The sequence below is a fragment of the Callorhinchus milii genome, unplaced genomic scaffold, assembly GCF_018977255.1.
Source record: "Callorhinchus milii isolate IMCB2004 unplaced genomic scaffold, IMCB_Cmil_1.0 Scaffold3, whole genome shotgun sequence".
In the NCBI taxonomy this organism is placed as follows: Eukaryota; Metazoa; Chordata; class Chondrichthyes; order Chimaeriformes; family Callorhinchidae; genus Callorhinchus; species Callorhinchus milii.
In genome coordinates this window covers 24,414,918-24,903,986 of record NW_024704744.1, presented here as the reverse complement: position 1 = coordinate 24,903,986, position 489,069 = coordinate 24,414,918, and the positions used below count along the sequence as shown (strand labels likewise).

At 39.5% G+C, this 489,069-nt stretch overlaps 1 protein-coding gene and 1 non-coding gene across 2 annotated transcripts; both read right to left on the bottom strand.

Annotated features, from left to right (window-relative positions):
- Positions 1-87,792: 87,792 nt before the first annotated feature.
- On the bottom strand, positions 87,793-466,141 carry LOC103185802 (exostosin-1). The gene is given in 13 exon segments (XM_007904484.2): positions 87,793-89,778; positions 104,118-104,289; positions 115,561-115,721; positions 124,953-125,042; positions 135,903-135,998; positions 139,890-140,008; positions 159,279-159,411; positions 162,090-162,209; positions 176,015-176,122; positions 183,796-183,889; positions 463,821-464,547; positions 464,550-464,857; positions 465,934-466,141. Coding segments are annotated over 12 exon segments (2,295 nt in total). The 5' UTR covers positions 464,839-464,857; positions 465,934-466,141; the 3' UTR covers positions 87,793-89,592.
- On the bottom strand, positions 206,863-206,934 carry trnat-ugu. The gene has a single exon. It is a non-coding gene; the product is annotated as a tRNA-Thr (tRNA).
- Positions 466,142-489,069: the final 22,928 nt, after the last annotated feature.

Sequence of the window (489,069 nt, the reverse complement as noted above, 5' to 3'; positions counted from 1 at the left end):
TCTAGAAGACGTGAAAAGCGCTATATTAAATGCAAGGATTATTATTATTATCATTAATTGTCTAGTGTTGTAGCTACAAGCAAAAGCAGAGAAGTAGATTTTTACTAGGGGATAAGTCAAAATATATTTTTTATAAAACCACCAGAAAAAANTACCATCAGTTTAAGTAGGGAATACTTACTATATATCATGGGAAGAAAAGTTCACCCTGGCTTGGAAATTGTGTCAACCGCCAGCAGTTATTGAGGCACAATTTGCTGGTGTGGCTCTGAGAACAGATGACTTTACTGCAACCTGAGTCATTTGGTATTTTGTTTCAGTTTGAAAACCATCAATGCTGCAACATTTGTGGCAAATCACTGTTGTTTATTTGCAGTGATTTGACATAAATAGCGCACCATATATTGGCGCTGAGTCAGGAAGAATTATTCTGATACCCTGCTGGAAGCATCAATTGTTAAGGTGTATGTACATATACTGTATTGCTTTTATATTAAATCTTCGAATGAGACGTTAAACCGTGGTCTAGTCTGCCCTTTCATGTAAACGTTAAAGCTTCCATGGCGCTACTTGAAAAGAGACGTTTACTACATTAGACTGGTGCGGTGGCACACAGGCTACTTTTGGGGCATCAAGAAGTGGCCCGCCAAACACCCACTCCAGTCCAGGCAAGTCTGTGTCAACTCAATAACAACAACAACTTGCATTTCATATAGCACCCTTCACGCGGGGTAGTGTCCCAGAGCACTTTATTCAATACCAATTTATTCAAAATCAATGCTATTTCCAGGAGCTACCGAGTCGGGATATCGATGATACCATCAATGAAGAATAATTCAATAAAGAAAAATTGATTCAGTGGTGGCTGACCAAAAAGGTTGGCCACCACTGGTTTAGACGGTCAGACCGGTTACTGGAGGTGGGGATTCTTTCCACTCAACTTCTGTTAACCCTGCAAGCCAAAGCTCTAATGTGTGGTCCTCGCCATACAAGCAAAGGGAAGCCTTTAGCTGGTTAAGCTGCAACAGTACCCCTAACACAAACTCTGGAGTGCCCAATCCTTGGCACTCTCCAACCTGCACCAACTCTCTGAAATTAGGTAAGCAGGGTACGTCACTCCAGAAAGAGAATGTGCATTCTATTCCAGAAACAGACATTTGTTTGTGGAGGTGACTTTTATTTGTGGAACTCTTCAGTCTGGTTTGGATATTCTTAAACATGGTGATATGTCAGACTCCCGGTTGACCAAAATGAAATTATTTTGGAATGTCTGGGGAGATTGTTTTCAGACAATATCCTCTTGTTCTTATCATCCTCATGTCCTATCCTCCTCATGTCCCTTTATGTCCAGAATCTACCATAGAAAACTATTGAAAGATTTCTGGATATAATTGGGATAAATCCTAAATTTTAAAAAAATTTAGCACAGTAAAACTCACATAAGTCTTCGTATTTATAATTGCGTAATCGCCTAACTCGTACATGTACCTGAGTTCCATTGTTTCCTACCAAAAAGCACTTAGGGTGATTGTACTAATCGTATTTTATATAGCAAATTAACTCCTAACCTGCAACACTGCCACCACACTTACCAGCTGCATTGAATCGCAGTAAATTAAGTTCTGATCCAACGATGCATGTGCGTCTATCGACTGCATTGAAGTATGCATACGCAGTGTTACATTTGAAACAAGCTTGGGAAACAACATCTTAACCCATTGCTGCATGTGCACGCACTTACTGGTTGCATTGAATTGCGGGAAATTAAGTTTTGACCTGTTGACAAATGTGCACTTTCTAGCTGCATTGAAGTACGCATGCGTGGTGTAGATTATTGATAAAATTGGATTTTATACCATTGTGCAAGTTTGCCTGTAATTCATACATCGTGGATATATTAAGGTCATAGTAATTGTTATGGTCCCAACTGATATAATAATAATAATTCTTGCATTTGATATAGTGCCTTATCAGATCTTTGAGATGTCTCAAAGCGTTTCAGAGAATATACTGTAAAGTGAATTGACTGTATATTTTGTAAGTGAAATGCGTCAGCCAATTGCGCACAGCAGTGTCTCACAAGCAGTCATGGATTGAGTGACCAATTATTATTATTATTATTTGCTTTTGAAGGAATTATTACCCCTGGAAAAGCGATTCACCAATTGACTAACAACCGGGTTCCTATTACCTGCTAGATAAACAGAGGTGCGTGGAGTATGGAAACTTGCCCAATGTTTCGCCCTGCAAAATCAAACCCAGGTCTTTCGAGAGTGCTCTAACCATTGAGCTACAGTGAGGTCTCAGTGATACAACTTATTTGAGCTTTACAGTATGTCCAATTATTCCCTCCAATGGGATGTGCCTCTCTGCTCCTGGTCTGGTCTCCACTTGTTGGGATGCAGATCCATAGGCAATGGTATCCCACCCAAATTGCCATTGGTCATGTGTGAGCCTTGGCAGTGAGTGCAGTTGGAGGCTATCACAAACAAGTCTGACCTCTCCCCAACCATACATACATACATCCAGTAGAGGGTGCTATAGAGGGACCAGGAACAGGATGTCTGACTGATTTTCCCCTCCTTAACCTGGGAAGGCTGGGCCAATTTAGTCTGAGCATGTACTGTGATTCAAACCAAAGAACTCCTGGTATGTAAACAGCAACTCTGCTCACTAATCCATTGAGGTTGACAAACTCTTAAGCATCGTGAAGGGACGCCTAGCCTAGCATTATTATTCAAATGACCACCTAGGTAGCTTTGTACAACTATTGATTTAAATCTCAATTAATTTGTCCAAAATGATTTTTCGCCAGCACGGCAGAAGCAAAATTCAGATTTAATTACGGGTGAAATTGCCATTATTTTAATGGAGAAAAATTAATAAAATAAAAATGGCAATTGCTCCAAAAATTAATTATGTATTTTCCACACTTTGCCTTCAGACTTCACCTGACATCTTTAAGAAATAGAGGTTATTATTCTGGCAATGGTTCATTACTAAGCTTATTTTATGAATATGAAAGACCCATAATTCATGAATAGTGCTGACACTAGTGAATTATGAATTGTTTCTCACAAGCAAAGATCACCCAATTATTTCTCCACCAATGGAACGGTGTTATATTTCTTATTCATCTGTTTCTGTTATGAAGGAAAAACATAATTTTTAAATCAAGAATAATTTTGAAAAACATTATTTTATACTCACATTATCTTAGTACTTTCTACAGTGCTCATTTTAAGTATTTTCTCATTTCTCTTCTTTTATCCCCTGACAATTTCATTGTTTTGGGAGATAGCTAAGCTTTGTAAGCGGAAACTATTGCGCTGCATTTATACTGCATGTTTAGGAGTACGCTGCACCAATTTTGGTAGGAATATGCAGCCGATCATGCAATGTAAATCGGAGTTGAATCTATGGAAGAGCTTTTGGCATCATCTGTAGATTTAATCTGAGTTCATCTGGAGACAGAACCTTCAGGATTTATACTATTTATAGTCATACAATATAAATGCAATGAGAACAAATTAAATAATAATTATAATAATAATCCTTGCATTTGATATATCACATCATTGAGACTTCTCCCAAGCTTCACAGAATATATCGTAAAGTGAATTGACTGTATATTTTGGGGGCAAAATAATTTCTTTTGGAAGGATTATTACTCCTGGAAAGCGAACTGCCAATCAACTAACAAATGGGTTCCTATTTACTGCTAGGTGAACAGTGGCGCATGGAGTAAGGAAACTTGCCTGAGGAATTGAACCTGGATCCTCTCGCTTGTCAGGCGAGTGCTCTAACCACTGAGCTACAGGACTCCAGAAAGAGACAAATACGCCTCATCTCTTTCTCTAACATTCATTTAATGCTCTCAGGCTGGGGATAACCTGGGAGCTTTCAAGAGAGATTTTTTTAGCATTATTAAAGAACATCTTAATAACAATAAAAAACAAAACACTTTGAGACATCCTGACATGAAAAGTGCTATACAATTGTATTTTGTTGTTGTTGTTGTTAAATGTCAAAATTGGGTGTTTATCTGGCTTGATTGAAAGCAGCGTGGAGCAGACAGTCTAAGATATTCTGATGCTATTTACTACTGAGGATGCAGCAGGATGGAGTTCCCATGGGTAAATGTAACTCCTGTTATTATTTCTGATTCCTGTTACAAATACCACATTTTAAACTCAGCTCAACCTGTCTGCTCCTTCCGTTCAATGGGCTCTGGCTTCTCCATGTGTCCCCCCCGGCCTCTCCATCATCGGCGGTCGGTCCTTCATCCTCTCTGCCCCCAACCTTTGCAATTCCATGCTACAGACCCCTTGCCTTCTCTATCCCTTGCCTTCTTGAAGGCTCATTTCAAGAACCTTCTCTTCGACTGCGCCTCCGTTCACCCTCCTACCCCTACCCTCCACTGTTGATCGCAACCCATAACTCGGGTTCAAATCCCTAACTGTCCAACACCTTGGGACATCCTCCCAATGTGAATGGCACTATACAAATATAATTTGTTGTGTTGCTATTGTTGAAAACAAGGCTTCCTGTTCCATGTGAAGCCACTTGTTTCCTGGTTGTATCAATGCAGCAATAATATTCACAGTGCCTTATGAGCTTTATTTTCACCTATGCATAAGCACTTCTGACTTTACTGATGTGAATTAACATCTGCCGGCACAGTAGACACAACAATAATAGATATACAATAGCATAGAATCATGGAAGGCTTGCATTGAGTTACAAAGCTGTAATTCAATCAACTCTGAGGAATAAAATTTTAGTGGTTTATAAACATCAGAAGAACACAAAATGCAATTACCACCTGAAACTTTCTGCCAGATGTTTGTTATTTTTCTATATTATCTATTTTATGAAGATGTTCTTTTTTTCTCCCCTTTATTGTTATGCTGCAAGCATCATTGTGTAGTATGATTTGATTGAAAGGATCATAAAGTTGTTAGTGACATAGGACTTGAAGGTACAACTGATACTACAGTAATACTAGAATTTTTCCAGCAGCAAATCATCAGGAATTATAGCCTGTGAATGAAGTGGCTCATAAGTCATTCAAGGCAGTCCAACAATCCCATCAGGCTGGCTTTCAGAAAAAGATAATTGCTGCATTGAACCACGTATCTATACTTAGCTGAAGAAGGCTTATGCTCGTCCTTGACTTGATGTCTGACAGGCAAAGTGAGAAAAGTGTCTTAGTATTGCAAGAATTCAGTGTGATTTTTCTTAACTTTACAATTGATGGGTAGGTTTTTCAAGCTGGAGTGGAGATTACAACAAGTCTGTATTCTTACCTTTCTTATTACTTGACCATATTTTACCCAGAGAGTTGTTAGGGTCTGGAACCAACTGCCTGAAAGGGTGGCGGAAACTGATTCGATAATAGCTTTCAAAAAGGAATTGGATTGGTATTTGAGGAAGAAAGATTTGCAGGGCTGTGGGGTTGGAGCAGGGAAATGGGACTAGTTAGTAGCTCTTTCAAAGAGCTGGCACAGAGACGATGGGCTAAATGGCCTCCTTCTGTACCGTAAGATTCTATGATTCTATACTCCCTTTACTTTTCTTATAAGCATTGTCTAACCTTGGTCCCCAGCGCCTTTAGACATCCTCCCACTGTGAAAGGTGCTTCACAAATGTAATTTGTTGTTGTTATTCATGGTTACGTTGTGTTAATTTGCTATTGATAAGGTTCACAATGTGTTGCTTTTAGAGGCAGACATCTTGGGAGGCCATCTCAAAGCACGTCACCGGATATACTGTAAAGTGTAGTGACTGTGTTTTGTATGTGAATGCAGCAGCCAATTTTGTAGCCACAACACAATTATGCAAACTAGCAGTCTGAAGATCTGTTCTGAGCAGCTATTTTAGGAAGTTCAAACATGCTAAGTAACATATTTAAAGTGTTGGTCTAGCTGACCCATCACTGAAAACAACTTAGAAATGACCTCCACAGAATGATTTACTGTAATAACACCATCAATATTAATAATTACACTTGTACAGTGCCTTTTCATGTAATCAAAACATTTCAAGATTTTTATAATTTGCCCTACTATCGGTGGCCGGGCCTTCAGCCTCTCAGCCCCTAGGCTCTGGAACTCCATCCCCCAGTGCCTTTGCCTTGCTTCCTCCCTTTCCTCCTTCAAGGCCGGTCTCAAGACCTTTCTCTTTGACCGTGCCTTCAGCTCCTCTCTCGACTCTCTACCCCCTCCTCGCTCCCTCCCTTCCCTCCCCTCACCCTGACCATTTCCCCCCTGCTCGGTCCTGACCTAACGGTACAGCGCCTTGGGACGTCCTCCCAACGTGAAAGGCGCTCAATAAATGGAATCTTGTTGTTGTTGTTGTTCAAAGCTTTTCATAGGACATGCTATAAAGTGAGTGTGTAGGTGAACACAGCAGACAAATTGGACAAAGCATTGTCCCACAACAGCCATAAAGTGAATGACCATTTTATTGTTGATTGTTGACTATTTCTATTTCTATGCTGTCTCATTTACTGTATTACAATAATACAATATAATTCACATATCTTGACATATTTGCTCCTCTTTTAAAATTTATCCCCAAATGAAGATATTCAAATGCATTGGCTGCACATCTCATTTGTTATTTGTGGGATTTGCTAGTGCAAATTAGTTGTCATTTTTATAATTTGCTTTCATTTTTTCCATAATTTTTTTTCACATAATTTTCAACACCATTCAATTCATTTTTAATCAATCGTATTTTGCAAAGCGCTCCAAGACATTGCTTTATGTGAAAGGCACTACATAAATGCAAGTTTTGTTGAATTTGCTGACCTTGGCAGCAACAATGCATCATACCCCTTATAGAAGATTATATTTCATTATAAGTCTTTACAAGACAAGGTCAACAAACCTACAACAAACATGTTGCCTCAACCTTCACATAATAGTGATTTGTTATCCTCCCTTCTTTCGCCCTCTTTTCCATCATTTCAATTTGAGGTATAACAAAGACATTTAATTGTAAGCTGAAGAATAAGTCCTTGAACATGTGCAGTTTGAAAAGCTCACACACAATAACATTCTGAGAGGTGTCGATTTGTTAAAATTGACAAGTTAAAGAGATCCAAATGAAATTGCTTTCAACAAGAAAGTAGAATACATGTAGATTATATTTTTTCTGAACTCTTCTCATTGCAAATGCAGAAAAAATAGAAATTAGAAGTCCTGAAACTCATTTTCTTCACCTAAGATCATTGTATTAAAATTCAAGATTGTGTGGAATTTTGGAAAACACAACGGTTGATTTGGATGCCGCAGGCCTCCGAAACCCTCATACATGCATTTATAACATCGAGGCTTGACTATGCAAACTCCTTGCTTGTTGGCCTCCCCAACTCCTCCCTCCAAAGGCTGCAGAGCATCCAGAACTCTGCAGCCTGTGTCCTCTCCCGCACCAGGCTTCGTTACTCTATCACCACCAACCTCGCCCGACTACATTGGCTTCCTATCCCAAAGAGGATACAGTTCAAGATTCTGGTCCTCATCTTCAAAGCCCTCCATTGCCTTGCTCCTCCCTACCTCTGCGACTGCCTAAACCCCTACCATCCTGTCTGCTTCCTCTGCTCAGCAGACTCCAGCCTGCTTCACATTCCCCACCTCGCCCACCCCACCATTGGTGGGTGGGCATTTCTGCCACTCTGCCCCTACCCTCTGAAACTCCATCCCGCAGTCCCTCCGCCTCGCCCCCTCCCTTGCCTCCTTCAAGAACCATCTCAAGACCCTCCTCTTCGACCGTGCTTTCATTCAACCTGCTTCTCCCCCTGTCCTCCACCCTCCCCAATCTCGGGCCTCCAGCTCGGGTCTGAAACACTCACTCTCCAGCTTCTTGGGATGTCCTCCCGATGCGAAAAGCGCAATACAAATGTAATTTTGTTGTTGCTGTTGTTGTTATTTAACTCCTTCCCAAACATATTTTTAATTAAAAGGAATAAAGAGAATTTTTTTAGAATTGGATAGCTGCCTCTGTATCTTCTGCTTCAAACAATTACAATGCTGGTACTGGTATTTACCGAAATTTTTCTGGCATGGAAAACAGTCGCTAAATGTTGGCCCTGACATTGTAATTATACTTAACCAGAAATTCCAGCACCTCAGATCTCCCCCACATTGGTCCACCTAGCCGGGGTTTGAGTGTAAATCTAATGCCTAGTCTCAGCTGCACTTCCTGGTAACCTATTTGATTTGTTAATTACCCTTTGGGTAACAAACTATTTCCTGGCTTCTGGCTTCAATTTGCAACTCAAAGCCTGCGTTCTCTTATTCTGCTGTGTTTTGGTACATCCCAAAGTATTTTTCTGGGTTCACTTTCTCCATCCCAGTTAAAATCTTGTATATCTCTATAATGTCCCTTCATGAGACAATCACGTTCAAGAATAAAGAGCCCTAGCTTTCCTAATCATTGTTCATAGTTCATTCCTTAACACTGGAGACCATCCTCACACGGGTTTGCCATGGTGCATTCTGATTTGCCATGGAATAGTAAAACTCACATAAGTCTTACCTTTATAAGCCTAAGTCCCATTCAGTTTTCTATCAAAACCACTTAGATTTCTTTACACAACTCATATTTCTCACCTCCTAACTCGTAACGCCACTCGCCTACCCTCCATTACTCCTGTGCTTACAGGAGGCCTTGAATTGTGGGAAGTTACGTCCTTACCCGTTGACACATGTGCATTTACCGGCCGGCTGCATTGAATCAGGGGAAATGTAATCTTCATCCATCGACAAATGTGCAGAAGAATTTTATTCTCCGTGATTCAATACAATTCCAATGTTTGCTGTTAAATGCGCATGCAATGGCGGGTAAAGACGCATTGAATCATGGGAAATTAACTCTTAACCCGTCATTTCATATGCACTTACCAGCTGCATTAAATTACGCATGTTCCGTGAATATTATTGATTAAATCGAATTTTCTATGACTTCTACAGTTCGCCTGCATCTTGGACTTCGCGTAAGTCACATTAAATGTTGTGGTCCTAACTGACAGGACTCTTACTGTGTGCGTTTCACTGTACAACAGTCGCAAATTCAGTCTTAATATGAAATCTGATTTCCTACATTACAGATAAGGAACTGCAGAAAATCAACTTCCAATGGCTGTGCTTTTAAAGCCCAGAAGTTGCACCACATGCATGTTTCAGTCAACTTCTGATACATTTTGAATTGTCAGCCTAGGAAAACTCTATTGGCTAACCAACAACACGACAACAACAACTTGCACTTGTATAGCACCCTACATTCAGGGTAGCATTTCAGAGTGCTTAACAGTGCTGGAGCCTGACTTTGAGCCGGGGGGTTGGGGGCAGGAGTTGTAAGCACAGTCGAAAAGGAAGGTTTTCAGGCAGGACTTGAAAAAGAGGAGAGAGAAGACAAGGTAGAGGTATTGAGGGAGAATGTTCCAGAGTTTCAGGGCATAGTGGCTGAAAGCACAACCTCCGATGGTGGGACGAAGGGTGTGAGGGATGAGCAGGATGCTGGTGCCAGTTGAGCATAGACGCCGGATGGTGGATTGTGGAGTGAGGAGGTCGGCGTGGTAGGGAGGTGCCAGGGAGTGAATGGATTTGAACACGAGAGTGAGGATTTTGAAGTCGATCCGGTCGGTGATGGGGAGCCAGTGGCTCCTGGCCAGAACTAGTGAGATGTGGGTACGGAGTTTGGTTCGGGTCAGTATGTGGGTGGCAGAGTTCTGAATGAGCTGGATTTTCTTGAATAGTGGAGCTGCGGAAACCAGCGAGGAGTGCGTTTGAGTAATCCAGGCGGGAGGCGATAAACGCATGCACGAGAGTTTCAGCTGCAATTGGGGTAAGGTAAAGTCGGAGGCGGGCAATGTGGAAGAGGTGAAAGAAGGTGGTCCTGGTCAGGGACTGGATGTGGGGGAGGAAGAACAGCTGGGGGTCCAACCAGATTGCGTACTGGTTCAGTGAGTCTGATGGAGAGCCCGGGGAGGTTGAGGAGTTTGGATCTGCAGGAATGAAAATATTGACGGGAGCCAAAGAGTATGTTGTAACCACAGTACAACATGCAAAACGTTGATCTATCTTTCTCTTTCAGATGTTGATCGATTCAGTGAGATAATGTTTGTTATGAACTTTCAAAGGTTCATTTTCAAGTCTTACAATATTCATATATTCAAAGCGTACAGTTGTATTAAAAGCAATCCAATACTAGTGGTTTATAGAAAGGCTACTAAAGTTTAAGAATTTAGACTTCATTACACCCACCAGTATTGTGTAGGAAATTAAGAAAATTAAAAAAAAGGAAAACAAGATAAATAGTTAAATTCATAAAGCAGCCATGGTTATGCAATAACACAAGTTTCTGAATATGTCTGATTACTTAAACCGGTGGAGCTGGCATACATGGTAAATCAGCCAACTTGAGAAAATGTAACCGTGTTGCAAATGGGATTTATTCATAGGTTGTGTGAGCTGTTTAACAGCAGAAATCAATAACAGGAGATGAAAAGAACAACATGCAAAACATTAACCTATCTTTCTCTTTCAGATGTTGATCGACCCACTGTGCATTTCCTGAGTTTTTAGTTCTTATTACAGGAAATGCTGTTTTTGCACAGTTGTGCAGTTGACCTCTGGCCTTTACCTCCATTTCCTTCCAATCACAGGCAGGAGTCTAGGGCAGGGAGCAAATTTGCTAAACTTCTGCTTTTAGTTTTAGTGCTACTACAAATCCATGTCTTCAGAACTAATCACATTAAGAATGGTGATATTATTGCAGATCAATTTAACTCCATCATTGCAGTGAAAGGAATTGGGAGCACCAGTCAGCAGTTTGCCAGATGCAATGAATTTACATATCGTTTCCCTGGATGCTTTTTTAGATGGCAAAGATATGGACGATTAATATAATTTGGATTGTTACAGAACTCTAATGGCCACCTAGTTAAATATTGTCGTAAACTTTAAAATGGTGCAGGATTTGGGAAAATTCTTAATTTCAGTCTTAAGTTTAAAACTGGTTTTCCACAGTTCTTAAAAATAACTGACTGCCAAATTAAGACCGGATTTAATAATTTTCCACATCTCAAATCTAAATCTTAAAATTTAAGATAAAATGGTCTTACAGGCAAAAACTAGATATAATTTCAAGCCTCAAATGTTGTCAGCCCATTGGCAGAGGAAGCAGTGATTGAAGAATTTGATCTGATAATTGACAGCCACTAGAATCATAGAATCAAACAATTATACAGCACAGAAGGAGGCCATTCGACCCATCATGTCTGTGCCGGTGCTTTGAAAAGAGATATCCAAATCAATCCCACTCCCCCGCTCTCTCCCCATAGCCCTGCAAACTTTCCCTTCTCAAATAATTATCTACATCTCTCTTAAAAGTTGTTATCGAATTGGCTTCCAACACCCTTTCAGGAAATGCATTCCAGATCCGAACAACTCGCAGTGTGAAAACATTTGTCCTCACCTCCCCTCTGTTGCTTTTAACAACTATTTTAAATCAGTGTCCTCGGGTTACCAACCCACCCTCCAGTGGAAATAGTTTCTCCTTGTTCACACTATCGAATCCCCTCATAATTTTGAAAACTTCTATTAAGTCTCCACCTTACCTTCTCTGCTCCAAGGAGAATAATCCTGGCTCTCTAGCCTCACCTGATAACTGAAGTCCCTCATTCCTGGTACCATCCTAGTAAATCTCCTTCACACCCTCTCGAATGCCTTGACATCCTTCCTAAAGTGTGGTGCCCAGAGCTGAACACAGTACTCTAGTTGAGGCCTAACCAGTGTTTTATAAAGGTTCATTATAACTTCTTGACTTTTGTATTCTATGTCCCTATTTATAAAGCCTCGTATCCCACATGCTTTTTTTAAACAGCTTTATCTACCTGTCCTGTCACCTTCAAAGATTTACTTATATGAACCCTCAGGTTTCTCTGTTCCTTCACCCCCTTAAAGATTGTGTTGTGCGCAATTGGCTATCGTGTTTCACCCATAAATATACAGTTAATTCACTTTACAGTATATCCTGTGAAGCGCTTTGAGACGTCTAGAAGATGTGAAAAGCGCTATATCAAATGCAAGGATTATTATTATTATTATTATTATTACTATTTAGCTTATGTTGCCTCTCCTCAATCTTCCTCCCAAAATGCATCACTTTGTACTGTGCAGTATAAAATTGAGATCTGCAGACCAAAAAAATGGTAGGTTCAATCTCCAGTATGTACTGTATTGGTTGATCGCAGCTAAGGTAACAGCTAGAATTGCTACAATTGGCCTCAGTGCCCTAGGTTAGGAAAAGGAAAATATCACACAGGATTGTGTTAATTATTTTAAGAACTACAGAAAGCTAAAACTGAATGCGATGAATTCTAATGATGTCCAAGCTCTGGATGCTCTAAAATGCTGCTGGGAGGATGAGGAGTGGGTGGGTAGGTAAGCAGAGTCTCATCCACAATAAACTCTGGGGTCCCCAAGGCTTTGCTCTTGCCAACCTGCCCCTAATGCTCTCTGGAATTAGGTAATCAGGATGTGTCATTCCAGAGTGAGAATGCGCATTCCATTCCAAAACATGTGAATTTTCATGTGTAGGTGGGATGAATTGGAACGCTCAGTTTGGTTTGGATACTCTTAAACATGGTGATGGGCTTCCTCGTGTGATAGTTTTCCACAGGGCTGACCATAAAAAAGACATAAATAGAGTAAATCTAGAGGGAATTTCTCCCCATGTGTATTTGGAAATGATTAAGTTGACATAGTTCCCAAATTGCTATATGAAAATCTAAAAGCATGCAGTAGGTCAGAAAATATTCATAATTCATTTTTTTGCATGCATTTAATTTTCTGTAAAATGAAATTGACCACAAATTGAATTTATTGTCCCTTTTTGCATTTTAATCGATCGGGCTGAATAAATACTCTCGCTAAATTAATTTTCCTAAAGTGCTTGCAGTGACAGGAGGATGAAGCTTTTTTAAAGTGCTTTTTTCCAATTTACAATGTATTTTGTGGGTAGATTATGTATTATTTTTCTACAAGAAAAATATGGCCATCCAAGAAATTAAGAATGAACAAAGTAAAATTAAAGCATTAATTTATATTTATAAACATAAATGTTACATTTGATTCTGGAAAAAAATGGTATTGTGTGGTATCTTGCCTCAGTTGATCAGGTAATAAGGAAGGTAAGAATATAAACTTATTGTAGGACACTACTGTAGCTGAATAGCCTTACCAGCAATTGTGAACTTAAAGAAAAATCACAACTGAATTCTTAAAAATAGTAATAATTCTTACATTTCATAGCGCGCCTTTTAGATCAGGAGGACCTCCTAAAGGGCTTCACAGGATTTACCATAAAATGTAATGTGCAGTAACTGTGTGTTTCTGGGGGTGAATGCGACAGCCAATTTGCACACAGCAATGTTCCACAAACAACCATGCAGTGAGTGACCAACTTTATTCTCGGGATTATTGGCTAGGACTTCAGGAGAAACTTCTTTCTCTTTTGACTACAGCCATAGGATCTTTATCGTCTACCTGGACAGACAGCTAGGGCCTCAATTTAACTTCTCATCTGAAGGATGGCATCTCTGGCAATGCAAAACACTACATTGGAGTGGCATCTTAGACTATGTGATTCCAGGTCCTGACCATGGAACTCGAGCCCACAACCTTCTGAGGCTTGAAAAAACCCTCCCTTGATGCGTCGCAGCTATCAAGTTACCGGCCCATCTCCAACCTCCCCTTTCTCTCCAAGGTCTTGGAAAGAGTTGTCGCTTCCCAACTGCGCTCTTTCCTTTCCACCCATTCTCTTTTCGAACCCCTTCAGTCAGGTTTCCGTGCTGCCCATAGCACAGAAACTGCCCTGGTCAAGGTCACCAATGATATCCTGACCATCTGTGACCAGGGCTCCCTCTGTCTCCTCGTCCTCCTCGACCTATCGGCAGCATTCGATACGGTCGACCACGCTATCCTACTCCACCGCTTGTCCTCCCACCTCAACCTTCAAGGCACTGTCCTTGAATGGTTTAGGTCGTACCTTTCTCACCGTCTTCATTTTGTCTCGACGAATGGCTTCTCCTCCACCCCCCGCACTGTCTCATGTGGTGTCCCTCAGGGCTCTGTCCTTGGTCCCCTCCTCTTCACCCTCTATATGCTCCCCCTTGGTGACATCATCCGCAGACATGGAGTTAACTTCCACATGTATGCGGATGACACCCAACTCTACCTTTCCTCCTCTACTCTCAACTCCACGACCACCGATGTCCTGACAGCCTGCCTGTCCGACATCGAGTCCTGGACGAGAGACAACTTTCTTCAGCTCAACGTGCGAAAAACCGAGGCCCTCCTGATTGGCTCACGTCAGCGCCTCCGCACCTCAGGCGCTGACACCATCAGCATCCAAGGCTGCACTCTCCACCTCTCAAAGCCAGTCAGGAACCTCGGCGTTTTGTTCGACCCTGAGCTGTCCTTTCTCCCTCACATCCGCACCACAACTGGCACCGCCTTCCATCACCTCCGGAACATCGCCAGACTACGCCATTACCTCACCCCTCACGCTGCTGAAACCCTGGTTCACGCCTTTGTCACCTCAAGGCTGGACTATGGGAACTCTCTCCTCGCCGGCCTTCCCGCCACCTCCCTCCACAAGCTGCAGGTCATTCAGAACTCTGCAGCTCGTGTACTGTCCCGCACCAGGCTTCGGGACCACATCACTCCCACCCTCGCTCGCCTCCACTGGCTCCCCATCCCCCAGAGGATTGATTTCAAGATCCTCATCCTCACCTACAAGGCCATTCACGGCCTTGCTCCCTCCTACCTCTCCAACCTACTATCCCCCTACCTACCTGCCCGTACCCTCCGTTCCTCTGGCTCCGGTCTGCTCCACGTCCCCCGCCCCAACCGCCCTACCATCGGTGGTCGGGCCTTCAGCCTCTCAGCCCCCAGGCTCTGGAACTCCATCCCCCAGTGCCTTCGCCTTGCTTCCTCCCTTTCCTCCTTCAAGGCCGGTCTCAAAACCTTTCTCTTTGACCGAGCCTTCAGCTCCCCTCTCGACTCTCTTCCCCCTCCTCGCTCCCTCCCTTCCCTCCCCTCACCCTGACCATTTCCCCCTCCTCGCTCCCTCCCTCCCCTCACCCTGACCATTTCCCCCCTGCTCGGGTCATGACCCAACTGTGCAGCGCCTTGGGACGTCCTCCTGACGTGAAAGGCGCTTTATAAATGGAATCTTGTTGTTGTTGTTGTTGTTGAGTGCTGCACACCAAGATTGAGCCAGGCTGACACAACAATTCTTGTAATATTAAGTCACTTTTGTCTGTTCAGCTTTCTCTTAGATGTCAAGTCACGGATGTGCCTGAACCTCTTCAGCTAAATGTGAACAAGACAGAAGTCATCCTCTCAGTAATCGTATTGGAACCCCTTCTGTTCCTTGTATATATTAATGACCTGGATTTGCAGATCCAGTGTAAGATAATTAAATTTGCAGTTAACTCCAAGTTGGGGATAACTGTGTAATCAGAGGAGGCAGCAAAGGTCTACAAAGAAAACTTGACAGGGTATGCACACGGGCTGATAACTACCAAATGCAGTTTATTACCAATAAATGCAAGGTACTATATTATATGAAGTAAGAATAGGAAGCACATGCTCTCAATGATGGGATAGAACTTGTCAAGGGGGAAGTGGAAAAAACTCTAGGGGTGTTAGATCACTACATCAAAACATTCTGAGGCAGCAATGAACAAGGCAAACAGAAATGTGGACTATATTGCTAAATCAGTTGAGTTTAAATCTCTAGACATCATACTCAGGTTGTACAGTGCTCTGGTCAGGCCATACCTTTGATTCTGTACTCTATGTAAAGGACACCTTATAAATGCAAGTTGTTTTAGTTTATGAACGATTAAATTCTTCCAACTTGAGCACACCAGAAATGAAATTTAGATTAAATTATTTTACTAAATTAATCTCCTATCATCTGCAAGTAAATTGGTTAAGATATTAAATGATTGATTCCCATTACTGAATCTAAGACCGGTAGCACAATATATCCAAGGAGAATAACCCTCTTGGAGCAGGTGGGTATTTGTCAACCTTTATAAATAATCTGTGGATACTATTGCCCTGTCTTAGTCGGGTACTTAAGGACTCCGACTAATCATGAAACCAGTTAATTTCAATGATGCCACATAAAGAGTAGCATTTATAATGTTCTTTAACTTGTTCCTTGTGATAATTAGCACTATGAATGTGTTAAGCAATCACTGTAAATTCCATCCTGTAGATAACTATCTCCTGCAGTGCTGTAGTTGCAACTTCCTTTCTTAAATCAACACGGGTCTAATTTGTAGTCTTTCTTCATAGAACTGTTCAATACAAAACCTTCTTTTAGTATTCCCGTAGACTGGCAGTCCTGCACTCTAGCAGTAGATCGTGTCAGAGTGGCATTCCCAATAGGTCAGTGTGACATACTTCTAGTTTTCTTATTAAGGAATCCCGTTAGAAACTGCTAATTAGTAGACCTGCATAGTATGTCGACCTCTGTAAGGTGGATTTTACTAGGGTAGTAATATATTTTCAAGTACCTTATTCTGGGATAAGAAACTGAGAGCTGAGGAAAGGATAAGTTACAATCTAATGATTTAAACTTGAACTTCCTTGACTTCCCTACTTAGTGTAAACCATACAGCCTTGAATGCCATTAGTGTTTTCATAAAATACCTGCTGAATATTTTATGGGCTCTTCAATTGTATGCCTCTTGCATATACTTAGTGTTAAATTAACTGATGGAAATAATCTCACAATTGTAAGTAAATGAAATAACAGTTATGTAATAAATGTAAGCTTTTAACTTTTGCCTACAAAATATTCAGCCGCTATACTTAGCAGTCAATCCTGTTAAGGGCTTTAAGAGCTAATTATTATTGGTTGTTGCAGTTGATTTATTAATAATGGGTGGCTCACAATGGTAACAATTTTGGAAAAATTGATAGTTAGGGGATATCATTATAATAATCCCTGCATTTGATATTGTACTTTATCAAAAGAACAACTCAAAGCATTTCACAGTATTTACTGTGAAGTGATTGTATATTTTATAGGCAATCAGGGCAGCTAAATTGCACATAGCAAAGTACTCCGAAGAGCCATGAAATATGACTAACTTTATCTGTGGGATTATTATCTCTGCAATATTGCCCGTCTCCACCACTGCCTCTCAACACAGGCCGCTGAGATCTTGATCCATACTTTCATCACGTCCCAGCTTGACTACGCCAACTGCCTGCTCGCTGGACTTCCCAACTCTTCCCTCTACAAGCTGCAGATTATTCAAAACTCTGCAGTTCATGTTCTCTGCCGCACCATGCTCCGCGAACCAATCACCCCCATTCTTGCCTGGCTTGATTGGCTCCCCATTCCTCAGAGAATCAAGTACAAAACCCTCATTTTCACCTTCAAAGCCCTTCACAGTCTTGCTTTCCGTTACCTCTCCGACCTTCTAACCCATAGCAGTCTGTCTGCTCCCTCTGCTTGGAGGACACTGGCCTGCTTCAAGTCCCTCTCACTTCCCACCCCAGCATTGGTGGTTGGGCATTCAGCATCTTTGCATCTTTGCCCACGTTTCTCTATCCCACAATCTCTCCACCTCACCCGCTCTTGCCTCCTTCAAGTGGGATTATTATACAAAAGTATTCAAAAAGGCGATCGGAATGTTGGCCTTTATCTCAAGGGCCTGGAATACGAAGGGGAAGAAATGATGCTTCAGCTGTATAGAGCGTTAGTCAGACCACATCTGGAGACTGCATTCAGTTTGGGCACCACACCTTAGAAAAGATATATTGGCCCTGGAAGGGTTGCAGCTCAGCTTCACCAGAAGGTTACCAGGCCTAAAAGCGTTAAGTTACGAGGAAAGGCTGCGTAAACTTGGATTGTATTCCTTTGAGTTTAGAAGGTTGAGGGGTGAGTTGATTGAGGTATTTAAGATGATAAAGGGATTTGATAGGGTAGATACAGAGAAGCTATTTCCTCTGGTGGGGGAATCCAAAACAAGGGGCATATTCTTAAAATTAGAACCAGGCCATTTAAGAATGAAATCAGGAAGCATTTTTTCACTTAAAGGGTTGTAGAAATCTGGAATTCTCTCCCACAAAAGGCCGTGGATGCTGGATCCATCCACATCTTCAAGAGTGAGGTTGATAGATTTTTGGTAGGTCAGAATATTAAGGAATATGGGGAGAAAGCAGGAAATTGGAATTGAAAGGATTAGTTGGGATGTCCTCCGGACGTGAAAGGCGCTCTATAAATGTACTTTTGTTGTTGTTGTTGTTGTTGAGGTACAGATCAGCCATGATCTAATTAAATGACGGAACAGGCTTGAAGGGCTGAACGGCCTTGTGAGATTGTAGAAAAAGTCTTTTATACCTAGGAATAATTTTATACCTTTTAACCAACTATTAGATGAACAAAAAGCAAGTCCTGGGAAACGCAGACTTGGCAATGCCAGCTGCATCCTTATCTGGGCATCTCACAGAAGCAGAGAAGCAGTAACTTCTGCAAACTTTGAAATGAATAAGACATTGTCTGACACAAACACCATCTGGAGATAAGCTTATGCCTCAAACGTCCCTGAATCATCCCCTAACCTGGGCCCCCTACCTTTATTATTTCTTACTCTGTGTTATAAATTTAAAGGTTACATTCTTGTTAGATAGCTTTAGAATATATCTTGTGTACTTTAGACAACGGTATTAATCAGGTACATACTCTATGCCAATTATATTTTCTTGACTCTTAAAAGAATAATAATCAGCATGAATAGAGACTAATTAGTAGACGACATTTAACTTTGTTAAGAGATATGGATTGATTGACATCACCATTCGAATAGTTGTTGGAGCCACATGATTGATAATACTTTTTTAATTGCCTTTGTATGTGTTACGACCTTGAGCACTTTATAGGATAAAAAGGCTGCTTTAACTGACCATCAGCAGCTCATTCTTTTGACTGTCAGGTGCTCTACTTGGAGACTGTTGACTGTTCTTGAATCAGCTCTTTTAATTGCTATTAAATCTTACTTTGGATATATCCACGGTGTATGGTCTGTTTGTAAGACGACGGTTGGGACGAACAAAAAAGTTACAATTCTGCAGCCTCCTCCTGTTCCTATGTTCCTATGTTCCTATGTAAGTCCCATCTAAAGACCTTCCTCTTTGACTGTGCCTTTGGCCACCCTCCCACCACCACCCACTTGCCTTCCACCCCTCCTGACCCCAACTCCCAGCTCGGGTCCAAAAACCCCTGACTGTCCAGTGCCCATGGACATCTTTCCAATTTGAAGGGAGCTATACAAGTGTAATTTGTTGTTGTTGTTGGCCAGGACACTAGGAGATACAGTCTTCTTGAACAGCATCATAGGATCTTTAACGTCCAACTGAATAGATAGACAGGACCTCAGTTTAACTTCGCAACCAAATGATAGCACCTCCAATAATCCATCACTCTCCAAGAAGTGTTAGCCTAGAAATTGAGTTCAAAGTCCTGATGTGTGGATTGAAACTACAACCTTCTTTCTCAGAGATGAGAGTTCTACCAAATGAGCTTGGTTGACACCTGTGCAACTATGAATTTTCTAGTGTGGGTCCCTCCTACCTCTCCAACCTACTATCCCCCTACCTACCTGCCTGTACCCTCCGTTCCTCTGGCTCCGGTCTGCTCCACGTCCCCCGCCCCAATCGCCCTACCATCAGTGGTCGGGCTTTCAGCCTCTCAGCCCCGAGGCTCTGGAACTCTATCCCCCAGTGCCTTCGCCTTGCTTCCTCCCTTTCCTCCTTCAAGGCCGGTCTCAAAATCTTTCTCTTTGACCGAGCCTTCAGCTCCCCTCTCGACTCTCTTCCCCCTCCTCGCTCCCTCCCTACCCTCCCCTCACCCTGACCATTTCCCCCTTCCTCGCTCCCTCCCTTCCCTCCCCTCACCCTGACCATTTCCCCCCTGCTCGGGTCATGACCCAACTGTGCAGCGCCTTGGGACGTCCTCCTGACGTGAAAGGTGCTTTATAAATGGAATTTTGTTGTTGTTGTTGTTGTTGTTAATAAACTTAAGGGTGGATCCATCTTTAAACATCAAAGTTTTTAGGTACTATTAGCCCACAGAAGGTCCTAAGATAGAAATGTTCATTTAATGCTTGATTTATTTTTATTTGGAGTCCTGTAGCTCAGTGGTTAGAGCACTCGCTTTGCAAGCGAGAGACCTGAGTTCAATTCCAGGCAGGGCGAAACCTTGGGCAAGTTTCCTTACTCCACACGCCTAATAGTAATCCCTCCAAAAAACAAAACAATAATAAATTGGTCATTTTCAATCTACGACTGTTTGTGGGACATTGCTGTGCGCAATTGGCTGCTATATCAAATACAAGGATTCTTTTACTTATTATTGAGTGGATGTACATGTACAGTGTATGAATGTACAAGTATTCACTGCTAATTGGATAGTATGTCATTGTTATTATAAAATAAAATCGCTAACAAAGTCATTGATAATGTAGGAGCTAAGCCAATTGTGTAGAATACAAGCCATTAACTCTTCTTAGTGTTCTATTTATACTGTGATTTTATGATCATATGGTCCACAATGCAGCATTCTCAGACTGGAAGCGGCTGCACTAATTACTAATTCGCTAAAAAAATAACAAATTTGAACGCTGGTAAAGGCTGTTTTGATTTCTGACCGTTTGTCAGACTATCCTGGTCTTTCCTCAGCTGAGAAACAGCTAAGAAACAACCTGATAGCAAAACACCAGCTGCAATAATAACAACAACTTGCATTTATATAGCGCCCTCCACACAGGGTAGCGTATCAGAGTGCTTAACAGTGGCGGTGCATGACTCCGAGCTGGAAGGAGGTGGCCGTAAGCACGGTCGAAGAGTAAGTTTTCAGGCGGGACTTGAAAGAGGGAGAAAGGGGGCAAGGTGGAGGGATTGAGGAAGAGTGTTTCAGAGGTTTATAATAATATAATAATAATAATAATCCTTGCATTTGATATAGCGCTTTTCACGTAGGGAGGACGTCCCAAAGCGCTTCACAGAGCACACTGTAAAGTGAATTGACTGTATATTTGTGGGCGAACGCGGCAGCCAATTGCGCACAGCAATGTCCCACAAACAGTCTTAGATTGAAAATGACCAATTTATTATTGTTTTTGGTTTTGGAGGGATTATTATTAGGCGTGTGGAGTAAGGAAACTTGCCCAAGGTTTCGCCCTGCCTGGAATTGAACTCAGGTCTCTCGGTTGCAAAGCGAGTGCTCTAACCACTGAGCTACAGGACTCCACTTTGGGGCATAATGGCTGAAAGCATGAGCTCCGATGGTGGGTTGGAGGGTCGAGGAATGAGCAGGAGGCCAGTGCCAGTCGAGCGGAGGCGCTGAGTGGTGGTTTGGGGAGTGAGGAGATCGGAAAGGTAGGGAGGTGCCAGGAAGTGAATGGATTTGAACACGAGTGTAAGGATCTTGAACTCAATCTGTTCAGTGATGGGGAGCCAGTGGAGCCTGGACAGAACTGGTGAGATGTGGGTACAGAGTTTGGTTTGGTTCAGGTCAGTATGTAGGCGGCCGAGTTCTGAATGAGCTGGATCCTTTGAATAGTGGAGCTAGGGAGACCGTCGAGGAGTGCGTTGGAGTAATCCAAGCGGGAGGTGACATGGGGTAAGAGGAGGCTGGAGATGGCCAATGTGGCAGAGGTGGAAGAAGGCGGTCCAGCTAAGGGATCAGATGTGGGGGAGGAAGGACAGTTGGGTTCGAACTGGACATCTAGGTTGTGTACTGGTTCGGTGAGTTTGAGGGAGAGCCCAGGAGGATTGAGGAGTTTAGATCCGCAGGAGTGAAGATGTTGATGGGAGCCAAGAATCAGAAGTCATGATTAAAATTGTGATATCCTGGCAAATTTTTAGAGAATTTGTTGGCACATTTTACATCTCAATGTGTCTTTTAAGACCACAAATAATCAAGGCTGTCAATCTGGTATTTAAGTTAATCATAAAAATGAGCAATTTGTTTTTTGTCATTTACACTTGAACTCCAGACTTTGGCACCTTCCCATTTGTTGGCAGCTTCTCCAAGTCCAATTTAACTTCGAAAATGGCTGGAAGCTTACTATTGGTAGACTTGCTCATAAATGGGAATCTTAGTATACTTTTCGTCCACAAACACACAGTCAATTCACTTTACAGTATATGCTGTGACATACTTTGAGACGTCTAGAAGACATGAAAAGTGCTGTGTCAAATGCAAAGGATTATAATTATTATTACTTTTGCTAACACAGAATCCCAGCCACACATCCTAGTCCTAGATGAGAGCTAACTTTTTCTAGTTGAATGTCAACAAGACCGAGGCCCTCCTGCTTGGCTCCCGTCGGCACCTCCACGCCTAGGGTGCTGACAGTATCACATTTCATGGATGCACTCTGCACCTCACTGAGCCAGTATGGAACCTTGCCCATCTTGTTTGACCCTCAACTGTCATTCAAATTCCTCATCCGCAACATTGCCCGGTTCTGTCACTGCCTCTCCCCTCAGGCCGCCGAGACACTCATTTGAAGTGTGGTACCTCCAACATTGCAGCGTTTCCCTAGCACTGTGTTGTGAATTCTAAGTCCTGATGTGCAGCTTCAGCCCACAACATTGGGTTGTGCATTGAAGTTGCACATCAGGACTTAGACACCTGACATCCTGACTCAGACTAAAGAGTACTACCAACAGAGCCTGGCTGACACCCAAATAAAAGATAAAAGCACAAAGCCATAAATTTGGAGGAAAAAATGATTGTATCCTAGAAAAATGTTTACAATGAAGCAGTGGGTACCTGCAGATTTATAGAAGTCGTTCTTTCTTTCATCCATGGTTCTATTTTTCTCTTGTTTGTTTGATGCATCAGCAGTTAAAGATGTAACTAACAGCAGGGAAACTTACGACTTGTCAGCACCTTGAAGTTCTAGAAATCCAAGTTCAATTTTCTGACTTGCCAGACACTAACTGCTTAATTCAAGTCCTTCTGTAAAGAGCTTTGGCAGTGATGCAAAACCTCTGTGAACCTGTGTTCACCTTCAGGTACAGAATAATAGTTTAGAATATGGCACCCTTGCTTTTCTGCAGCTGATTTCTTCTTTTAATACAAACCCTAGTAACTTGGTCTGGATCTCACACATGGCCAGCGTTAAACTTTCTCCCGCGTATCTGGAATCTCATATTTGATGTGCGAGCGGGGTATATTTAAAGACTGGCAAGGGGGTGAATGTAAACTGGTCATGGAAATAAAGTTACTGATCTTGCTTACACTGAGGATATTGCTGAATGATGTTGTGGTCAATATTTTTAACAACCAGAGAAATTTCACCCCATAGATGAATAGACATCAGCAATTGTGAAAGAATACGGGCATCTTCTAAACATAACAACTCTATTTCTGAGTTCCAAACATGCAACCCAGTTGGCATGGCTGTAAACTGAGTCGGGTGTTAGCAGTGCAGACAGCGATGATGTTACTTCAATGCTTTTTTTTATAACAGCTTAGTCACATGTCTAGAAATATCAAGAAACCCTTAACACATAATCATAATCCTTTCATTTGATATAGTGCCTTATCATGCCATTGAGACATCTCAAAACGCTTCACAGGATATCCTGTAAAGTGCATTGACCCCCAAACAGCCATGAATTGAATGACCAATTTTATTTGGGGGATTGTTGACCAAGACACTGGGCAAAACTTTCTTTTTCAAATAGTACCACTTGACCGCAACCCTTTCTCTGTAGCCAGCAACAATTATCTGAAGACTTCATTTCTGCTCATCCCTTTGTTCTGTTAACATTGAAATCTGTACTGGAGTTGGCTTCTGAAAGATAACCTGTTGTCCCTGACTTTACAAATGTTTAATCCGCTTCTTTACATAAAACAAGATATACAGCACATTATATTTATTGGAAATAGTAACACTGGTACCTTGTCCAGATGACAAGAATATTCATCAGGACATATTAATAGAACAAATATCCTGATTTGTATGGATAATCCTTAGAAGGGAGCTACTTATATCTCATATAGGATTACTCTTCAAGAAATTGACTGTCCAGCAATGAAGCATAGATTAGACAGCAAGAAACAGGGAATTTGCATTTATCTAACATAAGGATGTTTTGCATGTTTTAACACAAGACTAGAATTCTAAAATTCATTTCAACAGGATCATAGAAAAATATAGCAGTATAACTGCAAAACACACGAGAGCAGCATACACAGCATTTGCCTCCTTTATAACCCATCTGTGTACAATTTTACTGAGCAATTGTCTGCATGTCTAAATCCCTCTGTATGTGATTCTGGTTATGTTGTTAAAACTCGCTGTTAGTCCCTAAACTATGCTTTAATGTTAGGACATTGCTAGACGATACAGTTGTGAATAACACCAATGCAGAAAATAAGTTCTCTTTGTTTAAATGTCATTAAACCTAACTCTTTCAAAAATTTCATGGTAGACAGGACAGAATCACCCGTCCACTTGGAATCAAATATAGGAGGGTAACATTTGGGAATGGCGCTGTGTTATATTAAAATTAAGATGAATAACAAAAGGGGACGTGCAGAGCCACAGTAGAGAAGTGCTGCGTGTTCTGGTATGTGCCGTAAACATTTCTGGCTGATCATTTTTATTTCTCTCGCATGTGTGAGAAAGCAGAGATTCATCTCATAGACAATGATTTACATAAAATCTATTGGGAAGGTATCACTGTGTGACACTGTGGACACCAGTAACCAAGGTAACCAGTATCAGAGCCAGGTCTCACAGCTCTGAGCACCATAGTTGACTGACAACCACAGTTACAAGCTTAAACTGTTCTCATGTTACATGAACATTCTGCCTTCAAAGAAATGTCCCAAGCAACAAATGCCCAGACAATTAAAAACATATTTCAATGCAGCTGAATAATAAGCAGCCCCCAACCACACAACCGACTAAATCTTGGACTTCAAAAATGCATGACTTAAAAACATCTATTCCTTGTGTCTGCAGCTGTTATTATAGGGGCATATGTGCAGTAAACAGTAATCAGTGTTTAGATAAGATATGTAATATCACCCCTTGGTCTGGTTGCTGTTGAACCTATCCCTTTTATACTATAATTGTTGGGGAAATTCCCTACAAACTAGAAAGAAAAAAAACTATGTTTGTTGTGCACAGGGGGTAGAAGCCAACCTCTGATGGCACTTTATATTGCTATGGGCGAGGGGATTATTGTCTTCTAAAGGAGACAGTGCCAATTGTTCCACTACATCTGCTCAGCAGGCTCCACGTTCACATCCCTGCCACACCATTAGTGAGGCCTTCAGCCTTTCTGCCCCTACCCTTTGGAACTCCTCCCGCAGTACCTTTGCCTCCCCCTCTCCCTTGCCTCCATCAAAGCTCACCTTCTGTTCCACCGCGCCTTCAGTCACTCTCCTACCATTACCCTCCTTGTCCTCCACCCCTCCTGATCCCAACTCCCTGCTCGGGTCCAAATCCCTAACTGTCTGGTGACTGGGCATATCCTCCCGACGTGAAAGGTACTTTACAATTCGTAAATTGTAATTTGTTGATGTTGTTGATGTAGGTCTTGGTAACTACAGTGTCTGGGTAGCATGCAAACATTTGCGTCTCACCCACAGCACTACAAAAGCATCACTGAGTTAAATATGCTAAACCTGAAAAGCATGAAATAGAAAAAAACAAACCCTACTCTCATTTGTTAAAAANCAACAATATTATCTAAATAAAAATACACCCCAATTAGGAAAAGTAAATTTAACCTTTTTTTTACCTCACTGACAGATGCAAGAAAACAAGTGTCTCTCTGGATTGGAGGGTTTTATGCGTTTTAAGTTCATGCACCATGACACTGACACAATAATGATATTTCAGTTCTCACACAGTTATAATGCTCGAGAGTAATAATAAATAAATAATAATGCTTACATTGCATCTTTCACATGGGGAGGATGTCCCAACATGTTTAATAGGATATACTGTAAAGTGGAGTAACTGTGTGTTTTGTTATGGTAATGTACTATAATATCTCAGGAGGGGAAGTGATTGAGCCATACCAAACTGTGATATCCCAACTGAGTCCAATAATCCTATAACAATCTTTGCATTTGGTATAAAACCTTATCATATCAGCAGCACATAGCTAGATTTATTGTGAAGAAGATAGGCTTTGTATTTTGTATGTAAACGGCAATTTGCACACAGCAATGTCCCACAAACAGCCATGAAATGACTGATGGGGGATTATTGGCCAGGACAACAGTGCAATGTCAGACTAGTACATAAAGTTAAAGGAGAACGTTTCAACATGGGCTCATGGGAAAAGATGAAACAGCCCTTTTCACTAAGATCGCTTTTGGGGGCTGCTGTTGCCACGCAAAATCAGTGAACGGCTGCATTTGAGAAACACTGCACTAAACCAGGTCTACCTCCAATAGTTCTTTGAAATGTTTACAAATCAAAAAAAAGGAAGTTGTTTTGTTAAATATTTTACATTTTCAACAGAAATGTTACTGTGGTCTTCAAAGTGTTTAAATATATAGAACCCAAGTGGCACAATGTCTTACTGCAATCCATTTGCAACATTAATAGCTGGTCATGGCTCTGAAAAATTTACAAGGTGGGTGTTCAGGTACACCTCAAGATTTAGAAAGATTTCAAAAACAAAAGCAATTACGGCAAATAACTACATTGCACCTCACCTACTAGAAAACCTTCAGATTGACACTTTCATTATAGAAGGAAATTCCTATTTGCAGAAATCCTGGTAAAATCAATACCTTTTTTTTAAAAAGACAAGATTGATGTTCAATACAGTTCATAAAGGAAATGCTTTTAGTGAAATTATAATGAATACAAGAATTCCGGCTGCACATGTGGAACTTATAAATTTGCTGATGTTTAGAGAACAAAGGCCAACGTTTTAAAAGGCTTTGCGATGGTATTTCTTTCTATTTTTAGGCATTATTTTGCTGAATCCTTTCCCATTCTAGTGCATTCATTTCAAAAAGGTGTTTTGCACAAATGTACAACGTTTCTAATGGATTTCAGCAACAGGAAATCCAAACATTAAGGCTTGATTTTGAGTCAATGATCTTAAGAATGACACAATGAGAATTTTGTACTTGCTGTTGCCTTAAATTTACAAAAGTGTGATTAATTTGCACTCCTCTCCCCAAGTCCACCATCTATAAGGTCCATCTAACGCAAAACTCTCCTACCCGTATCCTCACCCTCAGCAAATTCTGCACGCCAATCACCCAAATCTTTGCCAGGCTCCATTGACTCTGAATGGATTGACTTCAAGATCTCCTCCTTACATACAAATCCTTTCATTCCCTAGCACCTCCCTACCTCTTAGTCCAGCTTGTATCTTACTCCTCTGTTATTCACTCAGCTAAGGCAGACCAGCTACACGTCTCCCGACTCCTCTGTGTCGCTATCAGTGACCAAGCCTTCAGCCACTAAGCCCCTATTCCCTGGAACTCTCTGCCTCAATCCCTCTTTATCTATCTTTAAATCCCACCCAAAAATTCACCTCTTCGATTGCGCCTACGGCTATCTCCCTCATCCCTTGTCCCTTGTTCAGTGTCCATCCCCGCCACTGTGCAGTAGGGTGACCATATTTTGTAAACCAAATTTGGGGACAAAGGAACATCAGAACACAGGAACAGGAGTCAGCCATTCAGCCCCGAGGACCTGGTCCGCCATTCTATAAGATCATGGCTGATCTGTACCTCAACTTCAATTACCCGCCCTTGCCCCGTAATCCCTTGATACCCTTATCTAACAGAAATCTATCCACCTCAGTCTTGAAAATTTGAATAGATCCAGCATCCACAACCTTTTGGGGAAGAGAGTTCAAGATTTCTGCAACCCTTTGTGCGATAAAATGCTTCCGGATTCCATATTTGTGCAGTGAAAATATATTTCTCTTCACTAGATTTCAATGATTATTTTCAGAAAAAAAATCACAGGATGATTAAGAAGCAAAAAATATATGTACCTTTGTTTACGTGTAGATTGTTTTGTAGCATTAAAAACTAGTCAAAAGAACTAGTATTCGAAATGGCTGCAAAAGGCTGAAAATTCATGAGCTCTGGAACTGCTCGTCTAAAAACCTATTTTTCTGAAATGACATTTCTGCTCTCATTTCAGCCCCCTCCACCCCCCCCAAGTAAAAGTCAAACTCCTGTCTGCGACCCTTAGGTTATAATGTTTGAGTGATGGTTTACAAAGGAATAGGATGACTAAAATGAAGGACGAAATGTGCTTCTGCCTGTAGAGGTGATGAATCTCAATTCATTGTTCTGATTTCCATTGATGTATGATATTCCTAACGGATATGCCAGAAAGTGATGAAATAATTTGTCAAGTGTTTGGTTTTTCTACCTATTATTTCTTATACCAAGGTTCGAATGTCCAAAATGTATGTATCTCTTCTGCTTACTTCCATTTCTGCGATGTCATGTTCTTTCTGATTGTTTTGCAGTTTCTTTCTCCGTGTTTTAATTCTCTTTCATTTTCCAGCTACGGTCTGCGACAACCCAATCGTGTACCTTTAGAATTGTTTATATAACTTATTTTGAATCACATGATTGATGATCTGACATCGAACAAACAAACATCAATAAACTTTACATGCCGCTGAAGAATTTGAATTTCCTTCCACAATAGAAAATGTCAATCTGGATATTTCTGTCTAAACCACATAGTATAATAATAAAATCTCATTTGGTTTGTTGGACCAACAGATGAAAACTTAACCTCTGCTGGAACTAATCTACAGTTACCTGGGAGAAACACACACACACACACACTCCTGCACACACACATTCAGAATAGTTAAAGGAAATTGGTCACTCACTCCATGACTGTTTGTGGGACATTGCTGTGTGCAAATTGATCGTCACATCGGCTTACATATTACAGTCATATCACTTTAGAATATATCCTGTGAAGCGCTTTGAGATATCTTGACAACATAATGAAGCCAATATCAAATGCAATTTAATATTAGAATTATTATTACCAATTGCAAACTTTCTACCTGACCCTGGGTGCATTATTAATTATTAGTTATACTTCTTGAACCTGAAATCTCTCGTTGTCATTAAATTAAACTTGTGTAGTATGGTGGGAATTCTTACATTCAGTCTTAATTTGGAAACTCATTTCCTGCAGTTATTTCCTTTCAAATAAATCTGTAGAAAATCAATTTCCAAATCGTGACTGAATTTAAGAAATTTGCACAATTCTACATGATATCAATTTGAAGAATTTGTCTTAATGCTAAGTAAATGAAAGAACTCAGGCCTCCAGTACACTGTTTATTCCAATGACTTTAACTGTTGGTCTGGATATTGAACCATTAACAAATCTATTGTTGAATCTTTCTCTTCCTATGGGAACAAAATAAATTTTTCTTGTCGTTTTACGCTGGTGACCATGGCTGGTAATATCACTTTCATTTTTATTTATATTGAAGTGGAATTGAATAAAGCATTATTTCTTCCATGAGGTTAACAGTAATGACAGCAGTATTTGTTTCCATTCTTTTTCTATTCTTGCTTTAAGATTTGAATTGAGGAGTATTTTGTAGTCTCCTTATAAAAAAAAATTGTATATTGTGACTGCTCAGCCAAATACATTCCATTATAAAAACAAAAAAGACCTTGTCAGATTGTATAACGTTCCCTTTGATTAGGATATTAAATGCTCCGAGATGCTAGTGAAGGACGCTATATAAATGCAAGTTGTTGTTGTAGGATATTTTCTTATTCATATACCAGAAGTGTTTTGAAATGTTTCAATGATGAGATAAGGCTCCATACCAAATGCAAATATTATTATTGTTATACAATACATTATATTTGTATAGCACCTTTCACGTCAGGAGGACGTCCCAAGGCGCTGGACAGTCAGGTATTTGGACCTGAGCTGGGGGTTGGGATAATGAGGTGTGGAGGGCAGGATTAGTAGGGCGGTCAAGGAGGAGGGACTTGAGACGGGCCTTGCAGGTCGCAAAGGAGGCGAGGGACTGTGGGATGGAGTTCCAGAGGATTACCTTGCATTTAATATAGCACCTTATCGCCTCTTCAACACATCTCAAAGTGCTTCACGGAATATACTGTAATGTGAATTGACTGTATATTCTGTGGGCAAAACGTAGCAGCCAATTGCGCACAGCAGCATCCAACAAACAGTCATGGATTGAGTGACCATTTTTTTTTGAAGGGATTATTTCTCCCAGCAAAGTGATCCACCAATCGACTAACAACCAGGTTTCTACTTACTGCTAGATAAACAGAGGCTGATGGAGTAAGGAAACTTGCCCAACATTTCGCCCAGCCTGGGAATTCAACCCAGGTCCTCTTGCTTGTGAGATGAGTGCTCAAACCACTGAGCTACAGGACTATTAGTATTAAGTATTAAGATGGTGTGAATCCCATCGCTACCTCCAACTTTGACACAATGGATGGGCCTGAAGTGAATCTAAAAATGGCAGTGCCTTCGTGGTTGTTGAGTGTGGTGTTTTAGTGATACTTCACAAAATATTGGTTAATACTTAATACTTTAACCACTCCAAGATGCTACCTGGCTGAAGGACATTATATAAATGCAAGTTTTTGTTGTTGCTGTTGTATTAAGTTGATTCTGTTTGTTTTTAACATAGAATCTTGATTTATCACTCTCAAAGAACTGCTTGTCACATTGGGAAATCAGTAACAAACAGTTAAAAAAAATCCATTTGCTCACTAAAGGCTGGCCATGTGGGTGAACCCCACGCTCACTCTCCACTTTTGACACAATCATTGGTCCTGAAGCCAGTCTAAAAATGTCAATGCCTTCATTGTGAAGTCCTGCAGCTTAATGGTAAGAGCACTCATCTCACAAGTGAGAGGACCTAGGTTTGAATTCCAGGACGGGGAAACCTTAGGCAAGTTTCCTCACTCCACATATCTCTGTTTACCTAACAGTAAGTATGACCGTGATAAGGCACTAGATCAAATGCTAGGATTATAATTATTATTATTGTTGTTGAGTAGCATTTTAGTGTTGATTCACAAGATACTGGGTTCACTCAGTCCTATTTAAGATGGTATTCCACAATACAGCAGCAATACACAGCTACGACAATTTAATCTGCTAAGAAACATCATAATTTTAATTTCTTTGTTTCATCCCATTACTTCTAATTGAAACCAGATCACATAAGGAAATCCTTATATTCTTCAAAACGCTAAGTGTTTTTGAGGAATAATTTGCTTGTTAGTTTGCCTCCAAGAAATGAATGAATGCTGTGCATGGTATTTGTCTTGTCTGGTTTCCATTTATTTTATGTGTCTCTGATTAATATGATCCATTGCAATCCAAACCCAAACAGGGACATCCAACAAGATACTGGATATTGGATCTGAGCATGTTGCAAAAATAGTTATGTGACTGACATAAGGAAATTAAAGTACTTGGGAAAAGGTGGGAAAATGGGACCAAAAGAACTGTGATGATCTGGTAAAGAGGTGGATGAGGTTTGATGGGCTGAATGGCCTCCTAATGTTTCTTGTGTTTCTACTATAACAACAACAACAAATTACACTTGTATAGACAGGCACAGTGGATATAACAATCCACTGTCTCTTTCATTGGACCATTCCCTGAATATCTGTGAACAGCCAGATATTCTGGTTGTTTACAGTATAGTAGCAACTGCCAGCCTGGAGCCAACTTGGAGGAGGGAGAGGAGAAAGGTATATGCTTCACAGCCCAAAATAAGAAAGGGTGTGGGGGAGGGGCGGGTGCGGGTGCTCAGAGGTAACAACTTCAGGCATGTCTGGAATTTACTAATAAGAAATAATAATAATAATCCTTGCATTTGATGTATCACGTTTTTGAGACATCTCAAAGAATACACTGTAAAGTGAATTTATTGGATATTTTGTTGGTGAAGCTTTAGCCATTTTATGCATGTCCGAGTAGGTGGAGTGTGCGGTAGTTGCATTCTGTCTGGGCCATGGTCGGAGAGGCCACCCCACTCAGTTCGCGGAGGCAGAGGGCAGGAAGTCAGAAACCATTATTCACATTAATAAACTATTTGTGTTGTTTAATCAGCTTGACAACCTCCTTCTAAATTTGTCACCGAATTTGATGCTGTACTGGAAGGCTAAGGTAGAAATAGATTGAGTCTCCACACTGCAGAGATTGTTTGCAGAATACTGACCAGACACGCAACACACAGCACTGTATCAGTTCATGCATTTATAAAACAACATGCTTTGCGGGTCGGCAAAATAACAGACACTTACTCCTGGTACATATCATGACAGGAAGCTAAAATTCCAGACACATGAAGCAGCATGTAATCAACCTCAACCCAAATGTAAGTGGTTTGTATATTGCCCAAAGTAAATTGAAAGAGGATGGAATGGTGGAAATGGCTGCATCTGCAGGGGAGGGGGCTCCATTGTTTCAATGTTGTTACTCCCGTGTGGGTTCAAGATTGTGGGAATCAAGCAAAGTCAGAGTGCAGGAGACAGTGGGTTTATGCATTGAATAAACACTTTGCCGCACACTGATTTGCTACGTGTGGGGAAATGGTTTTAAAATTCCCTGTTGTGGCATGATAGCATGCCTACATTAGATGGAAGCCGATTGGGTTTTCTTTGTAATATCTTGTGTGGAGCGTGAGTGACTGCTAAATTTACACCAACCGAGACCTTGTCAGTGTCACCACAGTGATTTGGCACTGCATTAGGGTCGAAGGAAGCAGGATTAGATTGCTGTTTACTACAGTCTTGTCATTTCGTATAACAGTCAAGGATTCAAAACAATTGAAACAAAAAATTGAAGCTCGAGAAGAAAATGAAATTTCAAATGAATTTCAGCTATAGAAAGGCACAGTATTCATGTATCCAACCAATTACGGATTGTGCTGCTGCTGTAATAGGCAATAAATTGTGTTTTCGAATCCTATTGCCCTTCGTAGTAATGCACAGACTTAAACAAGCAATAAACTTTATACTACTACTAAATAGGTTCCCTAGGGTTGTTGGGGGAATAGTGGAAACCTTTTTTTCCTCTCCTTGCTTTTCAATGTTTACAAGACAAGGTTCGATAAAAATGCCAGAAATTAGCTGTTTTTCCTTTTACGTACGACAGATTAATACATCTTTCTTGCAGAATTTTGCAGCTTCCTAACCAATAGGCTCCCAAGGCACAGGAATGTTAAAAATCGTAATCCTATAAACCTTGCGTTTGATTTAGCACCTTTCACATTAGGAGGATATACTGTGAAGCCTAGTGACTATGTATTTTTTAGGTGAAGACAACAGCTAATTTGCACTCACCAATGTCCCACAGTCATGAAGTAAATCACCAATTTAATTTGGGGGATTGTTGGCTAGGACATCAGGAGAAACTCCCTTCTCTTTTCGAATAGTACCATGGGATCTTTAACGTCCACTTGAACTGTCAGACAGGACCTCTGTGGATGAATTCAATCTTAATCTGGAAACCAGTTATTTTCAAGAACTGCAGAAAAGCAGTTCTTACTGAAGACTGAAGTTAACAATTGTCCATAATTAGGCATGGTCTTAAATTTTGAGATAAAATGGATTTACAGGTTGAAACTGGGTGAAATGTTTTTGGCTAAATTACTGACAGGCTGACACCTTTCTCATCTTGTGTTTATGACATAGGCCTCTGATGCCCATCAAAGTGGTAGATACTAACTTCAGGCTTAATGTTACATGTATAAAACACCATGAAAAAATAGAAATTCATCAATAAATTGCATCACTGCATACACAATTATTTAGATCAGCATACAATAGAGATTTGTTGATTAGACTACAATTGTTGACGCACTAATGGATTTATGTAAGTAGAGTGAGATCCACCTCAATCCACAAACTATTTTTTGAATAATTTTCATCCCATTACTGATTAATATAGTCTAATAATATTACTTGCATTGCTTAATGAATTTTAATTGTAAAAAAAATGTAATTTTAAAATTCCTGTTTTCTATGCTATTAATCGTAAATGTGCCTTCAAAAAACTTTCAATAGGGATACATGTTTGAAAAGAAAAATATTGCAAGGCTGTGAAGAAAGAGTGGGGGAGTGGGATTAATTGGATAGCTCTTTTAAAGAGATGGCACAGACACAATGTGCCGAATGGCCTCCTTCTGTGCTGTAGGATTCTATATTTCTAAAAACCCATAGCTCTGCCATAACATTCAACAACATGAAATAAAACCATGGAAATACACACCAGCGGAGGAGGCCATTCAGCCCATTGTTTCATATCCATGTTTGCTCTTGAACCTTCTACTAAAGAACCATATATCTTGTATTATGGCAACAAGATATTTTGTTTTAAACTTAAATAATGAATACATGCAAAATGTATTCATTATTTAAAAATTATTTAAAAAACAAAAACTCTTAAGTTAAAGTTTGGATAAAATAACTTGTTTGTAAGTGTGTGTGTTAGTATGGTTGTAGGGCTAAATTATCCTAAAAAAAATCAAATTCCACAATTGAAGTGTATAAAATAAAGGTCAGATGGAGTGGAAAGATTGACTGGATAAATTGACAATATTGTGGATTTGAGCTGGCATCAAGCATTTCCTTTAGGATCCAAAAACGAGCTGCCCATCACAGTAGGACAGTTCAGCTTTGAGCTACATTGACCTCTGTTCTGTGATTTCAGCTTCTCTTGTGTTCTGGTGGGAGCCTGGTGAGGGGAAAGCTAACATCAGTAGACATGTTCATGTGGATGAGGAGGCTGCTGGGCTTTTTCATTTCCCAAACTGATTTATCTGTCTATTTGATTTAAAAAAAAGGGTCCCCTTTGTGTTATTGTGTGATGGTATCTTGTCAATCTCACTAATTAGGCAGTCAGAGAACCCTGCACATGCCAGGCTTCAGTGCGCCACTTCAAGGGAAGATTTACTCCTCTCCCAAAATATTTGGGTGTCAATTAATTACGTGAAAAAATTTATGAGGCAGCAATAAACAAGGCAAACACAATACTGGGCTACAGTGCTAAGTCTTTAGAATTTAGATCCCCAGATGTCATACTCAGGCTGTATAGTAAACTGCACCCAGAGAACTGCAAACAGTTCTGGTCATTGTAATAAGGGAGCTGCCCAGGCCTGGAGGCAGCACAGAGAAGAGCTGATTCCCAGTATTAGAGTAATTTGCTATGAGGATTAGACAAGCTAGGGCTCTTGACAGAAGATGACTCAGAGGGGAGTTTATAGAGATGTATAAAATTTTGAATGGGATTGAAAAAGTTAACCCAGATCAATACTTTAGGATCCATCAAGTTAGAAGAAGAAGCGGACGTAGGTTTAGAGTTGCAAAGTTGCAAAGATATCAACAACAACAACAAATTCAATTTGTATAGAGTCCTTCATGTCAGCAGGACATCCCAAGACATTGGACAGTTAGTGATCTGCACCCGAACTGGTGGTTGGCATCAGGATGGGTGGAGGGTGGGGAGGGTAGGGGTAGGAGGGTGACCGAAGAGGAAGAGGAAGTTGACATGGTCGAAGAAGAAGTTTTTCTTTACTGAGAGAGTAATCAACGATGGAACAGTTGCCAGAAGGGTGTTTGAGGCCATGGCACTGGAGGCAGCAATTTGATGCTCCAAACTTGTATCAAATGCAAGGAGTATTATTATTATTATTATTATTATTATTATTATTATTACTCTTTCAACATTAGGCTCCTGGAATTTTGACCCTTTCTAAATGCTTTAAACCTCAACGCAGAATGAATTTCATAAATTACCCATATAGCAAGTTTCTAAAAAATGATTTAATGGCATGCTTGGTGGATTACATAAATAATAAACTAACAAAATGAATTATTGGCAGAGTTTATCGAACAATTCTTTGATATAACAAATAACTATATTAGTAGTTGGATTTATTAATTGAGCTGCCGTTTTATTCCCTTTGGTGGCTTAGTTCTCCTCTCATGCTTCTTGTTTTCAAACTTGAGATCATCCATCATTGGCTCAGTCTGCCACTATTCTCCAGATGAGCAGGCTCAGCCTTTCTCCGATGGGATTCTGAATTTACTTCTGTGGATTTTGATTTATTCTTATTTTATTTTATTTTATTTTACATTCGTCCCCATTGAAGCACGTGATTTAAATTTATGGGTGAGCGAAACTTAGAAATGTATTAATAGAGACAATTGAAAACAAGGGAGCCCCAGGTTTAATCCCTGGTTTCAAATGAATTTATGGGGCATGGCAGGGAATTTATGGGATATGTGGCAAAAGCTGGTGTGATCTTATAGAATGGGGAACAGGCTAGAAGGCCTGAATGACCTACTACTGTTCCTATGTTCCCAATTTCCTGATTTTCCCAGCAGTAGAAGGGACAATAATTAATAATAATAATCCTTGCATTTGATATAGTGCCTTATCACGTCTTTGACACGTCTCAAAGTGCTTCACAGATGTACTGTAAAGTAAATTGATTGTATATTTTGTGGGCGAAACGCAGCAGCCAATTGCACACAGTAGTGTCCCATAAATATTATTATTTATTTTTGAAGGAATTATTATCCCTGGAAGAGCAGTCTGCCAATCGACTAACGACTGGGTTCCTACTTACTACTAGGTAAACAGAGGCTTGCAGGCTAAGGAAACTTGCCCAACATTTTACACCGGGAATTAAACCCAAGTCTCTCGCTTGCGAAGTGAGTGCTCTATCCACTGAGCTACAGTCCAGGAATAAGACTAATTTGGCTGCCTTATTCCTGGACTAGGAAGGAGCTAGTCATCAGTATTTAAAGTAGACCCCTTGCTGATGATCTGTTAACAAGCATGATAAGAACATGTGTTGTGAGATGTAAACTTATTGATCCTGTAAAATGGTACATTGGCGATCACAGAGCATTTAGAGTTGAAATAAACAGTTCAATATTATTCCCATGAATTCAGTCAGATCCTCACATGCCTATATTGAGGGTAAATTGCTGGAGGGGATGCCATTTAAGAGCATATACTTACCTACCGACTGAACAAATCTGAACAAATCTCTTCAACCGTGCCTTCAGCTCCCCTCTCGACTCTACCCCCTCCTCGCTCCCTCCCTTCCCTCCCCTCACCCTGACCATTTCCCCACTGCTCAGGTCCCGACCCAACTGTCCAGCGCCTTGGAACGTGCTCCCGACGTGAAAGGCGCTCTATAAATGAAATCTTGTTGTTGTTGTTGTATGCTTCTATCTCAATGTTATGTTCTTTTATGTTCTTTTCCCCTCTCAATTTCTCCCTTTCTCTCACAGACTTACTTTGCCTTTATGTATTTTTTCTTCCCTTTTCAGTTGGAACAGAATAGTAATTTTCTTCCGGTGCCCTGGCCAAAAATCCCCCTAATAAAAATCCCCCTAATAAAATTGGTCATTCACTTCATGATGTGGGACATTATTGTGCACAACTTGGTTGATGCATTTGGTCACAAAACACAGCGTCACTCCATTTTACACTATATTCTATGAAGCACTTTGAGATGTCCTCTTGATGTGAAAGGTGCTACATCAAATGTATTATATATTAATGATACTTTTCCATCATTTGAAATGCTTGGCTGAAACATGGTGTTTGGCAAACAAAAAATACTGGATTTCATTACAAGATAGTGTTTAGCTCTTTGAACATTCTTATTAGGCTTCAAATGTACTGTTCTACATATCTTCTCCTCATTTTATCCTTGTTATGTTTGCATGGAAAATATTTAATGATTAGAGAAGCATGCTAAAATCTGGTGTACCCATGGCTAGCAGTTTTTGCCAGTTATTTGAAGAAAATCTTTACTTTAGTGAAATAATAATAAATTGGTCACTCAATCCAGGACTGTTTTTAGGACACTGCTGTGTGCAATTGGCTGCCGCGTTTTGCCCACAAAATATACAGTCAATTCATTTTACAGTATATAATTCACTTTACAGTATATACTGTGAAGCGCTTTGAGTCATCTCAAAGAAGTGATAAAGTGTTATATCAAATCTAAGGATTATTATTTATTATAACTAAAATTGTTTTGTTGAGGTCTTTATCACATCATGTCTTACTCATTTCCTGCCTGATCCAATGTTTGCTGGTGAATAGATTCAACTGGAGGCTTTCTGATCCTGAGGCTGAGGTCAAAGTCAATGGCCTTCTGCCAACTCCTTTACTACAAGACAACTACAAAAATACGTAGTCAATCCATTTTAAAGTATAACCTGTGAAAAAACACTTTGAGACTTCTCAACAATAATGCAAGGATTATTATTATTATTATTATTACAAGGGCCATCTCCATCTCAGTAAATGTGCAAATATATTGATCTCCTCAAGGTTTTCAGCAAAGAATTCTGTTCAGCTACCTTTCCTCCAGAAATTCTTACATTTCAGTGTTAATGCCCATTTACCAATTTCTTGCTAAAATTGCTTAACTGGGCTCATACTGGAGGTATGTGATACGTGAGGAATAGTGACATGTTAGGTAAAAAAAATGTTCTTAACACAAGGAACCCGTTAAGAAATACTGCAAATGTTATCTCATAAGTTGATCATAATTAGACAAATACTTCTGCAACATCCATAGGCCTAAAATTCAACCTCATCCTATCCTGCGAAAATGTAAAATGGTGCAATTGTGGAAAATTCTTCAGTTCAGGCCTAATTTGGAAACATTTTATGAACTTTGGTCAAAAGGTTTCCAATTTAAGGCTGAATTTAAGAATTCTCCAAAATTCTGCACAATTTCAATTTTAGGACTATGGTTTTAATAATAATAATAAGAAGAATAATAATCTTTGCATTTGATATAGTGCCCCTTATCATGTCTTCGAGATTTATATTCCATTTATAAATGGAATCTTGTTGTTGTTGTTGTTCGAGATGTCTCTAAGTGCTTCACATTTTTCAAAGCACAGCAGTGTCCCCCAAACATTGAGTGACCAATTTATTATTTTTTTAAGGAATTATTACCCGAGGAGAAACAATCTGCCAATTGATCCCACATTAACAGTTTCATTTGGAGTTAAAATTAGATTTCCACAGCCTGCTATATAAAGCTAATACTAGGCCAAATTTTATCGCTATATTGCATGGAATTATACAGAATGTTACAGAAACAGGCTGTTGAACGTGGATCTGTATATCTGGATCATGATGACTGACATGGCACAAACTGTCCTGTAAAAGATTCTCGCACTAGGCTGAAGGTGAATGCCCATTGATTAAAGCTGATGAGGACACTCTGAGGCTTGGGTGACAGCTGCTGCAAAACGTTACCTGGGTTTGGGTCTACATGCTCCTATATCCACCTTCATTGGTTTGCAGAGAGGTAATCAACTGCTGCTCAATCTCCACACCTCCAACTGATGGAATTGTCACTCAATGGGAAGGGATTTGTATCTGAGCTGTGGGCAGGAAGATGGTGGCAAATCTCTCAATAATTTCATGTTGACCTGTACCATGAAGCTCATAGGGAGTTCCTGGTACCTGCTATCCAACTAATGAGAACCTAAACCTGTGCTTGTCAGATGTCAAATGACCAACTAGCGATTATCCTCATTGGAGTGGAGGTAAACACGGTTTTCTTGGGGCTGGACTGACTACAAGGTCACGTGTTTGTTACCGATCAAAACTGAGTCAATTCACATTGGCAATCTCATTTCCTGAGCCAGTCTGCAATACTCCAGGGTCCTGCTGATGACAAACCAGGCAGCCTGGCTCGTTGGCTGGAATTGGATGGGCTGACAAGTTACCAGAAGCATGGATCTTTCTTTCACATTTCCTATTAACCCTCAAGCCAAAGCCCTAATAGGTATGTAGTCTTAGTGGGAAGGTTGCCAGACAGTATTTTCAAAGCTTAACTGGTTGAACTTGAGCATTACCCCAACTCATATTCTGGGGTCCCCGGGCTTTCACTTCTTGGGTCAACTGGTACCTAGTTTTCTCCAGAATTAGGTAAGCAGGGTGTGTCCCTTCAGTGAGAGTGTGCACCTAAACACAGGGAACTTTCCATGTGTAAATGGCATACATATGTGGAACTCTCAGCTTGGTTTGGGTGCTCTTAAGCATAGTGATGGGTTCCCAACTGTGTCAAGGAGTCCCACTCAGATTCCTTAGCAATAAATCCCCATTTGAAATTGCTGCACATTAGAACCAATTGAATGAAACCTAAATAAATTCACTGAAGAAACGTTTCATTCAAAATTAATGACAGCACAAGGCATCAAATGATGTTAATTATGAATCTTTGGCAGGAGACACATCTATTTTTTAGTACAAAGTGCTGCAGAAAGCAATGCTGACATGTGAATATTTAAATCCACTTTCAGGAGTTTATACACCATTGTCATCCATTTTATTGAATAACCACCCGAAGGAAATATCTGGGACCATTTCCAGATTCATCTATTATTAAGATCACTATATATTGTTCAAAAAAATCAAATGTGACTAAAAAGATCCACAAAATACTTCTCAGCCCTATGCTAACTTCTTAAATGGAAGCTGTACAGCAGAGTACTTTCATCTTTTGGAATATGTAATGTTATTGAAGTTGGCATCTTTGCAGTAGAAGGTTTTTAAGAAAGTCTACCCAGTACACTGTGAAGTATAATATAATGTTCCCTGTCACTCTGTTCTTTCCTCAGCGATATCATAGAATCATAGAAACATAGAATCGTACAGCACAAAAAGAGGCCATTCGGCCCATCGAGTTTGTGCCGGCTCTCTGAATAGAGTAATTAATGTCAATCCCACTCCCCAGCCTTTTCCCCATAACCCTGCAAATCCGTCCTACTCAAATACCCATCCACCGCGATTTTAAAAGTAGTTATTAAATCGGCCTCGACCACCCTTTCAGGCAATGCATTCCAGATTCGAACAACTTGCTGCGTGAAAAAATTTCTTCTCACCTCCCCTCTGCTTCTTTTGGAGACTATTTTGAATCTGTGTATCACACAGAAGCATTTTTTAAAATGGTGTTCGACACTGATATGTGTTCCAAATCATTTATTTTTTCTATTTTTTTTAATGGAGCAATAATTTTGTTGTTTATTCTTCCATTCCTCTGTATCATTTTCCAATCAAGCAGGGAACCTTCACATAGGACCCTATATCATATCAACGTCACTCTAGGTATGTGAAAGATGTTATACAAAGTGGGTCATAAGTGGGTAGGAAGCAATAATACATTAAAGTCCTTCCTGTAGTATGGACCTGAAAACACTCTGGGCAACTATCACTGACTGGCCTCTTCTCCATTCCGCATTACAAGACCTGCACAAATATATTTTAGAAATTCAATTATGCCTTCAAAATGTCAAAGTAAATGACAACTTTGATGAACAGACTGGCTATATTTGTGGATTGAACCCAATGCTTGTATCAATATTGGCACTGCCTCGCCTATGTGGAGTCCCATAATGTAGTGGTTGTCGTGCTTGCCTTGCAAGTGAGAGGATCCGGGTTCAATTCCTGGGTGGGGTGAAACCCTAGGCAAATTTCCTTAATCTATATCCCTCTGTTTACCTAGCAGTAGGTAGGAATCCAGTTGTTAGTCGATTGGCGGATCGTTTTCTGGGGTTAATGATCCCTTTAAAAAANTGTCATTCAATCCATGACGGTTTGTGAGATGGCCGAGTGCAATTGGCTGCCACACTTCACCCACAAAAATACACAGTCAATCCACTTCACAATATATTCTGTGAAGTGCTTTGTGAAGTCTCAATGTCGTGATAAGGTCAATATCAAATGCCAGGAATAATAATATTATTATAATGCACTGTGCCAAGTAGCCAAAGCTTATCTCATGAACATATCCTTAGGTGAGTCATAATACTGCAAATCCAAACAGATAAAGGAATCATAGAAAATGATTAGCACCAGGGATTATAAGAACACAGGAGAAGACTATTCAGATCATCAATCCTGCTCAGTCATTTTTTTTAGTTCGGGGTGGCCTTTCATCTTTCCATTCCCATTTCCTTTTATTTTCTAATGCTTTTACTTCCCAAGTATCTATCCACCTCCCTCGTAACATTCCCATTGAATCTGAAGCTAGGACTTTCTAGTTTAGTGCATTTTCACAGCCTGGTGAAGAACTATTACCTTAAAAGCTTAACTATTAACTATTAACTATCAAAAACATTCACTTTTAACCACTCTAACTACAAGAGAAACGGGGTCATACCTGTCCCACTTACATCGTCCTCCTGACGTGAAAGGTACTTTACAAATATAATTTTGTTGTTGAAGACCTCATTCAACCCCTTAACTTCCCTACCTCCAGGGAGCATAATAACTGGAGATCATTTTACCTAATCTCTATTTATCCCATCCTTTATTTGTACCATCCTGGTGAATCCTGCTGGACTTGCTCAAAGGTCAGTATCCCCCTCCCCTCCCCCACTCCCATGGGGAGTCTTACACTGAACACGATATCTCATTTGTCTCTGCCACTATCTCTCCCTCTAAGCATCCAAGCTTCCTTATTCACATCTAGAGAAGACTGAGCTACTCAAACATCCTGCTCACCAGCTCCTATTTACCATTAGAATTCTAAAGCTTAGGTGCTTTCCCGTACCAGGCTGCAAGAGCCCATCTCGCCCATCCTCACTGGGCTCCACTGGCTTTGTATCGCCAAATAGTTTGGGTTCATGATCCTTGTTCTCACCTTTAAATCCTTCCATAACCTCGCACCACCCTATCTTTGTGGCCTCAGGGAACTTACCGGCCCAGCCACTCCCTCCGCTCAGCGAACACTGCCCTGCATCATGTCCTCCAAACAACCCTCTCCACCATTGGTGGGTGAGCCTTCAGCCAATTGGTTTCTTGCTCTCTGGAACTCCATTCTGCAGTCCCTCTTGTTCCTTCCCTCCCTCCCCACCTTTAATGCTCACCTTAATGTATTTCTATTAAACCACCTTTTGAGTCACCACCTTTGTTTCCCTCCTTTCTCATCTCTCCCACCCCCCAGCTCGAGTTTCCAATGAGCTCTGTGAAGCGTTGTGAAAGGAGCTAGATAAATGTAGAATTGTTGTTATTATTGCGCCTGCAGATGAGGTCTGACCAGTGCTCTATAAAACTGCAATGGTACATCCTTATTTTTCTTTTCTATATACAGTAATTTATGTGATAAATCCCATCAATCCATCAACTTCTTTGACTGCTTTACTGCATCTAAAAACTAGCTTCTAATGACCATTGTACCCGATCCCTCAAATCGCTTTTTTCATCTATCTTGTCTACCAATGGTTCTCAATTGAGAATGCTATCCCATCTGCCACTTATATATCTAAAGTGTATTGCCTCACATTCCGTAGCATTGAATTGCATCTGGCACTGTTTGCTATGTCCTAACTCTGTCCTCTTGCAATTTCCCGTTCTCTTTGTGTGGCTCACCACAGCCACTAATTTAGTACGTCTGTAACTTGGATATACCCTTCTCTGCTTTGACATCCAGGTCACTTATATACAAGTGAAAAGATGGGACTTCAGCTTCAATTCCTAGAAGTTATCAGTAAAGTCAAAATTAAGGTGCTCCTCAAAGTGATATGTTCCTTAATTATCCTGGTGAAATTAAGGATTTGTACAGGAGTAGCAGTTAACAGATTACATAATTTATCAATAAGGGATGAAAAACATACAGGAACACTACAGTTTTGAACCTCCAGAGGTTCAGAGAATGTTTGTTTTAGTGCATTCTCTGCCTCCTAACAAATGCCAACAGGTTGCTTGGATTCATGCCCCTCAAACTGTAACGAGTAATCTCATGTGCAAAACCTTATCAAATGCTTTCTGAAATCTTTACGTGGAATCAAGTTACATTTAGGACCATTTAAGGAGATCTAATTTATACTTTCCAATAAGGCAATGAATTGTCAGTCTATGCTACACTTGTTTCTGTCCCTCATTTCCCATCTCTAATATTATTCTGCAGGTGACATGCCAAATTTCCATTCCGGTAAAGCATCTGGTATTTGCAGCAATCAATCACAGCGGATGAGAGGAACCATTAATAAGAATTTTTTCACATCCAGCCTCAATAATCTAATAGGAAACAAACCAGAACATTATGTAGCATTAAACAGAAACTCTGCATGGTTTGATTTATATTTTAACTGAAACCTTATCCGCAGTGATGAGATGCATTAGAATTTATGTGCAGGGGGAATATGGACAAACTGCAATAATAGACTGACACTGTGCAGAATGAAGAATAAAGTATATTACTGCCTCTTTTCTCCAGGCTTGAAGTGCCTGTGGATGATATTTGTAATCTTTGTCCATTTCACTGAATAACTCCAAACAGAGGAATTTATTAATCCTCTGCCTCGAAATCACGTTGCAATATGCTGCACAATGAAACAAAATTTACTCTAAATAGAACATAGAACCTTGTCCAAATGAGCAAGAATTTTATGTCTGAACCATTGATGCAATTCTCATACGCTGACTTCATTCGTCATATACTATCTTCTTTTCTCCATAAATGTTTTCTCATCCTCTGTTCATACTTGATTGCAGAAATCTTGTCTAGCATCAAAATACAGATTGTTTCAGTTTACAACTACAGATGAAGAGATTCCTCTTACTGGTGAGGGTCGTGACATTGACAATAGTTGTGAATAGGATTTTCCTGTTTTAAGAGCATATGATTAGTCGCTACTCATATTGAGAAGAAACAACAACAACAGCAAATCACATTGAAAAGCCTCTTTCACATCAGGGGGACGTCCCAATGTGCTGGACAGTCAGGGATCTGCCCCCCAGATGGTGGTTGGGATCAGGAGGGGTGTAGGGCGGGAGGGTAGGCGTAGGAGAGTGATCAAAGGCACGGTCGAAGAGAAGAGTCTTGAGATAGGTTTTGAAGGAGGCAAGGGAGGGGGTGAGGCGGAGTGACAGTGGGATGGAGTTTCAAAGGGTGGAGCAGAGAGGCTCAAGGCCCGCGCGTCAATGGTGGAGTAGGCAAGGTGAGGGACGTGAAGCAGGCCGGAGCATGCTGAGGGGAGGGAGCAGACAAGTTGGTAAGGAGTCAGGAGGTTACAGAGGTTGGCACGAGCAAGGCCATTGAGAGCTTTGAAGGTGAGGACCAGGATCTTGAACTGTATCCTCTGAGTGATAGAGAGTCAGGGTAGTCGGGTGAGGATGAGGGTGATAGCGTCAGGGAGCTTGGTGCTGGAGAGGTCACAGGCTGCAAAGTTCTGGTTGATCTGCAGCTTGTGGAGGGAGGACTTGGGAGGCCGCAAGCAGGGCATTTATGTAATTGAGCCTGGATATGATGAACACGTGGATAAGGGTCTCGGTGCCTTTATGAGAGAAGTGGTGAGAGAAGTGGTGGAACCGGGCGATGTTGCAGAGGTGGGGAAAGGTGGATCGGGCCATGGCACGGATGTGGGGGATTAAGGACAGTTGAGGGTTGAATAGGACACCGACCATCATGAAAACATTTCATGAGCGTTTTTTGATGACTATTTTGGGGACATTGTTGTGCACAAATTGGCTGCTGCATTCGCCCACAAGAGACACAATCACTTTACAGTATATCCAGTGAAGCGCTTTGAGACATCGCGATGATGTAATACGGCGCAATATCAAATATAGGATTATAGTTATATATTTATATTGTAGCTAGTCTTGCAGTCACAGCATGGAACAATCAGGTGCTGAGTTGGTAGCATAGCTATTGTGTTTCCGCATGGACCGGTTAGCCTTCCTCTTTCTCAAGGCTCAGTGTTAGCTCCTTGCTGCTGGTGTTTCAAAGCAAGAGCAAACCGAATTCCTCCTGGAACTTTACTTGTTGAAGGAGGATATTGAGTTGGAAGAATTACAATACGTAACATTGGCAATTCACAGAAGACGCTGTTCTTTGGAAATCCCAACATTCGCATCTATTGGTTAGAGAGCTGGTAGTGCAGATTTACTGTTACTTCTGGATGTAAGATTAGCTTACTGCTGGAAATAACATTGTTCCCAACACTGGATTCCAACAGCACAAGCCAATTTTATTTTAGTGAGATTGAAATTCAAGCTTGGCTAGTAATTGAAAGCATACATATTGATGACTTTGGATATGTGACCACTGGTCTGACATGAGAGACCTGTGGACAGTATTTACCTGGAGGGTTTCAGGCAATGATTTATTTCAAAGAACATGGCAACATAAGACTTCAATATAAACTTTTTATTTGTACGCCAAAGCTGTTACTACATTTTCTCATGTAGCTTAAACCGGTTCTTTTTGGCATTATGGAATAAAGAGCAGTCAAGTCTTGCACATCGTTTACATGAGATGAGAAGGCAGCTGTTACATGATAATAATTTCAATACAATCCACTTAATGTTGCTTTCATTTTGTAATCGAGACCAGTTAAATGCGCGGCAACCCTCGGAATACACAATGACACTCGCATGCACATCTTCAATATTTTTTACAGAATAGCAATGTTTCATTTCAGAATTGTGTTAACCTAAAAGTGCAATTTTCCTGTCCTAATTTATTAAATTTTCTGAAATGTGGACATCTATTCCATACAAGCAGATTAGAGAATTGTACAATCTGTATAGAAACTTGAGCTGAATAACTGAACAGAGCTTTCACTAAGACCCTTGAACAGACTGTTATATATTTCCTTCCTATTGCGACAGATTTCAATGCCTCGATCCATTTTTAAATTCTTAAAACCAAGCTGAAGGGAGATAATTGTGTTGTCTATCAGATAATCTTATAATTTCAAAATGTGTATTCCTGATTTATTCACCTCAAAGAACAACTCTATCCAACATGAAGCTATGGATTCAATCATTTTCTCTGTTGTTTGGTACATTTCATTTGTAGGTGTTCTAAATATCAGACATGCTTCAACCAAACAAGATATTTTACAACAACAACAACAACTTGCATTTATATAGCATCCTTCACATGGGGTAGCTTTAAAAAATACGCTAAATAAAATCTGTACAGCTTTAATTTGTGCTACTTTCAAGATATGCCAAGGAAGCAGAACAAGAGGGCACAAGTAGGGTTGTAAAGGGCAGTTTGAAGACAGAGATCACCACCACCAACAACAATAAATTAAATTTGTATAGTGCCTTTCACATCGGGAGTACGTCCCAAGGCGCTGGCCAGTCAGAGTTTTGGACCTGAGCTGGGGGTTGGGATTGGGGAGGGTGGAGGACAGGAGGGGAAGCAAGGTGATCGAAAGCATGGTCGAAGAGGAGGATCTTGAGATGGGTCTTAAGGAGGCAAGGGAGGGGGAGGCAGAGGGACTGTGGGACAGAGTTCCAGAGGGTGGGGGCAGAGTGGCAGAAAGCTAGAGGAGAAACTGTTTGTGGAGATGAAGTGGAGGCAGTGTGAGAGGAACGATCTGAATCAGTCAAAGACAGAGCCATGAAGGTTGAGGTGAGAGGCGAGGTGGTGGATAAGGATGGAGTGGTCAACGGTGATAAAGGCAGCAGAGAGATCAAGGAGGATGACGAGGCAGAGGGAGCCCTGGTCACAGATAGACAGAATATAATTTGTCACTTTGACCAGGGCTGTTTCTGCACTGTGGGCAGCACGGAAACCTGATTGGAAGGGTTCATGAAGGGAATAACGGGAGAGGAAGGAGCAAAGCTGGGAAGCAACAACTCATTACAGGACCTTGGAGAAAAAAGGAGGTTGGAGATGGGCCAGTAGTTTGAGAGCAGAGATGGGTCCAGGGAGGGTTTTTTAAGGATAGGAGTGATGATGGCTATTTTTAATGGGGTGGGAACAGTACCAGTAGACAAAGAGAGGTTTATGATATCTGTGAGTAGAGGGGCAAGGAAATGGAGCTGGGAGGTAAGAAGAGGGATAGGGATGGGGTCGATGGAGCAGGTGGTTGGTTCCATGCGAGTTATAGTGGTGGTGATAGAGGATTGGTTCGAGACAGGTTCGAAGGTGTGGAGGGAGGGATGGGTAGGGGTTGGGGTGGGAAGGAGAGATGGGGAGGGGGTAGTAGACAGAAGGGCAGAGGCAGCTGAGCAGATCTTCTCAACTTTGGATTCGAGAAAGTCCAGCATTGCCTCGTAATTGGCATTGGAGGTGAGGATGGGTTATGCGTGACAGGGTGGGTGGAGCAGCCGGTTGGTGATGGAGAAATGGAAAATAAGAGAAAAGCTTGTTGAAATAGCCATGATATCAACAAAATCTCGAATTTTTCAATCCAATTTTCATTCCAAATATATATCCTGAAAGTGTTTAAGGTTTGAAATATATAAAGATTGCACTTGACACTTTACTTTGCGCTTTACATTTTACCAATGGACATCATTTGAAAAGAGATAGATTTCATTTTAGCAAAAATTATTGATTTTTAGGGGCATATATTCCTTTGAAAGCATTTGAAATAAATGCAGCCAATATTTTACGTACAATAAATATTCCGTATTTAATGAGAATACTTCTGGGGCAATGTATCATTTGCCATATATCAATTGCTTCAATCGTTGTTAAAATATCCATGTGCACTTTCCTTCAGAGAAATGTTCAAATATTTCACTGAATAAGCACTTCAATTCCAAACAAAAGCATTATTTAGTCCTGACAAAACATATAGCTGGTTTCATCCCAAAAAGGATAAAAATAAATCACAAACCAAATAAGAGTAATTTGCTGTATTCCCCCACTTTACGATTTCATAGTCTTATAAAGGTTTTGTATTGTGCTGGAGCACGGTTCACAAGGTCAACTGGGTGTCTGACGCATGCAGAAACCCATTACTGTGCTTACTAATTACTGAGTATCCAAACCAAACAGAGAATTCCATGAATCCCACCTACACATGGAAACCTCAGAGATAGATTGTTGGAATGGATGTGAGCTCTCTCTCTGGAAGAATCCATCCTGCTTATGTAATTCTGGAAAGTATTAGGCGCAGGTTGGCAAGAGCCAAGACTTGGGTATCCCAGAGTGTACGTTGGGGTACTCCTGGTGTTTGAACAGTTAGAACTGCTTAGCTTGCCATTGATATTGCAGTCTGGCAAACTTTCCCACTACTTGTCCAGCTAGGACCACGTTACTGGTTAGGGCTTTGGCTTGCACAGTTGACAGGAGCTGAGTAGGATGACTCCCTGTCCCCATGGTTGGTCTGTCCTTCCAAGTTCTTCTGATGAGCCAGTTCAAGTGCTGTGCTGTCATCAGCAGTACCCTGGAAATCTGCGGATCCATCTGGCCCACAAATCAGACTAGGGAGACTGACACAGAGGGCTGGCTCAATTCCGACATTGTATTGCCAAGGAGCTGAACTGGAGGTCAAGTAGTAAATCCTGTGAAGCGCTTTGAGCATTGATGGCTGGTGACCTCCTTTTTGTCAGATGAGGCAATCTGAGTTTGCCTAACTAAGCTGTCTTGTTACCATGGCAACAGGCTCTTCGGCCATGCTCAATGTCTTGGCCTCTCCACCACTGGTCTCGCGCTCTCCCGCACTAGTCCCTCTCATCTGCTGGCCTTTCCCTCTCCCACGCCAGTCTCGCAATACTCATTAGGTGAAGCAGTGCCTCACTTGTCTCACCTGACAACCCGGCAGTTGCTTTTAGATGTGATAAGGCCCTATATCAAATGCAAGGCTTATTATTATTACATGAGCACCAAGGCTGTAAAAATATGGAGTGCATTATAGCCAAGCCGAGTTATTAGACCAAGAGCTGGACGTTTAGGTGATTCATCATTTTTACTTAGCACAGGGATGCTGAGGCCAATTAAGACCCTCAGTACAACCTGGGCTTTATCAGTGATGGTTTGCATTCTGTTGACCCACACTTGAGGTACTGAGTGAAAGCACAGTTCTGAAATTTTACTCCTTCACGTTTGATTTACTCAGGTTTAGCTCATGCAATGACAACAACAACAATCTGGACTTATATAGTGCCCTCCACGCAGAGCGCTTAACAGTGGCGGAGCCTGACTCTAATCTGGGGGCGGGGAGGTGGGGAGAGATGGCCGTAAACACAGTCGAAGATGAAGGTTTTCAGGCAGATCTTGAAAGAGGGGAGAGAGGGGCCAAGGTGGAGGGATTGAGGGAGACTGTTCCAGAGTTTCTGGGCATAGTGGCTGAAAGCGTGGTCTCCGATAGTGGGGCGAAGGATCCGAAGGATGAGCAGGAGGCCAGTACCAGTCGAGGGGAGTCACCGGGTAGTAGACTGGGGAATGAGGAGGTTGGAGAGGTAGGGAGGTGCCAGAGAGTGAATGGATTTGAACATGTGTGTGAGGAACTTGAGGTCAATCTGTTTGGTGATGGGGAGCCAGTGAAGCCTGGTCAAAACTGGTGAGTTGTGGGTACGGAGTTTGTATGGAGTAAGTATGCGGGCGGCAGAGTTCTGAATGAGCTGGATCTTTTGAATAGTGGAGTTGGGGAGATCGGCGAGGGGTACGTTTGAGTAATCCAGGCAGGAGGTGACAAACAGATGCACAAGGATTTCGGCTGCATTTGGGGTAAGGTATAATCGGAGACGAGCAATGTGACAGAGTTGGAAGAAGGCGGTCCTGGTCCGGGACTGGATGTGGGGTAGGAAGAACAGCTGGGGGTCGAACCGGTGAGTCTGACGGAGAGCCCAGGGGGGCTGAGGAGTTCAGATCCACAGGAGTGAAGATGTTGATGGGAGCCAAGCAGTATGGCTTCTGTCTTGTCCACATTCAGCTGCAGGACATTTGTACTCATCCAGGCCCTGATGTCTGCCAGACAACCTGATAGAACATCGGCGAACCTGGAGTTGATACTGGAGGAGGCAAAGTAGATTTGTGTGTCATCCGCATACATGTGGAAGTTTACCCCATGTCTGCAGATGGCACATTAATTTAAGGTCTCATTCTTAGATTTCTTTTGAGCTCTAAAACCTTTTCTTCTTAGCCTGTAAAATCAAGTACCTTTAAGCCAGTTCCTTTTAAGGATTGCAGATAACTGGCTTCCAAATTCAGGGCCAGTACATCTAAAATACTCACAACCCTTGGTGTGAAAAAATATTTTCTGATCTCACTTCTAAACAGTTTAGCTGTAAGTCTTAAATCCTGCCTAAAACTAGTCCTGTAACTTAGTGGTTCGAGCACTCGCCTGGCAAATGAGAGGACCTGGGTTTGATTTCCGTGTGGGGTGAAACCTGAGGCAAGTTTCCTTTCTCCACATACCTCCATTTACCTAGCAGTAAGTAGGAACCAGGTTGTTAATAACCCTTCCAAATTTTTTTGAAAAATTAATAATAATAATTTGGTCTCTCAATCCATGACTATTGATGGGACACTGCTATGCGCAATTGGCTGCTGAGTTATGCCCACAAAATATACAATCAATTCATTTTGCAGTATATTCTGTGAAGCGCTTTGAGAAGTCTCATAGGCATGATAGGCACTATATCAAATGCAAGGATTATTATTACTATTATATATACCCATTTGACTTTTACGACTGTGCCTCCTTGGTTTGGATCTCTGTACCAGAGGAAAGAGTCATCTCTTTTCTATCTTTATATCCTTTCACTACTGATCTGAGATGCGACCCTGGGTGAAGGGTGTTATACAAATACAAATTGTTGTATCTTGGCAGTCCCCTCATTAGTATATTTTAATATATGGCTCCAGTGGAGGAACGAGCACCAACATAAATAAATTGGATGGACTGAATTGCCTCATTCTGGGCAGTAATTTCTACCATTCTATTAATTTCTACATGCTACTATGACTATCTGAATGTGATTTTTGTAGAATCCTGACTATTGTGAGTAACAACAACTTGTATTTATATAACACTCTTCACATAGGATAATGGCATGGAGAATTTGATAGAGTCAGAGGCCAAGCAAGGGAGAAACGGAAGGGGGTAAATGCGAAGTGACTGTAAGGCTGGTCGAAGGGATAGAGACTTAGGCACGATTTAAAGACAGATAGAGAGGGGCGAGATGGAGGGGTAGAGGGAGGGAGTTCCAGGTGTTAGAGGTGTGGAAGCACAGGAAGACCTGGTGCCTCTCAATCTAGTGTGTGAGCTGCTGCCAGCACAACATGGCTGTACTTGGCTGAGTCACTGTTCTACATCTTAAAAGTGGCGCATTGCTCATTATACAGAAATCACCAAACCAAGTTTAAAATCAAATGTAACCAGTGTTTTCTGCAGTGAAAGCTGCTACCTATTCCCTCTAGGATTATTACATGAGCTAAATAAATTGCAGTTTTGCATCAGAGTTTAAAATGCATTAGTTAAATATAATCATCTGCAGGCTGATTCTAAATAACATCCAATACAAATTAATTCAGATCAACTGAAAGGAAGTTAAAATATCCTGAGGACAAATTTGCTGGAAGAGTTGTCAGTAACAAATTAATAGCATGGGTTTTAGAGGTTTTTTGTACTGTATTTAATTAAATGGTCCCAGCATTGCTTCTAAATAACGTCATACATCTAATTTGACCATAGTTAGTGCTACTCTCTTTTGTCTCTTGAGGAGGAAAGAATCATTTACGTTTGATTCCTCATTGATTTAAGCTATCTTAAAATTGATTTAAAATTTTGTTTTACATTAAAAGAAAGTATTTTTTTTCTTATGTAAAATCAGGTTTTATTTCCTCTATCCACTTCTGTTGTTGATTTGACTTCTTTTCACTTCTAATGGGGTAGAATTCGACAGACACCCTCTGTTTCCTTAACCAAGAGGCCATTATTCATCTGTGAGCCTTGACAATTAGTATTGACAGGAAGCTTGAATAGTAATTCAGTGACGTGAAGTAAAGTCTTTAAATCCAAACAGAGGAGGTTAAGTTTATGCCAAAATATCCACCACAGCCAGGTCATCACAGCTCTCTTTTGATCAGCCTGAAATCCTGGAAACCCATCACCATGCTTAAGAGAATTCAAATAGTCGGTGAGTCAGTAACTTAAGGGCATCAATTTAAGATAGTTAATAAATGGGGCAAATGGGGAGGTTAGGAACATGTTTATCACAACAGAGTAGTTAGGTTATGGAATGCCCTCCTTGGTGCAGTGGTTGAGCCAGAAATCATATTGGCTTTTAAGAGGGAACTAGAATAAATACCTTCAAAAGAGTCAACTATAGGGATATGGGGAAAGGGAAGGTAAATGAGACTGAAAAGAAGCTGGCACAGACACAATGGACTGAATGGCCTTTTGTGCTGTAACTTTCTATGGTTCATCCATATCCATATCCAGCTATCATACTGAATTTTCCACAAATGCATAGTTCTTCTTTTGTCCAGTAAGGGGTAAGGGTTGGGCACTCTCTGCCTGGAGGGATGCACCCTGATCACCAGATTGACAAGAGATAAAATTTGGGGACCTCAGAGTGTATGTTCGGGTACTACTGGATCTTGCGAACACTTCCCGCTTCTTCTCCAACTCGGACCATTAGAGCCTACACTTGCAGAATCCCTGCTTCCTGGTTACTCATAGTGAGGAAATTGGGAGGGGAATTCATGAGGATTTTTACACCAGTGTCCATAAAGCAGATTTTGTGTATTGAATCTAACATGTGCTCATCATTTTCATTATCCATTATATCAAAGCCTAATACAAAGAGATATCAGAAAAATAATGATAATAATAATCCTTACACTTGGTATAGTGCCTTTCATGTCAGGAGGACATCCCAAAGTGTTTCACAGGATGTACTGCAAAGTGCAGTGACTCTGTGTGCTTTGTGGGCGAATGTACAAGATGGCTTGTGTTAGCAATCACCACTTGACAGTCCATCATCATGTTATGTTCCTGCCTCCAGATAGAAAACTGATATACCTCTTCATGGGCTAATTGAGTCATTATGTTTGGTTTGAGGGTATGGATCACCATCAACAACATCAAATTACATTTATATAGTTCCTTTCGTGTGAGTTACACTCAGGGTAGGAGCCTGGTTCAGTTCGTAGCACGCTTGTCAGAAATTTGTGTGTTTATATCCCATGTCAGGACTCAGGACTCATAATCTAAGCTGACACTTCACTGTAATGCTGAGGTAGTGCTGCACTATCAGAAATGTCGTACTTTGGATGAAACATTAAGACAAGGTCTGCCTGTTTGCGTAGATGTTAAAGATTCTATGACACTTTTAGAAAGAGAAGATAGTTTCTCCCAGTGTCCTGCCTAACCATCTTTCAAAATTGAGGAACATGGTTATTGGTGGCAACAACAACAACAAATTACATTTGTATAGCACCTTTCATATTGGGAGGACGTCCCAAGGCGCTGGACAGTCAGGGATTCGGAACCGAGCAGGGGGTTGGGATCAGGTGAGGTGGAGGGCAGGGAGGGTAGGTGTAGGAAGGTGGCCAAGGGGAGAGGAGGAGGGTCTTGAGATATGAGACATGTGGTTAGAGCACTCGCCTTGCAAGCGAGACACCTGGGTTCAATTCCAGGCAGGGAGTAACCTTGGGCAAGTTTCCTTACTCCACATACCTAATAATAATCCTTAAAAAAAAAAAATGGTTATTTTCAATCCTCGACTGTTTATGGGACACTGCTGTGTGAAATTGGTGTTTCGCCCACAAATAAACAGTCAATTCACTTTGCAGCATATTCTGTGAAGCACTTTGAGATGTCTAGAAGACATGAAAAGCACTATGTCAAATGCAAGGATTATTATTATTATGCCTAAAGGAGCCAAGGGAGGTAGTAAGACAAAGTGACTGTAGGATGCAATTCCAGAGGGTGGGAGCAGAAGGGCTGAAGCACATTGCTGTGTGCAAATTCCGTACATTTACAATTACAGAGCCACTACACTTAACAATACACTACACTGCTCTGTGAAGCACTTTCAGTGTAATAAAACACTGAATCAAATGCAACTATTGTTATTATCACTGTCTACTGACCTGCTTCCCAAGTTCTATCATTTGATTTAAAGGTAAAGGCAATCATAGGTCTCCAGTAGCCTGCTTGCACCATAAAATATAGCATCACTAAAACACAGCAAACAGCAGCAAAGATTCCATATACAGTATTAGCAAGATGCTCACTGCCGTGTAATTATTGTTAGCTCCTACGAAAGTTCAATTTAACACCTCTTCATGCCCACAGCTACTGTATTATCATTGTCTAGGTAATGTTCACAGTTGCCTCCAAATTGCTAATGTAATCGAAATCTTCACAAAATTGCAGGTGTGTTGCAAAAGGGTTGCATTATTTTACATTCATTTTCTTCCAGTACTCTATCTCGTGAGCTTATAACTAGAACGAGGAACCTAGCTATGGGCATTACAATTTAAGGACACTTTGAGGAATGGAGTGTCATAAACTGCTTACATTGGAATTAAAAAGCTGCTGAAGCTGATGACATTTTAAGCAATTCTAAACAACATTACGTCTGAAACAATGCTTTGTCACCTCATTCATTATTCCAATTCTTTGTGTTTGAAAACAAAAGTTATTTTGTTTCTTTCCCTTTTAAACTCCCATTGCAATGACTGAACTGAGAGGATGTGATGGGAGGACGGAGATCAAATGGGCTGAAGGGCCTTCTTCATCCAATTTAATCTTGTGATGAGCTGGTGACACACTCTCTGGACTCAGGAAGCAGTCACAAAGAGTGAGACAAGCCAAGGGCAACTGTGCTGCCAATTTCCTCTCTCTGTGAGGCAGTACTTTGCTTCTACTCTGGGCTTCCCTGCCAATTCATTTGAATTCACTGTGTAGAAAATAGGCGCTAAACGTTTGCCTGAATGTGAATGGCACAATCCCACCCTGCAGCTTCACCTGATAAGTGATAACCCACAAAATTGCATCAAAATATTCAACATTGAAAGCCACAAAAGATGCTCAACGAGGTATATTTCATCTGACTTACCACCACTGGAAAACAGATCACAAACTGTGTGTTGAAGAAGTGCCTGGTAACTTTATCAATTTTTCCTGTCAAAATGCTGAAGCTAGGTTTGTAAGAAGTAGACATTCATCAAGTCATGTTGACAGTACAGTATCTGACCATGTAGCGTTAGACATTGATTGCTAAATTTAAATGACCCTATGAGAAAATACTCCATCTAGGAAGGAAGAGCACTTTACTGATGAATAAATTCACTGTCTGTACAACAATGCGGAAGGCATCAAACTCCTCAAACACTGACTGGCAAAGATACTTAAGATAGTAGGAGACTATCATTGTAAAATATTCTGGATTCCAAATACTGACATTAATAAGCATGGACTCTGAGTTATTCTTGTTTTCTCTCCACATTACATGAAAGCAATTTTAAACATGATTTTTTTCCATTTTAGAGACTCAAATCATTTTACGGCGAGAGAAAACAACTTTGCCACATTTTACACAGTGTGATATTACCCATTACGCATAAATTGCTGTGTAATTTTCAATGCCTTTGAGGAATATAAATGTAATCGGCTTTTCCGTTCATTCTGCAGAGATTGTGTCAGAGCCATTCAAGAACTAACACACATAAGAGATAACAAAGTATTGAAGTTAATAATTATCAGTGTGCTTTTGAGTGGTGTCTGAAACGTGTCAAAGACCTAGACAATGTAATCTTAACTCCATTTATTAGAGTACAGAGCTGTTAGTCAAAGGTACCATAATTGTTTATGTAATGGTAATACGAATCTTTATTAGACCTTGTTTTGTACAATGAAGCAGGGCTGATCAGCAAACTGGAAATTAAGGCTCCTCTAGGGCAAAGTGATCATAATATGATGGAATTTAGCATTAAGTTAGAGAGAGAAGTAGTTAAGTCCGAAGCAAAAGTTTTAAATTTAAGTGGAGCCAATTTTGCTGGTATGAGAGAGGATTTAGCCAAGATAAACTGGGAAATTAGACTTAAGGATTTGATAGTAGACCAGCAATGGCAGACGTTTAAGGAGATAGTGCAAAATTCCCAGTGAGCACGTATTCCTTTGAGGAATAAGAATGCCACAGGAAAGGTGGCCCAACCGTGGCTAACTAGAGCAGTTAAGGAAAGTATAAAGTTAAAGGAAGAAGCCTATAAAACAGCTAAGATGAGTAGTAAACCCGAGCATTTGGGAGAATTTTAGGGATCAACAAAGGAGAACCAAAAAAGTGATTAAGAGGGAGAAAATGGAATATGAGGGCAAACTAGCAAAGAACATAAAGACAGACTGTAAGAGTTTTTATAAATATATAAAGAGGAAGAGGCTGTCAAAGGTAAATGTGGGCCCGCTACAGGCAGAGACGGGGGGAATTACAGTAGGGGACAAAGACATGGCAGAGTCATTAAACAAGTGGAGTCCTGTAGCTCAGTGGTTAGAGCACTCGCTTTGCAAGTGAGAGACCTGAGTTCAATTCCAGGCAGGGCGAAACGTTGGGCAAGTTTCCTTACTCCACACGCCTAATAATAATCCCTCCAAAAAAACAAAACAGTAATAAATTGGTCATTTTCAATCCATGACTGTTTGTGGGACATTGCTGTGCGCAATTGGCTGCCGCGTTTGCCCACAAATATACAGTCAATTCACTTTACAGTATATTCTGTGAAGCGCTTTGGGATGTCTAGAAGACATGAAAAGCGCTATATCAAATGCAAGGATTGTTATTATTATTATTATTATAAGTACTTTGCTACTGTCTTTATCTTAGAAGACACTGAAAACCTACCAAGAATAGAGGGGAACCAAGAAGACAATACCAGCGAGCAACTTGAGGGAATTAATATTAGTAAAGAAATGGTTTTAGATAAATTGTCAGGTCTTAAAACTAATAAACCTCCTGGATCTGATGGCCTACATCCTAGGGTTTTAAAAGAGGTGGCTACTGAGATAGTGGATGGCTTGTCTTTGATCTTCCAAAATTCTCTGGATTCTGGAACGGTTCCCATTGATTGGAAGGTTGCAAACGTAACACCACTATTTAAGAAGGGTGGGAGAGAAAAGATGGGGAACTATAGACCAGTTAGTCTGACATCAGTGGTAGGGAAAATTCTTGAGTCCTTAATTAAAGATGTTGTTATGGGATTCCTGGAAGACCATAACAAGATTAGGCAGAGTCAACAAAAGGGAAGTCATGCTTAACTAATCTTTTAGAGTTTTTTGAAGTTGTAGCTAGCAGGTTAGATAGGGGGGAACCAGTAGATGTAGTATATTTAGATTTTAAAAAGGCATTTGACAAAGTGCCACACAAAAGGTTATTGCACAAGGTTAAGGCCCATGAGATTAATGGGAACATATTAGCATGGATTGAAGAGTGGCTAATGGGTAGAAAACAGAGTACTGATAAACGGGTCATTCTCGAATTGGCAGGATGTGACTAGTGGAGTGCCACAAGGATCAGTGCTTGGGCCTCAGCTATTTACAATTTACATCAATGATCTAGACAAGGACATTGAATGTAACGTATCTAAATTCGCAGGTGACACTAAACTAGGTGGGAGAGTAAGCTCTGAGGATAATGCAAAAAGATTGCAATGGGATATAGATAGGCTAGGGGAGTGGGCGAGTAGGTGGCAGGTGGAATTTAAATGTGGGGAAGTGTGAAGTTATTCACCTAGGTAGAAAAAATAGAAAAACAGATTATTTTCTAGAGGGTGAGAGATTAGATAGTGTTAGTTTTCAGAGGGATTTGGGTGTCCTTGTACACCAGTCTCAAAAAGTTAGCTTGCAGGTGCAGCAAGTAACTAAGAAGGCGAACAGCATGTTAGCGTTCATTGCAAAAGGTTTAGAGTACAAGAGTAGGGAAGTCTTGCTGCAACTGTATAGAGCCTTGGTGAGACCGCACCTAGAGTATTGTGTGCAGTTTTGGTCTCCTTATTTAAAAAAGGACATACTTGCCCCAGAAGGGGTGCAGCGTAGATTCACTTGGTTAGTTCCTGGGATGGGGGGACTAACCTATGAGGATAGGCTCAATAAACTAGGGCTATATTCTCTAGAGTACAGAAGATTTAGGGGAGATCTTATTGAAACATATAAGATTCTTAAAGGGCTGGATAAAGTAGACACCGAAGGTCTGTTTCCCTGGTAGGAGAATCTATAACCAGGGGTCACAGTCTTAAAGTTAAGGGTCAGCCTTTTAGAACAGAGTTGAGGAAACAATTCTTCACTCAGAGGGTAGTGAATTTATGGAATTCACTACCCCAGAAGGCTGTAGATGCTCAGTCCTTGAACATCTTCAAGGCTGAGACTGATAGATTTTTTAAAAATAGAGAGATTAGGGGATATGGGGATAGGGCAGGTAATTAGAGTTAGGTCTGAAGATCAGCCATGATCTTATCGAATGGTGGGGCAGGCTCAAGGGGCCGAATGGCCTACTCCTGCTCCTAATTCTTATGTTCTTATGTTCTTATACAGCGGGCCTTTAATTAAAGTCAATACTTTACAAATTTTATAGTCACTTAGTTTCTATCATGGTTTTAAAAGATTATCCACAACTCATATTATATTTCTTGCTTGATCTGTCTGTCAATATATTTGGAAAGACCTTAAAGATCCTATGGCTCTGTTCCAATGAAAATAGACCCAATTTCTCCAATATCTCCTCAAAGCTAAAGCCTCTCATCCTGATATCATTCTTGTAAATCTCCTCTGCACCTCTTGTCTAGAAGGTATTAAATACTTCCTTCGGATAATTCAAGCTATTTCATGTCCTGAGGTCCCAGAATCAGAGAATCCTGCTGATCCCTTTTATCAAACTCACCAACAATTTCAACATTCCCTTCTGGCTGTAATTCCATCTTCCGGTGGTGCTGATATTACAGGGGAAAACATTCCCTCTCAGACACCCCTGTCTGTCAGACATCTTTCCTTCTAACCGTTCATCCAAGTCCGCTTTCCTCTATCTCTACACCACCAGCCTTCACCATTTTGGGTGAAATCCTTATCCATGTCTGTGTCACATCGAAATTCCACTTCTCCAACTGGTGTCCCCAAATTTACCATCCACAAATAAAGCCCCCTCTCCCGCACTAGGTTCCGAAACTCCATCAACCTCCCCCATTTGCACTTGGCTCCACCATTACAATATGATACTCGAATATTAGGTTAGCTTTATCATTATAAGATAAAGCAAGCACTAAGCAGCTACAAAAAATTAAAACTATTTAAAAACTCTGGCTCCCTCATTTCATCTATGTTCTCCTTTTCCTTGTACCCCATCCTATTGTAAAAAGGTTATATGTTTTTAAAACTGATTTTCAACCTCCTAGCATTAAAGCATCTCAGTCGTCTTTCTTCTCCTTATCCTAGCTCTTACTCTTCGCTCTGGAAACGGCAGTGCTTATTTTTGGGATAGTTGTTTTAATTGCTGACAACTGGTTTTAGAGGAGTTTTAAACCAATGAAAAGACCATAGACTTGAAGTTGACAGTCACATCCTAAACATAGCCAAATCAATCTCTGATGGGAAAATCACATCAAAGCAGAAAATCAGTGCCAAAAGAGGTGTCTGACAGGCAGTGTTTTCCCCTGTAATAACAGCACCAATGGAAAATGGAATTGTAGCCAACAGGAAGTGAGCCATGAATGAGAAATCTGAAAGACCTGTCTCCACAGCGAGACTGAAGGTCGTCTCCATTCACACAAGGGAGCTTGGGTGTGACACTCCAAGGGTTGTTTAATTGTATTTTCTCCAGTAATTCATCTATTATGTCCACCGGTGCTAAAGGAATACTTGGCTTAAACCCTCCTCAGTAAGTGTGACTTGACACTGTCCACCTGAAATACAATGCCAGATCTACTATTTCCAATTGATGCTAAATGAGCGTACAAATTGACACTTGTAATCTGGTTCTCTGTCATAGTGCAGCATATTTAGGGGCTGGATTAGAGCTTGTGATATAGAAAATTGATTCAACCATTGTATCTTTTAATACAATGCTGATCTCAAACTAGAAGAAGTTGGATTGAGTTTTGCCAGTCATCAGTCATGGCACTGGATCACTTGTATCACAACTCAGTGACAGGAGTGTTTCATTGTTAGGAGAAAGGAGGCCAGAAGGAAACACTCACCATGATCTCTGATTGCAGAGCAAACCTAGAGAGATTTGAGCAACACCTGCAAAATAAAGTAATTGGCTGATAGACAAGCAGAAACAATAAAGAAAATCAATAAAATAAAAAGAGATATTAAAATATAAATAAATATTAATATTTTTCCCCTTGTTTTCTGAACATACTGACTTATGCTGGAATACGGTTCCATTGCCTCTGATTCCATGCCCAGTAACCAATCTTCATATGTGAGCCAAGGCAGTGAGTGTCAGCAGACTATTTATTAATATGGACACTTAAATGGAAAGGTAAATCTGTGAGTAATGATCAATGATAACACTTAACCATACGATTACCATCCCCTTTAAAGAAGTAATCAGGCAAAAACAGAGATAAGATATTCAACGTCATTTTTAGAAATAGGGAAACCAAAATTCTAGTAAGCAGTTTAATACTCTTTTCAATTATGTTTTATAGCATTATTGAGCTCAACCCTTGAGAAAATCTATAAAGCAATAACACATTATAGGGAACTGTAACTTTGTTAAGCATTTGCTCCACAAATATTGCGATTGATGTTTATGTCTCTCTTTTGAGGTCTGACTGGAGTTGGGCTTTGTCAGAAAACAATGAGGTGAAATTTGAAGGTTTTTTTAACAGAATTATGATAGGAATAACAACAACAACTTGCATTTATATCGCGTAGCGCTTAGAATTTCCCCTTGTTTTCTGAAAATACTGACTTTTGTTGGAATATGGTTCCCATTAGAGTTCCCATTGGGAACTCTGCTCTGGAAGTAGATGCCTTTGGAGCACAGCTCTAGGGAGAGGGGGAGGTGGGGTTGATCTGTGATAATCCCAGTTACCTCCCCATTTATACAATTCAAATTATTAAGGAGTATCCTATTACAAAATATTAATAAAATAATGTAAATAATCCTTACTTTTGATATAATGCCTTTCATGTCTGTGTCAGTCTGGCGCAGTGGAAGCACTCTCATCTCTGAGTCAGAAGGTTGTGGGTTCAAGCCCCACAATCTGGACTTGGAATCACACACTCCAATGCAGTGCTTGTGGTGTGTTGCATCGTCAGAGGTGCTGTCCTTCAGATGAGACATTAAACCGAGGTCCTGTCTGCCTGTTCAGGTGGATGTTAAAGATTTCATGGCACTATTTGAAGAGGAGGGAGAGTTCTCCTGGTGTCCTAGTCAGCAAATCTCCCAACTAAAATTGGTCACTCACTCCATGGGTGTTTGAGGGAAATTGCTGTGCGCAAACTGGCTGCCAGGTTTCCCCCACAAAATATACAGTCACTCCACTTTACAGTATACCCTGTAAAGCACTTTGAGACATCTCGATGACATGAAGGCGGTATATCAAATGCAAGGATTATTATTATTCACTTCAAAAGGATATCTAAGGTGCTGCACGGGATATATTCTAAAGTGTAGTGTGCAGTGACTGTATTCTGTCGGCAAACGCAGATTGTTATTTGGGGATTGTTGACAAGGATGCCGGAAAAAACTCTTTTTGAATGTTATGCTACAACTATTTGTATGCTGGGTGGGCTAATGGGGATGCTAATTGTGGGCATCAAGTGGAAATAGCAGACTTGGCATTGTAGCTTGGTTGGATAATGCTTGTGCTAATAGATACCAAACATGAAAAAACCTCAGTAAACACAGAAACCAAGACTACAGAGAAATTTCTACAAGATACATGCCCAAATCACTCCAGTGTACATGCTTAACTCCATAGTTCAGCAAATAGCTGGATTTATTTATTTACAGCATATTCTGTGAAGCGCTTTGAGATGTCTAAAAGACGTGAAAAGCGCTATATCAAATGCAAAGATTATTATTATTATAGACAAAACAATACCTTAGATGCTCACTTCAGGCCACCAACACAAAAAAATGACTGTTGCGATAAACTGAGGTTAGAATCCGTGATAAGCATTAATACTGCGTAAAATACAACTGTACAAGCAGAGTGTCATGTTCTGCTTAGCACTATTTACTTTATTGTAATCTGTGGGTGTCACCCAATATTGATTATCCTGACAGTGATCAGATATAATAGATGATAATTCCAATCCATTCATTTATAATTCAGTGTAATGTAGATATTACATTTGGATTCAAAATCTGACCCTTCCCACAGCTACATCTGATTGGAATACAATACAATTTACACTTATATATCACCTATCACGTCAGGAGGACATCTCAAAGTGCTTTGACTGAAGTCAAAACCCAGTCCATCAACCGCCAGAATAAGTTACAGATCCCTGAGCTTCCTGGAAATTAAATGAAAAGAAAGAATGGATAGCTGAAGAAATGGCTATTTTGCACAAACAGCTGCAAAAACATTGCATTAATTAGGAAATTATTGTAATGCAAAGTAAACATTTTAAAGTTCCATAACTGGAAGAGCATATCAAAAAATTGACAAAGTGTCGAGGATTATATGCAAAATGAACAACTAGCAAAGTCATAGAATGTTTCCAGTATAGATGTATTTGGGCTCTTGCGTCTGAGCTGGTGACATTGTGGGATACTGTTGTGCACAATTGGCTGCCATGTTTCACCCACAAAATATACAGTCAATTCACTTTACAATATATTCTGTGAAGCGCTTTGAGACATCGCGAAGACGTGATAAGGTGCTATATCACATTCAAGGATTATTATTATAATTTGTTTTTTCAGGTGTCTGATACATGTGGAAACTCATCACCATGCCTAAAGAATATCAAACTCAGAGTTCCAAACATCCAAATACACCTAATTAGGGAAAGTAATAGGGCGCAGGTTGACAAGGACAAGGCTTTGTGACTCCAGAGTGTGTGTTTGGATATGACTGGGTTTAATCTGCTAAAATTGTAAAATCATCAGCTGAGATATCGCTATCAGAAACTCCAGCAATGTCATATTTATCTCATCGAACGGTGTATTTTTTTCACCCTGGTACGTAATAAACTTCCCTTTCATAGCAACAATCCTATACTAAATGTAGCACTGAAACTGGAGAATGCCAGTTCTTAGGTTAATCCTTTTGCTACCTTACACAAGGGGGCACTGTACACCAATTCAGAGCAAGATTTCACCGGGACGGTGCAGACAGACCTTTACAGACATTTATACGACCACATATCTGCTTAAAATATTTTTCAATAGTATCAGGATTTGGGTGTCCCGAAGACATGTTTAGGCGCAATACCAAATGTAAAGATTCTTCTTATTATTATAATATAATCCTGGTTATAATCTTCTAATCATTCTATCATTGCGAACACAGAGGTGATGCTGAAATGAACCAGTTTTGTTAAAGTCAATATTTTTTACAAACTGTATTAAATAAACAGATTGCAATATTTGGATTGGTGTGCCCTATCTGCTGCCTGTAATTCACCTGCACCAAACTTTGAATGCCCATCATCGCAGTCGTCACCAGTCTCCACTGGCTCCATCTCCCAGCAGATGAATTTCAAGCTCCTCACCTACAAATCCATTCACTCCCTAACAACTGCTTATCTCTCTGACCTTCTCCTATCGGACTCAGTTACTCGGGCTTACTGTGTGTCCTCCACCGTGTCTGCACTGCTTTGGATGGCTGAGCCTACGCCACTAACCTCTGGAACTCCCTCCCTGTATCATTCCATTTCCTTTTTGAGGTCCTTCCCATTATACCCCCGCTCCCCTATTGCTTGACGCCCAACCCTGTCTTTGTAAAACACTCTGCAACGTCACCCTACGTGAAGGGTGCTATATAGATGCAGGTTTTTGTTCTTTTGCAAATAAAAATAAATGAGTTACAGATATGTAAAGCCATCTATTGACTCACTAGAATGGGTTGGTTCAAACAATTTTACGTGACCATCCTTTTTACAAAATAGATAGATAGGTCCTTGCATTTGATATATGCCTTCCAAGTCGGGAGGACATCTCAGTATTTTACTCAGTAGGTCCAGTTACTGTGTCACCTGTAGGTGAATGTGCCACACACAGCAATGTTCCACAAGCAGCTAACAGATTTTGATAAATTGGGAGCAGGACTTCTGTTCTCATGCCCATAGAAAAGAAAAGCACAAACAGATTAAGACTGCTGCGATTTGCATTGCAAATTCCATTGAGCTTTCCCAAAGTTTCAGTGGGCAGAACTCTTTACTCTGAATCTATTTGAATTTACCATTGTCAATTGTGCTCCCAGATAATTGACACAGATTTTCAAGTCTCAGCTAGTCTTACGATTTCCTTTCGCATTCTTCTCACCAAAACGTTTTTTTTTAATGTTTCTAATCACATGACTTGTTTCTGTCCTGAATTCATTCATTCATCTCTGATCCTCAAGCCATGAAATTAAGACCATCGTAAAATGACCAATTTGCTCTCAAACTAAATAACTGGTTGAGGTGCTTGCTATGAACTTTGGCTTGATCAGCAATGATTGTCTTCTGTTTTGCCAGTGACACAGTTGTTTCACATTCAGAGTTGCACACCCAATATGTTTCCTTGTTATTTTTAATTCTGTGATTATCCCATCCACCAAAGCAATTTTGCCTATCTTTAGTATGTAGCCTCTATCACTCGTCAATGAGAAAGTTGCATTGAATACGTACTGACCAGAAATAAGCTCAGAGACCTCCAAAGTAGCTATTTATTTAACTACATTTGTCAGTCTGTTCTCCATTCTCAACTTGCATTGATTGGTTGTGTGAAGATTAGCTATTTGTTGAAATTAGTATTTACATTTGTTATGATATTCCTGTAATTATGTACTAGCCTCACTTCTACAATCAAATTAAATGCATAGATGGGAATATTGATGTTAGTGACACATGTTGGGGGGATTAACAACAGGAAAGAGCCCTTCTATGATGTTTGTTTAGAATGGCATTTGCAAAACTCATTTTTCTAATTTTTTTCCAGGACAGTGTGCCAATAATCATCACTGGCACTGGCAAAGTCTAATTCATAATTGCATGATGCTTCAGTATGCATCAAAATCCTTCTCATCCTGTCTGCTTTTTAAGACTGTTTAGATATAAACATAGGTCAATCATCTGCATGTATTGCTAAGGGAAAGCAATAACATAGATTTGAGCCTTTCTTTAAAGCTAGTAACCTCTTTTATCTTACTTTACATCTGTTTACTGAAAGCAAAATACTTTATATAACAGATGGTGACTAAACCATTCAGATTGGATTCACACAAACTACACAGGGTTAAGTCTTGTATAGTTTAAAGTCTTGTATGGATTTGTGAGATAATAGACTGACATGAATTCAACAAGTTCCTTCCAGGATTTGCTTGAGAACCTGAATGTGACTTTCAAGTGAATCATATTTTTTCAAGATATCTTGCTTGTTTTTTTTAGTCAAATGGTTTCAAATGATGTAATAAAGTAAGCAGAGGGCTACAATGAAAATAATCTAATAATCTGTTATGGAAGTATCTGCCCTTGGTAAACATTCACATTTCCTCTCCATTAAATGTATGACTGCATCTACAAAATATATACAACATACTCTTGTAGTTATCTTATGTTACCACAGTTGTTAATTATCAATTTTCTTCGCTTTTTTATTTGTTAAATAGCAAATCTGGAACAGCCTTCAGCAGCTATGTTCCATAAACAACACTTCCTGTTTATTCAAACTAATGCAACTCCACAGTCTGAATTATTGTACTGTCTCCTTACCAAAAATCTTCCCAACTGTGCAAGAATCAAAAGTACATTGATAATAGACCTTGGATTTAAAAGATTGGATTTGTTGCATCCCCTCCTGCACCTTCTCTTCCACTCAAGAAGGCTCGATAATGGAAACTCCCTCCTCATCGGCCTTCCCAACTATTCCCTTCACAAGCTGCAGATCATCCCAAACCCATCATTCCCAACCTTGCCCGACTCCACTGGCTCACCATACCTCAGAGGATCGAATTCAAAATCTGTGGCCTCACTTTCAAGATCATCCATGGCCTTGCCCCCTCCTACCTCTCTGACCTGCTGACTCCCTACCAACCTTCCCGCTCCCTCCGTTCAGCGGGCTCCGGTCTGCTCCATGTCTCCTGCCTGACCCGCCCTACCATCAGTGGCCGGGTTTTCAGTCTCTCTGCCCCCACACTCTGGAACTCCGTCTCACAGTCCCTTTTTCTCGCTTCATCCCTTGCCTCATTCAAGGTCGGTCTCAAGACCCTCCTCTTCGATCGTGCCTTCAGACACCCTCCCACCTCTCTGCCTTCCCTCACGCCTACCCCACCTCTCCCCCATGCTCGAGTCCGGACCCCTCACTGTCCAGGGCCTTGGGATGTCCTCCCGACGTGAGAGGCGCTCTATAAATGTAATTTTGTTGTTGTTGAACAGGTTATGCCCTATGTTAACTCGATGGAGAAAGTCAACCCAGGATAAAAACAAGTTGCATTTTATTATGCCTTGACGCAGGATAGCATCTCAGAGCTATCGATGGGAGCCTAACAATACATGGAGGCAGTAGAACAAGAAAGCACAGGTTCAGAGATGTGAAAGGCAATTTCAAGATAGATACAAAGTATTTTCTTTACACAGAGGGTAATTAACAACTGGAGCAGATTACCAGAAAGAGTGGAACTGGCCATGACATTGGAGTATTTTAAGAAACATCTTGACAATGTAATGGGAAGATAAAACGGTTGGTAATTTGGACGAATGACATCAAATGGACCAAAAAGACTTCTTCACCAATACTTCTCTTGTGATGTTGTGAGTCTTTTTCAACAACAACTTGCATATACTTTATATAGCACCCTTCACACAAGATAGTGTCTTGGAGTGCTGTAATGTTTCATGCCTGATATATAGGGTACATTTTATCAAATGGTTTTCTCTGTTGATTCTGCGTTGTTTAACTGCTACAGGTCTGAAAGAACCAAAATTAACCCACTGGTTGGAGATGTCACCCAACTTGTAAAGTGAGATTATGTGAAAAGTATTTTCTGACACGATCAGTTTGCTTCTGTGCTTCCAGAGCCCCCAAAAATGTTTTAAGATAAGGGTCTTGGTTTATTGAAAGAAATTTCATATTCTAAGTTCCTCTTCATTTTAGGAGGATAATTCACAATGTAGAAAATCTCTGTGGTCTAAAAAGGAGAATGTGCGGTTTTGGTTATATCTGTCACACCAACAACTACTTGCATTATATAGCGCCCTTCACACCGGATGATGTCTCGGAGTGCTTAACAGTGGCCGATACCAAGCCGAGGGAGGGGGTATTAACATCAATATTTTTGCAGAGGTAGGTGCAAGTAGAAAGATTATTTTGGAAATACTTTTGGTATGATAATGTCACCTGCATCCTTTCCAAGTGCTGGAATTCATTACCATGTAAAGACAACTCTATTTATCCTGGACCACAGTGGTATCAACATCTGCAGCTCACAAAAAAATAGATCAGTAGGTTGGAAGATCTGAAATTGTCCCCGCAGAAATCCTTTCAAACAGTATAAACTTTCAGGATAAGTTTAAAAGATTTTAATCTACATTGCAAGTTTACATGCAGTAAACTCGTTTTGCAAATGATTGAATACAGCAAATGTTTAACAACAAAAACAACAACAAATTACATTTGGAAAGCGACTTTCACATTGCGAGGACATCCCAAGGAGCTGGACAATCAAGGATTTGGACCCAAGCAAGGGTTGGGATCAGGGGGGGGTTGGAGGGCAGGGGTGGGTAGGGGTAGGAGGGTGGCCGAAGATGCAGTCGAAGAGGAGAGTTTTGAGATGTGTCTTGAAGGAGACAAGGGAGGGAGCAAGGTGAAGGGACTGTGGGATGGAGATCCAAAGGTTCGGGCAGAGAGACTGAAGCACATTGTTGTGTGCAAATTGGCTGCCACGTACATTTACAATTACAGAGTCACTACACTAAACAGTCAGGGATTTGGACCCTGTTCAATGTTGAATGTTAAGAGTGAATGTTAATTCAGTATACTGGGACTGTTGGGGGCAGTGTTGTCTCTTGGACAGAAGATTGTGGGTTCAAGTGTCAAGTCTAACTTGAGATCCAAGGTGACTCTCCAATGAAGAGGGAACAACAACAACAATTTAGTTTTACAGAATGCCTTGCACATCAGGAGGACGGTTCAAAGCGTTTCACACAACTGACTGAGAACTTAAGCTGAGGACTGGGAGAGATGAGGAAGAAAGGGAAAAGGTACTTGAAAGCACAATAAAAGAGAAATAGGTCTTAATGTGGATTTTGAACGTAAAGGAGAAAAGGGACAACATAGTGGACTCCCAGCTAGAGTTTCACGAAGGGGCATAAAATGACTGAAGGCTCGCTCACCAATGGTGGGTCACAATGGGTGAGAATGTGAAGCAGCTTTGTATATTTGTAGACTGGAGGGGGCAGCAGGGCGGTAGGGTCATTTGAGGTCATTGAGATGTGGTGGGGGGAGGAGGGAGGCCATGGAAGCATTTAAAAGTGAGTGCAAGAATCTTGAATTCTAATCCCTGGGAATGGAGAGCTGGTGGAGCTGATTGAGGATGGGACAACGGCCTCATACAGCCTGCGGGAGACAACACAGGTTGCAGAGTTCTGGATGGGCTGTAGCTTGTGTAGGAATGAGCTGGGGAGTCCAGTGAGCAGGTCGTTGGAGTATAGATAATGCCCTTCAAATTACATGTTAAACCAAAGCCCCATCCACCTATTCCTCAATTGGGTGTTATAGATCTATTTACAATATAATAATAATAATAATAATCCTTGCATTTGATATAGCATCTTATCACATCAATGGGACATTTCAAAGCTCTTCACAGAATATACCATAAAATGAGTTAACTGTGTGTTTTATGCGCGAAATGCAGCAGACTAGCGATCAGCAATGTTCCACAAACAATTGTGAATTGAGTGACCAAATGTTTTTCTGGTGGGATTTATTAACCTTCAAAAGCAATCTACCAATTGACAAACAACTGGGTTCCTACCTACTGCTAAGTAAACAGGCATATGGAGTAAGGAAACTTGCCTAAGGTTTCGCCCTGCCCAAAAATCGAACCCAGGTCCCAAACATGGCATTAATTACTGTGAATCACTCTGAGATGTTTTAACATTATATGTACCATAAAAATGCTTGTTCTTGCTCTCTTTTCTAAAAAAAATCAATGAACACCTGCCATGATAATAATAATAATAATAATAATAATCCTTGCATTTGATATAGCGTTTTTCACGTCGGGAGGACGTCCCAAAGCGCTTCACAGAATAGACTGTAAAGTGAATTGACTGTATATTTGTGGGCGAACGCGCACAATATACAAATATACAAATATTCCTGAGACAGGAATCAGATTTATTCAATGCTATTCTCATATGATGTTTTACTATGTTCAGCATATTTCCTTTTAAGGAGAGCTTAATTAAGAAGAAAATATTGCTTTTGGTGATTTGCATAAATGTAATATATCTATTTGAACCCAATAGCTTGTCTCAGAGCTCAGAGAAGTCAATACCCATTCACTGTCACTTGTTATAGCTCACAGCAGATCACATTGCATTTCTAGAATATGTTGCTGCAAAATATTAAAGATAGAAATAGGCAGAAGCAATCAAGATTGTCCTTCCTCCTCAAGTTAGAAATTTTTTCTTTTAAATAACAATATAACAATAATCCTTGCATTTGATATTGAACATCGAGAAGCATTTCAACTATTGACTATGTATTTGTAGTCGAATGTGGCAGCTAATTTGTGCACAACAATGCCCCACAAACAACTATGCAGTGAATGACCGATTCTGTTTTTTAATATGTGGAAGTATTGGCCAGGACACTGGGAGAAACTTCCACCTCTTTCAACCAGTGCCATGGAATCTTTGACAACCATCTGGCAGACAGATGGCATCTTGGTTTGATATCTCATCAGAAGGACGGCACAAGATCTCGATATCACGAGATTAATTTTGGTAAAAGGACTCTTTGGCCCATTTGATCTCATCTCTTCTGAAAACCTACTCTACTGTCCTCCCATCACAACATCACTATAGGTAGTGAGTGAAAATATTCTCTGAGGGGAATGAGTAAAACTCGATGGGCACCACTGATGAGTTGGAAGAGAGGCAAGAGGGGGCCTATGGGTACTATGGAGTGCTCGGAGGACTGGCTGTGGTCCTCCTCAGGGCTTTCCCCTCCCGGCTCCCTGTAGAGTGATGAGCTGTAGATAGATTTGGGCTGAGCCTTCTCTAGTCCTAGCCATCCCTACCTACGGACATCAAACTGCTTTTTAGATTAATCGAGTTTCAGTCACTAATTACCCTTTGAGTAAGGAAAACCTTCCTGTTGTCCTCAAATTGCCCTTTGGACTCTAAACCTATGTTCTCTTGTTCTACTGTCTTGGTGCATCCTTTGGGTTTACTTTTTCAATCCCATTCAAAAACAAATTGCACCTGCACTTCTGAAAACACAACACTTCCCAGTGCTACATTGGACTGTCAGGCTAGACTGCAAGCTCAAAATCCCAACATGGGGAGTTTTAGCTCCAATACCTTGAATTTCTCTTTCAGTTATGTCAACAAGTCTAAAATCTCTCATGTCTTACGACCATTGTCTGAAAATTTAGAATCATTCTGAATTATTAAAAAAATGCTTGAATTCTGCCTTAATTTGGCAGATGGTTTTCTGCAGTTTTTTCTCTTATCTTTTTCAAATAAAAAGACTAAATGTAATAACTTTCCAATATTCTGCATTACCGTAAATTCTAAGGGAACTGATTTAAAAGTCATGTAGCCTTTTGGGTCTCAGGTTTCAACAAATACTAACTCTGGCAGTGCATTTGGATCCCATCTGTTTCAGAGTATGTGTTTTCTGAGCGTCAGTCGATCAGTTCCACATGGCTAATATGGTCGTGATGGACTTGGACACAGAGATGAAGCCAAGTGCCGCTGTGCTGAGTAATGTTAATCAGATGGTTTGTAAAATAAGTCTCATCTGTCTGTCTGGTGATCTGGAACTGTAAATCAGGCTGGCCAGTACAGTGTCCTTGTTGTTTCTATTTTGTGTGTTGCCAACGTTAACTGGTTGACCAACATTTCAAAAATAACACAGCATTGGGTAAGTATTAATCATAATATCTTGCTTTTATGTAGCATCTTTTACACTAAAGTAAACATCTTGAAGTGCTTTACCAAATATAAATGGTTAGAAATGAAGTGAATTGTTGGTATACAGGCAAAGCAGCTCTCATTTATGCCAATGGCATCCCATAAACAGCTTGTGTCAGCCTGGCTCAGTTGGTAGGACCCTCGCCTTTGAGTCAGAAGGTTGTGGGTTCAATCCCCAAGTCATGATTTTGAACTCATATAGTCTGTGCTGTCCTTCAATACAGTCCTATAACTGTCCATTGCTGCGAATTCAAGATCCTCATCCTCACCTACAAGGCCATTCACGGCCTTCCACCCTCCTACCTCTCTGACCTACTATCCCCCTACTTACCTGCCCGTGCCCTCCATTCCTCTGACTCCGGTCTGCTCCACATCCCCCGCCCCAAACCCCTACCATCGGTGGCCGGGCCTTCAGCCTCTCAGCCCCTAGGCTCTGGAACTCCATCCCCCAGTGCCTTCACCGCCTCCTCCCTTTCCTCCTTCAAGGCCGGTCTCAAGACCTTTCTCTTTGACCGTGCCTTCAGCTCCCCTCTCGACTCTCTACCCCCTCCTCGCTCCCTCCCTTCCCTCCCATCACCCTGACCAGTTGCCCCCTGCTTGGGTCCCGACCCAACTGTCCAGCGCCTTGGGACGTCCTCCCGACGTGAAAGGCGCTCTATAAATGCAATGTTGTTGTTGTTGTTGTTGTTGTTGTTGTTGTGAGCCTACAATGGTGTGACCCTCGAGTGAAATGATCCTCCAACAAGGTGACTCACTATGTGTTGAGAGTCACAAGCTCTCCCAACTAGGTTAATGGCTGGACAGTTGTGATCAGGTGAAAGATGTCATCTGTTGGAATAGCGAGCCAGATGTCATCCCCCTTCCTCTCCACCGCCGGCCTTCTATGTTGGAGGCAAATGATAATTCTCAGAAATATGATGTTAAACTTCAGGGATCTACGTAATTTTCCCTTTTGCCCACCCAAGGTGAATCCTTCATTGTTATAATGCACCCCACCCAATGAGTCAAGTCAAGACCCACTGTTTGTGGTTGGTCAATAACCATATGTTGAAAAGCAAAGATAAATAATGGGCCTCCTTTATCATTTCATTTGTTCATCTTGGCATGGTAGCTGTGTTAATACTAATCCCATTTGTTCTTTATGTATGAAGCAGCCTTGCACTTACTCATTTTATCTGTTTTTATTGGCATTTTATCTGTTTTTATTGGCATTGTGATTTTATTGATGACTCGTGTATTTTAGTATTGACTACGCTGTCCTTTTTGTAACATTTAAGCTTTCTATGACATTGATGTTGTGCGTACTCAGTAATTATGCAAGTAACTGTTCGTACAGCTCTTTATCATTGGTGACAGCTTAAATCACACCTTTTGAAAATTATACCACAGCTATTTTTCAAAGTAATAATAATAATCCTTGCTTTTGATACAAAGCCTTTCATGCCCGGAGGACATCTCAAAGTGCTTCACAGGACAATCTGTCAAAATGATTGCATTTTGTAAGCAAATCCGTTCAAAGTTCAAATAGCACTGATTGTTACTAAAATAGTAATAAGAATACATTTTAATCATACTTTGATACATTTATTGTACCTCAGGGCTGAAATAATGAATGTGAAATGGTACAGGACAAACGGCTAACAGGTAATATAATTTTGTTTATCATTTGCTAATTTAAAGTGACTGAAATGAGTAGGCAAAGACAAAACTAGTGTCAGCACAATGTGGGCAAAACAAGTAACAATGGACCAACTTAGCATCACTTTCAATTCTGTATTTTTTTAACAGCAAATGTGCTGATGACACCCTGGGTGTGTTCCCCATTGCGATGCCTGTAAAGCTGGACTCGCAGCATTAGACTTCCAGCTGGCTGATCACAGATTTCAATCATTGAGTAGCGAGTTATAGACTCCTCTATGTTTAATAAAAAAATGGTGTCTGAGCCACCTGGCAGCCAAAGGCTCATGATACAAGGTTACAGGTACCAGTTTCAAGGATATTACCATTGAGAATGGGGTGGGATTTGGGGGCATATCTGCATTTCTATATGTCTGACGTTTGTCTCTGACTGAGGTCATAAATATTGAATTTACCACTAAATTATTTAATTTATAATGAATCTTCATTTGTGTAAATTATGTTCCTTTTAACGAATCCCAATCCCAATTCTGAAATACCACAAATTAAACCTCATCATTTTTGGGACCTTCAGCAAGTAGCCTCGCACCCATTGACTGCACTGCAATAGTTGTATATAATGCGTAAGACACTGTTTAATAAGCAGTCAACACTATACGGATTTGTAGGAATGTGCATCAAACGGACATCTGCATCCTGGATTACCAGGAATACATGTATGTCTGTTTAATGCAGAATATTAAACCTTTATCTCTGACTGAGGTTAATTGGTGCCACCATAGCATAGTTTACCATCTGTGTCACACATATCCTGTGGTTACAAAACTAGGTGCTCAGCCTACTCCAGATATCTACTTTGAGACAGGTATTAGGAGATGCATGGGAGAAGCACTGGAATGATTCTCTATAATTTTCTCTTCAATAGAGAAGTGCCTGGTGTTTGTTCTACGTCACACATATAATAATAATAATCCGTGCATTTGATATAGTACATTATCATGTCTTTGATATGTCTCAAAGTGCTGTTCAGAATATATTGTAAAGTGAATTGGCTGTATATTTTGTGGACAAAACGCAGCAGCCGATTGGGCACAGCAGTGTCCCACAAACAGTCGTGGATTGAAGTGACCAATTTTTTTTGATCTGCCAATCGATTAACACCAGATTCCTACTTACTATTAGGTAAACAGAGCCGTGTAGAGTAAGGAAACTTGCCGAACATTTTGCCCTGCCGGGAATCGAACCCAGGTCTCTCGTTTGCGATGCGAGTGTTCTAACCACTGAGCTACAGGACTCCATATAGTCATGATGAGAATGATCTATTAATCAATTAAGGTGTCAGCCTGGCTCAATTGGTGTAACTTTCGAGTCTGAGTTAGAAGGTTGTGGGTTCAAGCCCCACATCGAGACTTTGAGACTCTAGACTGACATGTCAATGGAGAGCTGCAATGTCAGAGGTGCCGTCTTTCAGATGGGACATTGAACCAAGGTCTTGTTTGCCTGCTCAGGTATTGTTAAAGATCCCATGGCATTATTTGAAAAGAGGAGTTTTATTCCCAGTGGCATGTCCAATTATCCTCCCAGAGAGAACAATAGTCATTGACTGTTTTATGGGACATTGCTGTTTGAGAATTGGCTACTACGTTCACCTACATTTAGATAGTTTCAGCCCTTTATATTGTATTACATAGAATGATACAGCACAGAAACAGCCCAGCTAGTCCATCCCTCCTCCTCCCCTCTACCTCATATATGCATTGCATTTCCTGTTAAGTAATAGACGTTTTTTGTTTCATTAACTTCAGCTTCCGGCAGTGGGTTTCACATTCTCAACACCCTCCTATGAAAAGAAGTAACTCCTAAACTCTTTTTTAGAACAATATAGTGTGTCACAAAAACATTTTTACCGAGTCAAGCCAGAAAATATTGATTGCATGCACCCAAATTCAAATATCTTCACTTACTTGTCAGATGGAAGATTTCTACTTAAATTATTCTTTTCCTTCTAACTCAAAGAGCCTTACCTAAAGCTAGAACCTGCTTAACCAATTAACAGAATTGTTTTTAAACGTTTTAATACATTTGTACAGAATAATATGCAATATGAAGTGCAAGGGTTTCTATCATTAATCTGGAGGATAGTTGCAAAGACAAGCTCCCTTCTCTTATGGAATCTTTTATGTCCACGTTTAACAGGGCAGACAAAACTTCAGTTTTAACATCTTTTCCAAAGAATGGCATCTCCAACCATCCAGCCACTCCTCGAATACGCTGGAGTGTCAACCTAATTGATGAGCTTGAATTCTGACGTGGGCTTGAACTGAAAATATCCTGATCAATAGGCAAGAGTGCTACCAGCTGAGCCAACCTGACATTATCAGAAGTAGGAAAGAAATTCTCAAAGGACTTACCGATTTTAACTGTGAGGGAGTTCAATTAAGATCAGTAAATAATCATAAACCCATGTGGAGTGAAGCAACGGCAACTGTATGTACTAACTTAGTCCGCTCAAGCTGAGCTCACAATAATCCTTTCAAGCCTTTATTGCTGATGATTTCACTAGCATTTATGTTTTTTAAATAAATGTTATTTTTTTTTAAATAAATGTTTTTGGTCAAATTGACTTGGACTAAAGGCTGAACAGGTGTGGAGTCCTGTAGCTCAGTGGTTAGAGCACTCACTTTGCAAGCGAGAGACCTGAATTCAATCCCAGGCAGGGCGAAACCTTGGGCAAGTTTCCTTACTCCACACGCCTAATAATAATCCCTCCAAAACCAAAACCAATAATAAATTGGTCATTTTCAACCTATGACTGTTTGTGGGACATTGTTGTGCGCAATTGGCTGCCATGTTCGCCCACAAATATACAATCAATTCACTTCACAGTGTGTTCTGTGAAGCGCTTTGGGACGTCCTCCCCACGTGAAAAGCGCTTATCAAATGCAAGGATTATTATTATTATTATTAAAACATAATTTGGTACAATCGATTTTGTAGACGGGTCATGATGGTGATTTTCTCTTTAATCCATTTTCTCTACTCCTCAAATGTTAACATTCCCTTTTTCTTCCCTGTCCTGAATATCGATCTTGAAAGTAAAGAAGGCGAACGATTAGGCCTTTGAGCTGATTTTGTGGAGATCTGGTTTTCACTCAATGGGCTTTGTCACTCAATAGCGCTTTGGGACGTCCTCCCGACGTGAAAAGCGCTATATCAAATGCTAGGATTATTATTATTATTATTATTTGGAGTCCTTTAGCTCAGTGGTTAGAGCACTCGCTTTGTAAGTGAGAAACCTGAGTTCAATTCCAGGCAGAGGGCGAAACCTTGGGCAAGTTTCCTTACTCCACACAGAGCCTAATAATAATCCCTCCAAAAAAACAAAAAACAATTATAAATTGGTCATTTTCAATCCATATGACTGTTTGTGGGACATTGCTGTGCGCAATTGGCTGCCGTGTTCGCCCACAAATATACAGTCAATTCACTTTACAGTGTGTTCTGTGAAGCTCTTTGGGACATCCTCCCGACGTGAAAAGCGCTACATCAAATGCAAGGATTATTATTATTATTATTTGTCAGATTCAAGCAGCACAGGCAGCTTGTTAACAAGTCATACAAGAATTTCTGCAGTAAGTCAATTTTTATTTCTGCCCTTCCTTTCCCCATGGAAGCATTACAAATTAAGCCTATTTCTCTGTGGCCTACTTTCCAAGTTATTGTTTCTGAAAGTGAGGATCTTTAACTATCTTGGGGAGGGGGCATCACCTGCAACTTGACAGGAAACCTTTTGCTTGTGGTCCTTGTTTTCCAAATCTTATCCTCTATGGCAGTTTGTGAGTGTCTGACAATTTTGTCTTCAAATTTAAGATTATGTGCAAGTTTGGAAAATTCTTTCCTTCACCCCAATTATAATAATTTGGTCACTCAATCCATGATTGATTGTGGGATACTGCTGTACACAATTGGCTGCTGCATTTCACCCACAAAGTATAGTTAATTCACTTTACAATATATTCTGTGAAGCGCTTTAAGACGTCTCAACAATATGATAAGGCAAGGACATGATTATCGTTATTCAATTCAGCCTTAATGTGGAAACCAGTTTGTTACAGTGTTTAAGGCCTCCATATTAAAACTCTATGGCATCTTAAATTTTAGAGCAAAATGGTGTTAAAGACTAAGAGGAAGTAGAATTTCAGACTAATAATATTGGAATCCTAATAGGAACGATATTGGCCTTGTAAGGATGTAGTTATTGTAAATATAATGCAGTGGTACTCGTGATATGGACCATTGGGCATTTGCAGCCTATTCCTTTTGCTTATAACAAGTCAATTTGTTTCTCCAATAATGTTCTACTTGATCATATGCTTTGAGCACTTCGAGACATCCTCCTGATGTGCAAAGTGCTATATAAATGTGATTTGTACTGTGTAATAATGCCAGAGCTAAGACTCAATCTTCTCTTCTCTGTTGTCCCAGTGAGAGAAAGGGAATGTTATTTAAATACAGGCTTCTGCTAGTATCCATAGAATAAAGGTACTTTATTAATATTATATAACTGGCTCCCCTAAAGGTGAAACCACCGATTTCTGAAGCACTAAGCCATGCAGACCAGAAGGTTACGGGTATATGAATCCTGATCTATGCTGAATCAATTGTGCACTTATTCAGGGAGGATAGTCAACCAGGGTTCCTACTTAGAAGACTTCTCCTGGTGCACATGTTTGAAAATCGAGTAAGGACAGGATTGATCTTGGTTGTGGTGTCCCTCAGTCAGGTAACTTATCAGTACTCATTCTTGAGGCTCCTTCACTAATAATGGCCACTTTAGTGATGTACAGAATGACAACAACAACAAAATTACATTTGTATAGCATTTTTCATGTCGGGAGGACATCCCAAGGCACTGGACAGACAGAATTTCGGACGCGAGCTGGGGTGGGGGAGGATGGAGGGCAGGAGGGAAGCAGGGAGATCGAAAGCACAGTCGAAGAGGAGGGTCTAGAGATGGGTCTTGAAGGTGGCAAGGGAGGGGGCGAGGTGAAGGGACTGCGGGATGGAGTTCCAGAGGGTGGGGGTAGAGTGGCAGAAGGTATGCCCGCCAATAGTGGGGCGAGCGAGGCGGGGGATGTGAAGCAGGCCTGAGCCCACTGAGCGGAGGGAGCGAGCAGGATGGTAGGGGTTTAGGAGGTCGCAGAGGTAGGGGCGAGCAAGACCATGGAGGGCTTTGAAGTTGAGGACCAGGATCTTGAACTGTACCCTCTGTGTGATGGGAAGCCAGTGGAGTTGGGTGAGGATGGGGGTGATAGGGTCGCAGAGCCTAGTGCAGTTGAGGACACGGGTTGCAGAGTTCTGGATGATCTGCAGCCTGTGGAGGGAAGAGTTGGGGAGGCCGACAAGGAATGAATTTGCATAGTCGAGCCTCAATTTAATGAAAGCATGTATGAGGGTTTCGGTGGCCTGCGGTGTGAGGCGGTGGCGGAGCCGGGCAATGTTGCGGAGGTGGGGGAAGGCAGAGTGGGTCATGGCACAAATGTGGGGTAGAAGGGATAGTTGAGGGTCAAACAAGATGCCAAGGTTCCGGACTGGCTGAGCAAAGTGGAGGGTGCAAACATGGATGGTGATGCTGTCAATGCCTGAGGTGAAGAGGTGCTGACCAGGAGAGCCTCGGTCTTGTTGACAATACAATATAACTTAGATCTATTTAGTGTCTTTCATGTCGGGAGAATGTCTCTAAGTGAACAAATGGTACCTGTAAATTGTACTACAATGAAAAGGAGTCAAAATAATAATAATAATAATAATCCTTGCATTTGATATAGCGCTTTTCACGTCGGGAGGACGTCCCAAAGCGCTTCACAGAACACACTGTAAAGTGAATTGACTGTATATTTGTGGGCGAACGCGGCAGCCAATTGCGCCAGCAATGTCCCACAAGCAGTCGTAGATTGAAAATGACCAATTTATTATTGTTTTTGGTTTTGGAGGGATTATTATTAGGCGTGTGGAGTAAGGAAACTTGCCCAAGGTTTCGCCCTGCCTGGAATTGAACTCAGGTCTCTCACTTGCAAAGCGAGTGCTCCGACCACTGAGCTACAGGACTCCACAAAATGTCAGCTCTGCAGTGTTTGTCTCCTTTCAGTGGGGAAGTGCCTGATCTCTGTTTGTGCTGTGGTGGAATATTTCAGCACCTCATTGTGTCACAGTTTCATATCCACATCCCAGACCTGTAGTGAAGTGCAGTGAAGCATTCATGAGAGCAGACCTGAAGCAAGCCCTTGTGTACAATTGTTCCTCTTGACAAAATGTAGTAGAATCTGCACATGGCGAGCTGGCTGCACTGAGCTGTACCCTGTTTGATTACAAAATCTGGTCTTGTGTTTAAGTATTCCCTTCATTGGATTGTAGAACAAGGTAATGGCAAAAATATTGACATGATGAGTTTCTGCATTGATCGGTGCATTCTGTACAGTGCAGCTGGTTTCAAAGCCTGATTATTGGAAAAAATATAATAGAATTTTGGTAGGAGATTAGTATATTGGCTGTTCGTGTAGGTGTTATATTAAGGTCATTGGATTTTAGGCAGTAGTGGACTCTAAGAAGGTGAAATTCCTCTTGCCACTAAGTATAACAACTTGCTTTTAATGGGATTAATTGATTGTCATTTAAATCTTAATCGAATCTGTAATCGTAGACAGTTTGCTCTTTCAGAGCACCAGTACAGATTCGCACACTTCCTCTTTGGTCTACTAAACCTTCAGTCTGACAAACCTGCTGCCTTGTGGCTGCCCCGCTGAAATAGATCACTATTGCATTTTCTGATATATAATATAATATATAATAATCCTTGCATTTGATATAGCGCTTTTCACGTCAGGAGGACGTCCCAAAGCGCTTCACAGAACACACTGTAAAGTGAATTGACTGTATATTTGTGGGCGAACGCGGCAGCCAATTGCGCACAGCAATGTCCCACAAACAGTCGTAGATTGAAAATGACCAATTTAATTATTGTTTTTGGTTTTTTGGAGGGATTATTATTAGGCGTGTGGAGTAAGGAAACTTGCCCAAGGTTTCGCCCTGCCTGGAATTGAACTCAGGTCTCTCACTTGCAAAGCGAGTGCTCTAACCACTGAGCTACAGGACTCCACAATATATCAACCCATTCCCCATTAAATGACAGTATTAAGAGAAATCTAACAATAATCATAATAATTATACATTTTGCAATTGACATAGTATCTTATTATGTTGTTCAAAACATCTAGTGAAAAGGATTTACAGGATTTAGTGTAAAGGGTAAAGGTTAATGAGTGCACGTCTGCAGGCAAATACCTTTCCTAACACACAAGTGCTGTTTTAGTCGCATAACTCAATACTTCCTCACTCTCACATTGTTCAGTGAGAGCACTGAAGTCAATAAAAAGACTCTGTCGACAATACATTGCATGGTAATAATCGTAATATTAAAAAGTCATCAACAATTGCCTTTGGATCAATTCGTCTCAGGCTTGATATTATAAGTAGCCCAGTTCAATAAAGAATGAATACTTCCCAAGAGTACTTTGTTTGAAGGAACAATGTTATATATTTTTAATATACCCTTGAAGTAATATTCTTTCATTTTAGCGGTTTATATTTCGAATTCAAATATTTTGAATTCAAGATCCTCATCCTCACCTACAAGGCCATTCACGGCCTTCCACTCTCCTACCTCTCCAACCTACTATCCCCCTACCTACCTGCCCGTACCCTCCGTTCCTCTGGCTCCGGTCTGCTGCACATCCCCCGCCCCAACCGCCCTACCATTGGTGGATGGGCCTTCAGCCTCTTAGCCCCTAGGCTCTGGAACTCTATCCCCCAGTGCCTTTGCCTTGCCTCCTCCCTTTCCTCCTTCAAGGCCGGTCTCAAGACCTTTCTCTTTGAACGTGCCTTCACCTCCCCTCTCAACTCTCTACCCCCTCCTCGCTCCCTCCCTTCCCTCCCCTCACCCTGACCATTTCCCCCCTGCTCGGATCCTGACCCAACTGTACATCGCCTTGGGACGTCTTCCCGACGTGAAAGGCGCTCAATAAATGGAATCTTGTTGTTGTTGTTGTTATAAAATGTCATCAAAATCTCCTATCACATAAAGAACATTGACTATCATATGTCCCCTTTTGGTTGTTAGGTGGCTGAATGGGTCACAAAAACTTTCCTTGTTCACAAGATAAAGATGGCCCACCTGATCTCATCCTTCCAGAACACTCACTCTACTGATCCCCCCCCAACACTCCATCGAAATGTCTAGTGTTCTGGCCTCTACCTCTCTTTCCTTTTTTTTGGTCAGCCGGGTACATTGGGAAACTATCATAATGCTTAAGAGCATCCCAACCAAACTGAGTTTCATGTATCCCACCTCTCCCAGAGATATTTATTGGCATGGAATATGTACTCTCTTGCTGGAGAGACACATCCTGCTTACCTAATTCCAAAAAGTATTAGGAACGGGTTGGCAAGAGCCAAGGCTTGGAGTCCCCAGAGTAGGCTTTGGGGAACAGCTGGAGTCTAACCAGCTAAAACCGCATAGCTTGCCATGGAGAGCACTGCTTGGCAAGCTTTCCTGCTGCTTGTACAGTTAGGACCACTGTACCGGTTAGAACTTTGACTTTGCGAATTGGCGGGAGAGCCTTCAGCCACTCTGCCCCCAACCTCTGGAATTCCATCCCCCAATCACTCTGCCTCGCCCCCTTCTTAGCCTCCTTCAAGTCCCGTCTCAAGACCTTCCTCTTCGACCATGCCATCGGCCACCCCCCTTCCCCTTCCCTCCCTTCTCCCCACCTGACCCCAGCTATGGTCTGAAATGCTGTACTCTGTCCATTGCATTGGAACGTCCTCCCGATGTGAAAGGCGCTATACAAATGTGATCTTATTGTTATTGTTGTTACAGGGCTAATAGGAGATGAGTAGGAAGAGTCTCTGCCCCCAGTGACTGGTCTGCCTTCCAGGTACTGCTGATGAGCCAGGCTTGCTGTGCTGTCATAATAATAATAATAATCCTTGCATTTGATATAGCGCTTTTCACGTCGGGAGGTCGTCCCAAAGCGCTTCACAGAACACACTGTAAAGTGAATTGACTGTATATTTGTGGGCAAATGCGGCAGCCAATTGCGCACAGCAATGTCCCACAAACAGTCATATGGATTGAAAATGACCGATTTATTATTATTTTATTTTATTGGAGGGACTATTATTAGGTGTGTGGAGTAAGGAAACTTGCCCAAGGTTCGCCCTGCCTGGAATTGAACTCAGGTCTCTCACTTGCAAAGCGAGTTCTCTAACCACTGAGCTACAGGACTCCAATACTCTGGAATATTATGGACCTACCTGTCTCAGGAACTGGACTACTTGATTCTGCCATTCTGTTGGAAAACATGTCACCTTCAAACCAATTCATCTTTAAGAAGAACCCACTTACCTCCCCTCCCAAGGAGAATAGTCATGAGTTGGTCAACCTACAATTGCAAGGCAAATTGATCTGAACTTCATGACAAAGTCTTCCTACTCATTTAAACATTGACATTGTTTTGCTCCTCTGGCTTTCACCTTGGTTCCTCAATAAAAAGGACAAATGACTTGTTCTCTACCCAAAGATCATAAGTTCCTCCTAGCAGAAACTAGTCCATTATTTTGCCATATCAGGGTTTCCCAGTATCAAAAACATAATTTTTTATGATAACAATTCTATACTTTCGATTTCAGAACATATATCTAAAGAACAGTACTTACCCATACTTAAATAATAAATTGGAAAAGCAGCTAAATTTGTAGAATACTGTGATAATATATACCACAGTATTCCACAAGTAAACCTGGCGCTTTATTCCAAATGAAAGTATTTCTTGCAATATGTGAATATATCCTATCGTGTATAATCTATAAAAGAAAAGAAATGAGATGTTACATGATTTAATCTCTACAGCACACAATAAAATCGACAAGGGTAGGTTTGACCCCTCACAAGGTGGATGGCAGGCACCACCTTTCCAGGCATCCTGATCCAGTCATTGCTTACCCTCTGTGTAAAGAAAAAACATCCTTGTATCTGTCCTGAAATTGCCTTTTACAGCTTTAAACCTATGTTCTCTTGTTTTACTATCTTGATGTATCCTAAAGTATTGATCTGGGTTTACTTTTTCAAACCCATTTAACATTTTATACACTTCTATGAGTTCCTCTCTGTTCCCCTTCTCTCAAGAATGAAGATCCATAGCTTGTCTAATTGTTGCTCATTCCTCTAACACTGGGGATCATCCTCATTGCTTTCCTCTGCACTACCTCAAGGGATTGGATACCCTTATGTTGCATTGACCAGAACTATATGCGGTAAAATTCAGTTGACATTAGACACATTTGCTTTGGAGATGGATGGATGGACTCAAGTATCCTACCAATTCACATGGCTTAGAATTGACAATATTCATCACAATTTCTGACTGCCTGATTTGACTGTCAGCCACTGCTGAGATTTTAAGACTTCATTGTGGATTTGTGAAATAAACATCGGCTAACTAAAAGAATAAATCTGAACTGAATTAAATTTCACACCATGTTTTCAAATGTGAAATGACTCATTTCAACAAAGTTTAAACAGTGTTCACACATCATTGGCATTTTAACCTGTAACTTTTGAAAAGGCTAATTGGGTCAAAATAATCACATTTTCCATGATGTGTTGGACTTCTGGATGCCGCAACGGAATATTACTTTGTGCAGTCGAAAGAAAGGGGGAACGACAACGACATGAAAATGATACATAATATTCTCGTTTAAAAATGTTTATTTTTTTATTTCAACAAATTCAGTCTTTTATAGAAAATTGGCATTTACAGTATTTGATGTTTACATTTCTAAAAAAAAATCTGCAAGTTGTTCTACAGAAGCAAAATGGAAAGTCGTGTTTACCTCTTCACACTTCCCTATTCAGCATTATGACGTGGCTGCATGCAATGGCACGTTTGCATGTAAACCAGACTGAGCAGGAATGTGGATACCGAGCCAGGATTTCAGAGTGTTCTGTTGATGGATCTCCTCCATAACAATGTTGTCCACCTGGGGATACATTGGTGCAGGGAATTGTTACATCTTTTGATGTCTCTTTCGTAGTTGTAAGGACTTCTCAAAGCCCAGTGTGTTATAAAAGTCACACCACAATCAAGCAAAGTATTGTATTTTGTACAACAGTTTGGACAATGTGGTAGCACATCAAAGGCACAACATAAAGAAGAATTCAAACTGAATATATCTGGCAACACAATGCTTTAAAAACCTACTGAATAAAGATATGTGCAATGACATTAAAGCGCTGTGGCCAGGCAGGACTTGAAATGACCAACTACGTGATTGTATTGTCCAATGTTCAAACATGATGCCTTTAAGTGAGCTGCAGCTTAGTGTTGATTTTATGGTCACCATAATGTTTTAACTGCATATCCCCTGCAAGGGCAAGATGATGCAGTTATGCATTGATGTTTAAGAACAATTCTGATTCACAGAACATTTCTATATGGCTTGGATGCTGCATTGCACAACCTACATTAAATAACATCTACATTCTTGCCAATCATTGATAGAAATTGTCTGAATGAAAATTCAAAAGGAGATACCTAATCCAGTTTACAGTACATTTTAAATGTTATTCCAGCAAATTTCACTTAAGTTTTATTGACACCCTGCTGATCTGGGAGTTTAAATTATTAAAATTTATTCAAACGAAAAGCAGTACAAAGTTTGAAACAAATTAATATTAATCAAATCTAAAAATGCACGACACGCAGTGTATAGTAGAAAAATAGGCAGAAACATATAAGTAAATGGGGAACCAATACTGATCCTGGTTTGGCTGTTGGTCTGATAAAAGCTTAAAAGGAAAAAAAACATTTTTATATAGAAAGGGTGGTTTCTCACTCTGTTATACATAGCAGAGTAATCTCTGAACATGATATACCTCCATTTATATTAAGCTCTCAAGCTCATCACCCTTTAATTAAACTCGAGCTCGGAAGAGGACAGATGAACAGGCAGTTCAGATTTAATCACTTTGCAGAATAGGGAATATGTGGAATAGATTACCCTAGGATGTAATGGCAGATTGTGTCAGTACATGCAAGAGGGAATTGGATAGCTTAGGAAGGTTTCAGCAAATCATTTAATTGAGGAGTACGAGACATGGAATAGTTGAGGATTATTTATTATTTTAAAAACTTTTCTTTTAGTTTGGCCAGATGGATGACAATGGTCTTTTCCAGTGCTGTACATTCCCACGTTTTGAAGAAATCAATACGCCTCCTGAGAATAATTTATTTGCATTTCAGTTTCCATTGGCCTCACTGTAATATTTGTGTTCACTGATATTTGTGACTTGCTGTATATGTTATATATATTTTAATAGGATAGTGTTGCCTTCCTGGGGAGTTTTGGAACAACTTGTACTGTATCTCTGCATGAAAACTGCAAATGCTTTGCTACACAAGTTATAAACTGCTTCAGGGTGAACTTTTGCATTTGGGGGCTATTATTATTTTAGGCCAAATATGTGTTTTGATGCTTTCAAGTTTCCAGACAATGTCCCTCTAAAGAGGACATTTTATGGAGCCATTCCATAAAAAAATGATGGTCATTCCATAAGAAGCATTAGTCAAATTAAAAACCTGAATTTCAAAGTTACAGTTGAATTCAATAATTTGCTTCAGCATAAAAGCAATGGGCTGCTTAAAGAGTCGGGAATTTCACAATAGAAGCATTTTACAACTAAGTTAGGGGTTCAGAATTTCACCACTATTTTAATTTCAGTTTCAGAACTTGACATTTAAATTGATTAAATCGAAGCTTGCTGGCATATTCCATCTGGTTTGTAATGTAACAATGCTGAGAATAATCTTTAGCTTGCTGGTTTATCAAGAACCAAGTGGGAAGATTCCCTGCTTCCTGCAGGCATCAGCAGGACTTGGAGAGGCAGGGGTTCCTCCTACTCATCTTCTGTTAACTCTGCAAACTAATGTCCTAACTTCGGGTATTCCTAGCTGGAGAAGTAGTGGGGAACTTGCCAGGCAGTACTCTCAGTGGCAAGCGATGTGGTTTTCGTTGGTTAAACTGTAACAGAACCCCCAAAGTACAGTTTTGTTCCTCAAGCCTCGGCTCTTGCAAACCTGTACCTAATACTTTCCAGATTTAGGAAAGCAGGGTATGTTCCTCCAGGGAGAGAGTGTGCATTCCATTCCAGGCAAGGGAAAATTCCAAGTGTAGCTTGGAATACATGTGCACCACTCTCAGTCTGGATTAGATACTTAAATGTGATAGGTTTCCACATCTGTCAGACCAAAAAAAGTACAATCAACTTTTAAAAGTTTAAATGCTCCAAAGACAAATTTCACACAAGTGCTATTTTTGGAATATGTTTTGTTTTGTGTTTTTTTGTTTTGTTTTGTCGGCCTTCCCAATTCCTCCCTCCACAGGCTGCAGATAATCCAGAACTCTGCAGCCCGTGTCCTCTCCCGTACCAAACTCCGTGATCCCATCTCTCCCACTCTCGCCTGACTCCATTGGCTCCCTATCCTTCAGAGGATCCAGTTCAAGATCCTGGCCCTCACATACAAAGCCATGCATGGCTTTGCCCCACCCTACCTCTGTGACCTCCTAACCCCCTACCAACCCGCCCGCTCCCTCCGCTCAGCTGGCACTGGTCTGCTCCACGTCCCCCGACCCACCCGCCCCACCATTGGCAGGAGAGCCTTCAGCCACTCTGCCCCCAATCTCTGGAATTCCATCCCAGTAACTCCGCCTCACCCCTTCCTTAGCCTCCTTCAAGTCCCGCCTCAAGACCCTCCGCTTCGACCATGCCATCGGCCACCCCCCTTCCCCTGCCCTCTCTTCTCCCCCCCTGACCCCAGTTCGGGTCTGAAATGCTGTACTCTGTCCAGCGCCTTGGGACATCCTCCCGACATGAAAGGCGCTATACAAATGTAATTTTCTTGTTGTTGTTGTTGAATCATATATTTATTTAGATTACTTTGTTAAGAAATCTCCCCATATACTGTTTTATACTGTTAACTATAAACCACAGGTGAGGGGGCGGAGGAGAAAGCACTGTAGGATGCTACCCTGTGTGAGAGGTGCTATATAAATGCAAGTTGTTGTTGTTGAAAGAGTTAATGAGATTCATTTCCAGAGGTAATCTGGCCCAACAAACCACACTCTTGTTTCCGCTGCTCATTCCATCTCCATGATCCAGCCAAAGCAGTAACCTTTTGACTGTCAATAATTAGGCTTTACTTTAGACAACTGTGACTCCTGCTGTGTCAATGAAGAGGTTTTGCTTCATAAAAGGATCTTTGTAGGCACATAGATTTTTCAGGACCACAAAAAACAAATAAAATGCATTCCCTAAGATAAGATTCTCTTGCAGTAATAGGTGCAATTTGTTTATATTCAAAACATTAATAAGGGCATAACATGAAATCACAATGACAAACCAGTATCACCATAAAGTGCCACTTGCATTTTGAATTATTTTTCAGATTATTTAGATCTGGCAATCCGTATAACACTGATGCAGCCAGATTTGAAATGACTCATTACTTTCTCTGCTTTGAAAGGTTTAGCACAGAAGCAGAATTAATCAATAATTCTAACCTTTGTGCTTTAGGAAAAGATAGAAAAGCAGCTTACAATTTGCAAACAATTGGCCAGACAAACTCACTGCTACAGCTACTAGTAAAAGTGACCTAGGATCATGCCATTTCAAATGGGTCTGTCAATTTATTTTGGAATATGTGGAGTACTTATTTTTAAGTTAAAGTTAAAATATTTGTTCTGACTATTACTGGTCCAAACCCAGTAGAAATTTAAAAGCATTCATTCACCAGGGCTTTGCCATTGGTCCCTTTCCTGTACCTACCAAGATCATGAGATAGAACATACTGTATACTGGATATACTAAAAATACCAATACCTGTAACTACATGAAGCATTCCTAATCTATGTGATATTAAAATTGCATGTTGTGACCCATTACTATACTCAAATCCCTATTCCGATGGTCTTGTCAGATTTAGGGTTCAAGGGATACAGGTCACTGGTTCCTTCCAGCTCTGAGTACAATTGTGTACAAATTTACCTTTAGCATTTGTTAAGGTTTATATTTGCACCCAGCTTGCAGTAGAATTTCAAAAAATACCTTGTGCACATTGAGATTTGCTTTGACCAGTATTCCTTATTGTGGTTGCTGCAGAAAAGTTGTTTTTTATTGAATATATTTTTGACCATTTAAAAAGACACATCAGACATCGAGAAGTAATTAAAATGTAAGAGCTGAGAATTTGACAAACAAAGCAAACTTAAAATACAGACAAATGAATAAACTAAAACATCTGTGTTTAGCTGAGCTATATAATCCCTTTGCAAGCTTTAAACAGAACGTGTACATTCTTTGACCATATTTTTGTTATGTGTTGTTTACCCCTCAAACCCTCAATGGTTAGGCACGATTGTCAGAAATTTAGTTTTACCTTGACAAAGTAAAAGAAAGAACATGACTGGAAACACCTCGAATAACCATTCAATATGGCAGCTAACCTTCTGGTTGCACTGAGGTCATTGTCACTTGGTCCCCAGAAGGCAGTGTTCTTGTTGCTGTACTTTTGTCTTGTGTCTCAGTCTTGCCAGGAGTTTTCCAGTGACCCCTTAAGACCAGGCAATTATCACAGGCATATAAGAGCAGCTTTTGCAGTACAGCTCAGACCACTGCGCTGGGCTCTATAATCTTTCAATATCCCGGTACTTCTTCCGCAGGATGGAGACTTGGTCTTTGAAAAGGATGGGATCCAGCCTCATTTGTGAGTGGATGAGTGGCATGACACCGAACCAGCTAGCAAAAGTGTTCATGCAGGTCTGGCGCTGCGCAAAATGATCTGGATCAGCCCAGCGGGATGTCTTTGACCCCTGAGGAGAAGAATGCAAAGATGAATTAGAGTAGTAATAAGAGTTAATTTATAGTGATGATATCATGAAGTAAGGAACAAATCTCCGAGTGTTGGTAAATTTTGCAGACAAACCTTCTCTGCCGGAGGGTAAATTTACCAATGAGGAGAAAATAAGAGTGGTCCCTCAATGCATCATTTAAAGTTTCCATTTTAATCTTGCTGAACCTCCACAGCACCACACAGGAGATTTAAACCACAGCATTTTGTAAAGTATTTCACACCACTGATGGAGAGATAAACCTTGTTATCTAATTAGAACAATTCCTATGAGGAACCAACACTGCAAAGAATCTCCATGCATGCTGCGGCAGGTTTATGTCATTTCAGTTATGCAAACCACATGACTCAATGAGACTGTAATATAAATTGGGAAAGCATAATTCTTAATCTGTTACTTTGGCAACCACATTGCTAGGTTAGATGATTTGGTTGCCCTTGATGTTATTTTTATTGGAAGTTATATTTAGTTGCGGCAAATATGAGACACACAATGAAAAGGAAAAGCATTCTGAGTAGCTTGGTTCACTCATGGTAAGATTTTCAAGTCCATTTCTTCCACCCTCCCAACAACTTCACTTCACACCTCCACAAGTGAAAAGGTGGTTTTAGATGTTTCAGTTTTCAAAAGTGAAAACATTCATTTATTTTCACTTTTCTGTGGAATTTAATAGGCAAGAATAAATGATGGAAAAGACTGCTTAAACATCACATCATAGATGTACAAGTTATAAAAAAGAATGCTGGAAACCATAAACAGAAAGGCCGGTTTGAAAATAGGGTATGTGATGTGATAATCATCACATCTGATGATAATCGTCACTGATGTCATGATATTCATCACTGATGTCATGATAATCATCACATCAGGGACAGAATTTCTCTCCTGGAGATGTCCTATTTGATAACTGACATGGGGAAGCATCCCCCCACCATGACTCTCATAAGATCAAAGATTGGTTTGGATGAAGAAGGACCTTCAGCTCATTGGATTTCATCCCACCAGAATACCCACCCTAACTTCCTCCCATCACAATATCAGGCTGCTTTTTAAATGAGTCCAGTGTCCTGACCTCAACTACCTTGCTGAAACTAGTTCCAGTTTGTTAATTACCCTCTAGGTATAGGAAAGTCTCCTGGAATCTGTCCTGAAATTGCCCATTGTAACTCTAAACTTTCAAGGCCTCCACAATCTTAGCTCTCCGACCTCGTGACTCTATATCAGCCTGTCCACTCCCACTGCCCCACACCATTGGTGGTTAGGCATTCAGCATCTCTGACCCCACATTCTGGAACTTTATCCCACAATCCCTCCAACTCACCCTCTCTCTTGCTTTCTTCAAGTCCCTTCTGAAGTCCTGCCTCTTCAATCATGCCTTTCGCCACCTTCCCACCCCCACCGCCCTCCTCCCCTTCTGATCCCAACTCCCAGCTGGGGTCCAAAACCGCTGATTGTCCAGCGCCCTTGAACGTCTTTCCAACGTAAAGGGTGCTCTACAAGTGTAATTGTTGTTGTTGTAGACCTATGTCCTCTTGTTCTACTGTCTTGGTGCATCCTTAAGTATCGATCTGGGTTAACATTTCAATCCAATTTAAAATGTTATACATGTCTATAAGGTATCCTTTGAGATGCCTTCTTTGAAGACTGTAGAACCCATTCAAATGGCTTTGTCCAAAGCTAGTTGCTCCAGCTATGAAGCCAGCAGGCAGCCTCTAACAGGCAGAATCCAGAATTTGACGACCAGGTCTGGGAATACTTACTTATCCCAACTTTTAAAAGTTTCACAGTTGTCTTTCCAACAAGTGAGCTTTTATATTTTTCTCGGTTTGCAATCTCTTTTAATTATGCATTCTAATATTTTAATTACAACAAAAATCTCTAATGGAATAAGTTGTAATAAAAAAACAGAATGGTCATTCTTATATAATAATAATAATCCTTGCATTTGATATAGCGCTTTTCACGTCTTCTAGATGTCCCAAAGCGCTTCACAGAATATACTGTAAAGTGAATTAACTGTGAGCGAACGCGGCAGCTAATTGCGCACAGCAATGTCCCACAAACAGTCGTAGATTGAAAATGAACAATTTTATTATTGTTTTTGGTTTTGGAGGTATTATTATTAGGCGTGTGGAGTAAGGAAACTTGCCCAAGGTTTCGCTCTGCCTGGAATTGAACTCAGGTCTCTCGCTTGCAAAGCGAGTGCTCTAACCACTTAACTACAGGACTCCACATAGCTATATAGCTACAAATCTAGTTTTAAACTGTATAGATCCACCTACTTCTTCCTTATCCTTTACAAACCTATCAATAAAGTACAGTTCCCAAACTTTGCACAATATTTTGACCACAACTATTGATGATGTAAGATCCTGTGGCTCTTTTATGAGTGGAAGTTCTCCTAGTGTTCTAACCAACATTTTTCCCTCATCCAAGTTAAACCAAAAAATGCATTAGTTGGATAGCAAAGGAGGCAAAATGTTTTTTTGTTGTGGAAAAATGCAACATACATGTATTGGAAAAAAAACAGTAAAGTTTGCTAAATGACAGGTGTTTATCAGCAGAGATGGAGAAGGAAGTGGATTTCGAGGGGATAATTGATTGTTCCCTAAAAGTTCTCAGACAATGCAAAGCTGCCAAAAATAAATACAATCAAATATTTACAAATATTTGACTATAAATTGAAAGATGTTATATAGATGTTATATAGATCAGTGATGACGGATACATCTTTTTTTGCCTAAAATTGCCCTTTTTTTGTTTTTTTTCTCTATTTCTTCACCTATAGGACAGGCTCACACCATTTGGAGGGTCCATGGAGCTAATTTGGTGGACCCCCGGGCCATTTTTTACTCCTTCGCATCTATGTATCTATGTCTACAGTAAGCAGTTTTATACTATGCAGAAGATATTATATTCAAATGGATTTGGGGATTTAAAATGTCATATTTCCAAACTGGATTTGTTGCATTAATTCTGATTTCCTATTGACAAATATTGGATTGAAAGATTCTCAACATGACAAACTCAATGATGTGGGATTTTGATACCCAACAAAAGGATTTGGTACTGTATTAATTCATTCTTTGAAAAAAATAAACTAAAACACTCAGTGGGCAAGCGAAAGAAGATGTAGGAATAGGTCCAAAATGAACTGAACAAATATCCCAAGCCATATAATGTTGTGTGTGGTGTGGTGAATGTGAGGGTTAAATATAACAACAACAACAATTTGCATTGAAATAGTGCCCTTCGTGTATGGTAGCATCCTTGAGCACTTGTAGGGAAAATATGGGATGGATGAATGAATATTATGGATCTCTTACTTCATTAATTGCCTTTGGATTCTGGCAGTATCTGTACAATACTTTCTCTCAGGAGACAGAGTTGTGGATTGAGGTCCATTATATGGTATGTAATATATGACTGTAGAAAGACTGGGCTTGATGGAGCCAAACAGCATTTTATTCTGAAGCATTTTATTCTTCCATGTTTTCTTACTTTATAAATGCACAGTGATTACACTTTACTGGAAATCCTGGGAAGCACTTCTGACACCTTGATAAGGTGCTAAATACAATGATTATTATTATTTTATGTGCTTCCTTTTACTCCAATTCTCTCCCATTATTTCCTCTCCTGATGTCATCGACTTTTTGCTGTGATACTGCTCAATAGCTGCCAGTTACCCTCTGACATTTTACCCATTATCTACCTGTAAGCCTGCGCTATTTGGCAATCGTCAAGTTCGATCCAGACCTCACCCAATGTTTACACTTGTGTACCTGGGGGACTGCAAGTATGATAGCTGTTTTATCCCTATCCAACTCAAGATACTGATGCCTATGCTAGCATCCTTACTGCTTTTCTGGCTGAAGTTAACAACTCAGTAGAGCTAGGAAGCAAACCTGTGGCTTTCCGAGTCTATAATTCTCAGTTACTCACTGGATAAACTCAATGAGCCATTTAGGCCCCCAATAATTCAGAACTTTGAATTTTGAATCTGTGGCTTTAGTCACAATTCTTCATTGGGAAAGTGGGGGGAACAGCCAATTGTCTTTTTAGCGGCATTGCACTGAACACTCATTATTGCAAGCCCTTGCTTGTGTTAATGCTAATGCAAACAACACTTTTCACAAATAGAATTTATAAATAGCAGGTGATGTTGTGATTTCCTAAGGGTTTTGTTAACCAGACTCTACTTCTGTATCTTACAAAACAGTGTTGGGCTCCAGATTACTTACATTCACATTCATATGTCTCAGTGGACTTTTAATCTACACATGTTTGTACTTTATGATTTGTCACTATTCCTAGGCTTATTTAACTTGGCATCTGTGATGGCATTCTTAGCTGATGAAAACTGCTGTAAAAATATGCTAATTATTTTATTCCACAAGTTAGTATTTCTAGAGATTACACATCTTCATGCCTACATGATCGTATATTCCAGTTTAACCACAAATCATCCCTACTGTGTGTTCTCCATTTTCACACATTCATTTAAATTTACTTTAAACTATCTGCAATGAATAGTAAATAGCAAAATGCTACTAATCCACATGATTTATTGTATACAGGATAGTTGGGACAAAGTGTAAGTGATGTTTTGAAATTAAAACACCTAGCTCCATCTAAAATAAATAAAATGTTCAAAGGTTCATTTTTACATTGCAAAATAACATTCAATTTATTGGCAACATTTCACTTGATGGTTAGAAATTAATTAGGGACAGTCTCCATTATTTCTTGATCTACTTAAGCAGTTGTTCATGATGTAATTTAATAGTTTATGTTCAAAGGATGAAAGAAATTATTTGTAGTTAAAATCAATTCAGATTTTGCAATGTAGTTTTTTTTATTGCAGGGCATGAATGCAATGGAAAAAGGTACCCAAACTGTAATCAGAACATTATGGCCCAGCACTTTAATAATAATAATAATGATAATCCTTGAATTTGACATAGTGTTTTATCACGTCTTCGAGACATCCCAAAGAGCTTCACAGAATGTACTATTGACTGTATACCTTGTGGGCAAAACATGGCAGCCAATTGTCGTGGATTGATTGACCAAATTATTATTTTTAGAAACTTTTTTTTTATAAGGGATTATTACTCAGGGAAAGCAATCCCCCAATTGATTAACAACCGGGTTCCTACTTACTGCTAGGTAAACAGAAGCGTGTGGCATAAGGAAACCAACGTTTTGGTTTCACCCTGCCTGGGAATCGAACTCAGGTCCTCTTATTTGTGAGGCAAGTGCTCTAACCACTAAGCTACAAGACTCCATATTAAGCAGATGATGTTCAGCATAGCTACGAACTAAAATAACAAAGAAACATAATTAATTTTTATAAGAAAGTTGCTTCCCTTAAATGGGTTCATTTTTCTTTAAAGCCCTACAGGTTTTCTTCTCTTTCTTTTGCATGCTTTATTTACAGAGTGACGAGACATAAAGCCACTGAAACGGTCCAGTTATCAAACAGTAAAAACTGTAGGATCAGTACACAAAATGTAATCCAGTACAAAACAGGTGCCAAGTAAAATAAGAACAGAGACAAATCTTGAAGTAGTGTATAAACACATGTGCTTACAACGCCATCTGAGGCACAGATAAGGGACCTGGTCACGAGCTCAATCAGGAACTTAAAGGTACCGTGTGCAATAAACACACCCTAACCAACATCTCCTTGCCTGGAGAAGAAATTAGAAATATATCCTATTTCTATCAGGAGAATAATTTTCCAGTAGCTGATAATAATTTTGTTGGACACAGTGAATAGCTACTATAATGCTTAACCTGGTGGCCTCGAGTCCAAACTCCACTGTGGAAGGATCCTGCACGTACTTAGTTCATTTTATTTATTATTTCTGCACAGTGCACTTATCCTGTGTCTATCAGTTCTTTAATTACATCCACATTGCAAATTAGTTATCCAACCATCAAATTGGCTTTGAAGGCAAATGCTTATGTTCCACTCAATACTTTGAGAAATGTTCTGTGTCAGGAGAGACTGAGCTGCAGTATCTGGTAAGCTGAACTGTATTATATGTGGAGGAAACATAGTGTCTGTGCAATCAAACAATGTTTCACTTGAATAAGTTAGCAAACCTAAACATGGTCACAACCAGGTGTAAGAGACTGTAATTTATTCCTATAAGTAAATGGAACACCACCAAAATTGAGCAGCTACAATTAAGCCATCATCGAATGATTCAAATGACTCACACAAGGAGGCCATTCACCCTGTCCTCTCTGTGCTGTGATAGCTTTCCCTACTGGAGCTATCCACTCTAATCTCATTACTCTGCTCTTTCCCCATACCCTTTTATATCTTTATTTTTCATGTGGTTATCTAATTGCTTTTCCAATGACTTTATTATCTTGGCTTCAACAGGCACTATAGTGATGTGTCTCACTCGGCTTGTGTGAAAATATTTTCCTAACTTCCTCCCCAGACTTGGGCTGCAATTCAGAATCAGACTCAGGAATCTGTGCAAATGAGTGGATTAAATTACTTTCAAAATACAATGACAACTGATACCTACTTTAAGCAATCAGTTCAGGGCAGGGCAAACTTCAAAGTTGAAAGCTCAAGTTGTACTGTATGTACCGGATGAGACTGTGAACTGATTTTTCTTAGTCAGTCAGGTGTTTAACACATGCGGGAACCTTTCAGACTGAGATGTCCACATATGTATTCCACTCAAGCAAGGATGTTTCTGTATGTCTAGAACAGAAGGCAAACTCTCTCTGAGAGGGACACAGTTTGCTGGAGGTTTAGGTTGAAAATAGCAGAGGCTTGGGGACTCCAGGGTGCATGTTGGTGTTTAGCTGGAATTTAACCAGCTAAAACCATATTGTTGGCCATTTACATGGGAAATGGTAACCAGGAAGCTTTCCACCTCTTGTCTAGCAAGGATCATTGTACCCGTTAGGGCTTTGACTTTCAGTATTAATATAGCTGAGTGAAAAGGATACCTGCTTCCAGTGACCAGTCCATCCTCCAAGTTGCGTTGACAAACCAGGCTGGCTTGTCAACAGAACTGGTCAATCTATATTGGAGGTACCATATGAAACTGCTAACTGATGTTAGAGTGGTGCAAGTGGACAGCCCTGTTTGATACTGTCTATGTGACATGCATTGCTGTCTGATTAGGAGAAAGCAGCGCTCCCTAAAGTTCAAGCACTCTTAATACTCAATCTGACTCTCAGTCTAAGTTTCTAATGCTTAAAAGAACCTAAGGTGATAACTGTCTCTTTCCCAACATTAAAAACATTAAACATAATCCAGGAGCTTGCTGCACTCTTTATAAACTATACGGTTATTACATTTTAGAAAGAGTTTTAGTTTGCACGTGTGAACCTGGAGAAGTGTAAGACTAATGAAGAACTTGCAATTTTATAGCACCTTTGAAATATTTTGAAGCAGCTTTGAATCATTTTGAAATATCTCAAGCTGCTTCATGGGTATTTACTCTCAAGTGCAGTGACTGGTTTTATGGGTAAACTGTACAACCATTTTCACCAGCAAGCTCCCAGAAACAGTCGTAGGCTGAATCATTGTTGGATATGACACTGGGAGAAAATCCTATTTTTTAAAAAATAATAAACAATTCCTATATTTTACATAGCATTATATCATCAAGCATGTCAGTCTAGACTATGATTTCCTAATATGTCAGCTGAACCCACAAATGTTTGACCCAGAGGTAAGAGTGGTATTACAGCATTGTAGAAGTATATTTTGTGAAATCTGAAAAAGGAAAATTGTCTCATAATTAGAGAGAAGATAGGAATTCTTCCCAGAATCCAGCAAGGATACCAGAAGCTGTCACTGTTATGTTTTGCTGAGTAATCAATCCTCTATGAACATGGAAATCGATCTGGTGTTAAGAAATGACAGTGCAGTATAATGAGAGATTAGAGAGCCTGAAGCCACCACCCGTTTAGCTCAATATGTTCACACGTTGACCTGTCAGCTAAATCTACCAGATGATTTGACCAGGGGTATGAAAAGCGTTGGCTGGCAAGGGGATTCTGTGGATTGTGACCTACTGCAATTCATCTTTGTCAACTCTGCATTTCATTTTTTTCTTTCTGAAAGTACTGCAATGCCCTCTATGTCAGAGGCAGTGCAACCCTTGATTATGTTACATACTTCCAGTAAATACAATCAAAAGGTTAGATTGCACAAAGCTAATTTTAGTTATACATAAAGGTGGTACTATCTTCATGAAACACATCTCCAGAAAATGCTTTCTTGTGTGCTTATATAAAATGCTCAAATCAAAGCACGGATTGTGTCACTGGTAATGAAAGATGTGAAAAATGTAATGCAGTGAAAGCATACCGAGCTCTTGTGTCTCCAAAATGGGTAACTTTGCTGAATTCTGATCAAGGGTCACTTCCACCGTTGGGATCCTTGGAGGAGGGGGTGGTATATCAACCAATTATAGGGACACTAGCTGCTTTGCCTCTCAGTAACCTGGAAGGCTCAGAGTCCCATTGTGTTGCTGCGGGTGGGATCAACTAACTCAGCACTGGCCGAGGATTGAACCAACAACCTTCCTGGTTCCTCAGCTCCTCACTTGATAAAATCACCTTAAGTAGGTCTTTTAAAAGATATCAATGACACTTTGTCTTGTTCCTCAATGTCCACTGCTCTCTCCACAACTCATTCTTTTCAAACCCTTCCTTTCTCAGTTCGCTCCTGTGACTTTCTTAGCTTTTAGCACAATGGAAGTAAGGTGATCTCTTCGAAATCTAGGTTGAATATGAGTCAAGAAACATCAGCTTGAATATCTATAGTCTGCATGTATTGTAACTCTGATGCAAGATAGGGTAACGAGTCTCAAGAGTAATTTGCATTATTGTCAACAGAATCTTAAGTTTAATTTTAATTTCAGATTTGATAAATTGAGTACAAAACCCCAGTCGCTGACTCACTTTTTGTTATTTTATTAGGTAGAATATGATATTTTTAAACTTAAATCGGCATGTAGTAAAAACACAACAACCAGATTTGTGTGTGGAGATCTCTAGAGGACTTCAAATAAATACGTACTGTGAAGTGAAATCGCATGGGCAGGTTCAGAAAGAATTGTGCAAAAAGGCTTGAATATTAACCATGGGAGATGTCAATTATTTTGGTATTGACTGGGAAAACATCAAAGAAAATGAGGCATGCATATTTTTAGAGGTGCTGCAGTATTCAAAAGATCACAAGAGAGTTTTAGTTGAAGAAGGTCCTTCATCCTATTTGATGTGATTCTTCCAGAATACCAAACCTACCATCTTCCCATCATAGCATCAAACTGCCTCTTAACTGAGAATAGAGCACTTGTCTGTTCCACCTTTCCTGGTAGCATGTTATTAATAATAATAATAATCCTTGCATTTGATATAGCGCTTTTCATGTCGGGAGGACGTCCCAAAGCGCTTCACAGAACACACTGTAAAGTGAATTGACTGTATATTTGTGGGCGAACGTGGCAGCCAATTGTGCACAGCAATGTCCCACAAACAGTCATATGGATTGAAAATGACCAATTTATTATTGTTTTGTTTTTTTGGAGGGATTATTATTAGGCGTGTGGAGTAAGGAAACTTGCCCAAGGTTTCGCCCTGCCTGGAATTGAACTCAGGTCTCTCACTTGCAAAGCGAGTGCTCTAACCACTGAGCCACAGGACTCCACGAGCATGTTATTGATTACCCTCTGGGCAAATAAATACTTGGAGTCCTGTAAGTAAGTTTCCTTACTCCACACGCCTAATAATAATCCCTCCAAAAAAAAAACAATAATAAATTGGTAATTTTCAATCTACGACTGTTTGTGGGACATTGCTGTGCGCAATTGGCTGCCGCGTTCGCCCACAAATATACAGTCAATTCACTTTACAGTGTGTTCTGTGAAGCGCTTTGGGACATCCTCCCGACGTGAAAAGCGCTATATCAAATGCAAGGATTATTATTATTATTATTACTTGCAAGTTTGTACCTTAACATTATTCTTCACAATACTGAACCTATTCTTTCTTCTACTGTTGCTTTGACATATATGAAAGGGTTATTCTGGGTTTCTGCTTTCACAGTACAAATTTGCCCAGTGTCCCTTAGAATACGATTATAATTGGAAAATTCAATCTTAACAAAGGGAAATATTCAAAGAGCTGATGGTGAGAATACAATCAAAATTCATTCCAACCAAATAAAAAATGCATCAACAAACAACATGAGCCATTGCAATGAAGTAGGGATAAACAGAGCTTTTAATACATTCAAGGAATCCTATAGGGAGGACGATCTGAGTGAAGCATAAACACAAGTAGAAGCAGGTATAAGAATCTTAGAGAAACCAAGAAAAAACATTGAATTAAAGATGGCTGATACGATTTCAAGTAATAATGTTTTTTCAAATATAATCAAGATAAGCAAAGAATGGAATATGTTTAAAGTTATAATAGTTCTGTTTATCTTACTAACAACAATGATCTTGTACCTATTAATCTATTTTCATTTAGATGTAATGAACAACAACAATAAATCACATTTGTATAGCATCTTGCACGTTGGGAGGACATTCCAAGGTTCTGGACGGTCAGGGATTTGGACCTGAGCAGGGGGTGGGATCAGGGGACTGGAGGACAGGGAATTTAGTGCTGGAGGGTGGACAAAGTCACAGTCGAAGAGGAGGGTCTTGAGACAGGCTTTGAAGGAGTCAAGGGAGGGAATGAGGCAAAGGACTGTGGGATGGAGTTCCAAAGGGTGGGAGCAGATAGGCTGAAGGCCCAACCGCTGATGGTAGAGTTAGGAAGGAGCAATGCCGTGGAGTGCCTTGAAAGCGAGGATGAGGATTTTGAACTCTGGGGGATGGGGAGCCAGTGGATGATCTGCAGCTTGTGGAGGTAAGAGTTGGGAAGGCTGACAAGCATGGAATTGGCATAGTTGAGCCTAGATGTAATAAATGCATGGATGAGGGTTTCAGCGGCCTGAGGGAAAAGGCAGTGGCAGAGCTGGGAGATGTTGCGGAGGTGGGGTAAGGTTGAGCGGGACATGGTACGGATGTGGGGTAGAAAGGAGAGTTGAGGGTCAAAAAAGACGCCAAGGTTCCGGACTGGCTCAGTGAGGTGGAGTGTGCATTCCCTGGATGGTGATGCTGTCAATGCCTAAGGTGAGGAGGCGCTGACAGGAGTCAATCGGGAGAGTCTCGGTCTTGTTGACGTTCAACTGTGGAAAATTAGCTTTCATCCAGGACTTGATGTCTGACAGACATTCTGACAGGGCAGCAGTGGTCCTGGCGTTGAGGGTGGAGGCTGAGAGATAGAGTTGAGTGTCATCCGCATACATGTAGAAGTTGACTCCATGTCTGCAGATGATGTCACCAAGAGGGAGCATATAGATATTGAAGAGGAGGGGAGCAAGGACAGAGCCCTGAGGAATGCCACACAAGATGGTTTGGTTTGGGGGCGAGAGGAGAAGCCGTTTGTGTAAGGTAGAGTCTGAACCCGTCAAGGACAGAACCATGAAGGTTCAGGGGAGAGAGGCAGTGGAGGAGGATAGAGTCATCAACAGTGTAAGAGGATGCAGGAGGTCAAGGAGGACTAGGAGTAGAGGAAGTCCTGGTCACAGATCAACAAAATGTTATTTGTCACTTTGACCAGGGCTGTTTCCATGCTGTGAGCTGCACGGAAACCCGATTGGTGGAGTTCGTAGCGGGAGTGACGGGAGAGGAAGCAGCGAAGTTGGGAAGCAATGACTCGTTCCAGGACCTTGGAAAGGAAAGGAGGTTGGAGATGAGGCGATAGTTGGACAGCAAGGATGAGCCCGTGGTAGGTTTTTTGAAGATAGGAGTGATGACGGCTGTTTTAAAGGGGAGGGGAATAGTGCCAGTCGACAATAAGAGGCTGATGATATTGGTAAGTCGAGGAGCAAAGAGATCAAGCTGGGAGGTAAGGAGAGGGATAGGGACGGGATCGATGGAACAGGTGGTGGGTTTCAAATGGGTCCTAACGGTTTTGAGAGAGGAGGGGTAGACAAATTCAAAGGTGTGGAGGGAAGGATGGGTCGGGGCGGGAGTGTGAGGGGGAGATGGGGAGGAGTTAGCAGTTGGAAGGGCAGAGGCGGGTGAGCGGATTCCCTCAATTTTGGTCTCGAGGAATTCCAGCATCGCCTCGCAACAACAACAACTTGGACTTATATAGCGCCCTCCACGCCAGATGGCGTCTCAGAGCGCTTCGGCATTGGCATTGGAGGAGAGGATGGGTGAGGCATGAGAGGGTGGGTGGAAGACCCATTTGGTGGTGGAGAAGAGGAGCCTGGGGTTGTCCTTTGCCTCCAAGATAATCTTGGAGTAGACAGACGATTTATCAGAGGCGAGGCAGAGTGGTAAGTTTTAATATGGTTAGCCAGATCTGCCGAAGGACCATTTATTTAGATTTGAGCCAGTTGCATTTGACGGAGTGTACCTGAGCCTTCAGGGAGCACAGGTGGCTGGTGTACCAGGGTGATTTCCATGAGTAGGAGATGGTTTGGGAAATGAGGGGGGTAAGGGCACTAAGAGAGGCGGAGAGGGAGTTGTGGAGGAGAGTGACCGAGAAGGATAGGTCATTGCGGGAGGAAGCCCAGAGGGGCAGGAGTTCAGATGACTCCAGGCCAGCAGAGGTGGAGAGGGGATTTTTTCCAGGGCAGGAGATGTAGGTAGATTAGGTGGCAGGGAGAGGGATTGAGGAGAGCCTATGACAAACACTTTCAGAACAGAAAGGCTTGGATTTTTGGAAGCTGATAGGTAAATAGGGTTTATTTTAAACTGAAGGGGGTCTAATGCGAATTCATGTAAAATAATGAATGCGGGAGCAAATGATCAAGATTGGTTAAGAAAAGTCTCGGAACGATTTGCTATTTTCTGCAACAGCCAAAATCTCCAGAACGTTCTCTTGCTCAGTGAGGCACCAGGAATTGTGGTTAAAAAGCATGGACAAAACACAACTAAGAGTTTTTTGATCGAGAAACATCTGTTACAGATGGAGAAATGGAGAAATCTGCTATGTAGGTTCAGACACATGCAATGGTTGTACAAAGGATAGAAGAAAGAGCATTTGAGAATATGGGTCAGTCATTACCAGAGATCTTATTAAGATGATCGTGTCTGTGCCAGCTCTTTTCAAAGAGCCAGCACAGACCCGACGGGCCAAATGGCCCCCTTCTGTGCTGTATAATTCTAGGAAGAGAGCAAAAATTGCAACCAGTGATACATTAATTAACACATATCAATTGAAACACATGTAACACATGTAAAAAAAACGTTTTCAACTATGTGTTAATTAACAGTCAAAGTCTTAAGGTATGTTTTGATTCATCCTGGGATTTTTCTGTACATTAGCTATCAGCATGACATATAAAGAAAACAATTACACGTTCAGCTTCTTCCTTTTCCATTGGTATTTTTCAAATTGCTGAGAGCTATATCAGCACATCACCATATAAAAATGACTTTAACTGTTTATACTAATAAACCTTGACTTGTCCAGTATCACCATGCATCTGCTTTGGTAGTTTGCAGTGCTTCAAGCTCACATTTCCTGAACATTATTCCTTAAATACTATGGTCTTATTCCACAGCTACATTTGGATGATTGGATAGGCTTCTCAGAATTCTGTAATACCTTAGACTAGAAGCAGAGATCATCTTTTTACAGCCAACAGGCCCTATTAAAGTTGGATACTTCATTTCATTTACTGAATTATACAAATAAAATCCAATTGATCAAATAAGTATCTTTTCCAAATCTACTGTCAGATTAACTTGCTGCAAGACACAGAGCCTTTCAGACAATAGTAATGATGGAAATCAGCGAGGCAAGTCTGACACTGAGTTTAATAGCTCCATTCAAGTTAGAATAAACTTGTCTGTTTTCTTAGCACTACTCATTCACAAGAAAAATATAGCTAAAGAACCATCGACCGATTTGATCTCATCTTTCCAGAATACCGATCCTACCGTGTTTGAATAACAGCATCAAGCTCTTTCTTAGATTTGAATATTCATCCTGTTAACCCGTTCTATCTGTTATTTACCTTTGTGTAAAGAAATACTTTTTGTGTCCTCCCTAAAACTTGACCCTCTTGAAATCATGTTGTCTTGTCCTTAGTATAACTGAAAGTATTATCAATGAAAATTATACTCAATTATATATTGAGAATTTTCACTTGTCAATTGGCGAGTGCAATCCTTTAATTCCGATCTTTTATTAAAATGAAAATTGATTGACAGATTTGAATAAAATTTAGCACCTACCTGTTGCATCATAGTTTCTTTGTACTGCTTTTTCTGCGTGACTTTAATTGGTGGGAGTTTGGTGATGGCTGAAACCAGGAAGTTCATTAGAATATCTTCACAGTTAGCCATCTGGTCTACCATGCTGTGAAGACTTGCTGGCAAGTAATAGTTGTACAGGTAATGATAGTATCTGTAATGAAAGTATAGAGTTTATTGTAGACTTTAATAAACCAAGTGAGATTTCACTGTACATAACATAAAATGAAGCAGCTTTGTTCAATTCATGTTCCTTTATCAATTTGTGTTGTTTTTTTTGTCCAGCAATGAGAGCAATTATATTAGAGGTGAGAATTCAGGAGCAACTATTTCACGCAGAGGATAGTGAGATTAGGGAATTCGCTGCCTGAAGCGATGATTGAACCAAATAGTATAGATGCATTCAAGAGGAACCCAGATCTTCACATGAGGGAGAATGGGAGGGAGTAAGGAATGGGTGAAAGCATGCGTGGAGTATAAACACTGGTATGGACTGGTTGGACAATGTCGCCTTGCTATTCATTTTTGTAATCTTAGGTGCTGCAACTCAAGGCAGACAGAAAATCAGTTACTTTAATGCACACAAAACAAAATATTTGGTGCAATATTAGATAGACATGACCCACAGGACTCCATAATACTGCAATCTTCAACATTTGTGACCTTTTTTATTATTTGTTTCTAATTGGAAAATCATTACTGCTGTATAACCTACTAATGAAAGCAATCATTACTTCTGATGACTACTGTGCATTTAGGACAAGTTATCTTTGTGTGGATCCACTAAAAATCTCTATTTTTTATATTATTTTCTCCCATTTCCTCAGTTGAGTTTCTCCTGCCTCGCACCACGGGCTTCCATCAATAGCACTCTAAAATTTTCCACCAGGAAATGTAGAAGAGTGAGCGAGCGGATATATCTCTGATTTTTCTTTCTATCATGTGGAGAATTGGCCAACTTCTACTTGGTGCTTCTCTGCGACAAAGCTACTGAGACTGGGATCCCTGGAGTGTGTGGAATTATGGAAGATGAACTTGAGCCCCATCACATCACAGCACTATTGCTTGGTGCTGCAGTACACACTCCCACTGCACCACCAACCCACTGTGTTAGTTTACAAGCAGCTAACAGCCTTTCTAGCTATTTGTGTTTCCTTCTCTCTTTCTTCAAAAAGATGGTGTGAATACCATAGCACTACCTGCGAATTATAGTACAATAATGCATTAATATGAATCATAAGATTTTAAAGCACAGGAGGAGTTAGCCCATTGCGACTGTGCCAAAGTCCACATGAATTGACGTATTATTAACCTTTGATCCATGGTTACTGCTGATGATGTTCACAGATTGACAAAACATTTGGAGCACTGAAATGATGAAATGGTTAAATGATCCTGGAATGTTGAATTTTAATTATTAAGAGAACTATATTTGTTTCAATACTCATTGAGTTCCATTTTGTTTATCCACATTCATCTACAGAATCTTATCCAGATGTGGAACTACATTGCTGATTATGCAGGCTGGAAATGCAGTTTGTTAAAACCTAAAATATGAATTTGTTTTGGTGAAAGAGTTAAGCAAATATACAAAGAGTGTCTTAGCCATCTCAGTAACATGTTTGTTCTAGATATGTTTATTATAAATGTATGACTAGGATAAATTAATTTCACATAACAATAAAACATCCATAATAAAATTGCTGAAAAAACTACGCTGCCAAATATGCAGCTACAGCAAATGTACTCAATTTTGTGTCGAGTGAATATAAATAATACAGCAATTTGCACTTAGACAGCATCTTTCACTTAGGGAGAATATCTCAAAGTGCTTAAGAAGTCAGAATGGGAGCCTGAGCTGGGAGGGAGCGGGATGGGGAATTAAAGCAGAGAGAGGGGGTGAGGTAGAGGAATTTTGGAAGAGACATGCAGGGGTGTGGGCAAAGTCGCTTAAAGCTTGCTCACTATTGGTGGGGCAGATACATTAGGATAAATTAATTTCACATAACAATAAAACATCCATAATAAAATTGCTGAAAAAACTACGCTGCCAAATATGCAGCTACAGAAAATGTACTCAATTGTGTGTCGAGTGAATATAAAAAGCGGGTCAATGTCTGGAGGTGAAAAAGATGTGGATGAGGTTTTCAGTTGCATCACGGGTGAGGTTGTGACAGGGGTGAGTGGAGGAATGTAGACTTGGTCAGGGCCCAAGGAGAGTTGAGGATCAAACAGAAGTATGTAATTCCACACAGTCTCTGTGAGTAGAGTAAGAAACCAGGGAAGTTAATACGGCTCGCACGGTGGTGGCCAACCTTTTTGGTTAGCCAACAGAAATACATTTTCTTGATTGAATATTTTTTGATTTATGCTATAAATGAAGAAACTTCAATCAAGATAAACCTGGAAGTGCATTGATCAAACATGGACATTACCTATCGTGACTGCTCAGGGGACCACTTCTTGACAGCCCCATGAGCCAATCCAGCCCATAGGCTACAGATTGGCCACCACCATGCTAGAGTTTGATGTACAAGATAGATAAGGATTTACCCTTTCTACTTTTAGAAAATCATCCCAGGATAGGTGGAACTGTGAGGCCATTTCCATGGGTTGGACAACACAGTCATAAAATCGCATGCAAACAACCCACAAGAATTTTGCATGTAAAATTACCCCTTCCCCCCAACCCCACCCACCATCTTAATGTTCATTAAAATCCCCATACTACATGACTGATCTAAGGTAATGTTTGCTGGGCAGTGCATGTGATTTCAACCCTGTTTATGAATCACATAACCTCTAGGTGGGTGCATTTAAAGACAATTTTTACTGTATAAAAAAAATTCTTTTGATAAAAGTTGATCGGTAAGAAGAATTTTCTCTGAAAAAATATCAGATTTTCTCCAACTTTCTCTTTGCTTCTTTTGGCTTGCTGGATGGATGTGTGTGCATCACAGTACTTTTGTTTGACAAGTCACACACTTACAGATGACCTTTGAATCCTGTGATAGTGCTGAGTTGACATCAGTGTGATGCTGTATATAAATAACATGCTCCAGGACAGGCTCGTGGTGGCTATGTATGGTGTTTGGTGCCTGAATCACGCACACATGTGGCTAGCAATCTTACAGTGAAGGAGCTCTTTGGAATTTCAAGGCCTCAAATCCCCATAGTCTTATCTGCAAGACCGTATTGTATTCAAAGTTAGGAACAGTGCAAAATGTGGAATATTCTTGAACTCAGTCTTGATTTAGAAGCTGTTTGTCCCTTTGCTGTTATATAAAAGAAGGTTTCCAAATTAAGGTTGAACATAAAAAATACTCACACTTTGCGTGATTTTAAATTTTAAGACAAAGGTCTCAATAGGCTAAGACAAGGTGAGATTTCAATCTTCAGCTGTGAAAAATTCGTGCTGAGACAAAAATAAATAGATCCTGAAACACCCTGCAAAATTCCCAGGGTTTTATTTTATGGATAAAAAATAACTTCAATGAAACTGAATTGCAGGTTATTTAAACGTACCGTATCACTCAACCAGCTCAACCAATGACTTCTCACAAGACAATCTTTGTGAGAAATAAGTATTTTCATGCTGTCTATTGAATCATAGTACATTTGTAACACAGAAGGACTACTCAGTCCATTCTGCCTGTTCTCGTGCCAGATCCTCTGCTGTATCTACTCGAACACACATTGATGATAGATCACTTATCTTTCTATCAAGTTTTTAAACCAAAGCCACAAGAAACACAGCTGTACAACAATCCTCCGATTCAGAAATCCCTGGCTAAGACTCACTAAATTAAAATAGAATTTACAGTTAACAGCACAACCGCACCCTTTTTTTTACAGTCCTAATGCATTCTTTCCCCCAAAATTCAAATACGCAGTGTAAATAGTGCTAGAAAATTGATTTATTGTTATATTAACTTTCTTAAGAGAAACACTCATAAAATGTATGTAGCTATATTATTGGAATGTAGCAGCAGCCAAACACACCACCACATCTTAATATTGGGCTGAATGTCGTCAAATGCTTCAGTCCTTGTCATATAGAAAAATTATCACAATAAACTCTTAATGAAAAATCTATAGCTGTGACATTTTAGTACGACTGACAGCTCCTTACAGTTCTTTGAAAACATGACACCTCTCATGACATGTTATTTTTCTCATTGCCAGGTCTTCTGTCACAGCTGCATTTTCGTCCAGTACAAAGTAACTCCATTTCACCAATTATCTCCCATTTTCCAAAATCTAAAGCAAATAGAGCAGCATAAATGGTGTCCTGAACAGTCATTTAAAAACGATGTTCTCATCTTAACTTGGAAAAATATTTTGCACTCGATAACTGAAAACGTAATAAAACTTAAGTGCTTGCCCACAAATTTAGAGAGAGAGAAAAAATGTGTTGAGTTGTAACTCAAATGAAAACATTAAATCAGTTCCTCTTTTGTCTTATTTGTTTCTCTGATGAAAAGCCTTATTTGGCCATTACTTGCATTAAAATAAAAGAGTGAAATTTTTTTGTTGTGAACTAATAAAAATATAGAATTAAGACCATAAATAAATCAAATATCCCCTCTGGCGTTCACTTAGAATCCGTGCTGCTTCACGGTGCTTTCAATACCAGTCAATCCACTTTCTTTTGGTTTGAAGCTTGTGATTGTAATAGGGTCTGAATTGAAAGCAAACCACTCTTCAACCTCCGGACATAAAAAAGAGACATCAAGCCCCGAAGATGCTTTCAGTAAATTATTTTAGCACCTTCCCTCTTCCCCTCCCTGTATGTGTCAAACCCATAGTGAAACTTTTGTCGTCTGAACTATAATGAACTTTATTAAATTTAACTATAATTAAATATTAGTGCTCTAATTTAAGTGCAATTCAAACCATCCTTGTCAAGTTTAACTGCTTCCAAGTTTCCAGTGGATCAACTTCAAGATCCTTGGTTTGAACTTCAAATCCTTCATCATCTTGCCCCACCCTAGCTCAGTAATGTACTCTAGCCCTTCTCACTGCTCCATATCTTTCACTCCTCCCACTGTGATCCATTCCTCATTCCTCATGTCTCCGATGAAATCAAAAGCGGGCAAGCTATCAACCACTGGAACTCTTTCCCAAAATGTGTTTGCTTTTTCCTTTTCTCCTGCTTTCAAACGCCTCTTAAAAAATCTTTCTGTTTGACCATATATTCAAACAACATTTTCAAATCCCTCTCCTCCCCTTCCTGCCTGGTGGTCCCTATTATATTTGAAATGTTATCCGGTGTGAAAAGCATTGTATATGTCCAAGTATCTGTGTTTAATAAAATACTCCAATTATAGTGAAACAACAACAAATGTAAAAGGGAATCTTAAGTACTAATGTTTTTCTGTTTATCTAAAAGTAAATAGTGGATTCTGGCTCATATATATTACTTGTGAGTATTCATTCTGCTTCAGTTTCAGGAAGAGTTTTAATGGCAAAAATGTTTCACAGTCAATTTCAGGTCAAATGGGAGAAGCAACAAATAAAAGCACAAACCTTGGTTTAGAAGCTGCATGAACAACACAGAGAATGCAGCAATTTCACATTGAGCTAGTTGTCACTGAACAAAACCTTTTCATTTATTTTTACCATCATCAGTAATGCCCCCACGCTCATTCTCGACGCAGTGAAATGATTGTATCATTTTAAAAAAATATATATGTCATACTCGAATCCTCATTCACTGTTTGCCCCTCAGTGCCTTCTCTCACTTACTCATTCTCTGTACCCTCTCCCCGCTCGCTCCTCTTGCACTCATTTTTTCATATCTTTCATATTCATTTTCCCTTCTCTTCCCTCCCAACTCTCTATTTCCTCTCAAAGAATTTTTTCTCATATACACGCTTCCCCTTCTCTCCCTCCCAGCCCCCATTTCTCTCACAGATCTTCTCTCGCACATCCACATTTACTCTCCCATGTCCCTCACTCAGTTTCCCACTCGACAATGTACACATTGCACTGCCACTACCTTCTGTGCTCTCACATTAGCTAGAGAGTCAGAGCAGCTGGGAGTTGAAGCAGGATTGTGCAGTCTGGATTGTGCAGGAGGCTATTACATAACATTTTTGATTGACAGGTTGTTTTGGGAGGGGGTGGGAGGGTGTTCTGAAATTTCCTGGATATAAATTTTCCTAAAGGCTTTCAGTGCTCATAAAATAAGATATGGTTACTTAATTACTCAATTTTGACTCAACTTTGTCGATGTTTGGGTGAGAAATCCAAAATGTATGGGTGTGGCCTTTACCGAAATGATACTTACAACTTCCTGCAAATAGAAACTATGTCAACAAAATGCTGCACGTAGACAAGTCACTTAAGGTCTGGGTCACAGAGAGGGTTTCTGTCATGTTCCTACATTTTTATAAATCATTCTCATAACTCTAAATATTTATGACAAGTTTGTACAGATTCTTGTGAATTGCTTGAATTGTGTTCTTTGTACACTTCAATAAAAAGAGAAAAAGCCTGTCTGCCAAATATATTTTAACTCTACTTTTGCTTTTGTATCCTCTTGGCTTGGTCTATGTCCCCTGTATACTGGATAGGATGATGGATGTCTCTATGATAGCTGCCACTTCTATTACGCACCAAGCTCTGTGAACCCATCATCCCCATCTTCGTCCGGCTCCACTGGCTCCGCATCTCTCAGAGGATTGAGTTCTGAAACCTCATCCTTGCCTTCAGAGCCCTCTATGGCCTTGCTCCTCCCTACCATTGTGACCTGCTAACTCCATGCAGACCTATCCGCTCTCTCCGCTCTGCAGGCTCTGGCTTACTTCATGTCCCCCACCCCAACATTGGCAATCGGTCCTTCAGCTTTTCTGCCCCCACCCTTTGGAACTCCATTCCAGCGTCCCCTTGGCTTGCTCCTCCCTTACCTCCTTTAAGGTCCGTCTCAAGACACGCCTCTTTGACCACGGCTTTGGATACCCTCCAACCTCTACCCTTCCTGCCCTCCACCCCTCCTGATCCCACCCCCAGCTCGGGTCCAAATCCTTCCCTTGGTATGTCCTCTGGACGTGAAAGACGCTATGCAAATGCAATTTGTTGTTGTTACAACAACAATTTATATTTATACAGCACCCTTCATGCTGGGTAGCATCCCAGAGAGCTTAACAGCTTAGAGCTTAAAGCTTAGAGAGTGGTGTTTGACCCCGAGCCAGGGGGAGAAAGCGGGGGGAGATGACTCTAAGCACAATCAAAAAGGAAGGTCTTTAGGAAGGATTTGAATGTGGTGAGGGAGGAGGCAAGGTGGTGGGATTGGGGGAGAAAGTTCCAGAGCTTCGGGGAGTAGTGACTGAAAGCACGGCCGCCTTTTGTTGTAGCACCGAAGTACATCAGAGTTGTGCGTGGACCCTTTACTCCAATGGATCTTCTTTCTCTCACATTTACAGGATGCCATGTTAGCAGCTGGCTGACACTGGCAACTCGACAGCTTTATAGTTCTTTTTAGTCAGCTGAGTGTCTAATACATGCAGAATCATATTGAAACCCTATGTTTTAAATTGTGTAACTTTGATTATGCATTATATATTAACTGTATTACTGAATTTCATATTTGTGTTACAATGCAAACTTTGAATAGGCAATGTAAAAATTCATACAAATTTTAAAATGATAAAGTACATGCAGCATTTGCAAGAATAATTATTAAATCCAGAGTAAATAATGAAAGTGAAAGAAATAACTAAGTGAATTAAAGAGTACATAATTAATAGCACTAACAATGATAATCCTTGCATTTGATATAGCGCTTTTCTGGACGTCTCAAAGTGCTTCACAGAATATACTGTAAAGTGAATTGACTGTATATTTGTGGGCGAAATTTGGCAGCCAATTGCGCACAGCAGTGTCCCACGAACGGTTGTGGATTGAAATGACCAATTTATTATTGCTTTGTTCTTGAGGGATTATTATCAGGCGTATGGAGTAAGGAAACTTGCCCAAGGTTTGGCTCTGCTAGGAATCGAACCTAGGTCTCTCGCTTGCGAGACAAGTGCTCTAACCACTGAGCTACAGAACTCCACAAATGAATAAAATAATGATAATCCCAATTGGGAATAATATATGCATCGAGTTAATTTTTATGTATTAAAATCCAAATACAATATATCAGCTCAGCATACAGAGGCCCCTAAAAAGAATGTTCAACAAAACCAAAACAGATTAATCTATAATTGTAAAACTAACAGAAGGACAAAATTAAGATATACTGAATGTATTGTAATTCAAAATTGCCATCAAGAATAAACAGAACAGATTTAGAATGGATTGTATGAAAATTGCACATTATCAAATTATTTTACTTAATATCTATTTCCTCTTAGAGACTATCAAACATCTTAGAGCGAACACTGTAATTCAGAAACTCAATATGAGTACAGATCTTATAAAATTACTGAAACACATAAGAAAATTTTATATTTTCTCTAAGCATAGGGATGAATCCGTTTCCCCATTTCCCCAGGACCGGCTAAACGAAAGGAGACCAGGGTCCATCAAATTCGCCTTTCACCATCCTGGCAATCTCATGCACATGTCATATCCCAAAGTATATACTGTATCCCCAGATATTGTTTCCTGATAGAAATCTATCTAATTTGTTCTTGAAAGAATCAACATTTTCTACTTCCACCATCTCCCTAGGGAGTCTGTTGCATACATTTACTACTCGCTCACTGAAGTAGTGTTTCTGCAGGTTTGTTTTGAATTTATCCCCCTTCAATCGCAGGCCGTGTGCAATCATAGTTGAAATAAACTTATACAGTTTTAATGTGTCATTTCACATTTTAGAAACCTATTTGTTGACTGAGAAAATGAAAGAGTTGATGTGCGGAGGAGGTGGTTTCAGGAGCAATGTGATACACGCCTGTGCAGTGTGAGTAGTGTGAATCACACTGTGCTCACTCCTCCGAGATCCATTCAAATCTTGCAGATTGTTCAGGGAAAAACCTGGATACTTTCAACAGAGCAATAACAATAATAATCCTTGCTTTGGTATAGCACTTTTCACGTCTTCTAGACATGTCAAAGTGCTTCACAGAATATGCTGTAAAGCAAGTTCACTATTTTTGTGGGTGAATCGCGGTAGCTAATTGCGCACAGCAGTGTCCCACAAACAGTCGTGGATTGAGTGACCAAATTTTTTTTTTTTTTGAGGGATTATTATCCCCAGAGAAGCGATCTGCCAATTGACTAACAACTAGGTTCCTACTTACTGCTAGGTAAACAGAGACATGTGGAATAAGGAAACTTGCTCAACATTTTGTCCTGCTGGGAATAGAACCCAGATCTCTCGCTTGTGAGGCGAGTGCTCTAACCACTGAGCTACAGGACTCTACAAGTGATGAGGCTATGATACAAATATCTCCTCAAAGTTAATGGAGCAGACCATTTTATAGAAATTAACACAATTACTGTATTACGTATCTCATGATGTGGCAAAAATGATCAGATAAAGAAACTGCATGATTTTTGATCATGAAACAATTAGCTTGTTTCATTTCTTGGTGGCCAGTTCCTATGCCCCTAAACCTCTGGAACACCTCCCCCGACCACTTCATCTTGCCCCTTCTCTTTCTGTCTATAAATCCCACCTCAAATCCTATCTCTTTGAACATGTCTATGTTTACCTCCCTCCTCTTCCCCCTCTCCCTGTGAAGCGTTCAGAGACATTACAGTAGGAGGTGAAGAGTGCTATATAAATACAAGTCTTGTTGTTAAAAAGTAAATGTTTGATTTTGGCATTCTGTACACGCACCAAGGCACATGAATGCAAACTCCAAAACTGGGTGTTTATTCCAGCTCCACTAAATGCGATGAGGAGTGGACAGAAAAAAATAGCTTCTCGCTCCACATCGCTATACTGCTGGAAGCCATGTAGTTTCAATAAAATCATTTCAATAAACATAGCTTTTGTGATGGGTTTAGAATGCATGTGCCAGAACAGACTTCACACTTGTCTGAATTTTTCTTTGTGCTATATTCTATTATTCCACTCCACAAAACAAAATCAAGCTGGTTAATTTGGACAATTGCACAGACATCTCATGTAACAAACAGAATGAATTTGCTCTCAGGAGCTGAAGATGCAATAAGTAAACCCAATAGAATTCCTGTCAACCCTGGACATTTTTTTTTCTAGAGCAGTGTTTCAGTAGGTTGGAGGGTTTTACCTCAAGTTACTAGAACATTAGGTGAATACAAACAAGTGTTCTCAGTGTCCCCAGGCTTAGGAAAGGGAAAATCAGCAGGGATTTTTACTCTTAATAGTCATACTTTGATCTCCATTGAAAATACACTGTGTGAATGTTAGGTAAGGACAAAAATTGTATTGTCCTTCCCATCCCAGTCATATTAATCTTTCAAAAAGAAATGTATTACTATCTGCTTGAGAACAGTATGGGATCTTAAATGGAAGGACAGCCTGAGGAGAACAAACACTTGTGTACAAATGGAGTGCAAATGGTCCCACATCGCATCATGTTGAAGTAAAGGGCATTATAGCAGCACTGTACTCTAGCAGTTTCATGACCCAGTGCTTTAACAAGTTTATTTTGGACCAAGATGTCCCAGTGAATCCTTAGTCATGGTGCGCCATGAGTGTAAAAAGGGCCTGAAATACTAACTGCCTGGCCCAGCCAATATTGATAGAGAAAAAATAATAGGGATTTTAATGCTGATTTAAGTAATCACCTTTATTAAATTATTTGATACTTTAATTTGATTACTCCAGATAATAATAATAATCCTTGCGTTTGATATAGCCTTATCACGTCACCAAGACACCTCAAAGCACTTAACAGAATATACTGTTAAGTGAATTGACTGTATGTTTTGTGGGCAAAACGCGGCAGCCAATTGTATACAGCAGTGTTCCACAACCACTCGTGAATTGTGTGTGTGTGTGTGTGTGTGAGTGCGTGCGTGCGTGCGTGCCCCCATTCGCCATCGACTAACAACCGCTTTCCTACTTACTTCAAGGTAAACAGAGGCCTGTGGAGTAAGGAAACCTGCCTAAGGTTTCGCCCTGCCTGGGAATCGAACCCAGATCCTCTCGCTTGTGAGACAAGCACTCTAACCAATAGGCTGCATGACTCCACATAAGCAGTAATGTTTATAAGTAAATTTAAGTTCATGCTTCTGACAATTAAACATAAGATGTTTAGTTTAATGTATAAGTAATGCTTGAGTACTCAAATTATTTTTGCAATCTGAGAAAATTAAAACAATTCAAATATGTGAACCTTGTTGAAGTGGTAGCACAGAAGTTAAATACCTCATTGGTTTCTTTTCTGTTCCACAATGCTTGTATTATGTTGCTTTCTTCTAAAATTGCATTAAATATAAAAAGCAGAGTAATGTTGTGCAACAAAGTCGATTTTAAACTTGCCTGTGGTAAAATGCGGCTCCTGTTAGAACCATGGAGTACTCATTTGTCCACTTTGATGTGTAGCCCCATCGTCCTTTGCTGTTGTCCCAGTAATGGCTGCGGGCTGGGTAACCAACTATGCGATCTGGGAAGCTGTGCCATACAATGAAGGCAAAATCAACCTAAGAAAGAGACAACAGTACCATAGGTCATCAAACTGATAACTAGCTTATCTACTGTATTAGAAGGTTCATAAAGTTTGGGAGCAGAATTTCTGTTCTCGATTGGTGATCAGTAATAACAGAGATCTTGCTGTACTCCTCATCTATATGCTCCCTCTCGGTGATGTCATCCGCAGACACGGGTTTAACTTCCACATGTATGCGGATGACACTCAACTTTTCCACCTCCAGCTTCGACCCCCAGTCCCCTGAAGTTCTGTCAGCTGTCAGTTATCAAGAGCTGGATGAGCGCAAATTTCCTGCAATTAAACGTCAACAAGACGGAAGCCATACTCATTGGCTCCTGTCGACATCTTCTGTCCTACAGTTCCAATCTCCTCAACCTACCCGACCTGTCCTTAAAACTCTCCGAACCCATGCGCACTTCGACCAGGCCTACGGTCACTTTCTCCCTCCCCCTGGCTCAGCTTCGGGCTCCACCATTGTTAAGCACTCTGAGACACCGCCCGGCATGGAAGGCGCTATATAAATGCAAGTTGTTGTTATTATTGTTATACTTAAACAGGGTTGAATTTGCACCCAATGACATGTATCGGAACTGGAACTGTGTCTGATAGGGAAGGAGGGAATGAAAAATTGAACAATGGAAAACAGTAGTAGACATCAGAGGCAGGAGGGAATGTACCAATTAAACATTTTTCTGGGGGTTTGTGCAGAAATGCTTGATTTCCAAATTTCCCCTCATCTTGGGCTTGAGGTCAGCTATGTGAAGCTCTGAGATGCTCTGAGATGTCCACCTGATGTGAAAGGGTCTATATCAAATGTAATTTTACTAATAATGACTGACATTATTTTCCAATAACTTTGGATTTGGAAAGTCAGTTCACTCATTTTTGGCCCTTGCTACTTTATGCCTCATTTTTAACTGCTGGACAGAACATAAGTTGAGATCAAAACACGAGAAATTATGGGAATTAAAGAAAACAGTATTTTGCTGAACAAGCTCATTCTCTCAACACAAATACAGATGCTATCCAGCCTACTCAGTCTGTTAAACAAAATGATAAGTCACAAGTAAAAACTCCCAAAGGAAAAGTTTACGACAGTTCTCTCAACCCATGAAAACAATCAAACAAAAATTCAGGCCATTAATCCAGCCTCACAACCCACAATGTTTAACTTGCATTCATGATCACACCAGCCCAGTAGCCATCATGTTCCATCGAGCATTTAATCATCTGCTCCTTATATCTTTCGATCCTATTCTTAAAGAGACATTCACCCAACTGATTCAAGTGCTATGATTGAGAGTGTAGTCCTTGTATCATAAGAAAGAGCATTAGAAAGATAATTTTTCTATTTGTTAGCAGGGAAACACACGAGGAAACCCATCACAATACTTAAGAGTATCCAAATATAATAATAATCTTTGCATTTGGTTTAGCGGCTTTCATGTCTGGAGGATGTCTCAATGTGCTTCACAAAATTTACTGTAAAGCCTAGCGACTTTGCATTTTATAGACAATGAGGCAGACAATTTACATGACTCTGCAATGTCCCACAAACAGCCATAAATTGAATAGCCAATTTTATTTTGGGGGGATTGTTTGCCAGGATACCAGGGGAAATTCCTTACTATTTCAAATTGTGTCATGGGGTCTTTAACATGCATCTGAACAAGCAGATGGACCTCTGTTTAACATCTCAGCAGAAGGACAGCATCTCCTCAGCATGGGCTTGGAGTGTCAACCTAGAGTCTAGACTATATGAATTTGAAGTCCCAGTACACAGCTTGAGCCCACAACTCATTCAGAGGTGAGAGTGCTACCAAATGAATCAGACCCCTGAAATCCATTAAACCCACACCTTCCACTGAACATATGCTAATCTAGGACTCTACCCCATTTAGCTAATCTCCTGAGGTGAAATTTTTCAAATTTTCTCTCTGAAGTGATAAATAACCAAGCGATATTGAGATCATCCATCTATACTGCACATTTCACTCCTGACAGGTTCCTTTTTAATGAAGACGTTTTCTTGGCTCCAGTAACACATAGACCATTATGCTTTATGGACCATTTGGTTATTTCTGTCTATAATTACCACTGTAACTCTTCGTCCCATTCCAAGCCAGAATCATGCGATTTGGAAGGATTATCCTTCCCCTAAGAACATAAAACAGCATGGAATTAAGGATAGACTATTCAACCCATCAAAGCTGTTCCTTAGACCTTATATAATTTAGATTACTGTGGACACTCATCCTCTGAAACCCTCTTCAACTTTGCTAACTTTCCGCCCAACTTCATAAACCTCGATAAACATATCTGTAAAGTTGTACCTTTGGTTAACATAGCTTTGACACATTTTGTATTTGTTGTGAAGGATGCTATATAAATGCAACATGTTGTTGCCAACACATAAGATCCCATTAAATCTCCAGAGGAAAATCACTACATATAAATACTTTGTGAAACCTTTGATTGAACAGTAAACAAAAATATATGAAATAGTATTCATAATTAATGAAGACTTGACAGCTCTTGGAGAGTGTTAAATCACACGATTCAAGCAGAAAACAGGAGTGGAGTTCTGGTTGTTGAGCCAAGGAGAAAATCTGATTAACACCATAAATATGAAATACACCCCCGGCGCCTTTTTCAATGATCGTGCTTGAGAAGCTGGCAGGGTTACGCATTGGCGGAGGTCTACCTCAAGTACATGGGGGGGGTCGGTCAACAGGTTAATTATTATAAGGTCTGTTTTCAATGCAAGTGTTAACTAGCACCATCAGGTTTTTTAGCCACTATTAGCACATCACACAGGGAAATTTCCATGTTGGGGTGACATGTATGTGTGGAATTCTAAGTCAAGTTTGGATACCCTTAAGCATGGTGATGGGTTTCCACATATATCAAGCACATGGCTGATGAAAAGCAAAACACATCCTCGTGTTTTAGATCTGTTATGCATCTAGATGCCATCTACTTGGCGGACCAAAAAAAGTCCCAGCATAACCATACACCAGCTGAAAGTAAATCCATTCTTTCCGGCGAAGAAAGGATGGGAGAAATATTGGTAGTAAAAATAAATGACCGAGTACATTAGATTGATCAATAGTTTATCTTTGCAAGAGCTATCCAACTAGTCCCACTCCCTCGCTTTTACGCCCTAGCCCATTAAAATGCTTACAAAAGTATATCAAGTACCATGAACAACAAAGAGATCTACTACAGATGAGCTTTTCAAAGTTGTCTGGACTCTTTAAACACACAGTTTACATTATTATAATGGAACAAAGCTATTCAAGAACCTTGGTATTTCCTTTCCTTTCCTCCCACTTGGCCTAAATACTGTTATTGTAAACTTCTGCAGGAGCAAGTGGTGAACATGATGAAAGTGTTCTTCAATTTCACCAAACACTTTAACATATTTGTTAGCCACTGTTACGTAACATGGTCAAGTCACAAAACTCCAACTGAGCTGAATACTGTGCTTTATTACCACATTTATTTCTCAATGTTAGATGTTTTTGGCACAGTTAGTACACCCATTTGATGCTTTACTGCAGCCTCATAAGTGATGTAAAATAACATAAAAGGTTTGCCTTAGAGAGACATGTTCCTTGAGAGCAAAACTAACTTTAAATCCTATTGTGACCATGAGGAGATGTTTTTCCCAGGAAATTGATTCGTACCAATTCAGTATAGGTGCAGATGATGCAAAATGATTCAGTCTCTGCTCAAAAATCCACCCCACCACCACCTTTTGAAGTTATCGGGCAGTGTGCCAAAATGTTTAAGAGCCCATTTAATGTTAATAAAGAGATGATTATGCAACCATCTTCAAATATTAGTTTTTTACAATGTGGTGTTTGGCAATGGTTAGTACAGCTCTGTGCCTATGCAGCTTTTGTCTGGTAAATGCAAATTTGGAAAAATATGAATAATAAATCAATTCTGAATTGCTTTACTACTGAAAGCCATTCCAAATCATTTCCAAAAAGTTTAAATGGGCAGGGACATAGGAACATAAAAACTGGAGGAGACCATTCAGCCCTTCGAGCCTGTTCCGCCATTTAATTAGATCATGGCTAATCTGTATCTCAACTAATCCTTTAAATTCCAATTTCTCGCTTTCTCCCCATATCCATTTATACCCTGACCTACCAAAAATCTATCAATCTCACTCTTGAACGGACCATTTGACATCTTTATTCCCAGAAGTTTCACAGTGGCAATGTTCTTGATCCAAGTCTAAGGGATAAAATTTCACTGGTTGTCTAAGTTACGAACTTTAACATTAGGCATTGTGGGAAAATCCCATTAGAATAATGCAGGAAGAGGTCAATAATTTTAATAACAATAAAAATGTGCAAGAGTTTAAGGGATACCATTCTAATTGCCCCCAGATAAGACACTGCTCACATCCTAGAAACAGTGCTGAGGACAGCAACAAGGATAAATCCCGATGTTGGAGGGTTAAGCTATTAGGAAAGATTAGACAAGTTAGGGTTCTTTATCCTTGAACATAGATACCTCTGATATAACTTTATATAAGTATATAAAATTCTAATTGGGATTAAGAAATTAAATCCAGAAAAATACTTTCACATATACCAAAACAGTGGAATAAGCCAATGGAATAGAAGAGGAACATCTTTACACTGAGGTGTGTGAGAATGGCGAATTCATGGCTGGAAGCTCTGATTGAAGCAAAAAGCATCAATGTATTGAAGAGAAAACTTGATGCATTTATGAAAGAGAAGGGAATAGAAGAGCCCTGGGGTGGGACGAGGAGGGCTGGAGGCTTATATGAAGTATAAACATCGGCATAGATTAGTTGGGCTGAATGGCCTGTTTCAGTTCTATAACGTTCTATGAAACTCTGTTCCCTAACCTTCAGTGTTTCTTTTTACCAGTTGATTACTGTGTATTTTTTCTCCAATCAATTGGTGAATTATCAAGAGCTCAAAGATTCTGATCTCTTCTGTCTCTCTGGTCTTACTCCTGAGGATCAAAATACTTCACCGAAAAATGCTGAGCGAGTCCTTCCAGACCGACATGCTTGAGTTTGTAATTGATGAATGTTTAATGTTTTGCAGGATTGGTGATCACAGTGAAATGGAAAGAAAGGACTGAGAAGATTCACATGGGAAATCATTTTTATGTGACTGAGCTCGGGAGCAGGGTATTCCCATTTATAAACAACCACAAGGGAACATGGATAAATAAGCTTCTCACTAAGAGGTTGTTTATTGCATTATGTATTTGTTGATTTGTTGGCTTGGATGCAGGTTCCCACAAAGCCCTTCCAAAATAATGGAGCTGATTGCTTCAAGGCGGGAGAAGCTACCCAAACTGTATGCTTTCCAATTTCATGTAATAAAATGTCCACATATTTCCAATAGACTCAGTCCACAGAATGAGCAATAATTTCAAAACATTTGCAAACAACCATTTCTGAAAACCGAGTTAAAGACCCAGTTTGGGCCTTCTGTCCTTTCAGAAAATCGATGACTTTCAAAACCACCCTCTTCATGAGCTGAATGCCTGCAGTGACCTAGGCTGTCATCTGTGTGTGTGTGTGTGTGTGTTTAGGGAGTTCAGCTTAACCAAATAGATCTGCTCATGACAAAATACCGTAATAACTAATAAGATCAAAAGGATTGTCATGGGAAATGTCAGCCAATACTATATAGTGTTCAATTTAAAAGCGTAATGTCTCTGAAAAAAAGTTGAAGGTATTTAAATTGAAAACGAAAGCCTATTTGCAGTAAGTACTTCATATCCATTCAAACAATGGCATTTGTTGAAATATTATGCCTTTAAAGCTGTAATGTAAAACCTAAATAATAGATTTAAATTACTGATTCAGTAGACTACTTAAGGAAAATAAAATTCCTTTGAATTCTCATTTATAGAAGAATAGGTTTAATAATACAATACCGAAAACATTTTGCACATGCATCTATCGCTGTTTCCAAAGAGCAAGATCCCATCAATCACAATGACTTTAATGTGTAATTATATCATTGAGATGATTATTTGGGAATCAACTGGTGACCATCAAAATGCCACCAAAGCAACTAGATTTATGAATGCATTTCTGCACTCCTACTTTTAACTTCTGAGTTTTAATATTCATGTCTCCATTCACATATCAGAGATTGTCCTGGTATTATCCTGTTTATTTTAACATGTGTGTGTGGAGAGATATTTACTACTGAGACACAGATCATAAGAAAAATAACTTCTTGTGTAGAGGCAACCTGGATGTCTTGTGATATTATTACAACATCCTAAATGGTTGTTACGATAACTTCACATACTATTTACGTTCAGACACACTAATACTAAAACTGGTACATTAAATTTGAATTTTGTCTAATTTATCTCGTGAGATGGTTTTCCAATTTGTGGCCTCAGTAGACGCAGTAGGCTACATTTTCAAAGGTTCTCAGTGTCTACTCCTTAAGAATTGCATTTAGTACTACTAAATGGCTACCGGCTAATAATGTTTTACTTTTATATCAAGTAATTTGGCAATCCCAAAGCATTTTTTTAAGCATTGACGTTTCAAGATCTCTTTGGCATCTTATCCATCAGGGTAAAGCAATTAGTCAATTGTTTCTCTCAGATTCAGGAACGCTTACCTTCTTACTGAGATTGGCACACTTCCCATTAATGCTTTAAATAGAGAAAAATCTATAATGTCTCTATTATGATTTTTGTAAAAATCTGTGTGGTCTCCCTGAGTGAGAGTGGCAATTCAGTGCCAATTGGTGCAGTAGAATGGACAGTTTTGCCTTTAGGAACTGAAATGAGCCTGCCTGAACATATTTCACACAACACTTACAGACATTAGCAAGAGAAGACACTTTCAACACATCAGTCTGAGCTGGATACAAACCAAGGCTTAAACACAATGTTCCTTCTGTGCTATTCTATTCCGCTTCTTTATTTCTGCATTGACATGTAAGCACTACAGTAATCCTTTGAAACAGAGGATATAATGGGATTTTCCCGTTAAAAGCTCAACTGCCAAGGTTGGTTAATTTACTAAGCAGCAGAGAATCAAATGCTATCATTTCCTAGGTCAGTAAATTTACCAATGATTAGAGAACCACATGAATACAAACCCAACAGTTTGCAATTCATGTTTACCATAGCATTATGTAAATGGTGGTAATGCCATGTTGGGGAGATTTAGGAGTATCTCAGGTCACGGAACAAGCTCTTTGACAAAAGCGTACACTACGTTACTCATCTGACAATTTTCCTGTGCCATATATATGCTACAAATTATTACAAAATGATTTTCTTTTAGTTGTAAACTTTATATAATGTAACTCTTGCATTCGATTCAGTATTTTATCACTCTGAAATGTCTCAAAGCGTTCACAGATTTTTTTCTGCAAAGTGTAGTGGCTGTGTATTTGTAGGCAAACATGGCAGCCAATTAATTTGCACACACTATTGTCAGATGCACAGCCATGAAATTAATTAGCTTTTTTTTTCTCTGGGAATTGTTGACCAAGACACAGGGACAAACTCCCTTTTCTCTTCAATTAGTGCCATGTCCACCTGAACAGGCCGATGAGACCTTGGATTAACGTCTTAACTGAATAACGGCACCTCTCATAATGCAACTCAGGACTTCATTAAAGCCAAGAATAAGAGTACAAAGTGCTGACATGAGGCTTGAACCCACAAGCTTCTGATTCAGAGATGAGAGTACAATCAGTCCAACACCTAACACATTTGTACTAATATACTCAAAGAACAATGTAATGCCGATCATGTCATTGCAGTATTCACATTGCAATTAAGTGAAAAATTGACTTGCACGACATTTTAGCATGGGAACCATTCCCCTTTAAGACAAATTATACTTTCAGACATGTTTCAAATCCATTCTCTCCCCCTCAAATCAATACAATCTGACTGCATGAGATCTATGCTGTACTGCACATTTGAGCATATGAAGATGATAAATAGCATTCTGAAAGATCTGGACCAATTAAGCAGATGGGAGAAATAGTGACAGATGGATTTTAATGTCGATAAATCTAAAGTAATGGATATTGGAATAAGAAACAGAAAACTTGTTTACAAAGAGAAGTGTGTCCAACAGCAGAGGAGGTGACCAGAAGGATTTGGATGTGATTATTTGATCATTCATTAAAGACTTCCAGTCAGTGGAAGTCTGGTGCTACAGGGCAAACACTAGACTGTATCTTGAAAGCACGTGACTCCAAGTCAAAAGACATTAATAAATAAATAATCATACTGACATTTGATGTAGTTTTGTCAAACTATTTCAAAGTGCTTCAAAGGATTTTACTGCAAATGTGGTGACTATATGTGGGGAGAACAAGTCATTAAGTAAATTACTAACTTTATCCAAGGGATTGGTCAGGACACCGGAAAAATTCCCTTCTCTTTTCAAACAGTGCCTTGGGATCTTTAATGTTAGACAGGCAGAACAGAGCCTCAGTTTAACATGTCATCCGAAGCATCTCTAACATTGCTGCATTCGCCTATCACTGCATTGGAGTATGAGCTCAGTCTCAACATGGCTTGACCCCGCAATCTTCTGACCCTGAAGCGAGAGTGCTGCTGACTGAGCCAGGCTGATACCAGATCTAGCTTTGAACTGATTCCTGATCTGGCCAAATCTAGAATATTCAACAAATCACTGTACTTTCAACAAGAAACATTTCAGAAGGGTCAATGAGAGAGAGAGAGTGAGCGAGTGAGAGAGAGAGAGAAAGTCCAGAGAAGAGCAATGAGGACGATTCTACAACTTTGAACTCTGAATTATACAGTGGAGCTCAAAGCATCTAAAATATTGCCTTTAGTAAAAAGAGCTTTTAAAAAGATTCAAGATTAAGATAAAATTCTGCACAATCTTTAATATTAAGACAATGATTTTCAGGCTATGACTATGAGGAATTTGGAGCCGCAGGTAGTGGCTAAGCACAAATAATTCACGGAAGAGGACTGATTTTTCTGTTGTTGAAACACGATTTGCAGCTATCACCTTGGAGAGGTGACATTGTGTCGATTGTCAATCTCACTAGATACAACTTACAATTCAAATTCAGACTCAAGATAATCCAGTCCCCTTTCTGAGGTGGTGGTCTGAAGCCTCTTTCTGACGTGAGGTCCTCTTCTCCTGTGGTTCCACTTGCTTTAGCCACAATGTGCATCTTGCTCAGTGACTCACCTCATTGGTTGACAACACAGTGTCTTCATCTAAACTTAGTACAGCATCTGTCTGGATGGCATCATATGGAAAGAAACGGCTGCTCATTGTCTGCAACAGAAGCAAGAAAACAAAGCTTTAAGAATCACAGCCTTTTGCATTATAACATCATGAATCCTTTGACAAATATGAACCCATAACTTACTGAAACAAACCTAGTTGTAAACCGTGCATCTAATCCTGCAGTTAAGTTTTCTACTGATAGGTTTTTAATTTCTTCCCATAGGTATCATTTTGTTTCATATAATATTCTATGAACAAGATACATGAAAAATGAAATCTATGCCTTGGTTCATAATTACCTTGAAAAATTCTTTTTAAAAGTTAAACAACCACAGGTAACTTGAAAGGCCAGTTCAGAGCACAGAGACGATTTGCCTGTAACCTTTATCCCAGTGATAAGATAATGAAGATCATAATTCATTTATTTTCCAACCCACACTATACGTACAGCTAACTCCAGAGCATATGTATGAAGAAGTTATGCAGAGGAATATAGGTCGGGGTTTTGACCCCATTATTTTTGGACCAGCCTGTCTCCAGTTTTAACAAGGTTGTTTAAAATGTAAACAGCACATCAAAAATCTTCTTTTTAAAATAAGTCTGGTTTTTCATTTAGTTTTGAGGAATGATGGCATTTTCGGTCCCAGCAACATCTTAATAATAACAAAAAATTATTTGGTCACTCAATCCACAACTGTTTGTGGGACACTGCCATGCGCAATTGGCTGTTGTGTTTCGCCCACAAAATGTACAGTCAATTCACTTTACAGTATATTCAGTGAAGCGTTTTGAGACGTGATAAGGCGATATATCAAATGCAAGGATTATTATTATTAGTAGTAGTATTATTATCTTCAAAGCATACCAACTGGGAGAATTAAGGCCCATCACACACCAATTCAATATAAATATGTAATGAACAGACAGTTAGTGTTAAGATATCAATGTGTGATTGACACCAATGAGATTCATGTGGCTCTACCAACATCTGAGGGCAGTGCCACTAGCGATCAGCATCTGTGGTTTTGACGATTATGACCTTTACCATACTGTAAATGCTATCCTTTTGAAGAATGGCAGCACACAGGAGGCTGAAGCTGGGGAGTCTGCTAAGTCTATTGTATAAAAATAATCCTTAGTTTTGATATGTGCCTTTCACATCGGAAGAACGACTCAAATTGCTTCACAGGACGCACTGTACAGTAGAGTGGCAGTGCATTTTGTAGGTGAACATGGCAACCAATTTTGTAGGTGAACATGGCAACCAATTTGCGCAGAGCAATGTCCCACAAACAACCACTAAGTTTATTTGGAGGATAGTTGGCCAGGACACCAGGAGGAACTCTCTGCTTGGAATTGGCAAACGTTGGACACCTCTGACTTTTCAAAGGACATTCAAAATCACTTTTGTAAAACTCTTTCCAGGAGGATGAACTGTGTTTGAGAAGATAGGCTGATTTTTAACAAATCTGAACTGCTGTATAGCCTAGCTTCAAGAAGCCCTGCCGTCCATAATAATCCTGATGGGATTTGGGGAGCGATCAATTGCTTGGATGTTTGCACTGTGTTTGCTCATAAGAATGTGCCTAATGTTTCTCAGTTGAAGGTAAAAAAAAAGTCTGCTTATTAATGCAGTGGATATGATTCATTTCATTTAATTCCCAACTTTTGAAAATGTTTCACAGAATTTCAATCCAGTGGCAATTCAGAAAAATTAGTTGTTTATGCAGCTTTGACACTGATTAGAAAAACAAACTATCCTCAGTGAATAAAATAATGAATATATTCATTTAATACATCTAATCTCATGGAGAATCAATGGCATGTAAGGACAAGAAAGCTTTGATTATGCTATTAAATTCAAAGGTGAAACAGATCTAATGGTTAAATGTATCAAACCCCAATTCATTCAAAGAAGTCAATGTCACATCATTGTGATATCACAGAGTAACAAGGGCTCGCCTCTGTGCATGAGCTGTCACTTCCCTAATACTGAATGGTAGATGTCAGAAGAAAGCAGAAATACAGAGAAATGCTGAAAATGTACAGTCGGCTGATCAGCATCTGAATGAGAAAGACAAGTCAACATTTTGGTTACGACCCTCCATCAGCTGATCCACCTGCACATACTTCAAGGATTTGCAGATTTTTTTCACTTTTGTTTTCAACAACAATTACATTTGTATAGCGACTTTCACGTCGGGAGGACGTCCCAAAGCGCTGGACAGTCAAGGAGTGCACTCGAGCTGGGAGTTGGGATCATAATAATATAATAATCCTTGCATTTGATACAGGGCTTTTCATGTCTTCTAGACGTCTCAAAGGATTTCACAGAATATGCTGTAAAGTGAATTGACCGTATATTTGTGGGCGAAACGCGGCAGCCAATTGCGCGTAGCAGTGTCCCACAAACAGTCGTGGATTGAAAATGACCAATTTTTTATTGTTTTGTTTTTTGGAGAGATTATTATTAGGCATGTGGAGTAAGGAAGCTTGCCCAAGGTTTCACCCTGCCTGGAATCGAACCCAGGTGTCTCACTCGCACAAGGCGAGTGCTCTAACCACTAAGCTACAGGATTAGGAGTAGTGGAGGGCAGGGATGGTGGGGGTAGGTGGGTGACTGAAAACATAGACTCTAAATTTTATTTGTTTCAAGACATTGTGTTACTATGAACTATGGTACAGGCTCGATAGGTTGAATGGTTTCCTCCCCATTCCTGTTTTTCTACCTTTCATATGAGCTAGCCCATCAACATTCAATAGTTAATAGGGAAAGTTATAAATCTGAGGTGCTGTATGAAAATTGCATAGACTACACAGCACTGAAACAGGCCATTCAGCTGTTGGGACTTTGAACTCATACAATCTGTTCCATTACTATATGCTGAGATGAGCTGGATTGTTGGATTTTGGATAAGATGTTAAACCGAGGCTCCATTTACTTTTTCAGGTGGATATTAAAGATCATATGGCACTTTTCAAAAAGAGAAGGAAGCTTCTACTGGTGTTCTGGCCAACCACCACCCAAATAAAACTGGTCACTCGCTCCATGGCTGTTTGTGGGATGTTACTGTGTGCAAATTGACTGTCTTGTTCATCTACAACACCCCCCATCCACACTGTACTTTACAATATATCCTGTGAAGCACTTTGAGGCATGGAAGGTGACCAAAGGTCGAAAAGAAAGGTCTTCAGCCAAGACCTGAAAATAGGAAGAGAGGGGGTGAAGTGAAGAGAGTGAGGAAGGGAGTTCCAGAGCCTTGGGGCGTAGTGGCTGAAGGCACGGCTGCCAATGGTGGAGCGGAGAATTTGGGGGACAAGGACGAGGCCAGACCCGGTGGAGCGAAAGAAATGACATAAGATCTAACAAGATCTCAGCAGGTCACCAAGTTGTGAATCATCCATCAGTCATTAATTTATAAGTAACTGTATAGCTGATGTAGAGGCAGGACTCAGGGTGATTAATCACTAAATTAATTTAGGAAAAAAAGTTTGTTCTCATTAACAAAATGTACAGATAATTTACATAATTAGCGCAGCCTATTACACTTGGGTACTTGCTCTGTTAAGTGAGGAGTTTTATCAACAGGTAAAATAATCTCATCTCTGAGATATAAATTTCAAGTGGGCACTGTGCCTTCATTGTCCTGTTTCAGCTCTTATGTTACAAAAATGCATTTGTTTTGTGCCATAATTAATTATTAGATTAGATTAATCATTAATCATTAGAAATTACTGTGAATCTAACAAAGCATTTTCAGAATAAATTACTTCTAACTACTATAATATACTTTAATACCTTTACTTCTGTTAAGTGGAAAGTCGATCCTAAATTTAACATGATTGCACATAAGAGCTTCTCTTTTTGATAAGAGTGCTTTTCACATTGACTGGCATGAATGAGTTGAGAGATCTGGGATTGGACTTGAGCCAAAGTGCTATCAAATGTGCTGCGGATGCCTGCAGGGGACAAGACATATGTAGAAGTTCAAGACTACCTGTCAGGGCAAATAAATCCAAACCAATGTGGCCTAGTGTCAATTATAGTATGGAGAGCATGTCATTTCTAGCAGCCAGAGCTCAACACTGAAAATACCGTAATATATAAAGAATAATAATAATAATAATCATTACTATTATTATATATAAAGAAAAAGGAAAACTGGGTATCTAGACACTAAAGTGCATTTCTGTATGAATCATATCCATCCCTGCTTGCCCACAACTACTTAATCTGACATTCCAGTTTGGAATGAAAATGCTTCAGAAATAAACTGTGTGGCTTCTGATAGCACATTTGGCATCAAATTGCAATGAAGCAGCTCGGGCCTGTCAAAGTCTTAGCCACATACTTCTTAATTTCTGCTTGTCAGCAGAGTTCACAATTCTCTCAAGTGGCATCTGAACCTATCAACTATGGAAAGGTCAAATTCTGCAAGAGGTAAAATTCTCAGAGGGTGAAAAACATGCGAAAGACTCATTTCTACTTCTGTGTTTGAGCTGATATTTTAACAGCACTTCTTCCACTTTCACCTTTTGAGCAGAAGGTTTTGGGTTCAGGCCACATTGGGACATTGAACTCACTTGGCCTAGACTGACCCTTCAATGCAGTTTTGGGGCCAAATTGCATCGTTGGGAGGTACTGTCCTTTGGATGACAAATTAAACTGATGTCCTGTATGGACAAAGTTGATGGTTGCCCTTTTATTGTAGGGATCACCTGAGCAACATCTGACCTTCATAATGTCTTTGAGGACAATCATCCTCATTATCTTTGATTCCCCACAGCTAAAAGCTATGAAATTATGCCAGAACCTACAATTCTGTGGAAGATGCCTGGGATAAAAGATCCCAGTATTTAATTGCTGTCAGACTATCTACATTGTCTTCTGATATTACTCTGATAGAATTGGCAAGCACTGTTTAAGTTATTTCCATTGGCGTATTTCTTTTCATCACTATCTCTTGACAAGTCAACATTGGCACATAGGACAAGAACACTACACCTTCTCTCAAACACAAATTATTTATCATGAAAGTACATTGGGTCACAAAGAATGAAGCAGCTCAGGACTGTTAAAAGTCTTAACTACAGACGTTTTAATTTCTGCTTGTCAGCAGAGCACAATTCTTCCAAATGTTATAGGCCCGACATTTTGTATGTTGTAAAAATAACTGAAATGAAGTGTTTTTCGTAACAAAATATAATTTTGCTCCCATTATTAAAATAAAAGCAACCACAATGCAGCTCCAATAGTGAGTACTTTATACTTATGAGGCAACTAATAAGGCAATTACAAATTTAAAAGTTTCCAAAAGGAGCTATGAACTGCAGATAGCAAAGTGAAAATGAGCAAATGGCAAATGGAGAAAAGCCCATTTGTTGATGAGGCTGGCCTTGTACCTTCTGGTGGACCTAGTAATGATGTGGTCCCATAACAGTCTTGATGGAGCAGGTCTGCTATAAGCAAATGGAGTTAAGCTTCATTTTGCTTCATAAGCAAATGGAGTTATGAAGTGCAGAACTACATAATGAATAGTTTAATCACATCTGCATTAGTCACAGGACCTTGCAAGAGACTAGAAATAAAATTCCACAGCTTGAAAAAGAACACTAAGGGGGAACTTTAATCTTCAGTAGACCAACAGAATTTCAATACATATGTGTATACTATGGGATCATGCTGACTCAAAGGAACCCTGCTATGGAAATGGATTGATTTGAAGTACTCTCCTAAGTCAGAAGTACAGCCTTTGTATTTCTCAATTAAGCAATACAGTTAGAAAACTTCACAATATTGGCTCTGTTATATACTTAAATTATGTGCAGTGACAGAAAAAAAATGTTTGTTTTCAGCTAGTGAAAAATTGTTTTAGAAAAAGTTGTTCTCAGAAACAAAACTTGTAAGAACGAGATTTAAAAGTTAAAAATGTTACAAAACTGGTTAGAATATACAAAATAGGCAGAAAATAAAGGACAAGAGAAGGAAAAAGAAAATAGAAATAGAAAAGACAAGCACTAGCAAAACATTTAGTTTTTAAAATTGAAATTCATAGTTCTATTATTTATATATTACTGATTAATATTACAGCAATAATGGTATCCTGATATTTCAGTAGGTTTATTACTGTAATATTGGTGTCTTTAGCAATGTTACTGAAAAATTTATTCTGGGAAGCTGAATATAGAGACATAGCACAGTTATTGATTCGTATTTCACGTCAGATATTCCTGAAGAACAGGATAGAGGGTTGCCCGAGACAGAAATCAGATTTCCAGCAATGACAGAAGAGAGTGACGAGATTTACATAATTACGAATATGGTTATAAAAACTGAAGCTATTAAAACATCCATTCCAGACAACTTGCAGCCATGTAATCTTAAAGGAATGGAAAATGCTTGCTGTTTTAAATGTTTTTTTATATGCTCACTATATACAGAAAAGATGTCAGGAGAGGGATTAGAATATAATTTCTAAATGGGTATCAGAAATACTTGAAAAATGTGGCCCAGTGAACGTAACACCAGTTGGAGCAAAAAGTTTTGGAAACTGGTTTGATTGTTCACAAATACATTGGCTGTTAAGAGCATTCGCTTCGCAAGCGAAGGGACCTGGGTTCAATTCCGGGCCAGTGCGAAATGTTGGGCAAGTTTCCTTACTCCAAATGCATGTTTACCTATCAGTAAGTAGGAACCTGGTTGTTAGTCGACTGGCAGATCACTTTTCTGGCAGTAATAATCCTCCCAAAATAAATTAATAAATGATAATAATTTGGTCACTCAATTTGCTCCATGCTGACTGTTTATGGGACACAGCTGTACACAATTGGCTACTGCATTTCGCCCACAAAATGTACAGTCAATTTACTTTACACTATATTTTGTGAAGCGCTTTGAGACGTCTTGTAGACGCGAAAAGGCGCCTTTTTCAAATGCAAGGATTATTATTATTACTATAAAAGTACAACTTATTAAAGGACATGATATATATGGGTTTCCTGACAAATGACAAGGTGTCATTTATTTTTCCATATCACAGAATTATATCATTACAAGATTCTGAAACATTGGTGAAAAATGGTTGTTTTGTGGTTTGTGCAAGAATAAGTCACAAAAGAACCACACTAGACCAGATAGAATAATGTTCATACGAATAATGGTGGAAAAAATAATAGTGATGTGTTTCCGCATGCATCAGACACCTGGCTGACTCCCTCACCCCACCCCAAAAAATAATGTTTATTTATAATGAACCTGTTTCTTATTGTCAAACCAGTGTTTGATTTTATGACATCTCCCATGAAATGAGCTTTCTTGTTTGCTACTAGCTTCTTGTAGAATACTTCAAGTGTTTAGGGAAGCAAGCAGTTTCTGAGATGCCAATTTAATAACATTTTCAAACAAAACAAGCACATTTCAAATCTAATTTATTAAATTAGAATTTCTAATTTGTTCCATGCTGGCTTTTACAGATCCTGATGTGATGGATGATGTTCGTTTGTCGCTTCTAACGCCTTGTAAGATTTTTAATAACTATGGATGTTAAGCTAATCGATCTATAATTCCAAGGTAGTAGCTTTTAAAAAGCAGTCCTATGTTATTCATTTCTGGTCTTTGAGTATCTGTAAAAAATAAACTGGAAAACTTCTCTACTTGTTTTTTTAAGGAGCCTCATTCACAATCTATCAAGTCCACCATGTCTCTCTGTGACTACAGACTTTAATAATCCTTCTGAACTAATGTCTACCTTTTCTCTCTCTCTCTCAATTTTCTAGCCATCTTGATATGGAAATATTCCTGATCCGGTAATCCTTTTTGTGAAGATAGCACCAACACCTGTTTAAAATTCAGCAATTCTGTGATCCTCTTAGTCTAATCTCTGTTTTCATCCTTTGGAGGTGCAAATTGCTGACTATTCCCCTGGCTGGTAGAACGGCAGCTAAATATGTACTTTTATTGATTTTAATGGCCATAGACAAATTACTTTTCTAATTTCCAATTTAGTAATTCCCGTTGCGTTTTGTATTGAACATTATCACATTTTTTCCCACAGACTAACTTACATTGTTTAAATCTTTTCTGATTGTTACAGTTGCATTAGTTTGCTGGCATAATGAAAGATTACCTACCTATTTCCATGCTTTAATTGCAGCTAATTTTATTGCATTTGGTCTCCACTTGTAGGATGTTTTGGTACCTCAACTTCACTTAGATAGTGAGCTAAATTATCAATCTTAGGCTGGTTGGCTCCAGTGCATTCAGTATTTTTCTGCTTTTGTAATAGGACAGTTGGGGACCCACTCAATCTGATTGCAGTTGGAGATTTTGGGATACCATTAACTATCTATCAATTGGCATCCTTGAATAATGCAGCTATTTGTCAGGCTGCCCTTTTCTAGACTCACTGAAATTATGAATTTTCCACTTATTTCTTAAGCCATATTGGCAATTAAATGCCTAGTTGTATCATTATAAAATAATTATGCTAATGAATGTATTTTTTAAATTATACCATGTTCTGACTTACTAATAAATTGAAATTAAAATAACTTTTTAGCCCTTATACTCTCCCTTACCTCATTATTTGTTCATGTTGACCAGATCTTGATACATTGCAGAACCATTATAACATTCTTTTTTATAGCGCAAACTTACTTAAGACACAGTTGTAGTGTGGACCACATTCACTGCGCATGCAGCAGTCAACTTTCGCACTAAAATGGCTAACTTCCAGGTTGTTAGGTTACAATAATAATAATCCTTACATTTGGGATTATTCACATTATTTTCACATTGAGAGGTGGTCCCCAAGCGCTTTGCAGGATATACTATAAAGTGTAGCGACTTTGTGTTTTGTAGGTGAACGCGGTAGACAATGTTGCTGCTATTGTTTGCTGCGCACGCTCAAAACAGGAAGTGACATTGCGATGACCTGGTAACCCAGAAATAAGTCATCGGTCTTTTTCTTTTAGTATCGGAAATGGGTAGCACGCAGGGAATGAGCTAGCTGAGTCGGTGTGAGTGTGTCGTGAAAACAGCTATTGCACCTCGCTATAGGTTTGCATTTAATGGATCCTAACTATTGCATTATAGCGAGACTCTACTATAATCTCTAAAGCCATTGTATGTATTTAACTAAATTCTTGTTAACCTATTTCTTCAAACAAATTTGTTTTCCTTCTTACACATTCTAGCAATTAATCCTTCACTGGAAGTAAAAATAGACGACACATATGTACTTCATGGCTAACTCATTGTTCACCATGTTAGGATGTGGCTGCAATAAGCAAAGTAAACAGAATTTTAGGCAACATTGCAAATTAGTTAAGCTTAGATCGGCAGACGTTAGAGTCAAGCTGTACAATGCTTTGGTCAGGCCAAACCTGAATTGCTGGGTACAGTTCTGGTCACTCTGATAGAAGGGATTACCCATACCACAGAGGTAGTGTGAGCCACTCGATTTGTGGTGGGCCACTCGGGTATCTAATACATGCGGAAACCCATCACCATGCTTAAGAGTATCCAAACCAAACTGAAATTCCATGAAACCCACTTAGACATGGAAATCCCAGAAATAGATTGTTGGAACGGATAAACTGGTGTTGCTAGATGGTGAATAAAATTCCCTCCAGTGTGCTGGTTCGCCCACAAATATACAGTCATTTCACTTTACAGTGTGTTCTGTGAAGCGCTTTGGGACGTCCTCCCAACGTGAAAAGCGCTATATCAAATGCAAGGATTATTATTATTATTATTATTCATCCACAAAATACAGTAGCCCCCCACCTTACCAGATTCTAGGTATTTGGAATTCAGACCTAGCCGGACTTGGCCAAATCAGAAAAATTACAAACAAGATTCTGCAGGTCTGCATGTAGACTCTCACCTGCCCACTCTCCCAGAGCATGCCCCCGCTTCACTGTGCTTGCTGGCCTCCACAATGGCCAGGGATATCGACTTTGACTCAGTTTGAATCCCACAAGCAGAAAATTGCTTATTTCCTATCTCCTGCTCACGGGATTCAAATAATTAAAATGTTGGTCTCGGCAATTAGCAGCACCAAAAAAACCCGGCTCCAAAAATCGCCGGTGCATGCCAGTACTGGCATTGTAATTACACTTTGCCGCAAATTCAGGCTTGCTGGACCAGATCTCCTACCATCAGTCTGTCTAGTTGGGGTTTTAGTGTTCACAGTTACTAAATCTTACAATATATTCTGCAAAGTGCTTTGAGACATCCTCCTTATCTGAAATGCACTATATCAAATGTAAGGATCATTTACTTATTATTATTATAATAGTTTTCTTGAGATTTTGTGAAATCAGAGACGGTGAATTGATTAAGTCTACAATGAAAACCATTTGTGAACCTCTAAATAAATCATTTCCTTAAGAGTTCCACTGATTCTGAGGCAACTCAAACAGATGATCACAGGCTTGTACATTTCCTGAACATTTCCTCATCTGACTAAACACTTCCATGTCAGCTTCCTCGCACCTTCCCAATGCTTATTAAAAATGATCTAGAATGGTTTTCCTATTATATTATTGCCGAATTTCATTCAGACTGATACTAACAGGTTATCAGCCAGTGCCATTGCGCTGCCTCCCACAGCAATGTTATTAAGATAAAGCTGACCCTCACTGAAAAAGTCCTGCTTACACAAGGCTAATCAACTTAGGAGCTAAGCCAACTTGCTGTTTTACCTTATCTTTTCCATTTGGTCTTAAAATGAAAAAAGTATAAATTGCTTTCTCTGAGTATAACACTCACACTAACCATGTTAAAATTTATGTATATATTTATCATGCTTGTCAACAAACATAAGCAATCACAAATAACCTTACTTTTATATTAAAATATGATTCCATTCATATTAAATATGTGAATATTAAAATCAGACCCACCTTACTTTCTCCTTCAATTACAGTTATAGGCACTGGGGTGGAGGGCCACTTGCTCTTGGGTGGTAAAGGTCTGTCACAGTTCCATAACACTATAATCTTGAAATTAAAAGTACAGATTGAACATGTTAAATATGTCACAAAATACATTTTAAAAAGCAGTTCGGTACAGACTACACCATGGTGTGATGCAGATTCAATCGCTACACATCAAAAGGTTCCCAATCTAAGTTCTTCAATGGCAGGAGCTAAACATTCTACACCCCAGACTGTTACAATGCTGGTTGTAATTATGGTCCATGCTGAATTAACTGATTTCAGCTAGGGCAGCAATGTTAGTTCTTCAACTGCAGTAGCAAAGGGAAAGAGCTGACAGTATTCATGATCACTATTCAGAACGCCCTGCTGGAGTATACATGTGCGTGGATGCCAAGTACGGAAAGGATTTAGCTTGGTTGTATTGTCGTGCCCACCGACCCCCCCATGGTCAAATAGCCTGCCAACCCTCAGTGTCTAGACTCACACAGGCAATTGACCATTCGAGCAAGGTACTTGAAGGTGCTCAACCATAGCCCAGCAATGGATTCAAGACACCTTCACGAGAGGAGCCAGAATATTCGAGAAAAAAAATATGAAGTGGGGGAGGGGAAAGGAATCACGTGATTCATGTCAACATCCTTTTAATTTTTCTTCAAACATTTTCATTAATTGATTGTATATTTTTGTTTAACTGTGCAGGCTGAATTCATCATCAGGAGAATTGTCTTGAGGACCTGTAAGCTGAGTGACAAGATGGAGGGGAACTAAACACAAGGAATAGAAATGATAATGTCATTGGGTAAATTGCTGTACAAGATGCAGAAACCAGTGTAAGCAGAGTATCATTTCTTTCTCATTATATAAAATAAATGCAGGATTCTTTAGCTAAAAAAGTCAGTCTCTTTTCACAGGAAATATCAGTTCTCTCCTGGTACATAATATGCAAATTTATCTGACTCTAAATTATTATTTAATCTTGTACTTAGCTAAAGTATTAATATTTAAAAGCTTAATATATTAGGTGGTATTAAAATAAATCAGCTCATATATAATTGAAATCTTCTTCCTTGGTCTATTGAGTTTAAACTAGCATTTCCTAATCCTAATAAATCATTGCCTAAGCTATCACCATAACTAATCAATTTTGGATACATAAGTCTATTTCTAAGAACCATTTCTTTTTTACAATGAATTTTGATATCAGTCTGGCTCAGTTGGTAGCACTCTCGCCTCTGAAACAAAAGATTGTGGGTTTGAGCCCCAAATGGGAACTTTGGGCTCACAGTCTAGGCTGGTAGACTGGTGGGAGCACTGCAGTGTTGGAAATGCTATCCTTCAATGACATGTTAAACTCTGGATGCTATATTGCTGTGCAAGTTGCTGTTAAAAATTTCATGGCACTATTCAAAAAGAGAAGGGAGTTTCTCCTGGTGTCCTACATAACAACCCCCAGGTAAAACTGTCATTCACTTAATCGCTGCTAGTGGGACATTGCTGTGTGCAAATTTGCTGCTGCATTTCACTAACAGATAGAGTCACTCCACTTTACATAAAATATTGTAAAGTGCTTTGAGATGTTTTGACATTACAGGAGCTATTTCTATTTTTGATCAAATTGACTTCAGCCATATGATCCTACAATGGAATGAGCAATCTAATACTGACTAGATAGGAATAAGTGTGTGGAAGGGCTGCTTCTCGATAACTCAGAACTGGATTTTAATTTAAACATCTTTTACTTATTTGAGAAAATAGCTCACGGATGTCACTTGTGATATATGAGGGGAAAAGACAAATAACAGTGGGTTACAAGTCAACAAATATAATATTTGAATTACTTTTACTTTCATCTAACCCCCCAAATATGTCACTGTCTGTGATGCATGGTCACACATTCAACTTCTGGCACATGAATAGAGACTTTCGCCTGCTGGTGAGTGGGATCAGGATGTTTATTAAGCAAAGAGTCAATACTTGGAGTAAAAACCACAATCCTCACCACCAGTAGAAGCTTTTATCATTGATCTGGAAGTCAATTGCACAAACCCAGCTTCACAGATGTTGGAATTAAAAACAGCATCAGGGGTTCCACTCCAGCATATGCGGTAATGTCTGATTGACACATTAGGAATTTCAAAATGTAATCTTCATATTAGACTCCACTCCCAGAAATGGCATTTGTAACCTACTGTCTCCACTTCACAAAATATTTCAAACCACACAATTAACCTTCTCCTAAAAATGCAGGAAATACATCTTTAAAGTGCGGTACGCTGTGGGTGAAATAAATGGTAGGAAGTGGGATTAAAATGTCTGTAACATTCAATGTCATTTCATAGGAAATGATTTGAGACGTCTTGAAGATGTGATAAGATGCTATATCTAATGCAAGGATTATTATTATTTATAAACCGTTACTGCATAATTTGTATCCTCTATAAACCCATTATACATAAACTTAGGTTCCTTGTATTAGAAACGTATTCCCGTAAATGCATTCATATGCTTTAATCTTTATAACGGGAATAACTTTGGTTGTGCAATTTATTCAGTAGCCTTATTAAATATCTGTTATATTTTAAAACATGTTGAATTTAGCTTCTCACTATTTGCTTCAATCAGTGATGTTGTTGGCCAGATTATTTTCATATTTTTACTTTAGTGTTTGCCAGACTTCAGCATTTTTCTGTCATTGCATAAAATGGTTCATTCTGGTTACTTACTGTAGATTAGGAGGTGTTTACTATAATGTGGTTGCCATGAAGACATATCAAACTCAATTGGCTTGTTAATAGGAGAGGCAGTGAAAATTCACAATATCTGGGAAGTAGGTGTGCGTAGGTGCTTTGGACTTCTTTACCTTTGGATTTCAAGAAACATCTATGCAAATCCAGGGAAATGAGTGGGTGGGATGGTCATTGGGGCTGAAAGACTGTTGTGAAAATGGCATTCTAAATTACATACAAGCTCTAGAAAAAGCACATCAGGATCTGAGTCCTGCCTCCTGCAGGGAATCCCAATATAGGTCACACTGATTGGGGAGAGTTTGGCTCCAAGTTGAGCTCAAGTCTGAACGGATTGTTGTATGTGAAGAATTGCTATCAAGTTATCACAATGGGATTATGTGATCGTTAGATTGATGACAGGATCAGGCTCGCTGTGATATGTTGCTCAGTTCACTTGCCTGCCAACAGTTTGTTCATTTTTACACATGAAAAACTGTCTATATAGGCAAGGTACCTGAGAGGTACTGGTGTCTGTCCCTCCTCCAGTGAAAATCACCACCTTGAAGAGCGAAGGAGTAAGGGGTGGAAACAGTGGGAAAAAAGATCTAAAGTATGGATTACATTCTAAAACATTTGTAATACTCAGTGGAATTTAACAAACAAAATGCTCATGAGTAGCCTGAAATGTAGCTGCATATTGGTGGGAGGAATAAATGGAAGGTCGCTGACTGCAGACTGCTACCTCACACTTTGTTTAGAAAATCTGACATCAGATTCACACAATGCAATGATTCTCTCTTCCAATGAGTCTCAAGTGTGTTGTCCCTATTTCAGCACATAAGCCAAACACACTCTTACCCAGACTTCGTTGAACAATAAAGTGGCATGGCAAGAATGATGAATTTTAAATTCATTTTAATGAAACATACTGTTTGCTACTCAGTGAACCAACAAACCTAACATGCAGTTTTGTCCACTACAAACTAAAAGATAGCTGTAATTTTGCAGACATTATGGTAACTTCTTCTCATTGTAAGTATTTATTTTTGAAGATGGTATTCATCACAAACATTACTGAATATCATGGAGTACAAAATCAGACTCTGGACACGTAAAGGCTATTGAATAAATGCAAATGAACTGTATTAACCTTTGTCAAGGTTTGCTACAAAAATGCTACCATGTTCTCTAAATGGTTGATTATTTTTGCATCTTCATTACATACCTGAGTGCAGTATTTTGATTTAGAAACAGCTAATATCAGTTTTACAATTGGTTGGGACTGCGATAGGAGAGGGGAGACTGCATGAATGACTGCTGTGAACGCCTCTGTTGGGCTTATACCTGAAAAACAAATCAAATTATGTTTACTGGCAGATAGATGGAGAAATATGCAGTGTTACATTCATTGGCAACTATTAGCACAAAAGTGAAAACACCAGATACATAACAATAGGTTTTGAACAGTGTCAGGAAAAATGAAAAGGAGGATTTTGTTAGTCTAGGAAACAAATAATATAAACTTTTTTTAATACAGTCATAGATACTACAGTATAGAAAGAACTTTAGCTCCAGTGGAGTACATGGAATCTACACTGGTACCAACTTCTTCACTGGAGTGGGCAATTCTAATTTCAAGTCCCTGCTAGTCTCCTTTTATATTCCTCTTTAAATATTTATCCAACTCAATTTTAAATAAAATGCTGTTATGATCTCAGTGCCAAGAGTCATTTGTTGCAATAAGCGTCTGGTGAAAAGTTTCTTAACTCTCCCGCTTAACTCTTCAGTGACAGTCCCACTGTTGATTCACCTCCTAGCAGAAACAATCTTTCGATATTTATCCTCTCAAAATCTTTCAGAATTTGAAAAATTTCTATTCCCCCTTTATCCCACATTCTCTCTTTTATTAAAGATTAACAATTACAATCATTACCAGTTGGTTAAGAAATAATTTGTATTTAGCTACTGGGAATTAATTGGTCATGGATAGACAAGATGTTGTTCAGATGGTTATGTTTAACATCCAAGAGATCTGCAAACAAACAGCTATTTGATTATTGGATGTTAGTATTGATATTGCGTGACTAACATTTCACAGGATCACAAGATCGATCTGGATGAAGAAGGCCTTCAGATGTATTCAATCTCATCCCTCCAGAACACCCTACAGTTCTTCCACCCCACCTCCCCAACCCTGCATCAAGTTGCTTGACCTCTAACTCTTCTTCCTCCATTTCTTACAATCCGAATGACAAACCTTATATCTTTGTCAAAGAATGTAAAGACTTTGTTATGATAAAGCCTTATTAAAAGTCAATCAGTCAGTTAAGCAATAAATTATCCAAACTTAGCATTACGTAAGCCAAGCCAAGTAGATCAGGCAGTATATAATGCCAATTCAGATGCAGCGCATTGAGGCTGACAGGTGAATTCATCCATGCAGATAGCAACTGTGACTTGATAATAATTAGGTATATTACATATTTTTTGACAAGGGGATAATGGAGACAGCAGATCGTGCATGCAATTTGCATGTGTAGGAGGAAAGAGGATAAAAAAGGTACGAAAGCATGGAATCAATTGAAGGTTGATCACTGGTCATACTGACTTGGACTCTATCCTTGTTCAAAACAGACCTTTTTTTGTTACATAAAGCAAGACATGCTTAAATGATTGCTTTTTTTTTNGCAATTGTTGTCAGGAGTGCCAATGTAGGGAAAATGATTTTGATTTCATTTTTAATACTACCCCTGCCAATTCCAGACATGCATGGCGGGAGGTAGCTAGCAGTTCTTCTGGATGGGAAAACTTTCTCCCTGAATACAATCACCTGCAGAGAGCTCTTTGTCATACAATTATGATTGTTAGCACAGAAACAATATTCTAAATACAGACTTGTCTGCTGAAGGTGAACACACCTAATGCTTTATGGGATGAAAAATGGAAATTTAATGTGATACTGGTGATAATTATCATGGATTGCATTTTTCAACCCAAGTCAGGCTAAGATTACTTTGAGTTTGATAACATCTCAAATTCCATAGAAAATAGATTCCCAGCTTCATTTAAGACCCTTACTTTTTCTTTCAATAATGCATTTGGAAACTGTGACTGACCACTTACAATGATGGACAGAAAAAGTGCCACGACTCAATATCATTTAGTCTGTGTCCTAAAACTCCAAATTCCCCAGAGGCTACTCATTTGTAAATGTTGTCAATGGAAAGATATTTTGTTCAAAACTGCATATCACAGTTTTTAATGGGAGTTGCTGTTTAATAAGGACAAGCTATTTCTGAGCATTTACCTTAAATCTTATAATATTTTGCCTGAATTTAATTTAACATACTGCTTCTTAATGATAACGGAAATGAAATATGTGAATGGTTTGTTTCTGAAACAAAGCTAATGTCTGATAAAGTGAGGTTAATTATTAAATGTGTATAAGATCTACACTTTAGATCTATTCATACTATTAAATCTAGTATAAAATGCTTATGATACTGAGGTGACAGGTTATAGATCAGACAAGCGGTTGATTGAATATACAGCTGTGTAAATTCTCCCAATCTCCTCATTGTGCTGTTGAAGGGTTTGATGACTTAAAACCTAGTTACCTGAGCCATACAGACCTGGGATGGCCAAGGTTTTGGTCCCTGCTCTGGGAAGAGAAAGCTGATCTCATCCAGGGATTACAATTGGGAGAAACTTCCTTCTCTTTACAAATAGTGTCATACAATCTTTATGTCCACCTAAACAAGCAGACATGACCTCTACCTCTTTAGCCTCACACATGAAGAATGGCCAGTTGATCAAGGTATTGTAGCAAAGGGATCCTAGCCTATCAAATGTTGCCCTAGCAAGAGTCAGTACCTTCAGGAAATGAGGATCAAAAACTAGAGGGGGAGAAAAAAATAGTAAAAACAGTCTACAAAATGCAGTTATTGTATAGCAAATGTTTAGTAAAGTATCATTGCATTTACAGAACTCTTTACCATGTAATCCAAATGAGTTTCATATAATGCTTCTGTGCTGTGATCAAAAGTGACAAGGTTAAAATTTGTTTATTGACCTAATGACTATGTAATATTTATGAAGGAAACCTGACATATTTGCATTTTCTACATACTGATTGTGAATTCCTGTCTCCATGGCAATAATACTTAGTATTTAAATTTATAACAGTTTGAAATTGAATAAATGTAATAATCAGTCATGCAAACTTAGAAACAGGTCAGCTGTGAATATTATGCTTTCTATTAAAACTATGACTGTTGGTTTCAAGAATAATAATAATCCTTACATTTGGTATAGTGCCTTTCATGCCAGGAAGACAACTCAAAGTGTGTCACAGGATATATTATAAAGTGGATGAACAATATGTTTTGTGTGTGAACGTGGCAGCCAATTTGCACAATGTTCCACATATAGCCATGAAGTGAGTGATCAATTTTATTTGAGGAGTTGTTGGCCATGATGCCAGGAGAAACTCCCTTCTTTTTTCGAATTGTGCCATGGGATCTTTAACTTTCACTGAACAGGCAGCTAGGACCTAGGTTTAACTTATCATCTGAAGGCACCACCAACAATGAAACAACCCCCAACACTTCATTGGAGTGTCAGCATGGTATATATGAGTTTCAAGTTCGATGTGTGCCTGAACTCAAGCCTTCTGATTCAGAAGTGAGAATGCTACCAACTAAAACATGTTTGTTGAGAAAACAGCAGTGGAAAAGGTGTGTTGATGCCAGAAAAGGTACCTCAGGATGTAAAGTACATTGTCTTCCAGACATCCCCATGATGTGGCTTGTGAGACCATGGCTCCATCCTCAGACAGCCTCACAGCTGAGCTCTTGCAAGTCAGTTTGATACTCATGGAGATGTACTTTACATCCGAACCCATGTTTTCTAGCATTGAGGCACTATTTATACTGCCATATTCCCATTGAGTCATTTTTTCAACATTACGGCATGTGGAAATTAAGGAATTTCAATATTTATTAATGTAGATCATAGAATTTCATAGATTCATAGAATGTTACGGTACAGAAGGAGGCCATTCGACCCATTGAGTCTGTGCTGGCTCTTTGACAGAGCAAGTCACTTTCACTAACCCCAATCATCAGCTTTCTCCCCATAATCCTGCAAACCTATCTTCCCCAGATACCTGGTGATCACTTAGATCTTGTGATCTCACAAGTTCATAAAATCGGTGCCATACCTAGTTTTTCGCATTTACTATCTTAATTCATATTTAATGATAACTACTTCTACCTAGCAAAAGAGCAATCCAATAAGAGCAAAGAATTAAATTCCGAGAGGCAAATATTTGTTCAATTCAAATGGTGAAGCTGAAACAGCAATAAAGGATATGAAGCGTCATTACTTTTATTGCTTTTTAAATCAACAAATATTCCAGTGTTTCTTCTAATTTCCCAGAAGAATGAAATTGCAATCCATCGATCAATGGGAAAGTCTGTGTGTCCGAGTTGTGAGCAGGAAGATGGTGGCAATGCTCTCATCCATTTCATGCTGAGCTGTGTTGCCCACCATGAAGCTTGCCAGGAGTTCCTGGTGCCTGTCATCCACCTTGTGAGGGCTCAATCAAGCTTACGTTTGACAGATGGCAAATGACCAACATATGACTATCCTCCTGGGGGTGAGGGGGAGGGAGTGAGGTAAGCAGGGTCTTCTTGGAGCTAAACTGGCTCCAAGGTGACATATTTGGCAAGATTCTGTCACTTTTTCCATTCAGCTCCCATTAACCCTGCAAGTCAAAGTCCTAATGGGTACAGTGGTCCTAGCTGGACAAACAGTGGGAAAGCTTTCAATGGCAGCGCTTTTAATGGCAACCTACGTGGTTTTAGATGGTTAGACTCCAACACACTCTGGGGTCCCTAGACCTTGGCTCTTGCCAACCTGCGCCAAATACTTTCCAGAATTAGGTAAGCAGAATGTGTCCCACCAGGCAGAGAGTGCCAATTCCATTCCAATATACATCTCTGGATTTTCCATGTGTAGGTAAAAAACATGGAACTCTCAGTTTGGTTTGGATATTGTTAAGCATAATGATGGGTTTCCTCACATGTCAGACACCCGGTTGTCCCCCCAAAAATTCAGTGAATGACAATCATAATAAAAACTATTTTCATCCAAATAAAATTTTTGAAACCCAAGTTTTTTTTATTTTGGTTTGGCCTTCCAGATTAATCCTGGAGAAGAAAGGCAATCCCAGGCTCCTGTTCTCCACCACTAACTAGCTCCTCCCTCTCCGACATACTCGCAGATACTTTACTTTGAATCTCACTGCGAGAAAATGCTGGACTGCCTTGAGTCCAAAATCAAGGGAATCCGCTCAACTGCCACTGCCCTCCCAACTTCCAACCCCTCCCCATCTGGCATGCACTGTTCCTTCCCCCCTCAAAACAGCCACTATCGTCCCCACCTTGAAGAAACCTTCCCTCGACCCATCAGAGCTATCTAGCTTCCGGCCTATCTCAAATCTCCCCTTCCTATCCAAGGTCCTTGAGAGAGCCGTTGTCTCCCAGCTTCGCTCTTTCCTCTCCTCTCACTCCCTCCATGAACCCCCCCAATCGAGTTTCCATGCTGCCCAAGGCTCTGGTCAAGGTCACAAACAACATCCTGACCATGTGTGACCAGGGCTCCCTCTGCCTCCTCAACCTCGCCATTGCTTTTGACACCGTGGACCACTAAAACCTCCTCCACTGCCTCTTCTCCCACCTTAACCTTCAAGGTTCTGTCCTTGACTGGTTCAGGTCCTACCTTTCACACTGCCTCCACTTCGTCGCGGCAAACGGCTTCTCCTCCAGCTCCCGCACTGTCTCGTGTGGTGTTCCTCAGGGTTCTGTCCTCAGTCCCCTCCTCTTCACTCCGCATGCTCCCCCTTGGTGACATCATCCGCAGACATGGGGTAAATGTCCACATGTATGTGGATGACACCCAACTCTACCTCTCTGCTTCCACCCTGAACTCCAGGACTATTGGCGTCCTGACCGACTGTCTGTCCGACAGCAAGTCCTGGACAAGGGCCAAATTTCTCCAACTCAACGTCAGCAAGACCGAGGCCCTCCTGATTGGCTCGCGCCAGCGCCTCTGCACCTCAGGCGCTGGCAGCATCATCATCCACAGCTGCACACTCAACCTCACTAAGCCAGTCAGGAACCTGGGTACCTGTTTGACCCTGAAGTGTTCCTTTCTCCCTCACATCCGCGCCATGACCGGCACTGCCTACCAACACCTCCGCAGTGTTGTCACACTCCACCACTGCCTCATCCCTCAGGCTGCCGAAACCCTCATTCATGCCTTCGTCACCTCAAGGCTTGATATGGAAACTCCCTCCTCATCGGCCTTCCCAACTCTTCCTTTCACAAGCTGCAGATCATCCAAAACTCTGCAGCTCGTGTACTCTCACACACATCAGGCTCCGTGACACCATCACTCCCACCCTCGCCCGACTCCACTGGCTCCCCATCCCCCAGAGGATCGAATTCAAGATCCTCGTCCTCAGCTTTAAGGCCTTCTATGGCCTTGTCCCCTTCTACTTCTCTGACCTGTTGACTCCCCACCAACCTGCCCGTTCCCTCCATTCAGCGGGCTCCGGCCTGCTCCATGTCTCCCGCCCGACCCACCCTACCATCGGTGACTGGGCTTTCAGCCTCTCTGCCCCCACACTCTGGAACTCCATCCCACGGGCCCTTTGCTTCGCTTCCTCCCTTGCCTCCTTCAAGGCCGGTCTCAAGACCCTTCTCTTCGACCGTGCCTTTGGTTTCCCTCCCACCTCTCTGCCTTCCCTCACCCCTACACCACCCCTGCTCCCTCATGCTCGGGCCCTGACACCTGACTGTTCAGCACTTTAGAACGTCCACCCGATGTGAAAGATGCTCTATAAATGTAATTTTGTTGTTGTTGTGTGTTTACAACTGGAAAATCACTAGCCTGTAATGCTGATCCCAGCAACATGCTCAAAAGTCGCTTCTGGAATTGCCTGTCAAACTGAAGCTTTTGCACACAATAACAGAACCAAGTTACCTGTGTATTTCAGAGACTGTCATTACAGTCAGCCAGAGTTTCCGGTATAAGAGAATGTTCCAAATTAAATACCAATTTCAGCCATTTATGGGTTAGGGTTAGGATTTATGCTAATTTTTTGCACCCAATTTTCTCCCTTTTTTGAAAGAAAAGTTTGACTACCCGCCCCCCAGCTTTTATTTTAAGAATAAAAACTGATGGTCATTAAGAATGCCCATACGTCTGTCTCCTTGTCCCCTTTGAATTTTGGGACTTTGGATTGAGAGCATCTATTGTAAAACCACAGCATGGTATTCAAATCTTTTGGAATAGATTTAGTGGTCAGATCTATGTAGAGGAAGTTTAATGAAGCAAAATGTAAGGAGATTCAGTTTGATAGAAAAAATGAGGGAAGGGAGTAAAGGGCTATAGAAGTGCAGGTACATAGCTCCTTGAAAGTGACAGAACAAGTGAAAAGCTAAACCTATTCTCGGTTTCAATACATAGGGGCATAGAATGCAAAAGTAAATCTGTAATGGGGGATAAGGATATGACAGAGTCCCTAAATGGATACTTTGCATCTATCTTCACCCTAGAAGACACAACAAGTCTGCCAACAATAGAGATGCACCAAGGGCATAAGGACTTGGAGCAACTTAGGGAAATTTTCATTAGTAGAGAATTGGTGCTAGGGAAACTGTTAGCACTAAAAAGTGACAAATTCCCTGGTCCGGATGGCTTGCAATTCCTTGGATTCTGGAACAGTCCCCATAGATTGGAAGATCGCAAATGTCACACTACTATTTAAAAAAGGTGGAAAGGAAAAGATGAGGAACTATAGGTCAGTTAGTTTCACATCAGTGACAAGAAAAATTTTAGAATTATTGATTAAGGATGTGGTAGTGCGGTATTTAGGGGAGCACAATATAATTAGGCCAAGTCAACATGGCTTTACAAAAGGGAAGTCATGTTTGACAAATCTCATAGAGTTTTTTGAGGATATTTCCAGTAAACTAGATAAGGGTGAATCAGTGGATGTGGTCTTTTTGGACTTCCAGAAGGCATTCGATAAGGTGCCGCATAAAAGGTTAGTCCAAAAGGGCCCATGGAATTGGGGGGAGCATATTAACGTGGATTGGGGAATGGTTAACGGGTAGGAAGCAAAGAGTAGGGATAAATGGGTCCTTTTCAGATTGGCGGGATGTGACTAGTGGTGTGCCACAAGGATCAGACCTTGGGCCTCAGCTATTTACCATCTACATCAACAATCTAGATGAGGACATCAAAGTTAATATATCTAAATTCGCGGATGATACAAAACTAGGAGGAAGTGTCAACACAGAGGATGACATTAAAAAAATGCAGCGAGACATAGATAGGTTAGGTGATTGGGCAGGTAGGTGGCAGATGAAGTATAATGTAGGGAAGTGCGAAGTCATCCACCTAGGTAGCAAAAACAGTAGAGTGGGGTTATTTTTTAGAAGGGGAGAGATTGGAATGTGTTAGCGTCCAGAGGGACTTGGGTGTCCTTGTACACCAATCACAGAAAGTTAGTCTGCAGGTGCAGCAGCAATTAGGAAGGCGAACGGTATGTTAGCATTCATTATGAAAGGATTAGAGTATAAGAGTAGGGAAGTCTTGCTGCAACTGTATAGGGCCCTGGTGGGACCACACCTGGAATACTGTGTGCAGTTTTGGTCTCCTTATTTAAGGAAGGATGTACTTGCCTTGGAGGGGGTGCAGCGTAGATTTATTAGGTTAGTACCAGGGATGAAGGGGATGAGTTATGAGGAACCTATAAGTTCATCAAAGGGCATGATAGAGTAGATAGTGGGAGATTGTTTCCCCTGGTTGGAGAAACTAAAACCAGGGGTCACAACCTTAAAATCAGAGGCCAGCCCTTTTGCACTGAGTTGAGGAAGAACTCCTTCACTCAAAGGGTGGTGAATGTATGGAACTCACTAGCCCAAAGGGCTGTTGACGCTCAGTCCTTGAACATATTCAAGACTGAGATGGATAGATTTCTTACTGCAAAAGGGATTAAGGGATATGGGGATAAGGCAGGGTCAGGTTATTAGCTGGAGTTAGATTAGAAGATGATTGAATGGCGGGGCAGGCTCGAAGGGCCGAATGACCTACTCCTGCTCCTACATATTATGTTATGTTAAAGCAAGAATGCTAAGTTTTTACAAATTATTTGTTAGGCCTCAGCTGGAGTACTGAGTTCAGGTTCAGGCACCTCACTTAGGGAAAGCTGTTAAAGCCTTTGAGGGGGCGCAGAGGAGATTTGGGTGGTATTACTTATGAAGAGGGAGAATCTGTTTTCATTGGCGATAGTTGAGAGATGCCAGGGTCTGAACCCACAACCTATGACACAGACGAGAGTGTTATCAACTGAGCCAAACTGAAACATTCCGTTTATTCTGATGTCTTCTTTTCCTGCATGCTTTTTACCACTGAATCACTTCACATTCTGGTCCTGGAATTCACACAAGCAACACAGAAAACCTTTCCACTAAAGCCAAGGAAAACTGTTTGGACATGATGATTTATATGTCATGAATTTAACTCACATTGGGTCTTTAATGTGCTCGATGAGAGACAAAATAGAACAAAAGTGCATCACGTCTTCTCAGCACTTCAAAGCTGTATTCATAGACATTTTAACAATTTTAGCATTCAATTGGCCACTCCCAAATCTTGACGATAAATTGCCTCACAAGAACAAGGCTGAACAGCTTAACTGAACATTTGTCTTCAGAAAGCAGAAGTGTTATATGCTGATGGCAATGTTAGCTGCAATGCATCAATGACAATAAGTGACAGGAAGAAGGCAAGATTACATTGTGACCCAATATTCAACAATCCAAATTAGATTGAAAACTAAATTAGATTTTAACGCAAGGTCTATTTTAAAATGCAATTGACACACTGCATTCTATGACAACAGAGTGCTTGACTTTCCAAATCTATGTCAGAGTGTTATATTATCAAAGGAGGACAAGATGGCAACAAAATAGATCAGCTGAAATCTTATTTAGGATATATTTAAACATCACAAAGAGATTTTGCTTTTTGTCGCCTGGATTTTACAACCTACCGACAAACTGCCTAGCACACTGTTGTAATGGTAAACACAGGAGGAACCAAGCATAGGTAGTCAGAAAAGAAACAAGTCATACCATGGATCTTACCTGGGCTTTGTATTTGTTGACCAATAAAAAGAAAATGACTCCCACAACCACCCAGAGTTAATTTTTTTTGCTGAAACGATAAATCTTTGTTTAGGAAACAGAACTGTTTCTTGAGGGAGAGTGGGAAGATGTTTGTATGTTTTAAATTATAGTCTTTGTGGTCAAGTAAAAGCAATGTATTTCCTTTTAAATGTGACAAGAACATTTCTGGAAAGGGATTTTGCAACTGTCAGTTAGTGTTTAAGAACAGCACTTGACACTGGATTTGACAGCCTGGTGTTAATAATGATGGATTGTGACAGAACTGTTTTTTACGCCTTTCTGGTATAAATGTGCTTTGCGATACAAATCTAAATAATTCAACTATCCAAGAATGAAAGACAGCATCACAGGGCCCTGCTGTCCAAATGTTGGACGGAAGATGTTATGTTATGAATAGTTGTTGAAAATTAGTTTTCAGTTTAAAAATACCAAGTGACATGCATGCAAATAAAAATATCGATGAATAAATTCAATTTCTGTTATTGTACCAGTATTGTGAGGTCCACGTTATAACGTCTTTGTGGTCTTTTGCCTTAATTTCACTACTTCCTTTGACTTAAAAAGTTTGATTCATGGTGATTAAATATACAGTACAGCCATGTTATAACAAGTTTCACTATTGCATCAGAATTTGCTTAGAACTAGGTTGAACTGTGGTCCCCATTCATTGCACATGCACACTTTCAGCACATTGGTTGGCTTTTTGTACAAAAATGGATGACTTTCAGATAATTTCAGACAAACACCACTTCTTGCTTTGCTGCACGTACACAGCGAACAGAGAATGAGATTAGCTGTGACCCGATGATCCAGAAATTGGCTAATTTATCTATAAGAACTGGCGTGCCACATGGAGCAAGTCAACCAGCTGTGTGCCTTCACAAACAACAGGTTATAACGGGCTCCACTGTAATTTGTGCTATAGGGTGACAAGATCACTGGAGAAGTTTGGATCAAGAGGTCTGTTGGCCCATTTGATCTCATTCTTTCAAAACACGCATCCCACTGTCAATGCATTACAACATCAGACTGTTTCAACATCAGCTTCCTGGCCTCAACCACCCTTCCCAGTAATTTGGTTCAGCTGTTGATTACACTCCATGCAAATAAATACTTACCAGTGTTTGCATAAAATTTTCCTTCACAAATCTGAACCTGTGTCCTCTTTTACTGCCACCTTAGTCTAAATGTGAATACATTCTCTATCGTACATATCTTATATTTCTCTAAAAGTTCTTTCTGATCTTCCAGTTTGCTGAGTCCCAGATTACCTTGTTATTCTTCCTAGTTTATCCATATAATACTGAAGATTAGTCCCATTCCTTTCTGCTCTATTCCTGAATGACCCTCTGATATTGTGTTGACCAGAACTGTATGCAGTACTCTACATGTAGCTCTTTGTTCCTCTTGATCGTATCCTTCTGAATATCCATTTGCTGTCCTCCCAGCCTCCTGCACAAAGCTGTTTCTTAATTGAATCCAGCATACCCTAACCTCAACCACTCTTTCTGATAACTTGTTTCAGTTGTTAATTACTTTCTCTGTAAAGAAACACTCCCTGAGTGTCCTTCACAACTCTAAACCTGTATCCTTTTGTTCTACTGCTTTGGTCTGTCTGGGTTAGTTCTCTCAATTCAATTATGAATCTTGTACATCTCTATTTCAGTCTCCTCTAAAATAAGATGAAGAGCTGGAGCTTCACTAATCGTTCACTATACAATAAACTCGTGAGAACCATATTTACCTATTTGCAGAATGTCACTACTTCCCCAGTGTTCATATGAGTCACTTAAAATGATCATCACTGAAACCAATGTCTCTTATGGTTGAAATTAAATGCTAGTCATGGTACTATTTCTGTTGCTTCTTCTCTGGATTTGCTTAGTCTGGATGGTTTGCAGGTTGTCTTACAAGGGTAAATCAGAGCAGATGTGAGTTTTATGAGATGCTGCAAAATTGCACTAGAGATGAACCCATCTCTTAAGGTGTTCTACAATAAACTAGTGAACCCCAACATTGATCTTGACCACTGTCAATAGCCTTGGAATATATTTTTCAGTGTGACCTTTGATTTGGGGTAAATGGGTCAAATATTATTAATAATAATAATAATTTAACCAGTTCTCAGGAATGACTGTAAATTGCAGTGACTATGTATTTTCTAAGCATTCCACTCTTCCACAAACTTACAAAATAATGCGTAAGCAGGATGCATCCCTTCATGGAAAGTGCATATTCCATTCCAATGTACAGAAACTTCTATGTGTAGGTGAGAAACATAGAACTTTCAGTTTAGTTTGGATATTCTTAAGCATGGCGATAGGTTTCCTCATGTGTTATCTGATACTGGTTGACCAAAGGAAAAATGACTAATTTATTACTGACATTTAATTCTGGATAATTAGAATAGTTGCCAACATCTACAGTTTGGCATCCTCTTTGTATTTACATTATCATGGCAACCAGATGCAGGTTGAACGGCTCTTAATTTTGCTCATGCTGATAAGTGAGACGTGAAGTACAATCTTTCACTGGTTTGCTTACATTTTGGTTCAGTCTTAGCCAATACATAAGCTTGCAGGCCCTTTGCTTGCATTTTATAATATCAAGGATTCCCTTGTGAATTTTCTATAACATTCCTTCATGCAGACAGTAAGGAATTACAATTATTCTGTTTTTGAAAACTATACCGTTGATCAATGAGCGTTCATCTCTGTAATTCCGGTAATCCACAATATCCTTGAAGTGAGTTGTCTTTTGCTCTGGCCATCCATTTTGTATAGTCTTCTGGAGAATATGCATATCTCTGCTGTTATTTGTCTCCTGTCTGATCTGCTCAAATCGCTTCAGAAACCAGTACTGATGTTATCAAGCTATGCTCATATGCTACTATTTCACTACTGGAACTTTGACAGTCTTTGGTGAGGGCTTGAAACAAGGTGCATAAATTAATTTTGCAAGAGTGCACATCACATGTTGATCATATTTCATAAGCTAAGATCTTACCATTAATCTTTATAGTTTTGGCAGATAATCATTGAGCGATTTCCTAAATATAGCAACAAAAGCTTATGAAGAGCCTCAACTTCTAAAATCGGACCATATATCATCTTCTTACATATTATTATATACTAATAAAATGACAATGTCGTCTGCGCTTCAAGAAGGATTTCAATAACGGATTGACATAGAGACATGATTTATACCTCATCGGAAAGGTCCTGCACTGGGAGTGACATGGGCATATCTGTTTTCAAGTATCTCCTATTGTTCATGAGTTATGACCTAAAATGCATTTCAGTTTGACATTTTGCAGTTACACCTGATGGCTGCCGAGTCAAATTGGTGATAGTATCACGCGTCACAGAGCACGTACGTATGTATGCACACACTGTAGTTACTCTTGGTGGCCGCGCCGGCTGACTGTGGCACTGGGGCATCCTGCGTCACAGAGTACGCACGTAATCAAGCGGCAGCGGGAACAAAATTAAGAATACAGACGAAGCTAAGCCACGGCAATAACAACAAAATTACATTTTTAATGCGCCTTTCAAGTCGGCAGGACATCCTAGGGATGATAAATTATCCATTTATATTATTATTATTATTATAAAGATGCCTATGCAAAAATCAAACCTTTCGAGGGTAAGTAAAAATGCTAGACAAAAAAAAAGAGATTGCCCATTAAATGAAACTGAAGAATAATGAACAGCACGGCTGCACTTCAATGCTGAAAGAACTGCAACAGCGCGCCACAATTAGTTGCCGACACGAAGAACAACACGGCCAAAATGAGTCCTCGCACAGGTCTCCTCCCAGATGAATATAGATAAAGATGAAATGTCTGTCTGTCTGCGTGTTAATCTACATTCCGTATTGGATTCTTTGGTTTACAATGGGTATAGCTAGCATATAATATATATATTTGGAAACACTCACAACAAATGTCATTGCCTATATTTTCTTCTCTACTTGTTCATAACTTGCTCAATGGCTGTCACTGCATGAGTCACAAAGACGAGTGCTTGGCAGTCACCATATTTCTGCAATAATAGAACACCTAACCTGATATCCACATGTATGTGGATGACACCCATCTCTATCTCTCTGACTTTACCCTCGACCCGAGGACCATTGATGTCCTAACAAAATGTCTGTCAGACATCAAGTCCTGGATGAGAGCCAACTTTCTGCAGTTGAACATCTGCAAGACCGAGGCTCTCCTGATTGGCTCGTATCAACACATCTGCAGCTCAGGCACTGGCAGCATCAGCATCCATGGATGCACATTCCACCTCACCAAGCCAGCCAGGAACCTAGGAGTCTTGTTCGACCCTCAACTCTCCTTTTTCCCCCACATCCGTGCCATGACCCGCTCTGCCTTCCCCCACTTCCGCAATATTGCCCGACTCTGACACTGCTCACCCCTTAGGCTACTGAAACCTTCTTACATGCCTACATTACATCCAGGCTTGACTATGCCAATGCCCTGCTTGTTGGTCTTCCTAACTCTTCCCTCAACAAGCTGCAGATCATCCAGAACTCTGCAACTTGTGTCCTCTCCCACATCAGGCTCTGTGACCCCATCACTCTCACCCTCACCCGGCTCCACTGGCTCCCCGTCCCTCAGAGGATCGAGTTCAAAATCCTCGTCCTCACCTTCAAGGGCCTTCATGGCCTTGCCCCTTCCTACCTCTCTGACCTGCTAAACCCTTATCAATCTGTCCGCGCTCTCCGCTCAGCAGGCTCCGGCCTGCTCCATGTACCCCGCCTGGCCTGCCCCACCATCGACGGTCAGGCCTCCCTTGCTTCCTTCAATGCATCCCTCAAGACCCTCCCTTTCAACCATACCTTTGACCACCCGCCTACCTCTGCCCTCCACCCTCCCTGATTCCAACCCCCACCCGCTCGGGTCCTAATCCCTGACTGTTCAGCACCTTGGGATGTTCTTCCAATGTGAAAGGTGCTTTATAAATATAATTTTGTATTGTATCTTATGATATCACATCTTATAACTCATGTTATGTTTCGCCTACAAATACCCAATCACTGCACTTCACAGTAAAATCCTGTGAAATGTTTCGATAATATAATAAAATGGTATATAAATGCAAGGATTATTATTATTATTGTAGGCTTTCCTCTGCTAGTATAAATATGATTACTGGGTATATTTTCTCCAGTAAAATTCATAGATGTAAACAGGAATAAAATGTACTTTCCTAGATAAATTATCATTCCAAAAAATATTGCAGATTTTGGTGGAAGATATGTGCAAATTAAATACTACTTCAACTTTTTTAATATTGGAACAAGGTCAGTAACCAAATCTGTGAAAGTGTTAACATTTATTCACCCTGAAAACAAGTCAAATAGGTCACCCTGAAGAGAACAACATTGTTGCGATTCATGTTATTCGTCTGGACATTCCCGCTGAGCAGAGCTCCAAATAGTGATGTTGACATAATTGTGTAATTCCTTTCTATGTGATCAGACATTGATTGAAAGATATGCTGATACAGTTCATGTGTATCTTAGATTCATAATAGATGTGAGAGGTAGCAATACCTCCTGAAGGATATATTGAAGGTGGATAGGTCACAATTTGCATCATCAAAGTATACTGGATCCATTTGATTTGGAATAATGATAATAATCCTTGCATTTGATACAGTGAGGAAAAGAGAAGCTAAAACTGGGCCTATACCTGGACCTTGAATGTCTATTATTATTATAATAATAATAATCCTTGTATTTGTTACAGCACCTTTTGTGTTGTCGAGATGTCTCAAAGCATTTCACAGGAATGACAAACCATTTCACAGGATATACAGCAACAACAAAATTACATTTGTAAAGCACCTTTCACATCGGGAGGACGTCCCAAGGAGCTGGACAGACAGAGTTATGGACTCAAGCTGGGAGTCGGGGTCGGGGAGGGTGGAGGGCAGGGGGGAAGCAGGGAGATCGAAAGCATGGTCGAAGAGGAGGGTCTTGAGATGGATCTTGAAGGTGGCAAGGAAGGGTGCGAGGTGTAGGCACTGCGGGATGGAGTTCCAGAGGGTGGGAGCAGAGTTGTGGAAGGCCCGCCCGCCAATAGTGGTGCGAACAAGGCGGGAGACGTGAAGTAGGCCTGAGCCCGCTGAGCGGAGGCAGCGAGCAGGATGGTAGGGGGTTAGGAGGTTGCAGAGATAGAGGGGGAACAAGACCTTGGAGGACTTTGAAGGTGAGGATCAAGATCTTGAACTTTATCCTCTGTGTGATGGGAAGCCAATGGAGTTGGGCAAGAATGGGGGGGATAGGGTCGCAGAGCATAGTGCGAGAGAGGACACAGGCTGCAGAGTTCTGGATGATCTGCAGCCTGTGGAGGGAGAAGTTGGGGAGGCCGACAAGCAATGAGTTTGCCTAGTCGAACCTCGATGTAATGAAAGAATGTATGAGGGTTTCGGCGGCCTGCGGTGTATACTGTAAAGTGGGTTGACTGTGTATTTTGTGAGCGAACCACGGAAGCTAGTTGCACACAGCAATGTCCACAAACAACCATGGAGTGAGTGACTAATTTTATCTGAGGGATTGTTGGCCAGCACACCAGGAGAAACAATAACACAGGTGAGGTACTGTAACTTAAAACCAATCATGACTCTTATTGAATTGTTTAGTGACGTGAAAAGACTTGGAAAGTTGGGATTGTATTTGCTGGAGCAGAGAAGATTAGGGGATAAATCTGAGATTTTCCAAAATGTTGCAAGGTTTTGATACGATAAATGAGGAAGGTCCTGACCCAACTGTCCAGCACCTTGGGACGTCCTCCCGACTTGAAAGGTGCTCTATAAATGAAATCTTGTTGTTGTTGTCTATTGGCACTGATTTTCGAGCCAATAACAAGAAGGCATAAATTGAACATTATCAGCAGAAAGGGGGAGGCCAGAAGAATTGTTTTTATACAAGGGTTGTTAGAATGTGGAATGCCTAATCACAAATTGTGGTTACAGCTGATTCCCTATCAGATAAATGCTTGAGGAAATGTAAAGAATGTGAGGAAAGAGCAGGGGAATCGTATTTGAGGAGATAGGCCCTGTGGGGCATCTAGCACTAGAACAGATGCAATGGTCTTCTTCGTTGCTGCAAACTTCTGTGATTCTACAAACACTGAAGCAAAGATTACTTTAACTTCTAGAGGACAGTTCCCAACAGTGTCTACAGCCAATGTTCATTTTCCCATGTAAATTTGTTCAATTGCTTCAATCCTAGTTTATAGTCAACATCCACATAAATAACAAGATACAATGACTCAGAATCCTATGCTTTGTACTTCACTGTCATTATTCACAGGATCATAACTGGTATGGCAACACCACATAAGGTGTGTCAGCCTGGTTCATTCTGGCCTCTGAGTGAGAAGATTGTGGCTTCAAGCCCCATGCCAGGACTTGGAATCACACAGTCTAAGCTGATACTTCAATGCAGTGCTGGGGGTTGTTGCATTGTTGGATTTGTTGTCCTTCAGATGAGATGTTAAACCGTGTCCCATTTGCCTATTCAGGAGGACATTAAAGATCCCATGCCACTATTCAAAAAGAGAAAGGGTTTTTTCCCAGTGTTATGGCCAATAATCACCCCAAAATAAAATTGGTCACTCACTCCATGGCTGTTTGTGAGACACTGGAAGCGCCCTTTGAGACATCTCACTAATGTGATAATGTACTATATCAAATGCAAGGATTATTATTATTATAATGGTGCTCAATGGAATTGATGTAGATCCAGTTTTAGTTTCTCTTTTCCTCTCATGGCATTAACACTGTATCATGCATTCATTAAGGCTCATGGGCACTATTCATGACTTACATTTGCTCCCAATAAAAACATTTATTGAAAACATCAAAGAAATGCTCTTCATAAGTGGCACTGGTTGAATCAGTATCACATAATGTATTTTTGATACTTTTAACCTGATGGTAAAAGACACAGTTTTTGCAAAGGCAAGGTTAGCAAAATTATTCTTCCATTTTCCTTCTTATTGCATGTTTTCCTTTTGATAGGCTGGGGCTCAAAGGTTATTTTTATCCATACCACTCACAATTGTCTGGTTTAGCTGTGTTTACATTGATTCCCATAGGGAAGAGGGGGTGAGGGTCAGAATGCAACTCCTGCTAAATCCCAATATATGCCCGTGGGCAAAATTGCTACCACTTAGTAAGTGGAAGGATTCCTCATGCTTAATTTTTTCGTCTTAGTCCCTGAGTCACCTCTTGCTAGACGCACCAAGAATCTTCCGCAGGTTTTCACTTGTGACTTGGCTGTCTTGGCAGCTCTACAAAATTATAGCTGCTGGACCAAGGTTCATTGTCAGCAGGAAAGTCATAAAGGTCAGGGATAGCTTACCAGGATAAAACGTTACATGAAAAGTATTGCAAAAGGAACAGCATTAACTGCAGCACAGAAGCAAGTGGTCTGGTGAAGCAATATCAAAATGGAGTAAACAGGGTTCACATTTGCATATCAATTTGTTTTATTTAAAGTACACCAATGGTAACATTTTAGCCAAAAGAAACAGAAGTCCAACATTTCTAATGCTCTTAGCCTTAAGGTCATTGTCTTGAAATTCAACATTGTGCAGATCTTGTTAGGAATTGCAGAAAATCAGCCTCAAATTAAGACTGAAATTTTAAAATTTTAAAAATTCCAAAATATTCTGCAGTCTAAAATTATAAAACAGTGGTCTTGAGGCTAAAATCATGATGCTTTTGGACTTCAAATTTCAGTGATTTATGAAATAAGCAAAATAATCAAAAAGCAGTAAAATAAATGCAACCTCTTTCAATAAATTAAGGTCTGAAATTTCACTTAGTCCGAGCAAAATAATTTTGTCTTAAATTTAGGATTGTGGAGAATCATGTATCATTCTGAAATTCAATCTTAATTTGGAAGACATCTATTCCTCAGTTATTAAGGCTTTCAACTTCAGACTGAATTTACAAATTTCCACAATTCTGCACACTCTTAAAGTTTCAAGAAAAAATGTCAGGCCACACAATGGAAAGGTTTGAGATGATTCTATCCCACTTGCAAGGTGAATTGATCTGAACTTCATGGCAAAGTCTTTCCTACACCTTTAAGCATTGACAATGTCTTGCTCCTCTGACTTCACCTTGGATCCTCAATAAAAAAAGGGCAAATGACTTGTTCTCTGGCCGAAGATTATCGCTTTCAGGTCAATAACCTCCTCGCAGAAAACTAATCCGTTATTTTGCACTATCAAGACTTCCTAGTATCAAGAACATATTTTTTTATGAAAACAAATTCTATACTTTCAATTTCAGTACATATATCAAAAGAACAGTACTTACCCATACTTAAATAATAAAATGGAAAAGCAGCTAAATTTGTAGAATACTGTGGTAATATGTACAGTCCTCCTGGCGGTTTATTCCAAATGAAAGTATTTCTTGCTATATGGGAATATATCCTATCGTGTATAATCTATAAAAGAAAAAAAATGACATGTTACATGATTTAATCTCTACAGCACATCATAATAATAATCTTGCACAGATTTATAGCTTTGTACATTCTAAATTGAATGCTGCCCATTTCTATTTTGTACTTATGAGAAGGTTAGAGGAAGGAAGGAAGAAGAAAGGATTTGCATTTTTATTGCACCTTTTTCATGTAAAAATGTCTCAAAGCATTTGACAAGGGGCTACTGTTAAGTGTATCAACTATGTTAAAGGCAAACATGGCAGCTATTTTGTGCCAGCAAAGTCCCACAAACAGGCATGACGTGAATAATCAATTTATCTGGAGATCTGTTGGTCAGAACACCAGGAAAAAATCCCTTTTCTATTCAAAGTGGTATAGGATCTTTAACAGCTAAACTGCTCTCAACATTCTTGCAAATGCTGTTTTTAAACCTGTTTGAAATCAGTTTGTCCCTTCCATCCACTCACACTGTTTAACACAATCGCGCTACTTTACAATATATCCTGTGAAGCGCTTTGAGATTCATCCACAATGTAATAAGGTGTTAGAGCAAAATCGAAGGATTATTATTATGGAGATCTTTTCTGCCATTGATCTCACCAGAGGCTGAAAGTCATCGTGGATTTAACCCTAAGACAAATGTCTTAAAATTTAAGGCTGCGCAGAATTTCAAAAAATGCTTAGATTTAGTGTTTGTTTGGAAGCCAGTTTTCCACAGTTCTTTTTAACATCTTTCATTTTAAGACAATCGTATTAATGTTAAGCCAATAAGATAATTTCAGGTGTCAGGAGCGGCCTAATACAGAGTGAAATTTTGCTGAGGGAAATATTTTCTTCTTTAAACTAAAAGAGCACTTAACTAAAAAAAATCAAAAGAATTGATGATGAAAGTCAAGTGGTGGAAACGCGCTTTGATTTTATTATGAATTTGAATAGAAAGCTTTGAAATATCTCAAGATAAAAGATATTGTACATTTCGTTTGGGTGACTTCAAATGGAGCTTGTGTGAATTAATTATAGTATTTTGATGTTGGCATGTTATTTGCCTAAGGAACAGATCAGTCATGGAAAATGGAGTGCGTTTTCAACCAATATGAAGCAAGTTGACTTCAATATACTGAATTTTTTTTTAAAAAAATGTGCTTCAAGCAATTCCGTTTTACCTAATTTTTTTTAAATTCAGAAACATTTGAAAAGCATTCTTCCCTGAGGTCTAAACAGAACAAATCATTGTGGCAGAAGTCATACGGTTATCTTTTCTTCACTAGCAGCATTATCTTGGCTAGGACATCAATTAGTGTATTCAGGAATGGATGGGCTAGAACCCAGGGACATTATGGGATTAGATAATCTTTCAACATTGAATGTTGCATATAATCTTCTTGTCATGCACTAAATCCTATCAACTGTAACAAGGGAAGTAGTATGAAGTGGTATATTATTATTTGTCAATTCAAGCCAAACTTAAATTTGTTTCATTTACTGTTCTACTGCTTCGATACAGTGATTTTTGGAGGGCCTTTTTGGAAAGCATTATGAAGTATATAAAGCAAAATTAAAAATGGCCACCGAGTGTATATTTTGAAAATATTCATTCCACACCTTGCTCAAAAGTATTTTAGAATGACATCTGCAGATATAAATTTCCTTTTAACATTTTAATATTTTTGATAGAGTCCCATGATATTTAAACTTACTTCAGGGAAATTCTGGAAGGCTAAAAAGAAATGGGTTGAAGACCTTCTTCACCCGAACTCTCTCTGCTATCTATTTATTAAGATGGTTCACAAAACCATATCCAAAATACAAGGAGTGTCTAAAAATACACTGAAAATACTAACATATATATATTTAATTGTTGCTTTTCTGGTAGAAAATCATATGGAAAATGTCTTGTATAGGACAAAACATAATGCAATGTAACAACAGATGTATTGTATGAGAATTGAACATTAACCTGCAAAGCGCAATTGATTATAACTTGCTGTTTGCTGATTCTATCCATTTGTTAGATGTAAAGGCCACATGACATAACCTTTGATGTACAGATAGTCTGCCTTGAGTTCACATTGAGCTACTGGGTAAATCAATATTTTAACTCATTGGTCAGCTTGCAAAATCAAAAATTCTCCAAATTCAGTCGACTGCATTTGTTTCAAGTGTTTGCAAGTCTTGGGAACCGGTCACTCATTGGATAATTGTACATTATATGACAAACTGTAGAGTGGAAGCAAATCATTGCCTTAAGAAAAAGTAATATTTTCAAGTAAATCTAAAAGCGTATTTTATCAAACCCTCATGATCCAAGATAAACACATATTTCTATTTTGTAAATCAATTAGGTGCTTCAGAAGCATATGTTGAAAAAGCACAACTGTTGAAACAAACTGAACACATGGTTCATATATACTCTTATCCCTACAATGCAGAAAAGCTAGAGTCCTCAATGTTAATATAATGACTGACTATATGACATTTATTTATTGCTCAATGTGAGCAGTAAAAATAGATTACAAAATATAGGCAAACCTTTCACAGCTTTGTAAAATACTGATTACAAATGGCATCCATAATTGATATGTTTAAAGGATTCATTAAGCATATAAATTATAGATATCATTTACAATTGAAACTAATGCCATAATAATAATGAAAATCTTATAAATAGAAACACTTACCTCTAAAGTCGTTAATACTATTTTTTCTGCCGAAGAAAAATAAGCGTCCCAAAGGAACTGTGTTTGTTGCTTAAGTGCCAGTATTTTGTCATGGTCTATAGATCTAGTTATTGACGGGATCTGGAAACCAAAGAGAAAAAGAGAAATAAATGAACACTGAAAGAATATGTTTTATTCTAGGCTGATAGAATTACCATAACTCAGTATGTTTATGGGTATCATATGAGTGAAGGGCTCTCTGGAAGCATGGACCAATTGGGCTATTTCATGCTGATCCATTGATTCCTAACAATAGAGATTTACCTAGTCTAGAGATCTACCTGTCACCAAATATAGAGATCTAGTCTAGTGGTAAGCGCGCTCACCTCACAAGTGAAAGGACGCAGGCTGGATTCTGGGGCAGGGCGAAGCCTTAGGCAAGTTTCCTTATTCCACACACCTCTGTTTACCTAGCAGTGAGTAGGATTCTGGTTGTTAGTTGATTGGCAGATTGTTTTCCGAGAGTAATAATCCCGCAATATAAAATTGGGTCACTCACGCCATAACTGATTGTAGTATACTGCTGTGCGCAATTGGATGCCGTGTTTCGCTTACAAAACGCACAGTCAATCCATTTTGCAATGTATTCTGTGGGGCATTTTGACACGTCTCAATGACATGCTAAGGCACTATATCAAATGCAAGGATTATTATTATGTTATTATTATTCATTCTGGAATACCGTACAGATGAAGTATTGTTTGGATTTTCATCCTAAAATGAAAGTACACATATCTTTCAGAATTATAGAATACTTTGACTCATTGTATCTGTGCTGGAGCTATCTGTTCCAGCCCTTTCTCCTGATTCTGACTTTTCCCTAATCTTTTGCCTACTCTAGTTGCATCAATCTATTGAATACTCGCATGTGTAGGTGGTTGATTTTTGCAAGATTTCAGATAATGTTTAAAAATAGTACCACTGTTGACATTTTAGAAAATTTCAAAGCTGTTACTTTAAAGCCATAATAATAAGGATCCCTCTTGATCAATCTTGGTATTGGTCAATCAATCAGTCCTCTTGGTCAACCGACCGTGATATTTCAGTCTCAAAAAAACACTTGTTTATGCTGTACCTAATAAGGTGGGTTAATTTTGCTGTTTTTAATACCTAAGTCAAGTCAGATGTAAAGCTTAGAATTTCAATGTCTTAAAATTCATTTCAATTTCAGATGAATAACCATATTGCATCACAAGGAGATCTCCTATTTTGCCCGTCTCTCTGGCCTCTCAAGTGCCATTGTTGCATTAGGTGGTGAATGAAGTACAGTAAGTGTAAACCTGGCTGTTTGTGGTGAAGGGCTATGCATGCCAACAGGTAAAACTGTCAGTATGATAAGGATTTGTACCCAGAGGTCCACCTGGTGAATTCATAATCTTTGTCCAGCATATCAAGGGATACATATGTTACTTGGGGAAACTGAACAAAGTGGCAGGGGAGGAAAGAGCATCAAATTCATTGTTTGTTTGATAAGCTGGGTACCTGAAATATGCAGAAATCCTTTATTAGAGAACATCCAAACTAAGTTACTGAGAGTTTCATGTATACTGTATATGGTTGTCTTGTATGAATTGTGCACTCTTTCCCTGAAAGGACACAGCTGGTTCGATCGAGAGTTTAAGCCGAGGTTGGCAAGAGCCAAGGTAGAGAACTGTTTGAGGCTAAAACTGATTTGGGCAATAGTGATAATATTATCCAGGCAGTAGTGTCTTAGTCGACTATAGATCCTCCTAGTATAGGAACCAGACTATCAAGACTACTGCAGTGGATTGACTTAATTTTGATCTTCTACAGTAAAACCCTGACTTAAAGTAAACCCCCGACTCTGGGCATCTGGGATTTGAACCGAACAGGATCAGGCCCGAAGCCACAATGTTTTAAAGAAAAATTCCATGGGCCCCCAACTTCCGTGGGGCAGTCCTGACTCCCAACTCTCCTAGCGCACACCAATACCACATGTAGCAGCCTCACCATTCTTGCTGGCCTTCACAGTGGCCAGGGATATCGACTTTAACTCAAGATTATTTTAAACTGCAAGCAGAAAATACCTTATTCCCTATCTTCTGCTCGCGGGATTCAAACAATTACAATGCTGGTCCTGGCATTTACCTGCATTTTTCAAGAAGACCAGTAAATGGCACTACCAGCATTGTAATTACACTTAGCCGAAAATTCAATCTCTCAAGACACGATCTCCCCCCCTTTAGTCTGCTAGCTACGGTTTTAATGTACTAGTCATCTTGGAGCCAGTACAGTTCAAAGAGACCCCATTTCCTCAGGATCAACACTGAATGCGCTGCAAGATGCTGCCCTGCTAGAAGGGTGGTATATAAATGCAAGTTGTTGTGGTGGAAAAGGAAAGAAAGTCCAATCTTCACTGACTCTTTACTTTTTGTGGTTGGAAATAGCATCGAACTGATAGGATGCCATTTTCACCATTAATATAAAAATACTAATCATTTTATTATCCACTGCTTTAAATTTCACAAACGTCATAGCTGTACCCTTGAGATAAAGCCAAACATTTCACCAATAAACTCTTTGCGGTTGTTACTAGGCAACAATGATCACTTCACAAAGTCTCATTAATAGATTTTCCTACATGTCAACAGCTCTAATTAATGAACCATTGCATGCTACACCAAACAGTTCCTTACTCTATATTTCAACACTTTCACTCGCAACACCTTCATTGTTAATGTTTTTCTCTCCCCCATGCCCCAAAAAACGGATATTAGACACCTCTGTTACATAATTAAAAATTTATTTTTTCCCAAAGCCCCCTAATTTGAACACAACCTGCACATTTCCAACTTCAGCATTCTACTTTCCTCCTCCTTCAACTAGTGCCCTATAGAATAATGCTGCTTATTCAACAAATATCCTGAACGCTAAAGAAACAATTTGGAAAATCAGAAGCTTGCTCATCCCCTTGACATAACCATACAGTCTGTGAAAATATTGCATAAACCTGCAGTGGCCCTTATGTCATTATTGACTTCTCTAATAATGCTTGCATTTAGTATTGCACCTTTACATCAGGAGGATGTTTCAAAGAGCTTCACAGGATATACCGTAGAGTGTAGTGACTGTATATTTTGTAGGTAAATAACACTGGTAGCCAGTGTTTTAGACCATGCATGCATAAACATAACTCTTAATATGCTTCTGTTTCTTAGATGGATCACCAGGGAATGATGTTTGCAGAAGCTGGGAAGCTTTCTCTCCTGCAAGGAGAAAGGGAAATTTGCATGGCATCCATCACCCCTTTGAGGCTGCTTCTAGAGCAATATTGGCAAAGGGCTGCAATAAATATCCCAGCTGTCCTTTTCAACAAGAAAAGGCACGTGGCATGGAAAGATTTCAAAGAAAGGGCATAAAATAAAATAGCCTAACAAGAGGAAAACAATAACAAGATGTATAATTAGAATTCTCAGTGGGTGACTATGAACACTGCACCATGTTTATCCCACTCACGAGGAAGACCTTTAGGTTCTACTCTTGACTTGTCAGACATGAATTATGGAGTAGCCTAAGAAGCTATGTTTATTTTGTTACCCAAGAGTCAGGCATTCTCATTGACTTCCCTTTATTCACAGCACGTAGTCTTGTGTCGAGAAGCAGCTCTTATTCATGGGCTGGTTGCATCCAGATGATCACTCAGAAAATCAGACATTCTCTCTGGCTTAACCAAATAAATGTTTATACATTCTGGGGTATAGAAGGTGCTCTATCTGCATCACTGCTACAAGGCCCTTGGCAAAAGCACTTCCGATGTAATCCGTGTTTTCATCATGGAAATCCCTGTACTTCAAATAGCCCTTTGATACTTTGGCTCAAAATGAATATCACAATGGAACCAAAATCTTGTGAGGTTCTGTGACATATAGGGGTTTCGCTAGAGAAACTGCTGTTTACATCGAAGGCACTGTTGCTGGTGGTCATGCGCTTTTTTAGACCCGATTCTCTGCTTTGTAGAATCCTATACATGGACTTATCATACTTAGTGAACAAATCACAGGGTTTTAGTCCACCATGTACACTTGTGCAGATTAGTTAACCTAACTGCACCTAAGTTTATATACGAGAACTGCTCTAAAAAGAGCCATGGGCTCCTCAGCTCCACCTTTCAAAAAGTCCAAGTGCCTCCCACAGCCTCATCCAAATCGAACTCTGCATCATGATCAACCTAATCCTGGCCAGGCTCCCTAGCCAGAATAAATCGATTTCAAGGCCTTACATGCTGTGTAACAAATCACCTCATACACCTCTCTACTTCTCTAAACCTGCTCACATCCACTCCTCTACCTGCCCGTTTCACTAAGCCGGTGCATGCTTTCTGCTTGTCCCTCGATACCTCTATTCCACCATCGGCAGCCATGCCTTAAACCATTATGTCCCAAACTTATGAAGACCTTTGCCACAATCTTTCCCTCTCTTTACCCATTTTCAAATCTCACCTGAAGACTTTCCTCTTCGACCGGAGTTAGAATCACCTCCCTTTTGTCCCCAGCTCAGTGTAAGCTATGAGCATTGTTATGAAACACTACCCCATATAAAGGGCCTACCCAAATGCAAGATGTTGTTGTTCTGTAGATCTGTGGGTAACCAACTTTTTTGGGGGTGTTTGACACGTGCAGAAACCCATCACCCATTTAAGAGTATCAAAACCAAACTGAGTGCTCCATGAATCCCACCTACACATGGAAATTCCAGGTTTATTTGTTGGAATGGAATGTGCACCGTCTTCCTGGAGGAAAGCCTGCTTATGTAATTCCAGAGAGTATTACGCATAAGTTGGCAAGAGCCAAGGCTTCGGGAAGCCAGTGTGTGTTACTGTACTGCTGGAGTCCAACCTGCTAAAATTGCATAGCTTGCCATTGAAGCACTACCTGGCAAGCTTTCTTGATGCTCGTTCAATTGGGAACACCTTACTTGTCAGGGCTTTGACTTGCAGGGTTAATGGAGCTGAGCGGGAAGAATTGCTGCCCAAGTAACTACTCTGTCCCTCTAAGTCCTGCTGATGAGGCTGTGCTGTCATCAGCAGTACCCTGGAGTTCTGTGGACCCACCTGCCCCAGGGACCAGACTACTGAGACTGCCACAAAAGAGTGAAGAGTGAAGACTATATGAAATGTAAAGATTGTTATTAGTAGTATTGTATATCAAAGGCACTTTTCCTAGCATCTATACAGCAGTGAAACCTTTTCAGCCCGCCAATGTGTGGTTTTAAGAGAATAATTGTCTTGGAAGTGTCACAACACTGAACAATAAAAGAGCCTGTCATGTCAGGATTCAGGCAATCACTTCAATTATTTTCGAGCCAAACTAACACTTGCTGTCTGTTACTCTATCTAGCCCATATCGCAGCCACATCACATTTACACAAAAATATTGTGTTGTGAAGTTGGGCTCATGGTTTTTTTCTATTTGACTATTTTGGATATTTACAGTATTACTTCTTTTTTTGAACATGATATGAATACTGCATTCACAGATACAAAACTTAATTTACTTTGAAAAAGTAAGGACCTCGGTGTGAACAGCATATTTCCCACTACCAGGCATTTCACTGGTGGGCACATCAAGGTGATAAAGATAACATGAAACATAGCAGTGTATTTGAAAGATCAGATAAAATTTATTTTCAAAATAAATCTCCCATCTAACTTTGTGAAGTTGGTGCTCAATTAGCTAAAATAAAAAAAGCTTCATTTTTAAATTGAAATATCAAAGATCGCTTCAAGTTCACGTTTCTAATTCAATTTCCATGGCAACGGAAACAATAGAGCCAGCTGGGATGAGCAAGCTGTGAACTGAACTGAACTGCATCAGCACTAACCATGCCCCATCATGAGAAATTCTCTCGTGACTAAAAATGCTACAGCACTTTAAAATAAATCTGCCCTTCGTCCAGTCACGCAGTGTTTTGCCATCCACTTTGGTTGGGGTTCTTACTTAGTAATTTCTCTGAACCTCACTATCCCAGTTCACCTATAGCACTGCTGTATCTTTTGAGAAATAGCATATGATAAGTTACACAATAAAACCTTATAAAGCCTGTCAGCTGAGGCCATTTTCATTTTACTTCTATTCTTCTGATGAAACTGAATGCAATTTAAGACAGACTTTCTTCACTCTCGTTTACAAATTATGGCTGAAGAATTTTAAGCAGTGCTGATTATTTTACTTCTCTGAGAATGGCTGCAGCATTTAATCAGGGTCTTTTCTTGCCACTTTTCATGAATAATTAAAAAATATAGCTTAAAATCATTAAAATATACTCCTCATAGGAATAATATTTTGTGATGAGTGTCAAGAATTGATGCAAATGGTTTCTTAACATGATGTTTTATCTTATGGAGTCCTGTAGCGCGTGGTCAGAGGACTCGCCTCGCAAGTGAGAGGATGTGGGTTTGATTCCCGGACAGGGCGAAATGTTGGGCTAAGTTTCCTTAGTCCACAATCCCCTGTTTACCTAGTAGTAAATAGGAACCCAGTTGTTATTCGATTGGTGGAATGCTTTTCCGGGGGTAATAATCCCCCCCCCCCAAAAAATTTGGTGACTCAATCCACGACTGTTTATGGGACACTGCTGTGCGCAATTAGCTGCTATGTTTTACCCACAAAATATACAATCAATTCATTTTATAATATATTCTGTGAAGCACTTTGAGATGTCTCGAAGACATGTTAAGGCACTCTATCAAATCAAGGAATATAATGTATATTATGGAAGACTTGTTCAACCAGTAGTCATCAATGCAGTCTGTAGATGTTTAACACAACAGATAACAGCTACCACAACACCAATTTGCATTTATGTAGCGCCCTTCACGTGGGGTAGGGTCCCGGAGCGACAGATGATTCTATAGTACAAAATAAGACTCTCTCGCTTTTAAAGATGAAGTTCATTAAGATTGGAAATGAAATGGTGACTTTGTATCTATTAATTCATTCCATGCATTTTCTCCTTAGATTAATTATCCATGCTATTAATTAAATTAAAATTTAATTTGCATTTGACAAACCAGGACCAGATTAGCCATTCTGACGAAAGGTCGTGGACCCGAATGTTGACTCCCTTTCATTTCTCCATAGATGCTGCCTGACCTGCTCAGTCTTTCCAGCGACTTCTGTTTTTGTTCCAGATTAGTCTTGAACCAGTTAATCCTGTGAAGCACTTTGAGATGTTTCAAGGACATAATAAGGTTCTTTATCAAATGCACAAATGATTATTATGAGCGGGTGAAATCAAGCAACAAACTTGACGTGACATAAGTGCACAGTTTATAAATGAATGTAAGTTGTTGACGTGACCCATTGTGAATGGTACACCATAAATGCAAATTGTTTTTGTTGGAGTTCACATGGAAACTTTTTTAAGCAGAACCAGAATAAGAAAACTACGGAACATAATTCTAAGTAAAGAAACCACAAGTTAAATGAAATTGAGATAGTAACTTCTTCACAATTATGAATTGTGGTTTTCTGAACAGACTGCTGATAGTGGAATTGGTTTAAGGATTTGGAAAATAAATTAGGTTGATTCATAATTCATCAGGGATCATAACGTTATGGATTAGGCACTAGTGCTGGAGGGAGATAGAAGTACTCAGGTAAACCTGAATAATAATAATAATAATTCTTGTATTTGGTATAGTGCCTTATCACATCATCAAGACATCGGAAAGTGCTTTACAGGATTTCACTGTGAAGTGTAGTGTCTGTGTAGTCACAGCAGTGTCCCACAGACAGTCATGATGGGAGTGACCAATTGTATTTAGGGAATAATGAGGTAAATGACATGGGATGAATAACTTTTCTTTCTGTAATATTTACTCATGGAGAACTACAGCAATATATCTGCACAACAATCCAAGTAATTGCAGCTTTTTATCTTTTTCAGAAAATCCTGTTTTTGCCTAACTGTATCGCTGTGTTTATTTCAAATTTTAATCCATCAATTTCAAACATTAGAATAATCATACAATTTCACTTCTCTGTGAATTCAGGAAATCTTCTACCTTTCCTGTTTTGCAAAAGAAATGTCAAAAACTTACTTTGAGGGGAAAAAATAATTATGAATGTGTGTGATTTTGCCTTGGGACGTTCTCCCAATATGATATAAATGCAATTTGTTGTTTTTAATTTTTTTGTTTTTCAAGACCCTCCTCTTCAACTATGCCATCGGCCACCCCCCTACCCCTCCCCTCTCCCCCCCCGACCCCAGCTCGGGTCTGAAATGCTGTACACTGTCCAGCGCCTTGGGAAGTCCTCCCGACGTGAAAGGCGCTGTACAAATGTAATCTTGTTGTTGTTGTTTAAAAACTTTAAAGAACTTTCATTGCTGGGATGAACTGGAGAGATGCATTGGACATATTGAAAACTCTCTTTGATACATTTTCATGGGCTATTATTTTTAAATGGCTTAATAAATACATAATGAACCATATTATGGCAGATGTGACCATTACAGGTGCATTCATCTATAGTCTGCAACATCAATACTACTGCACATGCAGGTCATTTGTGCACATACTTCATCAGAAAGTATTATGCCACATTAATTAAATTCTACCTCCAGCAAAAAAAGGGCTGCCAGCATCTGACTTCAGTATATAATTCTGGTATTTACAGTTTATTAACATCTTGCCTCTCTTAGGCATTACTGGTAAGACTCCTTTGGGCGTTTAGGAGGTATTTATTATTTATGGGCGAGACGTTATTTTCCTGCGATCTCTTTACTAAAGGCCACAAAAGAAAATTTGATACATTTTAGTCGCTTTAGCAAGCTGTCATGAGGCATTTGAGGGTGATAATAACCCCCTCAGTGCTCTGAAAGATTAAGGCATTCAGAAACATTGTTGTTTCAAGTAAATGTTAAACTATTACAATTAAAGATTAAGAGATTCAAAGCCTTTCTTAAATCTTTCAGTAGCTTTGAAAATATGTGTTGACCCTATTTACACGAAGTTGCTGTTTGGAGACAAATTTGCTGCCAATTAATTTACTGGCTTATCAACAGAGTCGAATAATACAATGTAATGCCACAGCATGTAGAGCCACCGCTAATTGATCCCCTTTCCATCCAATAGGAACGGCAATGAAAAGCACTCAGCAGAGGAGATGGCGAGAAGAAAAGAGAAAGGTAAGAACTTCGGTTACCAGAAGACGGGCAGATCGGAGAAAACTCCCTGCCCTGATGTGCCTGGCTAAGAGGATTCCACTGTATTTCTAATATATTTGGAGTATTGTGTTCAATTCTGATTTCCACACTATAAGAAGGAAATAGCAGCATTGGAAAGAATATAGTGTAGATTTGTGAGGATGATACCAAGGCTGGAAGGTCACTGCTATCAAGATACATTGGATAGAGATAGATGTTTAAAGAAGTGTTTAAAATTATAAAAGGGTTTAATATGATTAAAAATAGGCATTTTTCACTGGTTGGCGAGTTGATAACCAGGAGACACAAACATAAGACAACAACTAGGGGATCTAAAGGAGAATTTAGGAGGAGACTACTTCACACAGCGGGTAGTGAGATTGTGGAACTTGCTGCCTGAAGCGATGGCTGAATCAGATAGTATAGAGGCATTCAAGATGAAGCTAGAGCTTCGCATGAGGGAGAGGGTAATAGAAGGGCATTTCAGAGAGTAAGGAATGGGGTAAGACTTGTGTGCTTGGGCCGAGTGGCCTGTTTCCGTGCTGTACGTTCTTTCTAATTCTTTGTAATAAAGAATCTGTATCCTGCAAATGTGTTGACTAGTGGGAACTCTGCTCTAGTTTGACCTAATTCCAGAGAAGAGATCTCTTGGGTCACTGAAAGTTCCAACGGGATTCTTTAATAAAAAATTCCTTTAAGAAATATTGTAAATTGGGCTTTGATGTGTTGATAACTCACAGAAGTTAGATTCTAGACAAACTATCTATCCATCTGTTACAAGTAAAAGAAAAATGGTTCTGATGAAGGGTACAATGTATTCTATCTATCAGTTTGGGTGCTGGTTGACCTGCTGTGGTTTTTACAATGTGTTTGTGTTTCAAATTGTCCATGTTGTTTGTGAAAGACATTAATCATTTGATTTTCTGGCTTCATGTATCTGCCAGATGTAGGGAAATTCCAGGAATAGTCAATCTAAGATATGCTGACAAATGTTGGCAGATCTTCTGACGGCACCAAAAAGATTAAAACAAACAGAAACCTCTTGTAAACAACTTGAAACATCAACAACAACCAACAACAATAAATGTCATATATACAGCGCCTTTCACATAGGGAAGCTGTCCCAATTTTCCCCATTTAGGGGTGGCAATCCAATTGGAAAAGCTGTCAGCCCTGGGTATCAGCTGCTTGGAAAGTCTATCTTGTAGAGTCCTGTAGCTCAGTGGTTAGAGCACTCGCTTTGCAAGCGAGAGACCTGAGTTCAATTCCAGGCAGAGGGCGAAACCTTGGGCAAGTTTCCTTACTCCACACGCCTAATAATAATCCCTCCAAAACCAAAAACAATAATAAATTGGTCATTTTCAATCTACGACTGTTTGTGGGACATTGTTGTGCGCAGTTGGCTGCCGCGTTCGCCCACAAATATACAGTCAATTCACTTTACGATGTGTTCTGTGAAGCACTTTGGGACGTCCTCCCGACGTGAAAAGCGCTATATCAAATGCAAGGATTATTATTATTATTATTATCGCACCATTCTGTAAACTCTAACATGTCAATATATCAAATCAAAGTTGTGGTCCCCCCTGATCAAATACCCTGTACACTTAAAACTAAGCCTGTTAAATTAAGAAGATGGAGGACTGTAAGAATATCAATGTGAACAATAGTGAATAAGCAAAAGAGATAAATAGGAAAACATCCACCCAATAAATAGCCGTAGGTGGTCATTAGACTTCCACAAGTGTGTCGACATGACTAGAACCTCAGTTCATCGAGCTCCGCCCTCTCCATGTCTCCTGCCTGACCCGCCCTACCATCGGTGGCCGGGCTTTCAGCTACTCGGCCCGAACACTCTGGAACTCCATCCCACGGTCCCTTCGCATCGCTTCCTCCCTTGCCTTCTTCAAGGCCGGTCTCAAGACCTTTCTCTTCGACCGTGACTTTGGTCTCCCTCCCACCTCTCTGCCTTCCCTCACCCCTACACCACCCCACGTCCCCCATGCTCGGGCCCCGACACCTGACTGTTCAGCACTTTGGGACGTCCTCCCGACGTGAAAGGCACTCTATAAATGTAATTTTGTTGTTGTTGTTGTAGAATCTAGAAATGCCAGGCTTCAAAGCAATGTACATTATTTGTATAACAAGAAGCAGATTGCAGAGCAGAAGCTAACAATAGCTATAGATTCACAGAAGAGCAGAATGCATAGCCACACAATGAAATAGTGTTTTGGAAATTGCTTCACTGAAAGAGCCAAGCGATGCATTCAGATTATCCAAAACATCCATTCATGTATACCGATATCCTTTTTTTTCTAAATTTCAATCTGTGATGCTCCTGGCTCCAGCAGGTGGGAATCGTTTACTGCACAACTGGAATTTGCCTCTTACTAAATGTTTTGTCAAGCCCCATTTCCAATTTCATAGCACCTCGCACCCCATTGATGTTATTTGTAATTGTGTAACATTGAGGAATTCATGCCAAAAGCACAATTTGCTGTTTCTTTAATAAACTGCAAAAGTACAATTGCATGATCCTGCATTGTGACAAGGTGCTAGCCATCAATTTGCTTCTGCAAAGTTCTACAATTTGCTAACAGATCATGAAATGTGTCAGTAGCAGTTTGGAGACTGGAATCCAGTTTTCGTACAAGAAAAACATATTGCAAAGAAGGATATTTACATGTGGGGAGCAACTTTTTTATCACATAAATATTGTGCACTATAAAATTAAAAGAAAGAAATGTATCATACTGCCAAGAATTTGATTTATGAGAATCCTTGGAATACACGTTGATGAAAAAATAACTTTGTTTCCCTCATGGCTTAGCTTTTAATCCACTCTTTTAGGGTAAGATTGAGCAAAAGGCTGGAATGTGATTTCTGATCTGAGCTGTTAGCTGTTCACATCCAGACAGATGTGCTAGAGGAGCAGCAAGCTGCAGGTAAAATTGGTATGGGCAGCATTGAGGAAGCCACAGTGAAATACTCCTTCTCCACCATAATAATGCTACCCACAACATGAAGCTTATGCACTACCTCGTAAAAGTTAGAACTCATCCAGGACTTGATGTCCAACATACAATTGGTCCGAACAACAGTGATGCTGAAATTGAGGGTAGAGGAGGGATAGAGTTGGCTGTTATCTGGATCCATGGGGTAGTGTACCTGAAATCTGTGGAAGATGTCGCCAAAAGGAAAGGGTAAAGATGGTGAAAAAGAAGAGTATCGAATTAGAACGCTGAGGAATGCTGCATCTGCCTGTGTCTGGTATGGGAGGAGACTCCATTGTAAGAGGTGAAATGAAAATGCTGGTGATGAACTCAAAAGAATGAAACCAGGAAAGGACAGGACCATGGAGGTGGAGCAGGGAGAAGAGACAGTGAAGAATGATAGAGTTGGCAACAATATCAAGGCAGCAGAGAGAAGAACAAGGAGGCAAAGGGAGCCTCGTTGCAGATGGAGAGCTTTTCAGCTTTTGCTACAAAAAAGGAACCTCCACCTTCAAAAAACTGCTGCAGTTTAACAGTATTGTTTTTTTTGATCAACCCGGTGTCTGACAAATGCAGAAACCCATCACCATGCTTAAGAGTATCCAAACCAAATGGAGAATTCCATGCCTCCCACCTACACATGGAAATCCCAGAGATAGATTGTTGGAAAGGAATGGGCATTCTTTCCCTGGAGGGATGTATCCCACTTACCTAATTCTGGAAAGTATTAGGCGCAGGTTGGCAAGAGCCAAGGCTTGGGGCCCCCAGAGTGTGTGTTGGGGTATTGCTGGAGTCTAACCAGCTCAAACCGCATAGCTTGCCATTGATATTGCTGTCTGACAAGCTTTCCCACTGTTTGTCCAGCTAGAACCACTCTACCCATTAAGGCTTTGCCTTGCAGAGTTAACAGGAGCTGAGTGGGATGACTCCCTCCTCCAGTGACTGGTCTGCCCCTCCAGCGCCTTGGGACGTCCTCCTGACGTGAAAGGCGCTTTATAAATGGAATCTTGTTGTTGTTGTTGTCCAGCTACTGCTGATGAGCCAGGCTGGCTATGCTGTCATCAGCAGTGCCCTGGAAAACTGCGGACTCGACTGGCTCAGAAACCTGACTACCAAGACCACCACAGAGGGCTGGCTCGATTTCAACATTCCATTGCCAGGCATGTCACCGTGAAGCCAGTTCAGCCCCAACGAGACCCCGCTGATAACAGTATTGTTTTAGACTCATGTTGTTAGTGATTGTGGTAAACCTACAATGGTTTAATTCTTAAAATATTTGTGGTCATTTATTAGGGCATATTCTTAACCCTATGTATTTGTGTATCAGCTACACATTTGAGTTTGCATTGTGATTTACAATGTTTATAGTTGCAAATAAGAGCTGAATTATTCAATATTTTCATTGATTTTGTTCTTATTTACACCTTTTAACAAAGCATTTTATTTATTTTGGCCATCGTTACTGAAGGTAACGTAATGTTGGAGGAGATTTCAGGGTACTTAGCACAGAGAGCATGTTCCAGAGTTATGGATTTTTTTAAAAATTCTGTTCAATAACAATTTAGTAGCTGTTTAAAGTGATGCATATTTCCTTCTCGAGTCTGAATTTGCTAAGGATAAGTATCAAGTTATTCCTACACAAAGCTCTAATAATAATACTACCTTTGAGGGTTATTGAATACATTTACAGGTAAAATGAACATTGTTTTCTTCTGAATATGTTACCTGAAGAAGAAGCCTCTCATCCCCAATAATAGCCGCTTTACTCCAATCAATGATCTCTGAAAATGTTAGCTCCCAACCATTACTCAATAATGCTGGGATGCAGGCAGCCTGAAACAAAGGATATTGAAAACTACAATTACATTATAGTCTTTAAAATAGGATATTAACCCACATTTTAAATGTCAACAGATCTTGAGAATAGAACAAGTCACCTTCTATTCTGTGGTTCATGCACCATATTACAGATCTCCATCTGTGTGAAAGTCTTCTCACATAGTCATTGAATTGGATCATTTTATGCTGTTTGTATATTTCCTTTCGAAAATCATCTGTACCACAATTGTGCTTCTACATGCATGGTTCTGAGTGTCAGAGGAAAGGTTTAACAATTGACATATAAATAAAGTAGGTGAATTGGAGATGTTACAAGTTGTGAAGTATTCAAGATACTGTCAGATTCATCTAGCGCTTTCAGACAAAGTGGTGGCAGCAACTTTTGTAACTAAATCTTTTAATGTCTCCAAATGAAACACTATGGGATCTGTAATTTGGATGCACCTTTAATTAAAAAGACAACAATGCAATACAATTTACATTTATATAGATTAAAATAAAATGGTTTCACATTGGAAGAATGTATTGAAGCACTTGGCACTGCTAGCAGGCACTTGATCGTGGAGTCCTGTAGATCAGTGGTTAGAGCATTCGCCTTGCAAGTGAGACACCTGGATTCAATTCTATGCAGGGCGAAACCTTGGGCAAGTTTCCTTACTCCACACGTCTAATAATAATCCCTCCAAAAACAAAAAACAATAATAAATTGGTCATTTTCAATCCACGACTGTTTGTGGGACACTGCTGTGCGCAATTGGCTGCCGCATTTCGTCCACGAATATAGTCAATTCACTTTACAGTCTATTCTGTCAAGTGCTTCGAGATGTCGAGAAAACATGAAAAGCGCTATATTAAATGCAAGGATTATTATTATTATTATTTGGGGTCGGGAGATAAGTGGGGAGGGGAGGGGAAGGCTGACCGAAACTGTGATCAAAGAGGTACTCAATGAGTTCTTTACATCAGGCCATATTGTCAGGAGACTAAGAAAAGGCTATTTCCTCACATTTAGGAAGGAAAAAGGGATCTAACGTGTGGTTCAAAGGCTATGATGTCGCAGGTCTAGCAATAGGCCATCTTGTCAGCCTGATTCGCTTGGAAGCACTCTCGCCTCTGAGTCAGAAGGTTATAAGTTCAAGCCCTATGTTGGTATTTTGAGATCATAGTCTTGGCTGACACTTTAATGAAGTGCTGGGATGCAATGTCAGAGGTTACTGTTGAGACGTTAATCCAAGGTCTTGTGTGCCTGTTTAGGTACAGAGTAAAGATCCCATGGCATTATTCAAAGAGAGAAATGAGTTTGTCCCTTGGCCTGGACAAAAATCCCCAAATAAAATTAGCTATTTGTTTCGTGGGTCTTTGTGGGTCATTGCTGGGCATGAATGGACTGCCATGTTTGCCTACAAATACACATTCACTTCCATTCATGCACATTGAGACGCCCTCCTAATATGAAAGGAGCTATACTAAATGCAAGGATTATTAATATTTTCTTTCCTTCTCAGCTAAACATTGGTACACAACCCAGAAAAACTAATCAGAGGGGAAGGAAATAAACAATGTAGTAAAAGAGAGCAAAAAGAAATTCAGATTTAGGATTCAAAAACCCCAAATTCTTCATTGTCTTAGTCATAAGGACCCTGTCTTAAAATGTGAGACTAAAACTTCGGAAAATTCTTAATTTGAAAGTCAGATTTCTGTAGCTCTTTTAATAAGGACCACAGAAAAACAGCTTCCAATGAAAACAGATTTTAAGGATAAGAAATTTCAGGTCTCTGGCATATTCAAAACAAAACCATTTTTGTCACACACAAACTAATATCCCAATATAATATCATCACCACTGTAACAGGTAAAGAAAATGTGAAAAGGAACCTCAACAGCATCATTACCCCAGCATTAGTCTATGGTGTGTTCTACTGTAATTAACTTCGTAAAGAGATGCCCTTGGCAGGTTCAGATCAATGTGAAACTTCAGCCTCCATTATTTGCATTCCATTTCTTGCTGAGCCAATTCAGCTTCAAATTCATCACACAGAGAAATCTGTTGCATAACTGAGGTTTAGATAGAGATGGACTAGAATAAATAGATGACGCACTGCAGGGTTGTTTTGAATGTGATATAGTACTTATTTAGAAAATGCCAAGCAAAAGATAAGCAAGGGAACTACAAGTATATTATTCGGGTCATAGGACTTGTATAAATGCAGTATCCAACTTGGCTTCCTCACGTTTTATTTAGGCCATGTTGGGAGTTTATAGCACAGTAAATATTCATGTACTTTTTTTTATTTTAATGGAAGTGTATGGATTTTATATCTGTTGGCTTTGAAAAAGCATTTGGGAAAATGGCAGCATAAAAGGCACTGGAAAAATTGCTTCAGTACATGAAGTGTGATTCCTCCATGGAACTCCACATTGACTCAAGGAAACTCGCACCAGTCTGGGCAGAGATCTTGCAGGTTGGCGTATCATACATGGGCTTCCCTACAAAAGACATGTTTTATATCCTGACATACCGTTTCTGGCATCAAGATTCACCAAGCCAATTGAACAAGAGGTTTAGAGTTGTGAAAGGACATTTCAGGAGCCAAAGAAATTTATGGTACAGAAGGCCATTCAGCCTATCATGTATGTGCCAGCTCTCTCAAAAACAATCCTTTTAGTCCCACTTTTCTGCCCTTCCCCATATCCTTGTAGTTGACTCTTTTCTAGTTTACTCAATATCTATATGCTCCCTCTTGGTGACATCATCTGCAGACATGGGGTCAACTTACACATGTATGTGGATGACACCCAACTCTACCTCTCTGCCTCCACCTTTGACTCCAGGACCACTGCTGTCCTGACAGAATGTCTGTTGGACATCAAATCCTGGATGAGAACTAATTTTCTTCAGTTGAACGTCAACAAGACCGAAGCTCTCCTGATTGGCTTCCATCAGCACCTCCACACCTCAGGCACTGACAGCATCACCATTCATGGTTGCACACTCCACCTTACTAAGTCAGTCCAGAACCTTGGGGTCTTGTTTGACCCTCCACTTCGACCGTGCTTTCAATCTCCCTGCTTCTCCCCCCCTGCCATTCACCCTCCCCCATCCCCAGCTCGGGTCCATAACTCTGTCTGTTCAGCTCTTTGGGAAAGTCCTTCCGACGTGAAAGGTGCTATACAAATGTAATTTTGCTGTTGTTGTTTAAACGTATTTGTCCAGTAGTCTCTTAAAAGCTAATATGGATTCTGCCTCAAACACTGCTTCTAACTACTCAGTGAGTGAACAAATTTTTCCTAACCTCCCTATCTTAATTTTATTCCCTCTAGTTACTGACTCACCAACCAGTGAGAATAATTTCTCCCTATTGACTCTATCAAAAGCCCTCATAATTTTAAAGATTTCTATCAGGTCACTCCTCAACCTTCTTTGTTTCAGTGGTAAAAGTCACAGTTCCTCCAGTCTCCACTCATAGGCCAAACCACTTATCCTGGTATCATCCTAGTAAATCTCCTCTACACCCCCTCTATCGTCTTCATGTGTTTCCCAAAGTGTAGAAGGCCAGAGGCAGCTGAGTGAAGGGGGCAATATAATGGAGTGGGATGTAAGCAGGCAACCAAAGATCAAGCCAGGAAGCTGCAAAAAGGGAAGTTGGGAACAGTCACTAAACTTTGAAATGACCATAAGAATATCAAAATACAAATACTGTATATGAAAGCGAAAGGAAGAATTGCTGAGATAATAGAATAAAAACGCTAGTAAAAGAATTGTCATAACTATTAAAGAAAATAGTTTTTGGGGTCCACCCATAAGAAAGTATTAAGAATAAGGGTGAGATAAGGTAATGGGAAGATATAAATGTCATTGCTCCTACAGTTCTAACCCGAGAACTGAAGGATGTACCTACGTTTAGACTCAGTCATAGGCGCGATTTAAACAAGACAGGGAGAAAAAGTTCATTGAATTCATGGAAAAACTGTCAACACTTTAAAAGATCTCTGCTACCAACTGAGCCAAGTACCAGTCTGGCTCAGTTTGTAGCACTTCTGTGTCTGAGTCAGAAGCTTGTGGATTCAAGCCCCATGTCAAGATTTTGAATTCACCATCATCTCGGCTAACATTCCACTGTAGTGCTGGGGAAGTGCTGCATTATTGGATGTGCAGTTGAGGCCTTCAACTAAACTCCATCTGCCTGTTCAGATGAATGTTAAAGATCTCATAATACTATTCAAATAAGTGAAGGGAGTTCCACCCAGTGTCTTGGCCAACAGTCATCTAGGATAAAAATTGTCATTCATGGCTGTTTTGGGACACTGCTATATGCAAATTGGCTGTTGTATTCACCTATAATATATATAAATATAATATATATTATAATCCTTGCAGTTGTTATAGCGCCTTATCAAGTCTATAAAATCTATAATTATATTCACTGGACTTCACAGTAAAAATCCTGTGAGGTGCTTTGAGACATTACAATATACATGACAAGGAGTCATATCAAATTTATTTTAACAGGGAGAGATGCACCACAAAAAAAGGAGAACTTAAAGAAATAAGGGGTGGGTGGTGTAGATAGACCAAAAGTTTATTCTGTCTAAAATTATTATTTATTCGGTGATGTGGAAATTTTCTGCTGCTTATTGAGCACTTGGGTGATACCATTACATTGGAAAATTGTTAATTTTATTCCTATATTTAAAAATGGTTTAAGAATGATCCCATGAATTGTAAGTGTTAGATCGGCATCTCCAATGGGAAATTATTGACATATATTATAAAGGAAGCTATTAAAATGAACCTAAAGATAATACAGATAATAAGATTTAACTAATGTAGGTGTTGAAAGCAGGTCATGTCTAACATGCAGTTATATTCTTTGAGGACATAATTTGGAAGGCACATGATAAAAATATGGCTGATGATATGAATTATAGAGAGCATCGAGTAGGATCTCCTACAAAGTTGTGGATGAAATGCAAACTCATGGGATTGAAAACAAGGTTTGTAGATTGGGCAACAGGGAATTGATCAGATAATATGAAACACAGGGAATTATCAATGGTAACAGTTCTAATTTAGCAATTGATACTCCTCAGATTAATTTGGTTACACAAATTTGATAATAATAATCCTCGTATTTGAAATAACAATTTATCACATTGCGGAAACATCTCAAAGCCGTTCACAGGATTTACGGTAAAATTTAGTGACTGTGTATCTGCGCACAAATACGGCAGCCCATTTGCGTACAAATGTCCCACAAACAGCCATGAAGTGAATGACTAATTTTATCAGGAGGATTGTTGGCCACGACATAGCAAGAAACTCCCTTCTCTTTTTCAATAGTGTCCTGCCATCTTTAACATCTACCTGAACAGGCAGACCCAGCCTGGCTTAACACCTGATCTAAAAGATGGCACCTCTGACAATGAAGCACATGCCATCCTAGGCTATGAGCTCAAAGTCCCGACATGAAGTTGAACCTTTAACCCCCTGACTCAGAGGCAGGAGTCTCACCAGCCAACAGTGACTGCTAGGTGAGGCACTGCATTCTTTTCCACAAGACCCAATGTAAACAATATCTTCCCTTGTTATTAAATTTCAAATAAAATGCAGAAATACAAACATATATATATATATGAAAATTATTTATGTTAGCCAATATTATCATTAGCCACATTTAACTAATAATTTATGGAGAACAAATATAAGCAGCAACCACTCATTTTCACCACAATTGTGGCATCATTATTTTGATTTACATTAATTTGACAAATTCAATTTAAATATGAACCAATGTAATTGAAATGTTCAAGAATTTCATTCACAAAATTTTTTTAACTTATATTTGGCAATGTTTTACTAAAACACAATGGGGTTATTGAATGCTTGTCAGTAATTGACTGTGAGACTTGTAAACTACCATATGAGAGACTCCTTCACAACCTGATGTTACTGAGTATTAAAGGCAAGATGATTTAAATTTGGTTTAAAATTGGCTGAAGGGAAAAAAAGCAGAGTGTAGTTGATATTTGAACTATGTTAAAATGGGAGGAGATATTAAGTGGGATGTCTCAGGGTCTGTACAGTGACCTCTTTATATGTGTGTACATTACTTACGTAGATTCAATACAATTTACATTTATATAATGTTTTTCATATCAGGAGGATGTCTCAAAGCACTTCACAGTGCTGAGTGGGCACCTGTGCTGGTGGAAGGAGCTGAGGGTTGGTGGGGAGGGGAAAGATGACTGAAAGTGTGGTTAAAGAGGTACATTTTGAGACATACCTTGAAAGAGTGAAGGAAAGGACCAATTCGGAGGTATTCCGGGATGGAATTCCAGACAATGGGAACAGAATGTCTTTAGTCCTGGCCACCAAGTTCACTACATTCCCTCAATCCCACTTGTATGTAGAATGGGAAATGCCACTATCAGTTCACATCACTAAAATCAGTAAACTGTAGATTTTGTAGATTGCTCCCCCCTACCTCTCCAACCTCCTAACGCCCTACCACGCTGTTCGCTCCCTCCGCTCAGTGGGCTCCAGCCTGCTTCATGTCCACCGCCTTGCCTCCCTACTATTGGCGGGCGGGCCTTCTGCCACTCTGCCCCCATCCTCTGGAACTCTATCCCGCAGTCCCTCCATCTCGCCCCCTCCCTCGCCACCTTCAAGACCCACCTCAAGATCCTCCTCTTCGACTGTGCTTTCGATCTCCTTGCTTCCTCCACTGCCCTCCACCCTCCCCCACCCTGACCCTCAGCTCAGGTCCATAACTCTGTCTGTCCAGTGCCTTGGGACGTCCTCCCGACTTGAAAGGGGTTATACAAATGTAATTTTGTTGTTGTTGTTGTTGTTAAACACACTTGGAAATGGAGAATAGTGCATGTTGGCTGCCAAAGTGCATGAGTGTGTAGACAAGTGGATAATAACCCCCAAGTTCACCAACTGTTTGTGAGTTAGGACACTTCAAGGTAGTGAAGTTTTATTCCTGAGAAAGCAGAGAAAAGAGAAAACTGCACATGTGTGTTTGAGCTTGGAACAAACATGCCTCTTGGTAGTGCTGATGACAGTGAGATAAATCTTGGTACATGAACCAGCTCACCCTCAGCATAACGGACCACACATAGACAGGCAAGTAGTGGGTGAAATAGTAGAATGAGTTAATATTGGTAATGGTTTCTGTTAATTTGAACAGTATGTCAGAATATATTTTGTAGATTTCATTAAATCATTAACAAAGTCATCTAAAGGGTATACGTCTATTTGAAATTCCAAGCCTAAGGTAACTGTAGTGGAGTAGAATGGTTATGTTCTGTCCAGAAAAAAGGAAATATTGTTTTCAAGTAAGCAGTATTTAGCTCATTAATACAGATCCTGCAATGCAGTAACTCAATGTGCAGAACTAATGGAGATTGTTAATCCTTGGTTGTGTAACGATCTGAATAAACTTAAAGGCATGTTTTGTACTGGCATGGTGAGTTGGTATTTCCTTTGAAGTTAATAGTTTCCAGGAACAAACATGAAGGAGTGGAAACCTGAAAGCTTTGACAAATATTTGAAAGTTTTGACAAATATTTTAATTCTCGCAGTCTTGTGCCAAATGTTTTTTTCCCTCAAGACAGCCAACAATCCGTGAAGATCAGTCAAACAACATTTCCTTTTGTTTTACCTGAAGAGCCTCCAGAAATCGGAACGAGCCTAGCCTTCTGCCTCTTGGGACAAGACAAAAGCTTGAATTGTGCAGCAATTCCTGGTACTCAAACCTACAGAGACAAAATAAATCCATGTAAAAATACAATTTCAATAAAATATGTTCAAACTCATAAACGCTACTTAATTTCCTTATTTGTTAGGTGACATCCTTGCCTATCAGTCGAACGGTTGCGGATTCAAGCCCCACATTGGAAATAGAGCTCAAAGTCTCAGTTGACACCCCATTGTCATGCTGGGAGAATGCTGCATTGCCAGAAGGTTCTGAATTAGATGTTAAATCGACGTCTGTTTTCCGATGGACATTAAAGTTCCCACCGCTCAATTCGAAGAGAAAAGGGAACTTCTTCTAGATTAATTGGTCATTCATCCCATCATTGCTTGGTGGCAAAATGGCTGCCACAAGCCCTACATTTAAGAGTATTTGTTTTCCTGTGTGATAGGTTCTACAAAATTTGCTTCTCCATTTTCCATTTATTATTTATCTAAAACAAGAGTTGTAGTATTTCTACATTTTTTCTTGAATTGAGCATCATGTAGGATCCCTGATACAATTATATTGTATTGTACTTACAGATCCCTACAAGGAGGGTGTCACATAGGTTGCGATATATAATCTCTGGTGGGAATGGGACAATTGCTTGGCAGCATATTTAGGTCAAGCTGGAGGATGGGTCTGGCTCAGACCAAGTAGGCGGTTTAGAAGGCATGGCATTTGGTCACTGCATGTCTTAAGAGTGCTTAGGCTGGCAATGTGGGCCTGGGACTAATAGTATTTCTTTTTTAGTCCATATTTACACTATCTATAAATATAAATATGTCTGTAAAATATTTTTTATATAATATGGCAATATCACCTTTGACTAAATTTACTTATATTCCACTGGGGTGTAATTTGCAGTATTTCTTAACAAGGATCTTTAATACGGAATCTGAGTTGCACAAATGGGGATTTTGATAACCGAATTGATCTGCAGAAATTCCACTCTAAACATGATCTACTTCCAGAAGAAGTTTGACAGAAATTCTAATGTGCTAAATAAGGAATCTCGTAAAGGAACATTGCAAATTAGATCATAGGATCTTAAACCAATATACTGTAGCATGACTGAACCTATGTGAAACAATTTCTAGCTTCAGGCATTTTAGCCTTTATATCAGTGAAATTTAAGGTCAATAAATTGGTTGCCACATCTTGCCCACAAAATATACAATCACTTCAGTTTACAGTATATTCTGTGAAGGACTTTGAGACGTCTCAAAGTCGTGATAGGACTCTATATCAAATGCAAGGATTATTATTATAATAAATAGATTACAATCAATTTCTAGATTTAGCTTCTCCAGCAATAGTTGACTTTGGCTTGTACAAGTTTTATGTCACAATTGTTACATGTAGAATCCACAACACAAACATTCCTGTTAATATAAACACTCAGTTTTCTTAACCATCACCATCTAAAGTCAATACTCGGGAAATATTTTCATTTATTAAGATCTGATTAGAGTGCCCATCTACATTTACTTTTAGAGGAAAGCAGTACACTTTTATTTCTCAACGATGGATAAGAGTAAATCATTTTTGAGGCATTACTGCGCAGAGACTGTTCAAAGTTTTGGGAATAAGATGCACATTTCAGTATGTCAAACTCTGTATACAGTTTAGTGGGTCGGGAATATGTGCATGGATCAATGGGTTCAAAGTACTGTATGTACCTTAATATGTTGATTTAGTGGTTTGTGAATGCTGTACATGATTCAATGTCTTGGTATCACTTCACATGGTTCAATGAATTGAGAATATTTTGCATGGTTCTTTGTGTTAGTTATGCAGGGCAACCTAAAGGACTGGGAATATACACATAGGGTAACAGACTGAGAATTAATTATTAATAAGTGAGAACATTTTTTCAGTGTTTGACTACTGATTATAATCATTGAAGAAATACTGTACTTGTTAAGATCAGAGAAACAACAATAAAAATCATTGGGACAGATTCTTTCATGCCAGGAGGACAACAGGATTTACTGTAATGTGTAGTGGCTGCAAATTTTGTAGGCAACATAGAGTCTGTATAACCAAAAGATAAGGTTTAATGTAGTATTGTTCGAAAGGGTGATCATAAGAAAACAGTCTAACTATAACCTCTTTGATGAGGCTTTTATTAAATATCACTAATATATAATTCTAGATGTTACAATACACTCACAATGATTTAATTTTACAGGGATGAAATATAGAATGTTTCAAAGCAGATGTGATGTGATAATAATCTGCTAGAAAAATCTTCTTTTATCCAATAGAATATCATGAAAGGAGGATTGCCCCAAGCGTTTCCTTACATTTACAATATTCAGCAGTAGAAATTCACTGAAAATTCACCCAAATTGTTTTCTGCAAGTGGCACACGTGTGAAGAGAAAAGATTGAATCATTTTGGATTCAATAATCAAAGTGCTAAACAAACCCAAATACATCTCATCTGCCATCCGGTTGAGATCTGTGCCAGTCTGTGGCCTGGATCTTACAATTGGGTTTAAGCAGGGCACTGACACTAGAGGTCACTATGGGAACAGAAGCAGGAAATCAGACCCTGACCAAACATGGATTGAGTTTATCTTCCAACGATGCTACCTGACAGCAGGGTCTATTGTGCGAGGTGTGTAAACCATGCACATGTGTTACAAGTGCTTTTAATTCTGCAATTAACAACCAATGAAAAGGAATGAAAATGAAAGTTAACTGCATAATTTTGGTCACTTGTAATTCTCTCTGTACATGTGTTTGCACATGGTTTACACGTGATTTAAACAAGTCACATAATCGACCCCTCCCCCAGTTATTATTCCGAATGATAAACATATCTCAGACTATTGGATATGTTTTTTTTAAACATTCAGTACTTTACTTATTAATTCAAATAGCATTCTGTACAGTAGTTCTAAACTTTGGGCAAAATAAATTTAAAAAGTAATGAAGGTTAAGGAAGTTTACGGATAGCGTCAATTCCTGGAATAGCCAACTGTAGGAATTGAGCCTACAGTGAAAACCATATTATATAGCTGGCAAACTCTGCACTGCAGCCTAAGCTATATCTGGCTGTATTTATCACACATATTATTTTTTGTAAATGTTTTCTAATTTGCCAAATATAGCACAGAATCATCAAAAAACAATCCCAATCTTTTTATTTTTCTTCACCAATTTTTTCACAAAATTACTCATGAATGATGAATTATGTTTGTTTCACATTAACAGGTGCAAGCAATTACAACAACAAAAACTTGCCCCCTTCATGTAGGATAGCATCTCGGAGCACTGTACAACGAACACTGTACAAATACCCCTTTACATGTAGAAGGTAAGCAATCTTTTGTCAATAATAGTTATTATTAATACAAACTTTGTGGTAAAGATTAGTTTGATGCAGCTTCATAACCAAAAACATTCATTTTATTTTAACCTCTAATATCTGATTTGGTGCCCGTATTGGCATAAGTATATTATTGCACAGTGTAAGAGTTCTGAAAGGTGCAATTTCCCAAACTTCAAGCTGAGAGAAATAAAAAGAGACTTGGAAGATTTACTGCAAAGAGGTATTTCTGACTTATTTAAAGCCAGCTACAAGAAATTACGATAAAAAATTCTACCGCCTTTTTAAATATTCTCAAAATCAAAGTGTAATTCAGAATATACTTTGAACAAGATCATCTGTTTATTGCCTCTTGTAAATACCATACTTGTTTCCTTCTGTTCCATTCTTCAGTGAAAGCAATAGCTTATTATAATCCCTTGTGAGCTCTCTTGAGTAGGATTGCAAATGCAATCCTGGATAGCTTCACATTTTTTACTGATACGCTCTTTGGCATTGTTGAGCAATAGCCAGAATGCTACTGATGGGTATGTGAAATTAGCTGCAAATGATGGACGAGTCTACGGTACCCTCTGACAAGAGTTTAGTGAGAATGGCATCTCAAATGAACAGGTAATAGATGAAGCTGTCAATTTTTTTTCAAACTGAGATGAAATAAGACATTGTTCTGAAAGTGAAACAACAAAAAAAAGGATATTTGATGTGCCAAAGCACTTTACTTGGCTGTTAAAAGCTAGAATTTTCCATTATTAGTCATTAGAAACATTTACCAGTCAGCACTTTACATTTAATAAAAATAATGTTGCAAAAGAACTGGTGGTCTAGTCAGCTAAAATAGTTATTCAAACCTCTGAGTTTGAATCAATCTTGGACTGCTAGGATGAAAATCGTCTCTCTCCAGGAATTACGCTGAACAAAAGTGCTGAATATTGAGTTTCAATAACCTTTCTCTAGCTCCCAGTGAATGAAGCCACATTTCAGCATTAATTGGAACTATCTTGATAACCTCACTGAATAAACTATGAGTGCAACTAGTACAGCAGAGAGTCGATTATTTGCCTTAATTGGAACAGGCACCTCTGTGGATGAGGAAGCAGTATGGACAATTGGTCATCATGCAAAACATGAATTGGGTACAGTGCTAACCAAAAATTCTTGTATCAGGAGATATACTGTGACCAAGGTGTTACACTGTGTCAACCCCTCTCCAACAGTAATGAATTCAAGATTTACTTTCTCCCAAACCAACATTAGAAATGCAATGCTGCTGAATTATGTAATAGCTGTTAGCTTGACTCAGTTTGTAGCACTTTCACCTCCCAGTCAGAAGGCTGTGATTCTACGTAAAGACTTTATTTTATAGTCTAGTCTGACTCTCCCGTGTAGTGCTGGAAAGTTCTGCATTGTTGAGGGTACCATCCTTCAGATTAGATATTAAATTTAGAATTCTTTCTGCCTCTTCAGGTGGATGTGAAAGACTCATAGACAATTTTCGAAAGAGAAGTAAGTTTCTTCTGGTACTTTGACAAATAATATTCCACATTAATTGGTCATGGCTGTTTGTAGGACCTTGCTGTGTGCAAACTGACTGCCATGACTGTCTACACTTATCAGTAATTACCAGTAAAGTGCTTTAAAATGTTTTAATGTTACAGACACTATATCAAAAGCAAGGATTATTACTTTTATTGTATTACACTGGGGAGTGGAATCCTGATTGCAAAGGCCCAGTGTGAGCTGTAAATGTATAGAGCTGTTCAGGTAACAAATACTTGAACTTCCATTGAGCTGCTGGAAGTCTAACAGTTAACTGAAGGCTGCGAAAGGTCATGTTAATGACCTTATATCCAGGTAACATGCAAAAAAGGGGAAGAGTCTCAGAGACCAGTACTAATGTTGCTTTATAATTATTAGATGTAAGGGTAATATACTTAGTTTTCTGCTTTCTTTAGAGATAAACAGAAAAAGCTGGAAATCCACAGCAGACCAGTCAGCTCTTGAAACTAATGATGGTTCAATGTTTCGGTGCGATTTTTCAAATATCAGAACCTGTATCTTGATATATTAATTCTTACTATTAAAACGTTTTTCTATTTCAAGTATTGATACAAATGCTACATATTTTCAGCATTATTGTTTTTATTTTTGATATATTGTCCTTTTTTAATCTTCCATTAATTGCTGAATTCATGCTGAATGTCTAACACATAAATTCTCGTAAGACAAAGACATTCAACACTACAAGCTCTTATTTGACTAGAGAAGGTTTTCATAGCAAAAAGCAAACTACATTGTCCTGCATCTTCACAGACAGCTCTTGAATTCAGCAAGTGCACTTGTTATACTAATTCTTAGATTCAATATAGTGCCTTATCACATCATCAAAATGTCTCCAAGAACTCATAGGATTTACTGTAAAGCAAAGCTATTGAATGTTTGTAAATGGAAATAACAGCTTTTTTTTATAGTTAAAGATAGTTTCAGTTAATGAAGACCTTGAAATGCTTGGGTAAATGTCTCCCATGGGAGTGCTCAGTTATCTGTTTTCCAAAACTATTCGTGAAAAAAGAAACTGTCTAGCGCAGTTGGTTAGCACAAGGATTATTGTTCTACACCCATTCTAAGGTCAGGATGATGGAAAGACATCTCCATGGGCTGACATGCACTTAAGGTCAGTAGATAGCATCTTTCTGGAAAAACTAATCCATTCTGATGAAGCATAGTGTTCCTGGGGAGTGGGTAGGCTCTGGGGTTTAGAAAATCTTCTCTTTGACATCAGGAGCTGACTTAAATAATGAAAATCTCCTCTCTAATTGGGGGCTCAGGGTGGGAGAATATAGGTTGGAACCTTTCTTTTCACCTCTGGGATCGAATTAGGTTTGGATGAAAACTCCCCTTTCTTTGATGATTGCTCAGGGATCAATGAAAATGAGTTTGTGTGGGCTCATCAGATGTAAATCCCCAGTACAATAAAAATGATAGATCTTTTTAAACAGAAAATAATACATTTTTGGTTTACACACTAATGAAAAGGTTCCAATTAATTGGTAGGACATTAACCTCTTGCTGACACAAGAATATAATTATGATTCTCTGAAATAAATTCATTGGAAAAGCATTAAGCAGGCTTCTGCTTGCACTGCATCTTTGTTCCTATTTACTTGGAGTCTAACCAACATTGGCTGCCACATTTCGTCCACAAAATATACAGTCAATTTACTTTACAATATACCCTGTGAAGCCCTTTGAGACATCTCAACGACGTGATAAGGCGCTACATCAAATGCAAGAATTATTATTATTATGGCATAACTGTCACACCACTGAACTCTTCTTCTTTATGGAAGTTAATAACAGATGTGAAGATTAAACCGATTTCCTCGGCATGAAGGTATATTTCTCGAATAGATTTTACAAATTATACATTAGACGATAACTATAGAACCACAGGACACAGGTTCAAAATGAACGAGCCTTAACTGAGGTTAGAAGAATATTTTTTGAACAGCAATTGATGGATCCGTGGGATGGCATCTAGGGAAGGTAGTTCACCAGGGTTGAATAGTGCAGATGTGATGAAATAGCCTGGGATTTCACTTGATTACCTTTGGAGATCAGGAGATACAGTACTGTAATAACATGGCTCTTTGCATCAGTGAGACAGAATGGTAGGAAGGTAGGAAGGTAGATCACATGATCTGTGGAAGCAGCAGGTTTTGAAACTCAAATGACTTTTCATGCTCTTGGTTTTGTAAAGCTGCTCTGCTGAGCATTATCCAATTAATTCTGGAATAATATTATATGGTATTATTATTATTATTATTAATTCTACATAGCACGATAATCATCATCTGTTGAAAAAATTCCCAATATTTTCCCAAGAAACACTATGTACTGTACTCTTCACTATTACATGGTCAGTCTGGCATTTTAATTAGGACTACAATCTGGGGGGAGTTCCATACAAAATACGTGTCCTGAGGCTTCCTCTAACCAAGAGGTTTCAAGCAGAAAATGCAACAGCTACAGGTTACTGAGAGACCAGTCCATGCACAGGTACAATAACTGGGGATTATAGGCAAACTCAATAGGTTTTCCCTTTAATTGCCAAGATTACTAACAAGTCCAAAAAACATGTCCAAACCTTTCTGAATTGGAAATCTCCAGAAACATAATGCTGTGATTTGCCAGAAATTCATTAAGTCAACAATATCTCTTTTTTAATTTTGTACTGTACAAAAGCATTGGAGCTGTTGTCTTGGCTCTCCTCAGTAATAAACAATTTGAATACTGGGGCAGTTCCAAACTGCCACCTATATTTTCTGCAGTTACTCTATTTAGCATTTTTTTCTTCAACTTGGAGAGTGGTCAAACTAACAGTGTATTTCTCTGTGACGTCTGACAGTTCATGCCCTACCAGTCAGCAGATTACTTAAAAGAAGACATGTTTTCAGAAGGACAAGAAGCTCCAGCTCTGAGGTATGTGAACAGAACCCACGAATTTCACCATGAACAAAGATTAGAAAATGCTACTAAAGAAATAAATCAAAAATAAGGATTATTTTATTTTGATAGGTAAAATAAGAGTTTTTTTTAAATGGGGAATCTTGTCTTTAGTGAGCAGTGCATGTTAGGCTGAATGAGTTTGATGACTATTCTTTCACCAGTCCAGACTGATTTAATGAAACTATTCTCTAATAGATCTAGGGCTCTTGAACCAGTCTGGGCTGGATTTGATTCCAGACTTCAGGCTAAATAGACAATGTCCAACGCACTCTGGTCCCTATAATTCAGCAGTTAGTACACTATAAAATGTTAAAAAGACTTCAATTGCAATTTTTGCAGGAATGTCTCATTTTGGCAAGAATGATACTATTGATTTCAACAGAAATAACTGAAAGAGAATGCAGTTTTAAAGTTTCCATGCCCAATAGCTGCTTAAGTCAATGAAGCTAAAGAAACAATTTGACTTTTAGGAGAATTAATGGGGGTAAAAGCTCTGCTGATGTTGACACTAACTAGAAGTGGTCACAATGTTCTAACTGAACGGTTGAAGGAAATTGATCCTGAAAACATGAACTATATTGATGGGACTGGATCTCTTTACAAAGCATTACAAAGACAGCATATTTGCTCCATGACCTGAGAAGCTATCAGACAAAACAAGAGCCACAAAATAAAATTACTGTTTGGTTGCTCCAATTGTAGACAACATCCAGCCCCACACTGTTTTAGAAGGTAAGAAGAAAAATCTCTACAACCTGTCCTATAATTTCAGTCTGTATTGCTTCTTAATCAAACAATAAAACAGAAAGGTCCCAAATAGACTAGACAGTAATATCTCTTGACTGCCTCCCTAACATTCAATCATGTACCTTCCCTGTAGCTGACCAACAAAATCATGGGGGAATTTAAAATAAAACAGTGCTTTCTTATACCTTCTAATATCTTATTCTGCTTTCCTTTTGTACATTGCTTTCAACACAGCTACTATATTTCTTCTAAATTTGCCACAGACTCTGAACAAAAGTATTCAATGTTGTATCGATTAACTCCTTCAAAGAATAAGTATTGATTAGGAACAATATTTATAGGGAACTGTGCAGCCTGAGATGTAAAACACGGCAAAGGATACAGTGGGTTCTGTGCATTTGAAATGGGGGGCGGGGGAGAGGGATTGGTGAATATGGCTTGTGGAAAGAATTAGGTCAGGGTTCAATAGTATAAATGTTCTGTAATAAATCAATCGTATTCAAGGAACAATTCCTGAATATTCAGTAATCCATGAATTTCCACTATTAAAACTGAGCTTTCCTTTCTTACCAGAAAACATTTATTCATCTCCTCTCCTGGCCCATCACCACATCGATCAAAATGTTTATTTCAGTTGATGTTGAGTTCTGTACCCATCATTACTGTTCCCAAGCAGTTACAGTACTTTTATTTTCTCGACAATTCTCTCCTATCTCGTCCTCTCTTGAAGCCATAGACTCCTTGTTGTATGGTACTATGAATGCCAGTTGCCTTCTGGTGAAAATAGAACTTTCATTATATTGCATCGCATCGCACTGAACTGTCTCAAACTGTTTGAAAGGTCAAGTGTTGTAACTGTATAGACAAAGAGCAGATATTTGTGGCCAGCAGGAAGGCCCACCATCCCCTTTCACTTTGTATCACTTGGGTTTGGCCTTTATACAATCCCCAAATCCCAGGATGCTCTTCATTGAATCCTGGGATTTCGGGAGTACATTACCATACAAGATCACTTGATTCCTGGGATTCCATATGGTACTTTAGTTGCTCCCAAAAATCCCGGGATTGCAATCACCACTTCTGACCCAGAAACAATTTGATTTTTGGTCAGCTGGGTGTCTGGCACATGTGGAAACCCATGCTTAAGGATATCCAAACCAAATGGTAAGTTCAACATATGTACACATGCCTGTTTTTATTCAATGCTGATACACATGGTCATTTTCCTATTTTTGGAATGCAAAGCCTCTCCCTGGAGAGATGCTCTTTGCTTACCTAATTCCAGAAAGTATTAGGCACAGGTTAGCAAGAGCTAAGGCTTGGGTATCTCAGAATGTGCACTGGGGTACTGCTGCAGTTTAACCAGCATAGCTTATCATTGAAAGCCCTGGCTGGCAAACTTCCTGCTGCTTGTCCAGCTAGGACCACCCTACAGGTGAGTGAGTTGACTTGCAGGGTTAACAGGAGCTGTGTGAGAAGAGTCCCTGCCCCCAGTAACCAATCTGCTTCTCCAAGTCCTACTCATGTGCCAGGCTGACTGCCACGGAGGAGTGATTCAATTCTCAGATGCCGTTACCAAGTGCGTCACCTTGAAGCCAATTCAGCTGTAGGAATAATACTTTTTTCTAAACTCTGGTCTTGCTGGAGACTTTTTAATTTTAAATCTATCCGCTGTAATATGAAATGACCTGCTCAAGAACATGACCTAGTCCATGCATGCTCTGCTGTTACATATAAGACCCACATAGAGGGAGTGCAGGATTGCAACATAGTTCATATTTTCTGGTTGAAACCTATTAATTGATTGTGGGATTGGATTTAATAAGAAGAAAAATCTTTACATTTAATATAGCGTCTTTCACATTGGGTAGACATCTCAAAGCACTTCACAGGATTTACTGTAAAGTGTAGACAAAGGCGGCAGCCAATTTGCACACAGCAATGTCCCACAAACTGCCACAAAGTGAATGACCAATTTTATCTGTGAGATTGTTAGCCAGAAAACCAGGATTAGGGTTAATCCTGGTCCCTTCTCTTTTCGAATAGTGCCATGGGGTCTTCAAAGTCCACTTAAATGCACAGATGGGAACTATGATTAACATCTTATCAAAGAATGGCACCTCCCAATGTATAGAGCACTCTGGCTCTGCATTCAAGTGGCAGCCTAATCTGTGAAAGAGTGTAAGAGTTTGTCCCTTTTAAAAGCAATTACATTTTGGGTAAGCTTTAGGCCATTCAGATACTGAAAATGCAACAGTTAATGTAATAGTAAGCTACGTGGAGTAGAGGAATTGCACTCTGGTGACAGCTGATCGTCTTTGCTTCAGAAACTCCATAGCCTGGGGATATCTGTATCTAATTGCTTTTGTGGCTGACAGTATCGCACCTAAGAAATTTGATTCACATTTGACACCAGTTTAATGGAATGAAGTCGAGCTAAATAAAATAATTTTGATTAACCAGAAATTTTGATTAAGTGAAATTACTCTAAACTAACTTTCAAGTCCTGACTTTAACAGTGAGTTCCACATCTCATATGCTGCAATAGAGAAAGTACCAAGTAAAAACTGGGCGCCTGCCCACAGTGAGTGAGATGAAATTGTTTATTTTAATGACCATTTTAGAGCTTCATTGTCAGGAGTCTGAGAGAAGTTTTCCAAACTTTAAGGTCTCACAGACTCTTTACAATGATAATTATCAAATCACATTGCAATTTTCACCCCAAAACCCCACAGATTACCCTGGAAGATGAGGTAATACATAGTACGCTGAGCAACATTTTGGAAACCGAATTGGATTACAGTTAAGCCTGTGCTGCTGCTGGCTTTCTATTGGAATTGGATAGTAGTGTTTGCACACTTTATTGTCACCTCTGGGAACTGGATTGGAATCCATCCCAGAATGGTGGAATGAAATCAGTGCCAGCTATAAGACTAACAAGTTAAATGATTTCGGGCAGCCCCAACTCAGTTCCAATTGGCCTTCATCCACACCACAAAATTGCGCATAAATTAGCAATCTCATTGAGAGGTCAGATTGCTGCAGCAGAAGGCGTTCTGAGGACGGTATAACATATTGCTTATGTCAAAGCACTGTAATGGAGCTTTATGCTCTTGTTAAGAATTAATGGAATCAATGCAAGTTAAGGATACTAAACACAATAACGGCATTGATGTTTGATTTTGTTTATTAGTCGGAAAATTACCTTGTGATACATCAAGAGTCAGTATAAAATCAAATATAGGCACCGAAATAGATTGCCTTACCCTATACTGTAAAATATGCTTAGAATAGTCAGTTTCCTCCAAAATGTAGTACCTCCCATGTATGATCAGCTTCATCCCATCTTACATACTTAAATCCGACGGAGCTGGAATCACATCAAATTGAACTTCATGACACTGTCAATCAAACTGGATTGTAAGCTGTGCTAGCCCCAGCTATTGTACTAAAGCAATACAAGGCTCTGTAACACTTATATTTTGTCTGTCACGTTGGCCTTCAAGTACTGTCACTACACTTTACAGTAAAATCTATGAAGTGCTTTGAGACATTACGCCATGATAAAGTGTTCAATACTAATCCATGTGTCAGCCTGGCTCAGTTGATAGTCCCTTAACACTCTCTAAGTGTAATGTAAGGCCCACATTCAGTCTTTGAGCTTGTAACCTAGACTGACACTTTAGTGCAGTATTGGCGAGTGTTGCATTGTTGGAGGTGTTATTCTTCAGATGAGATGTTAAACCAAGGTTGTGACTTGGGTGAACTTTAAAAATCCCATGGTACTAGTCCAAAAGAGAAAGGAGATTTTCCTGGCCAACATTCCTCCAGATTTGTTTTAAAGGAATTGGTCATTCATTTCATGACTTTGTGCAAATTGGCTATCACATTGGCCCACAAGCACAGTCACTAAACTTTACGGTAAAATCTGTGAAGTACTTTGAGACATTACAGCATGATAAAGTGTTACATCAAAAGCAAGGAATATTATATTTCTAACCTTAGGTGTCAAACGTTGACTTGTTTCCTTTCCTGGCACTGACATCCCTCAGCTTATTGAGAAAATTATTCAATTAATGTCAACCTGAACAACAACCACCTTGGGATGGATCCTAATTGTTTTCTAAATTGGTTAAAAATATTTTCCTCATTACTTTCTTTGTTTCCTCTTCTTAAATCCTATAATAATAATAATAATAATCCTTACAGTTGAGCTGAGGCATGGGTAGAGAAGTGCGATGTGAGCAGAATTTTTATTTGCAAAACACACAGCAAATGTGATGGTGGACAGATATTATTTTGAAATGCAAAACTATATGATGTGTGTGTTACAAGAATCAGTGAAGAGGGGATGGCAGAGCTAAGATTTTGCATCAATCACACCACGATGTAACAGCTTGCCCAGCAATGCGTGCATGAAGAATAGGCGAGAAGATTAAGCATTACCCAATGGAGTCTAACACATCAGAGACCCTGACTGAACTGAAATGCTGCACACCTTTCTGGAGACTACACTGATAAATACAGTATCTATTACACATGTTCCAGCGCACTTCTAAGCCAGCTGTTTCCAGATCAGATAAAGTGACAGACATGGTAGTGGTTACGCTGGCTCTCACTGTTCCACAATCAGTGTCTAGAATGTGGGTTATGTTTCAGGTCAGCTGGCACACAGGAGTCCAGGCGTACCCATATCAAAAATAGCAGATCCACTACAAATCTGGACTCCAGCTTTTTTTTAAAAAAGAACCAAAAATACGATGCAAAGAATGTTCCTAACCCCTCCGAATGCCACTGGGCACCCCAGCCTGCCAAATTTGCATGGTCTATCGGTTTCACAAAGACACATCTGCTGTTGTTAAAATGAACAGCTGGTCTTTCCCCATTCTTGATGGCAGCTACACTGCAGCTGTGATTAGGCGGCCTTAAAGTGGAGGATCTGCTCCATGCAAGGATTGAACGCAGCAATTTTCAGTGTACTCCAGATCTCCAGGCATACTTGCAGGCGCAGCAAATCAAACCAGCAGTAAATAGATTCACCAAGGAATATGAATGGTAATTCTTCATGAGGAAATGGTCTGTGTTTATGTTTCTCACCTTCTGCGTTGTATTTGTTTGATGAGCCAATGTGACAAATGCCCAAACCAAACTACTGATAATTCAACTTGTGTATGGTTGTTGTTTGGTTTGGAGGGCATGCTCTCTCTCCAGAGGGATATACCCTGACTACCTAATTGCATAGAATTGCATAGACTGTACAGCATTAAAACAAGCATACATCAGGACTTGAACTCACATAGTCAAAGATGACAGTCCAGTGCTGGGGTGTGTTGTATTGTCATCCTTCAGGTGAGATGTTAAACTGAAGTCCCATATGCCTGTTCAGGGGGACGTTAAAGATCCCAATTCACTATTTGAAAACAGAAGGGAGTTTCTCCTGATGTTCTGGCCAACAATCCCCCAAATAAAAAAAAATTGGTCACTCATTCCTTCGCTGTTTGTGGGACACTGATGTGTGCAAACTGGCTGCTGCGTTCGCCCACAAAATATACAATAACTGCACTTTACAGTATATTCTGTGAAGCGCTTTGAGATGTCTCGATGACATGACAAGCCAACACCTACAACAAAATTACATTTGTATAGTGCTTTTCATGTTGGAAAGACATCCCAAAGAACTGGACAGTCAGAGTTTTGGACTCGAGCTGGGGGTCGGAATCGGGGAAGTTGGAGGGCATGGGGGGGAAGCAGAGTGATCAAAAGCACGGTTGAAGAGGAGGGTCTTGAGATGGGTCTTGAAGGAGGCAAGTGAGGGGGCGATGTGGAGGGACTGCGGGATGAAGTTCCAGAGGGTGGGGGCAGAGCGGCAGATGGCCTGTCCGCCAATAGTGGGGCGAGCGAGGTGGGGGACTTGAAACAGGCCGGAGCCCGCTGAGTGACGGGAGCGAGCAGGATGGTAGCGGGTTAGGAGGTCGCCGAGGTAGGGCGGAGCAAGACCATGGAGGGCTTTGAAGATCAGGATCTTGAACTATATCCTCTGTGTGATGGGAACCCAGTGGAGTCGGGCGAGGATGGGGGTGATAGGGTCATGGAGCCTGGTGAGGGAGAGGAATGGGCTGCAGAGTTCTGGATGATCTGCAGCCTATAGAGGGAGGATATCAAAGGCACTGTATCAAATGCAAGAATTATTATTATTATGTACAAGAAAATTGAATTGGTTTGACATACAAAGAAGTACCCACTTGGATTTCTTAATTAAGATATTCTGTTACAAAATACCAGAAAAATAATCCCTATTGTCCATGTTATGAGGGCTACAGAAACTTTTAGGTTTCATAACGTTGATATATTATAGACTCTACAATGTAGAGCATCAGTCTTGCCTGAGAATTCTGCCAAACACAAGCCAGGTTACCAAAGCAAACTTGGCTTTCACAACTGGGGTTTGTTTCCTGAGAGCATCCAAAGGGCATTGACCTTTGCCCCACAACTTTCTGAGGACCCTTCAAACAGAAACAAAGCAGTGCTTATGGAGTGTAAGATGTTCTAGTCTGTGGCTGAAAGTAACTGACTGTGCTGTGGAACTGCCTCATCTCAAACTAAAAATCATTTGCACTTTACAGTCACTGGCCTTTGTCAGTGAGGGCTGGAAGCTCATCTATGGCTGTCAGCTCAACTGATATGGGAAGCTTTTAAGTGTTGCTTTTACCTAAAGCCACACCACCATTAAGAATTCCTTTCCTCATTTTATTGCTGCAAACACACATGCACACACAAATGGAGGAAGCCAATTTGTATCATCTGCAAAATGGCTAATTGTGATTTCCATAGGCACCGTGTGAAGTAATCCAGAGAGCAAAATAACCCATTGGCTTTTCACTCCTTGGCCTTTGATAAGGTCTCTGCTGACAGTCTCAAAGGTGGCAGCCTGGTTGTGATCTGGTGACCAAATCCCAAGTGTGCTTGCCTCACAGCCTATTGAATGAGTCAGCCAACAATGGCTCTAATCGTCCCAGCTCCCCAGATCAACCTGCAGCCCAAGTGCTTTAAAGTACTGTAATAAGATGGGGGGGCTTCAGCAATCAAGCTGTTTCCACTGAGGATGTTGAATCAGTTCTCTTAAGAGGTCAGGCTCAGCACTTTCTCCAAATCAAATCCTCTTGCCAAAATCATCGGTAAACTTATTTTTAAAAAATGAAGAGAGAAGAATAAACAAAAAGCAAAGAACGTCATTGTTCATTCTTGCTTTTTGCTCTTTAAAATGGTTTGGATGGTGACATTTCACTTTTAATCCTTAGACATTTCTCTTTTAACCCAAGGATTCCTGGACGCTGCTCCCCCTGAAGGGAGTTATATAAATGAAAGTTGTTGTTGTTGTAGGCTGCCAACAGGTCCACAGAAATTTCCATTTTCCTGGGCTAGATGGAAAGGAAGAGGACGCAGGACAGACTGTCTCAATCCTATTTATCAACAGTGCCTACCTAGTACCTAATTGAAGTGTTAATTGGCTCATTCGGATATATGTACTAAATATTATTCATTGATTCCTTATTCGATAGTTCTTAGGCCTTACCTTTAACATCATCACATGAGGTCTTCTGAGTATTGTGTAATTTCAAACATTAATGGTGAAGTTCTTAAAACTATTGCACATGAGTATAAAACCTGAATTATGCATGATTTTACAACAGTACTTGCAAGAATGTTAGCTTTATTGCCTAGAAAGCAAAATGAAAGGTTGTTTTCTAAGTGGAGACATAAAGGATTGACTTAGTTGCATCCTAGGTGTGAGCAGGTCAATCTTTGGTACATTTTTACATGTGAAAATCAGGACAAGGGCTCCTCAACACATAAACCCAAGTAATTTGCTCAGATGGTTAATAGTACCACTAAAACAGTGAGATACTATAACCAAAATTATTTTAATATTAGCAGTAATTACATTGACAGTAGAGGTGAAAATGATAAAATTAATACTGTATTATGCCTTGGCCCATTGAGTGTTATTTATCATTGGCTATTAGCTCCTTATAACAAAACTAAAATCCAACTGGAACACAAAGATTAAATCACAATGAAAATGTATTCCCACTGTAATAAGGTATTATACAGTCATGCAATCTACTAAAAATATTTCATTCCCATAAGGGCTCACGGTAGTTTTTCTTACCCATACCTGTTATAAATTACGAGGTTATTATATTCAATGCAAGTCAAGCTCATATGAGAATACTTATCAACAGACCAATGTTCTAACAAGTTCTAGACTGTATAGCAATATTTCCACTAGTTACAGAAGTCTCTTGAGTCTGCTACATACGGGAAGTTTCATTTTACTATCTGAAACCACGACCTTCAACTGAAGTGGCATGAGCAGCAGACTGTTCATATTTATGAATGCTATTTTTATTTTTATATAGCTTTGGGGCATCCTCCCGAAGTGAAAGGCGCTCTGTAAATGTAATTTTATTGTTGTTGTTTTGTAGCTTAATATTCATCATTCTTCATGAGGTTAAAGCAAAACCGATCATATTTGGGCCTGAGACCACTGTGCAAAGTTAATTTGCTCTGTTAGCAGATTTTCAAGATGTGGATCAATTTCCTCTGGAGATAAATGGGACCCAGTTCACATGTGCTCTCATAAGTCCAGCATCACTTCTGGTATTTACAAGGGAAGGGAAGGAGTTGTCACATGCAGCACTAGCCACTGTGCAATTGGCACAGCTCTTTAACCAATATTTTTTCCTTGTCCTGAAAACAAGAGGTTCTGGGACCTCTTTTGTTTAACTTTTTTATAAATGATCTGGAACTAGGAGTCGCAAGCACAGTGGCTACGTTTGCAGATGACACCAAGCTAATGAAGGTGGTAGATTGTGAAGCTGAACAAGATAGGTTACATGAGGATTTGAATATGCTTGGGAATTAGGCAGATCAGTGGCAGATGAAATTCAACATGGAGAAATATAAAGTACTGCACATGGGGACAAAAAATCCTGGAAGGGACTATTATTTGAAATGGAAGAAAACTTATATGTATGGAAAATGAAAAGGACCTGGGTGTCTTGATTGACAATAAATTGAAGCTCTCCCAACAATGCTCTGTGGCAGTGAGTAAAGCAAACCAGATGTTGGGATGTATCAAAAGATCAATAGCAAAACAAAATAATGGGGTAATCTTGACACTCTATAAATCATTGGTGAGACCATGCTTAGAATACTGTGTACAGTTCTGGTTGCCACAGTACAAAACGGATATTGGAGAAATCGAGAAGATAAAGAGGAGGGCAACCAAAATGATTGAAGGAATGGAAGGACTGGACTATGAGGAGCAACTAAGTAAATTGGGCATGTTCACACTGGAAAAGAGAAGATTGAGAGGCAACATGATTGCTGTCTTTAAGATTCTAAAGGTGCAAGACAATATAGATCATGACAGACTGTTTCAACTTGTGCAGAATAATAAAACCAAAGGATTGAAGCCTGGATTGAAGGGGAGCAAATGCAGAACAAATCTACGCAGACACTATTTCAGTGAGCGAATAGTGATCCTGTGGAACATTATTATTATAATAATATTATTATTATTACCTGTGGATCAGGCTCCCTAAGGAGATGGTTGAAGCAGTAAGTGTTGATTCTTTCAAATACAGATTAGATAGTTTTCTTTTAAGAAATAACATCATGGGATATAGTACATAGGTAATTTGGGACATATGCGCATGCGACTACCAGGAAGGTGGAAGGCGACCTAGACGCAGCTTGGTCTTTTTTCGTCTAGCATTTCTTATGAAAAGCTGCAAATACATCATTCTAGACATTCTTCCTCCTTTTTGAAATCAAAACTAACCACACCTACTCTAAGTCAATCTGTTCAACTTCTTATCTCCCTCAGCCTTTCCTTCCTCCTACAACCTTCAAGTTTTTAAAACTCAAAACTTGGCATTAAGAAATCTCTTTGAGGCCTTAATGGTGCCCTGAACTATGAGTCTTGGTGAGTCTTGGCTCTTTACTTCCATAGGAACAAAGGATTGAACTTGACTGGGAAAGATTATTGCTAAAAATTTGCTCAGTTGTAAGATTATAAAGGTAATTCAAATAAAAATCCTAAAATATAACTGAAGTGGATTTCAAACAACACAAAAATAAAATTATAAATGCAATTATATAAGAAAATAAGTTCTGCCTTTGTCAGAAAGGATAAAGCAAATTTTAAATATTAGCCTGATGCTTACTCAATATTATGGAAAACACAAAAAACCTTACAAAAAATAACCTTACAGCCCTCTGACCTCAACATTGATTATAACCACTTCAGACCTTAAACATAGCTCCCATCTTTTCTCAGACTCTGGGTTTTAGACGCATCTTTTCTTTCTATAATCTCCCACTATTGCCTTATTTTGTCTTGCACCATTAACATCTCTGATCTCGTCATCTTCTGTCCTCCACCTAAATGGTTCCTTTGTCTTTCTTTGCCCGCCCCCTTCTCTGCTTGTTCTTATAATCTGCTCACTTCCAACATCGCCCAGTTCTGACTAAAGGTCATAAATCTGAAATGTTAACTCATTTTCCTCGCTCCATAGAGGCTGCCTGACCTGCATTGTGTTCCCAGGGACTTCTGGTTTTATTTCAGATTTCTAGCATCTGCAGTATTTTTTTTACAGAAAATACAATTGAAGAGTAGGTTACACAGTTTCTTGCACTTGTTAGAATTTCATAATTCACTTATAATTTTGAGCTTATCATCTAGGTTGACACTCAAAAGCAGTGCCGGGGGAGGGCTGCATTGTGGAAGGTGCCAGCTGCTGTATTTGGCTACACAGTCACTACACTTTTTAGTAGAATCTTGTGAAGTGCTTTGTGATGTCTTAAATATGTGAATTATTATTATGTTTATTATAATTATTATTTTATTATAATTATTATTATTAAAGATTATTATTTTGAGTTCTGATGAAGGGTCATGGACCCAAAACGTTGACTCACTTTCCTTTCTCCATAGATGCTGTCTGACCTGCTGAGTGTTCCCAGGGACTTCTGTTTTTGTTTATTATTATTATTATTATTTTATAGTATTTGGATTCTTCTTAGTCACTACACATGATGGTAATTACTGGTGAAGCACTCTGAGACACTTTGATAAGAAGCTATATGTTCTTTCTTTCTTAATGTTTTCATTTGTTGCATTCTTGTCTGCAGATGCAAATTTATTGTGTTGGGGGCAACATTCTTTCCATGACACACCTTGATGTAATGAAAGCAGTATCACTCAATAAAAAAATGTTTTGACCTCTGCCCAGTATTATAGGGTTTCATGGAAAACAAATTGCTTGGTATGGACTGTTACATTTTCAATAGATCCTGTTTGTTCTGCAATACAGTAGTGATTCATTTCTCTTATATTAATTTACTCAGCTGCTTTGCTTGTCAAAGGCTGTATGTTTAGTCTTCCACCGAGCGTGTACATGTACACAAGAACCTACAATCATTTACTGTCAAATCTGAACAAAGTTTGATAATGCTACAAGCAAACAATGAGTCAATGCATTTTCCTAATTTACTGCCAGAGCCCAAACTAACCACCAATTGCCAGAAATGGATAAGAAGAACACTTTGGTCTCTCAGTTTGGCACCAAATAGAAGTATAATATCCACGGAATAACAGCTGTAACACTGCTGCAGTGTTCATCTTTATGTTTAAGACACATGTTGTCTTCCTGTGTTTGTGTTATTCATTCCAGTTTCAGTAACAGCAAACAAACTTTGGTTACCGCATGTATAGCTGAGTGAAGCCACTGATCTGGTCTCAGTGGTTTCTGTGTGTTTCCTTATGTCTTGTATACAGCACAGGTAACTTTCCAATTTAATTAATGAATACCTCCCAAACTGCTGATTTTGTTTCAGTCAACTAGGAGTCTAACACAAGTGGAACCACCATTATGCTTAAGAGTATCCAAACCAGGCTGAGAGTTCCACATATGCATGCCACCTACGCATGAAAATTTCCCTGTGTCTGGAATGGAATGTGCACTCCCTCCCTGGAGGGAATCTCTTGCTTAACTACTTCTGAAAAGCATGACATGGAGGTTGGCAAGAGCCAAAGCTTGGGGTCCCCAGAGTGTGCATTGGTGTACTGGCGGACTAAAACTGCATAACTTGCCGTTTAAGAGCAGTGTATAACAAACTTCCCACTGCTTGGTCAGCTATAACCAATCCATTGAAGTTTTGGATTGCTGGAGTCGAGTGGGAAGAACCCATATCCCCAGCCCCAACTAAGCCCAGCTGACGAGCCAGGCTGGCTGGTATATCATTAGCAGTGTTTTAGATTAATGCTGACTATCAAAACAACAGAGTCATGACAAACATAGGGGAATGTAGGTGGTTCATCTACAATGTTTAAATTTGTTAACAACAACGCCAACTTGCACTTATATAGCGCCCTCCACGCAAGGTAGCGTCTGAGTGCATTCAGAACACTGCCTGAGTCCGAGCCGGGGGTGGGGGGAGGTGCCCATAGGCATGGTCGAAGAGGAAGGTCTTCAGGCAGCACTTGAAAAAGGGGGGAGGGGGAGGCAAGGCAGAGGGATTGAGGGAGCGTAGGGAGTTAAGAAACTACAGTTAATGGGTACTTGAGTAGGTACAATAAGATATCCTTATCATCAGGCTCATAACATGTCAGTTTTCCTATATATAACCACTACCACCAACAACAAACAGATATTTATACTGTGCCCTTCATGCATGATAGCGTCTTGGAACTCTGCACAGAAACGTAATTGTCAGCGCCCAGATCCTATTGATAATGAAATCTAAAGCCATTCTTCTGGAAAGGAGCAATCTGCACACGTTCTTGAATATGGGCTTATTCACTGTTGTAATTGAAATTTTCTCACCACCTGTTGCACTGTCCTGGAATTAGGTCAGGATTTGTTTACTCTTGCTGTTTGCTAAATACCAGAATTTGATATGATTTGAAAACCACTATATTGAATAAGAACAGAACTGATATATCATTACAAGAGAGCGGTACCATGTAGTCAGGCTCTGTGTACCCACTTTGTTTAGCTGCAAAGAAATCGCAGCAGAGACTGCGTTATAAAGACAGATGTCTCCCAACTGGTCTGTAAAAAGACCAACTATGCAGCAATTAATGCCAGCTAGCGGAAACGCTTGGTGAGAAACATCCTGCCTGATCTCAGTGGAACACATCTGCTTCACTTCTGGTTGGATGAAACATCTGCCTCATGGGATTACAGAGGAGGTATTATCCTTTCTACAAATGTGAAACCTGAAAGTACAAAACAATCCAATATAATCTTTCAGACAGATTATTAATACCTGAGGGCATAATTTATACACTGGTATGATAAACATTTTAACAGTGTAATAGTTGCTGCTGTACCTCACATTTTTCGTCTAATCACTTCAGGTTGACAACCTTTCACTTTGTGGTGATGGTCTCCTTAATATTCTATTGTTGTCAAAAAACACTAGTATTATTTTGTCTGCATCAAGGACATAATGCACTCACTAGTCAATACACTGCTCACAAAGCTAATTCAACATACCATAGACAAAATAGACAATGTGTTCCATTGTAAAAAGTTATGCTAGTATTTAACTCAAAGTTAAACTCACAGTTGGTCAGATTTAACAATAATAAAGCAATAATTGTTGTGCTTGATATAGCACTCTTCACTTTGGGATGACGTCTCAAAGCGCTTAATAGGATGTAAGGCAAAGTGTAATAATGTGTTAAAGTGCTTCGCTGTATTTACTGTAAAGTTTGGTTAGCACATATTTGTAGGTGAAAACGGCAGCCAAGTTTGTGTACAGCAATATCCCAGAAATAGTTATGAAGTGAATAACCAATTTTATCCAGGGGATTATTGATTGAGACACTGGGTCCTGAAACACTCCCTTCTCCTTTTGAATGGTGTCATGGGATCTTTATGTCACTGGAGTTGTAGATCGCTAGCAGCATATATGACACAGAAAAACTGCTTCTGTATGTAAAGTGTAAAGTGTGGGTCCCCTGGGAACCGCTGGTACATCTCAAAAACTCAAAAACTCAATTCTGAGATAACTGTGGGTTGGAGCAGAATCTTTCTGTCACTGTGACATACACAAGGATCACTCAGTTTGGTGTGGATACCCTTCTAATAATAATAATAATCCTTGCATTTGATATAGCGCTTGTCACGTCTTCTAGACTTCTCAAAGCTCTTCACAGAATAAAGTGAAGTGACCGTATATTTGTGGGCAAAAAGCGGCAGCCAATTGGGCACAGCAGTGTCCCACAAACAGTTGTGGATTGAAAATGACCAATTTTATTATTGTTTTATTTTTGGAGGGATTATTATTAGGCTCTGTGTGGAGTAAGGAAACTTGCCCAAGGTTTCGTCCTGCCTGGAATTGAACCCAGATGTCTCGCTTACAAGGCGAGTGCTCTAACCACTGAGCTACAGGACTCTTTAAGCATTCTGATAGGTTTCAGCATGTATCAGATATCCGTCTTTAATATGAAAGTACTATCAACAATGCTGACAAACATTAGGTGGCATACTGAGAACATTTCATCGTATTTCAGCATAGACCTCCAAGGCCAACATAGGTTTAACCGGGAGTACACCAACTGTAACACAATAACTGCTTGGAGGTGCAGGCACCTGGGCTTCTGTGTGGTGCCTGCCACCCCACTTACAAACCCACCCACTCGCAAACCCCCCTCCCCCCACTCTAAACATTAATCAACCTTGGACCAGCCATATGGCAGACACCTCACGTGCTCTGGTCTACATGGAGCCCAGAAGAGGGAACATCAATCTTATTGAGTGCAAGGATGAACAAAATCTCCAGCCACAGTGATAGGGAGAAATGATAGCGTGACAATCGGTAAGTCCTATGGACCTTGTTGGAAAACGAGAGCGGGTTGAGACCATATAAAATGGATAATAAAAAAAATAATAATCTTTGCATTTGATGCAGCACATTGTCGAGATGTCTCAAAGCGCTTCACAGAATATACTGTAAAGTGTAGTGATTGTATATTTTGTGGGCGAAAATGAATATGGTTTGGACCTGAAAGTTGAGTCTAATGGCACTGGTGGCTCTACTATTTGGCAGTTCATTACATGAAGTTTGTAAATAAATCCACCTGAGTTTTTCCGACTGTTATTCAAATCATGTATAGACCTCAAGCAAAACTAGAACTGGAATATGGTATGCAGTAGTTACCTATCATAAAAAAATTGAAAGATTGGAGAGTGTTAGAGAAGACCAATGGATGATTCCAGAATTTAAAACTATGTTATGCAAGGTTCACAGAGTCAAACTTGTTCTCGTTAGAAACAAGATTTTTTGACATGAACATGATCTTGGCTTTCTTGTGATGAGAGGCACAGATAGAAGATGGAAGCAGGCTCTTTGATTGTGACCATGAGAGCAGAACTAGTTTTGAAATTGAGATGCCTCAAGCAAATCCAAAGATTAGAAGATTTCCTCCTTCCCCACAACCTAGCAGAGGAGCAGATATGCTGAAGAGCTCCCAACAATAGCAGTGATGCTGTGTTGATGAACAACTTCAAATAAGTACTGTTCTCAGGTGTGCTTGAGAACAGTTTTGGGGAGTATAGGAATAGGTGCAAACTAAAATGAAAGAATACTCAGAAGCGTACCATTCTATCTTTGTTGGTGGGGCTTGGTTGCTGGAAAGTTTGTAAAGATAAAATACCAGATTTCAATAATGTAATAATAATCCTTGCATTTGATGCAGCACTTTTCATGTGTTCTAAGCGTCTCAAGGCGCTTCAAAGAATATACTGGAAAGTGAATTGATTGTACATTTCCGGGCAAAATGGGGGAGCCAATTGCTCACAGCAGTGTCCCACAAACAGTCGTGGATTGAGGATGTCCACAATAATGATGTGGAATGGAGAAATACTTTTTGTGGTTGTAGAAGAGGCAAGCTTAACATGCCAAATGGCTGCTTCTCTATGGCTCTCTTATATATTTTCTTTAAATTGTACACTTTGTCCTCATGGCTAATGATACGATCAGAACAACAAGCTACAGTTATATAGATACTTTTATGTAAAAGAATATCTCAAAGCATTTTATCAACTTCCCAATTATGTTCCACTTTTGTAACTTCAAGCCAGGCAGCTAGAAATCTCTATGAGATAGACGAGACACCAGCATCATTTTCAACTATTTAAAGACAGACCCTTGAGATTAAACATAAATAATAAAAAGAGCTATTGGAGCTTCTAGCTACATCTGTTCTATCGTAATACGATTAATTTTAAGTTTAATTTCAAGAGCATGTTGCTGCTAACTAAATACTAGTAAGTTGTAAGTATAGCATGTAGTTGGTGTCAAATGTTTAATGATTATTCAGCTATGAGTCACATTTAATCAATAAAACTATCGTCTAAAGTATTGGTATTTGCACTTCCTCATATAAGGCCAACATCAAGCCCAGTGCTGAGCATATCTACCTAGTTTACAATTGCCATTACAAATTTATTTTCCACATTATTGTGACAAGATTCATTGTTGATTTCACCATCTTACAAATGGAAGTGTAATGTTCTTTCAAACATTTTTGCTACTGGCTATATGAGCTGTGATATGTAGGTCAGTGATTTACAGGACCAGCATTTTCAAGTAGAGATTTTTCTTTAACTTTGAGGTTATTACTGCTCAAAGATAACAGTTTGGATTATTGTTTTTTTCTTTGGTTCTTCTCATTAGAGGGGATGAAAGTGTAGTTTGTCACAAAATTTTAATGTATTCTGCCTGTTTCCTTTGATTGTATCAATGATGTCTCCTCAAGATATAAGCTTTCATTTGGGATACACTGCTGGAGTTTATCCTTTAATGATCAGTGAAACTGGTGTGTGATATTCTATGTATTAAAGGAATTTCAACCCAATTCCCTTTTATAAAATCAAACAGTTAACTCAGTCAGAGAGAATTATGTATTTTGTTCATCTGTCTCAGGCCAAATTTATTCATGTATGGTCTTCCTTTCTGTGAATGAGGAACTGACAGGTTGAGCTAGTCCTAATGTTCTTAGATCTGGACTTCATGGAGCTGGAGTTATTTGTCCCCTGCATTTCATTGTACAGGAACCCTGCCTCACTAGCGATTCCTACCTCATCCCTCTTACTATTACAGTTGGACCATTTTCCTCTGACTTTTATCATCTCACAGGTTTGATGTCCTGTGACATTCATTTTCTCTGAATAATAATCATCACTTTCTCTGAGTGACAATCATCAATCGTCTGGCCCAAATAATCCCAAGTCATATCCAAGACTTCCTCTGATGCAAATGCCAAATCTTGTTGTCCTTGTCCCGACTTCCTCTGACAACATCATGATTGAATAGCTCTTGGCTTACTGCTAGGGTCGTGTCACATTATTTTATTCCACTGAAAACTGGAATAAGCTTTTATCTATATTTTTGGATAGGGTTTTCTGTTCCCATTCTGTAACCATTGCTGAAAAAAATCCCTGCATTTGATATAGCATCTTTCCCTTCGGGAAGTTATCTTAAAGTGCTTCATGGGATTTACTATAATGTGTAGTGACCGTGCATTTTGTAGGTGAACATGACAGCCAATTTGCACTCAGTAATGTTCCACAAACAGCATGAAGCGAATGACCAATTTTATCTGGAAGATTATTGACTAGGTTTGCACTAGCGTCATGGGAACTGTAATGTCCTGAACAAGCAGAGGGGCCCTCGGTTTAACCTCTTATCCAAGGGATGACATTCCCAACAATGTAGAGCACCCCCAGCACTGTGTTGGAATGTCAGCCTAGACCAAGTGATTATCAGTCCATCACAGCTAAGATCGGTGCTTCCTCTCAGTCAGCTGACTATAACTGGTCACGAACACAGAGAAGAGAGTCAGAAAAGAACATCAAATAGACTGGAGATCAAACGTAGGACCTTCCGAGGTTCTGTGGCTCGGCTTCACTCTAGCAAATAGCTTTACCAATTGGGACACTGCAGGAGCAGTAAATATTCTTGGTTGACATGCAGCACATATGGGATGGGGTTTGCGGTTTTGGTAATCTGTTCAATGTGATGATTGTCACTCAGAGAAAATTAATGTCAATTTACAAATTAATTTCTTATTGTATGACAGCTGTAGCTCACGATAATTATCACATCAAACTCATTACCGACCCCTGTAAATTTCACCCAATGGGCTTGAACTGCCAAAGCCTTACAAAATTTGAGCGAATTTCCCAGATTTGAATCCTAGACTCTCTTGACTAGTAAAATTTCCTTGAACACCACATCACATTGTCCCCTAATTTTCTGGTCTGAAAACAAGGCACGTTTCAGGAATAACACAAGCAGATATACCCTAACCATTCATAGGAGGAAATGAGTCGAACACAAGGTTTTACAGTGAGCTCCTGCGTGATTTTATTTTTAAAAATTGAAATTTTGGTTCTATAATGCAGACCATCCCCTCCATTATCTTTAACAGAACATAGCAGCAACATGGAAAATATAACTAAGGCCTACAGTATTAGATGCTGGGTAAAATGTATCAGCTTAGTGACCTGTGACATAAATCACTATGTTCATAAACAGTCAGAATCCTACTGGTTGTAAATACTGTACACCCTTCTCACAACCTGTTTACTTATAGTAGTCTCTCTATACTGTATTTAACTCAGCCTGACCCCAATCATAAACTGTCTTTTATTTAATTTGGCCTGAACATTTCATTAAAAAATGTAATAATAATAATTCTTACATTGAATATTACTAATAATAATAATTATCCTTGCATTTGATATAGCATTTTTCACATCTTCTAGACATCTCAAAGCGCTTCACAGAATATGCTGTAAAGTGAATTGACTGTATATTTGTGGGCGAAACGCAGCAGCCAATTTTGTACAGCAATTCACTTTGGGAGGATGTCTCAAGACATTTCAGAGGAAGATATGCTGTAAAGTGCAGTAACTGTGAGTCCCAGTGGGTGAATGCTACAACCAAAGGAGCGCACGTCCAGCACTGCATTAGAGTGTCAGCTTAAACTTAAATGAGTTCCAAGTCCCAAAGTCCAAAAGCTCCATTTACTGGTGCAATATGAAGTAGTCCTGGAACTGGTGTAATAAACATCTCACAGGGTTACAGGCTTTGCAACAGGCCACACTAATGATAGATATCTCACCATTTTAAAGGACTGTAATTTTTTTATGAAAGTCATATCTGCATTTATCTTTAGAAAATGATGGTCAATATATAATTTTTCAGCTCTCCAGCAATACAATCAGGATAGCTGATGTGTGACACCATTTATTTTGCATGAATTATAATTCACATCTATCATTTTAGATGTTGTAAGGTCATTGCATGTTTTGAAAAATGGTGCAGCACTCAGCTTCCTGGGATGCTAAATGTTTTAATAGAAATATAAAATAACCTATCAAGACCTTTAACAATTTGACAGTTTTGTACAAATATCCAGAATGAGCAGACTTACCATAGGAAGTTATTTTTTGGTCCTGTTGGATGCTTCATAGAAAAGGTTTTAAAAAAATGTTTATTTACTGCAGAGATATTCACTGGATTGCCTATAAATCCTGAAAGCTTTTTATTTCCACAATTGGTTCATGCCAAAGGGGAATGTGTAAAAATCCACAAAGACGGAATAAAGCACGCAGTTACCCAGATAACTGTGACTAAATAGAAAATAATGGATTGTGGCAGGAGTGACAAAGCTGAATAGCTACAAAGAAATCAAATTCTGCGTAACAAACAGAGCATATATAAATCAGAGCATACATAAATCATGGTCTTAGACTTAATATAATAAATATACCTTATAATTCAAAAACAGTCCTCCCTCCAACAGTGAGAATCATTCATAAAGATTAGGATTGAAAAAATGCTCTTCAGGAAAGTGAAATGAAAGTCGCTTTCATTGCTAGTATTTCGTTGCCAGAAAAATAATAATAATAATTCTTGCATTTGATCACGTCATTGAGACATCTCAAAGCACTTCACAGAATATACTGTGAAGTGACTATGTATTTTGGCATACACCATGTCAAACAGCATGTCCCATGCAGGCAACCCATGTCTGTCAACCCATCTCACCAGGTCTAGGCTCCAAGACAATCTCAGCTCCTAGCCAAGTTCTCAGAAGTTGGCTTATTGTACATGGAACTCTCTGATGGAGATGCATTTGACATCCAGGTCATTTTTCTAATGTGAGGTGGCGTATAAGGTACCATTTCTCGATAAGTATTTTTGTGACCTAATAAGGCAACAAAATAGTCATTGTGAGCTGCTTTCAACCTGCAGCTCAAGATGAAATGTAGATATAGAGCTGGTCAGGCTGGTAAGAGGGGTTACAGGAAATTGTAATGTGATGTTATGGGAGATTTCAATTTCCCAGAAAGTGATCAGTCTGGGTTCAGCTAGCAGGGAGAAGTGAATTTACAAGGAGTTTCATAGAGGTAATCATTGACTGCTCCTAGAAACAACATATGAAGCAGAATACAAGTGCAGATGCTCCTTTAGATTTACTAAAGTATTTAGGAGTTCACTAGAATTGATCAAAACCTAGAAATGACAACTTACACTTCAGTGAATGCTGTAAAATGTTACCATTCATATTACTTTGACTGTGACCAGGTCAGAGTGAGGAGAAGTACACCTTTCTAAATGATAACCAGCTTTGCCCTTTCATACAGACTGGATAATGTACACCAATATGCATTCTATTAGCAAATAATCAACCTTTCCGCCTGCAGCTTTTTGGAATTTTCCATTTGATTGACAGCAACCAGCAGATAATCAGCATTGCAACAACAACTTGCATTTATACAGACCCTTTCATGTAGGGCAAGGGTCCCTAACCAATCGATCAACGCTAGGTGGCATCTCGCACATGCTCGACAACAACAACACCTTGCATTTATATAGCGCCCTTCAAGCCGGACTGTGTCTTGGAGTGCTTAATAAAACCGAGAGGCAGGAGCGATATTTACTGCAGTTTAAAATTTAAAGCTTATATTTTTATTTTGAGATGCATAAAATATTTTCTGCATCTGGCTTCGTTTCCAATTTGATTCAATAACTGTGCAGTTCTATGACTGTTGGTGACTATAGTTGGTGACTCCTGATGTAGCGTAACGTCTCAAAGTGTTTTACAGAGGCGGTGCTGGACATTATGCTTGAGACCCAGTTTGTGTCACAAGACACTTTTTCTGGCATCGAAGCACCAGCAAAGAATTACAAAGAATGTACAGCTTAGAAACAGGCCACTCAGCCCAACCAGTTTGAAAGATTGTGATTAGATATGGGTCCAAATCCCCGACTGTCCAGCACCTTGGGGAGTCCTCCAATCTATGCCAATGTTTATACTCCATATGAATCTCCACCCATTCCTTACTTGCTCGAATACCCGCTATTCTCTGCCCTCCACCTGATCTCTGATCCCAACCCACGCGCCCACACTCCCCCGGGTCCTAATCCCTGACCACTCAGTACCTTGAGACGTGAAAGGCTCTTTACAAATGTAATTTTATATTGTATTGTATCTCCCTCTCCCTCATGTGAAGGTCTAGCTTGCTCTTGAATGCACCTGAAATGATTCAACCACTCCTTCAGGCAGTGAGTTCCACAATCTCATTACCCTCTGGGTGAAGTAGCTTCTCCTAAATTCTCTTTTAGATCCCAAAGTTGTTATCTTACCCTCCAGTCACTTCTTCTTACCTGAAGAGAGCTTTTTCAACTCTATTCTGTAAAGAGATAGAAGCTGTGGTTGAAGCAAATAGGACCAAAGATAAACTTAATGCATATATGAGGGAGAAGAGAATAGAGTTGTACAGGTGAAGGGAATAGGAGGAATGTGGGCTTGTGTGGAGTATAAACCGTGGCATGGATTAGTTGGACCGAATGTCATATCGCTCTATGTAACTCTGTAACCACGGAGGGACAGTGAGGAGGACGTAAGAGTTGACTGTAGCCACGGTCAAATATGTACGTTTTCAGGAGGCTTTTAAAGACAAATTGCCAAGGTGAGGCAGAGGGATTTAGAGAGAGAATTTCAGAGAATAGGGAGATAGCAGTTAAACGCTCAACCGCTGATGATGGAGTGGGGCGTGGGCAAGCAATGTGCAGCAAGGCGGAGCGGAGTTGCAAACTAAACATTCCAACATGCTAGTAAAAATAAACTTAACAAGATTCAAAGAAATGACTTCACTGTTTCCTGGGATTTTTTTCTTTTTAAAAATGAGGCAAGAGAAAAAATATATGCACTGTCAGACACAGCCCTGCTGTTGATATGCGACATCTCAACAACTAGTGAAAGTTCTTGCAGTTCAAAGAATATTTCTCTCAGAAGAATATTTGAACTGCCTGCTAGAAGGAGTGGTGATCAATCTGCCAGATTTACTTACAGACACAAAGACATAAAAACGTTTTATAAGCCTGAAAGGTATTTAGCAAATTTACTACACATGCAGTAAGTTACAAAACTAAACTTTCTATTCACAACAATTTGCCTATTGGTGAGGTGATGCCTCATTCAATGGGCTAATCATGTCTTGGCTTAAACACTTTAAAGGGAAACCGTTAATGGGTTTAACTACCACTCTAGACTAACTGTGACAACATCTGGAGTGAATTAAGAGTATTCTAATGCCAAGGCCCTACATATTATTTCTACTGCGTAACATCAGTTTTGTTTAACTATTTATCCTTCAAACGCCATATTCAGGCTCTCACTCCCTCTGTGTTTCCTCACCTCTTCAACATCACCCACCTCCGCCACTACCTCTCTCCTGCCCCCCACCCCCATGATGCTAAGACCCTCTTGCGTTTATCATTTCCAGGCATAATGACTCCACCTTTTCCCATCCCACTCTGGCTCCCCATTTCAGACTATCAATCAGTCCTGTGAAGTGCTATGAGATGTCCTCCTGATGTGAAGGGTGCTATATAAATTAAATTGTTGTTGTTGATTCTGCTGCTCATTTAGTGCCACTTGTCAAATGGTTTGAAATTTGACATGAAGGAGAGAATAAGTTCCACAATCAGTATTCGTGGAATGTTTGCTAAAATTTTAGTTTGAGTATTCAAGGTGCTTATATTTTTCTTTTATGATAGTTCAGGTAATTTACAGTTGGCATTTAAAGGTCAACTTTAAAAGATTAATTGATGAATGACATTTTTAAGTTAATTGTTCACCCAAGTCTTTTAACTGTAAAATGTATGGGTCTGAAATCTGTTGAGACTATTAAACAAGTACATTTGTTAAAGTCTTCCTTATTGCTGTGCTGTGGTATATTTTCACCCAACAATGAAAATGAAATCTTGCAGTACTCTCATACAATACAATACAAAATACATTTGTATAGCGCCTTTCACATCAGATGGACATCTCAAGGTGCTGGACAGTTAAACATTTGGACCCATATCTAATCACAATCTTTCAGTGCATCAAATAATTCTTCTGTACCTCCCCTAGCATTCGTCTCGCTTTTCACTTTTTTGAACTTCTCATCATGCTTGATGCTAAAATAAGATACATGTGCAGCAAAATGTATGATTCCCTAAGGAAAATGTGCAATGGTCGACTTCTTCTGAAAGGTCAGTTTCCTGATGGACTAGAAATCACATGATGGCAATGTCACAAATCCGTGTTTCTGGATAAAGTTATCTCACAGCTTGAATCAGTAGAACAGCGGAGCGCAGACTTGATAACTGTTGAAATGTGTTTAGGTTTGAGATTCTCCATTTTCATATAAACGTAGACACACAGACCACTTTGATTTTTGAAGAATGTTAATTTACTGAATGGAGAAAGGCAGTACAGGTACAGAAAAATATATAAATCTAATTTCTTCACCCTACCAGCCAGCCAGACTAAGTCCATATCACCACAGTCATCGCCTTTCCCTTACTCTTTCCACCTGTGATGCCATCAACTGGCTCCAAATCCTTCACAGGCAGCATCAGAGGGGTTCAGGTCACAATTATGGAAATCCCTATTGAGATGAGAACTCTAGCATCAGATGTAATAAGCTAATGATGCACAGTATTTCCAGGATAGGAGCATGGGGGGAAGCAAAGAGATCTGAAGATTCAGATCGAAAAATCTCTAAAAGTAAAAGTAAAAGTAGCTTTTAAAGGTAGATAATAATAATAATAATAATCCTTGCATTTAATATAGCGCTTTTCACGTCGGGAGGACGTCCCAAAACGCTTCACAGAACACACTGTAAAGTGAATTGACTGTATATTTGTGGGCGAACGCGGCAGCCAATTTCGCACAGCAATGTCCCACAAACAGTCGTAGATTGAAAATGACCAATTTATCATTGGTTTTGGTTTTGGACGGATTATTATTATTATTATTAGATATTAGTATAAAAAGCTCAATTGAGTATTGGGCTTTAAATACAGAGGGGTAGTATATAAAAGTGAGGAGGTGATGTTGAATACATACAAAACTTTGGTTAGACCATATTTGAAGTATGGTGTTCATTTCTAGTCTCCGCACTATATAGGATATAGCAGCAATGGAAAGAGTGCAGCATAGGTTCACAAAGATGATACCAGGGCTGGTAGATTATTACTGTTATCAGGATAGATTGAATAAGTTAAGTCTTTTGTCACTAGAAAAGAGATATTTAAGGATTTAAGGGAGGGTTGTGGGGGGAATCCGATAGAAATGTTTAAAATTATTACAGGGTTCAATAAGGTTAACATAAATAGGCTGTTTTCATTGGTTGGGGAGTCTGTAACCGGGGACAAAATATAAGATAGTGACTATGGGATCTTAAACAGAATTTAGGAGGAAGTACTTTACACAGAGAGTAGTGGGAATGTGCCAAAAGTGGTGGTTGAATCAGATATGTAGATGCATTGAAGAGGAAGAAATGAGGGAGAGCTGAATAGAAGGGTATGGGAGGAGTAAGGAATGGGTGAAGAACTTGTGTGGAGTGTAGACATCAGCATGGACTGCTTGGGCTGAGTGGCATGTTTCCATACTCTAAATTCTTTCTAAATCTTTAAATAAATCATGACCGATTGCATTTATTTTGGTCAGCCAGGTGTCTGATATATACGGAAGCCCATCATTATGTTTAAGAGTATCCAAACCAAGCTAAGATTTCCAACCATCCCACCTGCACTTGAAATCTCAGAGATAAATTGTTGGAACGCAATGCACACTCTCTCCCTGGAGGGATGTATCCCGCTTACCTAATTCCAGAAAGCATTAGGCGCAGGTTGGCAAGACCCAAGGCTTGGGGCCCCCAGAGTGTGTGTTGGGGTACTGCTGGAGTCTAACCAGCTCAAACCGCATAGCTTGCCATTGATATTGCTGTCTGGCAAGCTTTCTTGCTACTTGATCAGCTAGGACCACTCTAGGGCTTTGGCTTGCAGGGGTAACAGGAGCTGAGTAGGATGATTCCTTGCTCCAGTGACTGGTCTGCCCTTCCAAGTCTTGCCGATGAGCCAGGCTGGCTGTGCTGGCATCAGCAGTGAATGGACTGAGGTGGTTACATTGCTACATTAATCAAATCTGTTAACATGTTCTTGAGCTATTCGGCTCCATCCCTAGGTTTAGCAAATCTGCTGTTGTGCTGTTATTAATAGATGGAACGAGTTGACATTTAAATTTTTAATTTTCTAACATCATTTTATATATAGGTTAGAATTTATTTATAAGTGAACACACAGCAAAATAAAGTTTAATTTGAAGAAAAAAGCAAAGTAGGCCAAAACACAAATTTGCTAGCGAGTATTATAATCCCATCAAGAGAGATGACAAGAGAGGTTCAAAAAATCACAAGATTGGTCTGGAGGAAGAAGGCTCTTCAGCCCATGCAATCTCACCCCTCCAGAATACCCACCCTTCCGTCCCCCATCGAGGCATCAAGCTGCTTTTTATCAGAATTAATACCACCACCTTTTTCCTGGCAACCTGTTCCAGTCATTGATTTCTCTCTGAATAATGAAAAACTTCCTGGAATCTGTCCTGCCTTTACATCTGGAGATCTAAACTCAACTGATAGCAAAGGAAGCCCTTTGGCCTATTTGATTTATCCTTCTAGAATACCAATGCTACCTGTTAGCCTTTCACAACTCTAAACTCGGTAGAAACCTGGGTTCGATTCCCGGGCAGGGCGAAATGTTGGGCAAGTTTCCTTACTCTAAACGCCTCTCTATTTACCTAGCAGTGAGTAGGAACCGGTTGTCAGTCGATTGCTGGATCGCTTTTCTGGGGTAATAATCGCTTCAAAAAAATAATAATAATAACTTGGTCACTTCAATCCACAACTGTTTGTGGAAAACTGCTGTGTGTAATTAGCTGCCGTGTTTCGCCCACAAAATACACAGTCAATTCACTTTACAGTACATTCTGTGAAGCACTTTGAGACATCTCGAAGACATGATAAAGCGCTATATCAAATGCAAGGATTATTATTAAACCTATGTCCTCGTTTTCTCCTGTTTTGAGGCATCGTAAAGTTGAGATTTGGGTTTACTTTTTCAATCTCATTTAAAATTTTATACATCTCTATGAGATCCCCTCGAGTCATCTTCTGTCAAGACTGAAGAGCCCCAGCTTGTATAATTGTTGTTCATAAGCTAGGCCAATGGAAAAGTGCAGAAACATTTGCCCAAAATTGTGGGGGAATTTGAACATTTTGCAGAAAATTGAGGAGAAACTAGACAAATTTTGTAGAGAATCGTGGGGTTTCGGTTAGTTCTATTAATGTACATTTCACTGCTAACCTACATTTTTTCACTTTATTGATAAAAACTAAACATGAGAAAATAACACATATTAGATTGTTGCGTAAAAATTATTAATATCTTCTTTAACAAAAACTGAGTGGTCCATTTGGGGTGGGGGGAAGGTAGGGGGTGGGCACACACCAGCCAGACCCAAAGGGCCTGGAGGTCTGCCGAAAAACTCAGGATCAGTGTCCTGAACTGCAGGGTGACAGGATCTCACCACCTCCTGGCTCTCAGGGCACAGCACCATACACAGACTCAGAGAGAAGCACACATACAGACACAGAGAGACACGCATTCTCAGAGAGAGACACACACGCTAATAGACATGAGACAAATACATACACAGACAGACAAAGGAGAGAGAGACATACATACACGTTGACACAGAGACACTCAGAAAAACATACGCACATACAGAAGAGACACACACAGACACATACATCCAGAGGAGAGAGAGACACACTCACCCAGAGACACTCACAAACAGACACACATACAGAGGAGAGAGACACATGTAGACACTCACAAACACATAGAGAAAGAAACACAGAAACACACTCACACAGACACTCACAAAGCCTGAGAGAGACAGAGACACAGACAATCAAAACGGCAGGGCCTCCGAATCAAGCAAAGCCCATTTCTCGCTTGCGCTACACCGTGCACGTGTGTCTGGTGACTCTCCACCCACAGTGATATCGGATAAACAGCACAGAGGCCTGGGACCAGAAACCACATTTATAGTGGGTTTGTAGCAGAGGGGGTGTTAATAGCGTATTCTGTGAGAAAAAGTCCAGCCGCATTTTTCTATTGGGCCAGCTCATAGCTTATTCCTCTAACACTGGGGATCATCCTCGTTGCTCTCCTCTGCCTCTAGGGCCCTTGTAGTGACAAGAATTATATGCAGTATCAAGGTGTGGTTACCAGAGCATTATGCAGCTTGAGTATGGCATCTGGGGATCTAAACTCAACTGATAACAAAGGAAATTGTTTGGTCTACTTGATTTATAATCCGTGCATTTGATATTTGATGTAGAACCTTATTACGTTTTCGAGATGTCTCAAAGAGTTTCACAGAATACAACAACAACAAGATTACATTTGTATAGCGTCTTTCATGTCGGAGGACAGCCCAAGGCACTGGACGTGTACAGCATTTCAGAATGTACCGTAAAGTGAATTGACTGTATATCTGTGGGCAAAACGCGGCAGCCAATTGCTCACAGCAGTGTCCCACAAACAGTTGTGGATTGATGTGACCAATTTTATTATTGTTTTTTTTTCTTGAGAGATTATTATCAGGCGTGTGGAGTAAAGAAACTTGCCTAAGGTTTCACCCTGCCGGGAATCGAACCCAGGTCTCTCGATTTATCCTTCCAGAATAAGAATCCTACTATATTCCTACTTTAGCACCAAGCGTTTTCTTAAATCACCCTACTGGGCAACCTGTTGCAGCTGTCGATCACCTTCTGTGTAGATAAATATTACTTACTCTCTGTCCTAAAATTGCTCTTCACAACCTTGAACCTGAGCCACACCGCAAAGATTGTGTTAACTTACTGGCAAAGGAAATATAAACCACCTTGATTTTTTTTTACACGTTATGTTTTACCAACAAACCTGAAACATCACATTTACTGATATTCCAGAAGGCTTTTTGTTCACTGTGAATCTTCTGGAAGAATTTGAGGAGCTATTTATAAAGATAGGAAACTCAGCAGAACAAAACCCAATTGATTTGGAATGTTTTTCTGTTTTGCTGCCAGGACGGTCTATGTCACTAATCCCCATAAGGTCTGGGGCGGCTATCATACTGCACCGATTGAAGTAAAGACATGCTATTAAACAAACCAATCTGAATTGAACGGAATCAGATAATGTCCATACATCTCAGCCAAAAGAGTACTTCCATCAATCTATTATGCATTGCAGAGAAGTGGTTTAAATGGGACTGATTTGATTGAAGTGATTCAAACTAGTTTGCTTCAAACTGCATTTCATTTTATATTATTGCCGCTCTCCAAGGATCACAGGTAATTAATTGATTCAAAACAGACCACGATTACAACAACAAACTGGAACTTTATAATAATAATAATCCTTGCATTTGATATAGTGCTTTTCACATCTTCTAGACACTCAAAGCACTTCACAGAATATACTGTAAAGTGAATTGACTGTATATTTGTGGGGGAAATGCGGCAGCCAATTACGCACAGCAGTGTCCCATAAACAGTCGCGGGTTGAGTCACCAAATTATTATTTCTTTATTTTTTTTCTTGAGGGATTATTATCAGGCGTGTGGAGTAAGGAAACTTGCCTAAGGTTACACCATGCAGGAATTGAAACAGGTCTCTCGCTTGCGAGGCAAGTGGTCCAACCACTGAGCTACAGGACTCCATAAGTCCTGTAGCTCAGTGGTTACGACACTCGCCTCGCAAGCGAGATGAAAATCTTTTGAAAATCTTTTGAAGATTGTCTCAGATTCTGTTTTTAAAAACATTTAAGGGATATGAAACATGTTAACAAAATAATCTCACCTTCAGTACCCCTTTAATAATAATAAATAATCCTTACATTTGATACAGCGACTTTCACATCAGGAGGACGTCTCAAAGCGCTTCATGCCATTTACTGTGAAGTGCAGTGACTTTGTATTTATGAGAGCTGCAGCCAATTTTGTATATAACGAAGTCCCACAAACAGCCATGAAGTGAATGACAAATTTCAACTGGGGGATTGTTGGCCAGGGCACAGAGAGAAATTCCCTTCTGTTTTCGAACAGCGCCATGAAATATTTAACATCCATCTGAACAGGCAAACGAGACCTGGGTTGAATATCTCATACGAAGGTCTGCACCCCCAACACCGCAGCACATCTCCCAGCACTACAATGATGCCAGGCCAGGCTACGAATTCAAAATCCTTACATGAGGCTTGAAACCACAATCTTCTGACTCATAGGCAAGATCCTTTATACCAGTTAAAGATAAAAAGGAGTTGTCAAGTCTTGTAGCTTAGGGGTTAGAGTACTTGCCTCACAAGCGAGATGACTTTGGGTCAATTCCCAGGCAGAGCAAAACATTGGGCGAGTTTCCTTACTCAACACGCCTCTGCTTACTTAGCAGTGATTAGGTACTTGGTTGTTAGTCGATTGGCGGATCGCTTTCCGGGGTAATAAACTCTTGAAAAAAGTAAAATAATAATTTGGTCACTCAATCCACGACTGTTTATGAGACAATGCTGTGCGCTATTGGCTGCTGCGTTTCTCCCACAAAATATACAGTCAATTCACTTTACAGTATATTCTGTGAAGTGCTTTGAGACATCTCGAAGATGTGTTAAGGTGCTATATCAAATGCAAGGATTATTATTATTATGTTCATAAATATATACCTTTAAGATTATTTTATCATTCATTGTCTATCTTTTGTACATTTTTATTTAAACAAAAAGTGGCTGCATGCAATTACTGAGCCCATCATAGTCTGGGTACTGATGAAAAGGTACTTTAGTGTATTGGAATAAAATGTACTTTCCCTCCATTAGTCTTCTTTAACATGCTTATTGGATTATGGAGTCAATTTTCCTGTGTTTCTTAATTAAGAAATCTATGTCAGAACTCCCGGTAACTTTGAAGTATATTACACACATCATGCTGACTTGAGTGAATCTTGATCCAAAAAGATTGTGTTCTTTTGATCATTCGGGTGTCTGACACCATCACCATCCATGTTTGCACACTCCACCTTGCAAAGCCAGTCCAGAACCTTGGCGTCTTGTTTGACCCTCAACTATCCTTTCTACCCCACGTCTGCGCCATGACTCATTTTGCCTTCCGCCACCTCCGCAACATTGCCCGTCTCTGCCAACGTCTCACACCGCAGGCCACTGAAACCCTCATACATGCTTTCATTACATCGAGGCTCAACTATGCAAATTCATTGCTCGACGGCCTCCCCAACTCCTCCCTCCATAGGCTGCAGATCATCCAGAACTCTGCAGCCTGTTCCTCTCCCGCACAAGGCTCTGCGACCCCATCCACACCCAACTCCATGGCTTCCCATCACACAGAGGATACAGTTCAAGATCTTGGTCCTCACCTTTATGGTCTTGCTTCCCCCTATCTCGATGACCTCCTAACCCACTGCTTGCTCCCTCCTCTCAGCAGACTCCGGCCTATTTCATGTCTCCAGCCTTGCTCGCCCCACTATTGGCGGACAGGCCTTCTGCCACTTTGCCCCCACCCTCTAGAACTCCATCCCACAGTCCCACCACCTCATCCCGTCCCTTGCCACCTTCAAGATCCATCTTAAGACCCTCAACTTCGACCTTGCTTTCGATCTCCCTGCTTCCCCCACCCCCCCATGCTCTTCACCCTCCCTGACCCCGAACCCCAACTCGGGTCCGAAACTCTGTCTGTGCAGCACCTTGGGACGTCCTCCTGATGTGAAAGGCACTTTACAAATGCAATTTTGTGGTTGTTGTTGACACACACTATCACTATTTAAGAGCATCCAAACCAGATTGAGTTTTCCACATATGCATTTCACCTGCACATGAAAACTTCCCATGGTCTACAATGGAATGTGCACTCTCTCCTCTATGTCAGGAGTGTTGGAGCAGTGTTACTGCAAGTCAGCGTCACAGACTTGAATTCTGTTCCCTTAAACTGTCGCTCTATTTCATGCACTACAAATACAGAAATTAATTTCCTTTTCAAATGAATGTTCGATCAGCACAGTCACTCTATGATTTTAACAAAGATAGTGATGGCAAAATTTTAAGTCATAGAATTGTAAAATAAAACAGAATTAAGTGCAAGCTTATAACAGGCTTTCTGTTGTGCTTCTGGACAACAGAACTGCGAGAAACACAAAAGGAAAACTGTTCACAAATCTATCTAACTCTGAAGTAAGCTTCAGTACAAACTAACACTGGCATGAAAAAGCATAAAGTAGTTAATGAGCTACTTGCCTGATGTCCATATGCTAACCAAATATTGCATACAGAGGGGAACAGCTGGATGAATGAAGGAGAAAATGTGAGAAAACAATCTGATCCAACTAGCAGTATTGTGAGACTTATGGTTGCCAAGATGACTGTGCCATTCCTTTTCAATCAGTCATGGCTCTTTTACCTCTGATGTTATAATAGGCTACGCACCAATGTGAGTCAACTGCAATAGTTTAACATTTTAGATTGACAAAAAGTCAGCTTTGTTTGAAATTCAAATCTCAAAATGTTTCATCCACTGGATTCCAGCCACATAATTAAGGTCCAGCAGTTACTAACCTCAATGATATGCACACACACATATCCGAACTGTATAGTAGCAGTGAATCTCCTTAGGCATTATTCAGAAAGGAATTGACCTTTTTGCTCAGTCATTTAAGCCACTACTCACAAACAACTACTGTTAATTACTGTAAAGTTAAGACTATTCCAGATGGATACATTCTCGTCCTGAGTTATGGCCTGGACTTGAAACAGTTCAGAAAATCATATTGTCTGCAAGTACTGCAGTAATACAGAGGCAAATCCTGCAAGTAAACACTAGCAGCTGCATAATACATCATGAAGGGATATACATTTCAGAAAGATTAATGCAGTTTATTGAAATATTTACACTTACATAAAAAATGACCAATGATGCTTTCCCCCAAATTGCACTCTTACATTCCTGGCTGAACGTGACTTTCCAGTGTAATGACTAGGAGTATTATAAATGAACGAATGTTAAGTGCTAAGATGAAGGAACGTGGAAAAAGATTTCTGAATCAATGCCATATTATCTTAAGTTTAGACTATTTTCAACTGTTAAATCTGGGTACTATGTACAACATTGTTAATCTACCAATGACAAAAATCTTCTAATCAATGGCTAAAGTAAATATAGCTGTTCTTTGTTGTACAATATTTAAATCAGTGGATGTTATTCATATTCTTATTTAATTTCACAATGATGTTCCCTTGGGTCTATTAAATGTTTTTATTAATTAATCTCGAGAGATTAATGTTTTGACAGGCATCTAGACAAAGTTCGTTTGCATTGGCAGTTTGGGAACAGATTCTTCTTGGGTCAGCTGGCACATTTGTCTGACACAAATGGAAACCCATCACCATGCTTAAGAGTATCCAAACCAGACAGAGTTTCACGTATGTGTACCACCTACTTATGGAAATGTCTCTGTGTGTGGAATGGAGTGTGCACTCTCTCCCTGGAGGGACACACCCTGCTTACCTCATTCTGGAAAGTAATTAAGGCAAAGCTTGGTGACTTTACAATTCTGGCCTAGGCAACTCCATTCAAACAGATTCAGCCTCCATTTCATGCAAATTCTGAATCATAACAGAGATCACTACGGTTTTGTTTTTAAAGGAAAAAAGCAAACCAAGATGATATTTTGAAATAATGTTAAGAGGGGCTTAAAGCATGAAGTAATAAGACAGAATTTGACCCAAGAAGGTTGTAATGACTATTTGTAAGATTATAATCAAGTTCTAGAAATATCATCAGACACAGAAGTATATGATTTTCCAATCTTTACTGGAATTTACACAACACTCATGAAATAATGATAAAATGAATGTCTGCAATATGTAGACACATGTTTTGCATGGTATGAATGACACAACCCATTTATCATCTAACAGTGAATGAACAAGGAAAAANGAATTACCTAAATAATCTTACAAATAACTTAAATATTGCTTTCATTTGTTGTACATTTTCTGTTTGCAGGTTAGTTTACTTTGCTTATGTTTGTGTATATTACCAGAATCACTGTATGTTCATGTGGAGCAAATCTGTATGCAATACAAATTAAATTTGATGTACTGGTGCAAAACCGATAAGTATGTTATGTTGTGACTCATATAGAGTACGCACGTTCTAGGTTAAGCTTCTAGACCATGACCTGAGCTAGAACAGTGGTAACTAACTACATTGCCTCAGTTTCCCTGGGAAAGGACAGCAAAAAATTAGCAAAGGTTCCTGTTCACTATCTAATCACCTCTTTTGGAGCATGCTCAAGCATGGAAGCTTAATAAAAACAGGATTGTTACTGAAGTGTTGCTGATGATACAACAACAACAACAACAAGATTCCATTTGTAAAGCGCCTTTCACGTCAGGAGGACGTCCCAAGGCGCTGCACAGTTGGGTCATGACCCGAGCAGGGGGGAAATGGTCAGGGGAGGGGAGGGAGCGAGGAGGGGGGAAATGGTCAGGGTGAGGGGAGGGATGGGAGGGAGCGAGAAGGGGGAAGAGAGTCGAGAGGGGAGCTGAAGGCTCGGTCAAAGAGAAAGGTTTTGAGACCGGCCTTGAAGGAGGAAAGGGAGGAGGCGGCGAAGGCACTGGGGGATAGAGTTCCAGAGCCTCGGGGCTGAGAGGCTGAAGGCCCGACCACCAATGGTAGGGCGATTGGGGCGGGGGACGTGGAGCAGACCGGAGCCGGAGGAACGGAGGGTACGGGCAGGTAGGTAGGGGGATAGTAGGTTGGAGAGGTAGGAGGGAGCAAGGCCGTGAATGGCCTTGTAGGTGAGGATGAGGATCTTGAAATCAATCCTCTGGGGGATGGGGAGCCAGTGGAGGCGAGCGAGGGTGGGAGTGATGTGGTCCCGAAGCCTGGTGCGGGACAGTACACGAGCTGCAGAGTTCTGAATGACCTGCAGCTTGTGGAGGGAGGTGGCGGGAAGGCCGGCGAGGAGAGAGTTCCCATAGTCCAGCCTTGAGGTGACAAAGGCGTGAACCAGGGTTTCAGCAGCGTGAGGGGTGAGGTAATGGCGTAGTCTGGCGATGTTCCGGAGGTGATGGAAGGCGGTGCCAGTTGTGGTGCGGATGTGAGGGAGAAAGGACAGCTCAGGGTCGAACAAAACGCCGAGGTTCCTGACTGGCTTTGAGAGGTGGAGAGTGCAGCCTTGGATGCTGATGGTGTCGGCGCCTGAGGTGCGGAGGCGCTGACGTGAGCCAATCAGGAGGGCCTCGGTTTTTCGCACGTTGAGCTGAAGAAAGTTGTCTCTCGTCCAGGACTCGATGTCGGACAGGCAGGCTGTCAGGACATCGGTGGTCGTGGAGTTGAGAGTAGAGGAGGAAAGGTAGAGTTGGGTGTCATCCGCATACATGTGGAAGTTAACTCCATGTCTGCGGATGATGTCACCAAGGGGGAGCATATAGAGGGTGAAGAGGAGGGGACCGAGGACAGAGCCCTGAGGGACACCACATGAGACAGTACGGGGGGTGGAGGAGAAGCCATTCGTTGAGACAAAGTGAAGACGGTGAGAAAGGTACGACCTAAACCACTCAAGGACAGTGCCTTGAAGGTTGAGGTGGGAGGACAAGCGGTGGAATAGGATAGCGTGGTCGACCGTATCGAATGCTGCCGATAGGTCGAGGAGGACGAGGAGGCAGAGGGAGCCCTGGTCACAGATGGTCAGGATATCATTGGTGACCTTGACCAGGGCAGTTTCTGTGCTATGGGCAGCACGGAAACCTGACTGAAGGGGTTCGAAAAGAGAATGGGTGGAAAGGAAAGAGCGCAGTTGGGAGGCGACAACTCTTTCCAGGACCTTGGAGAGAAAGGGGAGGTTGGAGATGGGCCGGTAGCTTGATAGCTGCGACGCATCAAGGGAGGGTTTTTTCAGGGTGGGCGTGATGGTGGCAGTTTTTAAGGGAATGGGGACAGAGCCAGAGGAGAGGGACAGGTTGATGATGTCGGTGATATGTGGGGCAAGAAAGTGGAGCTGGGAGATAAGGAGTGGAGTGGGGATGGGGTCAAGGGAGCAGGTGGTTGGTTTTAGGGATAGGATGAGTTTCGTGACCGAGGGTGGGGAAACGGGTACAAAAGTGAGTAGGGGAGGATGGGTTGCAGTCGGAGTGTGGGAGTGAGGGGGTGGGGGGTTGGTGGATGTTGGAGGGGAAGTGACCGCGGAGCGAATTCCCTTGATCTTTGATTCAAGGAAATCCAGCATCTCCTCGCAGTGAAGGTTGGAGGAGATGACCTGCGTGGGGGGGACGGAGGAGTCGGGTTGTGGTGGAAAACAGTAGCCTGGGGTTGTTCTTCGCCTCCAGGATTATCCTGGAGTAGAAGGACGACTTGATAGTGGCAGTACCTCAACAAAAGTTCAAGAACCAAAACAAAACAGTTTTAGCCCTGGTTACCAGCTATCGCCTGATAAATGTTATATCAAATATGAGGATTATTGTTCAGTAACATTTAAAATTATTTAATTACTAATTGGTGCACTTCAGCTTTGATCTTTTTTCAGGGGGATTATGTGGCTGGCAGGCAAAACGTTTCAGTAAAATTGTTGTAAATTAAAATAATTGGATACTTACAATAATTTAAAATACAATACAAATTTGCATTTTTCATGTTGGGAGACCGACCCAAGGCACTTAACAATACCATTCCTACCTCTCAGTTCAGTATTGAAAGGAGATGTGGTAGTGGAGACCTTACAGAGATATACAAGATTTTAAATGGTATTGAGAAAGTAAAACACAAAACAATACTTTCAAAAAGCACCAAGACAGTAGAACAATAGGACACAGGTTTAGAATAGCATAGGGCAATTTCAGGACAGCCACAAGAAGTATTTCTGGATTTCTAGACCTAGAGGATGATTAATAACTGAAACAGATTACCAGGCAGGGTTCTTGAGGCCAGGACACTGTACTCATTCATAAAACAGTTTGCTTCTGTGGTAGTAGGGTGGGTATTCTGGAAGGATGAGATCAAATGGCAAAGGGCATTCTGCATCTGATGTTGTGATGTAGTGGTGTACATCAGTTCTGCTGGATAAATGCTACTCACAAGAGATAACAAGAGATATTGGATAAAGAAAACCCTTCAGTCCATTTGATCTTATTTAATCAAAATATCAACACTATCATATTCTCATTATAGCATCAAACCACTTCTTAACTGAATCCAATGACCTGATTCAAGTACTACATGTACAGAGTGACCAAAAAGTTGTGATACCATTACAATGTCTAATAAGTCTTAAAAATGTTTTTTAGATAATAGGATAACTGAAAAATAAGAATTTTTGGTCGCCTTGTGGTATCATCCAATTGCCATATTACTGTGAATTGAAAATCATCAAATTGTATCACCTGAGTAACATTGATGTAGTCCTTAATAAGAGCCTAGGGCTGAGCAGATTAGACCCATTAGATCCAAGCTCGCCTGCCCGTCATTCCCTGTTTCCCAGTTTCCCAGGATTGGTTTTAAGGTTCTCAACTTCAACAACAATTTGCATCTATACAATGCTCTTCATGTGGGTAGCATTTAACATCTGCTTGGTTTGATGCTGAGCTAGAAGGGGGTGGGGGACTCAAAGGCACAGATGAATCTTCAGGTGTAATTTGAAGACGAGCAGAGAGGGGGCAAAATGGAGGAATTGAGGCAAGGAGTTCCAGAGATTCGGGGCGGAGTGGCTGAACACATGTGTCCAATTAGGGAGAGGAGGGCACAAGGGACATGCAGTGGACCCGGAGCCAGCTGAGCGAAGGCAGCGGGTAGATGACTGGGCTGTGAGTAGATTGGAGAGGTAGGGAGGTGTCAGGGCATCAAGAGATTTGAAAGTGAGAATGAAAAGGAGGAAGTGAAATTGATCTGATCTGTAACAGGTAGCTAGTGGAACTTGGCAAGAATTTGGGTGATGGTTTTAGAGAATCTGGTACAGGTGAGGACATAGGTGATTTTGAATCATATTAACCTTGATAATAGTGGAGCTGGGGGAAGCTGCAAGGAGTGCATTGGAAAAATTGAGGTGGGAAGTGCCGAAAGCACGAATGAAGGTTTCAACAGTATTTAAAGTAAGATTTGTAAGTTACCTCAAATTCTTTCCCATCCTACCACCTCTTTAAATGAATGTCTTCAACCGTGCTTACAGTCACCTTTCCATTTCCCCTTTCCTCAGCGCCAAAACCATCTCTGTGACGTGCTCCAAGATGTTATCTTATGCGAAGGGCATTATAAAGCTGCAAGTAGCTGTTTTCTTGTCACGACATGACAAGGATCTGTAAATAGGTCCTTAAGCCAAGTTATTCTGTCAACATTTTACTTCTATCATGTACCCATTCTCTGATGGAATCAATAAAACTAAGAAAAGGCAGTCAGCCCACAGAATGCCAATGCCACTAGAACAGGTGCAGCACTGAGCAGTGCCAGCATTTTTTCAACTCCTTGCTATAGCTGCAGGTTTTTGTTGCAGAAGTCAATGCTGTTTCCTCCTGCATGCTAGTGGCATGTTGACTTTTATAGTATATCTCTGAGGACTTTTTACAGCAAAATATCAAGTAGAATTAACTGTAGTTGCCCAAAGATGCACTCAAATTACCAAGGCATGGTAATGAGGATTGTCTATGGAAATGAGGATGTACAGTAACTACAATATACTGGGGGTGTGGTGACATAAGTAGCACGCCAGCTCCTTATAGGATCCTTAATACAGAGTGAATACATGCTCCAAGACACTGACCCGCATGAAAGGCACTATATAAATGCAAATTGTTGTTGAATTGCGGCTCTTGCACTCAGGAAATCTTTGCTCTAATTCATGAATTTGTGAGGTGCTTTTTGAAATATTTTTCAAATATTAGTGTGACATCTGATACTTTAATTATCACAACTGACAATCATTATTTAAATTATAATTTTATTTAAATAATCACCTGTGATAATTCCAAATGATGTCTTACTATACCAACTGACTCCCTTCTAACGCAATGATTGGATGCAATGATTGGATTTCGAGCTCACAGAGTACTTTAGAGTGCTGGTTAATATGATACCATGTTAACTGAATAAAATAATCTGGATTACGTTCGTACCCTGTAGTCAGCAAGTCCAACAGACATCCTTGGTTGCTTCATAATGAACCATTATAACCGAGTTTGGGTGTAGGATGGGGCCACAATGCCAGCTAGTCGCAATAAACTAACAAATTACGGATCAGATATTTAACCTGATTTATGCAGTGGCATATCACTTTCTATTGATAATGTCACTGCACAATTTACTTGCCAGTTCTCCAATAAGCATACACTAACATCCAGAGTTCTTGACTAATACTTTGCACAGTTTAACTGTATTTAATGAAACTTAGATCATTTTGATCATAGAATTATTATTCATCCCAATTAGAGCTGCTGCAAACTTGAAGCAAGCGTTCCCATTCTTTTGAATGACATGAAGAATATTAAATTCTTCCCAAGGAAGACTATTGTAACATTACACATGGTATCTGAGCTGCCCACACAGTGAGCTGCTGAAGGTTGAAATTCTAGTCAGTGTTCCATGTAGCAACTTCCCATGAGATTATAATGAGGGAATTCTATTAAAGGCCAATGTCACCAATGTTGCTACATCAAATTCAGACCAGAATTTCAACCCTCAGATATCATCATTTCGCTCACAAAATATGCAGTCAATCTACTTTACAGTATGTTCTGTAATGTGCTTTGAGACGTCTTAACAATGTGATAAGGCACTATATCAAATGCAAGGATTATCATTATTATGATCATATTGAGGTGCGGAGCAGAGATAAAGGAGGAAAAGAAAATGAAGACAGTGACATCGTTTTTGAGTAGCACTGAACCGAGGGAGGATCCTCTAACATTCCTCACAGTCAGGGAATAGTGTAAGGTTTCCAGGAGGAGGAGAAACATAATAACTGTTTCAGACAGGACTTGAACATTGCTCCATCTCGCCCACCCATCCAACCTTCCATACATATGTAGAAACTTCCATGCATATTGTAGAACTCCTAGTAGTTTGATTAAGATACCTTTAAGCATAGTGATGAGTTTTCACACATGTCAGACTGACACAAACAAATTGAAGTTCGCAAAAGATTCCTTTGACATATCTATCTCACTACCTAATAACCCTGAATCATTTTAATTTCCAGGAATGTGTCTCATTTCTTTTTTTCATTTCTTATTTCTCTACTTTTACACAATGGTACATGTTGGACTCGACATGTAGCATCGACCAGCAAATGTTATAGTTCTCACCTTTCACAGGAAATTCCATTATAGAATTGCTAGAATGCATCTTAGATCCTAATACTTATGAATTAATTCACACTCGCAATCTTATTAGATGCATATTGTGTAATTAATTTATAGTTCTTTTATAAGAGAAATGATACATTTTATGAAGTAAAGCAAACATGTGGGAGGCTTGAGCTCCATTGATTTATCTCATGTGCCTCAAAATCTAGTTCTATCTTTCCTGGATGATTTCTCAGTGAAAGAGACCTATTCACCTGCCAACAGACTGAAAAGGAGAGTGTAATTTATCAATAAGGAAGTTAAAGAAAATGCTAACATGATTCTGGAGCAGCAGAGCGTTCAATATCAATAGAACACTATCTGGAACCTTTTATATCGAGACAAAGACGATTATATTTATTAGTTGCAACAAATGCAGGCATGTAAAGGCTGGCCTACTTTGGTTAGCATGCTCTATTCTCATTTTGTACCTCATTTTAACTTGCAGAATTCAGCTAATGAGAAAAAAATGTCTTACGTTATCGTTAGTATTTACGACTAGAGTAAAACATAAAAAGGAATTCTTGAGATAACATTACAAAATAATTTGGATTAATCAATTTAGATGTGTTCAATTCTCTGACACAGGCAACTGAATTTGAGTCCCTTCCCCCCCATTATACAATTTTCTTGCCTCAGCTCCAGAATCATGTTAACATTTGTGGAAAGAAGAACCATAATAAAAAGGACTGAATAGAATATAAATTATACTGACAGTAATCGGGGAAAAATTCACTTATTCTGCCCAATAAAACCTGAGGCAAAAGTACAGTAACACAGTTATTCCCATTAGTCTTGTTTATGAAACACATTAGCTTCCCTCAATTCATACTCTGCTTCCTTTCACACTTAAGAAACTTCCTTAACCACAGCTCATTTCAAAACGTACCAGCAAAGTGCTTTCATATTAGTAGAGCTTTCCTCAGGGGTGCTGTTATACATCCACCCAGGTCCCAGGAGGCATTTAGCCCCTGGCATGGCTGTCAAATTTAAATAAATTATGCTCCATAGCTTGTTTCACTTAAGTATATTCCATTTCTATTACAACAATAATTTGTCAGTTGTGCCCAGCCAGGTACAGTACCTGTCTTACTAAATACAGCATCCAACTTTCCAAGTACGATAGGTCCTTCTACCAATAGGAAGCAGAGAAAATGTGGTGGTTTATATTCGTGAGGGAGTCTTTCAAATGGTATTTTGTTAAGCTCCACTGGTAAATAGTACCAATTGGATTGATTTAAAAATCCTTAATGTTAAATTCAAATCCTTTCGTAGCCTTTCCTCTCCCTAGTGATTTTACCTTTTCCAGTCCCATTCTCTTGAAGTATCGTCTGCTCTACCAATTCTGGATTATTGCTTAGTCCTCTGTCCCACCATTGGTGGCTGAGCCATCTGCCATCATGCTACTGACTCCTGCAACTCTCTCAAAACCTCTTCACCATGTTTTCTTTCTCCCTACCCAAATCCTCTTGCAAACATATTATTCCAATCATATTTTGATCAACACCCTTACATTTCTCTTTTCCCTGTTCTGCCCTTTATTATATCTGTGACATGTTTTGAGCCATGTACACTAGTTGACAGACGTTATTTCTCCTGGTGTCATGGCTGATAATTTCCCAAATAAAATTGATCATTCACTTTGTGGATGTTTGTGGGATATTGCTGTGCGCAAATATGTTCACTCATAAAACACACAGTTACTGCACTTTATCGTACATCCTGTGAAGTGTTTTGGGACAGACATCCACCCAAGTGAAAGGTGCCATACCAAATGTAAGGATTATGTATTTATTTATATTAGTAGAGCTTTCCTCAGGGGTGCTGTTATACATATATAATATAAATTATAATTATAATATTATTATTATTCCTATGCTGGTTTATTTGTTTACTGACTTATTTGTTAGTTTTAAGAGAGGGCAGATATCAAACAGATACAGTAGTTTGATACAAAATACTATCAGGTATAATAGCCTTCTCACTCATAGCAGTCCCTCAAAAAAATTCCTCATGACAGCACAAATTCAGTGTGCCACTCTTCTGTAATGTCAGATATAGACATGATCTTGTGATGCAATTCATAAAATGTAATGGTTTGTCCTCACCACCCTGTACCCCCAAATTAAACAATCATTTATTTATTTAAAAAAATCGATTAGTGCCAAAGAAAAGGAAATGTGTAGATATCATCAATTTCAGGAGTCAAGCGTTTCACTTCTTCACAACTGGATCTCTTCAATTCTATGCAACGTGAATATTTATTTGCCACTCAGTGAATTATGGATAAAGCTCCACCGAAAATGCCATACAGTTTTCAATCATGTTGATTTGGAGAGAGCAAGAAAAGGGAAATGTGCAATGAGAGCAAAGATTAAACCTATTAACTATCATACACCACACTTGTACAAGGCTTTCTACCATATTTGGGTCTGATCTGCAGGTTGGATTAACAACCTATGTGAAAATTAATGGATTGGGTTAACAATGTGAAAATACCTGTTTATTGAGGGTTTTTACAGATATTCCTAGATATCAAATGAACAATGAAAAGGATCCAGGTGATTTGGGAATTCTTTTCATTGATTGTTAATAAAATAATTAGGAGAAGCTGTATGCATTTGTGCATGGTTAACACGTGCATATTTTCACATGGCTTGCTAACTTGACCCGCAAATTAGACCCTATTATCTGTTCTAATAGTGCTTAAAAGAATATACACTTTTCAAAAAATAATTATAGTCAAAAAAATTGTTTAATATTAACTGCCTTGTTTTATCATGCATCTTTTAAAAAGTGTGTTTTTAATATTATATGTTGTGTGCTTAAAAAGGTCATTGAATCTGAGACTATTTTAATTATGTGCTGCAGCATGAATGTTTGACTCATGGGATGAAGGGACCAAAGAAAAGAAAGTATCTGCATTTTTACAATGCCATAAAAACTCAAAGAGCTTCGCACACATTCACTAGGAACTGTTAGGAATGCTTGTTGCAAATGCAACAGCCATTTTTTTTACAGTGTTAAGAACATAGCTTCATTCCTCTACTTCACTAGGTTTGCCTACAAATACAAAAATACGTCCCTCAAAAATACACAGTCACTATGCAAAAAATGATAATTTGTTCAAACTCATATCGTGTTATAATTTCTGCATTGCAGAGTGACAAAAGAAAGAAATTGACTCAAATAGTATAAATTAATTGAAGAGATAACTAATTGTACAGGGATAAATAGATATGTTGAAAAGGTAGGAAACAACAACAACAAGATTACATTTGTACAGCGCCTCAAGTGGCATTAAGGGCCGTAAAAAAGGTGTACAATTGTTGAACCAATTTCCTATTCCTAAAATCCCCTATTTTCCCAAAGGCTTTTTTTCCCAAACATTCAAACTTTCTCTCTCTCTTGTGTGCCATTTTTTTCTTTTAGTGTACAACTTTACACTTAAAACAGACTTTAAATCCATATGCAGGCAAATGGGCGATTGCAGGAGAGGGATTTAAACACTGCAGAAAATCAGCAAGAGAACTGGATATGGACTTCTAGTAACTTCTACATGAAAAGTAGCAACATTTATAAAACACTGATTTGAAGGCTGAAATCTTCATTCTATTTCTAAATGAAAACATAATTTATCATTAATAGCACAACAACCAATATGGTAAAAGAATTTCTACAGCATGTTATGTCGGCTTTAAATCCCAGGCGATGCCTTTCCTTCTTCGCACTGTGCCTGCCAACTGGTTGTAATTGATCCAGTCAAGTCATGCTTCGATGACATTATTTATATAAAAGGCAACACTGAGAAGATAAACAGTATAAAGCACGTTGCTGAAGAATGGGTCATTGAGTGGCAACAACCCATGTAATCCAGCGCATGAAAGGCACAGAAATATACCAACGCTATAAAAATGGATACCTAACAAATCATTTAAAGCAGGGACTGTTTGTGCAAAGCTGGAATCAGTGACCATCAGATGACTCAGCGAAAGGTTTGCTGCAGCAGGACTGCTTGAGTAAAACAAAAGGTCACGGTCGTTTGTCTGTGACTTTTGTGAGGCATTCAGCTGGAGAAAGTTTTATGAATTATTAATTGTTTTAATATTACATTTCAGCAATCATTTTTAAAGGCACACATTAAATTGGTTGGGCATGGGACAGACGGGACATTGCTATGGTTTAATAGGCTGAAGATGAGTTACAGTGGGCCTGAAATGTCATCAACATCATCAACATCTGTAATCAGGGACCAAATGCCAGGATATGGCACTCACACATGATTCATCTGTGTGCTGTGCTCCTCACAGCACGAGACCCTTCTAAAACTGGTGTAAAAATGTACAGTTTTGTTGAAATTGTACGATTTTTCCAAAAAAGGCCCAAATTGACTCACTTAATAAGTACACTTGCATTGTACAAAAGATCCAGAAGAAAAAACATGTTGGAAAGACAGTTATGTGCATCGGGTTAGAGCTGGTGTGAGTGAGTATGGGTAAAAGACGAAAAGCATTGAAGTGAACAGTGTAGGTGAGTTTCTGCTCGAGTGCCTGAGTATTGGACTATTAGCTGGTACTTTTAAATCAAGACATTTTCACAGTCAATTTATTTTCAGCTGCAGCACCAGCAGAAGAAGAGGAAACCAGTCTCGAGGGTTTGCTGGCCACAGTACTCAAGCAGGTCTCCTGGTAGAGAAACATATTAGGATACATTTTTACTTCAGATTCAGAAGGTTCAGATTGCAGCTATGAAGTGTAAATATAAAACTTGAGAGTGAAGCTATAGAAAAAATACACGTCTGCTTAAAGGGATCTGCAGGCACTGCAAGCGTAAACCATCTTGATTTCCCATTATATGGGGCATTACTGTCTACTGGAAATGGAGAGGTAGAATTTCAGGCAAATGTGGGGAAAATAGCACAGCAAAGTTCATTAGAGCAGATGGTGAAGGCTTCTGAGGGATTGATGCTGGGTTTCAAAATAGAATATTTCATGGTCGGCCAGAAAGTGGCAAAGACCGCAACTAAAACACTGGGAAGGAGAAAGAGTGCCAAGGTTCACTGGACCCACCACTAGCATGAAAATGAGGAAAGAAGCACAGATTGTACAACAGACAACAGATGTAGCATTTCTAAAATTAAACAGTTGTGTGCAAATTAACTAAAATTTATTGGTTTATGTCATTATTTACTGTACTTGTGTATTATTATTACCTATTATCAATCTATTAGTCTTGCCTATAACTACAGTATTCAATAACAACAACAAAATTACATTCGTACAACGCCTTTCAGGTCGAGAATATCCCAAGTTGCTAAACAATCAGTCTACACACATTTATGAGCCACCAATGATGTTCTCCTGGTTTGTGTTGAAGAAATATCTTTTTAATATCCAGAAATTACACGCAATTTAAACTTCCACCAGAGGGGTCCTCTGCATTATGGAAGATAATTGAGGTACTACTGTACATTAAAGCAATAGATGTTGTGTAAAGGTTTAGGCTCCATTTGACAACCAGAAATGAGCCAGTGAGATTCATGCTCACCTCTGGGTTGCTAACATATCAAGGAAGAAGTGATGAATACACTTGGTCAGGCCATAAGAGACGCAAGACCAGAAAGTCCTTGCAATTCTCTGTCAACAAAATAATTCAAAAGTAACGGAATGGGGATAAAAAATATGTATTTTGTTAATAAACATGACAGATTTTGTAGGCCTTTTTACAGCATAAGAATTTCCGCATTACGTGAGTAAAAATCCTTGATTGGCCTTCATTAGCTTGTGGGGTTCAGAGCAGTTATTTTCCTAATCAAATTCCAGTTCATAAGATCGGTCTGGATGAAGAACGTCTTTTGGCCCATTTGATCTCATTCCTTCAGAACACCCACCCAACCACCAGTCCACCACTAAGCTGCTTTTTAATAAAGCTGCTTCAACAACAACAACAACAACAACAAGATTCCATTTATAGAGCACCTTTCACGTCGGGAGGACGTCCCAAGGCACTCAACAGTTGGGTCAGGACCCAAGCCTTGGGAGTAAAATGGTCAGGGTAAGGGGAGGGAAGGGAGGGAGCGAGGAGGGGGCAATGGTCAGGGTGAGCGGAGGGAAGGGAGGGAGCGAGGAGGGGGTAGAGAGTCGAGAGGGGAGCTGAAGGCACGGTCAAAGAGAAAGGTCTTGAGACCGGACTTTAAGGAGGAAAGGGAGGAGGCGGCGAAGGCACTGGGGGATGGAGTTCCAGAGCCTCGGGGCTGAGAGGCTGAAGGCCCGGCCACCGATAGTAGGGCGGTTGGGGCGGGGGATGTGGAGCAGACGGGAGCCAGAGGAACGGAGGGTATGGGCAGGTATGTAGGGGGATAGTAGGTCGGAGAGGTAGGAGGGAGCAAGGGCGTAAATGGCCTTGTAGGTGAGGATGAGGATCTTGAATTCGATCCTCTGGGGGATGGGAAGCCAGTGGAGGCGAGCGAGGGTGGGAGTGATGTGGTCGCGAAGCCTGGTGCGGGACAGTACACGAGCTGCAGAGTTCTGAATGACCTGCAGCTTGTGGAGGGAGGTGCCGGGAAGGCCGGCGAGGAGAGAGATCCCATAGTCCAGCCTTGAGGTGATAAAGGCGTGGACCAGAGTTTCAGCAGCGTGAGGGGTGAGGTAATGCTGTAGTCTGGTGATGTTCTGGAGGTGATGGAAGGCGGTGCCAGTTGTGGCGTGGACATGAGGAAGAAAGGACAGCCCAGGGTCGAACAGAACGCCGAGATTCCTGACTGGCTTTGAGAGGTGGAGAGTGCAGCCTTGGATGCTGATGTTGTCAGCGCCTGAGGTGCGGAGGCGCTGACACGAGCCAATCAGGAGGGCCTCAGTTTTGCGCACGTTGAGCTGAAGAAAGTTGTCTCTCATTCAGGACTCGATGTCGGACAGGCAGGCTGTCAGGACATCGATGGTCGTGGAGTTGAGGGTAGAGGAGGAAAGGTAGAGTTGGGTGTCATCCGCATACATGTGGAAGTTAACCCCATGTCTGCGGATGATGTCACCAAGTGGGAGCATATAGAGGGTGAAGAGGAGGGGACCGAGGACAGAGCCCTGAGGGACACCGCACAAGACAGTGCGGGGGTCGGAGGAAAAGCCGTTTGTGGAAACAAAATGAAGACGGTGGGAGAGGTACTACCTGAACAACTCAAGGACAGGGCCTTGAAGGTGGAGGTGGGAGGACAAGCGGTGGAGGAGGATAGCGTGGTCGACCATATTGAATGCTGCCGATAGGTCGAGGAGGATGAGGAGGCAGAGGGAGCCCTGGTCGCAGATGGTCAGGATGTCGTTGGTGACCTTTCTGTGCAGTTTCTGTGCTATGGGCAGCACGGAAACCCGACTGAAGGGGTTCGAATAATGCATGAGTGGAGAGGAAAGAGCGCAGCTGGGAGGCAACAACTCTTTCAAGGACCTTGGACAGGAAGGGGAGGTTGGAGATGGGCCGGTAGCTTGATAGCTGCGACGCATCAAGGGAGGGTTTTTTCAAAGTGGGAGTGATGATGGCAGTTTTTAGGGGAATGGGAACAGAGCCAGAGGAGAGGAACAGGTTGATGATGTCTGTGATAGGTGGAGCAAGGAGGTGGAGCTGGAAGATAAGGAGTGGAGTGGGGATGGGCTCAAGGGAGCAGGTGGTGGGTTTCAGGGACAAGATGAGTTTGGTGACAGAGGGTGGGGAAACAGGTTCGAAGGTGTGTAGGGGAGGATGGGTAGGAGTCAGAGTGTGGGAGGGAAGGGGTGGGTGGAAGTTGGAGGGGGAGTGACCGCGGAGCGGATTCCCTTGGTTTTGGATTCAAGGAAATCCAGCATCTCCTCGCAGTGAAGGTTGGAGGAGATGACCTGCGCGGGGTGGCGGGGGGGACGGAGGAGCGGGATGTGGTAGAAAACAAAAGCCTGGGGTTGTTCTTTGTCTCCAGGATTATCCTGGAGTAGAAGGACGACTTGGCCAAGGCTAGAGTGGAGCGGTAGATTTTGAGGAGGTCCAGCCAGATTTGTCGGTGGACCGTTAGGCCAGATTTGAGGCAGGTGCGTTCAGCGGCCCGCACCTGGCTCTTCAGTGAGCAGAGGTGGGAGGTGAACCAGGGGGAGGAGCGAAAGTAGGAGACGGTACGGTACACTTCACTATTAATGATGTTACATTCTCCAACTCGACAACCAGTCGGTTAATGTTTGGAGCTGCTTCTGCAGAGGTGCCTTGTTCTTCAAACAATAGAACATCCCTAGTTGTTTCAGATAGTTGATAAACAACCTTCAAGAAATTCCTGCAGATTCATGATCTATTGATATATAGATTATTTGCAGATACTACTCTTGAAAGTGTTGTTGTAAGGCTACCATTATTTTATAATCCCCGCAGTCACCTTTTGGGGCATGTTTATATCTATGTGTATTTGTTTAGCATGTACACACTTGGTTGTGTTTTGTAAATAATATAATTATTGTAATAATGGCATTATTTACTGTACTTCCAAACAACCAACAACGTAATAATACTCCTTGCATCTGGTAAAGCCCCTAGGCTCTGGAACTCCATCCCCCAGTGCCTTCGCCTTGCTTCCTCCCTTTCCTCCTTCAAGGCCGGTCTCAAGACCTTTCTCTTTGACCGTGCCTTCAGCTCCCCTCTCAACTCTACCCCCTCCTCGCTCCCTCCCTTCCCTCCCCTCACCCTGACAATTTTCCCCCCAAGGCTCGGGTCCTGACCCAACTGTCCAGCGCTTTGGGACGTCCTCCCAACGTGAAAGGCGCTCTATAAATGGAATCTTGTTGTTGTTGTTGTAAAGTGCCTTTTCAGTCCCAAAGCGCTCCAAAGGATTTACTATGAAGGGAGTGACTGTGTGCTTGTGGGTAAACTATTGTCGAATGTACTGATGAATTTACAACAAGTGCCTGTTAAGAGCCTTTGAACCTCCTCCCAATGTAAAATGCCCTATATAAATGTAAATTTGTAATTTGTATTCTATATTTTTCACTAATTATGTTTGCTAAAACTGTGCCTTTAATAATCATGAAGATGAATTGACCGCATCATCAGTGCCTATGTTTTCAACCATCTTGTACTGTTCAAGGCAACTGTAGAGGAGATTGACAATCTGGGAAACTCTCATGAAGTAACATAGTGAAACTCTGATAACTTGTCATCCCAAGGGAAATAGCTCAAATGACTATGAGAGTTGACTAGCGATTGCAAATCCCAGTTTGTTTTTCGCATGTGCCATACCACAATAGAAAAAAAATAGGAGTTACAAGTTATCCAGGGTGACGAGTATCAGAGGATCATAATTAACATTTCTAATGGGTAAACAGCTGTGATATTGAGTGAGTGACCAGTTATGCGGGTTTGACAACTTATCCAAGGATGCATGCTCCATCTCACCAAGCAAGTCAGGAACCTAGGGGACTTGTTCGACCCTCAACTGTCTTTTCTCCCCCACATCCATACTATGACCCGCTCTGCCTTCCCCCAACTCCACAACATTGCCTGACTCCGCCACTGCCTCACCTCTCAGGCCACCGAAACTCTCATACATGCTTTCATTACAACCAGGTTCGACTATGCCAACGCCCAGCTTGTCGGTCTTCCCAACTCTTTCTTCCACAAGCTGTAGATCATCCAGAACTCGGCAGCTCATGTCCTCTCCTGCAGCGGGCTCCGTGAATCCATCACCCCCACCCTCACCCGGCTCAACTTGCTCCCCATCCCTCAGAAGATCGAATTCAAAATTCTCAACTTTGCCTTCAAGGCCCTCCATGTCCTAGCCCTCTCCTACCTCTCTGATCTGCTAACCCCTTATCAACCTGTCAGCTCCCTCCGCTCAGCAGGCTCTGGCCTGCTCCATGTCTCCCGCCTGGCCCACCCCACCACGGGCGGTCGGGCCTTCAGCCTCTCTGCCCTCACCCTCTGGAACTCCATCCCACATTCCTTTTGCCTCGCTCCCTCCTTTGCCTCCTTCAAGGCACGTCTCAAGACCCTCCTCTTCGACCGTACCTTCGACCACCCTCCTACCCTCTCTGCCCTCCACCCTCCCTGATCCTAACCCTCACCTCCCCCCGGCTCGGATCCTATTCACCTGACTGTTCAGCGCCTTGGGACGTCCTCTGGACATGAAACACGCTTTACAAATGTAATTTTGTATTGTATTTGTATTGTATCCCGGGGTGAGTTATACGAGTTTCACTGTACACAACGTAAAGGAAATGTAGAAAGTGAGCTTGAATTCTAAAGGTAACACAGCATGCCCAGGTCGGTTGAACGACTCTGTGCTCCAGCCTTAGGTGCTAGATGACTAGAGCTTCCTCACAATGTTGCTAGGTGATGAGAGCTCGTAAATCTCACCAAGACGGCAGTCTGAGGTCCCCACAGGTGCCTAGCTTTGATTACCTGAGTCACTTCCCACTAGTTGGAAGGTTCCAAGCAAAATGCTCACCTCTCCTGAAACATATGAGTACTAACATATGTTGGGATCCTGTAATTTCAGGCCATCAGTGTTTGTATAGATGCATAATGAGCATTAGGCTGAATACACTTCCCACATCACTGCATCACAATGAAAACAGTTCACTCCACCCAAGAAAAAAAATGTCTTGCTTTGCTGGTTATAATGAAGTAGAAACTCGGCGCTAGCTGGAGAGAGAGGGGAAAGCAGGAGCAAAAAAAAAATGCTGTTAAATAAGAGGAATGTGTTCTACTGATTTGATATTTGGCTGCTCTCAACAAGATGTGCATTCATATCAGTGGAATCTAATAGGATGTTACATTCAGTGCACTTATGCTCTTAGTACTTGAGATAAATTTCAAAAACGCAATAAAGTAAGACATTGCTCTTACACTCTGTTGTTCCAGAGCTCTAATCAAGTACTAAGTAGACTGCACACTGATAGTCCTTATGGGAATTAGAAAAACAAGAACTGATGCATATAAACTTCATACTGTAGTACTCTTAAGATCATGTTAAGCAGATTCAACTCCTATGTCATAAACATAGGAGTATATTATGCACCATATGCAAACATGTGGGTTGGTTGTTAATTCCATAATTAAGGGCACCCGTAATTCCCCTTAATTTTGAGCAAGTGGTTGGGAAAAAAACAGAACAGCAGTGACCTGAAATTAAGTACTGCACCTCACAGGATTATAGCTGATGTTTAGATCTGTCCAACCAATGGATACAAATGTTGTAGATCTGGATGATTTTGCAGTGCTGTTTTTACAGGGTTCAAGCTATCAATAATTTTAATGGAGCAGAAGCAATTGATGGGAAATACAATACAGTGATTTCTTAGGAATTGCAATACATCATTAAATCGGTACTACACTGCCATAAGGATTACAGTGATTTGTCTCGAATTTTATTGATTTTTAAGCCTACTTCCTCAGACGCTTTCATAAATCAGGTACTTGCTATTTTGTGTGTGACGAATTTGCTACCACTCCGTGTATGATAACAAGGAGGAAGTATGAAAAATTTAATCGGGTCCAATTTGCGATATTTGCAAACTGGGTTTTAAAGTAATTGCAACTTCCAATATATAACTTGCCCTTGGCAAAATTTGCTTTGAAATTCGCAGCATGTAAATGGTGAAAAGGTGAAATTTAGGTGTCCAAGTACACAAATCACTAAAACCTAGTGACTAAAACGCAATCAAAACGGCTAATGAAATGTTGGCCTTTATCTCAAGGGGGTCGGGATACAAAAGTGAGGAAATGATTGTTCAGTTGTACAGAACCTTGGTCAGACACCCCTTCTGGAGTATTGTGTTCAGTTTTGGGCACCACACCTCAGGAAAGATATATTGGCCTTGGATGGGGTACAGCGCAGATTTGCCAGAATGATACTGGGACTGAAAGGGTTAGATTATGAGGATAAATTGTATAAACGTGGTTCGTAGTCCCTGGAGTTCGGAAGGTTGAGGAGTGATCTTATTGAAGTGTTTAAAACGATAAAGGAACTTGACAGGGTAGATACAGATAAACTATTTTCTCTGTTAGGGGAATCTTAGAGTCTTAAAATTAGAGCTAGGCCAGGCAGAAGTGAAACCTTTTCACACAAAAGGTTGTAGAAATCTGGAATTCTCTCCAACAAAAGGCTGTGTATCCTGGGTCAATGGGAATTTGCAAGCCTGAGGTTGATAGATATTTGTTAGGTAAGGGTTTCAAGGGATATGGAGAAAAATAAGTAAATGGAGTTGAGGTGCAGATCAACCATAATCTAAGAGAATGATGCAACAGGCTTGAGGGGCCGAATGACCTTGTCCTGTTGCTTTGTGAATCCTTCTTTGGGGGGGAAAGTGGAGTAGGTCAGTGTCGGTTGAGTGAAGGGAATAAGTTAATTACTGGTGAAGTGCTTTGAAATGCTTCAATGTATTTAGTACAGAAACCTACAAGTTGTTTTTTGACCACCGTTTTGGTCATCTCCCCACCCCTATTGACCCTGACTCCAAATCCATCTCCACCCACCTTGGACTGTCCAGCACCTTGGGATGTCCTCCTGATGTGAAAGGCTCTATACAAATATCATTTGTTGTTGTTGTTATTGTTGTTGAATCCAAGCAGGTAAAATCTAGGAAACGTCCAGCCAGCTAAAAACTACCAGGAAACAGCTTGCCATTTCTCTCACTGGCTTTCCCACCCCCCAATCTTTGCTGATTTGGGATTTACAGCAGGAAATTTCATTGTTAATTTTGCAAACTGCAAGTCGATGTTAGTGTAATAATTCCACTCAAGTTCAGAAAGAGGAACTTGAGAAACTTGCATTTTATACCACCTTGTTAAATTGAAATATCTCAAGGCACTTCGCCAGAAGTTAGCTGTTACCATTGCTCAGACGACACTGGCCTACTCCACATTCACCATTGCATCCACCCCACAATTGGAGGATAGGCAGTTGTTGCCTGCTCTCTGGAACTAACTCCATTCCCAAATCCCTTTGGTTGCCTACTCCCTCCCATCTTTCAGCACCTCTTTGACTACCCTTTTGGTTATCTTTCTCCTCTTCAACCCTCAGCTCCCACCCTCAACTATGGTGCCAGCCTGAATTGTTAAGCATTTTGGGACACCCTGAAAGAGGCTATATAAATATAAATTGTAGTGTAAGCATCGTAAATGTTTCTTTACAGGAAAATCTAACAGCCATTTGCAACAGTAAGAGCCCACAATCAGTCATGAAGTTACATTGATGCCACTCACTAGCGAAGCCAGCAATCACTTTTGATGTGATTTATGCCATAATGATCTGCGTTTGCCAAGTAAACCTTTTCCAAAATATTGTTTCATGAACATGGTACTGCTTCAACGTGGGCATGTGAGCTCACAGCATGCATTTTAAGCCAAAAGTCAATTTTGAAGTATAACTTGTACCTCATTTAAATTAGTGATAGAGACTTGCAGCTCTAATAGTAAAAAATTGGTAATGGGAATAGGATGTATACAACTTGCTCCAAAATGGAATGGCTGGGCCTAGGAACAGCTCTATGCATGTGCCAAAAGTTTCTGGAAACCAGGACTGGTTAGTTTTTATAAATTTATTGAAAAGCCAGTTGTGCCATCAGCCTTTTACAGCATTAAAAATGGTCCCTCAAAGTTCTTGGCTGGTCTGAAATTTTAAAGGGCCATTTTTGAGCAGTGACAGGATCGATTTTCCCAGTCTGCAATTATACTGCAGATGGATTTTCTGGCAAAACATCCCCTTCATCAGCATATACCTCAAGATTGCAAACTGCAGGCAGGATTTATACTGGGTTTTAGAGTACTTTCAATGTTATTTTCCCATTGAATTGATGCAAAAAGTGCATAATTTAATAAGGTGTAAGACATCTCTGTATTGTAAAAGCTGCTTGAGTTCTATTTGTAATCAATTAATGAGATTGAATGTTAATTCCTGTAAAGGCGTAACTGTGCAAAATGATTAACTGAAATCAAATGGATATGAATATCTTTCCCTGTCCATTCGATAGGAAGACTCCTGGTGAATCACTGCAAAAGACCCAAGTTGCGCTTTTTAAAAATGGGCATTTTGGAGATCCTGTGAGCAGTTACTTCAATCTAATGCTGCGAGAAAAGTGTAATAAAGTGTATTCAGGTGGGGTAATCTGATCTGAAAAAATGAATAGGAAGATAGGAATAATAAAAAAAATTACGGCATTGAACTTGAATTGAGCTGGAGGTATATCAAAAAGAAGGAGATTTTGAAAATAGCATCTGATGGAAACAGGCAACTAAACCAGATTGCCTGAGTTGCCAGGCTGTGCCTCTGGGTCAAAAGGTTGTGGGTTCAAGCCCCACGTCAGTGCAATACTGGGGGTGTGCTGCATGTTTTATAGCTGATGTGGAGCACCTACAGCCACCATAGTCTGGAAACATGAAACTGAATGCTTCTTGTTTTGCTGTAAGCATAAACAAACAGCCATGATACCCACATAATCGCAGAATTCCATTACAGAGACTTATTTATCTGCAAATGTTTTCTGTCTAGTTGGCAGCTACGCACTACATTCAGAGAGTGTCATTCTCACATTCAGAGAATGTGGAAGGGACTGGAAGGGCCTGCATTCTGAAGCATCCTTTTATTATGAGTGAGGTTTGGGTCTCATACTCCAGTGACCTTTCTCTGTGCCTGTAATTGCATTTGCTAATGAAACCAAGAATAGATGTAACGCCATGTTACACAAATTAAATCTGGTAAATTATTAAATAAAGAGAGGATTCTGATCTCAAAAGAATTCTGATTTCAAAGCAAAATAATGGCCTATGGGGGAAAAATGCGGCATGTGCGTCACATCAAGGCTCTATTACGGAAACTCCCTGCTCATCGACCTTCCCAACTCTTCCCTTCACAAGCTGCAGATCATCCAAAACTCTGCAGCTCGTGTACTCTCATGCACCAGGCTCTGTGACCCTATCACTCCCACCCTCGCCCGACTTCACTGGCTCCCCATCCCCCAGAGGATCGAGTTCAAGATCCTCATCCTCACTTTCAAGGCCATCAATGGCCTTGCCCCCTCCTACCTCTCTGACCTGCTGACTCCCTACCAACCTGCCCGCTCCCTCCGTTCAGCGGGCTCTGGTCTGCTCCATGTCTCCCGCCCAACCCGCCCTACCATCGGTGGCCGGACTTTCAGCCTCTCTGCTCCCACTCTGGAACTCCATCCCACGGTCCCTTCGCTTCGCTTCCTCCTTTGCCTTCTTCAAGGCCGGTCTCAAGCCCCTTCTCTTCGATCGTGCCTTCGGTCACCCTCCCATCTCTCTGCCTTCCCTCACCCCTACACCACCCCTCCCCAATGCTCGGGCCCCGACACCTGACTGTTCAGCGCTTTGGGTCATTCTCCTGGCATGAAAGGTGCTCTACAAATGTAATTTTGTTGTTGCTGTAATCTGTCTCTCCTTGGAAGGGGTGGGGGATGGGGTGGTGGTCCATTTTCAAGGTGTAACATCAATTTATTTCAATATTTACATGCACTGCTAGGAGGAAACAAACAACAAAAGACAAAAATCATAGGCCTCACAGCAGTAAAAGTCAATATACTCAATCCAAGACTGTTTATAGGCCATACCTTCATTTGCAAATAAAACATCCTAATTGTGTGACAAGAGATAGATCTCCAGTATTTACATTTATTCATCTTAACAACAAGGTTCTGCATTCAGAGCAATATCAACACTCACTCCGTAACCTCATGTGATAAATCAGGGAGGATGATGGTTATTGGTGATTTACTTCATTATAACACTTACAAGAATACCAAGCAGAAAATGGGAAACTGCTGGAGGTGGCCACTTAACTGGTAAAGTGTCTGCAAACTTCCTTATATTGATTTTCTGCTCATCAGGCCATCAAAAGCACACCAGTGAACAAATCCAAAATGCTCTTGGCTGTATGAAGTGAAAGCTCATGCATACAAAGCAAGGCAATATCGCATACACCATACCAATAGAAATACGCAACATGGAGTAGTCTAATTGCTGGATATGGTTGTTAAAAGAGGCTAATCTGAAGTGCAGTTGACAGTGGAACTTGCACCTTCATAAGATAAGTAACATCTTCCACAGTACATTATCATCACGATTCTGGCAATCTCACAGTACTTCATAACTCAGCAATCATGCCACAGGTATTCAGTTTAACATGTTTATTCAACATGTTTACTCAAGACTATAGAACTTTGAGTCTGACTTTCTATCTCTAATATTCATAATGCTTCATAGAGCCCTAATTACCAAGTTAATGCATTGCAATGAATCATATGACTGCTGATAACTCACTGTCCAACTAGAATTCAGTGTTCAAAATATATAGGTTATAAGAGGGTATCCTCTAACCACTAGGGCAGAAATGTCTGATTGAGCTATTTACACATCTGATACCTGAAATTCACTTTTGTCTCAGCCATAGCATCTTTGTCTTAAAATGTAAGATTACACGGAATTTTGAAAATTCTTAAATTCAGTCTCAATTTGGAAGACGGATTTCCTAAAAGAACTGTGGAAACCTCTCAAATTAAATCTGAATTTTCCAATGTCTGCACACTCTTAAATATTATGACACTGATCTTCAGGTTAAAGCAATGAGGAACATTGTCAGAGGTGCCAACCTTTGGAGTACCGTCTTCCCGCTTAGATGGACAATCCCGAGGCATATTAGAAACAAGAAGGGACGTTTTTCCAGTTGTCTTGGCAACAGTCCTCCAGCTAAAATTAGTCATTCACTTCATGGCCGTTAGTAGGACATTGCTGTCAAAAATGTGACTGCTCCATTTGCTTACAAAATAGCACTATGCTTTTTTGAGACGTTTTGATGATATAAAAAGTCAAATTAAAGGATTATTAATTTTGGGGTCTCTGGATGAATATTACGGTTTTAGAAACCCCGTCTCCCCTTTAGTAACCTTAAAACTCAGTCTATTCAGTAGCACAGATTTCTACATTTTTATTTTGTTTTTATTTTTATTTTCTATCTTTATTTTGTAGTATATTGATATTGCATTGAAAATATTACCACAAATACTGCTTCGACTGGTAGGAGTTACTAAACCATATAAACAACAGACCTAAATGAACATATCTGGAGTGGAAATGACAAGAACACCGGAGCTTTCTAACTTAATTATTATATCTACGCATGTTAATTAATCTCCTGGATACTGGCTAGGAGGAATTACTTAACTTGATAGTGTCAGGGATCTGATTGACAACAGTACAGATGCCGCTGTCTGGTAATCTTAAGTGCTTCAGCAATTGTGTTAATTCTATTCTCTACCACTGTCAGGTTTCAACACAACAATCCCACATGGTTCATAATATTATTAGCGCAAAATATTCCAATAATCAGCAAAGAAAAATAATTTAAAGTCAATGCTAAAGGTTTATATTGTTTGATGTTTAAGACAATTTTTAAACAGATTAAACCAGATTGACTTGAGCTGGAGTAACATGCAGTACTTATTATATAAAATAACTAGATAAGATCTGATATTCTGTATCATACCCCTATCCTTGTGGGGTTAACACATCAAAGCTATCAGTCCTGAAAAAATCATGAGTTGATTCAAGAAAAAAAAGTATTAACCTGCATATAACAATTATTAGATTGCTGACAGTTACAGCTAGTAATCCAATCTCTGGTTTTAGCTGACAAAGATGTCACCTGAATCCCTCAAATGGATTACTGTCACATAATGCATGAGCAGCAATACAGAGCTTTGTACTCCTGAGACAGACACTTTTGTAGGATCAATAGAAATCACTGCCTCACTTTCTGTTACATTGAGGACAGGAAAGGTCCATTTGTGAACCATATTGGACTTGTGCTGTTTACTTCAACTTGAGATAAAAACAAGTCCCATTATTACGCTAAATTATTACTGTACAGTATTACTTTAACACATACATTAGGTTAATTAGAAAAAGAAAGTCCAATTAAATCAAAATCAGTTTTTGCTGCTTTTGGTGAATATAATATAAAATATGTTAAGTTATAGTAATTTCTATTGTATTCTATTATTACAAAAACGACTTTCTGAACACAGATGCAATAAGGGTCTATTATAGAGGCATTGCACCAGGTTTCATTTCTTTTTAAATGGAAAGTACTATATATTGCTTTCCTGCATCAGCTCATAGTCTTTGTAATTTGAACTTTATATCAGTAAATTCATTGTGCCAATATTTCTGATTAATGCTGATGTTTTCTCCTAATGACTAATGACAGATCTAAGTCACACGTTCTTATTAGAGGACTTGAAAGCAGGTCACTGTCATGATGAGAAACCTGCTAATTAAAAATAAGCTCAATGAGTGATCACAGTCTCCATAGAAACGATTGGCAAGAAAAACAGAGAGGGCTAGGTTGTAAAGAACAAGGGTATGGAAATTTTTTTTAGATCATCTCAAAGTGAGAATAATTTTACAATCAACAACACATCAGGAGGATGTCGCAAGGCGCTGGAAAGTCAGTGTTTCGGACCTAAGCTAAGGGTTAGGATTGGGGAGGGTGGAGGCCAGGGTGGGAAGCAGGATGATCGAAAGCACGGTCGAAGAGGAGGATCTTGAGATGGATCTTGAAGGAGGCAAGGAGGGGGCAATGTGGAGGGACTGCAGGAAGGAGTTCCAGTGGGTGGGGGTAGAGTGGCAGAAGGCCCGCCTGCCAATGGTGGGGCGGGCAAAGCGGGGGATCTGAAGCAGGCAGGAGCTCACTGAGCAGAGGGAGTGGGCAGGATGGTAGTGGGTTAGGAGTTCACAGACGTAGGGGGAGCAAGACCATGGAGGGCTTTGAAGGTGAGGACCAGGATCTTGAGCTGTATCCTCTGTGTAATGGGAAGCCAGTGGAGTTGGGCAAAGATGGGGGTGATAGGGTCATGGAGCCTGGTGCGAGAGAGGACACGGGCTGCAGAGTTCTGGATGATCTGCAGCCTATGGAGAGAGAAATTGGGGAGACCGACAAGCAAGGAGTTTGCATAGTCAAGCCTCGATATAATGAATGCGTGATGAGGGTTTTGGCAGCCTGCGGTGTGAGACAGTGGCAGAGCCGGGCGATGTTGCGGAGGTGGGGGAAGGCAGAGCGGGTCATGGCATGTATGTGGGATAGAAAGGATAATTGAGAGTCAATCAAGACCCCAAGGTTCCGGACTGACTTAGTCAGGTGGAGTGTGCGACCATGGATGGCGATGCTTTCAGCGCCTGAGGTGAGGAAGCGCTAATGGGCGACAATCAGGAGAGCCTCGATCTTGTTGACAATCAACTGAAGAAAGTTAGCTCTCATCCAGGACTTGATGGCTGACAGCCATTTTGTCAGGACAGCAGTGGTCCTGGAGTCATCCGCAGACATGTGTAAGTTGACCCCATGTATGCCGATGATTCTATATGGGACAATGCTTGTGTGGGGGTGGGGCATGTCCCATGGGGTCTGAGAACAAATCATCAGTTGTCTTTTTCTTAAGAGAATAATCTCCATTAGATTTTCTGGCACCCTTCAGCAGATCCATGAAATAATTTACTTTTTTAAGAACATATACAGGTAACAGGACTTTGTGGACACCCTCTTGTTAGCTCAACTCAAATAGAATCATGTGATATGATGCCTCTCAGAGCCTGACTAGTCTGGGGCTCACTGCCAATATTGATCACCTTCCAGCAAGAGGAATGAGTGGTGAGCTCCAATTGGTACTGTGTTTACCTAGCAGTAAGCAGGACTAATTTGGTCACTCAATCCATGACTCTTTGTGGGACACTGCTGTGCGCAGTTGGCTGCCACGTTTTGCCCACATAGGAATAGGAAAATAATCATAATTGCCCACAATCTTATTATATGCCATTAATTGATAAAATATCTTAAAATACAGTGAGAAAGTCACAACTGAGCATAGGTTGGTATTTCAATTTATGATTCTTTTAATAACAACTCCTATAAATTGGACTGATAATATAAAGTCACTGAGCTATATTTATTGGATATAAGCACTGTAAGTACATACTGAAATATTTTATGAATCTGAAGCCCATGGTTTCACGAAGCTCCCGACTGTGTCTTTACAGCATGTTATAGCCTATATAAATAAGCTCTAATTAAGAAAATACAGAATGTAATGTGAAGTTAGCATAGAATCTGTGGTAAAAGTATTTTTTTAAAACTTGTTTGTTTTGGTAATTACTGTCCCACTATAATTAGAGCCATTTTGATTCTGTTTAACCAGATCTATTGAGATGTTTAATCAACACTTCCAATCCAAGTTCTTTGCCGATCTGCTAAATGTCAAGTGTATTAATGATAATTAAAAAGGGTTATTAAACTGTATATAACTATTGTTTTCTAAAGCACATACAAAACCTCTGAGTTTGGTTTGCTGATAATACGTGCTCTGTTTTTCATAAACATTAAATGTGAAAGAGCTTAAATTTTGTCACAACAGTTGATGAATAATTGCTCCTCTTTCTCTCTCTTCTCCCATGTGATTGATGTCTATTCAATGGCAATGGAAGAAGAGTCATTTATTTTAAAAGTGGAGGGATGTAACATATTATTATGTAAACAGTTTATTCAATATTGGTCGATTATGTAAGTTTTAATAAAACAGAAATTCGCAATGCTTCACCGTACATGGAGGATCTAGTGTGGATCTTCAATGTATGGTCACTTAATTTAGGACCCAATTCCTCCACCTTCAGGCCCAAAGATTACTTCAGAGCTGCTTGTGGGACCCTGCTTATTGGCTATTTTGTTTTACATACAAATTACATACCCAGTCCGTACACTTAACAGCAGTTACCTACAAAGTGCTTTGACATATTTCAACATTAAAGACACTATATTAATTACAAGGATTACTATTACCACAATTGGGGAAATAACTTGCTGAACAATTAGAAATGTCACTCTAACTGTCATCCCCTGAATGATGGCACAGATTCACTGCTCAGGATAGCCAGCCATGACAGCGTTTCATTACAAGCAAATTATATTAGAATGTGAAAACAAGCTCATCAAGGTTATTCCTTATAAAAACAGCAAGAGCAGGCAATCTGGAGCTACAATGCCTATTTACCCCTTGAATTTCTGCAACTCGATGAAATGATTGGATGTACTCGCTGTCATAGTTGTCTATGCTGTAGTACAGAAATTCAGACATTGGAGTGAAAATTGTACAATTATTAAGGTGATAAGTGCTATAATACCCAGATGGTTCCAGCATACTGTGTAAAACAGGGCTCCATTTCCCTCCCCACACCTATTTGCACACAAAAACTTTTTTTTAACAATCATTCAGGATGAGCATAAAAAATGGTTTGCATGACACATAATTTTACAATTACCCCTCCCCACACCACTTGACTTTAGCTCAGACATTTTGAAATCTTAGGTTTAGGAAGGGATCAGATACAATCAAGGTAGATGACCAGCCAGTTTTTTTTAATAATAGCCTATTTTTCAATTTAAAGGCTACAAAGTCAGGCCAAATGTGTGCATGAAATTATTGGTGCTAAAACGTTACGTGTTATCGCTAATCAAAAAGGTTACGTTAATAATATTAAACAAACAATTTTTTTCCTTTTCTCTCTTTACTCATTACTGTTCCCATGCACGACAACAAAAGGTGAGCATAAGAATTCTAAAAGATTAATTTTATTATTGTAGATTTTCATTATTTTGGTGAGAAAGTCAGCCATAGAAACAATTATACTGTCTTGAAAGATAAAATATAAGTGAAGAAAGTCATCTACCAGTAAAGACTAGATTGCTGACTGGCACAGAATTAGTGTTAAATTAATTGTTTACAAGTTCCTTGATATCCTCGTATGTACAAATCACACCCAGCATTAGGCTAAACAGAAGACTGCAGCATCAAATCCCTATTGTGCAGAGTTAACTAATCTCAGTTTGGGCAGAATAGTTGGGTTGACTGCCTTGGGTTAAGAAGGGGTAAATTGGGTAGGTTCCCACGCCTGATCGAAAGAGGATCGAATGAAGAAAGCCCTTCAATGGATTTGATCCCAGAATCTTCACATACCATTTTCACATTATAACACCAAGCTGATTTGTAAATGAGTTCAGTGTCTTGGTCCATACTCCAGTGTCTTGGCCTCGTACTCCTTCTGGTGACTCAGTCCAGCTGGTAATTAGTCGCTGTAAAATACTTCCTGGTGTCCATCTTGAAATTGATTTTCATAAGCCTGAACCTGAACTCTCTTATCTTGTTTAGGTATATTTTGTGCTTTTCCTCCACAAAATATTTACTTTACGGTATATTCTGTGAAGCGCTTTGAGAAGTCTCAATGACATGATAAGACAAGGATGCAAAGATTATTATTATTGTATCAGAATCAACCAATTCATGAGCAGCCAATTCGTAAGCAGGTTGCCAGCCCTGTGAGCTGGGTGAAAAGGAACACAAGTCCATGAGAGTGAAAAGTAAAATAAATAGAATGGAAATCATGAATGACAGAAATGAAGAAGGATGCAAATCAACAAAATCTTTGGAAAATCCAAGAGAACACTCCCACAAAATAAAAAGGAAGAATCAGTATTGTACACCCATATCTCCCACAATCTAGCCATCTGCTGTTTCCCAAGCAATCTGGGGGAGTTTATTTCCACATTTGACTGCCTACAATAAACACAATCTTACATACTTTTTACAGAGCGTAACGCTGCCCCCACATCCTGAGAGAAAATAATATCCTGTGTGAGCTGAAGATACCAACAGAGCAAACTGGCAGCAATTTGCAGCCCTTGCCAGCTCTTTTTTCACTATTTACTGTAACTGACTCAAAGGTTCCCACAGGCTCTGGTAAATCATGTAACATCTCTGGACATCAGAACAATTTACAAGTCATGTATTGTCAGCTTGATCTCTGTATGACCAATACTTCAACTGTTTAAAAGAGATTATTTTGAGCCATCACAGCTTACTGTCTTAATACTGCATTTTTNGTTTAAAAAGTGTACTGTTCATGGTAATATTTATTTCTAGTAATAAATAATAATAGCAGTAACTGCAGATAAATATTGTTGAGACCTCTCGCTATATATTTCAATAGTGGAACTCTAACCTAACCAGTTCTTCTTTCTAACAGATCAGCTAGAAGCTGGAGAAGCAGATGCTATAGTGAGCCTCTCTTGTCTGTCACTGTTCCACACATTGCCTGGGAAAATTGCTTTGAGGGAGATAGGTACCGTCTCTTTGGCCCATCTGTTTTGAAAATAAAGGATTCTAAAAAGAGCAGCAGAAGCATAATATTGTATCACTAAAGTAGCATTCAAACATTCTACACTTGAATTCTATATTTGAGTTTACAAATTGCTGGCTGTAGAAATTGAGTATCAACAATTCTACCATTAAGAATTCTACCAGATCAGATTAATAAAGATTTACAACCACAATTTTCTTTTCTGGTCCTGTACACTTTCGTGTGTTACTTTAAAGAACGTGTTAATCCAATGTCCAATAAAAAACACAATACTACGCTACCAATAGTTATAAAAAGGTTTTAAATGCAGTATGGTCAATTAACAAGCAACTGACACTGGCGCCAAGTCAGAACTGAAAGCTTGTGATGTGTAGCTTCAATAATAACGCAGACGGAGATAGCTCAAAATGCAGCATACCACTTTCATGCAAGTTTACCTTTATGTCAGCCACTTCATTTTATGCGCCAAAGCACTGGACATGTACGTTTCTGGGGTCTCTTATATCAAATACGGAAATTAAAGATTTGGCTTCTCACTTCACAGCACATTCACTGAATGTTTTAAAGTCCATTCTGTCTCGTGTTAGAAGTTTTAGTAACTCAATAACAATCTGCTAACCGGTCCAAGCATAGATCTCCTGATGCATTAAATCACTTGCTCTTCACTCTTATTATTTGGAATCTGTGATCCAACCACAACTCCTGAATGCAAAATTACAATTCTGGCATAAAATATCCTAGAGATTAATATGCTTTTTAATATTCAGCAGTATTGAACAAGTCAGAACTATTAAATTTGACCTAAAATATTTGTGCAAAACTTTTGCTAAAAATATTTCTGAAGACACAGTCAGTAGTAACTCTCCTCAGCTTGATTCTTTGTGAATTAGGATGCATGCTGGCCTGAAATGTTGATTTCCAATCCTCTCTATGGAACGGCTTCTGGATGCACCTGGAACTCCCATCATCAAAAAGGCTCCCTAGTGCAAATAAAGATCCAAAACAGAGAGGATCTAATGATTCTATGACAAAATCTATGAACTTCAGATCAGGAGTGCACCCTCTCTGGAGTGAATGGCCCATCACTCAGTCCTGCCGATACTGGTTCAGAATGGAGGTGTCACAAGTCAATGGGGTGCCTTGCACAAGACATCTAACATCCTGAGGTGCTTTTTTTCCAGATCAAGACACCGTATACATAGCATTTTTTCAACCCAATATTCGATCAGGTTTGATTCACAGCTTTCTTTGTTCGCCTAAATCCATTCCCTGATCAGGACCGCCTTGCACCTTCCCCACTTTCAAAACCCGCCTAAAGACCTTCCTTTTTGATCATGTTTACAGTCACCTCCCCTTCCCTCTCCCCCTGACTTGGGATCAGACTCTGCCACTGTCAAGCTCTCCGGGACACTACAACGCGTGAAGGGCACAATATAAATGCAAGTTGTTGTTGTTTTATAACTGCCTTCTGGAATGGCAGAATAGGCTTGCAGCAACTACTGATCTAATGTTCCCACTCCTTACAGGCTCTTCTAAACTGGGATCAAATCTGTCACAAAGAAAATCACAATCTCCATGGATCTGCATTGCACTAATTTGTGGCACGATCTGTGCCAATTCAGGGTGTCACACTGCTCTGCCCTTTTATTGAGCTTATTGTTGAACAAACATGAAAACAATGGGTTTGTGAACTAAAATTCAGATCCTTTTGAAAAGTCACTTGGCCTTTGAGATCATTAAATGTCTAATTATGTAAATTAAATTGCAAATATCCATTTATACTGGAAACAAAACTATCCATTTGTTCAATTTAGCGTATTAGCTATTATCAGTGACACAGCTATTTAGAGAATTCTTGAAATCGAAGACAGGTTTCCTGACACCAAACAATGTGTAATAAATCACTATATTTTGTCATTTAACATACTGTAAATTTAAATACACTAATTGTGGTAAACGTCAAATACAATATACAAAATATAAATTTACATTTATAGAGTGCCTTTCAAGTCAGGTGACTTTTCAAGGCACTGGACAATCCGAGGTTTGCACCCGAGCTGGGAATGGGGCCAGGGCACAGCTGGAAGAAGATGAGGGAAGGAGCAAGTTAAAGAGATTCCAGGATAGAGTTCCAGAGAATGAGGGCAAAAACGCTGATATCTGACTGATGACTGCAGGATAGGCATAGCAGGGACATGAAGCAGGTTGGAGCCCTCTGAGTGGACAGAGCAGCCTGGTTGGTAGGGTTTAAAGAGGTTTCAGAGGTAGGATGGGGCAAGACCGTGGAGAGATTTAAAGGTTAGGTTGAGGATCTTGAACTCAATCCACTGAGGGATGGGAAGCCAGTGGAGCCGGGTGAGTGTGGGGAGTCTAGTGCAGAAAAGGACGCAAGCTACAGAGTTTTGGATAGTCTACAGCTTGGGAAAGAAATAGGCAGGTAATCCAAGAGGCAAACAGAGAGATGATGTAATATATGTGAGATCCACATGGACGTGATGAATATGTGTATTAGGGTTGCAGTGACCCAAAGGCAGATGTAGTGGCAGATGTGGGTAATTTTACAGAGGTGGGGGAAAGCTGAACAGATAGATCATGGATGTGAGGTTTGAAGGAGAGTTGAGGCAAGACACCAAGATTCTGCATAAACTCCACGAAGAGAAGAGTGCATTCAAGCAGCTTGATGCTGTCAGTGGCTATATAACTTGTGAATCACTGTTCAATGACTGTTGCTCACTTAAGTAGAAATAAATCAGAAATCATCCATGTGTATGGCATCATGTTATCTTCAAATCTGTTTCCTAAATCTTTATAGGGATGGATAGATTACATTTGTTGTCTGAAACTATACTATAATCTCAAAAATATTCCAAGTCACTAAGCCATCTGTGAGTTTAAGGGATTTCCAGGCTCTCTTATTCTTCTTACTATCTGTACCAGTTAGTTACAAAATCATTTTGTATATTTTCTGATTTTCAAAACAATTATAGGTCAAGCTAGAGCTCAGCTCAACACAACCCACTCCTTGTTTGTTAATCAGAAGATTGTGTTGAGCTGAGCTCTATCTTGGATTGGGAACAGTAAGTTGAGTGGAACAGAACTGACCTTTTTTTCTGTTGGATTTTGCATTTCTAGTGTTTCTGGATTATCATAGTCCATAATTGGGTCTCATTTGTGGTATTTCTGAACATGATTCTTTAGTAAGGAATCCAAGCCACGCAAATGGGAGACTCCTTCTACTAACCAGAGTTTGGGAACTTCACCTGACATGATCCACTTCAAGAATGGGGTCAGTGGAAATTCTGACAGAATTCTTTATTGAGGAATCCTGTTAAGAAACACCAGAAATAAGACCTTGTATGGGTTAAAGTACCATGTATTGATTATATACCGCCAAGACAATATGATGATAATGTACTAAAGTCCACTTAAAAAAACAAACCTGTGTGGTGGAGCGATGCCACTTACTACAATAAATTAATGACAGGAACCTGAACTTATATCACAGCCCTGGGCATGCAATTTTCCCCATCACAGAAAATAATATCAGTACTGGCCAAAGATCATGTTTTTCCTGCCAAACATTCAATGACATAATGCCTATGGGGGGCCACTTTTGTCAGCTGACACCAGTGAACAGAAACAGGTACTGCAACGCCTGTGGTAATTCTGTCCACAATGGCACCTGTCCACGGCAAAAAAAAGTCTAAAATGATACATACAAAACCAGGCTCATACATCAACAGAATAAAAATATTAACAATTGAGTGTGTTTCATCAATGATCTTTAAGTTCAAACAAGATTGTTAAACCTTTTGGCTTTCACGTTGAAACCTTCCATAATCCTATATGCAAACCCTCTGCAATCCAGCTTGGTTTCTATTCATGTATGTGTTTATCGTGTTTCTTTCATAATTTTCTTTCATAGTTTAATAAATGGTGGTTGCGTTAATTTTTCCTACCTACATATCTTGTCAAGACATCAAGATTTTTCTATGTTCATTAGTTTAATTGATCTTGGAAGAGAACTACATCTCAATTCAGATTGATTTCCTTTGAGGAAAGTCAATTTCCATGGTTCAGATCTAGCTTCGAGTTCAGTGTGTTCAGATCAAAGCAAACAATATATATATCTATACTGTATACATATGTACATATAAACAAAGATTGGCGTGCTTGTCGCAAATGTATGCATGTTTCACCTTCAGTTCTTCAAGTGCAAAATTCCCTTTGTAGTTTTTAAATTATGTAGTGACACTATCAATAACAAGCAAGCCTATAGTGTGGGTTCTCTGTGCAGGTTCTATTTATTTTTATCTTTCATAGTTTTTTTCTAAGCAAAAATCCTTAGTCTTGCTTTGTCTCTTTCAATACCTACTATTTATTTTTCATTACCATCGTTCTTTTGCTTTTTCACCTCTATCTTTGGTTTAATTTACTCTCCTTTCTTCACATCTTTTCCAGACTCTTGTTTTACTTGTCCCCATTTATTTACTTTTCATAATCACCATGATTCACTGTCCACTATTGCCATTTTTCTATCTTCACCTCTCAATTTATTTGTGTTTTCTGTTCCCTTCAATCTCCCCATTCCATCCTCTTCTCACATCTCTCTCCTGCATTTTGCTCACCGATGCGTATGGCAATTAACAATGAAGAACACACGGTTTTCTAAAACTAAATTTGGTAGAAACATTTTGAGAGTTTGACTTTCTGTTGCCTCAGTGTAAAGGAGATCCAACGCCATAATACAAAAGGTCAATGCCGGAACAATATGTTCCTATGCTGTTGCAAAAATACCATGATGAAGACAATGTCCTCACAGAAAATCATGAGAACTTTATATGAAAGCAGAACAGAAGACGACTGGGAGCAAAGTCACCTGATATCTATGCTCATCTCATAACTCCCACTATCATTATTTTGGAAACAGATTATGAAAATATGTTTATAATGTTGTACATGTTTGAGGGTGTCAACATCAATAATATCAGATGCTGGCACGTGACCTAACTGTTATTTTTTGCTGCAAGCACTTTCCAGACAAATAAGGCAATGTAAAGTGGGGGGGATACTTAAAAAACAACAGCACCTCCATTTCGTACTGTACAGCAAGCCTCTGGAAACATAATAGAACAGCATGAAGATACCTTTAATACCATTCATCAACACAAACAATGTGCTTTGGCTTCATTCTCAGCACAGCAATCTTTGTTGCATAATGAGACATTTCCATTTCTCAAATCATCGGTCTTGTGTCTTCTTTGAATAGAATTGACAATTTTGTGCCTAATTCCTGTGGATTCAACCACGAGGTACTATTTTTAATCCTTGGTTTAGTTCCCAGTTCTTAATTATGAAAGTAATTGACATATTGAATTGATAGGAAGATCTATGATGCAGCTTAATAAATCTTTTCTGGCTTCATTTTCAGTTTTTTCTGTAATTTTCACACTTATGTAATATAATCCAACATTTACCAAAATCTTAATTTTTTCTAAATTGTTCTTTCATTCAAATATACAGTATTTTCATTTGTGCCATTGATTTTTATCCCTTTCTCCCTTCAGTTTCTGATAAAACCCAATATGTTTTCCTCAATAGCAAATATAGATCCATCAATAACTTCTGGTTGCTGTTTCTCACGGGCTACCTGGATGATTTAGAGACACTCCACTATGTACTGTAATGAATGGAAGAGGGAAAGTGCTGAGAGGCTTGTGTTACCAGAGACACATTCATTTACTCAGCGATGCTGAGAACTGTATGCTTGTAGCAGCTTTCAAAGAGATGGGGGAGGGGAAGAAACTGAAATAAATGCTTTAAAAACTAGCTGGACTCAATTTTACAACCTCAAAATGTTTTACAAAAGCCAATAGCTCCATGAAGCCACAGCGAGTAACAGAAGGACTGGAAGCCAAACAAAATTCAAGCTAATGATTGTGCTTCTTCGCTCTGTGTGTAAATGTCAGATATACAGAGGCCATAAGATCGTTCCATTTGGGTGTCGTACATTTACTGGAGGAAATCAAACAAGGAACATTTTTCAACTTTCAGCCAACACATTTGCACTTTGGTAATTATTAACCCTTAGCCTGTTGCTTGTACATTTTCAGTATGTACTCTAAGGAATGTTTAGGCTTTTATAAGGATAATAAAAGCTAATAGCTGTGCAATGTATAAATAAATCAATTTGAATATTTATTATCACAGTAAGCACAGCTACCACATGGAAAGCTGCCTATCCTGAAAGGCACCATTTTCACCGTAGGTTTCTGACAACCATTTTAAATAAGATAAGGTAAATCCTAAAGGATCTTATTCCCCAGTGTACTGCACAAATTCTTAACCACAGGGATACTTAATATATAACAATAATAATGCTTTTAATTAATTAAGTTGGTTCTGGTCCAAGAAACCGTGGTTTGCTCCAGAATATGCATCATTAAATAATAACATTGAAATGCTGAATATGTATTTAAATAAGACAAAAAATAATTAGTCACCATTTCAATTAAAAAAATTCCATAGAGTTTTAGCTTGCAAAATATTTACCTCCTGATAGCTTAGTTTACAATCTGCTCCATTTAGAAATTGTCTTATATTATAATATTCCTACCTTGCCAGTTGGGCCTCAATGTTGCTTTAGTACAGGCTGGAATTCCTGCCTCATCTACTCATCCAATGTTTTATAGTCACAGGTCGTGGTTCCTAAAACTTAGGCATTCTACTATGATTCAACAACAGCACTTATATAGTGCCCTTCACACGGAATAGCATCTCGGGGTGCTTTGATTCATGCTTAACTGTAGTAGTAAAGAACTCAACTGCAATATGTTACTTCCATTCTTAAAGCCCATGGAAAAGCTTAACAGTATTCTTGGTGGCCATCTGTCAATAGAGAGAAAACCTGGAAATACCAGAGGCCCTCAATTTCTCATAATTTTAGCTCTAAGACCATTGTTTTAGAACATAAGATTGTGCAGAATTTTAGATTTGTTAAAAATTCAGTCTTGATTTGGCAATGGGTTTTCTGCAGCCCCAAGAACTGCAGAAATCCCACTGCCATACTAAGACAGAACTTAATAATTTTTCAAAGTTCTACACAATCTTAAATTTTATGACAATGCTCTCAAGGCAAAATAAACAGGAAAATACCAGGCTTTGGTTATTAAAAAAATCATGAATAAGCTACCATTCCGGTATATTACATTATATTCTGGGAAGCACTTTGAGACGTCTCAAAGACATGATGAGGAGCTATATCAAATGCAAGGATTATTATTCTTCCAAACTAAAATAAATTAGAATCAATGGCAACAGGCTTTGATTTTGCTCTACCCACTGCTGATCATTTTGCTCTGAATATTTTAGTTTAAATTAAATACACTCATAAAATCATCAGGCGATTCGATCTGAAGAAGCTATAGACCCCAGCAATTTAAGTGAGCTGATTAACATACTTGGCTGAAATGGCAATATTACTCAAGTATAGTCTCTTCACAATACTGGGCTCAATAGCTTCTCTCAGTAATTTCTGTAGACAATATACAGCAGGCTTACAGTGAGTGATGCCATTGCAGAAAATAAAAGGTGGTCAAGCATAAAGTACTAGAAGAGAGAGTCATTCATGATAGATTTGGAACTCAAACCTTTTTTTCTTCAAAAGACTCAATTGGGTGATGTATATCTCAGCAATCGTAGTTCTCCATTTTCATTTTATTCTATACTAGCTGTACCCGTTGCAGCTTCGCTTGTAACCAAAGGATCCAATATGGACTGTAGATTGACACACAGGCAGACACACAGATAGACATTTCATCTTTATCTATATTCATCTGGGAGGACTCTTTTTGGGAAGACTCAGTGAGAGGACTTGTGCTTTAAAAATGTAATTTTGTTGCTGTTGCTATGGCTTAGCTTTGTCTGTATTCTTTATTTTATTCCCGCCGCTTGGCTATGTGCATGCTCTGTGATGCAGGATTCCACAGCGCCATGGTCAGCCGGCACGACCACCAGGTGTAACTGCAGTGCATGCGTACATACGTACATGCTCTGTGACTCACAATGCCACTTTGACTCAGCGGCCACCAAGTATAATTGCAGTGAAAAACGCAAAACTGAAAATAATTCATGAACGATAGGAGATACACAAAAACAAATATGCCCATGTCACTCCCAGGGCAAAGACCTTTTCAATGAGGTATAAATCATGTATTTCTTGATGATAAATCATTAATCGCTTACTGAGGTTCTTCTTGAAGCTCAGATAGACATTGTCATTTTATTAGTGTGTATATATATATTATACATATAACAAGATAGATTCCTAGCATAAGAAAACATCAAGAATTATTCCTCATAATGTAATTTTATCGTTCAATCGAATGTGCATTGATACTGCTGAAATGTTCCTGTGATGCGGTTTGGAATTTAGGCAAATTATTTTATCGAGTCAGACTATCATTTAGCCAAGTGCACCCCAGTGAGAAACAAGCAGGAGACCAGAGACAGAAGAGTGAAGGTTACAGGCAGGAAAACAACAAAAAATGACATTTGTATAACGCTTTTCATATTGGGATGACGGATCAAAGTGCTGGACAGTCAAGGATGTGCACCTGAGCTGGTGGTTGGAATCAGGAGGAGTGGAGGATCAAAAGCGCAGTTGAAAGGATGCAGACCGTAGGCATGGTGGAGGCAGGGAGTTAATGTTTGGTGTCATCCGCATAAATGTGGAAATTAACCCCATATCTGCAGAAGATGTCACCAAGCAGGAGCATATAGATATTGAAGAGGAGAGGACCAAGGACAGAGTCCTGAGGTTTTCTACATGAGATGAGAAAGGCAGGGGAGAAGCAATTTGCAGTTAGGACAAGGATATTCAACTTGATTCACTGGGGTTCTGGGAGCTTTTGCAGCCTGGTGATGATAGGGTAATTGGAGTGTGGAGCCTTGAGCTAGGCCCAGAGCTAGAAACAGATCAACCCAAATCCCTGTTTCTCACATCAATTTGGTGGTCCCTGAGGAAATATAAAGTACCACCACTGTATAATTCTTTTACTGTACCGTAAAAAATTGTGAAGCACTTTGAAACAACATAATAAGGTGCTATATCAAATGCAAGCATTATTATTATTGGCTCTAAGCTTTGAAAAATGTGAACATTGATATTTCAGTAAAGAATGGAAGTTCTGCCTCATCTACTGATCCTATGTTTTTTACTCACAGGTAGTGAGTAGGGTAGGGTCTTGAAACTTAGGCATTCTACTATGATTCATGCTCAACTATAGCAAAATAGAAGTTAATAACCCACTGTCTTAATTCACTGTTATTTGATCATGTTCTGATTAAGCTTTTCCCGTCAGCGGTGTAGCCTATGAGGTGCATGTAAAATTAAAAGGCAAAATTCCAGCTATTAAATCAGCCACACTTAAAAAGAGATGAGATGCTTTTTCTACATATCTGGGCATGAAATTTTACTAGTCCCAAGCTAATTTATTTGCAAATTTATATATACTAATGTTATTGTAGGAACATGTGCTTACAGTAAATTCAGTTAGCCCTGAACATCCACAGCAAATATTCTTCAGCATAGTTTTCATTTGGAACCAAATGAGCCGACAAATACTGATGCTCCGTGTATCCTTTATTATTATGAAAACACATGTGCAGGCTTCCCCACATAACTCGGCTGGTATAGGCAATGCTCAATGTAGAACTAAGACAATATTTTGTGGGTCAGCCTGGCTCAGTTGACTCAGTAGCTAATCTCAGTTAAGGCATCATAATTGGCCTCTATGGTCTTCAGCTCGGGAAGGAAAATAAAGTCAGCAAGAACAGCTCCATACAGGTTCTGGAAAGTGTATGTGAGGATATTAGGTTGAGGACAAGAACAGTTTGGTGGTTGTGCTTCCACAAGCTCTCCAATGCTCCCATAGCTCTCCAGCACTCACTGCTTAAGCTCACACTTGAAGAATGAGCACCTGCGTAAGGTAGCAGTAAGGTATCACCAGTGGAACACTGCCCCAGCATGAGTCAGTGCTTTCAGGAAAGAAAAAAGAACTTGTATTTTTATAGTATCTCTCACATTGAAACACCTTAATGCAGTTTACAGTAGTTAATGTTTAAGTATAATAACAATTTTGTAGACAACCACCATGAGGTCAATGACTAATTTATCTGATGGATTAGACCAGGACATCGGGAGAAGCTTCCTTTTCTTTGCAAATAGTGTCATTGGATCCATAAATATCTAGCTGAAGAACAAGCGGGCAAGTCTTCACCTGACAATGTAGGGCTCCCCAGTACTATACAAGAGTATCATGCTAGATTAAGAGCTCAAGTCCCAATGTGAGGCTTAAACCCACAATCTTCTGACCCAAAGGCAATAGCAAGTTAACACTAAGAAAATGAGGAGATGAGGGTTGGGGGTTGTGGAGTAATAGGGGATGTGAACTTGACAAGTGAACAATTTAGTTTAAGTATTTATTGGAATTATATTGAGACTTTACAAGTTTTCTTCCCAATTGTTAAATAAATAAATAAAAAGTAGTATTAATGTATATGGGCAAAGGCGGGTAATTGGAGTTGAGGTACAGATCAGCCATGATCTAATAGAATGGCGGAATAGGCTCGAGGGGCTGAATGGTCTACTCATGTTCCTATGTTTGTATAATTGCTAACAGGAATAATACATTTGTGAGAACTATAAAATGAGGATGTGTTCTTTCCATCTGAATCTGAAGCATGTACAGGGACTTATAATATCAAACATCAAATTGTAAGACAGTTTATGTTACTATTGAGCAAGTAAATTATCTTATACCAATTACCTTTTTTAGTTTATGCATTGCTAAACATCTCCCATGTGTAATTCTTTAATCTGTTGTTTTATTTTCTTTGTCGTAATCCACCTCCATCCTTCTTCACAGAATCAATTCTCATGTGCATGTGCTCAATTAAACATTCAAGAAAAGTAATTTTAAACACCTGGTGATAATTTCATTTTCTATTTGATTACATTGCTATTTCAGTTGATTTGTTCAAATTGTACCCATCTCAGAAAATTGTTCAAATAGCCTTATCTGAGCAATCCAAGGGATGTTTTGCATTGCACTTGCCTGCCACACCCTCCTTGCTGCAGGAAATCACCTTCAATGACCACCACCAACAACAAAATTACATTTGTATAGCACCTTTCACCACATCAAAGTCCTGGCAGTTTGGACAGGTCTGGTCATCTGGTACATAGACAGTCAGCTATTTATGAATATTTTGCCTGTTTCACACATTAGACCACATAAAAAAAATACACACTGGTACCACACTAGCATCTCTGGCTATGCATTAGATTTTTCAGATATTTTTGGAATTCATACTATGATAACTTTGCAAGTCTGATGAATTGGCCAATAACATTGGGATCTAAACCAGTAATTGAGACCCAGTTGGTATTTCTACACTGGTAAAGCATTGCTGGATAAATTGTAATGTACTTAGCTAAAGAGACAATGGGTACAGTTATGAAAACCGAAATATCCAAAAGAATCAAATAGACTAAGTAGGCATTTTTTGTTAATGTTGAAAATCTGATTAAGTGAAATTTTGTTTACAATTCATTCTCTAATGAAATAAATAGGATAACCATGTAAAAATGGCTAGAGAATTAAATCAGAGTTGCTTGGAGAAGATGCCAAATCCGTTGCAGCTTGACATGCACACCAGAATTTCAACTGTCAAGTCTACACAAATCTGGTTTCAGCATGCAGAAACTGGAACAAAAACCCATAGATACTCCCAGTATGTGTAAGATCTTTCTTTTTTCAGAAGGGGATTATAGGAATGAATGTACAACAACAACAACAACAAGATTTCATTTATAGAGCGCTTTTCACGTCGGGAGGACGTCCCAAGGCGCTGGTACAGTATTTGATATGAATTGTTTTTCACATGCATGGGATGTTCTGTATATTATATGATTTGTGTTTGCAATACACTGAGAATTATTCTTTCTTTGAAAAGATTAGGACAAGGTTGTGAAGATTGTTTCAGGTCCTATAATTTAATCCTTGCATTTTGATATAGCGCTTTTCACGCCGGGAGGACGCCCCAAAGCGCTTCACAGAATATACTGTGAAGTGAATTGACTGTATATTTGTGGGCGAATGCGGCAGCCAATTGCGCACAGCAATATCCCACAAACAGTCGTAGATTAAAAATGACCAATTTATTATTGTTTTTGGTTTTGGAGGGATTATTATTAGGCGTGTGGAGTAAGGAAACTTGCCCAAGGTTTCGCCCTGCCTGGAATTGAACTCAGGTCTCTAGCTTGCAAAGCGAGTGCTCTAACCACTGAGCTACAGGACTCCACAAGTCCTTCTATACTTCAGAAGGGTCAATATATGATGGGTTTGAAAGCTGAAAGCAGAAACTTACTTATGAACATCAGCAAATAGTCTTGTGCTCATGAAGCAATTTAATCTTTTAATAGATACAAAATCCTGTTTTATCGAATTATGTATTATATGCTCTGGTTAGAATAGACTAAACTAACCTTGATGGGCAATTTCTTAAGGAAGATGAGTAAACATTAAAAAAAGCTTGCACGACATTAGCTGGTCAGCTCGTTAAAATCTATTCATTTCAGAGTCACAAGTTTTTTTAATATAAATGTTGTACCTTGTTGCTTGGTTTTCAGTTTCTGATCTATGTTTAGGTGTAAAAAACAAAGGGGCAAGAATTTCATTTCAAATTTATGTCTGTTTTTACGATTTAGGATCTATTTACTGGAATATAAGGCAAAATGACCAAATATTAAAGGTGATCACTGATTATTAGTGATGACAGAGGGAATTTCCATGACGCTAATCAGTCATAAGGATGGACCACTAGGTGGAACTGTAGTGTTACTTCACTATGTGTTCATATTTTAATGATTTCTAAACAAATGTAAGGAATTCTCACAGACTAATTATTTTTTGTTTCAAATTGCTCATTTGTGAATTGGACTCCACTATCATCGAATACATCAGGCACGAGTTGAACTAGGGTTAGCCAGCCTGTTCCAATTGATCGAGCCTCCAATGGATTAAAGTTTACATACGATGGCTGAACCATTCCTCCCTCAAATATAACCTTATTCCCAATTGCATCATACATTATTACATCTTAATTTCTGATAATTTAATTGCAAGAAATATTGTTGCTAATAATTGCTCAAAAGCTTGAAATATATTTTGATCCTTGAGGACTGAGTGAGTATATATTAAAATGTTTTTTTATTAAAAATATATTAATTGCTCCCTAATCTAAGTCTATTGTCGATCAGTGAGGAGATTTTGTCAAATTTCCCCAGTGGATAAAAATTTTCCAGAGCATTCTCCATTCTTTTTTATGGTTTTTCTGACTTAAGAGTTTTGCGTATTTTCCAAATTAAACAATTAACACATCAAATCTGGTTTCAGATATTGCATGCAATTCTCAAATTAAATTTATTCATATCAGATAATATCACAAGAATCACCAACCCAGTGGAGAGCTGGTAAAGAAAGATTTTAGTCAAGTTCTTTGTGTGGGGTGAAAGCATTAGAAACAAGAGCATTTTAAACAGCTACTATCAATGCTAATCTTGGTGTTGCACTGTCAAGATCCCAGCACTGGAACAAAATAAGATGCAAAAGATAAAAGCAAAGAAAGTAGAAATTAAGCAGAGATGCATCCTGAAATAAATTTTCTGCAATGTGCTGAAATTATAATTCTCTAGATTGTCTATATATTTTTTCCTGGTGTAACATGGTACAGTCCAGCCTTATATTGTTCCTTTGTCAGTATCAACAGCCATATTCTCTCTCCAGAGACTTGCCCTCTGACAGCATATACATTCTAGGTCTCGTCTCTGATAGTGTAAGGACTATCAGAAGTTAACATCCAGCAACACTATTAGCAGGTGTACCATCTACACAAGTTTTCACTCTTCCTCTCTTTTTATTCATTTTATTTTACTTAGTTGAATAATATTAATGTATTGAGCACCAATTTTGGTTTGATTTTTGTAAACTAATTCGTGAGGATTCCTGATTTTTCTAGTCTCTTGAACCCTTATATAGTTAATGCTGTTAACTATATAAGGGTATGGTATTTGGTATTTAGATTGGGTTTATATTTAAATAAAAACGCGTCTTACAATTTTTCAGAATAAATGTATCAAATCTAATTCTAGGACATAGGAAAAAAGTCGGCACGTTTTGCATTTTAAAAGATTATGTTTTTTGCAAACTGAATATTATGCTTGGCTACAAAAGAAAGTCACTGCCCTTTACAGTAAGTCCCGTGAAGCTTTGAGACATCTTCCTGACATGGAAGCCATTATATTAAATGCAAGTATTATTATTATTTTATATGATTGAACAACCTTTAATATGCAAAAAAATCCATATTTAGTGAATGAAATATACAGTTTAAATTTAGAAGTTCCTAATGTATTGAATAGGAATTACCCAGTTGTGTTGGTGGTGGTTCCCAGCCCCAATATTGTTCTGAATGCTGACCTTCCTAAAGCTGACTTCCAGCTCACAAATTTTGACTGTCAGCTAATGGGATTGTGAATCTTTGCTAAACAAAAGCTCAAAGTGTGATTCCTCTAACTGGCCAAAGAATGCCTCAATTCAAACACTGTGATCTGCAAATTCGATGCGTCAGCTGGCTCCATGAGCAGTAGTACTGAGAATGGTGTGTGGCCACTAGCAAAAGAAAACAGTGTCAGCATGGGCTAAATGCTCTAGGATTTACAATTCTTTGAAGTTCCCATTCATGCAGAATACAGTATTAATCGGTGATTATATACATGATGTGACTTCAATACATCTAGCATTCAAAAACGTAATGCAAATGGTTGAACTTTTAAAAATGTGTATTTCCAAAAAAAATTGCAATAAAACAAGGCGCAAGACATAACTCCAAATGCGATGAAACTTATCATGCACTTTGTGTTTTAATCTTTGTGTTTAGTATTAAAACCGAACAGAATTGTTCACCACTTTACTGTTGAAAAATATTTCTTCTGAGGCTGAAACAAATCATTTCTGCAAAATAAAATTTACAAAATAACAGCTTAGTTGAATGACAAAAGTGAATGAGTGTACGTGTGGAATGTGTTTGTGTGGGTGGGGGGTGGGGGGGAGATATTATGAATCCAAGTTCTGCATGAGTGGGACAAATATGAATCCTCAGTTTCCTGGGGCTTTTCTCATCAATGACACTTACAATAGTTCTTTATTCCACAAACATTGGGCTTCATTGGGCTTAAGCAGACCTATTGAAATGAAGAATCCTGACATGCTGTACGCAGGCTGACCTGATATTGTTCTGCTGTGCAGGTGTACATCTCTCAGTGCTTCTAGCAGCAGTGATGTTAATGAGATTCTGAAGGTCATAACTTGGCAATGAAAAAGCAAACCGACTGTACTTACTGACTCAGTATTCAAGGATAACATTGCTATTTATCATGTGTTTGTTACACAGCTGAAAAGCTGTCGTACGCTCAAGTGCTCTTCACAAAGAAAGAAATGTGTAATGTTATAACAGGGTTAACATTCACTGCTCATATGGTCACATGAGCTACTAAGCTGTTAATGCAGTTAATCTTACCAGGTTTCCAATTCTATTGGCACTAATGAAACTCCAGCTACAATCAGGAAATAAATATTTTACAGCCTCAGGCAGAATTTTATTCCTATTGTACAAGCCACCTTAGATGTGATAGAGAGCTGTCTATTACTGTGTTTGCCTGCCCTAGCATTATCATATACCCTCAAGGAGTTTACGACACTTCCATTTATTATAATCTTTCTTTTTCAGGATGTTGAATAATTAGGGAAACTATTTCCTCTAATTCCCACTGCAGTGATTGACAATTCCTCGCCAGTGTTCCAGCACGACAATTGTGCTGATGCAAATTCTTGCCAGAACAACAATTAGTATAGGATTTAAAGACTAAATAATCTGTCATTGTATAAATATTAGTTGTGCCTAAGAAAGAAAAATCCACTTTAGCATTGTGAAATCATGAATGTTTATAGCATCAGCAGCAGGGGTGCAAATACAGTAAACTTCTTATAACTTGACCCTATATTAACTTGGGTTAACAGCATGATTTTACCACTTAATTCATCATGCTGTCAATATCCAGTCCGCATTTATTTATGGGTGTTTATACATATACTTAACTCGTCACTGAGCCCTTTTTCCTTGGATTGATACATTATCAGGAGGTTACTGTATTTAAAAATTCAAAAATTTGCCTAAAGTTTAACTATAGCACTATTTCTGAACCATTGAGCATATAATCGGCGTTCTTTAAAGCAAAGGCTTTTTTGTGTTCCCTGTATTACACATGGCTCTGAAATACTTGATGACAATAATAATCCTTGCATTTGATATTGCGCTTTCCACGTCTTCTAGACGTCTCAAAGCGCTTCACAGAATATACTGTAAAGCGAATTGACAGAATATTTGTGGGTGAAATGAGGCGCACAGCAGTGTCCCACAAACTGTCGTGGATCAAGTGACCAAATTATTATTTATTTAAATGTGAAGTGTTGTATTTAGGTAGGAAGAATGAGGAGAGGCAGCATAAGCTGATGGTACAATCTTAAAGGGGGCAAATGAACAGAGAAACCTGGGGTTCCACATTAGCAAATCTCTGAAGGTGGCAGGACAAATAGATAAAGCTGTTAAAAAAGCATACTAGGTTTTATAAATAAGGGCATAGAATTCAAAAGGCAGGAGGTTATGTTGAATATTTATAAAATGCTGTTTAGGCTTCAGTTAGAGTACTGCATTCATTTCTGGGCACTGCACTTTAGGAAAGATGTTAGGGTATTGGAGAGGGTGTAAAGGAGGTTTACCAGGATGGTACCAGAATGAAGGACCTTAGTTATGAAGAGAGGTTAGCGAAACTAGGATTATTCTCCCTAGAGCAGAGAAGATTAAGAGGGGATTTAACAGAGGTTTTCAAGTTCATGAGAGGATTTGATAGGTTAGGAAAAAAAATTTCACCCAGCAAGTTGTTCGGATCTGGAATGCATTACCTGAAAGGGTAATGGAAGCCGATTCAATAACAACTTTTAAGAGAGAAGTAGACGGGTATTTGGGGAGAACGGGATTGCAGAGGCATGGAGAGAAAGCGGGCCTGTGGGATTGAGTTGGATTGCTTTTTTCGGAGCCGGCGCAGACACGATGGGCCGAATGGCCTCTTTCTGTGCTGTATGATTCTATGATTAATCCCCAACTATAATGTGTGACACAAACACTATGCGTAATATAAATCATTTTGGGAAGTGTGTTGCTGATTGCTGAGCTCGAGTATAGTGATTGTTCCCTGGAGACAGTAGGACCCAGAGGAAGCCTCTATTAATACTCGGTACCAGCAATTAAAGCAATTAATTAGAGAATTATAGGTCTTGAAAATGGTAGCAAATAAAATCTGCAGTAAACTTCATGAATGGCTGTGATTTATTTTGAGGACATAATGCAATATGGACATTCTATTGTGAGGTTTCGATGACGTTTCAATGACGTTTCAATATCACAAGATCTTTTGTTTGAACCTTAAGCCTTTTTTTTAAACTGCAATCATTCCCATGGATTCATAAATTATAGAATATGTTAATTTTTTCACGAGGATTATGCCTGACCTATAATTGCCATGTCAAAGGGATTCATTTATTTCTCCAGAGACAGGTGTCAGTTAATGCATGCTAAAGTCTTCACTTAAAGATGGAACCACAAGATCATTGTATTTGTCTGCACAGAATTACAGGAAACCAACATTGCTGGATATACACTATTGCAAGCAAGTAATCTCATCCAGCAATTCAGATGAGATTATAAACTACTAGAGTAGAACTCTGGGGATTATAGTCACTCCAAAAAGAGATTACTTTAACTGTAACCATTCAAGGGCACTTTTTTAAAAAAGACAAGAGACCGAGTATTTATATGTTCATATTTGTAAAAGATTATATTTTTAATGTCATCGCTGCAAGAATCACCGGGTCATCTCAAATCAACTGTAAATCATCCCAGCTGTTTTTTGATGTGACACATGTATCAGGAAAGCAAAAAGACTAACTTGAGCAGTGTATAACTCCCTAAATATGTGGTTAAAATTACAATGTAACAATTTCAATGGTGTTAATTTATGTTTTGTTAGGTAAAAAAGGTTTGTCAGTGTGTGAATTATTGTGTGTGCTGGAGAAAGAACAGTTGTGTACATCCAGCGTTTATGTCTTCTTCCTGTGTTCTGTTTTATTGTGTGAGACTGAGTTTGTCAGCAGGAGGTCAAAAGTCGTGGCCGAAAACTCAACTAACGTTGTCTAAGTGGTAGAGGCCTCTGCTTGTTCCTCACTTCCTACATCTGATTATCAATGGCAGAAACTTAATCCACTGCATCCTCACTCTCTGAAACTCACTCCAGAAATTCCTTTGGAATTCCTCAACTTTAAAATCCTCCTAATAAACAAAGATCTTTGACTGTGTATTTGATCCACATCCTCTAATTCCCCCTCCTTTCCTCCCCGCTAAGTGATCCCAAACTTCATTGTGAAGTTCTCCAAGAAAGGTGCTGTATAATAAGCGCACATTGTTGATGTTGTTCCTCTGCCCCATATAGCTAGCAATTTTATTCCCACCTCCCTACAGCTGTTCTAAAGTTGATTGTGCTAGGATCCTAGCATCTTACTGGTTTACTCCATCGTGTAGAATCTGAAGCCCGGGCTGTAACATTGAAATGCCAGTTGTTTCCAAGTCGCAACTAATTTTTTAGCTGAGGACATTCGCTGGGGAAAGAAAGCCCATCGAACTAGTGATTTTTTTTTGAAAATATATATTTATTTATAAATAATAATGTTTAGTACAACAGAAATCCCAAACAAACACAACATTTTCTGTTACAATTTTTCCCTTTTCTCTTGATACCAAAAACGTTCTGCTGTTTATGGGAAATTCTTTCCCCGCACATAGGTTATGCACACGATTTTGGGACCCTCCCTTTAACACAGTTGGGAGTTGCCCCTGTGTACACCACATCCATGTGTGCGCCCACACACACCCTGATAAAGCGCGCTTGCTGCTTTCAAAAGGCGCCCGATGTGTACCGTACGCGCACATGTTTACCGTACGTACATTTTCGGGTTGCTCTTTGGTTACATCTCAAGCGTCCTTTTGTATCCTTACGTTAGTCAGTTTTGGGTGCGCTTGTGGGCTACACACCTGAGCGGTTGTGCCGGAGCAGCTCCTGCCAGGGTCAGGCCCCATCTGGCCTTTGCCGTGGTTGAGCCGAACTTCAGCTTGTCTCTCAGTATATAGTCCCTGATCCTAGCGTGCACGAGCCTGAGACAGGCCCTCACTGTCCTCTCCTTCTGCCACAAGAACAACAACGTGCTGACTGGCCCAGACCTCGACCATGCATGAAAGCCCTGAGGGAGAGGGGCCCCTTTTATCACCAGCCAGGCCATGTCTTGATGGTTGTTGGTCAGGGCTGGTGACGAGGCGTTTTGCCAGACGTAGCTGGCTGTTGCCGCAGGGTACCTCCTGATCAGATATGCCCTCTCCCCTTTTCAAATTGTATTGACTACCTGCCGCGCAGACCACTCGGTGATTGCGTGGGAGTCTGAGATGGTGTTCTTCAGGAATTTCTCAACATAGGATAGGGGTTTCTGCACGCTCCAACTGTGTGGAACGTTTCGAGGCAGTTCTGCCAGACCCACCCTTCTTAGAACCAGGTACAGATGGAAACCCAGCACGGAGCGGCATTTGTTGCTGGCGCAGCAGGGCTACACGCTAAAGGTATGTGATTGCATTCTTTCCAGTCTCTAAAATACATCAACTCGCTTTTCTGGTAGTTGACCTTGACGCCCGAGGCTTGTTCAAACTGGTCGCGAATGCCTATCAAGTGCTAGACCCATTTTTGGTCTGTGCAAAATACAGTGACATCATCCATATACAGAGAGGCCTTGGCTTGTGTCCCTACAAACCTGCCCGCTCCTTCCGTTCATCGGGCTCCAGCCTGCTCCATGTCTCCCACCCGACCCACCCTACCATCTTTCAGCCTCTCTGCCCCCACACTCTGGAACTCCATCCCACGGTCCCTTCGCCTCGCTTCCTCCCTTGGCTCCTTCAAGGCCAGTCTCAAGACCCTTCTCTTCGACCGTGCTTTTGGTCTCCCTCCCACTTCTCTGCCTTCCCTCAGCCCTACACCATCCCCCCTCTCCCATGCTCGGGCCCCGATACCTGACTGTTCAGCGCTTTGGGATGTCCTCCCGATGTGAAAGGCGCTCTATAAATGTAATTTTGTTGTTGCTGTAACTGCCCCCCCATCAAACTAGTGATGTCAAAGCTGCAATACTGACCTGCTCAGCTTTCCCTCTGCTAGTAAAACACAGCAGCCTTTAGGAAGAACTAATAGTTCTATGATCTCATATGCATACATTTCCAGAGATGGGATGAAGTCCCACCATGAGAATCGTTTCCTGAGAGAACAGTGCTATTTTATTCATAACACAGCTGCCCTAAAATCAAAACACAGTGTAGATCAGGTTTTAGCATATACTTTTGTGATTTAAACAGACATTTACCTTGCAGCAGGGCTGTAGCTTTGACTCTGACAGCATCGCTGCAGGTTAAATAAAACAATGTCCCTGCATCCAAAGGAAAATTGGTCATTTTTGTAACTGCCATAGACACTAAGTGTGTGCAAGGCAGCTGACTGCTCAGCCCATTCACTGGGCTAGGAAGTGCAGTTTTTATATCGTTCAAAGAAATCGGGGAGATCAAACTATCAGAACTGAAAGTTTCAATCATGACCGAAACAAATGGACTTGTGCAGTCTCGCATGCGCCTAGTGTTTTGTCTGTGCCGCAGTCCTGTGGAATTTGCTTCTATGTAAACAAGCAGATGCTACAGCACCAGCAGCCTAGGATATTGCAAAGCTATTTTTATTTGTAGCCAATCTGAAATATAAATACTGCATGAGATTTACTCCTGTAGATTTTCAATTGAAATAGGGCATACTACAGTTTACCACATTGTGATTTCGAGTCACTTCATCTCTGGAGTGACATGTCTGAATGTCTGTCACACAGGGCATTCTGTATTTCATGAGGAAATCCTTAGTTTTTGATTATTCAGATATAATACTCTCAAAGAACCAATTTATCATTTACAATGCATCCAATTCCAATAAAATGTTATTTTAAAAAATCTGATTTATAGTAAGCTTGTATTATCCTGATGTAGTTCCTTAATCCTTACTTCAAATTAACCTTACATGCTGTGCAGCACCTATGTAAACCACCGAATTGTAATACTTAGGAGGAAATAAGCTCCAAAGATAGTATTTTGAATTTTATAAAATCATATATTTTATTTTAATCAGTATGTACTGTGACTGTTCTACATTTCAGTGGATTTCTACTTTATAGATTTAGGTGATAGATGTCAAAATTGCTTAGTTTATGAGGCAATAAATGGATCCCATGCTGAATAAATTATGAGGCAGCAGCAACCGAACTGTTTATGACCAGAGTGGGGGCCAGAAACCTGGCAAATCCAATATAAGCATTGTACCTATTAATTGCAGGTCTTAGGAAGTTGGAATGATTAAAAATGATCATTTTGTGGTTATAAATACAACCACTTTTTCTGATGAATTCTTTTCTTTCTCTCCTGAAAGCATTGACTTCTTATAGTGAAAGTGGGGTGGGGGGGTGGGGGGGGTGACAGGAGGAGAAAGAGAAGAGATTTCACAAGTGACGACCACATTGCATAACCTTATTCAAAAAATGTCATTATTCATGTGCTAGTAGTGGCAGCCAATCTGACAGAGGCAAGTATTACAGCCAAGCCTGAATTGATCCTTGTCTGAAGTCTACACAAACACACCTCAGCTAGGAATTGCTGGACAGCATTCAAAAGGATTAAACCCTGGCTGTTTTTCTCCCTTTTCTTGCCATTGGGGCTGAGGCCAACTGTAGCAAGTCAGGGCTCATCTACACGTCTAATATAAGAGTTGAATGTTAAGCACGTAAATGGGCAATTCCTATGCTGGTGCATAGCACCACAAGCCACTTAGCCTAATTTGATCTTCCTGATCACTCCCCATGTACTTTGTCAATATTCTGTGTAATTCACTTTGAAATTAATTTATGGACTTCAGTTTTCAGATTGGAACAACAAACATAAGACAACAATGGCAACTTGGACAATCGACAAAGATCAAGGTGATCATTGACTATTCACTAAAATTACCTAGCTAATGTAATATGACGAATAACAAGATCAATACAAAATTACATTTATAAAGCGCCTTTCACATTGGGAGGACAGCCCAAGGTGCTGGACAGTCAGGAATTTGGATCTGAGCAGGGGGGATGACTTGGGATTAGGGAGGGTGGAGGGCAGGAGGGTGGTTGAAGTCACGGTCGAAGAGGAGTGTCTTGAAAGGAGGGAAGGAGGGGAAGGAGCGAGATGAAGGGAATGTAGGATGGAGTTCCAAAGGATGGGGCCAGAGAGGCTGAAGGCCCGACTGACGATGGTGGTGTAGGCCAGGTGGGAGACGTGGAGCAGTGGGAGCGGACAGGTTGATATGGGTTTAGCAGGTCACAGAGGTAGGAAAGAGCAAGGCCATAGAGGGCTTTGAGGATGAATCGTCAATCACGTACTGAGGTGTTTCTCAAGGGACCACTGCTGTCCTAAATATAGATTCCAAACATAACTTGTTTCTTGTTAACATGTAAAATGAGACGAGGCATAATGGAAGTTTGTAAAATTGAAGGATGGATAATAATAAGATAATAAGATGCAAACAGGTTATTTAAACTAGATTGTGAATTTAACAAGCCATTTTGTGGAGTCCTGTAGCTCAGTGGTTAGCAAGTGAGAGACCTGAGTTCAATTCCAGGCAGGGCGAAACCTTGGGTAAGTTTCCTTACTCCACACGCCTAATGATAATCCCTCCAAAAAACAAAACAATAATAAAATTGGTCATTTTCAATCCATGACTGTTTGTGGGACATTGCTGCCGCGTTTGCCCACAAATATACAGTCAATTCACTTTACAGTATATTCTGTGAAGCGCTTTGGGACGTCTAGAAGACGTGAAAAGCGCTATATCAAATGCAAGGATTATTATTATTATTTGCGCAACTTCAAATTAGAAAAGAAAATCCGTTTCTTTCTCTTTCCTTCTCCCTACCCAAAACTGGTTGTAATATCTAGTTAGCAACAGGATAGTAACCTCCTCATGTGAAAGACACTAAATAAATGCTTTGTTCTTATATTCTTAAACGCTGCCAGGAACATTAGATGGGTTTAACTTTGCAAATAAAATTTTTCAACATTTATCATACTAAAAGTTACATTTTGAAATTATAATTATTTTGTAACTTTGTCGGCAAAAAAAATCCACCAAATAATCATGTTTCATTATTACAGCTGTGTATAACTGAATTCAATGTATATCTTAACAAAACTATTTCACAAAACCATTCATCTTCCCTCATGTTTACTAAAATGCACCATCCATCTGGTCCTAAATAATCTCGTTTGTGATCTTGTTATTCATTCGATGTAGAAGCCTATAAATTTGGCAACTCAAATTGCTTCATTTTATAAGGTTCCTTATAGAAATGTGTGATGAGTTAAAAACATGAACCACTCTGTTGAACCGCAGACAATTGTTTCTAACTGTGCTGGAGAGAACCACCTTAAAACGAGAATAATACCCCACAAAGAGGCTGGTTTCTCAGCAACAATTTTACAAATTGGGCCCAGAGGTGGTTGGAATAGTCCAGGTTACTGTTAAGACTGTACTCTTGCCAAATAACTTTTAAATTAGCTCGGCATTTAAGAGCAACAGTTAGATCTTGGTTTTTCAAGGCCAATTGAACTGGAAGAAATTTTCCCAGAATAGGATCAATCTCTTGTTTGGATAATTTATTCAACTGTCAGGGATTAGGACTAATTTCCTAATGCACTCAGCCTCCCATTGCCTCAGTAAAAATAAAATTTCATGATCGATAATAAGATTAAAATAAGATCTCAAAATAAAATATATTTTCATAATCGATATGAAGATTAAAATAAAATCTCAAAATAAAATATTTTCAAAATCGATGATAAGATTAAAATAGGATCTCAAAATAAAATATATTTTCATAATCGATCTTTAACCTAATTTAGATTTTTAATTCCCCAATGATGGAAATGGGATTGAAAAAGTGATGGCTCACAATGGGATTCACAAACGGATTTTCTTTACTTTTCTTTGGTTAAGCGAGGGTCTTACACATGCTCACCACCACACCTCACAATATCTGAACCAGACTAAACATTCTATGTATGCATACTACACATCGAAATTCCCATGTCTGGAATGAAATACGCATTCTCTCCCCAAAGGGACACACCCTCTTTATCTAATTCCAGAGAGGATTAGGCACAGGTTGGTGAGAGACGAGGCTTGTGGACTCCAGAGTGTGCATTTGGGATACTGGTGAAATTGAGTCAGCTAAAATTGCATAGCACTGTCCGGCATGCTTCCTGCTGCTTGTCCAGCTAGGAACACCACCACCAACTTGCATTTATATAGCAACAACAACAAATTACATTTGTATGCTGTCTTTCACGTCAGGAGGACGTCCCAGAGGTAGTGCCTAGCCTGTCATCGGAAGTGCCCTTGAGTATTGCACACCTGCCTCGCTTGGGAACTGGACCACCAAGACCACCACAGAGAATTTACTCAATCCTGATACATTGTTGCCAAGCACATCTCTTTAGAGCCATCTCAGCTTCAAGAAGGCCAAGCTTACCTATCCTCTGAGGAGAAATTCACTAACAATTACTTAAAGTTGCTAACAGGAAATCCTGCTGGTAACTATTAGTATAATAATAATCTTTGCATTTGATATAGCGCCTTGACAAGTCTTCGAGACGTCTCAAAGTGCTTCACAGAAAATACTGTAAAGTGAATTAACTGTCAATTTTGTGAGCAAAAGTATACCAGGTTAACTTGCAGGATTCCCATTCTGAAGCTCCTTAAGCAAATGGCAGAAGTCCTGTGAGATGGCTATGAAAAACTGGAGTATTCTCCATTAGTGACCCCAAGTCATTTTTAGCGAATCCTGCTGCAAACAACTTCATTTTTTTCATAACCGACAATCTTCTAGATACATTGGTCATTCAATGCATGGTTGTTTGTGGGGCCTTGCTGCGATGTTCGTCTACAAATATACAGTCACTACACTTCACATCCAACAACATGTGAGAGGCTTTGGAATGTTTTACATGTTATAGCTGCTTTATCAAATGCAAGCATTTTTAAAATACATTTTGCATCCCTAAATACCTCCAAGTTATTTCTCAGGAATTTACTACAAATTAAGGATTAAGGATTAATTAAGGATGTCGTAGTGGGATATTTAGAGGATCACAATATGATTAGACAGAGTCAACATGGCTTTGCAAAAGGGAAGTCATGCTTAACAAATCTTTTAGATTTTTTTGAGGACATATCAAGATTAGACATAGGGGAATCAGTGGATGTAATGTATTTAGATTTCCAAAAGGCATTTGATAAGGTGCTGCATAAAAGGTTGATCCACAAGATTAGGACCCATGGAATTAAGGGGAATATATTAGTATGGATTGAAGAATGGCTAACGGGAAGAAAACAAAGAGTAAGGATAAACGGGTCCTTCTCAGATTGGCGGGATGTGACTAGTGAAGTGCCACAAGGATCAGTGCTTGGACTTCAACTATTTACAATCTACATCAACGATCTAGATGAGGACATCAAACTTAATATATCCAAATTTGTGGATGACACTAAACTAGGAAAGAGAATAAACACCGAGGATGATATTAAAAAAATGCAACGAGACATAGATAGGCTCGGTGAGTGGGCAGATGGTGGCAGATGAAGTATAATGTAGGGAAGTGTGAAGTCATCCACCTAGGTGGCAAAAACAGTAGAGCAGATTATTTTTTAGAAGGAGAGAGACTAGATAGTGTTAGCGTTCAGAGGGACTTGGGTGTCCTTGTACACCAGTCATAAAAAGTTAGTTTGCAGGTACAGCAAGCAATTAGGAAGGCTAATGGTATGTTGGCATTTGTTACAAAAGGGTTAGAATATAAGAGTAGGGAAGTCTTGCTGCAACTGTATAGGGCCCTGGTGAGACCGCACCTGGAGTATTGTGTGCAGTTTTGGTCTCCTTATTTAAGAAAGGGATGTACTCACCTTGGAGGGGGTACAACGTAGATTCACTAGGTTGGTACCTGGGATGAGGGGGATGAGTTATGAGGATAGGTTGAGCAATTTAGGCCTATATTCTCTAGAATATAAAAGAATGAGAAGTGATCTTATAGAAACCGATAAGGATTATTAAGGAGCACGACAGAATAGATAGTGGGAGACTTTTTCCCCTGGTTGAATAAACTATAACCAGGGGTCACAGTCTTAAAATTAGGGGTAAGCCCTAATTGATAGATTTCTTGTGGATAAAGGGATTAAGGTATATGGGGATAAGGTGGGTAGGTGGAGTTAGAATAGATCAGCCATGATCTTATTGAATGGCGGGGCAGGCTCGAGGGGCCGTATGGCCAACTCCTGTTCCTAATTCATATGTTCTTAAATATATCTCCTGTAAACTACTAGTGATTACACTACATCACAATTTTAATGCTTCACTTAAGATCATGGGTTGTCGTATTGATGATAGCTAAGTGACCCTCACTACTGGCAAAAAAAATGCTGATGAATATAAAATCATATATTTCTGAAATGGTGATGATACATTGGAGCAATTTTGAATGGATAAGTGGGGATGAAAAAGCACTCCTCATGAAAGCTGGCAGCTCTCTGCTGAAAACAGTACCTTGTGACGTACATTACGATTTCTGCCAGGAAAGCCATCTACGTCACACTGATTTATGAGACCTTGGTTTGGAAGCAATCTCGGACCAGAGCCAAGATCTCATGAGTCGCTGTTAAATACAGTAAATGGGATTTCTTTTAGAAAAATGAGTTTACAGCATGAGGAGCTTTTCCTGGTGGCAAGGTGCCAATTAGCCCTATCGTTTCAAAAGGAATGTTTTTTCACCCAATTAGATGATTTTTGTAATATCTCCCAATTATTTAAATTGTCAGGGTCAGGAAAAACTAATGTGGGAAGTAGCCCCCCCCCACTTTGTGGTGCATTTTGGCACTGGTAAAAATGTCTTCATATTCTTTTCAGCTGGAGTACTATTGAATCATGCAAGTCAGGTTTAGTCAGTCCCATGACAAAAGTTTAAATTTTTTGAGAAATAGAGAAAATTATTAACTAACAACTATTCTACTGCCTCTTGAGATTGAACTAGCTTTACAGACATATGCTATTCATTTTGCTCACAAGGAGCAACCGTTCACCTGGAATCGCCTAAAATACATTGTTATACATACAGAACTGTGAAAAATGATCTAGATGAAAAAGATCCTGTATCCTTTGAGCAGTGTATGATTAAATTCTTCCCAATCTTTCCCACATTTTGGGAAAGCTGCAGCTTAAGCAGAGTTGATTGATTTATGCTGAGGTTGATCTGTCCAAATCATGTACATTCCTTTGTTCCTATATGTTACTCTTATTTCCTAGAATGGGAATGTGTAGGTATTGTCTCTGAGGAGGAAGTGACCATTAGCAGCAATGTACAGTTTTTGAAACGTAGATCAATCAAAGGCTAATGTGCTTTTTCCCACAATTTATACAATCCTTTGAGGGAAGTTTTACTTGTATCTTGGATATCTATACCACACATGATGATATAATTCATCACCATGGAATCATTTTTAGATTTCATACTGATGGTATCACATTTGAGAATAGAGGGTGCTGCACTACAGAAAATGTTACAGAGATCAGTAGAATCAATCTGGAATGTGTACATCAATAATACACTGCATTTTGTGCCCCCCTTTTATGCTACATTTTATCATTAACTTCAGGACATTTTCAGACTGAATCAACACTAATAATCCTTTGTAAATCCAATATTAGAAGCAGTTTACATTTGATTTTGCCTGTGAGAAATACCACATGAAAATAATGATGATAATGTGCATTACTAAAGAATGTTTGTTAGATGTTTGAAATGAGCCAAACAAATTAAGTTTGAATGTCTGGGATCCATTACAGTATTCCAATGGTATTATACCTATCTACTGAATATTTTCCAATAAACACACAAAATCATTTCAAGTCAGCAATTTTATTAACCACACTATTAATAAGCCAAGAAAGCCTTGTAACCTAGATGTACATGTACTATCTACAGCAGAACTTGCCATCTGTCCAATGTATAAGTTAAAGTTCAACCTTTAATTGCAATTCCTCTTCTGTTCTGTAATGCACACCTGTGACCAGCATGTCCGCATCCCTGAGGTGCACCTTGCTGGCTTTATTAGGAAAGCTGCCAAGAGCAGATTTGCAGAAAAANCAGTAAGTAGACCGGGAAGAAAAAAATTCTGATACATTTACTGTGTGAATTTGACAGCTTTGCCACTCTGCGCAATAGTATTTTATTGTATCCCATAATATTTGGAATTATTATCAGATAGTTGTAGTTCTAAGATATATAACAAACAAAACATGTTATATATTCCCCTCTCCCTTAAAGTGACATTTAATTAAAATTTCTTCCAACTTCCCTGAAAAATCTCCTCATTCTGTGGCCAATGTCTGAATCAAAACCACTATTCATTTCTACTGTTTCTAAAGTGAAAACATGACAATTCTTTAATTCATTTCAGGTGGACATTAAAGATCTTATGACACTGTTTGAAAAGAGAAGCCAGTTTTTCTTGGTGTCCTGGTTAACAACCCTCCAGATAAAATTGGTTATTCACTTAATGGCTGTTTGTGTGCAAATTGGCTGCTGCATTCACCTACAAATACACATTCACTACACTACTGTAAATCAGTGAAGCACTTTCAGACATTGACAACATGATAACATGCTATATCAAATGCATCATGAGTCATTTTTTTAACCAAATAAAGAGAAAAATGCAGTTATGGTTACAGGTTACAGGTGCCATACAACGAATCACTTTCAGCATCAATTATTGGTCATTCAATGGGATTTTTAAAATCTTTAGCTTGAAAATAATTTAAAGTACAGATATGGGAGAATGCGTACTTTCCCATGAATACCAGGGCAGATAATAAGAATGACAGACTCAGCACAAAACGAGCCCTTCGGCCCAACTAATCTATGCCGGTGTTTGTACTTCATGTGAGCCTCCGTCCCTAATAATCTCCTCTGCCTATCTATATGCCCTCCCATACCCATCTCCCTCAGAAAGACTTGTTCAATCAATACTGGATCGTTTAGCTCAGTGGTTAAAGCACTCGCTTCGCAAGCAAGAGATCTGGGCTTGATTCCCGGCAGAGCAAAATTTGGGGCACGTTTTCTTACTCCACACGCCTCTGGTTACCTAGCAGTAAGTAGGAACTTGGTTGTTAGTTGATTGGCAGATCACTTTTCTGGGGATAATAATTCCTCAAATAAAAAATAAATAATAATAATTTGGTCACTCAATCCATGACTGCTTGTGGGACACTACTGTGTGTAATTGGCTGCCGCGTTTCGCCCACAAATATACAGTCAATTCACTTTACAGTATATTCTGTGAAGCGCTTTGAGACGTCTAGAAGATGTGAAAAGCATATATCAAATGCAAGGATTATTATTAATATTGATGGGTGGAATATTTGAGAAATGTTACGTTCATACTAATACAACCATAAAAACATGTATTTTTCTTTTCTTTAATTTTTTTTATTCTTCCTCAATTGTAATTTTACTCATTCCTTGTGGGACTGTTGCTGGCATAGTTTGGCTGCTGCATCTACCAACATTTTATATTATATACAATTTTATGATTTATTTCCAGATCACAAAGTAGGTTTCGGTGAAGGTGGGCTGACGGGTCCATCTGATCTCATCCCTCTGAACACCCAAATCATTTCAATTCTTTCACTATGTTATTAATTTCAGGACCTGTCTGCCTATGATTCAGGTGGACATAAAGGGAACACTATGCCACACAGCTCATATTTCTGTCCTCATCCCACATTTACCTTAATTTCAAACTGATTGGCTGCTCATCTCATTGCTGTTTCGGGAACATTGCTGATGTAGATTGGCTGCTGCATTTTCCTCTACAATAGAACAACATTCATTCCATTTCTTATCCATTATATTTTGGAAAGCGCTTTGAGATTTTATTTTATATATAAAGTGCTATGTGATGCATGTTGATGTTATTGCATAGACAGAGATGAACCATGATTCTGCAGTTTGTCTCATGAATAAAAAACAATTTATAAGTGGCATAAGGAACAAAGAGATGTAGCGATCACATCCTTACAATAATCCTTACATTTGGTATAGTGCCTTTCATATCAGGAGGATCCCCAAAGCACTCCACAGGACATACTGTAAAATATTTTGTGCACAAAATTTATATAGCATTGGGAAGATTTCACAGCTGACTAGTTGGCCAAGCATGTGGGGAGAAGGCATCAAAAAAATATAGGTCTTAAGGCGGAGAAGCAGAGAGCAAGATATAGGGACTCCAGGATGGAGCTGCAGAGAATGGAGGCAAAATGGCTAAAAGCTTGGGTAAATTGTGTGGGCCACATGAAGTAGACCAGTGTCCGCTGAGAGGAGAAAGAGGCCTGGGCAGTGGGTTCACAGGTGGTCACAGAGATATGGTGGGGTGAGGTCTTGGAGGGATTTGAAAGTTAGGGCAAAAATGTTAAATTTGATCCTCTGAGGGATGAGGAGCTATTCCTAATGCTGTTTGTATCACAAAAGGTTATATCACAAATATTCTATTTGAGTTGATTGTTGTGACCAACATATGAATGGATGGTGCTTTTATATCATAAAGAGCATATTCTGAAGTACTTCAGCTATAATTTTCTAAAAATCCCAACTGAAACTGCTTTAAACATTAAAAGTCTCAATCACAATGAAATAGCAGTTTTATGGCAATTTTCTACAATTGGCGTCAGCATGGTGGATAAATTGTGGATTACATCTACTTCATTATTTAGAAACTTTCTTCAGGCTTTTACTGTGCTTTTCCATATGTTGTAATTGACATCTCACTGCATGCTGCGTCAGAAAGCAACTGTCTAAAGGGAAAATCCATGAAATGGCTGCTGGAGAAAGGCACCAAAAAGGGATGGGCAAAGGTTACAAAAATGACTAAGTGAAGCCACCAAACATCAAGATCAGCTGGTCAAGCAAACCAGAGGGCACAAGTAGATTGGCTGGCGCAGAGTAAGCAATGGCAGGCAGCAAGTCAGAATTGGCACATATGGTAAACGTGTAAAGTGTTTTTTGTTTTCTTTCACCCCACAAAAGCCAGTAAACAGAACAGATTACAACTGGTTGTACCCTAACACCACTCATCTAAAGCACTCTCCTTATTTGATTGGTTATCTTAACCCTTCATAGAACCAGCAGAAACTAATGAAAAGAAAACCATAGTAACACAATATTGTGACCGTAACTGGATTTAAACAAGAGGCAGAAGATACAAATCTGTATGTCAAAGTCTATGTAAACCTCAATTTTAAAATACATATGCAAAATAAATGGTGGAGTTTACAACAATATCTAAGTAGCTCTCAAAATGCACCACAATCTGCTCACTATAAATTGCTTGAGGTTCACCCTTGCAGTTATGCTAAAGCCTTGTTATAACCTCCCACCCAGCTGTTTCATGGCAAGTGGTGTATATTGTGTTCTAAAGTAGTGATACCAGGAACCAACACTTTATAAAATGTGGTAGGTAGACCATTAGGAAATGAAGCGGTCAGGTCACTCAATCAAAAGATTTTCGAGATGGACTGGCCATGGATTAGGGTTAGACCTTAAATTCATTAAATAACACAAGTGCCTTGGTACAAAAAACTAAACAAAAAGCACAATATAAAATGCATTGTTTTATGAGTAACTTAATCTGTATGCAAAAGCAGAAAACATGAAGGATATGTTAGGCCTCATAAATTTACACCCCTGTATTTCATACACTATTAATTTCCTACAATGCTGCATGCAGATACATTAGAATTATAGTGTACACAATACAGGCTTTACTATCCATCAATTCCCATCATGCATACGACAGAATTCAAGGATTTTCTACAGGAAAATGACAGCAAATATAAAAAATATTAACACTGCTGCTGGACCAGATCAATTCAGTATTGTGGTGCATGCCAACAATTGGAGATTTATAGCAATCACTAGCAAGCTCTGTTGACTCTTTTTCTTGGCATAAAATATTCAGGATTAGTTCCAGCAAGAAATCTGTGCCATTTTCAAAGTAGTTTGATACCTTATTTGGCAGCAAACCTCAGAATATCATAGGATAATTTATTTTCTCAAAGAATTGTGTTGGAAATTAGTAGATACTGTATGAAGCATTGTTTGAATTAACTGACTCGCATTATAATATTAATCCTTGCATTTTGATATAGCACCTTATCACCTCATCAAGAATTCTGCAAGTGGTTTATAGGATTTACTATAAACTGTAGTGACTGTGTATTTGGTTGGCTAATATAGCAGACAATGTCAGCCCAGCAATGTTCCACATAGAACCATGAAAGTAATGACCAATTTTATTTAGGGGATTCATTGACTAAGACACCAAGAGAAACTTCTATTTTCTGATACTGCCATGGGACTTTTAACATCCACTTGAACAGGCAGATGGGACCTCAGTTTAATGTGACATCTGAAGTATGGCATTTCCAACACATCCCCAGAACTGCACTGGCATGTCAGCCTGGACGATGTAAGTTCAAAGTCCTGAAGAGAAGCTTGAACCCACAACCTACCTGACATAGAGACGAGAGTACTACCACTTGAGCTTAGTTGATGCTTATAGACAGAGTTACTGCATCACTCCATAACTGGCAATATCAGCTTTTACAACAACAACAATTACATTTATAGAGCGCCTTTCACGTCAGGAGGACATCCCAAGGTGCTGGACAGTCAGGGGTCAGGACCTGAGCATGAGGGAGGGGTGGCGTAGGGGTGAGGGAAGGCAGAGAGGTGAGAGGGTGACTGAAGGCACGATCGAAGAGGAGGGTCTTGAGAGCGGCCTTGAGGGAGGAAGCGAGGTGAAGTGACTGTGGGGTGGAGTTCCAGAGTGTGGGGGCAGAGAGGCTGAAAGCCCAGCCACCGATGGTAGGGCAGGTTGGGCGGGAGACATGGAGCAGACCAGAGCCCGTTGAATGGAGGGAGCGGACAGGTTGGTAAGGAGTCAGCAGGTCAGAGAGGTAGGAAGTGGCAAAGCCATGGATAGCCTTGAAAGCTGAGGACGAGGACCTTGAATTCGATCCTCTGAGAGATGGGGAGCCAGTGGAGTCGAGCAAGGGTGGGAGTGATGGGGGTCACAGAGCCTGTCACAGGCCACCATTTACAGGCCACTAAATGTTCACCCAACACATTCCTAAGTTAATACGTACAGATGCTTGGTAAAGATATGAGGAGGAGTGATCAGGGGGATAATTGGACATTGTCGATCTAGAGATTATATATTATGTAACATTCACTGCAACAAAGCTGCAGTTTGACTCACATGTTACAGATGTGGACACCTGCCACTGAGTAACTCTAGTACTGGTATTTATCAGACAATATTGTTATACTTTTCCACCATGCAAAGTTGGTCCTTACAAGACATCTGGATTTTTCCAGCAGGGTAGTGATCAGAAACAGGACCCTTAGCCAATTGTTTTGCCCACTTCCCAGCTTGGGGGCATTAACTAATTGTAGCATGCACGTAGCCACCTTAACTTTGATTGGATAATATTATCCATTGAGTATTTTCCCCAAAGAACACACCTAATCTGAGGCCTGCAATTTCTCATGATGTTAGCCTTAAGATCGTGTGAAATTTTGGAAAATTCCTAGAACTAAATTTCCTAACTTTTTCACAATCTTAAATGTTAAGTCAAAAAACAAAAATGGACTTAAGACTGAAACCATGTTTCAGGTCTCTGGTACCTTTCTCATCGTACAGCTCAGTGCCAGATGATAATAAAACAGTATTTAGAAAACACCACCACCCACAACAACAACTTGCATATATATAGTGCCCCTCATGCAGGATAGTGTCCCACCGCTGAAGAATAGTACCAATGGCATGATTCTGGTAACTACCTTGAAACACAATATGCACAAGGTTCTATTGAATATACTCACACATTGTAGTGAGTAAAACTACAGTGTTTGAAGTTAGAAATGTTTCCCAGGAGTTTAAGTCACAAATCACTGAAGCTTTGCTCCACGGTTGACATAGTCTGAACCTCCTTGATGTGGTAATACCTTGTAATCCCTTCTGCAACTTCCTCCTCATTTTATACGAATGTTTAGAATTTCAATTCAAAGTTACAGCAAATGCAATAAATTTTAGAAAAAAAACTTCTGAAACTGTTTAAAAATGTACAGATTGAAAATTGAGAATATTTACAAATTAAATTAATTGCAAGATGGCAGAGATTATTCATTGATATTCATTCCCCCCAATGCAAAAATCAAGCAAATTTTTATAAAAAGAAACCTACCAATTTTTTTAAAAAAAGATGCTCTTCCTTCTGGCTGTTCAGATGAGCTGTTCAGACAGGCATGCAGTAATTATCCGATTGCCAACTGTGACTAAATTTGCTGTGTTCATGAGAATATATTGTGCTTTCTGAAAAGACAAGTATTTTCCTAGGATGCTTCCTTCTAACAAGCTGTGAGGCATCTTAAAATATCTGACAGCTCATCAGAAGCCTCCTCACAGTGGTCCACAAATCTAGGCATCCGTATGTCTAGCAAGCTGCTACAACTTCAGTTTAAAGGCATCTTGCTTTCAAAGAGCTAAACATATAGAGTTTGAGATTCCTGTAGTTGCTAGTTTTTGGAATAGACTTGTGGAAATGGGCTGGAATTTCAAGAGATTGTGCCAAAGGACCACTTATCCATAGATAGGGCTCGTCTCACTATTCTTTCCCATCAAAATGAAGTAAAAACTGTTACTGATATAGAAGAAAAAAAGAGTTTGGCTGCTTAAGGCCATTAAAAAGGAACATTTGAAGCTCTGCACAGCTGAATTAGTACATTGAAAAGTATTAACTCTGGCATTCCAATAACAACTTGGGTTATATTGTGTCTTTTGTGTGGGAGGATGTCTACATAGACAATGTGGGACACTGAGTAAGGTAGGAAATGAAGAGGGGAGGGAATAAGTAACTAAAGGCATAGTTGAAGAGCAAGAGTTTTGAAGATCTAATAATAATACTAATAATCCTTGCATTTGATATAGTGCCTTTCATGTTGGGCGAACATCTTAAAGCACTTCACATTAGTCCAATTGCACACAGCAATGGCAATATAATCCTGCTCACTTATGTCGACATGTTAGGCACCATTCAAGTTTTGTCGATATAGGCAGTCACAAACAGACAACAGATATTCTGTGAGTAAAATTTCTGCACCGATTTATATGTATTTTCATTGATTTATTTAAAAACCTATGTTAATCTCTAGATTTGCAGTTGGACTATGGGGTGGCAGGGGGGAAGAAAGCTCATTAACAACTTCACATTCAAAGAAATTCTAGTGTGACAATGATGACAAGGTGTCTCAGGTTCAGAATTTGAAGAGAATATTCATTCAGGATTTATTTAGGATGAGTTACATTGCTGCGTGATATTCACTGCTGTTCAGTGTCAATTAAGGAAGGCCTGAAGCATTAATTAGACTGCCTGAGTATAAGGAGCAGAGGTGAACAGACCAAACCATGTAACTTTGAGCTCAACTGCTGATAGCTTTTTATTTGATTAAGAAAATGATTTTGTTATTTTAGCACAGGGTAAGCCAATGGGACTGATACCCGGTATTAGAGGGATGATCTATTAGGGGTGATTAGATAAGATAGGCAGATATCTGCATAGGCAGTTAAGATGCTAAAAGCGATAGAGAACATAAGCCCAGAACAATACGGTTAGGTATACCAAGAAAGTAGGACAAATGGGCAAAGGTGTGAAGAGCAATTTTAGGATATTTAGTACTTCTTTACATATAAGGGTAATCAGCAGCTAGAACAGGTCACCAAATAGAGATTAGGATATTGGACTCATTTCAGGAACAGCTTGATTTAATGGATGATGGCAAGAAAGATATCCTGGACAGATGAAATCAAATGGGTTGGAAGAACCTTCATCGACATTTCTCTTATGATTACTGCATTTGACTAAATGGCCAGTTCTATATAATTTAAAGAAATATGACAAATTCTTTATACAGAAATTTCAACCTGGATATAAGTCTAGTGATTCTGAGGATCCTCTTTGCAAAAGAAATACACTTTCAAGTTTTGCTACAATTTACAGGACCTAAGTGATGCTGCTCTTTGTACCAAGCCTGTTTCCTCCTCCTGGCATTCGTTTTATAGATAACAGGATTTCAACCATTCAACTACGTATTATTTCCTTATGTATAACCCTGACTATTGGATCATTACATCATAATTTTCCTATATTGCATCTAATTAACTGCATTCTTATCTATACTAATAAAACAACAATGTCTGTCTGTCTGTGTTTCAAGAAGGATCTCAACAACCGATTCATGAAGAGATAGGATTTATACCTTATTAGTAGGGTTTTGTATCTGGGAGCGATATGGGCATATCTGTTTTCAGGTATCTCCTAGCGTTCTTGAGTTATGACCTAAAATTTATTTCAGTTTTGCGTTTTTCTCTGCAGTTATATCTGGTGGCTACCGAGTCAAAGTGGCACTGTGGCATCATGGGTCACAGAGCACGAACGTATGTACGCACACACTGCAGTTATGCCAGCTAACCATGGCGCTGGCATCCTGAGTCACAGAGCACGCATGTAGCCAAGCAGTGATTGGAACACAGACGAGGCTAAGCTGTGGCAACAACAATAAAATAATATTTTTAAAGAGCCTTTCACGTCGGGAGGACGTCCCAGTGATTATAAATTATATATTTATCGTTATAAAGAAGCCTAAGCGAAAATCAAACGTTTCGAGGATAGGTACAAACCCTCGACAAAAGAGAGAAGGCCCATTAAATGAAACTGAAGAACAAAGAACAGTGCAGCTGCACTTCAATGCTGAAAGGACTGCAACCGCGCGCCAAAATGAGTTGCCCACTCAAAGAACAGCACGGCCAAAATGAGTCCTCCCATAAGAGACCTCCCAGATGAATATAGATAAAGATGAAATGTCTGTCTGTGTGTCAATCTACATTCCATATTGGAGTCTTTGGTTGCAAGAGTAGCTGCAACGGGTACAGCTAGTATTGTAATAAATGGGATGACAATAAAGACCTTGAATTTAGCACTCATTAGAAATGTGCTGCCATATTCTGGTTTTCAAATTATAAATTGTACCGCACCAGTTTCCCAGAATTTAAGTACAACTAAGACATTTGTATATCTTCCATGACTTTGAAGCAACCCTATGCTAAGTTTTAAATAGGTGATAGTCACAAGCTATGCAATGACTTTCACTGGATTTTTTTTTTAAAAAAGCTCCCCAATAGCCCAATAGATAAAGGCACCACTTGGTGCAGCAGTCATCCATACAGATCAATAGTTCATTGATTGAAATCCCAGTCTGTACTGAGGTAGCTGATCCAAGCTGTGTTTGGAGTTCAGTGAGTATAACTGTCTTAAGTGGCCTGGAATTGGAGAGGAAAAAAATCAGCTCTGGTTCCCACTTCGGAGAGGCCCCTGTGTGAAAACTTTAATGAGGAAAAGATAAAAGTTGCCAATGATACCCTGAATCTATAACTGCCCAATTCTTACTGCAAGGCTCACACTTGAAGAATGGCCTCCTGGCTAAGACACTGGAGGGCACCTGTGGAGCTATACATCAGGAAGATGTCAAAACTATCAGCAAAAATAATAATACTCCTTGCATTTGATATAGTGCCTCATCACATAGTTCACAGAATCTACTGTAAAGTGAATTGACTGCATATTTGGCGGGCAAAACAATGTAGGAAATTAAATGAAAGATTTTTTAAAAAAACTGCATGTATGTATGTATGGATGGATGTATAATCCATACATACATAATCACCACTTTTTCTTAAAGTTAAGTAAGTTTAATTGCAAAACTTATTTGTACATGTTCCCCAATTCCAGTGACAAGACATCACTTAATTGATATTTCATAGCTATTAATTACTGTAGATACAATCCTGGTTTATTTTTACCCTTCCCTGGCGCTGAGGCCAATTGTAGTACCACAACTGGTACCATGGATTTAGATTGGTTGATATCGCACAGACCAAAATTCATCTCTGTGATCTAGTGAATACCTCTGTAGTTCCAGGGTCCTGGATGTCTTTTCCCTACCTAGTTGGCACCATTGCCACCTAGTTTACACATCATTCGCTGGTCAAAGCACACACACTGTAAATGTGCCAGACTCTGATAGCTGTGGGAGCATGATGACATTTATTATACCATGTCAGTGTTCATCTCAGCAGAATTGTCTTTCTTGACTTTAGAGGGCAAATATTTCCAATAGTAAGTAGCAAATCTGAACACAACAGCACATTTAACAGAATGAACAGAAGATTTAATTAAACACGAAAGAGCTCAACAATGAATATATTTTGACTGAACAAAATATCTGAACTTTAATTACGATTCACCTTTCAATTAAAATCCATTTAGTTTTAATTATACCTAATACGTCCTGACAAATATACATATTAATCATCTTTTATGCAAATGGTGCTCATGTTTACTTGATAAGGGTCCACAAAGGATGCAAGAACCATCTATAGCAATAAGATTAGAATTTCCATGCTAGATTCATATTCCCCTTATTTAAATTGCTTAAATTTCCATTTAATTTCTCTTTCTTGTAAATGGATAATTTTTACTGTTGTATATTAGTTGATATGAGCTCCCCTACATTTAATTGTCAAGTAAATGAAATGGCATTTATAATGTATTTAATTACAGTTTAGAATGCATTTAATTACATTAAAGATCCCATGGCAGCATTTGAAAAGAAAAGGAGTTTTTCCTGATGTCCTGGCCAACATTCCCTGAAATAAAATTGTTTGGGTTTTTTGGGTCAACTTGTGTCTGACACCATGCATAAAAGTATCCAAACCAAACAGAATTCCAAGCATCCCACCTATTTATGGAAATTCCAGAGATGTTTATTGGAAGGGAATGCACACTTTCTCCCTGGAAGGACGCATCCTATTTATTTAATTCCGAAAAGTATTCAACGCAGGTTGGCAAGAGCCAAGGCTTAGAGACCCCAGAGTGTGAATTGTGGTACTCCCAGGGTCCACCAGATAAAACTGCATAGCTTGTCAATAAGAGCAATATCTGGCAAGCTTTCCCAGCTTGGACCACCCTACCCTTTGGCTTGCAAGGTTAACAGGAGCTGATTGAGAAGAGTCCCTGCCTCCAGTGACTTGTCTGTGTAAGCAATTTCAGAATTCGGGGATGACCAAAGGAAAATCGTGGAGATTTATGCACTTATTGCTTCAGAAAAGCTGCAAGTCATGAAGGCCAAGGGCAATGGAAGCATGTTTACAGAACACAAAGTTTCAACATCATCTTTGATAAGGCAATGAACGTTAAATCTGTGGTACTCAGATTTGTTTAAAACTAACTGCTGAAATTTTAATTGGCGACAAGACTCTCTGACCAAAACAATGTTCTTGTGAAGCTGAATGCCAGATGTCTTGACAAGGTCAATGTGTCTCAAAAAAAGAAAAGCAGAGCTTTAGAACATGGACTAGCTACCCGTAAGCAACATCTTAAAAGGATTTACAAGAAGAAAAAGGTAGAGACAACCATCAACATTCCGATCAACGATTGACACTTAAAATCCTGGTGCCAGTCGGTCAGTTGGTTCTTCCTCCACCTCTTCCACAACGTTGTTCCGGCCAACTTTACTTGTGATGACAAAACGCAAACGTTCTGACGAAGGGTCGTGGACCGAAACGTTGACTCACTTTCCTTTCTCCATAGATGCTGCCTGACCTGCTGAGTGTTCCCAGCAACTACTGTTTTTGTTTACTTGTGGTGAACTGTACTAAATATACGTAAGAATTACTTTTGATTCATTAACTGATTGTAACTTGCGTAACCTTACTAATTTGTATTAATGAATATTAATTGATTGAAGAATTTGTGTCGGTCCTTACTTCATCACAGGATCACAAATTTATTAGAACCTTACATCAACTCCAATTCCTGCCGATGAACCAGCCTGCCTGTACTGTCATCAGCAATGCTCTGGAATACTACAGACCCGTATATCTCAGCAACTGGACTACTGAGACCGCCACAGATGGTGGACTCAATTCTGACATTCTGCTGCCAAAACATGTCACCTTGGAGAGTTCAGCATCAAGGAGACTCTGCTTACTTCCCCCAAGAAGAATAGTCATTAGATGTTCTGACTGTTTGTGGTACATTACTATGCGCAAATTGGCTGCCATGTTTGTCCACAAAATATATAATTTTCAGTATATCCAATGAATCATTTATTTATTATTATTTACCATGAAGCAATGTGATAGGCACTGTATCAAACAATATCAGTTGTTCATTTTTATTATTATTTAATTGGGAGTAGAAAAATAATCATTTTACTTTGTGGTAGTACAAAACTTTAAATACTATGGTTTCTGCATCAGCCAGTGAACCTTCCGGATGAGCAGTATTGAACACATTGAGACATCCTCCCAATGTGAAAGGCGCTATATGAATGTAAATTGTATTCTATTAAACCTGGAGGTCACCCACTTCACAGGATCATCAGTGCTGTCCCAATGATAAATCTAAGGGGTGAAAAATGTAATAACTATCGCATTGTTGAAAAATGGCAACTCAAAACTTGTCTTTAGTTATCAACAGGTGCAGGAGTGAATCGCTCCACACCCCTTCCCTAATTGAGCTAAACAGTTTTACCTGAAGCCAGTTTAGGTCTCTATGGGCCACTATCTTTGTGTTTGCTTACCAAGATCACTGTCTTTCAGCCTCACTGCATGCAATACTGGCCAAACTGTGAGTGAATTCCACTGGTATTCTGTGGAGTGAACCTGAATGGCAATGATTGCGGGAGATACAAACAAAGATGGTTGGTCCATGGAGGATGCAACTGGCTTTCGGCCAAAGCATTGTATCAAAGGTGAGAAAAGTGTTCACTCCCAAACCTATTGATAGCAAAAAGCAGGCTTTTGGTTGCATGTTTTGGAAAATTAACAAATCTACACCATCGAATCAAGATTTATTATTTTACTGAACATTTTATGACAAATTTCCTGCAGTAATCAGAAGGTAGGTACTCCATATAAAAGCACTGATTCTATTACGTAGGGTCTATATTTTCATGTCTTACATTAAATGGAAAAATTCGCATCTAATTGCTGCTTACCATAAATCCCATCCAAAACAAAACCTCTGCATAATAGAAGTGAGTAGCACGGTTGTATTTCATTTCAACACTTGGAGCTGGATTTAACCACAATCCACTCTATTAGTTTTGCCCTGTCTAATCAGAATACTGCAGTTTGATTAAGTGATGTACAGTCATTGCCTCGACCTTTCGTAATAAAGTCTTCACCATCTCTTTCATCACTATGACAGTGACTACAGGCACTGCAGTATTCCTCAGATTAAAGTGGTGTTAGATAGGCCAGCAGACCATTTCATCACCAGTGCTACAGTGGAATCTTATAATCATTTCCCCACTTAGGAGAAAAATGTAGCATTCCACAACAGATTTGATATGAGAAACATCAGCAGCAATAATGAAATCATATTTTCTAGAGAGCTGACAAGCATTCAATAATTATCAGCAGTGACTATTATCATACTGAATTGGTTATGAATGTCACATTTTTTTCACAGATTTTCTTCCATAAATTTTCTTGTAATCTATAGTGTATTTTGTGTTTGTTGAAGTGAAGGATGTTAGTTGTGGGAAATTAATACTTCCTCATTTTGGCACACAATATGACTACCAAACACCCGATGAGGTGCTACACAGATCTGCTGCACAGTATTCGGAAAGGGAGTTTCGCCCAATGCCTCGGCAAATAATCCCCTAAATAAAATTTCATGACTGTTTGTGGTACATTGTTGTGAACAAGTAAGCTGCTGTGTCAACCAACAACAGGGTTGTTTAACCTTTTGGCTGCTGGGAGCCGGATGCCGGATTTGAGAAATCCCTGCAGGCCACAAAAGCAATATTTTTGTGTTTCTCTTCCAGAAACACAAGCCGTACGATCATACAGAAATCCTACGCTTTAAATTGTGTAATTGTATTTCTTAGTTTCAATGCAAACTGTTAATAGGCAATGTAAAAATTCATGCAGATTTTAAACCAATAATACAGCTAGCGACACGGTATCTCTCTCTGCATCTGTGTGTCTCTCTATGTATCTGTCTCTGTGTTTGTGCGTGTATCTCTTTCTGTCAGTGTATGCCTCTGTATCTCTCTTTCTTTCTCTCTCTTCCTCTCTCTTTTGTCTCTCTCTCTCTTTCTCTCTCTCTCAGTGCATGTCTCCTGTGACCAGTTTGAAAGTGATTGACAGGTTCTGCTGCTAGCCGCCACCTCATGCCGTTGTTTTTCCGCCAGGTCAGGTTGTTTTTCCCCCTAGGTTAGGCTGTTTTGCTTCTGTATTTGCAGGCCGGATGAAAACATCCCCTGGGTTGGATGGGCCTGCAGGCCACCAGTTGGATCACCCTGGCCTACAAAATAGTTAGCACACGTTACAGCACATCCTGTAGCTTAGTGGCTAGAGCACTCGCCTCTCAAACGAGAGCACCTGGGTTCGATTCCCGAGCAGGGCAAATGTTGGGAAAGTTTCCTTACAAAATATACATATACTTTACAGTATATACTGTGAAGCACTGACGAAAGATCATCGACCTAAAACACTAACCCACTTTCCTCTCTCAATAGATGCGACTTGTCCTGCTGAGTGTTACCAGGGACTTCTATTTTTATGTCATAGTTCCTACAATCACCAGTGCAACTGGGACTGTTAATAAGTCTATTTAGAAATGGTTTGACAAAATATCTGGTGAACAAAATGTTAACCTCCTGCGAAAAATTAGCTATTTCAGAAAGTTCAAACATACTAAGAAAAGTAACATCCATTCATATGTAACTTGGCAATGTTATTGGGCTGGCTGACCAGTCACAGAAAAAACACTTATAATAATAATAATCCTTGCATTTGATATAGTGCTTTTCACGTCTTCTAGATGTCCCGAAGTGCTTCACAGAATATACTGTAAAGTGAATTGACTGTATATTTGTGGGCAAACGCGGCAGCAATTGCACACAGCAGCGTCCCACAAACAGTCGTAGATTGAAAATGACCAATTTATTATTGTTTTTTTGAAAACTACCTGAGTGATTTAAACTGTAATAATATAAGTCACTGTAAAGTGTAGTGACTGTGTAATTTGTGGGCCGATGCAACAGCAGATTTATGCACAGCAATGTCCCATATCAGCCATGAAGTGATTTATCAATTTTTATTTGGGGGATTGTTGGCACAGGAAAAAAGAGAAAATGTTGGATGCAAGAATGGGGAATGGGATCATATTAAAAACAGGAAAGCACTGGGGTAGGTGGGTAGATGATCAAAGAGATTTCGGGATCCGAATGTATAAATTGTTAAAATTAGCTTGCAAGTGCAGAAAGCAATCAAACAATTCTTTGCACAAAGGGTGGGAGAAAATGGAATCTACTCTACCAGAGATAGACACTCTGAGATTAAGGGTATTATGGGATATGGAACAAAATGCAGGGAAATGGGATTACAAGATATGCCATGTTCCAATAACATGTCAAACGGGCTTGATGGGTTGAATGGCCTGTTCCTATTTCTATGTTCCTCGGGTGCTATTAATATCAGAATTCACCAAACAGCTAGTTAGAATATTGCAACAAATTCATAAAACTTGATGCCGCTTTAAGACAGTGTCCTCTACTTCAAATATTTAACCTCTCACAACCTATCACCAGCACCACCTTTGCTTAGCTTCCCTGACTCCGCATCCCACAGGTGATTGACTCAAGATCCGAGTCTTCACATTCAAGTCCCTCAACAGACTCGCCCCACCCTACCTCTGTGACCAGCTATCACTTAGCTGTTCCTTCTGCTCAACAAACATTGTCCTATACCATATTCCCCATCTGATCTGTCCTCCCACTGGCAGAGGTGCTTTTTTCCATTCTACCCTCCCAGTTAGCTATGCGACATGCTTTGAGATGTCCTCCTGAACATGAAAGGCATTATATAAATGTGAATTGTTCTCGTTAGTTACCTTGCTAGTACTAAGGGAAGGGAAAGGGAAATGACAACTTAAATTACATCAAATTATTTTTTCATTCTGTCAATTGTATCTTGACAAAATGCAAAAGGTATAATTATGTGTTATGAGGGACAATGTAATAATGAATTAGACTATTAAACTAATTGTATATGCAAGTTAGATTAATTAGAAAATGTATTTTCCTTCATAATTTTAGTCCATAAATTTTATCACAAAAGTCACACTAAAATCAGAACACAAATCTGGTTAATATACCAATCCATTATGACAATTATATGTGAATTACATATACAAATGATAAATTGGAAAACAGATATTCCTCTATAATTCAAACATAAATCATACAGTTATAAAACATGGACGGTATAATTAATTAGAACCTGGATACCAAACTGATGAATGAAACTAATGAATTTCATACGCATAAGTTATGAGTTCTCCTGGTTTAAAAATACCAAGCCATACCTTTAGAAAATTAGAACCATGTGAGTTATACTACGGATAACATATAAACGAATTACAGGAATTAGGTTTTATGCAAGCAGAATAAATTGCTACAAAAAAAATCCCCGTAATTTGAAAAACATTTTCTGCCCGTAACAGATGGACATCAACGTTTAAATCCTGTAAGATCCCACCTTAATACATTATGCATATATTTTGTACATTGCTCAGACATACATAATCTAGAACGGACATTACATTACACCCTACTTGAAGGAATATGCCATAAGGTTTAATGTTTTGAAAACAGTATGCTTTGCCAAACCTAATATTGTACTGGCCAAACATGAAAAACTACATGAGTCTTATATTCAGAAAACCAGGGGAAAAGCTAACATACATTTTAAATTTATAGCTTTCCTTTTCTGATATTATTCGCAGTTTGTCTCCCTCTGTCTCATTTTGGAGTGACAGATGTCACAGTGATCTTATTGCAGCTGTCACTCCACCATGCACTGTCTGGGAATTGGGGTCAGTTTGTCAGTTGTCAGGAAATCAGATTTGCAGTTTGTTAGCCTGTTCATATGCAAAGTGCACAGTTCTGCTTTTAATTAATTTTTAAAAAAGTAATAAAAAATCTATGGTTTGGAAATCACACCAACCATTTTACAGATGACAAATGATTTTAATAATATGTCCTCTTTTCTCATGGCATAATAGTCACCATTTATTTGAACTCTTAGATCATGCTTTCGGTCGCCCTCCCACCTCTCTGCCTTCCCTCACCCCTATCCCACCTCTTTCCCATGCTCGGGTCCTGACACCTGACTGTCCAGCGCTTTGGGACGTCCTCTCAATGTGAAAGGCGCTCTATAAATGTAATTTTGTTGTTGTTGAACAACATTCTGTTTTATATCAAATGCAAGGATTGTTATTATTATTATTGCACCAAAGCCTCCAAATTTTACCCAGACGTTGCATATTGATTGTGATATTGGTATGACTCAGTTAGCATAGGTGTCTTTCATGGGTGCAAGGTCTCACCACTTTAAGGGGCTAGACACTAATCTTATATTCCAGGCATTCTGTTAATACATTGAAGACTGACGAGGCAATATATGCTTTCAGTTTATCCTATTATGGTTATCAATTGTTTTATCCCATTTCTTGTTGACAGCATGCAAATTTTGAGTAATAATGTAAAAAAAATTATGTTCATTGTAGAATCACACTATCACTGACAGTATTATATGATCACTAGCAATTCAAGTACACCCCCTTTAAATAATTGAATTACTTTTTTTAAAAAACATTGCATTAGAACATTAGACACCATGCAACAATTGTTTTAGGATATCCTGACACAGAGCAAAGGTGTCCAGCAAATAGGTTTTGGCCAGGAAGTGTGTTGTCACTCTTACCTTACACTGCATTGTACACTTTTACAGAATGGAATACTGTTTGGCCATTCAGCAGATTAATGCAGTATTGTAAAAACCAAAACCACATCCTAAAACTCACACTTAGATTCATCTAATGCACAACAGCGGTGATCAATAAAAATGGTTGCCACACTTGAACTCTGCATGCCAGCCCTTCAAATATTAATACTATATACTTATTTGAGGAAAGTCAGGTGCTATCATCGGGATTTTATCCCCCACAGATATGGATCTGTGCTCCAGTCGTGGCTATGAATTGTTTTGCTCAGCCGAGTCCATGTGTTATTTATGTGAAAGCAAACCAAAGTTTTGTTTTTATATGTTGCTTGTGTTTCTGGCATCTAAAAAGTGCTTGAACAGCTTAACCTCAACATGGAAAACACTATTTATTTTGAGGGCACCATTATTAGCAACTGTTTTTGAAGCCGATGTGAGCAAACTGATACCACAATGCACCAATCACCTTACATTACTCTTGCAAGCTGCATAATGAATATACTGATACACACTTTGTGCAGCTTGTAAATGTCAAAGGTTTGAAATTGTGATTGACAGCTGAAGGTTGGCAGAGTGCAAAGCTGTCTACACTGGAGTCCCTTGTTATCTTGGCATTCTTAGCACATTCATAGCTCCGGTCTGATCTTAGCTGTTATTAATGCAGTCTTATTAGTGGAAATTAGTAACTGATTCAGATGTCCTCCCTCCCCATTTATTGTAATGTCCAGGCAATCAGTGAAAATCAGGATAAGGTGGCCCAAGATTGAAAATGTCTAATTATTCAGTTTAATTACTCCACCATCCCTTCAAGTCATGTTGAAAATTAGTTGCGAGGCTGCCAGAATGATTTTAGCTCAGTGCTCTGCGTTGTCAGCCGACATTTACATTCACAATTATCTGCATTGTTATGGCCTTTAGTGAGCATTTCTGGCTTTATTGATCAAAATGAAAAATGACTGACTTAATTTTGAGCCAGCTGATTGCACATCTCTGTAGATGTTGTGTTGTTGACAAATATAATAGGAAATCTCGTCATTTTAACAATAAATCAATAATAACTGGAAAACAGTCACACAATGTAAGAGGCAACTACTAATTGAGACACTGATATTTTATGAGCTGAGATATATAGCGGATTGTATATGTTCTAATAATTGTTTGCCGTTTCCAGTTAAGCCTTACACACATGTCCATTCAGAGTATCATGTTGAGATTGTACCTTGCCTACTTCTGCCAGTCTAAACTTTAAATTAGATTTAAACAAGAACAATGGTAATAGGATGGAATATTCATATTAATAAGGCAGAAAGTCAAGTTCCTGTTGAACTTAGTCAAATAAAACAACTGTTTTACAAACAAACATGGTCTTATTTAACAAATAATATGAACGTTTGACAAACCATGGGTTTGTAAATGTACGACTTCACCTGAATGCTGATTTTCTTTCTTGCTCCAGGCACTAACAAAAATGGAAGGATTCAAGATACTGTTAATGTCAGTGTTTGGATGAGTGCAGCTAACTGTTCATTGTTTGCAGGTCCCTGGCTAAAACTGTGAATACAAATCCGTTGTTATTCTGAACAGGTAGCACCTCCAGATCAAACAATCATCATCTCTTGGGTGCACAAAGGGTCAAAGCAACTTTAACAACCTAGATGCTAGTATTGAAAGTACAGCAGAAAAACAAACATACATCACATAAGAAAGTCACAGTAAGCATAACATGAAAGCAACAACACAAGCTTATGATATCCCATGTTAACAACCCAGGTCACTATGCCAATAGATACATTTAAACAGGAACTTCAGATCTCCTTGATCCATGTTGACTAAGGCAGTCCCAATGTTTCGCATTTAGATCACACTGTGAGATGGAACAACAAATCACAACAAATTACATTCGTAATAGTACCTTTCACATGGGGAGGACGTTCCAAGGCGCTATAGCCTACAAGGTAAATATGGAGCAGCTCATGGGTTAGATTAGTTTTAACCATCCCCGTTTGTAAATGATAAATTTAAGTACATTTGTAACTTTCTTTTAAACCACGCTTTTGGTCACCACCAACTCCACCATCCATCACCTTCCTCTGCTCCCCCCACCCCAGCTTTGATTCCCAGTCAGCTCTGTGAACAGCTTTGAATCATTCTCCTGACATGAAAGGCACCATATAAATGTAAGTCACTGCTATTACATTGACAGAAACAAATTTCTACATTATTTTGATCTGAGCGAACTCAACTTATTAAGTGCTGCAGCTCATAAGGTGCAAATTCCAAAATCACTAAGAAAAGCCTGGTCAATCTCAATTGAAGTTCCCTATACTTAAAAAATATAGTGTTATTGTGACACAAAATACAGCAGAAAAATAAACATGCACCACATAAGGAAGTCACAGTAGGCATAACTTGAAATCAACAACCCAAGCTTATGATACGTCATGTTAACAACAACGGATGTCTTTCATTAATTTGTTTTTGGGGTGGCAGCTGAGTGTCTGACACACTTGGAAATCCATCACCATGCTTAAAAGTATCCAAACCAAGCTGAGGTTTTCATGCATCCCACCTAGAACAGGGAAATCCCAGAGATAGATTGTTGGAATGGAAAGCACATTCTCTCCCACAGTGTGCGTTGGGGTACTGCTGGGGTCTAACCAGCTAAAACCACATAGCTTGGCATTAATATTGCTGTCCAACAAGCTTTCCCACTTGCTTGTCCAGCCGGGACCACGCTACCTGTTAGGGCTTTGGTTTGCAGGATTAGTAGGAGTTGGTTGACTCCCTGCCTCCAGTAACTGGTCTGCCCTTCCAGGTCCTGCCGTTAAGCCTGTGGTGTCATCAGCATTGCCCTGGAATACTGCGGACCCGTCTAACTCAGGAACCGGGATACCGAGACCACCACAGAGCGCTGGTTCGATTCCAACATTCCGTTACCAAGCATGTAATCTTGGAGCCAGTTCAGCTGGCTTGCCTCACCCCCCACCCAAGGAGACTAACTCTAACATAATAATAATTTGATATAGTGCCTTATAATGTTGAGACATCTCAAAGCTCTTCACGGAATATACTGTAAAGTGAATTGACTGTATTTTTGTGGGCCATGGCATGGCCTATTTGAGAGTCAAAGCAAGAAAAATCAGCCCTAAGGTGAAGCAGTATACTTCCACACCCACTGGTTCTCAAACACTTATATTCGTCCAATTCAACAATGATCGTTTCTTATCTGGTTGTGCTTGATAAACATCCTTGGCACTGAAGACAAGCAAAAGTTAACCATTCCGGATGAAAAACTGTCCCTTGGGCAATGTACATTTAGACTCTCCAGAATTTTATGAGAAGCACAAACTGTTTCTCAAGACTGCTTCTAAATCGAAGGACGACTGGTAGCATCTTGTAAGGGAAAGATGTTCTACTTCCTTTGATAAGTGTACTTCACCCTATCTGTAAGACAAGACGGATAGAATTTTGTATGGGGAAATAACACTAATAATAATAATCCTTGGATTTGATATAGCGCCTTATCACATTGTTACGACGTCTCAAAGTGCTTCACAAGAGGCACTGTAAAGTGGATTGACTGTGGACTAAACGAAATTCCATTATAAGCAAACACTGCAAAAGTCCATTAAACTAACTGAAAAGTGGAGAACACAGGTTAACAAGCAAAATACAGCAAATTTAACATCAAAGAGAGAATAGACTTGTTTGTTTGAAGTGTCAATGCTGGTTTCAATTTCAATGTCCTTGATAGGTACAGTACAAAACTTTGCCTAGCAGCTACTGATTGATTAAATTTTGAGTTCATAAAGGTGGCTGATATTTTGCACCATCATCAAGATTCCCCACGTTAGATGTAGGATAAAGATCCTTGAACAGTGTCTCAAAAATATATCTGACATATATCCTCAGAAAGGCACCCCTAACAGATGATTAATGTTTAGATTACCCATACTAGTCATTCTTGGCCTTTCTTTGAATAAAATTGTGTTGAATTTTACAGCTTTGTGTGTGAGCCTTGGTTGGGAATGTACACAAATTCCACTCACATAGAGAGAAACCTTTCATCACAGCAGATTGGAATGTCTTTCACATCTACAGGCTTGAGGGAAAAGCATAGCAAACTATCCTACTGTGCTACCCAGTCCCGGCAAAAAAAGGAGAGATATAGTGGGAAAACTTTATTATTTAAAGGAAAGTAAAAATATCATTACAAAACAATACCTTTTCCCAAAGCAAAAAACCCTCACTATGGGAATAGTGGATTTGAAACTTGGAAATACTGCACGTACCCTGATATATCAAAAGCCAACGTGCTAGAATTCTGCTCAGATGTGGATCTCATTTCTGAACTATATGAAGATGGAATGTGGCCTCTGCTTTGGCAGGAAATCAGTGTCAAATGCCATCCATGCAGAATTCCAGTGGGCTGGCCTCTAGCACATTCAGGTAGCTACAGAAACTTCAATTTACAAGTCCATTGCGCCTCTCACATATCAAACTCCTACAGTATAGCAGCCAGGAAATGTCTTTTTTTACCCAAGGGCACGCTGGTGACCTTAGAGAAAACAATCAAAGCAACTGCAACTCCACTGAGGTAAATGGAGATAGGGGCCTTCATTCCACCCTGAGAGCACACCAGATCTCAAGACAGTTCAGCACCAACAAGTGGACAACATCATCTAGCAGGTACTGATGTTTCCTGGATCAGTTCCTCCAGTGGTCTACTATGTAGCTTGGTGCAGGGTGCTGCAAGCAAACCAGAGGCTTAGTCAGGAGGAGAAAGTTCTAGGCATGCAATATAATGATGGTTTCAAAGCGTCTCAAAGGCTTCACAGGATATACTATAAAGTCGAGTGACTTTGTATTTGTAGGGAAATGGGTAGCAAATTTATGCACACAATAATCCAGAAATAGCTATGAAGTGAATGACTAATTTTGTCTGCGTGGTTTTTGGCCCGAACATCATGAGAAACTCAATTTTCTTTTTGAAATGTGCCTTAAAATCTTTGCTATGCAGTGTGGGAATGTAAAAAGACTACAATACGTAAAGTACAGAGTGTCTAGACTATGATAAGATTAAAGTTGTTTTTTAAGCAACAATGTAGATAAATTAGAGCAGAACCAGTGTCCTTGTCCTGTAACTGTCTGCAAATGTATAATTAAACTTGTGATGACTGAATATTGCTTGTTAATCAACAGCAAGAATTGTTTTGAGACATGAGGTAATCGCAAATAATCATGTATATAAACTGATGGGACTGCCCCATTGGTAGAGGGAGAGTACCGACTCTTCTGAGAGACGTGCTATTGTATTGCCTCTCGCTTTCCCTCTCCTTGCTGTAAGTGTTAAATAAACTATATTTCTGAGCTAACTCTGTTTGTGAGTGTTCGTTTAATCCTAGCTATAGCGACTAAATCCTGGGTTCGACAGCAGGTACAGATAGTTTGATATCGAGGGAGGATCTCGATTTTGCATCTCATTCAAAAGATAGCACCTTGGACATTGCAGTTGTTCCTCTGCAGCACTGCATTAAAGTGTAAGCCTAGACTATGATTTTAAAGTCCCAATGTGGGGTTTGAACAGTGCTACACTCTTACCTGTGATACAGAGCTGAGAGTGTTACCCACTGAGCAAGGCTGATTGATACTTAGCAAGACTGACATAAGAGTACAGATGGGAGACAGAATAGGGTGAAAAATGGAAACAGAGCGACCAGAATTGGTTTTAAAAGATTTTCTATAATATAAATTGCATTTTAAGGTATTTTTGTAGATTAGATTAGTATTAAGGTAATAAAGCTTGTGTGTCATTTTACTTTACCCGCTGGCATTCTAGAGGTTAAAAGCACAAACCAAACCTTTCATTCTCATCTACAAAATCAGAGTAGCCTAAAGAACTCCACCATCCTAGAGTTATTACTGAAAGCTAAATCCATCCTCCATCAGGATTTATAGTCAATAGCCAGCTGAGGGAAAAATAGAACATTTTACCTGCTAAGTCAGCAGGTTATGCCTCAATGGAGATTTTCTATTTATCAAAACAATAGTCACAATAAAAAGAGAGGGAGACACAACTGATCATAGACCATAGTCCAAAGATGAATGAGTTTACTGCTGCTGGCTGGGCTGGCTTGCTTATTTGGTTGCTGGAGTTCCATACAGAAAGAAAAACAGTACTGTACATTATTATGTACATCGTGTTCTGTAAGAGTTCTAAAGATGGGAGTCATATCATCCAAAATTGCACAAGGCAGCAACTTTGATCAGCCTGTGCTATGTAATATGGCGAAACTGCTGATCAGTTACCAATGACAGAAAATACATAACTCATCAAAGCAAAATAATGGCTCTTACTCTTTGGAATTAATCAGGCGTGGAACAAGAAAGCCATTAAACATTTAAAATAGGCTAACATTTCATTTCCATCTTAATGTTCTCACTGGCTAATGCTCAAGCAGGCAGAAAATAACGTTTAGATGATTCAAATAGGTAAGCATATTAAATGTATACAGCAGATGGTGTCACTATGTTTGTCATACGGTAAGTAAAATGCTGGTCCTGTAGTATTTTGTTTACTTATGTTTACAGATAAGGACAAAACATGTCATGTTTTCTCATTTAATATTTGTAATACAGAAGTCGCATAATTAACCAATCAAAAGCACAGGATTTATTTTTTTCCTTGGGAGTGTACGTGGTCCATATACACAGCGCAAAAATATTGATATAGTGCTTTTCACATTGAGAGGAATGTCTCAAAAGTGCTTCATAGAGTTGATTGGGAGCCTAAGCTAGGATGGGGGAAGCTGAGGAATTGGAGGAGAGCAAGAAAGGTAACCAAATCATGGTCATAAAGGTATTATGGTGGAGAATTAGGTAGGAAAGCATAGTGACTCTGGGATGGAGTTCCAGAGAATGAGGGCAGAATAGCTCAAAACTCGCCCACCAACAGTTGGATTGGATAGATTCAGTGGGGAAACAGCGGAGGGAGCAGCCGACATGGTAGAGTTGCAGGAAGTCACAGAAGCAGGGTTGGACGAGACCTTGGGCTGCTCCCTTCACTCATCAGGCAACAGCCTGCTTCTCATCCTACCCACCCGACCATCGGAGGTCAGACCATTTGGGTGTCTGCCTAACTCTCTGGAACTCTATCCCTTCAATTCAGCCCTTCTTGTGTCCTGAGTCTACCACCTTTCTTGAAAACCTGTTCCAGTCATTGATTACCCTCTGCGGTAGGGCAAGTGTTCTGGAGGGGAAGTAAGGGGTGAAAAAGATGGCAAAAAGTGTGACCAAATCACAAATTCTTGTGAGTGCTATTAGCAGTAGCCACATATAGCTGGGCCCCATAACATCATTACCAAGTGAAAGAATTGCAAACTTCTCAGAAGATTGAAAAAGGTATGTATAAAACTCAAAAGATTTATCAATCTGAAAGATGTATTTTATGCAGCTTCTAGTGGTTGGCTGGAAATAGCTCACCTATCTACAATAATAATATTTGTATTTAATATAGCACCTTTAATATTGGGAGAACATCGCAAACTGCAAGATTTTACTCTAAAGTGTAGTGATATTTATTTTCTAGGTGAACATGGCAGCCAATTTACACCTAGTTTCCACAAAAGGCTCGCAGCAAATGACCAATTTTATCTGGGGGATTATTAACCAGAACATCGTGCAACAGGAAATTTGCCAATTTTTGGTAATGGTATTAGATGGTTAAACTCCAGCAGTCCACTAATGCACATTCTGGGTTCCCAAGCCTTGGCTCTTTACAATTTGTTCATATATTCTCTGGGATTAGGCAAGCAGGGTCCCTCAGGGAAAAAAGTGCCCACTTCATATCAGACAAATGACAACCAAACATATGTGGAACTCAGTAATTTGGTCTGAAGACTCAATCACAGAGACGGATTTCTGCACGTGTCAAGACATCTAGCTGACCAAACAAAAAACTCCCTTCCACAGGTCTTCTGCCTCAAACTAGCTCTGCTGACCACATATTCTCCCACTTCTCTTTTTAATGATGTTCATCAACACAGCATGAAACGTTTTGGCTGGAAGTCCAGTCCACATATCCACAAATCTGTGGTAGGAAAATCCCTATAACCGCATGCCTTTCTCATTAAATTGTGGTATTTTTCTTGGCTTCCATACTTTTTCCCTAGCATCTGCCCTATACATATTCTGCCATCGTCTGGCATTCAGCTTGGGACTGGCTCTTGAAGGCACATTCCACTTTTTTTTAAAAAGCACATTTTGCACATGGTTTGCACATTTCCTATATCATCTGTGCCTGAAGCGTGGTATTTTATTTAAAGGGACAGCATTGTTTAACAAAATGATCTACAGTTCATTCCCATCATCAAATTTTAAAATATACAAAACCACACTTTCCTCCATGTCCAGGACCCACTGCTCACTGCTGACTCGATAAAATAATTTGGATTTATCATCTCTGCTTCTTGATAAGGCAGTATTCAATCTGTCTGCTAATTTGCCACCATGTCCTTGGGCTTTAACCTTTAAAGGTGAATCTTTATGAAATACTTTCTGAAAGTTCAAGTAAATTATTTCCACTGGATATCCTCATCCACCAGATGATCCGCCTCCTCAAAGGACTCAGCTATATTCATGAGTCATGACTATTTGCCTCCAAATCTATGTAAAATACCACTTCACTTTAGGTGAACGCTGTTAGCAACTCCTTTGGTGCTCTCACACTTTCCCCTCTAAATATTTTAGGCAAAAAGGAACATCATATCCAGGTGCAATTTTTTAAAAAGCAAAATATAGGATAACATTTGCTGTCCTCGGTCTTCAGGTTGTATATTGAACTCCTAAAATATAAACCTTAGACTCAGCTATTTCTGCTTGAAATTTGTTGAAGGTGCAGGGTCTGTGCCATCTGGTCCAGTTGCCATGTAGATACTTAATTAACTTATTCATAACACATACTCGACTGACTTCTACTTCTGTTAAGGATTTCTGAGCCAAGACGACTGGATCTGGAACTTGGCAACTAATGTGGAAAAGCTATTCAACACATCCATTACATAATTTTCCATATATCTTCCAAATGTATCTCTTAAAGGGCCCTTTAGGTTTAAACATGCAGCCTACTGCAAACATAACTCGTATTATCTTTTCTAAGTATAGAAGGATTAGACAATATTGTGAATATACAACTACATTGGATTATTTAAATATGAAATCTGATACTCTCAGTAAGTACTAACCCCACTGTGAATCAACTCCCAAATGTTAGTCCTTTTCCCCCCTAAAATAGTCCCAGAATAGTGATGAAATTGGAAATTTAAGATAAAATGTTTACAACATTTGTTTTTAATGACATTGTGATGTAAAGAATAAATACTGTGTAACTCGAATTACCAGTGGAGAGCGATAATAAGTTAATTGAGTATCATCACCACACAAAACTGCAGGAATTCATGATCCCTTCTCTATGTTCCCTACCTGGCAAATTATACACTTCAACAGATACAATCAAGCAGAATTTGGCTAAAGGTCAAGAGATTCTTCTGAACCTGCTTGACCTTGAAAACACAATTTTCAATGTCCCAATAGTTGTAGGGCCTCAATTAAAATAATCCCTGGAATCAATCAATTTTATTTGCCTGACCAATGGAAAAATACACAGTGAACTTCACTCAATTGTATATTGGGTAATTGTATACTCTATTTAATTGCTTAGTAATTTCTCGGTACTGAAAATTCTCTGTTTGTTTCCATGTTATTCCACTGAACTTTGGGCAACTGCACAGTCAGTATAATTGCAGGTATCTGTCCGGTCCTGACTCCATGCAATTATACAGAGTGCATTAATAAAAATAATTCTTGTATTTGATATAGCACTTTTCGCGTCTTTTAGATGTCTCAAAGCACTTCACAGAATATCTTGTGAAGTGAATTAACTGTATCTGTGAATGAAAAGCGGCAGCCAATTGCCCACAGCAGTGTCCCACAAACAGCTGTGGATTGAAGTGACCAATTTATTATTGTTTTTTTTCTTAAGGGATTATTATCAGGCGTATAGGGTAAGGAAACTTGCCCAAGGTTTCGCCCTGCTAGGAATCGAACCCAGGTCTCTCGCTTGTGAGGCGAGTGGTCTAACCACTGAGCTATAGGACTCCACATACCACAATGAAAAGAACTCATGAAGTCAGCTATTCATAGAATCGTACAGCACAAAAAGAGACCATTCGGCCCAGCCCTTTCCCATAACCCTGCAAACCCGTCCTCTTCAAATACCCATCCATCGCGTTTTTAAAAGTAGTTATTGAATCAGCCTTGACCACCCTTTCAGGATTTCTTCTCACCTGCCCTCTGCTTCTTTTAGATACTATTTTGAATCTGTGACCTCGAGTCACCGACACACCCACCAGTGGAAACAGTTTTTCCCTTTCTAACCTATCAAATCCCCTCATGATTTTGAAGACCTCTATTAGGTCTCCTCGTAACTGAGGCCTAACCAGTGTTTTATATAGATTAATCATAACCTCCTGACTCTTGTACTCTATGCCCCTATTTATAAAGCCTAGTATCCCATGTGCCCTTTTTACTGCTTTATCTACCTGTCCTTCCACCTTCAAGGATTCATTTACCTGCACCCCTAGGTCTCTCTGTTCTTTCACCCCCCTTAAGACTGTATTACCAGCCTGCATTGCCTCCCCTCATTCTTTCTACCAAAATGCATTACCTCGCATTTCTCCACATTGAAATTCATCTGCCATGTGTTTGCCCATTTTACCATTCTGTCTATGTCTTCCTGCAGTTGGCTACTATCCTTCTCACTGTTTACCACCCTACCTAACGTTGTGTCGTCCGCAAACTTGGAAATGGTACTTGCTATACCCAAGTCCAGATCATTTATGTATATTAAGAAGAGCAGTGGTCCTAATACCGATCCCTGGGGGACGACATTGTACACTTCTCTCCAGTCAGAAAAACAGCCGTTCACCACAATTCTCTGCTTTCTGTCTCCCAGCCAGTTCTGGATCCATGCCGCCACTGTTCCTTTTATACCATGGGCTTCTATCTTTCTTACAAGTCTTTCATGTGGCACTTTGTCAAATGCCTTTTGAAAGTCCATATAAACTACATCAACTGCACTGTCTTTATCCACCCTCTCTGTTACCTCATCGAAAAATTCTGTTAGATTTGTTAGACAAGATTTGCCTTTAACAAATCCGTGCTGGCTGTCCCTAATTAACCCATGTTTTTCTAAGTGAAGATTTATTCTGTCCCGGATTATAGTCTCCAGGAGTTTCCCCACTGCTGATGTTATGCTGACTGGCCTGTAGTTCCCAGGTTTGTCCTTCTGTCCCTTTTTGTACAGGGGAGTCACATTGGCCTCTCTCCAGTCCTCTGGCACCACCCCTGTGTCCAACGAAGATTGAAAAATTGTGGCTAAAGCCTCTGCTATTTGTACCCGTGCCTTCCATAGTAACCTTGGTTGCATCCCGTCCGGACCAGGGGACTTATCTACCTTCAGCCCAGTCAACCTTTTCAGTACTTCCTCTCTGATTCTACTTATCCTACCCATTTCCTCTACCCTCTCCTCCGATACTGCGGCGTTTGGTGCATCCACTTCTTTTGTGAAGACAGATGCAAAGTACTCATTCAGTACATCAGCCATGCCTTCTGCCTCCACAATAAGATTTCCACCTTGGTCCTTAATTGGCCCCATCCTATCTTTGACTAACCTTTTTTTCTTGATATTCATTTTCATCTAACACAACACAATCTAAGTGCAAGGATTTGTCAATTAAACAATGCAAACTTCAGAGCCAATATTTCTAAAGAGATTGGTATTTGATTTAAAACAAGTTATGGGGGGTAAATTGGTCTGGTACCTGCTGAATTGTACATAAGAACTATTTAAGGTAGAACTAGTTTGTGGAAAAAAAACAAAATATAATGGAAAAAAAATTTACACAAAAATCACCAGTAGAGATGGTGGAAATAAGTTTTAAAAAATCTGCCATTGCTTCATTTTCTCTAGCAAAGTTAAATGTAGAATCAAGGAAATTATTAGTGTAGAAGGAGGCTATTCAACACATCGAGTCTGCACCAGTGGTAATAGCTTCTCCCTATTTACGCGGTCAAAACTCCTCATAAGTTTGAACACCTCATTTTGCACACCTTTGTATACACACAGGTAGCAAACAGCTCAAGCAAATCCATTGCTGTCAGATTGTTAGCAAGAAAGGTGATCGATTCTTTGGATGACAAGAAAGTGTCCTGAAGCACTTTATGTACCACACTGTGCACTGTTGCAGAAATCAGAGGACATCGGTGAGCATGTGATTGAGTGTCAATCGAAAAGACAACAATCCATATGTATCCTGGAAGCTGAAAAAGCTAAAAGAAACCAAGATTTTGGGGAATTTTGGAGAAAATCATTTTTACCAATCCCTTTTCACCCCAAAATAAGTAAATTTGGTAAAACATCAGTAAAACTGATTTTAAAAATCTCTAACTTACTGAATCAGGCAAGTTGCTCAAGGAGGGAATAATAATAAAATAAACCTTGCATTTGATATAGCGCCTTATCACATTGTTGAAACGTCTGAAAGTACTTCACAGGATACACTGTAAATAGTAGTGACTATGTATTTTGTGGGTGAAACATGGCAGACAATTGCGCACAGTAGTGTCCCACAAACATCATTTGAATCAACTAAGGAAAGCATAGATGAGATAAATAATAGGTGATTGATGACACAATATTTTAAAATTCAATTAATGGTGATTACTCAATTGTAGTTCGCCTCTGAAGGTTTAAGTAGCCCTTTTAGGGAATACAGTATTTAGGTGCTATTGCTCCACTTACTTGCTATTTCAATCTGTAGACAATGGAGCAAAAAAAAAGTGCGTAGGAATCACTCCTTCCTCTTTGTTCAATGAAACTGGCATCAGTAGAATTGTTCTTTAGAGTCTAATATTTTGCTTAAATGATTGTGAAAAAATTGCAGGTTGTATTGCAATTTGACCCTTTATTTACAATTCCAGCCTCACCAGCACTCACCCCAATAGACAACAACAACAACTTGCATTTAAATAGCGCCAGAGCGCTTTGTTGCGTAAACATAGTTTGCATCTTGTTATACCAATGTTTCAAGACAGGTCATCAGCAATTTCCTCCCCAAAGCTTTGCTCATTTGATAAAACATACTATAGCAGAGGATGTAGAGATTTTAATAACAGGTAGTTCATGATTAATAAATGAAGGTGGTCCAGGCAGCAAATTAAATCTCTTTAAATATGTTAGATATAGTTCACATTATTCAAAAGCATCACCTAATTGGTAGTAAAGGTTTGATCAGCAAGTTGAATCTACCCTAATACAATTGTTTAGTTTTAGCATTGGAATTATATTTGATTCACATATGAATATTAATTTTAGATGCAATAAAAATATTAATTTGTCCCACCAGGTTGATCTGGGCAAGTTTAAAACCTACAGCATTAGCTTTCTTTTTCTCAGCAAAAAAGTACAACAACTTTTAAGAGTAAAATTGCTACACCTCAAACCTTTCATTGCATTGAGGCTCGACTATGCAAACTCATTGCTTGTCGGCCTCCCCAATGATTACGAACTATCTGTTTTTAAAATCTCCCCAGTTCCTTCCTCCATAGGCTGCAGATCATCCAGAACTCTGCAGCCCGTGTCCTCTCCCACTCTAGGCTCCGCAACCCTATCTTCCCCATCCTCACCCGATTCCACTGGCTTCCCATCACACAGAGGATACAGTTCAAGATCCTGGTCCTCACCTTCAAAGCCCTTCATGGTCTTGCTCCCCCCTAGCTCTGTGATTTCCTAACCCCCTAACAACCTGCCCACTCCCTCCGCTCAGCAGGCTCCAGAATGCTTCAGGTCCCCCGCCTTGCCAGCCCCACCATTGGTGGGCGGGCCTTCTGCTGCTCTGCTCCGACCCTCTGGAACTCCATCCTGCAGTCCCTCTGCCTCGCCCCCTCCCTTGCCACCTTCAAGACCCATTTCAAGACCCTCCTCTTCGACCGTGTTTTCGATCTCCCTGCTTCACCCCCTGCCCTCCACCCTCCCCGACCCGACCCCAGCTCGGGTCCGTAAAACACGGGAGATCAAAAACACGGTCGAAGAGAAGGGTCTTGAGATGGGTCCAACGCCTTGGGATGTCCTCCCGATGTGAAAGGCGCTATACAAAGGTAATTATGTTGTTTTTCTATTACTACACAAGGTTTAAATCCATAGCATGAATAGATCTCCATGATAAAAATGACTCGACTCCTGGTCAGACTCTCAAAGCTACCATAATTATGTGCTTTACCAAGGGATTTGGACCATAGCAATATTTTCTAATGAATTGTTTCAGCAACAGCCCTTATTTAAACTATTCTGCACCAATGCTTTTTAACACACTTCCAATTGCAAGAGCAGTCATGTAATAATCCTGCATGACTGAACATTGCTAATCTGTTATTTTGCAAAGAGCATGTATCATGGTTCAAATATCAGCTGTGTGGTCGCTCTTGGGAATCAGTCTTGTCCATCATACTTATTAAAATCACACAAATCTGCAAAGATTAGGACAGTTATCTGTGTGGTACTTGTCTGTGGTACTTGTCTTTCATTAGGTTTTGTTTCCTCTATGGAGTATTAATCTGCTTTGTGCTGGGAGATTTACCAGTTGTGGAGTCCTGTAGCTCAGTGGTTAGAGCACTCGCTTTGCAAGTGAGAGACCTGAGTTCAATTCCAGGCAGGGCGAAACCTTGGGCAAGTTTCCTTACTCCACACAGAGCCTAATAATAATCCCTCCAAAACCAAACACAATAATAAATTGGTCATTTTCAATCCACGACTGTTTGTGGGACATTGCTCTGCGCAATTGGCTGCCGCGTTCACCCACAAATATACAGTCAATTCACTTTACAGTGTGTTCTGTGAAGCGCTTTGGGACGTCCTCCTGACGTGAAAAGTGCTATATCAAATGCAAGGATTATTATTATTGTTGTGCTGTTGGAAGATACTATTTATTTGACAGTTCAGAAACACAGATTCGCTTTCATTGTAGGACATGGACAATTTGTACAGAATAATTTGTTAGCACTAATAAAAGAAAAATCTTTAAAAACATGGAAGAATTCATGATCCCCCAAACCTAGTGGGTAAAGGGGTTAAGGAACCCCACCACACTCTGTAGCATTAAACTATATAGTCCAACGTCACAGGTTTGATTGGTGGTATGCTCTGATTTGGTTATTTTAGGTTTTATTGTAGTAATCCAGGGAGGGATTGTGCTCTTGATCTTTATCTGATGATGAGGGGGTGGTGGTGAAGCGTGAAACTTTGACAGAGAACAGGATGAAATTAGAGTGTGATGCTTTCCATGGTTAAATAGTCTGCCAACACTTACTGCTTGCTCTCACACAGTAAAACATAGGGCTAGTATTAGTATAGCACAAAATGAAGTGAAGACTTGCTCAGGGCTCTATCAGGTTGGTCCACACATCAAATGGAGATAAAAATCTTGCATGTCCAATTACTTTAAAAAGTCTACAGAGTTGACTATTAAAGAGATAGGATACAAAATGATGAGAGCATGTAAAAAGTAGATGCAAGGAGGCTGTATAACAGATCACAAGAGAAGAACCAGGATTACATTTAAAATTAAAAAGCTTCAAGCAAGTCTTCAGATTAGAATTTTTTTCTCATAGTTATCAATTAAGTTAAAATAACTGGATAAGCATCTACTTAGAAGAAGGTACAGTAAAGGAACAAAAATGACCAATTTACTCCATGGTAATGGGATTTTTGCACTTCAATTGTGGCAGGATAGAGTGGGGAGGTAATATTGTTTGTGGAAGGAAGAAGTCCAGGGTTGAACAGAGGGAATGGATCAATATTCTGCAGTTTATGGATCAGGGAATACTGGTGCAAAAACTTGGTTATTGAAAGAGCAAATTTGATGGGCCAAACAGCCTTTTCTTGTTTTATGCTATGCTTTCTTATTAACCTTTTGTGAACCAGAATGCACCCCAGGTGCTACAGTAATCAGGAAGCGACAGGTAAATAAAAGTATTATCCATAACTCTTGGCTAGAGTATCCAACATCCAAATGACATAATGTCCTTTCTGAGATACAAATTCAATGGTGCAGATCACTGGAAATCACTCACCAAGGAGGGCCATAATCCCAAGGTAGAACAGAAAACAAGTCTCAATGTGCTTACAAATCTGGTCTATAAGTAGTAAATTTTAGTTCCCATTTCAGTAAAACACCATCAGTCATACTGGTATCACTCCTCTCTGGACTTTAAAGGCGAGAAGGAACAAGGACAAATGTAACAACTACACTAAATTTCACAGTAGAGCAGATCTTGCAAAGAAAGAAAATAGGATTACTGAAAGTTGATAAAATAAAGTCTAATCCCTCCAAAACTGAAGCACTCCTACTGTTTTGGACAAAGTCGATTCATTGAACAAATCATCTAAATAAAGATAAGAGATGACAACCCTCTCCTGTAGTTGAACAACCAAGATAAAAGGGCATTTTATAAATAACACAGGGCGCTACTGTCAGAAATTGCACTGAAACCATCTGCTTGTCACTTCAAACCTCACAAAGATCCAATGCATCATATTCTAGGAGACACATTTCCCAAAGATATCTGTGTACAGATGTCAAAACATATGTGTTAAGGTATGCACACGTCTATCCATAGATCATACCGCAGTCTCATCTGAAAGTAAAATCCACTGCACTACAATCCATTCCAGTCAGTTAATTAAATGTAACTGTATGATACCTTACAATATCATAAATATGCAGAACCTCCCATTGCTTAAGAAATTAATCTTTTTAATTGTAACTCCCGTATAGAAAAGGCCAAGCAAAAAAATATGCAAAATGTTCCCAAAAATCTTTTTTCTTAATTTTTTTCCCCCAATTTGAGCTTTGGCAGTGATTGTCAGCAGGCCACGAGACTGTGTCACAGATCAGCCTGGCCTTTCCCGTCCAGGCTACAACTCATGCACCCAACCAATAGAGACTGCTGAACAAGGATTAGGACTATTGGTGTCTCTCTCTGTGGTCGCATTGATGTCTGTCTCTGGGGGTGCGAGAGTGTGTGTCTCTCTCTCTGGGGGTGCGAGAGTGTGTCTCTCTCTCTCTGGGGGTGCAAGAGTGTGTCTCTCTCTCTGGGGGTGCGAGTGTGTGTCTCTCTCTCTGGTGGGGGAGCGAGTGTGTCTCTCTCTCTGGGGGGGGCGAGCGTGCCTCTCTCTCTGTGGGGGGCGAGCGTGCCTCTCTCTCTCTGGGGGGCGAGCGTGTCTCTCTCTCTGGGGGGGGGCGAGCGTGCCTCTCTCTCTCTGGGGGGGGGGGGCGAGCGTGTCTCTCTCTCTGGGGGGGTGAGCGTGTCTCTCTCTCTCTGGGGGGGGGCGAGCTTGTATCTCTCTCTCTGGGGGGGGCGAGCTTGTGTGTGTCTCTCTCTGGGGGGGGGGGTGAGTGTGTGTGTCGCCCTCTCTGGGGGGGCGAGTGTGTGTCTCTCTCTCTGCGGGGGGAACGAGTGTGTGTCTCTCTCCCTGGGGGGGGAGCGAGTGTGTGTCTCTCTCTGGGGGGGGCGAGTGTGTGTCTCTCTCTCTGCGGGGGGAGCGAGTGCGTGTCTCTCTCTGGGGGGGCAGTGAGTGCGTGTCTCTCTCACTGGGGGGAGAGCGAGTGCGTGTCTCTCTCTGGGGGGGCAGTGAGTGCGTGTCTCTCTCACTGGGGGGGAGCGAGTGCGTGTCTCTCTCTGGGGGGCAGTGAGTGCGTGTCTCTCTCACTGGGGGGGAGCGAGTGCGTGTCTCTCTCGGGGGGGGAGCGAGTGTGTGTCTCTCTCACTGGGGGGGCAGCGAGTGCGTGTCTCTCTCTCTCTGGGGGGAGGGAGCGTGTGTGTCTCTCCCACTGGGGGGGGGAGCGAGTGCGTGTCTCTCTCTCTCTGGGGAGAGGGAGCGTGTGTGTCTCTCTCTGGGGGGAGGGAGCGTGTGAGTCTCTCTCTCTCGGGGGAGGGAGCGTGTGTGTCTCTCTCGGGGGAGGGAGCGTGTGTGTCTCTGGGGGGGAGGGAGGGTGTGTGTCTCTGGGGGTGGCGAGCGCATGTGTCTCTCTGGGTGGGTGAGCGCGTGTGTCTCTGGGGGCGCGAGCGGGTGTGTCTCTCTGGGGGGGGGGTGGCGAGCGCATGTGTCTCTGTCTGGGTGTGAGTGTGTGTCTCTCTCTGTCTGTATGTGCGAGGTGGTAGCCCCAAGTGTCAGGAGCTTGTGCCTTCTTGGAGCCCTGGACACGGAGGAGAGCGTGGTGAGCAATGCTGGTGTTCGGGGATCTCCAGGCCTTCAAATGTAGTTTAGAGTGGAAACGGACCATTCAGGCCTGTGCTGGTGTATTTCCCCACAAGTGGTCCACCCAGTTATTGTTAAAGAAAGCATTAAAAAATTGTTTTTTGGTCACAACAATCGATGATGTGTTATTTCTTCATCTTCAGTTTTTAGCAATAAAGTGAAAAGGTTATCAGTAAAATGTGCCTCTCAATAGTACCAATTAACTCTCCACAATCTCTGCCTAAAACCCACCACACTGCAAATATCAAAAAAGAAGCGTTGGCTTTGTTTCTAATAGTTAAATCTAACAGATAATAGTCTTGACTTGCAGCACAGCATATTGACTGGTAAATAATATAATTTTTTAATATTTTGGTCATTAAAAAATGAATGATCCTTAGCACATATTCAAGCACAATATTTTAATTTTAGAACTATTCTAATTTTTGAAACCTACACTGGTTGGTCTAATATCTCCAGTATAATAAATCATCATAAATAGTTGCAGAATAAGGCCAACAGGGTAATTGAAAACATATTTTTAACTGCCTTAGTGGCACTTCTAACTATATGAAAAACAGGTGTTACTAAAGATTTGGATTAAACTAATTTATGTGTGATCCCACTGGACATGAGTTGTCCTTTACAGGATTTCAAGGTGCTAACTAAGATGGGGTATAGATCTTGCCATTTCACCTCACAGTTCTTAAAAAGCTCAGATGACGCAAGAATCCATTTTTTGTTGATGAAGGGAGTTGTCAGCCAATTTCCTTTTCTCCTCACCTGACCATGATTATTTTTCTTCCTTCTATAGAATTTCATTTCACTATTGCTGGTCACCTTCTGGTATGTCACAGAAATTGTTCATGTTTGAAACTTGACAAGGAGTGTTGACAGACTGTTCAGCTACAGAGCATTGAAGCCGAGCTCAGTACTGCTCTCATCAAAGGTCCCAAATTAAATTTTGGTGTTTGTGTTTTTTCCTTAAGCCTTAGGCATATTGCCTTAAAACTTAAGATCCTGCAGAATCCTACTGTCTTAAATTCATTTTTAATTTGGAAACCAGAAAGCCTGACAGAGGCCAATGTAGAATTTTGGGACTCTAGGCCAAAGCATTCGTACCTGGATAGGAATCACTGGATCATGATCAGGAACAGAAACTCCGGCTGATTTTCCTTCAGTTGGTAGTACTCACATCTCTGGTCAGATGGTTTGGGTCGAAGCCCCAGGTCCATTTGAGTTCAAGTACTAGGCTGACACTCCAATTTTGTAGTCGGGAGTGCTACACTGAAGGTACTATCTTTCGGATGAGAACATTAAACTGAGTCTCAACTGACTGTTTGGGTGGACAGAAGAGATCCCATGACAATCAAAAGACAAGCTAGAATATTTTCCGGTGTCCTGAACAACAAATATAATTTACATTAGATGTTTTCAAATGGCAGTGCAATGCCACACCTTTACTCACTTATATATAGTATAATGCACTTTCTCTACTTTAAAGGTTTCTGCTTGTGTTGTGGTAAGTTTTACTCCCTCTAGTAAACTAAAAGGGGGAGGGCAGAGTTGTTTTGTTAATTGCATCACCTTTCATTTCAACTGCTTTAATATTGTTTGTTGGAATTTCAACTTATTTGCCTAAAGCCCAGAAAAAGGAGGCTTGAGCTAGCTTAGTGAAGGTGGCAGATAGTGGAGTGGGATATAAGCAGGTTGGTGAGGTAGAGATGTATTAATGTCAATTGGAGCTGAAATGTTGCATTGTTCAATTGGGCTCTCTTTGAAACATTTGGAATTTTGCAAAAACACCATTTTGAGTGCTAGAAAATGTTTATGTACATAATATTGACTTTTAAATTCCCTGTTCAAAGTTTGAAATGTTAATTATGTGGTAAATTCAATATTTACCTTGGATCCAGTTGCAATGATGATCTATAAAACAGCTAATCCCCAAAGATAAACAGCTATCTGAATCCAATAAGAGAACTGATGTCTCTGTTAAGAAGCACATTTTTTTCCTCTGCAAACTAATTAAAAATATTGATTCTGCTTCAAGATACAACAATATTACTTTAGATACTAGTCAATTGGACAACCACAATATTGTTTTACTTTGGGGAATTATGAATTCATGTTCTAAATTCTTCCCAATTTAGGACCTGTATTACTTATTTTTATATTGGATTCTAAAAAGTGCTTTTTTTAAACAGTAGCTTTGGTGCAACTTTATAGCTGACAGCAAAAGCTCCCACAATGTGAATAGCATTATCACCGAGAAAAATCCTGTACAACAGCCAATAATTAAAATTTCCTGCAAATGTAAGGATACTATATATTCCATGTTAAAAAGGAAACAGTGTAATAGGAGCATTCATTTTTATTCCAAAGTATTAATTGGTAATTCGACAATCCTAAAATTTCAAACTAAATTTGTAGTTAACATCTATTTGTGATTACTTTTCATCCAATAATGCTAAAAAATTACAAAAATCATCTGCCTTGCTCCCCATTTATTGCAAAGGAAAAGTGTAAATTGGAATCTTTTTCAATATTTTTAACAGAATATAGATCTGCAAAAGTTCTTGCAAAACAAAATCAGAATATTTTAGCCTTCACTGGACTATCAAATGTGTACTATTTAAGCAAGCCATGTCAACAGTGTCAGCTGCGGTGGTCATTAAACTTTAGTTTAAAAATGGGACGATCAAAGTTATTTTCTATAAACTGACACCCTCCACTAGGGTTCTGGGAGATGTGCTATTACTGACCAGCATTAAATAAATCAGTTGTGCAGACTGGTAAAAATAAATAGCATGCATCTGTCAGAGAAAGGGAATCGCAATTTTTGAAGGACAATTTAAGCAATACAGTACATTTTTACAGTACACATTTTTGGAGGAATGTTACTAACTGAGAAAATAAATATACAAATTATGCCATGTGTCTGTTCTAAAGTTACCCATCTTGAATAGGTTTAGGTGACCACAGTAATTGGATAACATAAACGTTTTAACAAACTAGGGACATTTTTAATAGTATTTGTAATAGTTGTATTGTTAAAACAGTACTCTGTTTTAGCGGTACATTAGTAAAATAGACTTTGCAGACAGACCATCAAGCAAAACATAGCATATTCATTACATGGAATGCACAAAGTATTACGTGACAGGCGGCAGCTATTTTCAGTCATGTGACAAAATACAGGAAAAATACCATGGGGAACGTTTTCAGGGCAGCTCTAATTTTGCCTACAAGATTTAACATTCAGCAGTGAAAATACATAGGAGATGAGGAAATACGATGCCCTTGCTAAACAGCTACTGTTTGTCAATCAGCAAGATTCAGACTCACTGTTGAATTTTGAAAGGATGTTAATGCGGTATCCATCAACATGTGTGGTGTTATGTAGAAGCAACATATAATGGAAAGAAAATGTTTTCAGACAACTGACAACCTTAGTTTCTATGTCTATTTCCAATTTGGAAAACCCCCCAACTCTAAATGGTTTCAAAAAGGAAAGGGATGTTCCTCACAATGAAAAGTGCTCAGGGTTATTAGATAATTTGTATTTTGAGAAGTTAGATAGGCCAATGACCTACTCCCAGCAGAAATTATTATTAAATAAATTAATTATTATTAAGTAACATTAATTGATATTTAAATTTGCCTAATTTATCTTTCATAATACCACCACTTAGCATGGGTTACAAGTTATACATTGAACAAGCTTTTATTTTAATCTGCACACATACCATTGCCAAAATAATTTTCATTTTTATCTTCCATAGAAGTGTTACCAACTCTAGGATTTAAACAATTTTAACCAAACTTTTTATTTACTTATTTCTTCTCCATCCTGCTTCTCTCCTAAAGGTGTTATGACCCTTTATTTCCTTCTACAGTAGTGAGTTCTGAAGTCATATCACTGGATATCTTCCAGTACCCCAGTCAAGTCGCCCAAATTCATGTGTGGACCTTGATAGTGGAGCAGTATCGCTGCCAAACCAGTTGTATCCTTTACACCATGTCCATACAATTATGCCCCCAGCAGGGGCCACTGTACAGTGATTTTCCTTTGCCTATCCTGGGACACTGAGGCCAATTGTAGCTCCCAGCTGCTCCCCGAGCTAAGATCATTTAGTTCAGCACAGACTTGTATTCAAACTTGGATCTTCCCTTTTTGGATGTCTCGGTTACTCACTTGATAAACTCGTGGAGACATCCGGATAGTTCTGACTTTAGAATTTATAGCCAGTTAGCTAGAAATATCACCAACTATATACAATGTGTAAATGACAAATGGCAATACTATTCCTACATTCCTGCACCAACAAAATAGATCAGTTTCTCATACGTTATCCAGTCAGCCTCACAGCTAGCAATGACATACCCTATATATACACCCAGTATAAAACATGTACAAGTAAACATAGTACTCTCAGATAAAGTGCCTATCAGTTCTTCCTACTGCTTGCTGGTATACAATAATAATAATAATAATCCTTGCATTTGATATAGTGCTTTTCACATCGGGAGGACGTCCCAAAGCTCTTCACAGAATATACTGTAAAGTGAATTGACTGTACATTTGTGGGCGAACGCAGCAGCCAATTGCGCACAGCAATGTCCCACAAACAGTCGTGGATTGAAAATGACCAATTTATTATTGTTTCTGTTTTTTGGAGGGATTATTATTAGGCGTGTGGAGTAAGGAAACTTGCTCAAGGTTTCGCCCTGCCTGGAATTGGTCTCTCGCTTGCAAAGCGAGTGCTCTAACCACTGAGCTACAGGACTCCAAGGCAGAAATTTAGCCAACAACTTCATTTTTCTGTTTTTCTACAACAACAACAACAACAACAAGATTCCATTTATAAAGCGCCTTTCACGTCAGGAGGACGTCCCAAGGCGCTGCACAGTTGGGTCATGACCCGAGCAGGGGGGAAATGGTCAGGGTGAGGGGAGGGAAGGGAGGGAGCGAGGAGGGGGGAAATGGTGAGGGGAGGGAAGGGAGGGAGCGAGGAGGGGGAAGAGAGTCGAGAGGGGAGCTGAAGGCTCGGTCAAAGAGAAAGGTTTTGAGACCGGCCTTGAAGGAGGAAAGGGAGGAAGCAAGGCCAAGGCACTGGGGGATAGAGTTCCAGAGCCTGGGGGCTGAGAGGCTGAAGGCCCGGCCACCGATGGTAGGGCGATTGGGGCGGGGGACGTGGAGCAGACCGGAGCCGGAGGAACGGAGGGTACGGGCAGGTAGGTAGGGGGATAGTAGGTTGGAGAGGTAGGAGGGAGCGAGGCCGTGAATGGCCTTGTAGGTGAGGATGAGGATCTTGAAATCAATCCTCTGGGGGATGGGGAGCCAGTGGAGGCGAGCGAGGGTGGGAGTGATGTGGTCGCGAAGCCTGGTGCGGGACAGTACACGAGCTGCAGAGTTCTGAATGACCTGCAGCTTGTGGAGGGAGGTGGCGGGAAGGCCGGCGAGGAGAGAGTTCCCATAGTCCAGCCTTGAGGTGATAAAGGTGTGGACCAGGGTTTCAGCAGCGTGAGGGGTGAGGTAATGCCGTAGTCTGGCGATGTTCCGGAGGTGATGGAAGGTGGTGCCAGTTGTGGTGCGGATGTGAGGGAGAAAGGACAGCTCAGGGTCGAACAAAACGCCGAGGTTCCTGACTGGCTTTGAGAGGTGGAGAGTGCAGCCTTGGATGCTGATGGTGTCGGTGCCTGAGGTGCGGAGGCGCTGACGTGAGCCAATCAGGAGGGCCTCGGTTTTTCGCACGTTGAGCTGAAGAAAGTTGTCTCTCGTCCAGGACTCGATGTCGGACAGGCAGCTGTCAGGACATCGGTGGTCGTGGAGTTGAGAGTAGAGGAGGAAAGGTAGAGTTGGGTGTCATCCGCATACATGTGGAAGTTAACCCCATGTCTGCGGATGATGTCACCAAGGGGGAGCATATAGAGGGTGAAGAGGAGGGGACCGAGGACAGAGCCCTGAGGGACACCACATGAGACAGTGTGGGGGGTGGAGGAGAAGCCATTTGTCGAGATGTTCTAAATGTGGATAGGATATATTATTGGGTTGCTTGTATTATATTATTGGGATATATTATTGGGTTGCTTGTAATAATAATAATAAAAATAATAGCCTTGGTCTCTACAATTGTGCTTAACATAGGATTTTAGTTCTTTAACAAAATAGAGCTTAAAGACCATTATTTCTATAGCACAACCATATTACAAAGTGAGGGATTCTCCAAAAACTGGTAAGTGCTGATTTTAGGGGAGCATGTTTGATTTGCAGCTGGTTGGTAAATTTATTAACAAGATTTTTGCAGTGATTTCAGCCATTCCAGAATGTTCTACAAGAGAAAAGCAATGCACTGCCCTGGTGATCATAGAACTCAATGTTCTTATTACTGAAGTAAAAGAACCAGGATAACAAAAAACAGAAAATAGTTTTTCCCTCACCTCTGAAACATTGCCTGCCTCTGCCGCTACCTGTCCTCTCAAGACCTTTATCCACACTTCCATCAGGTACACGCTTGACTGCATAAATGCTCTGCTCGCCAGATTCCCAGCTCTTCCCTACAGAGACTATCTAGGATTCTGCAGCCCAGGTCCTCTCCCTCACCAAGCTCATTGAGTCTCTCCACCCTTATTCAGCTCTACTGACTCTCCATCTGTGCACAATCTAAGCTTCAGGTTTGATTCTTAGTTATACTTTCTACACCACATCCACTTTCCTCCACCTCTGCCACATCACCCACCTCCAACATACCTCACACCCAATGCAGCTTATCCATACATCTCCCATCTCGATTTTTCCAATGCCCTCCTCGCCAGTCTCCTCAGCAAAACCGTTCATAAAATCCTATTAAAACACAACTCCGCTATCCATATCCTCACCCGTGCTAAACTCCGCTCTCTATTAACTCAGTCCTTGCAAGGTTCTATTTCCAATTTGGCTCCCTATTGCAGAATGGATCAATTTCAAGAATCCTCACACTCACGTACAAATCACTTCACACCCTGGCATCTCCCCAACTTGCTTACACCCCACTTCTCTGCCTGCCCACTTTGCTCAGCTAGCTCAGCCTCCTATATCATCCTTATTCTTTCCATTCCACCATCAACATTTCAGCCATTAAGCCCAAGACTTCTTGCCTGTCTTCAGATCACATCTGAAGAACTTTCTCTTTGACCGCTCCTACAGTCACCTCCCCTTTCTCCCTGGCTCGGCGTCAAGCTCGGCCACTGTTAATATTAATAATCCTTGCATTTTGTATAGTGCCTTATCATATTGGAAGGACATCTCAAAGTGTTTCACAGGATTTACTATGAAATGGATTGACTGTATATTTGTAGGCAAATGTGGCAACATAATTGGGCTCAGGAGTGTCAACAAACAGCCATGTTGGCCAGTGTATGAATATTAAATAGATAGCACCAGTATACAATATCACAAGGAGTAAACTCCATTCTTGCAAGGGCATTAATCTCATTGGGGAAGAGTATCATAGCAAGAATATGATTGTATCCGCAAGGCATTTATATGCTAATGTAAAATGAGGTAGGACTAGATGTTAAAACTTTTACTTAAATTAAGAAATGTAGATGTTTTAAGTTGAAATACTGCTTTACATACACTCTTCATTGACTATAGTAAAATAGGAATAAATATAGTAATGCTCCTGCATTAAACAAAGAGCACATTGATTAAACACCATTAGTTGCGACAGTAAAATCATCATTGAGAAATTATATCATCCAATTCAAAAGAGTTTATAATTAGGCAACAATGAATGAGAATAAATGGAACTGTCATGGGTTTTACGACCCTAATTTTTAAGTGTGGAGAAATATATGCTTTGAAGTTCATTGTTACTACTCAACCCTATAGAGAATAGAAACCATGTGTTTTTTAATTTTAAAAAACTTGCGGTAATAAAATACTGATTAAAAATATTAAAGAGAGCTTAAAATTATAAAGACATTTGCACCAGAACTGTGCAGAAGGAGCAATTAAAATTATAAAAAACAATGTTCTAAATGAGTCAGTATTTTAGCAGTTTTATAACATTGCAACAGCCAATCATAGTGTTGGTATTGATTCAGCAAAGATCGAATAAGGGAATTACTGTATAATTCTAAAAGAGATTTATGGGGGAATATGAGGTTGGAAAATTATTCCATATAATTATTATCAATTGCAACATAAAAACAGTTACATTTTCTGAGCAGATTTTATCAGGGGTGCTTTCAAAAACATCCACTCAAACCAAGGAGACTTGGTTCAACAAAGTAAAATGAGCTCTTCTATTTTAATGCTGGCTCTATCCTTTGGTTTAATTAGGCTTATGTCTTTTACTCCACCATAAAATAAACCATGTGATTTTCAGTCATATGCTCCATTTATTCTGCAGTAGGTAGCTTCAGAATGGCATTGATTAAATTACATTTACAAAGTTCTTGGGCATCCATTGGATCCCATCATTATAATGTATTAAACTTTCAGTTCACTAATAACATCAATAAAGCATTCAGCATTGGCTAGCAGAGTTCTGTTCAAGTGCTTTGGTGCACATGCTCACTCTCCTCAGCCTGTCAAAAGTGTTTGGAAGCAGCGTCGTAGAAATAAGGCTTTCCACACCCAATTGTTTTACTGCTGGAAGCAATGTCAAATCGCTTTAGCGGCATGAAGTCATGGTTTTGTTAACAATAGTTTAGAGAGGAGGCATTATAGGACAGACAATGCACAGTACATAACAGGGATAGGACAACATTCGAGTACTTTTGGATGAGTCTGAAAATATGGTACCTTGAGACTCTGGCTTAGAAACAATATGCAACTATCTGTCTGGCGAGGTTATAAATTAAAGGATAAACTAATTATAAACTAGTTATAAACTAAAGGATATAAATTGGAAAAGTACTACCATTTACTCATAATAATACTGCCATATGCTACTGAAATTATAAACTAAATTACAAAACAAGTGAGATTAAAAAAGATTAAAAGATAAATCAAAATTGCATCATTTTACAATGTCAAATTTGATGTTATAATATAATAATCCTAGCAATTGATATAGTGCCTAATCACATCTTTGAGACATCTCAAATCGCTTCACAGAATATACTGTAAAGTGAACTGACTGTATATTTCCTGGACAAAACGCAGCAGCCATTTGTGCACAGCAGTGCCCCACAAACAGTCATGGATTGAGTGACCAATTTATTATTATTTATTTCAAGAAATTATTACCTCCGAAAAAGCAATCTGCCAATCAACTAACAACCGGGTTTTTACTTACTGCTAGGTAAACAGGCATATGGAGTAAAGAACATTTCACCCTGCCGGGAATCAAACCCAAGTCGGGAGGACGTCCCAAGGAGCTGGAGCTACAGGGGTACATGTTAAATATTCTTAAACCTTAAATTTCTAAACCTGAGGTTTTTAAAAATAAAATCAAGGAGTAACTACTCTGAGAAAGCAGAAGACAAGCAGAGCAGTTGGTAGACTGCAAACCTCCCAAAGGCATATGATCTCTTTACAAGTGGAATTTCAACTTCCGGAGATCTCATACATAGCAATGCCGTAACATATGATAATTTCTCTCCTGTCTTAGTAATGCACTGTTGAAGCTGCAGGCAGTTTGAAATACAGGACAGACTTGGAGTGACAAAAATAATCTAGACTGATTTGGGAGTTGTACAAAAATGGAAATAACTACTTTTTTTCTAGTTCCATAAATACACAAAAAATGTTTCCTGCATAGTAATGCAGCTTAGTGCTGTCCCTGCATAAGGTCAGCATCGATCCTACCTACACTTTGCCTTGGCAAAACCATTAAGAGTTTTTTTAAACTTATTTTTCTAACAGCCTGAGTCAGAGGGAATAGGGATAGTCCAAGTGCATGAAGGACAGGTACCCGATATTACTAATCTATCAGATTAGATTTTCAACCCACATGGAGGTGATATTCCATATTAAAGAAAGGCTGACAAGTCAACTGGAATATTCGGGGTGGGGAATATTGTAGTACTTGACATAATTAACATAAGGTATAGCCTGGCTCAGTTGGTAGCATTCTCACCTCGGAGCCAGAGGGTTTTGGGTTCAAGCCCCAAGCATTACTTGGAACCCATTATCATCTATGCTAACATTCCAGTGCAGTGCCAGGTGTGTGCTGCACTGACAGAGGTGCCATCTTTCGGATGAGATGTTAAACTGAGATCCTGGGATACTAAAGATCGTATAACACTATTTGAAAAGAAAGAGGAGTTTTTACCTGATATCCTGGACAACAATCAACCAAATAAAATTGGTTAATCATTTCATGGTTGTTTGTCAGATATTATTATGCAAAAAATACACACATCAGTTTACAGTATATTCTGTGAAGCTGTTTGAGATGACTCGATGACGTGATAAGACCGGGATTATTGTTAGAGAAATTTGCATTAGTTTTGTCCAATAAAATAGTTAGGGCTGAACACCTCTTAAACTTCAGGAGAATGGTATTGCCCTCCAGGACATGTTCAGTACTGGATTACTGTCTTTTTTTAAAAAAAATTCAAGGGAATTCTTTTATTTGTAAATCTAACCACTGAAACACTTTTTTAAAAAGTTTTCAATATTTATTTTTCGCCACAATCTGTAAATCCCTTCAATCTAAAAACAGCTAAGAAAACAAGCCTGCTTATTTAGAGAAATCATACCTAGGATTTTATATTTCCATATTTTGGCATATATTTATTTCCTCTTGGCAAATGCTGAATATTGCTCTAATGATATGTGGAATGGTGCTTAACCTGAATACAACTGTGATGGTCTGACAAGTTGCAATGCAATTTCTAATTGTAGGGGTGACATTTTGACCTGGAACCATTAATTTAATTCCCTTACAGCCAGGCAGGAATATTACAAATTCCAATATCAAACAACTTAAACGTAACCCCAAATAAGTTGAGATGCTGGTTCATAGTAGTAGAGATTATTCAAATATGCTACCTCAAAGACTAGGCCATAATAAAAATAATTTTCATTTATACAACAGCTTTCCTGTAGAACTAAACATTAATTGATTAGAAACTAAAGTTAATGTTGATATGCAGCAAACATGGCAGCTAATCTCCACCATCAACATCCGATAAACAAGAAGGTAACTAATTTGAATTTCAGTACTTGAAATATGATGATGAATGCAAATCATATAATTGTAGATATTCTGAAGGATATCCTAAAGATTGATGAAAAGCTTGTTTTGTGGACCACGAAGAAAAACAATAAACCTTACAGAAGTAATTTGTTGTTCTAGATATACACTGGTTTTAGGACCCACAAAGGTGCCCATTGAGATGAAAAGTGAAATATCATCCAGTAGCTAACGTCAGAATAATTTTATTACAATGGTGCTTTGGTGGTTTTACATATGTGACAGTTACAAATTGGAAGTGAAGGACTCCATAATCACATTGACAGTCAAACCAGATGGAGCACTTCTAATCAAGCAAGCTACGCGCAGAGCACCCGAGTACACCTCAGGGTTTTTTTTTTGTGTGGTGACTAACTATAACATCAGTCAGTACACAGTGCTACCACTTCAGATGTAGTCACACAGTCCTTTTAAATGTGGTCATCCTACTGCTGTAGCCTGTGGGTATTCAGTTTTATTACTGTGGCTTTTGTGTCATTATGATTTAAAGTGCAGTGTTCTCTTAAGAAAGTGAAAAATATGCTGTTTCAGAATCTGACTCCTGGATTTCTATAATAGCAAAATAATGGAATCTAATTTGTGGCATTCCTTAATAAGAATGCTTTGTAAGAAATCCCAGATGTAAAAATGGGGATTATTTTGGTCTGGAAGTACGTCATGGCAATTAACGGGAATTCCACTCTGATATGATGTATGGCTAAAGCAGATCAGATCAGTTGAAATTAAGAAATTATATTAAGGAATCCCACAAATTAGTTCCAATTAGCACTTTATGTGATGTGGTGCATTTTGGGAGAAAGAAAAAGAAACAGCATTACACTCTGGGTAGAAGAATTCTTAAAGGAGTGGAGGATCAGATAGATTTGGGGGACAAAAACCTAGTTACCTAGAGTTATACAGCACAGAACAAGCCATTCAGCCACCCAACTAGTCCTTGCTGGTGTTTATACTCCACATAAGCATCCACCCCTCCTATTCCCCTTTATTCAAGTGTTCATCATATCTAGGCTCAACTACTCCAACTCCCTGATTTCAAGCATCTGCAGTATTTTGCATTTTGTCTAACTCCATGCTTGTCAGCCTTCGCAACTTTTCCCTCCACAAGCTGGAGATCATCCAGAACTCTGCAGCTCATGTCCTCTCCCGCACCAGGCTGCATGACCCCATCACCCCCACCCTTGCCCAGCTCCACTGGCTCCCCGTCCGTCAGAGAACAGATTTTAAAATCCTTGTCATCAAGGCCCTCCATGGTCTTGCCTGTTCCTACCTCAGTGACCTGCTAACCCCTTATCAACCTTTCCGCTCCCTCCGCTCAGCTCCACATTCCCCACCCATCTGCCGCACCATCGGTGATTGGGCCTTCAGCCTTTCTGCCTCCACCTTTTGGAATTCCATCCCACATTCCCTTTGCCTTGCTCCCTCCCTTGCCTCCTTCAAATCACGTCTCAAGACCCTCCTCTTCAACTTCCCCACCCTCCACTCCCTGATCCCAATACTTTTTAAATAGACTTTCTAAACTGCCACATCACACTTAACTACTGCCAGATACAACATCCCAGTTATACACTCTGCTCTAAATTGCAAATAATCCATAACTGCACATTTTTTCAATTATGAGTCTCTAGTCATGACACGTTTCAAATAATATGATAATCAAAAGCAGAACACAATGGAAAGCATTGAAATTCCAGATCAAAAATGTCAGTATGCTACTACTTTGTGTCGATGTTAAAAACAAATCTGCACTGCAATGGTTTAAAGCTATGCTTAATATTAAGAGAACATTCAGAACATTGCTCGACTTCAGAAGTATGCAGCCAGCAATTGCTCTAGTGTAGAAGCACTAAAATTATATTGGTAAGGTAAACTGCACTGTGTCCTCCTATCACTTGTCATTACTATTACAGTAATCTATGCTCCTGCAATCAATCTGCAGAAAGATAATTTGCTCTATACTGCGAATCACTCTCTACCGATGCCAGTGAAAGGCATCAGATTTATATGTAATGTATAAGAGAAAACCTCAAATGTTCTACATAATAAATTTGGAGCAAGAACACTTAGAAAAATAGCTGATTTTGCAGGGTGCTGTCAAAAGAGCATTTTCTTTTTATATTGTTACAATTATTTTGAGACATAGTCTGCTTTTACACCAATGACACATCTTGTAATTTGCAGTATGTCAGCCTACAGTTTTCATCACTTTTATGTGGATATCGGAGCTCATTTTTCAATGGCTGATAATCTGCTTCTTGAAAGATTTACAAAGAATGTACAGCACGGAAACAGGCCACTTGGTCGAACTAGTCCGTGCTGATGTTTATACACCACATGGGTCTTCATCCATTTCTTACACCCTCCCATATGCTCTATTCCCCCCTCACTCATGTGAAAATCTATCTTCCTCTTGAATGTATCTATACTAATTGATTCAACCACTTCAGGTAGTGAGTTTCACAATCTCACTGCCCTCTGTGAAAAGTAATTCCACCTAAATTCCCTCCCACTTCAACCTTTTTTTTAAGGTGAATGATCAGTTGATGAAACCGTGGATACTAGGGTTGACACAAATGCATCATCACTGGAAGTCAAGTACCTCTGTTATTTTATACTTACAACAATTGACAACAACCCTTATATGTTTGTAATACCTTTCCATATTAATGCATCTATATATATTTTCATTTACATCAACCTAAATCAAGTGGAATAGCAAGGGCTAAAAATAATTATTGTAATTTTGAGTAAATTACACATAATTTACATTCAAATCAAAAATGTGAACAATAATCCACCATACAATGGTCAATCACCATAAAATGTTGGACCAATAAAGATAATGTGGCCCATCAAACCCATTTCTTCCATAGACTATACATATGACCATCTCCATCTTGCATTACATATAATTGGTCTTGCTACATTTTTCCTTTTCGAAAGAAATATAATTTTCCACATCCTTTAAAATACGCTTAAGAACATTCCATTTTAAATTGTCGTATTTTCAATGTCCACTTACTATTTCCCCCATGTAAAGCTATTTTCATAGGTTCACAGTTTTCTCATCTTAAATCTAGAAGAAGTTCATTGTGATATTTGGCCCTAGCTTTTACTGCAAATTCCAATTTGGCAGTACAATGATTACCTACTTTCAGGTTACTAACTTGTTCAGTGGTTTTATAAATACTAAATCTAATGTACAATCAAGTCTAGTTTTCTGCTTCACATATTGTATTAAAAAGAAGTCAACGGTTACCTCTAGGGAATTGCCTCTACTTGCGTCTCTCTCCTCCATATTTTTTTCTTGGTCTGTTAGACTTTGCGTCTGGGATATTAAATACGCATACAATCAAGTACAATAATAACTTCATCATGATCTACCGCAAAAAAATAGCTAGTAAGTCTCTGCTTTGCTCCTTAGTAATGATATACAGGATTCAAGTCTGAATCTATTGTTCCAATCCGTTCAAGCTAATGAATGCAGAGTAAATCAATTCCAGTACATATGCATTATACAGACAATTCAGTAGTGCTAGACTTGTCAGCAAACTAAGAACTAGAACATTTGCAAAACCTCACTTGCAAATCATTCAAAAAGATATCACAACACAAAAACTTGCACATTCAATTTTGTATAACACCTTATTACATCAAAATGTCGCAGACTATTGCCCATATAATTACTGTTGAGGGTAGTGACCTGTATTTGCAGGCAAAATAACTACATGTAATGTACGTCAATCAGCTTGGATTCAGATTTTTTGAAGAAATATTAGGACTCCTGATTCTAAACCATTATTGGGCACTAGGACACTTCTACGATGGGTAACATTTCTTTCATTAGTGTGTTACTCCCTGACAGTCAGACAATGTAGGGTTAGTGGTGCTGCAACTGTTTGTTATTAATGGGGTTAACTCTAATTTGTCTATCTTAGCACATTTGTACCCAATATTCCTCCACTGTTCTGCTATCCAATATTTGAATAATGTGACTTCAGGTTTTTGTTGTCAATAAAAAGTACAAATAAATACAGGTGTGTAATGTTTAAGATGCTCACTTCTAATGTAAAATATTTGTGTTCTTATATGCCATTCGTACATATTATAACAGTGAGAAACAAATGGCTAGCTGGTCCACTGAACAACGTAACCAAAACAATTCTGGGAGAGTTTTAGGCTGTTAAGAGTGTTATGCTAGTTGGCTTTATTGCCACAGATACAAGGAATTTTGAAGAGGGAACAAATGTAAGAAAAATAACAGTATCACAAAGTTGCAGAATTTTAGTGGTCAATTATTTTCGGAAGCAGGTGTTTGTGTAATTCTTTGCCACAAATGGGAAAATTAATTCTTCTCATCTTCTATTGCTTTCTCACATGCTCCCAAATATGTTTAGTGGTCGTGCTAATTTTCTAACAAATTCAGTTATAACACTTGACTTGCAACTACTTAAAGCTCTGCTCCCTAATTAGAAATTAGAACCTGATGAGAAAAATAAACAATTTTAGCTTCAATCTGTACCAATCTATAGTTATTGTTAACTATGATTACTAGTTTACTGGCATTGTATCAAATAGTCTCTGTGCCAATATATAGAAGGAAAAAAAAGTTTGTTTTTATTAGTCAATGATTAGGCAATAAAACTGTCTTCTCGACTCCACACAATCTGGATAAACTATGGCATTGCAGAGACTGAATAGTTATTGCTATAAAAACTGTAATTGCCAAAACAGTTGAAAGGAGGCACTTACTGTGGAATGCTTTGTGTATATTTTTATTTTAGGCTACTGAATTTAAGACAATCAGAATGTAATCCTGTGGTGTTAAACACATGTATTATTGGTTCTGTACCAATTGAAACAACTGAAAGCAATTTTAGTAAAAATGTATGCAATAATTGTCCAAGGTGACCCAGACGTTCAAATGATACAATACACATGTGAGTATTAATTAGAAGGTCACAAATTTAGCTTCCAGGGATGGCTGTCATTCAGGCATACTTTCCTCAAACCATCTTTTTAGCTGCGCACAAGAGCCAAATCAGCCAATTATTTCCTCAGTGTAAAGATTGCAAATCTAATGAAAACTACATTTTTGGATACATTTCAAAAATGCAAAGGTACGAAAATGTAACATTCACAGCCCCCTCCAACCCCACCTGCCCTCATATCGCACAACAGATTTCAGAAGGAATCTTTAAAAAATATTTTCGTGGCAGAAGACGTATCAAAGTGCATCACAGGACATAGTGTAAAGTGTAGTGACTTATGTAATTTGTTGACGAATGCGGCAGCAACCTTGTGCACAGCTATGTTGCAAAATAGCCTTGAACTGAACGACAAATTTTATTTGGGAGATTGTTAGCCAAAATGCCAAGAGAAACTCCCTTCCCTTTTCGATTAATACAATGGGATCTTTAACATTCACCTGAACAGGCAGATGTGACTTCTGTTTAACTGAAGGAAGGCACCTCCAACACTGTATTGGAGTGTCAACCAAGATTATGCGAGTTCAAAGTTCCAACGTGGGAACGTGGAACTTGAACCCACAAACCTTAGACTTCGGTAAGAGTGCTAACAACTGAGCCTGAGTGACACTCTTACTGAAATTTCTGACAACTAACAACTTGCATTTATATAACACCTTTCACATGGGGTGCTGAACAACTACACTTACTGTCTCGTGCATTCTTGCTTCTTGCTCTTCAGCGAACTGTTTTTGGGCCATACCTGGGACATGCCCCCTGTTCTATAGTTTAGTCATAAGGTGAATAAAGATGTTTCAGGAACCTGCAATGAAGAGAATGTGTGGCAATACGCTATATTGTTTGGACTCACATATTTTTCTAAAAAATCCTTAAAATAGATCCCACACCGGTCCCATAAAAATAAATTCAACTGTCCTTGCGCCAGAAACAAAAGCTTAAGGACACAGCAGAGTGGCTCTGTGATAATTAATGATTTCCAATCAGTCTGATAAGTTTCATTGTCTCTGCCAGGCCACAAGCACCACACACAAGTATGAAAGAGAAACATGCAACAACCTTAGACTTTGCACTTTAAAATATACCTTTGCATTGTCAATCAGAGTCGCACCTACTTCAGCTAAGCAAATTCTGTGGCTCAGACCATCCTGGTTCGCTCTACTAAAGGAAAATATCACAAGAGAGGTTACCATCACAACATCAAGTTGTTTCTTAAATGAGTCCAGTGCTCTGGCCTCAACCATCTTTCCTGGTAACCTGTTCCAGTCGTTAATTACAATACAAAATTACATTTGTGAAGTGCGTTTCACATTGGGAGGATGTCCCAAGGGCTGAATTACCCTCTGGTAGAGAAATATTTCCTGATGTTTGGCCTGAAATCTCCTTTGCAACTCCAAATTTGTGCCCTTCGTTACAGAGACAGATTGACACAGCAAAGAAAGTTAAGTAATTCAGCCCAACTAATCCATGCCATGTTCTGTTGTCTTGGTGCATCTGAAAGTATTGTTCTGGGTTTACTTTCTCAATTCAAATTGAAATCTTATACACTTTTGTAACGTCCCCTCTGAGATGTCTTCTTTCAAGACTTAAGAGCCCTAGACTGATTAATTGCTTCTCATAGCTTATTCATCTAACATTGAGATCATCCTTGTTATTTACTAAAATGTATCATAGGTCACGTCAAAACAATACAATGCTAATCTCTCCGGATTTGATGTATTTATGAATACATCTCCACCATTTAGACAACATTACACTGAATTATTCAATTAATAAAATAATTTGTTATTTAACAGGGCGAAACGTTGGGCAAGTTTCCTTATTCCACACCCACGCCTCTGTTTACCTAGCAGTAAGTAGGAACCTGCTTGTTAGGCAATTGGCAGATCGCTTTTCCGGGGGTAATAATCCCTTCAAATAATAATTTGGTCACTCCACAACTGTTTGTGGGACACTGCTGTGCGCAACTGGCTGCTGCGTCTTGCCCACAAAATATAGAGTCAATTCACTTTACAGTGTAACCTGTGAAGTGCTTTGAGACGTCTCACAGACATGATAAGGCACTATATCAAATAGAAGGATTATTATTATTAATGTATCGCAGGTTAATTTAACTTAGTTTTACCAAATAAAAATAATTTAAAATAAATCTATCCCAGTTCCTAAAGATATAGTCCAAGTTCTGAACAATGAAGAGCCACAAGACTTAAATGTTGGCAGCCTTTAGGAACAGAGGGAGATGGACAGAAATTCCTGAATATTGTTTCTGATGCACAAGACATAAAAACTACTAAGCTGTTCTATGCTGATAATATTGTCTCCATTCCACGGGACTTGAAGACTACTAAAGGATTCAGTGCTGATCCGTCACAGTTAAATGTTTTACATTGTTAAAGAATGTAGCTTTTGATTTTAGTTCAGAGAAAAGAGAACAATGTCAGTCAAACTACGCTATCAGTTTGAAGCTCGTTTCAGTTGATTAACACTATCCCCTCATTGTTATGACATGCCATGTTAAAGGTGTTGATTTATGCCCAGCAGTTGATCTGAGTTGTCTTGAAAGATCAGTTGAACAACCATTTTGTTTGAAAAGAACACATATACTGACATGCTGCTATCTGAAAAGTGAAAATACATCATGAATCCTGCTGAGAATCAGAAGCAGTAGCACTGTTTGATGCCAATACTGCATAGAGGATGACCCTTGTGCCTTTGGCTACAAACAGAATCTGAAACACCTCTTTAGCTAATCGGACCATTTGCATGGACTGCGTGAACTGGCTTCATCAGTGTTTTCGCCAAGATTATAAGGGAAACGTGGTAGATTTGCACAACAGAAATTTGCAGGATCAAAGAACAAAATACATACAGCAAATAATAATAATTCTTGCATTTTTTATATAGTGCCTTATCACATCGTTGAGACATCTCAAAGCACTTCACAGGATATACTGTAAAGTGAATTGACTGTATTTTGTGGATGAAACACATCAGGTAATTTGGCACATCAATTTCCCACAAACAGCCATGCAGTGACTGACCATATTTTTATTTTGAGGGATTGTTGGCCAGGACATTGGGAGAAAATTCCTTCTCTTCAAATAGTTCCATGGGATCTTTAACATCCACCTGAATAGGCAGATAGGACCTCTGTTTAACATCTCATCCGAAGGACGGCATCTCCAACAATGAAACACCCCCCCAGCACTGCATTGGAGCATCAGCTTACATAGACTATGTGATTCCAAGTCCCGATGTGGGGCTTGAACCCACAACCTTCGGACTCAGAGGTAAGTCCTACCACTGCGCCAGGATGGCACACAAACCATTTCCGGTGGAAAGCATCTGCCAATCAAGTAACAACCAGGTTCCTACTTATTGCTAGGTTAAGAGAGGTATTTGGAGTAAGAAAATTTACCATGAAGTAAATGACCAATTTTATTTTGAGGATTGTTGGCCAAGTAGCTGGGAAAAACTCCCTTCTCTTTTCAAATAGCGCCATGGAATCTTCAACATCCACCTGACCATGCAGATGGGGATCTCAGTTTAATGTCACACCTGAAGGATGTCACCTCCAACAATGCAGCACTCCACCAGCACTGCACTACAGAGAGCCTAGACTCTGATTTCAAAGTACACATGTGGGATTTGAACCCACAACCTTCTCACTCCAAGTGAAAGTGCTGGGGGAAACCACAGACAATAAACACCTGCCTTTAGATAAGGTATTAAGCGAATATAGAAGAAGAGTGATTTAGGTCATCTCAGTGTCCTAGCTGATATTCCTTCATTTACTCAAAATGCCCAATCGCATATTGTTCCCTGGTTAAATATATGAATATAATAAAGTACAAACATATAAGGCATTTATTTAAGATTGTCTCAAACACCACCCAATTCACTAAAATGTTAATTTTTTTTCTGCAATTTGTTTTCTTCTGCAATTCTTAGCTAATGCATTAAAAATAAAACAATGAGCCTTGGCAACACAACTGTACAGTGGAGTGCATCTTGTTCTCTTTGGTTCTGAGTTATGCTAAATGGGAAGATACAGAGTGGAAGTTGCATTATGTTATTGTGAGACTGAGGGAATATCTGAGAGTTGAATCACGCCTGTGCGCAATCCAATGCATTATAACAGCAATATACAGGAGGCAGCAGTATTGAGACAGGTGATTCACCCATCCATTCAGCAGTATACTTGGGTTAGAAGAGAATGGATAATTTACCATTATGCAATTATAAAACTGAAATTTCTTTAGCCTTTGAAAACACTTCCTATTTCCAGTCCCATGTAACCCTTCATGAATAAAGTGAACATTTTACAATTCCAATAAACATGAATCTGAACATTGTAAAAACAAACAGTCCACTTCTTCATTTCATTGATGTGTTGCATATACATTTCTATAGGAAGGAACTGGTAATGTCAATATTTTCTCCTTTACTGTGGTGTTAACATAGAGTACTCCATCATGTAATATGATAGTTTAATAAGAGTAGACAATTTTGAATATCATTGAATGCTAGATTAAAATTTCTGCCCATCTACTTGAGATGGAAGTTCTCTATTAGAGCTTCTAGGTTACTCCAGGGGAATTCATAATCCTTTCTATAACATCAATTCTCCATTTCAATTTGAGAATAAAGTCCAGTACACCATAAGAAAAGACATCATTGCTGATGTGTCAAAACCTGATTTTGTTTTTAATAAAAACAGGTTTATTACCAAATACGTATTTCACAGGAGACTGCATTTTACTCTCTGAGACCGGGAATATGTAATAATATGTGCCATGTCCACTCAAATTCATTCTGCTCCACTAGCTCCAGTCAATCAGTCAAAAACTAGTAGCATTGTCAGCAGAATTTGAAGGGATCACATCTGGCAAGTAACATTTTATTCTAAACTTTATACATTTATTCAGCTGCAGTTGATTGCAATGTTATAACTGAGCAATAACATGGCAGCAAGATTCTCATGACTCAGAAATAGTTCTAATACATTAGATACATTTTTCGCAACAGAATTTGTTGGTAATGATTTCTAGTTAAGAATTGTGTTGGAAACCATAAATATAAAAATATAGAGAGGGGTACAGGTACTGTCATGTTCACCAAAGATAAAGGTTTTGGGATGCTCATTCTCTAATATTCCCTTTTCTGGGCACTGACTGCCAAGGAATTTTGGTAGAGATGTATCTTCTCTAGAGTTGCCTGGACCTCCCAGTATAGTATGATTTTTCAGTGTGAGTGGAGCCCATCCTACCTGCCTATAACGATTTTCTCCCAGAACATACCAGACTCTCTTTGTAGCTGTCTACAAAAAAAATTCTGATCTTTGCCCACAATTATTAAGTAGAATTAGAAAGCAATTCCTTTCTCTGACATTATTATTTAAAATGATGTGACACTTTGCAAAAATTATCTGTTAAACTAGGAAACAATATCAGTTGCCAAAATATCCGACATTGCCGTATATCTGGAACCATCGGATAATGGCAGAATACATTACTCCAAAGACAGTATAAAAATTAGTTGTGAAGCATTTGATTTGAGACAGCGGGTCTTCTCTTTTTGGTACATTGTGTTCACTGATGTTCTTAAACTCCATGAAAGATACCACATGATAAGTTGTTTTGTTCTTCACAGATGTTATGGAATTCTATAAAGAAGGATGGGGAGGAATATTTTGTCTCAATGTACATGTACAGTAAACTCCAGATAACTCAACCCTGGCTTCACTTATCATAACCACTTAAGTCTCCATACTGTCAATATCCTGACTACTTCCCTCGCAAAATGTTAAACAGGTTCTCTGCTTTACTTGTCACATCCATTTGACAAATCGCATTCTAGAAATTGCCCACCACAGAGTCAGTAAATTTATCAACCAGGTGAAAATAGCCCAAACAGAATCATAAACAATTCCAGCACAAAGACAAGCAAATAGCCCATGTGCCGTTTTCTCCTCATGAACCACCATATCTAATCCAGTCAATGCCCCAAACCCACTAAATGTTCTCTTTTTCAAGCATACATCTAATTGTTTTTAAATGTAATCTATGAGTTTGCCTGGACAGCAGAGTGTTGATCTGGAATTTGTTTCAGAAATAATCTGTTATTTTCTCCAAAATAAAGGAATTGATATTGGATTATCAATTTGTTTTGCAACTGTTGGATCAACTATTACTTCAAACCAGACAAGCATTGATTCACCAGTTGAGATCAGGCACTGGAAGATCAACAAAAAATATTTTATGATGCAACATTTTAAAGCTCCCACAGATTAAAGGACCATACAAGGGAATGCTTCCAAAATAAAGTACTTCTCCTATCCATGCAATGCTAAACTTCTAACAGTCTCCTACTTGGAATGACTTACAATTAATTTCATCATTTGGCTTTCAGACCAAAAAACATTTTAGGTTTCCTCTCAGACTGCCAAAGGTCTCTACTGTTATCAGTTTGGGACAAATCAGGAAGTTGCGCCATATGTAGTGAGTCCTAAGCTTATGCAATCACGAACAGCTTTGATGAATTTAGAGGCATCAACAACGCAAAGAGTTCACTATGTGCTGAATGCACAGTACAATGTAACCACAGGAATGAAAATAAGCAATGAAATTAAGCGTATCCCATTGCGTTAGTAGCTAGATCTTTACACTTTTAATATTACATAATTATCCTTCTCCTTTACTATAAAAAAGTAGAGTTGAAGTTATAAATATTTTTCCCTGTTTAATAAAGTTGAACCAGTTGAAGCTAAAAACTCACAATGAACAGTTTAAAGAATAACAACAGATAATGTAAAGATGTGTGATCACTACAAAATTAAACCTAGTTAGCTGCCTAGATTCAGAGCATGTCTCCCTTCCCAACGGCTTTTAAATATTCCCTAGACATAATGGGGCAGACAGATAAATTAAAAAGCTATAATCGTTTTCTTTGGGCTATGTAACTGCTGCTGGAGCTAAATAACAAAAAGATTGTAATTAAAGATCCATTGCTTGTAGCTGTTTTTGTCAACCATTATCTATGACAAGAATCATGAAGGAGCTTTTAATTATCAGAACCAAAAGGACAATCTCTCATCAGACATGTATTAAGTGCAGTGGTAGAAAGGGTAAATCTACTAAATACCAAGGATCAAAAGATAAAAATGAGCAATTAAGCATTTGCTGTGTTTGAGGATTGTTTAACCTTTACTTATTAACTCTTCCTCACCATGCAATACACTCACCCATGTTTGCTATCATTTCACCCAATCATTAAATGTGATCATTAACCATTTTTTTTACTTAGCAGGTTCATGAACTCAAATAGGTTGTTGGGAGAGCACTGAGTGGAGGTCATTCCACTTCCCAGACAGAGGAAAAATCAACACCACAATCATTACAAATTGCTCTGACACACTTTTCTACTTCTTCCATTTCTGCAAATTCATTCATCTCATCACTATCTCACTGCCAACACAGCCCAAACTTTCACCCATACTTTCATTATCGCTAGTATTGATATTCTGTGACTTCACCAATGCCCTGTTTTCTTGCTGCCTCTACCACATACAAGCTTCAGACTGTCCAGAAGTCCACTTGTATTTTCTCCCACACAAGTCTCTGTGCCTATCCTTGTAAGGCTCCACTGGCTCCCTATTCCCCATCAGATGAATTTTAAGATACCTGTTCTTCTACTTAAATGCCTCCACAGCATAGCACCACTCTATAATAATAATAATAATCCTTGCATTTGATATAGCGCTCTGCAATCTCCCGGAGTCTTACCTTCCCACTCTACCAACTCTGGCCTGCTTCATGTTACATGTCCACTATCAGTTGGCAAGCTTTTAGCCATTTTGTCTGGCTCACTGAAACTCTCTTCTGAAATCCTTCCCCCTCCTCCCTCTAATGCATTCAAAACTTGGCTAAAAATCTCTGTATCCATCGCTAAGGCTAGCTACCCCCACCCTACTATCTCCCACCAAGCTTAGAATATTTATAACATTTACTGTATATAAAACCTCATGAATAACCTTTATTTTAGTTTTTGAGGCACTATCCGTTTTAACAGGGCAATGCACAATCCCAAACAAACGATTCTTAAAATATATGAAATTAAATTAGCTTTTTCTTTCAAAGCAGAGTTTGACTTAGATTATATCAAAGCATTCAAGGAATTAATTGGTAAAGCAGTTTTCACATGCTCTGGATCATTAAACTGATGCACTGGTTTTGTTTAGTGAGTTTTTAAGTTCCCTTCAAGATTCAAAAGATATACTTACTCATCTAAATTCAAATCTAACTGTTTAATCAATAAATGTGTAAATAAAACCTCATCACTTTTCCAATTTAATTGTTTTTGCTGTAAAGCACTCTAATTCAAGGAGGCTTTATTTGAGCAGGTATGGGCTATATATTACCCATGTATAAATTGAGGTACTGCATTTAGAAGACATAAAAAATAGATAGAAGGTCTAATTTACATGTATGATTTTATGGCACCAAATAAGGTTCAAGGACAAACTGTTTTGAAATATACTAAACTAATGATTAGAATGAGCAAAATCATTTCAAATTGTTGTGCTGAAGGGCATTAAGAACACTAATAAAACAAGTGGAATGTCAATACTAGATGACAGAACAAAAGACTAAAGTTGAAGATATTGTCTTTGTTGTTACTATTTTATTTACAGCAGTTTGAGTGATGAAAATTCCAGGAAATGTGAGCGAACTGGGGTCAATAGCAAAATGAGACAATGACTTGAATTTAAAGCAGACAATATGTATTTTCAGGAAAATGTTTGGTTAGCTGTGGATCTACTAATCTGAAACAAACATTTTTTTTAAACCATTCCTTAAGCTTCCACATGGATATAGTTCTACAGGCATGGAACTCCCTCTAGCACTTCACCCATATGGTCAATATTGTTGTGTGAGCTTGGGCAATGAGCTTTAGCAGGCTATTTGACTATTGAAGGCACCTCACTCAAGCTTAATCTCATTTGATGTCCACAGACACAAATCTTAGTGTCCACAGACACTAGTTCTCTGAATAGTGGTAAACCTTCCTAAGTTTCCTCCTTCCAACAAGTGCAGCAACTCATCTTGTTCTCTCATTGAATCAGCTAAGTTTCTTTGAATTGTAGAATTCCCGTAAAAAATAACAACAAAAATAATAATTTGGTGACTCAATCCACGACTGTTTGTGGGACACTGCTGTGCGCAATTGGCTGCTGCATTTTGCCCATAAAATATACGAACAATTCACTTTGAGATGTCTAGAAATTGTGATAAGGCACTATATCAAATGCAAGGATTATTATTAATAATTCAAACCTGTGATCTTCAGGCCTCTTGTAGCATATTGCACTGGGCAGTGACTTCATCCTTAGACCATCTTAGCCCATCTCTCAATTGACCATAAATTGCAAAAGGATTTTTTTTTCTGCACATCAATTTCAAATAAACTTTCCAAAGGCAGTTCTTAGTTATATTGCCATTAGTTAAATGACTCAAATCAATTTCAATTACATTGTCTGAGTTGCCTTGAATAATAATAGTATAGATAATTGCAAGGTATTAGACTTCACAGTTCAAAGCAACTAACACATTAATATTGTCAGATTAACCCCACTGGCCTTGTTAATATTTGCCAGATAAATCACATTCATTCGTAATTTAATTCAACCAAGCAGCTGGTGAATAGTTATCAATTGAGCATTCTGCTGATCAATAAAAAATACAGAACAACAAAATTACATTTATAGAGCGCCTTTCACGTCGGGAGGACGTGCCATTTTGAATAAAGTAATTAAATAAGGACTGATATCATAAAGTAAGCAGAATTTATTCCATAGTTTTTAGAATATTTTTAAAATTAATTTACACTTGTTTTTCTATCTAACTCTAATTGAGGCACATAGCAGATTGATAACTCCAGGACTACAACTATGTGATTTATTTTTGATATTCAGACAGTTGGTATGGGTTATTGTAAATTAGGTGACAAAAACAGGAATGCTCACTTAATCCCTTATCTGGTTAACTATTTGCTCAAACTGATGAACTTGCTTCAAGTAAATAGAAATTATACTTGGCATATCACATACAAGCTCACACAACATGCACCTCCCTTAATATATTTACATTATTTGGATTATGTCTAGATTCTCTTAGAATCAGAATACAGAAAAACATTTCAGTCACAATCAGTATTGACTCTTATTGAAATAAATATGTATGCTATTCAAAATATTGAAAACACCAGCCATATTTTTATGATATTTTTTAAAAGAATATTTATGTGGTTAAAAGCTTTGCTTTCTTTCCAACGTTGTAATACCATCACATAGCACTATGGGTTCCAATTTAGTCTAATTCATTGACAAACTTCTATTTCTGCACACATCATCAAAAAAGTCTAAAATATTTCTTTTAAGAATATTAGAAACCGTGGAACATAAAAGAGCCATTAGACCCACCAAACCATGGTTAACTACTACACAGTATTTAGCCCACTCTAAGTGTCTGAATTCAAACACAGATCCCTGATCAAGTATGCTAATCCACCATCTGGTCTACCGAAGTCTGGTGCTTGATAATCTTTGCATGTTTTTAGAACATGCATTCATACAACAACAACATTCATACATGAGTGAGAAGGGAATATAGTTGTCCATCTCTATTGTTTGTCATTTAGTCAAAATATTCTATCAATGTCACATCCAACATATATATGTATTCTACATATATTTTGGAATTTCCTTCGTTAATAACTATTTTCTTTACAAATGTCTTTATTTCATTTAATGAAATGTAGCATGCAGAATAAACCGTGCACATTTTGCTTACATTACAATATTTGGAGTATGCACTCCTTTCCATTAAACGTTAATTCTTTCTTTCAGACCAAATTCAGCGTGCACAGCATAATAATTAGTACCAATTTCTATCAGTTTCCACTGGATATTCAACTCATCTAAGATTTCTTAATCTGCATGGGGAAAAGAAAGTTTATGCACAATAGAACAGAAATAAAACTCAGCACATTTCAGAAAATAAAACTGCGTTCTGCTCCAGGATCCCCTAAAACCTTGGAATACATTTGCTGTAGAGAAACCTGCACCACAAATTTTAATTTTGAACATACCATGTTTCTGAGGCCCAGATTCCTACAGAAGATCCAGAATTTTTGATACTCCCAAAGGTTGATAACCTTTGTCTGTTGCAGTATAACTTATGGTTAACCATCAACTGCCAAACATTATACAATAATAATGATTATGTGCTTTTTTAATTGACTTTCTTCATTACACTTGTTCCAACATTACAATGCAGTGAGAATTGGAAACCGGCAGTTCTACATAATGAAATGAAAAACATCAAGCCTTTCTCCCTGTCTCTCTCTGCCTTTAATTTTCAGAAAATGCTGTGAAAACTGACACTGTAATTACCTGGAATGTCATTTTATATTTGGATTTCTGCTCTCGGGCTCACTTTCTCCTTTCAGAATTACTTCTTCTGAAATCCGTTGTATCCCCAAAAGAATGTTTGCCGCATACCTCCATAATACATACAAATAGCCAGGAACTAATGCTTGAAATATGTTTGCATTGGCTGAAAACTTCATTGGGTTTATCTTAGCCAACATTCTATTATTACATACTAGCTGTGCCATGTTGCAGCTAAGCTTGCAACCAATTTCATTTAATCGGCCTTCCTCTTTCATTTGGTATTTTTATTTGTTCTTAAAAGGCTTGATCTTCGTTTCTTAGGCATCTTTATCCGTTAAGATTAAGAAAATGTGCTATTGAAGTCGGTAACATCCTTTGTTCACATATTTGCACACATATTTCTTCAAGATCCTTCAAGATCATCACCTTCATCTTCAACTTCAAGATCCTCACCCTTGTCTTCAAATCCCTCCACTTCTCTGCACTCCCCTACCTCTCTGACCTCCTCTCTCCTCAAAATAGTGCCTGTTGCCTTTGTTCCTCCAGATCTGGCCTCCTCCTTGTCCCCTGAGTCCTCCGCTCCACCCTCGACAGCCGTGCCTTCAGCCACTATGCCCCAATGCTCTGGAACTCCTTTCCTCACTCCCTTTGCCTCGCTCCCTCTCTTCCTAGTTTCAGGTCTCTGCTGAAGACCTTTCTTTTCGACTGCGCCTTTGGTCACTTTCCTCCCCTTGGCTCGGTCCCGGGATCCGTTACTGTGAAGCGCTCTGAGACGCCGTCCGGCGTGGAGGGCGCTATATAAATCCAAGTTGTTGTTGTTATTATATCCTTATGGGAGGACACCTGTTGGGAGGCCTCAGTGGGAGGACTCCTGGTTGTGAGGACTCCTGGTGGGGTCCGTACATGTGTGATGTACTTGTTTAGGTCACGGTAAGAGATACCCGAAAAAAATATATACTCATGACACTCCCCCATGCAAGACCTTTCTGATGAGGTACAAATCAAGTCTGTCTGTGTGTCTGTCTAATCGATATTTCGTCTTTATTAGTACAAATGTATCTCTCTCTAGAAGGGTGTGTAACCTCTGTCGCTATTTTGTTGCAGAACACCATGCTTTTTTTTGGACTTAATTAAAGCATTTTTTGACATAGCTCATCAACGATAGGAGATTCCTGCAAAAAAAATATGCCCGTGACCCTCCTCCCATGCAAGACCTTTCCCATGAAGTATAAATCATGTCTCTACGTCAATAGGTTATTGTGTTTGTGGCGGATAGACAAAAAGACACACAGACATTTTGTCTTTATTGGAGTAGATAGGCATCATTGTAATGAATGGCAAAAAAAATTAAGATCCCAAATTATTATTTTAGGATGTTAACAAGGTACATTACACAACCTGGTTGTACACATATACTGCTGTTAGTGTTCAGAATGGAGTAATTTTCCCATTCTCACCCAGGGTTTAATGTATGTATATTTATTTTTATGAACAAATTGGAAGGAAATCTTACGGTAATTGAAATTGTGAGGAAGGGGGAGGAAGAACATGAATTATTTAAAGCCTGTGTAGATTATAGGCCAAGAGTATCACGCTCATCACCTTCAGATGAAGTGCCTCATCATGCATTCCTTTCAAATAAATGCTGCAGAAATTACATTTCAAACCTAATTTGCTTGTATCTAAATTGCATTGACAAATATGACACCCTTTATTCCTGTTGGGGGGATTGTTAGTTTTATGGGTTTATACTTACATAGGTTTTATTGTTTCTGTTCAGCAGTGGATTGATAAACATTCAGATGCCTCAGTTCCACATGCTTCCCAAGGTGCCATTCATTTTACTACTTTTATACAAGAGCACAAAGAATATATTGGAGGTCATGATGTGAGATGAAGAGGGTTGGAAATACTACTGTATTGTAACACACTTTTTATATAAAAAGCATAACTATTTACAGCATCTTTTGGTAGAAAACCAATTTTAAAAAAAGACTTCATTCAGCAAATCATTACTGTCAGCTTCCCATTTCATTTCTAGTCTGCTTATAAATAAAAACATATAAACATTCCTTACATTTAATAATAGTGCCTTTTACATTAATAGGGAGTTGGGATCAGGAGGGGTGGAGGGTAAGATAGAAGGTTGACTGAAGGTATAGTCTTGAGATGGGCCTCGAAGGAGGCAAGGGAGTGGATAAGATGAAGGGAATGTGGGATGGAGTTCCAAACAGTGGGGGCAGAAAGGCTAAAGGGGACTGCCGATGGTGAGGTGGGTTGGGCAGAGAACCCAGAGCAGACTGGAGCACATTGAACGGAGGAAGTGGACAGGTCTATATGGAGTTAGCAGGTCATAGAGGTAAGTAGGAGCAAGGTCGTGGAGGGCTCTGTGGGACAGGAAGCCAGCGGAGTTGGGCAAGGATGGGATGGTAGGGTCACGGAGCTTGGTGCAGGAGAGTTGCAAGTTCTGAATGATCTACAGCTTATGGAGGGAAGAGTTGAGAAGACCAACAAGCAGGGAGTTAGCGTAGTCAAGCCTGGATGTTCTAATGCTGAAACTAATGCTTAAACAAATTATTTTCTAATCCACTGAATATCTTAGAGTACAATACATCTATTTTTTGTACAAGCAATCATTTCTTTGATGGGATGGAAATATAATAACTCACCTCTAGACTTACTAAAATGTTTGTCATATTCCTGGGGATTGCGTGTTGTTAAAATAAGCAGTAGAGAAAAATGTTGATTCTTTTTTAATGTTTGATATGTTTAAAGAGACAGAACATAGTTTCCAGAAGAATAAAGAATGGAGCACAGCACAACAGTAACCAGACAATTTGAAATGTCTTTCAAATTAAGCCATTGGGCATTCGGCCAAACAAACTCACTCGCCTACAAATAATTCAAATCTATTCTATCGTAGACTTTACTCCATTCACTGTATATCCTGGTGGGAAGTGACTCAAAATATTTCTGATTCAGATCTACAAGACAGTCCACCATTTGGGTATTCTTAACCTTCACAAAAAATACTTAATAAAAATGTTGGAAATTGTAATCAGGATTCACCTGTAATGTCAGATAATAAAATTTGCAAAAAAAAAATTGTTGCTCAACAAGCTGTTGCTATATGTTTACCAGTGCAAGGCTGGCTCCAGACAGATCAGATTTATACAGGAAAGTTACTCTGCTTAAAATAGCATAGAAGGACAAAAATAAAAACAGTGGTAACAGAGAGCCTGAAGCTGGCGGTGGGGTGGTTGGGGGTGGGGGTAGGGGGCAGGGGAGCATCTAAGATTTGGCTCTGTGAAGTACTTTGTGATCTCCTGCTGATGTGGAAGGTGCTAGATAAATGTAAAATTGTTGAAGTACAATATGATTCACACGTGCATTAGAAAGAAAGCTAGAACACCATAAGAAAAATACAGCTCGAGGCAAATACACATTTGCTGCTCAGACTTCAAACAGAATAAATAGAAACCCAATTATAGTTCACATATGTTTTGGGTAACTTTGTTGATATTAGCTTGTGTAGGAGCTTTGAAAGTAACATTCAGAACACTTGCAAGCTTCCCATTTATTGTACAAAAGTACTGAAAGGTAAGATCAAAAATACAGTTCTTCACTTTTAACGGGTACAGCTACAGGGAATAAAACAATATGAAGACAAAGTTACACTCCAGTAGATATTTTGGATGAATCACAGCAAAGATATCTCTTTGAGATATGGCAACTATCAATAAGTTAATAGTTTTTCTCTATATATTCAACACTTGCTGTAATGCTCACAATCTCACACACAAAATAGAGATGGCCGTGGGAGGAGACTTATTAATGATGTCCTGAATTCCACTTCTACTAGCTTTGCATTTTGAACTATAGCCACTGTAAAAGTGAAATATAGCTATTTTAAATTGCTTCTACATAAAAGAAACTCGAGACGAGCTATAAACATGTAACAAAATAACTGGCCAAAACATAGTTATACAACAACATGCATTTATATAGCGCCCTTCATGCTGGGTAGGGTCCTCAAGCTCTTATTATGTAGGTAAAGTATACATTGCTGTCCACAAATTGGCAGTAGCGTTCCCCTTCAAATACACAGTCATAGTAAAATGCTGTGAAGCGCTTTGAGACATCTCAATATTGTGATAAGGCATTATATCAAAAGCAATGATAATTATCAATTATTATAATAAGTAGGAAGTGGTGTTCTGCCAGCATCCATACTTGGACCACTACTGTTCACCATATAGTATAATCCTCATCTAAGCTACTGATGTGTATCACATTAGTAATACATTGTATATTAATATAGAATTTTGGCCACCCTTCCTCTCTCCCCTTATCTCCACCCCCCTGGATTACAACCACCAGTTCAGGTGCAAACCCTTAACTGTCCAACCTCATATAAATGTAATTTTGTTGTTGTTGAATAAGCAATTAGGTATTTGGGATCTATGCTATTAGTTTAGACTCGAGAGTTAAGAAGTTACTTTTTTCCCAACAATACTGATACTGAAACAGAGAGAAAAAATATTGTATTTGATATAGTTCCTTTCATGCTGTCAAAACATCTCAAAGCACTTCACAGGATTTTACTATATAGCCACTATGTATTTATTTGTAGCTGAACATGGCAGCCAATTTGTATACTATGTAACCTGGGGTGCAAGGTATGCACTGGTGCAATCTAACATTTTACAAAGACATGATTTTTAAAAGAATAAATAAACATCACATAATGTTTATTGCTAGGAAGCTTGAAAATATTAGACTATAAATTGTGTGGAATAATAAAAAGTAGTGTGCCATCATTAACCTTTTAACTTTTACTGAATAAATGTGTTGATATGTAAAGGTTATTTCAGACGTTAGCACAAAATAATTGGATAGAACTTTCTCCATAACTTTTGGCAATAGAACTTATTTCTATTAAAAAGTTAACGAGGCTAGCAATCAACATGACCGAGTCAAGGGGCCTTTTCTTGTACCTGAAATGTTAGCATTGTAATTTGCTGCTTGACAAAGCAGTCAGATTCAATCCGTACGTGTACTTTGAACTGCTCCAAGTCCCTACAGCTCTTAACGTAGAAAACAATTATCCTAAATGGATACCAGACCCAGAGTCGACATTTTCTATGTTTGCTCCAAATGGTTGTGTTGATAATAAGGTCCTTTAGGACAAGCATACAAACTCTTATAGTAAAAGATACCAGTATGTACTATTAACTCTGAAAAGCCTTCAGTGGAATACTACAAGTTTGGAGCTGACTTACAAATGTACTTATAGTACATTTGTGTCCTACCATAAGTGGCACAGAAAAGTATTGTCCCGCACCAGGCTTCGTGACCACATCACTCCCACCCTCGCTCGCCTCCACTGGCTCCCCATCCCCCAGAGGATCGAATTCAAGATCCTCATCCTCACCTACAAAGCCATTCACGGCCTTGCTCCCTCCTACCTCTCCGACTTACTATCCCCCTACTTACCTGCCCGTACCCTCCGTTCCTCTGGCTCCGGTCTGCTCCACATCCCCCGCCCCAACCGCCCTACCATCGGTGGCCGGGCCTTCAGCCTCTCAGCCCCGAAGCTCTGGAACTCTATCCCCCAGTGCCTTCGCCGCCTCCTCCCTTTCCTCCTTCAAGGCCGGTCTCAAGACCTTTCTCTTTGACCGTGCCTTCAGCTCCCCTCTCGACTCTCTACCCCCTCCTCGCTCCCTCCCTTCCCCTCACCCTGACCATTTCCCTCCTGCTCGGGTCCCGACCTAACTGGGACGTCCTCCCGACGTGAAAGGCGCTCTATAAATGGAATCTTGTTGTTATTGTAATAATAATCCTTGCATTTGATATAGTGCCTTACTACGCTTTCCAGACGTTTCAAAGCATTTCACAGAATACACTCTAAAGTGAATTGATTGTATATATATAACCCAGTTCTCTCGCTTGCGAGGCGAGTGCTCTAACCAGGACTCTACCAGCTACAGGACTCCACAATAAAACAATTCGTCTGATATTTTGAAAGCTACAAGTGATGTTGCTAAGATAATTTCAACAACTTTGTGCTAATCAATATAATGAGTACTACATGTAATCATTTAATTTATCCCCAAAACTGAAACATATGCAACAATGACAAGTTAGAGAATTCCATAGAATGATACGGCATGGAAACAAGCCAATCACCCAACTGGTTTATGCCAATGTGTATTCTCCATACGAGCTCCACCCTTCCTATTATTTCCTCTGTAACCTATTTCCCATTTAATCAACGCAATAATAAAATAATCCTTGCATTTGATATAGCGCCTTATCACCTCTTCGAGATATCTCAACTGCTTCACAGAATATAATGTAATGCGAATTGACTGTATATTTTGTGGGTGAAACACGCAGCCAGTTGCACAAAGCAGTGTCCCACAAACAGTCGTGTATTGAAGTGACCAATTTATTATTTTTTTTGAACGAATTAATTCCCCCGGGAAAGTGATCCGCCAATCAACTAACAACCGAGTTCCTACTTTGTGCTAGGTAAACAGAGGCGTGTGGAGTAAGGAAACTTGCCCAACATGTCACCCTGTCGGGAATAGAACCCAGCTCTCCCACTTGTGAGGCGAGTGCTCTAATCACTGAGCTACAGAACTACCTGAATTGGTTGTGAAGTTGTGAAGCAATGAATTAGTTATGAAGCTATTTCCCCAAACCAGTTATTTCCCGAAACCAGTTATTTCCCCAAAATCACACTCTCCCCAAAAAGCAACACAGTAACAGCAAATGTCAATGCACTCAGAAAGGGTAATAATAATAATAATAATCCTTGCATTTGATATAGCGCTTTTCACGTCAGGAGGACGTCCTCATTATCCAGCAACAATTGCTTGCCTGCACACACATAAACACACACAAATATATTTCCTACTAGAAGTAAGTTAAATAAGCTTCTGTCCTCAGAAAACAAATACCTTTTGAATTATCAAAATTATTCAAACAAGTTTTCATATTTGTCAAAAGTGATGAATTTTTCAGTTATTGAGCTATGTTTCCTCACAGATTTTGCATACAATCTTCCTTTTTCCCTCATTTTTGTACGACAAAACAGCTGAAAGTTGCAAGTTACTGAGAGTGTGTTAAACACATAATTAGACTACAACATTGGAGCTATACAGACTGCAGAACATATTATAGGCACGTTTTTAAAAATGTGGTTTTGCTCTTAATAAGGGATCCATAAAACAATGGGTGTTATGGCAAAGGTCATGGTGCTCTATATAGGACCATTATAGTGATGTACTGCTGAATCTTTCAGCACCAAAAAAAACTGTCATGTAATGGCATAGAGTATAATGAAGCAATTCTAAGACCTCTGCACTGCACACCAATTTAACAGGGTGCAGTTAGACACTAATGAACATTTTGAGCAATTCTTCCATCGGGTTTTGCTGAGTCAAACAAGATTCATCTGATTATATTTCTTGTTGGATTACATTTAAATGTATATTTCCCCCGTTAGAATTAGTACAAGGGTCAAATGTTGCAGCAAATTTGAAATTTCATTTCTTTTGACCTTTTTCCAAGAAAAGAAAAGCATAGTGTTAATAACGTACAAAGGGTAAGAAAACATGCCCAACATTTCATCCTGCCCATGCCGAATCAAACTCAGGTCCCCTCACTTGCAAGGTGAGTGCTCTAACCACTAAGCTACAGGACTCCATACATGTTTAAATCCCAGCATAGTACAGTTTAGATCTCAAGTCACACTGTATAGGTTGGGCACAGTTCATGCTTTACCTCAGGAGGTCATAGAATTACATAGAATATACAGCACAGAAACAGGCCATTCAGCCCAACTGGCCTATGCTAGTGTTTATGTTCCACTTGAGCCCCATCTTCACAGTGCCAAATTGATAATGTCTATTTGGCAACTGAAGCCTTTTACTCTGTACACCCAATCATCCATTCAGCTGGTGTCTGATAAGTTGGTGATCTAGAATTTGAAGTCAATGAAGGGTGGTGGAGGAGTGGTAAACCCACAACAACACTGTAGAAAATGGTTGACAGAACATGCATTGCTAAATTTATCATACTGTGGTATGCTTGGGAATTGCTCTCACAGAAAGGGGGCTGGCTGATGGCAAGGGAGATCACCCGATGACCGAGTCAGGTGCCCTGCAGAGCTGGGCAATCTGCATAGTCCAGCAGCATGTGAGAAGCAGAAGTTGTCAGTGATGGAGCCAACTACAGGAGCCACATTTGTGTCTACACAACTGGTTGGAACCAGGGCCGTAAGAGAGCAACAACCTTCCAGGAGCAAGCTAGAGTTGAGACCTCTAGCCGGTTCATCCCAACTGGATCCACAGGCAAGAGAAACATGGACTATAACAAGCATGGATCTACACTCATAAATAAAAAGGATGTGATTTGGAAGCAATACTGAGTCTGCAGAAGAGCAACTAAGGTGACTGACAATTTTAGCATCTGTTGCTTCACCACATGGCATTATTGTTAAAGTATGAGGGATTTTTGCTGTTGTATACGGCTAAAAGTTGTCATTACTTCAACCATCCAGACCACACGAGTTCACACAACAATATACTCATCACTATGTGTGTTTCTTAATAAATTTCTCATAATTATAATTAGCAAATTGCTAAAGGTTCAAATGTACTGATAAAAGCATTCTTTTAAACTATATTTTTCAAAACATTCAATGTTTTAAAAATGTGATAATTAGATAAAAAAGCTGTTACAAAATGTTGTGAATAAAACCATAATAGCTCATTTTAGTTCAGGAGACGGATTTCCAAGACCACCACAGAGGGCTGGCTCGATTCTGACATTCCATTACCAAGCATATCACCTTGGGAGCCAGTTCAGCTCTAAAGAGATCCCACTTACCTCCCCACTGCCCACCACCTGGGAGGATCGTCACCGCTGGAGACACGGAGCAGGAGGTACAAACTGCCTCTGGAGGCAGCGTGAAGAGAGATGGGAAGAAAGGCTGAGCGGCAGGTATAAGGCAGGTTTACCATATTATACACCTACGTGGTGAAATGGGTTATGCATGAAATTACGAGCACATGGAATTGCATAATTAACTGGAGTGTATACAATACTCTAGCGCACTGCTGATGACAGACCAGCTGGCTTGACTCATTGGTAGGACTAGGGGGACCAACCAGCTACTGGAAACAGGGATTCTTCCCACTCAGCTATTGTTAACACTGCAAACTAAAGCATTATTATTATTATTAAGGGGTAGGGTTGTCTTAGCTCAACAAGGAACAGGAAGCTTGCCAGACAATATCTCAATATCAAGCTTATGTGGCGGGAAGCATTTTGTTTAGAAGTCCTTTACAAGTTATATTCTACTACAACAACAACAAAATTACATTTGTATACCACCTTTCGCATCAGGAGTAAGTCCCAAGGCACTGGACTTCAGTGTTTCTGATCGAAGCAGGGGGTCGGGATTGGGGAGGGTGGAGAGCAGGGGGGAAGCAAAGGCAGAATCCACCAGGGAATCTACTAGAAGGTAGGGGGATTGAGAAGATGGGTGATTGAAAGCACGGTTGAAGAGGAGGGTCTTGAAGGACACAAGGGAGGGGTTGAGGTGGAAGGACTGCGGGTTGGGAGTTCCAGAGGTGGGGCAGGGTGGCTGAAGGCCCGCCTGCCAATGCTGGGATGGGAGAGTTGGAGGACATGAAGCAGGCTGGAGCCGCTGAGCAGAGGGAGTGGGCAGCTCAGTAGGGGTTAGGAGGCCACAGAGGTAGGGGGGAGCAAGGCCATGAAGGGCTTTGAAGGTGAGGACCAAGACCTTGACCTGTATCCCCTGTGTGATGGGAAGCCAGTAGTAGTGGGCGAGGATGGGGGTGATAGGATCGAGAAGCCTGGTGCGGGAGATAACACGGGATGCAGAATTCTGGATGATCTGCAGGATATGAAGGAAAGAGTTGGGGAGGCCGACAAGTAGGGAGTTTGTGTAGTTGAGCCTAGATGTTATGAATGCATGTATGAGGGTCTCGGCGGCCTGCGGTGTGAGAGAGTGGCGGAGCCAGGCGATGTTATGGAGGTGGGGGAAGACCAAGCTTGCATGGCGCATCCTTGGATGGTGATGCTGTCAGTGCCTGAGGTGTGGAGGTGCTGACGGGAGCCTATCGATCTTGTTGATGTTCAACTGAAGAAAGTTAGTTCTCATCCAGGACTTGATATCTGACAGACATTCTTTCAGGACAGCAGTGGTCCTGGAGTTCAGGGTAGAGGCAAAGAGATAGAGTTAGGTGTCATCCGCATACATGTAGAAATTGACCCTATGTCTGCGGATGATGTCACCAAGAGGGAGCATATAGATATTGAAAAAGAGGGGATCAAGGACAAAGCCCTGAGGAACTCCATACTAGACAGTGCTGTGGCTAGAGGAGAAGCTATTTGTGGAGATGAAGTGGAAATGGTGTGAGAGGTACGATCTGAACCATTCAAGAACGGAACCATGAAGGATGAGGTGAGAGAAGAGGCGATGGAGGAGGTCAATGGTATCGAAGGCAGCAGAGAGGTCAAGGAGGACGAGGTGGCAGAGGGAACCCTGGTCGCAGATGGATAAAATGTCATTTGTTACTTTGACCAAAGCTGTTTCTGTGCTGTGGGCAGCACGGAAACCCAATTGGAGGAGTTCATGAAGGGAGTAGCGGGAGAGGAAGGGAGAACAGAGAGAGGCATCAATATGCTTGTACAGCATCTATCTATCTGTATTAAATTTGAGATAAGGCAATTATGTTGAATACAGTTTATTCTTACAATAAGTCATTTGAAAGTAAAATTCCACAGCAGTCATTTGGCATAAAGTCATTTTCAGGTTCATTCATTCCTGCTATACATCAAGGCTTTAATAGCTCGGCTTTGAATGCTTTAATGTGTACTGAAAATTTTCTGTTGATCAAGTTTGTACCGACATTCCTCCAAGTAACTTAAAATGAAATGTCTACTGCATTGAATTGATAAGATAATCCTAAATGGTTCAAAAGGTGATATCTTTTCCAACATTCGTCAGTCACTCTTTCCCTACAATATTTTAAGCTTTCAAACAGTTAATGGAAGCAAACATTTCCAGTAGAACTTGTCTGATGTAGCACAACGAGCATCAGTATCGCCAACAAGCCATCTTTCTCATTTATTCATCGTTATCTCTGATGTCAATATCAGGAGAATTCTAGGCCTCTGATCTCCTGCAGTTCTACCCACACCTACTCCCTCTGTTCTGTTAATTTAGGGCTCCTTCACTTCCTTTCTCCCTCCTCCACAGTATTGCAGATTGAATTTTCAGCCACTTTTATCTTGCTTTCTGGAACTCTCTCCCTAAATAACCTACATACTGCACCTTCTCTTGCTGCTTCTCTCCGTTCTCTGTCTCTCTCTCCCTCTGCAAATCACTTTGAGATATTTTCCCATTGAAAGGTGTGAGGCATGTAATATCTTAATCTACAAAATGAGCTTTTAATAACACTAAATTTGGTGCATCTGCATAACATTTGGCTGCATTCAATAATACGTTCATTTCCATATTCTCCAAATAGCTAATGTTAAAAAAGTACAATTTCACAAGAGGTTATCAGCTATGAATGTTACAAACATTATTTAACTTTTAGGTGATTGGGAGATGCTTCAGAAAGAGTACCGAAAGCTGTTCTAGATGAATCTGACAATAATACCTGTTTAGCAAATTAATTATGTGTAAAGGTCAGCAATCGTTTAATCATGAGGGCATTGCTCTTTCACAAACTATTATTGAATTATTACTGATCAATGTTACTCTTACTGACTTCAATAGATTTCTCAGACCTTTTCTTTCCATAATATCAAAGGTTTTAACAACAACAACTTGGATTTATATAGCGCCCTCCAGGCTGGCGTCTCAGCTCGCTTCACAGTAACGGATCCCGGGACCGAGCCAGGGGAAGGGGGAGGAAGGTGATCAAAGGCGCGGTCAAAAAGAAAGGTCTTCAGTGGAAACCTGAAAATAGGAAGAGAGGGAGTGAGACGAAGGGAGTTCCAGAGCCTCGGGCGTATTGACTGAAGGCACAGCCGCCGAGGATGGAGCGGAGGACTCGGGGGAGGAGGAGGAGGCCAGACCTGGAGGAACGACGGCAACAGGTACTGTTTTAAGGAGAGAGGAGGTGAGAGAGGTAGGGGGTGCAGAGGAGTGCAGGGACTTGAATACAGGGATGAGAATCTTGAAGTCGATCCTCTCTGGGATAGGCAGCCAGTGCAGTCTGGCAAGGACTGGGGTGATCGGGGAACGGAGTTTCATGCGGATGAGAATGCGGGCAGCAGAGTTTTGAATGATTTGGATTTTATGGATGGTAGCGGATGGGAGACCGGTGAAGAGGGCATTAGAGTAGTCCAGCCGAGAGGTGACAAAGGCATGGACCAGGGTTTCAGCGACTTTTGAGGAGAGGTATTGGCGGAGACGGGCGATGCGTCGGAGGTGGAAGAAAGCGGTGCTGGTAAAGCATGGCTGCCGAGGGTGGAACGGAGGACTCGGGGGACGAGGAGGAGGCCAGACCCAGAGGAACGAAAGCCCTTTGGCCCATTTGATCTCATCTTTTCAGAACACCCATCCTACCATCAAACAATCAAGCTGCTTTTCAAATGAGTATTCTGGCCTCAACCACCTTTCCTGGTACTTGTATCAGTTGTTGATTACCCTCTGGGTAAAGAAATACTTCCTGGTGACTATCCTAAAATTGTCCTGTACAACTTGGGGATCATCTTGGGGTCTCCTCTGCACTGGCTCTATGCTCTGGATAGTTCCTTTATGTCAAAACGACTCAAAGTCAAAAACTCATAGAATGCAGTAAGTACTGTCAAACTGTTAGGTGTAGTAACTGTTTTTGTAAGTCAACATTGCAGCCATTTTGTATACATCAAGATCCCATGAGCAGTAACTGGAAGAGGACTGACAGAGTATATGTATTCTGTCAATTCTTTAAATTTGAAAATGTTTCATTATATCTGGCCTTTTTTGTAAATGATATATATAATAGAACTAGAGACATGCTTTGAATATGAATCCAACTTCACTTTCCTTTCTCTTTAATTACACAATTTTGTAAGAGATCCAGCTTACATATAATGAAAATGTTAGTAGTAACATTAAACACTGATGTATTTTGTAAATGATACAGTTCCTCTGGAAAAGCTGTTACTAAAAAAATACAGAAAGAGGGAATAAGTAGAAGTATCTTACAAATGGCTATGTAATTGGTTGACCGATAGAACCCACAGGGCGATGGTTTAGAGAATGTCATCAGACTGGATGAATATTACCAGTTGGGTTCCACAAGAGTGTTTTGAGACCCCTTTTGTTTAATATGTTCATAAATGATCTGGAGCTAGCCCTGGAAAAGCAAACTTTTCTTGATTGCAATTGTGTCTGACATGTCTCAAACTCTTCAAAATAGGATGTGGCAGCTTTGAAGAATAGAATCAGCTCATTTGTGTCTTCTGCTAATAGCTTGATTTCTTAAAGAGGAAAAAAAGTCAATGTCTTTCTTGCCTGTCGTGGGAAAGAAAGACAATCTCTTTTCTTTAACGGCATGAAAAAAAGTCAATGTCTTTCTTGCCCGTCGTGGGAAAGAAAGACAATCTCTTTTCTTTAACGGCATGAAATATTTCTGTCACGTATCTGGGGTTGCAGGCAGAAGCAGGATTTAAATTGTAAGTATAGCAGCCAATGTGACAACTAAGAATAACAAAAAGAAGACATATTGATTGCCATTTTTTTTTCTTGTTTGAGACACAGATTATTTCCCAGACAGAAGTGCCTGACCCACTCTATGAAACATAAAAAACGACTGCATTCCATTAGCAAATTCTTTCAACACAGCATGTATAGCTAAACTCGTACGACTACACAGCAGGCTCAGAAAGGAGGCAAGTCCCACGGAAACCATTTCCATCAACTGTCAGATAAGATTTGTATGCAATTTTGAAATATTTAGCAAATTGTTGCCAATAAGTATGATTCATGACAATACTTTTTAATGGATACACAATCACTGTAATAGAGAAGGGATGTTTCCACCAGCTCTCTATGGGAAACAAATTGTCATTGCAGAACAAGGTGAAGCATTACAAGGAATATTCTCTAAGTTTGCAGATTGCAAGGCTACCTGACAATCAAATAAAGGTAGAGCTAAAAACTCTGAACAAGCTGTCATTTTAACAAAGAAATTTGAAATGCGTTTCAATCAAACTTAATATTCATATTACAAACATTTTACAGTCCATTTAAAAAGAAGATTGCAGTTATTGAACCCAGTCCGGTCAGTTCTAGCTATTATTGTTAGTTATTTAGTGATTGGGACTTAACAGTGAACTGCTTGACTTTCAATTTTGCAAAGAGCTGTTGCTAATCAAACTGCTTTTCAGAGTTTCCCATCATCAGTGTCAATACATTATTCTGATTCTTATTACCACAATCAATTAACCAATGTACACAAACATCCTATCACCACTACAGTTGATTTGTAAAACTCTATCGTCAGTCTATGTCCATAATTTCACATGTTACACTCTAGCGAGAACTTGTGATTTTTGGAATTCCATGAATTTGTAACCCAGATATTTAGAATTCCTGTGAAGTAAAAGTGGGAATGAAGAACAATGAAGCCTATCATGTGTTCATTGCTAATTAAGGCAAATTTTGGAGCTCATTTGTAAATAGATTCAGTAATCTGATACAGTATTTAACTGATATTAACACTTCATATTCCATAGTTAATTTATTGTTTATATACCCTTAATTTATTGGTTATAGGCTCAACGACAACAACTTGAATTTATATAGCACCCTTCATGCAGGGCAGCATCTCAAAGTCCTTAAAAGAGTTAATCACAAATTATAGGATTTTGGCGGGATTTGACTACATACACCGTTATGTCCCCAATATTCTTAAATTTCCTTGTCCATTTCCCTCTTTCCTCCACGCAAACCTGAAAGAGTATAATATAATTTCATGGCTGATGTAAATTTGATCTTACAAACACTATAGATGCCATCAAATGCTGTTCTACAGACAACTAAGTAGAAAGTACTGTTGGAGCAGGACAGCAAAGGTAAACCTAGCTAAGAGGGGAGAGGGTATTCGGAGGAGTGGTTCATACATGACATTCTAATGTATTGGGGGATTGCTGCATAATTGGCAGTGTCATCCTTTGGATAAGCCTTCAAACCGAGGTCCTATCCACCTGTTCTTGCATTTCATGTAACTTCTATAACAATAATGTGTTCAGGTGGATATTAAAGATCCCTTAACAGTTTCTGAAAAGCGAAGGGAGTTTCTCTCCACTGTCCTGACCAATTACCCTCCTTGCTACTAGATCATAAGATTAAAAAAATGAAGACTGAGACGGAGCTTCAGCCAATCTGATCTAATTTTTCAGAACACTCTTATTAATTACCCTCTGGGTAAAGAAAACTTCCTGGCATCTGTCCTGAAATTGTGCTTTGCTTGTATTGCAACAATACATTGCTAATCCTTGCTGTATCCTAAATTATTGTTCTTGGTTTACTTTTTCCAATCCCATTTACAATTTTACACACCTCTATAAGATCCAGTCTCAGACATATTCTCTCAAGACTAAGAATCCTAGTTAACTTAATTATTCACCTAATTGCTTTGAATGGAGCCTTATTGTGTGTAAAATGACTGCCATGATCATCTATAAATATAATCACAACATTTGACAGCAATTATCTACATGATATTTCACCATGAATATAAACATTTTCTCAATCCCAAGAATTGTTAAATACTGTATCTAGATAAATCAAATCACAGTAAAAATATAATTTATTGGTAAAATGCTTATTTTGTCAGCATATTCGTGGAGTCCTGTAGCTCAGTGGTCAGAGCACTCGCTTTGCAAGCGAGAGACCTGAGTTCAATTCCAGGCAGGGCGAAACCTTGGGCAAGTTTCCTTACTCCACACGCCTAATAATAATCCCTCCAAAACCAAAAAATAATAAATTGGTCATTTTCAATCCATGACTGTTTGTGGGACATTGCTGTGCGCAATTGGCTGCCGCGTTTCGCCCACAAATATCGTCAATTCACTTTACAGTATATTCAGTGAAGCGCTTTGGGACATCCTCCCGACGTGAAAAGCGCTATATCAAATGCAAGGATTATTATTATTATATTACTCACCATGTGCAGAAAGATCTAGTTCATGCAAATTGTAGGAACATAGGAATTGCTAGGTGAAAATAGATCAAGGTCTGTTTGGTTTGCCTACTGTGGCGACCAGAACTGTACATAGTACTCCAAGTATGGTCACACCAATGATTTACAAAGTGGCAGGATTACCCCACTATTTTGGCTCAATATTGACCTTTTTATAAATCCCACCATTTGATTTGCTTTACTCACTGACACCGAGCATTGTTGCTATAGTTTCAATATATTGTCAATCAGGACCCCCGGGTCTTTTTATTTTCCATACATATTTTCTTTGTATTTAAATAATAGTCCCTTCCTGGATTCTTTGTCGCCATTGAAGCACTTTGCATTTCTCTCCTTTGGATTTCACCTGCCATCGATCTGCCCAATTCCCAAGTATTTTCAAATCCTCCTGTAGCACATCCTGTTCAGCTTTGCTTTCTGCCACCTTCATTAACTTTGCTTCTTCTGCAAATTCAGGCACTGCTGTTGTGACTGCTAGCTCCAGATCATTTATGAACATATTAAACAAAAGGGGTCTCAAAACAGACCCTTGTGGAGTCCAACTGGTAATATTCATCCAGTCTGATGACATTCCCTAAACCATCACCCTGTGGGTTCTATCGGTCAACCAATTACATAGCCATTTGTAAGATACTTCTACTTATTCCCACTTTATTTTCAGTAACAGCTTTTCCAGAGGAACTGTATTATTTACAAAATACATCAGTGTTTAATGTTACAACTAACATTTTCATTATATGTAAGCTGGATCTCTTACAAAATTGTGTAATTAAAGAGAAAGGAAAGTGAAGTTGGATTCATATTCAAAGCATGTCTCTAGTTCTATTATATATATCATTTACAAAAAAGTCCAGATATAATGAAACATTTTCAAATTTCAAGAATTGACAGAATACATATACACTGTCAGTCCTCTTCCAGTTACTGCTCGTGGGACCCTGAGGTATACAAAATGGCTGCAATGTTGACTTACAAAAACAGTTACTACACTTAACAGTTTGACAGTACTTACTGCATTCTAGGAGTTTTTGACTTTGAGTCATTTTGATATAAGGGAACGATCCAAAGCATAGAGCCAGTGCAGAGGAGACCCCAAGATGATCCCCAAGTTGTACAGGACAATTTTAGGATAGTCACCAGGAAGTATTTCTTTACCCAGAGGGTAATCAACAACTGATACAAGTACCAGGAAAGGTGGTTGAGGCCAGAATACTCATTTGAAAAACAGCTTGAATGTTTGATGGTAGGATGGGTGTTCTGAAAAGATGAGATCAAATGGGCCAAAGGGCTTTCTTCATCTAAACCATTCTTATGATGATGGCAAGACATAATAAAAATGCAAATTCTTTGTTTCACATCACTGATGAGAATGATATGCTTGATTTTCAAATTTGAATAGCTTGATTCATTTTAGAGACAGGCCCAAAGCTGATGTGTGAGTAGTTTATAACCAATATCTGAACCAACAGATGAAATCGCTTTTACAGCTTTTAAATAATTCTAGTGTGGATTTATTCCATTTAAACTCAGTCTGTTTTGCCCACAGTAGCTGATTGCCGGTGTCCTGCACTGTGTCACTTCTGTTCATACCGAAATATTAGTGGTGATGATATAATAATAATAATAATCCTTGCATTTGATATAGCGCTTTTCACATCAGGAGGACGTCCCAAAGCGTTTCACAGAACACACTGTAAAGTGAATTGACTGTATATTTGTGGGCGAACGCGGCAGCCAATTGCGCACAGCAATGTCCCACAAACAGTCGTAGATTGAAAATGACCAATTTATTATTGTTTTTGGTTTTTTGGAGGGATTATTATTAGGCGTGTGGAGTAAGGAAACTTGCCCAAGGTTTCGCTCTGCCTGGAATTGAACTCAGGTCTCTCACTTGCAAAGCGAGTGCTCTAACCACTGAGCTACAGGACTCCACTGTAATTGCTGCAAGTTTATTGAATGATCCACAGCTGATTACCCAAAAATAATAAAGCTAATATATAACAAATTCTGCAAAGCAGACTTTTCTCTGTCATATAATGTAAATGAAATCAATACAATTTACATAGTACCTTTCACATCAGAAGATTGTATCAACCGTTTATAAATGCTGGATGGGCACCCACGCTGGGGATGGAGATCAATATCACATTTGACATTTAAAATGTTGTACATAACAAGAAAACAATCTGTCGGTGCAATAACAGACAAGCAAAAGGCCAGACTAAATGGCATTAATGAACGACTGTCAATTTCAAGAGCACTTCAAAGAACATAGAGTCTATTGTGAGCCACACACTAATACTCAAGATCGTTTTGTCTAAATTCTGCATATATTAATGAGATCACTCATTATAAACACAAAAGAAAACAATTGCTAGTATTAATGACTAGTGGCAGTCACTAACACAACAACTTGCACTTATATAGCATCCTCCACACACTAACGATCCACCAGGCCAAATGCCACAATAATATAACTACATCATTATTGTGATTATCATGGCATTTGCTTATGCCATCTACATTAACTAACAAAATAAAGGTGTTTCAAGCCCTTTTCCTCACACTCTAATTATACAATTGTTACACTTACAAAAAGGAAATTGGGAGATAAAGAATTTTGGGAATAAATCATTAACAACAGTAATTACACAAGATGGCAGCCCCTGCAGGCAACACAGCTTTTTGATAATGATATTTTTGGAAAAAGTTTGAATAGTGTAATCTTGGGATAGCCTCTTCAAAGCACTCGCAAAATAATGTTGCTACGTCTAGTCTACAACCACACAAGGCTAGATAATATTGAGTGCCCTCTTATTTTGCACAAGGAATTGATGGCTTGCAAGCTTTGTTTGATGATGTTAACACTTTACTGTTGCAGAGAAATAATACCTTCACAATGTTATCCAACTCCAAACACACAAATAGGTTTCTTCAATATTTTTAAATCATGATTTCCCATGACAGCAAGCTTGCTTTTCCAAACAAGATTAGTTTACTTAATGAGTCCATTGTGTGTAAAACTAATGTATGAAATAATTAATATTTTGTACAGTAGTGTGCATTTGAAAAAGCTCAATTAAGATCTAAAGCATGACCCCAGTTTCTATGACCATTCTTATTGCCTATTTATGCAAAACCAAGGTTAATATGGTTCTTCTTGAAGCATCAAGAAGTGCATTTTCCCCATCTGTAGCTGTGCATGTGTGCGTGCATAATACAGAATACCATCAAAATTGGAGAGTAAGAGAAACAAGATCTATCAAAAATAGCAGTTTAAGTGATGTCAATGTTTAAGTGAGATGGGTCTTGAAGGTGGGAAGGGAGGGGGCGAGGCAACAATATTAAGAAGAACCCTGATAAAAGTGCCATAATAAAAGCGCCGTTCAATAGGATTGAAGAAAACTGAAATGCTTACTATTCCTCCATGACAAAACACACTAATTATGGAATACATTTTTTCTCTATATTTCCCCCTTCCCCTTTTTTTTCCTTTTCTTCTTCTGAAGCTGGTGATTTGGGTTCAATGTAGCTTTACAGCACTGGGTGTCTCAGATATTTCAAACAAGTAACTATTCTTTATTCATGAGCCTGAACACTGAAGTTTGGCAAGCTACAGAGGCATGAGATATTGTGCCTTGCACAATCCCATCTTCAGCCAATGTGCTTACATGTGCTCTTTTTAATGGGATCACTGGATAGCAATTAGAAGTGAAATCCTGCCTGATATTGCTTTAATTCCCTAGCCATGGGTCACCAAAGCTAACTATTATGACCCTACTCCATTTCCAGTTGAGATTAGTTAATCAGAACAGACTAGAAATCAAGTATATAATCTTTATGGTCTGTAAAGCTTTTGCAGATGAGCTAACAGGAAGCCAGTGAGCCTTTCTTTATATAACAAGAGAAATGATCAAGTAACAACAACTTGCACTTATGAAGTGCATCTCACATAGGATGAACATCTCAAAGTGCTTCACAAGGCAATGGGGGAATGACCCTGAGCAGAGAGGAATTGAAGGTGTTGACCAAAGACTTTGTCAAATTGTACAGGTTTTAAAAGGATTTCAAGGTGAAAGAATTTTGGAAAAGAGCTCAAAAGAATGGGTGCATCATGCCACTACTCCATCATCAAACTAATCTGGATTTGGCAAGTTTATTTATTGGCTTGAATATTTATCTTCAATGAAGCAGAAGTTCGACCCAGGGCCTGAGAGATACTGGTAAAAACACTTCTATGCAGATGTGAGGAGTAAGTAGTGCATGAGACTGCTAGGAATAAACAGATGGTTTGAGGCTTCCTCCTGACATGAAAGGCACTGAATAATTGTAAATTGAATTGATTTGTATCTGATGCATAACTTCGCACATCAGCACCAATACTTTTTGCCAATAGTGAACCTATCTTTAGATGTTTACATTATGCCAATTAAGGACAAATTGCATTGCATTTGATACTGTAGAAGTAAAGAGGGATAGAAAGTCAACGAGAGAGTGTTAGATTCTGAGAAAGCAAAAGAAAGAATAAAAAAGTCAGATACAAGAGAGGAGTCAGAGAAAAAGTTGCACAGAGAAGGCCTGGCAGAATGTGCTACTTTTGTAACAGTAAAATTCCTGAGGGAACAATTTTTGGGGGTTGGTACTACAGCCAATTTGTATGTTGCATGATGTTCAATTATCTGCACTGTTTGCTTATCTGCAAAGAGGTTGGTCCAGATTAGTACAGGTAATTGGCTCTCTACTGTAACCATGAATTGGATGGTAAATTAGCAATCCTGATGCCAGTTTCATTACATGTTTACAATGCAATGGCATAAAATTCCTCCAGTTAACATTTGTGTTTGTTCTGCTCCAAACAAAATGCTTTTCATCTTGAAGTAGTACCTCACCAAATCCTTTTGAAAGTATTCTGGCCATAATACACTACACATTGTGAATTACAAACAGGTCGTTTTCAGCCTTGTAATGAACTGTGTGTAAGACGCTTTGGCATTAAAACCTGCTTTTGTTGGAAATATCCTCAATATCCTCTGGTATTCTTGCATGGTTAATGAGTTGTGAACCTTGTATCTCTATTCTACATTCCTGCAGAAAATGTGTACAAGTGTATCTCAGGGAAGAAACACTTTGAATAAATGTTTTTTTCTTGTGTCTGTAAAGCACAGTGATGACACACAGACCATTTTTCAAATTGACTCCATAGGCTGAGTGGAAGATTCCTTTTGCAATTGCTGTCTTATTAGGTTTGTCCACCTCCAGGTAGGATTTCAGTTACTCACACAGTAATTGATCAACTACAGCAAATCTTGAACACAATCAAGCAAGACACGCTGACAAGAAAAACAACTACAGTACTATTGCACTATGAACCTGCAATCATTAATAACAGTACAATAAAGGGTCAAAAGGGATGAAATTGGAAACTTCTGAACACAGCAAAAAAGAAATGTACAGTACCAAAAACCTAGAAAAGGCAGTGCATGAATGAAAGTACTACTCCATTTGTGATAATTGTGGGAGAAAAGCTACAGCTGGCTCAGTTAAAAATAATGGATGTGGCATTATTGACAAAGATGACAGCACCACTCATCTGGAAGTATCCGACCTACACTCAGATAAAAGGTAGCAATCAAAAGTGTGGGATGTGACTAGATGGCGCCAACTTCATAGATTAAATTGTTGGCCGGTCTCAAGACCTTTCTCGTTGACCGTGCCTTCAGCTCCCCTCTCGACTCTCTACCCCCTCCTTGCTCCCTCCCTTCCCTCCCTTCCCTCCCCTCACACTGACCATTTCCCCCCTGCTCAGATCCTGACCCAACTGTCCAGTGCCTTGGGACATCCTCCCGACGTGAAAGGCGCTCTATAAATGGAATCTTGTTGTTGTTGTTGCTGGTTTCTGTGCTGTAAAATCTACGATTTGGACGGCACAATACATTGGTGCCTCAATTTTCTGTAGAACGCTGTTTCCTACCTTTGATTCCTTTACCGGGAGAGTTCCCAATGTTGATGGTGGCTCCGAGGCTTCTAAACTGGTAATGGAATATTAGAATTGAGTCAATCCTCTGTGGTGGTCTCAGTAAGCCACTTACTGGGCCAGGCAGGTCCACAATAATACAGAACACTGTCGATGATGATCCAGCCTGGCTCATCAGCAGTGATTAGTGGAGCAGATCAATCATTGGGGAAAGGGATTCTACCCACTCGGCTCCTACTAATCCTGCAAAGCAAAGCCCTAACAAGCAGGGTGGTCCAAGCTGTACAAATAGTGGGAAGCTTGCCAGAAATGTTGACAGTCTGTCAGAGAAAAGCACTGAATAGAGAGAGAATGCTCCCTGAGAAAGTGAGTGAAAACTATTGGGCAGGTCAGCCTGCGGAGCTCTCATATACTTCCTGGCCAACTAGCAGCCAGTTGAACAGCAACATAGCCAGTCACTTGAAACTCTCTAGCCTGAGTAATGCCTGAGTGCCCAAGGTAGGAGGAAAAAATAAAGTTTGTTTTTCTTCAATAGGAGGGAAACATATACGGTACATATTGTTCAATGAGTCTTTTATTATTTCCTTAGTTACAAATTTACACATTGCTTTCTGAATCTATTAAGTAAATAACGACTAATAAATAGTGTTGCCCCAAGGAATTTAGTATTGAAAAGAGAAATAATTAAACACAAAATGTGACTTCGACAACAGATGAAGAAATTCCAGTACTTCTGGCAGTAATATATAAATCTAAGGAAAAACAGATGCATAAACAATGCACATCATTAGCACTGCTATTGAATTTCCTATTTACTAAATATTCAGAGAAAATACCTAAACAATGTAGGACTAAAAATGAACCATTCATTCCTGTTGTACTTTCCCAGAACAAAAAGAAAGCAAATATTTAATCTATAATAGGCTGGAATCCTATTACTGCGATGAATACATTCAGTTTATTTATATGTATACAGCACATCATCCGTAACAGCATTCAGATGAAATTTAATAATGTTATAACTGGACTTCTCATGGGATGAGTACAGTGCAGGCTTCATAGTGAATAATCACTTGATGTTACAGGGCAGAATATTTTCCAGAAATCGCTTTAGTCAGAATTATATTGTAGAGGAACTGCAAGTATGTACTGCTCTTATGTGGTCTCACAACATGTAGGGAGGCTGAATTTTTTTTAGGTCAGCCAGGTGTGGAAACCCATCACCATGCTTAAGGCTATCCAAACCAGAGGGAGTTCCACATTATGTATGTCACTATTGTATTTATCTACAAATACAGTCACTAAACTTCACAGCAAATACTTGCAAAGCTCTTTGTAACATTATAGGCTCTATATCTAATCCAAGGATCATTATTATTTAATTCAGAAGTTTAAATATGATCCGCTTTGATTATGTGGTGCAGAGAGCATATCCACCAGCCAGCACTGAATTATGTAGCGAGAGGTTCATTAAAGAAGATTGCGACCAATTATTTTATTTTTGAACCAGTCTCTGATGGGTAACAGAGCAATGCCAAGTTCAAAAATAAATTAACAGGTCTCGATCTTATTTAATGAACTTGCGTATAACAGAACTCAATGCTAGCAAGTAAACACTCCCCAGACATCCCATGACAACCGTGCCAGACATTCATAAATTACTGAGTTAAATGTCACCTCTACAGAAGAGAATTATGAAATCATTTGTCTGATTTTGAAACACACCAGGGTGACAGACACTTGTTTTGTACAAGACCAAAGATAGGAAGGGGATTTACAAAATATTGAGCCACAGAGAGAACAACTGATGCTCATGGGTAGAAGTGAGATATTTGGTAAAGCATTCATATCACCTAATCATATTTCTAACATTTTTTATTTTTTGTTTTGGTCTCTCCAGTAGATTGACACCCTAAATAAAAACATTCCTCAATAAGTATAAGTTAGCAATGATAATATATTCGTAATGATAATATATTCAATAACTAAGATTACAATGGCAACACACGTCAATCTGGCTCAGTTCTCACCTTGAGCCAAAAGTTGTGGGTTCAAGCCCTAGATATTGACTTTGAGATTACAATACAGCTGACACTTCAGCACAGTGCTAGTGGAGCACTGCATTGCTGGTGCCATCCTTCTGATGAGACATTATGGTTCTCTCTGCGAGTTCAGGTGGAATTTGAAGATCCCATGGTGCTATTTGAAAAAAGGTGTTTCTCCCAGTGCCCTGGCCCAACAGTGCCCAACAGTCTCCCAGATTCACTTCATGGTTGTTTGTGGAGTATTACTGTGCACAAATTGACTGCCGCATTTCATCTACAAGATACACAGTCACTATACTTTACAGTAAATCTGTGAAGTATTTTGAGATGTCCTCCCAACAGAGGAGTCCTGTAGCTGAGTGGTTAGAGCACTCGCCTCGCAAGCGAGAGACCTGGGTTCAATTCCCGGTAGGGCAAAACCTTGGGCAAGTCTCCTTACTCCACACCCTGATAATAATCCCTCAAGAAAAATATATAAATAAATAATAACTTGATCACTTCAATCCACGACTATTTGTGGGACACTGCTGTGTGCAATTGGCTGCCGCGTTTCACCCATAAATATACAGTCAATTCACTTTACAGTATATTCTGTGAAGCGCTTTGAGACATCTGGAAGACATGAAAAGCACTATATGAAATAATAATAATAATAATCCTTGCATTTGATATAATGCTTTTCACAACTTCTAGACATCTCAAAGCACTTCACAGAATAGAATGCAAAGTGAATTGACTGTATATATTTGTGGGTGAAATGAGGCAGCCAATTGCACACAGCAGTGTCCTACAGACAGTCGTGGATTGAAAATAACCGATTTATTATTATGTTTTTTTTCTTGAGGGATTATTATCAGACATGTGGAGTAAGGAAGCTTGCCTAAGGTTTCACCCTGCTGGGAATTGAACCCAGGTCTCTCACTTGCAAGGAAATGCAAAGATTACAACAAGCAACAACAGCAAAATTACATTTATAAAGCGCCTTTCACGTCGGGAGGACGTCCCAAAGCACTGAATTATTATTATTATTAAAATTATTATTAACAGTGATCTTAGCTGAAGTAGGCTGATTTTTCAGGCTGAAAATTAATCTTTATAGAAGCAATTCAGCTCCAGGGATGTACTCTTTTTTCCAAAATTCAAGATCAAAAAGCTCTCTTCTGAACACTGACAGAATCTAAAGAACTATTTTTTCAATAAGTGAAATTTCAAGCAATGTAATAATCCTGCTACCTTGGAATGATAACCATTTTCAATGGATCAGTGCAACAAATACCACTAACTAATGCATCGGAGAGAGCATCTGTAAAACAAAAGGTTGAACCTATTTTGAAAGTAAAGAAGATACATTACGGGCCAATTCATAATCAACACAAATTTTTATTAAAAATAAAGTAAAAGATTCAATTTCACAATTCGACAGAACATCATCCTCAGGGATTTGGCTTACATCTGGCCCAGACCAATTGTCTCCCATTGTAAGGTTTCTATATGACATGAATTCATGCAATCTCAACCTAATTCCTATCAAGCGCAGGCCCGCAGGACAAACATGCCCACAAATTAGCACTTTGAAGAGCTACATGGATAGCTAGTGTGATAGAAAAATTCCCCTTAATGCACTAGTGGTTTATTCTCCTGTTTTGGAAGAAACATTATAGAAGGCTTTTTCTCCAGGAGCCCAAAAGTGCTTCAGGTGGACACTGGGTGTCCAAAACAAAAAAGTGTTCTATTCTCCAGAAATGGCACTCTTCATGTTGATAAGTGCAATCCAGAACACGGGGGCATATTCTTAAAATTAGAGCTAGGCCATTTAGGAGTAAAATCAGGAGCCAGTTTTTCACCCAAAGGGTAGTGGAAATCTGGAACTCTCCCACAAAAGGCTGTGGATGCAGAATCCATTCATATTTTCAAGACTGAGGTGGATAGATATTTGTTAGGAAAGGGTATCAAGGGATAAGGGGCAAGGGCGGATAATTGGAGTTAAGGTACAGATCCATCATGATCTTATAGAACGACGGAACAGGCTTGAGGGGCTGAATGGCCTACTCCTGTTTTTACGTTTCTACAGAACAAAAAATAATTGTAAAATATAGGTCAGCATTCTTTGGTTTCAAAGGATAGCATTCTACATGTTGTAAGTCAAACACAACTTGGAGATCAGGTAATAGAGAATCCTTACAATATCACGTACCTCTTCCACTACCTCCAACACTTCAACTATGCCTTCATCACTTCCAAGATGGACTATTTCAATGGCTCCCCAATTCCTCCCTCCCCAAGCTATACATCTTCTTCCAGAATTTTGCAGCCTAAACCAAGTTGCACAAGCCAATCATCCCCATCATGCAATCGATTTAAGAGATCCCAATTGCAGAATGCTCATTGATGGAGTCACAGAAGTTAATTTTTTGTTTTGAAATAATAAAGTAAGAAATATTTAAATGAGTTATTAAACCGGTAACTAAGGCTATAATATAACATATTAAAACAATGAAAATAGAAAATAAATGAATGAAAGTAGGGAATGGGAGATAGAAAGGGAATGGATAGAAAGCAGAAATTAAGGTTTAGTTTTTTTCTCTTCCTCTAATATTGCCTTGAAAAAGTGGGATATCAAAGAGAAGTGCCAGTGAGCAGGACAGTGGAATTAGATTAGGTGGCTCATGCAGAGAAAAATACCAGTGAAAATTTGCTGGCCTGATTGGGTCATGCTGCAACATTCGAAGATTCTATGAATTTTCTCCTTTTTGAAAATGACGACTCTTGCTGGTTTATGATTTCATAGGTATTGTACACTTTCCAGTAACAAATCAACTTGGCATTCTTTATATGTTCACTTAAGATGGTGAGTGTTGTCAGGTTTCTGTCTTCATATGACCACGGTCTATCGAGAGCTACTGATAGCAATCAACAACAACTTGCATTTATATAGTGCCCTTGCATTTATATAACGCGGGGTAGCTTCCTGGAGCACTTGAACAGGAATTCCCGAAGAACAGGAATCCTGGCTTAATTTTCCCTCGTACTTGTAAGGTCAATTGAGATACTTTCCTCTGCCATTCTGCTTGCGACCAGTTATCTTACTTGGAAACTATTAGGTCAATTAGGCTACTTTCATACAGTCCTGTGGCTTTACAGTTATAATTCCATTCCCATCACCTGAGTAACATTGCTAATTAGATATAAGGATTGTTTCAAATTCACAGTATAAATGAGCTAATGGATGACAAAGGAAGAAGCAGAAGTGCACAAAGCTTTGGATGTTGAAATAGATGAGACAATTCACCCAAAGACATATTTATTGGATTTCATATTTTTCTAAAATGGATATGTTCAATAAAAATATTCATTATTTTCTCTTTGGGAACGGTTCACATTAAGAAGCAAAAGTCCAGTCATCACTTTTGTAAGTCTTTTAATGCAATTTTTGCCTTTCTAAAATTTAAGCATTGAATTCCAGATGCTCCTGGCTTGAATTCTTTATTTCTTCGCTGCTCAACCTGCACCCTCTTTTATAGCCAAGCACTTTGCATACTTTATACCATATATACAGAGACAGAAGAGGGCAAATGTTTTGCATACTTTTAGAGTTACATGCTACAGGGAATTTCCCAAGCTGTCCAAGCAATGAATCTAAAGCACAGCATAGAAAATGTTCTTTGTTCTGTTTTGCTTTCTGATTTATATGCTTCATTATATTGATGCCCTGCAGGACTGCAGATTATGATGAGCCAGCATTTTATGCAATGCGTATAGGTGCCCAGAAGTTAGCAAAGGATTTTTTCCAATACCTATGGGGAGCAGGTGTGGTTCACAAGTAAAAACAATGCAAATTAGGGCTTTTATAGAAGAATATGTATTCTCATAAAACCCTATGATTGTTTAGCTGCCCATTGCTTCTCTAATTCTAAAAAATGTCTAAGTAAATCCTCATTTGTAGTGTGTCGAAGGTTAGTGAGATGCCAGGTACCTGTCACAAAGAAATTCATAGCTGACGTTACCTTCATAGCTAAGGATAATTCCAGTGCCTTTGAAACCAGGTAATTCAGGTCCGCATTTAGCAGGTTGCGTACTTTAGTGAGCACATCTCTGCTGAGATGAAACAACTCACGGATGCTTTGTCAATGTCAAGTTGTTAGTTCTCTACTCACAAGTTTTCTAAAAAAAAGATAATCCCTTATTGTGCAGATGCTCCATTCCTCCCTCGGTTTTGTTTCTACTGTTGAACTTCATTCACCAAAGCAAGTAAACTTCTGACATGAGAAATGCTTAACTGACTTAACATGTCTAAAGAAGCCAGCAGGTTTGGATAGCATATTGTGCAGTTTTTGAAAAGAACTGTGGAAAATCAGCTTAAAAATGTATTTAAGAACTTTCAAAAAATTTCGCACTTAAATTTAAACAATAATCTTAATGCTAAAACTATGAGAAATTCTGAGCCTTTTAAGAAACGTGTCGAATTACCCTCCCACTTTCCATATCACTTTAATTGGTGACAAGATGGCACCAGTGCCACAGGTAAAACATTTTTAATCTTTTGATCAATGTAACAAATAGAACACAAGAATTTCAAAATACTGCAACAGAATGTGAATATTCATTTTATCAAACTTCCATTTGGCAACTTTTTTTACAGCAAAAATGTTTACCAAGCTCCTCCAAAGACTTAATAAGTAGTTGCTTCCAGGTGCTAGAGATGCTGATGGATAGAACAGTTTGCCTTGGTGCTATTGGGTTTGGCAGTGAAAAAAAGGGCAGAGTTTGTGCTCTTCCCCATGCAGCCCCAAGTGAGACAAGCAAGCTCAGCACAGACCAGGATTTGAACAAGTAAGCTCCTGATCCATAAGATGTAGTTCTAAACATTCCAGGGTGGTCCAACTGAAGTCCCCGGGCCTTATCCAGCCCGCAGGCCAATTGCATCCACCACCCCACCCCTTCCCTCCATTTCATCTGGCCCTCCCGCTCCCTCCATAATCCGTGAATGTTATGTTATGTTTCTGGAAAGAAAACACAAAAATATTGCTTATGCAGCATGTGGCCATTTCTCAAATAGGGCATCCGGGCCCCAGCAGCCAAAAGGTTGGACCACACTGTTGACCACACCATTGGGGCTGTTCTCTACCTTCTCCTCTTTAAAAGTACTCAGAGGAAATAAGTTTGCTATAAGTTACAAATGAATGATCCAATATTCCCTGGGATACTGCAAAATTCTGTATTAATCTTTAAGGCGCTAATACATTGTGAATGAATTACCAAGAACATAAAATATAATTTTGAATGCCAAAGAAGTCTGATTTTTAATAAAAACTTATTTTCTTTAAATTTAGCTTTTATCAGCTTTCCAGTAATGTGTGTTATTTAATTGCTGACTGATCGTTTTGCAAGTTTCCGACATGTAACTACAGTATTATTCTAGATATCAGGTTATGTGATTCCAGTATCAGTGAAGGACGCAAGACACTCTTGTAGTATAAAACTATTGCTCTTGAATTGTTTAATGCTCATTTGAAAATGACAGCCTATTAGGCATTTTTGTGGAACTGCTATTATTTAATCCACTTCTATTTGTGGTGGATCGTTTATCTGGAGTCAGTATTTAATACATACAAATGTGTTCTGCTTCTATTTAAAAGAAAGTATTGTTTCTCACATTCTCTTCTCAGTTGACCCCATTAAAAATCTTGGCTAAAATATTCCCTCTTCCTGGCACAATGCGCTAAGAAAAGTTGATAGCCATGGATTAGTGGTGCTAATGGAAGCTCAGAATCCCAGAGGGAATATTCCCACAGAAAAACTCAAATGGTTTAAAAAAATTAAAACTGCATACATTTAGAAGGTAAACAATGATTATAAATCATAGAAGCTTCATGCTCAGTTTCTGAAGTCATTGAAAGAGTGCCAGCCATCATTTATTGTCTATGTACTGTAGTTAATTATTAACCATTTCCTTCCGAGTTCATCAAAAGTATCAGTTACACTTATTAAATAATCACAGAATATTATGCAACAAGATTGCAATAGTTTTGAAACTGATTGGTTGTTGACAAAATATAGTCCACTATAAAGAAGCAATTTTACACATGATTTGCTAAAATATAGCTGGATGAAAGTCTCTGGCTTTAGACTTTAGTAGCTTTGACATCCAGAAGTTTACTGTCAGCTCTTTTCATCTGACAGTAGTATTCAGTATACCAATAAAGCTGTTCCCTGCAGCAATATAATTTTACAAATATTCAAAACATATCATTTAAATTGTCTTGCTTTCTTTTCCAATAAAACTTTATTAATATATTTATTGACCTATAATTGTTCTACTACACAGCTATGGAAGATATTTTTATTACATTCCTCTTTAAATTATTACTGTGCAATAAACATAGCAGCTACTTAATTCTTAATGCAGAAGAGATAGAAGAGAGTAGACACAATACATTTATTAATCCAAATGAGCACAAATAAATTCACAGCCATTCCTAACAGCTGATTAAAGTGAAACTTAACTGACAGTTCACAGTAGATCTGTCTTGTCCATTCTGATAACATTATGCTGTTGTTTTGATCTTAAAACATTGAACTTTAAATAGAATAAATTGAAACTTATTGTGTAGAGTCTAGACTATGTTATTTATATTTGTAGCACAGTTAAAGACCGGAGGTGAATTAGCAGCAAGTGAACGTGACTGGGGAATATTAGATGCTCGTTCATATTATATAAAGTCTGGTTATATAGTATCTCCTGAATCATTTGCATGTAAAGTGAATCAGTTATGCAGGAACACGAGTAATCATTTCACAATCCAGGGATAGCAAGTTCAACATTGAGTTGCACACAAATCAACAAGCATAACTGAAATGGTATGAGTTCTCAGTCAGCTCTTATATATTCAGTTGTATATCAGGATGAGGTTGTGGAGTGGAAAAGAAAAAAAAATGGAGAGAGAAATGATGTGTGATAAGTAGTTATTCATAAGTACATTTCCATTTTACTGATTAGTAAATGGAAAAACAATGCAGAAATCCATAGTTTGCATTAATTCTTCCCTTTACAAATTTACCCAAAGAAAAATGTGATTAAGTACAGAAAAAATTGAAAAAAATCAAAAGCAAAAAGGATCGAATCAACATTTCATAAGTCTTTAAATAAAAATAAAATGTGTTTTGAAATAGCCATCTGATTTCCGAGGCCTTAATTCCACCTAGTTTTAGCCTTAAGACAAAATGATTTTAAGATAAAGACGAAGTAATTCACAACACCATGAGACAGATTCAAAAGAAGAAGCCCCTTTGGCTTATTTGATCTCATCCTTCCCAACCTAACATTCTCCCATTACAGCAACAGGCTGTTTGTTAATTGATCTTGACCTCTCTTTAAATCCCACTTTAAGACCTATCTCTTCGACCGTGCCTCTGGTCACCTCCCATTCCCCCTTCTCCCTTACCCTTACGGGTATCTAATCCCGAAACTGTGCAGCACTCCAGGACGCTATCCTGCATAAAGGGCACAATATAAATGCAAGTTGTTGTTGCCTTATTTAATGTGGCCTCACACTATCTTGATATGGTGATCGATGAATCAACTTCTATCCCATCCTTGGCAAACATAGAATATACTGTGAAGTGAATTGACTGTATATTTTGTGGGCAAAATGCAGCAGTGAATTGCGTACAGCAGTATTTGTTACTATATGCATTAACTTGCATTTATCTGTATTAATTTCATTTGTCAGTCATAAACTCAAATGCATACCCTCTTTTTGCAAGATCTTTGTTGCCGCTTCTGATCCCATTTTGGTATCATCTGGAAGTTTAACTACTGTACACAGAGTCTACAAAGCCAAGGAACAGAAGGAATCCTGGTACCGACTGCTGGGGCACCTCATTTAATATCTCTCCCATTTTGGCCTAGCTTTCCTAACAAGTACCCTCTACTTGCTTCCCTTCAACTAATCTCAAATCCATGACCTTGTTTTAGCTTTGATATTCAGTGCCATCAGTTTCTGAAGCAGTCTCCCATGTGACGTTTTGTAAAATGCCTTTTGGAAATCTTGGTACATTACATCATATCACTTCTAATTTGTGATGTCAACTCCTCAATAAAGTCTGAGTTTATTAAACTCTGAAGGTCAGAGTTACACCTGCTTCTGAAAGCAATAGTAACTCCCAGACACGGCTGAAACGCTAGGTGGCTGCTATCTTGGATTCATGCTTAGCAGGGATTAGTTTCACATACTGAACAAAGCCTTTCCTGATCTTATTCCGAGAATACTGGCCTAACTCAATATGAATAGGGAACTATCGTGTGAATAAACAGTACTGATGATGTCATAAGCCCATAGTCATTTACAGCAAAGAAGAAGGCCATTCGACCCATTGTGTCTGTGCTCTCTTTTAATCCTTTCAGTCCAATTTACCTGCCCTTTCCATATTCTTGTAGTTGACTCGTTTTTAAGGTATATCCAAAATACACATTGATCTAACTTTCAGATCTTGCTGTGTTTTTCTTTTTAAAATCTAATTTTATTTCACATTTTTGCATCATAAACTATGAACTATGATTATGATTGCAGGGAGACGATAAATGCACTATTTCTGCAACATCATAGAAGGCATTTCCCCAAATGCTCTTGTTTTCTATCACTGAATGGAGAAACAAAATCAGTAAGTGTCTATCTTAAATTGGATTATCTGATCTAAGGAGCCTTTAAAGTCAAAGTGTATTTGGACAGTGCTATCACTAAATAAATCTTAAAAATTGAGCCTTTCTGATAATATCTCATCATACTGAACAGATATTTAAATTCTTTATTTATCACACAAACTCAATGAACAATACCTTTGGAGTGTAATTGCAACACAAAATTACATTTGTAAAGCGCCTTTCATGTGGGGAGGACATCCCAAGGTACTGGACAGTCTGCAGTTAGGGATCAGGACTCGAGCGGTTGGGGGGGTGTGGGATCAGGGAGGGTGGACGGTAGAGCATGTAGGAGTGTGGCCGAAGGCACGTCGAAAAGGAAGGTCTTGAGATGTGCCTTAAAGGAGGCAAGGGAGGGAGCGAAGCGAAGGGAATATGGGATGGAATTCCAGAGGGTGGGGGTAGAGAGGCTGAAGGCCTGACTGGCGATGGTGCGGTGGGCCAGGCAGGGGACATATAACAAATTGGAGCCAGGCGGGAGCGGACAGGTTGATAATTCTGGTCCAAAGCTTTAAATCTTTCAACTGCCTGCTTACAAAGGTTGCAATAGCCTCTTGCCTTTAACCATCGTTGCGTATCTGAGGCTTGCAAACATAAAGGTTAATGAAGGGTACTTTTGTACAGTGTACACATGCAACTAGCTACAGTATGATGTCCGGCTGGCCTTTAAAGCTAATGATGCAAGCTGTAAAGACAAGTAACAGCAAAATATGCTACTCAGCCATACTGACAACAAAGCACTTAAGACTAGACTCACAAGCTCCTTATTCTAATAGGATTGCTAGGTTATTGCCCAGTCATTCCATGCAACAAGGATTCCAAGAACATCAAACACAACATTTTAATTAAACTGCACAAAGAAAAAGACCATTTTCATCATATTTCCTTTTAAATTACGTATTTATTGGCTTCAGTATTACCTTTAATAATGCTAAATTAATATTCATGATATGCTACCATAGTACAAAGCTTGACATCATTCATCTAAAACACACATTATCCTATCAATATTGATTGAATAGTAAAATCATTTCTTATAGCTCTGATCACTCCATTTGTATCAATATGGAGGATTGACTGAGGCTTGTACATACATGCACAAATGTGTGTGAGAAACTTCCCTTAGAATTGATAGGCTGATTAACTCTTTTTAATTAAAAAAATTCAGATAACTGAAAACAAATGGCTGAAGTTTAATTCGGCACCATAAAGAAAAACTGATCTCATCTTGCCAAAGTGAATGGAAATGAGGTCAGGATGCCACCAGCCATTTTTCACTTTAGTTTGGGGATTTGACCAGGCCCAGGAATACTGTGCGGTGGTGCTAAGATGAAAAAATTATACATTTTATTAATCTTACCATATGGCTCTGAATGTGATAAATAGTACTGTATAAGCAATCCCTCTAGAATTGTACAAAAATTAATTTCTGATAGACCTACATCTCAGAAGGTAACGTAATCTTGTACTTCAGAAAATAGCATTTGTGCTGCATGCTACATAAAGCCATAGATATTGGGAACATCATAGGTGCACAACCAGATGATGTGATTTCAAGCAGCTTCATTACTCCTTCCTTTCACAATAGCATGTGCACTCTTTTCAGAATGAGTGAATGCACACTAATGCACAGGCATTGCAAATATTTGGAGCAAAACTTGAATACTAAAAGTGGATACTGTAGTGTACTCATCAAATAAAAAAGCCCAAACAAGTTACAATCACAAATGAATCACTAAATGCATTTTCTTCAACAAATATATTAACATCTCTCGCTTTTCTAAGTTGTGCAGTAAATATCATTTCATATATAAATTGCATTACGACATATACAAACAGTGTTAATTTCTTGGTTAATGATCTGGCAGAATTTTTTTGACACAGAGTAATTAGGATAAGGAATGCCCTGCCGAAAGCGGTGGTTGAGGCAAAATCCATATTGACCTTCAAGAGAAAGCTAGACAAATATATTAAGGGTCAGCTACAGGGAATGAGGAAAGAGCAGGTAAATGGGACTGAGAGGATTGCACATGAGGAGCTGACACATACATAATTGGCTGAATTGCCTTCTTCTGTACCATCAATTTCTATGGTTCTATGATTCTGTTTCAACCGCAAATGAAAATCAAAAGTACAAAGCTGTGATAGGAAATTCATAACTAGTACAGTAACAAGGACAACACATTTCCCTCCAGTAACTTTAAAAAGATGTTGGAACAATGCAGTTTCCATGAAATAAAATTATTTACAAGGGAATCAACTTTAAGAATGAATGCTGAACGAAAATGTGATCTCTCAGCAAATAGAGGATAATGTGGACATAAAAATACAAGATAGGATGAGCCATTGAATAGTCTACCTTACCGCTTTGAAAGAAACTTTTTGAGATAAGTGATTCTGACACTGGGTGATGAAATTAATGAAGAATTTACTCAACATCTATTTAATTTGTGTGTCAGTCTGGCTCAGTTGGTAGCATTCTCACCTCAAAGATATAAGGCTGTGGATTAAAGCCCCACGTTGGACTTAGAACAACCCGTCTGCCTGTTCAGGTGGACGTTAAAGATCGCATGGCATCCTATCCCATTCAACAACAACGAGTTACATTTGTATTGCGCCTTTCACTTCGGGAGGATTCATTATGTTGAAAAAGAGGAGAACAATCCCCCAGATAAAATTGGTCATTCACTTCATGGCTGTTATGGAGTACTACTCTGCACAAATTAGCTGTGGTTTGTGACAGATAATTCTACATTCCAACCACCCTCCATGTAAAGATTTTTTTCTTACCTTCATTTAGTCTAAAAGTAAAAGACATCTGTGAACTTCCACTGGTTTGGAAATTAACAGCCTGTTCCACATACCCCAGCACACTGTCGGCGGTCAGGCCTTCAGCCTCTCTGCCCCCATCCTTTGGAACTTTATCCCATAGTCCCTTCACCTTGCTCCTTCTCTTGCCTCCTTCAAAGCATGTCTCAAGACCCTCCTCTTCGACTGCGTCTTCGGCCACCCTCCTACCCCTACCCTCTCTGCCCTTCATTCCTACTGACCTCAAATTCCTGACTTTCCAGAGCTTTGGAACATCCTCCGGATGTGAAAGGTACTCTATAAATGTAATTTGTTGTTGTTGTTAACTTGAGATCGGATGATGAAAATGAGTGAAAAAGACAGTGTTAAGCAGCCTAAAATAGGGCTTTTTCAAAGAGTAAAGAAATATTAACTGACAAATGAAAAGACAACATTTCTTAAAGTGAAAGTATTCAGAGATTTTCTCCCTTGAGATGACTGCAATATTTTTCTTAAGAGGCTAAATCAATCAGAAAGAATGATAAAAGCTTCTACAATATTTAACTAGAACACAGTGTTCTTTCATCATTCAATATCCCAATGTGACACAGCTGACTTCCACCCAGCGCACTCTTGAGCACCTCGTGCGACACAGGTGAGGAAACATTCAATGCATCAGCAAAGAGACTTATACACAAAGGTCTATCTGGGGTCATCTGTTTTTGTGGAACCCAATTACATTTCATCCTTTTCTTAAAATAACACTGGAAATGTAGTATTGGTTTCTCATCACTTTACAGGTTGAAGTGCCTGAAATTCAATTCTCACAAAATGTCACTGCAGATCAGTAAAGCTTTATGAATTTGTTGGTCCAGGCCTCCATTTGATTGCTTAATGTCACCATTTACCACAACCTCAGCAGCTGAATACAATTTCTGCAACACTACTGGCTATGAATAACCTGAGTAAAATAATCTCAAAACAGCTTTTGCAGAAAAAAAAGCAAAGATTCAGTGACTGGTGGCTTTTGCTTGACCTCAGCTGGCTTTAGCTTTACAATTGCCTGCCTTAAAATAATTATCTAGGTAATTTATTTTTTCTGCTATAAGTGGAGGTCTCCTCATATTTCTTCGTTACCTCGCACTTTAGACATTTGAATGGTTTTACTGAGCGAGGGGCCCTGTAAAGGCGCTCTTTATATTCAGGAGGTTCAACAAAGTGCTGGTGTTTCCCCACTATGCAATTTGGATGCAACATTCTACTTTTTGTGGAATTGGCAAGAGCCCCAGCAACAAAGTCATTAACCCCTCCCATGGAGTAAGGTATAACCATGTTACATGAACAGAGTCTTTTTATCTTCTAAACACTAAATATACAGGTCTGAAAAACATCTCTTTCCGGGAATTTGCTAATTACCTTCTTCCTTGACCTTTTAATGAAACATGAGTCATATTTGGCACATCTACAACTGTTTATTAGTTTCCAGTAAATTCACTTAAGTGATTATATCTCCTGTGACCAAAGGATAAGTAACTTGAACCTATTAAACGTAGTCTTAAAGACAGTACCACATTTATCAGTGAAGTAAAGAATGCAGAACAAATGACAATGAAATTTATCCATCATTCTCTTTTGCATTTGCAGTGCATATCGTTTTTAGTTTCTTGTTGGTCGGTTTTGTTTGGTGTACTGTACTATTAAATGGATTAAATACTGCTATTTATAAAAAAAACATGAATTAGAGCTTATTATGAGCATGATGTAAAGCATGAGGAGGGAGAATTTGAGGGTGAAGCACTTAAGACAATTCTCCTAAAGTAAATTGCGCTATACCAAATATAAGGATTATTATTTTGAAAGGCATGGAAAGAGAAATACGTCGTTTTAAAAAGAATTGTTATAGCAGAGAAAAACATGCATACTGCAGGTAGAGACGTCAGAAGATTAATGGAATTTGGGCAAGAATTCAAAAAAGCAAGACCAGATTATCTGTGGAGGACTAAAAGCATCCACTGAACAGTGGGTAAATTCTAATTCATCCAATCAATTCCTGCCTCATTACTTAACATCAACATTTTCAATTCTTGTGTGTGTATGCATGAAAAATACTGTATGTACCCATTTCCAGGTTAAGTTCAAAACATTCTACAATAATAATAATAATCCTTGTATTTGATATATCTACTTATCACATCTTTGAGACATCTCAAAACGCTTCACAGAATATACTGTAAAGTGAATTGACTGTTTTGAAAATAAGTAAAACCTTTTCAGAACTTTATGTTTTCAGGCTCCAAAATTGAAAACGAGAAAAATACTCCATAAGCAAAGTTAATGTACAGTATTATCCATTTTGGTAGAAATTATATTTTTCTCCAACTTTGATTTTGCATGTAATGTTTAATTTAGAAAAGTATTGTATGTCTTCCAAATATTTCATTGCAGTTACGTAACACAAATTTTCTTTCTGCCTCTTGGGAAAATAAATATTTAAAAAGATAAACACGCAGGATATTTAATGCGGTAGTGTTCTTGCTATGGTAAATGACTTGTTTTGCATTTGTTTAAATGTTAAATGACAAGAGAGCAAGAGCTTACAATTTGGGGATTTTTTCAAACAGCAACCGTAAATATCTTAAAATGTCAGTGAAGATAATATCCTTGTTGTGAGTTATCACTGAATGTCAAAGACAACAACGGGATTCTGAATAAGAGCAAGAATTTGGAATGAATTTGCTATCCGCTAAGCAATAGCTTATGCAGTGCAATTCCAGATAGAATAATGAATAGCTGAGTCAAAGTTACAGTTTGAGGGCACACCACAATTGAAGGGTTTAATATCATAAACCATGAAGGCATAACAAGAACAATTTATAAACATTGCCTGAATGTTATTAGATTACAGCTTTTAACTCACTAGTTGGCTTGTGTTACTTTATATAAAATTAAAAATTAAATTTTTTTGTAACTATTGTCAGGATAATTCCAATGTCTCAGTAATTTGGCATTCATATAGCAATGTTAGAATTGTCTGTGACAGTGATGTCCATCATGCACCAAATGTTCCTATTGTAAAGTTGTAATGGAAAGATCACTAATAAAGACCTCATTGTTACTACAGTATCAATACAGAGCAATTTGTAGTGAATTTGGGGGAAATCTAATATGTCAGATATTGTGTCTTTAATCGATTGGACAAAAGCTTAAATCTTTTTATAATATTTTCTAAGCACATTTTAAATCAGTTTCTTCTCAACTGCTATGATAGGAACTTCACCGGATCATGATTATTTACAAGATTGCTGAGTATAATTTTTTTTCAATCTTTGTCCTGTCAATGTTGTTTTGAAAATTATTTTGGGAAAGATTGAAATTTTCCTTCACATAATTATAATGGATTTGATATATAAAAAATTAACAACAAACTACTGAACATCATTCTGAACAAAATTTCAGATAATCAGGCAGAAAGTAGATTAACCTCATCATGAACTAGAAAATGTATCTATGGCAGATCAATAAAAGAACTAAAATACCTTTGCCTGAGAACCAAGCACTAGTTTTCCAGTTAGAACAACATATACAATAGTATAGTATCATCATGACCATCACAAATATCACAGCGTATTGCTTCCTTTTGTGATAAACCGAAGGCAATTCTGTGTAAGCCTTAATCAGCCTCTACTATAGAACACAGGATAATACAACTGGCAGGAAATCAGAATGCAATTCAATATATTGAATATCTGTACAGTATTACATATGAAAAAAGAGTCAAGAATGTCTCTTCCTGAAGGAAATGACTCATGCTGTGGTAAAGTTTCAAAGGTAGCTATCCAACATGTTGTGGAAGTGGCCGGCCTTCATAACAGAATCTGAACATTGAGTACTCCGGGGCTATTTCATTGTGGAACGGGTCAACAAAGTCAGGCTCAATTCTGATATCAATGTTCATAACTATGCACTGCCACTGCAGCTGAGATTGACTTGTGCGGCATAGACAAATGATTAAACCTAGATCTTCCTAGACTGTACGCATCAGTCCTACAAAACGTGATGCAATTACAATAAATATATTTTGTAGCAGGTGTTCTTTGTCCTCTTCTCTTGACCTTTATGGATTAAAGTTCCACAAGACACTAATATCTTGCCAAACTGGCCATTCTTTATATGTAATACTAGACAGCAAGTACTGGTACACTAGTCCACCACGGGGGGAGACATTACACATGATTCTGTTTCCACTCAACATTCTCACATGGGCAGGCTTTAAATCAGGGTTCAATAAATAGCGAAGAAGCATCAGAATCCTAAATGATTTTTCCCTTCCCAGCCGAGGAGATACAAAGACTAGGTGTAGCCGCCCAACTGCTGTCACAATTGCTATGCGCACAAACCAAAGTTAGAATCTGTGATATCCTGGTCTGTATGCATAGCTATTATACTTTTTTTATTGTTTTTAAATTTATTTTTTAAATAATCATGAGCAAGATAGAATTGCAAAACTTGAAGGGGTGATTTTATACTGGGAAATTAATTGATGATTGCAGAATCACAACCAAAATTATTTTATTATGTAATCTACTATTTGTGACAAAAGTACAGTATTCTTATATCATCACTAATAGAGGAATGTGCCAAACTGAAGAGACCATTGCATCACATCTAGTGGATCCCAAATTTGCAATATATCATGACCTACTATCACATTGCTTCTATTGCCAAACATTTATTCAGCTCCCTCTTTGTTGGCATATCTACCTCTTTTGTCTCCCTGGGCAGTCTATTCCATATATTCACCACCATCTGTGTAAAGTAATTAAATCTAAGCTGTCTGTTCATCTTCCCTACTCACTTTGAATTCTTCCCTCTTCTCAGTATGAATTCTTCCGTCATCCCAGTTTGAATTCTTACCTCTTGTGAACTCCAGCCTGCGGCCCTTGTTGTAGATTTTTTGAATAAGTCAAACATATTATTTGGATTCAGTTTATCTGCACCCTCATAATTTTGAAGTTTCAATAAACCTTCTTTCTCTCTAAACTAAAGCTTCCGTAGCCTCTTCTCGTAGCTCAAATATTTAATGCTAGATAACAGTTTATTTCCCTCAGCTGTATCCTCTCAAATGCTTGGATGCCTCTGCTACATTACAGTGATTGGAAGTGGATACAGCACTCAAAGTGGGTGAATCATCATTATTCTGTACATGTTCATATATCATGAACAAATTAACTGAACTGTCTTTTGATAGCACAGCATATTGCTAAAAGAAATTATTTTTTTTTAATTCAAGATGCAGGTCAGTATTGAAGTATTCAGAAACTAATTTCTGCAGCAGCAGTCCAAGCTCAGAATCTGGCATTCTCACATAATTCTGCATCGTTTTCAAGTGCTATTTCAAGCCATTAACCATGACTGATGAGCTTCAAATGAGCCACTGTTCTGGATAAGCGTTATAGCTATTGGGCAAAGGAAATTTCAAACCACAAAGAAAGGTAAGTATAATCTTATCTTTTTACATATGAAATTTAGTATTGGAGGTAGGCTCACCATTTTTCAATAAATGAGAAGGACTATACATACAATTTTAAACATTTTCAATCAAAACAGATAATATTTACTTCTGATAATTTTACTTTGAAGAGTACCAATAATTAATGCCTAATAATAATCCCTCCAAAACCAAAAACAATAATAAATTGGTAATTTTCTATCCACGACTGTTTGTGGGACATTGCTGTGCGCAATTGGCTGCCGCGTTCGTCCACAAATATACAGTCAATTCACTTTACAGTATATTCTGTGAAGCGCTTTGGGACGTCCTCCCGACGTGAAAAGCGCTGTATCAAATGCAAGGATTATTATTATTATTACCACTAACAGATCCTTACATAATACAAATCCAGTATTTTCTTATTGGGGCAGCAAAAACAAAACATTTGACAACACACTGAAAGCATTATGATTAAATGAACCTTCTCATTTGAATCTAAGGCATCTAGACCAGGAAAGTTGCAGGCCATATTACCAGTCTGAATTTAGTTATCACAGACTCAAAAATGTTCATGCCCTTAGCCTTAAAACCATTATGCTAAGATTATGCAGAACTTTGGAAAACTCTCAAAGTTATTCTGAATTTTGAAGCCAGTTACAAAACTCCAAATGAACTGCCATTCTCTCCCATCTCCTCCCCAATACCTCTATTCCCTTCTCCTTCGTGCATGTATCGAGTTTCCTCTTCAATATATTGATACTTTCTGCTTCACTCACAGCTTCTGGCACAGAATTCCACATTTTCACTATTTTCTGGGTAAAGAGGTTCCTTCTAAAATCCTTTTTTAAATCTGCTTATCTTATATTTAAGCTCCCTTGTTTTGGACTCACCAACAAATGGAAACAGTCTATTCACATCCACCTTATAGAGAGACCCCTTTCATAATTTTAAACAAATCTATCAGGTCACCGCTAAATCATCTTATCTTCAGAAAGGTACACTCTAATGACCTGTCTAATCTCTATTGATAGCTCCACCCACTCATCCCTGATTATATTCAGGTAATTTCATAGTATTCCTTAACCATATGAGTCGCTGTCGTCAAGAGTGGGGCATTAGGCAAGGAAATTACAACACAAAGAAATACTAATGGGAAGTTAATCTCTAATCTCTGGACTCTAGTCTCACCCTACTACCAACAGATAGGAATAAAATGCAATATTTCAACCATAGAATATTACAGCACAAAAACATAGCCCTTCATGTCATAGCTGCCATTGAGAGCAGTGTCCGGTAGGACTCCCTACCCATTAGGGCTTTGACTTCCAGGGTTAACAGGAGCTGAGTGGGAAGAATCCTTGCTTCCAGTGGTCTGCCCATCCAAGTCCTGACGATGATCCAGGCTATCATCAGCTATGTTCTGGAAACAATGGACCTGCCTGGATTTGTAACCAGACTTCTGAGGCTGCTACAGAGAGTCGACTTGATTCTGACATACTACCGCCAAGCATGCCACCTTGGATCCAATTCACCTTCAAGGAAATCCAATTTACTTCCACCCCTCTCCCCTCCCAAAAAATAGTTGGTGATTTGACATCCGATAAACTCAGGTTTGAGCCCTTACTGGGAGAATGACAAGTACTAGGAATTCTCTGCAAGCTTTGTGGTGCATAGCACAGCTCAGCATGAAATGTGTGAAAGCACTACCATCATTGTCTTGCCCACTGCTTGGATGATGGTTCTACCAGTTGGCAGTGTGGAACTGGAGAAGAAGTTGCTTACCTCTCTGCACACCAATCAAAGTGGATTCCAAGCCCTGGACGTATGAGTATGTGTTCACAAATCTGGACTTTAGGCAATGCCTTCCAGCAGTTGTCAGTCCCACAGTACAGAATTTTCTTCGATAGACATCTGCATTCAGCATGGTGGAAGGACTTAATTTTGCTGAATCTCTTAATACCCAAGATTCTACGAAAAGTTAATTAATCTTCTAAAAGACTACACCAAGAAGCAGTCTGCCTTTGATCTGTTCTCAGTACAGCAATAATAGATTTTCATACTGTTTATATGAAAAAAATCTTACTGCGAGATTCTGCCCAGAAGACTTATGTGTTTTTGATGTGTGTCATGTATAAAAAGCCCAAATAGTAAAAAATGTTTTGAATATAGAGCAAAGTATCCATCTGCAGAATAAGTTTCAGAGAAAACATCAAAATCTTCTTGCTGAATTTAGATGCAAGATAAATTTGACTGATTTGGACTTTTAGTTAATTTTATATTCTCAGTTGTTCTAGCACACTGGTGATTAACCTTCAGCTCAGATATTTATCAAAACAGTTAAACTAATAGCACAAGCTGTTAGAACATCAGCAGGGAAGCTTTCTCACAGAAAGATATTTATGTATTTGCTCCATCAAAATTATCAGCACATCCGTTACTTTTTGTTTCTCAGTGAAGAATCATATCTGGGCTTCAATTACTCTCCAGATTTACAGGAGAGGGTATGGTGAGACAGCACAGCAGTGGGAATAGATTTGATGGCTCAAGCAGACAAATCACCAGCACAGACTAGATGGACCAAATGGCTTATTTCTCTTCTGTAATACACTGTGATTCTATGAGTGAGCTAAACTCTTCTAAACACAGGTACTGTATAATTGGTATTGAAGTATATTGTGTGTATTCACAGCTAATCCAATCCACATGTGCTGTGTAAATGCTAAGGCAATAAATCACATGGGTGCAGATGACTACTGATTAGAAAGATTGAGGAAAACTGTTACAGCAAGAACATCTATCAGGCTTTGCATTTCATTAGGATGCAATGACTCGCATCTTGCATTCACATCTTCAAGCCCGTGGGCAGTAATGATGCCATTAGATAACAGCAGATATCAGTTCACAAGATAAGCTCCCTACTAGGTTCTATGCAAAAATGTCCTCATTATCACTAATGGGAAATGAAAGAAAGGAACAAGGTCCCAAATTTCTTCATGAGAAAAAGAACTGCAAACTCCAAGCTTTTGATTAAAACTTGTGGAATTTGAATCATTTCTTAATATGTGAGAAACAAATGTGATTCAGCATTGCACTTACATTAAAGACAAAAATCGATAATGTCGTTTTTGATCATAAGTCGAGAACTTGTCAGCAAAAATGTTTTTAATTTTCCTATGCTGTAGTTTGGAACATGTTCAAATAAAATCACAGAATTCATCTGCCAATCACACTATTTAAGTTGTTTAACAGCTAATCTCTTAAATCAGTTTATGCAATTGTCAGGATCACTTCATGTCACTGCTTTGAATATATACATCAGATGATAGAAAGGGTTAACTTTGATCTTCTAAAATACAGTTTCTAAATCAAATACTTTGTAATGACTTTATCCCACATTTAAATTACCTATTACCTAAGTGCTCAATCAGACACTAGAAATTCTAATCCTTGCATTTGCATTTTGAATTTACTTTAATCTTCAACAAGTGAGAAAAAAAATCAAATCATTGCAAGTCATCAAACAAACCTTTTTTCCCCCCACAACACGCTCTTCAACATGTACATGCTCCCTCTTGGTCAAATCACCCGGAGACATGGGGTCAACTTCCACATGTATGAGGATGACACCCAACTCTATCCCTCTGCCTCCACCCTTGACTCCAGACCACTGCTGTCAATAATAATAATTATCCTTGCATTTGATATATCGCCTTGTCACGTCTTCGAGATGTCTCAAAGTGCTTCACAGAATATACTGTAATAATACTATAATAATAAACCTTGCATTTCATATAGCACTTTTCACATCTTCGATATGGCTCAAAGCGCTTCATAGAATATACTGTAAAGTGAATTGACTGTATGTTTTGTGGGCAAAACGTGGCAGCCAATTGCATACAGCAGTGTCACACAAATAGTCATGGATTGAAGTGACCAATTTACTATTATTATTTTTCTTGAAGGAATTATTACCCTCGGCAAAATGATCCGCCAATCTACTAACAAACGGGTTCCTACTTACTGCTTGGTAAACAGAGGTGTTTGGAGTAAGGAAACTTGCCCAACATTTCATCCTACCGGGGAATCAAACCCGGGTCTCTCGCTTGCAAGGTGAGTGCTCCAATCACTGAGCTACAAGACTCCACAAGTCCTGGATGAGAGCTAACTTTTTCCAGTTGAACAGTTGAACGTCAACAAGACTGAGGCCCTCCTGATTAGCTCCCGTCAGCAACCCCACACATCAAGCACTGACAGCATCAACATCCAGGGCTGTGCACTTCACCTCACTGAGCCAGTCCAGAACCTTGTTGTTTTGTTTGACTGTCAACTGTCGTTTCTATCCCACATCCGTGCCGTGACACGCTCTGCCTTCCCCACCTCAGCAGCATCACTAGGCTCCGCTACTGTCTCATGCCACAAGCCGCCGAAACCCTCATCCACGCATTTATTACATCGATGCTTGACTGCTCCCTGCTTGTCGGTCTTCCCATCTCTTTCTCCACCAGCTGCAGATCATCCAGAACTCTGCAGCTTGTGTCCTCTCCCGCACCAGGCTCCGTGACCCTATTATGCCCATCCTCGCCTGGCTCCACTGACTCCCCATCCCCTAGAAGATAGACTTCAAAATCCTTGTCCTCTCCCTCTAGGCCCTCCACGACCTTGCTCCTTCCTACTTCTGTGACCTGCTTACCCCATATCAACCTGTCCGCTCTCTCCGCTCAGCAGGCTCCAGCCTGCTCCACATCCCCCCGCACGGCCTGCCCCACCGTAAGTTGTCGGGTCCTTCAGTTTCTCTGCCCCCACCCTTTGGAACTCCCATCCCACATTCCCTTCATCTTGGTCCCTCTCTTGCCTCCTTCAAAGCATGTCTCAAGACTCTCATCTTCGACCGCACATTCAGCCACCCTCCTTCTCTCCCTGCTCTCCACTCCCCCCTGATCCCAAGCCCCCGCTTGGGTTCAAATACCTGACTGCTCAGTGCCTTGGAATGTCCTCCCGACATGAAAGGCACTATACAAATGTAATTTGTTGTTGTTGTTATACCGGAAGTACAGTGGTTACTGCTTGTGGCTGAATGGCTCGACACACAGAAGGCCTGAGTGAGTACATTCAGCGGCAACCAGCGCGGCATTTCGACCGGATTAACCAGATTTTTGACTGAATCAATGGGGATATTTAAACAGGTAAGAATACATTGACCCCTTCCCTCTCCTCCTTCAAGGTCTGCCTCAAGACCTTCCTGCTTGATCATGCTTTCAGTCATCTTTCCACCCTCGCCCACCCACCCCTTCCACCATCCCCAGCTCGAATGGAAACCTTAGACTGTCCAGTGCCTTTGAAAGTTCTCCTGACATGAAACGTAAATTTCTATTGTGTCAGGGATAAATATTTTTCCTATGAGCAAAGACTGGAGGAACTGGGCCTATTTTTACTGGAATTGAGAAGCTTGAGGGAAATCCTAAGACTACTATCCGAAGTGGTGGGGTGGGGGAGAAGAGAGCAAAAGGAGGTAATCGAGTTTCCTTGGAGCTGAGATGGCCTATCATTCCAATCTTTAAGATTTATTACACATTGTAATGATATTACAACTTGGAATCATAATGTAACAAATAGGTGCAATTTAGCCCCCCCAAAATACTACACTAGGCTTCTTACAAAAAGCTACTACAAAATAGCTGTTTTCTAAATTTCCTGGCAGTACTGTTTGAAATCATAGTACAACTGCACCAAATTATTAAACCTTCCATTTAAAATTATTTGAGATAATATTTCAGCAATTTATTTTATTTGGCTGGGTAAAATGTTTTGTGCATATATAATAAGTGATTTTACTGGAACAATTACTATCAACAAAGTTACTAACAATGAACTTCTAACTAAATCTTCTAACAAACAGTGTTAAAATATCAGATCTCACTTAGCATATTGGAGCTCATAGGATCATTTGGCAGATCACTTTTCCAGTGGTAATAATCCCTTATAAAAATAAAATAATAAAAATGTGGTCACTTGATCCAAGACTGATTTGTAGGACACTGCTGTGTGCAATTGGCTGCTGCATTTTGCCCACAAAATATACAGTCAATTCACTTTACAGTATATTCTGTGAAGCGCTTTGAGACATCTCGAAGAGGTGATAAGGCGCTATATCAAATGCAAGGATTATTATTATTATAAATATGGAAGAAAAAAAGTTCTTCTCTTCGAATCTTGTTTGTTTTCTTGTAGACTTCCTAGTTGTGCCATCTAGTTGTGCCACCACCCCCTCTCTCCCTCTGATTCGTGGTCAGACTCCGCCACTGTCAAGGGCTCCAGGACGGTACCCCGCATGAAATGCAAGTTATTGTTGTTATAGTTCTCTGCTCAAAATTCAAGTTAAAATAATCTTCTATTATCTGTTCTAGCTACCATTTTTTTAAAAAACGGACATAGTCTTCTCTCAATCTTCTCTCTAATAAAATAAGTTTATTTTTATGAGTCTCTCTTCACAATTTAAAACTATACAGCCTAGATTTTCCCTCATCCCTCTTCTTGGAAACCGTTTTAATGCATCAATGTCCTTTTGAAGGCAGGATACCAAATACGAAATGTGGATTTACCAATGATCCATAAAAAAGGTTTAGAAATAGCTTGCTTCAGTTTATGCCAGTTCAAAATGCCTTTGACATGTTTCCTGGAACATAATTAGCCTAGTTGATAACAACTTCCATTGGCAGGATGCTTTCAGTGAATGCTCAATAATCGCAATTAAATCCTTTTCCTTCTATGCCTTTACTGATGAACATTCATCCACTGTGTACACATTCTTCAAGTTTCCAATTTCGATCTGTATTGTTTTATTTTTTATCTACATCAAAAACCATTTGTCCTTCTTGACCCTATCCACCTAATTTGTCCAAATCCTTTTCAATTTTAGCAATCTTGTTTCTAATATGACCGTATACAGTAGTTATCATCACCAATTTGTAAAATATTCCAAGCCACAAACAATTCTATACAGTTCACAAAAGAGTCTACATAAAACTACATTCCTAATAGTTTTATGCTCTTCAAATGAACTTTAGTATAATACTCTTGTACATTTTCCCAAAGGCTTCATCCCTACAAAGGTTTGACACTAAAGCAAGTTTTGTGATAAGCACTGGTGCCTCAGTATTACAGCTTCACAAACTAAGTAATCAAAAGAGGCAGTAGGAGACACTGAATCTGAATGCAAAACCATGGGTCCACTCAGCCATAGTGGTTGGGGGAGCTTGGGGGCAATCAGCCCATCAAGCCTGCACTGGCTCATAAGGCAAGATCAAATCAATCCCACCACTCCACCTTATCCCCACATCCTTTCAAGCCCATCTCTTTCAATTTTTGATAAGCTGGATGTCTGATACATGTGGAAACTACAGAAACTTATCACCATGCTTAAAAGTATCCAAACCAAACTGAGAGTTCCATGCATCCCACTTACACATGGAAATTTCTGAGATATTTGTTGGAATGGAATGCGCACTCTCTTCTCCCTGGAGGGACACATCCTGCTTATCTAATTCCAGAATGCAAGTATTAGACTCAGGTTGGCAAGAGCCAAGGCTTGGGGACCCCAGAGGGTGCACTGGAGTACTGCTGGAGTCTAACCAGGTAAAACTGCATAGTTTCTCATTGAGATTACTGCCTGGCACACTATCATGCTGGATCAGCCTACCTGTTAGGGCTTTGGCTTGCAGGGTGAACAGGAGCTGAGTGGAAAGAGTACCTGTCCCCAGTAACTGGTCTGCTCTTCCGAGTCCTGACAATGAGCCAGTCTGGCTGTGCTGTCATCAACAGTGCCCTGGAGAACTGCGGACCTGCTGAGTATTTTTATATATTGAAGCAAGCACACAAACCTCTTAGAAAGATATTAAGGACCGTGACAAATGGCACGTTCATCATGAGGATCCTGTGGGAAGAGGATGATGAGATGAGATCTGTGTAATGAACAGAATCAGATAATTTTCGATAGATGCAGAGGACACATTTGCCTATAATACGGTTACTATAATAATAATAAATGCAAGGATTATTATTATTATTACTACACTTCCTGTGAAGCTCTTTGAGATGACTCAACAAAATCATAAGGCCAAATTATCTGTTTCTGAACTATAACAATTTATGATTTGGTCGTTCTATGGCTCTCTATGTGTGTACTTTTTGTTTAAATAAGAAAAAATAATATGGACTGTCTACGTGTATATATAAAAGATTTTTTTGTAAATGTTTTCTTTCATGCTCAACAAAAGGAGAGATGTTAACATTGGAAAATGAAAACCTTTGCCATTTTGGACATCCAATATAAAAATCAATCATTCTTAAATCAGGTACATCACAACCAGATGAACAGTGAAGCCTGCTTTACTTTGTTGAAAATTTTCTGAAATTTAACCTCAATTCTACCACACTAAGTTATTTTTTTCTACCTACCAAGTCATTAATACTTACACCTATCTGTCAAATTTTGTACTTGGCCCTACAGTGAACTAGGTTGATAATGTCCAAACTCCTTTCACATAAGACCCTTATGGCCGAAAGGAAGTGGGAAGACTCGGTCTAGTCTAGATGTAAAACCAGTCACTACCACTGCTTATGAATTCCAACATCAATTAAACAGATTCCTATGGCATATGTTACATTTTACTTTCTGGGTAGTTAAAAATCAGTGTTCAAAAATGCAGTTTGAGCAGCTGTATAACTGGCTAAAAAAAGCTAAAAAGATTCTATTGTATTTCATTGCTAATGATTCTACGGCTGATTCTGCTTTAGGCAATTGTGCAATAACTGCTTTTTCGCTCTTCACATCTTAAAGTAACTTTGATGCAATACAGTAACTACACCACTAAGGAAGCCATCAAAGGGATTTATATCTCATAAATTTACAAAATAATGAATCTCACTAGGCCCAGAATAATGCATGTACACATTAGTAATGTGCCTATCCACAAATGTAATATCTTATCCTTTAATACCAAAAGCCTTTCTCTTATTAGTTGAGTCAATTAAATCATCTCTGCAGTGCCCAACACATTCATATTTTCTACAACCACCAATTTTACACAGCCCAGTTTTCTAGACTTGAATTTCATATAATGGTTGGAAGCGCCTTTAATGGTAGTAAAATCTAGCCGTAAAATGTGATCAAGGCAAATAATGATAAAACTAAAAAATTGTCAAAGAACATTGTGAATCATGCTTCTATTTACCATTGTAAAACCGTCCTCAAATTTATTTACGTTTCCTTATATGTGAGTACATATAAAAACAATAAAAGTATTGTTTACAACATAGTTCAAGGATGAGCTACTGTAAGTAGCCTCATCCCTCAAACTCTTCAAAATCAAATCTAGCATGAAGCATTAATGTTACCATAATGTCTCTACTTCACTGTACGAGTAAGAACTTGGCTTAGCGTTGAGCTTTTTAAACCCAGATTTGTCTGCAATTCATAAATAGAGAGGAATTTTGTAGTATAATATGAAATCAAACCTAAACTTAGCCCAATTTGACAAACAATAGTATCACTGAATTGTCTGATCATTCACTCACAAAAGAAAAAGTTCCATATGGAAGAAATAGCCAAAAATTACATTCTTAGTGATGTCATAGAATGTTACAACACAGAAGGCCTTCTTTCAATCCCACTGCCTTCCCTTATCACCATAGCCCTTCAAGCCTCTAACTTTGATATATCTGTTTGCTCCACTTTTGTAACCCACAATGGACTTCGTTTCTCCCAATTTACTTGGTAGGCCATTCCACATTCCAACTCTCTGTGCAAAATAATTTCTCCTCAGCTTTTCTTTCACTTTTCTTGTGACTATCTTTTAGTCCTCTAAGCACTGACTGGTGGAAACAGCTTTTCACCATTTCCCCTGTCAAAGCCACACATAATTTTGTACATCTCTATCCCCTCTCAACCTGCTCTGCTCCAATGAAAACAGACACAAATTCTCCAGTCTCTCATCACTGATGTCATTATAATAGTTACTTCTCTAGACTTTTATCATCTGAAGACATTTTTGCTTATTTTCTTATCTCCCCTTCTCTGCTAAAACATTGAACTCCTGTTTTCTTTCGCCGAGAATATAAATCCAGTGCCACTGATTCACTAAGCTTCTACATACGTGCACCTCAATAGTAACTAGCACCAAGCTGTTCAATTGCAGTCTATTTATGCAGCTGAGTCCAATCAGATATCTGTGTTTTAGCTAGTTTTCCAACATTTTAAATTATCCACCTATTTTACTTGGGCGGAATAAGACTTTCCTGTATTATAATCAATTTAGGCAACTTCATGGAGCAGATTCAATCATTGTTGAGCACACCATGACTTTGGCTATCTGCCGTAAGTGGAATTTTGCCTACATCACATCATTCACTCCCTTTACCTTTTATTGCCTCCAATCATTCTGGTTCTCTCTCTTGGTTTCCTATCCATTCCCTTCCCAAGGCCTCTTCTACACTTTTAATTAATTCCTCAGTTGTGACCCTCCATCCCTTTTCCTTCCTAGGGTTGTGATTCCTCTCTGCCTCTTTACTCACCACTCATCCTCTTTGTTAGTATTTTAGCCAACTGTTAGCTCAACTGTAGATAGAGCCCATCTATCTACAGCAAAGACAATTGAGTGGCAAAACTCAAGTTCAGACTGCATTGATAATTACAGGTACCAGTTTGGTGTGCCACATTCAAACCAGTAAGCTACAGAGTGGGACAGTGTGTATAATAATAATAATCCTTGCATTTGATTTCGCGCCTTATCACGTATTTGAGACGTCTCAGAGCGCTTCACAGAATATACTATAATGTAAATTAACTGTATATTTTGTGGGCGAAACGAGGCAGCCAATTGCAGACAGCAATGTCCCACAAACAGTCGTGGATTGAGTGACCAAATTATTATTATTTATTTTTGAAGGGATTATTATCCCCGGAAAAACCATCCACCAGTCGACTAACAACTGGGTTCCTACTTACTGCTAGGGAAACAGAGGTGTGTGGAGTAAGGAAACTTGCCTAAAGTTTTGCCCTGTCGGGAATTGAACCCAGCGCCTCTCGATTGCGAGGCGAATGCTCTAACCACTAAATTACAAGAATTTAAATTAGACTCAAACACGGGGCTGCAATTACAAGGATTCATGCAAACTTAAAATTCTGAAAGACAAAATTATTACTGAAATACAATGTTGAATTTATGATATAACGCACAATAACTATTTTTATTGCAAATATTTATAATGCCAAGATTTTGTAAAGATTAGTAGGGTGCTAAAAGTTCATAAAGATTTTGACAGCATTATTTTAACACTATTACTTGGGAAGGAGGCTTTTTGCAATACCTGCTTTTGAAAATTTAGAGTTAGGACAAATAATTTATATATTCTTGTCAAGTATAAAATCAGAACCACATGCTGCTTTCATTTACATTTTAATGTAAGACCCAAAGCATAAAGACCACATGGAACAGATAATTCCATAAAGTCTTAAATAGCCACATGTCACATTCCACTGCCAATTTGGGGCCCATGTACAGCATTTGACCCATGCGCGTTTATATGAATGTGAAGGAAACAGTTGTGACGAAGAAAACAGACACCAAAAAATAAGTGATTCACAGACATCTTTATTCCCAATAGCAGAAATATTTTGTGGTAAGAAGGGGAAAATATCTAGACGATAACTTGATTAAATATTTGAAGCACTTTAATCTTAAAAAATATATATTTAATAAAGGAACTAGAAACATTTGTTTTACAATAACATCACTTAAGTGCAAAAATATAACTCAAATTGTGCAATATTTAAACTGAAAATGTAACTGTTTTTGTGTCATGAGAAAATGCCTGTGTAAACGGGATTAGTGAGTCATGGAGCAGAGGCAGTCAAGAAGGAATGATGGAGAAAGGGACACACCTGAAAAACACAGGAGAATGCCGTTCAGCCTATAGCTTGTTTCACAGAAAGATGATAGGGAATGGCTTGACAGAGGGTGCACATGGAAGGCAGAAGAGGAGGGTTTAAAAGAAAGAATAACTGCAAGTAATAACACAAAAAGAATGAAGGATTAGGGAGACCGGAGTTGGCATAAGAGGACTATTTCCAAGAAAATCTGCAGTCAACAATTGGTGAAGGATATGGGAGAGCTAGAGGAGGCAGAAGGAAGATGAGGTTAAAAGTAATTGGATTTCATTATAGCCTTTTTAGACGAGAGCAGCTGTAATGCTCTATAGTGCCTCTGATCACTCATTCTATCCTCTCAACCATGGGCTCAGTTTAGTTTATTATTTCTGACATGTTTCATTTAGTGACAATCAGGTAAAGGAATTTTAATGATACATATTAGTCTTCCTCTTATGCTATAAACACATTTCAGTCATTTCCTACCAGTAAGCAAAAGGTTAGAATATCAACTCCAGGTAATAAATTTCATTCTGTGGGAGAAAATAAATTATTTCTTTCAAGTTAAAGTATAAAAATGAAACGTATTCAAATAAATAATTTTTTACACCCCCACAAAAGGAAGTTTGATATAGAAGGTACAGTATTGGATGTTTTTCAATGAATAGTCTATGAAAATGCTAAGGTTTAAATGTATCTATTCCTAAATCATACCTGTGAGGGCAAGATTACCAGCCTGGGTTATATGCCTTAAGAAGACCAGGTGAAGTAGTAGGAATTATAAAGCAACAAAACATATTGTACATACCAGCTGCATAATAATCCTTGCATTTGACATAGTGTGTATAACATCTCAAAGCGCTTTACATACAACTGTGAAGTGACTGTATATTAATAAGCAAACAACGGCCAATTTGTGCACAGCGAGGTCCTACAAACAGCCATGAGTGATGTATTCATTTGGAGGATTGTTGGCCAGGACTTTTAAATTGTATCATAGGATAATTAGCAATTACCTCAATAGCCAGAAGGGACCACAGTTTAAGGTCTTATTGAAAGGACGGCGCATCCAACAATGCAGTGCTTCTCTAAAATGTCAGTCTAGGCTGAGATCATGTCCCAATGTTGGTACTTAATCCCACAACCTTCTCACCCCAAAATGAGTACTTCCAACTGAGCATGGCTGACACTTAACACATAGAGATGAAAGACCATAAAAAACTACATCCCCATTGTAGTAATTGCAAAACAAAGCAATTCCCGGGCAAGGTGAAACCGTAGGCAACTTTCCTTACTCCACACGCCTCGGATTACCTAGAAGTAAATAGGATTGTTAGTCGATTGGATCGATTTTCTGGGGATAATAATCCCTTAAACAATAAATAAATAAGTAATAATAATAATTTGGTCACTCAATCCTACCTACTTAGGCAGTAAGTAGGAACCCGTTGTTAGCTGATTGGTGGATCGCTTTTCCGATGGTAATAATTTCTTCAAAAATATAATAATAATAAATCAGTAAATCAGTCACTTCAATCCATGACTGCTTGTGGGACACTGTTGTGTGCAATTGGCTGCCTCGTTTCACCCACAAACTACACAGTCAATTCACTTTACAATATATTCTGTGAAGCGCTTTGAGACATCTTGAAGAGGTAATGAGTTGCTATATCAAATGCAAGGATTATTATTATATCAAATGTAATAATTATTATTTTTATTATTATTGTTAAAGGTCTTTTAATTATACATGATTTCTAGATTTCAAAGTGTGTAAGGTTTATGTGATGGAGTAAATTTGGCATCTTTATAACTTAAATGAAAAAAGAAACAAATCACAATAATAGTCTATTTAAAAACAGCTATAAAATAACGTAAATCACTTGGTCAAGAGCATCTACTGTACAATGTCATTGAAAGGAAAATGTGATCCGGAATGGATACAAGGAAGTACGGAAGTACTGTAGTGATCTGACCATTCTTATATCTCTCTATTAACTGACACATTATTTAAACTGACAGAAATAATGTACTTCAATTAGAATCACTAGTCACCTACGGGACTGCTTCACAGCCTCTAGGTATCGTCAGAGATGTGAAAAAAATAATGTCACTACTTACTGCCATATTCTGTGGTTGTTCAGTTACACTCACAAGAGAAAATGAAATACAATGATGCAAATTATAAACCAGAGGAAAGAAACTACAACACAATGGAAGCCTAACTTCTTTTCTAATCCAATAAAACAACTGAGAGAATGAAACAATAAATTATCTAAAACAGCAAGAGCTGTCAAACACTGTGATCATCCTGAACAGAAGCAATGTAACAAATGCAAGAACTGATCATACTATCATACCATTTTTACATTTCTTAATTTTTTTTGCTTTTTAAAACACCACTTACAAATATAGCACCCCTTTTGCCAAGAATGCCACACTGTGATCAGCCTCAAGGATTTGCAGAAATAGATACACCACATGCTGCAAACATAAATGCCTGCCAGTTTTGCTCTCCACCACGATGCAACTGTGTATGCCTCAACAACAAAATGTTCTACTTTCCCACCTCTCATCCAGCTAGCCTCAGTTGACAGCACTCTTGCCTCTGGATCAGGTTTTGGGTCCAAGCCCTATATCAATTCTTTGAGTTCACAGTGTGTCACGTTGGTTGCGGTAGTGGTGGAGCACTGCATTGTCAGAGGCACTATCTTTCAGATGAGACATCAAAAACCTAGGTCTCATCTGCCTGTTCAGGTGGACACTAAAGATCCCTTGACATTACAGAACAGAAGAGAGTTGATCCCTACTAAATGGAATTGTTCCCATTGTAGATAAGCAAACAGCGCAGAGGATATCATGCAAAATATAAATTGATTAAAATTACAATGCTAACCAAAATATTGTTCCATCAGGAGTTACATTATCACTGTAGAACCACAATGTGCCAGCCCTTCCCTCTCATTCCGCCTTTCTTTCTATCTCTGGGTCCTTGTAACTTTCTATAAGTTCTTTCTGTATATAAGTCTGTGTAAAACTTATTTTTGTGAATGTCACCTTTTATTGGAGAAAATCCTATTCTCGGCATACAGTTACTAAAAGCACGATAGCAATATAGAGGGTCAGAGGGACTAAATCACATCCTTACAAATACATGCATATGCACACAATTTCACTCATGATTATTTGTATCAGGATTGCAGCCACATTTGTATTTCCATATCAAAGCCTATTGCTGATAAATGGACAGGCAGCTTGTTGGCTTGCAAATGACTCGCGTTCTACTGTAATCAAAAAGAGCTTTCCTTCAGGTTAGTCAGTCATTTATTCATAGATGTTGGTGGGATCTTAATAATAATAATAATAATCCTTGTATTTGATATAGCGCTTTTCATGTCTTCTGGACGTCCCAAAGCGCTTCACAGAATATACTGCAAAGTGACTTGATTGTATATTTGTGGGCAACGCGGCAGCCAATTACGCACAGCAGTGTCCCACAAACAGTCATGGATTGAAAATGACCAATTTATTATTGTTTTGTTTTTTTGGAGGGATTATTATTAGGCTCTGTGTGGAGTAAGGAAACTTGCCCAAGGTTTCGCCCTGCCTGGAATTGAACTCAGGTCTCTCACTTGCAAAGCGAGTGCTCTAACCACTGAGCTACAGGACTCCACGTGATGTGCACGTTATAGCTACTGTTTTTGCATACAAAAACTGTCATTACACTTGATTGTGAAGTCCTCACAATGTCAATGTTAAAAAGATATTTTGACATAAGGGATTATAAAATTCAAGTTCTTTATCTTTCTATACATGTAAGGTGACGCTGGAATGCAAAACTGGGCTCCAATTTGCTTAAAATAATTCATCATAGAGAAAATAATGGACATTACCTTCTAGTTTTAACAAGTAAGTGTGAAACTAGCTCTGCAATAAGTATCTGTTATAAAACATCAAGGATTGGATCCTCAAAGAATCTTAAAAACAAATTAATTTTGGAACATTTCCTGTTGTGAATTAAGAACGTCCATATTTCAGCAAGCCTGTTATTTTGAAAGAAATTACACTAATATTCAAGAAATCACAATTCTATAACTTTGGTGCTCAAGAGAAAAATGTGACATGGGTGTCACACTGTGCAGCATTCAACATAAAAATCAGATCAAAGGGGGTTGCATTGTTGGTGCTGCAATTTTCCAAGTTCATTTTATTTTCGGTCAGTCAGGCCTTACACATCTGGAAACCCATCACCATGCTTAAAAGTATCCAAACTAGACTGAAAGTTCTATAATAATATTAATTTCACTAATACATGGAAATTCCCATGTGTCTGGAATAGAATGCACACTCTCTCCCTTGAGGGATACACCTTGCTTACCTAATTACTGAGAGTATTAGCCACAAGTTGGCAAGAGCCAATGCTTGGAAATCCCATTGGGATGCTGCTGGATATTAACCTGCTAAGCCGACACAGCTTGCCATTGAGAGCACTATCTAGCAAATTTGACACTACTTGTTCAGCTAGGACCGTCTACCTGTTAGGGTTTTGTCTTGCGGGGTTAGTAGGAGCTGAGTGGGTAGAATTCCTGCTTCCCAAATGCAAACACGTATTTATTAGAGCTCTCCTCCTACAGAAATGCACAATGGGAGTTCCTAAGTAACAGATATAGTGGACCAGACAGGCAATTTGCTCATTAAGCTGTATTTGTACCTGCCAATTCCATGGCAGTATGAAGCTGCCATGAAGGTTTATCAATAAATTAGCTTTCAACTAATTGTTTAAAAATGATTAGGTTAGTACATTTCCTCCCAAAATCCCGAATCTAGTCATTTTGTCATTTACTTTCCTCTGGTCTGTGTATTCTAGCTGACCTTTGATGAGTTTCTAATGCTCCAGTTTTACAACTTAGTGATGATTCAATGTGGTTTTCCCATTAAATCGATGCCAAAAGTGTTGAATGGGTTTAGAACTGACATCAAATCAGGTTTACTTCCAGGATGAAATCCACATTGCAGTATAACAACAACGGTGCAGGTTAATGTTCCATGACATGCTGAACAGAGGCTGCCGCAGCTTTTGAGTTCCATTCTGATCAACTTCAAAGCTAAAAGACATTAAGAAGGTGAGGATAGGTGCCACTTGGGGCCTCAGTCAATAACAAACAACAACAACAACTTGGATTTATATATCACCCGCCACGCCTGACGGAGTCTCAGAGCGCTTTACCGTAACGGATCCCGGGACTGAGCCGGGGGAAGGGGGGGGGGAAAGGTGATCAAAGGTGCGGTCGAAAAGAAAGGTCTTCAGCAGAGATCTGAAAATGGGAATGGAGGGAGTGAGGTGAAGGGAATGAGGAAGGCAGTTCCAGAGCATAGTAGCTGAAGGCACGGCCGCCGAGGATGGAGCGGAGGACTCGGGGGACGAGGAGGAGGCCAGACCTGGAGGAACAAAGGCAACGGGTACTGTTTTGACGAGAGAGGAGGTCAGAGAGGTAGGGGGTTGCAGAGGAGTGCAGGGACTTGAATACAAGGGTGAGGATTTTGAAATCGATCCTCTCTGGGATAGGCAGCCAGTGCAGTCTGGCAACGACTGGGGTGATCGGGGAATGGAGTTTAGTGCAGGTGAGAATGCAGGCGGCAGAGTTTTGAATGGTTTGGATTTTATGGATGGTAGTGGATGGGAGACTGGCAAAGAGGGCATTAGAGTAAACCAGCTGAGAGGTGACAAAGGCATGGACCAGGGTTTCAGCGGCTTTTGGGGAGAGGTATTGGCGGAGACGGGCGATGCATCCAAGGTGGAAGAAGGCGGTGCTGGTGAGGGACCGGATGTGGGGGAGGAAGGATAATTGGGGGTCGAACCTGATGCCTAGATTGCGTACGGGTTCAGAGAGTTTTAGGGGGAGGTCAGGTATGTGGAGAAGGTGAGGACCGTGAGATTTTAGATGTTGATGAGAGCCAAAGAGTATGGCTTCCGTCTTGTCAACGTTCAGCTGAAGGAAGTTTGCGCTCATCCAGCCCCTGAGATCTGACAGGCAGGCTGACAGAACATCAGGGGACTGGGGGTGCAAAGAAAGGTGGAAAAATAGAGTTGGGTGTCATCTGCATACATGTGGAAATGTACCCCATGTCTGCGGATGACATCCCCAAGAGGGAGCATGTAGATCAGAAAGAGGAGGGGCCAAGGATGGATCCTTGGGGTACCCCGCAGGTGACCGGGTGAGAGCGGGAGAAGAAACCGTTTGTGCAGATGTACTGCTGGCGGTTTGTGAGGTAGGACACGAACCAGGCAAGTGCGGTCCCACTGAGGTGGATGACGGAGGAAAGGCGGTGGAGGAGGATGGCGTGATCGACTGTGTTGAACGCGGCGGAGAGGTAGGTCCAGGAGGACAAGGAGGCAGAGGGAGCCCTGGTCACAGATAGAGAGGATGTCATTTGTGACTTTCACAAGCGCAGTCTCTGTACTGTGGGCAGGGCGGAAACCGGACTGGAAGGGTTCAAAGAGGGAGTGGGAGGAGAGGTGGGCGCGGAGTTGGTTGGCAACAACCCATTCTAGAGCTTTTGAGAGGAAGGGCAGGTTAGAAATAGGTCGGTTGTGGCTGGGGTTTGAGGGATCTAGGGAGGGTTTTTTCAGGAAGGGGATGATGACAGCAGTTTTGAGGGAGGCAGGGACTGATCTGGAGGAGAGGGACTGGTTTATGATGTCAGCCAGTAGTGGGCAGAGGAGGGGGTGCTGGGTGACCAGTAAGTTGGTAGGGAGGGGGTCAAGGCAGCAGGTGGTGGGTTTCATGGAGGTGATAGTGGGTGAGAGGGAGGAGGGAGATGGGGAGGAAGGAATGTAGAATGGGAGTGGTGGTAGGAGCAGATGATGAGGAAGGTGAGGGGAACAGAGAGGGCGTGGTGGTGGGTCAGAAAGGGCAGGTGGATAAGACTGCCTGGCGGATGTTAAGTATTTTAAATGAAAAGAAGTCCATGACCTCCTCGCACTTGGCATTTGATACGAAGATTGAGGAGGCCTGAGTGGGGCACGGAGGAGGTAGTGGGTGATGGAAAAAAGGATTTTAGGGTTGTGTTTAGCCTCCAAGATGATGTTGGAGTAGAAGGACGTTTTTGCGCTTGTCAAAGAACGGCCGTCACCGCTTTACAGAGGGAAGGGAGAAATGGAGATGGATCATGCCTCGGGAGGCTTCATTACCTCTTCGTGGTTAGCTTTGGGACACATTGTCAGCAGCCTAGAAACAGGTCATAAGTGTGCCCTTAAGGCAAACAAGAAAAATAGATGTAAACATAAAAACAAAATGGGAAACTTACTTACTCGATAACCCCATAAAAAAGTTAAAATAATAAATACGGCCAGTGTTACACCCCTTGATACATTATAAATGGAGCATTATGAACACCTTTGGAACTACACTAAATCGTTTCACTCCTTCAAACTATAGACTTTCACCAATCTGTAAAATACAGGTTTTCTATCTGAAAGATATTAACAAAATACCATTATGACAGACATATTATCAAATTTTAACTGACGACCCAGCTCTGTGACTGAACAACTGAGCCTCATCAGTCAATGATCAAGTGGGTGTACAATATATGATGCCCTGTCAAGTGCTATAAATTGATATGTAAGCAAACATATTCGTATCGCAAATAATGAAAAATACATTATGTATTAAATTGTATTACATAACAGAGAAAGCTGAAATTACACTGCCAGAAAAATGGCAATTGTGGCATGTTATAATACAACACATCTATCAATTTTAAATGCTACTCTTCAGAAATATTCCCTGTTCAAAAAAAACTGTATGAAGTAACCTAGGCACAAAATGTTCAAAGTTAGTCATTTTTGTTTCCCGGGGATTTCTTTTATAATTTTCTGACTATTGATTGTAGCTACTTACATTTGCAAGCTTTTTCAGTCTTGGTTGTACACTATATAGCTATATATAGCTGTGTACATTAGCATAAACCTGTCAGTAACACCCTTAACATCTGCAAATTCAGATTAGTACAAACCAAAATGTGTTAACGTTGGATTCTGCGTTCAACATTAATTTGTATGCTCCAAAGTAGGATAATAAAAGGAATTGTCATGAAGTTCATTTTACACATGCTGGTCATGAATTTAACTTTAAATTTAACATTTTAAATCTGCCACTTCCTAAAAGGAATAATTTCAGTTAGGTTTCAAGAAATTGTGCAAGAAAAACAGAACAAATTAACTCTCGAACAAATTCTTAAAACCAGCCAATTACAATTGAAATTAATGTAGAAATGTTTCTCAAATATCCATATTGAAAGCAACAATTCCCCATTTAATACAAGTACATTCAGCAAAACTACACTCTAAACTTGCACGGATTATGCATTAACTATCAATTGGTGACAGAACAAGCGCCCTGGGACATAGAGTAAGAACAATCTAGTATCCAAATGCACTCATTAAGACGCAAAACACAGAACCCAGTCATAAATTAACCAGCTCAGCTCCCTAAGAATAAGAAAACAATATAAAATACAGTTTTAACAAATAAGATTTGAGTTACGAATTAAAATGGAATTACAACTGTCAAATTTAATTAAAGTTTGGATTGCCATGGAATGAGTTTAACTAAATGATTTTGCACACTCTATTTACTTATATACTTTATCAGTCATTTTTAAAGATACCATATATGATGATGATAATAAATACTGGTGATCAGAAATAATGTATTGCATATTAATTTATAATACCTGCCAGAAATTCATACTAAAAAGTAGAATTCAGTTATGACAAATTAGATACATTATGACAAAGTATTAAAATATGAATGCTAATTGAACAAGCAATAAGATCACCAAAATGTCAGGACCAAGAAAAGCTATTCACCCTACACTTTCCAAGCCATGGGTGTACAATCTGTCGTGACCTGGAATCCTCTGAATTATTTAATCCTCCGAAATGTAATTAGGAATTGTTTTTGAGAAAAAACATCATAGATAAAATTTCCCAAAGAAAATGCAAAATTCCTCATTGACCCCTGAAAAGCCATCCAGCCAAAAAAAACTCCTGGATATCATCTGCCATTGTTCATTGTTGCATTCCACAGGAGCATTACATGATATTCCTGCAGTCCAAACATGGCTGAAGTGGCAGCATTCCATAGAGCATTTGATCCCTAATCTTTTATCTATCTCTATAATCTTAAAGACTTAGCTCAACAGATATGTATCCAGATAAATAAAGTAAAAACAATGTTAACCATTTTTCGTGTGAATCGTGTCCATATACATATTAATTTAAGAATGAATAACATCTCTTTTTCTACCTCTCTTAAGGTTTGCAAAATTTGTACATGTTCCCAACAATTTGCATATATAGTTGTACCATGCATCCACATCAACCACCCAATTCTTCCACAATGTGTAATATCAAGTTCCCTCTCAAGTCAGGGGAATGCCTCTGTGAAAGAAAAATTCACCCAATTTAACACCACACAAACCTTTCAAATACCTTGAAGAGGAATTCAAATTGTGTAAATTGTGTAGAATCAAGTGATTTCTTGTCCTTTTCATTTCTGTTTATCCTTGACATATTGGTCGAAATGACAAATTCCTGTGATCAAATCATTTTGAACCATATATTAAATCTAGTACCAATGTCAGTATTTTACTTCCAATACATCTAAATACATTTTAACAAAGTTGCTGTTAAAAACATGCCTTTATCCATGTTTTCATATCAAACCATCATCCACAAACCCAGAGAGGTTACAACACATCACACCGATAACATATCAACCAATAAATGATTCAAAATGATGCAATCCCATTAATTTGTTGTAAGAGCTAATTTTAAAAGTGGAGATTCAATTATTCCATTTTCCAGTGTATTAACAACAAAGAGGTCCATAATCAATAAAAACTTTTTCCAGGAATCATTTATAATGCCCAAAATGATTCAAAATAACCAACTCCTCACTTTCTATAACTATGATATAATGGAAACTATAAGCAGATTTTAAAGTTAAAACTGAACATATCTATGTTATTTTGTTAATGAGTATCTAATTTACTATGGATGCAAAGGACTATCAATTATATGGTAATCAGAATACCACTGTTATAAGAAAAGATGATTTGCATCCAGATTTTCCTATTCGAAACAAATTATAAAACAAATGTAACAGATGTGAATTTAACTGGCAGTGACAGTCCAACACATTGAGCACCTGTACTCAAGTATTCTGCATAATAAAGCTGTTATACTACAAAATACTGCATGTAAAATACTGACATTGGTGCTAGATTTAATAAATGGTTCAAAATGATTTGGTTCAAAATACTATCCAGCAATGTCAAGCAAAAATCCAGATTTATACCACTGTATCACTTCCAATTGTGAATGTTTTCTTAATATATGTGAGCGGTGCAATTCACACCTACACTTGCACAACATGGGTGCAAATCACATTGCTCCTGAATGTGTCAGATGGTGTCAGATGCAGAGCTATAACACTCCATTTACACTTCACATTTGGTGGTGAAACACTACCACAATTGTGTTGATTCAGCAATTACATGACCACAGAGACCTCAGTGAAACCAACAGTAATAGCCAAATATAATAGCTACAGTTTAGACAGAACTACACTATACAATTCTACTGAAAGCTGTAACTACTATATGTATTTATATAAATTTGACAACTAACATTTCCAAAGGAAGATCTTGCCATGAAGTTTGAGATTGCTATACACTTATTGTGTCAGCTACTGTGCCTTGAACTTATGTAGCATCTCTTGTGTGGAGTCCTGTAACTCAGTGGTTAGAGCACTCGCTTTGCAAGTGAGAGACCTGAGTTCAATTCCAGGCAGAGGGCGAAACCTTGGGCAAGTTTCATTACTCCATACAGAGCCTAATAATAATCCCTCCAAAACCAAAAAAAATTAATAAAAATTGGTCATTTTCAATCTACGACTATTTGTGGGACATTGCTGTGTGCAATTGGCTGCCGCATTCGCCCACAAATATACAGTCAATTCACTTTACAGTGTGTTCTGTGAAGCGCTTTGGGACGTCCTCCCGACGTGAAAAGCGCTATATCAAATGCAAGGATTATTATTATTATTATCTCAGAGCGCTTATCAGTGTGGAGGTCACCATAGGCACAATGGAAGAGGACGGTCTTCAGGTGAGATGGGTTAGATTAAGAAAGAAATCACAATTGAGCCCAATCCTGCCTACTGGTACATTTTCCAGCAGTGGCTACTGAATACTGATCAGGAAAATCCTGACTGATTTTACCACCTTTCATATCACCTCAGTGGAGATGAGTTTACTCAGCATGGTTCACAAATTAAACTTGCAACCTTCTTAGTTCTCAGATTACTTTGCACATTTTACCCTTTTAAAAGAAAATTAACAGGCTGTTTATTAAACACCAGTAAACAAATGATTCATAAAGCTACATGAATTTTGTTGATCATATTCAATTACAGCAGAATCAATGGCCATACCACAACACACTAAAAGGCCAGTGATTTTCAATTGGAGAATGGAAATATGCAGGCAAAGGACTATTTATCATCAAACAACAACAAAATTACATTTGTTTAGCGCCTTTCACATCGGGAGGACGTCTCCTTCATCTAAGATACTGAACTGTACAAGTAACGCTAGAACCAAATGGGAATCCTTTTTGTATTGTCAAATCTGACCTCATATTACACAGTATCATTTCACTTATCCCATTAAACAGCAAAATTATTTTAAGCTACAGACTTCCTCAGCACTGTCAGGCAACAGAATTAATTATATCTGTATTTGTAAATGATGCAACAGATATTATAAATCACAAAGTCAACATTAGCCAATCACATTGTATATTTTGCAGTCATAAAAAATTTCCTACCAACATCAATCTTGATCATCTACACATGCTGGGTACTACAGATTATAGTTCATAAATAGAACTTTCATTATAAGTCTACGTTCTGTCAAGGTTGGCACATTTACCAATAAATAGAGAATAACCTCCATTCTGTCTCGAGAAGCAATGCAATTATTTAGCACACTGCTTTTCTATCTTTAGGACCTTGGTTCAAATCCAGTCCAGACCTGTAGTATGAAGGTCTCTTCTCTCCTTTGGCAGTATGAAAAATCAGAAAGACTTAGTAATGTCTGGTGATGCACGAGAGATTTTCTGAAGTTAGAGCAGAATAGAGGGAGTTTTATGTAAATTTTTGTGATGACCTAACCTGGAAACACTTTATGTGAACAATAGGTGCCTAAGAAGGTTTAATAAGAATAACAATTTTATAAAAAATGTTTTTCATCAGTAAATAAATAATCCTTACATTTGATATAATGCTTTTCATGTTGGGGGGATATCTCAAAGCACTTCACGAGATATACTGTATAGTATAGTGACTGTGTACTGTGTAGGCAAGCCTGGCAGCCAGTTTGCACACAGCTGATGAATTTTATTTGGAGAATTCTTGGCTAATTGATAATGATTAAAGAGCCGCCAAATGTTAACGTACCGCTCCTCACTGGTTCTAAATTTGTGTATGAGCTTTTCTAAAGAGCTAAGTTCTTGTATAATTACAGTAGTACTCATATTATTTTCAGGATTAGTTTATTCATTGTGAACATTTCTAGAATTACCCCAGTATTCATCCAATAAGTTGTCAAGGACCTTACGGTTAAGATCTTTCCAGGACGTTAGGACTCTCCTGGGACATTCCAATAGCTCAAGTAGAAAGACAGTTCAAACGTTCAACCAAAAAGTTACAGGTTCAATTACCAGGAATGCTCGCTACTCCAGGTCAGTACTTCAGTTGGTTAAATTTAATTAATTCCCAGCTGGGCTACTGGGCTGAGTTCCATGCAGATGTGAGGCATTCTGTCTCACAGGAAGGAAAAAACATTCTGCACATCTGTTTACTCCACTTTAAGAGAATACCTCCTGCAAGGCAATCACCTAAAATTGGTGGTAGCCAGGGAGACATCAGTGTCTCAGGCATTTTTCCTTGCAGCTGAAAGGAGAATACATGGAGAAATCCATATTAGAATACAATAGAGGGAGGTAAATCTAAACAAACTGGGAAAGCTCCCTAATGGCTTGTGCAGCTTCTTTTTTTTTGTATTTGCTTCCCATTTATTCTTCTTCCTTCCTTTCCAAGCAACTTGGAATCATTCTAACATACAAACTATATATCAAAAAAGAGAACTACATAGGTAGGGATAGTTCAGTCAAACCTTTGTTTAGGTTATTTGGGATTCAGGAGCAAGTGCAGTAAAACTCTGAGCATGATTTCCGTGGGTCAATGTACTGCATAATCTGGCAACATGCTATGAGCACCAGTAATGACCTGTGTTCAGTCCGATCTCAACTCAGTTAATTGATCACATATGGGATACACAGATTCTAAATGACCTTTGTGTTCTTCAACAAGGAAGGAAGACAAAAACATCTGACATCTGATGTCCGATTGCGGTTGTTGCTCAAAGTAGATTTACTTTCCTGAAAATATTGTGTATGCCAGACAAGAACTAATCTACAAGACATAAACATATACACAATTTTGTTATTAATGAGATACCATTTTATATTTTTATAGTTGTGTAAAATTGCTGGTTAAACTTCATTTGGAGTATTGTGTGCAGTATTGTGCACCAAACCTTAGGAAACATATATTGGCTTCAGATAGTGTTCAGTGTTGATTTACCAGAATGATTCCTGGTGTCAAGGGCCTAAATTATGATGAAAGGATGGAAAAACTTAAATTGAATTCTCTCAACTTCAGGAGATTGAGGAGTCATCTGATCTGAATCGTGAGTAACTGTTTCCTCTGGTGAGAGAATTGAGGTCAAGGGTCCATAGTCTTAAACTTGAGACTAAAGGATTTAAAAGTGAAACAAGGAACAATTTTTTTCACCTTGTGGTTGCATTGTAGAATTCATTCCCTCAGAGGATGGTGGAGGCACAGTCAATTGAAACACTGAAAAGACAAATACTTGATAGACAGGGGTATCAAGGAATATAGAGACATAACCGGAATGTGGAATTGAGTTGCAAATCGGTCATGATCTTGGAACTGGTGGGATAGGCTCGATGGGATGAATGGCCAACATCAGTTCCTATGGCTAACCAAATAAAGATTCTAAAATCCATCAATTATTTGAGGGGAAAAATTGAATACAGCCAAGTTTTAGTTTTTTTTAGATGGCAGTATCCCTTCCTCAAATACCAAGGACTGTTTAATTGAATGAATGACCTTTATTCGTTTCACAAAAAGTGAATAAATTCTGGAATGATAGCATATCAGAAGTCCGAAATGCCTCATAACTTTAGCATTAAGTCTATTGTCTTAAAATTTTAGGTGGCACAAAATTTTGGAAAATTCTTAAATTCAGCCTTGTTTTTCATACTTCATAAAAATAATACAATATAAAATTCTAAGACAATGTTTCTAAGGCAAGACCTTCAGAAATCTCAGGCCTCACGTACCCATGTGTGGTTTGTAGTTCCAGCAAATAGGAAAAGCATACACAGCTAAACTTGATATCTACTTCACACATACATAATAGAATTGGACTCAAAAGCAATTTAAGAAAAAAAATAAGGATGTTCAAATGACTATTTCGAAAACATAGTCTCTATATACCACCATCAGTGGCCATGCCTTCAGCCACTATGCCCTCAAACTCAGTCCCTCAATCCCTCCACTTTGCCTTTCCTTCCCCACCTTCAAATCCCGCTTAAAGACCCACCTTTTTGATCGTACTTACAATCACCTTCCCCTTCCTGTCAGACTCTGCCACGGTCAAGCGCTCCAGGACACTACCCCGCATGAAGGGTGCTATATAAATGCAAGTTGTTGTTGTAGTAGTGGGGGGGGCAAGACCGTGACAGGGCGTTAAAGGTGAGGACAAGGGATCCTCTGAGGGTTGTAGAGTCAGTGAAGCCTGGTAAGGATGGGCATGAACAGCCCATGGACCTTGGAGCAGGAGAGGCCACAAGCTACAGAGTTGTGAGTAATCTGCAGCTTGTGCACGGAAGAGTTGCGAAATCCGGTGAGCAGGGAGTTAGCATAATCAATCCTGAATGTGATGAAAGCATGGATGAGGGACTTGGCAGCCTGAGGGGAGAGGTAGTTGCGGACACAGAGGTAGTTGCCTGAGGGGAGAGGTAGTTGCGGACACAGGCAATTTTGCAGAGGTGGGGGAAGGCAGAACAGGTCAAGGCACATGATGTGCAGTTTAAAGGACAGTTGAGGGTCGAACAAGATACTAAAATTCTGTACTGGCTCAGTGAGATGGAGAGGGCATCCATGAAGAGTGATGGTGTCAGCACCTGAGGTGAGGAGGTACTTATGGGAGCCAAGCAAGAGGGCCTCCATCTTGTCAACATTCACTGGAGAAAGTTGGCTCTCATCCAGCACTTAATGTCTGACAGACAATCTGCCAAGACAGCAGTGGTCCTGGAGTCCAGGGTGGAGGCAAAAAAAATAGAGTTAGGCGTTATCTGCATACATGTGGAAGTTAACCCTTAAGCAGGATTTCCTTGGAGCTTGACAGACCACGGATGTGAGTGGCAGAGTTAATGTGGAGGGAGAGGTTGTCAGAGGAGAGAAGAGAGAAGTCAGCAGATGTGTAGCAGGAAGGGCTAAAGTGGAGGTTAAAGCCATCCAGCAACAACAACAACAACTTAGATTTACATAGCGCCCTCCACGCCGGAAGGCGTCTCAGAGCTCTTCACAGTAACAGATCCCGGGGCCGACCCAGGGGGAGGGGAGAAAGGTGACCAAAGGTGCGGTCTAAAAGAAAGGTCTTCAGCCAAGATGGGGAGATGTTCAGAAAACAAATCAGGGTATAGGGGAAATCAGGAAATTTCTCAAGTGCCCAGGTGAATGGTGCCCAAATGTCCCCTTGAATGATAAATGCATGAATAGGGTCTCAGCAGCCCAGGATGAAAGGTAGAGGTAAAGGTAGGCAATATTTCAGAGGTAGGGAAAAGCTGAGCAGCTCAGAGCACCAATATGGAGTTTAAAGGACAATTGGGAGTCAAACAAAAAACACTGGGGTTTCGCACTGGCTCCACAAGATGGAGTGTGAATCCATGCAGCTTGCCTGAGATGAGAAATGTTTCCATATTTCATGTCCCTGAAATGCAGTTTTGTGAAAAAGACCAAATGCAACACAAATTTACATTTATATAGCGCCTTTCATGACAGGAGGTCATCCCAAAGTGCTTAGCAGTCCTGGGTTGGTGCCCAAGCTGCGGGTGGGAGCCAAGGAAGGTGGGGAGGGGAAAGTAAGAAATGCCAGCAATATAAGTCCTAGTTACATCATACAGTCATTTTTGGTATTCAATCACCATTAAGGTTCAGACAATTGGGCTGATGACTTTATGTGAAATGGGAACTAGGAGCAGAAATTGCCCTCTAAATTCTCTATTTTTTCCAACTGTTTATTCCAATGTTCTCTTCTCCAGTTTCCTCAACTCCACCATTTGTATTCTCACCCACACCAAACTCCTTACCCCATTACTCCAATTCCTGTCAGTCAAACTAGCTCCCTATTATAGAATGGATCAATTTCACGATCCTCACATTCACTTTGTACCCTAGCACTTCCCTACCTCTGTGACATGCTTATATCCCACTCCCCTATCCATTCCCTTCACTCAGGTGGCTCCAGCTTCCTGCACATCCCTCATCCCCTCCACTCCACCATTGGCGGCCGTGCTTTCAACCTCTAAGCCCCAAAACTCTAGAACTCTTTGCCTCAATCCCTCTCTTGCCTATCTTCAGATCGCACCTGAAGACCTTCATCTTCGACCGTTACTTCCCCTTTCTCCCTAGCTCGGTGGCAAGTTTGTCATTGCTAAGCGCTCTGAGTCGCTACCCACATGAAAGGTTCTAAATAAATGCAAGTTGTTTTTGTTTTGTTTCAAACATCTGAAAGAATGTAATGCAGGTAAATTCATGTAAGTCATATCTGTTGGGACCAAAACATTTAACATGACTTAAACGAAATACGAATAACAGGCAAACTAGCATAAATCGTATCACTCGACTTACTATGACTTATGCAAAGTTATGTAAAGGTTGTCTTTTGTGACACCATGTTACTGGCTTTCAGAGTCAGCACCTTACATTATTACATAAGTCAACTTGACATTCTTAAGCAAAAAATAAGTACAGTACCTCAAGCTGTCTTTGGGTCTTTACAATGTATAGTGCCATGATGATCGGTCATAATCTCATTTCACTCGTCTCACTCTTCTCAAACACAGCACTGCACATGCAGTACTTTATTTATGCATGTGATACGACTATGGTAGCAGCGATACGAGTTAGAAGGTGATTTGCATTATGATTTAGGATTATTTGGGACAAAGGAACCATTACAACTCAGCTATTTATTTGACTTGGAAAATACGACTGGTGTTTTTCGGTAGGAAATTGAATGGGTCTCAGATTGATGTACAATTTAGGCGATTATACAATTCATAACAAGACAACTTATGCGAGTTTGCCTGTACACACTCTTATGAATACATTAGTGGCTCTTCTGCAGGCAATTGGTATGATAATATTTCTATCAAAGCAAACGAGAACTTTGTCGACAATTATACTTTAAAAATGTATCAATTGGCACAGTGCAACCAGATGAAAGCTAAAATTTGAGATTTTATCAAAAAATAAAAAAAAAGTCCTTTGTGGTCTTTGAAATTAAAATGAAAAGCTGCTTGTTCTTTGTAATCTAAGTAGAATTTTCACAGCCAAAATTGTCATTGTGCACTGGGCAAACCTAAAGAAAGCTTGGGGAGAGGATTAGACAGATTGTTATCCAATAGTCTGTAACACATTCATACCATCTGAGAGATATAACCTTCAAAACTATTCATCATATAATGGCACAATTTTGCAAGTCATAGAATCTTCTATACAAATAAAAAACAGATTATAGCAAACAAAACAACAAACCAAATAAAAGCTTCAGGTGAAAAAAATCTGCATAAAATGAATTGTGGTAATGGAATATAGTAAGCTATTCAGTTTGTAGAGTGTGCTACGCTATTTTATTAGCGTAGGATGGCTCTTCATATTTTTAATTCTATTTCCCTGCTCTTTCTCCATAACCTTTAATATCCTTTTCAAATATCAATCTATGTCCCTTAAAACACATCAATTTATTCAGCAGTTATGGTCTTTCTGGGATAGTAAATTCTACATTCTCACAATTTAAAGAAATGTTTTCTGGTTTGATTTTTAACCAGTTAAGCTCCAAATGTTACAATTACTGTACATCCATTTATACTAGTTTTGTCTACCAGAGATTTGGGTCATTCGCTCTTGTATCTAACCTGTAGTGCAGTACCACCACAATTTAGCAGGTTGCAACTCTGTTTATTTATGCAGCTGTTGAGCTTCAATATAAGGAATACAATCAAACCTGTGTTTAATAACCACACAGGAGACGACCAAAGTGGTCTTTATATGAACATGGCCTCTGAGTAAGGGTTCATTGGTGTGTGAACCAGGTTGACCCAGGGCGGTTTATAACAATTGCTGAATGGAGGTGGTAACTTGAGTGAGTTTTTGGAAGGAATTATTAAGGGTGTGGCAGTCCAGTTCTAAGGTTTCCAACCATTCTCCACTGTGATGTTTAGGTAGAGATACAAACTTACTACATTTTTCTAAAAACACTGCACTGTGGTACACAAAATCCTAAATTAACATTGTTGCATTTTACTTTTTTTTTACTTGGTTGATGAAGTTGTTTTAAAAAGACATATTTCTAACAATTTACGCATACAATACAATGCAATTTACATTTAAGTAGCTCTTCAAATCGAGAGGACATCTCAAGGGACTTGACAATGTTGGCTGGGCATCAGAGCTGGGATTGAAGGCAAGGAGGTGGGAACGGAACAATGACCCAAAGTGTGGTCAACAAAATGTCATCACATCAAGGATGTTCTAATCCATACAGCGTTTGCCTTTCTTATTGGAGCTTCACACGTTTTAAACATGGTCAGTGACAGGTCAAGTAACACTCAGCTTCCTCTGGGCAAGTTCTGTATTATGCATGTAGTGAAGGTGTCTCCTATTTCTAATTCCATATTCAGTACCATGTATTTTCCATATTGAATTTCATTCATCAGTGATCAGCCAAGTGCACACTTCATCAAACTGTCTACAAACTCTTGGCTGCTTTCTCCAGTGTCCACAGTATCTGCTCACTTGGTTTTATTTGAAAATTACCAAGCATTTGAATCCAGGTCATTAATGTATTCTATGTACAGGATGGATCCCAACATAAACCAACGAGGAACTCCACTTAATATATCGATCCTAAAGGCCCTTACAACTACACTCTGCTTCCTCCCATTTAGCATCTATATTCTTACCTCTGATACACAGTGACATTAGAGGACAGACTGTTCATCTGTTCATAGGTTCCCCCAGTGGAGTTCTGCAAGATATTCATTAATAATGCATATAAATTCTCATATATATATATATATATATATATATATATTTATTGTCCCTTGATAAATAGTTAGCCTTACTTGAACAGCTTCCTAGATACCTGCTGAGTTGTGTGACGAAACCGACAACCTGGAAGAATTTTCTTTGGAAGACATTAGACCGAGTTTCAATGACATTTCAATGAACTGCCAACATCAAGCACACCCAGGTAAAACGATCAACGCTATAAGCACAAATCTCAGGAGAGCACCAAACAGTGTCGTTTGCACTTCCATTATTAAGCATCAAAGACAAAACAATGTTCATGGTCTTAGTGTTAATATTCAGTTTCTCTAAATTAAATTGAGAATTTCGGAACAATCTTAAATTCAGTTTCGACTTGGAAGAATTTTCTATTGTTCTTAAAAGAAAATCTCCAGTCATCATTTGGAGAAGTTAATCATACCACCAGAGAAAGGATTAGTCACACCTTAGACCACCACATCAGCCTGAATTTAGAGGTGAAATAACTGTGGCCATTTTACCACCCAGAATTCATTATATTTGTTTTATTGAAAGAAATGTCGTTCCTTGCCATTATGCCCAGATTCTATCCCGCGTAAGGGTGCCACATAAATGCAAGTTATTGTGGTTGATTACCACTGTCCGAATGATGACCAGATTATTTTTGTAAAAAAAAGGTCAACTAATGCTTAGAAAAAAACTTTATTTTACCCGTACACAGAATCTACATCCAGATTTTAATTTAAAAATGCAAAACCAATATTGCACAGCCTTTTTTTTGGCATAAAATTACTTGTCCACTGCACACAGTAAGTCCTGTGGACAATCACCATTTGTCAAACCGCAAGGAAGAATCTTCACTGAAAATTGGCAGTTTATACAACCATTTTTTTTTATCAGGAACTACTCCAAGTTCTCTCTTAACCAGCAGGTTTAACATTAATTTATTGAGGTAATTTAAAGAACAATTACAAGAAAATAATCACCCACCCATTCATTTTCTATGATGCATACATAGCAGTGTTATTATTAATATGATTTATATCAATACAACCCCTAATGTATTTTCTGGAAACAAGATATTTTGTGACAAGTGCCAGCATTATCAGCATATACCATTATATTGATGAAAGGTTGTATAGACATTGAAGAAAAATGTTTTGTTTAACAAGCATTGCATATACAGATAAATATAATCTATTCATGATTTCAAAATTTTAAAGATATTGGGCATAATTTAACTAATTTACTGTTAATATTTCCCCTCCCAACACTGAACGATTAGAGTTTTAATTTTATCAATCTGAAATACAGGTAATTAATCTGCAGCAGTTTCGTGTACGACCAAATGAACACAAATTCACAAATACATACATAAATGTGAGTGTGTGCACAGATTTAAACAAATTCTCCCTTTGGACAAGCTCCTGGCCTCTATTCAGCATCATCCATGTCTACATGGCTAAGATTAGGAAATGTTCTTTTCAGTAGAATATGAATGCATGCTGTATAGCTAAAGGATTTAAGAATTATTCATAGGAAGTGATACTAAATTTGTACAGAGTGGTGGTCTCACACATATACAGTTATTTTCTGGTAGTTAACATCAGTTTATTAATTGATACCCTTGTAGTGATTATGTCAGGGAAATCATTAGCTGTTCATTGAGGGCACTATCATAGATCAAATGGAACTTCTTGGATCCCAATATATTCCATGATACCCACCTTCAGAAAAATGACATATCTCACCAACTCCACAGAATACATTACAAAAAGGAATGGGTATCTAGGGAGTGATTTTCAGAGAATGGCTTCCTCTTTAGTGGTCAGATGACAGTAAATCATGAGCAGTTTTTAATCATTTGAACCCCTCAATGAGATTAATGTTTAGTAATCACTCTGTTAGAATTTCATTTGGTGATTTTTTTTCTCTTCAGAATGCCTTCAAACATGATTCACTGACTAAGATAATGAGCAGTTACAATTGTTTTAAGTCTCCAATTATCAAAGTTAAAATTTTCTAAAATTTTCAAACCCACTAATTTGAACACTATTTCAAGAAAGCCCCCTTTTCTTATTATTGGTTATTGTTATTGACTTCACAGATGAAAACTAGAACTTATCCTATCGGGAATGTAGATGACAGTCACATCCTATCACTCTGCAATCCAACATGTCAGTGCACTATTACAATGTACCACCAGCCATCAGAGGACAAATATTTGTCTAGAATTAATTTGCAAGGCTCAGCCTGATATATTCTAATTAATGATATCATGCAGCAATATTAGCAAATCCTGTAAATTGCCTTGCAAGCAAAGTCAGAACCGTAACCAGTTGATTTACTTTATGTGAAATTTGCTGCAGGTTTGACATATAATCCATTGTCAGACCCTTTGTTCCCTGGCTGCATCTTGAAATCCGGCAACTTCTTATATAGGAATGTAGAGATTATAAATTAATAACTCCCAGAAATGTCTCTCGTATCCCTCAGTCAATTTCTTCACCAAATACATAACCTATTCCTCTAGATTTGTTTTACACAATCTGCCTCCACTGCCTCCCTGGATAGCTTATTCAAAATGTTCACCCATTCTCCATGTAAAATATTTAAATTCTAAACACTGTTTAACATCCCTCCTATGAGCATGGATTTGTTCTCCCTTGTTGCACAGTTCTGGATAGTTTGTGAAGGAAAGAGGCGGATAGTCCGGTAAACAGTAAGTTGACGCTATCTATCCTGGATGTGATGAATGCTTGAATTGGGATCTCAGTGGCCCGAGAAGAGAGGTAATGATGAAGGCGGACAAAGTTATGGAGGTGGGGGAAAGCTGAGTGGGTTAGAGCATGAATGTGAGGTTTAAAATTGAGAGTTGAACAAGACATCAAGGTTCGGCACAGGCTTCGCAAGGTGGAGTGTGCATCCAAGCAGTTTAATGCTGCTAGCAGCTGACATGAGCAAAGCTTGTCGACATTCAACTGAAAAAAGTTAGCGCTCATCCAGGACTTGATGTCTGACAGACAACCGGTAAGAACACAAGTCGTCCTGGGCACAGGCAAGGAGCTTGTCTATAGGGAGAGTTTCTTAAACCCATCCTATTACTTAACCAGCTCAACCATCATATTAGCAGAAGTACAAATGGAAGGCAACTGCACACATGATGAATGGTGTGCATCCTGGGGACTTGAATTAGGGGGAACTAAATTAACCTTTATCCCCTCCCTTCCCAGAAATAAATGGGAATTAGATTTTTATGCAAAATGACTAAAAATCTATGGTGATTTATAAAATAAAATAAAATGGCTATAACAGTCTAATTGAGGTTAGGAATTACAATAGATTAATCTGAAAATTAACTCCAGGATTACAAGAACATGTGCTTATTGACTTTCTGCACACATGATGCTAATGCATAACAACAACCTGCTCACCTTAAAGGACATTTTTTGTAGAATGTAATTTCAGTTCACGCTTGCCTTTTGTCATGGGTACAAGCCTCATGTGAATGTAAAGACTAAGCTGGCACTCCAGTACTGAGGGAAGTCACATTGTCAAGAAACACCATTTCCATGTTTGGGTCACATTAAAGATCACATGGCACTTTATGAAAAAAGAAGTTTCCCACATTGTCCAGGTGAATAATCCTCCAGATTAATCACTCAAGAACATGGCTTCTTGGTAATCTTAATGTATGTAATGTTATGGAATTACTGTGAAATGGCAACAGTGACTCCTCTTGGTAACCAGAGGATGTCGTGCCAATCCTCAGGAACTCCATTGTAAAAGTAGATCATATCGGAGAAGAGTTTCCAGATGTCAGTTTGACACAATTCCAGTTACCATCAAGAGTTGCTATTTATTATTACTGTTACATATACCATGTTTTATACGCAAATTTCAACATTTTACCAAAACAGAATAAAGTTATAAAAGCTAAAACACATCAGCATTAATACAGTTGTTGTTTGTTTATTTGTTTGTTTGATTGTTTGTTTATTAATTAATTCATCCTCTCTATCTCCAGTTTCTGCGGAAGAATTGATCTTCTCATCTCCATCTCAGTATCATTACCAGCAATCACAGCTTTACAGTAATCAGCCTTCATCACAGTTACGCTGCATTCTGCCACATTTTCAAGTTCTTCAGCAACCTTTCCCACATGTAGCTTCGCATTTTCCATTGTAGTAGTTATTTCTTCACTAGAATTGTGCTGATTGGCATATTTTAATATGCCTGAAAACAAAATGTCCAGAGAGGATATTTTTCCATCTTAATTGTCTCACTGCAAACAGATAACCCAGTCCTTATATTATGTTCCATTGAATTAAAGTTAGGATATTGAAATGTGTTATTGGTGGGGATTCATTCAATTTCATATACAAATTGAGCATCATTCTGCAATCCCTCCACCTCACCCTCTCTAGCCTGCCTTAAGTCCTTTCTTCTTTTACTGGACTTTTGGTCAAGTCTCCTTCACCTCCTCCCTTCTTCCCCCCATACCCCACACACTCCTTAATTCCCCCTGCCCCCAGCTGGAGCTCCCAGTCACCTCTGCCAAGCGCAATGAAGCAGCCCCTGACATGAAAGTCATTATATAAATGTAAATTGTTGTCATTGGTGGTGTTGCGTACCACTATATCTTCTAAGCCCCTTCTAACTGTCTTGTAATTCAGTGAAAATGGCCTGCATTCTCTATCTTTATAGCATATTGATATGATCTCCATTTATTTTTTATATATCTCAAGGATTAAATTCACCAGATTACATTCTTGTTACACAAATTTATATTTTCCATGTCAAATTGACAGATTGAAAAACATGCTGAGAATCATGGGGTTATCAGAGGGACCAATCCACCATAGTAAGAAAGAACTTGAATTTTTATAATGCCTTATGTCGAAACATATCAAGTGTAATGACTGTTTTGTGTAGGGAAACCTTGCAGCAAGATCATTTAAACACATTATTCTTTACTTAATTAATATTTTTATGCAATGCACAAACAGGATACATAATGAAGACCAATGAAATGAAATTTACATCCCAGCTGTGACATTTATCATTCCTATTCACTCACAATGAATGGTACAATCTTAAAGGTGTGCAGGAACAGAGAGACTTGGGGGTCTATATAAGCAAATCTTTGAAGGTGGAAGGACTGGTAAATAAAGCTGTTAAAAAGCATATGGGATACTCGGCTTTATAAATAGCGGCATAGAATACAAAGGTATGGAGGTTATGATGAGCCTTTATAAAATACTGGCTAGGCCTCAGCTGGAGTACTGTTTTCAGTTCTGGGCACCACACTTTAGGAAGGATGTTAAGGCATTGGAGAGAGTGCAAAGGAGATTTACCAGGATAGTACCAGGAATAAGGGACGTCAGATATGAGGAGAGGCTAGAGAAGCTAGGATTATTCTCCTTGGAGCAGAGAAGGTTAAGGGGAGATTTAATAGAGGTGTTCAAAATTATGAGGGGATTCGATAGGGTGAATAGGCAGAAAGTGTTTCCACTGGCAGGTGGGTCGATCGGTAACCAGAGAACGCAGATTTAAAATAGTTGCCAAAAGAACCAGAGGGGAGGTGAGGAGAAATGTTTTCACACAACAAGTTGTTTAGAACTGGAATGCATTGCCTGAAAGGGTGGTGGAAGCCAATTCAAAAACAGCTTTTAGGAGAGAAATAGATAGATATTTTTGGGAGGACAGATTTGCAGGGCTATGGGGAGAGCGCGGAGGAGAGGAATTAATTTGAATAGCTCTTTCAAAGAGCCAGCACGGACACAATGGGACAAATGGTTTCCTTCTGTGCTGTATAATTCTATGATTCTATAATATTATAATTTTTGAGTTACTGGGTCAGCTCACCTGTGGGATGTAAATCAAATATTTGTTATGTATACTTTATAAATCATCATACTAGTGACCAAATTATTCAGTTGCCAGGACTAGTATAATTTTGTATTAATCCATCAATTCTCCCAAGTCAAGTTTAACAGTGGATTTTATAATAGACAGCTGTCCCAGCTCCAAATGCAAATTGATTTAGTTGTCAATGAAAGGGCAAGGGTTAATAGATAGCTCTGCAACTCAATGCAAGTACATTTTTTAACATGTTAAAATATAAATATGGTTGCTGCACAAAAATAAAAGACCACTGTAATCCCATATAGGAGAAAATATTAAATTTTTGTAATTATATTGAGTCGCTACACAGTCACTTGAATAAATTTGTATTGGGGGTTGGGAGGACCACATTCATTCTTAATAAGTATTTAGGGGATATTCAGGATGGCAGGAGCAACGTCTAGGGTTAGGTGAGAAGTAGCTCATCTTGGTTAATTCTTGAAGAGTATTAAAGTATCTCCAATGGTTCTTACAGTAATTATAATTATGAATTTAAAATCCAAGTTAGAATAGATTTGTTGTACTGGCAAGTCTTACGATGCAATGAACTGAAGATGCAATGAGATAAATGTTTCTATTTGTACGTTTGTGACTAAATAATTTATGAAATTATGTTGTTTAATCATCTTATAAAAATAAATATTTATATTGTATAGTCAAATATTCATGCTTCCTATATCATTATTGCAGTGGTACTTCTATTCTTAAGGAAGATTTTAATTGTGACAGAACTGCTTTTCATCTATTAAACTTCACACTCATATGATACAGTTTGTGCGATTTTCTACATAGCCCTATATGTATTCATCGCAGTCTTCACAAAATTGAAACAGTTAACATTCTCTGGTTTAGTAAGCTTTCTTTGTCATTTCTAAGGTGTCCAACTAGCTAAATTACTTAGAAACATGATCTTTAAAGAAATGCAAAGAGTAATCCCTTGCATCCATATCACTCATTGATATAAAATTTTAAATAGACCTCATTACTCTCAAGAGTTGCAATACCAGTTCTAACCCGCAATTTATGCATATTCTGAACAGTACCATGTTTAATTGGTTTGAATATCAGTGGTTGTTAGCCCTCAAGAGACATTGCTAACAAGAGCAACTTTAGCTGCAGCTGTTCCATCAGTGATCTTGTTCAACTGGATGCATATGTACAGTAACAGCTGGGTGAAGGTGGAGTTGGGCAATTTTACATAGCTGATGTAGGTATTTTAATCTAACCATAGCAGGGAATTTCTAATTTCACATAATAAATTGTCTATGGATCATCTAAACATGGAGAGGCATTTATATTTAGTTTTTAAAAAACAAGCAAAACTCAATTTTTTAAAAAAGGTGCATACAGCACCTCAATAATTAAAAGAAGTGAAAGTCCTGGTTTAAAAATATACAGTCAATGATCAAAATTTGCAGTAGACCAGCGGTATTTTAATCCAAATAGATCTAATATTTTATTATATCATAGATACTATGCCACCTTGTAGCTATCCATTTCATACACAATTGTCCATAAAACAACTTAAAAGCAACAGTTTGCAAAGAAAAAGTATGCCTAATCATGGAACCTTTCATGGAATTCTATTTTACTCTTTTATATGTTTTTTTTAATCAATTTGCTGGTAATTCAGATTGATTAAGTCACCGGTTATACTAAATCCTTTCAGACACATTAGTTGGTAATGTTCTCCACTTAAGCAACTCCTGGTGGCCTTTTGCTCCTTCCAAAGAGAATTTTTCACTAACCTCTTTAAAATGAACCAGACATCTGCCGTATTCTTAAACTGATATTTCTTAACTTTGATTAAATAAGATATTGCTATAAGCATAACTGCTTCATTGTACCTTTGTTCTGCATCATGACTTTGAGGACACAGATTTGTGCTCCTATGCTCACAGAGTGAGATCCTGACCACAGGGGAGCGACTAAAAGAAAAGCCAAGTCATTTTTGAAAAAATATTTATGGAAAAGTATGTACAAAAAATCTGAAAAAGAATAAACACCATCAAATAAAAGATAAACAGAGTTAATTTCTAGTTGCAATTGATACACTTGAATGCAAAGAATTTAACTGCATCGAAAACAAGCACTTAATTTACTCTGAAGTCTTCCACTACAATGCCGTTTTGAACAAATAAGACATTCTAAGGAATGTATATATCTGCCCATGTTTATTCTCTTAACAGTTGCTTTTTGAAGTGTGTGGGTTTTATCTGAAAAATAAATTTAAAACTGCATTCAACAAAATATCTTTTGTTTTCAAAATTATATATCCAAGATATATATAAAGTATTAATTCCTACATTTACATGTTTTTGGATATTTGCACAGAATTTACAAGATTAAATAACTGGAACAGCTTTATGCACAACTACTAAAAATCAATGAACAATATTAAAAGATAGTAGCTCTTTGTGTAAGCTCATTTTTAAACGTTTGCCTTTTATTTGCAACAGTTGATTTTCATATTAATGCTATAATAATAATCCTTGCATTTGATATAGCGCTTTTCATGTCTTCTAGACATCCCAAAGCGCTTCACAGAATATACTGTAAAGTGAATTGACTGTATATTTGTGGGCGAACGCGGCAGCCAATTGCGCACAGCAATGTCCCACAAACAGTCATAGATTGAAAATGACCAATTTATTATTGTTTTTTGTTTTGGAGGGATTATTATTAGGTGTGTGGAGTAAGGAAACTTGCCCAAGGTTTCGCCCTGACCTGCCCGGAATTGAACTCAGGTCTCTCGCTTGCAAAGCGATTGCTCGAACCACTGAGCTACAGGACTCCACAAATTCTGATACATTGTATAGACATTATATAAACAGAATTATAGATTGTACTTATACATTCTAAAAGATGAGTGATTGAATAAGCTGTAAGAATGTTATCACTTCACTGTGCAATGCTTTATTGACAAAATCCTTCATTAATGACTGATTGCTTTCATTACCATCTGAAAAAAACAAATCATCGATATAGTATTGATTGTCAAGGAGTATGTTGCAACACTACCTCTTTTGCACACTCTTTTCCCCCCTTCGGATGCTTTATTCTATGTATAGTACAAGAACATGTCTCCTATATTCTAAAATATGTCCCACTATAGATGGTTCCTTTCTCAGCCAGGACAATACATTTTCTGGGTATGAACACATTAGCAGCAACCATCTTATTTTGGGAAATATTCTAGTGTTTCCATATGGGAGGACATCCAGGCATTACAACTGCTCAGCAGGTACACTGACTCCCTAATACGAGTCAAGGCTGTTCTTGGATCCTTGAATTGTAGAGCAGAACAAAAATATGAGGACAAACTGTGCATTTCTCACCATGCAGTCAGCAATAACTGGAGAATCTGCTACAGTCCATTTGACAAAATATTTGGGTTTATAAGATTTCCAAGTACATTTTTTTTCATTTTAGTGAGACGAGGTTTTTCTCTATTTTTCTCCCAACTACAGTCCTACTGCAGCTGAGAGGGCAACAAGCTAATCCTCAGCTTCTTGTCAATCCTCATCCACAAAATACACAATTCACTTTATAGTATATTCTGTGAAGTGCTTTGAGATGTCTCGAAGATGTGATAAGGCGCGATATCAAATGCAAGGATTATTATAAACAAAACGCAAAATACTGCTGATGCTGGAAATCTGAAACAAAAGCAGAAGTCGCTGGGAGCACTCAACAGGTCAGGCAGCATCTATGGAGAAAGGAAAGTGAGTCAACGTTTTGGGTTCTGATGAAGGTCGTGGACCCGAAACACTGACCCACTTTCCTTTTCCCTTCGTACCCTCCCTACTCCCACACCACACAATTACCCATCCGACAATTACCCATCCCTCCTTCCACACCTTTGAAACTGTCAACCCCTGCTCTGTCTTCACCACCATAACCTCCATGAAGCCCACCACCTGCTCCCTGGACCCCATCCCTATCCCTCTCCTTAAATCCCAGCTCCACCTCCTTGCCCCACTACTCGCTGACATCATTAACCTCTCCCTGTCATCTGGCACTGTTCCTTTGACACTGTGGACCACTCAATCCTCCTCCACCACCTCTCCTCCCACCTCAACCTTCAAGGTTCTGTCCTTGACTGGTTCAGGTCCTACCTTTCACACTGCCTCCACTTCGTCGCAGCAAACGACTTCTCCTCCAGCCTCCGCACTGTCTCGTGCGGTGTTCCTCAGGGCTCTGTCCTCGGTCCCCTCCTCTTCACCATCTACATTCTCCCTCTTGGTGACGTCATCTGCAGACATGGGGTACATTTCCGCATGTATGCAGATGACACCCAACTCTACCTCTCTGTCTCCACCCTCAACTCCAGGACTACTAGCGTCCTGACCCACTGCCTGTCCGACATCAAGTCCTGGACGAGGCACAACTTTCTCCAACTCAACATCAGCAAGACCGAGGCCCTCCTGATTAACTCACGCAAGCGCCTCCGCACCTCAGGCACTGGCAGCATCAGCCTCCACAGCTGCCCACTCAACCTCACTAAGCCAGTCAGGAACCTGGGTGTCTTGTTTGACCCTGAACTGTCCTTTCTCCCCCACATCCGCGCCATGACCGGCACTGCCTACCACCACCTCCGCAATATTGCCAGACTCCGCCACTGCCTCACCTCTCAGGCTGCCGAAACCCTCACCCAAGCATTCGTCACATTAAAGCTCAACTACGGGAATTCCCTCCTCATCGGCCTTCTCAACTCTTCGCTTCACAAGGTGCAGATCATCCCAAACTCTGCAGCTCGTGTACTCTCATGCACCAGGCTCCATGACCCCCCCATCACTCCCACCCTCGCCCGACTCCACTGGCTCTCCATCCCCCAGAGGATCGAGTTCAAGATCTTCATCCCCACCTTTAAGGCCATCCATGGCCGTGCCCCCTCCTACCTCTCTGACCTGCTGACTCCCTACCAACCTGCCCGCTCCTTCCGTTCATCGGGCTCCAGCCTGCTCCATGTCTCCCATCCGATCCGCCCTACCATCAGTGGCTGGGCTTACAGCCTCTCTGCCCCCACACTCTGGAACTCCATCCCACGGTCCTTCACCTCAGCTCCTCCCTTGGCTCCTTCAAGGCCGATCTCAAGACCCTTCTCTTCGATCATGCCTTTGGTCGCCCTCCCACCTCTCTGCCTTCCCTCACCCCTACACCACCCCCCCCTCATGCTCGGGCCCCAACACCTGACTGTTCAGCGCTTTGGGACATCCTCCCAACGTGAAAGGCGCTCTATAAATGTAATTTTGTTGTTGTTTTTTGCAAGTATTATTATTATTATTATTATTATGCTCAAGCCAGCTGCTAAAAAGAAGTTATATTAAATGCAAAGAATTTTTTTAACATGGATTATTATTATTGTTACAGATGGCAGTGATGCATTTAGTTGCCACTACATTGCTTGTGTATTCATGTTTAGTTCTGGGGAACACTTATTCTATGATTGAGTATTGTTGGGCTGGTGGTCTTACAGTCAGCACTAATGTGTACATTACTGACCTTGTAACATTTTTGTAGTGACCAAGGGACAAGAGTCACTGAGATTTCAAGACCTGGTATTCTCTGCAGCGTTAATATGTTTTTGGCAGGTCCAATAACAGATTACTTAATTACATTAATTAAGTATTTTGGCAATAAAGCATAGCACAGTGAAGTGATACAATTCATACAGTTTATTCAAGCACTCATCTTTTAAAATGTATGAGTACAATCTACCATTGAGAGCTAGCTGAAATGAGAGGCAATCAACACATAATTAAAATGTCGCCGTATTAAATTCTGGAGTATAGGGCAGAAAAATTATGTATTTGGAACATGACAAGACAATACTCACCTGCATCACTGAGTCCAACAATAACCCAACTTGTACTTCTCATGTTCTAAACCAGTGATGGCCAACCTTTTTTAGTCGGTCAACAAAATAAATGTTCTTGATTGAATACCAATTTTTATTTAAGCTACAAATCAAGAATTATTCAACCAAGAAAAAACTGGAAACATGCTATTCATTGAACATGGACTTACCTAGACTAGTGCAAATGTTTGGGAGGGGGGCACTCCCGTCCCATGGGCCCTGGTTTGGATACCACAATCTAAGCAAAGCACTATTGCCTTCATTCATACTTCACAGTCTCCAGTTTGTGCAATATAGTATTAATTGTATCCAGTACATCACCATTTTAATTACTATTATGATTTATTTCCTTGTACTCCTAAGTCTCAAAATTCATAATTGATTCAAACATGCTTTATTGTACCAGACAAGTAACATCAAATCACAGAATTGGACTGAAAACAACCTAACAAGAATGAAAGGGAAATACTAATGCTTCCTGTCCTGAGATATTGCATTGACACAGTGTAAGAGAGGAGCAAGAATGCAGTCAGGGAATTAACACAGTTCTATTATTCCCCAAATATACAGTATATTGCGTTTTCACTTTGTACCTTGCCAAGATATCTTTTAAATGTCTCTCAAAAGCTACGATCAGAAGGGAACAGTTGCATTCCTATCACAAAAGTTGACAAATATATATGTACATCTTTACATTACAGTGGAATTAATAGCATTTATTTATAGATATAATATGGAAGCAAAAGGGCATAGATTCACAGTTGTAAGCACACTTTCAAGATAGGTACCAGGAAGTATTTCTTCACACAGAATGGCTGGAACAAATTACCAGGAAAGGTTGTGAAGGCTTGGAAGTTGGACCTATTTAAGAAACGGCTTGATGTTTTAATATGAAGCCAATAGGGTAAGTAGTCTAACAAGATGAGTTCAGAACCTGTATTGTGATCTTGTTAAATCAGTCAAAATGGTAATCTACAAGGCAAATCAAAAAAACAAACACCATACTTAACACAATAATACTGCATTACTAAAAATGAATAAAACGTATGACATTTTTATATTTTAGTTGATCACATTCATTGTCATTTATTATTGTTAATTATTATTCACACTATTTCTAGTCAGATGTCCAATTCTATCATTTCAATTAATCAACTATTTGCACTTTCAACTAAAGAGTATAAAACAAACTATAGCCTACTATCTATTTTTAACTTTCGTCTTTCTGCAGCCATTTATTTAATCCAGAGCCCTCATCCTCTCCTGTACCAACTCCACAAGTTATCATCCCTTACACATGACACTGGCTCCCTAAACCCCCAATTGGTTGACTTTAAGATCCTCATTCTCACCTTTAAATGCCATCATGGCCTTGCCTTACCCTTCCTCAGCAATCTCCTGCCACCCTACTTCCCAACCACTCTGCTCTTCCACCTTTGGTCTGCTTTAGATCCTCTGACCACTACACCTCACCACCAGAGGATGCAATTTTCCCTCTTGAACTCTCTTCCCAATTCCCTCTGCCATACCCCCTCTCTTTTGGCTTTCAAAACCCATCTAAAAAACCTCTCCCTTTGACTGCACTTTTGGCCACCTCAATCCTCACGCTCCCAACCCCCTCCCAGTTTGGGCTTCCACATAGTTTTTGTAAAGTGAGTTGAAACGTCCTCCCTACGTGAAAGACAATATGTAAACGCAAATTGTTCTTTTAATAATCCTTTTGATACACTGCCTTATTGTGTTATCAAAATGTCTCAAAGCGTTTTTTATCTAAGTCAAACATTACACACTTTAAGAGGCCAGTACAAATTATCACAATAATCAACAATGACTCTGATTTCTGCATAATATAGTCTCGCTAGCAATGAGTAGAGCAGGCAATTTGAAGAATGAGACCTTCATTTGTCATTAGAATGTGTCTGAATTATGATTTCTGATCTGGAATTGGTGTTGAAAACCACTATAACTGTAGGATCAAATCTTATATCATTTATGGTTCAGATACCAGCATAAGCTGGCACCAGACTCTGAGCCAAATCCCTACTGACACATTACTTTTCATACCATTTGTTACCTTCTTTCAACCTCTCACCAAATGTCTATTCCAATACTAAACACAGAGACTAATTAATCCTACGGGATACAAGCCGTTAGAAAAAGTCTGCAGACACAAAACAATTCTCACTACACATGCATATCATGTCCAATGCATATATAAGTCCACACTGACGTGTAAAAATATGTAACATTTATGCATGTAAACGTAAATATTTTATTTCAGAATGTAGTAATGTAACTATTTAATGGAAGAGCTTCCAATAACATCACCCACATGGATTTGAATGTTGAGTGTACATTATGGTTACTGTATATGGTTTTGATGTAAATATGGTACAATCTGCCTCCAAATAGGCCTGGAGTTGTACGTTATACTGCCTGTGGCCCATGAATGTCTATTTTGTAGCCCGCGGACCACCAGCCATGCTAGCCCATTGATCACTCCAAATAGAAACTGCTCTGAATCCTGATGCCTCCAAATCCCAAACTAATCCCGCTACTGATAACTACCATCACCATTTCAATTTAAAATAAAGCTGCAATTTGCAGGGGTGGAGACCTGGCAATAAAAAAAAGTAAAAACTCAACTCTATCTCTTCCGGGTAACCTAATAGTATAACCTAATGCTGGATTTATTTTAAAAAGCTGTTTGTTGTTGAAATGGGAGGACAGTTATGTGGTAATTCTGAAAGGATGAGATCAAATGGGCCCCAGAGCCTTCTTCATTCAAATCTGTTGTGTGATCCTGTTTGTGTGGAAGAGAAAAACTAAGCATTAATATTTATAATATTTATTTCAAATGGTTTAATGCAATTTTTGGGAAGATTTTCTCTCTTACTTTATCTCCCGTAGTCTCTGCTTACCAAACATGGTTGTCATCCAAAAGGACAGCCTGTGGAGCTCCTCTGTACTCCACATGCTTTACTTTGTACTGCATTCCAATGCTCTGGAGCACAGGTGGAAGTACATTTATAATTGAAATGGTTGTTATTTTCAACTACCTTTGGGATAAACAGCAAAAGCAACTTGCAGAAATTTCTCAACTCCATGAATAACTTTTTCATTGAAGAGGAGAGAAGTTATTTTGTAAGGCTATTCTGAAACATTTTATCTGGGCAGAGGTCTATGCCAAAAACAATTCCTTCAGTTTTAAACATTGACCTATTTCTAAAGGGAAAACGCATAGAGCTTAACTAACACTGCAGGGCGGGGGTGAAAGAGGGGAGAAGGAAGACTTGCTCCCCATCCCACTCCACCCATTTTGCCTCAGCACAAAGTTGAGTGGGAGGGTTATTATACTGTGCTATAGTAATGGCTTAAGTTCAGCAACAGCAAGTTTGTATTTATATTTATTTAGCTCTCCTCACCCAGAATAATTCTCATGGAACAAGCCATCAGATTTACAATCAGGAAAATCCGAATGGATAGTTTCCCACATAATGTTACAAAAAACATTTTTCCATAAAACTTTTTCCCTTAAAATAAATCCACCCATATTGAAAGTAGGCACCTTACCTAACACACACTGCACAGTAACAATAATTTGAATCTGTTAAAAAAGGATAATATTTTCCTATATTTTGATTGGTAACTATCTGCATTACATCATGCCTGGAGCCTTCAGGAAAAGAATCAGTCTTCCCGCCCCATCTCATTAAACCAATTATATATTCGCCCTTAACAGTATTTGAATTTTAACCAGACCAGACCCCACACCCTCCCCACACACAAACACCCACACATAATCATTACCATTCCTCAAGATGTAGAACAAAAGATAGACTCATCAAATGTAGCAAAATAAAATATTGAAACTCATCTTTGTATACTTATTTAAAAAGTTTATCAGTTAACTAAGTGGTTGTGTACAAAGTATTGGCATTCATTTCTGTTTTCTTGTATGTACGTGGTGGATTCTATATTCTGTATTTTCATATTGTATATTTTGTATGACAATGTAGGAATGTATCATTAATCCGAGAGTAGTAATAATAATAATGCTTGCATTTCATATAGTACCTTATTACGTCTTCAAAACGTCTCAAAGCACTTCAAAGAATATACTGTAAATTGAATTAACTACATTTTGTGGGTGAAACACGGTAGTCAATTGTGCACAGCAGTGTTTCACAAACAGTCATGGATTGAAGTGACCAATTTATTTTCTTTGAAGGAATTATTACCCCCAGAAAAGTGATCCACCAATCGACTAGCAACTGAGTTCCTACTTACTGCTAGGTATACAGCGGGGTGTGGAGTAAGGAAACTTGCCCAACATTTCGCCCTGCCCAGAATCAAACCCAGATCTCTTACTTGCGAGGCGAGTGCTCTAACCAAATTCGGCAAAAGGAGTGCCATTTTCATGCTGGGTTTTTTTTGGAGCTAAGATTCCTGCATTTTCAGAAAAGCATTTTTTAAAAAAATAGATAAACCATTTTTAACGTGATGCATTAAGTGGCAGATTACAAAGCAGAGCAGCACTTCAAATCAGATACAGAGAACCTCCAAAAAGTACCAATCCTCCAGAATTTGCCTAAAAATCATTTGGGTAGAGATGCAGGGTAGCTATGCTATCAATGATCAGGAAACTGATAAGTGTGTATGTTTCCTTCAGGCTTCCAGTGCTGAATATGTCGTACCAGTTTGTTGGTTGCATCTGTTCTAATTTGATAGTATCGCATGCCAATTAATGGAGTGAGAATTACTCAATGAGACATTTGCAACACCACAAAATTTGATCTGAACTGTTGGATTCTTGCTGCATAGCCATGATACTAATTTCCTAACACTGTCAGTGGCAGAAGTGCAATGAAGTACAACAAGCAAACCTTAATTTGCATTTAGTGAAAGGGGAAAAAAACTATTTAGTGGCAGAGTTCGCCAACAAAACACAGTCACTAAACTTTACAACATAGCCAGTGAAGCACTTTGGAACGTTCTCCCACTGTGATAGGTGCCATATCCAACATAAGGATTATTATAAATAATAATCCTTACATTTGTTATAGAGCTGTTCATGTCAGCAGAATGTCTCAAAGCACTTTGCAGGATATACTGTAAAGTGCGGTGACTGTTTGTGAGCGAAAGCAACAGCTAATTTGTACGCAGCAATATCCTACAAATACTCATGAAGTGAATGACAAATTTTATTTTGAGGGATTGTTAGCCAGAACAGTGGGTGAAACTCCTCTTTCTTGATTATGTAATGGGATCTTTGACATCCACCTGAACAGGCATACAGAGCCTTATAATGTCTTATCCGAAGGACGACACCTCCAACAATGTAGCACACCTATTGAACCATAGAAATCTGCACACAGAAGACCATTTGGCCCATTGTGTCTATGGCAGCTCTCTCAAGATCGATCCTTTCAGTCCCATTTAACTTTACTTTACTCATACCCCTGTAGCTGACTCTTTTTAAAGCATTATGTTACATTGGTCAGTTAGCTTAGACTATACGAGTTCCAAATCCCGACGTCAAGTTTAAACCCACAACCTTCAGGCTCGGAGGCGAGAGTGCTGCAAACTGAGCCAAGCTGACACACTAATTAATGTTTGTGTCATTAAATAGAAAATCTACATTTCCTGTTTGGCAAATACAGATAATTCATGATTACTTGACCCTGGCTTAACTAGTCTCTACCACTTAAGTCGCCATGCTGACAATATCCCAGCCGCTTCCCATTCAAAATGTTAATAAGGGACTTTACTTGTCACTCCCCTTAACACACATAACTAATCGCATTCTAGAAATTATTGTAAGATTGACTGGATAACTCATCTTATAACTCGTCCTGTGACAGAATAGGACAGGATGCCATGATGCAGTCCTCCAATAGTCAGAGGCCTCTGCAACAGGATAGGGTGGGATACTACGGAGTGGCTCTCCAATAGACCTAAGGCTTCTGCGATGCATCTGAGCATGCATGCCCAAACTCCACCGAGTGCCTGCACATGTCACAGGACTCCCTTGTGGCCTGGGAGGAACTATTGTCTAACTCACCACTCCGGATAACTCGTCACTAAGCTCCTTTCCCTTGGAATGCTGAATTATCCAGAGTTTATTGTACTTAATAAAATTTAATTATGTAAGGATAAGTCATTGGAGCACTAAATATGTGCTACTATTTTCCCTCAACTACCCTCTCTTTACTCTCTTACATAGATCATTACTAAGACACTTAATTCGAGTTCAAATCCATTGAAGACCTTTAACATGTTATGGCCAGGATTATACAAGTAACATGCTGTGCAAAGAATAAAACTAAGGTCACGCTACAATGATATGGGGAAGCGGAAATTCTTCTTCCACATCGGGACTTCAACTCAAGCTGACACCTCAATGCAGTGCTGGGAGTCATTGCATGTTGGAGGTGCCGTCCTTAGGATGAGACATTAAACCAAGGTCTCATCTATCCTTGTCTCATCTGGCTATGCAGATGGATGTTAATGAGTGGGAGCAGTTCAGCACCAAGGATACCCGGCTTAACTCCATCCCCAAGGAGGATAGTCACACGTTGGTTGTTCGACATCTGACAAGTGCAGGTTTGAGCCCTCACTAGGTGAATAGTAGGTATCAGGAACTCGCTGTGAGCTTCCCAGTGGGCAACTCATCTCAGCATGAAATGTGAAAGAGCATTGCCGCCATCTTCCTGTCTGCCATTCGGACACACATCCCTTCTGATTGAGCGATAGTTCCACCAGTTGGAGGTGCAGAGTTTAAGCAGCAGCTGCTTGCCTCTTTGCAAACCAATCAAGATGTATTCCAGTCCCTTGATGTTCGAACGTGTGTTCACAAACTCCACGTAATGTGTTCCAGCAATTGTCGCCCCAAGCCACGGGGTTTCCTCATCAGCTATCTGGCAGACATCTGACATCAGAGTGGTGGGAGGACCTTTACAGAACAGCTTGTGACGTGCTAGCCACTTTGATGTTTGGAGTCTTTGGAGTCCTGTAGCTCAGTGGTTAGAGCACTCGCTTTGCAAGTGAGAGACCTGAGTTCAATTCCAGGCAGGGCGAAACCTTGGGCAAGTTTCCTTACTCCACACGCCTAATAATAATCCCTCCAAAACAAAAACAATAATAAATTGGTCATTTTCAATCTACGACTGTTTGTGGGACATTGCTGTGCGCAATTGGCTGCCGCGTTCGCCCACAAAGATACAGTCAATTCACTTTACAGTCTATTCTGTGAAGCGCTTTGGGACGTCCTCCCGACGTGAAAAGCGCTATATCAAATGCAAGGATTATTATTATGTTCTCAGGTTCCACTGAACAATCGCAGGTATCATAACAAATATTCAGTCCATCATGTCTGTGCCAGCTCTTTGAAAAGAGCTATCCAAATCAATCCCACTCACCTGCTCTTCCCCCACAGCCCTGCAAACTTGTCCTCCCCAAATAATTATCTGCTTCTCTCTTAAAAGTTGTTATCGAATCGGCTTCCACCACCCTTTCAGACAATGCATTCCAGATCCGAATAACTCGCTGTGAGAAAACATTTCACCTCACCTCCCCTCTGTTTCTTTCAACAACTATTTTAAATTGGTGTCCTCATATTACCGACTCACCCGCCAGTGGAAATAGTTTCTCCTTGTTCACCCTATCGAATTCCCTCATAATTTTGAGCACCTCTATTAAGTCTCCACTTAACCTTCTCTGCTCCAAGGAGAGTAATCCTAGTTTTTCTAGCCTCTCCTCATAACTGAAGTCCCTCATTCCTGGTACTATCCTGGTAAATCTCCTTTGCACCCTCTCCAATGCCTTGACATCCTTCCAAAGTGTTGTGCCCAGAACTGAACACAGTACTCTAGCTGAGGCTTAACCAGTATAAAGGTTCATCATAAGTTCCTGACTTTTGTATTCTATGCCTCTATTTATAAAGCCTAGTATCTTGGATACTTTTTTAACAGCTTTATCTACCTGTAGAATCTTAAACGGGGTGAAAGAACAGAGACCTGAGAGTTCACATAAATAAATCTTTGAAGGTGATACTTATATGAACCCCAGTCTCTCTGTTCCTTCACCCTCTTTAAGATTCTACCAACTAGCTTATATTGCTTCTCCTGCATTTTTCCTCCTAAAAAGCATCACTTCGCATTCATCCACATTAAACTTCATCTGCCACATGTCTGCCCATTTTTCCAGTCTGTCTATGTCCTCTTGCAGTCTGCTAATATCCTCCTCAGTGTTTACTACTTTTCCTAGCTTAGTATCATCTACAAACTTGCAAATTGTGCACACTATACCCAAGTCCAGGTTATTTATATAGATCAAAAATAGCAATGGTCCCAATACCGACCCCTGGAGGAGATCCACTGCACACTTCCCTTTAGTCATAAAAACAACCATTCACTACCACTCTCTGATTTTTGTCTCCCAGCCAGTTCTTTGCAAGTGAGAGACCTGAGTTCAATTCCAGGCAGGGCGAAACCTTGGGCAAGTTTCCTTACTCCACACACCTAATAATAATCCCTCCAAAAAAAACAATAATAAATTGGTCATTTTCAATCTACGACTGTTTGTGGGACATTGCTGTGCGCAATTGGCTGCCGCGTTCGCCCACAAATATACAGTCAATTCACTTTACAGTGTGTTCTGTGAAGCGCTTTGGGACATCCTCCCGACGTGAAAAGTGCTATATCAAATGCAAGGATTATTATTATTATTCTGCATCCATGCTGCCACTGTCCCTTTTATACCGTGGGCTTCTATTTTGCTTACAAGTCTCTTATGTGGCACTTTATCAAACACCTTTTGAAAATCCATATAAACTGCATCAACTGCTCTACCTTCATCCACCTTCTCCGTTACTTCATCAAAAAACTCTATCAGGTTTGTTAAACATGATTTGCCCTCAACAAATCCGTGTTGACTGTCCTTTATTAACCATATTTTTCTAAGTGAAAATTTATTTTGTCCCAGATTATAGTCTCTAGAAGTTTCCCCACTACTGACATTAGGCTGACTGGCCTGTAGTTCCCGGATTTATCCTTCTGCCCCCTTTTGTACAGGGGAGTAACATTTGCAACCCTCCAGATGCTAAGTACTCATTCAGTATGTCACCCATGCCCTCTGCCTCCACAAATGTTCAATGAATGTGTTAAAAAATATGCACAATGCTGAAAGACCACTGTTAGCACAATCACAAAGTGGAAAATAACAGTCCTGCTCATCATATCCCATTAGGATTAAACTCTGACCTAAATGTATTTAGTTCAATAGCTATTCATTCTCAATTGAATAGTTTCAGTGGCACAGCACAATGGAAAAAAAAACAACCAGGCCAGTTTATATGGGGGAAAAAAATCAAGTTCAAGATATTGGATTATAATCATGGTTGAACAACAATAGAGAAACTTCCTGCATAGTGAACTGGAGAATTGATTGAAAAACGTGACCTGACAGTCTCATAAATGCAGCACCTACTCCCCAGCAAAGTGCATAAGGGCATTCTTTAATGTTTAAATAATGGAAAGTAAAGCAATCAGATTTTAAATTAACCCAATTTCATCAGATATTGTAATGGTTGTACAGGAAGACAGTAAAACCTAAGACCTCTACTGCCCTTTGAAGACAGAGAAGTGGCCTCTTGTCTGGGCTGAGTAACGAGGGGTCGTGCCAGAGAGCAGCTCCAAGTAGCTACAATCACTGCGCCTACACTAGGGCAAAAGCTTTTTTATTCTTGGCAAAACATGAAATAACTCTTAGGTTCTGAATCAAAAGTTAACCAAAGATTTCCTACATGAACAATCATCTATTTTAATTAACAAAATAAAGCACTAATCCTCTTTTGTTTTAAAAACTACATCTTGTTTTCCCGTGACATACATTTTAAATTATTTTAGTACTTAAATAGAAAATCATAATAAATTAGTCTTTGCTCTCAACTGCTTTGCTTTCATCCTAATCAGTTCTTAAATTCAATCTCTGGAACACAGTTCGACACATAGGAACAAAGCAGGTACCAGGCATTCTTTTTCCCAAAAAAGCATCTTGCAATAGTCCAAAACAAATCAGATGTAATCTGAATGTTCAAAGATAACAATCAGTAGACTTATTACAAAAATGTTTCCAAACAGGAACAAAGTATGTTTCTGCAGGTTACATTCAAGGCAAAAATTTTATGTTGTTGCAATAAATATATGCTCAACGTTGAAGCATCAATGTGCATAATAGGAAATGCATGTGATGCCTTCATGCCTATGATTTTCTACATGCATTATAGAGTTCTAGACGTCACCCTGTCCAAATAAGTCCAAATGAAATGAAAAATGCTGGAAACTCACAACAGATCAAAAAAGTTTTTTTCTATTTTCATTTTGGATTAATATTAATACCCTACTAGAAGTCAGTGCCCTCAAACAAGAAGGGAGGTTTTTTTAATAATGATAATCCTTGCATTTGGTATAATGTCTTTCACATTGGGAGGACGTCCAAAGCGCTTTACAGGATTTTATTGTCTGTGAAGTAGAGTGAGTGTATTTGAAGGTAAACATGGTAGTCAATTTCATACAGCAATGTTGCATGAACAGTTATGAAGTGAATGACCGATTTATTATCTAAGGGTTAGTCGGAAACTGGGAGAAACTGAAATACTACTATGGACTACGTGGAGTCCTGTAGCTCAGTGGTTAGAGCACTCGCTTTGCAAGTGAGAGACCTGAGTTCAATTCCAGGCAGGGCGAAACCTTGGGCAAGTTTCCTTACTCCACACGCCTAATAATAATCCCTCCAAAACCAAAAAAAATTACTAAAAATTGGTCATTTTCAATCTACGACTGTTTGTGGGACATTGCTGTGCGCAATTGGCTGCCGCGTTCGCCCACAAATATACAGTTGATTCACTTTACAGTGTGTTCTGTGAAGCGCTTTGGGACGTCCTCCCGACGTGAAAAGCGCTATATCAAATGCAAGGATTATTATTATTATTATTATGGGATCTTTCCGGAAACAGCCCTGGTCAAAGTCACTAATGACATTCTGAACATCTATCATCAGGGCTCCCTCTGCCTTCTTGTCCTCCTCGACCTCTCTGCCGCCTTTGACACTGTCGACCACTCCATCCTCATACACCGCCTCTCCGCTTTACTCAATCTTCACGGACCTGCCCTATCCTGGTTCGATTCCTATCTCTCTCACTGTCTCCACTTCGTTGCCGCTAACGGTTTCTCCTCCAGCCCCCGCACTGTCACATCTGGCGTTCCCCAGGGCTCTATCCTTGGCCCTCTCCTCTTTAATATCTACATGCTCCCCTTTGGTGATATCATCCGCAGACATGAGGTCAACTTTCACATGTATGTGGATGACACCCAACTCTATCTTTCTGCCTCCACCCTCAACTCCAAGACCACTGCTGTCCTGACAGATTGCCTGTCGGACATCAACAACAACAACAACAAGATTCCATTTATAGAGCGCCTTTCACGTCGGGAGGACGTCCCAAGGCGCTGGATGAGGGCAAACTTCCTATAGTTGAATGTGAACAAGACTGAGGCCCTCCTGATTGGCTCGTGCCAGCACCTCTGCACCTCAGGCTCTGGCAACATCAATCTCCATGGTTGCGCACTACAACTCACCAAGTCAGTCAGGAACCCAGGTGTCTTATTCGACCCTCAACTGTCTTTTCTCCCCCACATTCAAGCCATGACCTGCTCTGCCTTCCCTCACCTTCGTAACATCACTCGACTCCGCCACTACCTCACCCCCCAGGCCGCTGAAACTCTTGATCATGCCTTCATCACCTCCAGGCTCGACTATGCAACTGCTCCCTCCACAGGCTGCAGATAATCCAGAACTCTGCAGCCCATATCCTCTCCCGCACCAAGCTCCGTGACCCCATCTGCCCCACCCTCGCCCAACTCCATTGGTTCCCTATCCTTCAGAGGATCCAGTTCAAGATTCTGGTCCTCACATACAAAGCCCTCCATGGCCTCGCCCCACCCTACCTCTGCGACCTCCTAACCCCCTACCAACCCGCCTGTTCCCTCCGCTCAGCCGGCTCTGGCCTGCTCCACTTCCCCGATCTACTCGCCCCACCATTGGCTGGATAGCCTTCAGCCACTGCCCCCAACCTCTGGAATTCCAGCCGCCAGTCACTCCGCCTCGCCCCCTCCTTAACCTCCTTCCAAGTCCCACCTCAAGAACCTCCTCTTTGACCGTGCCATCGGCCACCCCCCCTTCCACTCCCCTCTCTTCTCCCCCCCTGACCCCAGCTCGGGTCTGAAATGCTGTACACTGTCCAGTGCCTTGGGACGTCCTCCCGACGTGAAAGGCGCTATACAAATGTAATCTTGTTGTTGTTGTTTGTTAACATCCACCTGAACAGGCAGATGCGACCTCGGTTTAAAATCTCATCCTAAGAGCAGCAATGATGATTAAGAATGTAATATGTCAAACTGCTACCTTAAAACTCTTTGTACAGGGTGACCAAAAAGTCTTATTTTTCAGCTACCCCATTATCCAAAAATAAATATCAATCATTTCTTTAAGTCTTATTCGGCATTGTAATGGTTTCACAAAGTTTTGGTCACCCTGTAGTAATTGATGTTGGTATGCCAGACAAGTGAACATAGGAGATCGCTTTCAGGTTATTATTGTTTTTGTTGATGAATGAATACTGTAAATCTAAGGTAATGACAAGTGTAATTTATTTCTATTGTATTTTAAATAATTCGGAATTTAATTTTGATTAATTTATAATCATTTTTGAGCATTTATATATAAATTTATATATATATTCATATATATATTCATGTAACAGGTTATACCTCCAAATCAGGGAACAATTCTTCACTGCCAAAATTCCACACATCTTCACAGATGAACCTCAATCACAATTCTAATATGAGCAATAAAGTATCAGTTCATATATAGGGTAGCACATGGATTTTAAATGATCGGGCAGCACATGGACTGTAGTACATCAAGACAGCATAATATTGATTTGTGTTGGTCAGCTGGGTGTGTGACACATGTGGAACCCATCACCATAAGAGTATCCAAGCCAAACAGAGTTCCATGTATCTCAACTGTGCATGGAAATTCCAGAGATATTCATTGGAATGAAAACAGCAAAATATTGAGAGGTTCGGGAGACATCAGAAATACAAGTGAAGCTTGAAAAGTTTATTATTTCAACTTCAAAATATTTTTATGTTCTTGAAAACATTTCAACCTGCTTGTAGCTGAATCAACAAACAATGTAGAAGTCACCTGAATGAAGTGTAGACTCTATTAATTATTATTTTTAGTATTACCCTCTTTTTGAGTCAATTGACCCAGTAATTCTTAACCAGTAGCATATCATTGTGAAGCACACTGCTGGAGTTCATTCAGGATATGCAAATTCAATGGTGGCCACAGCAAATATGTTTAATTGTCTGGTAGTTAGCAGCAGGTTCATATCACCAGCTATCTTTTCAATACTGCTAAATTTAAGGAATACAGGGTTCGAACTTCCTGGAGCATCCCTTTTACCCCATTATTCCCACACTCGGCATTCAATCCCATCCTTGTGAACTGCTTCAAGACATTATCTTACATGAAGGGAAAGTTTTCTTACTCCACACGCCTCTGCTTACTTAGCAGTAAGTAAGAAGCCGGCTGTTGGTCGATTGGTGGATTGCTTTTCCGGAGGTAATAATCCCTTATAGAAAATTTGGTCACTCAAATCATCACTGTTTGTGGGACACTTCTGTGCGCAATTGGCTGCCGTGTTTCGCCCACAAAGTATACAATCAATTCACTTTACAGTATATTCTGTGATATGCTTTAAGACGTCTCGAAGATCTGATAAGGAGCTGTATCAATTTCAAGGATTATTATTATAATGTCTTTTTATTTAAATCATCCCTCAAATGCAAAAATCCAAAGATTATTATGCCAGTTGGTGGTATTGTTGTCACTAACAAACTGTAGCTAAGAGTATTATTGCTATCCTTATAATCATTTAGGTATCATCATCAGATTCACAAAGTACTTTGTGACTATACTCCAAGAAGGGGTGGGCGGGGGGGAGGCAGGTGAGGAATAAGCTGACTCCAAATTGATGTGCTTAGCAACAGAATCTGAAAATCAAGTCAATCCTCCAGTGGTCTCAGTAGACTGAGCTATGCAGATCTGCAGTATTCCAGGGCATTGCTGATGACAACACAGCCAGCCTCGATCATCAGCTGGACTCACAAGGGCGGATCAGTCATTTGGAGCAGGGACTCTAATAGGAGCTCCAAACAGCTCCTATTAGCCCAGCAAGCCAAAGCCCTAACAGGTAGAGAAGCCCTAGCTGGAAAGCAGCAGGAAGCTTGCCAGGGAAGTACTCTCAATAACAACCTATGTAGCTTTAGCTGATTAAACGCCACATTCTCCCACAACACACATTCTGGGGTCCCCAAGCCTTGGGTCTTGCCAACCTGCACTCAATACTCTCCAGAACTAGATAAGTACAACACCAACGACTTGCATTTATATAGCACCCTCCACTCTGGGTGGCGTCCCAGAGCGCTTAACAACGGTGGAGCCCGATGTCGAGTCAGGGGGAGGAGAGATCCATCTGGGGATAGAATGTGCATTCCATTCCAGATACAAAGGAGTGTCCATATGAAGCTGGCACAAACATGTGGAACTTTCAGTCAGTCTTTTAAGCAAGGTAACAGGCTTATGGGTGTGTCAGACACCCAGCTGATCAACCAAAATAGTACTGTTACCTGCCCCAGTTTTTCAAAGCTGAAGTTCATTTTTCTGTTATTTTTCTTTACAAACCACTGAGCAGCAATCATTTTTCAAGTGAGTGAACTGTGTAGTCGGGTTGCAATTAAATTGAAGAAAGTAGCCTTGCGCAGGTGTTCATTTGAGCTTGTTTGTATTCTTCTTCAGGTTGTAGCTTGTATTTAAGCAGGTGGGGGAATAGTTGTTTCAGTAGGCATTTCCAGTAGTCCATGCTATCTGGAAAACTTGTCCGTTGCTCTATGCATCTGACAGAAATGTGTGTAGTGGAAGGAGGCTCAGATACGCACTCACAGATACAGGGAGAAACACACTCACACACATTTACAGACAGAGAGATACACAGAGAGAAACATACACATACAGAGAGATACACTCACAAACAGAGAGACTTATACACATACAGAGGAGAGACAAACTGAGACACTCACAGGCACACGTACAGAGGAGAGACACACACAGACACTCACAATACAGAGGAGAGACACACAGAGACCCTCACACACACACATACAGAGGAGACACACACAGAGACCCTCACACACACACATACAGAGGAGAGACACACAGAGACCCTCACACACACACACATACAGAGGAGACACACAGAGACCCTCGCACGCACACATACAGAGGAGACACACACAGAGACCCTCGCACGCACACATACAGAGGAGACACACAGAGACCCTCGCACGCACACATACAGAGGAGACACACACAGAGAAGAGACCCTCACACACGCAGATACAGAGGAGAAACACACAGAGACACTCACACACACACACATCCAGAGGAGAGACACACACAGACACTCACACACACACATACAGAGGAGACACACACAGAGACCCTCACACACCAGATACAGAGGAGAAACACACAAAGAGACACTCACACACACACACACACATACAAAGGAGAGACACAGACAATCTGAACAGCGGGGCTTCGGGGTGAGCGAAGCCCATTTGCCACATCGCAATGCACGTCCGTAGCCACTTCTTACAAAGTAGCTGCGTCGAGTCAACAGCAGAGCTCGGGGCCCCAAGCTCACTGCTTAAATGGGTGGGGGGGATTGTAGTGGGGGATGGGGGGGTGTGGGTGTTTGTTGTGGAGGGGTGGGGGTGTTTGTTGTGGAGGGGTGGGGTGTTGTAGTGGAGGGGGGGTTTGTGGTGGAAGGGTGGTGTGTTTGTAGTGAAGGGGGGGTGTTTGTAGTGGGGGGGTGTTTGTAGTGGGGGGTGTTTGTAGTGGGGGGGTGTTTGTAGTGGGGGGAGGTGTTTGTAGTGGGGGAGGTGTTTGTAGTGGGGGGAGGTGTTTGTAGTGGGGGAGGTGTTTTGTAGTGGGGGGAGGTGTTTGTAGTGGGGGGAGGTGTTTGTGGGGAGGTGTTTGTAGTGGGGGGAGGTGTTTGTAGTGGGGGGAGGTGTTTGTGGGGGGGGTGTTGGTGGTGGGGGGGGTGTTGGTAGTGGGGGTGTGTTTGGAGTGGGGGGAGGTATTTGTAGTGGGGGAGGTGTTTGTAGTGGAGGGGGGTGTTTGTAGTGGAGGGGGGTGTTTGTAGTGAAGGGGGGGTGTTTGTAGTGGGGGAGGTGTTTGTAGTGGGGGGGGTGTTTGTAGTGAAGGGGGTGTTTGTAGTGAAGGGGGGGTGTTTGTAGTGAAGGGGGGTGTTTGTAGTGAAGGGGGGGTGTTTGTAGTGAAGGGGGGGTGTTTGTAGTGAAGGGGGGTGTTTGTAGTGAAGGGGGGGTGTTTGTAGTGAAGGGGGGGTGTTTGTAGTGAAGGGGGGTGTTTGTAGTGAAGGGGGGGTGTTTGTAGTGAAGGGGGGGTGTTTGTAGTGAAGGGTGGGTGTTTGTAGTGGAGGTGTAACGGAGCGGGGGTGTTTGTTGGGGATTCCGCAGAAAAATTGCGTCCACACTTTTCTATTGGCACAGCTAATAACTGACTCATCCGTTGAGGAGTACTGAATCAGGAGAGGCGAAATAAGTTTTGTGAGCAACAACAAAACTACATTTGTATAGAGCCTTTCACATCAAGAGGACGTCCCAAGGCTTGGACAGTCAGTGTTTCGGACCCAAGCTGGGATCGGGATTGGGAAGGTTGGAGGGCTTGGGGAAGCAAAGGCAGAATCCACCAGGATTCATTCAATGTAGTTCAACAGATCCAACATTTGAAAGGGAGTAGTGTGACAATTGGGGTCACTATGTTCCCATTAATCAAGCAGGAACACAGTATGGCCACTGCAGCAGTCCTCACCAGACTCCACTGGCTCCCTCTAGATTGACTTCAAAGTCCTCATCCACATCAATAATTCCCTTCCCACCCTAGCATCTCCCTAATTCTGTGACCTTCTCCTGCCCCACTATAGAGGTTTGCTCTTGAGGCATTTACGTTTAGAGTATTTATTATTTATTATTTGTTGCTGGTTCCTTTAGAATCAGAGATCCTACTGTTTTCTCAATCCAGCGAAACTTGAAAATAGCTCCTTTTGAAATTTGGGCAAGTATGAAGGTAGAAAAGTGATGTTCACTTCACCCCCCCCCCCCAAAAAAAAAAACTCTTCACAGTATATAAAGTGGATTAATGATGTATTTTGTGGAATGTACTAGTTCTAATTTGTCTATCTGCAGCAATGGGGTCTCAGCTATGAATGGGGTATACAACCAGGTGTCAACCTGTCTGGTGGTAGCACTCTTGCCTGAATCAGAAGGTTGTGGGTTGAAGCCTCACGTTGGGACTTTGAATTCATTCAAACTCATTAGTGTGCTAGTGGTGTGCTCTGAGATGTTATTTCCTACGTGAAGGGCACTATATAAATGCAAGTTGTTGCGTCATTAGAGGTACCGTGCTTCAGATGAGATATTAAACTGAGGTCTCATCAACCTAGATATGCCATGGCAGAACTTAAAAATTCCATGACAATACTCAGAGATTTCCTCCCCATGTCCTGGCCAACAACCTAATAAAGCCATGTATTCTAAGACGATATTGTTCTAAGTGTTCCTTCCCTGCTACTGCTTCCCATGTACTTTCCTTCTCTGTGACTTTGTTTCTTGTTTATGCATCTGTCTGTTGCATCCTTTTCATCTCATGAATTGTGTGGTATTTTCCTTTTTTCTAGTATTCCTTTCAAATGCTTGTTGCATCGCATCTGTGACTTCACTTCACACTCTAATCTTTCTTTGGTACATTTCTCTTTTCATTGTCTTCCTTTCATCTTCTCAGCAACATTCTGCTACTGCTGTTGACACTACACATACTGTAACAATCCCCAGTACATTAAATAGATGAGTCTTACAATTAAATGATACCCAATAGGGTTTGGAATAACCTGCTGTTGCCAACAGAACCCACAATTTTTCCTGACTCCAAGTATGGGGAACAATTTGCAGCAACAGTAGCAGAGTTGGTTCAATGTCATTAACTGGTAACCCAGTTGACAGTTGATTCAGTTATTTGATGACTGAACAGCACATTTCTATTTACTCTGGTGAAAAAAAGCCCACGGGAGGGGGTGGGGGGAAGAGGTAATGGAATGTGAACTGGGTAACAAGCATATGAAGTAGCATGATAATGCGTAACTCATTCTGCTGGAAATATAGCTTCAGTTTTCACCTCTTAGGTAGAGTCAGCAGCATCTTCATAGTTTACACAAGTAATTAAATTTGTATTTTTTTTACAAAACAGGTTTTGCAAAAACATAAAAGGCCAAATTACAAAATGGGGACAATAATTTGGAACAAATTCCTCACATTAGGACCTAATTGTAAAAGAAAATCGGCCAATATTTTAAGAGAAACAAAATTAACACTTTTGAATATTTAAGACAATTTAAATTTAAGAAAAAATTAAAAATCCTCCTGTTATCTTGTGGGTTGGTGAATCAATCACTCCACAAGATAACAGGAGGATACTGCTCAGTACCATCTATGCAGATAAATTCCCCTTTGTGACTTTAAACTTGTGATCTTCTGTCATCCTGCCTTGGTGTATTTGGCTGTCAGCCAGACAGACCATTGAGCCAGTGTCAACTTGGCTCACTCGGTAACACTCCCGTCTCAGAGTCAGAAGGTTATGAATTGAAGCTCCATGTTGGGATTTTGAGCTCAATTCAATTTTGAAATCTTATGAAGCTTTGAGATGTGAAAGGCACTATATCAAATGCAAGGATTATTATTATCTGAGGAGATAAAATAATTTAAAACTAAAGTTAGATTTGTAATGATTAAAAAGAGCTGCAAAATAGTCAGGTCTTTTCAGATCTTATGATGGAAGTGGTATGGGAGGCCACTGTTTTAACTTTTAAACATTACTCTGTTTGGCAGTGTATGCACACTTATTGGAAAGTGCACATGTACAACAGTAGGCAGACTTGATCAAGTATGCAAGCATGGGACAGGGCTTAATGGATCTCCCTGATGCACTTTAATCCTCTGATGTTCCTACTTGAAGGCTTTAAGATATAAAGTTTGTATGAACATCATAATGTATATTCATGTTTCTCTCCAGTAGTATTTGGTACATAACCAGAATACCAGAGAAAATCAACACCCCCCCTCACCCACACACATACGTGTACGCACACACACACACATAAACAAAAACGCAAACAAATTGTTTGGAAACATTAAAATTGCGTTTTTCTTTTAATTTTTACATTGTATAGTTGATTACTGCAGGTGCAAATTATGGCCCAAGACTACAACCTGGAACACATGAAAGATACCTTTAACTAAAATAGATCTGCATGACATTTTTTAACACCTCTAACTGCCGACCTTGCAGTCTCTTACCTCATTTGAGCAATCTTGGCACTGATGACTCTCTGGGGACTGGAGTCATATGTTGATCCTGGGATCAGCCCAGTTAAGAACAGGATTCTTTTTCTGAGTATTGCTGACTATTTGCATCTTAGGGAATGGAAGCCCTTCCTGTTGAATTATATTATTGGATTGGCTGATGGCATTTTTATCTCCAAATTGACCACTTACTTCTAATGATTCAGCAATTGTTAGCTGGTTGAAGTTACTCCAATAAATAACTGTCTTAATTTATGCTTTTGTCAATAAAATGTTATCACCCTGTTAGACTACCTTATAAAATTTCAACTGAAACCAAACGACCCTTTCCCCAACAGACAATGTCTCCATGGCTTTTTGTGGGTATTTAAATTCTAATCAGACTCCAATCATAACTCCTCCCTCCCCCCAAACAAAACACTCCAAGCAAAAGATATAAAGCACAAAATTTAGATCTGTATTATAAATAATTCATCAATGGTTTGATATAAATAGAATGCACTTCAGAACCCACAGTATAAAGATTTTTACCTTACATGTGAATAGTCCATAAAGTCCACTCCCTCAAAAGCCTGCACAAAATCTCCCACATTGTAGACTTCTTTTAAACTCTTGGGATATCGATGATATTTGTATTTTATTAACATTCAATGCCCATCCCCAGTTACCCTGATGGTGGCCCTTCTCTTTGAACCCCTGCAATCCTGTGGCTATGGTGCTCCCACAATAATGTATGGAAGAATTTTGCCCCAGCCACAATGCACGAATGGCAATATATGTCCAAGTTAGGATGGTGTGTGATTTGAAGGAAAACTTTGCTCACTTGTTACTTTAGCTGCCAATCTCTCCCCTAGGGGAAAAACATTGCATAGATTCTCTATTACAAAAAAATCCTTAATATTGCTCCATTTCCATATCTGTACTATTCAAACCTAGTTTGAGTCCTATCATAAACATTTTAAATCTCCCCCCAACTCCGTTCACTATTTGCTTTATTTCAGTCTGAACCTAAAATCAGATGCTAAAAACGACAGCTGAATGTTTACCTGTTAGTGAAGCAGTGTGAGGGGCACAGGCAGCAAACCAGAGAAGAATGAATATTTACTAGTTATATCTTAAAGGAGTTAACCAACTGTTTTTATTGTGAGCTGGTTTAACTGTTGCACAGCATGGGTCAATTTGTAAGGTTCCCTTACATACAAAAGATCCTGATTTTGAGGAGACATGAAAAATACACAAACTGTGATCATGTGCACAGACAAAGAGTTAAGTTTTAAGGTGGGAATTAAAAACAGATAGAAAAGTGGCAAGATGGGTAAAGAGAGGAAGTTCCAGAGGTTAGGGGCTGAAGGTTCGGCCGTTGATAGTGGTGTGAGGGTGGGAGAGATCCAAGCTTGAGTTAGTTATTGAACAGAGGAGTGGGGTAGCAGAAGATCAGAGGTACAAAGGTGCAAAGGGATTTATAGGTGATGACGTGCACATTGAAAATGATCTTTTGGGATAGGGAGTTGGACGACGACTGGGGTGAACAGTGTGCACTACTTGAGGCCATCTTCTTTGCATCTCCAATTTCAACTCATTTCATATTCTCTGACAACTAGTTCTCTCCAAGAGTAATGCAGTTGGTTTCCTACCAAGAATATTTCACATTGAGAAACATATTATTGTTTTATTCAGCTTTCTAACTTAATTCTGATTTTTTAAATGAAGAATTAAAGCCTCAGATTCCACATAACAACATGCTTATAACAGGATTCCTATTACCGTAAGAGCAATGAAGAGGAAAATTCCAACTTTGGAAATTTATAAAGAGCAATGAAGACAATTTGAAACAAAGAATGTCTGTTTTTTCATTAGCAATCCCCTCTAGGAATGCAACCACATAAAAGGGTTTGTCAATATTTTGAAATTATACAAATATGCTAAGATAGCGATCAAAGCATTAAATATCTGCCAAATTTATTGGAAACTAAATAAAACGACATGCAAGACATTCCATCCAAACCACCAAGCTATAATTACTTTAAATATATTACAAGTTATCTTTGTAAATAACATTTGAATTTAAACCTAAACATTACGGTTTTAACTGAAATGCATTTCAGCTGACAAGTGTTAGGACTGATCAATGACATTCATTGATTTGCTATTCCCTAGGACACAAACGGTAAAATCACACATCCATTGGACAGGCAGAGGATACATCTTTTTATGCTAAGAATGTTAGCCCCCATGAACAAATAATGACAGTCAGTGAACATGCAGAATATTTGATGACAGAGTGTAGCACAGCAACAAGGCATAACTCATACTGCCCACCTTCATATAAGTAAAAATAATAAAATAATCCTTATATTTGATATAGTGCTTTTCACATCTTCTTGACGTTTCAAAGTACTTCACAGAATACACTGTAAAAAGAATTGACTGCACATTTGTGGGCAAAATGTAGCAGCCAATAGCACACAGAGTGTTCCACAAACAGTCGTGGATTGAAGTGACCAATTTATTATTGCTTTTCTCTCTCTTGAGGGATTATTATCAGGCGTGTGAAGTAAGGAAACTTGCCCAAGGTTTTGCCCTGCCGGGAATCAAACCCAGGTCTCGTTTGTGAGGCGAGTGCTCTAACCACTTAGCTACAGGACTCTTCTACAAGGGCTGAAGTATCTAAACATATATTATTGGACAACCTAATATCAAGTTCCAAATAGAATATGCTTTCATTTTCTCCCTCATTCTAATTTTCTCCTTCATCCCCTCCTGAAAACACTCAACATGGGATATACAATAATTACACAGATACTAAACCAGCCATTCTTCATATTTAAGCATAGAAACCAAGTATTGCTGAGCTATATGAATCTAATGAAATGACTGCCAGGCCTAATCTTGTCCTCATCCAAAGTGACTTATACACACTTTCCAGTAAAGGTCACTGGGTAGCAATCAGGAGTGAGAACCAAACAAACTCAAGATTAAAAGCCTTACAAGGTACTACTTCACGTAAAGGGCACTATAAGGATGCAAGTTGCTGTTAAAAAAGTAGGTAAAAGTAGGTCAAAGTAAAAGGAAAAGTAAAGATAAAGTGTAGATTTAAAAGTCATACACAAAGAGTAATAAGTATGTGGAATGGACTACCCAGGGAGATGGTGAAGGCATACTGCGTTACCAAATTCAAGAAGGACTTTTTGTTTTGGTCAGCTGGGTGCCTGACAAATGCGGAAACCCATTACCATGCTTAATGGTATCCTAACCAAGCTGAGAATTCCATGCATCCCACCCACACCAGAAAATTTCAGAGATAGATTGTTGGAATGTAATGCACACCCTCTTCCTGGAGGGATGCATCCTGCATACCTAATTCCGGAAACTATTAGGCGCAGGTTGTCAGGAGCCAAGGCTTGGAGTCCCCAGAGTATGTACTGCTGGAGTTTAATCACTAAAACTGCATAGCTTGCCATTGATGGCACTGTCTGGCAAGCTTTCCCGCTGCTTTCCCAGCTAGGACCATCCTACATGTTCGAGCTTTGCCTTGCAAGATTAACAGAAGCTGAGTGGGAGGTTTCCCTGCCTCCCGTGACTGGTCTGCCTTTCCAAGTCCCACCGATGAGCCAGGTGCTGTCAGCAGTGCCCTGGAATACTGCAGACCCACCTGGCTCAAGAAGTAGACTACCAACAGCATCACAGAGGGCTGGCTCCATTCCAATATTCCATTGCCAAACATGTCACCTTGGATCTAGTCCAGGAGAATAGTTACTATTTGGTCGTTTGATATTCAACAAGTGAGGACTTGAACTTCACTAAGTGGATGGTCGGTTCCCTGCAAGCTTCCTGGTGGGCAACACAGCTCAGCATGAAATGCATGAGAGCATTGCCACCATCCTGTCCACAGCCCGGGCACATGTTCCTTCCCGGCAAGCGATGGTTCCACCTTGGTCTGTTTGAGACCAGACAAACAGATGGGAATGTTCTTCTCCAGTCATCTACATTCTTTCAGGAGTACAGTTCCAGAACCAGGTAGAATCACAATACGCCAAGTCAATATTGAGATAGACTAGCCATACCGGCTCATCAGCAGAGATTGAAAGCGCCAACTAGTCACTAAGGCTCAGATTCTTCCCACTTGGATCCTGTCATTCTTGCAAACCAAACCCCTAACTAGTAATAATAATAATCCTTGCATTTGATATAGCGCTTTTCACGTGCTCTAGACGTCTCAAAGCACTTCACAGAATAGACTGTAATGTGAATTGACTATATTTATGGGCGAAACGCGGTAGCCAATTGCGCATAGCAGTGTCCCACGAACAGTCATGCAATGAAGTGACCAATTTATTATTGTTTTTTTTCTTGAGGGATTATTATCAGGCGTGTGGAGTAAGGAAACTTGTCCAAGGTTTCACCCTGCTGGGAATCAAACCCAGGTCTCTCACTTGCAAAGCGAGCGCTCTAACCACTGAGCTACAGGACTCCACACATGTGCTCATGTGATCCAACTACCCATTTTCCCTCGTACAAAGCCTCTGCTTGGCATTTACCCTGAAAGCAAAGTTGAGATGGAAAACTTTCAACCCGCCACGAATAGGAAACCACATTGGAGCACCAACTTGCTGTTTCTCTTTGCTGCAAAGTTATCACCAAATTTTTGTTTGATAAATAATCACAAATAGCTGCATTTGTTTTAACTTTGCGCAAAATCGCAAAATATACAAAATATGCAAAATATACAGTCAATTTACTCTACAGTATATTCTGTGAAGTGCTTTGAGGATGGTGCTAGCTGGGTATACACTGCCAATCAGTTTTTGAAATATCAAGCTGCAGTTTTGCTTGGTTCCACTTCAGCAGTACCCCAATTTAGACACTAGCCCCCTCACGTCTTAACTATTGCAAACTGATGAGCATGGCACAACCCTCTAGGGAGAAATAGAAATGTCCATGAATGTATGGAACCCTCAATAGTTTGGTTTGGATGCTCTTAAGTATGGTGATGGGTTTCTGCTTATGTCAGTTTCCTGGCAGACATATACATTCCTATGTTACTATAATTTCAGGTATGCCACGCACAGCAGCACGATAAGAAGGTTTTAAGACTTAGGTGTAGGAGCATGTTCAGGATCTCTTTACCCAGAGATAACAAACAAGTAGAACAAGTAACCAGAAGGGATGGTTGAGACCACTAAGTTATGTAAGAAATGGTTAATAATGTAATGGACGGACAGATGGTTTACTTGATAACCATCTACCCATTATAATATCAAGATAAGATCAAATGGGTCAAAGAATTTTCTCAATTTGCTTTGTGATAACAACAGCAATAACTTGCATTTATATAGTGCCTGTCACTTGGATCTTGGATCACTTAAATCTCAGAGCGATTGACTAATATAAATATACTAATATAATATAAATTGTAATCTGCAATCTGTACAATTCACTGCTTTACAGTAGATACTTGAAATTTTATTTCATTTTATTTTTCACAAGCTGATCTTCGAACCAAATGGAAAAAAATGTCATATGGTGCATCAGTAAACCTGTTTGCCAAAATTTAATTAAGGTTGAATTTCTGTTTTTCTCTTTTTAATTCACATCATTGATTGCTACATCATTGCATGAGGCCTATTGACAAAACACATCATGGTTAGGTTTTGTATTTTAAACAATGCCTTTTAATCTAAATTGTCCCTCTAAATTGCATCACTAGGATTTAAAAAAACAATTTTGTACATTCAATCATGATATTTTGAAAATATTAGAATTTAATAAAATTACTGTTAAATAATGCTAGACATATACATTCAGCTGTGTAAATCTTTCAGTACCAGTTACAACTCCAGCAATATATGTGGTATACAGAAATGGCACACAGTAAAAGTTCTAAATTCCGACTTCTAAAGTTTGATAAAGTCCAATACAGAGGACTCTAGGAGTTCAGTGTAATATAAACATTTTCATCTGCACAGATCATTTATTAGAGGCTGATGTAGCACTCTGGCATAACATTCAATTGGTATCAATTCAGAAGAGTACAAATGGATGAATGGCACAGCCTCTATAAATCAGTGCTATACCTCAATGCCAATGAAATTAATTTGGAAGCAGTGTTGTTCTAAACTGCGTGCAACGTTTCTAACAAAGATTGAGAAGGATATCAATAACTGACAACTGAAGACATAAGATAGAAATGATATCAACTGGGAAAGACAATCAACAATCCATAAGACATTTCAACAAACTGTCATTTTTTTCAGGATACAACGCTTTAAGAGTCACCAGGCATAAAATATGTTGCATATCAAAATGAAAAAAACTACTTATTTAAACATAAACAATTTCTTCTAATGCCTGCAAACTTGTTCAATCCTATTAGCATTTGAATAAAAGCAATTTTTGATACAGGCCCTTGTCATGTCAACAAGTCAAAGCACTTTATACAGTGCGTTTCTTTTAAGTGCAGGTGTCATATCAACTAATGTGCGACTGCAATGCCCTATAAACATTAGTGAAATAATGAAAATTTAATGAGTGATTTGGATGAATTTGGATGAGGGAGTAATATTGGCCAAGATGCTGGATGAAATCACTGCCCTTTTACCCTGAAATAGTGCTGAAGGATCATTAATGTCCACAGGTTCAATTCCAGGCAGGGCGAAAGCCTAATAATAATCCCTCCAAAACAAGAAAATAATAAATTGGTCATTTTCAATCCACGACTGTTTGTGGAACACTGCTGTGTGCAATTGGCTGCTGCGTTTCGCCCACAAATATATGGTCAATTCACTTTACAGCATTTTCTGTGAAATGCTTTGAGAAGTATAGAAGACGTGAAAAGTGCTATATCAAATACAAGGATGATTATTATTATAAACTCCCAAAACAGTCAGATCGATCTTCAGCCTCTTAAACAAAAAAACAGACAGCGCCTCTGACAATGAATGCAGTGCTCCTTTAGTGCTTCACTGCAGTCTCAACAAGTTCTTGTGTGGGGCTTGAATCCACAACCTTCTGACCCAAAGATAACAGTTCTACCAATTGATCCAAACTAAATTGAATTATCATAATATCCTGTAACATCCGCCCATGGGCATATAGGATCATAGTGAAACAATACCATCAAAATAATTTAAAACAGCAATATCTGACTCTTTAACATCTCTGAGTTAATCATTAAATACTGTGAAATAAATTATATAGTATAGGTACTGTTCGAGGACCTTACAATCCAATAATACCTAAAGTAAATTTTTAAAAAAACAAAAAAAATAACTGTGAAAACTTTTATATGCAACTATCTGGAATTCAAAATTTAAAATTACACATTGATGTGTAAAGATGTGTGAATGATGAGCCATGATGACTTCATTATTGTAAAATGGTTTGCTGCAATTTACAACAAACGTATTGCTAACCTGATGGAAAATGTTACATTCTGTGTCACGACTCTGATAATGTTATAGCCTTCGTAAATCAATGTTACACCTGTGAAGCCATAACATACGCAACTGATCAATCTCAGCTGGTTAATATTTTGAAAGAAAACAAACATAAGAGGGCTGTGATAAAATCTCCTGATGCAATAACTGGGGTTGAGTGAGGGAAAGTGAGTGAGCTGGGGAAACCTTTTATATAAAACAAACATCAAATACTCTCTCTTTATGAAATATTGGAATTGAGAAATTTTGACCAAAATGTAATGAACTAAAATAATGAATGTACGTATTGGAGAATCTCGTTTATTTTATATCTTTCATGACTTGTTGAAAATTGATAGATAGGTCTATTCCATCTCATTGATATACCATTGATACATAGGTCTTTATAAAAATATATAGGTCCACAAATAAAATGGTCTCTGATCTGGCAGTTTGTAGACAATACAGTATACAAATTGGCTGCCATGTTCATCTGCAAATAGTGACTACACTTTACAGTAAATCCTGTGAAGTGCTTTGAAACATCTGATGATGTGATAAGGTGCTATATCAAATGTAAGGATTATTATATTTAAAATTTTGAAACTATAACAAGAGCCTGCAATATTGTCCAAACTCAAATGTTATAAATAGTTCCCCTCAATTATGACTACAAGCTACTCAATAATCCCCACTTGTATCCCTTTTGGGTTGGTTATAAAATCGAAAATATAGTACGAATGTACAACAACAACTTGCACTTATATAGTGCCCTCCACGCAGGGCAGCAGCTCAGAGCGCTTATGTACAAGGATATCCTGAACACTGCTTCAGAGTAATGGCATCCTCATTGGATGGGAATACTCCAAAGACCAAAAATGCATTTGCCTCTTGGAGAAAGACGGATTTGACTTTGGATGAAGTGCTTTATAATGAAATATTGATAATTTGTAAATTAGTTCTTGAGGGTCAAAAGGCTAAATTGGAACGCCATCACCTCCCATTATAGTGCATCAGTTTATATCCTCTAATGTTATTAATGTCCAACTATTCCCTATGGGAGGCTAAAACAGTATCGTTCTCTAACACAGGGCCCTATTTCATTCTCATCATATTCAAGATTTCTAGCTTAAGGATGTAACAATACATGTTACCACCCCAAGGAAAATTATAACTGCAGCCACTCCACTCTCAGTTTGCCATTGAATTGTTGAATTTGCCATTCAATTGTTGCTTTCATTTCACAGGAACACACTCCACTGAAACCATTCTACCTACAGTTTAAGTTTGCATGAATGGCTTACCACAGTTTGAATGGCTTCACAGAATAGAAATATTCATTGAGCATACCTACCTACAATGTTGAACTTCCTATTCAGCATCAATGAGAGATGTTTCACTAATGTATGTGACTAAATCTATGTGATTATGGAATGAAGCCTGCAAATTCTGAGTTTCATTTTAATGATTTGATTGATTTACAAAATATTTTAAAGTGATAAATATTGATTGTACATCATCAGGAAAGATGTACATCATCAGGAAAGATGTACATTATCAGTACATCTGGCTGATCCTAAGGAAGACTATGGGGAGGGGGGTCTCTAAAAATATCCATACTCTTATATTTAGTATGCTTATAGAGCAGATGATTCCAAGAGTCACCCATCATTTAATTTTCATAACCATTATTTTAATTATATTTTAAAGTAGTGTATTTATACAATTATTAAACACAGATGTTGGGCAAATTTGCTCAAAATAGCTCATTTTGTCTTCAGGCATTTCCAAGCAGCCATACCAATTAAAATGCATTAGTGATAATGCAGACTGCACAGTTACACAAATTACTGCATTACTAACATTAATAAGGGTATGCTTACTTCAAATATCCAAATTGTGAAGGAATTGCTAATGCACCTGGAGAAAGAAATCTTAAACAGTGAAATTAAGCAAAACAGAATTAGTTAAAATCCAGTCATTTTACAATTTAAACCCTAAGGAATGCTGAGTTCACGAATGAAGAATTCAAATGGCTTTGCAATCAGAAGGGTGGTGATACTGGATTAATTTTAAAAAAGGCTTGATTCTACAATAGCAAGATGGTAGAGTGGGTATTCTCAAAGGGTGACATCAAATGGCCTTCTTCATCAGTAATTCTCTTGTGTTTCTATTTTGTGCCAAAATTGTCTGCAACTTGTATTAATACTGTAATTTGTGGTTACATGACTAATCACACCATTTTAAAATCAAAAAAGGTTTTAAATTAAACATTCTTGGTTGCTTATTAGGCAATAGCTATAACAATAATCCTTGAATTTGATATAGCGCCTTATCACGTCATTGAGATGTCTCAAAGTACTCCACAGAATATATTGTAAAGTGGATTGACTTTATATGTGGCCGCCAATGGCGCACAGCAGTGTCTCACAAACAGTAGTGGATTGAGTGACCAAATTAATATTACTTTTTTGGAGGCATTATTACCTCTGCAAACCGATCCGCCAATCGATTAACAACCAGGTTCCTACTTATTCCTAGGTAAACAGTTTATTTATGAAATTAGGATTAGAATTATAGTTCGAAGGCAGTTCAGAAATACATTTGCAATCCAATAAACCTGAAAATATTTTACCCCCATGAATATTGTCATCTTGACACTGTCAGTACCTGTATTTCATTCAGCTTTGAAAGGGTTACCATTTTAAGAACTAATCTCTGCTTTTACATGTGTATAGGAAAAAGTGAAACAAAGTTTCTCAATAATACTGCTACACAGAGAGCTTTACAGATAGCTGGAATTAAAAAAGGATGTTGACCTGCAGTTTACTGTATCCTATGATATGGTCACATAATCTCTATTAGCTCAGACTAACATCGATTTACAAAGCATGTCTTGCAGAAACATCAGATATATTGATTTGCAGAATTACATAATTCAAAATATTTTTAATCAACAATTTACCATTAGATGAATGCACTTTGTAAACAACAAATTAATATTGGACAGACAAATATCAACTTGGGATAACCACAAATCTCTGGACAAATACATGTTTAATTGACTATGACCAACAGATATTTTTCTGAAAACACTTGAAGGAAACTTTATGGTGAAACCATTTCAAAAAACAATTTAGTATCCAGCTCAAGTAGTAATATTCCCTGCATTTGCCAATGCTTTAATATGGGATATTGCTTATTCATAAATCATACAGCTAATCATACATGAACACCTAATGGAAAAGTGTTAGTAGAGACTAAAGGGTAAGTATCTAGACTACAGCTTCTACTTTTTAGGAATGACTTCCAGCCAATTGCTGAAATGCTCCAGTTGAATGTGTTAGCAGATTAAATAAACTCAATATCTAATAATCTGAACACAGTTAAACAAGTACTGTTTCCTTTTGTAATGAATACTTAAGATTACAATAAAGGTACGGAAGAAGAAAGTCCTCCCTCACCTGATCTCATCCTTTCAGAATACCCACCCTCCCATCTAGCTGTTTCTTAAATAAGTAGTGTCGTGGCATCCACCACCTTTCCTATTCTGGACATGAGTGACAAGTCCAGGTCTAGTTCAGCTATCCTCTTGGCAAGTTCATAGAAGACCTGTGCCTCATATTTTTACTTCTCATATTCTGTACCTTGCATTTATCTACATTGAACTTTATTCGCCAGAGGTTTCTTGACAAGATCTTGGCTGCCTCTTCTGATTCCACAGCTCCCCCTAGCTTGGTGTCATCTATAAATTGAACTAATTTGCACAGAGTATTCAAATCCAGGCCATTTATAGTGAGCAATCATGGTCCCAGTACTGATCGATGATGACCCATACAACACCATTTCAACCTAGCATTCTTAAACTGCTTAAGATTTCATAAACATAAGATATAGCTACAACAAAGTTGTACATTTTGGAGAATCCCCTGCTATTATCATGATTATTAAGTAATAGATAAGGTCAAGGGATTAGTTTCCCCATCCTCTTGACACACACTTGTCGCCAGAGACAATGCTCTAAGCTAAATGACATATGACAGTATAACCCTGCTGAAAGAATATGGCACCTTACTGGCCATTTTGAACGATACACATTATTTTACTAGTGTCTTCTAATTAGGAATGATTAGACAAAGGAATATTTACCACAGATGTATTCAATTCCATTGAGAGATTTCAACTGTATTCAACTTGGGACTCACTAACTTACTTCAGATCAAAGCCAGGCATTTGATTCCCAAAATATTTACTATTGACAATTTTAAAACCCTAGAATTGAAAGCTAGTTAGCTTGACCCAATTACAATACAAAAACTTCCATTCCCTATTCAAACATTAACAGCAAATTGCTCCTTTGTAAAAAGCCAAGTAGTAAATGATCATAGGTGATGCTTGCCATTGTGTGAATATATACTACACCCTACAGGAGTGAGAGCATAAGGCTTTCCTTGTGATCCCAATCTACTACAGCAAATCTATAATAGAATACAACCAACCGTAATAGCTGAAACGGAAACAATGTGTTAAGTAGATTACTTACTTTTCATATTCTTCGTTGTCTTTATCACATCTAGCATCTTTGTGTTTTTCCCAGTCCTTTCCATGTTTACAAGTAGTTAATAAAATAATATCTTCCCCATTGTGTACGTGGTACAAAGCATTTCTGGTTTCAGACCCAATACCAGTTAGGTATCTTTTACCTTTAAAAACTAGCAAGTATTTTCTTGTAGGTGGCACATTATTGTACATAAGCCAGCCCCTCTCGCCTCCTTTTTGAGGATGATCTTTGGAAAATAACGGGATGGACACGTCAAAATTTGGTCTAAAGTTATCCATGCTGATACTGGCTTTGGCTAACATTGCCTGGCCGATATCAAACCCTAAATCTTCCGTATAATCAGGCCAGGTCCCTGAATACAGATTGAATATAAGGTGATTCCTCCCGTTATTCCAGAGTGGGAGGCTTTGAATTTTAGTTTTCACATTGTGAACGTATTGAAATGAGAGTTGATCTCTGTCCAAAGTATCGATGCTAAGGACGAACAAGCATGCCTGTCTCGGATCTGATGTATAGTACCGCGAATCCTCGATAATATTGATGATTTTCTGGTAACTTTCAGATATTTTCTCCCCCTTTTGAAGCGGGTACGCGTACACTTTGAAGCCGTTCCTCTGGCACAGTGATAAGTCAAAGCACGTCTCCATCCTGCATTTTCGATTCTTGTAAACGTTTTCCTTGATCTCTCTCCTCTCTCTGGGGAAAGTCCCGGGTTGACAGCAAGCTGGGCATCCTCCTCCTCCTCCTCTTCATCGCTTCGCCCATCCTCCGTGCCCACGTAGTTCCTCAAGGGGCTAATCCAGACGGGCCAGCGGCGTCTGATGGGGGGTGAGCCCTGATCTTTCAGGTCGCTGCGAAGGTGAGCGGGTGACAGTGATGAGGATGAGGAAGATGAGGGGGATTTCGAGGCCAGCTGTCGGAACTGCACTCCTCCCAGGTAGAAAAGCAGCAAAAGACAGGCGCCGAATGACACTAGAAGATACCTTTTCTTGGCCTGCATGTGGGCGAGCGGGGGGCCGCTGGAAACGGTGGGAAAAGGTGAAGAGGGGAGAAAGAGAGACAGACACTTTTGTGTTTCCATTAAAGTTCAACATGCACCATCGCATGCAACAGCAGAAGGAACTCGCGACCCATTCGGAATCAGATTATAATTATTATTATTTTTTAAAAAATATGTCAAGTTTCAATCTCAACATTTTAAAGTTTTTTTTTCACATGGGGGGAAAAAAAAGCAACACTCCCCCCCCACCCCCCACCCCTAAAAAAAAAATCTCCTTCCAGAGGCTGCTATTTATTTTTTATGAGGAAGCCCTCAAAGTTGCATGTTGCATGTGTGTGTGTGTGTGTGATGTGCAGTGCTGTTGTGTAGCTGCTCTAGGAGGAGGGGGTGACCCGAGTGTAACAGCCCCAAGACGGGGGCTGAGAGCAAAGCCCACGCCGCCGCCATATTGATGTGGTTGCTAAGGGGGAGAAGCAGCGGGTGGTGGTTCGGGATTTTTTTTTTTTTTTGGTGCATCCTCCACACACATCAAACACTAAATAATCGCCACCATTGCTGCGGAGCGACCCGTCCCGTCCCGTCCCGTCCCGCAGACACTGTGAGCCGCTCTCACACACAGTGCAGCAAGTGGCACTCGCTGCTGTTAAACGAAAATGACCTTGTTTTTAAAGCCACTCACACCGAAAAAAAGCAACACAGCCCCGAGAGACAGAGAGAGAGAGAGATGGAGGGGGGGGGGGGGGGGGGGGATACATTTTGTGATCTTTCCCATCTTTTTTTTTAAAAAAATGTATAAATTTCACCACCTTTCAACATTTTACTCACTCCCCGTCGACTGCTTTGTTATCAGTGATCACTCCTGTCCCACAAAACCGCCGGACGGGTACGTGCTCACACCCCCCCGTCGAATAAACAAATTCCAACCCAAAGACAAAAATTTGCCGAACGAAACGACTCCACTCACACCTCGAGCCCCCGCAGCCGTCCTGCAAGTTCGTGCCGTTTGCAAACTAAAGATATCGGCGGTTACTGTCCGTTCGTGTTATTCGGTCGGTCGGTCGGTCGGTCGGTTGTGTGCGTTATCTGTCTAAGTACCTGGGTCTTGTGTGGCGGTCACAGTGCAGGAGCCTGTCATCGGGAACAACTTTTTTCTTTCTTCGAGTGTTCTACTCTTCCTGAGAGAGTGACATTCATCCCGCGAGGCTGTCTCTCTTCGCCCGGAATCACAGTCCACTCACTCGTGTGTTATTATTTGGCTGATGTCCCCTTTTCGCCGGGTTGTCATCTGCAACAATCCGTCTCGCCCTCGGGGGTGGGTGGGGGGGGGGGGGTGGGGGGGGGGTTTAATCTCTTTCTCTATTCGCTTTTATTTTTTTTTAAAAAATCATTCGTTCGATTAGTTTTGGTTTTGGTTTTTTTTTAAAAAAAATTAAAAAAAATAATAAGCGAAGCTCTCCATCCGCTGGGACGACGGTGGGGTTGGTGGGTGGTGAGGGGGGTGAGGGGTGGGGGGGGGGGGGGCGGGAGCCTCAGATCCAACAGTAATACGGTAACACGGACTTTTCCTCGAGGATAATTTGTGAATTGTCCCTTTTTTTTGTCTGACAGAACTGACAGAAAGCAAATTCCATCACAGTGAGATCGCCTCTCACAAACGACAGCCGATCAAGACACGATGCCACGGGCTCAGAAAAGCAACATCGTGCACCGCTCCGCGTTCAGTTGTCCCCTTTTTTGTTGTTCAAAAAAAAGAAAAAGAAACTTTCCCCAAATCAGTCTCCGGGAACGAAGTCCTCATTTTGTTGGGAAGGCGGCGGGGAATGGGGGGGGAGGGAGGGAGGAGTAGGAGGAGAGAAGAGTTACTGCATTTCCTTGCGAGGAGAGTGGTTGGTTGTTGGTTGGTTGGTTGGTTGGTTGGAGGGTGGTGGGTGTGAGGATGAAAAATCACACTTTTCTTTAGGGGAAAAAAACCTCCTTCCCTCCCTCCCTCCCTCCCTCCCCACACACACACAAAGAATAAAACACTCCTTCAACTTTCAGAGCCGACCACAACTCCTGCCACGGTCCCAGCCTCACTGCGTGTGCAAGAACATGTACATATAGATGTACGCAACGTAGTAAATGTACAGCACCACATAGACATCCATGGAGGGGAAGGGGAGTGGGGGGGGGGGGGGGGGGGACTGAGGGGACGGTGAACACACACCGACTTGACTCCCCGGGCTCTGCAGCGAAGAGAGAAGGCAAGAAAACGCAGGTTGACTGAGCCGCCTCTTATTTTTGTTATATGTATATATAGTTTTAAAAAAATCCTCCTGTCAAGTCCCTTCTTCGTTATCCTGAAACAAGGAGAAATACAAATACAGACAGACAGACAGACAGAGGGAGATATAAAGGATCCCCAAATCGCCTGTGCCCTCAGCCCGACTCCTCACTGAGCAGCCAGTGTGTGTGTGTCAGTGTGTGTGTGTCAGTGTGTGTGTGTGTGTGAGGCTGAGCCATTCCCCGCAGTTTCTTTGCCTCTTTCCCCCTCTGTCTGTCGGTCTTTCCCCCTCTGTCTGTCTGTCTGTCTGTCTGTCTGTGTCCGTCTCTCTCTGTGTGTCTCTACGCGTGTGAATGAGAGAGAGAGGGAGAGAGGGAGATGCCTTCTCTCCGGGGAAGTCCCTCTTCCCTTTGTGCACGGTCGGTTATTCAGACATTTCTCGCCTCTCCTCTCCTCCCCTCCTCCTCCTCCTCTTCCTTCTCTCTCTCTCTCTGTGTCTCCCGGAGAAGCAGAAACAATGAACTGAACGGGCGGTTGTGGTTGTGGCGGTGTCGGCTGCCGCACACCTTCCTCTTCACTCGGTGTCCTCGCCTCTCGTTCGCTCTCTCTCTCTCGTGCGCTCTGTGGACAGACCGTTTATTTTACACCTCACGCGCACTGCTCCTCTCGCGCACTCCCCCCCCGCGCTCGAGCCGCTCACAACCTAACCTGATCGCTTTTTGCCTCCCGTTAGGTCGACTCGAACCCAGTCCCAGGGAAACGCGCTTCGGCAACTGGAACAATCTGCCACGTCAATCACCGCGCGCGCGCGCGCGCCCGCTCGCTCGCGCTCTCCCTCCACCGCCTCTCACGCGCACGCCCCGCCCCTCAGCGTCAAGTTAGATCGACCCGCACGCGGCTGTATTGACGATCCGTCCGAGGCGGTGCGCACACGTCATACCCGCCCCGCCCCCACCTCACCTCAATCCGCCGCACACACGTACCACCCGCCGCCGCCGCCGCTCCTCTCGCTCCCCATGGCTCTTAAAGGGGCAGAATTAGCCGATCCGCTTGTCATCTTAAAGGCGAAGTCGCGTCACGTGTGAAGGCAGGAATAAAATAACCTCCAAATGTAGTCGCAGGTGGATAGCTGTCATAATAAGTGCAATAAGAACAGCAACTGAAGAGACAGGAAAACAGCAAAGTTATAAATCAGTACAACACCCGACAACTTGCATCCTTCACGTAGGAATAACGTTTCAGAGCGCTTCACGGGGGATGAGCAAAAGACAAGAGGGAGTTGTCCATAGGCTTATTCAGTAGGCATTCGCCTAACAAATAGTCACTACACCTTACAATAAAAATAATAATAATAATCATCATCATTCTTGTGTTTGATATAGCGTCTTATCATGCCTTTCAATTTGCTTCACGGGATTTTACTTGCCATGTAGTGACTGTAGGCAAATGCAAAGGCCATCATGCACACAACAACAACAACAACAAGATTCCATTTATAAAGCGCCTTTCACGTCAGGAGGACGTCCCAAGGCGCTGCACAGTTGGGTCATGACCCGAGCAGGGGGGAAATGGTCAGGGTGAGGGGAGGGAAGGGAGGGAGCGAGGAGGGGGGAAATGGTCAGGGTGAGGGGAGGGAAGGGAGGGAGCGAGGAGGGGGAAGAGAGTCGAGAGGGGAGCTGAAGGCTCGGTCAAAGAGAAAGGTTTTGAGACCGGCCTTGAAGGAGGAAAGGGAGGAGGCGGCGAAGGCACTGGGGGATGGAGTTCCAGAGCCTGGGGCTGAGAGGCTGAAGGCCCGACCACCGATGGTAGGGCGGTTGGGGCGGGGGACGTGGAGCAGACCGGAGCCAGAGGAACGGAGGGTACGGGCAGGTAGGTAGGGGATAGTAGGTTGGAGAGGTAGGAGGGAGCAAGGCCGTGAATGGCCTTGTAGGTGAGGATGAGGATCTTGAAATCGATCCTCTGGGGGATGGGGAGCCAGTGGAGGCGGGCGAGGGTGGGAGTGATGTGGTCCGAAGCCTGGTGCGGGACACTACACGAGCTGCAGAGTTCTGAATGACCTGCAGCTTGTGGAGGGAGGTGGCGGGAAGGCCGGCGAGGAGAGAGTTCCCATAGTCCAGCCTTGAGGTGACAAAGGCGTGGATCAGGGTTTCAGCAGCGTGAGGGGTGAGGTAGTGCCGTAGTCTGGCAATGTTCCGAAGGTGATGGAAGGCGGTGCCAGTTGTAGTGCGGATGTGAGGGAGAAAGGACAGCTCAGGGACGAACAGAACGCCGAGGTTCCTGACTGGCTTTGAGAGGCACAATAATGTCCCACAAACATCCATGGAGTGAATGACCAATTTTATTTGGGGGATTGCTGGCCAGGACACCAGGAGAAATTGCTTTTCCGGGACTAATGATCCCTTCAAAAAATTAAATAATAATTTGGTCACTCAATCGATCCACGAATGTTTGTGGGACACTGCTGTCAAAATTGCCTGCCACATTTCGTTCACAAAATATGCAGTCAATTTACTGAACAGTATATCCTGTGAAGCGCTTTGAGACATCTCAAAGATGTGATAAGCGCTATATCAAATGCAAGTATTATTATTAGATCAATCAGTTTATGAATAAAAAATAGGAGCTGCTGAGCAAATTAATTTCTATTCAGGATTATCTGCAAATATAAAGCCTATGATTTTAACTGTTAAAATCTTATATAAGGTATATATTTTTCAAGCTACTCTATAATGCTTGATATCAGCTGGAATCCAAATTGATTCATATTTCATGCAAACAAGTCAAAATTTAAATGCACTATTATATTTCTAAGTATCAGTTGGGCCCAGTCTTCCATCACCTGAGTTGCAGCAACACCATAGTATTGTCAATACAGTTTTTCTTCTAAGATCTGGAACTTCAGGATTCAGACCAAATAGAACTTCAACCCTGGGAAACATAATAATATAATATTATAATCCTTGCATTTGATATAGCGCTTTTCACGTCTTCTCGACATCTCAAAGTGCTTCACAGAATATACTGTAAAGTGAATTGACTGTATATTTGTGGGTGAAACGCGGCAGCCAATTGCGCACAGCAGTGTCCCACAAACAGTCTTGGATTGCAAACGAACAATTAATTATTGTTTTGTTTTTGGAGGGATTATTATTAGGCATATGGAGTAAGGAAACTTGCCCAAGGTTTCGCCCTGACTAGACTAGATGTTCTTTGTTAGACAATTCTAATGACCGGTATCTCAAACCAAATGTCTCAAGTGAACAAAATAAACACAACATATTTTCTGGTGAAGACTGTAGGGCTTTTTAATTGGAGACATGGTAGCTAAATAGAAATGAACCTTTGGGACCATCCAATTTGAGTAAAATCAAGTTTCTGGGGTTTGTAAACAATTGGGCACTGTCCTTCATTAACATTGGGATGAAATGTAATTCAGGGGCTATTTATGCTTTCAGGAATATTTTGGTTGTGTTTGACTATTATTTCATCAGACTAGACTATATACAGTATTTGTCTATTGATATAGAAGTCTACAGGTCTGTCTCGGATGTTAGCACATCCTGTTGATTTGGTGATCGTATTACTCATTTTGCGTAGAAAATGTAATGTAATTCTAGGGGGAATGAAGTATTTCAAGTTATTTACTTTTTNCTCTATGTAAATAAGTACTGCTGCGTGTTGAAATGGACCCTTGATATTAACCCTGGCACTAGGAGTTGTTAGTTACACAAGGCAAGCTCACCAGAAAGGCAAAACTCTCTTTCTATATATATATTATATAAGCTTGTTCTAAAGAAAATCTTCAGGAAGGTGAAATCAGAGAAATGTATTTATATTTGGTTTGTGACCTTGAGAAAGTAAATAACGTCTGACTCACATGCCTACAGGAAATATGGACACGACTTTAGAAAGGAGGCTTCTTGTTTCAAGTTTACTATCAAAATATTTACCCAGATTTCTGAGGAGTAAGCCCAAGCTACAAGCAGCTGCTGCGCAAATGACTTTTTTTAAAAAAAAGATAGGTATTTCATAATAAATACTGCATAATGTTAAGTAAATCCGATAAATATAGGCAGTTTAATTAGCTCGTGGGATAGTTCAGTCTGAGTATATGCAGCTCATTTTAGAAATTAACATAGAGCAATAATGTGCGAAAATATTATAATAATAAACAATATTAACCAAAAACATTCAAATTATAGTCTTACAAAAGTCACAGAGATCTGCGACGTCTAAACATAGCAAGATGTACTGCTTAGGGGAAGCAGAACACACCCAAGCAATTGTACGCGATTTGATGATTGCTGCTCTTTGTATATTAATTAGAATTTCAATTTTGCGAGATGTTGGATTCAGTACAAACATGTTGCCAACTTGCTTTGGAAACAAAGTGTTCGCGGACAGGAATTATTATTTTGCAAGCATGTTAATACTGTAGTACTGTATACTACCTGTTATTTACACAGAAATTATGCACGTTTAGCTTGAGTTATGTGGCTTTGTAGATCTGCATGCTGGTTTTGCCCTGATCATCTTGTTTTAGAAATCCTAACAGTCTTGGCTTTTACAATCAGTCACAAAATGCGACACCTAGTGCTTTCCCCGCAGAAATGTCATGTCAAATAACAGGTACAAGTGATACATTTTGATTTCCATACATCTGATTGCATCTGGTAATTACATTTGGGAGGGCACGTTTCAAGAGCCTCTAGTACAACACGACAAATAATTATAGACACGATTGAATTGTTTTTTTCTAATCTGTTTAACTGTACTTTGAAAGTCCAATTGTAGATGAAACTTCCACTGATAGACCTCAACTTGAATCATTCAGCGGATGCATTACCGCCCATCACATGTACAAATCTATTGCATTTTCATTGATTTTAAGGGGAATGGGTGTCTTCGATGGTCTCCACATGGGTCACCTAAGTGGACTGCAAACCCGAACAATTTGGCCACATGTTGGACGTCTATGCTCCAGTTTCACAGATGGGCAAACAATAAACCTTGATGTTATTGAAGGCCGTGTTCTCCCTGCAGGCTTCCAAGTTGTTTCAAAGATGCAAGTTAATATATAAAACCAGTAAATTGTGGCGTATAATACATACTAGTTTTATTTACAGCTAATTATATAATTTGACACAATGTATGCATTGATGCTCTAATAATGCACATGATGTTTGATAGTGCTAGGGAGATACTGTACTCACTTTCATTTATGCTCTCTCAGATGAATTCTGTGTTATAGAACTGCTTACCTGATTTAGTGCAATTCTGGACACCTGAGGGGACAGCAAACAATTTCTTACCAATGTTCTCCAGGAAAGGGATCATGTGATTTATCTCCATGTGCAATAACACCGGGGGACAATGGGAAAGACTCTAGAGAATCTGATTAAGATGCCAGCTATGAAAGACATTTAAGAGAGATAGGAAGATAATAATAGCTTTCAGTTTTGGTAAATAACTGTGAGCAGTTTATTTTCCAGTTTGCTTTAAACAAAGGAAACAGTAAACAAATTAAAGTGTCCTCTTTACTTTGCAATACATTATGTTCAAGGGTTGCTTTCCTTTGACATTAAGTACAAAAGGAAAACAATTCACAAATTGAAGAACACAAATAAAATGCATATTGGGGTTCAGGCTGACATTCCATTGCAGTGCTGGGTTGTGCTGCATTGTTGGAGGTCCCATTCTTTGGATGAGATGTTAAACCGAGGTCTTGTCTGCCTTTTCAGGTGGATGTTAAAGATCCCTTGGCACTACTCAACAACAACAACAACATTACATTATAGAACGCCTTTCACGTCAGGAGGACGTCCCAAAGCGCTGAACAGTCAGGTGTCGGGGCCCGAGCATGGGGGAGGGGTGGTGTAGGAGTGAGAGAAGGCAAGAAAAGAGAAGGGAGTTTCTCCCAGTGTCCTATAAGAATAAGAATAATCATTGCATTTGATATAGTGCCTTATCATGCCATCGAGACATATCAAAGCACTTCACAGATATACTGTAAAGTGTAGTGACCGTGTATTTGAATTATTTCAACAATAGTATTATTGCTATTATCACACATTACACATTTTAGTCTTTAGACACTATTTCTAGCAAAGGTGATTGTTTTGGTCATCCACTGGATTAGACAGAACTTGAACATATCCGAGCTTTTGAATCTTTATGTGTAAGGGTGCCAGTTTGTCTCAGTTGGCAGCATTTCATCTCTGAGTCAGAAAGTTATAGGTTCAGACTCCACACTCTGATTTGAACTGGTAATATTGTCTGACATGATAAGGTGCTATAACAAATGTATGTGAGATAACAACAACGACAACAACAAATTACATTTGTATAGCGCCTTTCACTTCAGGAGGACGTCCCAAAGTGCTTGACAGTCAGGGATCCAAACCCGAGTTGGTAGTTGGAATCAGGAGGCGTGGAGGGCAGGGAGGGTAGGATTAGGAGGGTGACTGAACGTGAGGGCCAGAATCTTGAGTTGTATCCTCTGAGTGATGGGGAGATAAGGTACAGTAAGATTAGTACAGTAAGATTATTTTCAGTTTTTTTAGCTACATGAGAGATTTAAAATATTTCTCTGATGTTAAATTGGGTCAAAGAAAATTTCCATCCACGTCTCCGTGGTTAACTTTAGTTTTGCACTTTAAAATATAACTATACTTTTCATGCGATTTGTGATTTACAAATGCTATATTTTAGACACCAATATTACAGTTGATTTCATCTATGTAACAAATAATAACTTGCATTTATATCATGTCTCAGAACACTTCCAAGTACATCTATACTCTTTAAGATCTTGATTACTTCAGTAAGATCATTCTGAGTTTTCTCTTCTTCAATGTGAATATTTCTAAATTCTGTACTGGAATATGTTCAGTACACACAGCATCTAGGGAATTTCCATGTATAGGTGGGATGCATGGAACTTTCTATTTAGTTTTGATGCTTTTAAGCATGGTGATGGGTTCTCCATGTCTTAGAAGCCCAACTGACCAAAGAAAGGCACATAATATAGGTGCATTTAAGAGTAAGCCAGATATACACATGAGGAAGAAGGAAATAGGTATGGAAGGGAGTAAAGAGTATGTAGAAACTAATTTGGAGTATAAACACTGGCACAGATCGGTTGGGCCAAATGGCTTGTAGATTGCTAAACAATCTATGTAAATCTATGTAAACAGCTGATGCTGAATACGCCTGGTACATGGGATTGGACTTGGACCTCAATAACATCAAGGTGGTTGACATGCCACAAGCTGCCCTATTTAGATCCTCCCACCATGCTGAAGGCAGATGTCCATGGAATAGCTGATTAGGAAATGATAGCTCCCGGAAGGCATTCCCTGGAATCCACCTTGATCAGTAAGCAGCTGCCGCTCGAGATCCACATGCCTAATTGGTGGGAACCTTACTCAATAAATAAGGATTTGCATCCAAGCTGTGGGCAGGAGAATGGTGGCAATGCTTTCATACATTTCATGCCAAGCTACGTTGCTCACCATGAAGCTCACAGGGTGTTCCTACTATCTGCTGTCTAATCGTCTCTCAAAACTATCTAATACTATCCAAGCTAGACTATCCAAAAATTCCTGTCCCTAGAGAGTGACTGGTCCTTCAAAGTCTCTAAGCTCACTGAGATGCTACCCTGTGTGGAGGGCACTGTATAAGTGTTGTTGGTGATGCATTCTGAGTGATAGCTAATTTATGAATTTAATATCTGATGGACTAGTATCTAATCCCTGAGAGTGGGATGGGTGGTAAAGTACCTTTGTTTCCTAGAGACCCTTCAAAGGTTGTATCAATCTTTGAATTTTTTTGAATACCTAGATGACAAAGGCCAAACATTTCAAGCAGTTATCCTTACTCTTTCACTTCTCTTCTGGGAAACATAAGAACATAAGAATTTGCTGGATGAAAGAAGACCAAGGTCCATCTAGTTTGCCTTCCACCATCCTGGCAGTTGCTTGAGATGTTTTGTCCCAAACTATATACTGTATCCTGAGATATTATTCTCTAGCAGAAATCTACCTAAATCGTTCTTGAAACAAATTACATTTTCTGCTTCCCTAAATATAGACTATTCACTTTGTATGATTAGATTTCATGAGGGAATGTTCTGAAAAATCTTGCCTATATTTCTCCCCTCTGGTAATTAAGTGAAACTCAACAATATGGATCATTTTGAATTTCTATAATTCAAACCTGAATGATTATTTCACATTGATTTCTTATGACTCCATCAGTTCAATATACATTGTGTTCCATGGAACATCCAGTCAACAACAACAACAATAACAAGAAAATTATATCTATTGAGTATGAAACCGTTTGGGGAGATGATGAGGAGATGATGTGAGATGTATGATCTGAACCAGTCAAAGACAGAGCTGTGAAGGTTGAGGTGAGAGGAGGGGCAGTGGATGAGGATAGAGTGTGCAATGGTGTCGAAGACAGCAGAGAGGTCAAGAAGGCGAGAAGGCAAAAGGAGCCCTGGTAACAGATGGACAGAATGTCGTTTGTCACATTGATCAGGGCTGTTTTTTAAGGATAGGAGTGATGATGGTTGTTTTTAATGGGGTGGGAACAGTACCAATGGACAAGGAGAGGTTTATGATGTCTAGTCATATCTAGGTATGCAAGTCCCTTCCTATCTAGATACTGTATTTATCCAACTCTTTAAAGTAGTGACTTGGCATTGCATAGCAGCTGAAGGTCTCTGCCACAAATCCACTGTTTTGTGGGAGGCAAAATATTCTTTTGATACCTAATTTAGTTTCAATTGAAAATCACCTGTAGTAATAATGGGAAAAGGACACCTAAAAGGGTGTTGTCCAGATAGTTGTTATTGATACAATGTATAATTCAGTAACACAGAGTTAAGTGGCCTCATAATGCCCTACAAATTCATTTCAATTTAACTATTTATTAATAATAGAATTGAAAACTCCAATGGAAAGCCAATCTATCTGCTGCAATATAACATTAGCAAGAGACTGCTTCACAGTGTCAGCACACAACTCCATGGTCAATAAGTTCAAAGATATCGTAGGAAATTATATTTGCTGGACACCGTTTTATACTTCAACACAAATAAGATGTTAACTTCCGAACTTTGAATAGCTGAATATAAGTTCTGAGAATACTTGTATAATTATCTCACAATTTAATTTCATTTATATGTCAGGTGATGTCCTCCAAAGGTGAAATACACTATATCAAATGCAAAAATTACTATTATTATTTGTTGTTGAAATTATATACCTTTGTTCATTATCTGGACCTCTCAACAGTTTCAGCATCTGGATTATGTCCCTTCATGATCTTTTCTCCAATGAAAATAAGTTCAGTTCTGTGAATCTCTTCATAATTTAGTCAGTCACTGTTCTTAATATATCTTTGAAGGTAGAATGCTCAGAACTACACACAATATGCTAATGTATTCTTGCCAAAAATCAATAGAAGACTAGAGTACCATTTTGACTTTTAATCAAGTAATGTTGAAAGATACACTAAGTGGATCAATAGCCTCACTGATAATAGTTTCACATTACCTGAATAATTTTAGTAAATGATCAGAACTTAACGCCAAACCCTCTTTATGAATGGACATCCCCTCATCCAGGATGTTTCATATTTTATGTTCCACTATGGCATGAAATTGCATGTGTTAATATTAAATGCAATACAAATTTTACATTTATATAGTTCCTTTCACGCTAGGAAGACATCCCAAAACGTTTAACAGAACTGGCTGGGTACCCAAGTTAGGGGTGAGAGACAAGGGAGATGGGGCGGGAAAAAATGCATGATCAAAGAGGTAGGCCTTGAGATAGACCATGGTGAGGGAGGGAGGCAGGGAGTTGGCGGGACTCTAGTATGGCGTTCCAAAGAGTCGTGGCAATCCAGCACCCCGTCCATAGAATCAAAGAATGTTTACAGCATAAAAGTAAGCTACCAGCTCATCATATCTCTGCTGGTGTTAGTTCCCCTTTGGAGTTATCTATTCTAATCACACTCCTCTGTTCTTTCCCCATACTTTTCAACATTGTTTTTGTTCATCCATGGCAAGACATTTCATATTATAACAACCTGTGTTTAAAAAAACTTCTGCCAACTTTTTCTGATGACAATCCTTAGTTTGTACATTCTTGTTACTCGCTCACCAATCAGTGAAAACATCTTTCTATACCCAGGAGGCAAGGAAGGGAGTAAAGTGAAGGGACTATGAGATGGAGTTTTAAAGGGTGGTGGTAGAGAGGCTGAAGCAAATTGCTGCTATTTGAATATCTGCCAAATTCCCTCTTGAAATCTAAGAGGCATTCTGCCTCGAGTACTGCCAATGGCAGGATATTCGTATCCTAAAAACCCACTGTATATGGCCTGCCTGGTTCTCCAAAACATTAAAAATATTTTCATTAATGGTATACATTTTTTCTTTATACTTTATCTGAAAATGCAGTAATAATAGTCCTTGTATTTGATATAATGCCTTTTATGTTGGGAGGATGTCTCAAAGTACATCACAAGATTTATGGCAAAGTTTAATCCCTATGTATTTTGGAGATGAATAAAGGTTTCTTTAAATGCTATGTCTGAATTACTCTCTTAGCTGGGCCATATTTTACATTGTTAAGAGCAAATTCTATACCATTACTCAAACTGTCTCCCTCCTATCATATATGAATAGTATGAATATCCAAGGATCTAGAACACACTCCTGTCAAAGTCCTCTACACGTCACTGTCCCCAAATGGAGATTTTCCATTTATTATCTTCTACCTTGTTTTGTCAAGAGTTTACAATCCAACTAGGTAATAGCCCATTAATTCCACCAGCTTCAATATCTTTAAAAGCCTCTTGTGTGGAATTTTGCCAAATGCTCTCTGAAATTCCAAGTAAATATTATATACAAGATAAATTTCATCCACTAATTTAGTAGCCTCCTGAAAGAATTCCAGATGATTTGTGAGATGAATTCTATCGCTTTTCTGGAAATTATTGTAGTATGTGACCACATAAGTTCAATGTAATTTTCCATTGCTTTTATATGTTATGGGAATAGTATCTGTGAGGACCTTTTCAAAATACCTGAGTAATAACTACTATAATTGAGGATTCCGCTGAATCATCTAAAACTTTAGCACTTTGCTCATAATAGACATTGGTAAATGAGAACTGGGTAGGCAGTGGACAGCAAGTGACAGGTCTGCAATATATTTTATCTTCATTGCGCATCCGATTTAAACAACTTGATCAATCATTGAACATATTCATTGAATGACTGAGATCAATAGATTTTTAAAAACTAAAGGGATTAAGGGATACGGGGAAAGGGCGGGTAAATGGAATTAGCTTAGAAGATCAGCCATCATCTTATTAACTGGCGGGGCGGGCTCGAGGGGTCGAATGACCTACTCCTGCTCTTATTTCTCATGTTCTTATGTCCTAACTTCCAGCATCAAAGTCCCCTTTTTAACTGCAATTGATGCTAATACACATAACTGTAAGCTCAAGAGACTAGTATTTTGAAATTTATCAATGGTTGAGTTTATAACACAGTTAGCAAACAGTTGAGATCACACTTTTACTCAACAACAACTTGCATTTATCTAGGCCCCTTCACACAAGATAGCATCTCAAGTTTACAGCTCCCTGGTGCTGTAAGGATTTCGGTGAAATATTACAATGGTGTGGTAGGCTATTGTAACACTGCATAATATTATTCAAATAGACATATTTCTTTATTGTTTTATATATTTCAGAAGCATAGGTAATATGGCATTTGCTACCACATAACATGTGGTAGCAAATGTTGATTTGTTAATTTGTTAATACATATGTGGTAGCAAATGTTAATTTGTTAATTTGTTAATACATATGTGGTAGAAAATGTTAATTTGCTACCACATGTTAGCAATACATATGTTATAATAATAATAATCCTTGCATAATATGTATTTTTCCTTGTTGATGGTTTCAGTGCTTCCCAAACCAACACAGCCATTAATCAGCACAGATCTCTTGGCTTGCCTTCCATACATACTTGGGAGGGATGCAAAACCAAATATATTGCCTATTCTTTAAATATGCATTTCCCCAGCATGCAATGCCTGCAAATCCAATTCACGGACACAATCTCCTGCAAGTTTTGTATATTAAAAAAAGTATAATAAATTATTGCATTTCTTTGTGTTTGTGTATCTGATTCTTAAAAATACATAAGTAAAGCTGCAACGGTGTTACAGGAACAATCTGAAAAAGATTATTTCTGAAACAAACTGTGTTCCCTGGGAAATTTTGATGCAGGAATTAATCTGAGTAAATTGTGAATTCATAGCCAAACTGATTTCTGGCTCTATGATTGGTAGGATATCTTGGGAAAAGTGGAGGTCACTTCTGAAAGTACACAAAATAGGCATTCTTCAAAATAATCTCAAAAATATCTTTGATATGAAGAAATATATCGGAGTCCTGTAGCTCAGTGGTTAGAGCACTCGCTTTGCAAGCGAGAGACCTGAGTTCAATTCCAGGCAGGGCGAAACCTTGGGCAAGTTTCCTTACTCCACATGCCTAATAATAATCCCTCCAAAACCAAAAACAATAATAAATTGGTCATTTTCAATCTACGACTGTTTGTGGGACATTGCTGTGCGCAATTGGCTGCCGCGTTCGTCCACAAATATACAGTCAATTCACTTTACAGTGTGTTCTGTGAAGCGTTTTGGGACATCCTCCCGACGTGAAAAGCGCTATATCAAATGCAAGGATTATTATTATTATTATTATTATAAATATTTTTCAGATGTATGCATCTTTAGGTGTGGAAAACATAATTACAGGATCACTGTGAGTTCCTTGCGGTTTTAATGTATGACTCTGGCAGCTGATAAGAGAGTTGGGTTATGTAATCTGTTTATTTTCAGTTTTCAATCATGAGGTCATTGTAGCATATGGTGAACCATATGGAATAGAACTCATCTTCCCAAACTATACTTTTTCTATCCCCTTGCCCAAGATAAATCACTGGTCCAGTATTTCTCCCTCAATTGATCTCATCAAAGTATGTCAAAGTCTGTGGTGTGACCGAGTGGGTTAAAATATAATTGATCCTGGAACTCAAACTTGGGACCATCTGCTCAGAAGTCTAATGAACTGCCATTTTAACGTCTTCATAATCAACGGCAGAATTTTTGAACACAGCACATTTTCATTTTGCTGTTAATTTAAATCGTTATTACTGTAGTTAAATTTCTAGTTTTCAAATTATGATACCTAATGGTTCATTTGAAGTGAATTTAGTTATTTCATTTTCAACAGTGTTAAGAGGCACATCCTCAAATCAATGCTAGATGTCGTGACAAACTAGTTGACATGCCTGTCTGAACTGTGCCAAGTTTCAATAGCTGTCAACTTGGAGCTGTGACAAAGAATCAAATCTAAGGAAACTCTGTTTCTGTTGATTAGAACAGATGTACCAGTTGCTGGCAGAAAGTTAATGCACTGTTTATACTAAACGTTTCACAACAAATCACAACCTGACAATACAGTAAAAGCACCAACAATCAGAGAATCATCCAATGGCTTTTTAATAAGGTGGCAGATTAGCCTATGTCGAAGCAATTTTGTTTTTCTGCCTCTGCAGATGCTGATTGGAGTCATTTCAGGTTAGAATAGTGTCAATTGGTTCTTGATTCCAGAAACTATAGAAAAGTTAATCCTATGGAGTCAGAATTGCTGCTTCTCTGACATAATCTAACAAAATAATTGATATTTAATGCTGACAAGGTCATGGATTCTTCGTATTGAATTAACCTTCTAAAGGAAGATAATACCATAGGTGAATCCTCCAACATCTGCTCATCATTAAACTATATTGTCACCAAGCATGTTAAATGTTGTTTAACAATACAGTAGCCTAACATGAAAAATATTTCTGCATAAAATAATCACGTAATCCACTCAAAAAGTAATGTAAAATTTGGTAAAGTACATAAACCAATCCATAAACAATGATTTTACTCATGGCATTTAGCAAGTCAGCAGAATTTCTAACTGATTCTTGCATGCCGAACAATAAGCTACACAAATTGCAAGTTTTGTTGGATTGAGGCAGGAAGCTTACCCCCAATTCCACTACACGCTGCCTTCGCTCAACTGGCTCAGGCCTCCTGCATATCCGTTGTGCCCTCAGTTCCGTTGTCGGTGACTGCACTTTTAGCCACTATGTTCCAAAACTCTGGAACACTCTTCCTCTATCCCTCCGCCTTGCCCCCTCCTTTCCCAACTTCACGCCGTGCCTTAAGACCTTCCTCTTCAACCCCCTCCTCCGGGCTCAGCAGCACGTTCCATCACTGTCAAGCATTCTGGGATGCTAACCTGCTTGACCGGTGCTATATAAATACAAGGTGTTGTTGTTCAGTTCCAAAGGTTAGAGGTATAGTGACTGAAGGTTCAGCCACCGATGATAGCATGGAGGGGTTGGGGGACACGCACCAAGCCTGTGTTCACTGGCTCCCTATCACAGAACAGATCTAATTTAAAGGCCTTCACACTCGTGTACAAATCACTTCATAGGAGGGCAAAGGAGTGTAGTACAACAACAACTTGCATTAAAATAGCTCCCTTCACAAGGGGTAGCATCTTGGGTGCTTAACAGTGGCAAAGTTTGATACCAAGCGGGGAAGAAGGGCAGTTGATCATAGCTGGGGAGAGGGGAAGCTCAAAGAGGAAGATGAGCAAAACAGAGGGATTGAGGCACCAAATTCACTAGTTTTGTGGTGTAGTGGCGGAAGGCATGGCTGCCGATGGTAAAGCAGAGGGGATGAGGAACCTACAAGAGGCCGGAGCCACCTGAGCAAAGGTATCTGGAGAAGGAAGAGAAGTAGATTTGGGTGGATTTGGCTGCCAACATATAGAAGTTGACCTCATGCCTGTGGATGACATGACTGAGAGGGAGCAGATAAGTGAAGGAAAGGAGTGAGCCAAGGCTGGAGCCTTGGGGTGTGCTGCAGGTATCCCAGCAGGGCCACGAGGGGAACCAATTTGCAGAAATGTAACGATGGCAATGGGTCAATTAGGACTCAGGAGAGTGCAGTCCCACTGAAGTGGATGAAGGAGGAGAGGCTGTCAAGGAGAATGGCATGATCGACTGTGTTGAAGGCAGCGGAGAGGTCGAGAGGGAGGCAGAGGGAGCTCTGGTTACAGTGAGAGGACCACATTTGTGGCTGTGCAAGCAGGTCAGAGACATACAAAGATGTTAGCATACAAAATGATTTGTATGTGAAGGTGAGGATTTTGAAGTCGATCCATTCGTAAACCGGGGGCCATTGATGTCATACCCTTGCAAATTATTCCTTCTTAGATATCTATGCAGTTCCCTCTAGTTGTTTCATCAATCTTCATTGAGAGAAAAGACAACTGTACAGACCCAATTAAAATAAAAACAAGTACAGTAGTTTATTGAATAACAAAATAATTAAATAAGCGTCAGAATTTCAACATATTTAAATCAAGATGAATAAAAATAATAATGTCATGGTGTGGTAAATAGTTCAAAACAAAAAATTGGCAAACAGATTTCACGCATTTACCCAATTGTATCTGGTAAATATGATTCTGGATCCTCTGTGTATTCTGGTATGGAATGAGATTTTCTTTAGTTGTTTAAGCAGTCGTTTAGTCACTCTTTCTCTTTTATGTATTTGTAACATGAGTCTTTCAATTAAATTTACTAATTAACCCACAAGACATTCCAAACAAACAGAACTTCAAAGCATGTCTTATAAGTCAAACTTATTTCTACTTCAAAGCATTTTACTGTACAGTTTTACAGAATTCTTATTTGGATTACAAAACATCAAACAGAACTCTTTTTAACCTATTATTGTAAAGCTAAGACCAGGAAACCCAATTAACACATATAATGATAGTACTTTGTTTACAATTGACATTGTTATGTCACCTCTCTCTGAGCAAACAATTACAGCTGTTTTTATTCTTTCTCCTGTTAGAGACTAAAGAACCTGGCAATGTGACAGATAAAAACTCCCACTAATATAATAATTCTTGCATTTCATACAATGCCTTATCACATCATTGAGATATGTTAAACTTCTTCACTCTTTACTGTGAAGTAGAGTGACTGTATTTGAAGACAAATGCTGCAGCTTATTTGTGCGGAACAATTCCCCACAAACAACCACAAATTGGATGACCAATTTTATCTAGGGGGTTGTTGGTCAGGTCAACAGGGGAACCATTTTTCTCTTTTCAAATAGTGACAGAGGACATTTGGTGCTCACCTGAACAGGCAGAGTGAACCTTGGTTTAACGTCTCATCCAAAATAAGTAGGAATAGGGAATAAGAATCTTTAACATTGCATTACTATCACTAACTTCATCCATTCAAACAATGCCTGGAGTATTGAAGCCATACCCTGAAACACTGCTTTCTAACTAAAAATGAATAACTTTGTTATGAATAGATGAAAAATGAAAGTTCTTCAAAAAATTTTTAGAAAATACAATTGAACCTAAGACTACATATTTTAATGTTTATACTGAAAAAACCTACTCGAGGTCTACTTTAATTCAGTGCTAATTGTCAATTTTACTCAGTGAGACAAAGCTGCTACAGGAAAAGGAATGTCATACTTCTGAGGTAGGAGGTAAACTTCAAAGATTGGGGATAATGTGACAGAGCTTTACCCTGAAGTTAACTGTTGTACCTACCAGTAGGTGCTCCATTGGTGTCTGAAATGGGAAAATGTTCTATTTTTCAGTGCTGATGTCCCTTGCCTTACCAAAAGCAACAACAAGTGGCATTGTGAACCTGTAGAAGTTGAATATACAACAATGACAAATACACAGAGATACAACAACAACATCTTGCACTTATATAGTGCCCTCCCCACAGGGTAGCATCTCAGTGCACTTAACAGTAGCGGAGCCTGACTCCGAGCTGGGGGAGAGGGAGGGGGGAGGTGGTCGTAAGCACAGGCAAACAGGTAAGTTTTCAGGCGGGACTTGAAAGAGCGGAGGGGGCAAAGCAGAGTGATTGAGGGAGAGTGTTTCAGAGTTTTGGGGTGTAGTGGTTGAAAGCACGACCTCCGATGGGTCGGTGGGTGCGAGGGACGAGCAGGAGGCCGGTGCCAGTCGAGCAGAGGCGCAGGGTGGTAAATTGGAGAGCGAGGAGGCTGGAGAGGTAGGGAGGTGCCAGGGAGTGAACGGATTTGAACATGAGAGTGAGGATCTTGAAGTCGAGTGACCACCTGAATCACCAAGGCATCTTTCTTCTGCAAAGAATAATGGATGAATAATACTGTACAATCCGAGACTTACTTCTATTGAAAGCCTCAGCCTCCTAAACAATAATATTATTGCTTAAAAAAATGGTGTCAGCTTGCCTCAGTTGGTAGCACTCTCACTTTTGCCTTTCATTCAGAATGTTGTGGGTTCAAGGCCCACGTCGCATTCGCCTACAAAATAATACTAATAAAATAACAATCCTTACATTTGAGGAAGTTTCAAAGGCCTTTAGAGGATTTACTGCAAAGTGTAATTACTATTTTGTGAGCAATTAGGGTAGCCAATTTGTACACTCCATCACTGCACTGGATTGTCAGCCTAGACTATATGATTATATAAAGTGTATAAAGTGGGGCTTGAACCCACAACCTTTTAACTCAGAGATGTGAGTGCTAACAACTGAGCCTGACTAACCCTCTAAATATACAATCACTACACTTATATTTAATTCTGTGAAGTGCTTTAAGACGTCCTCGACATGAAAGGCAGTATAACGAATGCAAGGATTATTATTATTATTGATTCTAAATACTTGAATAAATATATCAATGCAAAAGTAATGCTATTTCTACTACAATGTAATTATTTTGGGACAACATTTGCATAAATAATTATTGAACTTGATCAGGAAGATAGGAATCTATTTTGCAATGTGATAAAATCATTTATTCAAAATCAAAATGCTGCTGTGGTTTATATCTTCAAGAGGAGATTTCTCTCAATATTGAAGGAATGTCTTTCATTACCTGATTTATTTGCTGTTCCTTGTGAATGTTTCTCAGCTGTTTTCTATTGTTCTATTATGACAACGTTATGCCATCTTATTTAAGCCACCTGGGTCACCAAGGCAATTTTTCTTCTGCGAAGAATTATGGATATATAATGTAACCATAGACTTGCTTCTATTTAAAGCCTCAGCCTCCTAAACAATAGTTTAATTCCTTAAGAAAATAATGTCTCAATTGTGACTTTACATAGAGATTATGAATCTCCATTGACATTACATAACCACAGTTTTACTGATTTCAAGGCAAAACAGTAATTAAATGAAGAGAGCAGTGATTAAAGAAACATGGGCACGAATGGGGTTCAGATTGCCATAAGTAACTAAACTAAATTGTAATCCGCAGTCTATTATGAAAAATATAGAATTTCCCTCACAGCAGCTGAGCCCCAGTGTGATGAATTTATCACCTAGGAATTATTTCACAAAGACAGAAGCAGTAAAGATAATGATATTATAGCATGACCATTTCCCATCCTTATTTAACATTACATTTATTTTTATGCATTATTTGTTGAAAAAGATGAAAAATAGATCTGAGGCTAGAATCATTACAGTAATGTTGTATTACTTGTGGTTGCATCTGTTCCACTACAATTATTAAAAAATAGAAAATAGAAAATCTGGCTGTGGAACTTATTTTATTAGTTGTCAATCTGGCTCAGTTGGTAGCACTCTCGTCTCTAAGTAAGAAGGTTGTGCATTGAAGCTTCACATCGAGACTTTGACCTCGCAGTCTACGCTGACAGGTCCAATACAGTGGGAAACGCTGCACTGTTGGAGGTACTGTCCTTCAGATTAGATGTTAAATCGAGGTCCAGTCTGACTGTCCAGGTGGACATTAAAGATCCCATGGCGCTAATCAGAAAGAGAAGGGAATTTCTTCCGGTGTCTTTATTGGTAATTCCTCAGATAAAATTGGACATTCACTTCACTAGTTGTGGGACTTAGGTGTGAGCAAAGTAGCTTCTATCTTTGTCTACAAAATACACAATCTCCCAGATTCCCAACGGATCAACTTCCAGGCTGTCACCTATGAATTCCTAGCACCTCCCTACCTTTGTGATCTCATACCACACTCTTCTGCTTGCCTCCTCTTAACACAATAATTTCCTGTCTTCTATCAATATACTCTATCCCCCTTGGCTAGATCTATTTTTGTCTATTGGCTCATCTCCACAATCTTTAAGCCATAGCTTTGAGACATCTAGAAGACGTAATAAGGCGCTTTATCAAATGTAAGGATTATTATTATTATATATAGCTCAGTTTTACAACAGATTCACATGAATGCCTTGATTTCTGAATGACTCCAAAAAATTGCAAAAAATAGCTTCTGTGCATTTGTAATTGATTCACACTCCATAAATATTCACTCCAATGCATATGTATTGCTGATAAGCAGGATTTCCTTTAGCTGAACTGGAGTTCTCAGTTTTGTTTGGAACTCACAAGCACTATGATGGATTTCTGTGTGTCAGACAACAGGGGGATTGAGGCCAACTAGTGAATGTACTGCTACCCAGACTGAGATCAGATAAGTCAACACAAACCAGGAGTGAAAGTGGATTTTTTCAGTTGTATGTCTGCTCCACATCTTGCAGAGACTGTAGTAACTAAGCCATTGAAGATGCTTATCCATGTTTTTCTTTTACTTTCTAGCTTGCCACTTCATCAGCCTCTATTAGTGTGCTTCTCTACCTGTTGGCAGAATCCCTGTGATCCATAGACCTATGTCAGCTTCCTGTCACTGATGAATGTTTCTGGCTCTACCCTGACATCACGTCAAACTAGACTAATGGCAAACCATACTGAGGTCTCTCTCTGCATGTCACATTAACTTTATCTCCACTTTTCTTATGAAAATAAATCTCTAAAACATATCTATTTATTCCTCTATTTTGCTCTCCTCTCATCTAATTTAGTTACTGTATTCCCCTTGTTCTTTACCTGTCTTTTATTCACCAGAACTGCATCCGGTAATTTTATTTTGACGTTTCATTTCTTTGTTAAACTGTTTTTCTGCCCAGTTCTTCCATCAAAGTGCCCCTCTTGTGGACTGTATGGATTTTGATCTAGTATGTCTATGTTAACACCATGATTTCCTGTCTTCTATCAATACACTCTTTTCCCCTCAATTGTATCTATTTTCGTCTCCTTGCTTCATTCTCAGTGAGAGATGTTTGGGTTCAAGCCCCAATTTGGAACTTTTAGCTCACATAACCTAGGCTGACACTCCAATGAAGTCCTGGAGGTGCCATCCTTTGGATGAGACATCAACGTTTCTCCCAGTGTCTTGGCCAATAATGCCCCTGTTAAATTGGCCATGCACTTCATGGCTGTTTGTGGGACATTGCTGTGTGAAAATTGGCTGCCCTGTTCACCCCCACAGTCCTGTTAATCCTGTGAAATGCTTTGATGTCCTTTCAATGTGAAAGACACTTTATGCAAGGATTATTTATCCCCATAATTTATAAATCATAGTTTGTCTTAATACCAAAATCACACAAATGCCACTACCTTAGTTTCTGGATAACTGAGCACTTCCACTAATAGTAACATCAAAGTATCACATAAATTTTACACTTTATCTGACTGTTTAAAAGTAAATAAAATATAGTCAATACATACAGTTCCATTGTGTCCACCTTTTAAAATTAATCCGTAAGTAATTTGTTACCATTACTATCGCATACTGTCACATAGCTTGATGCGTAGATGAGACTATTAGTATTGAAACCTTTTTGCCCCCTAAACTATTACTTGTATATACTGTATGTTTAAACATTATCCCTTTTATAATTGTCAGCAAAGATCCAGAATTGGCTAAATCAGTACAAACATTTTGAGGGGTAACTGTGGACTCAGAAGAGGCAGCAAAGGCCTTACAAAGGGAGGTTGAAAGTCGAAGACCATGGGCTGGTAACTGACAAATGAAGTTTATTACTGATAAATGCAAGATGCTACATATAGGATCCAAGGCTATGAAACACAAGTACTCCATGGATGAGATTGAATTTGCCAAGGGGGAACCTGAATGAGATCTAGAGGTGTTAGGTAACTTGTTGTTCACTATGTCAAAACAGTGCGAGGCAGCAATAAACAAGGCAAGTGGACCAAATTGCTAAATCAGTTGAATATAGACATTGGGCTGTTCAGTGCTCTGATCAGACTGCACCTGAAATACTGTTCCTAATCTCATTTTCCATCTTTTCTTCATGTAATTGATGCATTCAATATAAATAAAATCATTCAAAATACTTGAAGATAATTTCCATTGAGTGTTTTTATAGGCATACTCAGCAGCCAGTTTGCATGCAGTGAGATTCCACCAATAGCCATGATATGAGTGTCTAAATGATCTGGAGGATTGTTGACCTGAGCATTGTGAGAAACTTGCTTCTCTTCTTGAATCATATTGTGGGATATTTTACACATGAATAAGCAGATTGCAACAATATAGCACTCCCCTAGCATTGCACTGGAGTCTCAGTCTAGAGACTATGAGCTTAAGTGGAACTTGAACCCACAACCTTTTGCTCTAGATGTGAGAGTCCACTACTATCAACTGAGTTGCCACACAATGGCAGACAGTATGAATGCCCTTTCCCTCCCCCCAAAACATCAATAATAGATAGACTGCCTTTGGGAAGAGGAATGTTGATGTTCCATGTGGGAAAATATTGGGTGGTTGTTTTTTGTTGCATTCAGCAATATTTCAAGGCTGTTCATCAAAAAAAATTCTTCCTTCAGTTCAGGACACAGGAAGGAAGGACAAAGAAAGAAGGAGCGACATGGCATCATCATTTTGTTTTCACTAAATCAAAGTTAGACAGTAATCGATTTCTCCAGTCAACTTGTA